We start from the raw sequence: 436,213 nt of genomic DNA on the forward strand, positions 1-436,213 counted from the left end.
AGTAGCAACAAGTGGCATTAGACAACAACTGTTTAGGAAGGGGTATATATGCACGACAGGAACTGGGTGATTTCTGAGCTCCTTTCCAGGGCGTGATTCTGTGACAAATCTGTTTTGTTCACAACATGTCAGTATTTTTCTCTCAACAATTCCCTGCTCAATAACTGGGCCAGACAAGGTTATCAATGAAGTGTCATCGTTGCGTTACATTCTCAGTTCTTATTTATTTATTTATTTATAATTGTAAGGGGTTTGTGTCTATGCGACTCATTTCATTAGTCATTTTGGAGAAAAGAGGACCTCCTCCTCCTGCTGACTTAGATACATAATCCCTGTCTAATGAAGGTTATGGGCAGTGCTGTTGACCCTTAGAGGGTAAAGCCCTGTGACATGTGCAGAGGGCACAGCCATTTATGGGCTGGGGCTCCCTGCAGGCAGGCAGGGCTCAAAACTAAGGATATCGAGACATCTGCACTGAGGGAGGGGGGTCATGTGACAAAGGGCTGGACTTGTATCTTGAAAGTTGGACAGCGTTTCTCTAAGTTTCACTGGAAGATCCACGAACGTGTCCACGCCGTCCCACCTGCTTTTAACTAAACTGTTTTTCCTCAAGCACTAGCAGTCAAGGTAATTCAAGAATGGTTTCCATTTCCATTTTATTTATTTAGTTTTTCGTCTGATGACTGAAATCATATGAGCTTTTATTTTTTAAAATTCTAAATGTATGTACAAGGTATCTGGACAAAGTAATAACTGAAACACCTTGGAGAAGGAACCTGGGAGCTTGCCAGGGCGGTGGCCCATTCTTCTGTTGACGAGAAATCCATCCCTCGTGAGAAAGCCCATTTCTCGGCCAAACGATTCCAAAGCTAGAAGACGCGTCTGTCGCCACGTACCTTCCATGTACTGGTTTACATTAAATTCCTGTGAGGAATTTCAAATGACTGACTCTCAAAATTTGAGAATCCAATCTGTTTAGGTTTGGGACTTCCTACAAGTTGAAGATGCCTTCTGCTATGGTCTGAAGCCTGTATGCTGGAAATCAGAAATTATTGTAATTAAACAGAAATACCTCTCACCTCAGCATTTAACAGAGAGAAATCGACTTTTGCTTTGAATAAAGACTATCCTCAGTCTGTGATCTCAGCAAGGCTGAGCTGCCAAATTGTGTGTTTGTCAGCGCCCTGGCAAGTGACTCGGAACCGAGGAACACACACACACACACACACACACACACACACACACACACACAAAACTGCTCCCACTCCCAAGGCTACAACAAGCAACTCCTTTGATCTGGGAACAACCCCAGATCTGACTTCTTACACCAGCTGGTGCAGGATGAATGTAGAGAAGAGACGTTGTCCTTCCAGAAAGTACAGGGTGAGACACGAGCCGCCCTTGAGTGGCTCTGGCTGTCTGCCAGCTGGCGGCCTCTGTTCCTTGGCTCCCAGGCCGTGGCCACGTGGTCTGTTCAGGCAAGAGAACGTGGACACGATCATTTCGCCTGTTACACGTGAAGCATAGGGCCCCAGGAGAAAACCCTGATAGCATGAAGGGAGAGAAATCTAGGGCACTCTCCCAGTGCTGAGGTGTCTGGTGAAGGAAACCACTCTCCAGAGAGTCTCTTACTGAATCAGTACAAGTCGAGGTGGAGAATTCTATTGGCTGCTTGAGGCTTTCTTCTTCCACTTTATTACAGAGCTACCTTCCTTGTGTCCATCAGGCAGTGTTTTCCTTCTGGGACTGTGCAGCATAAATGCTGACAAATTCTAAGCCCCAGCGCTCCTTTTTTATGGTAACATTTCTTATGCGTTAGAGAAACCTGCCTTTTCAGGGTCCCTAGCTTCCTATGTGTCATAGTTATGATGACAGCTTAATTTACTTTAGTTACATTTTATAATGGCTACTTCTGGACACCCCAGGTCATCAGTAAATTTTCTCCCCATCACACCATAGGAAGGCTTGTTTCTGGGAATGTTCTGGGAGATGCCTAATTCTAGCCATCATTTGCTGCTTCCAGCAATTTCTCCCTCCATTCCGGAATAACAATTTAGCTTCCCAGCTTGTAGCATCTAACAATGGCTAACAGACCTTCTTTTATTACTTGTGTGTGGGGTGTGTTTGTGTATGTGTTGTTCAGAGGAGAAGAAACATGGCCAGATGCTTATTTGTAAGACATTTATTATTTTTATTTCTCTGCACTGATTCTAAAGATTGAAAATACTTTTAATTTCACTGTTAATTCTTTGCACATGGTATTTATGTCTTCAATATAAAATGTGTTTATTTATTATCATATGCAAGTGGCTTAAATATTGAGCCTTTCAAAATTAGGAATTTCTTCCATTTTTAACATTTGAGAAAAATGTGCTCTTTCTGGGGAATGATTTCTACAATAAATATGGTTCATTTTAATTTTTGTAATAAACCATGCCTACAGTACAGACCTCTGAGAGTAACAATAACAGCGAATTTATTTTTAGCTGTTATTTGCAGAGAAGTGTTGTTTACAAACCATATGGGATCTTAACTGATATTCACAAAAACCTAAGGAAGCAGCATTGCTTCTTTCCTCCATTCTTTTACTCACTCAACAAATGCACATTAATTGTTAGCAGGTTCAGGGCACATTGTGTGGTGCTGTTGATACAATGGTGAACCAGGTGGATCTGGTCCCAATGTCATGGAATTTATAGCCACTAATGAGCAGGTATTATTAACATTCCTGTATTTTTGGTCAAGCCAGAGTTCAGATAGATTTGCATCCGTTTGCAACCCAGAGTCTCTGAGTCTCAGTCGTATACAACTGCCTGATCTTGTGGACGTGAGGTGGCTGGGGAGGGACCATAACTCAAGGAGCCTCATGGGGCATTTGTGGAAGGAGGAGCTTGGAAAGTGCTAGAAGTTGCGTGCCGCCTGTTGGGAAACACTCCCTTCTGGATGTGGGATTCTTTTTGAAAGGAGCTAGTGGATAAGACTTGATAATTCTGATTTAGTCCCTTAAGGGTGTTGTCCGTCTCTGGGTGCCAGACTTTCAGGAACCAAAACTGAGGTTTTGTGTATGTGTAGACTCCAAAGAAATCGAATTTCTTCATGGCCAACCCTGCACAGAGGTTTGTACTTATTCCACGCAGCTGAGGGGAGGTGCACTCAGTTTCAGCGTCATGAATCATGGAGGTCTTGAGACAGCTGAGAGACTGCTGGGGTCTCATGGGGAAGAGGCCAGCCTCCCCCAGGGCAGGGAAGGATGGAGGTGCCCGTCTGAGGAGCTCCACGCAGTGTTGGCAGTGACATGGGTGGCCTGGCCCCAAGACAGGCACATCTGGATTTTTAAGTGCATATTAAGAGTGTAAAAGTCACTGCAGCTGAGGCTACATGGTCAGGGCATCCACTGTCCGGGTGCATAATACTTAGGAGGGTGGACCTGGCAGGGAGCGACTCCTTATCCCTCTCTCCACTCCCTGGGAAAGCTCACGAGAAAGGCATGTCGACGTCGTCAATTCCCTTGGCTCCGTCTTCCCATGATGGTTCTGGGGTGTCCCGGTGCAGCTTAGTAGGCAACTCGGGGAGACAAAGCTCAGTCAAAGCTCAGTTAGTTTCAGATTTAGGAGAGCAAAAGCATAGGATGTGCGACACCAGTTATGAAAAGACTCATGGGATTAAGTGAGGGTGGGTTGGTAGAATTGTAGCCCCTCCCCCTCTTTATTCACTCTATTCGCCCCCAAACATGTGTTGAACATTACAGAGGAAGGGAAATGAAAGAAAAGGTCCAATTCCTCCATATTACCCTCCAAATAGCCTATTTATATGACCCCCTGTGGGTAACAAGAGTTACATGGACTTTATTAGCTGTGGGACTCTGGGAAAATTGCCTGAACTGTCAGAATCCGTTTCCCTCTGCAAAATGGGAAATAGAAGAGCAGCATCTTCTTCGTGGGAATTTTAGCCCAGCGCTCACCCCTTAGTAAGCTCACAGTCGCCCCTTTCTTACCCTCTGCTTTGTCTTCGCCAAATTTTTGTCAGCCCCCTCTCTTTCCTACGGGCCCCTGAACTCTGCTGACCCTCTAGCGGGAGCGGTGGATTGTTTCCCCTATCAGTGTTTCCTGGAATCAGCTGAGCACAGCCAGACCCTTTCTGATCAGACCCCGCTGGCCACTTCCCCTTGCTTGCTCAGATTCCTCTCCAAAGATTCTGATCATCTCTCCTGCACCTTACAAAGAAACCTCTTTTTTCTGCTTGATTTTGAGATGCTTACGGGCTCGTGGTCACAGCTATACCCATCCCCCTTTTGCCATAGTACCTTTTCCTTCCTTGCAATAATCCTTTCGAACAATCCTTTTGAACAATCTCTCTATACTAAGTCCTGGTCAGTTTTTCCCATGGCAGCACTCGATAAACATGAGCTAGTAACAATCAATCGTCTTTTTGATCAGTTTGCCAGTTTTTTTGTTTTGTTTTGTTTTTTGCGGTACGCGGGCCTCTCACTGTTGTGGCCTCTCCCGTTGCGGAGCACAGGCTCCGGACGCGCAGGCTCAGCGGCCATGGCTCACGGGCCCAGCCACTCAGCGGCATGTGGGATCTTCCTGGACCGGGGCACGAACCCGTGTCCCCTGCATCGGCAGGTGGACTCTCAACCACTGCGCCACCAGGGAAGCCCCAGTTTGCCCATTCTAACCCATGTCAAGATTCAACGAGAGGAAGTCAGGCAGCCCGGGGCCAATCACCTTCTATTTGAAAGTATCCCTTGCACTCTGAAATGGCTAATGGTTAAGTCTTGAGGCCTGAGTACTTTTTTAAAACACCTGGCCTGCATTCTGTTTTCCAAGCAACTGAAAAGAGATGGTATACAGTGCTTCACTTCTTTGTGTCTGAGCATTCAGCTCTCCGCTTGTCTCAGGAAAAAAGTGAGTTTCTCTCGAGTACTGACTTAGGGGCGTGTGCTGGGTCCATCCGTGGTTTCTGCGGGGTACTGATGGTGAGTCGCTGCAGGGTGGAGGCCAGCACTTCGAGGAGCTGGTTGAGTACACGCTGCCTAGCGTGTCCACCCCTTGCTAGGCTCAGGCAGCACTACTGGTTACCACGCTGGCCAGCTGGCCTTCAAGGTCAAAATCGGGTCGGACAGAGGAGGCAGGAAGCCCATCTGTGGTTTGGCCTCCTGGGGTGTCCCTTCTCCCTGGAATTGCTTTGCTGAATTAGAAGGGGAATTCTGCCCTGCAGAAGGTTGTCTTTGGAGTTTAAGGGTCCCTTGGATGAGCTTTAATAGCAGACAAGGTGTGTGAGCTGGAGGCTACCGACAGACTCCTGTCACTCCTCGTGACTTCTCGAGTCTCTGCACCAGTTCCTCCAGCCTGGCCCTCCCCGCCCCCTCCCCATCTCCTTTCCTTCTCTCCTGGCCATGGCTCCCTCTCCAGGAAGCATCAACTTCCCTTGACTGAGCCCACCTGTCCCCACCATGGAACCAAAGCCAGGCACCGACAGTTACAGACTTCTGTGTGACCTTTCACGGTCAAGGCAGCAGAAATTCCCAAGTTGGGGAGTTTTTGTCGTCAGGGTAACTCGTATAAACCTTGAGGACAATCTCCAGGACAGCTCCTCAGCAACTGACAAAGACTCTCTCCTTGACCAAACTCTAGACAGTCCCCTCTTAGCCCTTTTTTGACTCAGTGCTACCGCTGGGCCTTGTCCTGCAGAGGCCAGTTGTAGCAAGCACCTTGCTAAGTCAGTCTAGCAAGAATCTCCCACCCTTTGTACCTGATCACCCTGGGTATCTGGCCGAATTTCCTCATCCTCCACCGTGCCGCAGGGGGCGTCTGATCACCCCATCTGCCTTCAGCAGGAGTCCTGTTCGGTCTTTTTGACCAGAATCCCCTTCTGTCCCTGGTGTTTTCTCTCAGTAATTTCCCATCTACTGACCTTCCACCCTGCTCCTTTGCTGTAAATCCCCACTTATCTCTGCTTTATTTAGAATCAAGCAAGTTCTATACTGAGGTCTCTTTCCCCCATTGCGATATTTCCTGAGTAAAATCTGTTTTTACTGCTTTACCGTCCAACTTTGATTTTCTTGACCCATTATAATAAAGGCTCTACGAACCATGTTTTAGTTGTTGTGGATGATGGCTGGGCAGTTACCTTTAATTGGTTTAGTCCTCCCACCCATTTAAAAAATTATTTATTTTCTAAAGAAATCTTTCCACCCTGTCCCTAATAAAAAACTCCACTCAGCCAATTTTTTCAACACGTAGTCAAGCTTTCAGAGCAACTGGACTCCCAGAATAAAGAGAGAAGGCTGTATTTATAGTTCAAATTATCATGTAGTAGTTGACAGTCCTGTTTTGATTGAAAGTCTTGTCTCTGACAACAGGAAACAGGATCAGAGTTTATCTCTGCAAGGCTTTAGAATGGCCCTGTAATTCAAGCCTTATCTCAGGGAACGCATGTCTTTTAAAAATGTAAATCTTTCCTGAGCTGTGGTAGTTGCGATCTTCTTGTATCAGAGATAAGCTAAGGAAAAGAATGTCAGTTTCATTTTTTCAAGTCCCCTTATGAGCAAATTCTACCCTGATGGTATAAATTTGACCAAATATGTCTGTTCTAGATTTTCTGATAGAAGACCATTAACTTGATGTTTTGTTCTATTTGGATGGTTTAATTGACGTACAAACAAAAAAGAAGAGATGATGATTACATTAAGACCTGCTTGTATTAAGCTTGGATGTTATGGTTTGTGAAATAAAATTCATATTTTATGGCAAGACAAGAAAAATTTAGACATAAAAATTCTTCTCTGCCTTTTGGCCTCCTTTCTCCCCACACTGTGCATCATGTATCTGCATTGTTCATCGACCAAACCTCCTCCATCAGCAGGAATACCTGCTTAACCGTAAACAGCAACATTTTCCCAGCATCAACAAGACAGCTCCTTAAAAATAACATTCCTTCTTGATTTTGTAAGAGGTCTCATGACCCACCAGGATGATGCTTAGATTTGGATTATGTAAACTGTCAATAATATGTCATTTGAGGTACAGTCCTTTGTTTAAAAAAACTTACATAACTGTTCCTTCATTTCTAACTGGTGGAACAGTTCTCAAAGCTTTCTGAGATGCTCTTCCTGGGCTATAATCCTCAAATTTGGCTCAAATAAAAATTTCCAATTCCTAGATATACTAACTTTTCATCAACAGGTTAAAGAATGAATCTGTGTCCTTTACAAAGCCCTTGGAGTCATATTTTTGATCACTTTCATTATGCCAGATGTACTCTGTATTGCTTTATTGTTCATCTATTTTCAGTCCAGGAACTAAGAATGCTAACTGGGTTTCTCCTGCAGCACCTGTAACTGTAAAGTTTATCTTCTTTCTCTGAGATCCCACATGTCTTAGACTGTTCAGGCTGCTATATTGACTACCACGAACAGTGTGGCTTATAAACAACAGAAATTTCTCACAGTCCTGGAGTCTGGGAAATCCAAGATCAAAGTGCCTGCACATCGGGTGTCTGGTTAGGGCCTGCTTTCTGGTTCATACCACTGTCTTCTCACTGTGTCCTCACATGGGGGAAGGGATGAGGGAGCTCTCTGAGGTCCCTTTAATAAAGGCACTAATCCCATTCATGAAGGCTCCACCTTCATGGCCTAATCACCTCCCAAAGACCCCCACCTCCTAATAACATCACATTGAAGATTAGGATTTCAACATATGAATTTGAGGACACAAACATTCAGTCCATAACAGCGTGTTTGCCTGTCCTAGCCTGACAGGAAGGGCAAGTCTTGAATTCCTTTAAGGCTGGGACCCCATAAATCAGAGAGGAGGCCTTAGGGAGTTTCCCTCATGGTTTTTGTAGGCATCATTTCCACACGTGAAGTACAGTCATTGTTTTTTTTTTTTTTAATAATGGGCTGGTCATACCCAATTAAATGTGATTTAAATAAGACATTTCTGGAATGGTTAAATTTGGTTTATCCAACTATATCATTACAAAGGTAGATTTGTATTGCACCTGCGTAAATAACTACATTGCCCTGAGAAATAAAGGGACTCAGTGCAGGGACTACAGACTCATCGTCCTTAAGTTCTCTTGTTAGTTTATTAGCCTGTAACTTACATTAAGATTTCTCATACAGTATTTCCTCTGAATTCTGAAGAGAGATTTGGAGCAACATACCTTTCAATGAGTGTTTTCTTGCAGTTTGCACAAGATTAGCCTGCTAAAAACTAGAAAGAAAAGATAGAGCAAGGTGAAAGAAAAGCATTTTTTCCTGTGGCTATGTAAAAAATTAATAAACAGACATCTGTTTATTAAAAAATTAAACAGATTAGATAGAGTTGGGAGACCAGAATGGGGAGCTCTGACACCCTGCAAAGATAAGGCCCAACCCCTGTAAGTAGAATGAAGACTCCTTTTCTCTGGCACGGCTTCAGCCAATGAAAAGCCATGGACTCTTTGTTTACTAGAGCCCTCCCAACTTCCTTTTCCCCTCTATAAAAGAGTTCTCCTTCCCTTGCTGTGTGGGGGACTTGAACACAGCTCACAGTGGTTGTAGACCCTGAATTGCAATTCTCTGCTGATCCCAAATAAACTCAACTTTGCTGGAGAAATATCTGGCAGTCTATTTGTTTCTGGTCACCAGCTGTGAGAAAAAGGACACTAACCACAATTAAATTACGCTTTTCCGTTCCTGTTAGTCCTACACAGTTGATTCATGTTCTGCTGGATCTTGGGTCAGCAGTTGGCTGTCAAAAAGTTGCCTGCTGCTGTGCTATAGGAGTGCTGGGAATCCTATCTTGGTCCCAGGGACAGTCTAGTAGGTGGAGACATCACCTCACAGTGATGTCATGGCCTCGTGAATATCTGGAACAGTGCTCTCCTGAGGCTACCCTACCATTCTTCTGATATTTCTGCCAGAAGGTTCCATTCTTGATCTGTCACTTATAGCAGGGGCATAAGGGAAAAAGGGAGCCACATTTTGGTGATGAGACTGAACGATTCTGGTTAATTTATTCCAGCAATGTCAAAGAAAACCAGCCCTGGATGCTCAATGCTAGTGGCAAGACAGCTTTTTATTTTTTTGGCTGCACAGCACGTGAGATCTTAGTTCCCCGACCAGGGATTGAACCTGTGCCCCCTGAATTGGAATTGCAGAGTCTTAACCACTGGACGACCAGGGAAGTCCCAGCAAGATAGCTTTTATTCAGATGACGGCAGTAGGGAAGAGAGACGGCAGTGTCAGCTGAGCTCAGCTCCAATTAAGACAAGGTGACTGAAGTTTTTAAAGAGAGAAGGGGAATGGGGTCTGTGGGGAAGTGAAAATGAGGGAACAAAAAGGGACTAGGAGGGAGATGGGGAAATGGAAAATTACAGAAGGAGAGTAAGTGGAGAATTACTAGTAATGATTTAGCAATGTGGGTTGGGACAATGTACATTTTTCAATTTAGCAGCATTGTGTTTTCTTGAATGAAAACGCAGCATGGACGGCTGGGGTCACCTTTAGGGATATAGCATAGTACAGGTAGAAGCCAGGCTAAAGGTTAGTCAGGTCCCTTAGCACAGTGTTCTGACGAGTTCTTTGTGTCATGTGGGAGTTCTCTGTAACCAGCATGGGAACATAGCATCTGACTATTTTGGAATGATTGATTATCCTGAGGGCAAAAACCTTTATGTCATCAAGGACACTGACAATTCTCCAGGATTTTCTTACCTAACCTGTAAGGAATATTTTAAATACAAGGGAATTTTAAATTGAGGGGAAAAAAATCTTAAAAATTAATTTTAGTAGTTAATAGGCCAACCTTTACGTATCAATATGTGATTGCTCTGAACCATCCTGATAGGTCTATAATGATGAAAACATTCATATTAATAATCTAGGTTTAATTGTACCTGATGATATGGGGAACTGAGTTACTCTTTTTGACCCGATACTCCTCAGATTGTTGACTTGGTAAACAGATCGCCTCTCACGTTACTGCTGAGTTATTTAAAAATTGGAGGATGCCAACCCTGATTGTTTGGGCATCCTTACTTATTTCCAAGGGTGCTGGGATGGGTGCTGGTCTCCTGCAAGATTCCCTGCCCTGCCGGGCACACCTGTCCTCGTCCACATGTTCTGGCTCTTACTGCTCCCCAGAGCGTTCTCAGGATAGGGCTGAAGTATCTAGTTTCCAAACATTCAAGACCCTTCCTCCTCTCCTGACTCTCATCACCCCCTCTCCCCATCCTTCAGGGTCCTATCCTTCCGTTTTCAGGTCGGCTGACCAAACAGTTCATTCCTGAGGGCCCACGAGCAAGGGCTTAGATGTTTTGTTACAGATCCCCCCAAGTCACTCCCCAATAAGGGTTCTCTTGCCTGGTGTCATTCAAGCCAACAGAATGAGCCCGAGTTTGGGTCAGAAGCAAAAAGAAGCTTCCTTCTCTGATCAGAGAATGGAGAGGCGCGAGTTCCCGCTCTAGAGCACAAGTGCTCCCCAGCAGGAAGTGGGTGGGATCTCGGCAGCAGGGAAGGGGCGGGGTTCTCGCAGGGCAGGCGCAGGCGCATGCGCTGTGCGCCCAGCGTAGCGTCTCTGTTTACGCCCCGCCCAGCTGAGGTGCAGGCGCAGCCATCTTTGCACCGGCAACTCCGGCCTGAAGGGCGAGTTTCGAGGCCTCAGCGCGCGGCCCCCTGTGAGCAACGAAATTAACCACGAAGGAAAAGAAAAAGGTTAGACTTTATTTTATTACCCAGTTTCCACTTTTATTTCCTGAGAATTGTTAATAGGCTTTGCCTGCGAAAGTTTGTATTAATCCTGCCTTTTTATTTTCTGTAATTTGCTAAATTGACATCTTGGGGCCTTGCTGGCCCTGGAGGGATTAGCCGCTTCCTAGACAGAGCTAATGACACGTGTCAGTGTACCTGTCACATGCAAAGCAATCACTTCAGAGCCCATGCTCCTGGCCATGTCCTCTATTGAGCTCTTACAGTCGGGGCCACTGTCAATTTGCCTGTCACCCCAGGGCCGGGTACCGGACAACTGGAGATAGACCTGCACCCCAGAGCCTTCGCCAACCCGAAACCCACTTACCTTGCCTTGCATGTTCCTTCCCACAGAAACCACATTTTTCTCCACAGAGCCTATGTAATTACAGTTGATATAATTCTCCTTACCTGATGACTGGTGATGCTGAGCACCTTTTCATGTACTTGTTGGCCATTTGTATGTCTTCTTTGGAAAAACGTATACTTGGTTCCTTTGCCCAATTTTATATGAAATTATTATTATTATTACTACTATTATTATTATTAGCTATGGAGTTATATGAGTTCCTTATATATTTTAGATGTCAACCCCTTATCGGTTATATGGTTTGTGAGTACTTTCTCCCATGCCTTTTCATTTTGTTGATTGTTTGCTGTGCAGAAGCTTTGTAGTTGGGTGTAGTCCCACTTGTTGATTTTTGCTTTTGTTGCCTGTGCTTTTGGTGTCATATGCAAAAAGAATATTGCTGAGATGATTGTCAAGGAGGTTTTCTTCTCTGTTTTCTTCTAGGAGTTTTATGGCTTTAGGTCTTATATTTAAGTCTTAAATTCATTTAGAGTTGATTTTTGTGTACACTGTAAGATAAAGGTCCAGTTTCATTCTCTTGCACGTGGCTGTCCAGTTTTCCCAACAGCAAAGAGACACAAAGAGATGATCTTTTCCCCATTGTGTATTCTTGGCACCCTTACTGACTAGTTGACTCTATATGCATAGGTTTATTTCTAAGCTGTCTATTCTGTTCCGTTGGTCTGTGTTTCTGTTTTTATGCCAGTATCATACTGTTTGATTACAACAACTTTGTATATAATTTGAAATCAGGAAGTGTGATGTCTCCATCTTTGCTCTTTCTCAAGGTTGCTTTGGCTATCAGGGTCTTTTGTGGTTCCTTATGAATTTTAGGATCGTTTATCCTATTTCTGTGAATTTTTGGCTTATACAGGGCTTTGGAACCTTTCCACTGGATTTCCAGGTTCTCACAGAAGTATGTCTCTGGATGGTTGTCAAAATTGATGTTTCTGTGGAGGTATGAGGGCTGGAATCTCCTGTTTTGCCATCTTGCTGATGTCAGGCTTCCCAGGTCCCCTCTTCATGCTTGTTAAGAATCAGCATTGAACTTGGGGTTGGAGGCCACTTAGCTCTGTGTCCATCTAGGTCCGTAAACTTTATGAGACCCGACTCCTCAGGATCTTATTTTCTTCCCCTATTTATAAGAACTTTGGATTATATTATCTAATTCCTCCAGTTCTATTTCTTTAGGTTTTAAATTTTATCAAATTCTCATGCTTTGTCTAATTTGTGAGCAGAAATCAAATAAATGCACTCTGTCTTTATCTTTGCTGGTAGACAGCAATTGCAGTGACTCTCCAGTCTGACTTCCAGGACATTCTTAACTCAAGTGCTTGCTCTTGCCAATTTCTATTTGAATAGCTATTAAAGCAAAGTTTTTTCTTGATGATTTAATGGGTGGAGATCCTCTTAGTCAATAAATTTTCTATTCTCACTGCCCATAACCACCTTGGCCCAGAGCTTGGTGCCTCTCATCTCATATAGGGACTGTCAAATTCAAAAGCCTGCCCACTAATGTACCTGCCTCCAGCCTTTCTAAGTCACCCTGTGTATTAGTTTCCTAGGGATGTCCTAGCAAAGTATCCCACATTTTGTGGCTTAAAACAACAAACGTTTATTCTGTCACAGTTCTGGAGGCATAGTTCTGGAGTCTGAAATCAAGGTGTCAGAGGGCCATACTCTCTCTGAAACCTGTAGGGGAGGATGCTTCCTTGCCTCTTCTAGCTTCTGGTAGCCCTGTGAATTCCTCAGCTGATGGGAGCATCACTCCAACATCTGCCTCTGTCTTCCCATGACTATCTTCTCCCTGTGTGTCTCTGTCCTCACATGGCCCTCTCCTCCTCTTATAAGGATGCTAGTTATATTGGATTCAAGGCCCACCTACTCGTTATGACTTCATTTTAACTAATTGCATCAGAAAGGACACTATGTCCAAATAAGATCACATTCGTAGGTGCGGGGTATTAGGACACGTCTTTCGGGGGGTGGGTACAGTTCGATTTTATAATACCCAGCTTACTGTAAGCACGTTAATCTTTCTGCAGTTGTGTTGTTTCTCCCATGTCACTGTTACAAAGGACAAAAGGAAACGACCTTAAGGTATTTTGAGCAAGAAGTTTCAAAAAGAGGGGGAAATAGTGTCTTCTGATAGTTAAATTATACATAATGAGTTACTGCAGAGGTGGACTGTCAACCCAAAGAAATAAAGCCGATCCTAATCCAAGACCCAACTGCAACCTTATCAACACTGTGTTATTCTGTGTGTGTGTGTTATGCTGGGTTAGTCAGCTATGGAAGCTGAGACAAGGGAGTGTAGGGAAACCAGTGAAGAAGTGCATCTTCTATACATGCATGAGGTTCAAGACCTGGGCCTGCTGTCCTGGGAAGCTGGGTAGCAGAGTGATTAAGATCCAGATGGTCCCGAGTCTATGTCCTTACTCCCTTTCTTCATAGGTGAGTGACTTCGGACAATTTACTTAACCTCTTTAAACCTCAGATACCCCGTCTGTAGAACAGGAATGGTCAGTCCTCCCTTTGGTTGGTTGTGTACCAAGAGCACTTTGAGTGCCTGGCACATAGAAAGTGCTAGGTAGTAGTTAGTACAGTAAATAATCACGCAGCAGGTATGTGTTAAAGACTCGCGTGCAAACAGAACCAGCTTGGTCAAAAAATGGAATTGGTGACTACCATAAGGGCAGGGGGTGAGCTAGAATCAGCGTCCTGAAAGTCGTCAGAACTTTGTGCCTCTGTGGATTATTTGGGATCTTTTTATAAAATTTTGTTGCCTGGGTGAGTGAAACTAGGTATTTCCCAAATCTTTCTCCTGATCTTGGGCTGCGTCAAAGAGCTTTTATCTTCCTCTCTGCATCCAACTGCCTACCCCACTAAGGAAAAAGGGTGAGGAGAAGGTGAATATCGCTCTGTTCACAAAAATGTTTACAGTAAAGAGAACTTTAGTTATTGAGAAGCTCCACACAGCACAAAACTTCTAATTTATGTATATGATTCTCATTCACCATCTGCCTAGTTTTTGCTCTCGGTGACAAAGTTTTTACTATGTTCTGAAGTGCTCTCATACCTCTTTTGTCATTCCCATGGGCCCTGAAAATGGAATCCAGTGGCTTTTTTCTTTCTTTGTTTATTTTACCACACAGGGCTTTGTTTTGGATTATTAATGTGGTACAACATTTCTACTGGAAAGATGAGAAAAGATAAATGACACCAGAACTTATCTTTTTAAAATTTTGCCTTTGCTCAATATCATTTCTTGCCCTTGGTGAAAAATGGAATTCACAAGAAATACAGACTCATGGGAAAATGGTATCACGTTATTAAGCCCAAACCAGTGGACACAGCCAACTTCCAGCTTACTATATGGAAAGCATTCTTAGCTTTGGTTTCCATTTCGTTTTGGTTTCACTTGTGGCTATTCCTGGAGGAGATGAAATAATCCATTCTAATTAGTAGACTGAGGAAATTATGTGCCCTAATATGATTATTTTTTTTCCTGAGAATATTTCTATATATATTTGTGGAATATAAAAATAAAGGAAACATAACTTATAGACATATCTATGAATGCAGACACAAGTGCAAGTTTCATAACTAACACTTTAATTAGTAGGCCTAAGACTGTAAAGAAAGGATAGCTTTTGTAACCATCAGTGTTCCTACACCTGCTTTGGAGCTTTGCCGTATTAATATACAAAGTCCCACCGTGCCTACTTTCCTTCCAACTGTTCAGGATTCATTCTTGTCCTGATGGGAGCTGTGGAATGGCAGACACACTCACTCCTTTCTAATTCTTTGCTCAGACTAGACTCAGGCCGTTGTGCGTGGAGACTCGTGTAAAAGGTTGGCTGTTGTGTTTGCAGGTCAACAAAAACAATGAGCTTTTAACTCTCATAGTTAAAGAAAAGCCCGTCGTCTGTAGTAATTTCCAGTAGCCTCGGTTCATTCTGAGGTTTAGTACTCATAATTCCCGTGGAATAGAATGAGACTTCTTTGCATGCAGCTGAGGCACTTAGACACCATTGGTTATTGATGTCAAATAAAACACAAGTCTGTACTTAGTAGGGAGAGACTTTATTCCAAAGGAGTGCAGGAGTGGGGGCAAGGGGAATGCTAGAACCATAAGGTAAGTGTCCCAAGAGTTAGGCAAAAAGGTTTTTTCTCTTACAGCGAGGAGTAATCAAGGCTAGAAGGATCGGGTGTTGGGGAAGTGATGGGATAATGGATCAGAGAGTATCTGACCCAGAGGCCAGCCAGTTCTCCGGAGGGGCCGTCTGCTGCTCAGGCCAAGGATGGGCCAACATTCAGGGCCTGGAGGAAGGAGTGAAGCTTCACCAAAGTTTGGTTAAAAAGCATTTTTATCATTGGGCACAAGCAGTTCAGCTAGTCTTATATGAGGCCGACTGTTGGACTTGAAGGGTCTGTGTCTGGCCTTGTCCTAGGAAAACAAGGGAGGCATTCATGAGTCTTATCTAAGTCGTGAGGAAGAGGAGTGCTTCGCAGTAAGCCAAAGTGTGTGGGGATTTCTTAACCTTCACTGTTTTCCAGGATCACTGGGCTCAGGTAAAATCCAGCATTGTCAGTGGTTGTGCTTCTAAGTGAGCTGGTATATTTATAGATGTCAGGTTGCCAAGCTGTGCTCTGACTTACCTGGGAGAAGGTGGCTTCCTATCAGCTGGGGCAAAATGATGACATTATCATAAGGAAAGTCAGCCACAGGAGTGATTACACTCAGGAAAGCCTTTTGTTTAAGGAGAAAGACTGCTTTGGAAAGAGAAAAACTCTCCTGAAACCCAAGGAAGGAGCCAGCTAGGACCTGCTGTTCTTTGCGAAAGAGAAGCAAAGTCATGCTTAATAAGGCAGTTTTAACAGAGAATCATGAGTGGGGCTTAGTGGGGAGTGGGCAGTGATTCCAGCGCTGAGAATGGATATCATGGAAGACAGGTTTTATTTGCATTTTCATTTGGTCTGTGTTTGGCATTGCTTATTTGTGATGTCCATTTCTGGTCTGTATTTGCTTGGATACTTGTAAATGGCGTGGTCCTGTGTGTATTCTTTGTTGTTAAAACATGCTCTGGGACTTTCCTGGCGGTCCAGTGGTTAGGACTCGTCACTGCCACTGCTGGGAGGGCCTAGGTTCAATCCCTGGTCAGGGAACTAAGATTCCGCAAGCTGCGCGGCGCAGCCAAAATCCTGCTCTGCCCTGGGTTTGATATATCACAGAAACCGGCAAGAATTCATCTCACAGCTAATAAAATCAGAGGCCAGCCCTGAAGAAGACAAAATCCCATTTTGGCTTGCCCCATCTCTAACCAGTGACAGGACTAGCAAGTCAAGTGTCTGGCAGCTTCTATCATTTATCTTTGGATGTGTGCCTCTGACATTGTAATCTTCAAGAGATACATACAAATTATAAAGACGACGTGACGCAGTCCTTTAAATATATGTGCATGGCCTAAATTCTGTGTTTTATGCAATTAAATACTGTAATGATTTTATAAGGAAGTCTTTTTAAAACTCCGGTGTATATGTTGATTACTAAGCTTTGACTGTGTGTACTTGAAAACAAACAGTAAAATTGTAACCCATCTTTTATATTTAGATGCATCATAGAGTGATTTTAATATGCAAGATTTCTGTAAAATTGGATGGGACCTTTACTCTGGAGTCTCCTTCCATATGGCTATCAAAGACATTTTCTCCTCTTTTCCTTCCCCCGCCCCCGAAACGTTTAATCTTTCATATCCCTTAGCTTCAGCATACATGAATTGATGATTGAATAAATTAAGGATAGGCATACTGTTCTGTTCTTCTAAAACCTGTATTTATTGCTGTGATTTATCTGACAATTTACATAAAGTGCTAGTTAGTACAGCTGAAATTATTAAGTCTTCAGAGAATGAGATGTTCAACTGTTTCCACAGCTCCAGGCAATTTTTCCACATTGATATGCAGGAATTACACAGACCACAACTTGTCTTTTGAATTAAAAATGCATCATTGATGCTAATTTTAAGGAAGTCTCTATATTGTATTCCTATTTAACCAAACATCACATTTCCTCATTAAAATATCAGCATCCATAATGAAGTACTTTGCTTTATAATTTAAAATGTCCCACTATGTTGAATGCACACTTGAACATTTAAATGTAATTCTGCTAATGTACTGATTAATTTATGTTATTCTCTTCCACTCACGTGGCAGATTTTAATTGCAATTAGTTAGCCGCTGTTGGGTCTCAGCATGCCGAAGGCTAGGGGCAAGTCTGATGGCCGAGGCACAGTTCCCAGGGCTTTTGAGCAGGGCTGGTATTAGAGCGAGCAAGAGGAACCATCAGAGTTGTGAATCTTAATCCTGGTAATAGCTGTGCTGGGGGCCAGCGTTCGCTCAGAGGAGAAAGCCAAATAAATGGGATTATCCGAGCACTGTAATACAGTTAAGCTGTCACAACAACTTTGGGGACTGGTCTTGTGCGCTCTTTCCACCGTCTGTCCCGGCTGCTTGGGGCTTGATGTCCCAGGGAACGTGCTCTCACGAGCGTCCTGGGCTTTTGATGTGCGTGATGTACAGCTGTAACAAGGCATGGGGTACAACACCCGCCTTTCACTCAATGTTGTTGAGCTACAAATTCACATAATTAATTTTAAAAAGCCATTACTTTGATCTTCATAAATATGCCCAGGATTCAAATGGAAAACCTTGAGGGGAATTTTCTCAGAAGGATGATGACAGGGCCAAAATGCAATTTCATTAGAGTCTACTACTTATTGCTAAATGAGCTCCCTTTACTCGCCACCTCATCCTTTATCTTAGCGCCTACCATTGCCAGCTGCACTGCGGAAAATCTGCTTGCTTACCCTGCAAACAAACCGCCTTGGTTCAATGAGCTATTTGTAATGCCGTGCTAAGCTTTGCAAGATATTGCTATAATTTGGATTAAAGTACTTTTAGTTCTTACTGCTGGCTATATTGTCTTAACTATAGGGCACTGCTGTTTAGAAATGCGATGAAAACATAGTCTCTGCAGCGCTCCTAATGAGTGAGGCACAGAGAGGGAAGCCCTTGGCCCCTTGAACTTGGGCTCTAGTCCTGCTTCTGTCACCCCCTGGTCCCTCTGGACCTCAGTGCTCTGAGCTTTTGGTTGGGGGTGATAAGGCATGATTCCTAGCTCAGCTTGTTTAGTGGGGCACATGACAAACACAGGTAAAAGAGTTTTGTAACCATTAGATTGCAGTGTAGGTTTAAGCCTTGATGTTAGGGTAGCGTTTTACCTCTACTTTTTGTTGTTGGAGTGATGTAAAAATCTAACAAAAATGCTGTCAGAAAGTATTGAAACCAAAAACCGCTATTCTCATTCTTAAGTATGTTATTTGTGGTAACTCTAATAAACAGGATAATTAAACTACTATTTAAGAGTAAGAGTTTTAACTGTGGTTAAATACTAGAGTTTTCAAGAGGAATTACAGAAGCTAAATCTACTCTGTGTTCAGTAAAATGCAGCAAGATTGCAAGCAATCCGCAAATCTTCGTGGTTTAACCAACAGAAGTTTATTTCTAGCTCATCCTAACAGTCCAGGGAGCTTTGCTGATTGTAGTCATACAGGGACCTACCTTGTTTTTTTTTTTTTTTAATTTAATTGTGGCAAAATACACATAAGATGAAATTTATCATCTTAACCATTTACAAATGTACAGTTCAGTGGCATTAAGTCCATTCACACTGTTGGGCTACCCGGAGACCCTATCCATCTCAACATGTATTTCCAAGGCCACCACAGTGGGAAAAAAGGGTGTAGGGACATGTGCACGAGCCCTTTAACCCTTCCTCCTGGAAATCATGCAGGAAACCTCTGCTTCGATTTCATTGTCCCCATCCAGTCATGTGGTCATGCCTGACCTTTTTTTTTTGCCTGACTTCTACGGGAGCTGGGAAGTGTGGTGCTCCAGGCCCCCTGGAAGAGTGGAGAATTAGAAATATTTGCTGAGCAGCCCGAATGACAACTACGCTCTTCCTCAGTTGAACTTAACAGAAAATATGTCATCAGCCCTTGGGAAGCTGGCTAGCTCTTGACAGCCTGGGAAGGGGCACAGTGAAAAGCTAAATAGAGTTAATAAACATGGGTCCTGGAGCCAGAATTATTGAACTTCTATATAAACCATAGCCATGTATTGTCTCCTGGCTCCAGAAGTCTGAGATCAAGGTGTCGTTTCTTTTAAGGCTGTATGGGAGAATCTGTTCAGGCCTCTCTTCCTGGCTTGTAGGTGGCTGGTTTCGTGTTCACAGCATTCTCCCTGTGTGAGGGTCTGTCTCCAAATCTCTCTTGTATCGGGATGCCAGTCACGTGGGATCAGGACCTGCCCTAATGAACTCATTGTAACCCGGTTACTTCTGTAAAGACCCTAACTCTGAATAAGGGCACATTCTGAGGTACTGGGGGTAAGAACTTCAAGGCACGAATTTTGGAGGACACAGTTCCACCCATGACAGCACGTGCTATGTGTGTGTAGGTTGGAGGATGGGTTTACTGAGCAGTAACCTCTTCTGGGGCCCTCCCAGCCTAGAACAGAAGGAAAGGGGCTGGGCCAGCTTGGCCTCCTACAGGTAAACTGGGCCCTGCTTTTCCCGAAGGCCTTTAGTGCCTCTCAGCCACTTACAGAGTGGAGATCTCTCCTGTGCTCCCCACCGGTCCCGTTTCTTGATTTCCAATCACGTTTTATGAAAGCTACGTGAACAGGAGGCAATACCAGTGTCTCCTGACTACTCAGTGGGCGACTGAGACACGCCACAGTCTGGCTTTCAGCTGCCCCCTCCTGGCCACTCTTCACCACTTCACGGCTTCCCAGCATCGGGGCTGAGCCCTCAAGCCTCGGGGCCAGGCAGGTGTACAGGTGGGTACTGGGCGATAGTCTCTATAAAAGGGAGCCTCTGCGCTCCAGCTCACTCTTTGTTTCATGGAATGTGAGCCTGTGTTGACAGCCTGCCTGGAGTTTTATGTGAAATCTTCCAATTTTTAACTTTGGCAGCTAATTAAAAATAAAAAACGCTTCGTCTCCTGCCTGTCCAGGAAGGGTTCCCTCGATGGTGAGCAAAAGCCTCAATGCAGAAGCGCTCCAGTATCTCCAAGGATACCTTCAGGCGGCTAGTGTGACGCTGCTTTGAACTGTATTTTTTGAATTGGCTTAGTCCAGGATGGTTTCTGAGGACATAATTGAGACGTCTGAGCACAGCTGTGTTAAAACAAAGCCAGTGTTCCTTTTTGAACTCGTCTATTAAATGTTGCTTTAAGCTGAACCTTGAGAAAATTAGGTGGTTTGTGTGATCATAAATATGAGTGGGTGACTTTTTCAGTTTGCAGCTACAAAGACAGGTTTTACTAGCTTAGAGTATGACATTGATTTGAGCATTTGCACAGTTTTGATCATTCTAAAATTTTGACAGACACTTAACTGTGGAGATGTTTTTTCTGTTATTAAATCCTTTTGTTTTGAGGCAAAAAAAAAAAAAAGTGCTTCGCTGTGTGGGCTGAACTAAACAGAACCTGCGACCTGTGGGCTGGCAGTTTCAATGATAGATGCTGTCTTCCTAGCTGGAGGGATGTGCTCACACCACGTACCCGTGCGGTTTGCTTACCTCCGTCTCTCCTGCGTCCTCGGCTACGCACGTTGAGCCTGACCTGATGGCCCGTCCAACCTCTGTGAGGAGGGGCCCCTGGCAGCCCACTCAGTGATCGTTCACTCTCTCCCTCAACTCTGTGCCTTACTCCTTCCTCCCTCTTCTACTTTTAAGGACTCTTGTGATTACACTGGGCTCACCTGGATAATCAAGGCTCATCCAGGTCCATCCCAGGGTCCTTAATTTGCCACATCTGCAAAGTCCCTTTTACTGTCTAACCCAACACAGCCACAGGTTCTGGGGATTCGGCCTGTGGTCTTTGGAGGCCATTATTCCGCCTCCCACGAGCACCAGTGGGCTGGCACACTTACTCTGGACCAGAGGCTGCACCAAGGTCTTTGTGTGCATGCCCAGCACTGTGAGGCATGAGAGGCAGACAGTGAGGCGGGCCCTGCAGACAAGGAAGTCAAGGCTGACACAGTGACTAGTAGAAGCTCAGCAAGGCATGATGTGAACCTGCCTTTCACAGTGGAAAGAGCATGGGCTTGGAACAGGACAGGCGAGGGTGTGAGTTCAGGTTCATACCCTGCTTAGCTGTGTGGCACTTGGCCCCTCTGAGCCTCAGTTTCCTTACGCATATACCTTGTTTGCCATGTGGCATATGGCCCTCATCAGGAGAACAGCGCCGATTAAACAAAATTGAGACCATCCCCCATTAAAAAAAAATCTGGAAAAACAAGAACAAAACCCAAAACCAAACTGAATCCCCCCAATGCACTGGATGGTGGAAAGAACACAGGACTGGGAGCAAGGCTGATGGCTCTTCCCAGGTAGCAGGCTCGCTGTCGCTGCACTGACATGTTTCCAGTAAATATGAAGTTCCCTTTTCCTCTGTTTGTCTATTAAACATGTATTCAGCAGCAAGCTTGGCCCTGGCAGATATAAATATGGGCATGACTTTTGTCCTCGTCATTCAGAGGAGTGGGCTCCTGTATTTCCTGCCAAGTCTGCACCCCATCACACTTTTTAAGTTTGGTGCTATGGACCAGAAAATGCTGCGTCAGCCATTTCCTTCCACTCTCTTCAGGAGCTTTTCCTGCTGCTTCCCATGCGTGCTCCCCTGATCCTAGTTTGCGAGATCATTACTCTCCCCTGTGCTCCTGGCATCTGGCCCATTTCATTATGCCCTGCGGAGTCTACCTCCTAAGTGTGTCTTCTCCTTCCTCAACATGCTCACTGTCTTAGGTCATCCTCATTTCTTAACTGCGTGTGGATCTTCCCAACGGAGTTTCCTGACTCCAGGCTTGTCCCTTGTTGTCCATAGCTCCTACCTTGAAGACCCCTGAGCTTTCTTAATAAAGTGACACTCCAGTCCACCTAGTGAATGGTGGAAGAGGTTCTTGGGGGCAGAGGGGAGTGTCACCTGGACTTCATGTGCCCCCTCTCCCGGGGGACGCCATCAGTCATGGCTGCCACCTCTGCTACGTTCACAGCTCACTTGCCTTCTGCCACCTCAGGACATGGGCCCTTTGTTTAATTTTCCATCTCACAGTTGAGACCGGGACTGACATGTCGGCACTTAAAAAACCTTTTCTCTTTATGAGAAAAACGGGATGACAATACAAGGAGCCGTTTTGTACTGGTTACTGGAGATGCTCAGTGACCTGCTGAGACCTGTGGTGCTCCCTGCTGGCTTCTGTGCTCCTGAACCGGGGCAGAGACCTCTTTCCTCTTCAGGCAACGAGTTCTTCAAGCATGTCTAGGGATCTCCTTTTCCTTTGACCTCACAGTAGACTCCTAAGTCCTTAATTCCTGGCCTAGAATCTCAGTCTTCTCAAGAGGAGCGAGACTGGGACTTCACCTCCTTCTGAGTAACGGCACCCCTCACCTGGAAGGGTGTGGCCTGACCCTGCAGTCTCAGCATAAAACTACCTTCAAAAATGAGAGTTTGGGGCTTCCCTGGTGGCGCAGTGGTTGAGAGTCCGCCTGCCGATGTAGGGGACATGGGTTCGTGCCCCGGTCCAGGAAGATCCCACATGCCGCGGAGCGGCTGAGCCCGTGAGTCATGGCCGCTGAGCCTGCGCGTCCGGAGCCTGTGCTCCGCAACGGGAGAGGCCACAACAGTGAGAGGCCCGCGTACCGCAAAAAAACAACAACAAAAAAAAACAGAGAGTTTGGGGCTTCCCTGGTGGTGTAGAGGTTGAGAGTCCGCCTGCCGATGTAGGGGACATGGGTTCGTGCCCCGGTCCGGGAAGATCCCACGTGCCGCGGAGCGGCTGGGCCTGTGAGTCATGGCCGCTGAGCCTGCGCGTCCGGAGCCTGTGCTCCGCAACGGGAGAGGCCACAACAGTGAGAGGCTCGTGTACCGCAAAAAAAAAAAAAAAAAAAACCAAACAGAGAGTTTGGGGCTTCCCTGGTGGTGTAGAGGTTGAGAGTCCGCCTGCCGATGCAGGGGACACGGGTTCGTGCCCCGGTCCGGGAAGATCCCACATGCCGCGGAGCGGCTGGACCCGTGAGCCATGGCCGCTGAGCCTGCGCGTCCGGAGCCTGTGCTCCGCAACAAGAGAGGCCACAACAGTGAGAGGCCCGCGTACCGCAAAAAAAAAAAAAAAAAAAAAAAGAAAGTTTGGTCTCGTGACAAGAGCAACATGGCCAGTAGCAGGGGTGTCATCTCCTTACATCTTCCTAAAATGCACATGCAAGCAAGTCCCTTACTGTTTTTGATCCATCAATATTTCTCCATTGCCTTCTGAATAAAGTCTGAGCTTTTTTGATCATGACTTTCATATCTTTCTAAGAGGCTTTCCAATATATACCACATTCTCTACCCATAGTGGAATGCCTGATGCTCCTGAGGCGTTCTGCTCTTTCCCGCCTCTGTACTTTGCTGTGCCCTCTGCCTGGAATTCTTTCCACTTGGCAAACTTCTGTTTTATCTTCAAGAGACAGCACAGGCCTCTCCTCCCTCCCCTGTGAATCTGGCCCTGACCTTTCTCCCCTCATCCTTTCATAGAAATAATCGCTCCTTTTTCTCTGCTCCTAATACATATACACAGCTCTGTAGGGGAGGAAAAATATTTCTTCTGCTTTCTCATGGTCAGTGATGGAGGGCCTGAAAATTAAATCAACAAAGGGCATATTAACAAGAGAAAAGACATATTTTTAAAAATTGTTGTTAATATTTTTACTTGCATTGGGGCTTTAAAAGAAAAAAGTAAAAACCCAAAAAAGTGGTTAGACTCCGAAGCTTATATACCATCTTAACAAAGGGCAATAAATTGTGGAGAAGTGACTGCGCAAAGGGAAGGGGGATTTGGGCTGCTAGGGATGGTAAATTATGGGAAGGTAAATATATGGGGAAACTAATGGAAGATAAGAGTTATTTTAGTAAGGGTTGTTTGTGCAGACTTATCTTGCAGCTGACTTTGCATCTTCTTCCTGGTGGTAAAACTCCAGGGAAAGGAGATTTATGGCAGTCCTCACTTCTCAGAAATTTCTGCTTTTATTCAGATAAGGGAAGTTCTGAGAAGGCTTCTTTCTGCACCTGTTTATTTTCAAATGACTTCAACTCAAAATAATCCATATGGCAAAGTGATGTATTTTGGGATGGCATTTTCTGATCTCCTTCAGCTCTCTTACATGGCCTAGGTCACATTATTTTGCTAGTCTGCTTATCTGTGTCCTCCTCTGGTGGAGGAGCTCATCTAGGACCAGCACTGTGAATTATTTATCTTTGCATCCAAATGCTGATGCGTGGGTCCCACACACATAGATCATGATGCAATTGATCAGGGGTGCTGCCTGGGCACTGGGATATTTAAAAGCTCCCCCCCATGGGGACCTCCCTGGTGGTCCAGGAGTTAAGACTTTGCCGTTCAGTGCAGGGGGTGTAGGTTTGATCCCTGGTCAGGGAGCTAAGATCCCACATGCCTCATGGCCAAAAAACCAAAACATAAAACAGAAACAATATTGTAACAAATTCCATAAAGACTTTAAAAATGGTCCACATCAAAAAAATCTTTAAAAAAAAAAAAAGCTCCCCCATGATTCTAACCTGCAGGCAGGGTTGAGAACAATGCCTTCCAACAATATTTTAGATCCTAGAATTTTCCCAGCAGTCTCACCAGCACCTGAGAAACTTTGAGAAGTGGATGTCAGAGATGGAGGGGAGGGTGCTGAAGCCAACCTCTGGCTTTGGTTTTGCTGTAAAGTCAGAGTGTATGTGGGGGACAAGGTAGGTATGCTAACTAGAGACCGAAGATCTGATGGGTGCCATATTGGGACCGCCACTGCATTTCAGGCTTCACAACTAGAATGAATTTTAAGGTGTTCCCTAGACTTCTGTTCTACCAGTATGAGGCTGAGATACTCTGGGGGGATCTTCCTACTGAAAAATGATTCTAAATAAGACCTACTTTTTGAAGAATTGCTTAGCTCAGAGGATGGAGGGGATTTTCTCTCCCTGCTTTCCCCAAAGGAGCAAACTGTGAGTGACTCTGAGTAATAAGTTAGCAGGAGGAAAAGGGTTGTCAGGGGAGCAAATGTCAACAGCAGCATCTTGACCTATGAGTGGGTACCAAACTGAGGGCCAGCAGCTGGAGGGCAGCTGACCTGAAGACTTGGCATTGTCTCATTGCAGCAGTGTTTATTGGGTAAAATGCATAGATTAAGGGTAGCCCAGAGCCAGGCATCACAAGAAGGACCCTGACCTTGGGCTGGGGGGCTTTAAGCTGCATGCTTTGGGAAGGGATACAGTAGCAATATGATGTGGCAGAACTTTGGCTCCAGAGCTGGACTTTCAACTCAGTGTTCATGGATGAGGAAGTGTAGCCCATCCCCTGGCATGGTCAGAGGGCTACAGGCCAAACTTTGAGGCTGACTAGGATTGATTGCCTTAAGCAGTGAGCTGGTGGCTGGTTTCCACGGAACTTTACAGGCAGCCAAGTCCTTTTCTAGGAGGCCAGCTTTCAGGGAATCTGCTTTGGACACGTTAACCCTTACCACTCAGAGGAAGCAATAGGAGACACGAGGAATGATCAAGGAGATTGAGGGAAAAACAAAATAGAACTTCTAAAAATGAAGACTATAATGGTTGGGAGAAAAAAGAAAAACTTCAGTGGGACAAAGGAACAGTGAGCTTGATACACATAAAGAGAATATTACTGGTAGATATGTTTGAAGAAATTACTCAGTATACACACAGAGAAAGGAGATGGAAAATATGGCAGGAAATTTAAGAGGGAGAATAGAATGAGCAGTAATACAACAAGTCTAAGAGATTCTAGAAAGAAAGGGAAGAGTAGATAAAAAGCAGTATTTGAAGAGATAATTGCTGAGAATATTCCAGAATGTTGAAAGAGATGAAAATATAGATTCCATTTCTAGACACAGATTAATGAAACTTCAGATACTAATGCCAAAGAGAAGATTTTAAAGTTGGCAGAGAAAAAGATAGATCATTAATAAAGACAGAGAGTAGATGTCTCAAAGGCCATGATAGAATACAGAAGATAGTAGAATAACATCTTCACGAGAGAAAATAAATGTCATCTTAGAATTCTGTACCTAGCAAAATAATCTTTTAAAAGTGAGAGAGAAGTAAAGAGATTTTCAGATAAAAATGCATAGGATTTACCACCACTAAGTTAGCATTAAACAACCCTCTGAAAAGTATATTTCAGGAAGAAGAAAAATGATTGCAGACGGATTGCAAGGTAAAAAGGAATGGTGAGCCAGTAAAATGGTAAATTTAAGCAAAGTATTTCTAGATAAGTGAATAATGATTAATTTTTGTCCTTAAAAATGACCGAGAATGAAAGCACTTGTCAACTAAAAGGTTGTTAATGATATTAGGGAAAAGACAGTAAATCTGCCCTGAAGTCCTTGTATTTTTGGCAAAGAGGTTAAGATGTAATCTATTATTAGACTTTGTTAAGTTAAATATACATAGTACAATTTCAAAGGAATCACTAAAAGAATAGGTTTAGGGTGCTTTAATTTCCAAGGTCATAAAGGTGATAAATGGAAAAGTGGTATGAAGACAAACAAAAATCCTCTGTCAATTCAAAATGAAGACCAAAAAAGAAGAAAAAAGAGTCATTGAAAGGTACAGAAGCAGAATAAACGATGCATAGAAAGGGAGAGACAAAAATTAAAAAGGTGGCAGAAACAGCTTCAAGTATTTCATTAATCTCAAAAACAAGAAAAACTGGACTTACAATTTAAAAGATGGTCAGAAAAACAGTCAGATGGGGAAAAAAAACCAAAACAAATCTAGCACTGTGATGTTTTCACAAAACACATTTATAAGAACAGAAAGGTTGGGGCTTCCCTGGTGGCGCAGTGGTTGAGAATCTGCCTGCTAATGCAGGGGACACGGGTTCGAGCCCTGGTCTGGGAGGATCCCACATGCCGCGGGGCAACTAGGCCCGTGAGCCACAACTACTGAGCCTGCGCGTCTGGAGCCTGTGCTCCGCAACAAGAGAGGCCGCAATAGTGAGAGGCCCGCGCACCGCGATGAAGAGTGGCCCCCGCTTGCCACAACTAGAGAAAGCCCTCGCACAGAAACGAAGTCCCAACACAGCAAAAATAAAAAATAAATAAATGAGGCAGAATAACTGCCCTTTTAAAAAAAATTAAAAAAAAAAGAACAGAAAGGTTGAAAGAGGGTGAAAAAATATATATTCCTGTCAAATACAATTAGGAAGACTGCTGGACAGCCAGATTATTATCAGACAAAATAGACTTTGAGGTAGAAGGCATTATTAGTGAATTATTAGTGTCATTACTTCTTAATGACAAATATTAAATTCACTAGGAAGATTTAATATTTTAAATGTGTATACACATAATAAAATATCTTTCAAATATATAAAGCAAAATTGATAGGATTAAATTGAAGAACTGACAAATGCATCAGCACAGTGGGAGATTTTAGCACATCTCTCTCAATTATTGTTATACCAAGCAGACTAAAAAATGGCAAAGAAGATTTGCATAACACAATTACCATTCTTGGTTTATTGAACGTATGTAAAATTCAGTCCCAAGGTGCATTCTTTGCAAGCACACATGGAACATTTACAAAAATAGACCATATAGTAGGCCTTCAGCAAGTATTAGCCACTTTCAAAGAACTGGTATTATTCAGGCCACATTCTCTTTCCTCAGTGTAATTAAGTTAAGTTAGACATCCGTAGTAAGAAGATTAAATTGAAAAATCCCCATACATTTAGAAACTGAACCACCCATCTAAATAGCTCAGTGGATCAAAGAAGAAATCATAGTGCAAATGAAAAAGATGATCTACAGCTGGGAATCATCCAATCCAGTCTTATATGCCCTTGATCCAGAGAACCAGGTGGGACGGATGACGGTGAGGGCCTGACAATGGCTCTGGGAAGCTTCATAGAAGGACTGACACTGAAGCAATTACGGCAAAAGCAACCAAATACCTGACCTGTGGAGATTTCTGTTCTATTTATTGATAGGGCAAATGGTTTAAATTCCCTAGCTCGGGTTGCTTCTTCTCTATTTAAGGATAAAAACATTTCTGGATCCCACATGCCGCAACTAAGACCTGGCACAGCCAAATATATATTTTTAAAAAGGATAAAATCATTTCTGTGTTGCATTGCATAGTGCTGGGAAAAGAGCACATTGAGCAGAACTTGTAGCTGCTGGAAGGATGCCCCAGCCTGGCTTTGGGCATGCCTGCTGGGGTGTAAGCCCTAAGTAGGCATTCGTAGTTTGTTGTATGGCTACTAACATGCAGGCAGGGCTTTCTAGGCACCACAGGAAAGGGCATTTGATGCCTGAAGGCAGCTGGCTGCAATTTAGTTATCAAGAAGATCATCCTCCACTCAAGTGGTCAGACTCACAGGTGAAATGCCTTTGAACTGGTGAGCTAAGTGACTGTACCCTGGGCTTCTCTTTCCTTGCAAAGTCCACTTTCATTCTTCCACTTTCTCCTAGTTTCCCTGGAGGAGGGCAGGGTAGGAGAAGCCTGCATTCGTTTTCCTGCCTTAACAGATTGCAAAGAATGAGGGGCATGTCTGTGCCAACCACTGTGCAAACCTGCAAGTCCGTGAGCCCCTGTCATTTCAACCCTAATCTTCTAGTATGTCGACCTAGAGTCTATGCTGCTTTCTGTATCCATATCCCTGTGTGCCAGGGTAGGACCCTGGTAGGACCCACCAGGGTAGGATCCAAATTCTTTTTCAACTTACTAAAATTAGAACACAAGTCTGTAGATGCTAGAGAATCTTTTCTCTATTCCTAATTCACCAAATCGAACTCCTTCATAGCATTAATTGAAATAATTAATCCTAAATGATTAATAAAATTATAATGGAACAAAGTCAAACCTCCCACTTCCAAAATGCAAATGATTAAGTGCACAAATCCCTGCATGAGCCCAAATGCTGATTATTTCAATCTTTTGTGGAAGGTACATAAATAGAAACTTTTTAAACCAGTTTTTTGTGCAGGTGGGATTGGACCTGTTAAAGGTGTTAACAGCTAGCAAGCCCTGTTTGGCTTTCTTATCTGAATTTTGAAGTATAGCTAAATTTCCTAGAAATTTAAACTGTGTTGTGTGCCTCTTTCAGGTGTTAGTAACTGATGTTTACTTCTGAAAATAGAATTAATTCACAAACAAATTACATTTCTAATCAAATCCTGCAACCAAGTTATTGTAAATATTCTCTTGCTCTTTGTTTTATATACAATTCAAAATAGGCAGGAAAAAGAAGCATCTCTCTCTCTTTAAAAGGCAATTTTCAAAAATGAATTGAGCTGAATAATGTGTCTGAATAATATCAATGAAAAGAATAGTACAGCACACCCTACAAGAAAATGGAGACATAAGATTAATGTGTCTTAGTTAAGAAATATCTGGGTTCGGGGCTTCCCTGGTGGCGCAGTGGTTAAGAATCCGCCTGCCAATGCAGGGGACACAGGTTCGAGCCCTGGTCTGGGAAGATCCCACATGCCGCAGAGCAGCTAAGCCCATGTGCCACAACTACTGAGCCTGCACTCTAGAGCCCGCGAGCCACAACTAGTGAGCCTACGTGCCACAACTACTGAAGCCCGTGCGCCTAGAGCCTGTGCTCCGCAACAAGAGAAGCCACTGCAATGAAAAGCCCGCGCACCACAAGGAAGAGTAGCCCCCGCTCACCGCAACTAGAGAAAGCCTGTGTGCAGCAACGAAGACCCGATGCAGACCAAAAAAAAAAAAAAAAAAACTGGGTTCTAGAATAAGAAGGTGGGAAAACACAGAGCATTACTTGAGGCAAGAAAATGATCCAAATGGAGACTATTCTTTTGTACTCCAGACAAAATTGATATGATTTCCCTGTCTGTTTTCCCACTTGCTCCTGGCCAATACTGTAATTAAAAGGCCTCCCTCCAAGGAACTCCAAGTGCTTTGGAGACACGGTCTAATTAATCCTCCTCTGTTGCCTGTAATGTCCACAAGCTCCAGGCCCTCATCTGCTGGAAGATGAGGCAGCCCCGTCTAGGTACATGTGGCAGATCTTTGGGTGCGGCTTATGGGAAGCGACAGCGGCTATTGACTCCAGCCTCTATTTCCCAGAGGCTGTGAATGCAGTCTCTCTTCAGTGCCAGGGTCAGCGTATACCAGCCGAAGGGCCAAACCCCGCCAGTCGGCAACTATATGCATAATCTGCAGATTCGTTCTTCCGTATAATTCTGTGTTTTCTCTTATCGTGGCCGGACCCAGGCTTATCGGTAGGTAGGGGTGTGTGTCAGAGACTTCCAGCCAATTCATCTTCCTGAATGAATCTTTTTCCTCCTTGGATGTTGCTCTGTTTCTATTATCACTTACTTGCCCTTTTCTGCTTTTTTCCCAATTTTATCTCCTATGTGGCGGGAGACATCATTACTAGGTTGGCTGCATTGATGATGATTGTGGGTTCTGTTTTCTGTGCAGGTCTGGTCCTGATCATGTTAAACATCCTTTGGGCCATTTCAACACCAACAACACGTTGGGCTAATGGGTTCCAGCAACTGTGTCCACTGCAGCTCTAGATTTGCTTCAATACTGGGTCATTGGAGTCCATCTTAGAACCCCTAGAATGTCGTCTATCTGGTTAACTTACTCCTGTATACTTTTTGTTTTCCCATCTGTCATTTTTTTCCTCACCCATATCATTGTTTGAGGTCTATGAAGGGGATAAAACATTGAGACAGACTTCTAATGAAGGGTTGCAGAGCCAGTGCTTCCTAAAATCCTAAAGAATATATGTACAGGGCTTCCCTGGTGGTGCAGTGGTTGGGAGTCCGCCTGCCGATGCAGGGGACACGGGTTCGTGTCCCGGTCCGGGAGGATCCCGCGTGCCGCGGAGTGGCTGGGCCCGTGAGCCATGGCTGCTGGGCCTGCACGTCCGGAGCCTGTGCTCTGCAGTGGGAGAGGCCACAGCAGTGGGAGGCCCGCGTACCACAAAAAAAAAAAAAAAAAAAGAATATGTGTACATATGTGTGTGTGTGTATATATATATATATTTTTAAAGTTTTATTCCTTCATCCACAACATAATTGTACTTCCTTCTCTTTTTTTTTTCCCCTGGCCATGTGGTATGTGAGATTTAGTTCCCCTACCAGGAATATGAACCCGTGCCCCCTGTGTTGGAAGCAGAGTCTTAATCACTGGACTGCTAGGGAAGTCCCAAGAATATTTTTTATTTTATTATTTGTTGTACATCTGATAGTCATATAGCATATTGATACACTCAATATGATCTTTAATACTGTGAAGAATATATGATGGTAAGGACTAGCTAGCCTCATGTCACATAATGAAATGAAGCTCAGAGAGGTTAAGTTTTGTGTTCAAAATCACAGAGGTCAAATTTGGATTTGCTTCTTATAATACCAGTTTTCTTCCCACTCTCTTCTGTCAATATCCATTCTCTTTCCATTACCGCCTGTCATTTATTCAATGGTTATTTACTTTATGTCTTGTTTTGGTGCCAGACACTGTGCTAGGGCCTAGATATAGAAAAATGGATAAAGACTCTGTTTTACTGTAAAAAAGGGAAAGGAGATATTTTTTATGGGAAAGGGCCATGTAAAGGGCTGATGCAGTACTGTGTGATTGAGGCTGAGATCAGATGGTATGTACAAGGTGGAAATAGAAAGACAGGCAGAGAAGGGAAGAGTATACGCAAAGACAGAAATATGAACAGAAATGTGAACCAAGGCTACTGAGGAACTCTAAGTAGTTCAGTTTTCCAGGGGTGGGTTGGGAAGCAACAGCAGGGGGCGGGGGCCAGGGGGTGAGGAAGGTAGAGAGACCATTAGAAGGCCTTGTGTGCCATTCTTTTTTTTTTTTTCCATTGGAGTATAATTGCTTTACATTGTTGTGTTTCTGCTGTACAATGAAGTGAATCAGCTATATGTATATCTATATCCCCTCCCTCTTGGACCTCCCTCCTACCCCCCATCCCACCCATCTAGGTCGTCACAGAGCACAGAGCTGAGCTTCCTGTGCTTTAAAGCCTGTTCCTGCTAGCTAGCTATTTTACATATGGTAGTGTATATATGTCAATCCTACATATGTCAATCCTATGTATGTCAATCCCACCCTCCCCTTCCCCACTGTGTCCACAAGTCCGTTCTCTATGTCTACATCTCTGTTCCTGCCCTGCAAGTAGGTTCATCTGTACCATTTTTCTAGATTCCATGTATATGCATTCATATACGATGTTTGTTTTTCTCTTTCTGGCTTACTTTACTCTGTGCCATTCTAAGGAGTTGTTTGGACTTAGGTCCTCAAGGTCATGGGGAGTTACTGAAATCTTATATGCAGGAAAGTTGCGTGATTAGATCTGCTGATTTTATCAAGCTCTCTCTGTGTCTTTGGGTCTATCCCACTGGCAAAGATGGAGGAAGATGAATATGCTTCATGTTGGTAAGAGGGCATTGAAGTGGAAATTCTTTCAGAATGTTAGCAAAAGTGTAAAGGGATATATGCTTGCTGGAAGGAACTTTGGCAATATGTTTTCAGAGCCTTAAAAATGCTTATTGTATTTGACTCAGTAGTTCTGCTCCTGCAAATATATTTTAGGAAAATTTTCTCAAATAAAATGAATATTCCAGGGCAAAGTGGCTGTTTGGGTGACTGTTTTCTTTTTCTGTAAAAGGGCAGAGAGAAAATATTTTAGGCTTTGTCAGGCCACCTTGTCTCTGGTGGCTACTCAGCTCTGCTGCTATCACAAAAGAGCAGCCATAGAGGGACTTACCTGGTGGCGCAGTGGTTAAGAATCTGCCTGCCAACACAGGGGACATGGGTTTGGGCCCTGGTCCGGGAAGATCCCACATACCACGGAGCAACTAAGCCCGTGTGCCACAACTACTGAGCCTGCGCTCTAGAGCCTGCGAGCCACAACTACTGAGCCTGTGCGCCACAACTACTGAAGCCCGCGTGCCTAGAGCCCGTGCTCCACAACAAGAGAAGCCACTGCAGTGAGAAGCCCACGCGCTGCGACGAAGAGTAGAACCTGCTCGCCGCAACTAGAGAAAGTCCGCGTGCAGCAATGAAGACCCAACGCAGCCAAAAATAAATAAATAAATATATTTATTAAAAAAAACCAAAAGAACATAACGTACTCTCATCCCTTTACAACAAGACTGATGAAAACATTCAAATATAATGATATAGTGGACAAGTGCACAACGTTTTTGCTGCCTGACATCCATTTATGCTTCCTTTAATGAAAGAGCCTTGCTTTCTGTCTTGCTCTGGAGGTGGAACAGAGGACATAGGTTAAACCAATCAGAGACTGGTTTGGTCCCAGACACGGGTTCAGAGGAGGTCATGAGACCTGAGCCAGTCTAATCATAGTGAATCTCAAGAATATTCCTGAAATGTTCGGACAGAGGTGCACTTATTTCCTGCTGGACGTGGACAAGTTTGTGGTAATTTGTTAACAACAGAAAGCTCATACAAATCTAATACAGATGTTAAGAATGGCAACATTTTATTGTAGAGTTAACCATAGAACATTTTGGAGGATGTGATGGAACTTGAGCTGTCTCTTTAAGGTTTTTCTGCCTTGTGAAGACATGTCAACTCAGCGCTTCATTTATGAATTAAATGAGTAAATAGAAGATGATTTATTTTGAGAAATTCTCCCCTTACCTTAAAATGTAGCTCTCCTATGTAATATACAACATTGAGATGCTAGAACAAAATACTGAAGTCCCCAAAGATTCAAAGTTAATCCCATCACCACACTCCGGAGTAATCTTTGTTCATTGAAATGGAAAAAGTCATTTTCCGCCAAGATTGGCTGAGTTTCATTGACTGAAGCGCCAGGATTGTGGAGTGTGAAGTTCAGACAGCAAAATGCAACCTCAGAGTGTGAGTTTGTTGATTCGACTTCTGTGACCTCAAGCAAAGTCTCTTAAAGTTACTTCTCCTAAAAGCATGGGCTGATTTCCAAATCTTAATCACTCTAGGCTTACTGTGTGATGAAGGTCTGACACGTCTGACATAATATGAAGTGAATATTGTAGGAAGAAATTTTTTTCTGGGTATAGATTTTAGCCTCTGTTTGTCTGGGGAATGTTTCCAGACACACTTGGCTGTTTGGGGATTTTAAGATTGCAGGTGACTGGCACACCCCAAGGTCACCGCTGTTCCTTGCAAAACGTAATAAAAGCTTGTGGGAGGCTGAGGGCCATGTGAGAAAATGAAGTATTGATTGAGGAGGGGAGATGATGTCGTGCAAGGTAGTTATTAGGCTCAACTCAGTGCTTTTAATTTGAGGGCTCTCACACTTTCTCAGAAGATTATGCCAGTCAACAATACGTTATTGAAATCTGGGCAGCTTTTGTGCTCTGATCGCTGTATCCTCTTTTCTCAGCCATAGAAGACTGCTTTGCCCAATTGATCTGCTTTTATTGAACATGCTTCATAGAAGCACTCAGCTCAGATATCATCACTTTCAGGAGTTTGTGATACTTGGCAAAGTCAGCTTTCCTTCCAGATACCCTCTTCCTATCAAGAAATCGAGAATCCGAAACCTAATCGTCCCCATTTCCAACTCCCACAAATTTTAATGGGACCTCAGAAATGGAGAAGAAAAGAAATTCATTCTTTTGCTTTCAGTGATCCCCTTTCTGCCCAAAAACGATTTAGGGAAGTGTTATTTCCAAGAAAGTTGGAATGGACAAGACCCATGAACATGGGAAGAGATTGGAAGTATCTGTAACTCAGAACAGCCGATGGAAAAAAATCCTCCATAAAATCGTAGAACTTTCTGGAAAGGGCCTTAGAAACCACCTAGTGCAGTTACTTCATTTTACAGATGAGTAAATTCAGATCCAAAATGTCTGTGACCTGCTCAAACTTCATAGCTAGTTAGTAGCAGGGCTGGGAAAGTAATTTGAGTGTCTTGAATGATTTTCTTCCTGTACAGTTTGCCTTGACTGTGGATAGGGAGAGTATCAGAGCCAGCAATGCCTTTATGAACATTTACATTTATAAAAATCCAAATTTTCATTAGATAACTTTCCTCCAACCTTTAAGTTTTTATTTTATTTTTTACAGTTTTTAAAGGTTACACTCCATTTACAGTTATTACAAAATATTGGCTATATTCCCCGTGTTGTGTAACACATCCCTGTAGCCTATCTTACACTCAATAATTTGTACTTCCCACTCTGCCACCCCTAAATTCCCCCCCCCACTGGTAATCAGTAGTTTGTTGTCTATATCTGTGAGTCTGCTTCTTTTTTGTTCTATTCACTAGTCTGTTGTATTTTTTAGATTCCACATATAAATATCATACAGTATTTATCTTTCTCTGTCTGACTTATTTCACTTAGCATAATTCTCCAAGTCCATCCATGTTGCTGTGAATGGCAAAATTTCATTCATTTTAATGGCTGAGTAGTGTTCCATTGTAAATATATACCACATCTTCTGTATCCATTCATCTGGTGATGGACACTTAGGTTGCTTTCATATCTTGGCTATTGTAAAATAGTGCTGCTATGAACATTGGGGTACTTTCCTCCCACCTTTAAATGTCATATGCAGGTAATATACAGACTTCTGAAAAACCTGGACATGGTTTTACAGCATTTCCTAACAACTCGGCTTCATAGAAAGGGACGTTTTTAACTGTCCTCATTTCACTGAAGACAGAATTGAGAACCAGAAAATCTAAGTGGCTGGTCTCAAAGGGCATAGCCATTTATGATAGGCAGAGAGATGCTCAAGCCTTGGTCTTCATAGTCTTATTTCAGGGCTCCTTCTACTGCTCTACACAGCCTCCATGGCTTACTCTGGAATCTGTCTTCCTATAAGACTGCAGGCATTTACTTCTCCCATTGTTTTTCCTCCTTCCCCCAATCCATATGCCCTGGAAGAGGCTAATGTGTGCTTAATCTTTTAGCATAAACTGTGATTTAATGCTCATGATTAAAATTGAGGAGAGAACTATAATATTATTTCTGGCTTCTCTCGGCATGACAAATATTGTGCTGATGACTTTACTCAGTGTTTGCAATCTGTTTCATTCTGGCTAATAGGAACATGACATACAATCTATGAGTCATTTATTAATCCCTCTAAATTTACATTTGGTGATGTTCCTTGAAGCCTGCTCAGTGAATACATTCAGCATTACCTATGATGGGAACCGTGATACCTTAGAAACATTTCCTTCCCCAGCCATCCTCTGTGACCAGCTTTCTTTCCCAATGAAAATCACTTCGGTTGACAAGGGCTTCCAATGTGGAGCTTCCTTCTGAAGTGATTGCAATTTATGTTTCCAATCAAAATGGGAACAATTTGTGCTGTCTTATAACTCCAGAGCTGCTGTAAATTCGGGTAATAGATTTTTCAGTGCCTAGTAAGATAATTGCACTGGGGAGAAGATGAAAGTGAATGCTGGGAGCTGTGAATGCAGTGCCCTCCATCCTCCTGTTCCATGTGGCTTCCAGGGCGACCTAGAAAACAAGGCTGGAGGAAGACAGCTTTAAATTCCTCATGCTAAATTAGTTCTGAGATGCTTCTGGGCAAAGACTGCCAACTGAACTCTGTTTTCACAGTGGAAATATTTATAATGAAACATAATGAAGTAAAATTTAAGTCCTAAATTGCCCCAACACGGAAGCACTAAAATTGCAATTCTGGTTATAGTGACACCTCCAGTTATATGGAGGTGAAGTAATTCTCTTTGGAAATTGACTTCACTTTGAAGAAATGAATACTGGCTAAGGGTTACGACACACACACCAGGAGCTTCAAATCTGTTCTCCTGTGTTACTGCTGACCTCAGACAAGCACGTTAGACTCACCATGTCAGTTTCTCCCTCTACAGGCAACGATGCTTAGCAACAAGCCCTGTTCTGGGGCTTATGCATTGGCTGTGAAACACGGTCAAACATTTCTAAAAAGGAGAGTGCTGAGTACAGTTTGGGCGTTTTTGCATCAGTGGTGGCAGTTAATAGGATGTAATTTTAAAAACCCTGTGCGATCACCCTTATGTCGGTGACACTCATTGCCATTGTTTGAGAACTAATTTCCCAAAAGCAAAGAAAATTTCTGACACAAGCTATTGGCTGCTTTGATCTTTAGTGAATGAATTAATTTGTTTCTTCCTTTATTCAAACAATATTTACTACATACTTACTATATACTGGGTATCTGTGAATATGACTGATGTGGTCATTTCCCATCCAGAAATTAACAAAAGATAGAGTCATTTCTCTGTATTCAGGGCAGTTTTGTTCTGTGGTCACTGAAAACACTGAGTTAGTGAGTACTTCACCACTGTGTCCAGGGGACATACAGGGCTAAGTTCCTACGAGCGTCTGGTCACAACGCTTTTGTTAGCTGGTCAGCACATAACCTTGTTTTATGTGTGTTTCTGTTTAAAGACTATAACTCACACCTGAAAAAACCTTACCAAACACATTTTCTCTGTAAGCAGTACTTCAGTGCTGCAGTTGGGGGCCATCTAAAATGGTGAAACCACCAAGAAAAAAACACAAAGATGTGAAAAAAGTGGCTTTGAATATACAGTGAAAAGGACACCTGTTTATAGCCTGACCTGAAATAAGAAGGCAGAGCATCACCTTGTTCCACCTCAACTGGGAATGTGCACACCAGGCGACTTGCATTTTTGCTGCTCTGAGCATGTCCACAAATGATTGTGAAAGTGCCTTGAATGTTGATTTGGGGGTTACAAACACATTTCAGTGAGTAGGTGAATTTGCAAGTACAGAATCTCTGAGTAATGAGAATGGACCTTAGCTGCTTCAATCTCAACTTAACTCTGGCCTTGAAATTAGGGCCACCCAACCTTCAGCTGGAAGTTCCCCAGACATATCCGGCCCAAATAACAGGGTGGGAGGAGTTCCTGGCGTGAGGATCTGCTGTTGTAGTTGGGAATATGAGTTCCAAGAGACTCCCTGGAGTTACCTTGTGAAAAGGGTGTTTATTATAAGAACACATTTGGAACTGAAGGCAGCTTGAAGGACGCACTGCCTTAACGGTTCTCACGACCGCGTAGTTCTTTCTCTAGGCGTTTCTGCTCTACCGCCCGCCAGCTTCACCCGCCTTTCCACCAAGCCTGACCGTCGCGGCTTAGTTACAACTTGTGCTTTCCCTTGTGTCCAGCTTGAATTGTGCCCATCATGGCTGCCCTGCCCCCCTCATTCCCTTGTGGCTTTAGCTCCCTCTGAATTGGCCCCAATTCCCCACTTTTCCTAAGTGTCAAAGAGGGGGAATTCGAGGGTCTCCGCTCATTATTTCACTTTACACTGTGTCATTTGTCCCTGTCCAGTCTCTGGTCAGATTCCCACCTCTGAGAGTGGACATGGCTGGGGCAGGAGGTGGGGTCACGTGACAGAAAACACGGAGACCCAGGCATCACTAGTAGAGTCTTGTCCTTGCTCGAGTGTGACTAGCCCCTGCCTCAGACTTCAGATCCTGAAGTCTGAAACCACAGTGTCAGCAGAGTCTCGCGGGGAGAATCCTTTCTGACTCTTCCGGCTTTTGGTGGCAGCGGGCATTCCTGGGCTTCAGTCTGTATCACTCCGATCCTGTCCCTCTCCTCTTCTGAGTTAAGTCTCCCTGTGCCTCACTCTTATAAAGACACGTGTGATTAGATAGGACAATCCCCCATAATTGTCCCATACCAAGATCCTTAATTTACCCACATCTACAAAGACCCCTTTTCCTTATAAGGTACCATTTATGGGTTCCAGGGATTAGGACTGATGTCTTCGGTGGCCGTTACTTAACCTACTGCATTACCTCCTAAGACTGTTGTGAGGATTACATCTGTTTACTCTTGTAAAGTTTTTAGAACAATTTTAGACTTGATGAGCTCTCAACAAATGTTACCAAAGAAGAAGAGTGTATGATGATCTTAGACAACCAAAAGGCTGACACAGTGGACACTTGTCACTTTTGCTTGGCGGTGTAGCATCTGGATCCCATTTCTGTGTTAGAGGAGTGCCCGACCTTATAAATCTTGGTGAAAAAAGTGGCTAAGGGTTATGCCAAGTTGTCTTCCACTGTGGAAGCTTTAAATGCCAGATACTTGCTTTCTTTCCTCTGTGGGAGGAAGGAAGTGGGCCCTTAACCCAGGCTTAACCAACATGATGCCTCCATCCTGTACAAAGATACTGAGATCACAGTGGTTCCAATGTGGCAGATTGTCCCAGTAGAAGCAGCGTTGGTTTCTAGAAGTTACAGTGGCTGTGTTCCATGTCCTGGGCTGCATTGTCTTGTGGGGGAAATGAGTCCTCACTGCATTAGTTTTTAGGGAGGGATTTAGCTGTGGTGGCTACTGCCTACCCACATTGGTTCCTGGTTTTGCAGCAGGACTGTCCAATATGATATACGCAAGTCACACATAGCTATATAAATTAATTTAAATTAACTAGTTAATTTTTGTTTAATGTGCACCAGCCACATTTCAGGTGCTTGACAGCTACATGTGTATTGGACAGTAAGAATATGGAACATGTCCTATCACTGTAGAAAATTCTATTGGACAATGCCATTCTATAGCCTTCCAGTAATTTTGTGATTTTCTCAATATTCTTTCAGTCATGCTGTTCCTACTTAAATCAGAGATCATTTCTGCAACACATATTTGCCGGCAACAGATAATCTTGATTGGTGCTGGCATTATGGGTATTATCAGCAGCAGAGTATTGCTGTGATTTACCGCTGGGGTAGAAAATCTTTTTAGGGTACATGGCAAGTGTACTTTCAGAATTGCTATCAGAGTGTGGTGCTCATCCCTGAGAAATGGTCACATAATTTTCAGGTTGTTGATTTGGGGATGTAACTCCAGGGACCTGAACATGTACATATCTTATGTGGGAAACAAAATGCTCTCTGGGAAACTCAGATTAAGGTATATATCCATTGGTTAGTAAGATGCTGCTTCTTCCAGGCCATTTAGCATTTCAGTAAAACGTTTTGAATTAATTACTTGGAAGATAAAATCTATGATGCTTTGTAAAGCATTTTATAATCAGTTTTATTAATCACTTTATATCCTTGTCTCTGCCTTTTAATAAAATCAACCGTAACAGGGCAGTATTTTCAACACACGTTACAAATAGGAAAACAATGTTAGGCAAGTTGATAAAATGAAAACTGTAGGAGGAATGCACAATACTGTCAATTCCAATTCCTGATTCCTGAAAAGGGCAGACAGCGTCACCTAGGAGAACCTACTTTTATCTCCAATAATCTTCTCTTTGTTTTTAAATCACTGAAGCCAAGGTCAGTCTTGTCTAGCTGCCAAAAGTCCTAGGTTCCTTGACCTTGCTTTGCAAGAATTCAGTATTAATAGAATTTGTATTTCTTTGTGTGGTATTTAAAGCAGCCTTTTGTTATACTTCTTATTCTTAGTAACATGCTCAAAGATATTTTTAAAGGAATGTATCCTAATTCTGCCTTACTATTTGCAAATATCGCCTTCACATGTATAGACAACTGAGCCTGGTGTTTTGATGCTGAGTAGCATAAGCCCATATCTTGCATATGATGTGCAAAGGAATACAGTAAAAGGGGAATACTGTTGTACAGGCAGCCCCTTTATTATGGCTCAAGATATTTTCAAAATCTAACTCAAACTGGCATTAAGTAACAATATGGAGTTTTTCTTTTCATATTTCATATCTAGTTTTCACAAGGAAAGCTACACTTTCATGTTTATTGTTCTACCTGTTGTTTGCCAATGAAATCTAAGATGGAACAATATAGAATTATCTAGATCACAAGTACTGCTATATTATGTATAATTTTTTTGGAAAAACCCTGATCAGTGATAACAAGAACTGGGGAGAGGGGTCACTCTGTAGATTACTGGGGACTGAACACTAGTGGCTGAGTTAGGTGTGAAGGGAGTCCATGTCCTAGGGAAAACAGCCGAGCTATGACCTCTGATAGATTTCTTTGAGGGACGTGACTAACTCCTTGAGACTCTTGTGACATCTCAAGAAAGCTCCTTCTTCCTACCCCTGGCAAAAATGAGACTAAATTTCCGTCCCACTGTAGCAGCTTGTAGCTGAGTCATATGCTATCTAGTTTCCTAAATGAAAGATACTCTTTCCTATGCTCTGAATGTTATAAAGCAAAATCATACTGGCCTCCTAGTGAATTAAGTAGCCAGCCTGCTTTTATTTATATATTCAGGTGATTTTTTTTTTTGTAATTATAAAATGTATCTGCTATAGCACTTTCTCCTTTTTTGGCAAGGAAATAATCAGACTTCAGTTTTTTTATAAGCCTTCTGGTTACCTTAAGAGGAGATTTTCAGTTTGGTGAGAGTTTTATTGTAGCAAAATATAGGTAGCATAAGATTGATCATTTTAACCATTTAAAAAATATTTATTTATTTAGGCTGCACTGGGTCTTAGTTGCAGCAAGTGGGATCTTCGTTGTGGCATGTGGACTCTTAGCTGCGGCCTGCATGTGAGATCTAGTTCCCTGACCAGGGATCTAACCTGGGCCCCCTGCACTGGGAGTGCAGACTCTTACCCACTGGACCACTAGGGAAGTCCCCATTTTAACCATTTTTAAGAGTACAATTCAGTGGCATTAAGTACATTCACAATGTTGTGAAATCATCACCACTATCCATTTCCAGAACTTTTTTTAGCATTCCCAAATGAAACTCCATACCCACTAAACAATAACTCCCCACTTCCCCCTCACCCCTTCTACTTTCTGTCTCTATGAATTTGACTATTCTAATTATATTACATAAGTGGAATAATACAGTATTTGTCCTTTTGTGTCTGGTTTATTTCACTTAGCATAATGTTTTCAAGGTTCATCCATGTTGTAGCATATAACAGGATTTCATTGTTTTTGAGGCCAAATACATATTTCATTGTATGTATGTACCACTTTTTTAAAGCCATTCATATTACATTGTATTTTGTTATTCTAATTCTTCTCCAGACTATGAGTCCCTGGAGGGCAGAGATAATGTGTAGTGTATCTTGTTCTCCCAACACCTGCGGAATTGGAGAAAAGAAGGGATAAATGGTTTTTATTGATAATTCAACGATAGGCAAGGAGTTCATCACTTGGAGGCACTTGAACTTGTTAGTAGACCTGGATCTATAGTCCTGAAAGATGAAGCTGTTGTTTTCAGCTGTGCCCTAATAGGGCACCCCATCCCTGTGTCTTGGGGAAGACCAGAGCATACAGTAGCTATTCTTAGCCTGGGGTTATGGAGAGTCGAGCAGGGAGGACTGGGGGTGTGTGGGGCAGATCCAGACAGAATTCAGGTGAGGGAGTCTCTGACTCGCTGCTTCACAGTTTAGACAGAATGTTAAGCGTGGAAATAGATTCTGAAGGGAAACTTTAATTTTCGCCTTGCCTTGCGTTTTGCAATACCCTCCTTTAGTCCAGATAATCAAAGGTAGGCTTTGGAGCACATCCAATATTGAATGAGATTAAATAAAAGTTGATCCTGTCAACTTAGTCAAAGATATAGCCTAGTTAACGATATGCCTCAGACTTTAAAAACAGAAATACAGAAGAAGCTACCAATGCAGGAATAGCTAAGCTACTGTGCTATGTGACAGCAGAATGTATTCGCTTCGGTCCTGTAGTTCAGTTGCGCTTTTCATCGTTTCCTGTCTGGGACCCACGTGTACATTTATCTCAAGTTTGACAACAGTCAAATATGGCTTTATTAGTGCCAGAGAAAGAAAGCTCTGGTGAAGAGAATTAAAATGTGTGGATGGCAAAACCAAGGAAACGTGACGGAGCAGAAGCTGTGGCTCCTGGGGCGAGATGGCATTAGTGTCTGGAAGCTAGAGGACCCAGGTTTGAACTCTCAGCCTGCATTTTAGTAGCTGGGTAACAAAAGGTAGGATACTCTCCAAGACTGAATTGCCTCCTTACAGGACTGATTGGAGGGTTATAACACATCTGTGTGGAAACAATGCAGGAAAAATGATTGCCATGCAGTAGCTTTAAAATTTTCTGGTAACAATTATTATCATATTTTTGCATCTGTATGATGTAGTTCTCTACTGGACTAGGGAACAGTGAACCCTGGAAATATATCTAGCCTTTGGCGAGAAGGAATATGTAGGTAAGATACTATCATTTGAAGAGGTTCAGATAGATGGGCTTGCTAGATTTAGCTAATGAAAATGCAAGGCGCCCAGTTAAATGTCAATTTCAGATAAGCAACAAATAATTTTTTTTAGTTTAAGTAATTCCATCAAATATTTGAAATGTACTTATACTAAAAAATTATTTGTTGTTAACCTGATGTTCAAATTTAACTGGGCATTTTATATTGTAACCCTATAGGTAGGGTACCTTACCTAAAAGATCTCCCTTTGTTTCATTCCTGTGGTTCTTATAGGGTTTTTTTAGTTTTCTAGGGCTTTTCTTTATTAACATATTGGTTTAAGCTTCAATAATATACAGGCAAATAATGGCTTTGATGATGCCTAGCTGAGAGCAAGGCATTGTGGGAATGAGGCCCTAGCAAAGTGCTGGGACTGTTTGGGGTGTGATGGGAAAGGAGACTGAGGAGTGTGGCCCCTGCGACTGAGCCAAGTAATCCTTGGGTCACTTGTAGTTTCCATCCTTAAAGCATGGCAGGTCTTTCATATTCTCCCATCAAAGGGTGGCAGTGAACTTCAGGGACAGGTGTGGAGGTAGGCGGCAGCTTACCTCAGACGTCCAGGTAGTACATCCCTGGCAGCTGCCACTTACTCAGCTACTACTGTGTCATCAAAACTGGCTGAAAGTAGCACAGAGACTCTGAAGGATAAAGGGTCCTGGGGTAGGCAGAGTAACGGCCTCAGAGATGTCTTCTTCCCTATCCTTGGAACCGTTCTGTGGCAAAGAGGCATTAAGGTTGCAGGTGCAATTAAGTTTGCTCATCAGCTGACCTTAAACTAGGGAGATTACTCTGGATTATCCAGGTAGGCTCAGTGTAATCACACATGCCTTTAGAAAGGGAAGGGGAAGGCGGAAGAGACCCAGAGAGGTGGCCATGGCTTTTGCAGGCTTGGATGATGGAGCAAGAAGGCTCGTGGGCAGCTTTTAGAATCCTCCCCTAGAGCCGCCAGAAAGGGCGGCATCTCTGTCAACACCTTGACCTCAGCCCAGTAAAACCCATTTCAACTTCTGAACTACAGAACTGTGAGGTAATAAACATGCGTTGTTTTAAGGCACAGAGTTTGTGTTAATTTCTTACGGCAGCATTAGGAATCTAATACGGGGCCCAAAGTTAAAAAAGAAGAAATGGCCAATGAAATGGCTCAAAGAGTAAACGGAGTTGGGAGTGGAGGTGTACCTAGGTGTCTTAGGAATCAGAGTTAAGAGAATTGTCTAGACTCAGAAGGATAATTGATTGAACACATCCTGCCCACACAGAGCCATGAAATAGAGAGCAGAGAGCGTTAGAGCTGGAAGGAATCCTAGGAGTCATCTAGTCCAGCTTCTTCATTTCTCAGACGATGCACCCAAAGGTTCAAAAAGATATAATTGCTAGAGTTCAGAGAGCAAAGTAGGGAATGAGCTAGGATGTGAATTCTGTTCTTCCGACCCTTGGGCCAGCATTCCTTGCCCCACTTAATGCTCACAAAAATCATTATTTTACAGATGGAGAGATTATCTGTTTAAACTTCAAAATCTTTAGGAATATTTTGAACCCTCCAATGCTAATTAGTAAGTAGACTCAGAGCAAGATAGGAGTTCTACCCCCGGACTCCCATGGCTGTGTGTCTGCCATGGGATCTTCTCTCCACCCTTGCACTTGGACCCACAGCTGCATGGCCTCAGGACTCTGTTTACTCAGTGTCACCTGCTCAAGGAGGTAGAGCATGACGTTAAGAGAGCGTGTGTAGGCATTGGGTCCACATAGACCTGAGTTCTCGTATTTGTTTTGTCCCTGACATGGTATTTTGTATCCCTTAGAGTACTGTGGGTAATCTCTCGGAGGCTCAGCATCCTTATCTGTAAAATGGGGATAATAATTGAATTTAAAAGATAAAGATAAATTTAATAAGATAATTGAATTCAACAGGATAATTCACGTAAAGCATTCAGCACTGAGTCTGGGATGTAGTGTTCTTATTGAATGGTATCACACGGGGCTGTAATATGTAATTTACTTGAATGTCTTCCTGCTCTAGACTGTAAGCAACATATAGTCAATAATTGTGACTTATGTTTGTATTTCCCAGCACCATGTATAATACCTGACTCAAAATTTGAGCCAAAAAAAAAAGAATAGCTAACATTTATTGAGTACTTACCACATGCCACTGTTCTATGAACCCCACATGTAATAATTCATTTTATCTTCATGATACATCTAAAACATAAATACTGACATTCCCATTTTACAGATGAAGAAACTGAGAGCTTAGGTTTTCCAGCCTTTTCTTTGATTTCCTCCTTCTACGTTTTTCAAGGCATTTGACAAGTTGTCTTTCTCTTTCAGATACATCATACTTTTGCTGCAGGGTTTCTAGAGAGAAAGTGGGGAGGTGGCTGCTGAAGCAGGAGGGCAATTGCACATGTCCCGGGGGCTTGCATGCAGGCATACAGAGGCATTTATTCTTGTTACTTAAAAAAAATGTCTGTTGAATGGATTAATAAATGAACAACATATATACTGAATAAAAACAAAGCAAACCAATCAGCCAACCAAACCAAACACAAATAACCTGGTGCAGCTTTCTTTAATACTCTGAAAATAGCTCAGTCTTTAATGTGGCATCATTTGAAATTAAAGCACCAGTGTGAAATCTCCCAGTGTTTCTCATCTAAATTCTGGTTGGTCTTTCAAGCACAGCAGACAGGTAATGACTACTAATTAGTTAGCTATTGATTTTTCAGGTTTAGCTTTCCCCGTGTGGGTAAATGAAATTCTCAGTGAGGATGGGAACGGGTGATACTTACTTTGATTTCCATAAGCTTGCTTCCAAGATTGCTATTGCTACTGAATTCTATCAGACACGTACCATAGTCATCCAGGTAGGCTAGATAATAACATATTGTAGTTTGATGTGGAAATTTGTTTTCAAATGAACTCTGAGATTAGGAGAATATACAGATTTTTCACTAGCTAGAGAGAGTGAGATTTTTATAGTTTTGGACATTGAAGAAAATTCTGAACACCCTCATTTCCAAGGATAAAAATTAGCTGATACTGACTAAATTCTCTTGAGTTTTCTTTTGAGTAAAAGTTCTAAGGCTGATATATGAGGGGAATTTCACTGCATCCTCATAGTTGGGGGAGTGGGCTGTTCAGGTTGTTGGACTCGGTTTCAGATGGAAAATACAGTGAAATAACCTCATTTCACCCTCACTACGTGTTTCTGTGCCTCCAGTCCCAAGAACTTCCGTGAGAGTTTACCATCAGCCAGGAATAATTAACGTGACGGAAGCCATTTAAAAGCACCTGTCTACAAACCTGTGGGTGGAGAGAGAGTAGCTGGAAAGGGCTCAGAGAAGAATCACAAAATGCTTAAAATCTTGGAAAAGATTTTAAAAGTATGTACGTTGTTCATTTATTAATCCATTCAACAGTATATTAATAAGGATCTCTAATTATTCACAAGACAAGAGCAAGGAGATGAAACAGTTCTCTGGAAGCCTACTGGTTTTGCATACCACATGCGTAAATGCGGAAAAGACAAGCTGATTTTTCTCAAAAGAACTAATGGTTATTCTACCTTATTAAGAGTCAACATCACGAGTAATAGAAGATGAAAATTAAGAGAAAATGTGGAATCATTGTTTACATACCATATTGGCAAAGGTTGAAAGATCTGTTTCCCCCTGGTAGGCTAGAGTGAGGGGAAGCGGGGGTTCTTTCACCCCCGTAGGGTTGCAGAAGTGGATGAGAGTCTGTCTTAGTCTTCTTGGCTGCCATAACAAAATACCATAGACTGGAGGCTTAAACAGCTGAAATGTATTTTTTCACTGTTCTGGAGGCTGGGAAGACCAAGATCAAGGTGCCAGCCAATTCAGTTCTGGGTGAGAGCTCTCTTTTGGGCTTGTAAATGGCCACCTTCCCGCCACATCTTCACATGGCAGAGATTTTCTCTCGCTCTCTCTTCTTATAAGGGCATTAATCCCATCAGACCAGGGCCCCACTTTCATGACCTAATGCCCTCCCAAAGGCTCCACCTTCTAATACCATCACACTGAGAGTTGGGGCTTCAACACATGAACTCTGGGGGGAAACAAACATTCAGTCCATAACCGAACTTAAATATAAATAGGTCAACTTTTTGGAGGACAGTTAGGCAATGTGTATCATAACTTTAACAACGAAGCTACTTTGCTTCCCCAGTTCCACTAGTAGGATTTATCCTAGGGAAGAACTTGGACCTGCATTCAAAAGTATACCTACAGGTTGTTCACTACAGTGGTGTTTACTGTAGAGAGATGCTGGAAATGCCAAACACATCCATCAGTCTGGGATGGACTAAGCAAATTATGATACACCTGTACCAGGGTCAGCACTTTTTCTTAAAGGGCTAGATAAAAATATTTTAGACTTTGGGATCAGAAGGCAAAATTGAGGATATTATATAGGCAATAATATGATAATTTAAAATGTAACCATTTAAAAATCTAAAAATCATCTTTGGCTTGTGGGCCATATGAAAACAGGCAGTGGGCCAAATTTGACCCACTTTGCCCATCTTTTGTCTGTACAGAAACAAAAGTCTGCCAGTCTTTGGTCTGTACAGTGGAATACTATAAAGCTATTGAAAATAATGGCATAGATCTATATTTACTGACATGGAAAGATATCCACAGTAAATTATTAAGGGAAAAAATCATGTATAATATAACTATATATGTAGCATGTGTGTACACATACAAAGCAGCATGTATAATATGACTATTTCATAAAAATCAATTTTTGTGTATGAATATATAGAGTCTAAAAGACTACAAACCAACATATTAACTGTGGTTTATTCTGGGTTGTGGATTGGGGTGATTGTTATTCTTTAAAAATTTCTGTATTTTCTGATTTTGGGAAGGCAATGAGCATATACCATTTCTATAAATCTAAAATAACATAAAACTATTAAAATCCATAAATACCTCCAAGAAACAAACATAAATAAATCAGAAAACAAAGTGTTATTATACAGAAGGTTTCTAATTGCTAAGTATTATGCCTGAATTTGAGGATAGCAAATAAAAAGATCTCTATTTTTCAGGTGATAGACTTAGGATAACATTCTGACACAAAGGGTTAATAGGATTTTTTTTCCTCCTTTATTTCCTAGTAAGTTAAAAGTGCAAATCTGAAGGCATAAATGGTCTGATTAAACCCTCACTACCTATTCCCAATGTATAATCATTGCTATAGCTTATGTTACACGCAAGTTTTAGAACCCACCCTGTGGTAAAAATCGTGTAAGACAACCTTGGTGGGGATGGAAGATATGTCGATATTTTCTGACATAAAGAAAATGGAAAAATTTAAGTTTAATTACAGCTTTCAGTTTTAACATGGGAACATGGTGAAGCCAGTGAAAATACTGTCATATAGCCAGAATGAGAATGTGACCAGGGAACAAAAACTTCAGAAATACGTCACTAAGCTATTTAGCTAAAATCAGTAAATAACTTATTTTTCATCTCAAATGAATTAGTTAACCCAGTGCTTGCAAAATATTCATCCTGGATACATTCTTTAAAATTAGTTATTTAAGTTTTTATCACCACCAGTGGGGGAAATTCCTTCTATGAATGGATTCTCTGAATCGTCAATTATCCCTAGTGATAGTGGCTCATTTCCTATGGAAAATACAGGTATGTATGTATGTCCAATAACAATGTGCTGAATGAGGGACTTCCCTAGTGGTCCAGTGGTTAGGACTCCGCGCTCTCGCTGCCGGGCCAGGATTCGATCCCTGGCCCAGGAACTAAGATCCTGCAAGCTGCACAGCGTGGCAAAAAAAAAAAAAAAAAAAAAGTCCTCAGTTAAAAAATAAAAAAGAATGTGCTGAATGAGTATTGGTCTCTAACTTTGAGGACTTTTAAGTGAAATAGATGTTTAAATGTTTTGAGCTAAATAGTTCTGTTCTGTAGCAAAGCCAAATAATAAAGACAGTGATCCTAAGACAGGTTTGATTTATTAAGTACTTGTCAAGCCAGGCACACTACCAGGTAACACAGGTATTTCTATACCATTTAAGGATGTGCAATCAAAGTTCAGAGAGGCAAAATAACGTTTGAAGTCACACAGCTGGTAAGTGGTAGAGATACAATTCGAACACAGACCTATTTTAATTCTGTGCACTTTTTACTATGCCAAACTGCCCACCGTATAGTATAAACATAAGCTATGAGTGTCTTATCTATTAGTCTGTTCTCATCAGTCATTAGCACATAATGTCTTTGTCAGTTTGGGCTACTGTACAGAATATCATGGACAGGTGTGCATGGGCTTAAACCACAGCCACATTTATTTCTCACAGTCTGGAGGCTGGAAGGCTGAGTTCAGGGTCCCAGCATGGTCAGGTGCCTGGTGAGGGCCTCTTCCTGATTACGTCCTCACATGGCCTCTTCTTGGTGTACCCTCTTTTTATAAGGGCATTAATTCCATCAAATTATGGCTAATATAATTCACTCTCATGGCTTCATCTAAACCTAATTTCCTCCCAAAGGCATTACCTCCAAATGCCATCATCTTAGGGGTTAGGGTTTCAACACAGGAATTTAGGGGAGGGACACAGGTGTTCTGTCCATAGAGTGTAATAATAAGTTGATTATTGCTTCACAACCATATCTGAGAGGAATGTTATGAATCATATGAAGCCATTAGGAAACTGTTGAACTCAGAGGAACTCAGTCTTGGTTCTTATAAGAGAGCAGCCATATGAGAGAAATAGGTGAGGGAGATTAAGAGGTATAAACTTCCACTTACGGAATAAATGCGTCACGGGTATGAAGAACATGACAGCAGCCACGTGCACTGCCTCAGTGAACATTTGCTGTCACCATTCCTTTCCCTTCTCACTGAAGTGTGCTGTCAGCATCCTGCAGTCCTTGGTGACGGATAGCTGCCCTCGGTATCTGGTCCTCCGCTCTTAGGGACGTCACATGCTTGCTGCCTCTGCAGCAGCCCCTGTTGCTGCCTGATAAATGGCTCACTTGCTTCTTAGATAATCTTTTGTTCCAGAGATACAGCACTTAAAAGGACTAAACAGAAACAAAAAGTGAACATGCAGTTTCATGGACAGAGTGGGGAAGAAACCCCCCAAACAAATAAACAAACAATAGCCCTCTCTGTTTTTTGCACATCGACTTTAAAACACATGCCAGTTTTTGCCCTTAAATTTTCAAAACTGGGAGTACCTTTCATCTCTCATATCTCCTTGATGGTTGTTTTCCGTTTATCCAGGGGCAGCATCCATTCATTTATTTGTACACTCCCTTGTTCCTCACCTGTCCATTCACTCCACCATCATTTGTGAAGTGCCTGTTCTGTACTAGGCATTGTCCTGGATATAAGGCACTAAGCCAAAGAGAAGATGGTCCCTGCCCTCCAGGAACTTTGGTTTTGTGTTATACAGTCGTAACATTTATACTGTGACTGCAAGACACCATACTGTGGATGAAAATTGGAAATCTATATAATGGTTAGGTATGGCCACAGTGATACTGGTAACACACCACTTCCAAACTCAATGACTCCAAACAATAATCACTTACTCTCACTCAGGTGTCTATGAGTTGGGTGGTGTGTATTTGTTTGCTATAGGGCTGCCATAACAAATAAGCACAGACTGAATGGCTTAAACGGAAATTTATGTTCTCAGGGTTCTGGAGGCTGGAAGTCCAAGATCAATGTGTCAGCAGCTTTAGTTTCTTCCGAGGTCTCTCTCCTTGGCTTGCTGGTGGCTGCCTTCCTGCTGTGTCTTCACATGGTCTTTCCTCTGTGTGTGCACATGGGTGTGTCCTAATCTCCCTTGATTATAAGGACACCAGTCATATTGGATTAGGGCCAACTCCTAAAGCCTCGTTTGACTTTATTGACCTCTTTTTAAAGACCCTATCTCCAAATACAGTCACATTGTGAGGTCCTAGGGATTAGGACTTCAACATACGAAATGTGAAGAGCCACAGTCCAGCCCCTAACAGATGGGGTTTATTTGATCTAAGCTGGGCTCACGTGGGCTTGGCAGGTCTCCTGTCTCTCGATTTTCTGGAGAAGCAGGGTAGCTCGGGCATATTTGTCTCATGGTAGAAGTTGGAAGCATCTACAAAGGGGAGCAGAAACATGAAATTCCTCTTAAGGCCTTGGCTCAGGACTTGCACTGTCACTTCCACCCACATTCCATTGGCTGGAACAAATCGCATAGCCAAACCTAACTTTGGCGGGACAAGGAATAAACTTTGCCTCCAGTAGAAAAAACTGCAGTCACAAGACAAAATTCAAGGACCCAGGGAAGGATGAAGACTCGGGAACCAGGAACCAGGATGCAGTCGTTTCAAACGCAAAGTGGAAGACATTCAATGAGTCTGAAGCTTTCTTTACCTGAAGTCAACCGAATATTTATTTTGAGTATTTGGCATTGAGTAGTTTTGTTCAGGTTCTAAAATGTGTGACAGTATGCTAGCACTATTTGGGTGTTTTCAAAATTCTTTTCTGAAACAGCTACATTAGCAGTCATGTTAATTGAGTAAAAATGATCGCCACCTAGTCTCCAGCTGTTTTGTTTGGGAGATAGGGCACATCTGTCTGGATGGAGTGGGATGAGGCTGATGTCCCAGGCCTGATGCACATGTAGCTGCTGCCTTACAGCCATGGATTCTCTCACAAGGTGCTCCAACTGATGTACAGGGTGAGGAGAGACCAGCAGATGTTCATTGTCACGCCTGTGAAAGTCCCTGGACAAGGGGTCGGTGTATTTAGAACCACATGATCAGCTAATAATGTGGTGTAAGTCATTCGAATGCCCTGTAAGCAACTGTAGTGGAAGGAGCGCCGTGAAAAATGTATCATCAGCGCATCTGCCGAGAGGCAGAATTGGAATGATGCTCACTGTAGACACTAGTAGGCAGCTCTTGGCTTATTACATTCCTCAGCTCATCCACCAGCCATAAGGAAGGAAGGATTTCCAGGTGGGAGATTAATATCCGTGAGATTTTCCATTAGGCAAGAGAGAGGGAAGTAAAATGTATTGGGCCACCTTAAGGAAGGAAAGGAAATTTATGGGAACAAAATAATTACAGCAACTGGAGGAGAGGAAAAAAGAAGGTAGAGAAATGAAAAAAGCCTAGATTAAAAATTTCCAAAATGGCTTTTCTGGCCCCTGGGACTTATAGTTACATTCTCCAGGGTCCATGAGTTTTATGAAATGTTCCCTTCTTTATATCCTCACTTCTATTTATTTGATGGCAAGCTGGGCGACCTGCATGACTATCTTTTAATTGGGTACTGCCTAGAAATTTCAGGCCTGTGTTTGTTTTTCTGCTTGCCATCATATTTGTACTAAACATAAGCCAAAAAATGTGCCAGGAAACTGGATGAAAAAGGGACTTGTAGGAGTTCAAATATAAAAAAGTGAAGGTTGAATTAACACGTGGCGTGTAGCTGCTCAACATGAAAGAACCAACACGTTGAAGTATCGATTGATGTTGCTGTGATCCTGAATGTGTACATACTTCTTTTCAATAATTTATTAGCAACAATTATAATATTAAATGTGAAATTATGAATTTTTTCCTTTAGATAACATGGTAGAAGATTCCAGTATTTTGTTTTCAAATGTACTATGACATCGTCAGACCCATCAATAAAATGGATCAGGGTTATATTTCAGTTTAGTGCTGGAAAGGAAAAATAACAACAGAGGTAACAGTGAAATCTTCAATGATGATCCATGTTGCTTAAAGTCAAGAGGTTCCAGAATAAGTGACACCCAAAGGCATGTGTACATCTTTCTTCTCTTAACCTCAGAGCTGATGATTTGCTCTCAGTAAACATCATCCATCACATTAATGATTTTTGAAAAGTTGTCTTGGTGTTGTAGTTGTATTTGTAATTACTTTGTAAATTTATTTTGGTTGTAGAGTTGTCTTAGAGCTATAAGTACAAGGAGTTTATACTTAGTTCAGTATTTTTCGTGTTTTAAACCCATTACAATAAAAATTATTACAATAATAATTTAAATTAATACCAATGGTATTAGAGAATTTCTTTTCCCTATAGAAGTAATTTGTTCATAAGGTTGACAAAAGAAGATGACAGGACATAGGTAATGAAGTAAAGATTTTCTGGAAGAAGGATAATAGATAGTCAATGAGGATTATTAATTTCCCATTGTTATTGTGACAAATTACTACAAACTTAGTGTTATAAAGCAATGCAGATGTATTCTCTTAAGAGTTCTGGAGGCCAGAAGTCCAAAATCAGTCTCACTGGGCTTCAGTCGGGTGTCAACAATTCTGGTCCCTTTTGGAGGCTCCAGGGGAGAATCTGTTTCTGTGCCATCTCCAGCTTCTGGAGGCCACCTATATTCTTTGATGCATGACCCCTTCCTCATACTGATCCTCATGTTCTGTTGTCACATCCTTCTGTGACCCTCTTACCTCCCTCTTAAATGGACCCTTGTGATTACATTTAGAGCCCACCAGGATAATCCTCCATCTCAAGATCCTTAATTGAATCACATCTGCAAAGTCCCTTTTGCCTTATAAGGTATACAAACGTTCTAGGGATTAGGATGTAGACATCTTTGGGGACCATTATTCAGCTTACCACATAGGGACACTTTATATTAAGACCTAGGTTTGATGAAAGAATGTGAAATCGGGTTGGGCAGGGGAGGTGGATCCTTCATGGAATAATGTATCCAGTATTTACCTTGATTATTTGATGGAGGAAGCAATACTTGTAGGTAGTTTCTTCAGAAAGAAATATTGAACAGAAGGAAAGATTTGGGAAGTGAAAGTTTGGTAGAAGAAAATATAAGGATATGGTAAAAATTTTTTTTGATTGTAGGAAGAGATAAGAATTTGGTAGTCAGCCATTCCTCAACAACATCTGCTTGGATATTTAGCAGTCCCACCTGTTGTTGTGAAGGGTAGAAGAATATGCCACCCCAAAATATAACTCTCTGGCATAAGGATTATTTCGAGCTGATTATTTTTGAAAAGCAGCAGACATAGGAGGAGTTCTGAAGATAGAATAGAAGTTACCTTTGTAAAGGAAAATTTCATTTGTGAGAGTATAGCCCTCTGTACCAGGAAGAGAAGAATGGCTCTAACTAAGATACTCTTATAAATGGAGAAAAGTTTAGATTTAAATGGGCTTTTCCTGGTCACCTCCCCTTACTAGCCTCTCCTCTTCCCTTCTTTTCTTTGTCTTTAGCTGAAGATGGTGTTTAAGGTGGTGGCTTGAACCATCTTGGGGAGTTACTGAGTTTTTCTGGGTCTCTGTCATGTGTACCTGAGGTATACATGTTAATAAGCTTCAATCTATTTTTCTCTTGTTAATCTTTTACTATAGGGGGTCTCAGCCAAGAACTCAGAAGGGTAGAAGGAAGATGATTTTTCTTCCCCTATAGTTCACGTAAACCACAGCAATACTGCTTTAGATTCTAGAGACAGGAGGAAAGCCTCACTGTTTTTGTTGTTGTTGTTGAATAGAATTATTAGCTACTGATATAGATTGATAACAAATGTTTTGGAATCTTCTAGAAAAAATTTAAGGCAAAGATGGAACACTATACCATGGAAGGTAGCAGGGGACTGTTAGGAGAGGCACATGTGGTATGAATTTAATGCCCTCTAAAAAATGAGCTTGCTCTCAAAGCTTTCTCGTTGTTCAGTTGACTTGGAGGAACTTTCTGGCCAACAGTGACTGGTTATGTGTTCCAGGGAGCAAAGTTACAGAACTCTGTTAACAGACGCTTGAAGCTTGGATAGTCATGTCCATGTTTACAATAACTGCCACCATGTCCTAAGTTATTACATCCGGACTTTAGGCAATATTTCCCTTTTTCCTTCACAGCAATGCAGCAAAGTCCATGTTATCACTCCCATTTTACAGAACGGGAAACTGAGCCTTGGCTGCAAGAACACTTGTTACAGAGCTGGTTTACAGCAGAATGAAAATCAGACAGAAATCTGTCCAAAGCTCATACTTCACGCAAGTTAACTGTCTTCTCTGTCACTTTCCTGGCAGGCATTGTATTTTAGGAGGAACGATTGCCTTCTTGGCTGTTTTCATAAGGGAACTCTATTTACTTTTGGAGACCTCCAACGGCAACGAAGTTTTCACGCATTCTGAAACATAGAAAACCTTCACACCCAGGGCTACTTTCCCCAGCATCTTTTAAATACATAAAACATCTTGAAACGATCTCAATAGCCAGCAGTTAGTGCTGGTACATCTCCAAATTGGACTGTTATATAGTTATAGAAATTGCATTTATGAAGATTTTGGAGATTTAGAAAATAATTTTTTATAATGTAAATAAGCTATGATAGAAAATTGTTTATTTAGACCACGTGAAAAGTGCATAGAGAAAAGAATTGAAGGAACTACACTAAGATATTAAGAAAGATTATCTCAGGACTCAGGGTAATTTTTTATTCCTTCTTTGTGCTTTTCTGTGCTTTCCAAATTTTCTACAATCAATGTAAATTCTACTTATAATTTTAAAAGCTGGATGGAAAATGTTATTTATCTAATAAATACTGAGTACATACTATGTGCTAGTCACTGTTCTTGGCATTGGCCGTGAGAAAGACCAAGCCCTTGCCCTCATTTAGCTTATTTTCTATAATTCTTATTTAATGAGATCTGTTATCATTATTTATTCAGCCATGTCAAGCTAACAGGCACTCTTGGATTCACTGGAAGCCAAAACTTTTTTTTTTTTTTTCTCAGATGAACTGAGTCATTCTTGTTGTTTAAAAGTGGATTTTTTCATTGAATAGGCTCAGTCTCCTGAGATGTTTTTACTTCAAGAGTTTTAATTCTGACAAAGAGTATATTAGTTGTCCCTTCTAGTATTGAGACACTTATACATCATTCAAGCATATTTTCTCTGACTTTTGTAGGGGAGGAAAAAAATCTCTTCCTCTACCCATCTTAGGTTCTCCAGCTGGGGCCCTTATATGAGACTTTCAGATTAACAAAAGAAAAATGAACAGAGGTTTCTTAATATGTGCACTGCCCGTGTAACACATGGAGTGACCAGAGATGAGTAAATCAAAGGTTTGTTTAGAACTTGAGTTTATATAGTATCTTAGTATAGGAACAATAAGTTTTAGAGAAGCACCAAGACAAAGGAAAAGGACCTTGTGGCCCCAGGGAAGTCAGAAGCACGGAAAACTAATGGTAGATCAAGGCTAGTTGGTAAAGTTTGTTATGCAGATTCCTCTGGTGCCATCTCCAGGCTGATGAGGGTCTAGATTAGATTAGCTTTTGTCCTTCCTGAGAGAGAGGAGGAGGGACCCCTTAGTAAACTTACGTCCTGCTTTTAGCAAATAGGGGAAGGGCAGGAAACTTTTTCCGTGATTGTGATTGCAGCTTCTTAATTGCCTTCAGCTCAAAATAATTCTTATGTCAAAGAGGCATATTGTGGGGTGACATATTCTGGTTTCCTTCACTTTATTCAGGCCAACAGTAGAGATACTGATGAAATGGTACCAAGCCTAGAATCAGAGCTCACCTGTAAGTCCCACGTTTGAGTCTCCGGTAGCCCAAGGAAAACAGATGCGACTGTTCAAACAGCTGGTTCATCTTCTGTATGTGTCTACTAGGAAGTCACGAAAGATTTTTCTGAAAGCCTTATTCACAGTGAGATATACTTACGGAATGTTGCTGCTAAGCCATTTTAGTAACTCTCTCAAAGAGGGAAATGAGGTCATTTGGGCACATCGTGTTCTGAGAGCCCACACCATGTCTAAGGGTCTGCTGCCTGTGTGCAAAGTATTTTCTGAATACCTACGGACCGTCTGTTAAGTAATTCGTTATAGGATTTCCCGGTGAATAATATTAAATTCATCTGTCTGTGGTTTGGGAATTTGCTTTTTTGTACATCAGAACAATATTTTCCCATAACAGAGTCCTTGAAGGGATGAATGGAGAACCACAAATACCTTGATAGGTGGTCCTTGAGATGGAAAATAGTCTCTCACCCTGATTAGTCAGAAGGCCATGCATGTCTTGGTCTCCTCTCTGTGGTCCTGAAGGCCTTCAGAGAGAGGTGTGCTCTGTTAATTCAACACTCCTCATCTAAAGCAAAGCTCGCTGGCATAGGGAGATTTCAGAAGAACCATAAATGTGAATTTTACTTTGCATTTAAAAAGCCACGCTTTATGCAACTGACATGTCGGAGGAGAAAAGACTGACAGGGGAACTTCTTAAGAACGAGAGGGGCCGGTAATTTGCATATTAATTTATGTACCCAAAATGAATGCAGACAGCCATAAAATGCACTTGTAATAATTATACTACCATTGAACTGTGAGCTTTTAATTAAATGGAATGTTTTTATCTTGTGTTTTTCACGTTAGCCACGTTGCTATGGGTGTCAAGCTGTTCTTGAAAAATCAAAGCATTGGTGCTGGGCTTTCATCGCTCTGCGGCCCGCAGTGGCCTGCATTCCAGGACTGTGGCAGCTGGGTCTGGTGCTCTGGGCCTGCCCTGGGCACCTCTGCTTTATGCATGCTTTAAAGAAGGGCACTGGAGACCCAGCTCAGTCACACTGGCACAGGACAGGCATGACAAACCCTTTGGAAATGAGAAAGAAAGGATGCTTGCAACCCGTGAGCCTTTTAAATAAATCTGAAAACGAAACCTTGGGTGTTCTTCTGGAGACACTTTTGCATTATTTGTTTGCCGGCCGCTATTTTGATCTCCATTTACATTGTGGGCATCTCAGTGTTCAAGGCAGAAGCTGTGTTATACAAATGATCATTTTCACACTTTTCAATGCAGCAACAAGAATGCTCTTTTCTCCTTTTTTTCCTTCAAAAAGGCTGTTAAGTGGAGCCACTTGTGACTGATGTAAACGACTGCCATTGTGTTTTGATGTTCTGGGCTGGACACTGCTGAGCCTCGTGTTTTTATCTGAGTTGCACTGTCCCCATCCATTATCTTAATGGAGACAGGAGTGACTGGGCACATCCCAGCCAACAACTACTAGCCGTATTTTCCAGGAGGGGCTGGAGGCACTCAGGTTGGGGCTGGAGAATATTGATATAAAGTGAGAGGCGTACAGGCACTGTTCAGGTATCCAAGGGAATTCACAGGGAGAGTGACATCACACACAGTCGAGTCATCACTGTTCATGATGACTTCTGCTACAACTTACATGCCCAGGGACTTTTTACAACAGCTCTGCACTGTATTGGTTTCTGGGTTTCAAGTAACAAAACAGCTTACATAAAAAAAGAGGAATTTATCATAAGAGCACAGTGTTAAATTAATTAAACAAGGAGGCCATTAGGCTGAGATGGCTCTAATGCTGTGTGTGGTGGCCTAGTAAGCAAACCAGAATCAGCGAGGCCTGAAAATGCCTCAAGTTCACAAAATCGAAAGCTAAGGGCAACCAATCACAAACAGCCAACAAGGCTTTAAGCTCCAGCCAATCAATCATTTCCTTGCTTTGCTTTGCCCCAGTTCCTGATGGTGGAGCCCTCTTAACCAGGTTGGCGCTGCCTGGAATGATTTTTGCTCATATAATCTCTTAAACTTTTTAATATGCCTCAGTTTATGTTTTAGCAACAGGCAGGTTTGGGTCATAGAACTTAAGGTCAGGGATGGGCTGGGATTCAGAAACGATCATTACAGGAACCAGGAATTCCGCTAAAATTCCAGGGGATATTCTTGCTCACCGCTTGGTCTCCTTCTCTGTGGCTTGTTCTTCATTCTCTTCTCTGGGCCGACTGGCTCTCCGTGCTGCTCTCTGGAGCAGGCAAAGCCGGAGGCCACTGACATCTCCCAAGTACAGATCTAGCCTCAAAGCCCATCTGTGTCTGTCTCTGTCGCTCCTTGGACCCTTCAATTCCAAATTCTCAAGAGAGGGGACCATGGCCTGGCCTGTATCCACTGCCTACCCCTAGTCTAATCAGCTGTGGCCCGGGGTGCGGGGCTGTGAGCGCGCAAGAGTGTGGGTGCATATCTGCACGTGGAAGCAGGCCAGGCTGACAGATACGACTGTGGGCTGGTGGGGACAGTTGATGACACCCACGCCGGGTGCCCTTGTCTCTCTGCCTCTCTTTAGGTGTGACACCCTCATCGACTCCATTAGGAAGTTCCCTAATAAGGCAGAGGGCTGTGAGAAGCAGGACCATAATGGTGAGGTCTTGGTGACGTATCTTTTTAAATCCAAGGGAGCTTGAAATACATGACATGCTCTTCACTTAGGAGGGCGTTAGTGTAACCAGTCTGGTACCCAGAGTTGACAAGCTACAAGGGAGCAGAAAAAAGTCGAGATCTCTCAGGCTGAGTCCAAGATGCTTCCGAGAGGCAGATCAACCCCACACACCACTTCCCTCTCTACAGAACAGAAAGATTTGGTCAGAGAGCCCTCAGGAATTAGACCCATCATAGACTGAGGGGTCCACATAAAGACAGTCCTTATTACAGCAATAATGAAAATTTTGAAGGCAGGGCCATCAGTTTTATCTGTGACTCCCTGCAATCTCCTAAATTTCAGCTTCTTCTTTGTCCTATTATTTCAAACTCTCTTCTCCCTCTTTTGCACCCAATTTGTTGCAATGAAGTTGCATGCTCTTTGGCTTTTGCACCGTATTTTCCTGTAATTTTCGAAAGCTGCACACATTTTCTTTTATAAGCTATGAGATTAAAAGCTGAGGAAGGGAAAAGCTGAGGAAGGGAAAAGCTGAAACTGTGAAGTTTTAATTATTGCTATTATGACATGAATTATCAAAGAATAATCAAAACAAATTCTGTTGAATCCAAGAAGCAAGATAATATAAGAAGCCACAATGGTGCCAGGATTCATCAGGGAACAGAGTTATCCTGGCACCTTCATTGTTATAAATGCTGAGTGACATTGTCACAGAAGACATACAGGCGTTGCCAAAGAAGCACACACCAAAAGGGGGCTGGCTGATCATGTGATTTGGTTTCTGTGTAAATTTCATGCCTGGTTTTCTCTCCGTCAGTCCTATAGTACTTTCTGTCTCTTTAGTGCCACAGTGTGTTATGTATTAAAACCACGTGTACTCATGTCTTATTTTCCCTAATAAGATTGTAAGGTCGTTGAAGGCAAGGCACGTGCCAAATTACACAATTAGTGGCTGTATAATTAGGTGTTGGCTTCCTTTTTTTCCCCTTCTATTTCCTCTATTCAGATGCTGTTGGTATCTTTGAGGGCATCTATTATAGAACCCCATCTTCATCTAAGTTTTGGATTCACTGGAAAATAAGATACAAAGCATTATGAAGGGAAAACTGAGGTATCACCGTTGTCACCGACGGAGGCTGGGATGTAGGACTGGAAGGTGTAGGTTAATGTCTGTGCCCAGATGGGTGTGCACCTTCCTTTCCCTCAGTTGAGCCCTTGGGCAGCCCTCTTGGGAGAAAGAGTCTTAGAGCGTCTGCACTCAACTAGAGGGCTGTTTCTGCTGATTCAGGTGGAGAAGAAGAGGGCAGATGCCACTGTCCTCCGCCTGCATGGAAGCTTTGAATTAGCTCCACACAATGGAGGCTTGAGCCAAACCCACCGGCTAAGTCCTTCCGCCTATTTGGGAAGGGGGGTTAGTAGCGGATCAGGAGGCCAGGAGTGTTTGCGGTATGGTTTCCTCATGGAAACCAGAGGTGGGAAGGCACATTTCCCATCGCCCCCCGAGAATGGGAGCCCCACAAGTGCAGTAGCCAAGCCTTTGATTCCCCAAATCCAGCGCAGATCAAGGTGCCTGGCACTGAGGGCTCAACACACACTGCCGTCAGAGTAAGTGGAGAGACTTTCCAATTCCAGTCCCTGAAAAAGAGCAGGCACCCCACAAATACTGTTGAAAGAATAAGTGCTTAGGTGCTTTAAGCAACAAGTTGACCCTGAAGAGAATTATAAATGATAATGATAATAATAATTTCATATGATCATCATCTGTATCCTGTGACAACTCTTAAGAATGGCAACCCACAGAACCTTGCACTCAGGACCAGGAACACAGATTTTGGTCTCCAGCATTATACGTGACAAGATCTTTGTGGCTGTGACCAGCCAGTCCGTGGGTTCTGAGGTCTGTGTGTGTGACTCCTGAGGATGGCCTGCCAGCATCAGAGGGACCCAGTGCTGCTGAAATGGGGCAGTTTGTGAATCAGCCCCATTCAAGGATTGGGTGGGCCTACTTGACTTTTTCTCAGTCCCTAAGTCCTAATTAACTGCAGGTAGACTTGTTGTCCAAAGGCTGATGCCACTGCTGCTGACCTTTGGGGGTAATTAACCTTGGCTCCAAGTACCCAAAGTGGATTTTGTAGTTACCTTGAATAGAAGGGGGAGTTGACATAATTAACTCACTAATTTGGTGAACTGAAGGTATTGTTAAAGATCTGTTCAGTTTTTAGTGCAGCTTGTTGCAAACAGGAAGACTCTCCTTTCGTGTGTTTCCAATTAGGTTTCCTTATTTCTAAAAGCTGTTAAAAATATATATATATAATATAAATATATATATTTTTATAAAGATACATTCACTCCAATGTTCATAGCAGCATTATTTACAAGCTAAGATATGGAAGCAACCTAAGTGTCCATCAACAGAGGAATGGATAGAGAAGATGTGGTGTGTGTATATATATACATACATACATACATATATATATATATATATATATATATGTATGTATGTATGTATATATATATATATTACTCAGCCATAAAAAAGAATGAAATTTTGCTATTGCAACAACGTGGATGGACTTGGAGGGCATTATGCTAAGTTAAATAAGTAACAGAAAAGAAGCAGACTCACAGATATAGAGAACAAACTAGTGGTTACCAGTGGGGAGAGGAAGGGAGTAGGGGCAGGATAGGGGAAGGGGGTTAAGAGGTACAAAATATTATGTATAAAATAAGCTACAAAGATATCTACAACATAGGGAATATAGCTAATATTTTATAATAGCTGTAAATGGAGTATAACCATTAAAAATTGTGAATCATTATGTTTACACCTGTAATTTATTTTTTTATATTTATTTATTTATTTATTTTTTGCGGTATGTGGGCCTCTCACTGTTGTGGCCTCTCCCATTGCGGGGCACAGGCTCCGGACGCGCAGGCTTGATGGCCAAGGCTCACGGGCCCAGCCGCTCCGCGGCATGTGGGATCTTCCCGGACTGGGGCACGAACCTGTGTCCCCTGCATTGGCAGGCGGACTCTCAACCACTGCGCCACCAGGGAAGCCCCATACACCTGTAATTTATATAATATTGTATATCAACCATGCCTCATTTAAAAAAAAATTATTTATTTATTTATTTATTTTATTTTTGGCTGTGTTGGGTCTTCGTTTCTGTGCAAGGGCTTTCTCTAGTTGTGGCAAGTGGGGGCCAGTCTTCATCGTGGTGTGCGGGCCTCTCACTATCGTGGCCTCTCTTGTTGGGGAGCACAAGCTCCAGAGGCGCAGGCTCAGTAGTTGTGGCTCACGGGCTTAGTTGCTCCGCGGCATGTGGGATCCTCCCAGACCAGGGCCCGAACCTGTGTCCCCTGCATTGGCAGGCAGATTCTCAACCACTGCGCCACCAGGGAAGCCCGGCTATACCTCATTTTAAAATTATAAATAATAATTTAATAATAATCTATCAATATAAATAATATTTATTATATATTATATAATGTATAAGTGCTATATATTATATATTTTAATATATTATATATTATATAATAAACTATATAAATATAAATAATAATGATGATATAAATAATAATAAATTTATTTATATATTATATATGTATATAAACAATATTTCTAGAAATGTAAACTTTGGTAAATCGTACCATCTTCCTTTCTCTGTCCTTGGACTGAAATTTCTGATGGTTAAATGAGATAATACATTTAATAGCTATGATTCTTTAGTGATGGTTAAATGAGATAATACATTTAATAGCTATGAGTCTCCATTTGAAGCAGTTCTAATTCGTTTTTTGTTTTTAATTCAAACATAGAGTTTGATCCAGGTACTGTGTTAGGCGGGTGGCACCAGCTGCTCTCCTGGCCACAAAATGGCCGACTAGACAAGGCGGCCCAGTCACCCTGAAGTGGAAGCACTTCCTTTGCCCAAGAGAATCACTCTAAACGTCAGGAAGATGTTAAATTAACTCGTTATGGTGTCATCGTGGAAGAACGAAGAGAAAACAGTGAAACGCGGCTTGGGTTCAGCTCAGGCTTGCTGTTGTCTCAGGTCACGTTGAGCAATCTTCCGTATTTGCCTGTGGTGCCGGCTGTGCGTGTGAGTCCGGAAATCCTGGCTGAGGGTCCTGTGATGAGTGTCCTGCTGAGGGGGCCATTTCTCTTTCTAGTACATCACACCGGATATGTTTGAAATAAGCTGTTGTGGGCTGAATTGTGACCCCCAGAAAGGTATGTTGAAGTCCGAAGCTCCAGAACCTCAGAATGTGACCTTCTTTGGAAGTAGGGTCATTGCAAACGTAATCAGTTAAATGAGGCTGTGATGGAGCAGGGTAAGTGCTCAATCCAGTGGGACTGGCGTTCTTATAAAAAGATGGCGCGAAGACACACAGGGAGAAGGCCACGTGATGCTAGAGGTAGAGCTTAGAGGGATGCACCTGTGAGCCAGGGACCACCAGGGATTTGTGGCCCCCATGGGAACCCAGAAGAGGTAGGGAAGGATTCTACCCAGAGCTTCAGAGGGACCTTGATCTCAGACTTCTGGGCTGCAGAACTGTGAGACAATGAATCTGTCTTGTTGCACGCCACCCAGTTTGTGGTACTTCATTGTGGCAGCCGTATGAGATGAACACAGAAACATTCATGCCTGTAATGTGGTCTCACGTCAGTTCTCTTCTTTGAGACTCTGAAGGTCTAAACTCCCCAGAGCCTCTTAACAATCCCAGTTTACAAGTCAGGAAACTCAACATTCAGAGATACTGTGTTCTTTTCAAGCGTATTTGAACCTGGGTTTGTCTGAACTAGCGCCTGTGTGCTGTCCACTCTCCGTGCTTGGGTGGCTTGACCACAAGTGGCTCCAGGCTCCTTTCGACATGCTTTCATGGAGAAGACAGTGCACACAACCACAACGGCTTCTCCTTTAATTGCGTCTTTAGTGGATACCTGAAGCCCACGCGCCTGTGACATTTTTCTCCCGAGTACCCCGTTAGTGAGTCGCACCCTCAAGCCTGCATTTGTAGTCCTGGTGATGAATGATGTCAAGCTACTCACACTAGCCAGGCTAGGGGTGCTCTGTGCCACCGTCTGCAGTGGGGACACCAGATGTTGCAGGCAAAAGCTTCAGGCTCTGGAACTGCTAAGATTCTGCCTTTTGTTCTATAACTGAACCTTCCTTGAAAGGAGCAACTCCATTCTCCAGAAGGATTTAAGGCACAAGCTGGGTAGTTATCCAGCACTTCTGATTCTCACTCCACAGAGGTGAAGGTGAAGGGTTGGGTTTGGTTAAGACAGGGAGCGCTTCCCTTGGAGCCTTTGGATGTTATATGGATCTGCTGCTGTTCTCAGCAAGGGCCACAGGAGAGAGAAGGCACAATTCCTTATTCAGGCCTTGCAAACCTAGTCAGAGTTGGAATGGAGGAAAGGCTGGCTGTTTCTTGTGTTTGTGTTTTTCCCTATATGAGTTTGCCATGGCTGCTGTAACAAGGTACCACAGACTGGGTGCTTAAACAAGGGATATTTATATCCTCACAGTTCTGGAGGCTGGAAGTCTGAGATCAAGGTGTCGGCAGGGCTGGTTTCCACTGAGGTCTCTCTCCCTGGCTTGTAGACGGACGTCTTCTCCCTGTGTCCTCACGTGGTCTTCCCTCTGTGTATGTCTGTGTCCAAATTTCCTCTTCTTATAAGGACACCTTATATTGGTCATATTGGATTAGGGCCCACCCCCATGCCCTCAATTTAATTTAATCATCTCTTTAAAAACCCTATTTCCAAATAGATTCTGAGGCACTGGGAGTTAGGACTTCAACTTGTGGATTTTATGGGGACACAATTCAGCCCCTAACATTTCCCATGACCAGGAAGGACTCTTAGAGGGCAAGGACTGATACCTCCAGAGCCTAACATAGAACCTGGCCCCAAGTCAGCGCTCAGCCCTTTTGTTGAATGAATGTGCTTTGATTCCTAAGGGGAAAACAAAAAACAAAAACAAATTTGGTGTTTGCTTCTGTGCTTGCTGTACACAGCCCCCGGTCCCAAACTGAAATCCAGATTACATGTTGAAAACGTATATACGGGAGGAGGACGGTAAACAGGGAAAAGAGAGACATGCCAGATGGGAAAGGTATGCCCGTGCACAACAATAATAGTCATAGCATGTGGCTTGTTGTTGTTCTCGGTGTAATGCTCTTGAATCTGTGGTACTTGCAAAATGGGAGTATGCCCATGGATGCGTTATGAGGCTTGTTTCATAATCAAGACCATGAGGTGGTAGAAAACAGAGAAGACATGTTGCCCACCTGGGGGTTGCTGTGTGCAGGTAGCCTCCGGCGTGCTGAGTCACTCAGGGCTTCAGCACGTCTCTCTTGCTTTCTTCTTCTCACCCTCTGGCTGGTTGTTCCAATCCAGCCAGCTCTACAGAGTTTCTGGGCCAACCCATGGCTATCTCATTTTCAGAATAGCAAACCGCTTACACATTTGAATTAATTTCCCCCCAAATAGATAAGAAGTAGGTGCAGACATGTTTAACATAATTTGTGAAAATACACTGATGTCTACATGAAAGGAGTGAATCTTTTATTCATTTGAATTTGTTCTTTTCTTTATTCATGCATGCATTCGACTTATCAAGAGCCTACTACATGCCAAATACAGAGTTAGGCACCATACGTCGAGAAGATTTTTCCTTCTTGGAATGTTGTACTTGGTTTCTGTTCTGTCCAGAAGCAGGTCTTTGTAAACTCTAAGTCAATACTTCTTATACTTTTCTGTAAATGAGCTTCCCCTGGGAGCTTATTAAAAATGCAGATTCCTGAGATTCTGATTCAGTGGTGTGGTGTGGAATCATCTGGAATTTTAACGAATCCTCCAGAGGTTCCCATAAAGGTGGCCTACGGACGAAGCCTTCTGAGCAACACTGCAGCAGGGCTGGAAGTGTAGGTTGAGGTGCCGTCCAGACTTTAGCCAATGATGGCACGTTGCTCTCAACACTGAAGGTGCAGTTCACGGAAAAAGTGTGTTGGGTGGGACGTGTGGGGCGTACCAGTGCAGCTGGCACGTGTGTCTGTGGGCTGGAGAGAGGAAGTGGGTGGGGAAAAGGAAAGCCTCCCTCAGCTGGGAGTTACCTGCCCTGCCTGTTTCCTCTGGGAAGCCTCAGGTCCCAAGGCCTAGACCACACATCACTTTGGCAGCTTTCCTTTACTCCAAGCACCTCACCAGAGTTCAGAATTCAGGTGTTTTCCTTAAAAAGGAAATTTGGTTTTCAACTTGTGAAAATACAGTCAAGTTGCATGGCCCTTTGACCTGGGGCTTAGAGCAGCTTCTTTTCGGTTTATACGAACTCAATGGTGATATGATCCAAGCTGTACCTGGAATTCCCACGGAGAGTTTTTCTTTGCTGCTCTGAGAAGCAATCATTTTCACACCCATTATTTCCGGCTTAATTTAAAATGTTTGTTGTGGAGGGAAATGCCCTTTGCTTATTATGCTGAGAGGTCTTTTGTTGAGATCTGAGGCTTCTGTGTTTACAGAACAAATATTCTAGCTCAGACGGACAGTTATTTTTATTCTCTTCCTATAGTGAAAACTAAATGGGAAATAAACCCATGATAACTACTATAGAACTGCACCACCTATGGCAACTCATTTCAACATTAAAATTTGTTTTCTTTTACCTTCGACATAAAGATCCTTTGTCTCCCTTGGTAGTATCCAAAATTGCACGTCTGATATTTTATGTGCCAGTCACTCCTGAAAATATCCCTGCAATTTCAATGCTGTCTGGAGCAGTTACTATCCATAGTCTATGTAAAAGTCTGATGGAGGAAGAGGAATAAATATTATGGCAATTATTACTATGAGTTTTCATTTTAAGCAAAAAGCCCGAGATTTCTATGGAGACACAAGTATATCAAATGGTATTTTTTATGGTCACATCTAAACTGGGCAATAATAGCATATCAATAAACTTCGATTACACTCAAGAAAATACTAAAAGTGAACCTATAGTGATACTCAATAAAGTCTACAGGCTCATTAGAGATATACAGAGCAGTGACATCCATCTGGTATTTTTTGGTGACTTCTAGTCAGTTACTACATTTCATCACACATAATCCTCTTTTATCTCCAGTTCCTGCTGGTGCGGCAGTTCTCACTCTGCTACATCTGTGGCTTTACTGTGAATTTTTATCGCCTATGAGTCAGTGCATCCCTTTCTGCCCCTGGATGTTGTTGAACTGTATCTGTTAAAGATTTAATAGCAAGGTGGTATAAAATATGTTTTTAGAGACACATAGGAAATATGTAAAACGATTAAAAAAGTGGGCATGGCTTGAAATAAAAGATTGCATTTCAGGCAAACTATGGATTTCATCAGTGCATTGGACATGGAGTTTGCAATGTTGTTTTTAGAGGGCAAAAAGTAAACAAAAGAAAACAAAAACAAAGCAGCAAAAACAACTGCCCAATGGTGATCTTTTGGAAAGGAGACTTTGTACACATGTTTTGTATATGTGTGTGAAATGTTTTATGTGTGTAAGAACGTATACTTGTGTACAAATATGAAATGTATATGTCTATTTGTATAAATGTTATAAAACATATAGCTTATATTTTAGAAAGTTGATTGCATTTTTAATCGACTTTATTTTTCAGAGCAGTTTTAGGTTTACAGAGAAATTGAGAGGAAGATACAGAGAGTTCCCAAATACCCCCTGTCCTCACACATGCATAGCCTCCCTTGCTACCAAACCTCCCACCACAGTGGTATGTTTGTTATTGTTGGGGGGAAGAAATTTTCGTCTACCCTTCTAGGTTTTTCTGGCTGGACTAAGCATTAAATTGACATGAGACAGATTACCAGGAGAAAATAGAACAAAAGTTTAATAACATGTATACATGGGAGAGACCCAGAAGAACTGAGTAACTCACCAAAATGGCCAAAACCCTCACCTTAAATACCATCTTCAGCTAAACACAAAAGAGGCTGTTGGGGGTAGTGGTCTGGGATTTCAAGAGGAGGAAGGCAATTCACGTGGAGATGGAAAAGCAAATGTTTGCCTGGGCCCTGCAGAGACAATGGGAGGAATTCTAACAAAGAGACTTTGCTAGGTTCCTCCCGGTCTACCTTACCTAGTTCACATTATAGTTGTCTGTGGTGACAGTTCCCTTCCTGGGATAGGTCCTCTATCTATATTCTTTTAGGCAGTTAGAGGGAAGGTCAAGTTTCTTCCTGAGTCTTTTGGGCCTTGATTGTTTTCAGTGCAGAATAATCCACATGCCAGAGAGACATTTTGGGGCAGCAAATTTTTAGAGTCAAAGAACTTACTTGCCACTTTGTTATCACTCAAGTCCGTAATTTATATTAAAGTTCACTCTTTATATTGTATCTTCCATGTGTTTCGACAAATGTCTAATGACCTGTATCCACCATCAGAATACCTTACAGAGTATTGGCAGGGTCCTAAAAATCCTCTGTGCCCTGTCTGTCCATCACTCACTTCCCACTTGCCCAGTCTGATTGGCCTCCTCTTATGATAGTTGCTCTATCATAATGCATATCCACCCCTCTTCCTTCTCTCTCCTCCTCTTTTTCTCCATCACCCTCTTCCTCCCTTCTTCCTCCTTTCTTTCCAAAAGTATTTATTGTGCATCAGCTGTGTGCTACGTTCTCTGCTAGGTATTGTGATAATGCAGTGGGGAGCAAAACAGACACAGTATCTGTCCTCATGGAAGACAGATTTTAACCAGTGTTCCCCAGATAAAAATACAGTGGCATAATTGCTGGGATTAATGAGAAAAGGATTGTATGAGAAGTAACAAAGAAGGGACCCAGTTCAGGGTGTAGGAATAGCTTAAGCTGAGATCTACAGGAAGAATTAAGAGTTTACCAGGGGTGTAGTGTTCTAAGCAGAAGAAATATGTTGCCTTCTAGATAGGAAAACTTCTCAAGATTTCTTTTTGTTTGTTTGCTTTTAAGTAGACTTTTAACTTCAGAATAGTTTTAGGTTTATAGATAGCACAGAGATAGGCTTTCAAAGATAGTAGAGAGAGAGATTTTCAGAGACAGTACAGAGAATTCCTATGTACCCCTCACCTGGTTTCAGTAAGATATTGTTATTATCTTACATTATCATGATACAGTTGTCACAAATAAGGAATCAAACTTGGTAGATATTATTAACGAAACTCCAGCCTCTATTCACATTTCACCAGGCTTCCCTTAACGTCCATGGTCTGTTCTGGGTTCCAGTCTAGGACACCACATTGCATGTAGTCATCGTGTCTCCTGAGCCTCCTCTGGTCTGTGACAGTTTCTGACTTTCTTGTTTTTCAGGTCCTTGGCAGTTTGAGGAGTACTAGTCAGGTATTTTGTAGACTGTCCCTCATGTTGGCTTTGTCTGATGTTATTTTCTCATAGTTAAACTGTTTTTTTTGTTTGTTTGGTTGGTTTGTTTTGGGGAGGAGGACAACAGAGGTGTAGTGTCATTCTTCTCACATCAGATCAAGGGGTCATGTCACATGCTATCAACATGACTTATCACAGATGATATCAACCTTCATCACCTGTCTCAGGTAGTATTTGCCAGTATTCTCCACTGTACTTCTTTTCCCCACTTGCTTTTCTCTACTTGTTGGAAGCACGTCACTAAGTGCAGCCCACACTCGACCTCCTTGATGGGGGAGTATCTACATAAATTATTTGGGATTCTTCTGTATGGGAGATATCTCTCTTCTCCGTTTATTTATTTAGTCAGTCATTTATATCAGTATGGATTCATGCATATTTATTTTACACGTTGAGTTATAATCCAGTACTAAATTATTTTGTTACTCAAATTCTTCTAACTGTGGCCATAGGGAGCTCTTTCAGGTTGGCTCCTGTGTCCCTTTTACATAATCCCATCTTTTTTGGGGCACTTCCTGACTTTCTGGCACTACAAGATGCTCCAGGCTTGTCCTCTGTAGTCCCCGTCCCAGCCCTGGAATCAGCCAGTTCTTCAAGGAGCCCTGGTTCCTTTTACTGGACCAGTGGTATTAGAAGCTAATAGGTGGCCCTAGGAGTGCTCATTGCTGCTCGGCTGTCACTGCTTCCAGCCCTTCCCAGCTGAGAGAGCAAGAAGATACATGCATGTAGACTAACTCACGTGTCTACGTATATCTATAAATATTTCTATATGTATCCTTCTGTATCTAAATTAAGCTAAACATGAAGTCATACTGATGGTCTTGAACTCAAATCCATTACTCCCTGGGTCACTCTAGTCTTCTTTTGCTTGTCTGTAATCTCCCACTCCAGTAGTGAAAAATCTGGCTCCCACCATCTGCCATCCATTTACTTAATTGTTCAGTTCCAAAATCTGTCTATCTGTCTGTCTATCTATCTGTCTATCTATGATGGCTTCAAAATTGTTCACCTCTTCCCCATGGGAAAACTTTATCAATTCGAGTACGGTGCTTATGTAAACTTCCTTTTACCTAATCTAGTCTTGCAACCTCTCCTCATTTCCAAAGTTACTTAGGTCGGCACCTTTTTCCTACCACCTCCGTACTGAAGTTATTTCATACATTTGTAGGAAAGTTAGGTTGTTTTGTCTCTATTCCATCCTGGGATAGCCTGACCTCCTAAGTCTTTTTTTTTTTTTTTTTCTTCCTACTTTCTTGCACTAAGATTCACTCTTTGTACTGTAAAGTACATGGGTCTGGCAAATGCATGTCATCATGTGTCTACCACTACTGTACCATACAGATTAGTTATACGACCCTAAACAGTGCTCTGTGCTTCCAGCTAGGCAAACACTGCCCCCCTGCCCCCTCTTCAAACCCTGCAATCACCAATCTGTTTTCTGTCCTTAGAGTTTTTCCTCTTCTACGATGTCAAGTTTATCTATATAACCTTTCAGACTAGTTTTTCTTTTTATTTTGCAAAATACATTTAAGATTCATGTCGTGTATGTCATAACTTGTTCCTTTTTATCACTTAATAATCCATTTTATGCACGTATCACCGTTTATCCATTTACGTACTGAAGGGCATCTTGGTTATTTCTACTTTTGTGCATTTTTTAATGCATAAAACTGCTACAAACCGTTGCATGTATCTTAGTTCAGGCCACTCTAACAAAGCATCATAGGTGGGGTCTGTAGACGATGGAAATTAATTTTCACGGTCTGGGGGCTGGAAGTCTGAGCTCAGGGAGCCAGCACAGACAGGTTCTGGTGAGGGCCCTCCTCCAGGTTTGCTGACTTCTCAGTATCCTCACGTGATGGAGAACAGAGAAGGGAAGCAAGCTCTCTTGTGACTCTTATAAGGGAACTAATCTTCTTCATGAGATTACCCACGTGACCTCATCCAATCCTGATCACCTCCCAAAGCCCCCAGCTCCGAATACTAACCACATTGGTGGGGTAGGGTTTCAACATGCGAATTGTGAAGGGACACAGAAGAAACTGCCAAACTGTCTTCCAAAGGGACTGTACCATTTTGAATTTCCACTAGGAATGAGTGAGAGTGTCTCTTGCTCTGCATCCTCATCAGCATTTGGTGGTATTAGGTTTTTGGGGATGTTAGCCATTGTACTAGATATATAAAATAGTATCCACAAAAGTTCTAATCATTTTTGTAGCCTCAGTGGCTAGCATCGGTATGCCAATATTGGAATGAATCAATGAATAATTAAATAGAACAAGAAAATGTGATTTTAAAATTTATGTTAGAGGTTCCTCTGTTGTTGAAGGGGGTGCATTTGGGTAGGGATTACATTTGGAAAGAGACTGTAAGCTCAAATGCCTATAAAGTGAAATGGACTGAGTGTAAGGGCAATAGGTAGTGATGAGGACTGTGGCAACATGGAAACACCAAGAGAATCAGTGAACCTAGTATTGCCAGATTTTCCAAAGTTTTAAGTTGCACCATAAAATCATTAGAAACCCTCCAATTTGTAAATTTTAGTAATCAGCTAAAAATTTTAAAACACTTTGTGGCATAGATAATACATGTTTGTAGGACAGATTTGAACAGCGAACCACCAGTTTTTAAACTATGTGCTTTGTCTCTGGGGATGTAGCATCATGGCAGTATGTCCTTAAATGGCCTAAGATTTGAGTCATTATTTGATTATTATTTATCATTTGAGGCTATTTTGATTATTTGAGATAATCAAAACGAGTTTAGAATGTAGGGGATACAACAGAAGAGGAGAAGAAAATCAGTGTGAAGATTTCAGTATCAGAAGGGAAGCTGGAAAATGTGACTTGATGCCCAGTTTAGAAGCTTACGTTAGGGAACAGTATTCAGTGGTTAATTATTTGAACTTCTGTTAGTGTGAGAACTCCGAGTTAGGAAGTCACTTGGATTGATCAGTTTCATCTTGGAATGTGGAGCTTTCATTTAAGCTACTGCCTTCCAGAGCTTTGAGAATCTTTCTCTCTCCATAGTGGGGTTTTGTCAGGGAAAAGAATCAGACAGCCCACCAAAGTGGGGCTAGCCATTTCACGGACCTATTTTGTCTATTGTTTTCCTACACTTTTCTCTCCCCAATGACATAAAAATGTGAACACATTTTATAATTTATGGGGACAGAAAAAGTTATATGTCACAGGCAAGTAAATATTTATGAACTTTCTGCTTCTTAATATGAGGGTGTGAAAATAACTTAGCTCCTGATGGCACATAAGTCATTACTGTAAGTCTGGAGAAGACGAGAAACCCATAGTCCTGAATAAGGTCTCTGTTTCTGTACAGAAATGTTCCTGTGGGAATTCTCTCTCCTTTTTGACATGCTGATATCCTTCTGTTTCATTACTGTTCTAAGAAACCCCAAAGCTGTGTTTCAACAGAATCTATGCATTCTCTAATCAGAGACAACATGATGCATGGTAAAATGGTTTCTACGTCCTGCCTGGAATGGACAACAAGCAAGAAAAACACCCCCTCTCTAATTTTAATTAGAATTTGAAGGTTCCCCAGGCCTTGCTCAGTTAGTGAGAGTGCCCTGAAGGGGCCACGTTCGGACCTGGTTAATTTCGCTTACTTCAGTAGCCACAGCTTGTACCTCTGGTTCTGCACTGTCATCTGGAGAACATGTCCCCTTAATCATTAAGGAAACGGAATGTCTGAGTACGGATGCATCTCCACTTCTGCAAAACGACTTAAAGTGCAGGAAGCCCTATTGATGTTTGTGGTCAGTACTATTTTCTCGACAGCCAAAGAAGAGAACATTATATGGAAAAATCCCATTAGCTGTGTGATAATGGCCTTTGACCTTTCAGAGCCTCAGCTTTGCTATCAGGAGGTTGGCAGTTAGAATTTAAAGATATCATGTCTGTGAAAACTCTCAAAATGCAAAGAGGGATACAAATCCAAAACAAGGTGGTTACTTATGATTCTTCTCTATGGAAAATAATCTCTAGTCACGGCAATAGCTTTAAATGGAAAATCTGCATTCTGTTTATTTCAAGAAATAATATTTTGATCTCATTCCAGCTCAATGCCATAAACAAGTGGAGATGTTCAAAATCTCACTTTGAACAGAAATCCATGCTTATCTACTGATTCTCCACCCCCGAGTAGTTCATACCCAAGGCCTCACAGCAACTGCGGTGCAGCCCTTGGTTCTGGTGTGGCCCGAGGGGTCGCACGTGAGTGGGCATATCTGGGCTCTCCCAACCTGCCTCACCGCAACATGAAAGCTGTGCCTTCCTACAGTTTATTGACTGTGAATATCACTCACGTCGTATTTTTTTTTTTTTTTTTTTTTTTTTTTTTGCGGTATGTGGGCCTCTCACTGTTGTGGCCTCTCCCGTTGCAGAGCACAGGCTCCGTATGCACAGGCTCAGCAGCCATGGCTCACGGGCCCAGCCCATGTGGGATCCTCCCGGACTGGGGCACGAACCCGTGTCCCCTGCATCGGCAGGCGGACTCTCAACCACTGCGCCACCAGGGAAGCCCCGTATTTTTTTTTTAAAAGAGAGAGTTTTGCTATTTAAAGAGTTATGCTTAGAAACCACCATTCTAAACTATACATGGAAATGCAACAACCAACATCCAGACTGTGGGAAACTTTATGGAATAAATGATCTGGTGTTTTCGACAAAAATATTCCAAGGGGATATGTCCGTATAGTCTACCTTCTCTCCATTATTTCTTTTCTCTCTCTTCTTGCAAGCATGGGTTATTTCCTCTCAATCAGATCTTTGCCGTCAACATACAGACATGTTACTATTTTCCCCATCTTAAAAAAATTTTTTCCTGGCCTGACAGTGGCCACCAATGGCCTCCCTTCTTTGCAGCCAAACCCTTGGAAAGTCTGTCTATAATTGCCTCCAATCTCTCTCCTCTCATTCTCTCTAGAAAACAATCCAAACAGGTTTTGGTCTCCACTGAAACTGATCTTATGAATGTCTCCACGGATCTTGGTGACATTCCATTGGTCCATCTCTGGTCTCATCATACTTCACCTTTTCATAGATAGGTCACTGTTTTTACCTGGCTTCCAGGACATGCGCTCACCGGATTTCTCCCCTATTATTCTGACTGTTTTCTTAATGCTTTTAAGTTTTCCCCTGGCTTCTCTTGCTGACCTCTGAATGTACACTGTCCCAAAGCTCAGTTCTTAGAACCTTCTCGTTTCTCTCCACACTGCTTGCCTCATGGATGCCTCCACGTTTGTGTCAACAAATGCCACCCCTGCCGCTGAGCACTCTTGAATGCTTATCTGTAGCCCTGCTGCGTCCCATAGCCTGCAGTCCCTTCTCTATAACTGCACACTTTCCATCTCACTTGGATGTGTAAGAGATTTCTCAGACTTAACATGTTCTGAACTTACCTCCCAGTATTTCCCAAACTGCCCTTCAATAACCAGTTCTTCTTCCCGTTAGTGGCAATGCCAGGCCTTCAGTCTTCAGATGAAACATTCTAGTGTTATTCTGGTTAGAGAAAACATTATTCAGCACTTGCTAAGGTTGATAAGACAGACTTTATTGGGGGGGGGTGCTATTGTAATGGGATTTGCAGTAGAGGAGAGAGAGATTGTGCTCAACTCTGAATACAACAAGGAAAAGTGGGAATTTATAGCCAAAGGGCAGAGTGGAGGTGGAGGGGGTGGCGGTCAGTGGATGGAAAGTTCTAAGAGGAAACATCAAGGCTAGGGGGATTCATGCTAGATCAACTCAACAGTATTCTTGCTGAAGGTAGCTGAGGGTGATAAGTCTTAGTTCAGGCCGCTATCACAAAGCACCATAGACTGGGTGGCTGATAAACAACAGAAATGTATTTCCCACAGTTCTGGAGGCTGGAGGTCCAAGATGAGGGTGCTGGCATAGTTGAGCTCTGGTGAGAGCTCTCTTTTGGATTGCAGACTGACAGCTTCTCCTTGTATCCTCACATGGTGGAGAGAGCTGAGAGAGAGGAAGCAAGCTCTCTCCCGCCTCTTTGAAGGGCACTAATCCCATTCATGAGGGTTGTACCCTTATGTCTTAATTATGTACCACCACATTAGGGATTAGATTGCAACATATGCATTTGGGGGGAGGGAGAGTCATTCAGTCCATACAGATATCAAAGGTGGGAGATTTTCACTAAACCAACCTAGCAGAATTCTTGCTAAAACTGGGCTAAATGGGCCAAGGACAGAGACCGAGACTGGGGTCTGAAGGCTCAGGGGAACCTGACTAGTTAGGTCACAGAAAGTCTTTGTCTTCCTCTCTTCTGCTCCTACTACAATCTGGTTTCCCAGCAAACTTTATTTTTGGCCCTTACCTCTAAAATACAGCCAGAATTCGACTACTTTTCACCACCTTGGCCACTCCTCTGGTCCAAGCCACCATTATATTTCACCTGATTTTTTCAATAGCTTCCTGTTTCTCGCTTTGCTTCCCTTCTTTAGATGTTCAACACTGCAGCCAGAGTGACCTTACTTAAGCCCAAGTCAGAGGGTTTCTCTCCTCTGATCAGGACCCTCCGATGGCTCCAAACTCACTTAATGCAAAAGCCAAGGTCCTCACTCTGACCCACGTGGCCATTTGTGACCTGGCCCCCATCACCTTCCTGACCTCACCTCCCACTGCCCTCTTTCTTTTTTACTGGTCTCCTTGCTGGACTGTAAATACCCACAGGCCATCTTTATTTTCTTTCTACTCCCACTCAAATGTAAACTCCACGAGATTATTGTCCATGTCATGCTTTGCAGAATCCCTGCTCCCAGGACAGTGCCTCATACAGAGTAAGCAGGCATTGAATATATCTTGAATAAAAAAAATTAATTTTTGGAAAGCATTGGAAAATATGCTTAAAGGTGCATGTTAAAAATTTTAAGGTAACTATTTAAAGAGTAAGTAATAGATTTAATTTCCAAGTAATTTAGGAGAAAAATAGAATATGGAAATTTTTACCAGTAAGAGACAGGGGAAAGAAAAAAGTTAAAAAGGTGCACATTAAACAGAAAACCAAAACAGGATAGCAGAAAGTAAAAGCATGTCAGGAATAACAATCTATGTGAATGACACAGACTCTCAGAATTGAATTTAAAAATCCCATTATGAGCTGTTTAAAAGAGGCAAATATAAAACCAAATGGTGCAGGAAGTTTGAAAGTAAAGGGAAGGAAAAGTATATGCCAGGCAAATGTTAATAAAAAGAAAACAGGAGTAACAATGTTAAAATGACAAAATATAACTCAAGGGTAAAAGCATTGAGAAGGAAAAAGAAAAGATGAATTATATTAATAAAACACCTACCAAGAAAATAGAAGAATCATAAAGCAATTTATAATTTTCATCATAGTTTTGAAATATAAATAAAGTAAAGGAATAAACTGAAAATCTACATTCATAGTGAGATTTTAACACCCCTTTCTCAGAACCTGGCAGATCAGTTAGACAAAAATTGAGGGCACAAGAGTATTTAAATACCCCATTATAGGTTTTCTTGGGTACTGGGTAAAAATTGTGCTCCAAATATATATCTAGAGAATCATAAGGACTTAAAAAACAAGGAGGCACACATAAAAATAATCATATGTTTTATATATACTGCCTTAACACAAAAGATTCAATTGGGAATCCCAGTCCATTTTCTAATCTTTCAATGCATCTGCATCTTGACAGAACAGGGATTCTCAAAGTAAGACCCTTGGGTCAGCAGCATCAGCATCAAGTGGGAATTTGTGAGAAATGCAGATCCCTGGGCCCAGCCCCAGACCTTCCGAGTCAGCAGCTCTGAAGATGGGCCCAAACTTAACACACCCTCTGGAGGCTTCTGATGCCAGCTCAGGTGTGAGACCCACTGGCACACATCTAACCTCAGAAGCCTACCTTCCTTGGTTTGCATGTCCTCAAGGCAATAGAAAAATAAATGCTTACACACGGTTCGCATTTCTATTCCATTATCTCGATGACGGTCTGTTTCACAGTAAAGGTCTAGTCTAAGACTCCAGGTCTTAGATCATTCTCACACAGTTTCCTGGGTAATTATGGCCTGAATCTTTATAATGGAATTTTATTTAAGTAAAAAGCAAAAATAAGTAGCTCTCATGCTGTGAATATTAAAAGTGTAAAAACTTTTGCCTGAATTTGATGTGTGGATTATGGGCAAAATTTTCACCTGTATCCGCCTCTGGCTTTCCAGTGCTGTGTCCAGGAGGGATGACACCAAGGATCAGGCAAAACTGCCAATAGAGGGAAATTAATTCCCCTGGCCCCCTTCTCTTCTCCATTCCTGAGGCAACCTTTCTCTGCTTCCATTCAGGCATATTCTGCCCAAGTAAAATGGCTAAAACTGCTCCCTGGGCAGCAGTAAGCAGGGCATGTTCTTTGGGGAATATTTGTTTAAAAAAAAGGGAACAGTATAATTTATGCAAATTTTAATTTGCATATGGCTATGGACCAATTGTGTCCCCCAACCCAACTCTTATTTTGAAGTCCTAACCCCACATGTGTTGGCATTTGGAGGTGGGGCCTTTGGGAGGTCATTAGGTTTAAATGAGGTCATGAGGCTGGGGCCCTCATGATGGGATTATTGCCCTTATAAAAGAGACACCGGAGAGCTTTCTCTCTCTCTGCCATATGAGGACGTGGCAAGAAGATGGCCATCTGTAAGAAAGTAAGAGAGCTCTCATCAGAAACCAACCATACTGGCACCTTGATCTTGGACTTCCAGCCTCTAGAACTGCGAGAAAATAAATTTCTGTTGTTTAAGCCACTGTGTGGCAGCCTGAGCTGATGGAGACAGATTCATCTATAAAATTATTCAAAGATGCATATCAAACACATCACATTGGAAGCCTGTCGGGGGAGAAAAATAGGAATGAATGTTGGGGATCAAACAGGAAAAAACAAAACAAAAGAAAATGAGAGAGGATCCCTACATGAAACAACTATTATAATATGCCCTGAACACAGAGGTATGATTAATTAAAATCTATGTACTGAAGATCCTAAAGGAAAAACAAAAGTTAGTTAATGGATGACCTTGAGTGGGTCCCTCCTCCTCTGGTCCTTCAGAGACCCCACCTGAGGCTTAGAATCCTGGTTTCACTGATGGGCTATTACCCTTCCTGCCTGGAGGAAGCTGACCCAGTCCCCCTACGAGCCTCAACTCTCCCTATTTCTCTCTGCATCTGTTCGCCGGTGCCGAATAGAAATGCCAAGACGGAGTTTTTGGTGAAGTAGAAAAGAATAGCTTTATTGTTTTGCCAGGCAAAGGGGGCCACAGCAGGCTAATGCCCTCAAAACTGTGTGTCCCGCCCTGGAGGGGGTAGTGACAAGTCTTACAGTGTTCAAGGAGCAGGGCGTGATCAGCTCCTGGACATTCTTCTGATGGGCTGGTGGTGAGGTGATTGGGAGTCAGCATCATCAACCTTCTGGTTCCAACTGGTCCGTGGTCTACGTGCTTGTGGGCAGCAGACAGTTACCTTGTTCCACCAGCTGGGGGTTTCAGTATCTTCAAAACAGCTCAAAGGCCATGGCTCAGAATATTGTCTCTAGTCCTTGAGGAAGGACTAAAAGTCCCTGATTTTGTTTAATGGCTGAAGTGTCATTATTTTGTCTTGCTTGACAGTTTTCCTTTCTTTCTTCATTTTCTCATTTCTCCGATTAAATTTATTCTTTGATTAAAGTTTTTCTACAGACAAAAGGCAGGCGGTGGGGGTCTCTTCTGGGAAGGCCTCATAGGGTTCTGCTCGGTTACCCTTCTACTGGAGAATGTTTTAAAGGGCCAGCTAGGAGATAACTTTTCATCTGTGGATAGACTTTCATCAGAATGATCTGTTTAAGCTCTCAGATGATACAAGCTAGTGCATATTCACCATTGTTATTACCAGACACTGTCTCTTGGAAATCATTCGTACTGTGGAATGCTTTTCTCATTGAGGGCCTCGCATTTTCAGACATGCAATGCTTCCTGTTCTCTTGTCCTTTTACACCCACCTATCATGATTGAGTGGACTCTAGAAAGTGATTTATTCATCAGTTTTGCTGGTGGTTCTTGGTGAGTTTAAAGTTCTTATTGCCCATTACAAAAAGGTATTTAAGCACTCAAGTGTGTAGGGAACTTTCATGGGCTGGAGAGTTTGAAAGATGAAATTGGGTTACTTGTTATTAAAAGCCTAGGTCCAACAGCTGATAAAGTGTGGGACAGGAAGTTTCTTTTAGAAATAACTCTAGCTTTTGCGAATGGAACATATACAGGCATACCTCATTTTATTAAACGTTATTTTATTGCACTTTGAAGATACTATGTTTTTTACAAATTGAAGGTTTTTGGCAACCCTGTGTCAAGCAAGTCTATTGGCACCATTTTTCCAACAGCATTTGCTCACTTTGTGTTACTATGTCACATTTTGGTAATTTCCTGCAATTTTTCAAACGTTTTCATTATTATTATATTTATTTTGGTGATCTGTGATCAGTGATTTTTGATGTTACTGCTATGGCTCACTGAAGGCTCAGATTATGACTAACATTTTTTAGCAATAAAGTATTTTTTAGTTAAGGTATGTACTTTTTTTTTTTTTTTTGGCGGTACACAGGCCTCTCACTGTTGTGGTCTCTCCTGTTGCAGAGCACAGGCTCTGGACGCGCAGGCTCAGCGGCCATGGCTCACGGGCCCAGCTGCTCCATGGCATGTGAGATCTTCCCGGACCGGGGCACGAACTCGTGTCCCCTGCATCGGCAGGCGGACCCTCAACCACTGCGCCACCAGGGAAGCCCCAAGGTATGTACATTTTTTAAGACATAATGCTATTGTGCATTTAATAGACTACAGTATAGTGTAAACATAACTTTTATATGCACTGGGAAACCAAAATATTTGTGTAATTTGCTTTATTGCACTATTTAGTTTATTGCAGTTGTCTGGAAGCAAACCTGCAGTATCTCCGAGGTAGGCCTGTATAAACTTGGAGGCTAATTAGAGGTTGACTTAAGCTGTGGGCCTGATATGATTTTAGGCTTGAAAACAAAAATATAGCTCAGGGTTTGGGGAAGGCGGCCATGAATTTGAATCTTAGCTAAGCTGCTTACTTGCTATTTTACCACAGACTTGGTATTTAGTCATTTTCAAATTCACTTTTCTCATCTAAAAAACAGGGATAATTCTATCCATTTTACAGATTTGTTGCAAGAATTAAATGGGATACCCATACATAAAGAAACTAGCAGTGTGTTAGGTACAGGGTAGGTGTTAGTGCAAGTCGGTTTCTTTCCTCTTCAGTGGAGCGAAATAAGACTTTTACTAGACAGTGAGCATGGGATCCACACCACCTTACCTGCTTTTTCACAATGTGATAGTATTGCTTACAAGGAAAAGTGTGGTAGAAATGATACAATCTTTGAGGGTTGATTAATTTTATGGGAACCTAGCTAGCCTGAGAACTATTTTCAATGGTTCTTAAAGTTGTGGACCAGGCTCTTTATCTAACTCATTTACACAGATGGGTGAGGAATAAGATGTTCTCCCCTTCTCCTCTCCCTTCTCGGCCCCCCTCCACTCCCCTCTGTCACAGCACACACTCATCCTGCTGTGCAGCACTTGGGATCTGTGCTATCGTGTCTGTTTAAAAGGAAGCCAGACTCAGCATCTCTCATTACTCAGTGATAAGACTCTGGGTGAGTCCCTTAACATCCTTTAAAAATGAAGAGTTTGGGTATTCCTTGGTTGTCCAGTGGTTAAGACACCGTGCTTCTGTTGCAGGGGGCACAGGTTCGATCCTTGGCCGGGAAACTAAGATCCTGCAAGCCACATGGCATGGCCAAAAAAAAAAAAAGAGTTTATCTTCGATAACTCTTAGGTCCCATCTCACTCTAGCATTTTCCAATTCTGCATTTAAAGAGTAATACCCTCTATTAATCCCACGCCTAAAGATCATTCTTTGATCATGGAAAATTAATGTGCTACTTAGCTTTGCTGCCCAAGTGTCCTCAGTGGACCCGCTGTATCACCATCACCTAGGAGATAGTTAGAAATACCGAACCTCAGGCCTCACCCAAGCCTCCAGAATCAGAATTTTAACAGGGTTCCCAGGTGATGTGCATCCCTTTAAAGTCTGAGAAACACAGCTTTAGAGAACCACAACTCACTTTTTTTGTTCATGTGAAATTCACTGCCTTCATCTTCAAAGTATGTCTCTGGAAACCACATCAAATCCCAGAAAATTCCCACGAGGACGCTCACACTTTGGCCATGTTTTTAAAGGAGTCGGAGAAAAAAGGGGGCTTGATGAAGGACTCGGGGTGATGACTGTCGTAGGGAATGCGACCGTAATCATGCAGAGATAGCTGTCGGCATTTCCCGGCTTGTTGTGTGTGGTGTTGGGATTCCCAGCGGAGCCAGAACAGCCTTTTGATACCCAAGCTAGTTAAACAATTAGGATACAGGATGTCATTTGCACAAGATGATGCCCTTTGGAAGCTGTCAAAGTTTCTTTGAAAGGGAAGAGACTGATTTGTACACTGGTATTTTTAAGCCTTGATTAATGTCATTCTATCTATTTTGGCCACCCCGGACTTTAATTATAAAATTATGCAGTTTGGAAGGAGACTATTGCCCCCCACCCTCCCTGTGCCAGGGTTAACTGAACACATTTCTCACTGGTTTCTTGACATGGTGTGGGCTCCCCACAATTGATCCTCCCTTCTGCAGTTGGCAGTCATGCTTTTTTTGAGCACAAATGCTGATGGCTGCTGCTGTGGCCCTTTTCAGATGGGCTTCTGAGGAGACTAACTTCATTTGGCTGCTAGGGGAGTGGATGAACTTGAGCTGCTCTCAAGCCATCGGTTCTGAATTTCTCTTTTTCTTGGAATGTGAATTCTCCCTCTAGAAAGGGAATTACAGGTGGGCAATAAGAAGTATGTCCACCTAACTCACCAAGAAATGCATGGGAAAAATGGCAGCTATGCACAGGAAATGCTATGAAGCTATTTTCTCTTAAAGTCCTTCCCCTTATTCTTCGTGTCCTGTGTAGCTGTGTAAGCTTCCTTGTCATCAACTGGAGCCTCTTATGACTCACAGTTTTAAAAAGGAGTTGTCCCTTTTCCATCTTGCTTCCACCCTTGATTCCTAAGGAAACCAGAACAAGCTCTTGGGTAGAAGTCCTGGGAAGTAAAACTTGGACAGAGTCCCTTTCAGGTGCTTCTGGAACCAGATAGTAGTTTTAAATGAAACATTTCCTAGACATGATTATGTCAGATTTTTGGTTTTTTAAAAAATGACTGTATTTCAGACTTCAGTTTCCTCAGAAGGCCAACTCTATAATCTTTATTGTATAGATAGTTTTGGTTTTCCATTCTTAAATTTTGTAAATAAAATTCCAACATGCTTTTTGACACCTTGTCTCTGGTGAAAATTAAAATGTTGCTTAAAATCACACCGTGGCAATTCTATGCAGAATATGAAGCTTTCACATGACTTGACGCTATTCTAAATCATTCATATTGAGAAAGTGTCAAAAATGACTAGGATTTAGTATCTTAGGGAATAAAATGCTTTTTTTCACTCTTATTGAAAGAATTCTAATGTAGTTGGAATATCTTGGGAGATGAGTTTATTCTGTGATGATGGACATGTTCTATTTTTGTGCTGTCCAGTATGGCAGCTATTGGCTGCATGTGGTCATTGGGCACTTGAAATGTGGCATGTGCAACTGGGGAAGGGAGTTTTAAATTTTATTAATTTAAATGTAAATAGCCACATGTGGTTAGTGGCTACAATATTGGTTTAGACCAGGGGTTGATAAATTATAGTCCCTGGGCCAAATTCAGCCTGCTGCCTGTTTTTGTAAAGAAAGTTTTTTTGGAATATAACTACACCCATTTGTAAAATTTCAGAAAGAGAGTGAAAAGTAAAGAGTGAAAGTATTTTTCCATGCATCAGTAAGCTCCATTACAGAGCAAATAATATCATTCTGTATGTGGTGTCCTACAGATTTCATGTTATCTCCTTTAAACACTTTATCTTAACATTTAAAGACCTCAAACATTAATCTGTCCCATGGCCAATGTAAAATATCACTTCAGTGATCATTTCCTCTTTTAATTTTCATACTCTTTAAGTTTGTAATATTTGTGTACAAGTGTAGTAATGGAAATTTCAAGCATTTAGCTATGTTTGAAATCTCAAGTAAAGTTTTATATACGTATATATGTCTACTCCAAATTTCAAGCATAAGACTTTAGATAATATTTCTAAGAGTTAAATGTGAGAGAAAATTTATTTATTTTTTAATTAGAAAAAAAAGTTTTTAATTATCTGGCCCTATGTTCATCACAGCATTACTTACAATAGCCAAGATATGGAAACAACCTAAGTGCCCATCAAGGGGTAAATGGATAAATAAGATGTGGTGTGTATATATATATATATATATATACACACATACACACACACAATGGAATACTACTCAGCCATAAAAAAAGATGAAATCTTGCCATTTGTGACAACATGGATGGACCTTTAGGGTATTATGCTAGGTGAAATGAGTCAGTTGGAGAAAGAGAAAATTTAAACTTACTATTTAACCCTGCAGATCTAAGAACAAGCAAAGAAAGAAAACGGGAATGTGTGAGAACCTTAGAAAAATCACACAGGGTTATTTTCCAAATACTGGGAACTGGGTGTACTATATAATAAAGACATTGATTCAACCAAATTCTTTGGGCACTGACTCAGTGATGGCTAATAGGGCTGTAATATAAAGGGAAGATATGGTAGTAACTTGGTTTATGGTCTCTCTGGGTAAAATGCAAGACAATGTGTAAATAGAACTCAGTCAATGTCAAGGAACATCTATCTTGTTGCTCATTTTAACCTGTGCTCTGGCACATAAACCTCAGCTAGGCACTTTGATGCGAAGCTCAAGAACAATAAATGAGTCCCGCCTCCCTGGAGTCAACATCCGTTTGGTACCCAGGGAACCATGCTGATTCCTAATGTGGAAATGGATATTGTGTTAGTTTGCTAGGGCTGCCATTACAAAGTACCACAGACTGGGTGCTTTAAATAAATTTATTCTCTCACAGTTTTGGAGGCCAGAAGTCTGAAATCAAGGTGTCGCCAGGGTTGGTTCCTTCTGAGGGCTGTGAGGAAAGGCTCTGTTCCTGGCCTCTCTCCTTGGCTTGTAGGTGTGCCTTCTCCCTGTGTCTTTATATCATCTCCTCTCTGTACAACGCCTGTGTCCAAATTTCCTCTTCTCATAAGGACACCAGTCATATTGATTAGGGCTCACTCTAATGACCTGTACAAAGACCCTATCTCCAAACATAGTCACATGCTGAGGCTTGGGGTTTAGGACTTTTTTTTTTTTTTTTTTTTTTTTTTTGCGGTACCTGGACCTCTCACTGTTGTGGCCTCTCCCATTGCGGAGCACAGGCTCCAGACGCGCAGGCTCAGCGGTCATGGCTCACGGGCCAGCCGCTCCGTGGCATGTGGGATCTTCCCGGACTGGGGCACGAACCCTTGTCCCCTGCATTGGCAGGTGGGCTGTCAACCACTGCGCCACCAGGGAATCCCGGGGTTTAGGACTTTGATGTATGAACTCTAGAAGGGACAAAACCCAGCCTGTAAAGATATGCAGACAATTTGTTTTTCTAAACGGTTGCAGTACGGTTTATTTTGGGGATGTGGCCTTTGCTTGAATCCTTCTAACTGGAATTTCAGGAGCTGAGTCAGAGTTAGAGTTGTGCCTGATTTGTATTCATCCTCTTTAAGGCTGAACTTGGAAGTGTCAGCTGATAGCAATAGCGGGCTCATGGAGCCACGGCTGTCTTTGGCTTCAGCGTGCAAAGGGCTACATGAAAAAGATAGATTTAAGGTATTTGGTTTATCTGAGTCACTGCTCCTTCCTGTCTCAAAAGACTATTTAGAGATTAATTGGATAAAAATTGCAACATAATTGGGTGCTTGGGAATTGGAAGTAGTGACTCAGATTCTTCACAGTACCTGGTATAAATGATAAGTGAGGGCTGGTACATTGAAGCTTCTGTGTCACTAGCTATGTGGAGGGCACGTTTTATATTGATTGGGTTTGAATGGAAAGGAAAAAGGATCTGGGACAGGCTTTGGGGTCTGTGTATGTATGGTGTGGGGTGGGGGATGTGTTTGAGCCGGGCAAGTCAAGGACACAGAGGTAAGGAATGACCTACAAGGAACAGCAGTCCTCAGTCAGGGGGAAGAGAACCCATTAAAGGAAGGCCAGAGGCTATCTGTGTTAGCCCTGCTGACCTTTGCAGACACAGAGTTGTAAACCTAAATGTCTGAGACCAGTGATGTGCTCTCAGAGGATGGAGGTCCCAAGTTGGCTTCTTTCCTCGTTTTCCTAAGGATGGAACTTTGAGACGTTCTGAGGCTCAGGTCCTGTCCGCCACTGCCTCTTTCCGGGCTCAGGTCTTGCAGAACACTGTGATGAGGGGCTCCCCTTATCTATTTTGGAAATGGACGCACACCCTAATGGTTCTGTCTTAGCTTTGCCCTGCCCAATGGACACGAATCCTAGAAGAAGTCAGGCTGAGTGTTACGCAGCTGACCAGGTCACCCTTCCTGTTCTCAGAACACGAGCACATTGTGTCTGATAAAGATCCCATGATGACTGCAGTGTTTTTGTTGAGGACAGAGCTTCCTTCATTATCCCAAGGGGATACAGTGCAAAGGGAGGGGAATTCTGCTTTATACCCCTTTTGAGTCTTCCTGCTCTTGTTGGTGGCTCACAGTGGCTCTGTGTCTGGGCCTTGCCTGAGATATGCAACCTGCCAGAGTATTTAGAATTGTTTATGACTGTTAGGTAAAAGACATTCATTTCCGGGCTTCCCTGGTGGCGCAGTGGTTGAGAGTCCGCCTGCCGATGCAGGGGACACGGGTCTGTGCCCCAGTCCGGGAAGATCCCACGTGCCACGGAGCGGCTGGGCCCGTGAGCCACGGCCGCTGAGCCTGCGCGTCCGGAGCCTGTGCTCCGCAACGGGAGAGGCCACAGCAGTGAGAGGCCCACGTACCGCAAAACAAAACAAAACAAAACAAAGACATTCATTTCCCCCAAGGAAATCTTATCCTGCCTCTGTGTAATTCTGCTCTTACCCGAGAGTATAAAAGCTGTACTCCTTGCGCTCTCCTGAAGAGAAATCTTTGTTTTCTGATCTTTAACAAGTAGGATGAGTTCAGGATGAGATGAGATTTCAGCCTTTTCCTCTGTCGTAGTCAGTCTTTTCAGAATGAAGCGTTCGTGGATGCAGAAGCACTTTTACATGCTTGGAGAAGTGTTCTCGTAGGAGGACAAGAGGTAATGTTCCTTGTAGAAGCCAGTCTAGTCTTTGGTGTGAAACCCACCAACACTAAAATTTTGCACACCTACACCTTCTAGCTGTGCTCTTCTGGAGGTGCTGTCTCTTTGCTGTTCACTGTTTTCTCCTTGTTATATGTGCCCTTGGGCTTATTTACTTACTTTTTAAAAAGAACGCTAACTCCTGAATGGAAACAGTGGCACCTTTCTAACATGCTTAGTTTTGTATTTACCATAGTACCATAGAAACATACAAATGTCTCGACTGTTTATTCACCTTCATGAAAAAGGATTAAAAACCTGCTGGGAATTGAATTTGAAACTCTGTGAACTGATCTTGCAAGATAATTAGCCATCAGTCTGCCTTCGGAATGCTAAAAAGAACATAGAAGATGAGCTTAACATCTGATTTTTTATAAAAGTAAAACAGGAAAGAGAAGGACCCTAAGAGATGGTCCAGGCATTTGCTACATGGTTCCAGTAGCCCTGGAGGCTGGACTGAGCCCGGAGACTGGCACCAGAATCTTGGGTCTGCAAGAAACAGGGCAAGGCTATGTTCACTAGTCTGCTGTGCAATGGAAGTTTCCTTGGTCATCTCCAGTCTTTTTGAAGGACAGAGGAGGACTGGGGCTGCCTGTTTACTAGCCTCTACTAAGAGTGAGAATAAGGTCAGTGCTGGCATAGTGAGAAGCCTAGGTCTTTGGTATAGGATGAGACAGGTCAAGTGTATTAGTTATCTGTTGCTAGGTAAAAAGTGATCCCCAAACTTAGTGTCTTAAAACAACGAACATTTACCGTCTCATAATTTCTGTGGGTCAGGATTCTGTGCAACTTAGCTAGGTGTCTCTGCCTCTAGGTCTCTCCAAAATCTGCAGTCTAAGTGTCAGCTAGATTCTCATGGGCTCTTGCACTGAGTAAGGGCTTAGGTTCTTGCTGGCTGTTGGCCAAAGACCTCCCTCAATTTTTTGCCTCACGAGCCTCTCCATAGAGCAGCTGGTTTCCTCAGAATGAGCAAATGCGAGCAAGAGAGGGTGCCCAAGATGGAAGCAGTCTTTTTGCAACCTCATCTCACAGGTGATATCCAGTAAATTCTGCCACATTTTTCTTTTTTTTTTTTAAGACTTTTTAAAGAAAATTTTATTTATTTTTGGCTGCATTGGGTCTTCGTTGCTGCACGTGGGCTTTCTCTAGTTGCAGCGAGCGGGGGCTACTCTTCGTTGCGGTGCGCGAGCTCTCATTGCAGTGGCTTCTCTTGTTGTGGAGCACGGGCTCTAGATACGCAGGCTCAGTAGTTGTGGGTTACGGGCTCTAGAGCGCAGGCTCAGTAGTTGTGACGCATGGGCTTAGTTGCTCCACGGCATGTGGGACCTTCCTGGACCAGGGCTCCAACCCATGTCCCCTGCATTGGCAGGTGGATTCTTAATCACTGCGTCACCAGGGAAGCCCATCTTTTTAGAAGTGAGCTGGTAAGTTTACCAGGACTCAAGGGGAGAGGATTACACAATGATTTGTCTACCACGAGACAGAATCACTAGGGTCCATCTTAGAGGACTCCCACTATATCAAGGAAGAACAAGATACGAATAGCAGAGATCAGGTCACATGAGCAGAAATATGGAGAATCCAAACTCTAATAATAAAAAACAAACTCACAGGAGTTTGGGCTTTGGAACAGATAGCCAGGAAGGACAGACATGAGACAATGAGACCTTACAAGCTAGGATAAATTTTGCTTAACTCATGAAAAGGGCAAGGACCATAGTCTTACACATCTTCATCTTCACTATAAGGCTAAGTAAGTACTACGTCTTATACATATTTGTTGAATGCACGAAGCAGAGCATTTCATATGTTTTCTTAGTTATAGTGATCGGCTTTTCTGCTTTCTTACAACAGTTTAAAGAATTTGAATCTCTTATAGAGTAAACCCAGATGGAATTAGGGTTTCTGTCATGACTAGGGTGGCTATATAGCATATTGTCCAAATATTTTGCCAATATTCACTTTTGAAAATGAGAGGGGGTACTATTGATGACTATGCAAGTTCAACAGACGTACACTGAGATCTTCCACAAAACTGGGGTATATAGTCATCCTAGCTGTTACCCTGGGACCCTTGCAATAACTTCAGAATCCTCTAGTTTGGGGAAGACCTTGGAGTCCTCCCAGCTAAAGAAGCTGCCGGGAGGACACTCTTCCTCCAGTCTGGGCCACAGCTTCCTTATTTGTGGAGTCAGGAGGGAGTGAGACAATGTCCCATTTTGCACCTAGCAATTGACCCTGTTATGTTTCCACCACTCTGGAGATTAATGTAATTTTGAGGATCTCCTGGGTACAGTGAGTAATGGGAGTATGAGTCGACAAATGATTGTGTGGATAAGCAACTGTTCCTAACACAAGCTCAAGTTCTGACTTTGGAAACCACTTCACCTTGCTGACTCTCCTTTTTCCTTTCCCTGTGAAATTTAAGGGAAATCTCCTTTTCCTGGAAATGAAAGTAAACAGCTCATGTCCTGTGGTGATGGGAATGAAGGTTCTAATTGGTTCAAATACTTGGTAAATAAAAGATACGGCAGAAAGGACAACTTACCTTCAGCATTATCACAATATTTACAAAGAGACTTAGATTCTCATATCAGAATCAATAGCTTTTGATCATTGAGCGCTGTGAGCTTTCTCTTCAGGCTCAGGGCCAGAACTGCCCTGACAAGGCAAAAGCATCATGTGAGTAAATCTTCATAACTAACTGAGATGTAGGTAGTCATAATCTTAGGTGTAGCATTGAGGAGAAACCATTCTCAGAGGAGATAAAGGCTGGTGCCCTGAACCATTTGATTTTCATTTGCCAATGGCTTCTAGAATTTCCTGGAAACATCTGAGGTTGAATCTGAGTGTATATCTTGTACGTCAAGGATCTTTTCCCCTCATGCTCAGCCAACCTGCCTTAACTAGAGGGAGAACACCCTCATGTCTCCATTCTAGCTTTTTTCCTTGGCCAGATGTATGCAATTATGAATTGTGCTACTGGTCTAACTCCATTGATATTCTGGGAAAAGTCCGTCTTATCTATAAAGTCAGAAGGAAAGATGGAAACCATGGAGAAAGACAATAGATTTTTATAGTATGGTCATGGAAAAACAACAGATTTCACAGTTTATCTCATATAATGGAAAGAGACTCTTGAATAGAGAGAGTCTTAGATAGAGTATTTTACCCCAAATTATGCACAGATAGATAAATGGTGCTTCTTTAACGAATAGGAGTAAAAGTAACCATTTAACCCATAATGTTATGTTCAGTGCAGTTGAAACAGAGGTGAAAACAATGGGCTGAAAAATGCAAAGCTTCCCTTGGAAGCTTTTCAATTTTCAACCCAATTCCATCTGACTTCTATTCCATACCACTCCACTAAAACAGCTTTCACCTAGTTCATCAATGATCTCTTAGTCTATTCAAAATTTAACTCCTTTCAATTCTCACCCTACTTGGCTTCTCATCCTAGACTGTTGTTGAACAACTTCTCCTCCTTGAAACTCTCACACACCTTGGCTTCCTGATTTTCCTCCTATCTCTGTGGCTACTTCGTCTCATGGAAATCATTCTTTCCTCTCTGATGGCCTGTCTTTATTCTCCACCCATTCTTCTATCTTCATCTTTTTTTTTTTTTTTTTTTTTTCTTTTTGCGGTATGCGGGCCTCTCACTGTTGTGGCCTCTCCCGTTGCGGAGCACAGGCTCCGGATGCGCAGGCCCAGCGGCCATGGCTCACGGGCCCAGCCGCTCCGCGGCATATGGGATCCTCCCAGACCGGGGCACGAACCCGTATCCCCTGCATCGGCAGGCGGACTCTTAACCACTGCGCCACCAGGGAGGCCCTATCTTCATCTTCTTAACAAATATTAATTGAGCTCTATGTCTGAGATAGCACAGACAAGTGAATAAGACAGACGTGGTCCTTGCTTTGCATAGTTTGCTATCTAGTAGAGTACAAACTATTATTAAAGTGAGCTATGGGATTACGTATCAGGAGACCTCAAAGCTCATACCTCAAAGCTCAGATAATAGCTGTTTGGCCACAGTGAGTAGCTAGGCATGGGAATCAGCATGCTGGAAGGTCCAAAGACAAGAGAGTGTGTTATGTTTAAGTAGTTGAGAGATAGCCTGGAATGGCTTCCCCAGCATGGGGAAGAGCAGGGAGAGACGAGACTGGAAAGGTAGGCAGGGGCCATGCTGTGTGGAGTCTTGTGAGCAGAGTGTGGGAAATGAAACACATTGGCTGGAAGGGAAGTGGCCAGAGCAGTTTGAAGTCCAATGTAGTATGTCAGGAGAGAGAGCCTGATGACTTGGCCAAGGGTGACGCATGTGCCAAATAAAACAAATTCAAATTAAGGAAGGAGAGACTTTATTGGAAAGTATTATTGCAACAGGGAGCCATGGGAGCTATTGCAATAAAGAGAACTCTCTGGCTCTGAGATCTTTAAGCATCTCCAAGGTCGGGCAGGAAAGGCTTCTCTTTTACAGAGAGGAGTGAACAAGGCTGGAAAGAACCAGCTGTGGGCAAGTGGGATGAACAAGGAGGGTGGCATGATGTAGGACAGTAGATCAGTTTTACCCTGAGTTCAGCCTATTCTGGGATTAACCTTTAAGGAGGGGGCTGTATGCTGACTCAGGCTGAGGGTGAATCCAAGTTCAGGGCTCTAAAGGAAGGAGAGAAGCTGGACTAAAGTTTGATCAAGTCATGTTAATGGGCATTTTATTCTGGTTGATCAGTGGGGACAAGCAATCCTGTATGAGGCAAAGAATGGGAATTTGGAGGGTCTGTGTGTAGCCTTGTCATAGGTAAACAAGGGGTTGTCCATGAGTCTTGCCTGTGTCATCTGGGGAAGGGGTGGGGGTTCTTTGCAATAGGCTGTTGCCCGGAAAACAACAGGGTAGGGGGACTTATTAACCATCCATGATTTACATGAACACGGGATTCAAGTAAAATTCAGCATTGTCAAGTGGGTTGTAAGAAGTAAACATATTTAAGAAGTAATCAGCTGTTGATTCCACAGGATTTGCTGATTGAATGTCAGGATAAAGAAAAGAGAAGAATTAAGAATGTCTCTCCAGGGCTTCCCTGGTGGCGCAGTGGTTGAGAGTCCGCCTGCCGATGCAGGGGACACGGGTTGACCTCAAAAACATACTGTTGAGATGCTAAGTGAAATAAGCCAGAACTAAAGGACAAATATCATATGATTCCACTTACATAAACTACCTAGAGCAGGCAAATTCATGGAGATAGAAAGTAGAATGGTGGTGACCCGGGTCTGGTGGGAGGGAGCAATGGGGAATTATTATTTAGTTGGTACAGAATTTCTCTTCGGGATGACAAAAGAGTTCTGGAAACAGATATTGGTGATGGTCACACAACATTGTGAATGTGGCTAATGTCACTGAATTGTACACTTAAAATTGTTAAAATGGTAAACCGCATGTATATTTACAACAAAGAATCTAAAAATCCGTAATGTTGAATGAAAAAGACAATTTGTAGACAGATAGGTACATGTATTATTTGAAGACTTGTAAAATTGTTTATGATACATGCATATGTGTTAAAAGTATAACAACATGAACAGACAACTTTAAGACAGTGGTTTCCCCTGGAGAGGGAGGGTACAAAAGGAGGGACCTCAGTGGTATCTGTGATGATTCTTAAAAATGTATAAGTTCTGAAGGGAACGTAACAAAATGTTCGCCCTTAATTCTTACTGGTGATACATGTTCATTTGAAATATTTACATTTTAAAAATGCCCCAAATCAGAGTTTTTGGGGAATGCTCTGATCATTTAGTTGACTATTCCCAAAATTTACAAAACAGGATGGTGATGGGGAGGGAGAATGTCAGAGTCCAGGTACTACACGTCTCTCAAACACCTGTTTACATCTTTTTTACTCCAAAGAATTTAATTGCCAGTCATTTCCATGTATTGTAGTGGACCAGGTGCGACAAGAATGGTCCCTGTGTTTCAGTAAACAAAGGTGAGCCAGTCTTTTGTGGAAGTCCTTCCACACGAGGTCCTCGAGTGAGGAAAATTATTTGGCGCCTTCTGGCTGGCTGGATTGTACGTGGATTCTAGCTAACTGTAAATAACCCTGAACAAAGAATATCTCAGTAGCCAATATTTTTCTCTGCTGGTATCAAATGAAATTCATTTGGTATCAGCTGGAGTTTTTACGGTGCTAATGGAAGTTATTTTCAGTTATCACGTCAGTCCATAAGTACACAAAGGCAGCAATTGCCCTGGTAATCTGGAGATCCGTCTGTATGTAGGGGGTATGCTGTAGACTGTTTCTGCAGTGTAAGCTTCTATCTTAAGAAATGTGGGGGGATCATAAAGGGAATGATGAAACAGAACATCCAACAAGGGCTAAGGTTGGGCTTGGCAACATTTCCTAGCGCGAACATCTGAACTCCAAGAGGTGGTGATGTCCAGGAAGTGCTGGGCACGGTGGGGAGCGTGTGCATCTGAGAACTCATTCCGCCAAATGTAGCCTCCCCACTCATTCCAGTGACAGCACTTTAAATACCGACAGCTCTGGCTTCTGTGCAGCCGCTGTTTGATCTCATTCCATGGGACGGAGGAACGGAGCTGGAACCATCGATTTTTGTTTTTTAATAAACTCATGTAATTTTGCCATACTCCTGCCAGGTACAAGAATGACAATGTAGCCCTGTAAACAAAAATCTTCTCCCTGCAGGACTTTAATTATTTATATTCTTTCAGCAAACAGAAACCCCACCCGTTGTGATGATAGCGCGGGTGGAGATTAGAGGATCAGAATGCAGTGCCGATGTTGTTAGCCCAGTGAAGGGCCATTTAATGTTTCCCCTCTGCACATGGACCCGCTGAATGCCTGAGATACTTGTACCAAAAAATCATAACCGGTAGCATGGCAGAAAACTCGTTTTGCAGTAAGAATTCCAGAGCCTAAGGGATTTTTTCCCCCAAAGCTCAAAGGCAGGGTCATCTGACTCCAGTTATTACCATGGTCAGTGTCCAGCTCTTGGTAGAAGAGAGCACTGCTTTTCGAAGGAGTAAGCAAGAATCGTACACCTAAAAATGGCTCAAGTGGGAAGTTTTATGCTATATATATTTTACCACAATAAAAAATATGTAGGAGAAAATGAGTAAGCATGTGAACAAGGGTTGATAAATGTTGGTTAGGCATGAACACTGTGCCAGGTAGGGGGATGGTAAAGATTCCTTGAGACAGGATGCTGCCCTAATGCCTTCTTATACTGGCTTTCCCTTCTAATCTGTTTCCTAGCTCTGAGCAGAGTGCCTGGCTAATTGTGGGAAGACAAATGTTTATTGAATGAAATAAAAGGTACACTCGTGTTCTCAAAGAACAGGACAGAAAGGGCACTATTTTACAAAAAAAAAAAAAGAGGAATTATTTATCTACATGTATATATCCTGTGTTTGAGTGCATCTGGAAGGCACGGGCTGGGTCTTATGTTTGCATCCTCAGCCCTTAGCCCAGGGCATGGGTGTGCAGTGGGCGCCATTGGGACCCCACCTAGACCCCTTTACCAAGCCGGTATACCCATCTTCCACCTCCTGGGAGCCTTGGAGCTCACAGCTCACGCTGCCGTTGGCCAAATGAAAGCCACCCCCTAACCCCTTCAGATGGCCGCATCCTTGCCAGCTTTATTCTTCTATTCTATCCCACTATTCTCATTCTCCTCTGTGATTTATCGCCCAGTGGTGGAGCTTCTTGGTAGAAGCTCAAGGCGTTTATAGGAGTGGTTTCAACTGGAATATGTTTTTCAAGGGGTATATGGCCATGGCAAATTTTCAGGGAATCAGTGTTTAGATCCTTAAATTCCATAGGTCCTTTCTTCTCTAACTCATTCCTGGAGAACTTGCCTGAGTTCACGGTTGATAAGCCAGAATCAGGCCCCTAACCCTTCCCAAATTTTATCCAAGGATTGAAAATGTGCAAACCTCTTGGGCTTCCAACAAAGGGAGGGAGGCCCTCTTTAAATATTAATGAATGTCAATAAACCTGTAAGGATTCCTGTATTTCTCTATCACTAGGCTATCGAGGGTAAAATTTGGTGTTTTAGGGCAGGGTGGGGTGTTCTGGTTCAGATATAGGAATAGTGAGACCATGACAATTTTTGTTTAATGACTTCATTTCCTACATTCCTTTCCTTCTGCCAGAGAATGTAAGTTTCTGTGAGAGCAGAAGCAAAGTGCATTTGAAGACGTGATGATGCTAAAAATGACCTTTTTCATGTACTTTACTGTAAGCAACTCTTTAGCTATTCTTAGGACTCATCCTTAGTCTGTTTTATTAGCTGGAAAGAAGAGAACTTTGAACAGCCTGACCGTAGGTTAGTTCTCCAGAACCTTTGAAATGTAAGTGGAATGCTTCTAGAACTACTGAGAATTTTAGAATACATTATATAAAACCCTTGGGTGAAACTTTTATGCCACTTCTTTTAGATTCAGGATGTGTTTCTCAATTAGATGATTAAACATTATTTGATCGTATCATATTATAAAATATTTATTCTAGGTATAGTCAGTCTTAACTTCATGCCATAAAATGTTTAATATTTTCAACTTCTTATTAACATAAAAATATATATGGTAGCTTCTGAATGGATTGATTTTAGCAGTATTGCATTAATAGATGATTAATTTCCAATAAAAGTTTTCTTTTAATGATTATTATTCAAATTTGAAATACATTTACATTTTTGATCTGTTTACTAACAGTAATTTTAATGATTACATTATATGGAAGCATTTTTAAAACTTAGGACATAATAATCATAGGAAATGAAACAAATTTTAAAAACATAATTTCTGTGACATATTTCTGTTGAATAAAGAGTGATGATGTGATCAATAAAAGACTTCCAAGCATTAAACTTTTTTATATTAGGGTTCAAATCTAAAGGAAAAGTAATGGAAATATCAATAAAAGGAAGGAAATAGAAACATTTCTGAAAGTTTAGAAAGCTCATTTATATTCTGTTAAATTGATAATAGTAGTGTCAAGAGCTGTGACGAGTCTGAGATATTACTTCCCCTGCAAGCTAACAAGTTAGCCTGCTACGGTTTCATTCATGGATGCTGGTAGGAGACAAAAGATTCCCGGGTCAGAGACAAAAGGTTCCATTATTCAGGGTACAGCGGGCAGCATGTACTTCATGTCTGGGCTGGCTCCTCGTGCCCGGCAAGGGCTATGGTGTGATGACTTTGGAGTGTGTCTACTTGCCTAGGCTGAACTATGTCTCTCAGGATTCTCTTTCCTGTATGTTTTTAGTTAGGATGGGAAGCAACAGCTATTTTGTATTTCATGCACATTGTCCCTGATCTACTAATTCTTCTTGTTGGTGTGAGGCTGCACCTGGGTCTGCAGGTATTCCACCTCCTCCCAGATCCTCTTTTAGCTTCTCTGACTCTTGGACCAGGTTTGTTTGTTCACTTCTGTGATGAAGAGCCCTGGCTTCTGTAGGGTACCTTTGTCACCAGGGTCAGAAGCAACAAGAAGAAGCAACTGCTTCCTGACGGGTGGCTTTCAAACCATTATGTGACTTAGATTTCATTGCATATATTTAAAAGGATGCTATAGCTTTAATTTTTAAATTTTAGCATTTACCATCTGCTAGAAGTCACACTCTTTACAACTGTTTAAGCTTATGAAGAAAGAAGTATAAATGTCAATTTGAAAGTGTGCAAAGGGGATACATTATTTTTCTGAATAATTTTATGGGGCATGTGAACAATCAAGTTTGAGTCTCTTGGTTTATAGGATGGTCTATAGGACAGTCAAATGCAATCATGTAGATCTCTTATCTTTCTGATACCCCAGGTGACATCTGGAATCATGGTAGGGCTAGGGCCATCCATAATCCCAGTTCCCCTCTTCAGAAACAGTTCTGTGAGATAATCCCTAGAATTTTACTTTGAGAAGAAAACAATTTAATATAAAGCTTTCTCATTTGAGCAAGGAAAAACGCTGTTTGTTGATGATGGTGATGATGAAAAAATTTCCCTGCAAAGGACATTATCAGAAGTAGTGTTACAGAACTTGTTACAGAGTAGTGAGAATGTGGAAATCTGGGGAGACTGGCCTGCCTGGAGAGGGCATGGAAGGTCTGCTCCCTTTCCCACACCCCTTGCCCTAAGCATCTCTTCCATCTGGCTGTTCCTGAGTTACACCTTTTTATAATAAACCAGTGACCTAGTAAGTAAAAAAAAAAAAAAAAAAAAAAAAAAAAAAAAAAAAAAAAGCGATGTCACAGAAACAGGACCACGTAACAATTTTAAGAAGAGCAGGTAAGCCTGTGCCTAGAGAGTCTGTTACAGGCACCTGAATCAGATTGGACACTTTATCAACTTGGACAACGAGAATCTCTCTCTTGGGAATTTGTATCGGGAGATGTGGGTTGGAAGGCCTGGTGTGAGTTACGCTTTTTGTGTGCCCATGGGCAAGTCATTTAATTTTTTTGACTACCTACATCTCTAAAATAGTGGAATTAACAGAGCTGTTATGAGAAGTAAACCAGGAAATATATGTAAAAATGCTCTGTAAAATAAAAAACGCTATAGAATTTAATCTAGGATTCCTACTACCTTCTCCCCAAGGCCTCTGTTTATGTGCATCCTATTTAGGATTGTGTTGGAATGTGGATTTGTGCATTCAGCCCCTTTGTGTATCCACAGAAAAACATCTATGAACATTTATTGGAATGTAAGAGATGCTGATGCCCAGCTGAGCGATCGGCATGTTGATCTGTGTGTAGTAAGTTCAAGGTGTGTGGTTCTTTTGGGTTTGTGTTTCCAAATCACTTTCTTAGTCTAAAATGTTTCTGCATCAGTGTCTGTGAACAGGTACTCATTTTAAAGATTTTCTTTTCTTTCTTCTCTTTACCAGTTCACAAGAGAGTTTCCCTCAGACTTGACGTGTGAGCCTGAAAGGCAGCCAGACAGGTTCATTACTCTGTCGAGTGGCTGTACCTTATGGCCTCCGGTGTGAGGGAGAGTGACACCAGCTACACTGCCTCAAACGCCAGGTCTCGGCTCCTGGGGTTCAAACCTAGAGACCTTTCAGGCAGGTACCGCGAGGGATTTTAATAGTGGAGGGTAAACTGTGCAGGGAGAACATTTTCCTCTTGCCTGTTTCCTGGAGAACTAAGGAAAGAAAGGTGGCTTCTAAGGTTTCCAGAACCCAAGACTCTTTCTTGAATTTATAAGAAAGCAAAATGTTGGTTAATGCAGCTTGCAGGATGTGGATACAAGTTGAAATTCTGGTAAGACAAGCTTCCAAGTTGTGTAGACATCTGTATTAGTTTCCTAGGGCTGTCCTAACAAAGTACCACAAACTGGGTGGCTTAAAACAACAGAAATTTATTCTCTCACAGTTCTGGAGGCCAGATGTCTGAAATCAAGGTGCCGACAGGCTTGGTTTCTAGTGGCGGCTCTGAGGGAGAATCTGTCCTGTGCTTCTCTCCTAGCTCTGGTGGTGGCTGGCAATCCCTGGCATTCCTTGGCTTGCAGATTCCTCATGCAAAGCTCTCCTCCATCTTCATATGGCCTTCTCCCTGGATGTCTCTTTGTCCAAATTTCCTTCTTCTTATAAAGACACCAGTCATATTGGATTAAGAGCCCACATTACTCCAATACAACGTTATCTTAATTTAACTAATTACACTTTAATGATCCTATTTCCAAATAAGGCCACATTCTGAGATTCCAGAGGTTAGGACTCCTACATTCTATATCATTTTGGGGGGACACAATTCAATCCACAAGAATATCTAAGTGCTGAATGTTTGTCCAGGTGATCTCCCACCTGAAATCCCCCCAAACAGCCTAAGGTCCAAAGTCAAGTGTTACTATTTCCAACGCAAAACCTTTATATTTTGAAGTGCTTTCATTTTTGTGATTCTTTTATTGGAAAAAGTTAGGAAAGGATTTCTCAGTAAAGATTTAATAATAGGCATTCAATTTGGTCATGGTTTTTTACATTCAGCACTGATCTTGTAATACAAGAATTTTTTTTAATGGAAAGATTTAGGGATTTAAAGCTCAAAGATTATAGCCTGAGGAGATATGATTGTCTCCTGTTAATTCCTTTAAGTTAGTGAGAAATCTCCTATAAGACCTTAATTAGACCTTCTATGATGCATTTTATTTTTTTCCTCTATAGATTATCTCTTAAAAGCAGTGTGGGTTATGCTTTTGCAAGCACCAGGATGTTTGGGTCTCACACTTAAAGCTGTGGCTGTTGATCTCAAAGATATTTTATTTTCAAGACACATGGTCATTGAGCTTTTATATCTGGAGATTGAATTTATGGTAGAAACAATTTAAAGAAATGTTCTTTGTGGGGTTTTGTTGGTTTTTAGCATGGAATAGATGAACATTAACATAACCATTTGGCTATAATTATAGATACATCAGATGTGATGCAGTTTTAATTATACAAGGCCAACTGAAAATGTAAAACATGAATATGCGATTTTAATTAAGATACATGCATAATTACGAGGGTACTTCTCACAGGGAAAAGCATAGGAAAGTTCATCTTCTCTCCTCTTTCCCCCCTTCCTTTAAATGCTATTCTTGTTCATTAAATCCCCTAATATCCTTGGAAATGTTCTGCTCTAGTTTTCCTTTATTGCTGATAGACTTTAGGAGTTAAAACCCCAATCCAACTAAAAGCCACTGTGAGAGCCTGGCTGAAAGCTTCATTGTGTTTTTAGGAGAATGGCAAAATGGTTCACACCGTTTCATTTGTACCATCAGCAAGCAAAATCTCAACAAAAGCCGATTTCTGACCCATCAACTGCTTATTGAAGGTATTTAATAAACATATAAGTAGAAGGAACTATATTACACTGTAAATTTGAAAGAGCTTTATACTTGGTTTAAAGATTGAAGGCTGCCCTTAACATTTATCTCCATACTTGTTTACGTGAGTCTTCATATTTGCATCCTCAAATAAATGCATAAACTTTGCAGATAGATAGTGAAGAAAACTAAGACCATAAATACTCATATACTGATAATACTTAAGTTAGTCACCTTTATTCCCTTTGAATTCAGTATGATTATATATCTGTTTACTTTGTTTTTATTTATTTTTTATTTTTTAAATAAATTTATTCTTGGCTGCGTTGGGTCTTCGTTGCTGTGCGCAGGCTTTCTCTAGTTGTGGCGAGCAGGGGTACTCTGTTGCGGTGTGTGGGCTTCTCATTGCGGTGGCTTCTCTTGTTGCAGAGCACGGGCTCTAGGCATGCGGGCTTCAGTAGTCGCAGCACGCGGGCTCAGTAGTTGCAGCACACGGCCCTAGAGCGCAGGCTTCAGTAGTTGTGGCACATGGGCTCAGTAGTTGTGGCACGTGGGCTTAGCTGCTCTGCGGCATGTGGGATCTTCCTGGACCAGGGATTGAACCCGTGTCCCCTGCATTGACAGGCAGATTCTTAACCACTACGCCACCAGGGAAATCCCTACTTTGTTTTTAAATAACATGAAAGGTGTAAGTTTCTCATTATCAGATGTAACTACCAATTACCTGATTAACCTTTAACAAATATATTAAAACCTACAAACCAATGGAATGATGCCTCCTTCAGTGTTCTCCTTGGAAACAAAGGCCAGTAGTGATGCCATTTCTCAAATCAGGGAGACCCATGATTTGGTCCATGAACCTAGTAGGTCTTTCTGGAGCAGTTCAGAGCTTCTTTCTCTTCTTTCTTCTCCCAGGCTGATCCCAGAGCTCCTTTTTACCTGCAGTGTTAACATAATGCCAAGTGCAATCATTTCCTAAGGCTTTATCTCATTTACATCTGATTTCCATGCATTACAGCAATAATTATGCAGATCATTAAATATTAGTCAGTGTTGGGGTAAGATTTATTTATTGCTACACAAAATTCTATTCCCATATGATCAGTTCATATATTTTGTTGCTCAAGCAAAAACTGTGTTCTACTGAAAAAAACAAATTAAGGGGCCTCCCTGGTGGTGCAGTGGTTGAGAGTCCGCCTGCCGATGCAGGGGATACCGGTTCGTGCCCTGGTCCGGGAGGATCCCATATGCCGCGGAGCGGCTGGGCCCGTGAGCCATGGCCGCTGAGCCTGCGCATCCGGAGCCTGTGCTCCACAACGGGAGAGGCCACAACAGTGAGAGGCCCGCGTATCGCAAAAAAAAAAAAAAAAAAAAAAAAAAAAACAAATTAAGGGGGCGCACTTTCATCAGTCTGGTTAAAACCCGATTTGGGATTATTCATGGAATTGCCTAGCAACAAACCGCTTTCATTTTACGACACTGGGTGCAATTTGACTACTCAGTGCACAATGAGAAGAAGATTTTCATTTGTCTGCTTAAAGATTTTCCATTGTTGCTGCAAATGTTTAAGTGGATTTCTCAGAAACACATTGGAATTAAAAACAACAGCCTCCCTTGAATTAGTGCCTTTTTATCTTTTGAAGCCTTTTGGCTAGTGGGGAGGCCTTGTTATTCAACACCATTTTAGCCAATAACACAGTGATCATTGTGAAGATTATTTACCAAAACATTTATTAAAAGCTTTTTCCTGGATTGCAGAGCTCTGTTGCTGTGGCGAGGAACTGGTTCATTACAGAGTGCCTTAACAATACAAAATTTTTTTGCAACCTTCCTTGTTGCTTTCCCAAGAGTTTTGGGAGTCATTCCGATGAGCAATCAGCAGGAATTGAGGCGAGTGAAAAGTGGTTTGTAGTTTAAGTACTGCCAAACTTGACTTCCCAGCATTACCACTCTACATAATTACAAGCCACTAAGATGATTATCCTTTGTCAGTCTGCCGTACAGAAGTTCCCAGGTGTCTGATTGTGGGTGTGCATTGGCTCAGAGAAGGTGAAAGGCAGAACCACGGCGGCGCCCACAGAGTGGACCGGCTTCTTGGTTGTGTGAGAAACCTGGTTTGCCACTGAACGCTTTGGCTCAGAGGTGTCCCTGTACAACTGCTCTGAGAGCTGACGTGAGATCCCGAGAGATACAACTTTTTAACCCGCTTGTAACCTGTGCCTGTTTGAGTGGTACAGATGGGGAATGAGAGCTCTGTTTAATCCACTTTTTTCGTTCACCGAATCTTACTGAAATGCAAATCTTGTCTTACTACTTCTCAGTCACCAATTTTCAAACAACTAGAAAAATACACTTCATATGAAAACAAAGTGAACATAATAAGGATCTGACCTCAAATATCACCTCTGGAAAAAGCCTTTCCTGACTTTCCTATGTAAAGTCATGTCCCACCCCGATTATAATCACGCTCTGTTCCCAGACCAGGCCAATAATATGGTGAAGTGTATGTGGGGAAAAAAAGGTGGAATTGTGAGCCTTGGATGTTGTTGAATCCTAACCTTACCACTTTGTTCACTTCTTTTTTTTTTTTAAAAAGAAGATGTTGGGGGTAGGAGTTAATTAATTAATTAATTAATTTTTGGCTGTGTTGGGTCTTCGTTTCTGTGCGAGGGCTTTCTCTAGTTGTGGCGAGTGGGGGCCACTCTTCATTACGATGCGCGGGCCTCTCACTGTCACGGTCTCTCTTGTTGCGGAGCACAGGCTCCAGACCCGCAGGCTCAATAGTTGTGGCTCACGGGCCTAGTTGCTCCGCGGCATGTGGGATCCTCCCACACCAGGGCTCGAACCCCTGTCCCCTGCATTAGCAGGCAGATTCTCAACCACTGCGCCACCAGGGAAGCCCTGTTCACTTCTTTAGCTTAATAATTTCCTGAGAACATCTCAGGACCACGTGACAAGGCTCGAAGACACGAAAAGGCAGAGCAACAGTTCTGTTGTCACTGGGTGATTTCTGTGAACTTCATGCATCAGAGGCTTATCCATTCAGTAATAAGATGATTTTTTCTTTTTTCTATGACAGCCTCTCCTATTTTGCCTTTCAATCACAAATGCTTTCTATTTAAGAACCACTTTTTGATCTTGAGTATACATTTTTCTCCTGGACTTCTGATAAGTTTTTAAAATATAATCTTTTGACTTATGGGATTTTTGTTATTGTTGTTTACTTTTCTCAACTATGCACTTGACATTACTTCCTTAACCAATGCTATTATTTTATATTAGTGCCTTTTCACAAAATTGAATAATCAAATGGTTTTTCTCCCGGTGGTCATGTCCCTCCAGATATTATCATGTTAAATTTGATCCTGTTCTGAGAAAATATTACAGATTTGTCTCAGATATTCTCTGTATCATTTTTTATTGCTCAGGACCTAGTCTAATTTATTTCTTTTGCTCTGGTATACTAAAATGACTTATTCTATGAAATGGTAACTTATCTCATCAAAAAACGCCAAACTTTTGTATTTGGTCCTGGTGAATTTTTTTTCCACTATGTAGAAATCTAAAATGCTCCTTACCAGTAAATAGTCTAATTCTGCCTCTTCTTCAGTTTAAGTAAACATTTCCTTCTAGTCTCATTGCTGGTTAGGTGGTCTGTGTCTGAGGTTCCTGATTTGTGGACCATGAATTCCACTGGGTCAGTGATTTAATTACTGAGTCCACATACCCACTAAACATTGTCTGTAAGCTGAATAAAAAATGTCTTGGGTATGTATGGATGAGTATTTTTCAAATGAAAGTAGACACTTAAAATTAATAAAGTTCAATGTTTTGAAAACATTGACAAATTTATAGAGGTTTTTTAAAAAAATGTATTCTTTCAATAAAAAGGTTATAAAAATATAAATACTACCTTACCTAGGAAATGTTTTGCTGTTAAAAGGGTCCTCATTTTCAACCTAAGAAACTCCATGTTACTTCCCTCTTCTAGTAAGATTTTTGCCCTATTATATGTTGTTGCCTCTACATATAATGCTACATAGAATACTGATCCTACACTTTCTCCTATTCCTCTCTTGCCTTTAGAATTTGTACTCAGCAGTGTACCAAATGGCTTTAAAAAGTATGGTACCCATTTACTTTAATAATATTTACTCATCCATTTTTCATACATTGAAAGTATGTATAGAGCTCACACTGAGTGGTTCTCATCCCTGACTGTGTAAAAAGAATCACCTGCAGGGCTTGAAAGACTACAGACCAGTTCCTCCCACCCCCTGCCCCCATCCACTGGATGAGCATCTCCTGGGAGGAGAGGGTTGTTGGGCACCTCTGTTTGTAAAGAGTTCCCCAGGAGACTCCAAGGCATAGCAAGTGGGAGAAACAAGAGCCAGCTGTGGGCCAGGCATCGTGCTCGGCACCCAGCCTCACAGGAGGGAAAAAATTAGACTTGGGAATCATCTCCTCTACTACTAATCTGGTCTCAGGGGACTCTCATGCCAACTTCTCTGTGAGACCACTCAGCTTGTCACCAGTTGCATTGTATTTTGAGACCCTGCGCTCATTACATAGAAATGGTTTACTTAATTAGAAAATGCCAGACATAAGTGTTTGATTCTTGGCCTTCAAAGCTCAGATACCAGACTGTCTGGCTCTAAACTGCATGCCTGGCAAAGTGAGTGCACAGTGCCTGGCACGTGGACACTAATCGATAAATGCTTGTGTTGAATTAACCAGCAAGGAAAAGAGCAGTACTTGTAAAGGAATTGTTTGCCAACTTCAGAGTTTAGTTATGAGTAGTGGAGAAAAAGTGCCCAGAGGCAAAATTCCTGATTCACAGAAAACAGTCACTTCCAAGCAAGGCTGTTCCTAATTACATCTCCCAAGTGTATTAAACATCAAGCATATTATAGGCCTTACTGCCAAATATTACAAATCATTCTTAATTCTGAGAAGAATAAATTAAGCTTGGGCTTCTTCCTGTGGAAGCACTTAGCAGTTCTTTCTATTTTTGTGGAGGGGGGCATTGTTGTTACTGGTTCTACTTACTGGTTTTTTCTTTCTTTTCTTTTGGCAAGGCGAAGACAACTTTAATTCGGCTGCTCACTTGCCTGCTTCTTGTAGAAAGTTGGGTATGCATTTTAATTTAATTTAATTTTTTTCATTTTAAACACTGTTGAACAATGTTCTCAGCCTGCTTCTTGTAGAAAGTTGGGTATGCAGAAGGCTTTTTAATTTAATTTTTTTTTCATTTTAAACACACTTGGTTCCTTTTAGTTCAGGTACTCCATGTGTCAAAAACCAAAGCCCACAATCTTTAGAAACATACTTCTCTGTCTCTGTTTAATCCCTGGTGTTTTCTGCTTTTTATGTTGTTGTGGGATGATGTCCTTAAGAATCTTGAAAGTCCTTTTGTTGAACTTAGTGGGTCTACAAGGCATCTCCTTAATGCTCCAAGAAGTCTTAACAAAAGGTCTCATGGGTACACCCATAATTTGCTCTGTACCTATGGCCATGTCTTAACTTGAGAATATTTTATTGGCTTAAAAGGCTGGAGATGAAAAACAGTTTTAGCTTCCAAATTAGCAGAGAATGGCATCTCTATATTCTGAATTCAACTTGCAAGTTGTCCAGTTATTTTCTGAGTTCATCTTTTCCTTGTAATACTTTGTCATACCCAGCTAGCTGGAGCCAACTGACGCTTTCAATATTCTGCCTTGAAATTTCATTGCCAAAGTCCAGAGTTTCATCAGGAACATTTTCTGTCTTCCGCTTTACAGTTTGCTACTATGATAGCTGAGTCAGCAATTTTCCATCCTTTTATAACAGTTTTCTTGCCATTTTTTTCCAGGTTCCTACAAGAGTTTCATTTCCATTTTTCTAGGCTAAACCTACCACCTGGTCACAAAGCCAATGCCACATACTTTAGGTTTTTGTTATAGCAACACCTCACTCTGTGTACCAACTTCTGAATCAGTTATTTATTGCCATAATAGTGCCTACCTATCCAGCAGCTCCAAACTTTATGGCTTAAAATAAAGTGTTTATTACCTATGCTACTGTTCTTGGGTGAGCTTGTATATTTGGAGGTTGATTGGCTGTTAGTTGTTCTAGGACAGCCTTGGCTGATCACTGGAGCAACTTAGCCCTGATCCATATGCCTCTCGCCCTCCAGCAGGCTAGCCTGTTTGTGTTCGCACAGTCATGGCCATGTCCAAGAGCAAGCGAACACCAATGTGCAAGTGCTTTTCAGGACTCTGTGTTACACTGGCTAACAACCATTGGCCAAAGTAAGTTACATGGCCAGTCCAGGGGTAAGGAATTATATACCCTGTCCACTAAAAGGTGAGGATAGTGGGACAGGTAAAGAACAAGGCCATTAGAGTAATTGATGCATGGATGGAAAGTGACAAAGGACCATTACCTCTAATGCTGGCCCATGAAGGACAGTTGGGTGCTCCAAGACGCAGTGCTCAACTGGGAGTCAAGTACAACTTTCCAAATCAGAAGCAATTATCAACTTTTGATATCAGAAGAGATGGTGGGGTTTCAGTTTAGCAGCAGGGCACCCAACCATAAAGGAGATAGGCCAGACAGCAAAACGAAAGGTGGGTGTGTGATATTATGATTTTGGATAATTTGTCCTCTCCTAGAAAAGAGCTCATCCAGTAGGTAGGGGATATTGGGAGCAGAATCCAGTCCTCTAGAGAAAGACTGAAGGAAAACTAGTAGGGTTAGGCCCTAGTCATACTAGTTGAGATTGAAGGTTAGGTTCTATCCTACAGTGGGAAAAAACTAGAGTACAAGGCAGGGAAATAAATGGACTCTTGAAATGGGGATGCAAAAGGGCAGGGTCTATCACAGCTGAGAGGCTCACCCTTGGTATGCAGGCCCCAGGTATACCATGATAATCAGGTAGAGACTCCCAATTTATCGCTTAACTAAATGAAGATCTTCTTCAGTAACTGGAGTGAGCTGGGCCCTAGAGCCCCTTACATTTAGGAACCATGGGCACAGACTCCATTTCCTTTGATGCTCCCACCCTGTTAGGTGGGCAGAGCAAGAAACATTCTCTCATATTTTCATGTGAGGAAACGGGGGCTTAGAAATGAGTTGCTCAAGGTTCCTGAGCTGACAGGTGATGAAGCTGGATTCAGAAGCTGCATCGATGCAGAACACTTAGTGAGGAGTGATGTAACTGGAGAAGAGTCTCCTGGAAGAAGGACACAGAATTCTTTCCTCGTGTGGATTGTAGAAATGACACGGAGGAGGAGAAGTATAACTGATGGAGTCTTCCATTTCCCAGTCACCTCTGAGGGTTCATTCTAGTAGAAGCAGAGAATCTGGCACATTCCTATTTTGCCTTGCTTAGGAAATAGAGGAATCAGGGAAGGGGGTATTGCTCTGCTGGTTTGTCTCATTATCACAGAATGGGTTCAGGATGTGGACATGATGGGGATCTGTGTAAACAGTGTTAGGTGTGAAACTGAGATGCGAGTGAGATTTCACCCTGCTTTACGACTTAATAGGTTAGTCTGAAACAATTATGTATATTCTTACAGGAGGCAAACATGAGGTCTCCGGATCAGACTGTTTATGACTCACAAAGTACTGTAGACAGATCCCCAACCCCAGTCCCTACAGAGCTGCAGGGTAAGTTATCTAAGAGGTTGTAGTTAAACCATTACGGGCCAAAGCAAAGTACTCTTCCTTCTGAGCGTGGCCAAGGTGATGCCACTCGTAGGAGGGTAGATGGGATTAGGGGTTGGGAGGTGGGGAAAGAAGGATCAGCTGGGAGCCCTGGGTCCTGGCTGGGATCTGTGGCCCCTGACAGCCTTCTAAGCCCCCACTTCGATGGTGGCGGTGTCTGCCAGGAGCAGCAGTGACCTAGACACTCTCCTGGCCTCAGCCACAGAAGTTGAAGGAGCAGGTTTAGCAGGAGCTAGAGTTGCTTCAGGCCAACAAGGTCAGCAGGCAGGTCGAGGGCCATGTCAGGGGCTGCGACAGAGCTTCCTTCCAGCCCTGCTCTGACCTTCAAATCCTGAACAGTAGCATGGCTGCTACTTCATTTCTATCTTCCTAATCTCCAGCAAAATGTCTCTTTCCCTCCCCCAAGAGACACACACACACACACGCACGCACGCACGCACGCAATTGAGTTCTGGGAGATGTAGTTTCAGCTTAGTTAAATTGACAGTCCTAACCCCTACACCCAAATCTTCAACAGACTTGGGAGATACCTCTGATTACTCCCTTCATGAAGGTCTTTCATATGGGCTTTCAAACTGTTCCTAAATCTTTTAGCCTTCTCTTCTCTGCAATAAGCCACCCTAAGACCTCTATCTTTTCCTTCTATTTTTGCTATTCTTGAATCATACTCTTTCCCTTATTTGTTTCCCCGAGACTCCCCATCACTCTGTAGCAGATGTGGTTGACTGCCAGGCAGTACCCTGTCAAAGGTCCAGTTGTTCTCGGCTTTTGGGAATGAGAACCTCACGGTTCCCACACTTCATCCTACTGCCTATAATTTTTAAGCTGTATTTATGCCAAGCTAGGTGCATGTTGTGTTTCTGCAGTCGATTGCTCCTCATGAGGAAGCCTGTCTTGCATATATATTTACTAAACCAGGTGACTGCGTCCCCTGATTTCGAGTAGGTCAAAGTATTTTTCCTAACAAAGAAGAGCAGTATGCTCTGGCACAGCTGCTTGGTATTTTTCCTAGAATTCTAGAAGGAAGCAGACATTCATTTGGTTTTTGCCAGTCTCTTTGTCTAAATTGTCCTATTTGGCTTGGCCTGTTGGCTTTAGTCCGTTAGAATGGCGATGTAGGAAACTGTTCCTCTTGGTTTATGAGCTTGAACCCAAGTTCATCAATGTGTGCCTTAGCAGGACAGAAATTTACATAAATATTTCTGGGCCATCAGATCTCTGTGAAGAACATTTACATGTTCCAGATGTAGGGTATGCATGTGCAAATCCCACGTAGAGATCACAGCTCACTAACTTGTGGATGGCCCCCCAGAGAAAAGAAGTGATTCAGTATAATGGCTCTGTAGACTATGGAAGAGAGACCCAGAAACCACTATTCTGTTGGTGCTGTTTAAAATTTGGGCAAGGAGCCACATTTTCGAGACAAGAAGAACAGCACTTCCCTTTTCACAATAATAAAAAAAAAATTTTCACATTTTGGAATAAGCAATATTCATCTCTCAATTAGTATTAACAGCTAATCAGGGTGCAGCAGGGTAGTGGAGCTCTCATCAAACAGCAGGTGGCTGGTTTTATTTTTTCAACGCCGCTTAAAGATTATTTGAAAAATCTCCTTCAGAGACCAGTGTGTGTGGAGCCACGTACTCCCAGTCAGAATTTAAAGTGACCCAAAATACAATATTAATGATTGATGCAGAAGCTCACAGTTTGGCGTTGGGGTTTAATTAGATAAGCATTGCAGCTGTTTTCGTGTGGAGGCAACTTGACGGGATGCAAAGCTGTTATGTGACTTCCCATTTACAGGGTATCTATTGAAGCGGAAACAGAAGCAAGCTACTAGGAATTATGATGATGACATTTTTTTTTCAGCCCTGAAATGAGTAGAAGTCTGATTGTCGGGAGGGAGAAGCACTTTGTAATTAAAAAGATGGGCTTGGATCTTGCATCTCATTCATTAATGAACTCAACACTCATAAAAACCAAGTAGGGCAGCCCAGCCAGGATCTGGCAAGTCAAGTATGAAGAGCTTGCACGTGAGTCTCCTTTGGTCTGTACCCCTCTGCGCATACAAAATCCTCTTGTCTCACACCCATCCTTCACCTTCCAAGCATCACAGTGGTGTCAGGCTATGTAATATCTTACCCATGCAGATAAACTCCTACATTAGCTGCTTTGGAATCACTCTCTCTCCCTGAAAACTTGAGGATTTAAACCAGGGTCGATAGCTTTTCAGTTCACTGGGTCCAAGAGATGGTACACGTTTACTCAGAGTTAGGAATCTTCTGTGTCGAATGCTGGAAGGGACTAGAACGCACGGTATAGTGTCTGTCTACAGCTAAGCTTCAGCGTGTGTGCCGACCTCCATCACGTGAGACGGCTAAGGAGAACAATTTATGGAAGCTCACTGTAAATTAAATGTGCGAGATTTTAAGAACGCGTTCCACCAGAATAAGGCTCGGAGCGCTGCACATTTAAAGTGGTATTGTTAGACTGATCTTTAAAACATCTCTATCCAATAAAAAGGAAGCCTGTCTAGGTGTTTCGTGTTGTGAAATAATTATAATAGCCATCTATTATAATACATTAATACATACAATCTATTATAATACATTCTTAGTTGCTTATTGTCAATATCTACAGAGTATGAAGTTATACGTGAATGCTGAGTATTATTATTTTTGGTGTGTAAAGAAAGTTTAATGAGCCTTCTCCTGATTGTTATAAATCAGTTTGTGAGGATTTTGAATAAACCTGACTCTTCAGTATAAGTAGGGGAGAAATGAATCTTTTTGGAGGTACATCAACTTTCTCTGGCTATTAAATTGTCATGCCTTGCCCTGAGAAGGGATTTATGCACTGCTTTATTCCTTTTTGTTAAAGAAGGGTGTGCAACTAGGAATTAGAAAATTTGAAAGATCAAGTCCTAGTTTGGCCATGTTCTTGTTGTGCACTCTTGGTCAGTTGGCTAAACCTTGAGCCTCCTTTTTTCTCATTTGCAAGATGGGAAAAATAGGCCCTTCCCTCCTTATCTCCCAGGGCAATTCTGAGCATCTAATTTGGTGGAAAGCATCTTCAAGTTTAGACCTGAAAGTAGGTGTGTCTGATATTCTGCAAATATACTCGTAAGGAATTGATTGTTGTTTGATGAGGCAGTTTCCTGCAGTCCACGCCATAAAGCTCTTGAGAACACATGAGTCTTAAATTTTCTGGCAAGCAAGCGTCATGGCTGTGTTTGGGTTTCCAAAGATTTTCTAATAGTAATACTCTCACCACCTGTCTTTTGGGGAGAGATGAGGAAGAGGTATAGAATTATTCACACAGATACAGAGATGAGGAAAGTGAGATTTTGTGCATGATTGAATGAATTACAAGTCAAAGCTTGGACCTGGGCCCTCTGGTCCCAAAGTGAGTGTTATCTCCTTTATACTGGATTGTCCCTGCAGACAGTCTGCAAATAAATGGAAATAGAGAGAATGGTTATCAAGGAAACATGTGGTTAACTTTGAAGAGTGCAGATGTCAACAAAGCAGGTAATTCATTAGAGCAGATCAATAAGCTTAACAGCAGGATTGCCATGAGATACATTGTAGATAACTGCCTTGTTTATACATGAGAGTTGGCTATATTGTGGATTTTTAATAAGTAGAACATACCCTTTTTAGTTTCATGCAGTAATGATTGTTGATGATTTGCAAGTAATGTTACTATACTTGTTCCCTTGATAAAATAATTGATAAACATATGGCTCCTTTGTGTCTCTTCTGATTGATGCTGATGGAAAAGCTGACAACAATAAGTAGTAGGGTTATTGCAATATTCCATCAGCATCTCTGAGGATAGAGATCGATTACAGTGCTTTAAACATCGCCATACATCCTAAAGGCAGTCAATAAAAATGACTGATGATGGATTGAATTGATGAACCAAAGCGTGGTGGTAATGCTGAATGGAAGGTAGGCATGCGTATTTTGGACAAAGGCAATGGGTGCAATGTAGGACATGCTAATAAAAAGTTAATGCATAGGTAATGAATACAGGTCTTGAAATATATGGACAAGCACTTAACTTAGAGAATAATGCTAATTGTGACACATGATAACGGCACTTACTTTTATTTATTGGTGCTTATTCATCTTCCAACCCAATGAATCGTTTTTCCCAGAGTTCCAGCTGGGATTCTCTTTTCTGCCTCTACATAAACTTTCCTTGGGCTTTGTTATCCACCCAAGATTACACTTATCATTTGGGTAGCAATGAGCCAAGTCAAGCAACCTTGGTTATGCCTTAGTCATGCACACCTCTGAACACTCCTATAGCATTTTTGACTTGTCTCCATTATATTAGGCAGTTGAAATCATGCATCTGAACAAGATGGCCTGGAGAGCATAGACAAAGTAAGAAAGGGAGAGGGGCTACATTCAAGGATTAAGGAACCCCAACATGCCAAAGGCTAAGTAAATGAGGGTTTTAGAGACAAAGCTAATGAGTGGTCAGAGGAGTAGGGGTGCAATCATGAGAGGGCGGTGTCACTGTGGAAACCCACAGGAAGAAAGTGTTTCACGAAGAAGGGTGAGGTCAGTAGGACTGAGATGTCAGGAAGGATGAAGACTGCAAGATGCCCACTGGATCAAGCAACATGGAGGCCACTAGTGAACTTGGCCAGAGCTGTTTTGGTGAAATGAAATGGGTGAAAATCAGGTTTCTGTGGATTGAGAAGTGAGTGGGAGTTGAGTCAAGGGAAACAGAAAGTACAATCATCTCACCTAGGGTTATTTTAAAATCCATGACACCATTTACCACGCATTCCCTTGGAATCACAGTTAAGACAAGCTGTGAAGGATTCCATCCAGAAAGACCTGCCATCTGTCTGAAGCTAATGCTATTTCCAGCGCTCAGTGAGGCTCCTGGGAACCAAACAATGCTGTTGCCAGCCCACCTGGTCTAGGATTTCCAGGAGCATCTGGCTTGTTCCAGAGGAGTCCAAGTCCTTCAATCCATCAGAGACCTCAATCCGTCTGAGACTTCCAGGTCCAGTTCTTTGGAAATTTCTAGGCCGGTTATCTTCCGCATGACTCATCTACATTTTTCATCCAGGCTGAAAAATGCTCCTTCAGTTCCCCACCTCTCCAAAGTCCCAGCCTCCTGTATCTTTGTGCCTCCTTCTCCATGGACCAGATGTCATTGTTTCCCTCCTAACCTTTCCCACTGTTCTCTTCGGAACCTCTACCTAATTGCAAACGACTTCCCACACACCCTTAACCTAGTCACAGTTGCGGCATCCATTTCCCGGCTCTCACTGAAACCTTTCCTCTCAAGTAGACAGTCTCATTTGGGTTGGGGTCTTCCTGGCCCCCAAAGCCACTTGCAGATCTTTCCTCCTCCACAGTACCTCCTGGTCATTGTCAGGGAGCCCCCGGGCTCACTGTCAAGCTTTTCATCTCAGGTATGTAGAATCCACCCTTCATCCTAGGCTCTTAACTCCTTTTCTTCCTTAACAGACCAGAAACCTGGTAGGACCTACTATCCAAATATATCCCAAAGCTGGCTACTTTCGGCCTCTACTGCTTCCACCTAGTCCAGGCTACCAGTGCCTTTTACCTGAGGTTCTACAGCCTCATAAATTGGCTTCCTGTTTCTCCTCTTGCCCCTGTAGTCAATTTCCCACTCAGTCACCAGAGGAGTCTCCCCAGGATGTATCCCGCCATGTCATGTTCCTCCTCAGAACCCCCTAGGGGCTTCCATCACAGTAGACTGAAATCCAGAGTCCTCTGGGGTAGGCATGCACACATCTCCCTGCCTCATCCCCCACGATGTCCCCCTTGCGGGGCTGCTTCTGTCATACTGGAATCCTCCAAACCTGCGAAGCTCATCTCGCCTCACAGCCTCTGCCTGGAGAACTCCCCGGAGGGCGTCCCCATGCTCGCTTCTCACTCTGTTTTGCTCCCTGCTTGAGTGTCCTCGCCCCAGAGGACCACTGATCGTTGTATAGAATAGTCCCTTCCTCTCCCTGTCCCCAGCATCACTCTCGACCTGAAGCCACGCACACTTTGCAACCCCAGTTATAATGTCCACGTGTGTAGGAAGGCATTCGCCTGTCTTGTTCACCTCTCCCTCCTTGGCACCGAGAGCTGAGTTCAGCACACCATATGTGCTAAATAAATGTGTGTTGAATGAATGAATAAACAAGCCCTTCCTCGGTTGCCTTGTCTTAAGGCCAGAAAACAAGTCTCAACTCAGGGTATGGACATAAAACATAAGTTCTTCTCCCAAAAGTGCTATTACTGAAGAGCAGACCTCCTCAGCGTGACCCTTGTAACTGTGTGCTTGCTCTCTGCTCTTAGAGGAGGCTTATTCCAATCCTGTCCTTTCTAATCTTTGTCTATGGTTTAAAGGCCTCCTTCTTACCTAGTGCAGGCCAGCCTGTGACTCTTAATTCCAGTGTCTTAGTCCATTCAGGCTGTCCTAACAAAGTACCATAGGTTGGGCTTATAAACAGCAGGAATTTATTTCTCACAGTCTGGAGGCTGGAAGTCTGAGACCAGGGAGTTAGCTGGTCAGGTTCTGGTGAGAACCCTCTTCCGGTTTCCAGTTGCAGACATCTTGTTGTATCCTTACATGGTGGAGAACAGAGGGGAAGCAAACTCTCTCGTGACTCTTAGAAGGGCATCAATCCCCTCTATGAGGGCTCCACCCTCATGACCTCATCTCATCCTCATCTTCTCCCAAGGCCCCATCTCCTAATGCCGTCACAATGGGGGTAGGGTTTCAACACGTGTGTCTTGTGGGAGACACAAGCATTCAGTCTATAGCACCTGTGTCTTCTCTGCCCTCTACTGGGCAGGGACATGTGGGGCTTTGGTGTGAGGGTGAAAAGAAGACAGACCTTTCCTACTTGATTTCTGGCTCATGTCCAGGCTGTCAGCCTCTCTGTGCTTTGTTTCTTCTCTTTGCAGGGATACCTCCCAGCAAGCCTGAAGGGGAGGTAGCTGCCCAATAACTGGAAGTTTCTCTGAACTTAAAATGTGGGGCTCTTAGTACTTTTGTAGTCAGCTTTGGACCTAAGTTGCAATTCTGAGAAAAGTAGAAAAATCTTACTGAGCCCCGATGTCATCCTTTCAAGCTATTGGTTAGGAACTGCTCAGTCTCTGAAACCATGTAATGCATACCCTGCTCCGACCTCAGCTCTCCAGTCTTCCAGCAGTCCCATCCTCTTTGACCCCTTCAAGACTTTCAGTCTCCTTATCCTCCAGCCTCTGGAGTCTTCCCTTGGTCCCCACCCTGCCTAGACCTCACGGGTCATCACTTCAACCTCCTCGGAGGTTGGAGCCCTTTCCGGACAACCCACCAGTATGCAGGCTCCTCCTCAGCACGGCATTTCATTCGAGCTCCTTCCACCATCAGCAGTTATGGTTTTCTTGTTTGCCTATTTGTTTCTTGTTTGTCTCCACAGCATAATACCACCAACAACCCTTGTCTTTTGGTTTGCCACTGTGTGTCTAATGCCTAGAATAATGCTTAGCACCTATTGGTCACTCAGTAAATATCTGTTGAATGAATGAATACATTTCAGCAATCCTTTTGCCAATACCCTCGACACCTCTGCCGTCTAACCTCTGCCCCATGCACCCACCAAAAGGCCAAGCTTGGTTTATCTGTCCATTTAGTTTCCCTGCTCCTGCCCCAGCCTGCTTAGTATTGTTGCAGAAAATTGTGCAATGCTTGGATTGCAGCTACTACCCATCCTTGATCATGGTCCTAACCTGAGCTGAGGGCAACAGCCCTTGGGTGGTCCTCAGTTACTTTTCTCCCGGTTTTCGCAGTATTTGCCTCAAGCCTTCCTCAGTTTCCCCATGCTCCTGCCGGCACCTGGGGAAACAAAAGATAGATGGAAATTATCTCAACGGTCCCCTCTTTCTAACACTTGCCTTCATTCATCCTAACACCTGCCTGCATTCATCCTAACACCCTTCATTCATTTCAGTATGAATTGGACTTCCCTTCCCTTCTCCTAGGTGAGCACATGCCTTCCACTGGGCTCCCCCCACCCCCACCCAGGGACATCCCTCTCTCAATTAGCCTTGCTCCTGTAGCTTCAGCATCTTCTTTCTTGTTGCTTTTGCCATCAGTATTGAAACATGATCACATCTCTCCAGTGTTGAAAAAAATAAACCCCCCAAACCTACCCTCTCCCTCATGTTTTTTTTTAGATCCTGTCTTATCTCATTCCACTCAGTTTTCTATATATATTTCATCTAATCCTGTTCTTCCTGTTCACACCATAACTCTACACAATCTTATTCCATTCCTACCACACCAAAAAACCCCTCTTTGCCAGATCACCATTGTATTATGCTGATGGATAATTTAGGCTACAGTAAGTGTGGACCATTGCCCCTGATCCATTCTTTGGGAGGTGGGACGGGCAAACGGTCTCTTCCATGTATCTGCACCACTCTGTTTCTCCTAAGGACTAAGTGGTACAAATAATGATGTAGAATTCACACAGAAACCAGCAAAGTAACTCCTGTTCTTATCTCTTGGGTGGATTTTACCAGTCATCTGGGCTCCATGTATGTCTCATGCAAAGTCACAAAGGTTACAGTGTCCCAAGCTGCTATTCCAGGAGTCTGGAAGTAGCTGCTGTAGCTGGTTAGAGACAAATGTTGTGAGTAGCTTGGAGACAGAAATGCTGTGCAAGCTCAACTGAATTTTTTGGGGAAGACATGATTTTCAGACATTCATTAAGTCCGCTTGGGATAGGGAGAAAGGACAAGAGGTGAACATTTTGGAAAGAGGAAGGAGGGAACCCGTAGTGTTAAACCTAGAGTGAAGGAGGTGTGGAGGATGTTAAACCATGCTTTGCCTGGTTGCTGTGTAGAAGACGCCGTAGCTGCCGCATTGTGCCTTTGCTGGCAGGGCAGTTCTGCTCATCCACCCTCCACGTTCCCCGTGTCTCACTCCATCCCTCCAAAGCCACACCACACCACCTGCTAGCTCACAGCCTCACACCCCTTCAGTTTCCTTAGTCTGACGTTTTCTTCCCCGTGAATTCCCTATTGAACTCATACTCCTTTGAGTCTCAGATCAAATGCCACCTCTTCCCTCTCTGATACCTACAGCGGCAACCCCAGTGGAATGAGCTGCTTCTTGCTTAGTCACCCCAGCATCTTACTACTTTGATCGAGAAGAAACATGGCTCAGTTAAGAGAAAAAACATGGGCTATGTGGAGTCAGACAGACCTGGGCTCACGGGGAATCCATGATTTACTCTGTGGGAACTTGGGCAAGTCACTTAATCTCGCAGGACCTCGATTTCCCTAATTTGGGAAGGTGATAATATCCGCATCTGAGGGCGGTGGTGGGGACTAAGCGAAGTAAGACTATTAAGCTCTCTGCATATGCTCCGTTCTCTGTAAGTGCATCCCCACCTCTTGTATCCCGCTAGGCTTTAGAGTTAGTTATCTCTCTCATTAGATGGAAAGGTCTGTGAGGGCAGGGATAACACCCTTATCCTCCTAGGAGGCCTTGAACAGTATTTAGTAAGTGCTCAATAATAAACGTCTAACAGATTAAGCCCGATTTTCTTAGCATATTACCTCCCAAATTTGTTCATCTCTTGGTACTCACAGAAAGTGATAATATTCGTATGGAACACTGGGGTCACCTAAAGGAGATTTGGGGGCATCAACCTCGGTGAAATTGAGTACATTTCCTTTATCCTATTAACTATAATAAGGAAAATTAAATGCTGAGAAATATATTAAATATTTTACTTGTATAAAACTAAAATGCTATAGTCTTTCAATTACTGGACTCAGGAAGTTTACAGAGGATGTTATGAAAATAGAATTCAGAAATAAGTTTGAGTGATTTTGAAAACATTCTGTTTTACATTTTTAAAAAATCACTATAAAATGTTTACAAATGTTAATAACTGCCAGGACACTGGTGGTCTGTTTTGGGGAACACCCATCAGGAAGATCAGCTTTAGTCAATGTTTATCCAAAGTTCCAGACTCTTTTCTAAATGAGGAAACTGACCGACCACAGGTGGTGCCCTAGTGGTGGGCGGGTAGGAGCCAGCACAGAAACGGGATTTAGGACAGCAGGGCCCGTCTGCACCCAGGCACCCGGCTGGCAACCAGCAAATAACATTGCCTACGTATCTCTTGACTTTCATCTGAGCCCAACTGCTTTTAAAAAAAAAAAAAAGGGACAGGGCCTCCCTGGTGGCGCAAGTGGTTGAGAGTCCGCCTGCCGATGCAGGGGATACGGGTTCGTGCCCCGGTCTGGGAGGATCCCATATGCCGCGGAGCGGCTGGGCCCGTGGGCCATGGCCGCTGAGCCTGCGCGTCCGGAGCCTGCGCGTCCGGAGCCTGTGCTCCGCAACGGGGGAGGCCACAACAGTGAGAGGCCCGCATACCGCAAAAAAAAAAAAAAATAAAATAAAAAAAAAAAAATAAATAAAAAAAGGGACATTGATCAACCGATGTGCTTTGTTAAAATGCAGGAATGTCCTGACAAGGTCACTGACTTGTTTGGGCCATGACTCATGCTTTTAACTGTGGGTTTCTGATTCTTGGTAGCATGTGGGTTGGCTTCGATTGCATAGCATCCTGGAATGACTTTGAAGGATACTGTTGATTCCAAGGGACCCACTGCCTGCCAAAACCATGTTCCAGGAAAAGAGATGGAAAGAAAGCAGAGAGGTACAACCTCAGGGATTAGAAAATTAGACAGATGTAGCCATCTGTTACTGCTCCCACCTAGCTCATGGGCGGCTGTTATTACAGGGTTATTTTTACAGGTGCACATTTGTGGTGTGTTTGCCCTCCACTTGTCTTTCTGGGTTCATGTTGAAGCACTTGAGGCAATGCAGGAGCCCTTTGGCTCTGTAGAATAGCAGGATGTCTCAGAGCCCTGTCTGGTAGGACACCTGTCCTGACATTCTGGTGCACTTTCACATCCAAGGTTGGGAAGAGTGTTTGGTGGCAGAGGTGGGAGAAAGGGCTCGGTGGGGGCGCCAGTTTGGCCGGGTGAAAGATACTGAGCAGACATCTTGGGTTACCTGCAAGATAACTTCAATTCTCCTGTATGTGCCAAACTGAAATACTTAGGGGTCATGCTGAGCCCAATCAAAATAAAACAAACCACACATACCTGGGAGAATAAGTATTTCCACCTTTATAATCTGACCCTGCAAGTGGTTGCACACAACGGGCCAGGTCACCTGGGCCTCAGTGAAACTTCTCTCCAGGATAGGGCTCCGTTCTGCTCTTGGCAGTTTCCATTCAGAGGGCTGCTCAGGTTATAACATCTTGAGAGTTCCAAGCTTTCTCTCTGTTTGGCACAGATGTTTATCATGTATTTATGTTCTTCTTATATTAAATGCAATATAATTATTAAACATCTACCACAGTGCTGGGGACTCAGGACTGGATAAAATGGCCCAGAGGGGGGAAGCAGACACCTAAGTCCACAGTTCACCCAGTGTGACGTGTGCTGTAATGGAGTAGGGTGTACCACGGAGAGAGAGAAGAGGGCCTCTAAAGTCAGCCTGAGCTGCCGGAAGAGCCTCAGGCAAGAGGTAATGCCTGTGCCTCTATTCCTGCCTCCAGGAATAAGTAAATATTATTGGATGAAGGACGTGCAGAGAATAGAACGGGGATCTGAGGACATGGAGCAGCACATGCGAAGGCCCTGAGCTGTGAAACAGCCTGGCCTGTTTTAGGGACAAGGAACAGCAGGTAGTTTGATAAGGTGGAGAACAAGTTGTTTAGAAGGGACAATGGTAGGTGAGCCAGGGGATGCAAGTAATAAGTACTAGACCACAAAGGGTCTCATGTGACAAGCCAAGGACTTGTTTATGAAAGCAACGGGGAGCTGGTAAAATAGTGTGAGTAGGTGATAGCATGGTCATATTTGAATTTGAGAGCAATCAGCTTGGTGGATAAACTCTGGCGCATTAAATTTGAGGCGAGATGACCAAGAGATGAAAAGGGTCTGAATTATAGAGGTGGTAGCAGGATGTCGAGGGGAGGAGGATTTTCAGAACTATTTAGAGAAGACTGTATAGGTAGGACTCAGTGTCTGTATAGATGTTGAGTTCGGGGACAAGGAGAGGTTAAGGATGGCTCCCAAGTGTCTATGTAGGGAAACTGGTGGGCGGTGGTGTTATTAAGGGAGGTACGAATGAAGCAGAAGAAGGTGTGGAAGGGAGGGACAATAACTTCATTGTTGGGATGGTCCAGTGAGTATTCCTCAAATTCTGCTTTCTGCTTGATCATGCTCATCTCAAAAAAGAGCCCCCCATCTATAGAGTGAGCCTGGCATTCTGTATCTTTGAGACCTGCCCTGCCCTTCTGTTCTCCCCCCCAACTCCTCTGCACGAGCCCTCTAGGCTTCCTGTGACCCTCTCCATTCCTCTCGTCTGTGAGTCCTTTCCTGTGAAGCTCACCATCCTTATATGACTCGCCTTGATAATCCACCTAATGGTAATGTCCCCTGAGCAGCACTGTGTGACATCACATGTCATTCTGTGTGTCTGTGTTCTACCGTCTCTGATGGAGGCGAGGGCATCTGACATGATGGGGGTGGTCACGTGTAGCTGAGGGACGTGAACGTGGTTGGCTGAAGGAAAATGGTCCACATCCAGTCCATAGGCCCTGCAGGCTGCTGAATCTCTGTTTGCAGCATGAGGTCACACTAGCGAGGTGCGCTGGCCTTTGGGGTGGACACACTCATTCCTCACATTGACCCTGTTGTTCTGGCCGCAGCACCCTCAGAGCTCTGCATCTGAGCTTTTGCGAGGAAGCCCTGTGGGTTTGGGATCTGGCTTGTGTCTGCAGAGGGAGAACCAGCAGATGTCCTTCCTCCCTGGGTCAGCTGGCTATCCCAATCTCAGCTGATGACACACCTCCACACTGTGTGCTTCCTCCGCTTCCCCGCTTTCTGATGTACTGTGGCTGAACAGTCTGGGGGGCACAGCTCTGACTCTGGAGGTCTAAGACCCCTTGGTCGCCAAGTCCTCCTTTCAGAAGGGGGCAGTGCTGCACTCCCATAGGCTGACCAGCACCTTGGCTGGGGTGCTGCTCTGGATGCTTACCAGGGTTCTCCCATCCTCCATCACCTGGGATTTTCAGGCACTTGACCTTCTTTTTTTTTTTTTTTTTTTTTTTTTGCGGTACGCGGGTCTCTCACTGTTGTGGCCTCTCCTGTTGTGGAGCACAGGCTCCGGACGCGCAGGCTCAACGGCCACGGCTCACGGGCCCAGCCGCTCCGCGGCATGTGGGATCTTCCCAAACCGGGGCACGAACCCGTGTCCCCTGCATCGGCAGGCGGACTCTCAACCACTGCGCCACCAGGGAAGCCCCACTTGACCTTCTTGATATCAATATATGAGGCTCTGCAGATTTAATAAAGGACTATATCAGGGTGCATATGCTTTTAAGGACAGGGACCCGGCCATATCCCTTTAGTACCTAGCATTTGACATATAATAAATGTTCAATAGATTTAAAGGCATGTGACTTGGTACATTTCCTGAAATGATCATTAGCAATAATATTTTATGTATATATAAATAATACAATCCTAGTTTCATGATACTGTTATTTTTTTCAGTACCTATTATGTGTCAGGCATTATTACAGGCACCCTACATACTTTTTTTCTGATCCTCTCAACACTTTCATTAAGTGTGTTCATCTTGTTTTAGACACGTATTTATTGAGGCTTCATGAGGCTACCTGTCTAAGGCACAAAAAAGTGTCCCAAACTGGGGTTTAAAAGTAGGTTTACTTTCAGCCACGTTCATGCTCTTTCATGACCTCATTCTTTTTTTTTTTAAATTTTTATTTTATTTGGAGGACAGTTGATTAACAATGTTGTGTGACTTCCAGGTGTATATATGTAACTGAATCATGACCTCATTCTTTATTTTATTTTATTTTATTTGGAGGACAGTTGACTAACAATGTTGTGTGACTTCCAGGTGTATATGTATAACTGAATCATGACCTCACTCTTCCCAGCAAATGTCTTTGACAGTAAAGTCTATATGTAAGTCAGCACCATCACATTGTCCTTGGGTCCGTTTGGCTCTGTCCTGTGTTTCCCACCATATGCACCCACCAGCCGTGTGTGCTGCATACATGCGCACACATGTATGCGTGCACACACACACCCCTTCCTCTGCCTCTAACTCACTCGTACCCTACACTCCACTGGGAATGGGACCCTTCCTGTTCCATAAAATGTTCAGTGCTTTCTTTCTTCTGTGCTTTTTTGTGTGCACGCTATTCTCTCTCATTAGAGTGTTAGGAGGAAATGCTCATCAAGGTATGAGATGTTAATAAATTACCTTTTTTTAGTGTTCAATCGTTCAGTTATTTCTGAAGAAAGAATGCCAGCTCTCTAAAAGTACAAATCACTTGGCTTTGCAATTTCTTTCCCTGACATGTTAGTCTTTATATTTCTCCTTCATTTTTTATTTCTCTTTTGAGTCTCCCTTTCTTCAATGTTTCCCTTTTGCATCTGTTGGGACTTGAATATTGGAGTTTCCTTGGACAGTTCTTACTGTAAAATACTGACTTGAATATTGGAGTTTCCTTGGACAGTTCTTACTGTAAAATTTATGTAGGGCTGCATAAATACTGTGACTTACTGTGGTAAGATCAATTTGATGGCAAGGAAATGCTTATGTTCCAAGACCAATAATTACAACCCATTCCTCACCGGCTTCCCTGTTTCTAGCCTTGCCCCGCAGCAGTCAATCCTTCACGCCGCTGCCAAATGCATTTTTCTCGCCTGCTACTCTTGACAGTGTCACCTCTCTCCCCAACCCCCATGGTGGCTCACTATTTACCCTTCATGTCCAGTCGTACCCAAAGTCGTCCCCTTGGTTTCAAGACCCTCACTCTCTAGGGTCTCTCACCTTCTAGACCTATTCCGCATTCTGATACAAATGCACTCACGTTGGTCCTAGCACCATTCCTCACTATGTCAGGAATCCATGGGGAGCATGCGGTGGATTCCAAATGGATTTCTGAGTGCTGCTCCCTTTGCCTCTAAATCCCTTCCCAAAATTTCCAGCCCTCAATCTCACTCCTGTCAAGGATTACCTGCTGAAATTTCACTTCTCCCTCAAAGCTCTTTCATCTAATAGAGTAATAAATTGTACTCTGGGGGAATTCCCAGGTGGTCCAGTGGTCAGCACTCCATGCTTTCACTGCTGAGGGCCTGGGTTCGATCCCTGGTTGGGGAACTAAGATCCCACAAGCCACACGGTGTGGCCATAAACAAATAAATAAATAAAGATACTCTGTACATGTTATTTATTTTTTAATTGTGGTAAAATACGCATAAAATTATTATCTTAACCATTTTTAAGTGTACAGTTCATTAATGTTAAGTAGATTCACACTTTTGGGCAGTGGATCTCCAGAACTCTTTTCATCTTGCAAAACTGAAACTCCATACCCATTAAACACTAACCCTCCATTCTCCCACCCTGCCAGCAGCCCCTGGCAACCACTGTTCTACTTTCTGTCTCTGTGAAGGTGACTACTCTAGGTGCCTCATATAAGTGGAATCCTACAGTATTTGTCTTTTTGTGACTGACTTTTCACTTAGTACAGTGTCCTCAAGGTTCATCCAGGTTGTGTCAGTTTTTCCTTCCTTTTTAAGGCTGAATAATATTCCATTATATGGATATACCACATTTGTTTATCCAGTCATCTGCTGATGGACATTTGGTTTGCTTCTACCTTTTGGGTATTGTGACTAGTGCTGCTATGAATACGGGTACCCAAATATATCTTTGAGACCCTGCTTTCAATTATTTTGGGTATATACCCATCTGTACATCTTTAAACTCAAACAGTACTTTTCAATATTTGTTTAAAGAGGAAAAAAACAAAAGCAACTATGTAGTGCTTTCAACTGATTCATAGTAAGAAATGTGCTGATATTAAGATAGGTTGTATCTGCTCCAGCATCCAATGGTAATAAATGGATATTTCACAATGAACTATGGGTGGCATTTATTTGTTGAATGGCTCAAACCCCATAAGCACTGGGAGAGATGCTAATCTGAGAAATTACGGAGTGTAGTTAGCCAAGTAAATAACCTAAAGTAACTATACTTTAGATTTTACGGGTTTTAGCTCTTAGTCTTCATTTTTATGGCACCTATTGTAGTTTTGTGATGTCAAAATAATATGTTCGTGGTAGAAAACATGGGAAGCACAGAAATGTGTATGTGTAGCCAGTTTGCTAGGTGAAAAGTACACCCTGCCCTTCTTACGAAGAGGGATCCCCCAGCGATTCTGAATGCGTCTCCCACACTGCTCATGCGCTGTTCCAGGCTGGAGTACATGAGGCTATAATGGTTACTTTAGTCTTCCTGGCTTGGGATCTCTGCTAAATGTGATGCCTTTCCTCTCAGTTCACACCTGGTCTTACCTGTGACTCTTAGTCCTCTTAGGACCAAAGAGACAGGAAAAGAGGACCCCAAGGAAAAGAGCATCACAAGCAAAGACTGTCCTCTAAAACACACAGCAGACATGGCCGAAGCCCCCTTTGCCTCATCCAGACCGGAGGCTGATTCAGGATATGCTCCAGAGGCAGACGCCTTTCCATGCAGAGACCAGGGTTTGAACATCTTGTCTGGTCACAGTTAAGCTGCAGCAGTAGCACCATAGCTCTTTGTCTTTGACCTTGACCTTACTGCATGACGCCTCTCCCAGGTGTGCCTGCACATGGCCTTCAGCTCTCATCTACTCTCAGCTTGTGCCACTGCAAGTCCGCCTGTCCCACACGATTTGTCCTACCTTCCCCAGTGAGGTTTGCCTTATGTAGCTCAGATTTTAAAAAATGAAAGCACTTCATTGTCAGCAAATATGTTGCAGTTTTGCACTTCAGTTTTCTTTCTTCAATTCCCCAAATACAGATGCTAATATAAGCCTAGTTCTTGGGATGATTTTGTTATGCAAGAGAAGACTAGTGCAAAACAAAACATTTGAAGAAAAGTCATTCAATTACTCACCCTACCCTCTGACTCGTTATTTTTTATATCTTCATCTGGCTCTGATGGCAAATTCAATTGAAAGGGAGCTGATCTATCCACTTTTACTTCTAACAGCACCATGGAATTTCTCACATTAAAGCCAATCTGAAAACCCAATCCATACTTGTTTAAAGAACAAATTAGAGGCATCATTCTTATTTGAAAGTTAAGGTCCCCATGGGATCAAATAGAAAAGCCAAGCTTCCCTCATTTTTGGCCCACCTCCTTTCTCTCTCTCCAGGGTTTTTATTCTTGTGGCCATCTTAACTTCCACTTAATCCCCAACCTCCATATGCCATCCATTCTTTTGGACTTTTTATTTGGGATTCAGGATTTGGAATTGGCTCTCATCCTTACTGTTATTCACAGCAGGTGGAAGAAAATGAAAGTAATAAATGGATTCAAATTCCTTACAAGTCAGCAGTTTACAGAACAGACCCCTTGTTTCTCCTTAATATAGGGGCAAGATGTATACTGATAGAAAACTGTTGAAGGATTATTTAACAGGTTATTGATGTCTTCCACTCCCTAAATTATCAAGGTACATTTTCACTACTATATCTTATTTTCTAACAGAGTTTCTTTTGGTGGGTTTTAACCTACAGGGCCACAGCTTTTGATATAAACTCATTAAAATGAATGAGGAGACCACAGGAAAGGGTCCCAATGTGGCTGATGTCATATAGTGGACAGAAGAGAGGGAACCTATGTTTATCTTTTCAAGTCTCTAAGTTTTTGAATTAGTAAGACCCTGCATGGTGCCTTAGCAGAAATGACCTGTGGGTTTTTGGAGTTTTTTGGTTGTCCATACCACCATGGTGTGTACATTACTGAATACCTTCCACATCCCATTGAAGCCTCCTTAATGCATCATTTGTAATAGAGTGAAATTAGAACTAAACCAGGGTGTGTGTGTGTGTGTGTGTGTGTGTGTGTGTGTGTACACAAGTAAAGTCTAGTTCAATTCTCACAACTACCTAGAAAGTATCTATTGTTACCCTCTTTTTACAGATGTAAAAACTGGAGGTCAAAGACATGACATAATTTGGTGTCTCACTGAAGTAGTGACAAAGCTGAGATTTTCACTGCTCTTCACGTGCAAAGCCAGTGTTCTTTCCATTTATATCATGCTGTTCCTTTGGGTGTAAAAAACAATGATTATCAGTCAGTCACTTACCCCATCATTTTCTCTCAAATAATGTCTAGCTTATAATCGTCCAACAGTTGTTAACTCCATTCCTTCTTGTTCCTCCCTCTCCTTTCTGGCCAATTTTCTTTGCTGAAAGCATTCACAGACTATCAAAATTCCCCAAACAGTTCAAACCAGTTCTGTGTATGAGCAAAATATAGAATCTGTCATATTGTTGGCCACTCTGAAATTATGTTTTTATACACTGTGCTTTTCAAATTGGGGCCAATCAACTTGTCATTCACTGAAATGTTATCAGCAGAGATTATGCTGACACATGGGGATGCATATGTTACTTTTATAGGAAAAGATTTAAAATATGATCATTCCACTGGCATCAATTCGTTGTTAACCAAAGACAAGGTTATTTAGATGCATTGAGCATGGCTTTTTTGGATCTCTCAGCTACTTGTGATTTTCCCCAGGCTGGAGCCTATTTCCTGAACCCAGGGTTGCTGAAAGTTTTGCTTTATTTTGTGTATGAATGCAGAATAGTTTGAGGATGCTTTTTGTGTACAGATAGAGCTTTTACCCATAGTGTATTTTTTTTTTGATGTGGACCATTTTTAACGTGTTTATTGAACTTGTTACAATATTGCTTCTGTTTTATGTTTTGGTTTTTTGGCCCCAAGGCATGTGGGATCCTAGCTCCCTGACCAGGGATCGAACCCACACCCTCTGCATTAGAAGGCAAAGTCTTAACCACTAGACCGCCAGGGAAGTCCCTGTATTTTTCTACTAGAATGTAAACTTTATGAAAGCAGACATCATTATCTTAAAAAAAACCTGATATATAGGGCTTCCCTGGTGGCACAGTGGTTGAGAGTCCGCCTGCCGATGCAGGGGACACGGGTTCGTGCCCCGGTCCGGGAAGATCCCACATGCCGCGGAGCGGCTGGGCCCGTGAGCCATGGCCGCTGAGCCTGCGCGTCCGGAGCCTGTGCTCCGCAACGGGAGAGGCCACAACGGTGAGAGGCGCGCGTACCGCAAAAAAAAAACACCTGATATATACTTAGAACAGTGCTTGGAAATAGCAGGTATTCATTGCATATTAGTTTAATGAGTGAATAAGCTGAAAAGTCCCAGTTCTAGACTTGGATGTGAAGTTGTGGGACTTTGGACAAGACACTTCAATCTCCTGAAGTTTGTTTTTTTTCTCATATGGAGAGACTAGGGTCTGTAACTCCTACTTCATGACTTCGGGGTGACTCTCAGATTTTCATGAAAACATTCCAAAAAATAGACCTCACTATGCAAATGTCATGTGGTTAAGGGGCAGCTGCTGCAGATGTGTGGAAGCCCAGTGGCCTCATATGCCCATCTCTGGAGCTGCCTGGCTGTCAGCCCTCACACTTAGTATTGTTCCTCTGAAAAATTATTGTTGCAGTAATCAAATTCTTGTCAAATTCTAGCTTAGGGCTAATGTGTAGCTGCAGTCTGAGTGAACCAAGAACAATTTGGACCATGGAAGAACTAGGCAGCAGTAGTGTTTACAAACTCCTGGTGAAAGGCCATCGCTATGGAAACTTCCCACTTTGCTTTTCATGTGTAGCATTCTGAGCGTGACTGGCCAGAATGATATAGCTAGATCCTTGGAATATTGAAAATCACACATCAAATTATTAATGTCTTTGTGCCTCAGCCTTGTTTTAATGATGTGACTGTGCTCTGAAATTTAAAAATATATTGTTACCTGGGGTAACAAAATTTTTTTAATAAGTTCTTTATTAAAGCACTTGCATCAAAATCCCTTGTGATGGCCTCAAACTGATGCTTTGTAATTAGAGCAGATTCACTGGTAGATAGAATTTTAAGAATTTTAAAGGATTTTTCTTCATTTTTAACATTTCCTACCTTTACGCATTGTGTGACATGCCTTCGTTTGTCCTTTAAGAAATTAAGATTTCTAAGCAGCTTAAAACTAAAATTTTAAATGTTTACTTGCAAAAGTAGTAGACATTCAGCCATAAATATAAGGCTTTTTCTAGAGAGGATAGAAATAATTTTAATCATTCATTTAGTCATTCAACAACTATCTATGTTCTAAACCCTGTGTTAAGGGATGAAGAAACAGTAGCCTGGAAATCCCTCTAGTTCCTGTTCCTATTCATGGAGTGTACAGTCTCGTGGGAGAGAGAGGAGTCAAGTCAATAATTAAACACAATTTAGTCATAATTCTGCTAAATGTTACCAAGAAAAAGCAAGAGACTGGACAGCAGAAGACCTAAGCTGGTGAAGGGAGAGGTAGCTGAACCCTCCCACAGTAGGTGTTCTTTCACCCGAGACCTGAAGGAGTCAGCCAGGTAAGGACACAGCGGGGGCTTGCGGGAGGAATGCACATTCAGGCACGTGGGAGAGCGTGTGTGAAGATCCTGGGGTGAACAGGAATGAAAAGAAGACCAGCGCACCCAGAACCTCACAGCAGGAAGGAAAAGGGGCAACACTCCACAGGGGGCCAGACCATGCAGAGCCCTGTAAGCCGTGGGCAGAATTGTGGGTGATTTCAGGAATAAGAGGAATCTATTGAAAGGAGTCAAGCGGGAGAGTGGTGTGATTGGCTTTTACCCATTTAAAAAGATCATTTTGGGGACCTCCCTGGTGACCCAGTGGTTCAGAATCTGCCTGCCAACGCAGGGGACAGGGGTTTGATCCCTGGTCTGGGAAGATCCCACATGCCGCGGAGCAGCTAAGCCCACGGGCCACAACTACTGAGCCTGCACTCTAGAGCCTGCGAGCCACAGCTCCTGAGCCTGTGTATCACAACTACTGAAGCCCGCACGCCTAGAGCCCAAGCTCTACAACAAGAGAAGCCACCACAATGAGAAGCCTGCGCACCACCACAAAGAGTATCCCCTGCTTGCCGCAACCAGAGAAAGCCCGTGCGCAGCAATCAATAAATCAATTTATTTTAAAAAAAGATCATTTTGGTATATGTCAGTACTCTGTAATGGCCTATATGGGAAAATAATCAAAAAAAAGAATGGATATATGTATATGTATAACAGATTCATTTTGCTGTGCGGCTGAAACTAACACAACATTGTAAATCAACTGTACTCCAATAAAAATTAAAAAAAAAAAAAGATTGTTCTGGGTGGTGAGTGGAGCTGGAGCCGGAGGTGGAGTGGGGGGGTGGCAGCACTTAACACTAGGTCCAGACATGTTTTTGGTGGCAGGTGGTGGTGATGGTTGTTGGCAGTGAAGATGGCAAAAAGAAAATCCACTGGGCACACGTTGGAAGTAGAACCGACACTTGTCTGTAGGTGGATGAGATGTGTGGTTTATGCTTTCTCAAGAGGGTGTTGAGGTATTTCTGGAGCAGGTTCCTAGACACTCGATGAGGACACCTGACAGAACGTTAGTAAAGGATCCAGACTCAGACCAAGGATGATGGATTCAGCCCCTGAAGATGGGTGGTGACAGAGACCTCAGAGAGCTGATTCCATCCACTCCTCGAGGTTCGGTTCGCAGCGTGGTATTTGCGTAGCCCTGCTTCCAACTTCCAACCTCGGATTTTATGTCTGTGCTGGTTTCTGGAGCATGCTTCTTCTCCTATGCGTGTCAATAAGGGCTCATTCTCCTCTGTTTTTCCTAAGACCAGATCCCTAGATCTGTTAAGATTGTCTTATTTCTTCTTGAGCCAGTTTTGGTAATTTGTATGTTTCTAGGAATCTTATATAGATTATCTTGATTTGTTGGCATATAATGGTTCATAGTATTCTCGTAAAATCCTTTACATTTCTGTAAGGATTCTGTAATAACGTTCCCACTTTCATTAATGATTTTAGTTATTTTCATCTTCTCTCTTTTTTTCTTAGACTAGCTAAAGGTTTGTCAATTTTGTTGATCTTTTCAAAAAACCAACTTTTTATGTCCTTGATTCTCCCTATTGTTTCTCTGTGTTCTATTTTGTTTATCCTTAATCTTTACTATTTCCTTCTTTCTTATGGCTTTAGGTTTATTTTGTTTTTCTTTTCCTGAGTTACTTAAGATGTAAAGTTAGATTGTTGATTTGAGATCTTTCTTCTTGTTTAATGTAGGCATTTGCAGCTATAAATTTTCTCTGAGCACTGCTTTCACTGCATCCCATAAGTTTTACAATGTTGTGTTTTTATTTTCATTTGTCTCAAGGTATTTTCTATTTTTCCTAGTGATTTCTTTTTTAACCTATTGGTTGTTTAAGAGTGTGTTGTTTAATTCCCATACATTTGTGCTTTTCCAGTTTTCCTCCTGTTATTTATTTCTAGCTTCATTCCATGTGGTTAGCGAGGGTACTTTGATGATTTCACTCTTTTTAATTCATTGTTTTAAGATGTAACATGTGGTATATCTTGGAGAATGCTCCATGTGCACTTGAGAAGATTGTGTGTTCTGCTGCTGTTGATTGGAATGTTCTATATATGTCTGCTGAGTCTAGTTGGTTTATAGTGTTGTTCAAGTCCTCTAATTCCTTATTGATCTTCTGTCTGTATGTTCTATCCATTATTGAAAGTGGAAAATATGGAAGTCTCCATGTATTATTTAGAACTATTTCTTCCTTCAATTCAGTCAATGTTTGCTTCATATATTTTGGGGCTCTTTAGTTTGGTGCATAGATGTGTATAATTGTTATATATTTTTGTTTAATGGACACTTTTATCAATATATAATGTCCTTTGTCTTTAATTTAAAATCTATTTTATATGATATTTATATAGCCACCCAGCTCTCTTTTGGTTACTATTTGCATGAAATATCGTTTCTATTCTTTCATTTTTTTTTTCACTCTTTTTTTTTTTTATCTTTGGGTCTGAAGTAAGTCTCTTGTAAGCAGCATATAGTTGGATTGATTTTTAAAAATCTATCTTGACATCTCTGATTTTTAATTGGTGAGTTTATTTATATTTAAAGTGACTACTGATGATGCAGGACTTACATCTGCATTTTGTTATACATTTTAAAAAATAGATCTATCGTTTTTGCTCCTCATTTCCTCCAATACTGCCTTCTTTTAAATTTTTTTTTGCTTATGAACAATTTTGATTCTTTTTTCATTTTATTTTCTGTATTTTTAAAAATCTATTTTCTCAGTGATTATTGTGGGAATTACAGCTAATATCATAAGTTAATACCAATCTAGTTTGAATTGTTACCAACTTAGCTTCATACTTTACTCCTATCCAGCTCTGTACCTCCCTTTATGTTGTCACAAATTTCATACTTGTATATTGTGGGTCCCTCAGCATCCGTTTATAAATATGGTTTTATGCATTTATGTTTTAATTCATAATGGAAACAAAAGGGGAATTGCAAACTAAAAATATAATAGTACTAGCTTTTATATTTACCAGTGTCATTTTTCTTTTGGTTAATTTTTTTTTTTTTTTGATCTGCTATGTTCACGTTTGCCTTAAAATGTTGGCCGCATTTGGGTCATGTTAGCTGTCAGGTTTCAGTTCATGTTGAGCAGACATGGAGTCAGCCAGTAGGTTGGGGCAACATTCATACAGGATGTGGAGGGGTTTGATTTCAGGATCCTACTCCCAAAATTTGCCCCAGCTTTACCCAGATTCAATTTTTTAAAAGGAGAAATCTGTGTTTTTCTCTTTTCTTTCTTTCCATATCCTTTCCTTTTTCTTTCTTTCCCCCCTTCTTTCTTTCTCCATGGAAAGCAGACACCTAGTTCTGCACTTGTGAGTGAAGGAGTTACCTATGTCTTTCAGTTGATTCTCCTGTTTTGAGTTCCATGTCTCCTCCCCCTATTTTGTTGTCTTTAGCATCTCTGAGTGTGGGGAATCTCTAGACACTTACTGGTTAGTCTGCCAGTCCTCCACTTGTATTCTGAGCCATGGCTTCCTTCACCTTGGTTCATCAGTTACTGAGCCTACCTGTGCTTCCACAGGCCAGGAGTTATTGAACTGTCTTGTCCCATAATCATCTTGTGCCATGAGTTCTGTTAATCAGTTCTTCCTCTGATAATGCTGCGTAACAAACAACCGTAGTATTTCTCAGTGACTTAAAGCAACAAACTTTTTCCCCCTCATTCATGGATCTACTGATCAGTAGTGGAAGTTCCTGAAGCTATGTTACAATTATTTTATTCTTTTAATATATTCTAATGTTATGTTAATGTTTAATGTTCTCTTTCAAATGTTTTTCCCCTTTTTTCCTGCAATCATATTTTTCAGGAAATCCATTTAAAACTTATTTTAAACATTTTACTCAAGTCTATTCATGTTGCCATTTAGTGATCTTGTTTTTGAGCCAGGTGTAGCAGAGTAGTTGGATGCAATAACTTCTGTGGCCACCATTGCAGAATTGCCCTTTCTAGTCAGTCTTCAAAACTTCTAACAAAATATCATGAAAGAAAAAAGGAAAATCAACTCTTTCCATCCTACCTGCATCTAAGGTTATTGGCAGCATTTTTCTGTGTAAATAAGAACACTTAACCCTCTGTCAGCTTATTTTCCTGGAAAGCTTGAAGGCTGAAGAATGTCAGCTCAATCTTATACTCTAGGCAAAATTGAGTAGTTCTTCCCTGTCTGTAGTTATGTGCATTACACAGAGTTTTGTGCTGCTTTTCTCCCTCTGTTCTGAGGGAGGGAATTTTTTCACCACAACGTTCTCAGTGGCGGATGGAACTTTGTTAGCCCTCCCAGGACTATTTGCATTTTGACAGGAATCAAGGTCTTAAGCTGAAGAAATGAGGTAGTATCGTTTTATCAGCCAGGGTAGGAGGACAGATAAAGCGTACGGCCTTTCCACATACTATCATATTCAGGGCACAGACTCAGATCCATTGTTAGTCTTTCTAGACTTTGTGTACTGATTTCACTTCTCAAGTTTTACCTTTTCTATCGTCTTATTCCTAGATGTCTGATAGGAGCCTTACATGCTGCTTGGGCTAGAAACATAGGTTCTATATTGTTTCCTATAAATAACACAGCTTGTGGTGGTGAACATTAAGTTGAGAATAATATCTATGGGTTTTATTTTCAAACTGAGAGTTTTATTGTCCAGGTCTAGTTCATCGGTTGCCTAGTTTGCTTCTTTTTTTCTAGCTTTGATTTGTGGGCTTCTGATGATTTGTCTGTTTGGGGAGTATTTATTTATAATTGACACCACTCCCACTTCCCAAAAGAATTTGAGCAGCACACAGTAAAAGATGCAATGATAATAACACTTTAAAAATAGTAGTCAGAAATTAGAAGCTGTATGGTAGAGGCATGATTTTAGTAGGAAAAAAAGAAAGCAGATTGCTGTTCATTTATCCTTGTATTCTCACTCTTTGTGTGTGTGACTGGTGGCTTGATTCCCTCCTGCAATTGTGGCTTTTTTGGTGCTTGTTATTTTTATTTCCCTTCTTTCTGGGAAGAGATGAATTTCTAGTTTATTTCCCTTTTGACACTCTCTCCCTCATAAATCTATCAGCGTTACAAAGGACAGGGGTGTCTTTGAAATAAGACACCCCTAGAAAAATTAACCCCCTCAGACCCAGTCCCTTATATATAAACTGGAAGTAACAATCGTACCTACACCATGGGGTTATTGTGACAAAGTATTTAGCTTGATGCTATCACATTAGCACAACTTAGAAAAAAAATAAAGCTATTGTTACCGTGTTTAGAAGAGCAAATAAATGTACCCAAATCTCAAGCATCTCTAGTTCCAATGATTTTACTTTTTAACTTAGAGTTTCCTGGAAGGCCAGGGAAAAATATAGATCATTAAATTAGATAATTCCTGATGTGTTATGAAATGTGGATTTTGCTGGCCAGTTGCCAAAGTGCAACCCCAAGAATTTATGGTGTTCAAAAAAAGGCATGGAATTCCTAAATAGCATTCTTATTAAGGGCAAATAGAAGCTGGGTAGGGGTAATGACTAAAATTTAATGAGTGTCTAGTTTGTACTGAGATCTGTTGTAGGAAATGAGCATATTTGATTTCATTTAATACTCTCAATGATTCTATCAAATAGATATTATTTATCTCCTGTTTATGGATGAATAAATTAAGTTTAAGGAAATTTAATAAATTTACAGAGTCATTTAAACACTTAGGTCTAGAATTTGAATCCAGGTCTGTTTGATGCCAAAACTCGTGGTCTTTCTATGCCAATATCCACACACCTTGCCTAACCCCGGGCATTAAGTGAACACAGATCGGAGAGTCTACAAAATGTCTAGTTATGCCTAAGTCATTATTTTTAAAAATGTTTTTGTCTTTGCTGACATTGGCTGCAGACGTGGGGAGATTTCCTGGCTTGGTTTCTCACTGATCACTGGTTTTGTGTCATTCATCTTCCCTGAAGTCTTCTTGCACATTTTCTCTGACTTTTTCAGGATTCGGAGGAAGAATGATAGTCAGCTGTGCATTCTATTATCGAAATCCAGCAGTGGGACATGCATGATTTTAGTAGGAAATAAAGAAAGCAGATTGCTGTTCATTTATCCTTGTATTCTCACTCTTTGTGTGTATGTGTGTGTGTGACTGGTGGCTTGATTCCCTCCCACAACTGTGGCTTTTTTGGTGCTTGTTATTTTTATTTCCTTCTTTCTGGGAAGAGATGAATTTCTAGTTTATTTCCCTTTTGACACTCTCTCCCTCATAAATCTATCAACATATCTTCACCTTCCACCCATCACTGTTACCTCTTCACAGTGTTCCCCCAGGGTGACAACAGCTGAGTCAAAACCATCTGCTAGAGCTTTCATGTCTACCCACACATTCAACAGCATAATATTATGCCCATTATTTGATAAAAGGAGATATTATGAATGGAAAATGTTTCTTTCCAATAGCACTTCTACTGAAGCTTCAGAAAATAGTCTCCATAATGTTCATCCATAAAAACATGAAAGATGCTGTTTAAACCTGGAGCCACCTGGAGCTCCTTCCAAGTTTGGTAACACTTGCCAGGCTTACTTTGCATTCTTCCAGTGATTACTGTGAGTATCCGCCTAGTTGAATGACTAAAGAAAAAAAGGGCAAAGATTTATTGAGCCCACTGGTGATGGTCAAGTTACAGTCTGGGAGAAAATATTTGCAACACATATATCAAACAAAAGGCTTTTATCTAGAATATATAAAAACAAACAAACAAAACCCTGTATAACTATAAAATATAACAGCCCAACAACAAATTAAATAGGTGAGAGATTTGAACAGATACTTGACAAAAGAAGATGTAGGAATGACCAATAAGCACATAAAAAGATATTCAACATTATTAACCATCAGTGAAATCCATATTAAAACCACATGGGATACCCCTGTATACCCAAGAAAAGGGCTGTAATTAAAAAGACTGACAGCACCCAGTGTTCATGAGGGTAAGGAGCAACTGGAATGCTCCTGCACTGTTGGCAGGGATGTAAGATGGCACAGAAAAATTGGAAACAGTTTGACAATTTCTTAAAAAGTTAAATACACACTAACATATAACTCAGTCCCGTACTACGTAGTATTTACCCAAGAGAAGTGAAAACTATATCTACACAAAGACTTTTACATGAATTCTCATAGCAGCTTTATATGTAATAGTTCCAAACTGGAAACAACCTATATGTCCATTGACAAGTGAATGGGTAAACAAAATGTGGTCTGTGTATACCAGGGGATACAACTCAATGATAAAAACGATCAAACAACCAATACATGCAACAACATGGGTAAATCTTAAAATCATTATCTGAGAACATAATGAGTATGAGTAAGGTGCTGGATCATCTTTCATGTGAGAGAGAGGAAGCAGAAGAGGACATCTTATACACACAAAATTGGTAGACCCAGGGGCAGTAGCTTCTATAGCAATTGAAGACATCACCCTAATAGCCAGATTAAAAGAGGAGGAAAATGGTTGTCGTGGGTACTTGTGAGTTCAACTAAAGTGAGTCTTGGGGACTCCTAGAAGTATTTGGGGATATACTTTTAGGGTGGCTGGAATTTCTGCAATTATGGGTGGAAATGGACACAAAATATTCTGTTCAAATTGCCTCTCTAACTTCTTCCGAATGTTATACTTGGGAAACACATATTATAAACACGAACAATAATAACCTTAAAAAGCAGTCAGTCAGTGATCATGAACACAGCAATAAAGTGTGTTACGAATAAGGAGACTACATCATGTCATAGGTTAAAAACAATTATCATGCAGGTATTTTACAGAGTGAGTAACAGTCTTAGTTTCATCAAATTAAGAAGTTTTGTGGTATCAATAGACAGCTCTGTTCATTCCTACCTAAAATTTTTCTGTATGATGAGAATGCTATTAGTAACATTTCTTCTCTCTTTACGAGCTTTAAAACATCCTTTTTAAAAGGATTTATATAAAATCCATCATATAAAATTTACCATCTTAACCATTTTAAATGCATAATTCAGTGGCATTAAATACATTCAAAATATTGCGGAATCATCACCTTTATCCATGTCCACAGCTTTCTCATCATCCCAAACCGAAAGTCTGTACCCACTGAACAATTCCCTGTACTCCCCTCCCTTCAACCCCTGGCAACCACTATTCTACTTTCCATCTCTATGAATTTGCCTATTCTAACTACCTCATATAAGTGGAATCATATAGTATTTGTCCTTTTGTGTCTGGCTTATTTCACTTAGTACAGTGTTTTTAAGATTCATCCAAGTAGTAGTGTGCATCAGAATTGTATTCCTTTTAAAGGCTGAATAATATTCTGTTGTATGGATGGACCACATTTTATTAACTATTCATCTGTTGATGGACAGTTGGGTTGCTTCTACTTTTTGGCTCTTGTGACTAATGCTGCTATGAACATTGGTGTACGAAGACCTGTTTGAGTCCCTGCTTTCCATTCTTTTGGGTGTATTTACCCAAATATACCTAGAGGTGGAATTGCTAGAACATACGGACATTCTATGTTTAATTTTTTAAAGGAAATTCCATACTCTCACTAGATTTTAAATAAAATTTCATTATTGCTTGCTCACCTTCTCCTCACTGTCTAGGGAGCGCTTGACCGCTGCTCTCTCAATTCCCAGGCTGCTTATGAAGTAGATGGAGGAGGATGGGTAGAGAGAAGAATGAGATTGTGGGAAGAAAATGGAACGGGTTCCAACTGGCCTGGTTAAGCCCTAGGTGTCCTTTTGTGGAGGAGAGTTGCGGGGGGGGGGGGGGGGGGGCGGGGTGGCGAGCGAAGACAAGCAGAAATAAAGCCAAGAACGAAGACAATCTCCATAAGAAAGAGGTAGGGCAGGAGAGAGGAGGTGAATGTCGGCATCTTGGCAAGGGAGAGGCACTGGAGCAGGTGCGGGATGCGAGAAGCTGTGGGGGAGGAAGCTTTTGAGAAATGTTACTGCTATGGGGTGTGACTTGGAACCGCTAATTGCTCTCAGATCAGCCTAGAGCTTGGAATTCCTCTTAAATTTCCTCTTGATTATTGGGCTGGGTTCTGGCATTTGATTCCTTGCAGAGACTGAGTCATAAGAAGCCCCTGGATACACGGGAATTACACCTGAATTGGCCAACGTAGCTAAAGTTTCTGCTCTTGTAGTCGTGAAATCCCTAATACTAAAGTAAATGAAAAAAGGGGAAAACCTCCCACTCAGTTAGAGACAAGGTTATAATAAAACATTAATTCTTTTTTCTTAGCACTTCAGGCTGTAACCTGTTAATAAAATAAATGTAACTGTGGGAGGATTATTTTCGTTGCCTGTAGCCCAGGCTTGCTCAGCTCTGGCTTTAACGGGAGTTGTGCACTTGAATATTCATAAGTATGAATTGCAAACTCACAAATTAGGATTCTTTTCTGTACAGGATACCAACCAGAAACAATGTCACCATTTATTTGGAAAAAACAATATGGTGTGTGGGATGGAACAAGGTTACGGTAACAAAATTTTCCTAACCCTAAATTGGGCTGTGTTCTGACAAACGGTCTGATAAGGCAAAATATTTTAAATCAGTAGAGTCTTGTAAAACCCAGGACATATGGCTGCCTTAGTTTGGGTGCTAAAATAGGATTCCTTATGTCGGGGATGGGGGAAATCTCTCCTTCTATCCTTCTTGAGTTCTTGTGGCTGGACTAATAATAAAATTGATACACCAGACAGATTAATAGGAGAAAAACCAATTTAATTTCGAGTCCATGGGAGATCATAAAATAATGCTCAGTGAGTGACCAAAAGCAGGCAACTTTAATATCTTCTTATACAAAGAAAAAATAAATCTGTGAGGATTTGGCAGGACAAAGAAACTTAGGTTTGGGTACTTTAGTTAGTAAGGAATTTAAGCAATGTTTGGGCTTGAGTAGTAAATCAGTATAGAAGTAACAAGGTTTTTGTTCATGAATCAGTAAATCAAGGAATCCGTGAATATTTTGGGGTAATGCTGTTTAATTTACTGAAAAGATCATGATACAACATTCTGGTGGTGTGACCAAAGAACATTTTAAAAAACTATATATTGGTGTTTGAGAAAGCAGTTTTGCAGAGAAGAGTGCTATGAGTTTCTGTTGGTGGAAAGAGGGAGGAGATATGAAGTTTTTTGTCTAGCTCAAGATGATTGGCAGTAGACAGAATAAAAAAGAGCAACTTCAGCATAACTGGGTCAGAGAAAGATTTTTATTTCATTCACTCAAGAGTAGAAAGATATTATACAGGAGGAAAAAAGCAGTTTTCCTTCTGTCCTTCTAAATTCTCATTGGGGGACCCTGTAATGATAGAGATTAACAAGAGAAAAACAAACAGAAGTTTTTAAACATGTTTATCTCATATATACATGGGAGATACTCAGGGAAATGAGTATGGCTCAAAGGGATGGCTTAGAATTCAGGCTTAACCATCTTCAGCCAAATCAAAGGAAGAAGATCCTGGCAGTCGCTGGTTAAGGGGAGGTGATAGTAAACAGGATAAGATTAGTTATGTAGATTTAAGTGAAATTCTTCCCTGTTGATAAGATTTTCTTGTGATTTAGAATCATCCTTTTCTTCCTGGTACAAAGAGGGAGACACTTGCAAATGGAGATACCCTTTATAAATGTAAATTTCTCTTCCAAAAGGTACTTATGCTGTTTTCAGAGCTTCTCCTGTGTCTTGTTTCTCAAAATAATCTTTGTGGCAAAGAGGCATATTTGAGGTGGCACATCGTGGTCTCCTACAGTATCAAGGAGGGAGAAGTTTGAAGTACAGATGAGGATGGAACCGAGTCCCAGAGACAGTGTGAGGATGGGATCAGGGGCAAAGGTAGAAAGTGTGGGTCTTAACAAGAGAATCAGGTTCTCTTCCTTAGAAATAGGAGGGGCAGGGAAATAGGATATTGAGGCTCTCGGAGGTACCTAAGTTCAGTCTAGAAGATAAAGTGTGGGAGGTGGATGTGGGCATGGGTCTTGATAAGAGTGAAAAATTAGCCATAACATCAGCAGGGAATGAATATACTTGTGAGACAAGAGAGGGATAAAAGTTCTGCATCAACTTGTAGGGGACCCCATTGGCATGCTACCGTGGTCTTATGGTGCAGTGCTTTGGAGTTCAGGGTGAATGGAGAGAAAGTGGTCAAAGAGCTGCCCAGACAGTGTTGTACATAAGTCAAGATCTAAAAGGTGAGCAACTCCAGGGGGTTGTGAACGTCCATTACAAAATAGCTCTGCACGTTCTCCAGAGCTATTTGGCAGGAATTAGTTGAAGTAGCATGGGGCAATGTAAAATTGGAGACTAGAGAGTGTCCAGGGGGCTAGGGGTTGGGGTTAACAGGTGGTGAGTTTGATCCATGCACAGAATGGGAGAGACACAAAACCAAGTTTTCTGTGGCCCCGGCACAGATTTCAGGTCCTTCCTAATTTTCAACTCTCTCATTCCCCTACTCCAGAGCATTTTATTGTGACTGTAATTACTCTACATAAAGCTTAAGAAATGAAAGCTTGGGGATTTCCCTGGTGGCGCAGTGGTTAAGAATCTGCCTGTCGGGGCTTCCCTGGCGGCGCAGTGGTTGAGAGTCCGCCTGCTGATGCAGGGGACACGGGTTCGTGACCCAGTCCAGGAAGATCCCACATGCCGTGGAGCAGCTGGGCCCGTGAGCCTTGGCTACTGGGCCTGTGCGTCTGGAGGCTGTGCTCTGCAACGGGAGAGGCCACAACAGTGAGAGGCCCGTGTACCGCAAAAAAAAAAAAAAAAAAAAAAGAATCCACGTGTCAACGCAGGGCATACGGGTTTGAGCCCTGGTCCGGGAAGATCCCACATGCCACGGAGCAACCAAGCCTGTGTGCCACAACTACTGAGCCTGTGCTCTAGAGCCTGTGAGCCACAACTACTGAGCCTGCGTGCCACAACTACTGAAGCCCACATGCCTAGAGCCTGTGCTCTGCAACAAGAGAAGCCATCCTGATGAGAAGCCCTCGCACCACAACGAAGAGTAGCCCCCGCTCACTGCAGCTAGAGAAAGCCTGCAGACCCAACGCAGACAAAAATAAATAAATAAAGCTATTAAAAAAAAAAAAAAGAAAGCAAGCTTGGGGTAAACTTTTTTTTTTTTTTTTTAAAGAAGAGATGAGTCCCTCATGAGTCCCCCATATAGCAGTGGTCCTCATGGTTACATAAATATGGATCCACATCTAGAGATGCCAGCAAGCCCCAGAAGCCCATGACATTTGGTCCAACAATCTAATGCAAAAAAAAAAGGGGGGTGGTCTTAAAAAGATTGATGACTCCAGGTGAAAGACCCCTGTGCCCCTGGAGAGCTACAGCCAGAATGGTTTTCGTTACCCAGAAGCCAGGTCCCTCGTTTCTAAATATACTGTCAGATATGTGCTTTTTATTTTTTAAAAGTAAACTTGGAAACATCCTTGTACTGATGGAACTGTAGACTCGAGGCTCATCTGAGCTCTTAGGTTATTAGCCCTGACCCACATTTCCACAGAGCCAGGTTTTCATCTACACATAACCCCACTGTCACCATCATCATCATCTGCTGCTTCTACCCCAATGTCTCATATTATACACTGGAAGCATCATTACCACAAACCGAAGAATTTCAGGCAGAATCATCTGTGAAAATACCAGAGGTCAAAAAAAGCCATTATAGGCTGTTGATGTCACCCTGAGGCCTTGTTTGCTCCTTTCATGCTCATTTTCCTGCACGTAACCCACTAGAAAATGAACTGGACTATCATCCACAACAATTGATCAGTGCTAATGGAGGGGAGAAGAGGCACTAGTCATACAAGGTGGTGAATAATAAGAGAGAAACAGAGGAAAGAGACAACAGAGGCCTACGTGCTTTTTCGGGATTATACATATTATAACTATCTGCCGTAATAACTTTGCAATTCAACTGGAGTGGTCTGTGGTCTGGGACCGGGAAGGTAGGGAAGCGAGATTGCCTAGGGACAGTGTACATTGTGATCACTGGCAGAGGCAGTGGGAGCTGTACAACAAGCAGAAAATTGACGGCTGATTTGCAGCCAACGACAGTGGGAAACAGGTGGCTGTTTTTGAGCCAGGTTCATACATCATGTCCCATGTTTTCATTTAAAAAAATTGCCAGACTACTTTTATTCTATAACTGATTTTTCAATGAATCACCTGAAAGTAGACCTTACTTTTTGGTCAACTCCAGGAAAAATTCGAATGCAGTATGGCTCCCAACTTTTACTCCTGTAGAAATGGACATGAAGCTTGTCATGTACCAGTCTGATGAAGGAACCCCGTCTTGACTGTCCTTGAAGGTTGCCCATGGGACAGGCTGGGAGACAGGCTGTGGCTGTCTGTGGACAGCACACAGCATTCTTTGCATCTTGACATCGCATTTCTGTAGGAAGTCATAGATCATTTGCTAGACTCAGCAGATAAGTCTAATAAATCAAAATCTGCTTTAGAACCAAAATCTCAATTACTTTTTTCATCAGATGTGCTCAGGATGTAAATGGGAAAAAAGGCAGACACAGAATGTCAAGCAAAAAAAAAAAAAAAAAAAGCCTGTTTTTTTTGTATTTTAACAGTAGCTCAAAAACATCAGCTTTATAGGACCTTCTGGTTTTAATGGCTCTGAATGTGAGGCAAATCTAAGCATTGCCACAGTTTTCCCATTTCTAAAATGTCATTTCCTCCCTCGCCTTTAACTGTCATGTGTGGTGTCATGTTGACCCATGACACACCCTTCACCCATGAAAGCTCATACTCCAGAGTCACAGTTTCTTAATATTTGTTTGGTTAAGTGCCACCTTCCAAGACCCAGGTATTGCTGCAGCCAATTAACTAGTTCACTGGCTCATGAAAGCTGTACTGCTTCTAGAAGCAATAAAATTAAAGCACATTTTTTAAAGGGCAGAGAGAATTGGCAGGACTTTCTGTTGTTGCTGTCATCATTGCTAGCTGTCCTTCATGTTTGAGAAGCCTGAGCTGCTGAGTTGACTGTATCCTTTGATGTATGAAGAATCCAATTGAGAGCTTAGCCTATGCACATTTTCCAGAAACTAAGCCAGGTGTTTGGATAGGGGAGTGGTATTTGCAAGGAGGTCTTCACAGAAGTGATGTTTTGCCCTAATAAATGAGGCAGAAACTGGGTAGCTCCTAACCAAACCCACTTCTCTTCCCTCTGAGCCCAGTGTTAGATCACATTTTCCAGCCTTCCTTGCGGTGAGGTGTGTCCACATGATTGAGATCCAGCTGATAGAATGTGCTGGAGATCACATTCATACCTCTATGCCTGGCTCCACAGTCTTTCCCTTCTGGCTTGATGCAGACAAATGTGGTAACACTGAGAACCTGGTGTTGAAAATGATGGAGCCCTAAGGTCCCTGAATCACCTCTTGGTGGGGAAATGCCCACTGGTTGGGAGTAGGCTTTATTGATAAAAATAAACATGTGTTCTCTGAAGCCATGAGACTTAGGGTTTTATCTGTTACATCCTTAGTTAGTTCTTCCTTAACTAAAACTCTAAACCAGCATATACCTAAGTTTAATGCGTACTGACATCTTGGCTCACCACGGCAAGCAATTTTAGATTCACCTTTGTTAAAACAGATAAAGGTTTATGCATTTGCAGTAGTTATCTATTCCAAATCCTTGTAAAGACAAGAGTTTCTTTTATTTATTTATTTATTTAATTAATTTTTTGCTTTATAACAAATTAAATCAGTTATACATATACATATGTTTCCATATCCCCTCCCTTTTGCGTCTCCCTCCCACCCTCCCTATCCCACCCCTCCAGGCGGTCACAAAGCACCGAGCTGATCTCCCTGTGCTATGCGGCTGCTTCCCACTAGCTATCTACCTTACGTTTGGTAGTGTATATATGTCCATGCCGCTCTTTCACTTTGTCACAGCTTACCCTTCCCCCTCCCCATATCCTCAAGTCCAAAATTCCCAGGTGGGGAATTTTGAGGCTTGCCAAAGACACACTGAGAGCCAGGACCTAAATTGAGATGAGGAACCAGTACTTGAACTCATGGAGCTGAATTGATTTAGGTTTCCTTCTGAGGCTGCCTCAGGCGCGGGGGACACAGAGACTGGGTCATGGTTACAAGCAAAGTGACAGTGCTTTTCACCAAATCCAGGAGGTCCTCTGAGCTCTTGCTAGAGATCTTTTTATTAGGCTTCCTAAATAGACCTTAGTCCTCTCAGGCTATTTTTGTGGAAATAAAAAAACACCAGCCACATGAGAAAAACAGGCTATTTATTCAGAGCTTGTTATAGCAGGGAGGCAGCCACCATCACTTGCGTTTGCAGAGACTCCAAGGCGGGCAGGGGAATGGGAGAGCTTCATAGCGGAGAAAAGGGAAGGCTCCACGTGTGCGCTGATTGTAGGCTGTTGGCTTGGGAAGCTGGAGGTGGGCTAAGTAGGAGGCAGGGCCCCTATGTGATTGGTTAGGGTGCCCATTTGGTTTTCTCTGATTGGTGGGAAGGTGGAAGCAGGGGTGAATATTAGGGAAACTATGATTTATTAATCAAGCCCTGGCCATTTGGGGCAGATTGTTGCAGACGTTATTGTTTAGCTTCCTGGATTGTCACTAGGGATGGCAACCTGGCTTCTGCGAGTCTGACTGACAGCAGGCTGGCTTCCTGGGCTGTTTATTGTAGATAGGGGGTTGGCTTCCTCACAGGCTGCTGCAGGTTGTGGGTCAGAGTTCACTTGTATAAACGGTCTGCTTATTGTCCATTTTATATTCAGTCTCTCATTTGTTTATTTTTATGATTCCTTTTTCTAAACAGACTACTTCCTTGAGGTGGTCTTCCTTCTACTGTCATGTTTAAAAGCCTCCCTCCCTCAACATCCTTCCTACCTGGAAGCTAAGACCCTCTGCCCTCCTGGGGCACCTCTCCCGATGAGACTTGGGAGTAAAATTTATCTCTACAGTTTGGTTCCCTTGAAAGTCTTAATATCATCAGTCCTCAAAATCCTTTTCCTGTTTCTGTTTCTCTAGAGGCCATGGCCTCCTCAGGCAAGCTGGTCCATTGGTGGGGTGGCTGCCCCCGTGACCTGCTCCTGGGTGGCCAGGAAGGATAGGCCTCTCATACTGTTGCATTGAAAAAAAAGATGAATTAAGATAAAAAGCTCTGCCAACAGTTGAGAATAACTATTGGATATGTATACATTTGTGCATATTTTTCTTTTTGAGCCTGTTGGTTTATTCTGCTTTTAAATCAGACATGAATCTGGCCAAAAGAAGAAAATGAAATACTTTACATTTCCTCTTTGTGCTCCCCTTTCAGCTGTTCAAGGCTAATGACAGAAACCTCCCCCTGCCAACCTCAGTATTCTGTGCGCTTAAAAGACCCTCAAGTATTAGCTCTTTGGAAGCCCAGTGTTTTAAATTTGTAAAATAGACAGGCAGGGCATAATGCCATGATTCCAACTCCCTGGGACTCGTTTCAGGAGTTTGATTAACTCTGGTTTGGCTCAGCAAAGGGAAGCCGAAGTGTCTGCTTAAGTGAAGAGGTGGGGGGCATTCAAATGAGGGCTGTTGTCTGCCAAGATCAGAGCAGCGTTGCACATTTTAAAGAGTCTGATCGCAAGACCTCAGATGGTTGTAGCACCAACCTGAAGCCTATCTGGTCAGAAGTGGCCACTTGAGCAGTCTTAGGGCTTGGCGAGGAATTCTTTGTTTCAGAAAGTGCTTCCCACAGGGAGGAGGGAATGTGAAGTGAGGGAGCCCTCTCTTGGAGGAGGAAAGCTAAGGAGGAAATTTTGGAGCCTGGGAAAGACCGAGACTGGGGAAGAAGGGGTAAGCTAAGGACTCTCAGGTCGCCTTTATTGGCAGGTAGGTACTCAGGAGAACGCCAGTCTGCATTTCTGAATTCAGCTCAGGGGCAAACCAACCACTGTTTTTAAGACAAAAGGTAAAGGGTATACTACCTGCAAGGAAAACTTTCCCCAGAGTATCTGGATTATAGGTGACAGGGTTAGAAATGTTCTCTGCTCATTTGTTTGGCTGAGATAAGAATTCTAAAGGTGGGAGTGGAGTGGGTGGAGGGGTTATATAGGGAGCTGGGAGCAGGCACCACCTTCTGCTCAGGGACACAGGAGTGCCATTTGAGTGTATTCCGTTTTGGTCCCGAGTCCATTTTCTTGGCTTTTCACAACAAGACTGACAGCAGAGATGATTCAAGTGAAGATAATCCGTGAATGTTTTGAATACTAATTTTGATGAGTATGGTAAGGAGTTTCTGACAGGGCTTCCAGTGGGCCCCTCTCATACAGGAAATATGAGTAATAAATGTTGTTTCTGCAGCAAGAGATAGCTAACACACTGAAGTATTATTATTCCACTGCACCAACCTCCTTCTCCTCGACTGTATACATCCACTTGGCTTCCAAGTTCTGTAGGGATTTATCTTTCTTTAAAGTTTTCACCTCTACCCTCCTCTCTAGTCTTCCAGCCACTGCCTATTCCAAGGAAAGAGTTAAAGTTCTTGGAAAATTCTAGGAAAATAGAGCCCTGACATCTGCAGAATGTCCACCAGCCAAGTGGTGGTTCTTCCAGTATATCAAGTCTCCTTTAGATGTGTGCCAATTAGATGGCCTTTGCCTGCAAATGACATAAAAATATGAAAAAATAGTGAATTACGTAAGTAAAGGGTTTAGTTTTCTTATACAACAAAAAGCCTGGAGTTAGGTGTCGAGGATGTTATCCAAGCAGGGATTGTCAAACTTTGTAAAAGACCAGAGAGTAAGTATTTTAGGCTTTGTGGGTCATACAGACTGTCGCAACCACTCAACTCTGCCCTTGTAATACAAAAGCAGCCAGAGAGGGGCTTCCCTGGTGGCGCAGTGGTTAAGAGTCCTCCTGCTGATGCAGGGGACACGGGTTCGTGCCCCGGTCTGGGAGGATCCCACATGCCGCGGAGCGGCTGAGTCCGTGAGCCATGGCCGCTGGGCCTGCGCATCCAGAGCCTGTGCTCCGCAACGGGAGAGGCCACAGCAGTGAGAGGCCCGTGTACCGCACAAAAAAAAAAAAAAAAAGCAGCCAGAGACAATATACAAATATAGACAAGTGAATAGCAGCCAGAGCCAATGTAAACAAATGAGCATGGCAGTTTACCAATAACACTTTATTTATGGACAATGAAATTTTAATTTCATATAATTTTATGTGCTATGACATATTATGCTTCTTTTGATTTCCTCCCAACCATTTAAAAATTATAAATATAAAAAATGGTAAAAACCATTCTTGTAGGCCGAATAAAAACAGACAGCAAGTTGGATTTGCTGACCTTCATATTAGCCTCCTGCTACCTTCCTACAGTCACATTGTAGTGTATGGTTTGGTCTTCATGGATGCATCATGACTGCTGCTGCTCCAGTCATTGTGTCTGCATTCCAGGGAAAATGAAAAAGGAAGAGGAAGGAAGAAGGAGTAGCTTCTAGATCAGGTCATCAGAAATCTCCCCCAGCTCCCTCAGCTTAGGTCTCAATGGGCAGAACTGTGGCAACTTTTTTAGCTGTGAACACTGCAGAGTTGATAAACTTTGGGGTTCTGTTAGTAAGAAAGAAGAGGAAGGGTGTTAGAATGGAAAACAGCAGCGTGACAGAGCCGCGTTCCTGCTTTACCCTCTTGTATGTGATCCAGAGGCAATATCCAAGTGCATATTGTCTGCAGTAGCAGAGATCTCCTGAAACCTGATCATGCAAAATATTACGTAATTTTCCAGTGGTAATTCATGTTATATTGGTGATCTCCAGAAATTTTGGTGAGCAAGCATTTCAGAAATTTGACTAGTGATTTTTATTATTGCCGCATAAGTTTTCAGTGTATGGATCTATCACCAGGATCAAGTTTATGTGGGAACATTTAAAGTACAAAAGCAGCATTAGCTAGTATGTGCAGAATGATTCTTACCTTGGACAGCTTGTTTTGGCTAATTTTACCTAGGTAGCAACTAAATTGCTGGCTGCAATAGTTTGTAGTTTCCTATTTTGAGTCCTTAAGTTTAACAGGTTCTGTTGAAGTGAATTGCAAATTGGGAATTGAGATAATTCTTTTTTGTTGTTCATTTCTGTGCAAGTTCCACAGAGGTACCTGCTTTGGAGGTACTGACTTGGGAGATACCGACTAACACCACAGGAGAGGGGGCAGTTAGCCTTGCCCTTGAACTGTAGAGAAATCACAGGGTCTCTCTGTCCATCGACATTGTCCGTATATGAACAGACCACCACATTCTATGGCCCTACAACCGTGACAATTTCTAAAATGGAGAGACCTTAGGTAGCGTATTGAAAGAGATGGCCCTGGCACATTTATTAGGATATGGACATTTAAAACCAAAATCTATGAATAAAATAGCATGATAAACGTCAGTCATTGCAATGCAGTTGTTAAGTGCTGGGCCTCTGACTAGCTGTGGCACTTCAAACAAGTCACTAATTTCTCGCCATCTCAGTTTCCGCTTCTCAAAACCCGGTCTCATCTTGCTTTAAAATGATATAAAAGAATGTGTACGAGCATAGGCTTTGGCACTGGACAGACTTGGGTTTAAGTTTTGGCTCTGCTGCTTTTGATCTGGGTGGGGTTGGACAAGTGACTTGATCCCCAGGAGCCTGAAATCCTCCTACTGTAAAATGGGGCTGAAATAATCTATTTCCACCTTGTTTTCAGGATAGAATGAGGGAATATATGTAATGCGCTTAGCATAGCACTTGACATCTAGTAAGCACTCAAAAATTTTTTTATCTCTTATGATTCTTTTTGTAGAGTCATATGATTGTTTTACTTACTATGTGTTACGTTCCTTTGCGTAATATACTCTGTACATAAAACTGTATCTAAGTCTCCACTCTAAGGGAGAGCTCACTTCTTCATGAGACAAGCCCAGTCAGCCTGGTGTTATATTTTGGAATTATCTTTCCAAAGAATAGCTGACACTCATTGAGTGCTTACAGTGAACCAGGTGCTGATTTAAGCACTTTGTGTGTATTATTTCATTAAATCCTCACAATAATCACACAAAGAAAGGAGTATTATTATTCCAATGTTAGGAATAAGGAACTGAGGCACAGTGAGGTCATCCTGTCTGAAGTCATTTAGCAGCTAAGTACTGGGATGGGAACTGGAAACTTCTAGGCCAGCGGCTCTCGAGGGGGGGCTGATCCCTAACCCCACCCTCCCCAGGGAACATTGGGTCACATTTTCAGTTGTCACACTGGGGGAGGATGCTACTGGTACCTAGTGGGTGGAGGCCAGGTGTGCTGCTAACAAGGATTTATCCAGCACAAATGTCAATAGTGCCAAGGTTGAGAAACCTTTCCTAAGCTCATGTTCTCAACTATTTCTTTATCCAGTTTCCAGATATTTTCTACAGTTAAGACAAATATAATTTAAGATAACATGATAACTCTATGGGTTTCCCTCAGGTCTTGCATGCCATTCTGAAAAACTTTAGGAATAGTAAGTAATCTGAGAATTGATTGCTATTTAGTTGTTCAAAGAAGTTAATTGTGCAATAAACTTTTTAAAAAATCCAGACCTAAGATAGTACCAGAAAAAAACAAAAAAGTTTCCTCCTTTGATTCAGAAATAGCAAGTTTCTGGGAGTGCATGGTGAACCTGAAAGGGAATGCTTAAGTGATGCTTCAGTGAAAAGTGCAAAACACTTGTGGAGGTGGCCTCTGCGGATGATGCCAGTGCCACGAAAGAGCAAAGACACGAAGCAGGTGCTTGCCTGCTTTCTCTCAAAGCCCAAAGAACTAGGTGGCATAGAACAGAATTAGCAACAGCCCTGGAAAACAAAACAAAACACCTCTGAGGCAGAGGTGTAAGACCGGAAGCTCAGGTGTCATCAGTGAGTTGATCTGGATGTTCCTCCTATGTGTTCCGGAGCACACTGCTTATGCCGCTCAGAGCACTTCTCACACTGTATTATAATTGCCTGTCTACTCTGTTAGCATGTAAGAAACTCAAAGACAGAGACTACATCTCATTCCTGATTGGACTTCCAGTGCCTAGCCCAGGACACGTCACTCAGTAGAGTTGAATACGTATTTGTGGAATGAACAAATGAATTGAATGAAAGGTGGGCTGGGCTCAGGTTGTGGATAATCCTGAAAAAATCAATTAGCATATTTTCACTTTCCTTGGTGTACAACAGGGAACTATTTATTGGTTTTTTGTTTGTTTTTGTTTTTTTGAGGAGGGAGGTAATTCCATCAGAACCATTCTTTGGCAGATGAGCTCTAGAACGAGTGCCAAGATTGGATGGGGTGGAAGAGGATCAAGTCAGAAGAACTAGGTATAAACCACTGTATGGCACAGGTGAGAGATAATGAACTGAAGTTCAACAGGGGTGATGGGAACATTCAGAAATACGATCAGTGAGGAAGGGTCACAAATGATGTAAAGAAGTGGGAAGAATCAAGGTGATGTGGAGACTTCTAGGCTGCTTGAGTGCGTAAATGATGGTGCTTCTTTCCCATGACAGAGGATGACAGAGTATGAGGAAGCTCTAGCTGCTCAGTTGTAAGGATCAAGCAGGCTGATGCTCAGCTGGGATGGCTCTAGGGTTATGGATACATTGAAATACTGAAATATTTCCATGGCAAATAGCTTCCATCACAAGCCCCATGCCATTGAAACCCCCCAACCATCATCACCTCCTCTGGGTCCCTTGATCCACTCATAATTTGTTAGTAGATGGAGGTGGTGGCTCCATCGCTGCAACAGGAATCAGTTCTGGTTGGGAAGTGCCCATACGCTGGAACAGTTTTTAAATATTTTGAATATCACCTCTCGTCTCAAGGGATGAAGGCATTGTGGGGAGGATGTCCCTCAACCATGGTTGAAGGAAGAGAAGAAAAAAAAGAAAACATAGAAATGTATGTCTTAGAAGGATATCGAGGTGTCTTAGTCAGCTTGGTCTGCCATAAAAAGGCCCAGGCACTGGGTGGCTTAAGCAACAGAATTTTACTTTCTCACCATTCTGGAGGCCAGAAGTCCAAGCTCAAGATGTTGGCAGGGTTGGTTTCTTCAGCGGCCTCTCTCATTGACTTACAGATGGTCACCTTCCCCCTGTATCCTCACATGGTCATCCCTCTGTGTGTGTCTGTGTCCTAATCTCCTCTTCTCATAAGGACACGTCATGATGGATTAGGGCCCACCTCAGTGACCTCATTTAATCTTAATTACCTCTGTAAACACCTCATTTCCAGATAAAGTCACCTTCTGAGTTACTGGGGGGTTAGGACTTCAACATATAGCTTTGGGGAGGGAGGGGCACAATTTAGCCCATAACAGGATGCAAAAGACTAGAACATAAATTCAAACCACATGGGCAAAAACAGGTTCAAAAACAAAATGCAGCATCAGAAAAGTTGAGAAGGTGGGTATGAGGAAGGTGGCCAGGAGGAGTTTAGGAGCTAGAGTGCCACGTGGAGGGGTTTGATAGACCCCCAATGTTTTCCTTGACTGTAGGGGGTCAAGAACTGTTTGAATACAGAGCAATGGAGATGCTGGTCTAGTGGCCCTGGATTCTACCAAGAGGAAGGTGCCTTCAGGACTTGCACTTGAGATTTCCAGGAAGCTGTTGGGGGTCAGGGTTTGAGCTGAGAATGGAGGTCTTCCCTCGAGCACAGAGGTACAAGTCAGCCACATTCAGATGCTGCTGGATCCTGCCTCCACCCCCAGCAGTCTGGGGGTCCGTCTCGGGAAACGGGACCACTTCTGGCTTGCTCCAGGGGCTCTCATCAGCTGCCATAAACATTATGCTTAGTGGGGACCCACTGTCTGTCAATGAGTCATCCTGAAATGACAAGCTAGGGCTTCCTGTGAGTCAGCCCTCTCCCTCCACTTAGAGCTGCTGCCTGAAGGGTCTAAATTCAGAACCGTTATTCCTTCCCGGTGTCCGGGGCACGAGGAACTCAAGCCCTCCCATTTCCCCTCATTGTTGCTGGCAGGGTAATGCCATGAAGATTTCCCTTTTAAGTTAGCAATGTCTTATTTGACAAGCATCTAGATCACCCTCACTCACCCTTGTTTTCTTGAGCAGAAGAGAGAAATCAAGAGATGAAGCATTGATGCTTCAGCCCTGTGGAAAAGTGGCAAAGATTACAGTATGTCCACAATTTGCCTGAGGAAGATAACTGGGAAATTACATTGCCTGGCTGGACAATCCGCAGTCCTTCTGTTTCTGTCTGGTCACGCAGCCTCGTAAATGTTCAGGGCTTCTATACCTTCAGGCACTTATAATTAATTAAAACAATTGGAAGATCCTGTGCATAAACTGCCTGAAATTTTGAGATAAGTCAAAAGGGGAAGGGAAAGGGGAGTTCCTTGAAGTAATTGGTTGTTACGTTTTCCAGATTGCCTTTCCTTTCTTTCTTTTTTTTTAAAAAAACATCTTTATTGGAGTATGATTGCTTTACAATGGTGTGTTAGTTTCTGCTGTATAACAAAGTGAATCAGCTATACGTATACATATATCCCCATATCCCCTCCCTCCTGCATCTCCCACATTGTCTTTCTAACCTACTCTGTTGAAAGAGATAAGTTTTCGGATAGTAGAGGTCCACGGCTATGAACGTTATTTCAGATAAAGGGACATGATAAGTGTCCGTCACACCCAGGGGGATTCGTGGGAGGTCAGTAGCCTCCAGCCTGCCCCACTGTGGCTGGGCGGGGGGAAGACGGCAGAGAAGACAGGACTTGCCCACAGCACACCTGAAGTTGTACAGGGAAGTCTTAGTTGGAATTTTTCAGTATTAGATTTTCTGGGGACTCCACTAAGCCAACCCTTTGACAAAGGGAATAAATCCTTTCTGTGTAGGAGCAAACTGGAAAAGAAATGTCTTCTCAAGTAAGGTCATTTCTGAAATTGAGGAACATGAATATAAAGTGTTATATTAGTCTGCTCAGGCTGCCGTAACAAAGTACCACAGATGAGGTGGCTTAACCCACAGAAATTCATTTCCTTGTGATTCTGGAGGTTGGAAGTGTAAGATCAAGGAGTCCGTAGGGTTGATTTCTTCGGAGTCCTCTCTTCTTGGCGTGAGGATGGCCGTCTTCTCCCTGTGTCCTCACATGGTCCTCCCTCTGCACTTCTCTGGGTCCTAATCTTTTCTTATAAGGACGCCAGTCCTGTTGGGTTAGGGCCCACCTTCATGACCTCATTTAACCCTAATTACCTCTTTAAAGACCCTGTCTCCAAATTCAGTCACATTCTGAAGTGACTGAAGTCACTGAAGTCCTTGGGGTTAGGCCTTTAACATGTGAATTTTGGGGACACAATTCAGCCCATAAGACATGTGTATCTTATTTTCCAAAATAAAATTACAGATGCTTTTATTCTTATTCCTTCTTCCTTTTTCACATCTCTGAATTTCCTGTGTCAGCTTAGGTGATAGTAATTCAAATTGTCAGCTGTCTCTGTCTCTCTGTCTCTCTCACACTCTCACACACACACATTCTTTCCTTCTTCCAAACCATTTTCTTGTTAAGAAGCAAACATGCATTCTTCTTTCATATACAACTTCCTACCCATTTCTCAGTGGGTGCTGGCCCCAAAGGCAGCCATCTATTCGCTCAAGCCTGACTAAAGCTAAATCTCAATAAGTTCCATGAAAGATCTCTTTTACTATCTCCCTTAAGACATTTCACAGAAGACCCAAGGGGAAGCTCTGGCCCGCCGTCAGAGATAGAGACGGCCAGGTTACAGGTTGCTGAAAGAGCCAAGGGTCTGTTCCGTACGGATGCTTCTGTTCCTCCTTCCTCTGGAACTGTATTAATTAGAGGAAAACATTTACTGGCTGTTCAGGTTTTCTTGCTGTCATTTCATGCCTATTCTTGCAGATACATAGAGTCATGCCTTCACTCTGCTGCTGATGTGGAAGCTGAGCTGATGATCAGGGACCTAGTGCCCCATTTGACAAATGGTGACATATATTTTAGAGTTGTCTGTCCATAGGTGGTAGTTGAAGCATGAACATCTATATAAGGCCCCCCCAGGAGAACATTTGGAAAGAGAACCTAGGAAAGATGCCTGGGGAACATCCACGTTTCAGATTCAGAAAAGGAGCCTACGAGAGAGGAAAACCTAAGTCAGAGAGGTGAGAGGAAAACCAGGAGTGAGAGGCACCACGGAATCCCGGGTAAGGGCGAGTTTCAAGCAGCAGTGGCCGGGGCTGCTGAGAAGTCTATGATTCTTGAGTAGCTAGGACCAGGTGCGGATTTCTGGAATGCTCCGTCTAACTTCCTCTGGATCCATTGCCAAGGACTTTCCTGGGGGGTCCCACCTGGGGACGGAGCTTTACCTCTCTGCTTTCATCCAGTGGTTGGCTTGGAGGAAGGGTAGAGTTTGCAGGCATGCTGGTCATCTCTTGAGCACCATTCCAACTCCTCTAGGTCTCATCTTTTATTGTGGTGACTGTGGGGCAAGCTGTTGTGCACAGTTCCAGCCACCTCCCAGCAGGTGAGCCTGACAGCACTTACCATGCGACTAAGCAACCTCTCGCTTTGCACCTCGGACTTCCCCATTGTCCTGGCATGTGGTGGGGCCACTAGGACCTGCTCCACGCGCGCTGAGTTAACTCAGTGCCGCAGGGGGATGTCCGGGTGCGGTAGCCGTTGTATGAGCGGTGGGGTGGGGGGAAGAGCAACCGATGGATAAACACATCCTCTTTTGTTCCCCTGGGACAAGGGTTGTGCAGAATGGAACAGCTCGTTGCCTACAGTGGCAGCCGACTCCAACTCTATAAAGACGTCTCCCTGTGGACTCGGCCCTTCTCCGCTTTGCTTGATCTCCTCTGACTGCTTGGATCACTTCCCCAGTACAGTCCTTGCGCTCAGCTCTGGGGGGAACTGAGGCTAAGAGAGTCAGCCTGGGAAGAGCCGGGTGACTCAAGTCAGGCAGCAATAAAGATAAGAGGTGGTGATAAGAGGGGTGCTGATAATCCTTGGTACCCGATGGCTTCCTGCTACTACCGTTCTCACCTGTGTTGAGTGAGATGTGCTGCTGGTGGAAGATGACTTAGGTGAGGGGTCGGCAAACTATGACCTGTGGCCTGTTTTTGTATGTAAGAATGGATTTCTTTCACACATTTAAAGGGTAATGAAAAATAAAGAATATGCTACAGAGAGTGTATGTGGCCCATGAAACCTAAAATATTTACTATCTTGCCTTTACAGCCAGAGCTTGCCGACCTCTGGCTTAGGTGACTGAGAGCCACTTGAGCAATGTGAAAGTGAGAAATGGCCACGAAAGCTATGATGCTGTGATGTTACCAATGAACATGAACACCACTCACAGGGTATGAACAATAATGAGACAAGGCCACCCCATGGCTGTAGTAGAACAAGACAGAGAGAAGACCATTCTAGAATGGTACGGGGACAAGATGGAGACAAGGACACTAGCAGTTCTCCCCAAATAACTGAACATTCCACTCTTCCAACTAACATGAAAGACTAACACTTCTTACTGACTTACTCTATCCCACCTTCAAACCTCCTGCCTCCTAGTTAAAAATTACCAAGGTGACCAGTACCCATTCTGATGGGTGAATTGTGTACCCATCCTGATTTAGTCTTTACCCATTTAGTCTTGAACTGCCCTTGCTTCCTTAAACTCTCTGTAGAATCACCCAGCACAGGGGCAAATACTGTAAGAAGCCCCTCTCAGTTCCCTGTGACTAAGATATCCCATGGGTCTGCGGAAATAAACAAGACCACCCAATTGAGAACAAGAAAAGACTGTCTACCCAGAACTTGCTCTGGGAAGGGAGTCAGCCACCATCACTGGTGTTTGGCAGACCCAGTGGGAAGTAGGGAACGGGAGGCTTTATTGAGAATAACAAGGGAAAGCTTCGAGAACGCCCGGACGGGTGCCTGGGGAAGCTGTGGGAAGGATAACTAGAAGTGGGCATGCATGTGATTGGTTAGGGGAGCATATTTGGCTTTCTCTGCTTGGTCCTGACTTGGAAGTGTGGGCAAAAATTAAGGAAGCTGCTAGCTATTAATCAAGTCCTTGTTGTTCCACTTCAGGGGCTGTGGTTTGTCTTCCTGGGCTGGTTGCCGGAGGGTGTGGGTCAGTTCTACTGCAGTGTGTGGTTTGGCCGTCATCCGTCCGTGTATTCAGCTCAGTTCTCTGCTGTGTGTTCCCCTTGCTGCCATGAGCTAAATGAACTTGGAGGTGGGTTTTCCCTGGAGCCTCCAGATGGAACTCCAGCTCTGCCAGCACCTTGGTTTGGACCTGTGAGACCCAGCAGAGAACCCGGTTGAGACCACCCAGACTTGTGACCCACGGAGCTAGAAGATGATCAGTGGGTGACGTTTTAAGCTGCTAAGTTTCAGCTAATTCTTTTGACGGCAGGTGATCCCTGGTGGTCATTGGTGATGGGGCTTTGACAGCTGTATGAGGGCAATGACAGCTGTAAGAATCAGAGTCAGCTGGGTTTAACTTCACTGGAGCCTTAATAAAAGAAAACGATACCCTTGGATCAGCCAGCTGTCAACTCCAGGCTTGCTGTGAAAGCCAGAGGCCTCTAGGGAGGGCGTAAGGAACCCATGATCTCCCACAGCCAAGGGCAGACTGGAGATCTATGAAGACCTGGCCTGAGGCCAGCGCTCCTCAGGATGATGCCCGTTCTCCTGGGGGCCTGCCCTGCCACCCGTGATCATCTCCACACCAGTGACCGGGATCAGGACCCAGAGCCCCGCCTGCCCTGCAGACACAGGGATGGAGCAGAACCCAGTCACCATTCGTCTGGGGGTTCTGTTCCTTTTAAGTCTGCATCAGCTACTGTTGCAAAACAGCTGAATTCTGCCTTGTCTTTCACTAACCTAGAATGTATTATTAGAGCAGGGATCTGCAAGTTTTTTTCTGTAAAGGGCCAGATAGTAAATATTTTCATCTTGGTGGCCTCGCCTCAACTCTGCCACTGCAGCAGCCCCAGGCAACACGTACATGAATGGGCGTGGCTGCGTTCCAATAAAACTGTATTTACAAAAGCAGACAGTGGCCAGATTTGGCCCACAGGCTGTCGGGTGCCAACCTCTGTCTTAGATAATCATTCAGTCTCTCTGGATTTCATTTCCACACCTGTAGTATGAGAGTATTGATCTGAGGCAATGTTTTTTACACTTCAGCAAGCGTTAGAACCGTCTGGAAAGCTAGTGAAAGCACAGATTCCTGTGCTTACACGTAGAGGTTCTGATTCATTGAGTCTGGAGGGGCCTGGGGATTTGCATCTCTAACATGCTTCCACAAGAAGCTGCTGCTGCTGGTCCAGGAACCATGCCTTCGAGAGCGCAGGTCTGAGGCAATACTTCTCATCTCTGGCTGCACAGAGGAGATTCGTTGTAAGAACTGAGGCCTCTGTTCCAACTGAGACCAGTTAAATTAAAAGTGGACCCCAGCTTCTGGGCATTTTAGAAGTCTCCCAGGAGATTCTACTGTGTAATCAGGGTTGAGATCCACTGGCTGAAGTGAGCTCCAAAGCTTTGCACTCCACGTGTGGGCCGCAGAGCTGTGACATCCGCATCACCTGGGAGCTTGTTAGAAATGTAGAATCTCAGGCCCCACCTTGAGCTACTGAATCTGAATCGGCATTTTTACAAGATCCCCAGGAAATAGAGGCATAAATTAAAATTTGAGAAATGCGGCTCTAAAGGAAGGAATGAGTTTCATATTTACAAGTTGTTCTTTTGTACTGTACACCAGGCACACTACTTAACTCACTTTATCTTCAACTTGCCTGTGTTAGTTTTCTACCACTGCCCTATCAAATTAACATGAACTTAGTAGCTTGAAACAACACCCCCTATTATCTCACAGTCTCTGGACAGACTCAATTGGGTTCTCTGCTTAGGGTGTCACAGGCCCAAATCAAGGTGTTGGTGTGGCTGGGCTCTTTCCTGGAGGCCCTGGGGAAGGAGCCACTTCCCAGCTGATTCCAGCTGTTGGCAGAATCTGTTCCTTGTGGTTGTAGGACTGAAGTCCCCATTTCATTTTGGGTTGTTGGCTAGGGGTTGCTCTCAACTTTTAGAGACCGCTCTAAGTTTCTCCGTCTTCCATGATAGCAACTGTGCATCAAATTCTTCTCTTGTTTCTAATTTCTCTGATTTCCCCTTCTGCTATCAGTTAGAGAAAACTCCCCGCTTTTACAGAGCTTACGTGGGGCTCTCCTGGTGGCACAGTGGTTGAGAATCCACCTGCCAATGCAGGGGATATGGGTTTGAGCCCTGGTCCAGGAAGATCCCACATGCCACGGAGCAGCTAAGCCCGTGCACCACAACTACTGAGCCTGCGCTCTAGAGACCGCGAGCCACAACTACTGAGCCCACGTGCCACAACTACTGAAGCCCGCGTGCCTAGAGCCCGTGCTCCGCAGTGAGAGAAGCCACCGCAATGAGAAGCCCGCACACTGCAACGAAGAGTAGCCCCCACTTGCCGCCACTAGAGAAAACCTGCGAGCAGCAACGAAGACCCAATGCAGCCCAAAATAAATAAATAAATAAATTTATTTAAAAAAAAATAGGGGCTTCCCTGGTGGCACAGTGGTTGAGAGTCCGCCTGCCAATGCAGGGGACGCAGGTTCGTGCCCCAGTTCGGGAAGATCCCACATGCCGCAGAGTGGCTGGGCCCGTGAGCCATGGCCGCTGAGCCTGCGCGTCCGGAGCCTGTGCTCCGCAACAGGAGAGGCCACAACAGTGAGAGGCCTGCGTACCACAAAAAATAAAATAAAATAAAAAAATAAAGAGCTTACACGATTAGATTAAGCTCACCTGTGTAATCTCCATTTTTACTAACTCAAAGCCAACTGATTAGTAACCTTAATAACATCTCCCGGGCTTCCCTGGTGGCGCAGTGGTTGAGAGTCCGCCTGCCGATGCAGGGGACACGGGTTCGTGCCCCGGTCTGGGAGGATCCCACATGCCGCGGAGCGGCTGGGCCCGTGAGCCATGGCCGCTGGGCCTGCGCGTCCAGAGCCTGCGCTCCGCAACAGGAGAGACCACAACAGTGAGAGGCCCACGTACTGCAAAAAAAAAAAAAAAAAAAAAATAACATCTCCCAAATCCCTTTTGCCACGGGTGTAATATCTTATCACAGTCATAGTCCTGGTGATTAGGGCTGAAGATCTGGGGCCGTGTAAGACTTCTGCCTATCACGTGGCCCAGACCACATAGTTTAAACAGTAAGGCTTAGAGTGAGATTTTGAATCTAGGTTTGTCTGAGCCCAAAGCTCATAGTAACTATTTTATTAACTTGTCTCTCAGTGGTAAAAATAAATGTGCTATAAAGAACTTTATAGTTATTCATGAGCTTTCACATGTATTGTGTCGTTTGGCCTCATTAGAAACTCTTTATGAGGTACCACTATTCCCTTTTATGGATGAGACTGGGGATTGCGAATGTTTAATTATTTGTTCAAGATGTTCTAGATAGAAAATAGCAAATTAAGAAATGAAGAATAGCTCTCTTGAGTTCAAATCCCATGCTTTTCCCTTTATATCATCATAATTTCCTAATTTCTTGTTTAGATCATTCTTGTTATCTATTTGGGAAACAAATTTACTGGGATAGAATAAAGAAACTAGCAGAGTAATTGCAGATTGGATGCAAATGTTTGAGTACTACAGTGGGCATGCGCAGAAAAATGGGCCCACCTGTTATGCTAATTGAGAGATGAATTCTGCCCAAATGCAGAGAAATACTCTATTCAAGTATTAAAAATTAATGTCCATACAGCAGATAGTCAATGAATTTTAAAATGTAATCTAGAAAACAACAAATTTGTGAAGTGAAACTTTTTGTAGAAATTGCAAGTCTATCACGTAATTATTTTTGACAGGATTTTGGCAAACGGTGGATTTATCTCAACTTTGTGATTAGGGAGTTAGCCCCTCTGCAGAGGAAGCTTAAGAAGAGGTCATAGAAACATCCTCCCACCAGTGACTATCTTTTCATTTATTTCCTTGTTTCTAATGCAAAAAACCCCAAAACCCAAAAACAATGTGGCCTGAAAGAATACCTACAAGTAAAAAGTTTTATGATTCTTTCAGAAGTCAGAATGATGACTACTGGTTAGGGTTTTCCTGGTCTGACCAACTAGGATGCTGGCATATGGAACATCTCTCACCTGATTCCCCAAATAATTTAATAATTTTTCCCTCTCCTCTTGGGGCAAAAATTGTATCTAGTGAGAAACTATCCTTACATCGGCAGTTCAGAAGTTATGTTTAAAGAATGGCCAATCATTTATTCAAATAAAAAAGGCTAGAAATTCAATAGTATCTTGGGCCTGTTTCCTTGTCATCATTTATAGATGCAAGGAAATCTGTTACAATCTAGGATGCAGGCTAGGATTTAACCAAATTATAAAAAATTAGGCCTTGGTCAGGTCAATTTTACTAAAAGCCTTTAGATCTTGGAGGATCAGTGAAGGCAAGAGAAAGGTTAACCCCAAGGGCTTCTGTTCGGTGAACAAACATATCAAAGAGAAATTACATTATTCCCTTGGCCAACTTCTGACATTGATATATTCAGATGATTTGAATAGATGTGGAATGATAAACACACACTGGTTATAAACAAGGAACTCTTTCATTACCTCTGTTTAGTCGGGGGGGTTATCCCTTTGTTTTTCATGAAGTGGGGTTATTTTAATAGTAAATGCTGGTAACAACAGTCAACCTGCAATCTTTCATTTTCAACACAATCTTTCCTAAGACAATGTTTCTAGCATAGTCGACAGAAAGCACTATCTGTCTATCATTTCCATGGTCCAGTGTGGTCTCAGAAGCAGAAAAACAAGGAGAATGTAAGGAAGAGCTGGAGGAAAAAGTCAGTCATTTTGTGCTCTTTATATTTGTTTGAGAGGATCTGGTTTTTTTCCAGCCATATATTTGAGGGAGAATCAGTTGTAAGAAGAATGAAGATGTTGCTGGAGAAATAGAAGGTGGGCCAGAGCGGTCAGTAGCCCATGTGACAGATGATGCTGATGTCATGATCTGAAAGTGCATGTGTCCATGCCTGGTAATTAAGACATGCAAAGATAATTACGACATGGTCCCCTCTGTCAATAATATAATAACGATGGATGAATATTTTATTTTATTTTATTTTATTTTATTTATTTTTTTTTTTTTTTGCTGTACGCAGGCCTCTCACTGTTGTGGCCTCTCCCGTTGCGGAGCACAGGCTCCGGACGCGCAGGCTCAGCGGCCATGGCTCACGGGCCCAGCCGCTCCGCGGCATGTGGGATCTTCCCGAACCGGGGCATGAACCCGTGTCCCCTGCATCGGCAGGCGGACTCTCAACCACTGCGCCACCAGGGAAGCCCTGGATGAATATTTTAGATGTAATATTCTAGATTTGATCATTTAGGGAAGGTATGTCATGCCTCCATCACAATCATTTAAACAAATGCATAAAATGGATATTCGCTCTAGAATATTTCTGATGAAACTGCTTCTGAAGCTTACAAATAGGTGCTCAAAAACCTGCTGAAAAACAGTTTGGGGTGATCAGTCATGAAATCAAATGCAAACACTGTATATTTATCTGGGCTTTCTTCATAGCAGGGAGAAGAACTAATAATCCAACGTAGCAGTCGTTTCAACTCTGAACTTGATGTCCCATTTTTGGGAGATTCAGCTCTACTCTTATAAATCAGAAAAAAAACAGAAGCAAGCAAAAAGCAGGCCCGGATAGCAGCAGGGGCCTGTGAGTCCGTGGCCAGTCGATAGGAGAACCAGCTCTTTCCCTTCTTCCGTCTTTACCTTCCCAACCAGAGGCTGTTAGGTTTCACTCTCTAACGAGTCAGTTGCCTGAGGGGGAAAAATCTTCACATTGCATTAGGTATCACTCATTTCTCTTTCCTATAGATTGCCGCCCGCCCCCCTTCCTGGGACATTGATTTTCTTCCTTGGGTTTTGGAGAAAGCTTTGCTCCCTGGGCATCTCTATCTGGCTTGCTGTCCGAAGCATTAGTCACACTTTGCCAGCAGCCGTGCAGATTGTGACACCCGCTGCTCGGCTAGGCTCCTACCTCTGGGGGACAGTGGTGGGGATTTCTGGTGGGAGCCGCCGAAAACCTTTGAAGGAAAGAGATTTAAGAACTCTTGATCTCCAAGGATAGCTCACAAGCGCTTGCTTTACCTATCGCTGTGTGGTAGACGGTGCCTTCTGTGAGATTAAACAGTTTACAGACGGGGAATGGGCTCAGAGGGAAAACCATGCCCGTCTTGAGGTTTACTGAAGGTCTCGGGATGTCCCAGCCCTGCTTCCCACACGGCCGTCTTGTCACCTGTGGCCCCGAAGAATGGAGATTTTGTGAAGAATGGAGATTTAATGACAGCGAGGGTGATCTCTGAAACCCGTTGCGAACGGGTTTGATAATCGCCCGCGTTATTCACATGTGCCTTTTTACAGGCTATAGAAGATGCTCACCAACATCTCAGGTGACCCTCACAGTCTTAGTAAGAGGCGGGCAAAGCAGGTATCAATTTCATTTTACAGCAGAGAAAGGAGAAGGCCTGCGAGGTGAGGTGACTTGTGGGAAACCTGCCCGGTGCTCCAGGGAAACAGTGGTGCTCAAGACACCCTCCACCCCACCCCTGTGCTCTGAAAAACTGTTTACTGCAAAGAACCACCCTTCGCCACAACTTAGATAGGACTCTGTGCTGTCCCTTGTTTCCCTGTGACAGGGCCAGCCACAGACCCTCCAGTTCCCATTCTTTGCCTCATAAGTGATTAGCTCACTATTAGACTGGTTAAGACAAACTATCTGCTAACTTGACCAGGTCAAACTTTCGTCAGACTTCTCTCCTTCCCCCAGACCCCTGAACTTTGACCCACCCTAAGCCTGAGCCAGATGGGAACGTGGAGACCACTCCTTAAGGCTGACCTCAGGGAAAGACGTTTCCTGCTCAAATCTCTAACCACGCCCTCCATTCATCCCCCACCCCCCCCAGCCATACCTGCTTCTTCCTAGCTTTGCTTACCCCTCCCTGTTGCCTGACCTTTGAGAACATTAGAGCGTTCTTCCTATTGCAGTAGTCTTTTTGAATACAGTCCCTCCTTACCTAAGTCAGGATTTGGTTTTTATCTGATGGGTCACAGGCTAAGGATCAAAGGTGGCCTCCTGTCACCTAGCCTTCTTCACCCATGTGGTGTGACTTTTGCACCTGCCAGGGGTGGGTGGTTGAATCGTGGCCCCGACCCCAGGCCCTGCTTATTCCAGGCTTGGTTCCCATGGGTCACTCTCTGTGTTCCTGCAACACTGTGCCCTGTAGGATTCTCTGGAATAAAGCTTTTACAAGAAAGGAAGACTCATCTCATACATCTGGGGCTCCAAGGGCAGATTTGTGTTGCTTTGTCTCCACTGGTGTTTTACCTGAATCTGAGAACAAGCTGTCTGTGTCCCACAAAGGAGTGAGTTAAAGGGAGGAATGGAACAAGAATTCAGGATGAAAAACATGAGACATCTTCCCAGTGGTTGATGTTTTGGGATCAATGCCAGGGATATCAGACATTCTTAATTGGAGGCGAGTTAAAAAAACAATCCAAAGCAGTTCCATTCTGTTAAGCTTTAGGGAGCAGAACTGAGAAGCACACACGTGCCTCCATGCTCTTCAGAGATGCCTGAGCTGCAGAGCTGGACACGGCAGCCAGCCTTGCCCACAGAGGCTTTTGGTTTCATGGAGGATTCAGATACCTGGTCAGGATTGGAGACGCGAGTTCAAGGTTACCTGCAAAGTGGTCAGTGGGCTCATTAGTACTTGGGTAGTGGTCTCAGTGGCTGTGTAGCTTGTTGGCCCACTTCATAGATTTTTCTTTTCTGCAATACCAAGAACATAGCAAAAGGATTTCATGTAGAAATTCTGAATTTCATTATTATATTGCTTTGTGATAATGATAATCTATGAACTTTGCGGTCAGTATTTCTGTAGCTTGCTGGTCACCACACACTGTATACGCTCAAGTTTGCTCTGGAGAAACCTTCTCCATGAGCCACCGGCAACATTCTCGGCTTTCGTGGCTGGATCCCTTCAAATCCAATATATTCTGAAGGATGTGGTCAGTAAGCAGAGGGCTCAGACCTGTATACACGCCAAGAAATGAGGCGCCTAATTAACAGTTCACCCAGGGTGTAAGGCAATTGCAGAGGGGAGTGGAGACCCTGCCTGGGCTGGGAGACCCCTGCGTAAGACCATCAGGGCTGGTGGTGTGACGTGTCGGCTCAAGGTGGCTGTCGGAAGTGAGGACCCAGCCTGGACCTTCAGGCTGTGCTCCTTCGGGCTTTGCAGAGTTCCCAGTTATCTCTTGACCTGGCCCTGAGCAAGGCCCCTTTTCATTGCCCTGAAAAAGGAGTCAGTGGATCGAAAAGAACACCCGATTCGAAGTTCTCCATGGGTTTGGCTCTGAAGTTCAGTTGGTAGAACACAGAAATGTGGTGTTTGCTGGGATGAGAGCTTGGGGGAGGCAAAAGCAGGCTTCTGGAGTGGGGCAGTTTGGGGCCCTGCACGGAGGTCAGGAAGAGGTTACGTGAGAAGAGCCTGATGAACCCCTGAGGGGGGTTTCAGTGAGTCTGTGAGTCCCCCGCAAGGTATCAAGAGAGCCTGGACTCCTTCCTGCCCTCTTGACTCTTGGCTCAAACAGGACCAGAAGGAGGCCTTTCTCTGCTCTGGACCTGGGCGAGCCAGCTGCTGAGTGTCCCCAGCACCAGAGGAGAGAGCTGAGTTCGCTGTGACAGCTCTCCCTGGGGCCTTTGGAATACACGCTCAACCTGTTGCCAGCCGGATGTTCCCTAGCTGACTGTTCTGTTGTTGTGCTTTCAGTGTTTCCCTGGGTAGGGCCCTACATGCTGTTTCCAACGTGAAATGCAGACTCTGAAAGAGAAGACAGTGCCTGGGGTCTGACATATCCCAAGACAACTGTCCTAATGCTCCTGGGACCGCTTAAGACAGAGGAGGTCAAGCCTGTACCTGTGGGGAATGACGTGTGTCTCAAGTCCTTTGACGTAGCCTTGTGAATCAGGATGAGCACGCTGCCAACAAATAAACTCATTAATTCAGTGGGTGGTGACGCCAGCCCTCTAAACGTTCAAATGGGACTTGAATATTTACTGGGCATACTACAGCAAGATGTTTAATTTTGAATGAGTGACATACAGCATTGGGGAAAATAATAAACTATCAATATTAAATTTAAACTAGGTATACTGGTCATATACAGAAAGCAAGGGGGATGTGGAAGCGTAATTTAAGTGTGGCTTTGGGATGGTTTTGCTATTTTAATTTGGCCCCTAGCTTTTCGGATCAGATGACAGAATATATTAAAAATGAAAAAAATTAATTTTGATAAAATGCATGTAACATAAAATTTACTATTTTAATCATTTTAAAGTGTACAGCTCAGTAGGGTTAAATACATTCACATTGTTGTGCAACCAATCTCCAGAAAACTTTCATCTTGCAAAACTCTACACCCACTGAGTGACAAGTCCCCCCTCTCCCAGACCCTGGCAACCACCATTCTACTTTCTGTCTCTATGAATATGACTTCTAGGTGCCTCATATAAGTGGAATCATACAGTATTTGTCTTTTTGTGGCTTGCTAATTTCACTAAGCAAAAGTCCTCAAGGTTCATCCATATTGTTACATGTATCACAATTTCCTTACTTTTTAAGACAGTAATATTTGATCATTTGCATGGACATTTTGTTTATCCATCCATCAATGGACATTTGGGTTGCTTCCACCTTTGGCTATTGTGAACAATGCTGCTATAAACAGGGCTGTACAAAAATACCTCTTTGAGACCCTGCTTTTGATTCTTTTGGATATATACTCAGAAATGGTAATGCTGGAATCATATGGTAATTCTATTTTTAATTTTTGGAGGAACTACTATACTGATCTCCATAGTGGCTGCACCACTTTACCCTCCCACCAGCAGTGCACCATGGTTCCAGTTTCTCCATATCCTCATCGACATTTGTTATTTTCAGTTTTTTAAAAAATGTTGGTAGCAGCCATCTTAATGAGTGTGAGGTCTAGATGTAATTTTTGAAGGTAGTAGTGTGGCAGTGATACTACATGAAAGTAAGTTGCTGAACTGAGCTTACTGGGGAAGAAAGTCTCTAGCCGTGAGTTTCCAGGCTGCACACAGGGATTTAAGGTATCAGTGTTTTGGTGGCTGTCTCTTTCCACATACTGACTCAGAAAAGTGGACCTCTCCATTAATTCTGGAAACATGGATTTTGTGATTTTAGGCTTCTGGGAAGCAAGAAAACTCAGAGTTGAGTGTACTGGTTAGGGTTCAGGCAGGCTTGGGGCTCACCTTTTTGCCCCCTGCCAGGCTATTCTAATGTGCACCACTGCCAGGGAGACAGACCCTGTTATGGGCTGGATCGCGTCCCCCTAAAATTCATATGTTGAAGTCCTAACACCCAGTATCCCAGAATGTGACTGTATTTCGTATCTGCTCACCCTCTTAGATATTAGAAACGTTCAGTGGTCCCCATAGGTAGCAAATACAGTTTCAATTCAGAAACTGGAATGGTTCAACTTGAACTTAATATCAGATCTTTTCCCTTCCACTGACTCAGGCCTGCTTCAAGCTGGAAACCTGCTATGGTGGATAGAAAAGTGGCCCAGTTGACAACGGGTCAGCGGGGGATTTTGGTTGGGAGGTTAGACAGCTAGTGCAATGGTTTGGGGTATGTTGCACATCAGCTCAGACTAAGCCCATCTGGCAGATTTTGTGAGGCACTCAGGTAAACGGAGTGAATGAATTCACCTCTCCTGCCTTTTGTAAAGCAAGAAGCTGAATTTTGTCTCAGAGGTATAACACTCAACCAAGATTACACCAGGAGTAACTATAATAAATCCAGGACTTGAAAAATCTGTGGAACTCCAAAGCTCATGATCTTTGAGTTATATGAGTGTTTTTCAAACTAGTTTCCTTGGAACACTAGGATGGTTCAGGCCGTCTTTGGGGGATGGACTGGGCTTGTGAGTTGTTATAATGAAATACTACACATTTTGTAGCATTTGGGTGGCTTAAAACAAATGTATTGTCTCACAGTTCTCGTTCTGGAGGCCAGAACTCTGAAATCAAGGTGATGGCGGGGCCGTGTTTCCTCCAGTGCCCCTGGGGGAGGATCCTTCCTTGTCTCTTGCAATGACGTGTCACCCTAGGCGTTCCTTGCCTGTGGTGGCGTCACTCCGGTCTCTGCCCCTGTCTTCACATGGCTGTGTCTTCCCTCGGAGCCTGTGTCTTCACGTCGCTTTCTCCTCCCTCAGCGTCTCTCTCATCTTCTTATGACGCCTGTCGTATTGAATTAAGGGCCCGCCCTACTCTGGTATGACCTCACCATAACTTAACTCATCACATCTGCAAAGACCCTATTCCCAAATAAGGTCACATCCACAGGGGCTAGGAGTTAGGATTCCAACACATCTTTTTTTTGGGTAGGGGGGGACACAACTCAGTCCATAACAGGCGGGAGACAGGCCATGTAGGTGGGGTTCTCATCTTCACCCAAATTTCAACTAGGGCTGCCTTGCTTTTGCCTGCTTAGTATTTTGGGATCCTCTGAAGGACTTTGAGGAAGAGTGCCACTGGTAGCAGTGCGCTGGAAACCACCTGTCTATGGTATGTGCCACTTTCTACAAAGAAACGGGCAAACACATCATTCAACTGGCCTAGAAACTGCTTTTGCTAAAGGTTTACAAGCCCAGTATCTCTTCTGTGTGCTCGATCTGATGCAGCGCGGGCAGGGCACAAACGGCCAGTCCCCGCTGACGGCTGTGGCTCTTGAACCACCACTGAGAATAGAGTGAATAGCCTCAGTCTGGCCATTCTCTCCATCCCTGTTCCCTTTGAGTCCCCTTGAATCGCCTTACGTGCAGTTCGTGTGTGGTCTGTTCCCCGGGGGTCTCTGCGTCAAGTATTCTATCCCTTACACTTTCTGATGCTTTCGGAACCCAAAGCATCCCTTAATTAAAGGCAGTGGGTGGCATGACGACAGGGTTAGTATCAGTGTCTGCCCTCCCTAAGGACCAGGGGACATTGTGGCTGACGTTTTCCCATCTGCATAACCAGCCTGTTTATAAGTTGATGAAAAATCTAAAAGGGGGTGAGGCATGTATCTTCTGGGCTTGCCGTCTGCTCTACTGGCTTCAGGAAAAGAGTGGCGTTAGGGTCCCCCAGGAGTTGTCTGGTTGTTTCCCTTCATTGCAAATGTAGGGTGCTGTGGCTTTAAGTGCATTGCTATTCCGCCCCTTGCTTCACTGCAGAATGAACAACCATGACGTTCTGCTGAACATCGATTACCGACGTTTTAGAAAGGGCTCAGCCGTTTTGTGAGAATGAAGCTGTATTACTCAAGTGTAATGAGCCAAGAGGAAACACATCTCATTTTCCTGCAGCACTAGTACAGACCCATGCGCTGCCGAAGGTCCTGGGAGTGTGGAAGGTGCAGAGTAGTCACTCAGCCTGACGAGCACGAACGGGAAAGGAACCTTCTGGCTCAGGAACTGAGCCGAAGTGAACAGCAGGGACAGAGCTTTTGCCAACGAATTATCGACGGAATATTCAAATACAGAGTTCGCAAAACGCCAGCTCCTTAGGGGCCCCTCCACCAAGCCGTCTCCTACCCCCCAAACCCACACACATGAAAAGGGTTTAGAAATGATCATCAACTCGAAGTAAATTCTTTGACAAACCCAATATTTATTTTATTTTCTTATGTACAAAAAGTAAACTCTAAATGAACATAACGGAATAAAATCCTTTCGGCTGCACTGGCTTTAATTGCCCATTATCGTATTGTCATAATTAATCATATAAACACTATATGGACTGTCACCACAATGTCACATTTGTTATACAGAAGGAATGTGATATTTGGCTAGTTAAGAATGTTAAATAGACAGAAATAGATCATAAAGCACGGGAGTAGGGTGGTGGTCAAAGGATTCTGAGATCAACACTGTATTAAAAGAAGTAATCTAGGAATTTCCCTGGTGGCGCAGTGGTTAAGAATCCGCCTGCCAATGCAGGGGACACGGGTTCGAGCCCTGGCCCGGGAAGATCCTACATGCTGAAGAGCAACTAAGCCCGTGCGCCACAACTACTGAGCCTGCACTCTAGAGCCCGTGAGCCACAACTACTGACCTGGCGTGCCACAACTACTGAAGCCTGCACGCCTAGAGCCTGTGCTCCACAACAAGAGAAGCCACCGCAATGAGAAGCCCGAGCACTGCAACAAAGAGTAGCCCACGCTCGCCGCAACTAGAGAAAGCCCGCACGCAGCAATGAAGACCCAAGGTAGCCAAAAATAAATAAATAAATAAATAAAAAAGAAGTAATCTAAACAGCAAATCTCCAATCAAGAATTGTGCAGTTAGGGCTTCCCTGGTGGCGCAGTGGTTGAGAGTCCGCCTGCCGATGCAGGGGACACGGGTTCGTGTCCCGGTCCGGGAAGATCCCACGTGCCGCGGAGCTGCTGGGCCCATGAGCCGTGGCCGCTGAGCCTGCGCGTCCGGAGCCTGTGCTCCGCAACGGGAGAGGCCACAACGGTGAGAAGCCCGCGTACCACAAAAAAAAAAAAAAAGAATTGTGTAGTTAAAGGCCCCAATGCACTTCTACTTGGTTGACCCAGCATAAAAGAACCACTGTTGCATCCAGAGGACATGGACGGCTGATGTGTGAAACATAGACAGTGGAGCTGTGAGGTAACTGAGTAGTGAGCTGGGAGTGAGATTTTGGAGAGCACCGTTATTTCTATAGGGGAGTCTGGTAGCAGTGGCATCGTTTTGAATTGAACATTGCAGTGGTGTGTTGAGGGCAACTCAGTGTCTTCGCTGATTTCTGGCAAAACAGACCTACCTTGGGTAAGAAATGAAGCCAAGGGTAACATCACACATGCGAAGATTTTTAAAATAAGCTGAATCATGTAGTTTTACTTTTTTTTTTTTTTTGCTAAACTCTATTATTAAAAGGCTTTTTAAGAAACTCAACATCTTTAAGTAACTGTGTACCCCAAGTGATCCATGTACAGGTTTGTTTTAAACCAGTCAGCTCTTTGGGCCCATTTCTTGGCTTGGTAGCTGCACACGCAGTTCTCTGGGGAGCAGGCCAAGGGGACAGACATTGACTTGTTCTGATCTCTAATAGCTTGTGCATGTTTTTTAAAATAACATGAGATAAAGAGTATACTTTTTAAAATTCAGAATCTAGTTTGTAAAACTACTATCATTTGAGTATGAGCTCAGTGTTGACATTTTCAGGTCAATCATAAATATTAAATTCTCCCAAGAGAGGTATCTCTAGAGGAAGTAGGAAAAATGTGAACTAAAGATATAGCTCCTGCGCCATAAATATCGGCCACTTTGGGCTAAGCACTCTTCAGGGGGTGAAAATAATGCATAAGAGCATACATGAATATATCTTAGTTTACATAGATGGAATATATGAAATTCTGAATGATCTACATCTGGTATAGTTGGTATAGTTTCTAATATTACGAAACTGCCATTTTGCAGATTCTCTTGAACGTGTGATAATAACCCATCACACACACAGCTTTGACAGACCCAGTTTTATGCCTTCCTATGGCAGGACAGAAATCAGTTTTAAAAATCTCGTTACAAGTTGGACTTAAATTATACATCAATTACGGATTGCTCACTGGACAATGAAAGAACATATCAGCAGTCAGTTTTCACCAGTGGACTTGCATCTTCACTGGTTTCCATCTAAATGTCCAGAAGGTCGTCTCCGCTTTCGTCACTCTCCACGGTCAGCTGCCGAGTCCACCACTTCTTAACCTCGGAACCGCAGGAAGCTGTGTCTGTCATGGGGTTCATTTTGCACACGACAGATTTCATTGTGGTCCGCCCTCCAAACCGTAAGTTGACCGAAGACACCGAGTGGCTTATTGGTTTTGGTGCTGTGGAATCAACAAGGGTCCCGTGAGCAGCCTGGTGTGGCTTCCCCCCATCGCTAGCCATCCCTGAACCCCCCGATGGTCCTGTCAGTCATACTTCCCAGGAGCAAGTCCTACCCATAGACATCACGTATGAAACCTTTCAAACACTTGGTTCTTTATATCCATAATGGACTTTAAAATCATGTTAATGGGCAACTAGTAAACAACATTTGAAAAAAATATATTGCTTGCAATTTGAGATAACTACAAAAACTAAAAAAATCACTATAAGTTCCAATTTGGGCAAATCAAGTGTCATAGAAATGAGTCAGTGTTCATTAGTATATGCATATAAATATAAAGAAACAACAAAGGAAAAGAAGGGATAGTGTAATAGTGAGGGGAGAGGAAGAGGTTTGGAGAAGGTAAGGGAGGAAAGGTGTGGGTAAATAACTTTTTTTTTTTTTTTTTGTAAAAACAGAAGTGTAGCATCAGAGAAGAAGGCGTGATTCCTGGACAGATTTGAAATACGCTAAGGGCAGCATTCATCTTTCCAATCCATGTGCCTGAATAAAGCAGTTTGTTTGAAGACTTTGTTGACACACTCATGGCTTTGGGATTCTATCAGTCATGGTTTGGGGTCCCACTTCTGTGACCTGTAAATGTAACCAACATCAAGTTGATGCCTCTGAACCCAAGTTTCCTCAAGTGCAAAATGAAGAAATTACAAGTTTCCTCACTGGACTATTGTGAGAATTAAAATAGATTAAATGAGATAACCTAAGAAAATGCAGAGCAGAACCGCCATGTGGTCCAGCACTCCACTTGAGGGTGCACACGTGAAGGAGACAAGATCACTATCTTGAAGAGATACGTGTACCCCTATGTTCATGGCAGTATTATTCACAATAGCCAAGATATGGAAACAACCTGTGTCCATCGACGGATGAATGGATAAGGAAACCGTGGTGTGTATTCAATGGAATATTACTCAGCCTTAAAAAAGAAGGAAATCCTGCCATTTGCAGCAACATGGATGGACCTGGATGGTATTATGCTAAGAGAAATCAGTCAGACAGAGGAAGACAAATCCTGTATGCTCTCAGTTACATGTGGAATCTAAAACAGTCAAATTCATAGAAGTAGAGAGTAGAATGATGGTTACTATGGGTGGGCAGGTGGGGGAAATGGGGAGGTGTTGGTCGAGGGGTACAGAGTGTCAGTTGTGTAGGATGAATGAGTTCTGGCGATCTAATGTCCAGCAGGATGAATATAGTTAATAATACTGTATTGTATACTTGAAATTTACTGCAAGACTAGATTTTAAGTGTACTCAACCACACACACACACACACACACACACACACACAAATGGTAGCTTTGTGAGGTGATGCATATGTTAATTAGCTCAACTGTAATAATCATTTCACAGTGTGAACGTTTATCAAAACATCACATTGTACACCTTAAATGCATACAACTTTTACACAAAAATAAAAGGGAAAAAAGAAAAAAAATGCATAGCGTGACACTGGGGGGTGCATCGCTGGTACCCCATCTTCAAATGCTCTTTTTCTTGCCCAGTGCCTCTTCAAACTCAGGGCGTCCCCAATACCATGTCCCTTTAATTATCACCGTTTCTGGCACTGGGGCCACCTATGGGCCTTGGAAGCCACTTTTGACAGCATCCTTTCTTTCATCCTTTTAAGTGAACACCAAGGACTGTGCCTCTCCCCGAGGTCGTCTCTGCTGTCCGTCCCTCCATGGCCTGGACCCCCGCCTGGTCTGGACCTCGGTTGCACCACTGCCTGGCCTGGACCCCCGCCTCCGTCCGTGTCCTCATCGCCTCTCGCCCGCGCTACTACACCATCCTGTGGCTCGTAACCCTGCCTCGGGGCTCTGCCACAGACAGCCCACTCTCTGCACTGCCGCCATGTGAGTCTCCCTCAGCAGGATTCCAAAGGTCACGTCTTGCTCAGAAATCTCTCCTGGTGCCTGACCGCTGACAGGACGAAGCTGAAACCACTCAGCCTGTAATTTGGGGTTGTTCGTGGCCTGGCCCCAGCACTTACTCATCTTGTTTCCCCTCACTCCCGGCTTTCCTTTACCAGGTGGAGGGAAGTCCGGGTTCTCTCTGATCCCTGCATAATAGCCTCCGGGGTAGGAGAAAAGAGATTCCCCTCCCTGGTGTTAAGTAAGCAGCGCTGGACAAGGGTAAGGCACACTGTCTTCTGCTTTGCGGGACAGACGTGCTACGGAAGACTTTGCAACAGTCTCTGTCTCCTCACCTGAATCGGGCTGAGGAAGGGACACAATTCTAGAGCCTAGGAAGCCCCCGCTTTCCCGCGGGCTCACTTCTCCACAGAGAAAACCCTGGGCCGGGCAGATCATTGCTCTCCTGCCGCCTCTGTGCGCCCTGAATGGGATTGTCCTGGCTTTCCAGACCCCCACGTCCCTCTAGAAGAAAACGCTCTCACTGAATCAATAAAATGTGGAAAACAATAGGACCGTGAGGCTTAAAGGAGGGAACACGTGTTAAGGCCTTCACAACAGTGATTGGCTGTTAGTACTATAACAGATTAGATTGCACTAAATAAGTTTTGTTGTTCTTTCTTTGAGAAACCTGTGTCATTTCTGAGTGACATGTATCCACCTACTCCCTCTTAGATTATGTGAATGTTGCCTACGTTTGGGAATGCCTGGAACGTGCACCAGAAGTCCCTGGTGGTAATCGCCACCACTTTCTAGATCGTGGTTATGGTATCTTTGTTAATAGGTGCTGCCTTCTCTTAGCTAAACACAAGGGCTAATACTGTTCTGTTCAGAGAAGTTATTTTGAGGGAAATGTTTTTGATGAGGGAAATACCTTTTTCATTGTTCACTGTCTATAAATATAACTTTAGAGGCAGACCTGAATTTTGAAGTTCAAGACCCCAAACACACAAAGAGCATGGATGCCCTGAAAATGCCCCACTTGCTCGAGAAAGGACTTGCCATACATACCCGAGGGCAGGCGCCACTGGCCAAACTTCCTCTGGGGCTTCCCGGCCTCGGCCGCATCCTGCCGACTGGCTCCCCGGTCCGACAGCGTGGGGCTCAGAAGCCGCTGCCGGCTGCTCGTCTGCAGGGGTGCGGGCGGGAGAATCAGGCGGTTATTCCTCGAGCTGTGCTCTCCTCCTCCTCTGTGCACTGGCCTGGACCCTCGTTTCATTTTAAGGAAGGAAGAAAGCCCCGCGGGAAAGTAAGTGGCGAAGACAGCACGGACCCATAGTGTCAACAATGGGGACAGGAAGAGTGAAAATGGGTAAAAAGAGTCAGGGAAAGTGGAAGAGTCACCACTGCACAGGGTGAGGAAGGCAGGCCCGACCCTGCAGGTGGTGCTTTTTCTTGGGCGTCCCTCCCAGACTCCTCCACTCCCAAGGCCACACACCTGCCACCCCTGGGGGCACCGCCACGTACCAGGGCGGTGGCGGGGGGGACAGCGGGACTGCCTGGTTTGGGGACAGTACACGCTTGCCAACCCAGAGCCTCCAGAAGAGTTCTCAGCGGACAAAGCTCTAGGATGGGCCCCGGAAGAGAACAAGACTTAAACCAATTAAGACTGAAGCCAAAGAGAAATGCTCAGATCCCGGTGCATCTGACCCCGTCTCCAGTCTGCCATCCGCACCCCTCTCCTTAGCAGCACCGTAGTCCTCACCTCTCCCCAGTGGCCCCTCTTGGGCTTTTTGACCTAAAACCAGACAGCTCTGTTGCCGTCACCTCCCCTGTCTCGCTGGCTGTGAGGCAGGAGATAGATGGGCCCCAGGCTGAGCAGCTGGAGTGCATCCCCCGTGGACAGAGTCCAAGACGAAGAGGAGGAGAGGCTGAGCCCTGCCCAGATAAGAGGCCACATATTCCTCATCCTCGAGGTCAAGGAGACCTTCTCCACTACACATGCCAGAAAGGTTCCTCGGAGGTCAAAAAGGGAGGGGGGCGCCACCCCATGGTAGGTGATGTCAGCCTACCCATAGGCCTCTTTGCTAGAATCCATCTTGGCTAAGATGGCATGCGCACACAGGGGAGGACCCTGAGATAGGCCAAATACAGGCTCAGAACCAGGCAAAGCAAGATGACTGGCCAAAGGAAGCTGGAAGAAATGCCGCATATGAGTGATTCAGACCACCACGAGGGCGCGACTCTCCCTCTGAGCCCGCCCGTGTGTCTAGCCACACGTATTCTTTTTCCTCCTAAGAAACACTTGACTTGTTTCACTACTTTTTTTTCTCTTTGTGGCAATTCATTTCTACACAACTGACAGGCCAGGGCCTTGTCCCTGGTGGTCTAGTGGCTGGGATTCAGCACTCACACTGCTGCAGCCTGACTTCAGTCTCCACCCGGGGAACCGAAATCCTGCTTCAAGCCGCTGCAGGCCAAGGTCACCCGAGATCAGCTGTCTTGCTCTTACCCCGGCACCACACGCGACCACTGCCAGCCATCCTCAGGGCAGACAGGCGGCAGGGCCAATGTAGAAGCCCCACGTCCCTGCTGTGTTGACCGTCCCTGCACAAGTAGTCGGTGGCACGTGATTCCTACTGGCTGGGGAGCCAACGACATGAATCCACCCAAAACTGGGCTGTGGAACAAGAGGGCCCCTTGGAGCGTCCTGCTGGTCCACGGAGCCCCAGGCTTCAGTGTCTGTCACCTGCCCCGACTGTGTCACCACACACCCAGATCCGAGACCAGCTCCAGCTGATTCATAACTAAGCCTCACAAAGGCCAGGCCTCCTGCCAGCTGCTTCTCACACACAAGCTCTCCAGGACGCTGGTGACTCTGTGCTTTTTTTTTTTTTATGGATGTGCAGATGCAGTCTAGAAATGAAACTATGCCGGGCCCTAGTACACAGAAGGTCCTCAAACTAAGACTCCCCGAATTCCATATGCTCTTCTGATGCCCAGCTAAAGAAGGACAAATCCTCAATGAGCCCGACTATTTAAGGAGGTGGAAGGCCAACTGCAAGCATTTTTGCTCATTTTACTGCAAGTTTCTGTGACTTGGTGAGGAGGAGAAAACACTTAGGACAGAGCTTCAGGCAAGCCATGTTCTCCTAAGTCATGTGATGTTAACTCTTTAGACAAAAATCAACAGGATTATTAAGTTCAGAGCCTTCCCACTGTTTTTTGTATCTGTACAAATCAGAATCTTTTGAGATAACCTCCACTGATTCAGGATGACAAAGACACAAATCACCTGGATCAACGTGTTCCAGTTTTCTTTTTTCAACTTCCTATTAGAGACAGTGTCACTTGTTTAAAATGACCACGTGAACGGCATCGATTCACATTTTGCGAACACCCTCCGGTGACGGCCGCCTCCCGCCCGGACCGTACCTCGGGTTGCACCGTACCTCGGGTTGCGTGTCGTTATCCTGACTGTTGGCGTTCAGGTCCTCACTGGGCTGCGTGGTCTCAATACTGGGCGGGTTCAGAAACCGGCTCAGCTCCTGCTGTTGGCCCTCTCTCAGGCTGTGGATGATGCTGCAGGACTGCTGCTGTTTCTATGGAAATAGGATTGTTCTTTCAGGGACCAGGATGCCAGCCCAGCATCCCCCTGCCCGCACCGCTCAAATCTTATTTTCTTCTGTCTTCTTCAGAGGACCTGAATGCCTGGTGACCTCTTAAGAGCTTCCAAGTAAAGGTTCTTAACTGATTTCCCCGAGGAGTATCAGATTGCTTTAAAGGAGGACTTGGAGACTTAGGAATTGCCTTCCCATCCTGTTTTCATTTGCATAACAATTGGAATAGTTATGCTCACTGATACTACCTTGTGTTTTACTTTAAATAGAGTTTTTTTCCTTCTTTGAAAACATTTTTTTTAAATCGAAGTATGGTTGATTTGCAATGCTGTCTTAAGTTTCAGGTGTACAGCACAGCGATTCAGTTATACATATAGATACAAATATTCGTTTTCAGATTCTTTTCCTTTATAGGTTATTACATAATACTGAGTACAGTTCTCCGTGCTATACAGTATAACAGAAGTTTTAGATCATTAACGTGAGTTCCTATTTTTTTCCCTTCTTATCTTACACTGTGCTCACTAAGCCAATGTGGATCGCTCCTTTCCTCTAAATTGGAAGAGGCAGGAGACTTGGGTGGGTGAGTGAAACCCTTGCTTCGCTCTTGTCTTGGCTCTGGTTGGAGCAGGCCAATCCGGCAGCGGGCCAACCTGTCTTGGTGCACACTGAGGCCTGGACAGTCTGGGGTGAGTGGGCACTGCCCGTGCCCTGTCAGGGCCTGTGGGGGGCAGACGTGATCCCTGACCTAGCAGGGCTACGGTGGCCCAGCTGCTGCAGCTGCCTTGCTATTCGAGGTTGGACTGGCTCCTTGCTCTGGGGACCTTTTCTCCTCCAATAGATATGTTTCGAAGTTGGTGTTGTTCTGAGAAATAGGATAAAAAAATAAAATCTGTTATGGATAAATGTTTAGTGGTTAGTTTGATTTTTTTCCCCTGTATGTGAAGCATAGATCAAAACCACTCATAAAAGTAATAACCTAATAGAAGTGCCCACTGTAAACACAGTCTATGTCAACACAGTATATGTTCATGGATTTATGAGTTAGAGAGTCTTAAAGCTTATAGTTCAGGAAGCAGATCATAAACTCTGGGGAGAGGCGGTCTTTAATTAAAGATCAAACAACATTGTCAACAACATGTTGGTATTTTTAGGAGTAATTTAAAAGTAGTTTTGTAAATTCAGTTGCCATTCAGTATGTAGAGACTTCTGGCATTGTGAACACTCATGTTTCATAAATGGAGATCATAAATATTTTAATATCCATAAACTGCTTTTTCAACATTCATGCTAATTTATAAAAATGTGATTCAATGGAAATTTCTTATGGACTCTGCTCAAGAGGGTATGGCTGAAGGTGGACCAGAATTCAGGTTTGAATCATCGTAAGTGGATAAAGGTGACGTGGTTGTGGGCTCATAAGGTGATCACAGAAGGCTCCAGTGTAGGTACTGAAGGAGCTCTTGCCTTTTGACCCTCCTTCTCCTCCTTCTTTGGGAGGAGGAAGTAAAGCCTGATGGGCCCGGCTCACTCACGGCTCTGATGCGCTTTAAGCACTTCTTCAGCCACATGCGGATGGTCTGCTTGGCCACCTCCTCCTCGATGGTGTACTCCAGCTGCTCCCTTGCGAGCAGCTCCTCCAGCTGCAAACTCTTCCGGATGTCAACCGACCGGTAGGAAAGCATGCTGGTGGGGGAAACACGCAGTGATGAGCTCTGAGGTACCTGGCGTCTAGACTCTCAGAATCCAGACAGAACATCACTCCATCCAACCAATGTAACATTTGGACGCCAGCCCTGACCAGCTGGAGGGCTTGGGCTGGTTATGTCACCTCTCTGTCTCTCTTCCCTCATCTGTCACACGGGGAGAGTCATGAGACCTACCTTACTACGTGACGAAGTTCGCTAGTATTGGCAAGGTACTTACAACACTATAAGCGTTTGTGAAACAGAATGTCCAGGCTAGGCCCTGACCTACATTATCAGCTGCTTAAGACTCTGGAACTTTCCCTGTAGAAGGAAGGCTGCTCCTTCTATACTTTCTTCACATTCAGATCCAATTGGTGATGGTCAGTAGGCTTGGCTGTGGGTCGTGCATCCAATCCCCCCTGCCATTTCCCTCTCAATTTATCTCATTTGCCCCCTACATCTTCCTCATTCATGTTAGATGGGTGCAAAGCCAGGGTAGAATGTTCACTCCCATTTGGCCCTTGATACAATAGGCCCAGGCAGTGGCAAATGAAAGCAACACAGTTGACGTGCTGCACTGGGGCCCCTGGGCAATAAGGCACCTCATGCATCCAGGCTGAGGGGCTCAGAGCCAAAGGCACAGCGCCTTCTGGTGCTCCCTGGTGCAGCTGCGGTACCCAGGTTATTGCTCAGCCTCTGCCTGCCCCGAGCTTCGAGCTCAGAACCATCTGCTTAGTCCAGATCACAGCCTGGAGGCGCCTGAGGGGCCCTCCCCGTGCAGGTGCAGCCCTGGTACAATGACCTACTCTTGTTTGCTAAGGTTCTTCCCACCGTGGGGGAAGAAAGCACGTTTGCTCTTCCTCTCTTCTCTGCCTCATCAAGAATCTCATCATTGTTGAACAGTTGTCATCATATCCAGGGCTAGAGGGGTAGGGAGAGGCAAAGGACGCCACCATCAACTTCTCCTGGGTCCATGTCATCAGACACACCAGTGTGATCCAGAGAGGCTGTGTGTTAATTATTAGGGACAGTGATACGTCTATGCATCTGACTTTCAGCCTAAAAATATTTGTCACTAGGAGGGAAGATGGAGTGACATTCTGAGAGAGATGGCATCCTTTGCTGTTCATCGGTGTTTTCTGCCTCATCTTTTCCTGCCTTTTGGCTTGCCCCTGGAAGAAGTGAAGAGAGGGAGGTAAAATCGACAACCTGAGAGAACTACTCTCAGATCTTCCCTCTGTTCTGGTCTTTTTTCAAATTCCAGTCACAACGTATTTCTGTACGCCTGAATGCTCCTGAAATTTGTGACACAATACCCAACATTTAACTTGCCAGGTGTAGGCAACATGATGAAAATAGTTACTGGTGGCAGAGGAGGGTTCTTGACTTTTTCTGGGGCATGGATCCTTTGGCAGTGCAGCTAATGGGACATTTCTTAGAATAAGGTTTTAAATGCATTAAAAAATCTGCATTACAAAGGAAACCGGTTATATCGAAATACAGTTCTCAAATTATTTTCTTTGAAAAGGTGATGACGTAGCAACATAAGTGCTTCTGTATTATTACATTAAATAATAACATCTAGCTGAGGTCAAATGACTACTGTAACTCAGAACTGGTGAGTGTAACGGATATTTTAAGATATCAGACACACAGTAATGCGTGTGAAAATGTCTGTGATTTCTACTGGTGACAAAGATACAGGTATATCATTGAAGAAAATGCTGCATTTCAGTGAGTGATTAGTGAAAATAAAGATGTAATTGTTTCCCTTTCCAAGACCACGGACCTCTGAATTCTATCCATGGACTCCCGTTTAAGAAGCTGTTATGGGTTGCATTGTTTTCCCCTCAACAAAAGCTATGTTGGAGTCCTAACCTCCAGTACTTCAAAGTGTGATCTTATTTGGAAATAGGTCATTGCAGATGTAGTTAGTTAGGATAAGGCCACTGCTGGAGTAGGGTGGGTCCTTAATCCAATATGACTGGTGTCCTTATGAAAGGGGACATCTGGACACGGACACAGACACAGCCACACACAGAGGGAGCACGCCTTATGCAGATGAAGGCAGAGATGAGGGTGATGCTTCCACAAGCCAAGAAACACCAACAATGGCCAGCAAATCACCAGCAGCTGGGTGAGACCTGGATCAGATCTCCCCTCACAGCCCCAGAGGGAACCCAGCCTGCTGACACCTTGAATTCACTTCCAGCCTCCAGAACTGGGAGACTAAACCTGCTGTTTAAACCGCTCAGTGTATAATATTTTGTTAGAGCAATCCTAGTGAGTAATACAGAAGCCTCTCAGAGAGAAGAAAGGGCCAAGCCTCTGTGGGCCCCTTTGTCCCGTCTGGGTTCTCAGGAAATGGCTGGAAAATGGGGTTTGTCAACCAACCAGGGGCAACTGTCCCCGGGCGGGCCAGGCCGACTGTGGCCGGACCCGTGAGTGAGAAGGTCGGGGGCTGTGGCTCCCGCTTGACCACAGGGGCCTGAGGAACGGAGCAGGTGCCCGGCCCTCCTGGACCGCTTCCTTCCTGCGGAATGAGGGGCGGCCCGGCTTCCCTCCCCGGGCAGCGGAGACGCAGGACTGTGAACCGCGGTACCTGAGCACGTCATGGAAGGTGACATCACCGCCGTTGTGCAGCCTCTCCATCTCGTAGCACATGTGCTTGAACAGAAGCTTGTCCTTGTCCAGGTCCACCTCCAGCCTCCCCCGCAGAAGCCGCAGCAGGAACTTGACGCGGAAAGTCGGGATCACCCCCTGGGGACAGAGCACGGTCACTCGGAAACAGGCCACAGTGATTCGCTTGGGCTTCTGTCTTCACAGCAAAAGAGCCCACAGCCAGCTCTCAAAAGCTAACATAATCAGCACCCGCGCAAGGAAGCCTCTGGCCTCCCCGAGGCCGGGGGCCCCTGTGCACCCAGGGGAGCCCGGGATTAGGAGCCCAGCCCGTGGAGTTGCTGCCGGAGCATCTCTGGTTCTAGGGGGCGTCCCGCCGCCACGCGGGGGCGAGGAGGAAGCAGAGTGGACCCTCGGCCTCCCCGGGCCCAGCTCCTACTCTCCCCGCCTTCCTGTTGCCCGCTGCACTGCGTCAGCCCGTGTTCACCTGTTTCTCTAACACACATGCCAAGTGGGCCAGTAACGCACGTGGCGGAAAAAATGGGGCCGACACGTGTGTACGAGCCTCCACTTAGTCCAGATGCTGGGGACTTCTCACCACGGGCTCTGAGCTACCCTTCTAGGGAAAGACCACTCCTTTTCGGGGCTTCTCTGTTATTAGGACGATGACATCCAGCAGGACGGGGCTCCCAGCTCTGCCCTCTTGCTGGTCGGAGCAGATCCAGATTCCGAGGACCTAACACATGTCACCCCGTTCAGGGCAACAAAACCTACGGTGCCAGCCTGGCTGTGACTTTGAGTTAAGGAGTTGGGTGAGAGGCAGGGATGTTGGTAGCCTGTGAATTCCTGTCCGTTACGAACGTCTACACGTGTGAGCGGTGGTGTTGCCTTCCGTGTGTGTCGGTGGAAAGCAGGTTCCTGGCGGCGGCAGTTACGGAGACCTGAGTGGATCCAGGTGAGACAGAGACAGGGCCAGACAGGTGTCTGCACACGCAGGTCACTGTCTCGGAAGAAACCCCCCCAGGCCAGTGCCTGGGGGCCCCCAAGGAGAGAGGGAGCGAGCCCAGGGGCTGGAGAGAGTCCTGCATGGCGGTGCAGACCCCAGCGCTGGTCCAGGACCCCGTGTGCTCCGCCTCTGGCTCCCTGGCCTCTCTGTCTACCGTCGTGTCTTCCAGAAACTATTTTCAGATCTTCCCCCAGGTCTGCCCATGGCTGAACTTCCCTCGTTTGTCAGGTGTGACGTCAAATAACACGTCCTCAGCCAGGCCGTCAAGACCACCCCGCTAAAGCATCTGCCCCCCCCCAACCACTCTGTCCCGTGCCACCACCGTCTTCAGAGTGCTTATAACTTCCTGAAATGGTAATAATTATTACAATCATGATTGTTTCCCCCTTTATCGCTTGTCTCCCCACAATGGAACACAGGCTCTGTGGGCTTGGGGACCTTGCCGTCTCGTTCACTGTCACATCCCTGGTGCCTGGAACTGCGCCTGAAGGTGTGCTAGGAGAAGGGGGAGGGGGGCGAGGGGGAGGAGGAAGCATCTGCTCTGCCTAACTCTAGGAAATCTTGGGTAAGACGTATGATGAAAACGTCCAAACAATAAGTCCAAAATGATAACTTTCAGAAACCACTTAAATAACTCCTTTGCACTTCTAATCAGAATTGCTGTGTGAGAGCTGGGGTGCTCATGAATCTGTATCACACTGTCGCTTCGGTGATCTGAACTTCACCCCCCGCCCTGCCCTGAGCCCCAGCTGGTCTCTTCAGAGCTCCCTTGGTTTCCTTTCCTTGCCAGCCTTCTGCATGTCTGAAGGAGAGGACGTCTGGGGTTGGAAAGAACACGATGTCCCTCCCCCTCCCTGGCACATTGTTCTAAATTGTCAACGACAGCTTTCTGCAATTCAGCAGTGGCCTTTGCAAATTCAGTACATGTCCACTGAAAACAACAAAACCACTGAAACGTCTGCAGTACGGCAGTTGGGGTAGGGGTGAGGCATGAGACAATACCTCTCTTTTATCATCCACCATGTTCCATATGATTTGGAAGTGGCGAAGATCGTTGTAACTTAAAAGCTGGTCCTCCTCAGTGGAATAAAACAAGGAGAAATTCTCCACAATTATGGCTAAAAAAAAAAAAGAAAAGAAAAATGGGGATGTTAGACAATTATACTAATCTGTCATTTTTTCGGAAAAAGTACATCTATTATAAATCATGAATTTTATCACCTACATTATAAGCCAAATTATTAAAGGGCTTTTAGTATGGTTTCCAAGTTGGCATGTTTTACACTTGGACTGAGCTATTTATCCAGCTTCCACCTTTCCAAAACATTGAGGGTCATGAGCATAAACACGCATTCTGTGTCTAAAGATGCTCGTGCCAGCTGGCTTCAATTCTTAGTTGAGTTCCAGGGCAGTTTTTAAAGGTCAAATTGAGTTCTGGATGGTCCCACATCTGGGGGGACAGTGTGTATCTTTTGAAAAAATAAATGTGATATTTCAAGCCTGGAAAGGTAGCCTTCCCTGGTATTTGTCCAACTGAATCCATGAGAAGAGCTTTTGAAATTAATGATCATAATAAATAGAACAACTCTTGAAATTGCAGTCAACTGTCATTTACATGCCTTTCAAAGGTCTTTTCAGCTTCTGGACCGAGGGGCAACAATTTATAATTAATGCCATAAAACACCCACCCCAAGCAATCCAGGATAATTACTTGGAAGTAGTACATAATTATCTAATAACCTGAGTTTAAAGAGATTGAAAAATAATTCAGTGAACATCACTTACCTACAAGCAGATTTAGCATGATGTAGGCAATGATGACATAAAATGAACAGAAATACATAAGTGCCCCAGCGTAATTCCCACAGTCTGTTGCCCAGTATGTAAATTCATCTGGAGTACAAAAGGGGGGCTGGACCTGTGGGCCCATGGCGGGGAAGGGGGGGACAGGGGGAGAGCAGAGAAGATTACAAATTTCCGTTAACCGACTGTAGTTGTGAACATATTCCTAACGATATAAAATATAAGTAACTTCAAAGTGATCTTTCAAAGGCCCATACATTGAGTACCTCATCTGTGGCAAAAATCAAAAAGAATATTTCATTTATACTATGCTTTTGGTCTTGTAGAATCCCAAGTTCATTGCCATTTTAGAAGCACAATGAACACGAACTCCCTTCCTTCAAGAGACACTCTTTCTGCCACCTCCACTAGCCCCAAAGAGTAAGTAGTCACTGTGATGCAAAACGCAGAAAGTCAGAGAAAAAGGTGTTTAAAAAAAACTCTCTGACTTAAGTAATGGGTTAAAATTTAGGAAGATTTGCTATACACAGCAAATTCACATTCAAATTGTGTAAGGAAAAGCCAGTAATCCTCCTTCTTGGAGCATCATTATGGAATATCATTAAATGGCACAAGATTCAGGTTATCAAAAGCCTCCCCATTCTTCACTGGCCCAGTAAAACTCCAACACCTCTGAGAGACCTCCTGGTTTCTTTCAGTCAGAGAGACTAGTTCTTTCTTCTGCATTTCCATGGCATTCTGCTTGTTTTTATCTAGAATTTATTTAATTCTGCCTTGTATTATTTTTGATTTGGTAAATTCCATCCCCACTCATTCATGCATAAATTTCCTGAGCTCCTCCTATATGCTAGGTTTATGCCCAGTGTTGGGGACAGGCTGGTGAGCAGGACCCAGACCCCTTCCCTCTGCCATGAAGCTGACAGTCTAGAACCCTGCAGTCCAACATGGTAGTGGCTAACTCCAAGTGGCTATCTAAATCCAAATGTATGTTCATTAACATTCAATACAATTAAATACAGTTGAAAATTTGGTTCCTCAGTTGCACTAGTCACATTTCAGGTGCTCAATAACCAGGCATAGGTGGTGGCCACTGAATTGCCATCTTTGCAGAAATTTCTTTTAACAGTTGGTCCGGAGGGTGAGAGGGAGCTGAAATAAACCAATCAAGCTGATAACTCACTGCAGTTGTGCTACACACTACAAAGGAGAAATACAGAACACTGGGAGGACACGGAACCAGCAGCCTTAGCGTTGGGCAGGATTCCTGGGGGAACTGAGCTTTAAACGGAGACCTGAAGGATGATGAAGAATTAGGCTCTAGAAGTGAGGATAGCTGAGGGAGAGTATTGCTCAGAGCCTCTGACATAAACTCCTGGAGAATGCCTTGGAATCGCTCAAGACCGAGCACCTAGTACAGGGGCCAGTACAAACCAGGGGCTCAGTGAATATCTGCTGAATTAAGTCAGAGAAGTGGAACTCTCCTGTTTGTACTTGACTGCCAAAATGTCGAAGATGGGAGGAAAAGAATAATGCTCACATAATGCAAATTTGTTGAATGGAACTACAATAGCTCGAGTTGGGTTCACTGGAAATTTTCCCTGTATGTCCATGTATTGTAATGTAAAAGAATGCAATTTTATGGACTAAAGGGCCAGGATATGTGTTTTGTACACAGTCTAGATGCTACAAGGATGGTGCTGCCTATATTGTATCACCAAAGAGTTTTATCTGCTTCTAAGTCAAGGCATCGCGAGTGATGAGGAGACGTTTACCATGCAGTCATGCATAATCTTGTTCCAATCTTCTCCTGTGACAATTCGGAACAGTACGGTAATAGCTTTGCCAGCTGAAGAAAAGTTTGCATGCCTAATTTAAGGAAAAAAAACCAGAATGTGAGTAATATGGTTTGTCATGTAAGGGTTGTCACCACCAAAACACGTGGATTTTAGAGCTAATGTGATTGCTAAGTTACCATTTCCAAGGGTTACACCCTCTTATTTGTTTCTTATTTATACTTGCCTCCAAGTATAGCTATCTCAATAGTCCAACCCTAGCATGGTGCCGGCAATTTATTGCCATTCATCTTGAATGACTGAGAAAGCAAGCTTTGACAATTAGAAGTGATTCCTTCTTTTATGTGGATTATGCTATAAAAGATGGGGCCACCATATATCAAATAAGTGATCTCTGCAACAAGACACGTTTGTATTTAACTTTTTGTGTAAGGACTTAAAAAAAAAACCCTCAGAAATGGTTCCACAAAATTTAAGACAATCTTTGAAAAATGCTTTCCACATATAACCATTTGGGGGTCCTAACTTCCCATGTTTTGCTTAAAAAAAACAAAGCCATCTCAAAATTGTTTAATTAAAAAAAACAATGTATCATTCCTGGCAGTATGTGGATAGAAGAATTGCTGGAATTCACCAGGATATTAGAAGTGGTTATTCCTGCATGGTGGTGGAATTATGGATTCTTTTTTGTTTTCTTTTTTTTTTTTTTTTTGCGGTACACGGGCCTCTCACTGCTATGGCCTCTCCCGTTGCGGAGCACAGGCTCCGGACGCGCAGGCTCAGCGGCCATGGCTCACGGGCCCAGACGCTCCACGGCATGTGGGATCTTCCTGGACAGGGGCACGAACCCGTGTCCCCTTCATCAGCAGGCGGACTCTCAACCACTGCGCCACCAGGGGAGCCCCTGTTTTATTTCTGAATTTTCTAATTTTCTAACAGTAAGCATGCATACTGTTTCAATGAGAAAAATGTCATTTAAAATTTGGCCATTTTATTTTGTTTTAATTTCCAAATGATTGCTTCCCCCTCCCCATCTTTGTCTAAAAAGCATGCAGATATGTATCCATGATTTCATTACTAAAAACGTTTGCTTAATATTTGAATAGAAAGATAAATAGGGCTTCCCGGGTGGCGCAGTGGTTGAGAGCCCGCCTGCCAATGCAGGGGACACGGGTTCGTGCCCCGGTCTGGGAAGATCCCACACGCCGCAGAGCGGCTGGGCCCGTGAGCCATGGCTGCTGAGCCTGCGCGTCCGGAGCCTGTGCTCTGCAACGGGAGAGGCCACAACAGTGAGAGGCCCATGTACTGCAAAAAAAAAAAAAAAAAAAAGAAAGATAAATATATACCAACCTGTTAATGTTCTCTCCATATTTCACAGTACCAAATAAGACGACTCCAGCAAAAGCATAGCACAGCAGCAGTATGAACATCCCCACTATGATAAAGAAGCTCTTATACATGCTGACGACCACTGTCAGCAGGAGCATCTTCAGTGTCACCTGTATGGAGGTGAGGGTGGGGGCGGGGGTGGGAAAAGAGGAGGAGGGAGGGGACATTCACCTCGTCAAGCCATGGTGAACCCGGAAAGTAAGTAACATTTAAGCAGTCTGGCACAAAAGTGATTCTCAAGGATATCACTTGAAAGTTGCTTCCTATCTGGTATTAAATTTGAATATTATTAAAGACCATTAGACATAGAGAAATTCTGCTCATATTTCAAACTTCAGCCTCTTTAGCCAAATTAATAAAAGTTCCACCACAATATTTTAAGCCTTCTATTTTTCTCTTCTCTTCCTCCCTAATTCTTTATTATACAGGCTGTACATTTTTGGCCAATAGCAAGCAGACCCAGGATTCTTCCACAAACAGACAATCATAAAAACAAAACTAAACGATGGTAAAATACCAAATAACCATCAAATATTTACCATACTGATTATGTGGATATATGGACTCTACATGAAATGTAGTAACAAAAAAGAAAACAGTGCTGTAAAAAATGAAAAATATATGTGGAATGTATTGAACATTAACAAAGAACATCAATAAATCTGGAATCATAGGATCATGAATATTTGTTAAGATTATTCTTCTTTGCAGTAAAATTATTTAACTTTATTAAAAATAAAAACAATAAAAATAAAGAAGCATTTAGAAAGACCATTAGTCTTTGCTTTTGTGCCTGACATGTCATCTCTAGTTGATGATTGAGTTCACTTAGCAAATGAGAAGAATAACTAAAACAACACAAATGTCAGGAAACGAGTCACAAGACAATTAAGCTACCGATTCATTTGATTATTTGCTCATTTTGACTTATGATGTCTAGGAATTTGTTAACTCCACCCCTGGAGACCCAGAAGGGCAGCTAAAGTCAGTTAGTCATCACTCCTTTCTTCAGTGTACGCGTGACCTATGACAGCATCTTCACAATGTACTTACATGCTTCCCGCAGATAGAGAAAAACCGGAAGACAATCACACACGCGCCCATCATGTAGGTGTATGCGTTCTGAAATTTAAACAGAGGAGAGCCTCTTGTAATTTGCACGAAAAATCGTGTTACAGTTCCATTTTTCATTTTAAGTCTTCTGTGAAGTCTACTGAATAATGAGTTTAATAAAATGTGAAAATTCCTCTAAGAAATGTATCTTAAAAAGGTGCTGAAAAGGTCACTGCCAAAACTCATGAATAAATATTAGCTATAAAATCAAATCTTAAATGAAACTTTCGTCTCTGTTTTGCTCAGCTGAATTCTGTATTTTAAAACTTATTTTACACAAAATAGTGACCAGGTCCTTTGAGGAGCGAGAAAACCCTAGGATAACAATGCAAGTGAAGAAGTCGAGGGAGACAGGAGATAAAAGAATCCTGGCTTCCTTTGACAACCAGAGGGGGTGCTGGTGTTGGAAAAGATTGCCGGGGGTCAGTTTCAGCTTCCTTCTCTCTGAGGGAAGCTGAAGCTGGCCACATGCACATTTGTCTGAGCTGATTTCAGAGAAGTCCTCCCTCAGAAACACATCCAGCTCTTCCTTCAAGTGTGTGACTGGCAGCAAGAGATGACTCAGTAATATCCCTTGTGTGGTTACCAAGGGGGAAAGGGAGGTGGTAGGAGGAATTGGGAAATTGGGATTGATACATATACCCTATTGATACTATATATAAAATAGATATCTAATGAGAATCTACTGTAGAGCACAGGGAACTCTACTTAATGCACTGTGGTGACCTAAATGGGAAGGAAATCCAAAAAAGAGGGGATATATGTATATGTATAGCTGATCCATTTTGCTGTGCAATAGAAACTAACACAGTATTGTAAAGCAACTATACTCCAATAAAAATTAATTAAAAAAAAAAAGATGACTTGGTGTGCTCTATGACTAAGAAAGCTTCATCTGAGAACAAAGACCCCACCGGCTACAAGTGCAATAACGACAGTGGCATTAAGCTGATGCCCAGGTGTGATTATTCCTCCGGAGCCTTGCTTAGTCAAATGACAACAGTCACAGATGGCCTCCAGGAAGGGAAGATCCTTGGTGAGGTGCAAAGAAATGAATGTGTCTGCACAGAAGCATCTTTGGATGGGAACAAGGACTGCGTCTTCTTTCACAGCAGTCCACTGCAAAATAGAGTGGAGAAGGAATGACCTTCCAGGACCACAGGTTCTTGGTGAAGAGAGCAGAAGCAGTCAGGCAAAGAGGCAAGCTGGCCTTCCGGGTATGTGATATCCTCTCTGGGGACACCCAGAATTAGGAAGTTTACTCATTCTCCTGTTTGGACCAAATAGCTTTTGGCTACAATTTGTCTAGAAAAAGATACAAACATGGGCTTTGCTGCTCCTCCTTTCCACGTTAGCTCAAAGCCTATTGTAGATACCATCTCTCTTTGCATTCTGGAAGGGACGACATCCCACAGCTTCTGAGATGATGACTTAATCCTTTACCTGGACTACAAGCTCCTGAGAGGTCTGACACCTTCTTACCCAATCAGATCTTGTACCACGTTCCCCTCGTTCCTTCTACTCCAGCCATACTGTCTATCCTCCTGAACCCTCCCATCATAGGGACAGCTGCCTGGAATGTTCTCCTCTCACCCTACAGACTGATCCCAGGGGATCCCTCAGGGATGCCTTCCAGGATCTCTCTGATGAAGCCATCGTGCACTCTCCTGTGTCATCACAGGGACACGTGTTTCTCCATTTCCCTCACCATAGCTGTAATTCTCACTGACCTGGGGGCATTTGATGAATACCGATCTAACATTCCAGGCTGTGAGGTACATGAGAGCAGTGACTGTCTTTGTTTTTGCCCATTACATTCTTCTCAATTGCTGGCATGGTGACGTGCAGCTTTTTAGTGCTCTGGATCATTTGTCGTTTAAGGAAATGAATTGGGCTGACAACTGTTTTAAGGACACTCAGTATCTTCCTGAGCACAGCAATTTCATCCTAAAGCAAAGCCTCTGTGGTGTGTAAAGGGGTTCTCTGTGTCAGTGTAACCGAGCAGGACCCTATGGGGCCTTCCCGTAACAGAACCTCCTGCCCCCCCAGCCCATGTCCTCTGCCTAACTCCTGTCTGTAGAAAAACTTTAGCCAAAGAATAAATTTAATTGGAGAAGTGAGAAAACGCAGAAGCAAAGAAAAGTAGTCAAATAAGACGAAGTAATAATATTTTAGCCATTAAACAAAGTCAAGGACCTTTAGTTCCTCCTCAAGGGCTATAAATAATATTCAGGTCACTGTATGACCAATTTCAAGATGATTGTCAGAGCTGACTGTGCTGTTCTGCACATAGCCCCCTCCCTCAACCTAGACAACCCTGAAACTCCCCTTTAAAAGCTCTCGCCCCCTGGTTGGCAGTGGTGAGCTGGTTCTTCGGGACATGGGTCCACCTTCTCCCCAGACTGCTGGCCTCCTGACTAAAGCAACCTTTCCTTTCCTACCAACACTTGTATCTCGAGTATTGGCTTTTATTTGGCACCCATTTGGCAGCCAACATGGTGTTGGAACCCATGACCTTGAGATTAAGAGTCTCATGCTTTACTGACTGAGCTGGCCAGGGTCAGTAACATTAGGGATTATTTTCCTGCATGACTCTAACACTGGAGAGGATGGGATACTGGACAGAAGAGCAGGGCAAAGTAATCCCACCCATTTACTTTTGGGTGGGATCAAGGAAGACTAGAGAAGAAAGTAGTTATAATAATGTGTTATGGGGGTGGTGGTGGGATGAACTGGGAGGTTGGGATTGACATGTACACACTAATATGTATAAAATAGATAACTAATAAGAACCTGCTGTATATAAAAAAATAATGTGTTATGGGCTTGTATAATCTTTACAGTTAGAAGAAGTTCACATACTTGACCTTCATAATGTGCATATGGACTAGGTAAATTATGAAAATATATTCCCAGTTCAGAGCAGGGAACAAAAGATCACTGAAGACAAATAACTTGATTGAAGTGCTGGATTAGGAACCAGGTCTTCTGGACCTGTGTTGTCCACCATGGCAGCCACATGTGGTCAGTGAGCATTTGGAATGTGGCCAGTCTAAATTAAGATGTGCTGTCAATGTGAAATAGGCACTCAAAGATTGAATACCAAAGAAAGGATGGAGCCTCACTCCTTCATAATTTTTACATTTCTGACATGTTGAAATGATAATATTTTGGAAATGGTAGGTTAATAATGTATTATTAAATTAATGTCATCTCTTTCTTTTTTTATATCTTTTTTATATTTTACATGTGGCTCCCAGAAAATTTAAAATAGCATCCAGGCCACATTTTATTTCTATCGGACAACACAGCTCATGACCACAATCAAGTACACCTAGGGTGTAGAGTCTGAGCTGAATGGAGGGTGGGGAGGCTGAATGCATTTTAGGCAAGAACAGTGAGAACTCAGGTGTTGAGATGGGGAAGGATGGCTTTCGAGAAATGGCAGCCAGGTGTCTGGGAGACAATAAGGCAGCAAAGTATCAGAGAATCATACTGTGAAACCCTAATTATAATGTAGTGGCATGGAAGCTACACTTCCACTCAGAGAACTGGGTTCAGGTCCTCTGATTCTGGCTTGTGTGTGAACTTAGGCAGGTCTCTTCATCTCTCGGTTTCCATCTCTTTCTCTGTCTCTCTCTCTGTCTCTCTTGTTTTTTATCCTTTGAGAAAATGAGGGTTAAACCAGAGGATCTTGAAGGAACTTCTCTTTCTGGCTTGCAGGCTCTAGGACTTTGAGGGTTCAGCTTTTGTCTATGTGAAGAGTTCGAGTGTGTGCACACGTACACATGTATGTGTGTGTGCGTGTGGGTGCAAGCATGTCCGAGGGTCCGTCATGGTCAAGGCTGAATTTTAGGGAGGTTAACCTGACCCTTGAGAGTAGGCTGACCTGGAGTGAGATGAGACTGGAAACAGGGTTACCTGAACTGAAATTACCAAGTAAAATAAACTTTAGTGATGCACTTACCAGGAGGGCAAAGTGAAGTACCACCCAGACAACGCCGAGTGAGGTCACCAGAAGATCGTACCTATTTCTTCTGCTTTGCCAGAAGCCGGCAGGTGACATCGCTATGATCTTCATTGTAACCTGGGGAAAAACAATGAAGACAGTGAACTGAGGCTGAGTGTTCAGCATATATTTAAATGTACTAACCTGAGGCACATTATTTTTTTAAAGGATGTAGAAACCAAAGAGAAGAATTTATTACTGATGTGTCTGTGTATATATGTAAATCTATATTCTCCACACTCTTTTCTCCTTTTTTTTACGACTAGTTCTGATAGCAAGATGTTTTTCTTCCTCAAGTAGAAGACCATAGATTTTGGGAAACATCAACCGGTACAGGGTAAAATAAAAATCTGCTTGCATTTCCAAGAAGATTGCACTGGAAAGCAATGTGATGTGGACCACGTATTAAAATAATCTTGTCTGGGCCAACTCCCTCTGCCACCACATTGTAATTTGAGTCCCTGAATTACAGTGGTTCGTGCCGTTTGCTGTAAATATTTGAACTGACATAACTAGACAGGCCAACATTCAGATACAACATCAACAGCAGTTAGTAATTCTTGCAGTTGGAAAAAATAGAAATATAAAGTGAAGTCTTTGTTCAAGCGAAGCAGAACAGCCTGAAAAGGAAATATACTAAGAGCATTCTGTTCCCCAAAGAGGACTTCAAAAGCAACGGAACGCAGAGGTGAAAGGAAGTGCCATTGAAGAAGGACTTTGTTTTGCTTTAGAATGTGCACTGCAGCCCCCAGCACCAGTTGACTCATTACTGTACCTCTAGAACAAAGATGAACGTGAAAACGACCGACATGGTTGCCAAAGGAACAGTCACTGGGTCCTCGACATCCCACTGTAAGAGAAACAGCACACAGCTCTGTGCCTGCATTCCATCTACACAGAAAGACTTTCCCCTCTTCCACCCATCTGAACACGATCGTGAATTTAAATTTTTTATAAATGTAGACTGTGAGTGGACATGGCTGCTTGCAATATTCTTGGACCCACCAATGAATAAAAAATTCATGCCCAGAGTGTTAGGGTGAAATAAAGTACCTTGACGGACAGCAACACTGACTGGGCCAGGACGAGTAATGCAATTGTCCTCTTAAAAAATGGATGCTGGGTTATGTCATACATCTTAGCTCTAAAACCATCATTATCTGAAAAGAAAGGTTTAGGCAAGGGCATTTTAGACATCGGTCACATTTACGTTCTTGCCTTTCATTTTCTTTAATGCTCGTCTTAAAACCCATTACATTTTTTTTTCTCCTACAGTTCAATCTACTGTGAAGTGTCTTGCAGGAATGGCTGGGTCAATATTTAAAACGACGGTGCATGACACTGCATTGGAAGGAGACTCGCATCATTCAATTTCTGTCAGTTTAATACATTTCACTCATATGTTTAAAAGGCAAGCACAAATATATTTATTCAACAATTCATTTTTTCATTAAGGCTTATCCTGAGAGCACTGAAGCATGGCCTTTGGGTGGTTGATTTTAATAGCCTATGGAGAGATCTGTAGTTTGGAGCCTGTTTTTATATTAACTTCTGCACAATTGCCTAGTGGCCTCATGATGATTATTTTAATTGAAATCTTGGACTCCTGGGGAATCATGAACACTAGTGCCCAACATGAATAAAATCAGAGCATCTTTGATACCCGGGCGAGGTGGCAGATGAAGAGGCTGTGCTATCTTCAGGCGGCTCTTCAAATCTTCCCATCTTCTCTGATCTACAGTCAGCAGAGCCGTCCCCTTAATAAACAAAGGAAAACAGAGAAAGACCTTTTGTCATGTGCTCCACACCAAGGACATCGCAAATGGGCTGCTGACACAAACAAGACTAACGTGGGTTTAAAACAAAGATATTCTTCCTATACCATGGTGGTTCGATAAACAGGGTCAGAATTCTCAAACGTGGTCTTCAGAGAAGTTCCAGAAAAGAGGGCCGGGGGTTCAGAGAAGATTCAGCAGCCTTCAGTTGGCATCTTTGAACATGTATATAATATTCAGGTTTGGGAAAATCTAAGGAAGGTTTTCTGTATGATTAGATTTTCTAAAAGAGATACTCTAACAGTGGTTAGTTTCCTTTCATAGAAAAAGCTGCAGCAAAATGATAGCTTATCAATGCTGCTGCTTCTGGTTAAGGCTATTGTGTCTTTTTAGAAATCATTCTGTTACATGCAATCGTGAAACTATTTTTAAGTGGTATGAGGTCAGAGAATTGCATATTTAAGAAATTTGTGCTGTGACAATCAGTTAAATGAGATCAGATATTCTTTGTTATACAATAGAGCACATCATTAAAATGCACTTGAATATATTACATTACATTTCATTACATTATATTACAAAGGCAGAAATATAATTTAAGAAACTGGGAAAAAAGACACCTCCCCTCTCCCATCCTGCCTTTCCTGACACAGAGCTAACTATCTTTCAGGGGTACATCCTCCTATGTTTTCAGACTTCTGCTGCTTATGTATATATAAATATATAAGAATGTGTTTGTTTTTAATTTTATACATTTCTGTAATGGTATCCAACATGTGGGAATTTACGCAGCTTGTTTTTTACTATTTTTTTTTTGGCCGTGCCCCGCAGCTTGCAGTATTTTAGTTCCTCGACCGGGGATCGAACCGAGACCCCTGCAGTGGAAGCACAGATTCCTAACCACTGGACCGCCAGGGAAGTCCCCAGTTTGTTTTTATCTTCATTGAAAATTACATTTTCCATACAACTAGATACTAGATCTGATTTAGTTTAGTTTAGTTTAGTTTAACTGATCACATAGTATCCCACTGTACAAATATGTCAGAAGTTATCATTTTAGGTTTGTGGACTATAAACGATGCTGCAATAAACCCACAGGTACCGTCTTATGGTAAACATCTTGCTCTGTGGTAAACCTCTAGGAAAGGAACTGCTGGGGTCTAGGAGTTTACACATTTCCACACTTACCAGAGATTTCCAAGGTGCTATCCAAAGAGCAATAACCAAGAAAATTGGTTTCATTCTACAAGTGTTCCTATTTCCTTATATTCTTGCCAATACTTGACTTTATCAGACATTTTAATTTGGTCATTTGATGGGTGTGAAATGTATCTGATTTAGTTTTAATATTAATGAGATGAAACATTTTCAATGTGTATACAAGGTGATTCCTGTGTGTTCCTTTGTGAATTGCCTGTTCATATTCTTTGCTCATTTTTGTATTTGGATATTTACTTTTTGATGTTTTGTAGAAATTCTTAATATATTTTGGATACTAATATTTTGTCAGTTATGTGAGTTGTAAGTATTTTCTCTTAGTCTTAGCTTGCTTTTTTAAAAATTTTGCTTAGTGTGTCTATTATCATCCAGAAACTTTTCCTTTTAATGTAATCTGACTTATAAATTGTTTTCTTTATGGATTTCACTTTGTGGTTAATGTCAAGAACTCTACAACTACTCCAGGGTCAAAAACACATTCTCTATGGTTTAAAAATGGTTTAAAGTTTGCTTTTCATAGCTGGTTCTTTCATTCATCTGGAATTTACTCTCGAGTATGCTGTAAGGTAGAAATGTCAGTTTAACTTCTGAGATCTAGACAATCAATTAATTATCCCAGCACCACTGTGGATGGTCTCATCCTCTCCACTGACTTGTGCTACTTCTGCTTCATATACACATGGGTCCCTCCTAGGTCTTTCTGTTCTATTCTGTGAGCCTAACTTTCTATCCCTGTAACAATGATGGCACTATTATACTTACCATAGCTTGTTTTTCCACATTTTTGTTCATGCTTACCCCTGTAAGAGTCTTATCAATCTAATTTATTTCAACAAACCGGTTTTTCTCACTCTTGAGCTTTTCTATAAGTTACTTTGTTTTCTGTATCACTAATTTTCTGTTCTTTTATCTTTGTTATTTTCTTCCTCCCATTTTCTTCTATTTCACTTTGTTGCTCTGATTATAATTTATTGATTTGTGTATTTGGCATGTTAATCACCACTATTTGATTCTTCTCTAACATATACACTTAAAAGTTACAAATTTCCATCTAATTACTGATGTATCTATACCTTTTGAGTTTTTTTTTTTTTTCTTTTTGTGGTACACGGGCCTCTCACTGTTGTGGCCTCTCCTGTTGCGGGACACAGGCTCTGGACGCGCAGGCTCAGCGGCCATGGCTCACGGGCCCAGCCGCTCCATGGCATGTGGGATCTTCCCGGACCGGGGCATGAACCCGTGTCCCCTGCATCGGCAGGCAGACTCTCAACCACTGCACCACCAGGGAAGCCCTACCTTGTGAGTTTTAATGTGATTTTTATAAATGATTTATCTAAATGCTTTGTGATTTTCTATTCTGATTTCTTCTATAACTCAAAAATTATTTAGAATGCTGTCTTAATATTTCCAAATTATGGGGAATTTTTTGCTATGTTTAAAAATTGTGATAGAGAACATGTTGTGTACATTATCAATTCTTTGGTAATTATTGTTTTATGACTTTGTAGATGATACATTTTGTACTTGATACATTTTGTACTTGAAAGTAATACATAGTCTCAAATTGTCAGAGTCAGAGGCCTTTATATGTCCATTGGACCAAATGTTTTCATTGTGTCAAATCTAACATGTTCATTTTGTTCTGATTTATGAGGTTCCTAGAGAAATACATTACTATCTATCTTTCATTGGATTTTGGATTTGCTAGCTTTTTAAAATAATTTGGTTAAATATTGCTTTGTGGGCTTCCCTGGTGGCACAGTGGTTGAGAGTCCGCCTGCCGATGCAGGGGACACGGGTTCGTGCCCCGGTCTGGGAAGATCCCACATGCCGCGGAGCGGCTGGGCCCGTGAGCCATGGCCACTGAGCCTGCGCATCTGGAGCCTGTGCTCCGCAATGGGAGAGGCCACAACAGTGAGAGGCCCGCATACCGCAAAAAAAAAAAAAAAAAAAAAAAAAAAAAAAATATATATATATATATATATATATATATATATATATATATATATTGCTTTGTACATTTTGAGATTCAGGAATTCTATATTCTTGTGGTCATTAGTTTCTTTTGTCATTATTTAATTACACTGTTTATTCCTAATAATGAATTTTGTTTTAAATTAATTTTTTCTATATTAATAATGCTAAACCACTGTTTCTCAGTAACTGCAAACAAATACTTTTCTCTGAACATAGAGACATGAGTATCATTCCTTTACTAAACAAATCTAGATATTTTAGAAGGTTGAACTCTGAAAGGATCCAAAAGAATAATAAGCATGGTGGTATCATCTGACCATTAATATATGAAAACCTCTGAAAGTTTATTATTGTGAAATTAAGTTTATTAATCAAGCATATTATCTTATAGTAGGGAAATTAAAAAATATGTATTACTGGCATAGACTTTGAACTTTTTAAACAGGCTTCCATTTTCTAGGGAAGACATAATTTTGCATAATTCTGAATTGTGAAAACATTGCCTCCAAAGCTTACCTATTGTCCATATCTTTAGATCTCTCTATTGCCTGTATATTTGGAAATCTATTTATATACCTTGGGAATGACCATTACAATGTGAGCTCCATGAGGGTAGAAATCTTCATATGTTTAGTTTTTAGTTTATGTATTTAGTTCCTTATGTCCTCAGGGTCAAGAGCGTCTGGCACCTAGTAAGCGCTCAAAGAAATATGTTGAATGAGTGAATAAAAAAATGAATAAATATGTGTTATATAGGATGTAGCTCATGCACGAAAAACTTGCCGAAAAAAATCTTTCCTAAAAGGTTCACATAATTTAGAAATTTATATCTCCAGTGAACTGGTCATGTTTTTAATGTCTGTTACACAATTTCTTCCACTCTTCTGCTTTCCCTAAGCACCCTTTTGAGCTAACATCCACACTCCCCTTTCTCAGGCCAAGAGGCCTCTTTCCTCCTTCCGAACAGGACTACCACCAGTATTGTAAGCTGACCTCCTGTTATTCTTATTTCAGCCATTCCTCTAAGTTCGAGAGCTGCAATTAATTATGCACCTGCCTTCCGTTATGGGACGTTTTATGTTGTTTCATTTATGCTGCTGAATTGTGAGCTACCTTAGGACTGAGCTCGTCTGAAATCAGATCTGCTCAGAGGGCCTGGGAAGGTGTTCTGAGCAAGCAGTACCTAGACTCTGCTAACTGACTGATTAGCTTCAGCCCGCGATCTGCAATTCCCAGTGTCTGCTCCATGGCATGGCTCAAAGGTATCTAAAAAGACCCATCTTCCTCTTTCCGTGTGGTATTAAATTGAACACACTGTTGGGCTTAAAGGAACTCGTTTATGAATATGTTAAAGTAAAACAGGGGGCTGGGCAATATGATCTCTATTTTTCTTTCTTTCTCTAAATTCCATGTTTCTGTGAGTTGGAGTAGTGTTGCGGCCCAAAGAGGGGGATTTTCAACTCGAACCCTTTGAAAGGCAGAACCAAGTGACATCCTCATTAGGCACACATCAAAGGTGGCAATTGGCTGAGTAGCTGGTACCACACACTTGGAGCCTGGGGGGACGTGGATGAGACAGTCCCGTGTGCAGCTACACAAACCAAAGGGCCCGGCTATGAGTGGCGTGCAGCAGCACGGTGCAATGCAGGCAAATCTAGCTTTAGTTCAATGCAGCGCATCGGGCGACATTTTTATACCCTTGAATGGCAGTAATGGGCACCACTTCTGAATCCTGGCCCGTTTCCACTCCTTATAAGCCCCACACCATGATTTTACCTCTGTAGTCTGCTTTTCCTTCAACTGTGCATTTCAGGGTTGTGAGAATAGAGAGATGAGCGTGTAAAACCTCAGTGCATGATTCCAGAGGAAGGCTGACCCTCACCCAACAGAGGGCATCTCAGCCACGTCCAGAAGACCGACATCGAAAGTTTCTCCCGAGCTCTCTTTTTGACAGGAAACTACACTTGCTGTTTTCTATTTGTGAGCTCTTACACTGATCATTAGAGCTGTTATGAACTCGGCATGCTTCCCGAATTCATAGAGTATGCAAAGTTTTTATGCGAAATTAGAAAAATCTTTTTATCCTATGAATTAGGATTTTACAATTTCTACCGCAACCCTCACCTCCATCCCATCAAAATTCTGAGATCACCTACTGAGTTACACAGAAGCATCCAATTTACACTTAGTGAAAAGCATATTACCTGCAATCAGTGCATCGGTTTCGGCTACTGTATTTTATTTATTTATTTATTTATTTTGCGGTACACGGGCCTCTCACTGTTGTGGCCTCTCCTGTTGTGGAGCACAGGCTCCGGACGCGCAGGCTCAGTGGCCATGGCTCACGGGCCCAGGCGCTCCGCGGCATGTGGGTTCCTCCCGGACTGGGGCATGAACCCGTGTCCCCTGCATCGGCAGGCGGACTCTCAACCGCCGCTCCACCAGGGAAGCCCAGCTACTGTATTTTAATAACTTGCCGCACATTCTTTCAATTTCAACAATAGGAGATGCGCTTTTTGGTCCTCGGCAAATTAATGACACCATTACCCAAAGAGGAAATTTAGCAAGAGAACTGTGCTCTGAAATAATGTGCCTGAAAGGCAGCAATGAGGTAGCTTGTAAAATAGTTATAGAGATTATTTACACCGGTCACTTTACAGTTTAATGCGACTTCACGCCGTGTGTGGAAAAGGGAACTCAAAATGAGCAGCTAGGAAAGAATAAACGCCGTGGAATTCAAACCAAGAATTCTTACCTTGTTTTCATTGAAATTAGCAATAACTACTCCAACAAAAAGGGTCAGTCCAATCATGCAACCCAGGAATACAAAAACATGAATATAGATTCCATGCATCTGTATAAATGAAAAATACGGTTATTCATCAAAGCCAACGAAAGCAGCTGTGGTAACATTCAAAGGATTCCAGTGCATGCTTACCGGACCCACGCGATGAATAATAACATCCCTCACTTCCACCCAGCCTTTCAAGGAGAGAACTTCAAACAATGCCAGCATAGCATTGCCCACATTGTCGAAATTAAAGTTCCGAGGATTCGCCCTGCAAGTCAGAAAGAGGAATGTTCCGTGGAATTCCAGTGAGAAGCACCCTAAGGCAATATCTATAACTCTTTCCAATCTTGGGTGCAAAGTATAGGTGGCACTTGTTTGCTAACTCATACGAATGCATCAATGTGTTAGAATTTATTAATTATGCAGTTAATTATTAGGCAATGATGGGGTGTTCTCAATCGAAAACAATAAAATGCTATGTCCCTCGACTTGTAGCTCCAGAGGTTCTGCAATGTTTCTGTCTGGTCTTGATTAGTATACCGAGGACTTTCTGGTTAGAACTTGTGCAGGAGATTCTTACAAAAGGGGCCTTGGAGTTTGGATGTGAATTTTGAAATGGTTTTACATTAGAAAACCTTCCTAAAGGCATGAATTACAAATCCTGGTGTTAGTACAGAAAGTGTAAAATGAGTAGAATTTGGCCACTTTATTTAATTCTGTGTCATCATGTGAGCAGCATGCTGTGACCTAGTGATGCTTTAGAGGCTCCTGAGGTGACACATACCCTATGTGTCTCCAGATCACCCCCTCCCAGGTGGGTGTTTTTCTCTCATTAACTCCAAATGTTCTCAGCAGATACTTCTTGTAGACCCCAGTGTATAGCGTGCTGTCTACCGCACAGTTAACTCCTGAGTTCTAAAACATTTTGGACCCTCTATTTTTAGGGGGTCAGGGGATGTCTCATTTCTTATTTTTCTGACATGTGTATACTTTTTTCTTTCCACTAATATCTTTCTACTACACTGCATCTCCCCTAGTCATTACAGGTCTTAGCTAACATATTTGTTAACAGAAGAAGATTTCAGTGTTTTTTTTTTTAATCCCCCTTTTCTGAGGCTATTTTAAATAATTAAAAGATTTAGACAACCACATGCTGGAAAATCATGACTATCACCACATTTCCTGAGTTTGATGACCTGAGCTCAGGATTATTGACTAGAGTAGGCCTACTGAAGCCTAGCTGAATTTTATATATATATATATATATATATTTTTTTAACTGAATTATATTTTGATAATTTTTTTTTCTTGCTAGCACATTTATCAAAAGTTAACCTTCACAGGAGGCAACATTCTAGCGGGATTCCGGTTTAGTATTTTTCTACCACCTTTTATGGTTTTTAAAACTAGAGACTATCATGAGATATACTTTTATAAGTTTTCTTTTTTTAATACTAAATATGTGGGAATCTAATAAGAAAACATAAAACTGAGACTGACTTGTTTTTTAAAGGTTTAAAGCTGATTGGTAGAAATGTTTTCTATATAGTAAAAAAGCCCCACTCAGAGATTAATATTTAGGGATTCTGATTTATATTTTTTTAAGTATGAAAGACAAGCATATTCTCTTGGATTTTTCCAACAATCTTTCCTTTTGGGGGTTTCAATTAAATTTAATATATTTTATAGCAGACAGACTCTGTAAGGATTCTACAGATGCCGCAATTTTCTTGAATAAGGATTATTTTTAAACCAAGTGAGTCAGCTCTCAGATCTGATGTTGAACTTTCTTACCCATCCACTTTCTTTATGTAAAAGTGCTTTTTTTTAAGCTGAATTTGCAGCAACCCAAACTATTCTCATGTTCCACATCCTTTAGAAGTTAGAATATGTTAAAATACACTTTCAGGCTAAAGCAAGAAAAGTAAAATGGAGAATCATAGACTTAAATTGCTGGAAGAATATACCACATTAAAAGTCTCAGTTTTAATCATATTGGATATGTTTATGCTTTGTTCATGATACTAAAATTGGAAAGTTTGAAGCTTTACCAATAACTACAGAGGACTTCAACAAATCCCAAACACAATCCATTATTGTCATTTTTCCTGTTGTCCTCCCTTGATCTGGAAGGCTATTTAAATATTATCTTTTCTGGTTAATTTTTAAAAGATTACAATCTTGTCTATCCAATTCAGAAAAATGAAGAATCAGTTCTGACCTCACAATCTGAGTTTTCTACCTCCCAGTGACAAGTGCTCCAGGGGCCCCAGGTCATGATAAGGAGAGCTGCTTCTCCTCTGGGAAGATGGGGGTGCCATGGAGGAGAGGAATCTAGCCTCTGCCCTGGGATGTGGAAATGCAGGGGATGACATGGTCCAAAATGGTACCCTGTATCTTACACAGCTCTGCCATCTAAAGAAATCAGAAACACTAGTACTTTCTGGAATGCAGACTGCTTTTTGCCTCACGCTTTGGTCATAGCAATTTGAGTTTCCACAGCCTGCAACAATCTTACCTCTGCCTCGCCCCTCACTCTCACCTGCCCGTGGCTCCTCCCCCTTTCACCTGCCTAATTCCTATTCACCCTTCAAGAGTTAACTGTGTGTCTTCTCCTCTAGGTCCTTCTCCATGGTCCAGTCATGGTTTGGATTAGGAGCCTCTCTCCTGCGAGTACCACTGAACCCTTTGCCTCTCCGTACCCTAGCATCAGAGGCTGATACATCACGGAGCAAAAGAAACTTAAAGGTAAGCCTCAGGGCCCCTCCCTGACACAGGTCCCTTCCAAGACTCAGGAAGGGGCCCAGGAGTGAGTTCACATAGTCATATGTTCCTGTTAAACTTAAAAAAGCGAAGTAGTTTTATATTCTTTTTCTTAGAGAGTGTACCCAAATTGTTTGAGCCTTAGACGCGACAAAAAAAATCTGATCTCTTTCTGCCTAGAATGTATCACAGTGTAATTTGAAATTACCTAGAGGTAAGCTTCTGGTGAACTTCAAGTGAGTTTAGGGGCTTATTTATGTAGATTAAAACTTCAGCATATTGTATGAAATTATTTAAAATTTTATTTTCTGTTCTCCATTGGACTTCTAGCTCTTAGGGGTCAGAGGCCATAGCTTGTTCCTAGTGACAGCATAATTCCTGGCCAAGAGTGAACACTTAGTAAATATGTTTATTGTAAAACTGAATGCTTCGTTGATTTCTCTCCCATGCATTTCCTTTTCCTAAATCCCAGACCTCTGCTTAAGACAAAACACACAATATTTATAATATATGATATGTTTAATCCTTTTTACCAAGGTAATTTTTATCTCATCAAGTCTGAGTGATTTGGAAGAAAATGAATGTATTCATCTGAAGAGAGAATGCAGAAGCCAGACTGTCTCCTGAATTAGCTAGTGCATACTTATGTCCTAATTATAATTATCATAGCATTCCTCTAGGCTAATTCCCAGATATAAGTTATTTTCTTAATCATAAATTAGCCAATATAAAATTACAACATTTTCAGCTGCTAACTCTTGATGAGATTATTGGAGAAACAAAATGTGAAAATTATCATGGTTACAGTTGACATTTATTTGATGAAAGATTTATATTTCGCTAAAACTAACCCAAGTCACAATATTCTGAACAAATGGGAAAAGCTATTGTGCTAACGTTCAAGGGATGTCCCTCTGTTTGCTTATGCTTTTAAAATGTCATTGAACTTGAAGTCCTTAATAATAGCTTACATGAAACATTACATTTCAGTTAGCTGATTTGAAAATCTTAGCTGGTTTTATGGAACAGGTTGAAAGCCGTACGGTCCAACCGGAAACAGCTCACCCTCCTCCTAACGCTACCTTCCAGTGCACCCTACTCGCTTCCTGACACCTTGGGGAGAGCCCAGAGCTTTTCGGTGTATAGTCAGCCTCATTCTAAAATGCCCACTCCATTCAAACCTGTACCAGGATCCCACCCTCAGCAGCTCAAGCCTGACCCGTGGTCTGAGGAGGGAAAAAGAGTGTCAGCCACTCTGGTCCACTCCTCCTCTTGGTGACTGCCTGGGTCTTACAAGATGGGGTGGGATGCAGCTGAGGTTAGAGATATCACATCTTGCGTGTCTGACTCTGCTGGACTGTGGCCATTGGCCTCTCCTCACAGCAGCCGTTTTTCCTTCTTGGAGCTCATTTTGGTGTTCCCAAGAAACACTCCATGTTTGAACAGTGTTTCTAGCTTCTGTGAGCTTGGCACTTGAGCATCTGTCGCACATACAGACGCTGGACGCACTGTGTTCTGGACACCCGGTAAGATGCCTGCGTCACCCTTCCTGGCCTTGTGCCTCCCTCGTCCTCCTCCCCACCTTGAGACGAGCCCTTTTCAGGGTGTGCTTTTCAAACACAAACCAACTAACCCAGAGTCCACCCCCCCCGCACCGCCACCAATCACCTCCTCTATCAGGCTGTCCCACTCTGGGCCACCATCCACCTGCCCGAATCACCCCAGTGCCAGGTACCAGACCACAATGGATGGCCTCTATGCTCTAGAGCCCATTAAAATTATTCAAACTAGCCATCCCTAAGCCAGCTTGCCCCGCCTCACCCATTCCTTCCCAGGGAAACCACAGTAAAGGCTCTCGGCACCAGCTCTCCCCGCCTCTCTGCCTGCTGACCGGCCCTGGTGCTTCCCCAGGTGGTCCCCCGTGGAGTGGCATGCCCCCTCCTCTTGGGAACGATGAGTAACAAACTGTCTTTTCAGTGGTAGTGCTCTCGATCCGTCGGCTTTACTGTACCGCACATCTTCTCTGACTACACTCCCCAGCATGAGGATGCCCCAGTGTGCGCTTCCTGCTGTGAGTGTAGCCTCTGGGTGATTCTCAGCTCCGACTCCTGGAAATGTTCCCACAGCTTCTTCCCATAGGGGCACCCTGTCCGCAGCACACAGCCCTTTGCAGCAGGGTTTCAACAAGAAGGCTCAGGTCAGGTGGCCCTTGGCAGGGATGACGTGGCCCTCCAGAAGCAGCAGATCGCCCCGTCTTCCCAGATGGTGACGAGGGGCTTGCCCACAAAAGCTTCTTTTCTTGCCCTGTCAAACTCTGATATCAACTGGTCCTTCCAGGGGTCCTCGTAGGAACAGAAGCGCCGTCCACCTTTCCCCACAGGGAAGGTGGTGTGATGCCATAGCACTCTCTGCTCTTGACTTCATTCACTACCATGATGTTATCTTTGAGTGCAGTGTTTTCTTTTACAGGAGCTGGGTGATGGATGATGTTTTAGTAAGTTCTGATGGGGTTGGTTTAGTTGGCCTCTTTAGAATGTCAAGATACTTGAATCTCCCCTTGACATCAACTTTGAGACTTTAGACAAAATTCCAAAAATATTTGGAAAAAGAAGTTGATGTCCCGATATAAGTAAATTATTTACGGTATAATAATGAGTTTTAATCTCACAACAAAATAAACATTTTATGCTTCTTTAATTTTTTATTGTAATGTAAATTAGACTGCTTTTCTAGTTAACACTGGGATAAAGATATTCCCATGTGTTATATACTTCTCTACCCATGCTCAAGCCTCACATCCAAAATTAATCTTTTTTCCATAGTTCTTTGGTATTAAAAGAAAACCAATATAAATTGTTTTGAATTGTTTATGAAAGTGAATTTCATATTAGAGAAATGCCAAAGCAGGTAACAACGAATCCTAAGGGTACAACTGGGTGAAATGCTATTCCTTTTAAAGAGTTTTGACATTTAGTAGAGAACATCAATTGTGACAAAAGCAGAGCAGTTTCTGTGGTTCACTCATTATTCTAAGAGGTAAAAATGAAATAAAAAGAAAACAGATAACGATTTAAAAGGACAAATGAAGTTGATGGAACACTCTGTGCATCAGTGAAGCAGACTGAGAGATTTCATTCATAGTCATTAGGGAAATGGTTGAGAAAGAAGGTACCAGATGCTTCTGGCTTTGATGTAAATGCTTTGAAAACTTATTTAAAAAAATTTTTTTCAAGAGGCAGTTAGATAAAATCAATTGTGTTACTGATTATTGCCTTCCAGGGTTTCAATAACAAAATCGTTCAATGTAAATGGGTTTTAAAATTGAAATAGTTTTATGATTTAGGCTTCTCTACAACTGTTATGAGGACATCAGATCTTCCTTAAAGATACAAAGTCAGTATGAGTTTAGTTTTAATTTGATTAAAATTGTTAAAATTTTTAAAAATTGGTTTAAAAGTTGAATTAAGATTTGATTAAAAATTGATAGAAAATCTTTTTTCTTTTAAGCCTCACTAATTTTTATTCTAAAAAATGTTTATTTATTTTTATTGAAGTATAGTTGATTTACAATGTTGTGTTAGTTTCAGGTATACAGCAAAGTGCTTCAGCTATAATATATATATATATATATACACACACACACACACACACATATACATGCTTCAGCTATATATACATATATATATACACACATATACATACATATGTATATGTATATATATAAATTCTTATATATATATTTATTTATATTTATATATACATAAATTATATACATATATAAATTATATATATATATAAATTCTTTTTCAGATTCTTTTCCATTATGGTTTATTACAGGATATTGAATGCAGTTCCCTGTGCTATACAGTAGGATTTTATTTTTTATCTATTTTATATGTAGTAGTTTGTATCTGCTAATCCCATACTCCTAATTTATCCCCCCCCATCCTCTTTCCCCTTTGGTAACCATAAGTTTGTCTTCTATATCTGTGAGCCTTTTTCTGTTTTTTAAATAAGTTCATTTGTATCAATTTTTTTTTAGATTCCACATATAAGCAATATATGATATTTGTCTTTGACTTACTTCAATTAGTATGATAATCCCTAGTTCCATTCATGTTGTTGCAAATGGCATTATTTCACTTTTTTTATAAGCCTCACTAATTTTTAAAGCTATGTGAGTCCAGATACATACTTTAAAGTATTAGAAAAATACTGCAGTGATATTTCATTAGTTTCATGAAGCAACCTGGGGACTCAGTGTACTGCTTCCTCTCTTATTTATCATTTCTTTTATTTTTGCATCCTATTGTAATTCAGTGCTTTGCCTTACATTACTTAAAATTATTTTAAGTAATTCTAGCAGAACTACTTTTAGTTTCATGCCATATTATACTGCTTTAAAACCTTATACTATATATACTTATAGAGAACATGGATGGACCATGAAGGCCCATTATGCTAAGTGAATAAGTCAGACAGAGAAAGATGAATACTGTATAATCTCACTTGTGTGTGTAACCTAAAAAAACAAAACAAAACAAAAACAAAAGCAACCCCCCCCCCCAACTAAACTCAATAGAAAAAGAGATCAGATTTGTGTTTACCAGAGGTGGGGGGAGGAGAGGAAGTGGAGAAAGATGGTCAAAGGTACAAACCTCCAGTTATAAGACAAATAAATACTAGGGATGTAATGTACAACATAGGGACTGTAGTTAACACTGCTGTGTGATACACAGGAAAGCTGTTAAGAGAATAGTAAGAGTTCTCATCATGAGGAGAATTTTTTTTCTTTTCTTTCAACTGGATCTATATGAGGTGATGGATGTTAACTAAACCTATTGTGATAATCATTTTACAATATATGTAAATTGAACCATCATGCTGTTTGCCTTAAACTTATACAGTGATGTATGGCAATTATTTCTCAATGAAACTGGGGAAAAACCCCTTATACTGACAAATATAGCATTTTTCAGGATATTTTTCTGATATGCTTACCAAACGCGGGGCACCCAAAATCCAGGTTTTTTCTCTCCAGGTCTTAATTTTAAATTTAAGTTCTTGGACACACTTACATTAATTCTGAATATTCCATTACAATCTTCCTAAAACAGGAAAAAAAATAAATAAATAAAAGGAGGAGGAAAAGAACCTGGTCAGAAAATGAAGTCAGAAAAGATAAAAGATAAGAAACATTTTTTATGTAGAATGACAGAGGTCTCTTATATAACAGCAGAGATGTGCATAGCTACTCAGCTAATAGTAACAAAGACTTCAGAGATAAGCAGGTGAAAGTTGGTGCTGAAAATGTTAGTAAGTGGGCAAAGGATATGAACTGACATTCCTCCAAGTGAGAGATACAAATAGCCAATGAGCACATGAAAAGGTGCTCAGCATCATTAGTCATCAGGGAAATGCAAATCAAAACCACAATGGGATAGCATTTCCCACTCACTAAGAAGGCTCTAATCAAGAAGTCAAATAGCAAAATGACGAGGATGTGCAGAAATCTTAATCCTCATACTAGAATCCTCATACACTGCTGGTGGGAATGGAAAATGGTGCAGCCACTTTGGAAAATAGTGTGGCACATCCTTAAATAATTAAAGAGTTACCACAGGACCCAGCAATTCTTCTCCTAGGTATCTACCCAACAGAAATGAAACATATATTCACATGGAAATTTGTACATGAATGTTTATATCATTATTATTATAAATAGCATTATTTACAATAGCTCAAAAGTGGAAACAATTCAAATGTCCATCAATCAACAAATACATAAACAAAATGTGGTCTATCCATACTGTGGAATATTATTCAGCCATAAAAATAATGAAGTACTGACACATGCTACAACATGGATGAACCTTGAAGACGTTATGCTAAGTGAAAAAGCCAGCCATCGAACACCACATGTTATATGATTCCAACTGGAGACATGGCACCAGCAACTCAAGCTTCATGGCCTTTAAATGTGAGCTGTGTGATCCAAATGTTGGGGTATCTAGTTTCCCCTTTTCCTTGCGTGTGTCTCTTCTTTTCTAAAGGTAAACTGAAGTATCCCCTTCATCCACGTGACATGCTTGGCTTTGGCCTCTTATGTTAGGACTAGAAAAGAATTCGTCCAAATACAAAGACACGGGCCACTGCTCACTATGCCAATTTGTTTTGCAATTATTCTGCTTGTTCCTGATGGTCTTTTGATGTCTAAGTTTTCTTAGACTTTCCTTATGAGCTTCCCACACATACCTCATCATTCTGTGGAAAAGAATAAATGCCTCATGGTATCTGTATGTCTGTCCGTCCACCGTGTGCCCTCCGTCCCCTATACAAGTCGTTACTCTTTAGCTTGGGCTGGGTATGAGCAGATAGTGTCAAATCACAAGGCTCTTAGGCCATTATTACTCCCCTGAGTCCTCCCCTACTCCTACGAGGCTTCATCTTGAAATGTTGTTATTATCTTTCTGGCCTCTACTCGGGGTGGACCTAAAATAACCCTTCTTTCCGTACATAAGCTTGTGGACTAAGGCATCAGCTCATTATTACTGCCTTCGTTTAGCTCATTTGGTACACCATGGCCTTTATACCATGTTCCTTGCATGTCTTGTCAGGTTTATCAAAATTCCTGGAACCTCTGGGAAGGGGAGTTAAAGGAAGCAGCGACCCGGGCGATACCTTGTGAAATGGTGTAAGGTCTGCCCATACTACGTTTGTCTCTTTCTTCTGCTCTGCGATACCTTGTGAAATGGCGTAAGGTCTGCCCATCCTACGTTTTTCTCTTCTGTTCTGCCTCTCCCTGAAAAGTCTCATTATTCACATGACTGATCATGTATTTTGACTGGACAAAGATGTTACCTGTAGTTTCTAAAAATGCGAGAGCGACTAAGCTTTATAATTAGAAGCCTCAAAATGTAGAAATGTCATAGTAGTATAAAATTTATATTAGACAGCCGTATTTGCTGGAAATATGGGAATAAGTGTTGTAGTTCAGCTCTGGTAGCCCTTTTGGGAACAGGCATTTTAATGAGACTTAAGCATTATTTTACCTGGGTGGAAGAGGAAATACTCTTGCTAGTTTATACATCAGCAGAACTGGGTTCACTCCATTAACCTACTTGTAACATCGGGCAGGATTCTAAGAGAATGGGACAGTGGGCAATGCAGCAGAGATTGGCTAATTATTAACCAAACCCCGCCCCCTTTTCTACAAAATACACCACGAAACTACACATCACGGTCTCACTTCAGTCTGGTGAGGCCACGCTCTTTCCAGTGGAATGTGGGGTGAAGATAGATGCGTTGCTTCTAGGCTCTGCCTATAGTCCTCTGAGAGAGAGAGATGGCTTTCTGTTCCTAACTGCCAGCTAAACAGAGAAGACTTTGAAGACAGCAAAGGCTAGGGACACAGGACAGAGGAAGCATGAGCCACTGGGTGGTCATTTGGAGGAGAGCTGCCTGAATTATTCAACATGCAATAAATATATTCATTTCATTACGTTCAGCTACTGACATATTGGGGCTGTTCCAGAAGCCAGCCTCCTCTTCTAACACCGGCCAAAGAAAGAGAAAGAAAAGAGTAGAGGGACTCCCCTGGCGGTACAGTGGTTAGGACTTGGCACTTTCACTTCCGGGGCCTGGGTTCAATCCCTGGTTGGGGAACTAAGATCCCACAAGCCATGCAGTGCGGCCAAAAAAATAAAAAGTAGAATCGAAAGTATTCAAGCTTGGTTCAATCTTGAATCTTAGTTGTCTTCATGGGGAAGATTCTGGGCCGCTAAGAGCTAATGCAAGGCCCTGATCTCCTAACAGAGGAATGTGGAGTGGATAAGTCATAAGAAGGGGTGTGGAAGTCAAACTGTGCCTTTTGTATTTTGGGGGAGCTGTTTGCTGATATGAGTCTCAGGTCACAGCAGAGACAGGATTAAGTTAGGGAAGACCTAAAGGGAAAGTTTTCACATGGAATCTTGGGTGACTATATGGAAGATGTCAACAGTGGCTTGACCTTGGAATAGGAGGGAAGAACAGGACTGTCTGAGATGTGTTTTAATCCTATAAACCTTTACCAGCCAGAAGAGACACACTGCCTGCTTTAAGCAAAGGGAGTCCATGGGAAGAGTATTCTTAGAGCTCTGTTCTCAAAGCAGCCTCAGCATGTGGCTACCCAGGGATGGTAAATGTTCTTGATTTTCATCCCAAAGACAGAAAGGATATCTTACCCTTCTAATAATGTTGGGATCATTGCACTTGGCCAGTTTTCCAGCAAAGAGCTGAACTCCAAAGCTTGCAAAAACAAGCATTAATGTCAGCAAAAGAATGGAGACCTGAAAGAAATGGGTGAGACAGCAAATCTCTTGGTAAAAAATTATAAACAGTAGGTTTGGTTTGAGCAGTGATTATGAACAGGACTTTTCAGATAACATCATATGAAATTCACAGTCTTTGGATGCTACCTTTTAACTTCTCTCCCACAGGTCATTCAATTAGCCTAGCTGGAATGTTAAAAGAAGGAAATTAACAACAGGTTTTGAATTTTTAGAATAAAAACATATGACTTCCATGTAAGAAAGTGGGCTAAGGTGTTTTTGACATGACTTGGACTTTTCTGATTTTGAAATCAACACTTTGCTTTATTTTATTTAATGGAACAAAAGAAAAATGTTGAAATAATTCTCTTTCCCAGATTTTCTCAAAATGGATTCATGTGTCTGTTAGCAGAGCCTACGTAAGGGGGATAGTGGCTTTGCTTTCTTGCGAGCATGAGGGCTCAGGGCATATCAAAGCGCCACACACAGAGGGTGTGAGATCAGAGTCTTGAGAAGCAAATCTGGTAATTGGCCGGTACTCCCTCTGCTGGATGACTATTTTGGTCTCAGCAGAGAAAAGTGGCCAAAATACTGAACAAACGATTGATCTCTACTGGTTGAATAACCTAAACGTATCCCTTAAAGATACTAAAATTACACAGAAACATCCTCTGAACCAAAGCTCAAATAAATCATCTTCTAAATTCTGTCAGGGCTCAAAGATGCATACACATTCATTGTCAGGTGCTATTCTGTTTTCCCTCAATTCCAGCTGTGGGAAAAGCCACAGTTTTATGGCTTCAGTGCAAAAAAAAATATGGAATTTTATAAATTTATTTATTTTTGGCTGTGTTGGTCTTTGCTGCCGTGCACGGGCTTTCTCTAGTTGCGGCGAGCGGGGGCTACTCTTCGTTGTGGTGCGCAGGCTTCTCATTGCGGTGGCTTCTCTTGTTGCGGAGCATGGGCTTTAGGCACACGGGCTTCATTAGTTGTGGCATACGGGCTCAGTAGTTGTGGCTCACGGGCTCTAGAGCGCAGGCTCAGTAGTTGTGGCGCATGGGCTTAGTTGCTCCGTGGCATGTGGGATCTTCCCAGACCGGGGCACAAACCCGTGTCCCCTGCATTGGCAGGCAGACTCTCAACCACTGCGCCACCAGGGAAGCCCCAGCCCTGCTCTTAGAAGACCCTAAATCAATATTTGCCTGACTAAAAAGTATATTTTCTCCTCAATCATATTTCTAAATGTTCATTACTGTATATTGAGGTAGGGTATACCTGTATGTTACAGTTTTGAAGAGTTGTTTTATGTTAACACTCTGAAGATCAAAGCCAAATTTTGTTCTATATGAATTTGGGAACTTAGAAAATGAGATTACAAGCCTAAATGGGTTAACTCCTAATATTGTTTGTGAATTCGATGGTGTTGAAACTTCTTCTTAATTTCCAGATGGGGCAACTAAAACCCAGAGTATAAATTAGGGTCAAGAGTTAGGAATGGAAGTGTCAGAAAATTCTGTCTCTTTGGATTCTCCTTCCATTGTACTTTCCAGAAGGCTTCCCTTTAATTTACTAAAAATATTTGTTGAATATACCAATAAGCCAGAAGCATCCATGGGTGAAGTTTTTGAATCTGTGTTGTGTTTTGCTAGTACCTTTACAATCTTCTGGCAATAAACAAAATGGTAGACTTCACCATGACAAGTGAGACTCACTTTATCCCCTCATTTGCTACATTAAGAGCTGGACTCCATGAACCAGGAGTAAAGGGTGACTGTAACGTACCAGAAAAATTTCCTTGAAGCCACTGAAAAGTTCTCGAACGACTTTCCTCATCTGAGGCACCAGCTTGAATATCCGCAGAGGTCGCAGGCAGCGGAGAACAAGTAAGAGCTGAGCTCCCGACTCCGCAGGCACGTTTTGAGGCATCCAACAAAGAAATATCAAGCTCACCTAGAGGGACAAGATGATCTCTAGAATTTATGCAATTTAGCCTCTACTATCTACATTTTCTGTGAGCCAGCTGGCCACAAGTTTCCTTTAGCAGAGACTTCACGTGTTATGTGGGACAAGCCTTCACTAGGTGTACATGCAACTCACCTCTATGGACTTGATCCAGACCTGTGAGCAGCCCCAAAGGAAGTCATCGGGTGTTTGCAGGGGGTGTGAAATGGGGGTGCCCACACTGTGGGTGTGGGTGCTCCAGTGCCTCCCGCCCCTTCTTTTATCATATATACTGGAGGCTCCGCAGAAGTCAGCAGGATTGAAATTCCCTTGATCAAGGATACTAAACGTCACACTGGACTGAATACTCGCTATTTTGTTAATGATCTAAACATGCTACATGTTAATGGTCACAATTCTCCTTGTTGTGTTGGAAAAGACACTGATTTTATGCCTTCTTGGACATATAGAAAGAAATTTCTTTGAGTCCCTTCTTATGGTTTCTCCATTTAGTTTAAATAGATAGTTGAATGGTTGCCTTCTCTGGCCTGGTATTTTGTGTGTTGGAATTGGCATACTCTCTCTAGTTTGCTTTTAGTGATAAGCGGCTCATTGATCACTTATATAATGTAGTTTTTTTTTTTTTTTAGTATAGGTGCCACAGAATTGTGGTGTGAAACTAGATTTGCTATCTTAGACCTCATTAATGTATGTCTTATGCATACAGGAATGTGGTTGATGTATTTGAACCATATCCATGAATACTTTTAATGCTTTTTATTTAGATTTTACATGCATGCCCTTTATTTGCTATACTAAACTACTGCTCTACTTAGGAACTCAGTTAATGGCACCTAAACCTCTGTGACTCACGTATCTCACTCTTGTACCAAGAAATGCAGGAGATTTTACAAAACCATTAAATTTTATATTCAGGAAATAACTGAAGACTTACAAGGTATATAAATATGTCCATGACTCCACCGAAGTCCCTGATGACAGCAGTTGGAGTGAAGAATAAGCCATCTGCCATAATCTTCAGATTAAGCTCAATGCTCATGAATATCACAAACACATACTCGGCGATCTGAAATGGGCAGAAGGCAGGTTGGTCACAATGAATGCAAAAATTGCAGGTCAGTGTTTCTCCGCTTAGCTGTGAGTTGAGATTCAGCAGAGTACCTGCAAAGTGGGTGCGTGCATGACTCTCCGGAAGGGGGATTCGAACATCATGGAAATGCAGGAGCAAATGGTTACGATAATCATGACCCAGTCCAGGTAAGTCACCAATCCCAGCAAATCACTGCCAAAGACCAGACAAAACTGAGAAACGCAAACACTCTAGGAAAGGTTGCTGAAAGTCAGAGACGATGCTTCTGTGATTCTATAAACGTGACTGGCATTCTTTAAATGAATCGCCAGTGACTGGCATTCTTTAAATGAATCACTAATCGTCTATTTCACAGCACAATATAACAAGAAAATAAAGCGAACTTTTATATTTTTATGCGGCATAAAATAGTACATGGAAACAGAGTTTGTAATGCTTACTAAAGTTGATGGTACTTTGTATTTTTCACAGCTCCTGTGACCGGATCTGTTTTAGATCTGTAAGAGAGAACAAACATATAAACTCTGTGATGCAGCATGCGTGTTATAACCCGGCAGCATAGTATGTATAAACATCTCATCTACCTAAAATTTCTCTCACATCCTCTACAAAATGTCTGTTATGATATATGTTAACTGTATGTGACTTTGGAAGGCAGAGAACATTAGATGAAAGAAAAATCAGAAGAGTTTGCAATTGATGCTTAGGAAAGCAAAGTTTACATTTTTCAAAATGCCTGATTTTAGAATTCATGATGCCATTCAACAATTTCTGACAAGGATATTACAAAATTAAATTTTGACTTCCATTTAAAAACATTCAAAGTCTTTGCCTTAGCAGTTTGGAGCTGTTCCTCATAATTATTTAATTAAATATCCATAAATTAAATAGAATTCTTTGCTCTGTATTTAATTGTGATTGTATGGAGTAATTTATATAGAGTTTCTTGGGGTGGGGATTTATAACTTTGACTTTCAGGAAGCCCGTGACCAGTCTTCAAGAATTAGCAATTAGATGTAAACATGGAGACAGCCAATGGGATAATTTCAGATGAAAAACCCAGTTTGGGAACCAATCAAATCAACTCTACACTGCCAGCTTCTTCCTATTGATGCTTTGTGAAAACTCAGGGTTTTAAATCATTATCACTCAGGTGCTTTAAACTGCGAAGGTCTTTCTAGAACAGCAGAAAGAACAGTGGACTGGCAGTCAGAGAGGGCCCTAGCTGGCGTCCTTGAGCAAAGCCCTTACCCTCGGCTGACCTAAATGCCCTCCTCTGTTGGAGAAGGGGGGACCCAAATGGCTCCTGAGGTCTCCTCCAGCCCTGAGGGGTTAGGAGAACGTATTAGTCTCCTAGGGCTGCCGTGACAAAGGACTGCAGGCTGAGGGGCTTAACTAACAGAAACTTATTTTCTCCCAGTTCTGGGGGTGGACGTCTGAGTTGAAGGCGGCAGTAGGGCGGGCACCTCCTGAGGCTGTGAGGGAAGGATCTGCTCCAGACCTCTCTCCTTGGTGTGTAGACAGCCGTCTTCATGTTGTCCCTCCTTAGAGCAGTCTGTGTCCAAGTTTCCTCGTCTTACAAGGACACCAGTCACGTAGGATTAGGGCCCACCTGAATGACCTCATTTTAATTTAATTATCTCTTCAAAGTCCTTATCTCCAAGTAAGGTCACATTCTAAGGGTCTGGGATTAGGGCTTCAACATCTGAATTTCTCTGGACGAGGGGGGCACAATTCAGCCCATAACATACAGTAATGCTCATACATACGCTACTAATGATGGTATCAGGGAAGGTACAACTACTGAATGGAACATTTTCACACTTTCTCTAGACTCGTAATGTCTTCTGGATATTTACTCAGAGTTATGCATGACAAGAATCCCACTTCCTCTACTGGTTGCCTGCTAAACTTGGCTTGGCTTGTCCCAAATGCAGCATCCCCTGGGCTGATCACCCGGACAGCCTCTCGCACATTTCTTCCACGTGGGGAGGGACAGGGACACTGGCCAGTGGGTTTTCTTATAAGAGTTGGTAATAGAAGCACTAGTCAACTTGATTTCTATTTTGCACTATTCTAGAATTAAGGTATTTTGACCACAAAGAAACAGCGAGTCTAAAAGAAGATGTGGGCAGTGACCTCAGCTCTGTCATTCCATCTCCCCTTGGTTAACTGTCTCCAAAATAAAATATGGAGTTAACAACTCTGCTATAAACGTCTTGGGCGCCTGTGGAACTGAACAAATAAGAATGGCTGTGAAGTGCTTCATAAACGTGTGTTTTCTATAAATGTTAACTACTTGCAACCTTTGTTTGTTTCCCACCTGGTCGGCCACTCAGCCAAGAGGAGCAGCATGGTCAATCAGCCCAGGGTTTATCTGGTGACCCCATTAGGGTGACACGATCCTTCTTCCTCAGATGACAACTCCCCCTGCTGTCTGCATGACTCGGGGCCAAACCCGTGGCTGCAGCGGAGTCACTTACGCGTTGAATCGAGCTCGGACCACCACTCGGCAGAAGTTTCTGAACCTGTGCTCCCGACCCACGATGAACAGGGGCTTATCGAAGTACGGGTGGTTCTCCCTCAGCTCCTCTTCCTGCACTTTCCTGGACCGGGAACATCACGCGAGAGTTGGGCTAAGGGCGCGTCTGCCTTCCCCGAACAAGAGCCTCAAAACTCCGCCCTGCCCGTACCTTTTCATTTCTGCTTGCTCCTTTTTCTCCTGGATCATCTTTATTTCACTGTCTTCTCTTTGTGCGTTTCTATATCTCACTGTATTGGAATGCTAGAAATAAAATGAAAGGGGACACATCGACGTGGGAGATTTTTCTGACAGTCTTCCTCCGAAGATGACCATTAAAAAAGAAGGAAATAAATAGCTTTCTAAATATTTGAATGGCCACAGTCATCTTAGCAAGGATATTTTTTTTCCTCAAAAGGGTATTTTTTTTTCCAGTGAAAACATTTATTGAGAACCTATTATGTGCTATGCACTGTTGTAGTGCTGTGGATAGGGCAAAAGGGGAAAAAATGACAAAATCCCTGCTCTTGTGTGGCTAATGTTCTCATCAGGGGAGACAGATTAAAAATGAAATCAAAATAAATAAGGTTAGAAGAGGCTTAGTGCTCTGGTTAAAAACAGAGGGGGATAGAGCAGCAGTCCTCAAACTTTTTGGCACCAGGGACTGGTTTCGTGGAAGACAATTTTTCCACAGACCCGGGGGATGCTTCAGGCGGTAATGCAAGCGATGGGGAGAGATGGGGAGAGATGGGGAGCGGCAGATGAAGCTCTACTCGCTAGCCCGCTGCTCACCTCCTGCTGTGTGACAGGCCGAGGACGGGTGTTGCGGACTCCTGGGACACAGGACAGAGAGCACGAGGTCATAGCAGGTCTCATTAAGGAGCCGTTCCTTGAGCAAAGACTAGGAGGATGCAGGTCACTGGACATTTGGAGAAACGTGTGCTTCTGGGGAGGGGCGGGTCTGTGTGTTCACAGGTGGAACAGCCAGGACGCAGGGTGGGTGGAGGACAGCACAGAGAACAGGAAGAGCTGAGGCCAGCAGGATGGCGGAAGGTGGATCATTAGGATCTTGACTCTGGATTTTACTCCATAGAACCGGAGTCCCCAGCCCCCAGGCCACAGAACTGGTACCGGTCCGGGGCCTGTTAGGAACCGGACTGCACAGCAGGAGGTGAGCGGCGGGCAAGCGAGCGAAGCTTCATCTGCTGCTCCCCATCGCTCCCCATGGCTCCCCATGGCTCCCCATCCCTCCCCATGGCTCCCCATTGCTCCCCGTCGCTCCCCATGCATCCCCATTGCTCCCCGTCGCTCCCCATATGGCTCCCCATCGCTCCCCATGCCTCCCCATCGCTCCCCGTTGCTCCCCATATGGCTCCCCATCGCTCCCCATCCCTCCCCATGCCTCCCCATTGCTCCCCATATGGCTCCCCATTGCTCCCCATGCCTCCCCATCGCTCCCCGTCGCTCCCCATATGGCTCCCCATCGCTCCCCATCTCTCCCTGTCCCTCCCCATGCCTCCCCATTGCTCCCCATCCCTCCCCATGGCTCCCCATGGCTTCCCATCCCTCCCCATGGCTCCCCATCCCTCCCCATGGCTTCCCATCCCTCCCCATGGCTCCCCATGGCTCCCCATGGCTCCCCATCACTCCGCATGGCTCCCCATCACTCCCCATGGCTCCGCATCACCCACATCACTGCCTGAAGCATCCCCCACCATACCCCACACCACCACCCCCCGTCCGTGGAAAAACTGTCTTCCATGAAACCCGTTCCTGGTGCCAAAAAGGTTGGGGACCGCTGCCGTAGAAGATGGAGAACCATTGTTCAACTAACTGGATTGATTTTATAGAAAAGCATTCCTTGGATGTAATGATCTGTATCTTCTATCATTTGGAATAAGTGACAAAGATAAAGCTCCCTAGTTTAAATGGCTTCTCTTCTGGAAAAAAAGACACTAGGAGAGATCTCTTATGAAATTAGCAGAACCCCGTGACCTTTTGCTATGGAGAAGACGGGGTATGGATTTTTGTTACATGTTTATGTAGAAAATACAATAAAAATTCTTTAAAGAAGAATTAAGCCTCTGGAATGGAGACTATTCAAACTGGGCCTTTTGTTGTGTATTTTTAAACACACATTTTCAAAGCCGTGTTCTAATTTGATGCGTACGTAGACCACACATTTCTGTTGAATCTCACTGAAGGAAAGTGCTTGGAACCAGTGATGCCTCTGAATTTTCATCTAGAAATTGTCTCCATGCAATATGCCTGACCCCCAAATCATAAGTACACAGGCCATGTGTTGGATCCGATCACAATTCCACGTTGACAGTATGGTAGATTACATCTGACAGAGCTCTGGCTTAACAGCCATGGTGCTAACAGATGTTTGTGCCAGTTAGAACCACACATATTGTTAATGGTGATATCAGGTGTCCTCATCACCAACTCCCTCCTTCCTCAGTTTAGCCTGAAACACTTAATGAGGAGACTGCACTCTGACTAAGCAGTTTCTGCAGATTGAAGGCAGATGGACTGTGCCGAAAACTCCAGAAAACTCCAGTGGTAAAGTGAAAAAGACAAAAACAAAAAACTCTAAGCCTTGCTAACTTTCTCTTGCTTTCTCAAAAGCCCTCCTTAGCTTTGAACATTCAAGACTCTGCTTGCTTAGCCAAGTTATCCAGACTCAACACCTATATCTTAATCAGGGCTTCACTAATGATAAGTATTTAGTATGTCCTTTCCAACTGTCTCATGGTAATCTCGGCATGATCTCACGGCTGGCGAGTCTAGCCCATAGGTTAGACTTTTGCCTCCTCTGGTTTCCCTGGGATTTCACATGGTTCGTTCTTTCACTTTTTTGGGGTCTCTGAGCTAATTCAGAGGTGTCACCCTCCTTTCTAATGCTCCCTGCCCCAAAATCTCCACCTTTGATTTCTTTTCTTTTTCTTGGAGTATGGTTGATTTACAATGTTGTGTTAGTTTCAGATGTATAGCAGAGTGAATCAGTTATACATATACATATATCCATTCTTTTTTTTTTAAGATTCCTTTCCCATATAGGCCATTGGAGTATTGAGTAGAGTTCCCTGTGTTATACAGTAGGTCCTTATTAGTTATCTATTTTATATATAGTAGTGTGTATATGTCAATCCCAGTCTCCTAATTTATCCCTCCCCCACCTTATCCCCCAGTAACCATAAGTTTGTTTTCTACATCCATGATTCTACTTACCACTTTTGATTTCTTTACACTATTTGATTTTTCTTTGTAGTACAGAGCAAACCTGCCACAGCAATGAAGAGATAATGGAAACTAAATAAAAATCACACCCAGAAAGGATTATATTGATAATATTTGTTTGCTTGCTTATTCTTTGTGTCTTTTACTAGAATGTAAGCTCCTACAGGATGGGGATTTTGTCTTGTTTCCCTGCTACTTCTCATCCCTTAGAACAGGACCTGGCTCATTGTAAGTAGTTGATAAATATTTTACTGTGTCAGTTAATGAATAAATGAATGACCTAGAGTTGAAAATCAAAGAAATTCTTGGGAAATCTTGTGCAGTCTTTGACAGAAAAATTCCTCTAGAAATAAAATTTTATTTCCTAGTATGTTGACTCTGAAATGATAGACACTGGACCTGTGTTTGGAAATTAGTAAATATTTAAAGTTACGGATGTGATTCATTGCCATAAAGTGCTTTAAATGTCTTTAATTTCAGTCAAATGCATCTGATATTTCACTTTTGTGTTACTATCTAAACGAAGATATGTGCTTTGTAGGATGTCCAGATTTTTCTACAGTTTATGGTCACTTTTCCGTACCTGGCCATTTAGTTTGCTCCCTGAGTTTCCTGATTACTTCTGGTATGAAGTGTTAAGCAGACGTGACAATGTGACAGAAGAACCCAGGTGCTGGAATTGTCTAAGCAACCATTTAAATACGTTTTCACAATCACACTTCCAAAATCCAAAGCATTGCTTAGAACTTACATCTTGAGTCAGAGTTTCAAGAGATTTCCCCCTGCTGATCCTCTGGCTGTTTGATCCGTGTCTTAGTGACCTAAAACAATCACAACCAACTGATCAATACATGTCGAGATCAAATTTGGACTTTTAAGCGATGACCATCATAAAAATGAAATAAAGTAATTCCTGATAGCATCACAAATGCTTAATATTTCTTTTTATAGCAAAAGTTTTAGTCTATCCACCTGCCTTTGATCTCATCTAACAAAATTCAGAATTTTTTCCTTCTGATCTTAAAAGTGAGAATTTGGCTATCATCACCAAGGGAAGGGCTTTTGAAAGATGTTTTGATTCTTTGAATCTGATTGTGAGTTTTATTACTGTTGCCATCAGCAAACAGAACTCAGCTCTTCACCCGGGCCTGCCTCCTGACCAGGGCTGGGGTCAGTGATGCTTCCTGTAAAACTCCTTTCCTTCGTTTCTCTGCAGCCTCGGCTTCCGGTGTATTTACCTGCGCTCTTGGCGGATATGGTGCTGCACACTAAGAATTGACCTTTCCTTTGCCGGCTGCCCCTCAAATGATCCGCTCAGCATGCGCTGTCGAGTGCAAGCTCTAGAAAAAAAAGGAGCCGCAGATAAATGCCTGATTTGTACACTTGGGATGAATAATGCATAACTGCTCATTATTCTTCTTATTCTTAAGGAAACACCAATGATAAGACAAAGTACAGCAAATGACACATTGCCAATAATGTAAATGAGCTTTAGGTTCTGTGTCAAGAATACTTTCAAAACAGGACGGTCATAGCCACGAAAAGGTGCTGGAAAATAAATAGAAAACAATCCCCCCAACCATGTGTCCCCATTCCATCCCCACCCCAAACAGAAGAGCCTCTACCGGGATTCTGTAAGCCAAAGGGCCAGCCTAACCATAGGTACCCATGATGCTGGTTTTCAATTTAGACAGGGAGGTTTCTAATAAAAGCCCTTAGGGAAGGATTTGTCCACCTAGGCTCCTGGGCTGATGGAATATATGTTCCAAGGAGAGTTTGCAGAACGCTAGGAAAGGGTAAAGTTAGAGGCAACAAACTAATAGAAAAGACAAGTAATTAAAGCTGGAATGAATACCTAGAGAAACGTCAGCTGAAAGCCTGTGGCTTACAGGTAACCAGTTGCCACTTTCTTTGTACTCACAAAGCTCTGAAGACTTTTTAAAACATGTTCGCTTTAAACCGTAACCGGGCTTGTGTTAATTTCAGATTTGCTAATGAGTGAAGACAATTGGGTGACTCAACACCTGTGGTGTGAATGATTCGGAGAGAAAACAACATTTCTTCTCCAGGAAGCTCTCTCCAACTGGAAATGACAGGAATTCCCTTGATGACTATAGTAGTCAAGTGGAAAGAAAAGAAATCCGTGGTTAAGAGACCTGTGTTCCAAGGCGACACTGTCATGAGCCAGTTGAGGGACCTTTGGGCTCAGTTTCATTATCCATAAAGCGAGGAAAAGGGTTTGAACTTGAAGAGAACTCATAAGACTTAAAATGCAATGGTTTTGTGATATGCAAATTTTATGACACCATATGTGTTCAAACTGGAACCCATGTACTCTGTCACTGCATTCGTAACACTTTCGTATTTATGGTTCCTAAATTGCATTTCTAGATTGGCTTTGAGTTATATTTTTACTGTCTGTCTCAGAGTTAAGATCTTCGAGAAAAAGATCTATGTCTGTTCAGCATACTTAAAACAACATCTCTTATGATATCATGTGTATTTTCAAGTACTTAAAAACGGTTTTGATGCCAGTGAGGATAATTACGACGAATACTTATGAGAAATCATACACATGCAACAAATGTAAATGCATTACAGGAAATAATGCCCCCAAATCACTCTTCTTAGTTTAATGAGCAACATGGACCATTTTGAGATAAAATCCAAGTCAAAATTTTATTGAACAACAAGGGTTTCTGGCAGTGAGATATAGAGACTGTGCTATTTCCAGGACTGCAATGGGGTCGAAGAGGAAGATGCATTTGTAAGTTCAGCTGAGTTGACAAAGGTATAGGATGATCTCATATTATGTACATTATGAATTATTTTTTGGACAAAGGTCTGAAAATCATGAAGGCATTCTGAAAAAAATCTATTTGGAGAACAGTGTTATTCCAGCATAGATATACAGAGCCTTGTCATTTGTGTAAACAGTCAAGACTTAACCTTCAATTTTATATATAGTAGTTTGTAACTGCTAATCCCAAACTTCTAATTTATCCCTGTATAGCAGGTACAAAATACTATATATAAAATAAACAACAAGGTCCTACTGTATAGCACAGGGCACTATATTCATTATCTTGTAATAAACTATTGTATAACGGAAAAGAATCTGAAAAAGATTCAGATATACATGTATATATGTAATATGAATCACTTTGCTGTACACCAGAAACTAACACATTTTGAATCAACTGTATTTCAATATTTAAAAAAAAGACTTGACTTTTAACCACTTAGTAACTTTTACTTTTTGTCACAAGACTCTTCCCTAAAAGTACATGAGACCTATAGGTCTTAAATACAAAACACATATAACTTGATTATAAAATACCCGTTTGAGTTGGGCGTTCCTGCTATGCTTGAAGTATATAGAATGTAACTGGCTTTAAGCTGCCTGTGATTTTAAAAAAAACCACACTGCTGGTGTCTGCCCGAAAGCCCAGTCTGAGGATGCCTGGGCGTCCTTGCTGGAGAAGAGTCAGGACCACACCTGAGACACCCTCCTCTGACTGAACAAGACAAGCAGGTCTCCATGGAGACAAACCCATATTGGAAGTCCCCCTACCCCCACCCTATGACACCTCCTCTTCCATCTCCTCCACCAATAGCGTGACTGAAGTTGGGGTGAGAAAGCAACCCCTCTTTTCCTCTTTGCTTCAAGATCAGCTCCCTCTTTTCTGTTGGGTCTAGAGAATTCAGAAAATAATACTCAAATGGGCTGGAGTTTCAGCCATACATGTGACATGAATGTTTGCAGTCCATATGTGAGTCTTCAGGTTCTCGGTGATTCGCACTCATCTGGGGTGGGGTTGATGGGCGCTGGCTTTTAAGCTCTATCCTACAATCAGAAAACCCGTGCTTAATCAGACTAGGACAGCCACTTAAATGTAACATATAGAACCATTTGCCTTACTATCCTTTTCCTACCACTTCCTTCTACGTTACAGGCACTGTTTGCTGGAACAATTTCAAACTAGATATTGATGGGAAAAAAAGAAGAAAATGCTAACTCTGGGCCAGTTAAAACACGTAACAGGTGACTTCAGAGCATCAGTCTCGGTGGTTTCCGCTTCCTGGGCGAGAGGCCCCTGCCAGAATCTTCTTGTTCTCTGAGCAGAGGCTGCCAACTCACCTCCTCCTTTCCTGGGGTAACAAGGTGCCCTGTGATCTGAGCAGGGTGAAATCAGGCAGGTGGGGCCCTCTCGCTGGGCTGTTAATGGTCCCCTTTGGAGCCTCAGGCTCAGTGTGACTCTCTGACCCCCTGTGCCAGACCCACAGCCTCACACCTCACCCCCAGATCTGGTACCAAAACCAAGGCCAGCAGTCTCTGTCTCCATTTAGCAGCCAGTGCCCTCGCCGAGTCTCTCCTCGGACCAAACGCCCTGACGTCTCGTTCTCTCCTTTGAGGATGTGCAGTGTCTTTCAAACTAGGAAACTCTAAAGGTAAATGCTAGGGTTTCTTTGCTGAAAACTGAGGGTCATATTCATAGCAAATTGGGCGAAGGCAATCTTTTTTTGAGGGGGGCACATGAAAGGCAGTTCATGAAAGGCTCTTAAAGGTTTACGCTTCCCCCCTTTTAAGTACAGTGGTAGAATCTTACTAAGATTAAAAGGCAAAATTTTCTTCTAGGCAAGGTATCCATTATAGTTAATAACTAGCTATTTGTCCATAATAATCCCCCTCCCCCAACAAAAACAGCTAATGATACAGAAAAAACTTTTCTACAGATACATAAATCCATCTGAAAGAAAACATATGGGAAAAATCTAATTATATTATACAAGGAGACTAGTTGTCAAAAATGAGTTCCCTATGGATGAAGGAAGAAACTCAGATAAAAGGAGATGGATCCGGGGTAGGAGGGGCCTGGTGGGGGCAAGGGTGTGGGAAAGCAGGCGCACAGTACTTCCACCCTGAGGACACCTGGGCTTTGAAGCAGGTGTAGGAAGGAGGCAACGTTAGGAGGTTTCTGCATAGATAAGACAGCCTCATACATAAGCCATTGTCACATTCTCTGATGAATGTAAAATATTTTGTTATTTAAGAAAATAATAAACTTGGGAGAAAAGTCACTTCCATCTGGCACAATCAGATGCTACTAAGAGGCTACATATTCTCTAATGCAATGTGCCAAGGTTCACACACAAGTACGGTAAAAGCTTGCTTTATTATTTTTATTTATTTATTTATTTATTTATTTATGTGGTACGCGGGCCTCTCACTGTTGTGGCCTCTCCCGTTGTGGAGCACAGGCTCCGGACGCGCAGGCTCAGCAGCCATGGCTCACGGGCCCAGCCGCTCCACGGCATGTGGGATCCTCCCAGACCGGGGCACGAACCCGTGTCCCCTGCATCGGCAGGTGGACTCTCAACCACTGTGCCACCAGGGAAGCCCTGCTTTATTATTTTTAAAAGGAAATACACTTTCATTATACATACAAGCATCAACTGTAACCCAAACTAGGAAGTACCACGTCACGTTTTGACGTGCGTCATACAATTACAAACTTTGATATAAATGGGTTCTGATAAGTAACATCAAGTGAGAAATATTTCACCGATGTGAAAGCGCAGAAGGATTATGTCTGCTGTTCCGTGTTCCTGCGGCCTGTTATTGGCCGAGCTTGTTTAATGCTTGTGGCATTCGGTCATCATTAGTTACCTCCCTTATTAGACTGTACATTTCTCAGGGACCATTTCATCACTCAAACCCATATTCCTAGAAGCGCAGTTCCCGGCACGCGAACGGGCTGACGGATGGACAGGACGGACACGTGAAGGGGGAGGTGGGGGTGTACAGTGAACTAGGGGGAGCATGGGGGGCAGGATTTACAACTCGCTCGTCTCAGGTTCAAAGTAGCAAAGCCGCAGAGGTTTGCAGGTCTCCACCCAGCAGCACAGAAGCGAACAGAAAGTTCTGCCTCTGTCTGGGGGCCAGATGGAGAAGATGATTTGAGAAAACACATGGTTTAGAACCACGCACTTCTGACCTCAGCTTTTCCCAGCTGTGGGACCTCAGGCAAGTGACATGCCTTCTCCGAGCCTCCGTGCCCCACGTGTAAGATGTGGTGACAATGATACCTTTGCTACTGACTTCATAGAGAGTGGGAGGAATCAAGTAGGATTATGAATGTGCAGCGCTCTGGAAAGGTAGATGCTCGATTTGAATGTTAGTTGCCATTATTGACTTTCTTTTCTTGTCCTATGTCGCGGTTGATGTTAAAACATTCCATAGAGGGTGGAGGAGAGAACAGCGAGTTGGACACAGATCGGTGTTGGGAAGGAAGTCTGCTCTGTTCTGACCGGTCAGCAGTGATGTACACTCCGGACCAGAGCGACAGCCTCTTAAGCGGTCTCCACAAACGTATTATTCTCCCAAGCAAAGTGATTTCTGAAGTGACCATCCACGGTGTGATTGCGGTGGGTGCTTCTCAGATGGCCCCCGATGACCCCACCTCCTGGTTTCCATGCCCGTGTGCAGCCCCTTAGTGTGGGCGGGACTTGGACACTTGCTTTAAACAAACATAAGGCAGAAGAGATGGAAGAGGTCACCAGACACTGTGCTTTCATCTTCCGCAGTCTCTGGCTTGCTCTGGGGATGAAGGCTGCCTTGCTGGGAGCTGCGCTATGGAGAGAACCCCCTTCCCAAAGGGGTGAGGCTGCCCTCCCATGAACAACCCTTGAGGAAGTGAAGCATTCATCCGACAGCCCAGGAGGCACACCAGCTCATCCGTAACCGTGCAAGCGAGCTGGGCAGGGCGTTTTGCCCATTCCCGTCAAAATGCCTGCAGCTTTGTGAAGGACCCAGAGCCAGAGACCCCACTAAGCCAGGCCCAGCTTCCTGGCTGAAACTGTGAGGTTATCCACGTGCTGTGTAAATCACTGAGTTGCAGAGTATTTGCAACATAGCAATAGATAACAAATACAGCTATCATCACTGTCTCAAAATCTTCAACATCCTACTGCTCTTCAGAGAAAGATGAAGACCAGAAGCTCAGCTTGACTTGCAAAGTCCTGTAGGGTCCGCTTCCAGCCTCACCCCCACATCGCTGTCACTGGTCCTGCAGCTCCCCACCCACGCCGCGCTCCCAACAGCTCCAAGACACTCTGCTTGGTCACTGATTACTTCACCTTGTACGCAGTAGGCGCTCAAGAAACATCTGTTACACGAAGGAACCTTGACATCTTCTGCAAAGATCAAATGTCTTCATTTCTTTTTTGATCTCTTCATGCTCACGAAGCACGGAAATAATCACAAAGCAGAAATATGCCTTTGAAATAGGCTTTCGTGTTTGAAATATGCTTTCGAAAGGGGAAGTTAAATAATCTTAATTTGATCTCAAGTTAGAATACTACACCACTCAAGAAGCGGGCTGCACACCTATAATAGATGAGACCCTGAAACGGTAACAAAAAACCAGACATTGCTTCTTGCAAGTAGGAAGTTTATAAATCTTTAGCTATATTCTATGGGAGAGCTGTTAAGGGAAACTTGCAAGCCAGCATGAAGCTGAGCTGAATCAATTTCTTTTTTCTTTTTTTTTTTTTTTTGCCGTATGCGGGCCTCTCACTGTTGTGGCCTCCCCCGTTGCGGAGCACAGGCTCCGGACGCGCAGGCTCCGGACGCGCAGGCTCAGCGGCCATGGCTCACGGGCCCAGCCGCTCCGCGGCATATGGGATCCTCCCAGACCGGGGCACGAACCCGTATCCCCTGCATCGGCAGGCGGACTCTCAACCACTTGCGCCACCAGGGAGGCCCCTGAATCAATTTCTTAAACAGGAGATTGGATTTGTCACTGGGAACAGGGTCACTGTGCACCTTGTCTTACAGGAATCTACTGCCAAGCTGAAATAGTAAATAACTATTTAATAGTTATGTAACTACTAAATAGTTATTTACTATTTCAGTAAATAACTGAGGAATTTGGCACTTTTCATACTGCACCAATAAGAAATGAGATGCACACATCGTTAAAGCTACTCAGGAATAGACCTAGTCAGAAGGAAAATTACTCAAATGTTCAATTAAGTTCTATTTTGCCGGGCCTCCCTGGTGGCGCAGTGGTTGAGAGTCCGCCTGCCAATGCAGGGGATACGGGTTCGTGCCCCGGTCTGGGAGGATCCCATATGCCGCGGAGCGGCTGGGCCCGTGAGCCATGGCCACTGGGCCTGCGCGTCCGGAGCCTGTGCCCCGCGACGGGAGAGGCCACAACAGTGAGAGGCCCGCATACCGCAAAAAAAAAAAAAAGAAAAAAAAGTTCTATTTTGCCACTTTAAATTTTTCATGAGGGTTTAGATGCCTTTTGGTCTCACATAAGGATCAAAGAAATATGTTTTCAGGAAGAAAGTGTTCATTGCTTTGCTGCCTAGAGAAAAAGCAAAGCTCAGGTATCGACACACTCTGTGATCTTCAGGGAAGGTCTCGCTCGTCTTAGGGGAAAGACCCTGAGAGTCGTGGCATGAAGGTTTTCAATATCTTCTCTTTATCTCTTCATAATGGCCAGTCCTGGGAGGCCGGTTTCTTAGAAACTCCATCTAGCGGTTTAAAATTAAACAAACTTGGTCGGCCTTCTTGGCTTCTGGAACCGGGAGACACAAGGCTTCAAGTGTCTGGTGAAAAATAATGAAGTCTTTTGTCTTGTCTGAGTGAGGAAATTCTCCATTATGCAGGCATATGTAATCCCTTTATCCCTGCTCCCTGGAGGAGAATTACAGTGGGGCATTTTCCTTTTCCCAGTTGGGGTTAATGTGATGCCCTCTCTACCTTTGAAAGTAAAACAAGCCTAGGACCCCTGAGGATGATTCAAATGTGGGAATATTCTTCAGCAAACACACATTCCCAGTTGCAAAAATATTACCCCTGGTTTCTTGCCAAGGCTTTGAAAAAAACATATGAAAGATTGACTCTTTTTTTTTCTTCTTCTCTGCATTGCCTTTGTGCTATGGAATTTCAATTGCCCCTTATATGACAGCCATATATTTGTATAAAATCTTTTATGGAGGTTGAGGGGAGAGAATCATGTCTTAAGAAACTGTCTCTATTTTTCTTGACATTTCTCCATCTAAAATATTTTAAAATTGGCCCAAAGGTGATGGTTCTAAGAGAGATCTTGGAGCTTTATTAGCCTTTAAACACCACTAGTTGTTTATAGAAACAGCAGCAGGGGGTCCTCGGTTTCTTTCTTCTCCGTCTCCACATTTTCTTTCTTAATGTTCCAGAACGAGGGTGTGGGAAAAGCCTGTACCTTCTGTAACGAAAGAGAGAGGCCTGTGAGTCTTCAAATTATTTTCATCCGTTATAGAAAACTTAGATTACACGACGATACTATCTGGTATTAAACGTAATTACCATCTAAAGGAACAGCGGTGTAGCTTTGCAGGACACTAAATTTGAGGGATTTTACTCACATCTTGAGCTGCACCTTGTCAAGTATTATCAGATGTGGTTAACATAATGTAATCACACCAACAGACAATAGGAAGAGAGTCCTTTAGTGGTAATTATGTAAAACTATGGCTGTAGAACCGGGTAAGAGAACAGATGATGAGTGTTTCCTGGAAGGGGCTCTTACCTGCCTCCATGTAAGTGACAACGTGATCCTCGAAAGCAGGGTCCCAGTGAGGCTAATAGGTGAGCGCCTCTGTACCGGCCTCTTGCTGCGATGAGGGAATAGCTGCGTTTTTACCCCAGTAGGTATCCTGCTCCTTTGTGAGTCAGCCCAGTCCCGAGTACGGCTCTTCATAGCAACAGTGAATTAGTTCCTTCCAATCTTGTGTTTTTCATGAAAATGTTTTCATACGTAGACATGTAAATACCCCAACAACCAGAACCTCTTGTAGACTGAAAAATGAAAGAAGCCTTACGTCTTATCACACGTAGATACCATACGTGAAAAAGAAAGTGACCTCACGGGAAATCCATGCCTTTAGTGCATCTATCCAATTCAGCAAATAAAATGTCTGAAACCCCACACCATTCACTGGGGTTCGAATTTAGTAACCCTGCTGTGGACTCAGAAAAATGTCAATTACATTGCAAAGCTTGAACTTTTTATTATAACAAAAGTGAAATTTTCCAAATGTTGCATAAACCGTATGGACCGATTTTTCTAGAGATATGTATCCTCCTATATTATTTACTACTTTACCCTTCAATGATAAAATAGTAAAAGAAAAACCTGTTCAAAATATCTCTTTGAATTTGTTAGGTAAAATTTAACAGCAGCTCTCCTAACCCACAGTGCTATTAAATCACTTCGGGGGCTTACCTAAAAATAATCTACAAATCATATACTATGTCAATGAAATATATATATATATATATATATTTTTATTGAGGTACGCGGGCCTCTCACTGTTGTGTCCTCTCCTGTTGCGGAGCACAGGCTCTGGACGCGCAGGCTCAGCGGCCATGGCTCACGGGCCCAGCCTCTCCGCGGCATGTGGGATCTTCCCGGACCGGGGCACGAACCCGTGTTCCCTGCATCGGCAGGGGGACTCTCAACCACTGCGCCACCAGGGAAGCCCAATGAAATATATTTTGATTACCACAAATCAGGTATTACCTAGGGAAACACCTTTAGAATATATTATTTTCCTATGTAAGGTCACGGAAGTTGACTAGACTTCTTTGTGGTGATCATTTCATAATATATACAAATCCCCGGGAATCATTATGCTGCACACCTGAAACTAATATATGTTATATGTTAATTGTAGCTCAATAAAACAAATTTTTTCTAGAGTTCAAGGAAAGGAAGTTTGGTTGTTGAAAGCAAAAAAAAAAAAAAGAATATAATTATTTTGTTTCAATTAAGTTACATTTCGCCTCCTTGAAACTTTCACCGTTTTATGTTTTATTCAGATGCATGTATCCACAGATCTTATTGCCTCCGTTTATTGTTCTCTGAATACACTTAATTTCCATCCATCTACTTAGTCTTTATATCTCCAAATGGCTTTCCAAACAATCTACAGGAGTTTTTAAGTATCGGAAAAATCTCAATAAGGAAAATCAACAATTAGGCAGCCTTAATAGAGTCACAGATAAATATTTACAATAATATTTAATATTTAAACTAAATATTTGATTACTATTTAATGATTTACTAGTAATATATTCATACTAATAATCTATGTATTTATATCTATAAACACAGTAAATATATTATAAACATTTAATAAATCAGATAGTAGTCATAGTTAATTAATAATGGCCTATTAATGCCCAATACCCTCTTTTCTTAAAACTTCGGGTTATTCTTGCCAATGGCCATAAAAATTTGACCCAGTCTCAGCCTCCTCCTCATCCTCAGGGTCTTCCCGTGCATCCCCTCCCACGGCTGGAGCACATCTCACTGAGAAGTTGGCAAGTCTGGCCCCGGGTTCTGGGGATGCTGCGCATGCCTTGCTAGCCGTGCCCAGAATGCAGAGCTGCAGAGAACTCCCACGACCTTATCAAAAATTGCTGAATTGCGGCGCTAATGGACAAAACAATCATTTGAAAAGGAGAACTTGCCCCAAGGGAAAAAGCAGAGCGGGTAAGAGGCCTGTGCTCTGCATCGTGAAGCGCTCTTAGACTCCCCGGTAATGTGCCCACTTCAGAGACCTGGCAGCTTGGGTCTAGACAAGAGAGGACAGATAAGGATGAACAGGCTCTTCCCCCTTTCCTCAAATTCCTCTGCTCACACAGCTGACGAAGTGCGCAGGAGCAGGTGGCCTTCGGAGGGAATCTTTGGGATTTAACTTGAATTCCTTCCTCTAGAAAACTCCTATGATCTCCTCGGTCTCTTCAACATCAGGTTCACCATATCTTCCAGGGGAATATGACTTAGATGCTCACATCCCAGAGAAGAGCCCAGACGTCAGTTCATCTGTCCTAGACCCTGGGGAGAGAGAGCTGGGAGAACTGGGGCCTCGAAGAGGCCAGTGGACCGAGAGAAACACCCTCATTGAGCCTACAGCCCATGAAGGACCACCCCCAGCTAAGCCCTCATCCACCCCGAAGTTACGGAGTGCCAAAGGGATGTGCACACCGAAGGTTCCAGGCAGGTATTACAACCCATGCAGAAGACGATTCTATGCTTGTCTCAGCCCCAGCGGGCACGGATCTACCCGTGGTGCCCACGACGGCAGTTACAGCTTCTGTCCAGCTGCTCCCCTGCCCTGATCACCAGCTGTTCTCAGCCAATGATCTTGATTTAAATTCCACTCACCATCACTCTTCCAGCTGCCAAGTCCATCAGGCTTGACTTTACCAACACCTGTGACCCCCCTCACCTCTCCCTTTGCTGGCTGTCCCTGCGAGATGCTGATCTCTACCTGTTTGACTAGGCTTCCTGCCAAAGCCTCTGTAGGCTGCCCGCTTCTGAGATAGATAGGACTGTTTGATTTCCTGGTGCAGCCAAGCAGAATGGAGAACTTGACAGCTGCCCTTAGGGCACTAGGACGATCACAGTTCTCCAAGCCCAGGACTTCCCGCCAGCCATCGGGGATGCCAACCTTGGCTGAGGAATCTATGTTGTTAGTTTGGGACTATATCCACCAATAAACAACCAGCAAATGATTTAAACAAATGATCTGATGATACCTTGAAGATGTTAGCCAGCCTAGCAAGGCTTAACTGAGTGTAAAGCTGAAGCAGATAGACTGCTTCCAGCTGGGTAAGCAAGAACCTTGGAATCAACCTGGAAAAAGAGTACACCGATGTATCAAAAGCACTTTATGCCCCTCAGATCTAGTCTCTGCTGGGCAATAGTGGAGATTCTGCACCACGCCCTTGAGGATCAGCTTTGAAAGATAACTGTCAATTGCCTGCCTCTCAGGGGCAACTGTGGGTCTCCCCTAACTTATTGCCAATAATGAAAAATCACCTACAGATACCAACTCGTTTAATCCTCTCCTATAGGGCAGGGGTTATACATTTATAGATCCCATTTAACAGATGAGAAAACGGAGGTGCAGAGACATTAAATAACTTGCCCAATGTCAAACATCCATGAAGTGATGGAGCCAGAATTATAACTCAGTTTGGCTACTGAGTTGCCAAGTGAGTACTTGATACACATGCTCACTTAACTCCTATGAGGTCACCTATAGCCCTACTTGGCAGATGGAGGAGCTGAGCCTTCCCAAGAGTCACTGCTACTCAGGGCACTTAAAGCCAAGTGTGGTTGGCTGCAGATCCTGTCCTCTTTCCATGTCTACTACCCCGACACAGCATATTCTATGTGACTGGACCTGGGACAGGAATGAGGCGCCCTTTGTAGGTCAGTGTCAAGAAGGGCACAAAATTCCAGGCCAGAAATATATGTATTTGTAATCAATAAAAATGACTGTCTTAAAATGATGAGAAAAACTCACCAAACATATGTCATTATATATATATTTAATTTTTTAATAGTAAGTAGCATTCAACTAAATTCAAAACATTATTAATTAAGTGTGTGGCAAGGAAAATTATGTCATCGATCCAAATATCAGAATATAAATATCATACCAGACTGAGCATTCAAAAAGATTATAAAGATCCATCCTAGCTAATGAGATGCTGATGGCAAACTACAAAAGGATGGCGCTTTCTAAAATAATGTAAAATGTTTAATTATTTTATTCTGACATTTCTCTATGTATTCAGCCTAGCAGGAATGATAATGTATTTTTGTTCAATTTCAGGGCTCAAATTAGAGAAATCTCAGTAGAGGGAGTGATGCTTTTGAAAGGCACTGCTCTTTGTTTTGATTTCATCTGATGTGATGTAAAGGTCACTGCCTTTTGAAGGAAGCTTTCTTTAGTGGAGCTGAATGGTGCAGATGAAGTCAAAATAAGAGTGAATTTAATAGCAGCCCTGGATTTTACCATTTAGGTGGTGGGCCATCCTCTCTCACGATGCTCTCCAGGTAAGTCTGGCCCATTAGTGCCAAATGAGTCACCTGCATTTAAGCTTGCGACACTATTCTCAAGTTCTGTAAAAATGCCCTACTTGTGTTTCTCATCAAAAGTGTTCCCATATGGGCTTCCCTGGTGGCGCAGTGGTTGGGAGTCCGCCTGCCGATGCAGGGGACATGGGTTCGTGCCCTGGTCTGGGGGGATCCCACATGCCGCGGAGCGGCTGGGCCCATGAGCCATGGCCGCTGAGCCTGTGCGTCCGGAGCCTGTGCTGTGCAACGGGAGAGGCCACAACAGTGAGAGGCCTGCGTACCACAAAAAAAAAAAAAAAAAAAGCGTTCCCATATATATCCAGAAGTTCATTTCAATTTTCAAAGCAGACAATTAATTTCAAAAAATAAGTAGAAGAATACAAATTAAACATGATTATGTGTAGAAATCGTTTGTGGACTTGAACTTCCTGTTCATAGGGAGGTATATAGCACACTCTTTGCTGGAATAATGCCGACCCTGTTTCAAATGAAAGATGGATATTTGGAAATGTGGGTCCCCTGAGAATTGAGCCCCCTGGTAACCCCACAGCTTAATTATCAATACTGAGAATCAAGACCGCTCCATCAACATGACTTGAATATTCATCCCAGGAAATGAATGTCCAGGAACTTAAGGCCTTAACCATAAGTACTTTCATTGTTAGCTTCAGGAACTTTCCAAAAATCCACTCATCCGAGCTACAGAGTAACGGGCCATTTCCTTTCTCTAGACGACAACAGATCATCAACTGGACAAACCAGTCACATCAGATCAACTGCTTCTCATCAAGACTTGGGCCAATTGGGCCTCCCTGGTGGCGCAAGTGGTTGAGAGTCCGCCTGCCGATGCAGGGGATACGGGTTCGTGCCCCGGTCTGGGGGGATCCCATATGCCGCGGAGCGGCTGGGCCCGTGAGCCATGGCCGCTGAGCCTGCGCGTCCGGAGCCTGTGCTCCACAATGGGAGAGGCCACAACAGTGAGAGGCCCGCATACCGCAAAAAAAAAAAAAAAAAAAAAAAAGACTTGGGCCAAGACACTGCCCAGGTAGGCATCAATCCTAAATATTTTAAGAATGCTGTTTCTAAAAATTAGTTGTATTTATTTTTTAAAGGTAATACATATATATGGTTAAAAATTCAAAAGGCATAGAATAGAACAGATTTCTGGAGTAGAGATGGAAGCCCAGAGTCACCATTTATTTTCCCTCTTCTCAGAATCACCCCAAATCAAGAAGGTAAGTGAAAATCAGAAGTGCAAACTCCATCTCAATGGCTGATGACTGAACTGTCATGCCATAGAGGGTGGAAAGAGCCCTGAAGGCAGTGGAGAGATGAAGGTGTGTCACCTCATCCTGTCCCCCACCCTGGGGGCTGCCCTCCCCCGAACAGTAATGGTTACCTGTCGATAATAACAAGTACTTGTTACTTGTATATCCTGAAGAGTCCTAAACTTTTTTTTTAATTGAGGTGTAACTGACATATGACATTAGTTTCAGGTATACAACATAATGATTCAGTATTCGTACATATTGCAAAATGACCTAAACTCTTATTTGAAGAATTCTGCCCAATCTCAACCAGACCTCCCCAGTAAAAACACTTAAACTCAGACCCCCAACCTTATGAATATCCACCCCTGACCTATCCCTTCTGAGACATTGTTAAGACCACTGAACTGGTGGTTTCCCTTACATAATAAGTATTAACATTTCACTTTGCTTCATCAACAGATAGTTCAGATGACCTTTTGGGGCAGTCTACACCACAAAGGCAGATGAGAAAACGGAGGTTCAGATAAGTGAGTAGCTTAAGGTTATAGAAAAGCAGAGCCAGACGCTGGTCCAGGCCTCCTAACACTAAGTCCAGTATCCTGTGTTACACCTGGGGGACCCTGAAGATCATCTCCTCCAAGCTTTAAATTTAAATAATTTCCCTGTTTATACAACAGTCCTCCAGATACCTTACATCTGGGATGTGTTTTGTATTATTTTCCCCAAATATTTGTTATTTTTTAAAGAGTTATTTCTAAGACACTAATATGTGACTAATGCCCGCCAGTGATGGACTTGCCCAAACGTCCCAGCTCAGGTCTTCTTTCCATGCCTCCCGGGGGAGGAACCTCTCAGATGAAACTAAAGTCTATAAGTCTATGGAAACAAAACACTTAGGAAAATCAAGAGTGACAGGAACAAGTCTCCATCGGGCCTCCCTTTTGTATCAAGGCAGCCCCATCCATTAAGGTATTGAGTCTGCACCTCCTGGTCTTAAAGTTCTTTCCTTCTTAAAGCCTCCTTTCAAAATGCAGATGGTCAAGGGAGAGGCGACTTCTCCCCCAGCTTTATTGAGGTACAAATGACAAATAACATTGTGTACATTTAAGGTGTACAACACGGTTTGATATTCATATATATTGTGAAATGAGGACCACAATAAAGTTAATTAACACGTCCCTCTCCTCAGCTACTGTTTTTTGTACTGTTTTTGTGTTTCTGTGTGTGCGTGTGTGTGTGTATGTCGTGAGCACACAAGATCTACTCTCTTAGCAAATTTTACGTATACGATCCAATATTATTAACTTCAGTCACCATGCTGGACATTAGATCCCCAGAACTTAAAACTGGAAATGTGTATCCTTTGACCAGCATCCCTGCATCTCTCCTACCTCCCAGCCCCTGGCAATCCCCTATCTCCTCTCTGTTTCTAGGAGTTTGACTTTGTTTTTAGATTCCACATGTAAGTGACATCATATAGTATTCGTCTTTCCACTTCTAAGTCACCTGGCAGAACTTCCTTAACAGAGAGAAGGGGGAGGCCTGGGGGAGGAGAGGGTCGGTGGGAGCACGGAGACCCTGGGAGAGTGCTGGAAACCTTCCTTCCTCTCCAATTTGTGCAGGGCTATTTGAACCATTGGCCCCAGGTGACTGTAAATGTTTTCCTTTTCTTTTTAATTTCTCTTCTCCTCTCTCTTTTTTTTCTCTTTTAGTTTTTGTTGTTGTTTCTGCTCAGGTACTCATAAATTTTCTCTTTTTAAAACCACTTCTGTACTTTTAAAAATCAACAACTAAATGTTCCACTCATAATGTCAATTAGCAGTAAAGGATGTATTTTCTAGCATTATTGTATATGTGCTTTAACATAACTTTAAGAAAATATTGGGGAGTCTCATCCATCCAGTCCATTCAATGTTATGACCCTGTGCACCCACAAAGTTAGTTTTTATTGCCAAACCAATCAGCGAATCTGTCAGAAGTCTGCTTGTTATTTTTCAATTCAAATAACATGTTAACACAGGCCCTTGTGACATCCATGTATTGCTAAGGCCTAATTCTAAGGCAGATGAATTCTTGGAAGGAAGTTTTCCAAAAATCTGTCGCTTGGATGGACAATAAGGTGCTGCCGATGGGGCCCTCGTTCTGGGAAAGCCATGCGGGAACAGCCCCTGTGTTCGGTCACCCAGAGGACTGGACATCTCAGATCAGTGAACCCTAGAGCTTCACCTTTCTTTTGGGTGGATGGGAGCACCACCTTTCTTTTGTAAACTGGGAGAAGGTGAGTAGGAAAGGTGGTGGAAAAGGGAAAGTGGAAGAGCAAGTTTAAGAAAGAGTTCACAGGAATGGGGTGTATGGAGGTCACCTCCTTCCAAGGGTCCCTGTCTGCCTCTGCTCTGAAGGTCTCTGGGAACCTCTAGGGCCCCTTCTGGAAACTTATTCTGGGCAGGTCAGTAAGGTCGCTTGATTCCTAATTTGGCAGATAGACTCTGGATATTAGGATCTCCTCGTGGGTGGTTTCTGGTTCCTGGGGGTGAACCAGAAATCCAGCACCCAGCTCATGACCTGTTTTGTGTGACCAGGGAGAGTCTTCAAGACCCTAGGGACTGACTGTGCCATGAACGTGTCTAGTACAATTCCAGCTGGATAAAGAACCTGGAGGACCACGTAGTGTTTGAGGCCAGCCTCGTGGTGTTATCTGATGGTAACGCCAGGATTGAGCCAGTTGGAAGCAAACTGAAGTTGGTTCACAGGTGGTTATATTTGCTTAGAAGCTCTCCTTTCTCTATTTCAATGAGACCTTTCAGTTTCATCTCATCATATTCTTTGGTGATAATATCTAAGCCCCAGAAATATTTATTCTTATCTCATAGAAGGGACTCCAACACACACTCAACTGTATGCATGAATCGTCAGCCAACATAAAGAATAAATACACAGAATCCTGTCTCGATGAGTTAGGATTGTTTCTGGCACACAAATTTCAGGTAGTGTTACAAAGTCAAAATAGTTTCTCAAATCATATCTATTAGCCTTATTTCCTCATTCCAGTTATCCAAGTTCTAGTGACAGAGATTCTGGCAAAATGCTTTCATGACTACTCTTAATAACTCAGGTGGGGTAGAAGAGAATCAAACTCCTTCCCTTTAGCACAGTTTGGACAGGGCTTCCTCCTATGAATTTATCTATTCACCTTGTCAGCCATTCCACCTCCAGCTCCAATATTTAGGTGTATTTCTTATACATGTCTATGTAATACAGAAACCAATAAATTATATTCCAAATACTTATGCATTTTTATAATGATCATGTTACTTTATATTAAAACATAGTCTTATAAAATACCCTTAAGCAGCTAGCTTAATTTTCCTTTCTGATACTTCAAGGCAGATTTTAGAAAGTAGCATTAAAATTATGTGCTTATGCTTATTTTATAAGCATTCTAAAATGGATATACTTTTGATTCTTATAGATTTTAAATACATTTATTTTTAATAATTAAAAAGCTTTCCCTTTTACCATTTTCCCCTTAGACTGTGATTTGTCTTTTAGAGATCACAAAAGACAAAATCTGTAAAAATAAAAGTTATTTTCATCTTTCTGTAAATGTTTATACTTATAATTTATGTTTAAGTGCATGAAAGAGAAAAAATGGCTGGTTGAGCTAATAAAATATTACTTTCTCAGGAGAGACGTTAATGATGTGTTTGACATTATTTTAAAGTACATAGTTACCCAAACCTACTCTGTAGCAGAAAGTATATATTGATACTCAGAAAATTAGTTCATTATTTTTAAAAAAGCTCCTTTTTGCTTAACTTAATCCTATTTGTATTTAAATATGTATCAGTGTTAAACGATGTTACCTTAAAATTTTAGTGACTGCGGTCTCCTTTTCTAGAAGGTTCCTTGCCCTGATGCTGAAGACAGACTTGCGAAGCTGTAAAATCATGAGTGTGACTTTAGTTTCAGAATATAAAAGGGAGAGGGAGGAGATATGGGGATATATGTATACGTATAGCTGATTCACTTTGTTATAAAGCAGAAACTAACACACCATTGTAAAGCAATTATACTCCAATAAAGATGTTAAAAAAAAAAAGACTGTAAAGGGGAAATATACTGACAAATCATTACACACACAAAACAGATAACACTATGAAAACAATACACGTGAATTTTTTCATCATATGATTGATTCTATCGTTTAATTTTAATTTCTACCTTTACTTTTATTTGAATAGAACTGCAAACAAGCTTGTGAGGCCACGTGTCACAGCTGTGGGGGCGACACACTGGCTATGCTCATTGGTAGTAATGTCTCCTTACATCCGAATAGGGTTTTCAGTTTCCAAAGAATTTGGAATGTTGCAATGACTACTGGACCCTTATTGCTGTCGTTTAGTAAAATGTTGTCTAATCCACATGACATCTGATTCTGGGACCCAATACTAACCTGAATGATGAGTTTAAGAATTGTTTTGCCTATAGACATAGAGACAAATGAGACCAACTTTCAAGGTTTCTTCCTCCTTGGCGACGATGAAATTAACCCAGGAGAAAGGACTAAGAAAAAAAATTCTGGAGGCTGGCTACAAACCAGAAGATACACTCCGCAGACTCAGCTCTGTACTGCTTGATAGTTACAGAAGTAAGATTGGTGACAGGTGTACAGGGATCCAGGGTGGGTAGGACAAGGGCAGAGAAAGAAGAGAGACACACCACCAGCCTGGGAAGATTCAAGAACTAGGAAGTGTAGCTGCAGACCTCAGATACTTGGACAATGTCCCATTCATTTTGATCAATAGATTAGACCAGATTTCCTGAGCACTTAGCATGATTTCAGTGACTATTGGAGAGTCATGAGATTATCAGTAAAAAGCAGGGTGCAGTAGCTAGTAAAATGCTAGGTGCTGTGCCCCATAGAAAAGATAAGGGGGGCTGTAGGGCTCTGCGTCGGGGAGAATTAGGTGTGTCTCAAATAGTTAGCAAAGACTTGACTGAAGAAGAAGTCGTATTGGGCCTTGAAGGACAGTTAAGATTTCTACAAGCGAAGGAAGCAGTGGGTGAAGGACTAAAGCTGGACATGTGCACAGGGCAGGTTAACCTGGTGCAAACTCCCTGTGCAAGTGCTGAGCTAGGCAGTCCTTTAAGCAAGGAGAATGGAGGAAACACTTTCAAACAAAGTTGAGGGAGGAAAATCGAGCAGGAGACAGAATAACTCTGTATTCAGAAAAAACAGACCATCCAGTTTCTCTTGAACAAGAGATGGGTAACCTGAGGTACAAAGTCACAGAGCTCCAATCTGCAAACAAACCTATAAATGAATGCTAGAATGTCAACCCATGTGGCCATATTGCCAGAGCTGGGAAAGTGCTGGTCATCACACCACAGCTGACAACCTACATAGCATCATCACTAGCAAGAGAACTTTCCTATTTCACAGCAAATCTGTAATGAAGGGAAGGGTCACTGCACACACTGGCTATTTCCCTCACGTGAGGAGAGGCGGTACACTCTTTTGTTTCCAATAATGAAAAACTGAGCTGGTTTCATTATTCACTAGAACTCTTGGGAGAATAAATTAATGTGTAGATAAGGAAACCAGAGTGGAAGTCATTTTTTTCCTTTTTGAAATTATATTTTCAGGGTAACACACAAAAGGCTGTTTGCCATGATCGAATCATGAAACTTTCTTACATCTTCTCTCCTCTGCTGACGCGTGACTTTGTGCATTGATTGAACCTCCCCGAGGTGACAGCTCATCTCCTGAGGAACAGGGTTTAGAGTCACTTTGGAGACAGAAGACTCAGCTGAAAGTGCACACCAGTTACGAAAGGGCCCAGGCTACAGAGGCCCCGGGAAGGCGAGTTTCAGGAGAGAACTGTGGATCCCACACTTGCCTCATCTTCAAAGGACGAAGACAGGCCTTAGCCGTCTTGCCCCTAGTGTAAGGTGATGGTCTGAACTCAATCACCCGGCTTCTGCCCTTGTAACTGGGCAGCTGACACTTAAAACAGTGTTCTTCACGCTGGGGAAAACCTTTGCAGACACTGGGACAACATGTGTTGTATTGTTTCCAAATTACTTCTCGCACTGCACATGGCTTCTAAAGGGCTTCCAAGTCTCCTTTGTCGTAAACTTGAACCAGGTAAAACAGAATATGCTATTAATCTGTACCAAGGAGTCCTTGAAAACTGCTTTTGTAACGAACAACAGAATAAGTAGAATAAACACCGTAATAGAATAACTTCAATTCAGGTTTGGGATATTCTTGATAGAAGAAAGGAGATTATCTATAGCTATCTATCTACCTCATCTATCTACCTACCTACCTGTATGTGACAGCCTTGATATGTATTTAGAAACTGTTTTTTCTGCTGGTAAATAAAGAAGGCCTGTAGTGACTATCTAGTTCTCCTATTTCTTTAGTAAAGCTTCGCGCAGTTCCTTCAGCCGACAGCACCAGCTGCACTGCTCTGCAGTGCCCTCTTCTGGCTCCAGAAGATACTGACAGGATCTGAAATAATGATCAAAGCACTTAAGGAATGACAGCTTATGAAAGGTGTAACTGTTCATTCTGGATATAAACCTTTCAGAAATGCAGGACTTAAAAAGAAGGGTATGGGTGACATATTTACATAGCATTTGAATTGAAAAAAATAAAAGATTAGTTGAAAAGCCTCTTTCTTTGGGTGATTTTATATTTGTAAACCTGATGCATTCAGCTCCCCAAGATAACTGTTCTGTGACTGAATTAATAATCAAAAACAAATACATTAAATTTAAATGTTCAAACAAAACATAAGTGATTTTTTTTAAGTCTTAAAATTTTAATTTACAAGACTGTCCCAGAATTGTGCACTTGAACATGGAATTCAAGACCCTGGAACTTCAAATCATTTTGCATCGAGTTATCTGTGGTTGAATACGTTGGAGCTGAAGGGCATAGCAATGGAGCGGTCGAGCCAATTTTCTGGCACTGCCTTTAGGTGTTTTCATCTACAGGTTCCTCTTTTATTCCCCCTTACAGTTGAAGACCCTGGGCCATTGACCCATAGCTTCCTGGAGCCTGGATGTTGCTAAGTGTACATTCACGGTATAGAGTTCATCATGTTCTTCTGTCCTCTGTACTTTCTGCAAATTGGCAACTGGATTCTGAGTTTCATCACACTCAGGTTTGATCAGAATGCACATCATGTCTGGTTGTCCCTCTTTCTGTGATGTTAGCAGTAGTGATATTCGTTGCTTAGATGATTGATTCATCCAGTTTGTAAAACTGTCATTTCTTTTTCATTTATTAGTTGGATTACTTTTATAATGAGGCACCTCCCCACATGTATTATTTGGTTACTCAGTAGTTCAATTCATAAGGAGAAGGCAAGATATATGCTTGATTCTTTACCTGTCTATAGGATAGCATTCCCTTCCTGATTCTCTTTTTCTTGTAACTTTTGTAGGGAACTTGACTTTGGTGATTTTCGGTTGCTCATTTTCATGCAAAATTTGTTTTCCTGCATTTCCAATATTTCTCTCCTAACTTCAGAGCTTCCTCTTCTGTTAGAATACAGGGATCAAGTGTGGCAGCTTTCCTTCTGGGATTTCCTGGCTCTGCTTTCACTCCCCCCTGACATTACCAATTTTATCTGGATCTGCTCTTTCCTTTATCACTCTTGTTATTTTTGATTCCACTCCTGGATGTTTTTCTGTTTCTTTAATTAATTAATTTATTTTTGGCTGCGGGCTTCTCTAGTTGTGGCATGCGGGCTTAGTTGCGTTATGTGGGATCTTAGTTCCCTGACCAGGGATCGAACCTGGGTCCCCTGCATTGGGAGCATGGAGTCTTAACCACTGGACTGCCAGGGAAGTCCCCTGGATGTTTTCCTTTAGTGTAGAGGGAAGAAGGTGTTTGCCTGTTCCCAGAAACATTTGATGCCCTGCAACTAACCTTGGCTTCTTCCCTACAGTGCTGTGTGTTATTGACTGAATGTTTGTGTCCCCCCAAAATTCATATGTTGAAGTCCTAACCCCAGTGTGATGATATTAGGAGAGGAGCCTTTGGAAGGCAATTAGGTTCAGATGAGGTCATGAGGATAGAGCCCCTGTGATGGGCTTCCTAAGAGGCAGCAAGTGTCCTGTTGCTGGCGATCAATAAACTGCTTCATAAAACCTTCCCTTTGCAAAAGAAGTACACATATGTTAAGCATTATTAATGAAATGGAGCAAGGGATGGCATTTTGCAATGATGCATTTGCCTGAGCTAAAATAAAGCAGTGACAAAAGTTCACAGAAAATAAGACATGTCACACCAAAAGGCATTTAGATTTAATTACAAACATAATTTGCAAAATGTTTAATTCAGAGAAAAAATCTGCTTTTATCTTTATTATCTCTTTCTTCCTGCTGTTTTAGTGTTTTGTTGGTTGATATTTTTCTAATTACCTGAGTTGAATACTTGGAACATTAATGTCAACATGGATTCCTTTATTAAATACACATTCGAGGCTATGATTTTCCCTCTAAAAATGCCTTTAGCTACTTCTCATAAGTTTCATATATATTATGTTCATTATTTTTCAGTTCTAGATACTTTTTATTTCCATTGTGGTATCTTCTATACTCCCTCAGTTATTTGGAAGTGGTTTTAAACTTTTTAAATGTGTAGGTGATTTTTGTGGTTGTTATTTGGTTTCTAATTTTATTTTGGTCAAATAATTCCTTCTCTAAGATACTGATTTGGTTTATATTCAGAATTCCTTTGTGGTGTAGTAAGTGGTCATGTTCTATAAATCATTCATGTGTTCTTGAATCAGAATGTATATTCTTTAGTCATTGAATGAAGAATTGTATAAATGGCCATAACATGAAACTGGTAAACTGTATATTTCAAATCCTCTAAATCCTTATTCATTTCCTCGGCTGTTTGATCATGTGTTGAGGTACTATATTACACATTTTAAACTTAATCTTCAAATTAATCTTCATAGGTAGTATTATTATCTCTTTTTTACAGATGGGAAATCTGAGGTTCATAGAAATTAGGTTGTCTAATGTTACCCAGATAATAAATTGCAGAATTATGATTAGAGTTCTGGATTGTACAGCTTTTCACTACATCATGACGTCTATGTAAAATGTCACCATATTTTAAAAGTATTTTAAAAAGCAGTATTAAAAAAAAAGAAGTATAAAAAAAGAATTTTCCAAGCTGTACTGTAATAAAACATTGTCTGCTTGACTTGGAAGATTTGGTTTGCACATATAACATGCTCTTACTTCTCCCAACTCCTAATACAAAATCTAAACTAGCCAATTTTTTTTCTTTGTTCTATATATCCATAACTGATTTTCAGAATAACAATGCTGAAGCATGAAAAGAGATCAATGACCTTTCTAACCCATTAGAGCCAGGATGGTTTATAGGATTTATATTTTACATTTATTGAATCCTTAAAATCAGGGATCCACCACAACTTTTAGTTAACCAGAACATTAATTCAATTTATTCAGTCACCTGGGAGTAACCAGAAACCTACCAGGGAATATTAGATTCCTTTGGGATGCTCCATGCTTAGATCTAAGGAACCATCTTTCACTCTAGTGATCTTCAAAATGAAGCCATTAATATTTATTTGAGAAAGAAAACCACAAACATTATAAATATTCAACTAACTTTTCTGATTTGGAGTTGTTAACAGTACATTTCTGTTGCTAGGTGGGAAAAAGTTTGAGAGGCCTTATTTTTCTTTTCTCACTTTGAAAATATTAACAGATTGATATTAAGTGGGAGAGAATTTATAAAAACATATGACCATTAAGCCCCAAATCATGGTCCAGTGAACAAGGCTTGATGAATGTCATTTCTGCTGGAAAGGTATAGTGTAATTATTATAATGAGCCACTTTATTGAATAAGTCTCCCACATAAAACACAGTAATTGGAACTGAGCAATTACTTAAAATTACACAGGTTGAAGGTGGTACCTCATTTATCTGTATTTGAATTTTCATGCACCTGTGAACTGAAAATTAATCCCAAAGTGCATACAACAGATCCTGTGCATGGCAAGATGTTTCCATAAAATAAACTTTTTGCAGAATTGACATTATGCTTAGAAAGAAAGAATTTTAAAAACGTGATTAGTGTTGGTGGCAGCAAGATTAAAATAGTCCTATTACAATGTATATAAAGGTGAATACCATTGTATTAGGAAGGTGTGTTAGGAAGGTTTGAAATATGTCTTAGAATGTGACTTTTGTAAAAAGGGAGTTTTAGATGATGGGTCAAGATTTCTGATCTTAAGTTATTTCAACATCATAAATTTATTTCAACATCATAAATTCTGAATCCTGAGAAAATACCAGGCAGGAAGGTTAAAAAAAAAAATAAAGATGTACGTGTACAAGCACATGTGCAGACACGTGCACACACACACACAAACCTCCCAAATCTTTACTCTTCCTTTGGGGTCCAGGGCACCCCATACATGTCAGTCCCTGCTCTGTGTGTGAAACATCTTTTTGTCTTTCTGTGAATTCCACTAGATCATAAGCTCCATATGATAAGGATGGTGTATTCCTTGTCCACTACATTTTCCTCCAGTCTAGCACTGTGCATAGTTCATTTCTGAGATATATTGAAAGAATGAATAAATTTCTTAATATTAAAAGATAACTCTCTCTGTGTTCTACCTTTTTTTTTCCTTATGAAATGAATCCTTAAAATAACAGATGTGAAGCAGGTAAAAATTACAAAGGAGGACTGCTTATTTTGAAATGTCTCTATTCACTTGAGATATAGGACAGTCTTGTAAAACTAGAAACTAAATGATTGGAAACTTCATTGGCTTGGCTTTTTGGCACTTGAATTTTATGACTGTGTTTTAGTCACTAATGCTTGTCATTGCAGAGTTGGTTAAATCTCCAACTTATCTCAGCTAAACTAGTATAATAACTGATGAGGCAAAGCATGAGGGGAAAACATTATCTTCAATTACAGAAAAAAATTAGATATGTTTATATATAGTGCTAACTGGTAATAAAATACAATACATGCTAGGGAGATTTAGATTATATAAGTAAAAAACAAAATGACTTTGTGGTTATAGTTCATATAAACAGAAAGACAAAGACTGAAAATCTGTGGATTTATGATTCTGGGAGAAAATGCCAGATGCTTTTAACCAAGCAGCTGTTGGTGAATTTAAAATCCATGGCACTCTGATAGTACAAGGAGCAGCTATTGGTCTCCAATTATAATTCAACTGTATTTGAACTTCAGATCCAAAGAACAAGAATGTCAGCAGAAGCACCAACTATAACACATTGAGACTTAATGGAAAATACAATTTATAAGTACGACTATACTCAAAGGGGAAGCATGTTTAAAAAGTAGAGCAAAATGTAAATTTCAAAGATAGGTTTAGCTGCAGCCTCAGCTCTCCCAGACCTGTTTTGGAGACTGTACCGAAAACACCTGATCAAAAGCCTTCTATATTATGTATAAAAGATGCTTAATCTTAGACTGATTTATTTTTGACCCCCAATAAATGTGCACCTAAGGAACGCAAACAAATTACACATAATTCCAAACTAAAAATGATCACACAATTAAATATTCTGAAAAAAAATCATTGATAGGGAATTCCTATTCTTGTGTTAGTTGAAAGCAGCAAAATGTGTTTTTAACCCATAACCCAGCACACTGCATATAAAAGTCCTCTAGAAATGACTGTCAAATGAAGACTGTGCACATAAATGCAGCCATATTTTGAGCTCACAAACGTACTGCAAAGATCAATAAAAATGAACAATAGTTGTCATTTAAATGATGCATCCCCATTATTACTGTGAACAAGTGGGCAATCAATTATCTACTAAAGCATTTGTATGCTGAAGAGAGAAGTGGTAGGGTTTTCATACTGGGTTTGATGGACACACTTCTTCCCTCCCTGGGACCACACTACTTTGTATCTTTGCGATACAGCTTCCGGTTAGCGGTAGTAACAGTAATCTGCCGCGCTCCTCCTAGAGATGTGTCTTGAATGGCACTGCAGAGATGCTAAGCTATTATTTTAGAAAATTCTTTCAGAAGAGTAAAAGCCCAAAAGATGAAAATAGGCTATTCTCTTTTTTTAAAGTGAGTTAACGTTCATCCTGGAAATTATAGATCAGGCTGAGCAACTTGCTACATGTGGAGTTACTGGAACAAACCATCAAATACTCTATGATTACGTAGAAAATTATAAAATGCTGTATGTCAATCAACAAGGCTTTGTGAACAGTAAACCTTTGCAGAACAATTTAATTTACTTCTTGAGGCTAAGACACTAGGTAGGCACGGGGGCTGCAACTGAAATATCATCAAAAATCAGACTAAAAAAAAATCAGGCTCATGGACAGTAAGGAAAATAAATCAGTAACTAGTATATTGTGCTCAACTAGACTGTTACATCTGAAGGTTAATTTAAGTAAAAGTAATTTTTCTTGATTGATGAATATGTCTATTTGCTGAATCTGACTTCATGGCATGGTTTAATTAAAGTAACTTTTTTTTTCTTTTTTCTTTGGCTGTGCCATGCAGCTTGCAGGATCTTAGTTTCTCAACGAGAGATTGACCCCGGGCCCAGGCAGTGAAAGCATCGAGTTGTAACCACTGGACAGTCAGGTAAGTCCCTAAAGTAACTTTTCTTATCTGGTTTGATAGGCACATATCATATGCTATGCCAGGTGCGATGCTAAGCATTTAACATATATTATTTAATTCTCACAACAAACCTTAAAAGTAAGAATTATCTCTGTTTATAAATGAGGATTGGAACCTACATCATGTAATCAGTATTACTGGTCTTAATGACTATTCTATTCTGCTTCTCACGATCAGTTACATTAAAGAGATCATGCTGTCCATGTTTTGCATGTGCTTCCCTCCCTGCTTGGAGCAATTTGTCCTCTATGGCTCTGTCTTCCTTCTCCTGCAGGAAGGACTTAGGGGGTTCTGTCTCATGCTCCTGTAATAGTTTTTACTTTCATCCATTCACACGTGTTTCTCCCCATTAGACTAAAAGATTCTAAAGGGCATAGTTCACATCTCACTCACTGTTGAACTCCCATAGCCCAGAAGAGTGCCAGACGAATAACAGGTGTTCCATAAATGTTTGTTGAATGACGGAGTGACTGTTGGAGACTTATGGAAATGTAAAGGGTAAACAAAACATAGTAATTGCTTTTTTTGTTTTCCTCCTCAATTTGTACACATGTTAGCTATTAATTATGAAGGCTTACTATGGAACTTTCTATGTGTTTAGCAGAAAAGAGACAGGTAAGAGAGAGAGCAGACATTGCTCTATTGTTGGAGAAATAAATCCTCACTGTTCTTTATCATATGGGTTCTGATTACTGTTCTGAGAAGTGCGGGGATACAAGGGGGTGACTGGGACAGCCCTCATCTCTCCATCTGTCTCATGCTGATGTGACTCTGTGATGGGCCCTCATGTTCCCCAGACACGGCAGATTCTGACCCCAGAAGTGGCTCCCCAGCCAAGACAGCAGGGCACAAAGACCAGGGAGGTCCGTCAGAGACAGAGAGAGTCCTTAGATCCAACCACAGTGGAAACTTTGACGTTGATGAGATGATTCACTTGAGGACAGAGTGAGCTGCTTTTATTAATGGGGTCACTGGAAAGCCAAGTTCACATCTCAGTTTATGTAAGCACTCTACTTAAGGAATTAATTCCAATAATACAGAGGGGAAAAATGAGTAGAAAACCACTGCCCGATTCCCTTCTGCTTGGAAACTAGTAAGACTCCTCTGAAGATCTGCAGGTGTATCCTTTAATCAGGAGAAAAGGGGACCCCTTGAAGATGCCCACGGGGGTGTAGGGGAGTGGAAAGGGAAAGAGATGTGGGAATTGGCGCTTGGGAATGTCTTTTCTGTGGGGTTTGGAAGGACACCCCAAGGGAAAGGAGGGACCACACTGTTTGCTGTCTTTTTCCTTCAGGATCTGAGCAAACCACACAACGGCTTTAAAGATGTTACAGTTTTGTTTGCTCATTGCTGACAGAGAAGGACAGGTATTTTAAACTATGTGATAAAGGTAATCAGACAGGGCTATTTTTAAAAACATGGTCTCTGCAAAGTGAGGTTGCCATGGGAATTCCTTACAGTTGTTCAAAGCCAGGGTGATTACTTGAGAAAATCTTGCCTAACATGTGTTTTTGTGTTTCCACGTTGCTTAATCAAACAACTCCACCTCCACACCTCCTGGCTTTTGTTGTCAGGTTTTCCCCTTAACTTGTGATGTCCAGGTCGCTGGGGACTCGGTGTCGTTAAGAGAAAACTTTTATTTCATTGCTCCTTTGTTCACATTATGAGAATCACCAAAAGCCAGCCTTTTTCTTTTGATTTCTTACTACTCTTTGGGGAAAACAGCCTCTGTTTGCAGGGGGCCACGAGAGTTTCTTCACGCAGAGTGAAGAACCTTGCTGTCCACTTGATAATGACTCGGATTTCCAAAGGCAACTGGGATGTAAGAGAAATTTGCAAGCGCTTCCCGAAAAATACTTTATCGGGGAGCTAACAGTGGTGTGGTCTCTGTTCAGGATTTTTCTCGTGTATTTGTGTATTTTTGTTTTTATGTGGCTTTGGGGTTTCTTAAGAAAAATGAAAAAGGCTTGCCGTATTTAAAAATACAGATACCAGACTGCTTTCTCCTCGATTCCTACTTCCCTTAAATCCTTACCACTGAAATTCATTGAGTGGAATTCTCTGTTTTGGGTTTCCCTGGCCCCAAAGCCCTCAAGGATGACAGATCATAAGTGTTTGTGAAGAACGCCAGGAGCTCAAGCTGGAAACGGGATGGTGAAAGGAACTGTTAAGTCTACTTTCTTAGCAGCCGGAGGACAGTCACAGCTTTAAGGACGGGTGGCAGCATGGTAAGTCTTCTTTGCTGCTGCCCTAACAGGGTAGCTACTGCTGAGATGAAGAGAAACTATGTTCCCCATGTGCCCCTTTCCAGATGCTGAAGGCTGTAAAAAGATAAACAATATTTTTCTAACTGTAGTTTATCTACATATGGCCAATGAGCCTGACGGGGGATGAAGGGCACCTTAACCATGGCTGATCACTGTCCTTGTATAAGACCATGTATTGTGTGTTTGAATCAACTGACTTTATAGATGGGGGACGGCCCGCGGTCGCCAAGAAGTTCTAGTCTCTTTAGAGCTGAGGGGCTTGGATCCCGCCCCCAGGATCAATGTCTTTGCTAATTCATTATATTTTAGGGGATTATGAGAGAGACAAGTGTAAGATTACAGAACAAAGCTATAATTGTTGTCTTACTTTCAGTTAGTTAAAAATAACCGTTAAATGAGAATATGAAAAGAAGCCACAAACATAGAAGGCTGAAAAGTCCCCTTAGACACCCCCCATCCCACTCACCTGCCAAGAACCTTTTTATTTATTTTTTCTCACCAATTTCAAAATATTCTGTTCAGGAAATGTGAGAGACATCATCTTCTCTTTTAGAGAGAAAATAAGATTTCACAGACTAAGATTTTAATTTTGTATTTCCAGTGGGATATCGTTACTCTGGATTTAAAAAAGCAAGTTGTGGACTTGCCGTGTTGGGCATCCATGATATCGACTCTTGGCACTCTTCCTGGAGAGCGCTGGGTGCAACCTGAGCCCAGACTGGGGCTTCACTGCACACCCTCTGGCTTAAAGTTCTGCCTTTGAAATAAATTTAGAAAATAAGCCATCTGTGTTCTCATGTGTAAAATGCAATTTCAGAATGATTGTCTGAAACCAGGCCATTATCCTCCCACTTGCTTATCCACTAACATAGAAACTTTTTGCTTCTATGCCTCGTGCACAGTATTGCGCGAACGTAACTACGGGGAAGGGACATGACAAGTTTAGTGACAATTCTTTTAGAAGAGTACAGTCTTCTGAAAGTCTTTAAGGAGAGGAAACAGTATTGCATGTGTGTGCCCCTCTCCACACACATTTCATGATTTTTTTCACTCAAACTTTAAAAGCAAAGGATGATCTCAGTTGAAATCAAATTAGTGGCTTGAAAGATTAAGCAGAACAAATATTTCAAAACACAGAAGAAAAAGAGAGAGAACAATCATAAGAGAAAAAAGTAGGGGGAAAAAAGGAGCAGATGGAAAAGTAATAATTGAACAACTAATAAATGAAAATTTCTTATATTCTTAGTTGGCAAACTGAAAAGACTCCCCAGTTTGGGCAGTTCTGATGATAAAAGACATACAAAGTATATCCTGGTAAAGTTTTTGTACTCCAAGGAGATGTAGAAAGTCTTACAAGCTTCCCAAGAGAAACCAGAAAACCAACCAACCACCAAAGAAAAACCGAATTACTTTCACATGGAAAAAAAACTGACATTGGCATCAGACTCGTCATCTACAATCTTGGAATCTCTAAAACAGAGGAATAACATCTGTAGATAACTGAAAGAAAAGAAATAAATGAAAATTCTTGAGTGAGAAGAGACACACTACAAAGGAAATCATTATCATCAGAATTAAGAACAAAATCACTCAACTACAGCAGAGAAACAAGGAATGGGGGAGTGATAAAGGGCAGAAGTTCATTTCATTTGGGGAGGAGATGGGAGAAAAGGAGGAGGAGAGGAATAAGTAAAGGTCCTTTACAAGGGTAATCTCTGGAGAATGGGGAGAAACAGAGAATCTTGGAGCATGAAGGAGCTGCTATTTTATTTTCACATGATAATAGAGAAATATGTATTTGATGATAAGTCATAGAAAAAAGGTGGCAAGAATTTAAAGGATTAAAATAGAAACTAGGACTTTCAAAGAGAAATACTCGCAAGTGAATTAGATGCTTTTGCAAACAAACTCTAATGTGTAATCTCTTTCACCAACTCTGCTATTGATCTTTCATTTTCTGACTGTAGAATCTGGGAAAAAAATTTCCCTATCTACTTTTCAAATGATGAAGACACAGGTAAATCAGAACATGAATAAGATAATGTGCCTAGAGATAATTCCTGCCACAGGCCTTAGTAAACTCAATAAATGGCAGTTATTTGGACTAATTTTAGAGAAACTTGGCTCTGGTTAGTCTCCCTGGCATAATAACTGGAATAAGTAAGGTCTCCTGCAGAAAGGCCACCAATAAACCTGGGCTGAACTTGAGAGCTCAGAGCCCTTCCTTCTGCACTTGAGAAAATGCAGGTTTGGGGAGGCTTTTGATCTACTGGAAGTCACCCGGCTGCCACATGGCATGGCTCAAAACCTGACCTGTAGAAATGCAAAATTTAAATGAACAAATTTACGAATGTTAGGTTTAGTAATTTCTTCAACCACTAAAATTATTTTTTTCATTATTCTCCTGAGACATTAGATTTCAGGACCCCACCCAGTTACGTGGTTCTTTTCTCTAACACACAGGCTTAAGAAAAATCTGGTTATTTGAGACAGTGATTCTTACTTTTTGGTCGATGTACTTGTCCTCAATCGCAGACCGTTTGGAGTGATCACAGGATGAGGAAGAGGCGGATGGGAGGCTTCGCAAGAGGCAGCAGGTGTCCTGTTGCTGGCGATCAATAAACTGCTTCATGAAACTTTCCCTTTGCAAAAGAAGGACACATTATGTCAAGCATTAGTAATGAAATGGAGCAAGGGATGGCATTTTGCAATGATGCATTTGCCTGAGCTAAGATAAAGCAGTGACAAAAGTTCACAGAAAATAGGACATGTCACACCAAGAGGTGTTTAGATTTAATTACACATATAATTTGCAAAATGTTGAATTCAGAGAAAAAATTCCTGAATCTTCAGTTATTCCTGTTTTAAAAAACTCACGTCCCTGAAATTACTTTTAAGCAACAATATTCAGTAATTAATGGTATCTTTTGACTCCTATTGTGGTAATAAGATACTTTTTTTCCCCTCTAAGGTTTGAAGGAATTAGTTCATCTCTCTGAACTTTCATTTATCATAAGAATCCTTGAGAGATAATTTTACATTTAAAGACTCAAAATAACTCAGAAGAAACTTACTTCATCTGATCTTTAAAGCATGGGGAGAATTCAAATAACATCTTTTCAATAATCACTAATCTTGAATCTAATTTACGGCTCTTTTATATATGTCATATTTTTCACATTTTAAATTTTGTTTTTTTAAAAATCAGAATTGCAAATATATTTTGATTTGAATTTTAAATATTATGGCACCACATCCAGTCTCATGCTTTTATAACCTCCCCATAGAATTGTTTTAAAACTAGTTACATAAAAAATGTCATATTTGATATTATTCTGGTTCTGTTTGTAATTTTTGAGCTATAACTGGAAGAATTTCCTTTATTTATTAAAAATGAGCATTTTGAAGCATCTTCAATGCAATTGCTTAACTTGAGGGCAAAGTGGTAGAAAATCATATTAGTATGAGTGCAAAATGCCATGGTTCTTCTTTTAAAAAATGGAAGACAAATTATATTGCACCCAGACATGGCATTCTAAACAAACGCTGTCACAGTAGTCCGGAAACCTGGCCAGTGGCAGTTTCTCCATTTCCTTGAAAATAAAAGGGCCTCAGAGGCAATTTTATCCTTACATGGTTGAGGGTCAGAGGCCAATGTCTACGTGCATCTTTGTAAGCTGGACCACCTGTGCCAGTTACCTGTGAAGTCAAATCCCCGAGGGGCCATCTCAGGGCAAAGCAGCGGTCATCAGCCTTCTTGCCCAGGCTAACACACTTGACTCTGCTCTGGATGTACTGCTTAAAGGGGTCAACGGTTTTAAAACAGAGGAAGACAGAGTAGCAGTATGGATAACAACTTAAAAATAGAAAGAAACCACACCCACATGAGTTTGAAAGGGCTGAATCAGATTTAAGATGAATGTTTTACAGTGTATTTGAGATATACAATTAAAGAAATACTTTAATACCTGATTTTAGGAACTGTAAAATCTGAAGGAAGCTTTGAGATTTTCACCATTTGCGGTCTGTTTGGAAATTTTTCAAAGATTCGAAGTCGCAAAGGGAGCTTTTCTTTGGTGTCTGCGTTTGCTTCACTTTGCTTTAACTAAAGAAAAAAAATAGAAAGAAGGGGGGAATCTATAGTAATATAAGTCACAGTCTATCGGAATTTTTGAATCAAAGGAACAATGAGTTATTACATGAAGAAACGGTAGATGGCAGTAAAGCCCTACCAAGTATATCTTGGTCTCCTGCCTTACTCTGAGTGTTCAAAGTCTGAGCACAGGGAAAACAAAAAGAAAGCTAAACAAAAAACTAAACCAGAAAAAAAAATTAGAAGAAAAATATATGTTATTTTATTCCCAAACATAATCCCCTTTCCATACCAAATTTTTTATCATTGACTAATTATCACTAACATATTTAAACACCAAAGTGTTTTATAAATATGTGTGTTAGAATTAGAAATCAAAAGAATGAAAAAAGAAATGAAAATCCTAAGTGGTGATATTTGAAAGGGGGAAAATGTCAAAGAAATCGATCATTTAGCCTAGCAGATTCATGAAAGAATAGTTCAACTAGAAACAACACATTTGGTACATAAAGCAAAAGTTCTCTATGTAGTTGTAAAGATGCTTGGGAATTATTCAATTACGTGCCATGAAATATCTGGGAATTGACAAGCAAATGGTTTTATTATTTATTTGTTTGTTTATTTATTTCTATAAGTTTGTTTTTATATTTTTACAGTTTAAGTTTCACAGAAGCTGAGGCTTTACATCACAAATGCTGAGCTAAGAGGTCAAAGAGTACTTTAGTTCAGGCAGTCTTTCTTGGTGGGGTTATGGAAGCACGTTTCAAAAGGTACCAGCTTCTTACCCACTGTGGGGTATATGTTTTGTTTTTTTTTTGAAAAATATTGGATATATATTTCTTGATTTATAAAAAGTGTTCACAAACTAATTTTGGAAAAGACAAATTCACAAAATTATACAACTGCTTCAAAATTAATGAAAAGATGCTCAAACACAAATACTTATAGGTACTATAAACACACAAATAAATTACTTTTGCATATCAGATTATCAAAAGTTAAAAAATGTGAGGTTATGGGGAAATGGGAATTTTTGTTAAATATAAAATGGTACAACTTTTTCAGAAGGCAATGTGATAATATGTTTTAAAATGTTAAAGATGTGTCTACTTTGATCAGGCAATATCATTTTTGAGACTTTAAGGAAATATTTGAACAAACAGGCAAAGACATAAATACATGGCAGGGACTTCCCTGGCAATCCAGTGGTTAAGACTTTGCCTTCCAAAGCAGGCGGTATGGGTTCAATCCCTGGTCAGGGAGCTGAGATCCCACATGCCTCGTGGCCAAAAACCCAAGACATAAAACAAAAGCAATATTGTAACAAATTCAATAAAGACTTTAAAAATGGTCCACATAAAAAAAATCTTAAAAAAAAAAAGTACATGGCAGTTCAATGCTACTCTGTCAGTAATATTAAAAAAATTAGAAATAAACTAATAAACTAAACACTTATCCCCAGTAAGGACTGGCAAAATAAATTATGGTACATTCATGCAAAAAGACTCTATGAAGCTCTTATAATGGATGACATAGATCTATAAATCTTAAATCTTATAAATCTTATAATCTGTGTGTGGGTATGTGTGTGTGTATATGTCCTTAAAAAATAGATAATATAAAAGAGTACATATTATGAGACCTCATCATTTCTATATAACAAATCTGGAAGGATATATTCTAACTTGTAATAGTGGTTATTTCTAGGGGTAAAGAAGCATAATTATGAAATTAGTTTTCTCTGGTTTGCTCAAATTACTTAAAATTAACATATATTAGCATATATTATGAGAAAACATATTAAAGATATTTCCATAGCATTAGTTCCATGATTACCTCATTAGTTATCAGAAAGTTGTAATTTATAGAGATAATGATATATATCTTTAAAGACTTACTTGAGGCATAAAGTACATTAGCTTATTTTATTAAAATAATATTTTTAAATATTTTAAAATAATAAAATAACCAATGTTATTTTAGTTAAATACAAAACTTTAAATATTTATTATTCTTGGGACTGGTCAACGCATCTCTATTACAGCATGACAAAATATCCCCTAAATATCATGACAAGGGGGTATATGCTTTTACTCTATTTTTTAAAATTAATTTTTATTGGAGTATAGCTGTTTTACAACACTGTGTTAGTTTCTGCTGTACAGCAAAGTGAATCAGTTATACGTAAACATATATCTCCTCTTTTTCAGATTTTCTTCCCATTTAGATCACCATAGAGCATTGAGTAGAGTTCCCTGTGCTATACAGTCTGTTCTCATTAGTTATCTATTTTATATATTGTCGTGTATACATGTCAATCCCAATCTCCCAATTCATCCCCCCCTTCCCCCCCGCCCGGTATCCATATATTTGTTCTCTACATCTGTGTCTCTATTTCTTATGCTTCTACTTTATAATGACAATCTGTCCTGGATTTGTGGAAAGGTGAGCATGAGAGGCCAAGGAAGCTTTTATAATGAGAAGAGAGGTGGTAGCTCTTCCCTCCTACCATGTGGGGATATTCATAATGGCTAGAGAGAACATGAGCATTTTGGGGCAACATCCCAAGTTCAATACGATATATGGCTCAGTTGTCCAACTGGTTGTGAGCCCACAGTGAGATTCTACGTCCTGATTCCTAGTTCAGGAAACTTGCCTTTTTCTCTTACTCCACTGTAGAAAATGTTCTTACATTTTGGTTTTATATAATATGAACATTTACCTTAGCCATTTGTATATCTTATATAGCTTTGTGAGTCATCTTTGACTTTCTGTCTTTGGTGGTATCTCATTTAGGGAAGGGGCCACCACTGTTCACCACCTTCCTCCCCTCTCCCCCTGAGAGGAACACTGACCACGGCACATTCTCAATAATTTGATGGTTACGAAGACAACAGTGATAAAGAATTAGCTCCCAAAGGCACAGAACAAAAACTGTGAGCATTTCCAGGAGATGCAGGCAATTAGAAAAATGGCTCCACATAAAGAGATTCATGAGGAAGAGACTTCTTTTCCAAAAGTTCATTGCCAAAACTAATAGAAAAATATTTGTAGCAGTAAGTAGAGCACACAGGGGGAAAAAAAAGCAGTTAATATGTTGTCAGACCAAAGAGAAAGGCAATTATAAAGGGCCAAAGACAGGCTGAGAAGACAGAGCATAAATGAAGTATTTAATTCATGTGTCTGCTGACTCATTTATTGATACACCGATGCAGTCACTTATAAATCAAATCCCACAGGCCAGGACTTAGCAGGTTCCGTGCTAGGTTCTGGGGATATAAAAATAACTGAGGCACAGTATTTGCCCTCACGGAACCCACATTATAATGGATAGATAGTTATATAAACAGATAATGACAATAAAATGTAACAGCTATTCTAGCTGAGATATAAACAAAGTGAGGTGAACACAAGGTGAGAAGCAAAGAGAGAAATTAGAAAAAAAAGGAGGTGCCGCTTCTCCTTCCAGAGACTTCTTGGGCAGTGGAATTGCTACACATGATTCTGTGAGTCAATGCTGGGGCTGTAGGCCTGCCGGGACTGGTATGTATATTTTATGAGAATTAAATGTCTTCAAAGAGACCCAAGGGCAGATGGTATATTAATCAGGACAATGCCATCAAAACAGAAACACGGAGCTCTTTCCTAAAAACTGCTCAGCTGGCCCATTCTCTGGATCCCCACCCTGCTTCCCTGGTCAGAGACACCCCCTGGCTCATGTCCTCCCTCCCACGGTCTCCTCATCTGGTTCGGCTCCTTCAAATCTATCCTGCATCTGGGTCATAGTAATCTTCTCACTTTTGGGCTTAGACCCTTCAGTGGGGGTCCACTGCTCTTGTGCAAAACCGTCAACCTTTAGGTTTTAACACCCAATTCTGTGTTACCTGTCCCTACCTGTCCAGCCTCACCTGGCCCTGTGCCCACACCATGTTCCCGTCAGCTCTTCACAAGTGTCCAGGCCTCTGCCCCAGGGCCTTTGTCGCCTTGGTCCCTCTGCTGGGAGCTCCTCTCCTCCCCTTTCTCTCTTGTTCTTCATGAGCTTCCACTTGCTTTTCTGATTTCAGTTCCACCAGAAATCTCTCCGAGAAGCTTCCTCTCATCAACAAGGTCTTCCTCTCACAAGCTCACAGCACATTGGGTTGAACCAAACGAAGGCGCCATGTTTGTGTAGGTCAAAGCAGTCAAAATGGGCCATTTCTTACGGTTCAACCTAACACTCACTGTACTAGGTTCCTAGGACTACTGTTAACAAATCATTGTAAGATCATTAGCTTAAAACACAGAAATGGATTCTCTCGGTGTTCTGGAGGCCAGAAGTGCTACATCAGGGTACCAGCAACGCCACGTTCTCTCTGAAAGCGCTAGGGAAAAATCCTTCCTTCACTCTTCTCAGCTTCTCAGCAGTCTTTGTTGTTCCTTGGTCTCTGTCATTGCTTAGCCCTCTTCCCTGTGTGTTTCTCTGTCTCTCTGTCTGAATCTCCCTCTCCTTTCTCTTACAAAGACACCAATCATTGAAATCAGGGCTTGCCCTGAAGCAGTATGACCTTAACTGATGACATTTGCGAAAATCTAATTTCCAAATAAGGTCCCATTCTGAGGTTTCTGGTGGACATCGATTTTGGGGGGACACTAGGAAACCCACTACACAGAGCATTGTTTGAACTTACAGTGTATGACTTGAACTCTATATCTGTTCTTCCTGACTGTAATCTCTTGGAGGACAGGGATCGTGTGGGAATTTTTCACTATTCTGTATCCGGGGCCCGCCACAATATTTGACACAACGTAAGTTAAACAAATATTTGTGGAATAAGTAATTATACAGATCAGATGGCAGAACTAAACTCTCCAGAAGATAACTGGGAAATAAAAGAAAGGATTTGAGGTATATTCTAAAGGATGGAGAGACAAGCAGAAAACATCCATTTCCCAATTGAATAAATTTGTTGGTGTGAAGTATCGGTGTCCCTAGATTCACAGAATAGAATAAAATTATACTCTGTGACATTTAACCTGAACGTATGTCTGCCACTGATGAACAGACGAATGTTTAGAATAAGTTTACACGTAATATTTTGTAACATTGAATCAACTATCCTAGAACATAATGTTTAACAGGTGTAGGTTACCAGTATTAAAAAATAATCCCCATGCCTATATGTTTTTCAAATGGAACTCATCTCATTCTAACTTGTATGAGAGTTATACTCCCCAAAGCTTGTAAGCTCCTTAAGGGCAAGATTCCACTTTTAATTTACTTTTATTGCACCTTTTAGAGAGTAGAAATATAATAACTGTTTGTGACTAAATGGATCTGAACTCAGCATGAGTTGATCATTGCACCGTAAAACTGCAAAGAGCAGGTGAGAAGCTCTTTAGATGGCTCAGAAGGTTCTTCAGGATCCTGCAATCCATCCTCTTGACTATCAGGCATTGCTGCCCCGTAGATGTGCCAAATGGGGCAATTAAAGTAGAGAAAGGTGAGTGGCTGCTGGAATGGCAGATACGTCCACTTTCACTGCTGAGGCACCGACATGAATCTTCCACCCGTGGGAAGGGGCTTCTTTCTGAACCCCAGTGCTCTTTCGCTTGTTCCCAGAAAAGCAGCATCGATGAGGGATGAACATACACACGCTCATCAGCCGGGCAAATCCTCTCCTGGGCGTTAACCTCCTGGACACGTGTGCACGCCCAGCACAGCTACACCCTCCCAAGCCCACAGCAGTGTCACCTGTAAGAGTCCCCAAACTTAAACTCTTCAAGTGCCCCTCAGCCCCTGAATGGAAAAGCAAATTGTGGTCCATTGAAACATCTGAGTCAACAAACAACAACCAAGCACAAAACTTGGGTGAATTTCCCAATAGAATAGTGAGTAAAGGAAGCCAGACAAAACAAAAGAGTACGGGCTGAATGGTTCCATTTATACAAAGTTAAAACACAGGCAGCACTAGTCTATCTGCTTGGTCCCAGGAGAGCGTTTACCCTGGGGTGAGGGGGAAGCATGCTGACCGGACAGGTGTATGGGGAGGGGCTTCTAAGGTACAGTCACTATTTCTTGAGCTGGGCACTGGGCAGGGGGTTCAGTTTGTAAAAATTCAGCAAAATGCCTCTTTCTATAAGTATATTATAGTTTAGTAAAAAGTTTTCTTTTTTTTTTTAAGGGCAGATGATGCATTTGAGCACAATCATTTAATTCTTACTTCACTGCTAGTAACCTCCATAACCTTCACCATTGCTTATTCCCCAGCCCATGATCATGACTGAGCTACAAAAAGAGAAGAAAAGAAGAAAGCGCAAGATGGGATTAGAGAGCGTGTGTGTGTCGAGGGGCTGAGCAGTGGAGGGGGATCAGGAAGCCAGGATAAACGGAAGCACTTCATGGTATTTTGAAGCCACTATAAAGTTTCTTTAATACGGGATAAAATGGTATTCTAGCTTTTATCCAAATTCTTTCCCCTTCTGCATGTAAGCACAGATTTTCCAAGATTAAATTTACTTTGATGCAAGTGAGGGAAAACATGGATTATACTGGATATACTGGATAATAATTTAAGATTATACTGTATCACAAAAGCTGACCTTCTAACATATAGTAATTGTAACCGTAAATTTCCACTTAAAAATTATTTCAAAGGTTATGATTCTTGAGTGGAAGAAAAGTAGCACAGAGAATCCCAATATTTTATTCTCTTTATTGAAAAACCTAATGTAAAGAACAGTCCGAAGGAAGGAGGTTATAAAGGCTTCAACTGAGCGTGAAGTCTGGCTGTAGCATATAGATCAGATGATAGCTTTGCAACTGACTCACATGGTTTAAAAAAAAATTTGCAAAAAGGAAATTAGAATCAAAGGAAAAAATTTCAAACCTTGAGCTTTAAAAAATATAAATCATCTCAGCTCAGTGCTATTCTATGGCTCAGCATCTGTCTTGCTGAGATATCATTACACATTGGGTGGCTGAAAGGCTTTTCCTTTACTTGTGCTTCTCAAGAGAGTTGGGAGTAATTGGTCTGCACGACACATACCCCGTTCTGCCTCGGTGCTTAAATCTGCCATATTTCAGCCTGGGCTTTCTTCTGTTAAAATATTCAAGCATTATTCAGTTTCAGTTCCGTTCTGAATGCTGCAACGAATAACTGAATTGAAGGATTACCTTAAATAAATTTTTTTTGGTAATTTTTGGTGTAATTTTCTAAAAGAAAACAATTTAAAAAGCATTCAGACTTGGGAAAGATTCTCATTTGAAAATCTAGTCCATTCTGGCTTGGAAAATGTGCAGACATCTGTGGGTTAATGTAACTGAAGAGTGGTTTTTGACTCCTCCACGTATGAAAAAGGACCACATCCCGTTTCACCCGGAGAAGGGAGTTCCTCAGTGTTCTCTGAGTCAATTAAGGCTGAATTCTCTTTGCTTCTTTTGGTTTTTTGTTTTTATTTTTTTTTGGCTGCGTTGGGTCTTCGTTGCTGCGTGCGGGCTTTCTCTAGCTGTGGCGAGCAGGGGCTACTCTTCGTTGCCGTGTGCGGGCTTCTCACTGCAGTGGTTTCTCTAGTTGCGGAGCACAGGCTCTAGGAGCGCGGGCTTCAGTAGTTGTGGTATGCAGGCTCAGTAGTTGTGGTGCACAGGCTTAGTTGCTCTGTGGCATGTGGGATCTTCCTGGACCAGGGATCTAACCCGTGTCCCCTGCATTGGCAGGCGGATTCTTAACCACTGTGCCACCAGGGAAGTCCCATATCTTTGCTTCTTTGCATGATGGCTTTTTTTTTTTTTTTTTTGCTGGTATGTGGGCCTCTCACTGTTGTGGCCTCTCCCCTTGCGGAGCACAGACTCCGGACGCGCAGGCCCAGCAGCCATGGCTCATGGGCCCAGCCGCTCCGCGGCATGTGGGATCCTCCCAGACCGGGGCACGAACCTGTGTCCCCTGCATCGGCAGGCAGACTCTCAACCACTGCGCCACCAGGGAAGCCCTGCATGATGGCTTTTGCTGGTTTTTCTAGACCTGTACATGACTCAGTAATTCAGAATGGAGACTCTTTCTAAAGCATAAACTACTATTTTTCAAGGAAGTTTCTCTTGCTATTTTGCACCTGTGATTCTACAACCCGAGCTGCAGATGACCTATCTGGAGTAATGATCAAACATGCTGGTTTTTGTTAATATCTCTATGTTACTATAAAACCTTCACATACAAATATGTATAAGGGATACTTCTCACTAGCCTATCGAATTCAATAGAGAGTTTCTTGGAGGGGAGAACCTTTCCTTTTTCCTCTGTGCAAATGTCCCTTAGCTACATAATTGCATGTGAGATAGCAATACTCTGTGCTTTAAAACTGTTTCCTTTAAAAAGTGTTGAAGTCGTCAGGTCATTAGTTAGGGTCAGTGTCAGGCTGTTAGTTAGGGTCAGGGTCAGGGCAGCAGGATCAAAAAGGAGACAAAAAAAGTGCTTAAGTCACTGCTTTTTCCTTCTTTTACAAAAATCTTCAATAAACCCTGTACCTTCCAACTTCAAATTGGAGTTTTCTGGATGTAAATTGGAGGGCTCATTTCTTGGTGTGCATCTGGGCCATAAAAGCTACATTTATTTGTGACAGCTGGCACCCCAAAATGTTCAAGGTAATTTCATAACTTCAGCTGATCAGTGGCATTTCCTCTTCCACATCCCCCTTATAGCCTGACCCCAAAGAAGTGGGGAGAGGAGGTGTTTTTGGAGGAGCTGGGAATTAAGTGGCTGTTCTTTGCCTCCTGGTTTGGGAGGCCAGCAGCACAGATGCATTTACACCATCTTCTGACGTCCCTAAGCTCTACAGGAAATGTTCACTTTCATGCTCTTGTTACAACACTGAACCTAAGATCTTACGGGCTTTCAATGTCCTGCAGAAGGACATTTTTTGTGCAGCAATGTAGGTACTATTTGCAACAAACCTAAGCTAGCAGAAACTGTTAACAAGACAGTAAAAGAAAGAAAACTATTAAAAAACCAGAATACCAAGTGATGTTGAACGGTTGTTTTTCTTTACATGATTGTCCCTTAAAATCCCACTAATGGAATGAACAGTTTCCTTGCGATAGTAGTAACGAGTACAGTTTGCTTTTGCATGTTTTTTCCTCTAGCTCCAAACACCTCTATTGTACATCGTATCTGTCTTGTGTTATTCAACCGAGACACGGTTGTTTCCATTAGGGCATTTACTGAGTCATAGAAACATGTTTATTATGACAAAAAATGCAGTTTTTGCTCCACTTCAAATGAAATTATATTAGAGTTCCATGTAAACTAGATGTTTGGTTCTTGTTATGAGATGAATATTCGGTAAGTAATAGGAAAAAAAAAAAAAAAGCCCAGACCATAGGGAATTCAGAATATACATTGTTGTGCACTCACATAATTGTCATCCCTGTTTTGCTTTAGAAAACACAGGAGATTGCACAGTGCATCAGTACACAAGTAAGAAGACGTACATTTAAATTTTTGTTCCATTTTATAATCCCTTAACTGCTTTGGATTTCAGTGTTCTCAAATGAAAAATGAGGATCTTCACTCTTTTATATAAATGCCAGATATTTAAGAGAGATGGTGTATTGCCTGTAATTTGAATTACTCAAGGGAAATGTGCTATAAAAATCAAAGCTATCACTGAGCCACAGCAACTGCTGGCTCCACGTGAAAATGGTCTCATCTCAGTGAGGGGGCTAAACGGAGAGGATGCCGCATGCGCGCTGTCGACCCCTCCTCCCTCTAGCCTGGGGCCACCTCACCCTTTCCCACTCGCTCCAATTTCTTCCCCTTCGCTATGATGATTGATTTATTTTCTCACGATTCTTGGTTTAAAAAATGAAAATGAAAATAGAGAAAGGCAAACCTTTCTCCTCACCTTGTGTCCTTCCTTATTCTCCCTCCCTTTTCAAACTTGCTTCTTGAAGCTTGCTTACCATCTACGCGACTCCTAGGCACTAACTTCCCCTCGTCCACTCCCTCTCGGGCCCCAGGTCTCTCCCACCACCTCAGTGGTCCCAGGCTGCTGAGTCCAGTGGCACTTGGACTCACTATCACTCCTTAAACCCTCCCAACTGGGTTTCCATCTTAGTCCTGTCCCTTTAAATCTACCTTAAAGAACACCTAAGAAAGAAACACCACCTTGTTCCTGGGCCTTAAAGTAATTCAAGGATGGTCAATTACGTGTAGAATAAGTTCTGCTCAGCATGGCTTAAAGTATCCCCTCGTGCCTTGCCCTTTATACTCTAACAATATTGGTTTGTGTGTCCCTCCCACAGAGTCCCATTTATGCCTTTGAACATCCCGTCCCCCTGCCTGCAACACAGTTTCCTTCCACACTTGGTTAATTACAATACTTCCTTCAAAAACCATCTCTTCTAGGATGATTTCTCAGAATAACAATTGGTACTTGAAGTTGCAAACGTGTGCAGATACTCTGCTGAACGCTTTGTTCATTGCCTCATTTTCTAACACTATTTAATCGTCAAAATAGCCCCCTGATGTAGGTACCATAATTAGCTCCATTATGTTATAGATGAGGAAACTGAGGTCCAAGGAGCTCAAATCTGCTGCCTGGGGTCGCACAGCTAGCAGTGGTAAGCACTGGGATTTGACCACCATCTTTCAGATTCCAGAACTTCAGCTTCTCAACACTGCTGTATACTGTTTCACCAAAACAGCGTTTTTAAGCAATAGATGTGTTTTTACTTCTGCAATTTTGCACCTGCTATTTCTTTTATATGGAATGCATTTTCCCACTTTCCTAATAAAATTTGATTCATTATTTTTAGACGTATCTTCTCGACCTGGCTCCAACCCGAGCTAGGCACGTCTTCCCCCAGGCTCCCTGGGTCTTCGACCCTAGTGCTCAGGGCTTTGCACTATAACTCCTTAATTCTGTGTATCTCTCCCCTACTAAGCTGACAATTTTTAATTAAGGGCAGGACTCTCTGTGGCCCCATGCCTCACTGGATGTTTATACACAAGAGACAAGGATAACACAATGGTGACGAGATGAAGAACAAAAAAAGGCAGCATCAAGGGTGTCCCACGAACAGGCTAAAGTGACCGATTTGTGGTATTTCTCATCACTTGGTTACCCTTTCCTTAGGCTCTTTACAATGTGGAATCAGCCATATGAACCAGCACAAATGACTCTTCCAATTTCAGATGAATTATATTTCTAAGATGAAGGGAAATGACATGCCATATCAGATTTTCTATCAGAAACAAAACCATAAAAAACCATTTTGTTCCTGATGAAGTCTATGCTTCCAACTTTATAAGATAAAAAAAAATCGTAACTGACTATAAATTCTATACAACATATCTATGGTATAAAGCTTCACAAACATATGAATCTTTGAACAGGGCAACAGAGCAGCCAATTTATGTCTATATATAGTGTTATTAGAATTTACCATAGAAAATTCTTAGCCTGTTTAAAAAAACCCTCTGTTTTGAAATAATTTTAAATGTACATAATAGTTGCAAAGATAGTACAGAGAGTTCCTGTACACCCTTGACCCAGCTTTTTCATATGTTAGTATCTTACATAACCATAGGACATTGATCAAAACCAAAAAATTAACCTTGGTCAAATGCTTTGAACCAAAATGCAGAACTGCTTTGGAATTCCCTGGATTTTGCAGGAATGTCTTTTTTTCTGTTTCAGAATCCCATCCAGGATTCCACATTCTATTTCACTGTCACGTCTTGACACCCTTGTGTGTGTGTGTGTGTGTGTGTGTGTGTGTGTGTGTGTTTTAAGCTCTTCCTTACTTTCTATCTCCACAAAATATTATACTTAAGTCTCATCTTGTGTTTTCCCTGCCTCAACTCTAGAATCAGCCACTTCTCCAAAGAATGTTGATTTGTTTTATTGGAGAATGGTTTTTAGAAACGAAAATTTTAGGACTGGGCTTTCTTGATGTTACTGGCATGTCACTGCTTCTAGGCTCACCCAGAGGAAAGACCTAGAAAATATATGTATGTATATGAGCCCTTGTATACACACATATCTATATTTAGTATCTACTTACTATGTTTGTATCTTATGTAACCATAGAGCTGTATATATGTATCCACCCTTGTATCCATGTATCTATCTACATATCTATGTCTATATATCTACTGATGTATCTATGTATCTATATATCTATTTATGCATCTATGTATCTATCTATCTTACAATAACTGAGTTCATACTGATACTCTTATTCCAATTGCCAGAGGGTTCATTCTGGCATCTTCTCTTTGCTTATCTGTAACTTCTTTCTCTGACTGTGTGAAATCTGGCTCTCACTATCTCCATAAATTTCTTTATTTGTTCCACCTTAGTTTACAGATAACTAGTGTCAGTGATGGTATTTACTATAAAATAAATCCCACACTTTAAATCGGAGGTTTGGAAGACACATATTTTGTACTGGAGTCTCCACACTGGGGTCTTGAACTCCCACCCATGCTCTGTCCTCTTAAGTAATTCCTTCTCAGGCAACCATCATGCATTTTCCAAGTATCATTCCTGAGTATGCCTGTGGTAGATTGTACAGTTGTTCAATTTTGCATACTTTGAGGGCAAAGGGCTTATTAGATGCACTATGAAAATTCACATTAACATATTTTATGCAAAACAACATGGAAAGAGGGATAACATCAAATAAAATAACGTACGCATACATTTCTCATTTCTTAGTAATAATCTAAGTCATTCTTTTAATATCAGAGTAAAAAATATTCCATCGTCATGTGGCTGTGAGTGAGGATGCCAGCCATGCCCCGTCTCCCACGGTGACCCTTACTGAGCAAGGACAGCGGGTAGAATGTAAGGAAAGGCCGACAAGGAAACCATCAACCTTCAGTTATGAATAAAGAAAAAGACTGGTTGCCCTTCTTAATAAGTTCCATAGCTTTCTGGCCACCTTTGGTTATAAAAACATCAGTCCAGGGCAATCCGGTCTCATATGTGATTCAAGCCTTGCTCCCCTGCCCCACCCCAGCCCCACAAGTATGACTTCCTTTCTAGAACTGGGAAGGGGACCTGGTCTTTTCACATCTCCTTCTTTGGGGTCTAGCTCCTCCAGAGCAGAGGCCAGCGTGGAGAGTTGGGAGAAGAAAGGACTGTCTTAGGAAACCAGCCACATTTCAGGGGAGCCCACTTTGTGGTTTGGTCAGGATGTACCCTGTTCAAAGCTGATGGCTTTCTGTATGGCTGACCAGCATTGAGAGGCAGAGATACAAAATTCCAGCCTAAAAGGAATGATGTTGACTAGCTGGACCAATCAGATTCTTCTCCCATTGGGAGGTTGAACTTGAGACAGAAAAAGTGTTGATTATTTGTAACAGAACAAACATTTACACGGGACAAAAACAAAGATGGATTATTTGTGTTTCCCTAAGGCAAAGCACCAGCATCATTCAGCACCAGCATCATTATTTTTCCTTAAGGCTGCGGGATCTCTTTTCCTTCCACCCTATACAATCTCATCCAGATTTACAACTTCCACTAGTACAGAGAGCGTCACTAGGACTGAAGAATCAAAGAGGGCAGACATTTCTGTCTGTTTTTTTTTGCTGACTTACCCCTTAGGCCTAGAACAGTGCCTGGCACATGGCAGGCACCGGATAAACAACTGAGAATGATATGGAACGTCCATATTTGTATCTCTAGCCAGCCAGCCCTTGCTCGTAGACTCTAGACCCACACATGCAACCAAGTATTAGGTGTCTCTGCTGAGTCTCAAACCCATCACAAACTCAACACATCCAAGACTGAGTGATGATCTTTTCCCACAAATAAAGTTCTGTGCTAATGTTTCTCAGTTCTGTGAATGGTATCATCATCCATCCAAGGAGATGAACCTGAAACCAGGACTCATCCTTGAGACTCTCATTTATGTCCTTAAATCTAAACATTCACCCAGTCCCTGCTGATTTTGCTTCCCAAACAGCTCTCCCATTCACACTGCCTCCCATCGTAAAAGCCTTCAGTGGCTTCCTATGGTTCTGGGGGCAAAGGGAAAAGTTCTTTTCTTTTTGGCCATGCCACATGGCATCTTAGTTCCCTGACCAGGGATTGAACCCATGCCCTTGCATTGGAAGTGTAGAGTCTTAACCACTGGACCGCCAGGGAAGTCCCCAAGGGAAAAGTTTCTCAAGGTGCTGCATGGTCTATGCCCCACTTACTTTTCTATACTCACTTTACACCACTTCTTTCTGGGGTCATGCTGAACATGTTTCCTTCTCTCTGGAAGGCTCTCCCCTCCCTTTCCCTATCAACACCCCCCATGAAGTTCACGGCTGCCCCTCCTTCATAACTCAGTCCAAGTGTCTCTTTCTCCTTCGCCACTTCCCTGACCCCCATCTGGGTCAAGGTCTTCTATTAACTCCTCACTCAAATGCTGTTCTTTTCTGCAGAAAGTTCATCTCACGTTATAAATATTTATTCACTGCTCTGATTATTTGATTGATGTCCAACTCCTCCATTAGACCCTAAGCTCCATGAGAGCAGAAAATTTAACTGTTTATTCTCATCTCCTTAATGCCTGGCCCAGTGTTTTGCACACAGTAGGGACTCAAAGACTGAAGGAATTGAATGAACAAGCAGATAGCAGAAACGTTTTGGGTGGAATAGACAAGTACATGGGCTTCTCAGAACAAAGAACAGACGGACTGCGTGAAAGCTGAGTCCCAAGGGAATCAAGGCAATGACAACACCTCATGTTGCGTGTATGGGCACACAGAGGAGAAAATTCACTACCTCACTCCTGAAACATGTCTGAACGCAGCTACCAACGAGCCTGTTTGCAATTCAATGACTGCAAGACACTGCAGAAGACTGAAAACCAATTGTCACGTTTTTTTCTTAGAACCATAACCGTCTAGTTTCCCACTGCCTGTGAAAGGATCTGAGGAAATAAAGCGCTGTTGGTGTTTAAAATTTTTGTTTTCATGGTTAAAGAAAGCAAAGTGAGATAGTGTCTCCATGGCTGGGCAGGGGGCTGAGGACCGGGCATGCTGAAGAGTAACCCTCTTGCCTGGTTTGTACACGTTTTCCCTCCAAACCTCACTTAAAAAAAAAAAAATCGTAATAATGTCAAGAGCCATCTGATTTTGTAAGAATGCCTTTCTCATTAAAGATACTTCAGAATTTAAGAGAAAAAAAATTGAGAGGTTATCTTGTAGAATGCTGTGATAAACTGTAATAAAAGTAATTCTGAATTAGCACAGTTAACACAACCGACAACTCATCAATGTAAACTTGACCGGTCTTAGGCCCTTCACTTGATGTTTGTTCAATGTCAAGAGAGACTTGAGTCGCCTTAGTAACCATCCTGAGGGCCAGGTGATGAGGCAAAGAGCAAGGTTTCTGAAAACAACAGCCTCTAAAAGTGATCTGGTTTGGGTCAATCACACATAGAAGGAAATTTTGGAAGGGCTTAGAGAAATGCTTCTTCCAAGAAAGTCTCAAATTTATAAGATTGATTATTATGGGACTTGTTTGATTAAGGGCAAAAGGAAGTAAGTCCATCTGTTGAGAAAGCTGTTCTTGGTTGGTGAAAGCTGCCTGCCATCCTGAGAGCACCTACTATCTTTCAGCTCTGTTACTTCCTGGAGGCCCAAAGCGGTTCTTTGTTTTTGAGGCCAGGGGGTGTATTAGCTTCCAAGGGCTGCTGTAACATAGTACCCCAAACTGGTGGCTTGAAACAGCAGAAATTTACTATCTCAGTTTTGGAGGCTGAAAATTCCAAATCAAAGTGTCTATGGGCTTGGTTCCCTCTGGAGGTTCTGAGGGAGGGTCTGTTTCAAGACTTTCTCCTAGTTTCTGGTGACGGTCCACACCCCAGGTGTTCCTTAGCTTGTACATGCATCGCTCTAGTCTCTGTCTCTGTGTGTCTCTCTTCTCCTTTTTGTATAAGGACACCAGTCATATTGGATTAGGGACCACCCTAATGACCTCACTTTAACTTGATTTCAACTGCAAATACCCTATTTTTAAATAAGGTCACATTCACAGGTACTGGGAGTTAGGGCTTCAGTATCTCTTTTTGAGGGACACAATTCAACCCATAATAGGAAGACATCAATTCTAACAGGTACCTTGTCTGTTTTGTTTTGACTTCCTGGATCCCTGACTAGTACCTGTTTAACTCCAAAATTCCAGTTGGCTGCTCCCCATTTTTGCATTGACTTCTAGATTTCTAGGCTGCTGTCTTTTTTTTTTCTTTTTCTTTTTAAAATTGAGGTATAGGTGATTTATAATATTATGTAAGTTTCAGTATATAACACAGTGATTCACAAGTTTTAAAGGTTATACTCCATTTTTATAGGTATTATAAAATATTGGCCATATTCCCTGTGTTGTACAACGTATCCCTGTAGCTTATTTATTTTATGCATGGTAGTTTGTACCCCCATCTTATCTGTCCCTCCCCACTCTAGGCTGTTTTCTTATGCTGATAATTGATATCCTCAAATTCTTAGCTTCTGTTGTGACCTATTAGCTTGAACCCTGATCTGAATAGTTCTCAGTCTTAGCTACTTCATCTCTTTAAACAGATCTTATTGTTGTTTATGTCTTAATGTGGCATAAGAATTTATTTTTTAAAAGAAGCCTAACAGCTCTATCAGAAATAGCAGATCAAGTGCTATATAAGATGAGCTTTTGAGATTTCAGTTATGTTAAATTATGGGTAATAATATGTAAACTGACAACAAAAGAGTCATCTCTGACCAAAAGATTGAGAGAGTGGCTTCAAGCGGAGCTGGGTTACATCAAAGGCTTTGGGTAAAATGCTGAGTATTCCAACTCAGCCACTGATGATTTATAGCTTCTTTGGGGCATTGATCTTTGGCCCCTGGGCAGCTGAGTTTTTCCCGGAGCAGCAGAAATCCTAGTGTTGGATGCCTCCAGCTGCATGTGATTCCCAGCTGTTGTACAAATGTCAGTCTCTGTGCAAACCGCAATGGGAAAAAAAAAAGGTTGGGTAGCACTGTAGTAAATGATGTTACTACATAGCTACAAAGATTAAGAATCAGTCCGTAACCAGGTGGTCTGCCTGGAAACTTAGAGCATGAGAAGTCTGAGAGGAAAAGGTTAACAGCTCAGCTTTACTTTCTTAGCTGTCATCACTGCTCATCTGCTGCAATCCAGCTTCTGCACCACCAGAATCCCTGAGCCTGCTCTCACCACCTTACCAATATGGTGACCAATTTTTTATCAAAATAAAAAAAAAAACTGTGGTCAGAAACACATAACATCACATTTATCATCTTAGTCATTTTTTTTTTTTTTTTGCGGTATGCGGGTCTCTCACTGTTGTGGCCTCTCCCGTTGCGGAGCACAGGCTCCGGAGGCGCAGGCTCAGCGGCCATGGCTCACGGGCCCAGCCGCTCCGCGGCATGTGGGATCTTCCCGGACCGGGGCACGAACCCGTGTCCCCTGCATCGGCAGGCGGACTCTCAACCACTGCGCTGCCAGGGAAGCCCAGTTCATAAGCTATTTGAAGGCAGGAACAATGTCTTGCTCATGGTTATGTCTGGTGCCCCTAACACGACATCTGAAGTACAGCAGATGGGCATTCAGACCCCAGGATTACAAAAATGGGGAGATCTAGTAAAAGGAATACCTCAAGTGACATTAGCCTGATGCCATTACATATTTGAATCACACAACCCTCCTTCTCCACACCCCACACTGATTCCCAGTTCACTGAGCTATATTCTGATTACAATTTGACCTCCAGTCTACACATCCACAGGGAGAGAATCTGCTGATCCAAAAATGCAAGCATCTCAACCAACCCATTTTCCAGACACTCGCCTTAGAATGAATGAATGAACGGATTCTCTGAGCAGGTTGTGTGTCACCTGCATTGGGGTCAGAAAGCCCTTATGATCCCAACTTAAGCACTTTACAAATTATATGAAATTGGGCAAGAAATTTATCTCCCTGAATGTTAGTTTCTGTGCCTTTAACATTTAGAATTAAATTCAGTAACTGCATATGAAGTGCCTGGCACCGGGTAGTTTTCAATAGGGAATACTTATTATTGTCACAGTTGCATCCTTCTTTCATGTTACGTTCGTTTGAGTTCACTCCTGTGAGACGGAAAAAGTACTGAGAAGACTGAAGGCTCGACTCAGATCAGGAGATGGCAAACGGTGCTTAGCTGAGTGGCTACTCTGTCCCCTTGCTGTTGCCCTAAATCCAGAATGACTTCAATACAGGAGACAAGACAGAGATGAAAATGAAAGCCCCCAGGTACGGCTACAGAGAAACATTAACCTGGAGCTCATATATATATATTCTTTTGGAGCTCATCTTTTTAAAAGGACTAAGATTTTTGTTGTTTTGTTAAAATCATGATCAACAAGAGAGAGAAGTCTCTTTACATGTCCATCCCTCACTACGCACTGGACGTCATAAAAGACGAAACATTATCAAATTTGAATCAGACAAGACTCAAATGGGACTTAATACAGAGCTGGGGAAACAGTTTTAATTTCAGAGCTTTGAACTTAATCTACACAGACTATCTCTACTTCCCTTTTCAATGATTCTTTTCCCTGAGGCTTCTCTATGGGTCTTTCTTTTTCTCATAGCTTAATGAATCTTCTACTGCTTAAAAGAAAACCCTTTATATCTGTCTTGCACTGAATTTGCAAAAATCATTAAAGCTGTAAGAATTCTCTTGCTTTTCAAAGTTTGCAAAACTCCACCTACATTCTCCAGTGTCTTTGCTACATCACAGAGCATGAAGGTCATTGCCTCCTACTGCTGTTTAGAGGACAGCAGTAGGCCAAGGGGGTTTTTAGCCTTTATATGAACTGATCTGGCTTCTCAGCAGCCAAATTATACATTTACAGACAATTTCATTTCTAGTCAATTTTCTGATCTTATGTAAAAACCCATTATATATCTCTATTTCTATCTCTATCTATCTCCAGGTCCTGTATTGGGTTTTGGTGATGCTGAAAAGAGAATCACTGTCTCTATTTAATTAGATACGGGCTCACATAAATTATGGCAGCTAGGAAATGATTGCTACTGCTATATTGCTGCTAGGAAAGCAAGAGATGAATTTTATGTGAATGCGTAATTGGCATGTTTTTTCAGAGCATTATTTATTTTGGAGAGTGACAAAGGAAAAGCTACATTAGTGGCTATAAAGGCAAACATTGGTGATGGCATGGAGACAGGTGGCCTGGGAATGAGCATTTACATCAGAACCTACCCAAAGTCATCCCCAAGGAGCCCTTTAATTATTACCCTCTGAGTCCTCTCTTTAAAAAAGTTTCTGTCTATCAAAATACCTCTATTAAGCAATAAATAATTCAACGCTGTTTCTTTTTCCTTAAAGAAAAGCATATATGAAGAGCCTTCAGAGCATTAGCATTAGGGAAGCAGTGCTGCTGCCTAGAATTCACAAATTTCCAGCTAAAAGTATTAAAGTAGGCATTCTAGTCGGGCAAATGCACAATTCCCTTTAGGTTTCCTGAAGTGTTAAAGAAGGCTGCTGGTCCCATAGTTTCTCCTGAAGAGCCCCACGGGTTAGCATCCCTGGCTGGAAACCACTGTCTTAAAGGGCAAGGAGGCAACTTCAGAAAATAATGGGGAAACAATAAGTAGCATGTTTCTACTTAAGAAGGATACAGTTCCAGCACCATGGATCCTGCAGACTGCGCTTGCCTCAGGGAGCTTCTCCACAGAAGCTCTGGTGCATGGAGCAATCTGATGCAGCATCCGGTCACATTTCTCCCCCTTTATCACTGGCTTAGATGAATAATCTGTGCTCTTTCCTTTAATTTCATCTCTTGGATGTTTTCCTCGTTCACTTCTTCACTTCTTTCTCTTCTCCCATTCTAGTTTCTTCACTGTACCATTCAGCTTTCTACCATCGTCTCCTATCCCATCTCCCTCCAGGGACATAATCCTTCTCCCAAGCATGAGAACCGACTTTTCCTAATAGCCCCCATTCAGTGTTTCATATTTAACGTCTCCATTTTAGAGGTGGCTCACACTGGTTTCTATTACTTTTGAAAAATGTCTAGGCACCAACATGTATATTTTAACACAACTGTTTTTACCACAATCATAATAAAGTACATTAAGTCTCTAGAGACCTCTCTAAAATGTTCATATGCTGCAAGCGCCTTATGTCTGTGTCTAAGGAGGGTCATTGCTCCAGAAGGTCCCTGAGGGAACGGGTGCTTTGGCCAGTGTCTGCCATCAGGTGGAGTGAATGGTAAGCATCTCGGCTCTCAGCTTCTGCCAAAGTCCTAACTCCAGTGCCTCTAATTAGATCATCTGCCTTTTGGATAGTTTTAATGATTGGGTAGCTTAATTCACCTCCATTCCTCAAGAAACTGCCTGTCACATCAATGGTTATTTCATGAATATAATGACATCTCTGTCATCTAAGATATCATTATTTATCAACAAGTAACTAACAGTCTTATGAATGGGCCTCCACAGTGGCATGACTCCTGTTTGGCATTTATATGGCTTTAGTGTGACTCAATATAGTGTAGAGGCTGAGTCTGGGCTTTTGGTCCAAATTGCCTGGGTTCAAATCCTAACTCTGCCACTTATTAGCAGTGAGACCTTAGACAAGTTACTTCTCTGTGCCTTAGTTTCCTCACCTGTAAGATGAAGCTATTAATAATACTTGCATCACATGGTTGCTGGGAAATTTAAACAAATGAAAATACAAAGTACCTGGCACTGAGCCAGTGCTCACACAAACGTGACTGTAGCCATAAGAACCTACAGACTAGTTGATGGAAAGGGTCAAAGATTGAAAAAAAAAGTTTAAACTGAATAAAGACAGACTTTGGAATACAGAGTGCTTTCTGGAACTTGAAACATTAAGAAAATCAACTATTTTTTCACATTTTCCCCATCCTCTTTTCTGGGAATAATAAAAAGAGAGTAAAATCATTTAAATCCTGAAATAAATACCAGCTTTGTAAAGCAAGGACCAAGGTGGTTATACAGCAAGAGATATTTATTGGTTGTGTCTAATTATATAGTTGGTCAATTTCAATTCTGAACTCACTAATTACATATTTCTTCTACAACTAGAAACCATGGGAAGTATTTGCATCCATGGCATAAACAACTTCCCAACCCTCATTTGAAGAACCTAACACTGTTGCCACAAATTGAAAAGATCTGGAAGAAATCATGCCCACCATACCCAGATAACCATTTGCCTGTGTAGCCCCAGGACAGGGAAGAATTTAAACCCTTCCTTGATATGCTCACAGTGGGCATCTTTATATCAAATATGTTTTTTTTTCTTTATTGACTGCCCTTGGTTAAAAGCATAGGCTTTGGAAATAAACAAGAGTAAAAAAAGGAAATGCTTAAAGTGATTTTCAGATATATAAATAACAACAAAAATTTAAATAGGTTATGTCTTTGTTTTTTAAAAAGTAGACAACTCTATCCAACTTGGAAATTCTAAATGTGTAGGGCTTTCCTAAAATTCCAGATAGGATCTTCCCTGGGATGTTAATAATCCCAACTATTGCAGTGCTGGGGAGGGGGATCCAAGAATATTTATCCAGGCTCCCCCCTTTTATAAATTCTGCTTCTCAAAGGGTCTCTTCTCTTTGACAGAGTCAAATATTCAAGCCAAGTATCTTCCAAGGAACAAAAACTATGAGAATAGCTAATCACACCTGTAATCTTTCTGCCATCAATAACATAATCTTCACACATTTACATTTACATTTTTGGAATATGATTATCAATGCCATAACACCCAATCTATTTTCATATACAACTGGGCACACAGTTGATCAATTATTCTATCCCATTTCATATAACCACTTTGGGTACGCAGACTAAATTCTCTTTTAATGTCTAGTGGTCAGGCAAGTTTATGCTTAATATTTTTATGATGAGGATCAAGAGTATTACATATAATTATGCCAAATGGCAATCTGGCCCTGAGGCACTTCATTTCCAAACTACCTTCATTTAATGGCAGAAGGAGAATCTAAATTCAATTTACTATTCTATGTCCATCTTAATTTTACTCAAAGTAATGATATAAAAATATTCCTAGGATAATCATAGAGCAATAAAAATTTCCTTTGTTGATATTAGAGAAGGTTAAACTTAGAAGAAAATTATTTGCCAACTCAGATTGTCTTAATTGATTAAAATCTATCTTTTTTTACTTTGAACCTTGAACTGCTTTAATACTACCTGTAAGCACATGTTTTGCCCTTATTTTTTTTTAATGTCAATTTAAAGAATCCCCCATACATTACTTACTTGTTTAAGCTTCTTTAGATCTTCATCAAGTTCTAAGTTGTCCAAAATAACAGCGACAAACAAACTCAGGAGGATCTATAAAATGGTTAAATAGCAATGAAAAAACCCACACACCATAAGTATCAAAATATTATATATATAATATAGAATATCTACCTAAAATATATACTTATATAGAATGCATTAAACATGAGTTGTGAATCACTGCATAGGTATTTTAAGATACTTATAGCAAATACATTAAAGGAAATGCATCTGTTAACTGAAATAAACAATATAAAATATTAATTTGCTTTATAAAACTGATTTAAAATGAAAATTAAGAAAACTTAAAAAAAATAACTCAACAATCTTACTTCTAAGACTGTATTCAAAGAAAATAACCTGAAGTACTAATGAAAACCTTTATACACAAAAGTGCTTGAGAGGTTATTTGTAATAATGAAATACTGGAAATAACATCTAACCTTATGTAAATAGCTAATACAGTTATAAAGATCTTTATTGTAAAATTCATGCAGCCATTACAAATCCATTGTGGTAACTAGTCTCCAACATCATGAGGCACTGGTGTTCACAGTCTTGTGTGTCCCCTTACACATTGAATATGGCTGGTCTGTATAACCAATAGGTTATGGAAAGGATTGTGTGTGACTTATGAGGCTAGGTAGGAAAAGACATTGTGGCTTTCACCTCGCTCCCCCTTGGATCACGCACTCTGCTGGTAGCCAGGTGCTGTGTCCCTATGGAGAGGCCCATGTGGCAATGAGCTGAGGCCTCCTGCCACAGCCATGTGACTGACCCATCTCAGAAGTGGATCTTTCAGCCCTAGTAAAGCCTTCAGGTGACTGAAGCCCCAGCTAACATCTTGACTGCAAACTCATGGGACACTCTGAACTACAGAAACACCCAGCTAAGCCCGTCTCAGATTCCCGAGCTGCAGAATCCACGTGAGATAATAGATGTGTATTGTTGTAAGCTCTTAAGTTGTTCATAATTTGTTCTATAGCAATAGATAACTAATACACTCATGAATTTTAACAGTAGAAAAAATGCTTACAATATTAAATGAGAGTATATATGGTAGAAGTGCAAGTAGGTACAAAAAGAAATAACAGGGAAAATGCTAGGAGGAGGTACTTTAGAAATGTTAGCGGTGCCCGCCTTTGTGAAAAAAATGGACTCCCCCTCCTTTTTTTTTTTTGTATTTCACTATATTTTCCCAAATTAAAAAAAAAGGCATATGCTTCATTTGGAATGGGTAAATACAGTAAAAGAAAGAAAACAACAAAAAAGTAGAATTTAAAAAATATTTTAATTTCTAGTCCCTTTTCAACTTTGAATTCTCTAAAGTACCACATTCATTTGATAATCTTTTTCATTCTTGATTTATATTCTTCCTTTTAATTTCCCTCTTAGCAGATCATTCCCATGTGTTACTATTAGACTGTTAAGCACAAAGGTAAGAAAATCGAGGCAATTTAGTCATGACTCTTAAGCACCAGAGAGATCATTATACAGAAGTTAATGGCTAGCTTTTTTCCAAGTTTAATGAGCGTATAACAAGGGGAAAAAAAGCCTCAACTACTATGAAGTTTTGACAATGTTTGGCTCGGGACCATTGCTAACACTCTTCCTGTGAATAGCCACAGCCTTTGGGATCCTACCAGAACTTAAAGAGGATACAGAATGGTCTAGAACAGAGATTTTTTTTCTTTTGTTTAATTTTTTTTAAAATTGAAGCATAGTTGATTTACAATGTTGTGTTAATTTCTGCTGTACAGCAAAGTAATACACATATATATATATACTTTTTCATTATGGTTTATTACAGGATATTGAATATAGTTCCCTGTGATACAGGAACAACAGTAGGACCTTGTTGTTTATCAATTCTGTGTATAATAGGCTGCATCTGCTGACCCCAAACTCCCCATCCATCCCTCCCCCACACCCCCTCCCTCTTGGCAACCACACGTCTGTTCTCTATTAGACCACAGATTTTTTACTGATGTCACCACGTCCACCACACTGTGCACATCTGGGCACAGATATATTCAGGCTTACTCTAAACCAGACATTATTCTATACAGGACATTTCATAGTTCAGTCCAAGTCTAGCCCTTGTCCTGTGACCTTGAGGTTGACCTTGACGTTATCATCAAAAGTACTCTCAGGGTAGGAGTCTCCCTTCTCCTGCTTCCTCTCCAGACTCAGAGTGGCCACCTGAAGGGCTCCGCTGTGCATCTGAGCTGTCTCACACCACTTCTGTCTCTCCTGGGCACTGGAAGCAACCCTGGCTCTGTGTCCTAACCTAACAGCCTTTCCTATTTCCACAGGGAAAGGGCCAACACAAATCTAAAAAGAAAAAAATAATTTCCCTGATTAAAAAAGGGAAAGCCACAGTTCCCCTCCCTTTGCTTAGCGCATTTCCTTTGGAAAACTTGTGCTTATAAATTCTGTGCCTTTGAGATGTATACAGATCTTTCTAAAAGCTAAATAAGTCTCATCATTTTACAACCCAGGAAGAGCACCCTGTCTCCCCTTCTCCATGGGAAGTTGGGGATATAACTTAGCCAACCCATGTTGCAAAACTACCTATTTATCATGGAGATATGAAAAGTTTTATTTTCCTTCGGGTAAAGGCAATTAGCTATCACAGAGGGCCGCCCCAGTTACCAGGTGAATTTAGGGGGAACTGTATTTAACAAATGATGCCGTCAAGGTTTCTTGCCTGAGGACTACTTGTTTTCATCCTGAGAGAATGGATGTGATATGGGGATGTGTATCAAAGGGTGACATGGCTTTCTGTCTTTGCGGTCACTTTGGTGGATTGCCCGTGATGCCCATCACAGTCTGGTTCAGTGCTATTCAATAATAAAACTGTTTTCTTTCTTGTCTACCTTGGTGGAGGTTTTCTGGATTGTCAGGAGATTTTATTTTTAATTATTTTCCCAACACCAGACAGATGGCAGGCTACTTAACCACAGCAAGGTGATGCTATTCGATTAAATTGGACTCTGTCACTGTGTCAGACACTGCCTGGTCAGGAACATAAATGCAATACCGTGCTCACTGCTACGAAGCTCACAATTGAATTAAGCAGACGTGGGGTGGCAGCCTGGTGGAAAAGAGCAATGTGGCTGGAGACCTTGGCCGGCAAATAGGCTCTGACAGTCACGAGCTACGTGGCAACCACTAGCCCACCGTGAGTTTCAGTGCTCTCATTTGTAAAATATAATGGCTAGAATAATAATAGCTTGACAAATTGCAGCTACAGTATTTTTCCATTTAATACTCCCGCAAGAACCCTGGTGTGTGGTATAGTCTCTATGAAAATACACAGACGTAAACTTAGATATGCGATGCTAAAACAGTTTGCTTCAAATTTTTACATATCAGTTGAATTTAGTCCATACGCCCTCCATTTGTGTTGATGGCTGAAAACTGAATCTTGCTACATGAATCCGATTTTGTCCTTTAAAACTTAGTTACATTTGAATAAATGCTCCTTTTCTTTGTAGGTCTGGTTTAAAGTCAAAGATGTGACTGTCATTGGCCTCTGGTCCACTGTGGCCATGTGACTGGTCCTCTGTCCCCCATCCGGGGCAGTGATGGTGCTTATTTGGGGGACGCTGGGCTTTCTCTCTGCTGAATTGATCACCACCTCAGTTCCTGCAGCTCCTGCTAAGATCTCTGGTTCTCGGTGACACCCCTTGTTTTAGTTTCCTGGGGCTGCTGCAACAAATTGCACTAGCTGTGTGACTTAAAACAACAGAAAGGGTTTAAGATCATGAGGGTCTGATCCTGAGTCCAGCCAGGTGCTACCAGGATAGCAAGATACCAAGGAGCAGGAGGATTTTGGCAGGAAGGGAGCTGTGAGAAAGTCTTTCCAGGTGGCATGAGGGAAGACAGGGCCTTGGGAGTATGGGGCTAACCAGGGACCTGGTGAGCAGGTGAGTAGGGCCAGAGCATGGGTGCCTGGAAGGAGGCTGGGGGAGACTGACAGGTAGGCCTGGGGGCTGGCAGTTTGCCCAAATGCCACCAAGGGAGGTCGGGAGGTGTGAGAGGGAGGTTGTAATAATCACAGAGTGATGGCATTCTTTTCTTCTCTGTTAAAATTTTCCTTTCAGATGTTCTGGTTTTTTATGCAGGTAATGCAGTTAGTTTAAGCTCGCTCATTGAAATAGTAACGGGATACTGTTAAGTGCAGTTTGACAAAAGTTATTAAATATGTAATGTTTTGTTACCTTAATTTAAAAAACAGTACATTTTATACCTCCTTTTTGGAGGAAAGAGGGAAAAGCTACCCTCAGGGCAGAAGGACAGAGACATAGATGGGGGATTCTAGCTGCACATTCTTTTTCATGGAGATAAGAGTTTGATTTTCATGGTAGAGAGAAGGCAAGCCTCAAAAAGGAAACACTTTGGCTTTGCTGAAGGGGCTTTGCAGGTAGAAAGCCCCTTGTTAACAGTGTCAAGACAAGCTCTTGGGGTGGGTTTTGGTAACAAATTTAAGCACAATATATGAGAAAGTTTAAAGTCTGCTTTAAACTTCATTAAACCTAGGTTCATTCACTATCTGAATGTTCAGCCTTTCCAGCTTAGTTAACATGAAGACGTGATGGCAAAAACAGAAACCGTATTTAAAAATGTGTGTGGAGTTCGAGTTTCCTTGAAACTCTGTGTGGACACAGACGTTTATGGATCCTTGTCACCGTGTTCCTGACGAGTAGGGCCCTGTGCTAAGGTGAGGACTTGGCACTTGGGGTCTGGCTTTGATGTCTCTCTGGAGTGGAAACAGAAGATGCCAGAGAGGCTAGGTCTGCAGCTGATTGCCAGGAGGTGAGAATTACTTGGTAGTTTTTTTCTCAGACTCTAATAAGGTGGCAATAACCACCGTGATAAAGAAACAGAAGTGAAGGGAGGGTGGCAGCTTGGTTTCCATCATATTTAATTTACATTGTCAGTGAGACATTATTTTCCTACAAACCGAGTGCTGTGCGGACTTGGACTTGAGCTTGCAGGCTGACTTGGGTGTCAGCCATTTCTCCCCCCATCCCCCAAATTAATGGGAGTGGGGAACAGATCCTAATTCTGAAAGCAAGAACTATTCCTCAATCTTCTCAGTGTTGCTTTTTGTTGTTGCTGTTGTTTGTTCTGTTTTTATAGAAAGCTGAGGTAATGCTTGTTAACCTGAACCCGTTATGTTGACGTCTGAGTCTTATTTTCAGCCAATGTCTGCCTACTACCAGTACCATCCGTACTGTGCCAAAAGGCTTTTCATAGCCATTAAATGAGGTTCACAGTTTTATATTAAATGCTACTGATATAACAAAAGAATTTTTACAGGGATTTGTCACCTTGAATCACAAGAGCTTCATCATTTGCATGAAACCCTTTTACCTTTACGCTTTGCTGGTTCTAAATTACACAGTCAACCTGTTGTGTGCATTGTTTATCTTTCATAATTTATATAATATTTAAATTTATAATGGGGCATGGAATTCTAAATCACTATTTTTTCTTAAAGATGTAATTTCAGGGGAAAAATGGCTAATGATATATCCTTTCATTTCCTCTTGAGCTTTGTTAAATAAAGCACACATATACTCTCAACACAGCGGTATTTAGTATGTGCAATGCTTTCAAACAAGAAATTCATATTTATATTTTCATGCACTGGCTACTCGCCACTTTTAGCAGATCTATAACACTGCATTATATTAATATGCAACACGTGTATTTGCTCTATCATGCAATATACAATGGATGTAATACATCCACTTCCTTATTTTGTGATCAATATTGATACATTATGAATCACCGATTTCAATGAAAAAGTCAAGAATAGCTATTAAAATAGTCCAGGTATCTAATTCTTTATTTTTCTCAGATTACACACCCATTCTCAAGATATTTTTGGCATTGGCAATGCATTTGGTGTGGGACATCAGATCTCTGCAAGCCTGGCAAGTCTCCTTCCTAGAATTTTTATGAATGGGGTAGCTACTGCTTGGTGGGGTGCTGACCTTCCAGCTTAGTGGGTTTCAAACCCAATGTCTCCAGGTTCAATATGGCTCCCGCCGCACGTGGCAGGAGGCGTTCAGCCATTGTGATTCCTCACGACCTCTTCTCCTCTAACTCCTCCTCTCACTCCTGAAAAAGCCAGATTCACCTGAGCTAACGTATTTGCTATGTTTAAGTTTGATACCTCTAACCACAGATAATTAACTTGGTTTTCTTCCATTGAACCATAATGCATTTCAATGAAATTCAATAAATGACTGAAGCAGTGTGTTCCCCAGCATCATTATTTCCTCCAATTTTGTTGTGACACAACCCCTCTGTGCAACACACAAGGGTTTTCTCATTCTCTCTACTGAAGGGAGAGGCTAGGTTAGCATGATTCAGGCTGCTGAAAGTTATGGTGTATTTTCTCAAGAGGGTGGCTTTACTGTCTTAGAATGGGTCTTCTTGATTGAGAATTTCTATCTCTGTAGCTTCCAATCCTGTTCTGCATTCTCTCTAACTCTGCATATAGTCCTGCACCCACCCCATCCATCTTTCCTTTTTCATTTCCATTTCTTTTCTAAAGTTTCCTCTTATTATTTTCTTTTCCTTTTTATATAGCTTAAAGATAGTCCTTTAACTGAAATGTCACCTTTAATCTTAGTTCTTTCTCTACTGTGAACTTTATTAATAATTTCTATTTTTAACATTATTTTCAAGGATATAGTAGAAGCACAGCAGGAATCTGGTCAACACCTCATCATCTTGTGGTTTTCTTTTCCTTTTTACCATTTATAATCACACTCTCCTAAGCTGTCTTGCAGGCGGTAGTTGGAAACAATTTCATTTTTCATATAGGTCAACAAAAAGTCAAGTGTAATCAGAGCAATGTAAAATGGGAAATGCTCACCACAGAGGCACTTTTAAATGAATTCTATAAAATCAAGTTATTTAATTTACACTCTGGAATGCCCATTTTTGTCACCAAAATACGACTATTTTCTGAAAGCTGCTTCTACAGAAGCAAAATCAAGAGATTGCTGTGTTAATGTAAGCACTTCAAAGGTAACAAAAAGACTATACACAATGAGTGCTTAATTACATTTTCTCTCTTTCAGTATTCCCATCACAGGGCTTTCCTTTGAAACAATAATAAAGGGGAAAACACTGAAAAAATAAAAGAGTCTTTCAACTGCTTGTCTTTATCGTTCTTATCCCCAAATCATTGGCAAAAGTGGGGGAAAAGATGGATTTCATAAGCATTTGGCAAAACTGCAATCGGTCAGGACAGAAATACAGAATATATACCTGGCGAATGAGAGAGACATTTTAAAGGAACAGTAGATAATGGTTATAAATATGCATTTGCTATACACTTAAGCCTGATTTTCATTGTGGGCTGACAAATTGGTGGCCCCAGGGGGCGATGGAATGGCCTGCTGTTTCTTATTCCAGAACAAACTGCAGCCGAACATTTTTTGTTTTTTTCTGCTTGGCACATGCCTGTTTGTCCCTGAGAAGACTCAATCAGGAGCTCCCCAGGTTGTGTGGCACCACCGGCCAGCGTGGATAAAAATCAAATCAGAGCTTGTATATTTATGTGGACCTTTAAAAATTTTTTCCAATTTGGGTTAAAATCCTTTGTAGTATTTTACAAGAAAATAAAAAACTCATACATTTAACAAAAATGCTCCTTTTAAGCTAAATCCAAGCCTAAAGACAGACTTATGGAATAGAGATTTTAACTTCTAAATGTTCAGTTTTGAAGGTTATGCGATGCATATGTAGCACAGGCTTATCACCTTCACACACATTTGTATGTTGGTCCACAAATCATCTCCAGCTGTTTTACTGCCAATATTTTAAGAATTCCAGATCGGGTTGACCTGGAATGATTGGGCAGCAAATGCTTATCATGTGCATCGATCACACAGCAAGCAACAGCTGCCCTCCTGCCTCTTATCACTTGTACCATTAGGTCTTGAATCACAGCTTTTTTTATTTTTTATTTTTTTGTGGTATGCGGGCCTCTCACTGTTGTAGCCTCTCCCGTTGCGGAGCACAGGCTCTGGACGCGCAGGCTCAGTGGCCATGGCTCACGGGCCCAGCCGCTCCACGGCATGTGAGACCCTCCCGGACCAGGGCACAAACCCGTGTCCCCTGCATCGGCAGGCGGACTCCCAACCACTGCGCCACCAGGGAAGCCCGAATCACAGCTTTTATCTGTGTGTTTGTGTTTACTAGTCCAACTTCTGTACTGGTTTAGGTCAGAGAGGACAGAGATCAAGCCCTTTCCCACTATGGCCAGGATGTAGGTTAGTACTTACACATAGGTTAGTACTTACACATAGGTTAGTACTTATGCAGAGTAGTTGAGATTCAGTAAAACTGTGCTGAATCGAATTAGGCTAACTTGATAGAGCTCATGATAGTGACTGACAGTCTGAGGACATACAGGATAATAAAGCAATTGTCGATAATGTTTAAGCAAAATCTCCAGTGACCTGGGGAAGTGACTTCAGTCCCTAGACTTTTTGGGTAGTACGGAAGTAACACTTTCAGTTTTGAAAATTTAGTTATAGTGTTTTCTTTCACTGAATTAATTACTTCTCATTTAAAAAAATTATTTATAAATTAGAAAATCTAAATTGACCTCTTTGCTTTGTAGATGAAACCAACTACACATCTCAAAGTTTTAAAAATGTCACATAAATCTGGATGAGAAAAATTGATTTGTTTTGTTTAAATAATGCATTTCATCCAACTTATACTAGATATAAACAGTAAGTTGAGATGGGTTAAAGATCTAAAGATGAAAGGCAAAAATTTAAAATAATTATAAGAAGATAGGGGAGAATATTTTTATTACTTCAGGGTGGGAAAGAATTTCTTAAACATGAGTCCAAATTAAATGTTGACCGTAAGTGAAAAACTGATAGTTTTGACCACATCAAAATATAATGTCAAAAGCCATCACAGACAAATTGGAGTAACAAAATATTACCTGAGAGAGGATATTTGCGACATATATAGTAGTTAATGGATAATATCCAGAATCTGTGTAGCACTCCAACAACGAATTTAAGAAAGACAAACTAGCTTTTAGGAAAAGAGAGAAAGCACACGATTGGGTGAGTCACAAAGAAGACAGCCAATAAACATACTAAGAGGTTCTCCCTTATTAATAACCATGGAAACCCCCAAAACGCAAGTTAAGGCAAAGAGATATCACCATTCAACTCACAAGACTGTCAAAATCTTAAAAGTCTAACAATATCCAGTATACATGAGAATGTAAGAACACAGGAATTCTCAACCACTGCATGTGGGACTGTAAATTAGTGCAGTTTGCCTGTAGAACGGGGGTCTGCAAATTAAAGTTCCAGATAGCAAATACGTTAGGCTTTGAGGGCCAAGAGGCAACACTGAGGATATTGCGTATGGACCTACACAACCATTTAAAATGCACAAACTGGGCTTCCCTGGTGGCGCAGCGGTTAAGAGTCTGCCTGCCAATGCAGGGGACACGGGTTTGAGCCCTGGTCTGGGAAGATCCCACATGCCGCGGAGCAACTAAGCCCATGTGCCACAACTACTGAGCCTGCGCTCCAGAACCTCCGAACCACCACTGCTGAGCCCATGTGCCACAACTACTGAGCCTGCGCTCTGCAGTTCCTGAAGCCCCTGTGCCTAGAGCCCGTGCTCTGCAACAAGAGAAGCCACTGCAATGAAGACCCAACACAGCCAAAAATAAATAAAAATAAATTTAAAAAAATAAAATGCACAAACCATTCTTAGCTCACAAGCTGTAGAAATAAAGCCTGTGGACCAGGTTTGGTGTGTGGGTTTGCAGACCTGTGCAATGGAGCCATTTGGGCAGCATCCAGGATCCTGGATTCTATTGATACTTTCTGGCATATACCCTAAAGAAACTCTCACACAACTGGACACAAAGTACGAACGTATTAGTTGCAACAGTATAAGAGCAAAACATTGGAAAACAACCTAAATATCTACCAGGAAGGGAATTGAGAAGCAAATATGGCATATTCAGTCAACGGACTACTATATCACTCTCTATATTAATGACTGAATTAGCTTTATGTGTATTAAGATGAAAAGATTTCAAAAACAATACTTGGTTAAAAACTCAACTGAGAATATATGTAGAGTTTGATCCTATTTATTCTGAAAATTGCTACTCCTAATGATTTGTAAGGAGGGAAACACATGATGAAAGGTAAGCTGGCCTCAGCATGGAGTAGGGTCATAACAGCAGGAGAAGTGTGCACACCAGGCATCTCCCATCTCCCCCAGGATGCCCATCAGTGCACTGGAGCAGCACTCTCAAACTGAAAAATAATATTGATCTTAAAAACTAAGGGTATAAAATGTCTGTAGGTGATAACCTTAAATTAAAAACATTCTATATTTTTAATGGATACATATATGTGTGGGAAACTACTGTAATCCATTGATTTTAAGGTGCACATTTATCTTCACATTTTAACAATATGAAATTGGGACGCACCTTACAATCTATGTGTATAGTTTAACTGCTGTTTTTTTTTGTTAATGTTACACAAAATATGAGTCTTTTCAGAGTTGACAGTATGTTAAATTTAGTAAAATATGATTTAAAAACTGGAAGACAGATTCGTATCCAATTCATCATAGTCACTGTCTGGGAGAAGGGGCGTGGGGAAAGATGAAAAGAGAGACGGACTTGGGCATAAGTGATACTTTAAACTGATCAATAATACTTTACTTCTATAAATTAAAAACATTGGAAATAACAATAACATTTTAGCATTTATTAATATATAGCTTGAAATGCTCATATTGTCTTATTTAAACTTGAAGGAACTCAGTGTTGGTGAGAGTTACGATCATCCTCTTACACCATGGCTAAAACATCCTCAAAAATACAAGTTCACCTCACATGTACATGGCAACCTTGGAAAGTAGGTGTGTTGGGCCTTATTATTCTCACTTTCAGATATAACACAACACAGAGATCAGAGAAGTGGTCTGATTCTCCCAAAGTCACATCTAGGGACCAGCAGAGAGAGATCCTGAATCCAGGTTTTTGGACCTCAAGTCTGTAGTCTTGTACTCCACCATATTTACCAGACTGCCCTCATTGACATGTAGACTTTTCAATTCTCAACTGCTTTACAGATTTGAAAAAATTATGATCAGAAGAACAAACGATTTCAATTGTCAGTTTTAGAACTACTTTTTGAAAATCACAATGAAAAAATTACTGTACAATGAGAGTTTTGGGCAGACACTTAAATCAGTAGAATGAAGGTGTGTAATTAGATATGGGTTTTCAAGCTGTGCTCTGTAAATTCCTGAAGGCTCAAGTGAATCTCAGCAGTCCTTGCAAGTGCTTCAGTGTTCCAAAATCAATGCCATGTTTTTGGCCTAATAAGGAAAATTCAGAATGCCCAAGAAATCTATTACCAGATTTAATATTTTATTTCATTATATTAGTGATCCCTGTAGAAATCCACTTGAAAAAAAATTACTTTGCTAAATCATTTACTAGGCTAGATCATTTTTCTTCCTGCTTACATATTGTGTTAGTCTCTGACTTAAGAATCAAACCTTTCAGTGTGAAAAATCTGCAGTGGGGAGCGCAGAAGATTATATTGTTTTAAAAGAACAACAATTAGACAGACTATTCCCATACGTAGATGATTTCAACCATCTATCCTGCATTTAACCCATGATCAATAGTCTCCAAGGTATTCCATAATCTTAAACACATAGTAGGTGCTTAATAAACATTAGTTGAATTCATGAATAAATGAATGAATAAGTGAATGACACAGATTAGACGTCCTGTCAGGGAGGATGCAAAGACCTTAGGGCCAAGTGCCTGCCAACACCAGTGCAGCCAGATTCATCTTTAGAAGCCAGACCTCCATTCCCACTGCTCAGTGTTCTTTCCTTTTGTGAATATTTTTAAAGTCACCCCATGTAAAAAATGCCAAAACTATTTCTACGTGATTCCACTATTTGAGCCCAGGACCTTCCGCCACATAACAATGTATCCTCATTGACCTTTTGATGGACGTGTTATCATTTTGAAGGTCTCTGCCTATAGCAAATGTGACCTCTAGTTTAACGCATGTAGTTTCTCCAGCACTTATTTGATTCATAGACATTTAGATTTGGAAGGGACCTTAGAGGTTGTATGTAATTTGCTTTATCTTAGTGACTTGGGCAGAGGTTTGATTTGCTGCAGACATTTTCAGTGACAATGACAAGCTTCAGAATCTAGGGAAGCAGCAATAAATAGTTGCAAGACCCCGGGCTTTGAGACCAGGCAGACTTGGGAATGATCTGGCTCTAACATTTACACTCTTTGTGACACTGGGCAAATTAACTCCTCAGTTTCATCATCTGTAATGTGGGAATGTGACCTAACTTTGTTGTTCCAGATATTAGGAATAAAATTATAAAGAATTTTGCCACCCAATAAAGAGTAGCAGTTTTTATTTCCTGTGTTCCTGATGAAGGGTAACATTCTGGGTCCTTACCTTGGAACTCTTAGCATAATATTAGAGATTAAATTTGGTTCTTAAATATGTACAAATTTATTATATGGAGATGTACATTTGGCATTAGAAAGACCTAAGAATTACATCCCTTAGTATGTCATCGGACATATTTCATAACTTTTTCCTTTCTTTTTAATAGAAATACATCGAAGAGAAAAGTCTGTGTGACAGAGGAAAATTTTTCCTGGATTTTGGTATTCAGTTTTTATCACGCTTTTTACAATATTTTCAGCCATGTGTTTTATTTTTCCCCATGTGTTTCTTTTAGTCATACAAAGTGTAGTAACACTGAGCTAGTTTCTAACTGACTGCACCCTGATGTCTCCAGCTTCTGTTTTCAGTTTCATTATAGCTGTGAGGAGGATGCAGTGAAACTGAAGAGAGTGTCTCTGTATGATAAAAAAATAATAATAATGTAGTTCTGGTTTGATCCTTAGATCGCTGAGGGTTTGAATGCCTAGAGATGGATAAGTCAGTACATGGATGTGGGATGTCCATTTTGTTTTATCTTGTTTTCCCTCATGTAAACCACTTGACCTTGATGGAGACAACTCCTTACTTAGATCTGAAATCTAGTTCCTCAAGTAGTTCTTTGACTCATATACATATAGAATGGAAGGGACCTCATCCAACGGGACTACTCTACCTTGGTTCTCTGGTTCTGATTCTGAAATTGACAATAGGCCAAAAATCTGTTGATGTTCATCCCGTTATGAATTGTAAGACATAATTGAAAAGAAATGCTAAACTCACCAGAGTGGCGAAGAGGTGATACAGAATGAAATAGATGGCGACCACTGGTGCCCACATGTGTCCCACAGCATTTAGCGTTTGGTCCATGACGTCAACCCATCCTTCCTGGGTAAGGATCTGGAACATGGACATAAATGCCTACAGAGGAAAAGAATGGAAGTATTAAACACTAGCCTTGGGCTTACATGCAACTTAGAATTAGTATATGGTGTTGAGGACTTTGATTTCAATGTTATTGATTCAGCAGGGAAAGAACAGCCTTCATTCGACAGACAGGAAAGGGCTAAGAACAAAGATTCTAAAAGCCTGATATCTAGCTATTCAATGTGGAAAACTAAAATAATTACTCTGAATTAAAATTAGCTTTGTTGGTGGTAAATACTGCTGATCAAATCAGAACAAAATTCAGGAACGTTTGTTTATTGCCTTTCTTGTTTTTCCCTTTTAGCAAGCTAACTAACATTTCCAACGGATTACTGTATTTTTTTTTTTTTTTTGCTGTTAAGCACAACTTATTTTTATAGTGAATTACAGTTGATTGTGTAAAGGCAAATGAGAATAATAACATTAATTTTACTTTTATAGTATCCATCTATCAAATTATTTCAGTTATATTAAAAACATGACTCTTTAAAAAAGAAATTTTTCTAAATGATATGGCCATGCTAAGCAACTTAATAAAGATGGTCACATTTTTCATGATTTAAAAAAAAATTTTCAAGACAGAGTCAAGACCATGGAAGAAACCTCAAGATCAAAAATAAAATAAAATAAATAAAATAATTAAAACTAGAGCATTCCAACAAAAGCCAGCCTAGCTAAAAGACTCATTCTCTCTCTGCAAAGATCTTTGGTTAGTTTCATTCCTACATGTTTTTCTCATTAAATATATATATCCATCATTGACTCATTTATCTTGTATACACTAGTGGTCAATAAATGTTTCTTAATGAGAACCTATGATGACGCTGGGGAAAGTTGACAATTGGAATCTAGTGACTCTAAAAAAATCTTTACAGACTTTAGTATAATGGAAGACATAAATTGAATTCTCACATATTGGGATTCCAGGAAATAAAGTCCAGGATAATACAAAGATGGACTGAGCCCAAGATAAAAGCTCTGTTACACTGATAGTATCTTAGAGGCAAAATGGATCCTAAAGATAACCTAACCTGACTCATTCTTTTTGAAGATAAGATTGTCAAAGTCTTTTTTTTTAAATTTTATTGAAGTATGGTTGATTTACAATGTTGTGTTTAATTTCTGCTGCACGTGAATATAGTTCCCTGTGCTATACAGTAGGACCTTGTTGTTTCTCCATTCTATATATAATAGTTTACATCTGCTAATCCTGAACTCCCAATCCATCCCTCTCTTACCCCTCTCCCTCTTGGCAACCACAAGTTTGTTCTCTATATTTGTGAGTCTGTTTTTGTTTCACAGACATGTTCATTTGTGTTGTATTTTAATTAATTAATTAATTAATTATTCTTTAATTGGCGTATAATTGCTTTACAATGTTGTGTTAGTTTCTGCCGCACAGCAAAGTGAATCAGCCATACGCGTACACACATTCCCTCCCTCTTGGACCTCCCTCCCCTCCGCCACCGTCCCACCCACTAGGCCATCACAGACCACCAGGCTGAGCTCCCTGCACTATACAGCAGGTTACCACTAGCTATCTATTTTACACATGGTAGTGTATTTTTGTCAAACCTAATCTCCCAGTTCATCCTACCCTCCCCTTCCCCCACTGCGTCCACACATCTGTTCTCTATGTCTGCCTTAGATTCCACATATAAATGATATTATATGGTTTGTCTTTCACTTATTTACTTTGCTTAGTATGATAATCTCTAGGTCCATCCATGTTGCTGCAAATGCAAAGCCTTCATTTTTAACTTTCTCACCTAGATCTTTTATTCCCTCTAATATAGTGTCAGAGGGTGATCCCAGAATCTCACGCCCATTATCAGAGTCCTGTTTCAATTTGTCAGCTAGATTTTCTTCTCTATGTTTTGCTGTCTCAGTATGAGGAGAGGGGTTTGCAGGGAGAGAAGTATTAGCTGAGGCCATGGGCAGCGATGCTTGTAATATCAGACTTCAGATATTTCCCACTGTGGGTAGATTCTGGAAATCTTTATTGCTGCCAGCCCATCACTCACCAGGTGTTCACTTCCTCTAATTCACCGGCTTCCTTCCAGCATCACTAGCACTCCGGTGACTCCAGGTGAGGGCAAAGACAGGTTGATTCTGTTGGTCTTGGTCCTCTGGGTACCAGGAGAGGACAGCTGGGTCTCTCCCATCACTCTCTCCTTGGGGCTCCTGTTCCCTCCTGGTTTCTGTTTTCTTCTTTTCTCTTCATCCTTTCACTATGCTGAATTTTTGTTTATTATGGGAGATCCCTAGTTTTCAGAAATTATGATCATTTTGCTTTCACTCTCAAGCCTTCTTCCCAGCTGGGAAAATAAAAATGGTGCAACCTACAAGTTTATGTTGCCTCTGGTAAAATGGGGTGCATCAATCACATCTACACCTGTGGGAGATTCTTGATGCCTTTTCCAGGGCTCTGAACATCCCCACGGCCTGAGGCTCTCAAATTGAGGGAGATGAGAACATATTTTATGATTTGCTTTTCCAATGTAATTTCTTCTCAACTTCTGGAAAACAGGCTTCAGGTATGAGCCTAGAGTGTGCATCCTCTCTGATTCTCTCTCTCTCTCTTCCTCCCTCCATCTTTCCTACTAGCTGCTATTCAAAGATAATGGTATGAAATTGTGGCCTTTTCTTTGTGTGGTTACTGCTGATATAATTTTTTCCAGGCTGATAATTAATTGTTTTATTTGTTTCTGTAGGTTTTCGGGACGGAAGGTCTGTGATTTTTGCTATTTTGCCCCCAAAGTCCAATCCTACAGATGTAAATAGGGGTAAAGACCTCATTTACAAGTGCTTTTTCTTTTTTGTGTCTAATGACATAATCACATATTAAACACCCCTATGCAGGTCAGGCTCTGTTCACGCTGCAGGTGCCTGGCTGCAGCTAATTGAATCGGGGATGAGCAGTTAACCTGAGAATGGCCCAGCTGCACAGGACGTGATCTGGAACAAACAACTCTGCCCTAGCAGGGAAGAACAAAATCAATCAAAAACATCTCTAATGGACTGTCATACAGAGTGAAGGAAGTCAGAAAGAGAAAAACAAATGCCATATGCTAACACACATATATGGAATCTAAAAAAAAAATGGTTCTGAAGAACATAGGGGCAGGATAGGAATGAAGACGCAGACATAGAGAATGGACTTGAGGATACGGGGAGGGGGAAGGGTAAGCTGGGACAAAGTGAGAGAGTGGCATGGACATATATACACTACCAAATGTAAAATAGCTAGCTAGTGGGAAGCAGCCGCATAGCACAGGGAGACCAGCTCGGTGCTTTGTGACCACCTACCTAGAGGGGTGGGATAGGGAGGGTGGGAGGGAGATGCAAGAGGGAGGAGATATGGGGATATATGTATATGTATAGCTGATTCACTTTGTTATACAGCAGAAACTAACATACCATTGTAAAGCAATTATACTCAAATAAAGGTGCTAAATAAATAAATAAATAGGGATAAGGAAAAGAAAGCCAGAGATTATTATGAAAATATCTGAGTCTACTTTCAACAACCTCCATGACTCTTACCCTAATTTATTATACAATACAACAAACACTATACTTTTAAAAATCTTTCAGATGTTCTAAAGATTCTAAGATAAGTATAGATGCTACTTCCCTGAAGATGTTACAAGAGGGACACACTCCTTAATATAAAAGAATAAAGCAAAATTATAAAGCAGAAACTAACACACCATTGTAAAGCAATTATACTCCAATAAAGATGTTTAAAAAAAATCTCTAATGAATTTCAAGTGGAAGCTACAGTGAAAAATCACACTGTTAGCAGTAGGACCTGGAGGTGAATGAATAAATGGAGACTGGCTATGCAGCCTGGTAGGAGCAAGAAGGGGTCATGACAAAGTCAGAGCTGTAATTATAAGCACATTGATATTCCAAGGAAGGAACATCTCTGAATGAACAGAAGTGGGAAAGAAATGCACTGACTGAAGAGACTGCAGTGATGTTCCCGGAATGGAGAAGGAAGGTTTTGAAAATCATTAGCCTGATGAGTACCTCTTTCTAATCATAGTGTGATGTATTCCCTGGGTATGTGGGAGCAAAGCGAAGGGCGCGAACCAGGCTAGAGGGTGAAAGCCATAAGACCAGAGTGTGAGGAAGTGAGCTGTTCCAGGGATGACGCAGGAGAAAACACATCTAAGAGCAGAGAACAAGGTCTTGGATCACTGGAGGTTCTAAGCGCCTCACTGTAGGGCCACTCAATTCACCACCAGCCCTTCTCAGGATCTTTTGCTGGTTTGTCCTCAATTTCCGAATCTCTAAAGGTTGCAGAGCCTCGGGGCTTGGTCCTCAGACCTCTTTCTTGTCTCTTAACACTCACTAGCTGGTTGATCTCATCCATTATAATGCCTCTAAATAGGGTCCACGTACTGATGACACCCACATCTGTATATCCAGCCCTACATCCAGAATCAACTCCATATCTCCACTTGGGTGTCTCTCTAACAGGGATCTCAAACATTAATGTCCCAAATCGAAGTCCTCATGCCCTGCTCCCTAAACCTGCTCTTCCTACACTTCCTCCCGTCTTGGAAAATGACAAATCCATTCTTCAAGTTCCTCAGGCCAATGACCTCACAGACATCTCTCTGGTCCTCCTCATTTCCTCACATCCTACGTCCAATCTGCCAGGAAACCCTGCTAAAGCCACCCTTGGTTCAGGTCTCAGTTCCACGTTATTCCCCAATATTCCTTAATATTCCTACCAAAGCATCTAATATTGTAGTTTCCCTCTTAGTGGCCTTATGTTTTGGGGCTGTACTTTCCTGCCATAAACTGAGATTGGGAGACTTGAATAAAAATAAGATCATCAAAATGGGGAGGAAGGAGAATAAACAAGCATTTTTACAGCTTCTCTTCTGTTCCAGTTAGCACCCCTTAAACATGGATCCCAGGTGGGGTGAACAGCCTCCTTGGGACCACGCTTCCACCAGGGCCGTCGAGGGCCCACACCGTAGGGTTGGCTGGTTCCTCAATGACAGGACATCCTTCTCTCTCTCTCAAGGCCCCATTTCGGACGCCAAATCTCTTTCTGATAGATCTTCTTAGAGTTGGGTGAAAGCAAAGCAAGGGTATTCTCCTATGTTGAAATAACAGGCTGAAAGTTCTTGTCTGAACCTTGTAAGGTAGTTCTTAGCCTTTAAAAAATATATATCACGGATGCGCTTTGATGACTTGATGACCCAAAGCATGTTTTGGTTTTTAGTATGTGTGGATATCAATTTAGGTTAAGAAAATTACATATTTTAAAAAGTAGGTGAGTAGGGCTTCCCTGGTGGCGCAGTGGTTGAGAGTCCGCCTGCCAATGCAGGGGACACGGGTTCGTGCCCCGGTCCGGGAAGATCCCACATGCCGCGGAACGGCTGGGCCCGTGAGCCATGGCCGCTGAGCCTGCACGTCCGGAGCCTGTGCTCCGCAACGGGAGAGGCCACAACAGTGAGAGGCCCGCGTACCGCAAAAAATAAAAAAGTAGGTGAGTAAACATCTAGGTTTTCGTTAACAGAGAGAGAGCAGAATATGCAGTATGATTCTACTTGTAATATACATATCTAGATTTTGTGTGCATAAAAGTGCTTGAAAGCCTATACAGTAAACTTGGAACTCTGAGGACTGGAATGGGAAGGACTGAGGAACTAGGGAAGGGGGTAAATATTCTTGTTTTTCAACTTTTTAAAGTAACAGCTTTGTTGAGATATGGTTTATAGACCATAAAATTCACCTTTTGAAGGAGTCAATTGAGTGGTTTTGCTTTTTCACAGTTGTGCAACATCACTACTGCCTACGAACTTTTTCATCATCCCCCCAAACTATGTATCCATAGCGGTCACTCCCCATCCTTCCGTCCTCCAGCCTTCAGCAACCAATAATACGCTTTCTGTCCCCATGGGTCTGTCTACTGTGAACATGTTCTATAAATGGAATCATATAATATGAGGTCAGGGTTCATCCATGCTGTAGTCTGTATCAGCACTTCGTTCCCTTTTATTGCCAAATTATGTTTCATTAGATGGATATACCACATTTTATCTACTCATCAGTTGATGGATATTTGGGTTGTTTCCACTTTTTGGCTATTATAAAGAATGCTCCCACGAACATTCGTGTATGGGTTTTTGGTGGACATAAAAATTACCTTATACTTAATGTATGTTTTTTACTGTGTATTAAAACATATGTAAAACATATATTTACTTAAAAAATATAGACATTAAAAATTTTTAAATGTGGTGAAGAATACAACTCAGGTCATTGACAGACAACTTTCATTTTACTATATAATTTGCATCTATCTTATCTATCTTTAGCTGGTTTCCAGAACTCTTTCACTACAAAAGATCTGCCTTCAAAATGAAATGCATTTGATAACTTATATAGTAGCTCAACCTTTTTATTGAGGGTGTCCCTGTTGTGTCTTACTACCAGTCAGCTGTAAAACAGAAGATTTGCCTTGATGGTATTCACTGAGTACAAAAGTGACACCTCCAGTTTTAATTGCCTTAATTATTCACCTACTCAATCTCCTTGCTTCTTTTTTTCCCATTCAAATAGGAATAAAATGTAGAGGAGTTTTTTTATCTTCTGAAAAACCCACTGATCTCACAATCCTTTAGTATTTCGCTGTATAGTTTCATTTAAAACTTATTCAACTATTCAAAGTTCTAACAATATTTAAAATGACATCAATACATAGCAAATTTTGGACCTACCTAATGTTGGAGTTAAACTTCTGAAAAGTACACTGGTTGGCAAAATCATGACCAACAAGATCAAGGTCTTATGGAGAATTAGGGGTTGGGAAAATCCAATAAAAATGACATTACATGCATTTAAAAACCTACAGTAAATAAAAGCTCTAAGAGGCACCACTTACCGTGGCTAAACTAAGGTGTCCATAAATACAAATACTGTGGATTTGAAATCTGGAGTAAAACCATAGTGCTGTAATGTTAAAGCCATTGGCAACAGCCATTTCTTTACTTCAAATTTCTCCCTGTGGGCTTCCATGGTGGCGCAGTGGTTGAGAGTCCGCCTGCCGATGCAGGGGACACGGGTTCGTGCCCCGATCCTGGAGGATCCCACATGCCGCGGAGCGGCTGGGCCCGCGAGCCATGGCCGCGGAGCCTGTGTGTCCGGAGCCTGTGCTCCGCAACAGGAGAGGCCGCAGCAGTGAGAGGCCTGCGTACAGAAAAAAAAAAAAAAAAAAAAAAAAAAAATTTCTCCCTGTCTGGTTTAGATGGAATTTCATGGCCTATCAATTCAAATACACTCTTCTCAGTTCTCCAAACTCCATCTTCCTTTTTTGCCAAACTCAGGAAACATGCCAACTCCTAGGTGAATCTAACTCTTCATGTCTGCACCTCTCCAGCCCCTCCACTGGTTCCATATGGAGGCAGGCTCACTTCCACCCTGGCCTCCAAAGAGACCTCAACACTGCCCAGCAAATCTCAGCCAGGAGCTTTTCAAAACTTCTCATCTGATCTAACCTCACCCACTGCATCTCTGCCTTCACTCTCAAGAGATGCCCTTCCCAGAAGGCAGAGCCAAAGGAAAGCAGTTTAAAATAGAGGCTGAATGAGCTGAGGATAAAGACGCTGGCCCTCTGCGAGTTGTAGGGCAGGGACGTAAAGAACCAAGGGTTCAGCTCTGCTGTCACAGGGCCTGAGTTTGCGGTTAAATCGCTGACTGGCTTAGCAGCTCTGGGTAAAGCACGCGGCCAGCCTGACACCAATCTTCCTCAAATGTGCCATCACATTATCACTCTCTGAAGACTGTTTTAAGAATCAAAATAAAGCACGTGTGAATACTTTATTATAAACATTAAAGGGCTATACAGATAATAGTTGGTTTTTTGTTTGTTTTTTTGGCTGCGCTGTGTGGCTTGTGGGATCTAGTTCCCTGACCAGGAATAGAACCCGTGCCTCCTGTAGTGGAAGTGTGGAGCCCTAACCACTGGACCACCAGGGAATTCCCAAATAATATTTTAAATAGTGATTTAAAAATCTGTCCCAAGGAAAAACAACTTCAATTACACTAGTTAAAATTTCAGAATTCTTGTATAGTTCTTACGACTTGAACTTTTTACATCATGTACAGTGTGATTCCATTTTTGTAAAGCTCAAAATAATATATGATAAATTATATTTTTAAGAAGATATTTCCTTCAGATACATGAAAGTGTGACAGTGCTTTTTTTTGGGGGGGGTACACGGGCCGCTCACTGTTGTGGCCTCTCCCGCTGCGGAGCACAGGCTCCGTATGTGCAGGCTCAGCGGCCATGGCTCACGGGCCCAGCCGCTCCGCGGCATGTGGGATCTTCCCAGACTGGGGCACGAACCCGTGTCCCCTGCATTGGCAGGCGGACTCTCAACCACTGCGCCACCAGGGAAGCCCGTGACAGTGCTTTTTATGGCATCATTTTAGTTCATCTTTGAACTAAGTGATTCCTAAGATATCTTCTAGCTATAGGTGTCTACTGTTCTATGCTCTCAATTGGTACTGGCGGTCAATTGGAAAACTTTGTTTTTATACTTTTTGGTCTATTTTCCTCGACTATACTTTCACTATAAAAACTATAGAATAAGGTTACACTAAATGCTTTGATACTAATAGATACTATAAATTGACTTTTAGTGAGTGCTGTCAAGGATAAGAGAATTTATTGAATAAACAGTAAAAATCGTGGTGTTAGCAAGTGGACTGAAAGTAGGGGCTAAATAAAATACGAGCTGTACGTGCTCTAAGCCATCACATATACTGGAATCTTAAAACGCAATGGAAGACTAACTGAAACTTGTTGTAGGGCCTGGAGAGTTGTGAAGAGTTTAGTGACTTCTATGTGACAAAGTTTTTGGAGCTATCTCTCTCCATATATGAGCTCTTTTGAAATTTGAGATCTGTTGAAATCAACTACCCTTCTTGTTAACAGAAGTGAAACATTAAAATATTAGTTTCTCTGTAAAGTGATTGTGCCTTATTCCTTGTGATTTAGAAAGAAATAAAGTTGAAACTGGTGGTTTCAATTAATTCTGTGACCGCCTTTTATGTTGGCAAGAAAGACCGAGCAGTTCTTTGCTTTTATTTTTTTTCAAAATGAACCCACATTATTTATTTTGTTTTTATAATTCCTAAGATATGCTTGTTGCCAAGCATTCCATTTAAATGAGTAAAAAGAGAGAGAGGGGAGAAAAGCTTGTTTACTGGTCACATTTTAGACTACTATGGAAAAGTCTTGCTGAATCTAGACTAATGTAATTGGCCTTAAATGTCAAAATGAGCTTGAATGTAATTAGAAGCAAAGCGGAAATCAAAATGTTATGCCTATTCCAGCAGCAAATTACTTTAAGTAGAGTCTACACTTAAATATAATTTCAAGAGTAAAAGGAAAGATGGAAGAAGCTCATTTGCAAAAACTAGTGAATCTTTTTCTAGTTATGAAAGTGAATGTAGGTATATCTGATCATCTCTTTTCTTATACATGGCCGTGCTTGGGTTAACTTCTACATATAACACCATAAATGACCATGTAGGCCAAACCATAGATTTGTACAGTCTCCTAGGATTCTTTCAGGGTGAGATTTAAGAACATGAGGAGAGACACTGAGCCATGACTAGCATTTATACAGTGCTTTGCAGCCCCCAAAGCAGTTCATTGTCCATTATTTAGAGTAATTTCAGCAATAATCTTGTGTTAGTTACTGTACATTTTGCAGATGGGTAACTGAAGTACAGAAGCCCTAAATGACTGATCCAGGTTGGCAGGTAGCAAGTGATGTTTCTGGGTCTCTAGGCTGGAATCTGTTGATTTCAAATTCCTGCTGTCCTTTTGGATATTACAGGTAACAAGACGTCTTAAGATCTAGTAATTGCTGATCTCCTTTCCTTATCTAAATTACTAAAACAAACAATGCTCTAGTCTAAATAATATTTAAAATTGTTACCTCCTTTGTCTAGCACGGTACTGAGTACATATCTGAAACTCTGTATTATGGTTAATAAAAATTAGATATCTCCAGTAATTTTTATGCTTTGCTAAGTAAGCTTCACTTGTTACCATTTTTCCAAATGAAAAAGACACAACCTTTTCAATTTCATGAGAATCTAAAATTACAAACTGTCTTTTTTTTTTCTTTTTGCGGTATGCGGGCCTCTCACTGTTGTGGCCTCTCCCATTGCGGAGCACAGGCTCCGGATGCGCAGGCCCAGCGGCCATGGCTCACGGGCCCAGCCGCTCCGCGGCATATGGGATCCTCCCAGACCGGGGCACGAACCCGTATCCCCTGCATCGGCAAGCGGACTCTTAACCGCTGAGCCACCAGGGAGGCCCGACAAACTGTCTTTTAATAATAAAAATATTTTAATAATTTAAGACTTAAACGTTAAAGTTAAAGTTCCTATATTAGAACATTTATCTTAAGGAAAAAAGATCGAGATAAACTGAATGAACTTATATTTTCCCCCTAACAATCTTTCTTGCAGAGCATGATATTTTTAGTTGAAAGGTATACTTCCCACCGATTATGTTAAAATAATTTTGAAATGCAACCATCTAGCTGACAGAACAAACAGCTGTGAAAATGAGACCTGGAGATTTATGCAAATAGGAGACTTCTGAATTAATTTTCCTCATAGAACAGACTGTCAAGTTCCTTGAAGTACTTATGCCCTATTTCTTAATTAGCGATTTTGCTAATGTCAAGTCATATTAAATTTTCATAATGTAAATGATGCATTTCACTGGCAAATATGTGCTATAAAATTGCAGATGAAAGTTAATATTTTACTTTGGGTGCGACAGAGATTTAGTAACATATACAAAAGAGACAGTGCTCCTAAGAACACAGATGTACGTCTTACTGTGAAATAAAACTGAGGATTTATTCAGAAGACTTTTGTAACTAAAATACCACCGAGTCTACACAGGAAATTTCCCAGTGTTTTTTTACTATCCACTTGTAGAACTATGCCCAAGAACAAGGTTTTCCTATTTGGCTTCAAATAGAAAGCAGCATCAGTCAGGAAATGCTTATATTTTTGCATACTAAAAAACCCCCCACTTTGGAAATGGTTTGCCTATTTTTTGCTCTCTTTTAATGGGCTTTGAGTTCTCATTTCTCTTCAATCTACGTTCACAGATAAGAAGCTTCACTGCAAATTATATTGTCTGCTCTTTTCTATTGCAAACATACATTGCAAAACCTTGCTTCTATCTTGATGGTGCTTATTTAGTACTCTAACGCCTTGAAAATAAAGTTGATAGATGTTTACCAATAAACATTTAATGGAAATGACTTGAATTTAATAAAGTTGATTTTATAAGTCATAAACTAAAATTTGTCTTATTATACAACTGAAATTAGTCTTATACAGTTTGCATATCCCTGTTATATCTATATCTATACTTTCCCTCATTTAAAATTTTACCAGCTAATGTTCTTGTTATTTTAAAAAATGAGATAATTATTTTTCTTACTGATGTGTAATTATAAATTAAGCTTTTATATCTATCTGTCTACCAACTTACCTATCTCCATTTTTTTAAACCAAGAAGCCATTCATTGTACAAAATTTGGAAGCACAAAAAGGCATAAAGAATAAAATAAGTGACTTATAATTCAAACGAGGTTGTATATATTTTTTAGAATTTGTTGTAGAAGTTGAAAATTCTACCAGTTTGTTTTTCCCTAGGGATATACATGTACTGCAAACAAAACGGAATCCAGCTGCAAATATAGTGTTGTTTTAGGGTTCTTTGCTTGATTTTTGGTCATCACCACTTATGTCACTCATGACTAATCTCATTAATGATGCTGTAAAAATACAGTTTTGATAACTGTATAATATGCCACCATATTCAAAGTTTCCTTAGACATTCTATTATGATTGGACATTCAAGTTGTTTTAAAATTTTCACACTGATAAATAATGGTACAAAGAGCAATTTCTTTGAAGGTCGACTTTGTGTGCACTGTGGATATTTTCTTGGGGTAGACTTACTAGATCAAAGAGTGAAAATGCTTTTTAGTGTCTTGATACGTAATGAAAAACTGATTCTCAGAAAAGTTACACAAACTGCAATGTGTGAGAGGCTTTTCTGTTGGCAATGAGCATTATCATTAACCAAAAACCAAAATAACGAACAAACCTTGTCCATTTGACATGTTCTTACTAACATGTATTACAAATTATGGTTGTACCGTCCCATTTTCCTTTGTTTTTAAAAACTACCTATGGTGATTATTTTTGACTTGTTTGAAAATTCAAATGTATCCTTCTTCTAGGCCTAAAAAGTCCCTGACCATCTAAGATGAAAGATGGTATTTTCTTTGCTTTCTACATTTTCACACTTTAAATATCCTTGCTCTAATTTATCAGGGAGTTATTTTGGAACATAGTATGAGAGGGCTCTGGTATCCCCGACATTACTACTAATAATTAGTCTTTTAATCATTCATTGTGATCCTTTCTTTGTCATATGTTTTTTCAATGGATATATATGTTTGCCCATTCATCTGTATGTTAACCCTAAATCATACTCTTTTAATTATTGTAGCCATATACAGTTTCTTGTCGGTTCTCACTGCTTTTTAATAGCATCTATAACGTGGGGAAAATACTTCCTTAACAGGGTAGTTTTGGGGATTCCATTACATATATGTAGGTATCTATGTATGCATATGTGTATCTCTTTCTATAAATGTCTATCTATGAAAAGTTCTTGCTATAGGGACCTCACATGTAAAAAATATTTAAATCCAGTAATTATTACTATTAATAATAATGACCTCTGGGGAAATGTTTCTCTAGACTTAATCAGAGATAATTATGCTTCTCTAGAAACTAGTTTGTTTTTACCTCATAATCATTGTTTAATCTATTTCGGTGTATATTTGCTCTAGGAAACATGGACGTCCTCATGATGAACTTTAGGGTTCATTTTTTGCTTCCACTGTAATTTTGATTTTGTCTTCCCTTTAGATTAATTCTTTTAAATTCTGCTTAAATTTATTGGACCTAGGTATAATTCTTGTTGGATACATTATAGCCTTTTTGGATTAAGGCAAAATAGAATAAACATTTCTTTCCGTGTATTGCTCAACTACCTGCAATTTAAGTCTATTATTATTTATTTAGTTGAATAATGCAGAAATTTGCATTCTTCCTCATGCTCCAAGATAGTATTCCCTTTCCTTTATCTTGTTGTACCTTTCCATAGTCCTCCAATTGGTTTTACTTCCTTTTTTCAATCAACCTGAAACGACATGGCTTATCCAAAGAGACACGAAGTATGACATTTGCCTACATTGTTAGTGGAATTCTCTTTTTGGTCATTCATATAACTATGCATGCTTTATTGTCAAATTTCTAGAGTTTTTCTTTCAGAAATGTATCCACTACATTTCTGTTGGATTGAGGTGAGATTTTTGATCTTTGCTCACTGCCTTATTCCTGAGATTCTGAATTGAATTAATGGCACATGGAAAACTAAAATAACAACAAAAACAATACTACAGACTTAAGTCTGAACTAGCTACCAGGGTTCTTTCTATATCTAGTCCCTGCCTGTACTGTTTTTCCCCTTTTGTATTGCACAATGTAAGATTACAGGATGCAACCCATCCACTTCCACTTGCCTAGTACAGCTCCCTTAGCCCCGACACCCCACCCCGCCCCCATCTGCACACACATGTACTCAGCTACATGCATGCTCACTCGCATGCACACATATATTTTTATCCTGTCTTGTTTCCTAGACATTAAGGTTTTAACATTGATTCATAGAGACGATGTTTGAGAAGCCTGGAGAGAATCCTCTGTAGAGGTAGGCAGTTGTACCCAAGGGGTGGGCAGTGGGGAAAGAATGAATCTATACATCAGTCATTAAATGGTTCTGCATTTAGTCCCAGATGTGAAATAGTGAATGATAAGCTATTTCAGATTCCAGCAGTAATCTTATTTATAATTTTTTACTTTTTGCATTTTTGTTGAAAGTTGCAAAGGGTGAGTAAAAAGAATAGTCAAAGCCAGAATGGGGGTGGATTTTTAAACTTTCAGTGCAATACAGAAAACTGAATGCTTTCTGTACAGTTAATGCCCAATGATTTACTGAGGGACCCTTTTATGTCGGGCTATGTGATTATTGCCAGGAATTTAGTGTTTCATGCTAAGAAGCTGGATTTCCACGTTATTTAAGAAAAACACTAGCTCCTACTGCTTGTTGATTCCCTGTTACATTGTCAGCACAATGTTAACTAGTCTGAATATATTATATCCTTTAAACTTTCTAATAATCCTCTAAGATATTTACTGTTGCTCTGTTTTTATTATATGTAACCACGAGAGAATAGTCGAAATGTCTGACTATAGATTGTATTTTTTTGTAGGCAAGACTCAACAAAGTATTTAAAATATAGTTAGCTTTTCATCAGTGAAAATATGCTCACAGAAACTCATCTTAACTGAAGGAGACACACACATATTCCTCATTAACAACTCTCACTGATTTTTGAAGTTGGTGCAATGGAGTAGACTGATTATTAAAATAATATTTATGTAATATGGTAACTACTAGTTGGAAAACTACAAATAAGATTGAAACGGAGCAGGACCCTATTGTCCTTGCTCCCCATGTCCTCAGCCTGCCTTTTGTTTGTGGAAAAACTTTAGCCAAAGAATAAGTTTAATCAGAGAAGTGAGAAAATGCAGAAACAAAGGAAAACAGTCCAAGGAGACCAAATAATGATAGTTTAGTCATCAAGCATAGTCAAGGACATTTAGTTCCTCCTTAAGGGCTATAGATAATATTCTGAGCCATATCCTGTGAGCTGTCTTATAGAGACTGAAACCGCCACCAGGTGGAAGAAGTTAACTACACGATGACCAGGCTGTAGCCATGACATAAGCTGCCACAATTCCGAGAACAGGCCTCAAAGAAATGGGGACAAACCGACCCTGGAACTGAAGATTAACCGTACCTAAAACAATCAAGATGACGCTGGTCAGACGACCAGTGACCAATGTCAAGATGACGGTCGGAGCTGCCTGTGCTGTTTCTGCATGCAGCCCCTCCCTCCGCCTATAAAAGCTCTTGCCCCCTGATTGTCAGCGAGGGGAGTCGGCCTTTGCACAGGAGTCCGCCTTCACCCGCCGTTGCCAGCATCCGAAACAAAGGAAACTTTCCTTTCCACCAACCTGGCCTCTTTAATGGCTTCTGAGCTGCAAACGGCCGGACCCCACTTTCAGTTACAAGATGACTGGTAGAAAACTACCAAAATATGACAAGGTGCACAAAAAGGTTCTCCCCCAAAGAATATGCTTCTGGGATCAGGGGTAGGAATAGAAGGATGCTTTATTCAAGAAATGTAATAATTCCTTGAATACTGAAGTTCAGTAGTAAGTGATATCAACACACAGCCACAGGAAAAGATATGGCCATTTCTGTGTGATTCGTGCTGCATTAAAATCATCCTCCAAGAGGAAGAGCACAGGATAGTATTTTGTCACTAGGCCACTGATGAATCACCACAAATATAAATTCAAATAGAAGCCAAAGAACCTCAGATGCTATAGCAGAAAGGAAATAGAGTTAATTTTTCAGGTTTTATGAGGGAAGTGGTTACATTAAGCTATATATTGCATTACTTTAAAATTTAAACCAAATTGCTAGTTTCTATTGCAGGGCCATGTCCAGGCATGGATGACAATTTGGCTTAAGGCCTCAGATGGGACTGACTTTACGAGCCTGTGGCAGATTTGACCCAGTAGTGGTCACACAGATAAAATAAAAAATTACCTCCCCTACTGCCCTGAAGGTGCCAGAAGTTCCGCAACTGATCGTGAATTTTTGTCTTTGGTCAATAAAGGTGAGTTTTGTTCAATGAAAAACCTCCTCAGAGAAATAACATGTTCGTCAAAATAGCTCTTCCAGTATTCTCCAGGAAAAATAACAAAGAAAGTAAAAATCTTCAATGGCTCCCCCGTGTCACAATCCCAACCTCAGAAGATACCCAATGGTCAGGCTCCAGCCCGACACTGCAGTTCCTTTCATGCTGTGATTCTCCATGTCTCTGATGTGCTCACTCTGTTTTCCTTACATAGAATACTCTCATTTAATGCCATTACCCAAATCCTCCTGGGGAATCATATTTACCCCTGACGACAACTCTTCATAAAGCTCTGCAGACTTCCTTCCTTGGAAGCAATCTCTTCCTCTCTTATTAAGATGAAACAGTAGTTGGAAGCACAATACATAGCACATAATAGGTTCCTGGAAATTTTTAAGTACACTCCAGGATATCTGTGATATTACTTTACAACTGACTACATCTACTGGAGCACATTTCACTTTCTAGCTTGAGTGCCTTCTTATGTTTCTACTAGGGGATAAGTTGAGTTCGTCCTTATGTGCTCAACTCTGCTGTAAGCGAAAGCACGTCGGTTCATGTGTGGCCACCGCATAGCTCCATCACATGGAGAATGCTGCTGAATTATAAACAACAACAAAATAGGCACACAATGTATTTAGTCTTCACCGTGAATGGAAATATGCAGTATTTGTGGAAAACTTCCGGGGGTGTAGCAGATGAGGGGAGTATAAACATTAGGATTTAAGAAACAAAGTGGAGATAATATCTGTAATGCAAGCAAATACAAAGAGATGTATAAATATGAGGATATAAGAATAAAAGTGGAGGGACTTCCCTGGCGGTCCAGTGGTTAAGACTCTGCGTTTCCAATGCAGGGGGCACGGGTTTGACCCCTGGTCGGGGATCTGAGACCTCACGTGCTGTGCAGCACGGCCAAAAAATAAAATTAAAAAAAAATCTCAATTAAAAAAAAGAATCAAAGTGGAGATAATAACTGTAATGCAAACAAATGCAGAGAGATGTGAGGCTGCAGGTGGGGAAAGCAGACGCTAGGATGCCTGGCCTTGGGTTGTGCCTATAGGAAAAAAAATAAAGCTATCTATCTGAAAGATAGGCAACAGAGTGGTTTACTTTTTCCCTTTTTTGCCTCAAAAATTTATAACAGAACATCAGTGTCTGATCGTACAAGAGGAAAAAATGATTTAAAAACCATAGGAGGGGGCTTCCCTGGTGGCACAGTGGTTGAGAGTCCGTCTGTCGATGCAGGGGACACGGGTTCGTGCCCCGGTCCGGGAGGATCCCACATGCCGCAGAGCGGCTGGGCCCGTGAGCCATGGCCGCTGAGCCTGCGCGTCCGGAGCCTGTGCTCTGCAGCGGGAGAGGCCACAACAGTGAGAGGCCCGTGCACCACACACACACACAAAACCATAGGAAATTCTGGACAACATGCAACAGACATCCTTTAAAAGGCCTAGTTACGATCCAGGAATATAATGGAAACTCCAGGACCAAAAACTAACGGGCAGCTTGAGTCAAGAAAAGGCACCTCCCTAGGGGATTTATGAGCTCTGCTAGACTTTGGTTTTTAATGTCACGTCACACAAGCGGCAAAGTCATGGACCCCTGAAAGGTGGAGATTGCTAAGCTGGATATTTACTGGGCTTCAGTGGAGGCTGAGCAGAAAAAAATTCAATGGCCAAAGGAGATGAAAAGGGAGCGTGTGTGAGTTGACTTGGGCACACACATGTGGAATCGTGTGCTGACACAGCTGGTACCACAGAACCGTGGGGAATGGACAGACCGGTCAGGAAATGGTACTGCGACAGTGGGTTAGGCAAACAGAAATAAGATTGGTCCCTGTCTTGTTACAGCAGCCACAGAAGTCAGTTCAGGTTAAACGAAGAACTAAATGTTTAGAAGCCAAACGAAGCCTGACAAGACCAAATATTGCTGAGTTGAAGCTGAGAACTTTCTCATATATTACAGATGCCAGATAAATTGGTAACAGTACTTTGGAACGCAGGTTTATCACTATCTATTAAAGTTGAAGATGTCTTTATTCTAAGACCCAGCAATTCCAGTCTTAGCTGCACACCCTAACAGTATTTTCACGTGCGCAGAATTTCACAAGTGCAGAATTCAGATGTGTGCAAGTTAACATGCAATGCTCAGAGCAGCACTGTTAGGAGTCACAAAATATTAGAAACACACCTCTCAAACCTGCATGCATTAGCTTTCTATTTCTGTGTAACAAACCACAAATTGAATGGCTTAAAACAACACTCACTGATTATCTCAGTTTCTGTAGGTCAGAGGTGTGGGCGGGGTGTAACTGGGTTCCCTGCTCAGGGTCTCAGATGCTGAAATCAGGGTGTAGGTTGGGCTGTGGTCTCATCTGGAACTTGGGGTCTTCTACCCTCATTTGGGTTGTTATCAGAATTCCCTTCCTGCGTTTGTAGGCCTGAGGGTCCTTGTTTCTTGCTCACAGCCCCCAGAAGCCACCCTCAGGTCCTAGCCACATGGCCCTTCACAACATGGCAGCTGACTTGTCCAAGGCCAACTGGAGACCCTCTCTTGTTTTGAAGCTCTCTCTTCAGAAGGGGCCCAGTTCCTCTGATTAGGTCAGGCCCACCCAAGAGAACCTCCTTTTTGATTCACTCCAGTTCCATCATTACCAACCTATTCCCAGGAGTGAAATCCCATCATATTCACAAGTCCTGCCCAAACCCAAAGGGAGAAGATTATGTGGAGGGTCAGATGTCTTGGAAACCCATTTTAGAATTCACCTACCACACGGGAGAATGGGAAAATAAATTGTGCAGTGTTTCTCTGAATAGTGCTCTCTCTCTCTCTCTCTCTCTCTCTATATATATATATATAATATGGTGCAATGTATAGTTGTATATTATACCCCAAGGGAAATAAATAAAATATAGATACAAGTACTCATATTGGTAAATCTCACACACAGTGTTGAGCAAAAAAAGCCATTAGCAGAAGAAACAGTGCAGTATGAGACCACATAAGGCGGGTTTAAATTACGCAAAAAGATATGTGATTCTCAGCTGATGCCTATATATGTGTTCAAGGCATAAAGGGATGTACTAGGACAAACATCAAGTTCAGAAAAGCGGTTCTCTGTGGAAAAGGGAGGAGAGGGATGAGGGGCATGTGCTCGAGGACTTCAGATCCATTGCTAATCTGCTTTTTGAACTGCAAATGGCCACAGAAGAATACATTTTATTATTATTTATATACTTTTGCATGCCTGAACTATATCACGAAAAATTAAAAATACATGGAAGACCAAACAATAAAAAACAAAAATTAATAAAGATTTCGGCAATATAAATTGAACTAATTATCCTTTTGAAGATAAGGTAAACCCTGAATTGATTAAAAATGTAGCAAATGGCAAATGCTGAAAAAAATTAAGGGGCAAGTTGTTTCTTCAAATTTCTCAGTAATTCTTTCAATGCAACTAAAAGCATGATTAGCCGTTCTGGTGGTGAGAGGAAACAGGGAAATTAATTTGTAATTAAGTGTTTTATAGTATTTACTGCTTATATTATTTAACTGCTTTGGACATGGTTTTATAAGTGAAAATTCAATAGAGCAAGTAATTAGTATTTAGAGAATGCAAATTAAGAAAACATATCAAATAAACAGTATTAAAATTCAAGTACCCTGTATTATGGAGGGTAGTGTATTCTTTACGAATAAAAACTATCCCCATTTGTAGGAATGCAAAACAAATGAGGCCTGCTTATTGTTATTTCAGTAGGAAATTAAAAGGAATAAAGATATTGAGCTATTTAAAGATCTACAGGGGAAAAAAAAAAGCTCTACAGGGGATGTTTATTGCAAGTATTTTAGCAACATAGAAGAAAGTTTCTTCATATACCAAGTAGAGGGATAAACAGAACAAGAACAGTGGTGAAATTGCACACATGAGCTTTTGTCGGGCAACCAGGACAAAACGCAAAACTGTTTCTGTCTTTGTTACAGAGAGATGTGGCTCTTGCCTATAGTAACCTGTCTCATGACCTGTATGGGCTTTTCCTTCATGAAAAGCTCATCTAATTGTTCTCCTTATAGTACAACCTATTAGTCCCAACAAAACAGGAACGGCGGGATCTTGCCTCACAGCAGGACTTGATCTTGTTATTTCTACTTAGCGGTGTGTCTGTTTTGTCCAAATTAGAAGAGAAAGTTATTGGCTTGAGATGACAAAGTTGTTTTATTAAATTGCGTCAATATGTCATTCTTTTTTTTCCCCACTGAAAACATTCAGGCTCCTTTCCTCCGTCTCACGGGGTTTATGCTGAGGCTCCTCTGGCTGTTTCCTCTCTGTCTCTGCGTCCTGATGCTGCAGGTCCCATGACACAGTGCTAGTAAGTGCTCTGAGAGGTGTCAGGAGGGAAGAGCACAGTGCTGCCAACTTCAAGCTACTTGCAGTCTAGTAGAGAAGATGAGACCTTGCATACGTGTCGATGGTGTGCGACAGAAGTAACCATAAAGATGGGAAGCAGGAACCCACTGTGTGCCAGGCCCTATGTTGGCTGCTTGGCAGGTCCTATGTGGGCATCTTGGAAAGGAGCTGGGACCCAGATGCTTCCGGGAGAGAAATTAAACACCAGCCCTCCTCCTACTCTGTGTCTATCTACACAGCCTGTTTGCACAGGGCATATGGGAGCTTCAGAGGCAGAAATGAGTGACAGAAATCTCGTCCAGGTTTTGGGTCTGACCTTTGTAGTGGCTTCTGCGGTTGTCTCCCCAGGATCCATCTCCTCCCCTATGATGAATCCAAGCCAATCACCTTGACTCTAGCCATCTTGCCAGCGATTCATTTAGTAGTGACCAAGTGACCCGATCCTTCTGGATGAGAGCTGAGAGCTGGTTTGCTGGGGGGCAGAGGCGGGGCGGGGGGGAAGGCACTGGGAAAGGTGTCCTTGATTCTAAGAAGGAGATCTGGGTGGAGGTGACCCTCCTTCTTCTAGATTTTATCACGAAGCCTGAAAGTGTTGCAAATGTAAGAAAATGCAACATCCATGCAAATGGATGTTGCAACCATTTTGTTAACACATGAAGACAACACATGGACAATGAAACTGCTTTGCTTTGCTAGGGTTGCTGGTACCCAAAACTGGGTGGCTTCAAACAGTGGGAATGTATTATCTCACAGTTCTGGAGGCGAGCAATCAGAAATGAAGGCAGGACCACGCTCCCTCTGAAGGATTCTCCTTGCCTCTTCTGCTTTGGGTGCTTGCTGACAATCCTTGGAGGTCCTTGGCTTGTAGATGTCATGACAATCACATGGCCGTCTTCCCCATGTGTGTCACATTGTCTTCTCTCTGTGTATGTCTGTCTCGCTGTCAAAATCTCCCCTTTTTATAGAATATCAGTCATATTGGATTAGGGTTCACCCTAATGACCTCATTTTAACTTGATTATCTTTATTTCCAAATAAGGTCACATTTTGGGAGTACTGAGGGTTAGGATTTCAACACATCTTTTGGGGGCACATAAGTTAACCCATGACAACAACTGAGAGAATTTCAGTGAAAGACCCAGAGTCCTGGCTTCCGGAAGTCTACCCAATCCCTTGAATTTTGTGAGATAAATTTACTAATTGTTTAAGTTAGTTGGACTCAATTTTCTGCTACTTGCAGCCAAAGCATTCAGACAGAATTATGCAGACATTACTGATGGGATGAGGGTAAGGGCAGTGATGGAGGCTGACAGGGGTCTCGGAGCTGTAGACAACAGCAGAAGAAGGCATCTGTCCTGCTGAGCCTGACACAGTGTGGAAGGATAGGAGAGGTTTGTTTTGGTCCAGGACTATTATTCATTCTTCATCCAAACACCTATTCACCAGCTACCCTGTGGCAAGGATTGTGCTAAACATGGAGGATTTAAATGAGCAAGACAGACGCCGTTAGGACTTCCCTGGTGGTCCAGTGGTTAAGACTCCGAGCTTCCACTGCAGGGGGTACAGATTCGATCCCTGGTCTGGGAACTAAGATCCCACATGCTGCGTGGCTAAAAAATTAAAAAAAAAAAAAAAAGGCAGACACCATCTCTGCCTTTGAAAGGTGTGTTGGGGGAAATCCTGAAATATGAGCCCAAAGAGGTAAACGGGGCCAGAGAGGAAAAGATACTGAAAACCCTATTAAAATGTTTGTTATCTTGAGGGAAAGGAGAATCTTGAAGCATTTTAAATAGGAGAGTGCCATGAGGCAGTTTACATCGAAGAAGGATCAGTTTTACTGCAAATGGATCACAGGCTGCAGTGTGGTCGAATGAGGCATGGAGACCCACTGGGGAACCGGTGGAATAATCCTAATCCCTTTAGTATCCTTTCACCTTTGAGTATCTCCAGAAGCACCCGGGGTCTTCCAGTGTAGATGGAGCTGCATCAGAGGGTCAAGGCACTGGGCGGTTACTTAGTGAGCCCGGGTTGCTCTTGTCTCCTGTGTCCCTCTGACCCTCCAGGGTTCTCTTCTTGGGATTTGGAAGGGAAACCAGCCTCCCAGGTCCATATCAGCTCCTCTTAGAGGGGTCTCACAGCAGGTTGCTGGAGCCCAGGATACAATCAGGTCCAATCAAACCAGTGTTGGGTTTTACATCTAGTCCTATTTCCCTAGAGAGACTATATCTCCCCGGATGGCTGGGTCAAGGTCAGGTTCCAGAGACAGCCAGAGTAATGATCTCCCGGGCACAGATGCTGGGTCCCCTGCACCAAGAACGCTCCTCTCTTCACAACCGGTCCTCTCTTGAGCCTCTCACGCCTTCCTGCCGTTGCTTCCTGCATCCCATGGCCCTGTGTGTGATGGGGGTTGCTAGCGTCCAAGACGGAGTGGATCCAAGTAAAGATAATACAAACAATTGCTGATTTTAAAAGTTCCGATTTTGCATTGGGATGGATCACGTGATTTTTCTTACAGAAAATCTGTTCTCCTAATGTGCTGTGCTTTGGCTGATAATATAATTAACCAACCTACCTCAACACCCAGCCACCGAGTAATGAGGGAGGTGTCCCATGAGGATGGAAGGGGGCAAGACCCGCAAAAATCAGGCATCGTCTGCCCTGTGTTTACAATCATCTTTCCTGATCACTTCATATCAGGCAAGTGCCACCAACAGATGATGCTTTATTTGGCTGGGAATGATAATGATGGCTTTTTGTAATTGTAATATTTTTAACATTTCTTGCAAGATTTGATTATGATTCAGGAATTTAACTCTTAATTGCGTTCATATGCAAGGAGACACCTAGTCACTTCCCATGTCAACGCTGTCAGCTGCTGTATAACTAACTGATTAGGGGCCCCATAGTCGCTGGCTGCTTTCATTAAGATGGTCACAGTAATCAGGCGGAAAAGCACAACTGAGTAATTGGAGATCTGAAAATGCAATGCTAGTTGATTACAATTATGGCTGGAAAATTAGAGCAAATCCCAAGGGGCTAAGGCAGGACTGGATCTAAAGCAGCCTTGTCTTTAATACAGAGTAGCCTCTGTATTATGCCAATTTCAAATATATTATATGGGCTATCACTTTTTTTTTTTTTTTTTTTTTGCGGTACGCGGGCCTCTCACTGCCTTGGCCTCTCCTGTTGCGGAGCACAGGCTCCAGACGCGCAGGCTCAGCGGCCATGGCTTACGGGCCCAGCCGCCCCGCGGCATGTGGGATCCTCCCGGACCGGGGCACGAACCCGTGTCCCCTGCATCGGCAGGCAGACCCCCAACCACTGCGCCACCAGGGAAGCCCTGGGTTATTACTTTTTTTAATCTTGTACTAAATGTGTTACTCATTGCCAGGCATTTGTTGAGTGCCTATCAAGAGCCAGGCCGTGTTGGCCATCCTGAGACATAAACAATTAAGTTCCTAGTCTTCAAGTATTCTCAGTTGAGGGGGGGTAACCAGTAAGTAAACATAAAACATGACGGGCTTTGATAAAGGCAAGCACAAGGTGCTCTGGGAACCCCGAGGTGAGGGCCATAACCAGGAATGGAAGAATCCAGGAAGGCTCCCTGGAACAGGAAGTTAGTGAGGAACAGCTGGATGGAGCCAGAGGAAGTGCACAGAGAACCGTGTTCTGGGTCATGGCGACAGCGTGTGCTGAAGGTTGAACTGAGCTGTGTCTTGTTCCAGAACTTAAATGAGAAAGGACAGTCGCTGACAAGAGGAGGACATAAAGCCAAGGAACTGTTAAGTTGGTGAAAGCGTGATCACGATTAAATGCCAGTGAGAGAGCGCAAGGAGAGGGCAATAAAGATGTGTGAGCTAAAGAGGACGCTGGCAGGAGGTCCCGAAGGCAGCCCACAGGGCACTGGCACAGGGCGGGTGTCAAGGTGGTCTTGTAGGACAGCAAGCCGAGCCAAAAGTCACAGCGAGCCTTGGTTCACTTTCAGCCACAGTGCAGGCGGCAGGCAGGAACCGGCACCGCTGCCCAGGTCCCGTTCTGCCCACTGGGCAGCACTGGGTGAGGGGCAGGTGGGCCAGCCCTGGCATGGTGACGAGGGAGGGATCTTTGCCCAGGAGCCCTGAGCAAAGCTCCTGCCCTTTTATGAACAGGGGAGGGGGTAGGGGTATGACTAGAGGAAGGGCTAGAAGTGAAAATGTACTGAGTCAGGATGGAGAAAAGTGCCTCAGCTGAGGCCCCCACGTGGGGAGAGGCCCCCGCGTGGAGCAGACATGGCTGCTGAGCCTGCACGTCCGGAGCCTGTGCTCCGCAACGGGAGAGGCCACAACAGTGAGAGGCCCGCGTACCGCAAAAAAAAAAAAAAAAAAAAAAAAGTAATAACCCAGAGTATTTTAGTCTATCTGTTAAAATTAAAAAAAATAACCCAGGGTATATTTGTCTATCTGTTATGTTACAGACACGTTTGCCCTCAAAGCTTATTTTTTTAAAAAATATATGTTGTTCTTACCCCAAGTCTATAAAAATATCTATATATATTCTTTGCCTTGGTCATTATATTTTTTCATATTTCTAAATCCACATGGAGTTAAATTTCAGGGTCGTTCTGATTAGGCGCTGTATCTTCTACACAAGTTCTTTATGGATTGACTGGTTTTTAACTTTCTTTTTAGCCTAAGTGAATTCTAATAAGAATACAGAGTTATTAACTAGATGATCTTTTAAAGACACTTCAAATCTGAAGAGTTTGTGAAATTTATATATTGAAAATAAAATTTCCTTCTAGATCATGCCTGACATAAAAATATATATGAACTGTAAAACAGATTTAAAATGTTAGCTCTCACAAACACATAAAAGCAAATTTTAAACATTTTTAAATTAATAATTTTAAAGTTCTGCTATATTTTCATGTATAGGTACTAAGAACCCTATCTTCCATCTTTACTGGTTTCTGCATCTCATTCTATTAGATTATTTCCAGAATTTTAGAATTGGCACATAATCTGACAATGCTGAAAATGTTCTCAAACACCTGTATTCTGCAGAAAAGACCACTGTGAATATTAAAACTGAATTACTCCAAGTTATAAAAAAAGACAATATTTTAAAACCACTGTTAAAGTGAAATTACTTTGATATTAATTCAGAATAAATGAATTAAACTGACTGCAGTTTTTGTTCTTACCCTTGGAAACGTTGTAAATCTATCCAGCTCTTCGACAAAGCAGAACATCTGCAAACTAACTGCTGACATGACAATCAAGAGGCTGGCAGTAAATACAACCAAACTTCCGAGCTTTTTTCCAGGACCAAATATCTTGTACACGAAGTCTTCTAATGCAGGTGAAATTTTAATAAGCCGAACTACCCGAAGAACCTATTGTGGGAGAGAAAAACACACACACTCGATCGTTTATTTATACTGAATCTTAAATAAGTTCATACTAAAATCTCATTTTTCATAGCACTCTATAAAATTGCATTTAGCGATAAAACAATTTAATAACTAAGATATCAGTAGCTCAGTGACTGCCATATAGCAAGAACTCAATAAATCCCAAAGGAATGAAGGAAAATGGTGACAACTCAGTGTTTTAATATATGATGTGATAATTCAAAGTGGCATTAATTAACACATATTGTTGAAATAAAATTGACATTTGTTCTAACGTTCAAATATCAAAGAAAACATTAGTTCAATATTAGGCATATTCATTGTCTCATAAAACAAACTTTCCTAGGGATTACTGTACATTCAAAAGGAAATTTAAAAAATCCATCTATCAAGGAGTCTTTACTCATGGCTGAGACTGCTACTCTAAGATCTATTCTAGCCTTCCTTTAATTAACAGAACTTGCTGAATTTTAGGCTAGCAAGGCTACAGACTGCATTTTCCAGCCCCACTTGTATCTAGTTGTGGCCGGTGGACTAGGTTCAGACCTATGGAATGTGAAAAAATGTGATTTTTGCACTTTCAATTAAATAATTTGCCCTGGACGCTCTTTTTATACCATCCTCTGGCTGGGAAATTAAAAAAACTGTAATTGTCCCTTTGGAACAAAAATAGAAGCCTCGTATAGAAGATGATAGATTCAGTCTAACCCAACAGGCCTGCTTTCTGGATGGCCCTGGGGAGCAGGGCCACCTACTTGCCCTGGACTCCCACCAACTGGAGAGAAACACACTTCTATCTTACGCGAGCCCTGTATTTTTTAGAACTTTGTTCTACGTGCTCAGCTGGTTATCCAAACGCACACATGTTTAAATGTTTTGCATATATATATATATATATATATATATTTATATATGCAAAAACTCCCACCCATAACTAATTAATTTTCTCATTCACTTAACAAATATTATTATGTGCCAAACACTGTGTTGGACAAATAAGATTCAATGGCTATTACTGTTACAAAGGGAGTTTAATACAAAGGCACAGCTCTTAAGGGCATATCCATAAGATTAAAAACATAAAGTAGAATATAATTAAAAGTTGAAGTATACAATATGGAAAAGTAGCATTTTTCAACAAGTCTAAGATGCCATTGATTTTTTTTTATGTACCACTGAGAAATTGAAAAATGCCACCAATTAAAGCATAACACACCACTGATTATAAGACAGATTCCAGTTTAGAGATATTAAAATAGGAAAATTGTGGTCTTGGTATAAATGAAAGATGATAAGTAGAATGGTAGTCCAAGATGGCTCGATATCAATAAGAGCTTAAGGTGTCTGTAAAGGCTTCTCAGGAGAAGAAAGAATAAAGTAAGGAACAGGAAATGCTTTAAAAACCTAGATTTAAGTTTTTATACAAAATAACAAGCGTTTGGATTCTTCCAGCAACCCTAGCTTCCTAATCCTCCTGATTTTCCTTTGGCAAATCATTCCCACTCTGCTCTTAGTCTATGAGGTCCAGAAGGGACTTCCTGACCCCCATGGTCCAGGCCTGGCCAGGGTATTCACAATGACCTTAGTCATCAGAACTTTTGCAGGACCTATGAGAGGTGTCCTATTCTTTAGCCCCAGCTGGAATTACTGGAAGAGCCACATAAGCCCTGAGCTTCTGGGAGCCATCTTAGCCACCACATGGACAAAGAGAGCTTAAAAATGATACCAACACAGAAGAAAGGTGAGTGGAGAAATGGATGGGGTCCCAATAATACCATGTTAGCCTCTGAATTTGGCCATCCCTGAAGCCACATTTACCTGCTACCCCCACACAAATTAAAAAATTATAGGTATTGTTATTTAATCATCACAAAGAAAATAATAGGAATTCATAAATAATGAAGTATGACTAATTACAATCTGTAAAGGTAAGTTCTATTTCTTATTATTTCAACTGTAAGTTAGTGTTGAGCAAACATATTTAGACTTATTGAGAAGGGAGAACTACACTTGGAATTAAATTCATATTTCCTACTCTTTAAAGTGTGTGTCAACATCTGATGTAGTTTAAAATTTTACATGTATGCACAGATGCATAATATCCATGTACATATAAAATATGTACTTCTACACACTGTGCTGATTTATGAACTGTATGTAAAACATCTCCATTTATTACTCTGAATTTTCAGAGTTTTTAAAACGATGAAATGAATGCACTATTTTTGGTATTTAAAATGTCACAGGGCCTATTTGAAGTTTGTATTTACTACAGTTGTTGGTATTTTCCCTGGAAAGAAAAAAATTCTAAAGATAAATAGGCATTATTCGTATTACCTGAAAATATGTGAATTGAGAATGATAAAGGTCTGGATATACATGAAGAGTGGTTCCAACTACGAGCAGCAGCTCGAATTTGTGGAGAGATGAGCTAATATATCCAGTAAATCCCAAACACCATATCTTCAGAAGTGCTTCCAAATCAAAAAGTACCGTAAAAGCCACCTAGAGGAACAAAGGGACAGTGAAATTGTAATCTAAAACTATAATTTATTTCAAAATATTTCATATGGTTGTTAGTGCATGAATTTTAGCCACTATCATATAAAATGAGGAGCCATATCATATAAAAATCTAGAACAATATTGTTAAAAATACGATTTTGAAACACACCAACTAGAACATCACAGACCAAATATATCTTAAACAATCAGAGAAAAATATGTTAAAATGTTAAATGTTTGTGAGTGGTATTATTTCCTCATTATTCATCACTTGATATTAATTAAAAGTCATCACCATTTATAGAATTACAGTACTATATACAGAAAGGCTGCATTTTTCTATAATTTGTATTTTCTAAAAAAAGTTTCTACAATGCACATGATATAGTATAATTACACTTACATATTACTAAGTGTAATTAAACTACAATTTAAAAGTTTATATATCATTTATATCTTGGGTCACATAAACAGCAGAGAATTTTGGATTTTATTGGGCTGGCCATAAAGTTCGTTCGGGTTTTTCCATCACATCTTAGGGAAAAACCCAAACGAACTTTTTGGCCAACCCAATATAACAAGGAGTTTATGTGTGTGTGCATATGCACACATAAATTAATATGTTAATATGTCTACATTATTAATTTTGTAAATTAACAATCGACATTACTGTGTTATTAATAAATTCGTTCGATCTCTTAATCTATCACATTAATTCTAGGAATTTGCTATTGCAAATAACAATATTATAAAGTACATATACAAACATAGCATATTATTTTTTGTTTACTTGTCCTATGGATAAGAGCACTCATTTTATAAAGAAGTTTACAACTGGAATTAAAATGGCAATATAATATGAACTTTTTAAAATTTTTATTGGATAGTTGATTTACAATGTTGTGTTAGTTTCAGGTGTACAGCAAAGTGAATCAGTTATACATACATCCACTCTTTTTTAGATTCTTTTCCCATATAAGTTATTACAGAGTACTGAGTAGAGTTCCCTGTGCTGTACAGTAGGTCCTTATTAGTTATCTATTTTATATACAGTAGTGTGTACATGTCAGTGACATAAGATTAACTTCTAATTAAAGAGCACTAGTAATAACACATCCCTGTCAGAAGATACCAAATGATTTGTTGGAAGATAGGAATAAAGGATAGCTTGCTTCTCTTTTTCTAGGCCAACATGGAAGGGATTTTCTTCCACACACATTTGGAAAATGTGAGGAAAGTGGAGTTTTAATAATAACATTTTTAGGACTGGAAACTTAAAGGGATTGCAGATGGTTAATTTAGGTGTGAGGAGGAGATTAACATTACTTCTCTAGACCCACCTTGCCTCTTAATTTAAATTGACACGTCCCTTTTAAAAAATGTAACAGACACAGAAAAGAAACTTATGGTTACCAAAGGGGATAGTGAGGGTGGGACAGATAAATTAAGAGTTTGGGAGTAACATATATACACCACTATATATAAAATAGATAAGCAACAAGGATCTACTCTATAGCACAGGGAACTCGACTCAAAATCTTGTAATAGCCTATAATGGAAAAGAATCTGAAAAAGAATACATATATATATATATATATATATATACACACACACATATATATGTGTATATATATATATGTATTTGACTGAATCACTTTGTTGTACACCTGAGACTAACACGCTGTAAATTAACTATACTTCAATAAAAAAAAGTGTAACAGAGTAATACATTTTAACTGTGAAATAATCCTAAATACACAAATATTAATAAAATTCCTGCCCACCTTTCCCAGGTGATTCATGGTAACCATGTTTTATATTCCCTCCTCATCCAAACATACATAATCACACAATGGGCTTACATTTTATGTGTCATTCTGCAGCTTCTCACTAACAATCATGGACGTGTCTTCAGGTTAAGAAATATAAGTTCTACTTATTCTTTTTATCAGCTGCATAATTTTGCATGGTATTCAATGTTTATTCAATTCAACATTTTCTCTACTGATTCGTTAAAGGGCGGTACTTCTTGGATAAGGAATCATCAGGAAAAGTGGTTAAGCATTTTGCTACTTCAAAAACAGACTGTACTGACCATCCTTATGCAATATCAGTTTTTATTGGGCTTTCCTATCTATAAGTAGAGTCTCAAACCTGGTACCTCTGGGGCAAAGGACATGTTTGCCCACTTTAAATTTTAGAAAGCATTAAGAGATTACTTTCAAAATGTTACGTTGTCATTTGCCTTTCAGCAAGGTAGGAAAGTGTTTCTTGTCCTAAATCTGTACCATCACCTGATGTAATCAAACGTAATAAAACTTTTGCTTAGCTGTCCAGATGTGTATTGATGACTTAGATTATTTTTTTAAAAACAATTTTCTGTTCATAACCTTCCCAATTTTCTATGGTGGTGTTGTTTCTTTCTTATCAGTTTTTGGAGTTGTTGATATTAAGGACATTCATCTTTGTCTGCTATATAAACTGAAATATTTTTTCCCTAGTCAATAGTTAGATTTTTAACTCTAGTGGAATTAGTTCTATAAGCACTTTAATTTTTATATGGTCACATGTGTCCATCTTTATAACTTTTTTCTTTACCTTGTACATATAAAGCCTTAGAAGAGTTAATAACTAGTCTTCATATCTAGAAACACACTATGTTTTTCTATTTATTTGGCCCATATTATTTAATAAAATTTTCCCCATAAAGATATGTTATTGTTTGATTTTGAAATTGATTTCTATTCATTTAATATTCCAGTCACTAATGAAAGTGAATTTTTTTTACCTTTTTTATTTTTTATTTTACCATTTCTACCTAGTTATTTCCAGTGGAAAGAAAAGCTACTGATTTATTTATATTGATTTTTCTCAACTTGCCTTACTAAATTCTTCTATTAATTCTAAAATTTTAAAAATCTCTTGGGCTTTCTAAACATATATTTATTTCATGTGCCAATGAAGATACGATGTTTTTCAAGATTTATTTTGGAGTTAATTGTATTAATTCATTAGCTATAATGGTATAGCCAAACAGTAATATATACTAAGTCATGTGGTGGTAATAACAGGAGTCCATAATATGCTCCTTATTTTCAATGAAAGTTTCTCAGTATTCATATATAATGGTTGCAGTGAGCTTAGGGTAATAATTTCTACCATGTTTAAGGACTTTCTTTCTCTTTTATTTTACTTAGAGGGCATTAGCCTTTAATTCATTGAAGCAATGAAATATATCACAGGAGTCCTTGGTTTGTATATTCCTAGAATAAACCCTAGATGCTTATGCTGATTTTATTGGATAATATTTTATTTATAATTTTTGCAGCTACTGTCATAAATACAATTGGTCTGTAATTTTACTTATACTATAATTATAAGGTTTGGGTTAAGCCTATGGTAGCCTGATCAAACTTATTATGGAGTTTCCCATCTTTTGTACAATCTGTAATTTCTTAAATAAGATAAGAGTTATCTCATCTTTGAAAGTAGATAAAAATCCAGCAGGAAAACCACATGGGCCCAATCTTTTTTGTAACGGTAGATCAAAGCTTTCCACTGTTCTTCTGATCAGCTTTCTTACTTAGTCCATCAACTTGGTAGTTTGTACTTTGCCAGGAAAGCATTAATTTCCTCTAGATTTTCAAGACCTGTGTTTAGAGTACACTTTTTTTTTTTTTTTTCAGAAAGAACTGGTTCAGCAGAGGGCATGAGGTATCTTACAAATTTGCTACCCCTTTCAATCAATTTCTTGGCTGACATTTCTCAGACCTGAAAGTAATGTGATTTTGAACTCCAATCCCACGCGGGCAGGCTTGTGCTGATACATTTTCACAAAGCGTACTCTTTCCCTACTCTTTCGGACTCGAGGTCAAGACTGAAGGTTTCCCCACTGTTTCCTTCTGAGGGATGGACATTTTCCTTCTCTCACTGAGGTACAGACCTCATGTGTCCTGATGTTACGTGGGGCTGTCTCTGTTTTGACTCTTCACCTTGAACAGCCCCTCTGTCTGTCCAGGATACAGCTCTTAAAATGGCAAGTTCTAGGTGACAAGCATATGCAAATACCCTCAGGACAGCCACTGGCCTTAGAGCCCATTAGCTGTTCTTCATTCACATCAACGCAATTTTTGGCCTTGAGAATATTCCTTAATTTTTTTTTTGCATGGTCTGCTAAGTATTTAAAATGTTTTAATATTTTAGATGTCACTTTTAGTTTTTTCATAGACGATTTTCAGCCCCTTTCTGGGGCCACTTTGTATGCGTCTCCTAGAATCAAGATACTATTTGATTTTGTGTTTAAACATAATCATAGTTTCTATGATTTTTTAAAAATCTGCCTTTTAAAAAAGGCAGACCTTCTCTGCCCCAACCTTTAATCAGCCATTTCTCCTTTAAAGGCATATTTTCTATGATTTTTGGTAGAAAAATTCAACCCTCTCACATATAGCGTGCCAAAGTTATACCTGGTCTTATGTTTCTAGTTTATTGTATGTCATTGATATTCATCTTTTAACCTTTTCTTGTCTTTTCTGGCTCGGTCAAATTGTTGTTAATGTCTTTTCTCCCCCTTGTTTATTTGGACTCTGCTTTTCTAATCTCCCAGTTTAATTCCCAACTGTCCTACATCATCCTATACTTTTTTTTTTTTTTTTTGTGGTACGCGGGCCTCTCACTGCTGTGGCCTCTCCCGTTGCGGAGCACAGGCTCCGGACGCACAGGCTCAGCGGCCATGGCTCACGGGCCCAGCCACTCTGCAGCATGTGGGATCTTCCCAGACCAGGGCACGAACCCATGCCCCTTGCATCGGCAGGCGGACTCTCAACCACTGCGCCACCAGGGAAGCCCCAACCTATACTTCTTTATTATTGCATCCAAATTGAATAACTGTAAACTCCTCTCCCGCACAAATGTACTTGCTCACTCTTTCCTCACACCCCTGCCAACCTACAGACTTCATAGTATCCTTCTCTCACCCACACTCCCAGTGATATCACCCCTCTTCCTAAATTCTGCTTTTTCTGAGATCAACCATCAATTTTTTCTTTTTTTTTGGCCGTGCTGCACAGCATACAGGATCTTAGTTCAATGACCAGGGATTGAACCCGTGCCCCCTGCAGTGGAAGCGCAGAGTCTTAACCATTGGACCGCCAGGGAAGTCCCAATTCTAGCTTTTTGAATTGTAATTATTTCTTTTTTTTCAAGGACACTTACTTGACATTTCAATTACCATCTTCCATTTAGATTCAATACCCACTACTGTTATTTCCTTTTCATCTTATCTACCTAGTCCTGTGGACTGTGAAGAATTTATCTTAGGCTTAGCATACTTTGGGGTAGTTTCCTCAAATAAACATCAAGGGTTGTATACAGTCTCAATCCTTTTCTATCAAAAGTGCATTTTTTTTTTTTTTTTCCAGAACGCGGGCCTCTCACCGCTGTGGTCTCTCCCGTTGTGGAGCACAGTCTCCGGACACACAGGCTCAGCGGCCATGGCTCAAGGGCCCAGCCGCTCCACGGCATGCGAGATCTTCCTGGACGGGGGCACAAACCCGCGTCCCCTGCATCGGCAGGCGGACTCTCAACCACTGTGCCACCAGGGAAGCCCCTAAAGTGCATTTTTAACACTGAATATTTTGGCTGCATACTGTCTTGAGTTGCAGTTCTTTTCTCTCAGTGGTCAATATATATGTTGGTTCACTGCCTTTACTTTCCAATATTGAGGATGAGTCATCCAAAGCACAATATATTTATCTTGATTTTGCAGGTTATTTAAGCCCATTCGGAGGTTTAAAAAACTTTTTTCTTTATGCTTGCAACCAAGGAAGGTCACCAGGATATGCCTAGGAATGTACCTTTTTTTCATTTATCCTCTCTGAGACTTAGTGAGCTCTTTCAATCTATAGATTTATGCTTTACCTCAGTTTAGGAAATTTTTCTTCTCTCATTTATTATTCTTCTTCTTCCTGTTCCCTTTGTCCTTCAGGGGCTCCTATTGTTCACATCTGAGTGGCTAGTCTCTTGCTTTTCCCTCATGTTTTCTACTGTTTTTTAATTTTTTCCACTTACTCTCCTATGTTAATAATTAGCTCTCATCAACGACCATGCCCTTTTCAGCTCACTTTTTGAAAATGTTAGTCAAAGTTCAGGAGGTTTGTTTTTTGCCCTAATTATCTAGCTTTGAGACACTGGGGGAAAAAAACCCTACTCTCTCTCCCGTCAGTTCTACTCTACTGGGAAACTCCTAAACTAGATGTTCATCTTGGATTTCCCAGTTCCATCCTCAGTTTCTGAATCCCTTTGTGTAAGAATATTTTTCTTTGCTTGCTCATGGCTATATGCTTTTTGTTTGTTTGTCTTTAACGGCCTCTTGAGTCAGACAGAGAAAGACAAATATACAATACCGCTTATACGTGGAATCCAAAAAAAGGCTACAAACGAACTTATCTATAAAACAGAAACACAGTTACAGATGTAGAAAATAAATTTATGGTTACCAGGGGGTAAGGGGGTTAGAGGGATAAACTGGAAGATTGGGACTGACACATACACAGTACTATATATAAAATAGCTAACTAATAGGGACCTACTGTATAGCACAGGGAACTCTACTCAATACTCTGTAATGGCCTATGTGGGAAAAGAATCTAAAAAAGAGTGGATATACGTATATGCATAACTGATTCACTTTGCTGTACACCTGAAACTAACACAACATTGTAAATCAACTATACCCCAATAAAATTTTTTTTAAAAAAATGCTCTCTTGAGCAGTGGTAAACAAGGGATGGTATGAGGCAACATGTTTTTTTTGTGGTAAAAGACCTAAAACCCCGCAGCCGCTTTGCTGGGCAGCAGGAGGAAGCTGCTTCGTGTCAGGATTCTTCCCAGGCTGGTGGAATCCATTCCCAACTTCCCTCCTGGGAGAAATTCAGCTTCTGGGGAGATTCCCTTCCTGGATCACTGAGATCAACAGGATTCTGTTAGACCTCCCAGGGCCACAAGCAACCAGTGGGCAGATGCAACTCCTTTGCAGGGTCAGCCTGAGGCGACCAGAGGTCCCAGATCCCTTCAAGTCATAACAGGAGGCAATTTTTCTCTAACCCTGGCTTCTCACTCCAGGGCCCGCAGCACGATGAGGAAGTCCAGCACCGGTCCCCTCCCCCAGGCATCTTGGCAGAGTTCAGGAAAAGCTGAAACTCAGATGCGTCCATCCTGAAGGTTCCCCTGCAGCCCAGCCTGGCTGCTGTATCAGCAGAGGGAGCATTGGCCACTGCCCATGTCTCCACTTCTCCCTCACCTATATTTTTAGACTTTCACTCCAAAGGAAGGAATGTAATCCATATCAAAGTAGGCTTTTTTTTTTTTAAAGCAGGGAACTACCAATAAATGCCTGAAATATATCCAAATAGATTGTCTAATTACATATAAATACAATTAATCACTTTACTAACTTTGCATTTGTTATCAAAAGACAGATGGAATGACCTGTTTAAATGATCATAATTTATAATAAAATAGGCAGCTGGATCCATCTGCATTATTATTTGCCTGGTGGGAAAACTTATATGCTTTTCAAAGACACTAAAAGGCACTAAAAATGATTTAGCAATTAGGTGATTTAGCTATTAGGTGATTATGTATAATACCCATATTCCCACTGATTTTCCTACTAGAATTCCTGATTCCAATTCTCCTGGGAGCAAATACCTTTTTTCTAACATAGTTTGTTAATGGTTAACAAGCTAATGTTCCCATTCTCTGAAAATCAGTATCAATCCCAAAGTGCTGACATTTCATGGAAAAATATTATGCATATGTCTAACTTACTTGTAATTATGGGTTATTCTGGCATAGGGGAGAACTATGTCAGGAATTACGAAAGGGATTTAGGAAAATTAAGTTGTCAGTTATTTTAGTGTAGGTTAGAGGGTTTAGCATAGGATTCCAATTCAGCAGAAGATAACAGTTGGGAGAATCAGGGTAGAAGCAGTGAGGTTTTTTTAGTAAAACCTCTTTTCAATGGGTGGCTCCAGCCTGCCTCAAGGAACTCAACCTTGACAGTTGCTGGACAGGGTGGAACTTGCAACGGTCATGCTGTTGGCCGTATAAAAAGGAGGCTAGCGGGCTGTCTGCAGAACCCAGTTACCTGGAAGGGCTCCCCAGAAGCATCACCTAAGAATGTGTCCAATCTAGAGGTTATCTGCAAATCCTTTTTTAAAAAAAAATTTTTATTGGACTATAGTTGATTTACATTGTTGTGTTAGTTTCTGCTGTACGGCAAAGTGAATCTGCTATACATATACATATATCCACTCTTTTTTCGATTCTTTCCCATATAGGTCATTACAGAGTATTGAGTAGAGTTCCCTGTGCTATACGGTAGGTCCTTATTAGTTACCTATTTTATATATAGTACTGTGTATATGTCAATCCAAATCTTCCAATTTATCCCTCCCCCCCTTCCCCCTTGGCAACCATAAGTTTGTTTTCTATATCTGTGACTCTATTTCTGTTTTGTAAATAAGTTCATTTGTACCGTTTTTTTAGATTCCACATATAAGTGATGTCACATGATATTTGTCTTTCTCTGTCTGACTTATTTCACTCAGTATGACAATCTCTAGGTCCTCTGCAAATCCTTAGCAGTCAGCAGTGCAGCCTCGTCATTCCTAGCCTGGGAGCATCCATGACCTTGGCCCCTAACTCTTCAGTCCCCACATCGAAAAGGTCACGGGGGACCTTTCCTCTGTCTCGAACCCTCAGAGTACATTACACCATCGGTGGGTGCTTCAAGTTGAAACTTGTCTTTTTAAGAGGGAAGGCAAGATTTGTAAGAGGATAATAAACTTTTCATAAATATTTTTGTCACATTATTTGAAAAAAATTGAAAACAATACATGAAAAAACCAAAATATTTCTTTCTTCTTACAATTTTCCTAAGTCAGTGTTTTGCAATCTTTTTTTTTTTTTTTAACCACCTCCCTGACCGAGGAGTCTTTTTAGATATTTAGTTTCTAATCACTACACCATATGAAATTTTATTAGCACAGTTATGTTATAAATATAAACATATCAATCTCTTCTTTATATATGGCAAGAATAAGATTTTTTTGCCTCCCCAAGAATAATTTTTATCCCCTTAGAGGTGTTTTCACCTCCCGTTGAGAATTCATGCTGTACAGATAAATCAGGTTTGATGTCACGACAGCAGAGTTTAACTAATATTTTCAGGAATGCAGGTTGTATGAGTTCTTTAAACACCACATTTTATTATTTATTTTCCAAATTTTCATCTTATAATAATACATATGTCATTTAATATCTACTATAACAAGCCCTCTTGTCCTCAAGGAAATTAACAATAAGGGAATGCAGATTTAATTAAAATTAAATAAATTAAATTAAATTAATAAATTTAAAGGAGTTACTGTCCTAAGAAACACTATTATATCTGTTCTTAGGATGACAGCACATAACTTGTGAAAAGATTTTTTTTTTTTAGAATGAAATTTGCAAGAAATTAGTTTAAAATGCTTGTTTTCCAAAAGAACTTGTAATTGGATTTGTGAGGCTAGCAGGTAAGACAACAAGAGATTGCCAAATTTCTGAAGCTCCGGAGAAAAATAACTGAACAGAAAATGACATGCTTAATATAAATGGGACAATGGAAATTGTTCTGCACTTTTAATTCAATGAATAATGTATGAACATTTAGAGGTGACAAATTATAAATGAGCTGATTGTACTATGCAGGTCTGAGAAGATAAAATAGTAGAAATACTGCCCATATGTGCAAAGATATTTGAAATATATTATCCAGGATTTGTGTTGCAGACTCTATTTCATAATTTCAGAGAAACATAATGGCAATTCATGAGAAAATGAATGCATATTTATCACAGAAGAAGATAACAGGACAAATGCAATTCAGGCAACACTATTCTCCTAAATAAAATTCAGGTTAAATAACACCCAAATAAATGATGACCTGCATCATTCCAGAGGTGTCTGTAAATCACCTACTCTTAGTCTATAGTGTAACTTCAATATTCTAGACAGTTAAAGGGCAAACTTTGGAGATGGATTATTGAATAATCGAGGATGTCATTACTGTGTTATTTTTTCACCCAGCAAGATACTGCCCAAATCCTATAGAAACACATGAAAAAGCTACAGCCAAAAGATACTTATTTAATTAAAGTTACCCAGAAAATGAAATTAAACTTAATGACAATATGAAAGACTGCTGGTAGAGCAGGATGAGTTACTTTCATAATTCAGTCATTTCTTGTGATTGAGATGAAATATGGTTGTCAGATTTTGTTGGAACTAAAATAAATGGCTCTTTCACTTAATTTCATTTTAACAAATATCATAAAGCCAAATGTCTTCAGAGGAACACAGAAATCACTTTGCTAGAAAAGATAACTTCCTGTAGGACGGCAAAATGATTCTATGCTTATGAAAGCCCTTCTGCTTCAAAACACAGAACAATCATAGAAAAAGAGGAAACCAAAGAGACACCCTGGAGTTCTAAATGAGGTAAACCTCTGTCTCGACCAGAAATGCAACAGGGATATGCTGTTATAACTTCATTGTTCTCCTCTCTCTCCCACCAATTTATGAGTTTCTTAAAAGAGGAATTTAGTTAAAATTGTGAATCTTCTGTGCATAAGGCTGTGCTGATAAACTTCTGTTAAACATACAATCTAGTGGATATACAGATATATTTATATTTTTTATATAATAATAGGAGAGTATTGTTTAAGTTTTACTCTTTATTAAGAAAATGAGACTATACATTGTAAAATATAATTATGTTCATTATAACATGTGATTTTATGTATACTAATGACAATGACTTATCTTAGATCAAAATGAAAAATGAAACTCTTACAAAAGAAAGTAACTCTTTACCTCTTTATGTTTATGTAGAGCCTAGAAAACAAAGAAAAGTTTTCCCTGTTTCTCAACTAATTCTAAATTTATGTTAGTTAATCCAAAGTAACTAAACAAGTCCCCAGCTTCACAGTAGAAGCTAAGCAGGTTAATTTATGCTTAAAGGATGTTGTTTAGACTGCACGTTGACTCCTATTGGGTAGAGTGGTTTATTTTGGATTTTCAAAATAATTTATTCTGGAGTATGTGGGAACTCAAGAAATTACTTCTCTGAAAGCTCATGGCCTCTTGTGATCTATTTTAAAGGTAAACTTTTCAAAATATTACATAATGCTATTACTTTAAACACTATGTTATTATAGTCCATAAACTTGAATTGCTGTTATTATAGCCATTTTGAGGATTAAATGAGATAATGAATCCCTTTAAAGCACTTGGCAACATAATGGAACCTCTAAAAAAATGGTAGCTATTATGTTGTTAGTCTTACTATATTTGAATTTAACCCATGGGGATGTTAGTTGGCATGCTCTGTGTTTCTACAGCTTAAACCAAGATCAAGCTTAATGCTTATTTTCATAAATAAAATTTCACTGGGACACAACCCTTCTGAGGCCACATTCACTTTTTGCACAAGAGCAGTAGAACTGAGTAGTTGAAACAGAGGGCACATGGCCTGAAAAGCCTGAAATGTTTACTATCTGGCTCTTCAAGAAAAAGTCTGTTGACTCCTGGCTTAAGCCCAAACCATTTTTACCAATTTTTTTAAAAGAGAGTATTTTATAAAAAATTAAGTGTGATTAAAATGACTTATCCACACTCATTTAAAACATACCATGTGCAAGTTTCTGATACAAAGAAAAGAGATAATGTGATTTGAATAAAGACCAAACATGCTTTGGGAAACTCAGACACCCCAAATTGATAAATGGATGTGGAAAAAATTCTGAATATAGTTCAAGAATAAAGTGATGTCTATACATTTTTTAAGTGAACTAAATCTCTACTACGTTGTTTATGAAAATCAAATTTACTTTCAGTGGTTTGGGAAGTGGGCAACAATTAATAGAAACACATGTGCCAGATTTTACTATACAATCCTCTCTTTCTGATCTTTTTCTTTTTTTTGTGGTACGCGGGCCTCTCACTGTTGTGGCCTCTCCCATTGCGGAGCACAGGCTCCGGACGCGCAGGCTCAATGGCCATGGCTCACGGGCCCAGCCGCTCCGCGGCATGTGGAATCTTCCCAGACCGGGGCACGAACCCGTGTCCTCTGCATTGGCAGGCGGACTCTCAACCACTGCGCCACCAGGGAAGCCCTCTGATCTTTTTTAATAATCTTTTTTTTAAAGTTTTTTTGTGTGTGTGGACCATTTTTTTTTTTTTTTTTTTTTTTTTTGCGGTATGCGGGCCTCTCACTGTTGTGGCCTCCCCCGTTGCGGAGCACAGGCTCCGGACGCGCAGGCTCCGGACGCGCAGGCCCAGCGGCCACGGCTCACGGGCCCAGCCGCTCCGCGGCACATGGGATCCTCCCAGACCGGGGCACGTACCCGTATCCCCTGCATCGGCAGGCGGACTCTCAACCACTTGCGCCACCAGGGAGGCCCAATGTGTGGACCATTTTTAAAGTCTTTATTGAATTTCTTACAATATTGCTTTTGTTTTATGTTTTGGTTTTTTTGCTATAAGGCATATGGGACCTTAGCTCCCCGACCAGGGATCAAACCTGCACCCCCAACATTGGACGGTGAAGTCTTAACCACTGGACAGCCAGGGAAGTCCCTCTTTCTGATTTTTTAAATTAAAAAATAGTACTATATACAAAAAAGAACAATGACAAGGATTTTTCAACTACCACTGGACGCTACCTATACACTCAAATAGTATCAGTGAACTCTATGATATTAAAATATTTGAAATTTTGTTGGAATTTCTTACAGCGTGATCATAAATCAGCGAACACACATAAACACACTAGGAAAGAGATCAATTTTGTTTATGAAAAAATTAGGTAAAGTTTACTGGAGGATTCTGTTCTGTTCTTCGGTTCCCAGAATGGCTTATGTATTTACTGTATAGGATTGATTTAGTACGACTGAGTATGCACACTGGGCTACAAAGTATGCACACTGGAATCTCTAAATATCCAGGGCTCCCTCAGAAGCAAATATAATTTGCTCCTTCCAGTGAGACAGGCATAAGGTCAATCACGTGTAGCCATTTCTGTTTTTATTCTAGGCATTTCTGTCATCAGCCTTTTTGCCTCTGGTTCTAATATTATTGTGTGATTCTTCCACCTCGCCTCTCTTCCCACCTCATTTCACCCAGAGCCTTTAACTAACCTTTGGGTTTCTCGGTCCCTGTTAAACAATTTCTTCTTCACTCTCGATCTCTGAGCACAGGGTCTGCTTCTTCCATCCTTGTCTCTACGGGTCCTGTCCCAAATGCATGACTCCCCCCAGTGCCCTGTCCAGAACAGGATACTCATGCTCCAGTGCCCCATGTGGCCCGTGGAGGACAATGTGTGGATGAGGCAGAGATGCCCCACCCATTACTGCTCCACACCCCTTTGAGATGTACTCCGACAGGTGAAAACCCCCTCTCCCACACTCTCCCTGTGCCCTCAAGAGAGGGCCCTCTATTGACCTCTATTCATTTCTCTGTCAGTCACTCCACGTGCCACTTGCACTCCTTTCCAGAAGAACTGGCCTCACGCTCAATGACGTGTGTCGCTGTGAAGATTTAGCCAACACCATACCCCGATAGTTCCCTGCCATCTTTGCCTTGACTCCATCATTACGTTTGAGCCACCCACATCCATGGAACACCCTAGATTTTGTACTTAGTTACCCAGAATTATTCTGAAATATAAATCCTGCACCCCACTCTCTGATCACAACCTTATCTTCTAGCTCTCTTACTCCATCCCTTTAACTATACCTGTTCTTTGACCATTGGAGACCCTTGATCCTTCATTTTTACTCTTTCATTCTCCTCTTATTTTCCCTCTTTTCATATCCAACCTAGACCACAGGGTCATCATTTCAACTCCTTTGCCAACCACCCATGTTCCCTGATCCCTTGTCTCTCAGCTCCACTAGACTGAAAAAGCTCTAGAGTTGGATCAATCCGAATGTTGCCTTTCTCCCCTTTAGGAAAGGCCGAAAAAAGTCACAGGCCTGTCTCAATTGGCATCACTATAAATTTGTAGTCTCAGTCTTCAGTGCTGCATTCGATGTATCAGTCATTAGCTTTTTTTGCATTCTCCACATTACCCTTGTCCGATCTCTCTTCTCCACAAGCTTCCCACTTTACCGTCTCATCATCAGGCTGGATGGAGACCTTGCTTCCTACTTCACAGGACAGACGGAAATTACTTGATGGGAATTCCTTAAAGTCCCATCCCTGTGTTAGAAATTCACCTGCAAGGATGACTCTTGGTCCATGTTTCCCTCTGCTTTCAATGACAAGCCATGCTTTCTGTGCTGGATTTGCAGCAAAATTATACCCATTTTTCAGGTGTTGGGCTGGACATAATTTCTTCATGAGCCCGTCATTTGTTCTCCACAGCATAAAAAGTTGTTATTGTTCACTGTCTATATTTTTGCTAAACTGTAAGCTCCATATACGACACAGCTATCAGGCAGTGTCACATCACAGAGACTCTACTACAGTGAAAGTCTAATACTAATGATATTTTCTTACAGGAAACAAACCTCCACAAGAGGGGAATTCATAAGTGACTCCTTAAAAGGTTCTTGACACCCACATAGATGTTTATATTCAATAGCTGTATACTATCAATTCTTTTTCTGAAAAGTTGATGTGTTGGTGAATTGACTTTTTATTAACCAAATCCATTTTTAAATGCACTGGGAGAAGTCTGCATATATAAGAAACTCAACAATAATGCAAATTGATTTTGTATACGAAAAGTGGTTTTGTAATAAAAATAATCACATTGCTGGCTTCCCTGGTGGCGCAGTGGTTGAGAATCTGCCTGCCAATGCAGGGGACACGGGTTCGAGCCCTGGTCTGGGAAGATCCCACATGCCGCGGAGCAACTAGGCCCATGAGCCACAACTACTGAGCCTGCGCGTCTGGAGCCTGTGCTCCGCAACAAGAGAGGCCGCGATAGTGAGAGGCTCACGCACCATGATAAAGAGTGGCCCCCACTTGCTGCAACTAGAGAAAACCCTCGCACAGAAACGAAGACCCAACACAGCCAAAAATAAATAAATAAATATTAAAAAAAAATCACATTGCGACGTTTCTGCTTTTTAAGTTGTCTTTTTCATATATTGGATTTCTTGAAGTGTAGCACAGCTGGATATGCATTCCTCACTTATATGATGAATGGGTTTCAAAAGACCTGTCAATTTTTACATAAATACATAACCACTGAATTCTAAGATATATTTTAGAAATAATTTTTTACAATGAATAAAAGTAGTGGTCTCTGGAAATCATTAAAAAATATTTAAGAATCAAATATTAACAAAGTTACCCCAGCAATAAGAAGTCTATTACAAAACTCTGGTATGGGATGCGGGGTGCTGGATGATGCTAATGTAATCACTAAACCTACCTGTTCCTGACTGGACATCTTTAGTGCAGGTTGCAACACCTCAGAGTTTTAGAACAGAAATCTTTCAGTTTCTCTCCAGCCCCCTCCTTGGTACTGCTGAGCTGACTTGCTCATTTATAATATTCTGAATCTGTGCTTGCTTACACTTAGGAGGAAACAGACTAACACAACATGACAAAGGAGAGAAAATGAGAGGTTGATAGGAAAACAGCAAGATGGCCAGAGTGACACCCAGGGCAAGGTTACCGTGGCAATGTGACACACGGTGAGAAAGATCACTCAGGCCCAGGGTGACAGGAAACAAATCAGGCAACACGGTGACAAAAGAAACACCTCCGAAGCAGACAATGAATCAGCTTTGGTCAAAGTCCAGTAATTACCAAACTGCAATGAATTTTCACATTTAAAAACGGTGCTCTGACTAGCCGAGGTTTTCGTCTACCTTGAAAAGTGACCTGCACCCCGTGAGCTGCTTACCTCCGCAAGATAGAACTCGTCGTAATTCCTTCTGAAGGTTTCTCCTTTGTGATAGTTGCTGGCAGCCACTATCACGTCCACAGTCACCATGCTGAGGATGAACATGTGGAAGACGGATGACCGCATCATTTGCTGAGGAGGAAAAACAGATGAACTCTTAACAAAGAAACAAACCCATGATTCGACAGAACTAGGTGCTTAGGCCTTGGTCTGCAACATCTTTGTGATATGCTGCTGTGCAGAACAGTCTTTTTTTTAAAAAAATTTATTTTATTGAAGTATAATTGATTTACAATGTTGTGTTAATTTCTGCTGTACAGCAAACTGATTCAGTTATACATACATATATTGACACATTCCTTTTCAGATTCTTTTCCATTATGGCTTATCATAGGATATTGAATATAGTTCCCTGTGCTCTACAGTAGGGCCTGTTGTTTATCCATTCTATATAATAGCTTGCATCTGCTAATCCTAAACTAACAACCCCTCCCTCCCCCACCCCCCTGCCCCTTGGCAACCACATGTCCAGAACAGTCCTTCTAAGATAACGTGATGAATTTCACTAAATAGTGTGAGCAAAGGAATCATTTTTCTGCAGGCAGCTAAAAAATAACTGGGGAGAGAGTTTCAGAGACTTTTGGTTAAAAGCTGAAAATACATTTCATTGAACTTGTATATAGCCTATATCTTAATTTTCACTGATTAGTTAGGAAGCTTTTATCCTTACTACTGACTCTATGCAGAAATTATTTTTGGAAAGCTGATACCACATAACAAGTATTGCTTTATTCTGTCAAGAGAAAGAGCTACTGCTGAGGAAAGCATTTTAGAGATAATCGTAAAACCAGAAAAGTGGGAGAAACCTAAGATCTATTTATTTTTAAATTTATTGCCTCTGTAAATTATTTATTTCTTTAAATTACTATTTTAAATAATTTACTCTCTATGTTTTAAACCACTTTATTGAGGTATGGTTGACATTTTAAAAAGTGGTACCTATTGAATGTATACAACTCAATGAGCTTGGGGGTAAAAATACACCCATGAAAGCATCACCATCATCAAGGCCATATACATAGCCGTCACCACCCAAAGCTTCCTTTCAACTCCATTATTATTATTATTAGTGGTAAGAACACAACATAACATCTATCCTCTTAGCAAATTTTAAATATACAATAGAGTATTGCTAACTACAGGCACTTATGCTGTATAGTAGATCTTCAGAATTTATTTATCTTATATATTGGAACTTTGTACCCTTTGCATAAATATGTTATTGAAAATTATACTACAAGTAATAATAGCTAATGTCTATATTTATAATTATTATGTGCCTGGAGCTGTTGTAGGTGCTTTACATAAATTAACTCATTTTATGTCATAACGGCCCTAGGAAGTTACCCTAACTTTATAGAGAAGGAAACTGAGGCTCAGAGAAGTTAAATAACTTTCTCTCTGACACACACGTGTTGAAGATGGAACCACAATTTGGACCCAAGTCTGGTCCCAGTCTGCTGCCTACACTGAGGTGAAATAATTAGGCATTCCAAAAAAATGACTATTATTATAATAGCTACCATGTATTGAATACTATAAGTATGTTATTTATTTCATCTCTTTTCATTTCCACCATATACACAGTGGGATATATTAATCACTTCTTCCAGTGAGTTCAGAAAGATTAAGTCATTTGTCCAAGCCCACACAGCAAGTATACAGCAGAGCCAGGCTCCATACCCATGTCTGTTTAAGTCCATTCTGGTAGCCCCTGCCCACTGTGGGGTAGGAAGTATATAAAAGGACAGAGTAGAAGCTAAAGGCCCTGGGCAGAAGAAGGAGGAGAGAGAGGCTGACCACATAACAAACCACTGAATCACATCCCTGGGGGCCAACTGCCCAGGGACTGGTGCCACCATGTAGCAGGGTCTCGCCTGTTCTTAGTACTTACAGACACATACGGACACCATTTGATCTCGACCTGAGACTCCTTTGGTCTTTGCAACTGAAAGAACATAACTAAAGCAGAACCTAAGAACAGAAAAAGAGGCAAAGGATGCCTCTGAGCCCACCACTGGCTCTCTGCATCCACATAGGCACATTCATATGGCTTCATAACCCTGCAGTCAGCAACAGCACGGGCTCTGAGCCAAAGTGTGTGGAGCTGAAACTCTACCACATACGAACTCTGGCCCTGAGCAAGATACTTAAACCTCTCTGTGCCTCAGTTTTCCCATCAGTTAAAATGGAGACAATACTGGACACTCTAAAAGTTGTTATCATAAACAAGTAAATATCTGTAAGCTCTTACATCAGCACTTGCATATTATAAATGTTCTATTAAGACTTGCAGTAAAAAAATGCAATTCTGTGAATGAGGTATTTTTCTGTTCAGGAATGAGAAATAAACTGTACCAGGTCAAAGAATTAATTATGTTGTATATTTGAGTCCAGAACCAAGTGAGATAAATAAAAGTAATAAAGTCTAATAATGTGAGAGATGTCAGAGCCATTGGAAAAGCAGATAGCTAGTAAGGTTGTGTGTCACCATGGCTACTGATGCATTCTTACATCCATTTATTTGCCCTTGACTTTATTTTATGGGTAATACAAAATCAAGTTCCAGAACTGTCAATGAACATATTTAAATGCACATCAATTTGCCTGCAGGAACTACTGGCCTTCATAAAGTAGATAAGCAAATCAGTGGCCAAGTTTCTATCCTCATTAGAATTTTTATTTAGTCTTTCTTGCATTGTGAGAGTTAAATTCCATAACTATTATTCCTTTTCTATACTCTTTTCAATATAATGTTCTATGAAAAACATTTCAACTGATTTCCACTTCATCTGCATGACAGAAAAGCCACAACTTTCTATTTTCCTTAGCTGTGGATTTATGTCTTAAGTTAACTGTTATTACTGAAAGGTCCAAACAAAGCTTTTAGCCATGGCTGTCAAAAAACTTTTAAATTGGTTTTGTAACTGTCACAGCTTCACTTTGGTGCTGTCATTATAATTAGGTTGTTTTTTGTCTGAATGTCTGCGTATCCCTGTTGGTACAGAGTCATTAAAATAATCACTTACAATGGATTTTGATATGCTATAATCACCATTGCTTGGCTGACTTGCTCCAAAGTAATAACTTTAAATATTAAATAAGAATTAAGGTAATCAGTATGTGCAGTAGCCAAATTTAAATAATAAAACCAGTAACTTTAGCTTTAAAGGTAGAGCTAGCTACAAAGACCACTTCAACTCAATCCAATTCAACAAACGTTTGAACTTGGCTACAGGCTTCCTTAGTGTAGTACGGCTGCCAACATTACACTTAGAGTCACGCTTACATCTATAGGACAGTCCAAATTTATACCCCGCGATTTTTCATTTTGTTGTAAAAATTAATGTAAAGGAAAATGTTAAAGTTGTAAGTGCCACAAAATATTATATAACTTGAGATTTTCACAATTGTATGATTTAATATGGATGTAGGCTATATAGATAAACATACACATACATATATATATATATATTTATATATGTGTATATATCTATATATTTATAGATATATTTAATATAGGACTCTTCAGATCCTGCATACACATTAGATTTTTAAAAATTCCCTTCAATTGCCATGTCTTTTTTTTTTTTTTGAGGTACGCGGGCCTCTCACTGTTGTGGCCTCTCCCGCTGCGGAGTACAGGCTCCGGACGCGCAGGCTCAGCAGCCATAGCTCACGGGCCCAGCCGCTCCACGGCATGTGGGATCTTCCCGGACCGGGGCACGAACCCGTGTCCCCTGCATCGGCCGGCGGACTCTCAACCACTGCGCCACCAGGGAAGCCCCACATATGTATTTTAAATAGATAGGTAGATAGATACACACATACAGAGAGAGAGAGCGGAAAAAATAAAGTATTATACATCAAACACCCAGAATCACAGAAGCACCAGTCACATCATGTATTTAGTTTAACAGTAGTGGGGAAAGTTAAGCCACATCAGTCAATCATATTTCATTAAATTACCTCATTACTTATAGCTGGTGGGGAAGACAGACAGACGTATACCAATAAACTAGACAAGGGTACAGAAAGCAGAAAAGAGAGTAAAAATACAAGACACGATACCAGTGAAGAAAGTTAGCCAATGCGAAGCAATTTCACCTGAAACAAGGACAGAGCTGATTTTTAAATGTTCTTCACTTATAAGAGAATTTGAGCCAGTCCCCATTTATGCTGAGTTAAGATTTCAACAGTTTGAAGTTATGAAGACATAAAACTTACGGGAAGACTTTTTGGGAATAATGGAAATTCACGCACTACTTACCCTTATGCCATCTTTGTAAACCAAAGTCACACTTCTGTAACTTATTTCATGGGTCACCCAAACAAAGGCCTCCTGACACCCAGCAGGTAAAATGAATGAGAACAGCAGACCCAGAGTCATGTACTAAACACACAGGGACCACCCTCACTTCTACAAAGAATCGGGTTCATTTCTCCTTTCTTTTTGCAAACAATGTTTTCCTTCATGCATGCATTTACGTGTGTATTTATATATGTGTGCACTTATGAATTTATTATTTATTTATTTTCTGTCCATAGAGTGATGGGCAAAGAGAAATACTTTGCTACTCTGAGAAAAGTGACCATACGAATCTGTGGATAAATAAAACACATATTCCCAGTGCTGTCGGGAAAACAAAATGGACCGTTGTGAGACTCCTGGAAACTAGAGAGACGGTGCCCAATGCGGCGGCCACTGCCCAGGTCCAGCCAATTACACCACATGGGAGTGAGGGTCCTATGTTGCCAGATCTTTCTATTTTACAAAAGCAGTAGGATATATGGGTTTTCATATGAAATTTCTGCTTTTTAAACTTGGGGTCAAATTTGGAAACTAAGTTCCACTTTCAAGACAAAATCAATAATTCCTAATACCCAAATGGGGACTCCCAGTCACCTGTTTACCATCTCAGATACTGCTTCTACCTCATTCTTCCAATCTTTTTCAACAAATGGCCAAATCACTAACTCAATTTAATTACAGCTGTTCAAATGCTTCATTCCTATAAATTCTACTTTTTTAGTAGGTAGGAATTGGTTTTGATTCTTTTCAACTGTTATTCCTAAGACTACATTTCTAAACACAGATGTATTTATTTCACATGCTGACCATGACCGTTATGATTCTTATTGTCATGGAGTTTCCTCTGGTTGGAAAAGCAGACATTAAATAACAAATTATACCATTAAATTTTTAAAATTAAAATTATGATAAACACAAAAGAAAAGCATAGGAGGATATGGGCACATATAACTGGGCTACCTGATCTGTTTCTTTGAGGACGAAGAAGGCTTCCTTAAGAAAGTGACATCTGAGCTGAATTCTGAATTCTGAGTGGGAGAGAAGAGTGTTCTAGAAAGAGGAAACACTATGTGCAAATGACAGGGCCTCCGGGAGGCAGAAATGCTGTTTTATAGAAGAGATATAATGTTTAAATTCAGGGGTAAAGGGTCTTAGGAGACTGGCTTCTAACGCTGACCGCTAGGTTACCTCTGGGAAGTGGAATGAGGGAGGATACTCGGAAGAAGTTAAAGCAAACTCTTACTTTTTATTTTATTTCTACAGTTTAAAAGTCATTTTAGAAGAACACACTCACATTTTGCTCGTTTTAAAAATAAAAAGAGTGACCGACAAGGGCTTAATTTCCAAAATATACAAACAGTTCACGCAGCTCAATATCAAAAAACCAAACACCCCAATCCAAAAATGGGCAGAATGACCTAAATAGACATTTCTCCAAAGAAGACACACAGATGGCCAACAAGCACATGAAAAGATGCTCAATAGCTCTAATTACTAAAGAAATGCAAATTAAAACTACAATGAGGTACCACTTAACACCAGTCGGTATGGCCATCATCAAAATAGCTACAAATAATAAATGCTGGAGAGGGTGTGGAGAAAAGGGAGCCCTCCTACAATGTTGGTGGGAATGTAAACTAGTGCAACTACTATGGAGAACACTACGAAGGTTCCTTAAAAAACTAAAAATAGAGCTACCATGTAATCCAGCAATCCTACTCCTGGGCATATATCCAGAGAAAACTCTAATTCAAAAAGATACATGCTCCCCAATGTTCACTGCAGCTCTATTTACAACAGCCAAGACATGGAAGCAACCTAAGTGTCCATCAACAGAGGAATGGATAGAGAAGATGTTGTGTGTGTGTGTGTGTGTGTGTGTGTATATATATATATATATATATATATATATATATATATATATATAAAATTATTATTATTATACTATTTTTTTTTTTTTTTTTTTTTGCGGTACGTGGGCCTCTCACTGTGTGGCCTCTCCCATTGCAGAGCACAGGCTCCGGACGCTTAGGCTCAGTGGCCATGGCTCATGGGCCCAGCTGCTCCGCGGCATGTGGGATCTTCCCAGACTGGGGCATGAACCCGTGTCCCCTGCATCGGCAGGCAGACTCTCAACCACTGCGCCACCAGGGAAGCCCCTGCTCTATCCTTTTAATGGATACAAACAAATAACTATATGATTAAACAGCCATATAGATGTAGCCCACAGGAGAGGTTCAGAGGACAGTATTTTGCTACTTGTGTACCAATCCTTGAAATGCACCAGTCCCCACCTGGGGAAAGATCCGAAAGAAAGACAGAAGATGTGTTCTCATCCTGAAGCAGGTGATAAACCTTTCCCCAAATTATAGGGGGGGATATGAAAAACTATAAGAAGCAGTCCCCTTGTAGGAAGAGGATTTACAACTGAAAATAGAAAGAGGGTGAAGAAAAGAAAATTCTCCAGGAGGAAGAATCAGTTTTCTGCTCCCAACATGGGACAGCTTGAGTTTTCACCCTTAAAGAGGAGGCAAATGGAAATACAAAAAGCCCTGGAACGGCAGGGATGCCGCTCTTGTTAAGGTGATGCTGTTTTGAATGAGTTACTGCTATTGGTGGGCAGGGAGGGGGCACATGAAAGAGAAGAGGCCTCTGTGGTCCACTGAAGAAAAGGATTTTATTAGGCTTTCTGGGGAGCTCAGAGCAGAAGGTAAGTCCAGAAGGTTCACAGGCCAGAGACCTCATGGCCCATCCTCCGGTCGCTTGCCAGGACTTTGGGCTCCCCTGCAATCCCATCGCCTCGTGTCTGCTGCAGGTGCACTTTGTTAAGGAAGTGCCTTTGTTATACCACGCTGCTTGGAGAGCTTGCAGACGCAGAACAACAGACTACATATTCAAGACATTTCCTTCCTGCGTACATGGTGAGGTACTCAAGTAAGTGAATTGTGATCTTGACTGCCCCTGGCCCCAAACAATTCAGGCCTTTGCAGAAGAATACCTTTACAAGGTTTAATGAGACAACAAAATTCTTCATCAATTCATTACCACTGGCCTGCTTTTACCTGTGTGCGTTCATTTACCAGAAATTTACCAAATCCCTAGTGTGTATCTAAAAAGGATGCCAGGTCCCGGGAATACAGGATGGAGTGTAACATTGCCCACAAATTTGGGTGGATCTAGAGCTTGGAGAGCTGTAGATTTCCTCATATAAAATCAAATCAAAGACCTTTGGGGGTAACTTTTAGAAATGGCATCATACCGCACCTGGAGGCAAGCTGGGGCACGTCCCTGGGGTTTGTTGACATCTACGGCTACCAGCTGCCACCCGCCAGCGGAGTCTTCGTGAAACATCTTCAAGACAAAGGGGAAATGCGTCAGAGACACTTACAATGGAACATCAAGAACTCTAACTTTGTCTGCAGCTTTTTACGTTTCCTTTGTTATCAAAGATTTGTCTTCTTATGGCTTTATATTTAGAACATGAGTCATTCCAATGATGTCCATTTTAACACTGCAAACTTAAGTGAATAATCATAATAAAGATTATAGCTTGCATTAATTGAGCACTTGCTATGCATCAGGCCGTTTCTGCCTTACATATGCTTTGCATATAACTGCCCAAATATTCTTCTCCACAAGACTTTAAAAGTAGGTATTTTATCCCCATTATGTTGATTATTATATATAACACCTCAGAGAAAATGAAAATTAGAATTCCAAAGCGTGGTGTGTTTTTACAAAAAGTGGTAAACTTTTTTCTTTATTTAGTAGACAGTTCTCACTGAACCAATAGAAAAATATTCTCAGGATAAATAATATAATGTGCATTTAGCATAGGGAAAGAGGGGAATGTTGTTTTATTTTATTTTTTAAATTAATTAATTTATTTTTGGCTGCAGTGGGTCTTTGTCGCTGTGTGTGGGCTTTCTCTAGTTGCAGCAAGCAGGGGCTACTCTTTGTTGTGGTGCGTGGACTTCTCATTGCGGTGGCTTCTCTTGTTGTGGAGCACGGGCTCCAGGCATGCAGGCTTCGGTAGTTGTGGCTTGCGGGCTCAGTAGTTGTGGCACATGGGCTTAGTTGCTCCGTCGCATGTGGGATCTTCCAGGACCAGGGCTTGAACCTGTGTCCCCTGCATTGGCAGGTGGATTCTTAACCACTGCGCCACTAGGGAAGTCCGGGAATGTTATTTTAATGGTAGGAGAATTACAAATCACTTAAAAGACTTTGTGAAATTAGCTTGTGTAAGCCACGATTAATCTGCTCAGCAGAAATTTTATGTATACATATTTATGAAGGGAAGAAGTAGTATCTTTTGGCTTAAAAGACATAAATGATGAAATTCAGGATAGTACAGGATGCTAAAATCTGACAGTCATTGAATTAGACATCCAGGTTGCTGGATGTGTAGGTTATCTTACTCATATTCTACCACCTTAAAAATTAGTTATCGGGCCTCCCTGGTGGCGCAGTGGTTGAGAGTCCGCCTGCCGATGCAGGGGATACGGGTTCGTGCCCCGGTCTGGGAGGATCCCATATGCCGCGGAGCGGCTGGGCCCGTGAGCCATGGCCGCTGGGCCTGCGCATCCGGAGCCTGTGCTCCGCAACGGGAGAGGCCACAACAGTGAGAGGCCCACATACCGCAAAAAGAAAAAAAAAAAAAAATTAGTTATCTAGGGGCTTCCCATGAGACACATGAGACACACATGCCCATGAGACACAACTACTGAGCCCGGGTGCCGCAACTACTGAGCCTGCGCTCTAGAGCCCACGAGTCACAGCTACTGAGCCTGCGAGCCACAACTACTGAAGCCTGTGCACCTAGAGCCCATGGTCCACAACTAGAGAAGCCACTGCAATGAGAGGCCGGTGCACCACAATGAAGAGTAGCCCCTGCTCGCCGCAACTAGAGAAAGCCCACATGCAGCAATGAAGACCCAACGCAGCCAAAAATAAATAAATCAATAAATAGATTTATTTAAAAAATTAGTTATCTATCAATAATATACTACACTGGAAAGCATGTACCACTTATAAATATTTTACCACAAATATATATTTTCTTTTCAATTCCTTACGTGTGCATGCAGGGGTGTGGTGGAATAGGGTAGAATTAAGGATTTTTATTTTTCTAAGAAAAGACACCAACTACAAGCACTCACTGTTTTATTCCAGCCTGAGCTCACTATCTCACAGACATAAACATGTCCTTTGCCATATTTATGTCTTCGTGTTCGTCTGACCCTGTCTGTGTTCAAAAGGGTAACTGTTGATGGAAAACATGAGATGATGCAAAGATCCCATTACCTAGGATTTATCATTATAATTTCAAACTCCTGGTAACAGAGGTAGTAGATCATTTGCAGAAAGAAAACTTGCCCTCTATAAAATAAGGGAGGTGGAGAGTGACAAATGCCAAAATTCAGAGGCCATACATGTATTTCTAAAATGACAAAATGGTGGTGCACATTTACACAAAGATTCTCTGATCCAAGATGCCAATTACAAATGGTTCTTCTCAGCTGTCCATTTACAGGATTCTGATTCCCTTTAGAATGAATTTTAAAAGGTAAGTTTAGTGGTAGAATCAAGCACATCCATCACAAATAGGCTCATTCTGAGAATACATACATTGGTTGAGATGCAAGCATGCATAAGTGCCTTTTAAAGTATCTGTCAAATGTCTGGGAGTCTCTTTTTAAGGAGAAAAGACAAAAGCAATCCCGCCAGTCACGAGGTAGGAACCCTCTGTACAAGCATCCTCTACTCTCTTACCATGGAGCAAAGGATTCCTGGGGCACATATGTGCTTTCATCAGAAGCAGACTAATTTTCTCTGTTAAATGATTTTTTTTCCAATAGACTAAAATCAAATGAATCAATTTAATTGTTAGTAAAAGTGCTCCCTCAAGGTCAGTTCTTTGTGTGAAATAAAGTGAAGGAAATGCAAACATGGTCCATTTCTCTTTAGTTCCCTGAATTATACAACAACATTTGGATTGGTTAATGTAACAGTAGCTACGTGAGGCACATGGTGGGATATCCAGAGCCATGAATCCTAGGGTGAAGTCCTTGGGGAGTGTGGCAGGGGCAGGGGCTGCCAGCTGTCCCTCCATATCTGTTCTTCTTGTCTTACAAACTAAGAAAAATTTTATGGCCACCAAAAAAAAAAAAAAAAAGGACATTCTTTCCCTTTCTTGAAGCTCATCTTGACCATGTAATTATATATATATATATATATATATATATATATATATATATATATATATATATATATACACTGGTCTATGAAATGAAAGTAGAAACTTTCTATTTTTTTCTTTCCTGCTCTTTGGAATATGGATGTAAGAGTTAGAGCTACAGCAGCCATTTTAGTCCAGGAGGCAATTTGGGGAATGGAAGTGATGCAAGGCGGAGCAAAAAGGTAGAAGGATTCTGGATCTATAGCAACACAGACCACCGTAACAACCTTGAATGACATCCTCCAACTTTACATGAGAGAGAAAGGAACTCTATCTTATAGAAGCCACTTATTTGGGGCTTTTTGTCCCTTGCAGCTGAACCTAAGTTAACACAACTGGCTTAAGTTTGAATGTCCAATGATTTATTTCAGTTTTAAAGATACTAACTGTTCTCCTCTCGTTATATTATTAATACAGGTTTACTATTAAATACTTAGAAAATGTGTATGAGCTGTAAAAAAAAATCTTAAGCCCATTCCCCAGAGACAAGCACCCCTAAAATTTCAGAGTTAACCTTTCAGGTATATTATGCCCCCCCACCACATATACATATAAACATGAGACCCTTTTACTGCATTAATATGTTATTTGCATATTTTCATATCAATAAAGTTCAATCATGATTTAATGGCTTGCATTTATTCTAATTTCATAATTTATAATCAATAATTTATGGCTAGAGTTAATTTTCTTTCTCTCTTTCTTTCTCTGGTTTTCTTTTTTACTGAGATGCCTCCATAAACATTCTCAAATGTATATCTTTGAGCATCGACCAGAATTTTTCTTAGGATAAATTCCTAGAAGTACAATCTCTTTGTCAAATAGTTTAAATGTTTTTAAGGCTTTTGACACATATTGCCAAACTATTTTCTAGAAAGGATGCTCTAATTCACACTTAGTAATTATGTATGAGAGTACCCCTTTCTCCACCTTTCAGTCAACAAGAAAACCTTTTTTTGTTTGTTTTAATAGAAAAGAGAAGCCAGAAAAAAGATAGCACATTGACAGCAGGGCCTGTAATGACCAAATTAAAAGGAGGTAGGATCTCAGGGAGCAAAACTGAAGACTCTTATGGCTGAGGAAGCTGGTGTGTTTTTTTTTTTTTTCTTCGGTACGCGGGCCTCTCACTGTTGTGGCCTCTCCCGCTGTGGAGCACAGGCTCCGGACGCGCAGGCTCAGCGGCCATGGCTCATGGGCCTAGCCGCTCCGCGGCATGTGGGATCTTCCCGGACTGGGGCATGAACCCGTGTCCCCTGCATTGGCAGGCGGACTCTCAACCACTGTGCCACCAGGGAAGCCCAGGAAGCTGGTTTTGAGCCCCCATTCTAGCACGTACCAGTTACGTAATACTGGATAAAATAATTAACTTTCCAATCCTTGTCCTTTTTTAATCTGCAAAGCAGAGACAATAATAATACCAACTTCACAATGTTATTGTGAAGACTAAATAAGATTGCTTGTAAAGCCAATAGCGTAGTGCTTAGTGCAGCTCTCAAGATATGTGATTTACTGTAATAAATTGTTATGAGTTAGTGGAGTATTACCAATAACCACGTGAGCACTTTCCTCTTAGTACAATCACTTGGGAATCCATGGAGGTTTCAGTCTTGAGAATCATCTCATGTTTGCCTGTTTGCAACTGTCAGTGTTTTATAAAGGGTCACTTGATTTTGCTAAGAATGCTTTGCGGATTGTTCTATTGTACTTTAGGCAGAATATCATCATCAATGACAATAATAACAGATTATCTAATGGGAGGTGGTAGAGAATGGATCTTGGTAATACGGGTGACCACTAGCAACTGAATTAAAATTCCAAACCCAAGACACACATACACATTTGGTAATGAAAAGAAAATCCCATGCTCTTTGGGTTCTTTCAAAATCAATCATCTTAAAAAACAGGTAATAGTCACTATCACACAAAATAATGAGGGTGGACACTTGACTTGATTTCTTAATTAAATAATATACTCAATGACTCAGACTCACAAGATATAATTCTCATGTATGGCTTCCCATGATGAATGTATTATTCCATTACTATAGTTTCTTATTAGAAGGAGCTCACTTTTGTACCTTCTACCAAAGCCTTGCCAGAAATTGCTTTCACTAAATTGCTTTCTCACATATTTTAATGATGTATATTCATGTGGAAACTAATAGTCTTGGAATGCAGTAAACAAATTTTTACTCAAGTTTTGTTTTGGAGCATTACGTTGTACACATCTTTTCATGGAGGGGAAATTCTTTTTATTTTCCATCATGTGCCTTCTCATCTATGCCTTTCTGCCTTTAAGCCGGTATTGCACATTTACACAGAAGTTGTTCCAGTATTGTAGGAACTCACATTCTGAGACGGTTCATGGAACTACAAAGGAGAAAGAATTCCTGTGTCCTTTTATCAACTCCACCCTCATCCGTCTTGTATCTTATTAATTCAGAAAACATGGGCCAGGAAATGTGCTCAGTCAGAGACAATGACAGACCCAGAAATTACTGCTCTCTTTAGACAATCAGTATATCTACTTACCCGTCCCTCAATATGACCCTACTGGGCCATGATTTGTATATAAAAGTTAGGTACGGATTGATTGCCGGAGGCTGCCTTGTGTCTCTTGTCACTATATATACAAAACTTAGCCTTGCAGGGCCCTGAAGTTTAGTTCTTACAGTTCTCTTCCAGGAAAAGTGAGATGAGCTCATTCCTACCGTGAATCAGCCTAGATCAGAAAACCACAAGACTGGCAACAGGTATCTGAGGTGAAGTGGCTATTAGAGAATGGGAGTGCAAGTCTGGACCAGACACGCACGATGCCCAGGACGTGTTCCGCTAGCACATCGGCCCATCCCAACACCTTTCTCTGGGGCAACACCCCTACAAACATGTAGCATGGGAAGTCCTATTGTGGGCTGACACAGGGGGCTATTATAACCTGGATGTACAAATCTCTTGCACTTTAATCCAACATATAACTGAACGTGTGGCAACAGTGACCTGTGTCAAATGATTATGCAGGTACGAGAGACCCTCCCCACAGAGTTCAGGCCAACTACTGACTACTAAACTGAAAATTTCCACATCGTTTTCCTGCTACCTGCTCTATAATGGTCTCCATAAGACCTTTGGCATTAATGTTTCTGTAATTTGTTTCTATGCTGTGACTCTGAGGCAGGTTGCTTTGTTATTTTAAAGGAAGAGTTCTCATCACTGATTCTCTTTTGCCTCTTAACATATCAGAGCCAATTCCTGTTGAATCTCTTAAGATGTCAGAAAGCCCCTACTTTATCCTGTTAATGTGTATTATTTTTCTTTCTACTCACACAGCCCTCCTGGAAAGTCCAGGGACTTAGAAATATCGACAAGTCCACCATCCTCAGGACCCTCTTTGCCCTCCTATGAGGATAACTGACAGAGAACAACTGCAGAAATCCCACATACTAGGGGAAGACAAGAACTGACTTCATTTCTGAAAAGCTGTGTGCTTCACAAGACACAACCATCTTTATGTTATTTCCTTAAAGCCCATCTGTTCTGTTAGAATTAGAAACTTGTGATTTAGTGTTTTAAACCATCGAACGACAGGGCCTTTGTGGAGAGCTGTCTCTGATTTTACAAACGTAACAGGATTATGGCAAATGATGCCTCTCCCTTCCACACACACAAAAGCATCTGGAACACTTGCTGAGTGGCTGGCGAGGGGATGGGCGGGGCCTGCGGCCTGTTGCCAGGCAGCCCAAGGGGTGTTTTACCAGAGAGGCTGCTGCTGGAGCTTCGGTTGCTTAGCAACCAGGTCCTCAGCCACAGCATTTTTCTTAATGAAGGTTTTTCACAATTCTCTGTGTGATTACCTCTGCGGAATACCTAGACGCATTACGTCTGAATTACCACCTTATTCCTCCTGATTAAGGACAATTTTGCATCAAAGCAATTTTATACAACTGTGTTCACAGTCTCTCCACATTTCACTTTCTATTGTGATTCGGTGGCACTTCCAAACACCACTTTTCCAGCTGTGGCTTTACAAGTAAGAGTTACTTAATAAGCACTATATGGTTTTAAAGACATTTTAGGTCATCTCTCAGGAATATCGAATGTGAATTCTGTGTGGAGTTCATAGTTCTCTGTCCCACTTCGTTCTCAATGTCTATACTGGAAAACACACCTTCACGAGGCCGTCACTCTATTTAAAAGACATGTCAGAATGGACTTGAAACTTTACGATTTCTCATAGTTCACTAAAAGGATGAGAGAAGAAATGAGTACTACATGTGGCGGACTCACTGAAGGTTTTCCTACATGCCATCTGTGACATAACCTAGATAACACTTAAAAAAATCTTTCATGGCAGTTTGAATATCTGTTTGACAAAACTGAATAATATAAATACTATTTCATCTATAATGAACTAGACCATTCGAACTTTCACAACATCATAAAAATACTGCCCAAGGCTCTTCCAAATTGAGCATGTTTAATAGCATTTTCACTATTAGTTATTAAATATAAATTTTATTTTTTACCTTTGCACTTCTTAATTTTATTCCTCTGCTTCCTCATCCCCACTCCCAGTGAGCCACTATCCTGAATCCTTTTCTTTATAATTTTAATACATAGGCATAAATACAATTATTTTTTAAAAATAATATATTGTCTTAAAAGTAATAATTATATAAATATAATTATTAAAAGTTCAATTTGGAGATTTTCAAAGTAAAATTTGTACCTCGGATCTTTCACAGATACATTTGTCCTAACAGACCTGTGTAAGTATTTACAAACTTATGTTAAATTTCTCTTAAAATTTAACATTAAAGCAATAGTTGCAAGGCATAAAGTAATTTCATTCTCAATTCTGGAATTTTTATTTTCTCTCTTTTTTATTAAGATTGATACCAGAAGAAGATATATAAACCTATTCTTCCTCTTTCTAACCACCAAAAAACAAACACACAAAACCAAACCAAAAATAAAAACAAAAGACATTGGATCTGAATTGCCCTCTTATGTAATAAATGCCATGCCACTTTTAGTCAAATTCTAGGATACTTCCAATTTCTCGGGAGCATAGTGGAAACCGTCTGAATATGCAGTAATTCCTCAAAATTCACAGGCATGCATTTGGGATGGAGGGGTCTTCTTCATAATTTATTATATTGTGATTGGTTCATTCTGAATGAAATAAATTTTCCTTCTGAAAAATTCTAATCCTATACATAAGGGCCATTATATTGGTTTCAATTACGTGAATATTTTAAAATGGGGAATTCCACAGTTGCTATATTTTATCAGCAAGTCCTTGGAGGACATGTGATGGTAGAATCAAATCAAAGGTACATAATAAATATGATGATAAGCCTGGTTTTCTGTCAAACCCACCCATGGGGCTGTTAAAAATATAGGTGCCCTTGCCCCATCACCCAGAAAATCTGATTTGGTCGCTCTGGGTTTGGGGCTCTGCACCTGTTATTTTTAAGCAGCTCCCTCAGTGAATCTGATTGCAGAATTTGGTGATAACAGGGTTTCTCAAGTCCCATCAAGTTCCATCAATTTCCAGGGTGGTGCAGAGGGACGCGCCCAGTTCGAGTGGGTGACATCATCATCTCCGGATACCGTACCTGCGTCGTGGCTGTCGAAGTAGTGCTGCTTCTCGATCCCCACATCTGTTGAAACTGTACCCTGATTTCTGCAAATGTTTCAATGATGACAGCAATAAACACATTCTGAAAGAAAATGACAAACCACATTTACCGAGACTGGGCGTGAGGGAGTGAGGGCAACCGAAAACAAACACAAGATCTGCAGAAACTGTCAGAAGCATGGACTGGATGGGTACTAAATTTTAGAGTACCTTAACAAGCCAGGCAAGGAAGAAAATAAGGGTAATGAAGTAGAAATAGGAACGCCAGCGGGGAAAGCTGTCGATGGCTCTGTACATGAGGAATACCCAGCCTTCCTGGGATGCAGCCTCGTACACGGTGAAGATGCTGGTGCCTGTCGAGAGAGAGGGGAGCCGGCTAAGCTGGGGTGGACTTTTGAAATGAGAAAACGTTTTTCAGAAACACAATCAATATTTATCCATGCTCATTTTCTCAATGACAAACCTCTTCTAAAGGGACTCAAATCACATGCAACATTTTATTGCTCTTACTCTTAGGATTTTGATAAAGTTGCTTCTGACTTCAAGCCAGGGCAGTTTTAATATCTCTAGCAATGAAATAATTTTAGGTTACAGATTTCGCTGTTAAATGCATTTAACAATGAGGAAGAGAACACTAACAATCAAGCCAAGTAAAGATATAATAAAAAAGGATGTGTACCATGTACGCTTGCCACTCGGGGCTTAACACTTTCAGTGTGCTGAAAAGCACTTGAAATAAGTCCGAGAACTGCGTTTCATCTGAAATCACGTTCTCATGGGGAGAACTAAAGTATCTTAGGCTCCAAAAATTCATGTGATGGAGCCCGTCTTTGGATTCCATGGTGTTTACACTGAACACCAAAACATAAGTTAGTAAATCATTAAAGAGTACTTTGTATCGTCTACGAGAATTGCCTCATTGAAAATACTACTGATAATGAAAAGAAGGAAAAGGGAACAATATGTGGGCAGATTGAACGTATGGTTAAGAGAATCTAAAATATCATTCAGAGGAAAGCCAGTGTTTAATCCTCACGGCATTATGAGTATGTGTCATTATTTCCCTATTTTACAGATGGGAAAACTAATGCACATAAAGTGTAGGGAATTTGTCTAAGGATGCACACATAATAATTAGGGGAACTAGAATTAACCCAGGCACTCAGGAACGAGGACCTGCATATTTAACTGTGATAATATCCTGTCTCCTGACATCTTTTCTGTGGCTTAGTTTCCCCATCTGTAAAATGGGGAAATAATAATTAAGATGTACCGCAAAGTATTGTGAGGATTAAATGATTTCGTTTCTGTCAAGCACCGACATTTGATGAGCACTCAATAAGTTTTAGGCATTATTATAAACAATGAAAATAACTGCTCATTATTTTGTGAAAAACCATACAAATAAAAAATATAGTACTCAGTTGAAGTTGTTTACAAAACAAATATGATACGGGCTTTTATTCATAAAACTGGTAAACATTTGTTCCTCAACAAGTTCCACTGCTATAAATGAGTTAAATTATTATAGAATATAAAGCCAATATCCACCCATATATGTGCTAATTTAAAATTAGAATGTGCATACAATCAAATGTCCAAACTAAGAAGGAGGTTACTAAATTTGCCTGACGTCTGACTGCCTCTCTGGGCCTGTGCATGCAGGAAGAAGAACCAGAACATCAGTGAATTCGAAAGCACCCAGAGCAGCAGCAAAGAGTAGCAGCAGATGGGGACGAATGGGAAATAACAAGGCTTGAGAGAAAAGCTGAGAGAAAGAGGGAAAGCGGATCCCTGTTTGGTGAATGCCTATTAGGCACTAATCTGTGCTACGTAGTTTATGTAAAATATAACTTCATATATGCACTGCCTCTCATTTTAAGAATCATATTTGGTACATTGGTAAGTCGTTGCCATAGCAACTAGTATTTGTAGAACACGTTTAGTTTCAAGGCTCTTTCACATACTTAAATGCTAAGGAAATCCCTGTCTAACTAGGCAGGTAGATGGGTAGGTGGGTATAAGCACAGATAATATCCATCACATTGTACAGAAAAGCAAAATGAAGGTCACTAGATAATGAAGTTGTCTGAGTTAAAAAGAAACAAGACCAGAAATCTAAACCCACATCATCAGGCCCCAGGTCTTAAACTCTTTTTTTCTTTACCATTTACTTATATATTCTCTTGCTTGGCACCGGGGCTTTAGAAAGACCTTATTTTCTCTTATCCTCAATTCAAATGAAGTTATCGATAATTATTTTCTGAGGGGCTATGATGGCTAAGTTTATAGTCTATTGAGGAACTCATACCAGAATATAACTTTTAAGAGAAAGATTCACGGAGGAACAGCACACACCAAATACAAAATGGCAACAGAAAACAGAAGTGACTGTTTCCATTAATGATCCCTAGGTACTAAAAATATACGTTTTTGCTTTTATGGTCTGAATACGAAGGACAATTTTAACATGACGTAATTTAAGTCCCTTATTTTTTTCTAGTTATGTGAACTAAAAAAGAAAAGTGGCTGCAGAAATCCATTATGAATTACCATTAAAGTTTAATTGCTTTACCAATTGAGCACTTACAGGTAAAATACGAGGATCATCAATATAAGATTAAATGTGAAAGGAATACTGAAAATTATCCTTCCTCTAAGTTGCGCGCATCTTTCTTTATTACATCTCCAGGGAAGATGCTATTTGAAACTAAGTAAAAAATAGTATGTTCAATGAGTAATCTTGAAGCTTTTACTCCATTTTTCCTAATTTGACACCGAAGAAAGAAAAGTAGGAACCTTCAGTACAGCTCAGAGAGCAAGGTTTGTTGCTACAAAGAGATGAGACACTTGTCAAAATGGAACCAAAAAACTCCCTGAGAAAATGCTTATTATTATTGAAAAAAGTGTTTCCCGTGTACATGAACGATGCGATCAAAGGCTTTGGGGATGTCACTGAGTTGCAAGAGCAAAGGCAGTGAAATAAGACAGCCCTTCCTCACCACTTTCCTGCTCCTGACTTCGACAAATGTACGAAAAGAAAATCCCTTTGGAAGAGGCTTTCCAATGTTTAAACTGACAAAATAAAATTTATGATCTTTTTACTTTCTGTGAGAAGCCGACAACCCTGAGCATGAACTGTTGCTGCTCACGCTGACTTTGCGCATCCTGCCCCCTCTGGCTGCCCCGGTGCTGCTCTCTGGTCCTCTCTGCCAGCTCCCCTGTGGTCCTCCTGCCCAGCTCACCTCCTGTGCCCTCAGGCCACTCGCGATGCTGCTCCTCCCAGAGAGGCCTGAGCTCACCCGTATCCTGTCACTTGTCACACTGACTTCTGTTACCTTGTTTGTCTCTCTCGCTAGATGTCAGCACTCTAAGTTAAAACTGTATCTTTCACTTCTGGACTTGGCATTGAGAAACACTCCAGAACTGGTGATAAATAAAACAATGATCAATAGTATAGAGACACAGGAAGGCCTTCCTCATATACTTGTTATTTTTAATCGATTCATCCTTGGCGTAAATATTACACAGATAATTTGGAAACAAAGGGAACTATTTTATAACTGACTTTATATTTGGCTGATTTTCACAATTCACTTAAAACACATACACATGTATCAATTTAAAAGCTCATGCTATAGAGAAACAGGAAAGTTTTCCTCTATTGTTCAATCCAGAATGGGACATTGCTAGAAAACAACATATTGATACATACAAAACACTTTTTCTAGTTATACTCCATAATATTTTTAGTCCATTTGAATTATGGAACTAAAATTTCTAGCTGAAAAGACCACACTTTTGTTAAATGAATAATGATTCTACAATAGCACCTGGAAATAGAATGCATTCTCTTTCTGGAGCCCGTGTGGCCTGCTCCAAAAATATTTCTGGGAAGCTCCTGGAACAGCATGGCTTTCTTAGACCCCAAAATCTCAAAGCACAAATGCAAGCCATATAAGAAACAAAATCCCAACAGTGACACAGCTCATCAATTCTCTTAACTTCATTCATTCTTCTTGACCTCTTCCTATGGTGGTTTGAATTCACTAGCTAAAACGACCCACAAGTCTACATTTAGAAGATAAATCCTCACCTGGGAACTCTCTACAGGCTGCCTATATTGAGACATAGTAGAGGAGTTTTTTTAATAGCTCTGAACAAAATTATATTCCAATCTGTTTTGACTATCTTTAGGATTATATTTACTGCTTGGTTGTCTTCTGTGAACTCTTTTTCCATGAAAAAAAGGGAGAAATTGACTGTGTCCTGGGAATATTCCTTATTGTGTCTTCGAGTCATACATTACGTGACACCATTGAGTCATCTGACTTTCAAATGACAGGGTCATGAAATTGTGGTGATAACTAAACAAGCTACAAACTTGGGGTTCCTATTCCACCAAACTGCCCCTCACCATCTCCCCATTTACCTCTTCACATGAGCTGTATCCTCAAATCTGATGGATGGAACTCAGGTGATAATAAATTTTACCCAACAGTGGTAATTAAAAAGTAGATCTATTTGTCATGAGACAGTTAAAAACACATACTATGTTAAGTTAAAAAAAAAACGAGAGAGATGTGTATTCTTAAGGTGGACATCTGGATTCAGCATAATCAACTTTTGTCGCTAAGGCTGGATGTATCCAGATATATGACGTGTGAAGAAGGTCAGGAGACCAACACAGCAAGGAAGGCCCACCCTGACTTACAGAGGTTTGTTGAGTAAATCAACAATAATTAAATTACTTGGGATGATGTCACCTTTCTAATGAAGAAAACCTTCATGAAAATGTTTTCTCTTCCTCGAAATTACGTTTAATTTTACTAAACTATATTTCCAAACTAATTATCACAAGTATTTCCCTTGATAGACTGTGGTATAACTTTATGATTATAATAATCTATACACAACTCATCCACATGCTTAGCTGATGATTGATTCACGGGCATTCAGCCTGAGGATTGCCGAGTGGCCACTGAGTTAACAAAACAAAGTAACATTTTTTTTTTTTTTCGGTACGCGGGCCTCTCACTGTTGTGGCCTCTCCCATTGCGGAGCACAGGCTCCGGACGTGCAGGCTCAGCGGCCATGGCTCACGGGCCCAGCCGCTCCGCGGCATGTGGGATCTTCCCGGACCGGGGCACGAACCCGTGTCCCCTGCATCGGCAGGTGGACTCTCAACCACTGTGCCACCAGGGAAGCCCTTAAGTAACATTTTTTATTGCTCTTCCAGAACATGGAGCAAACACAAAAGGACTTCTTTTCTTCTAAATGCTTCAAAATGTATTTAGAAACCTTATGGGTTTTGAGCTGAATTTTTGCTTAGAATTTTTTTTTTTTAACATTTAAGCCCTCTTTTGACACAACTTTGCCTCACTGGTGAGACCACTTTGTCAGTTACCTTGAACCTCACTGTTCACAGCACTAAAGCTTTGTGACAAGATCAAAGGCCATATGGAAAAAAAACAAACAAAAAACACATATGTTTATATATATTTTCTAAGTGAAAGTTCTTTTATAAGTCGTCAAGATTCTTAGTTGAAATGTATTTCTTCAGAGAGAGAATTTCTAAACACCCAAGTGCTAAATACAAAATACTTCTAGAAAAGGAGAGGTGAAAGCTTTAACTACAGTATTCACAAATGGAAAAGAAGTGTTGACAAGGCTGATGCTGACATTGGCAGGAAAGTTTAGGCATAAAGTAGAGCAGTTCCAAGGACGCCGAGCCCATATGCCAACTAAAACAGTCCCTGCCTCTGGAGCTGGGCAATGTCCACGGAGGCTGGGAATAAGAGCAGCAAAGCAGAGGTCATGATAGGTAACTGTCACGCCCCTGCCTTTGAAGAGCAGTGATTTTAGATCAGAAGAGCTTCTTGGAAATTTATTTTCCATCAGTTGATTAAAAAACAAAACAAAACTATGCTTAGCCGCAGTTAGCTTTCAGTGACCTTCCCTAGCATTCAAACTGTCCACTGCTTCTAACCTGTATGACCTTCCTGGGCCTCAGACTCTGGCCATAATGGTACTTGCTGGTCACCACTAACACACTAAATAAATGTTCTTTAGTAGCTTTTAAAATTTTCTCAAAAAGCAAGCAAAACATACCATGTAGGAAATGTGGTTTCTTTTAGAGTGTTATAGCTTTGTCGCTCACTTGTGAAAAATCTATTGGAAAGTACACTCAAAAGAAATCAAGGCAAAAAGGCCAGAACATCATGTAATTCTTAGGGAGTTACCAGTTATGACATTAGACTTTCATAATAGTCCAAAATTAGAACCAAGCATTTGGAAAAAGTACTAAGACTTTCTTGTCTTCATATCTGGGGACACACATGGTTCATATCTCTGCATTACCAGGCCCAAGCAAGGAAAATACAAATTAACTTTAAGGTGAAGTTGGTCAGTCTACCTCAGAATAGCCACAATAGTGAGAATTGGTTTTATTTTTAAATAAAACTGAACTAGTAAATAGGCAAAGGATAGAAAGATCAACCAAGATTGGAATTAAATAATTTTACTTTTTTGTTGAGAGGCATTTTAAAATCTGATTCAGGTCTAAGTGGGATAGAAGAAAGACACCTGAGTGATATTGACCAAATGTAATTAACAATAAATGAGATAAGAAATACAAGTAACATATGGCTTTAACTAAAAATAAAGTTCTTGTTTGTGTTATGATAAACATACAATTTCCATAATTTACAATGAAAGATTTAATTATATTGATTTAACCACTGATATAAAACCGAAAACAAGAACATGTTCTAATATAATTCATATTAATACTATAATCGAACAGTTACAACTGAATAGGAAATAATTACTTATTGTTAAAAATTTTAAACTATACATAGGCAAATATTTGGTCATATATCTTCACATTGATATTATGTGTACAAAAATATTCACAGAATTTTTCCTGTATTTGCTGTCTATTTTCTTCCATAGACTCCTAAGGCTAAAACAGGTTTTAAAATTCAGTTTTTCAACTGGTTTAGATTTATTTTTTGGATGTGTCACAGATATAAGTTTAGATTTCTTAAGGTTACACTAAGATTGAAAAACAGTTCTCATGTATTAAAAGCTGTGTTAACAAGGAAGCAAGATACTATGTTTTCCTACTAGGCCAGCATTTCCAATGTAAACCAGAATTCTACATAGGTGAGATAAGAATGTGAGCAAATAGTAAAAACTTTCCAGAGAATTAATAGACTTTTTTTTTTTTTTTTTTCGCGGTACGCGGGCCTCTCACTGCTGTGGCCTCTCCTGTTGCGGAGCACAGGCTCCCGATGCGCAGGCTCAGCGGCCATGGCTCACGCGCCCAGCCACTCTGTTGCATGTGGCATCTTCCCGGACCGGGGCACGAACCCGTGTCCCTGCATCGGCAGGTGGACTCTCAACCACTGCACCACCAGGGAAGCCCTAGACTTCACTTATTAAGAGTAGTTCTGGCTTGCAGGAAAACTGAGTAGACAGCACCAAGAATTCCCATTTATCCCCTCTCTCTGCACCCTATTAACCTCTTGCATTAGTGTGGTACTTTGCTAAATTCGTGAACCCATGTTGAGCCATTATTATTAACTCAAGTCCATAGTTTACATTATAGTTCACTCTTTGTGTTGTACAGTTAGATCGGTCTTGACAAATACATAATATTATGTATCCACTATTACAGTATCATACAGGATAGTTTCCCCATCCTAAAAGTCCACTGTGCTACACCTAGTTAACCCCTACCCTTCTCTGAAACCCTGGCAACCACTGACTTTTTCACTATCTCTACAGTTTTGCATTTTCCAAACTGTCATATAGTTGGAATCTTAGAGTAACAGCTTTTCAGACTAGTTTCTTTCATGTAGCAATATGCAGTTATCATTCCTCTGTGTCTCTTGGTGGCTTGACAACTCATTTCTTTTTACTGCTGAACAATAGTCCTTGTATGGATGTACCACAGTTTGTTTATCTCAAGTTATACCCTATGAGGGGGCATCTTGGTTGCTTCCAGTTTTTGTCAATTAGGAATAAAGCTGTTATAAACAATCACATGCAGGTTTTTGTGTGGATATGTTTTCAATTCATAATTGCTCAATCATATAGTGAGACTATATTTAGCTTAAAAAAAAAAAACCCGACCAAGTGTCTTCTAAAGTGGCTGTACCATTCTGCATTGTCACCAGCAATGAATGAAAGTTCCTACTGTTCCACATTCTCATCAGTATTTGGTATTGTCAGTGTTTTGGATTTGTGTCACTCTGAGAGATGTGAAGTAGAATCTCGTTGTTTTAATTGGGAATTCTTTAATTACATATGATGGTGAGCATTTTATATATGCTTATTTGCCATGTGCTTATCTTCTTTGGTGAGATGTCCATTTTTTGCCCATTTTTAAATTGGTTTGTTTTCTTATTGTTGAGCTTTTAAGAGTTCTTCGTATATTTTGAATACAAGTCTTTCATCAGATATGTGTTCTTCAAGTTTTTTCTCTAGTCTGTGGCTTGTCTTTTTATTCTCTTAACAGTGTTTTTTGCATAATAGAAGTTATTGATTTGAAGAAGTCCAACTTAGTTATTTTTTTCTCTTACGTATCATGCTTCTGGTGTTGCCAAACCCCAAATCACTGCCAAACCCAAGGTCACCTAGATATTTCTCCTACGTGATCTTCTACAGTTTTATAGTTTTACATTTTACACTTATGTCTATGACCCATTTTGAGCTAATTTTTCTGAAAGCTGTACTGGATGTATCTAGATTCATCTTTTCTTCGGGTGAATCTCCAGTACTTACAGCACCATTTGTTGACAAGACCATCCTTTTCCCATAGAATTGCTTTTACTTCTTTGTTGAAGACCAATTGACTGTATTTTTGTGGGTATATTTTTGGGGGCTGTCTATTCTGTTCCATTGACCTAGTTTCTATTTTACTGCCAATACCACACTATCCTGATACTGCTTTAGATTAAATCTTGAATTTGAGTAGTGTCAGTCCTCAGACTTTGTTCTTTCTCAGTGTTATGTTGACTATTCTAGGTCTTTTGCCCATTCCATATACACTGTAGAATTGGTTTGTTGCCATCCACAAGACCACATGTTGGGGTTTTGATTGGGATTGCATTGGATCTTTACCTCGCATTGGGAAGGACTGATATCTTTGATGCTCTGTTGTTAGGTGCATATACATTAAGGACAGTTGTGTTTTCTTGGAGAACTGACCCCATATTATTATACAATGCCCATCTTTCTCTCTGATAACTTTTCTTGCTCTGAAGTCAGCTTTGTCTGAAATTAACATAGCTACTCCTGTTTACTTTTCATTAGTGTTAGCATGGTACATCTTTCTCCATCTCTTTACTTTTTTTTTTTTTTTTTTTTGCGGTATGTGGGCCTCTCACTGTGTGGCCTCTCCCGTTGCGGAGCACAGGCTCTGGACGTGCAGGCTCAGTGGCCATGGCTCACGGGCCCAGCCGCTCCGCGGCACGCGGGATCTTCCTGGACCGGGGCACGAACCCGTGTCCCCTGCATCGGCAGGTGGACCCTCAACCACTGCGCCACCAGGGAAGCCCTACATCATATTTGGATATAAATATTTTCTGACGTTGGAAACAAGTGGAAAAGCAAGTCCTTGATTTGGCTTTTCAGGTCTCACCGTTACTTCCTGGTGCTTAAAGACAAATGCTGATCCTTGTGTTGACTGGCAATTAGTATCTTGAATTCAACCCTCAGATCAATGTGGACTCAGCCAGAACAGGGGGGCAGCTGCATTCTCCTGCATGCATTACAGAGGTCACTGAGTGCCTTTGTGACCAAAGCTCCCCTTTGTCTCAGGGGGAAAAACCCAGGTCTCAGGCCGGTTAGGTTCTGAGCAGCACAGTGACACCCTGGGCTGCATTAGGCAGCTCCTGCCCAAAGAAACCACAGACCCCTGGCCACGGAGCCAGAGGGACAATGACCCCGGCTCCCTGGGACCGTCATATATCACGCAGATGGAGAGAACCATCCTGGTACATGCGGGGCCCTTTCCACGTTTTAATTCTGTATCGACACCCTGGCAAGTTCATTCTTACCTCTCCTCATTTATAAATAAGGAGACTGTGGCCCAATGAGGCTACGAAGTGTCAACCACAAATTGGCACTTACCTTTAGCACTTGCCATCTACCTCTACAAGGATTAAATCATGTGCTGTTGCAGCTGTTGACTTTCAACACCCCCTGAAAGGACTTCAGGGTGGAGATCAGAAATGAGGCACTTGTGCTCTGGGGAAAACTGGCAGAACAGGCCTAGAGATAGTTAGATATTTTCAGGAGAAGATTTTATGAGCCCAATTCTTGTATCTCCTCATATCTAGAAAAGCACTAAAATCCTTCATGGTGACGTCTGCTCCTCGTGACTTGCAGAAACCTTCACGAGACTAGCAGAAACCTTCGGCAAAAAAATATGTGCTTGATTGCATGTACTCCACCTTCATCAGAGTCTCATTTATACTGACCTTTCCCCCTACCTCTTTGGAGCAGTTTCTCAGAGCCATCTGAAATGCTGTCTCCCAGGCTATAGTCCTCATTTTGCCCCAAATAAAACTCAACTCACAACTCTCACATTGTGCTTTTTTTTTTTTTAAGTCAACAGACAGAAGCTTGCCAAAGGTCAGCCAGAAGTGGCCGTCTGGAGGAGTGCTCCCACGCCTCTGTGCCTGCCTCGAAAAACTCCGTTCTTTCCACTCGGCCACACATGTCTGAACTTTCTGAAACGTTTCTTGGCTTGGTTTTGAGGAATCTGAACAAATTCCTGGCTGGTATACTTTGTGAAAGCAAAATTCTGCTTTTAAAATTAAACAGACGAGCCCCAAGGAAAGGGAGGGGAGGGGCGGTGAAAATTCCTCCAGTGTTTCTGGATTTGCAATGGTTCTTTGGTGTTTCTGTTTGGGGTGGGGAAAGAACACTGATGGGCCTCCTCTCCAGGGCCTGGATGGTCCTCAGATTGTTGTCTCACTTTAAAGTATGGCCAAAATTTAGTCACTTTCACTTATGGGGAGCGTCTATGAGGTAAAACAGAACCACATAAAGTTCAAAAGGGACACTTCAGTTTTGGTGTGTAGCCTCTGGGCATTCAGTGATACTATCTGAAATTCTATGGCTTTGTTCTGTGATACAAATATTTGAGAAGGAGAACATAAAATTGAGAAGTTCATGATATAAAATGCATTTGTTTTCACTTGACTCTAAACGGCTGGTTTTTAGAAGATAGTTTTAATGGACTGGGCTCTTTGTCCTTTGCTGGTTGCTCTTCCAGACTCTTCCTCCCCTTCTTGTGGGCCTATGGCTGCTCAGCTGGAGAATACAGTTCCTGGAATTTCCTGCAAGGAGGTGTGGCCTCGTGACAAAGTTCTCCCTGATACGGGCAACTGCCACACCATCTACGAAAACCCTTTCACTGGACTCGTTTTTCCCTTCCCCTTCACCAGATACAAACAGAGAGGCCAAGGGCAAACTAGGAAAATATGTGTTGAGGATGGCAGGGCTGCCATACATGCTTACCCACCCAGACCCACAGGACGATGACTTCAGAGAGAAATAAACTTGTATTTTGCTTGCACTGTCCCATTTTGGGGTTCTCTCTTATGAGCTTTACCCCAACTATTACGTAGACTAATAGTAGCTTATATTCCATGGGCACTGTTCACAGAAATGGCTGGTGTCCAGGGAAATGTCAGTCTGGAAAAATATGCTATCTCAAAATTAATATATAAACATGTTAGGATCTCATACAAATACTTGAAGCAGATTTGGTAGTTCAGGAAAACAAAACAAGGCAAAGTTCCAAAAGGCTTTCCATAAAACAGCTTTTTCTCAAAAAACCACTCTATTAACCTTGCCCGGAATTACTGGCATGCTGAACCACAGGAATTCTTATTCTACACAGACTCTCAACCCAAAGAATGAATTCTAATCACAGATCTGAAATAACAAGGTAAAATTAACAATTTAATGTCATATAAAGACTTCCTTAAGATTCTTGGAAATATTCAAAGGAGATACTTTTGTTTAAACAAGAGATTGTTACTTTTTAAATACAAGGCTTGGGTTTCATGACTAAATGGTTAGGACTTAACAATATGAAGTGATGAATTACTTCTCAAGAATAAGAGCTATACTTTATCTCATTTCAGTGCTCCAAAAATTTTGCCAAAGGAGTGTTATTTCTTGCTGAAAAATATTAACACGTAGGCAAAGTCCTAAGAATAATAGACACACACTTACACACACACACACTTCAATATTTCTAAACTCAGACACACCCACAGAAAGTCACATACTGGAAAGGACTATCAGTCTGAACCTTGTTTTTCTAGTCAAAGAAATATGAGAAATCTTTAGTACTGGAACAGGAAGTATTCTGGCAAACCACCAAAACGACTTGAACTCATAATTTATGCTCATAACAATGGCCATCTCAGTGAGATATAAATCTAACACTGCAGAATCTGACGAAATGTAGGATGTATATGCTTAACTGTCCATCAAAACATACTCATTGGCTACTTCAGCACATCAACCAAGCTATTTTATCTATTGGCAGAGAATTCCTAACGCAGTATGTTTGGTGATTATAAAACAACGCCACATGGTTTAAGTGAAATTCACATTGTGTAGCCAAGCTTTTGCAAATCTGATCATTTTATGTTATAGAGAATATGCTCATCTCAGCCATTGTTGACTTTGTATTTTTGACCAAAATTAAGCAAGTCTCACTGATTCATTGTAGAGTCAAGGATGTGAGCTTTCTTAATTTAATCATGTGCACTGTTCATTAGTCAATCAAGTTTCCTGTTTGAAAAGAAAAAGTTACATGAAGAGGTTCCAACAGCTGTAGCATTTTCAGTCTAATCAAATCCCTCAAATTTAATCTGTGATGAAGGTGAGATCCTCATCCTCCCATCCTTCTCCACTAGTTAACAATGACTCTTTCTAATCATCATTCAGGTCAAAAACCTTGGAGTGATCTTTCTCTTTTAATACTCAGCCAATCTATCAGTAAAACCCATTAACTCAACATGCACTGTATATCCAGAATCTTCCCCCCGGCCTCCACGGCTACCATTCTGGTCCAAGCCACCACCATCTCTCACATGGGTTATTACAACCGTCTCCTAAGGGGTCCCCCTCCTCTGCTGGTGCTTCTCTTCAGTCTATTCCTAACCCAGCAAGCACGTTGTTTCTGATCAGTCTTGTTTTTCTACTCCGAATGACCCCCTGGCTTTCCATCTCACTTAAGAGTAAGAGCCGAAGTCATTACATTGACACAGAAGGCTCTACGTGATCTGCCCCTTGTTGCCTTTCTGACTCCCCTTCTACTCTCAAGATAAGTGCTTCTTCGTATCAAGAGGCAGTATTGAGCGTGTTCTCTCCTAGGGCCTTTGCACTGGATGGTCCCTCTGCTTTGCACAGTCTTACCCCCTGAGAGCCACGGGGCTTGCTTCATCACATTGATCACGTTTTTATTTAAAGGAAGCCTTCACAGCTAGTCTACCCCAAATCGCAATCCCTGCTCACAGCAGCCCCCTTCCCCCTTGCCTGCTTTCCTTTTCTCCTTAACACTTATCACCGCATGACACACTGCTTATTTTACTTATTGATCCTGATTATTTCCTGTCTCCTCTGACAGAATGTGTAAGCCCCACAAAGGCAAGGACGTTTTGTCAGTTTTGCTCACTATATCCTAGCAGGTCCTCAACAGTTAACAATTGTTGAATGAATAAGAATATTTTCTCAAATAACTGGCCAGGAAAGGAACTGAGAGAAAAACAGTAAAGAAACACATACATATACACTAGAAAGAAAATAAAATCAAACCTGAATCAGATAATAGGATATTCATAGTTGGAATGTGTAAAAATCTCATTAGTCATTCACTAGCTGCATGAGTCAGAACAACTGCAAACAAAACATAAGAGTACATGTGAAATTCTGAGGCCACGGCCAGACTAATGTAGGAACAGGTGGCATTTTCCTAATGTGTTCCCTCTACGGCAGATGGTGTCTATAGTTTACAGCCTGCATAGTTCCATCACTGTGATTTCTCTAGTTTCTAGTAAAATACAACATACCCAGGGGGTACCTACCCTATGGCACATCCCACATATACCCAGGAATCACTTAGTTCTCTATTTTCTCTATTTGAACAAATGCACAGAAGAATTTTTCAGCTCAATACAAATCACGAATTACACTGATCAAAGTGAATTTCAGAAGTCACAGATCCACTAATGTGCATGGACCCATCGTTTAAGTCCCATTAACACCCAGGAGCAGCAGCCTCCGAACAGTGGCAGGTGAGCAAACTTTGCCTTTAACGTGTCATCTGGAAGCCGGTAAGGTCTGTTGGACTGTCTGTACTTAAGTTCTCACCCGAGGGTATACCTATTAGTCACTCACACTTCCCGCGGGTGGGTGGAGGACATCGCTGGGAGATGCAGAAGTAATGCTTCCTAGAAACTGCCTCCAATGAAAACCTAAGGAAGAGTTTTCCAAATGGAAAGAAATGCTTTTCGAATGAAAAGGGCACTGGGTGGAAGCTAGGAGGGGCCTCAAGGAGTAACACTTAGTCAACACAAAAACAAATACTCCCATAAAGACGATAAAGAAATTCCTAAAGAAGCCAAGCTGACTACCTAGAGACTCTCTGAGGAGCTCATATTTCATAAAATAACACGAGAAAAAGGCACATGGCTTTTTCACGTGTTATAATTAAAAACAAATACATTAGGTTGGCAGGTCTTTGTACATAATGTGTCAAGAAGGCCAGGGTTAAAATGAGGCTGAAATTTGCAAAGTAATGATGATTCCTGGCAATGTGGAACATGAGGAAAAACAAGGGAGTGACTGATCTAATACCTTGAGGAAGATAATCGTTAAACTGGGTAGAACACAACCAAGACAGTAGTAGGGAATGGCAGGCTAAGGGCTGTAAGGGAAAGAAAATGTGGGTAAGGTATCCTAATCACACTACCTAACAGACTACTTACTAGTAAATAAAGTAAGCTGTAATCCTTGAGAAAAACTGGTAAAAATGAGGACAATTGTCAAACCAGCAAAAAGCCAAAGTAGCCTTGACTGAGAAAGAAAAATTATCAATCATATAAAATAACCACTAATCTTAGAAAGTCTAGATACTCTGCAGACCTTTAGAAAAGAAAGTGAAAACTACCAAGAGCCAGCAAAGCTCACTAGGAAGGCATCGGTTCCAATCAGGTTTCCTTTCCTTTTTAAAATTTTTATTTAGGTATTGATTGATTGATTGATTGATTGATAGGATTACTAGAAAAGTAGATATGGTAGCATTTAATTTCAACAAGACATTTCACATTTTATCCTTCAGAAAACATGGAGCAACCTTCCTAAATGATAGTAGGGCTAGATGAATTCACAGCTGACTGAACAATCTTTTCTATACTAAGTTTCTACGTAGAAATTGAAGGAGAAATTCTATGTTCATTTAAGATATAACAGAAGAAAATTTCTCCTGCATATCACTCCATAAACATATAATCTCTCAAAAAAAGCCATTAAGAGAATTAATTCACTGATTTATAGCAATAATGGTGAATCAATGATAATGATTAATATCAAGTAATCACCTCTATTAATTAATCTAATATAATGTTTCTTAAATGTAATTAACACAAAGACTAGAAAGCATATGCTTAGAAACTTCAGATGCAGATTCTTTCTAAGAGGGGAAAAATGAACAGTCATGGCAGAGGTAGGTACTCAGAGTTGGCGAGACTTGATTCCTCCTTTGAAAGCTGCCTGTTCTGTTTTTCCTTCTTAGTTAATATGCTCTTGATTTATCCTGAGTCCTGGCATCTCCCCTGAAATAACTGATGGATGGGACAGGGTTTATTACCTTCTTCTTTGTCTTCTTTCCAAGTCTTTCACTGTGTTCAAATTGGAAGAGAACCTAAGCCATCTAATACTCAAGTTGCAGCTGGAGCTCTGACACTAATTAAAAGAATGAATTAAACTTTGTTTATTCTGTCCTGTGAAGATACTTAGATTATATATAGGAAGGCACTCAATAAAGTGTAAAATGCTACCCAACCGTGTTCCTCTCATCAGAACTGTTATGTCCCATCTCCTTCCTCTCCTACACAGCAACAGATGATAGTGGTCTAATTTATCATACTTTTGAGTCAATAGATCAAATTACACACTATCCCTCTAAATTCAAATGACCCTTAATCTCACTGAACTACATACACTGTCTCCAAGAGCTCTTAAGAAAGCATCCAGGCATTTCATGTGAACCACTGAGAGAGACACTTGGGTTAAAGAGACTTCCAAGGATTCTAGATTTATTCTCCATCTACACAAAATTCTGGCACTGCCTACCATCTAACTGAACCAATACATCTTAGGGATTTCTCAAAATTACCTATTTATGCCATGTTTTCAAGAAACATCTTATTTCCACATTCATCTTTCCTGACTTTCAATAGGCACTGAAAATATTATGAAGTCCAGCGAAGATATTTTCCATTTCCTTAAGTTCAAACGCTAAATGTTTCTTGGATGGAAATTTTAGCCATCCTTCAGCACTATGCTTTCTTGTAAAGAATACACCGTTTTATACCTGTACCGTGGAAAATTCTTGTTTTAATTTCTTGCATATATTGCAAGAGAAAAACAAACAACATTCAGTTTATACGTTCCCTTTCTAAAGACCTCACAGGTTGGGGCCACTATAGTCCTTTTTAATTTAAAAATTATGTCATTCTGTAGAGTATCACAGAATAGATTTATGACAAAAATTGCTTCACTGATTGATGCAAATAAGAAATTTTATGATGCTAAATATAATGAGGCAAATAAGTAATTTTATGATGCTAAATATAAAGTATTTGGTGTAATTTTAGATTGCTTAATGCCTTTTCATTTTAAAAATAAATTGTTATAACTACCAATCATAATTAACCTACATGTTTCTAGTTTTTCTTAAACATTTAATTGAATTGCACAATATTCAATGTATTTTCCTCTTTTTGTCCTCATTTTAGGGCTTTCTATAAATTAACCAAAGTCAAATGTAATTTAGGGGAACTATTCAGTCAAATATTTTGAAAGGTTGTTCGGGTCTTTTAACTTTGTTTCCACTTTTTTTATTTTACAAAACATCCTTTTAAGAACATTTAATTATTGATATAAACAATATGCTTGATATGGAACATCTTTAAAATAAGGATAAGTATAACTTTACGAGATGATGTCAAGAAATTTTAGTCATGAACTAGAAATGCTCTGGAGATGCTACAGAATCAATGACATTAGGAATTTTGATCTGATTTACCTTTGTTAGGCATTGGCTCGCCAATATCTACAGGTGAAAATTGAGCACCAGGGCCATTGTCCAGAAAATCTAACTTCTCCCTTGTGAGTGTCACCAAATTAAACCCACACGACATGGTGTGGTATCTCTGATAATCAGCGACTGCTCCCTGATTGCTTTACAATGTCACTATTCAGCCTGACACTCCACATCTGTCTCAGCCCTCCATTACCTCCTCCTGTGTCACTCAGGATTCCCTCAGGATTCCCTACGATACAACCGATCAAACGAATCAACTTAGAGAGTCCTGTATTTTATTTTCTCTGGTTGTGTGATCTCTAAAACAAAGTCGGCTTTCTTGCCTGTCTTTAACACCCTTCCCTGGAGTGGTTACCTCTAGGGGGCCAGGGGCCACCCTTGGAGCCTCGGGTTTTAGGAAGGTTATATTTTAAGTTGGTTGGCGGGCTAAACAGTATTCATTTTATTATTGTTAAGCTTACGTAACTCACAGAAATGTTACTTATGTTTATTCTTTTATATATATATATATATATATATATATATATATATATATATATATATGTGAATTATTCCATTATTTTTTTAAAAAGCTAAAAAATTCCTTACTCCCTTTTTTGGCATTCACCGAAATGCCAATTCTTCTGGGATGACCCAATGATAATTTAGAAAAAAATACGTTCCTTTTCTTGTACAGAAGTTCATTATTTACAAATATATATCCCCAACTAGATTATAATTCGTTGATCTGTTCTATCCCATCCCCACCCCTCTTCCCATCTGTAGACTTGCATTCAGTGCTCAGTCTATGTCTGATAAATGTAAAAGATGAAACACTGTGTCCCCAGACAGCTTCCTACATGAAGAGCAAGATGAGATTATGCTGGCATCAACAATAGAAAATGATCATCTTACTGTTCCATATACTCTTTCTGAAAAAGTTCAGGATCCCTAAGCATGGACATTGTTGGAACAGTGAAGCTAGTACATTTGACCAGGAAATAACGCTTACATCTTAAAAGAGCTTTGTGGGGACTTCCCTGGTGGTACAGTGGTAAAGAATCTGCCTGCTAACACAGCGGACGTGGGTTCGATCCCTGGTTGGGGAACTAAGATCCCACATGCCGCGCGGCAACTAAACTCACGTGCCACAACTACTGAGCTCGCATGCCTCAACGAGAGAGCCCATGTGCCACAAACTACGGAGCCCATGCACCCTGGAGGCTGTGCCACAACTAGAGAAGAGAAAACCCACACATCACAACTAGAGAGAAGCCCACGCGCTGCAATGAAAGTTCCTGCATGCTACAACTAAGACCCAAAGCAGCCAAAAATAAAATAAAATAAAATAAAAATAAAAAAGCTTTGTGGATACAGCTAAACATAATGCATTTGGAGAGTGACTATGGCACCGGGTAAGAGTTTTTTCACACATAGAGGATTTCATCAAAGCTGACAAATGACCCACAAAGACAGAAGTCCCCAACTACCCTACAAACTCAATAAACCTGGACCAAAGGAAAGGGAAATGCAATCCCATAAGTATCTAATTAACACCCAAACATGGGTAAAGTGTTGCTGGATGTTGCTATGAGTTGTATAGGTTGGGGATCATGAGCTGGGTACAATTAAAGGGGCAGCACCTGCAGACAGAATGCACCCCACGCTGAACATGAATGGGAAATACAGAGCTGTCAGAGGCATCTCTTAGCAGACGAGTGGAGGGAACTCCCAAGGGTGTAGCCAGATACGTGAAAGCTCAGGAACTCTTTTCTCTGTTGGCATTTGGGCTTTTTCAGTCCTAATCTGCTCTATTTGCTGAACCTCATCATCAGGACTTCCCAGTTCCTCCAGCCTCTCCTGCCTGTCCTTCTTAGACCCTCTAGTTTGAGCCTTGCTCCATCCTGTGCCAGACCAGCCATTGTATTGGGGGGTTGTGACTCAATCATATAGACCCTCCAAAGGAGAAAGAGCTACACTTCTGGAGGATGAAACATTTTGCTTTAAAAAATGAAATGTTCAGTAAGTATATACCTCTGAATCAAAGAGATTTAATCATTTTCAAAATTTGGCCTGAAATAGATTTTATTGTATTTCATTTCATTATGTATTTTATTTACATATTTTCACTTTTGGAAAATATGTAAACCATGTTTTCAAGGTGACTTTTTTTGTTACATACCTTTACATTTTGAAACATTGCTAGAATGCTTGTGTTTTACTTTTATAATGAAACAAAACATTTTAACTCAAGCAATCTTGTATATTCTATACACACACTAGTACTCATGCAGTTTGAAAATACCCATTTGTTGTATAGGAAAAGGTTTTCCTTGTATATAATAAACAAAGAAGGCTGAATTTGGATGCCTTTTTAAACGGTGGACTCTACTATAATCAGGAAACATACCTAATTATAATTTTACTTTAAATGAAGTCCATAGTCCAGGGCTGTAAAAATATGCCAATAAAAATTACAATTTATTAAAAATAATAATTATTCCCTAAGCCTCTGTGGATTTGCAAATAGGTGTTTTTCTTTCGAAATTGATCTCAAGTACATAATCCCTAAAATCACATTCTTCTTATGTTTCTGATGATAGACATGGCTCCTGTTCTCTCTGCCCATCCCATTTCTCACTCCTGTGTGATAACATTTCTTGGCATTCTGATAATTTTATCTTCCATCTTTTTCTGCCTGTTCGCACTGAGTGTACCCTAAGCTATTCAGTACTCTAAATCTACCTGCAGGTATTCAACTTATAAAAACAACAACAGGGCCTCCCTGGTGGCGCAAGTGGTTGAGAGTCCGCCTGCCGATGCAGGGGATACGGGTTCGTGCCCCGGTCTGGGAGGATCCCATATGCCGCGGAGCGGCTGGGCCCGTGAGCCATGGCCGCTGAGCCTGCGCGTCCGGAGCCTGCGCGTCCGGAGCCTATGCTCCGCGACGGGGGAGGCCACAGCAGTGAGAGGCCCGCATACCGCAAAAAAAAAAAAAAAAAAAAAAAAAAAAACAACAACAACAAAGCAAGTCTTACATATATGTGTGACAACTTCTCAGCTATGAAGAATTTTACAAGACTTGCCTAGTTTCCTCAGATTACAACTCACTAATATTAATAAAAAGTGAGGACATTATGAATTTGCAACATCCTTAAATAAAATACTTGTTAGAAAATCTCTCGTTGCCATTTGAGGTTTGATTTTAGATTAAGGTTTTTTTTCCCCCCCTTATTTTCTGTTTTAAAAGTAAAATCACAACTTCGGGGACATTTTCCATGCTGAAGTCATTTGGATTTTAGCTTTCTACCTTTTAGACACTTGAGATGCTCAGTAATGCCACAAAGTATGATTATTGCTGTGTACTATTATTTCCAGTGCCATATAAAGTTGTTTTTTACAGGAGAATATTAGGATGGGGAAGGAAAAAGTCTCCATTTTTGTAACCTATTAGACAGTTTACTGCCTTTTAAGACACTGATTGTAAGGAATGGCTCATTATTAGTCTTTCAGAATCTTTTAGAATCTGTCTCAAAGGCTTTTTGTTACCAACTGCAGTCAGGCTTCAGAGCTGTATCCTTGTTCCTGACCGATGCCCTCAATGAACTAATCCACTATTATTTTTGGTTTTTGTTCTTGGAATGGAGGCAGCTATCAACTGTGCCTCTCTTGCTACATCTATTCCTCCTTTTATTTGATTCTAATACACTCCCTTGTCATACATCTTTTTCCACTCTAGAAATACTTTCCCAGGGTTAGAAGAAAGGGTAATGGGATTTGTCAGTCTACAGAGCAGCCCTGCTAATTTCTCCATCATGATTAGGTGAAAATATCGTTCTACGGTGCCCGTGTTGTGACCAAGACATTTCTGATTCTGCATTGCCCATTTGTGGTAAGTCCTTCATCCATGACACCTCACTCTTTTCTTTCTTTCCACAAGCCAAATCCTTCCTTAGAACACGGCTTCTGCTTAGAATGTTCCCTTGTACCTTTCTGAATTCTAGATGTTCAGCATCTTTACTTTCATTAACTCTGAAATACTACAGCCTGAAAACAAATATCAGACAAAAGTCAAGTATACAGAATATATATAAGAATAAGGCAAACAACCCAAGAGAAAAATGGGCAAAGCATATAAAGACCGGCAATTCACAGAAGAAAAAAATCTGATTGGCCAATAAACATATGAGAAGACGCCTAACTTGACTAAAACCTTGCTAGTTACTAGAAAGATACATAAATACCTTTTCACACCCATTTGATTGGCTAAAATTTAAAAGTTTGATAGTATCAAATGCTGACATGCTGAATGGAAAACATATAGTACTCATAGTGCTAGTAAGAGTTTATAGGAGCAATTTGGAAGTATCTATTAAACAAAAAATGTGCATATGTAGCACTTCTATTTACAGGTATCTATTACAGAGAACTATTCACACTGTGCACAAAGATACTCATGCAAGAATATTTAATACTCCACTGTGAGTAATCACACACAAAAAGGAGATGTCTATCAACTGTAGAATGAACAAATAAAATGTTTGACAATCGTAGAATTAAAAATTACCTAGCTGCTAAACTAAGTGAAGAAGATGCACATTTATTCATGTGAATAATAAGGAAACACCACTATGCATGTTTTATATAAACATACATATGCATATTCATATGCAGGTGAGCTTAAAGTCTGAAAGGGTACAGGGACTTCCCTGGTGGCGCAGTGGTTAAGAATCCGCCTGCCAATGCAGGGGACACGGGTTCGAGCCCTGGTCCGGGAAGATCCCACATGCCGCGGAGCAACTAAGCCCGTGTGCCACAACTACTGAGCCTGCGTTCTAGAACCCATGAGCCACAACGACTGAGCCTGCGAACCACAACTACTGAAGCCCATGCACCTAGAGCCCGTGCTCTGCAACAAAAGAAGCCATCACAGTGAGAAGCCCGTGCACTGCAACTTAGAGTAGCCCCTGCTCGCAGCAACTAGAGAAGGCCCACGTGCAGCAACGAAGACCCAACGCAGCCGTAAATAAATAAATAAATTTATTTATTTTTTAGAAAAGTGTGAAAGGGTACAGATTGAACTCAGAATAATGTTATCTTGGAGATACAAGAGAGGGGGCAAAATTGGACAGAGTTATCAAAAAAGACTCTAGTTTAACATTTTTTAAAAGAATAAAACTATTTCTTATGTAATTGATTTTTTTTTTTTTTTTTTTGCGATACGCAGGCCTCTCACTGTTGTGGCCTCTCCCATTGTGGAGCACAGGCTCCAGATGCGCAGGCTCAGCGGCCATGGCTCACGGGCTCAGCCGCTCCGCGGCATGTGGGATCTTCCCAGACTGGGGCACGAACCCGTGTCCCCTGCATCGGCAGGCAGACTCTCAACCACTGCGCCACCAGGGAAGCCCTAATTGATTTTTTTTTTTTTTAATTCAAGAAGCATATGGATTGTGAGGCAGACGCTCTATATTACTAAAGTTTTATAGAAGCCCCTCACTTTAAGAGTGAAACACATAGAAAAAATACAGTATTTATTCATAGATTATAATTCACTATCAGGGTAAATTATATGCCTATAGGATTTTTCCCAATGAATTTATCTTTTACATGATGTTACCTTTGTATCCATTAACTGGTTCTAGTTTCATGGAGTATGTCTGTGGATGTATATGAGTGCACGCTTGCATGCGGAATATAGGGAATCCACACAAATGGATTTATAAGTATATACCTTGAATCTCTCTAGTATGCAAAGCAATTGACAATTCACAGATATAGTTATACAAAGTAAAATGGGGCAAATGATAAAAATGTATGAATTTCAGAGTATAAGTTATTTGACAATGTACAACATACACTTTACAGTACGTAATATACTTACAAATGCTAGGCTAGATAGTATATGATTTCATCAGTATCAGTATGAAATTACTCACTTTGAAGTATGGTTTTATACCATCCCAAAAGAACAGTAATTTAAAAAATATTTTCAGTCCATTAATTCAGTATCTTTAAATAGAGTGTCAAAGAAATCATCTGTTTAATGTTTGATGTGCCTTTTATTTGAAGTCTAATATGTCTTGGCAGAAGGATGGAATTGATGATATATTTTGTTTCATCCCTAATTTCTATCACTTATGATTTATGTAGGAACCATTTGTTTAAACTGCTATGTGATTATTGAAAATAATTTAGTTAAGCATCTCTAAGTGTACATATTTTAAAAGAGAAGTCTGTTTTGTAAATAAATCTTTAAAAATTCTAAAAATGTACTCCTACAAAATAACAATCATGATTCACCATCTTTATTAACAGTTTCTGATAACTCAGTAATATTGTGATTTCATTTCATATATGTTTACTTAACATAAAACAGCCTAAGACTAATTGTATCAGTATACCAAACATCAGTCAACTAATAATTAATTTGGGATTGTAGGCAGTACATCAAGAATCATAAATAATGAACTTGCCAAATTTCTTAGCAGATGACAAGGCTTAAACAACTCATAATTACAGCCCTCAACCATTTGTCTTAACTAGAATAAATGTCTTTGCGTTGTCAAGATTTGCCAAACAAATTACAAATTTAATGGCATAATCTGTTGACATCACGATCCAATCTGTCTTCAACACTTCTCAATGTGAACAATGCAATGCAACTTTACTAATTCAGCAAAAGTACAATATGTTCTTGGATTCTGTTTCTATAGGTCCCATTATTATTCCATCTTTTAAAAAATTTATTTTTAAGATTGCCTTTCCTTAATGCATGATGATTTTTTAAAGTCAATAATTAAAAAATAAATAACACCCATAACTAACCTTACGTGGTAATCCTTTCACAATATATATGTGTAACAAATCATCGCGTTGTAAACCTTAGACTTATACAATGTTCTATGTCAATTATCTCTCAATAAAGCTGGGGGAAACACTAAAAACTAAAAAGCAGCGCCTAAAAATATTGGCCTAATTCAAAGGGTAGAACATGAAGTCTCACATGTAAATCTTACCCTCTGCCCACAGCCTCAACAGACTTGGTTCAATTATTAGTTAGAATTCACAATCTATAAAAACAGAGCATTTATAATGGAATTTAGCTGGAAGGAAAAACAGGTCTCATGACCTTCCATGAGTTCAGGAAGCATAAAAAAGGGTAATAGTCACATGTACTAACGTGCAAATAATACGTCTGTGTATTCTCATAAATCCTTCTCCTAGGGTGCTGACTTTGTGGAGGTCTATCTGTATATTGTCTGAAGACTTGTGTTTGGTAATTACCGTATTTTCCCAAATCCCTAACTCTATGTTCTGCCATTTTGCTGTAGGTGGTAAGGGAATTGCTGAGACAGGCTCCCCTGTCATATAGAGGCACGTGTCTGCACTGAATAAACAGTGGAAGGCTGAGTTCATCAAAACGCCCATCACCCAGCAAACCAAAGGAAGTGAAACTCAACCTGTTCATAATTTCATATGATATTAACATTCAGGAAATATACATTATCAATATAACTGTATTTAATCACGCAACCAGAGGGTCAAAATTTTATCAGGGATAAAATGGCTTACATACATCGTAATTCTATAACGTTTGGTCACCATCAATTTAAATAATTTTAGTACTCATAACATATTTCAACCAGCTCGTAGAGGAGTAGACAATACATACAAAACCCACATGCCCGCACAACAAATATTCAACTCTGATGAAAGGAAATAAAAATAATATGAAGGAGTAACATTTTAGTGGGCTTCGCTTTTGTAAAAAGAGAGAAAGAACCATTGAAACTTACCAACAACGGACTTTAAAATATTTTACCAGGTTATGTAGTCAATACATTTTAAATACATTTTGTTCTCTAGCAGCATTTTTTGTGGGGGGGACAATTACCATTGGGCTTGCTCTCCTTTTCCTCAAAGGATTAAACTTCTGCACAAGCTGGTCCCTGGCAATATCACCACCTCACCTATCTGCCCACAGCTTCATGGAGGCTGAAGTCTGTACAGTACTGATGAATTTGGAATACGATAGAAAGGCCTGAATCTTCTACATGAAACAGTACAGACTACAGACAAGAAATGAGCAAGCAGGTTGATTTTAGGAAATCTCTCCAAGAAATGTATAAACAGAGGTGACCACAGGCGCTTACACTTGCCAAGAAGCTACCCTTGACCTACAGGATAACTGTTACACCGAAGGGCTGCCCTGGATGTTAGGGTAGCTGACTTGGGTGAAAGTACCTCTCACAGTGCTTGGCACAACGAAAGCATTGAATCTCTTCCCTCACTAACAAGCTTAATGGTCACCGTACAACACAACGATTCATAAGTCCTCTTGAATCATGCCACTCGCCCTGTTTTGAGCTGTTCTGCCAGCTGCCGCCCTTGATTCCAGGCTGTCTGCCTTCAAGGCTTTCCTCCCAGCTTCCATTTCCAGTGGCCCAGGGCCCTCTCGATCCCTACCAGCTGCCGCTTTCCTTTGTTCATCTTCCAGGCCACTGCCACCTGCTTTCTTGTGGCTGAGTCTTTTTAGCTTTTGCAGACTAGTCTAAGACAGCTGCAAGCTAATGAACCCCTCAGCCTCCAGGAGACTCCCCTTAGGTTCAAATGGGGTGTGGTGAGGACACAAGAGTCTAAGAAGATGTTAAGATGTGTCATCCATTATTTTGACTCAATTTCTGTTCGCTCTGGCCTCATTTTACAGAGCTTATAAAATTCAGTTCACCTCCACCAACAAAAATGAGCACAAGGCCCTCAGTAAGTCAGAAAGAGAAAGACAAATACCGTATGCTAACACATATATATGGAATTTAAGAAAAAAAAATGTCATGAAGAACCTAGGGGTAAGATAGGAATAAAGACACAGACCTACTAGAGTATGGACTTGAGGATATGGGGAGGGGGAAGGGTAAGCTGTGACAAAGCGAGAGAGAGGCATGGACATATAAACACTACCAAATGTAAAATAGATAGCTAGTAGGAAGCAGCCATATAGCACAGGGAGATCAGCTCGGTGCTTTGTGACCACCTAGAGGGGGATAGGGAGGGTGGGAGGGAGGGAGACGCAAGAGGGAAGAGAGATGGGAACATATGTATATGTATAACTGATTCACTTTGTTATAAAGCAGAAACTAGCACACTATTGTAAAGCAATTATACTCCAATAAAGATGTAAAAAAAAAAAAGAAGAAAACAGTTTTGTTTTAGAAACTTGCTTGAAATTTGAGCAACTGATCAAATTCTGCTGATGCCTAAATGGTCTTTTCTTATTAATTGTATTTTGGCCTACATGTTTCCTTTTTAAAAAAACTCAATGGAAAATCCTGTTTGGCAATTGATTTCTTGAAATCTAGCACTATGCTTAGGCTAACCAAAAAAAATTAAGTACAGAACTGGGAGTTCCAGAGCCTAAAACAAGTCAGCCCTTAATAAGGAAATCAACATATAAGCAAGTGTGAATTTTCAAAAAAAAAAAAGAAAATATAACGTCATCCATCTCTGGTTCTGCGTTAGCATACTCCTTGTGCCTGCCAGTGCTAAAAACAGCACCTAATGTATAGTAGGTTCTCAATAAATATTTGCTGAATGAATGAATGAGTGAATGAATGAACATCAGAGGACTACCTACAGTCCTTGCTTGAGCATTGCTCAGAGATGGAGACTGCATTATCTCAGGTCTTCCAGAACATTCCTGATTTCAAAAGTCCCAATAAAAACACAACAGAGTGGTGAGCAATTACATCTCCCAAACTACCTCTGTCTTCAGAAATACTGATTATGCAATCTGTTTAATTTTTGGACGATACAGCATATAGTAGAGAGGAGTGCTTTAGAGTGTGATTTAGTTGGGTTGACTTGAGTCTGAATCCCCGACTTGCCACATGCTACATGAGCTTAGGCATGTTGCTTATATCATGACCCCCAGTTTCCTCTTTGGTAAATTGAGAGTTTTTCAATGATATGCGGCTGAATAACAAACCACCACAAAACATAGTGGATTCAAACCACCACCACTGATTGGTTCATGATTCTCTGGAAGCAACTGGGCTAGGGTCAAATAGGTGATTCTTTCCTGGTCTCACCTGGGTCACTCATACGGCTGTCGTCCAGAAGGTCATCTGGGGTCACAGAGTCTGAGAAGGCTTCACTCACATATCGGGGCAAGGGCTTGCTGTCAAGTGGGGGGCCTCAGCTCCTGTCCACACAGCCTCTCATCCTTCTCTAGGCTACTTGCCCTGAGCATCTCAGAGCAGCACTCCAATGGGCAAGACAGGAAGCTGCTGGGCATCTGGAGGCCCTGCCTCCAAAGCTTATACAATGTCACTGCGTCACATTCTCTTGGGCAAAGACGTCACAGGCACCAGATTCAAGGGGAGGAGGAAGGCTCCACCTCTTGATGGGAGGGGCAGCAAAGTCCCAGGGCAAATGGGGCGTGTGTCCAGGGATAGGTGGATGTCACTCTGCCCTTGGAGATAACTTACTAGAAGAAGTAGTCGGTGAGTTATCTGAATATTTAAAAGGGCAATACTTTAAAGGGGCTATAAATGGTATTTTTTTTGTTTTTATTAGTCTTTTGTAAGCATAATGATCTTTTCCCCTTCTTTCACTCATTTTCAGTAATGTTTCCTGGCTAAAACAAGGCATTGGAGAATAACTGTTAGTATTTTGATTCTGATTTTCTAAGCAGTGTCTTTAACCATTGAGGCTCTTACACCCATATTGAGGAATACTCATTTAATTAAAACAATCAAGATTCATTAGGTTCTATGTCTAGCCTATCACCCATTCTTCAAAAATGTCTTACCTAACGTCAATGACAGATTCAAGGAACATAGTCTGTGTACTTGAGAGACCACAGAAAGGAGATGACTTTCAGGGGTGTATACAACCAGGGTAACTTTTCTTTGAAAATTTCATGTTTAGAGTTTAAGGGGCTTTGAATCAGGGAAGGAGAGTCTAGATTTTATCACAAATCTACATAAAAATAAGAGATGTGTGCACCTCTGAGTTTCCCAAGTCTAAGGGATGTAAGAAGAGGTGAATATAAGAATTGCCAAGGATTCTAGGCATCTGTGGAAAGATATAATTAAAAAAAAGAAGCACAGGCTGAGTAGTTTTTCCTACCGTTAGCCTAGTCTAGGGGTTGGCAAACTTTTTCCGTAAAGGATCAGATGGTAAACATTTTGTCTCTATGGGACCACAGCATTTCTGCTGGAACTCTAGAAATTCTGCTGTATTGTCAGAAAGCAGCCATGGACCATACGGAAACAAACGGACATGGAGTTGCAATAAAACTTTATTTACAAAAACAGGCAGTAAGCAGGATTTGGCTCACAGGCCGGTGGTTTGCGGATCCTTGTTCTAGTCAATTGTAAACATACAACTTCAACACTGCTCTAACTCTTTAGAAGACCTACGAGGACAAAGCATCTCAGCTTAGAGATGGCTTTACTGGCAGCATCTTTAAGCAGTGCAGGAAATAGGAAAACATTTTTCAAAATTTTATTTCCAATGAAGGTGTACACGGAGGAGACAAAACACCAGTAAACAACATATACCAGCACAGTAAAACGTGAGTATATGTTAAATTGTGCGGTATGATCATGAATGTTTTGCCAGGACTAAAAGGAGGTAAGCTGATGCCATGGAAATAATATAGATAATAAGACAGATAGAAATGAGTTTTGGTCCTATTCCTCCCACTTTCTAACTCTGTGACTTTAGAATAGTTTGCTCTATAATTCACTCATCCATTTAGCTGATAACTACATATTTAATAAAAGTGATCGTTATAATCAGAGCTAAATTTTACTGAGGACTCATTAGGCATGAGGATGAGAATAACCTAATCTTCCTACTACCCTCTGATATGTATGATATTTATCCCGATTTTAAAGCACAGAGAGGTAAGTAACTGTCCTATGTCACCTACTAATGAGATGCAGACTCCAACCTGAAACTGAGTCTTTCCCTTCCTCAGGTGAGAAACACATCTTCAAGGGCCAGAGAGCTTTCTCCCCTGGGGAGGAGTCACCTCCCTCTTCTCAGCACAGTTTTTTTTTTTTTTTTTGCTGTACGCGGGCCTCTCACTGCTGTGGCCTCTCCCGTTGCGGAGCACAGGCTCCGGACACACAGGCTCCGCGGCCATGGCTCGTGGGCCCAGCCGCTCCGCGGCATGTGGGATCTTCCGGGATCGGGGCACGAACCCGTGTCCCCTGCAGCGGCAGGCGGACTCTCAACCACTGCGCCACCAGGGAAGCCCCTCAGCACAGTTTTGATCAGCAGGGCTCCTGTATTAGAACTTGCAGCCCCAGGAGAGGTGGGAATCGCCTTCCCTCTGGCCCTACTGGCCTCGAGGGAAGAGCTGTGTTAGGACTTTCCTAAATGACATCATTCCTTTTTGCCCCAACTGATTAGATGGTGGAATTAATTTAATTTCATAGAGAGTCAAGGGAATTATGCTCCACTGACTGCCATCACCAGCAGGGAACGTTTCCTTGACTGTCAACACAAGGCTTCTCTGATGGTCTGCTCACTTTTGTTTCACAGGAGTATGTGGCTTAACGTGGAAGCCGCTTAATTTCAATGAACAATGTACTTAAAGGCTAGAGTCATATTTGCATTAAATTTACATTTTCAATCAAAAGGTTTCCACAGAATGTTGATTGAAAAAGGCAATGTGTCTATATAAAATCCTCCTAAACGTGATCAACCTGTCCTCAAAGGCAATAACGAGCTCACAGAGACTTAGAAAGGAACAACAGGAAGCTTTGCTTCTCCTGGAGGACTGAATGAGCTAATTGGGAAGACAGGGGTAAAACACACACACACACACGCGCACACTCACCCTAGCAGGAAACAAATCGAAGTAAGCATTGACTTTATGCACAAACCTTGGTGTCATGGTTCAGACACAGGGAGATAAATGCTGCTAGTGCAGTGGGGAAGCTACTGGAAAGGAGGCCTGGGAGGTGAGTCCCAGACTGACAGGGCCAGTAGGAGGGAGGCATTCCAGGGAGAATGGAATGAAGAATCCAAAGAAAAGAGAATGAACTGCTGGTGTTCACAAGAGCACAGAATACAATACGGCCTATGTTATTTTTTTTTACTTCCGTATCTATGCATATTGGAAAGGAATACCTTATACTTTGTAAAACTCACTCTCACACAATAAGGGCTGGACTGTGAATTTATTTTGAGAAATAAAGCATGAGTTATCTATAATGTTAAAACTGTGCATACCCTTTGACCCAGAAATTGTTCTAGGAATCTGTTTCTAAGAATACTCACACGAGGCTGGTGGCGCAGTGGTTAAGAATCTGCCTGCCAATGCAGGGGACAGGGTTCGAGCCCTGATCCGGGAAGATACCACATGCCGTGGAGCAACTAAGTGTATGCGTCACAACTACTGAGCCTGTGCTCTAGAGCCCGCGAGCCACAACTACTGAGCCCACATGCCACAACTACTGAAGTGTGTGCGCCTAGAGCCCGTGCTCCGCAACAAGAGAAGCCACCACAATGAGAAGCCCATGCACCGCAACGAAGAGTAGCCCCCGCTTGCTGCAACTAGAGAAAGCCCGTGAGCAGCAATAAAGACCCAGTGCAGCAACAAATAAAAATAAATTAATTAATTTTAAAAAATTCACTTTATAAAAAAAAAGAATACTCACACACATGCACAGGACATGTGTGTGTGTGAGTGTGTATATTCAACACAGAATTACTTGTAGTAACACACTGAAAATCACTTAGGTGTCTATTGGTAGGGAAATGGTTACAAGTGTTTTATTAAATATCATGAAACATGAAGATGAAAGAAGGAAGGAAGAAAGGAAAGAGAGAAAGGGAGGGAATTATATATGGCAGAATTTATTACTTTCATTAAATCTCATGTTATTTGAAGCATTATTTTTTTTTAATTTCTCTTGTGTTTATTTTTTTCACATCTTTATTGGAATATAATTGCTTTACAATGGTGTGTTAGTTTCTGCTGTATAACTAAGTGAATCAGCTATACGTATACATATATCCCAATATCCCCTTCCTCTTGCATCTCCCTCCCACCCTCCCTATCCCACCCCTCTAGGTGGTCACTAAGTGAAGCATTATTTTTATAATCTACAAATACGTAACATATAACTATAAGCATGCTAATTTCTTGGAAACCACTAGATATTTCCAATGAGTACTGTCTTCTATGTATCATGTGAAAAAAATCATCACTTCATGCCCTCAGAAATCCACTTTCAAAATTCCTTCTTTCACTGTCCAATGAAAAGTCACTCTAGCAGCTGCCTTTTCTAATCCATTCAGCAAGAACTTCTGAACACCTATCTGCTACATACTAGACAGTGTATATCTTTTTTTAAAATCATGTCTGCAATTTCTATCTTTTTTTTTTTTTTCCTTTTTGCGTTATGTGGGCCTCTCACTGTCGTGGCCTCTCCCGTTGCGGAGCACAGGCTCCGGACGCGCAGGCCCAGCGGCCATGGCTCACGGGCCCAGCCGCTCCGCGGCACATGGGATCCTCCCAGACCGGGGCACGAACCCGTATCCCCTGCATCGGCAGGCGGACTCTCAACCACTGCGCCACCAGGGAGGCCCTGCAATTTCTATCTTTACACCCCCTTTTTTCCTAATATTCTGAATATTTATCTGCATATCTAATTTTAGTTTAAATAAGTCTGTGACACTGTCAGAATCTAATGAAACCCTAAGACTTAGTTCCTTTAGAAAACCTCGAGCACACACTTTTGCATGTAACCTGAGGGCATTTATGATGACTGAACCCAGGGATAAAACACTGGTATTTGACCAAACACTCTCATAACTATTTCTCTTATTGAAGCTCCTAGATTTTATCCTTTATTTAACAAAAATATGCTGTTTTCCCTGTCCCATGATAAAGGAATTCCTTCAGAGATCAAGTAGGGAATTATCACAGATTGAAGTAAGTACTTTTGTTTGAATTCTAGTACCCTAGTTTTCTCTTCTACATGTGTTTTCATAAAAATCAGTAAGTAATTCCAGTAGCAATGCTAAGCATAAAGATTAATGCAGGGAAAATGACCCTTTGGTGCTTTTTCACAAAGTATTATAAATCTCAATTACATATTTCACAGATTAGTCTTTACTGTGTCTTTTTTGCAACTGCAATAAAAATGTACATTCTGTAATAAATCATAGTTATTGATACATAATAATTTTCTATTCATTTGTAAAGTTTTCATCTGATATCACATATAGCCACATGAAATATGGTTTAACATCATTTAAATCTGAGGAATCAATTTTTAGCAGCAGCATCAAGGCAGTTCAATTTACATTCTATTATGATCTGAATAAAAGTAATTTCCTTTCACCACATTTTATGTCCATATTTAATATCAGATGTAATAAGAGACAAATTATAAAAATAATAGCATGCCAGTAGAAAAAAACATAGGAAGGAATTTTAAAGTAAAGCAAATCCTAAAACTGAAACATTAGACTGTGTAGGTGGATTCACTGTCAATCCTCCTGCAGGAAAATACAGGGGTAATTCCAAGCACTGAACACCACTAGGGATGAAAATAACCTCTGATGTTATTTCTCATCAATATTTAATAAACCTGATTTATGACTCACACAGGGAGCTGTCAATACTACCCAAAGTTAAATGAGGAAAATACCACAAAAGTAAGTAACAGCTAAAATATATTACCCCTTGGAGAAAAATGCCAGTCCCAAATTTCAGTTTCCATAGTAGCCTTCTTCAGAAGTGACTTGGGAGTATCTGTATAAGAATCTAGCAGGCTGCAGTCTACTGTAATTTTTTCATTTTCTTGAAAGGCCCAATTAATTTATTGTTGCCAGAAAAAAATTTACAAAAATTATAAGTCATCCCTTAAGTTTGTATTTGCATTCAAGACTCACATCTTGACTTCTGTGATGCCGATGACCTGTGACCTGTGGTTTTTTCTACCTCATATTTTAAGGAGGGCTTTTTTATTTTAAGAAGAGCTTTATGGTTTTTATTTTTTTATAAAGAGGACAAATAAGTTAAATGTTCTTTACTAATATGTCTAATAAAGAAATTAACTAATATGCATTTTCAAAATCAACTTAAATAAAACTGTTGGTTAATTTGCAGTATTTAGAAGGCAAACTTAACAGCTGCCAAATCGTGAGTCATGGGTATGAAATGTACAGGGTGGGGAACATAGTCAATAACTATGCAATATCTTTGTATGGTGACAGATGGTAACTCGATTTATCGCAGTGAATATTTTGAAACATATAGAAATACTGCATCACTATGTTGTATAACAGGAACTAACATAGTGTTGTAGGGCAATTATACTTCAAAAACAAACAAACAAACTCATAGCAGAAGAGAGCAGATTTGTGGTTACCAAAGGCAGGGTAGAGGGAGAGAGAATTGGGTGAAGGTGGTCAAAAGGTATAAATTTCTACTTAAAAGGTAAGTAAGTACTAGGGGTAAATATAATGAACACTACTGTATGTTATATATGGAAGTTGTTAAGAGGGTAAATCCCAAGAGCTCTCATCACAAGAAAAAAGAGCAAACTTAAATACTCATATCTCAAAAGGAAAGAGAAAGTTAAGTTCAAATACACAGGAGAAATGGACACATGTAGGTGTAGATTACAAATAGTAAACAGATGTATCACAGTAGAATTTTGAATTTAGTTCAAATTAAGTATGAACCTGACAGCAATGTACCAGATAACATATTTTGTTACTTCCAGAGCTTTCTCCCACATCTCTAGTCAATGTGCCTACAATCTCACTTTGTATCAAAAGCATATTTACTCATTTTTGCTGCTACTCCCTCTAATCCTTGACCAAATGTCCATAGCTCGATAAGTATCTCGTAAAACTGCATTGCTGCCCAGGTATATTCTTTTTGTTTGTTTTTAAATTTTTTATCTTATATTGGAGTATAGTTGATGAACAAGGTTGTGTTAGTTTCAGGTATACAGCAAAGTGATTCAGTTATACATACACGTGTATAGATATCTGTTCTTTTTCAAATTCTTTCCCCACTTAGGTTATTACAGAGAATTGAGCAGAGTTCCCTGTGCTATACAGTAGGTCCTTGTGGGTTATCTATTTTAAGTATAGCTGTGTGTAAACGTCAATCCCAAACTCCCAACCCATCCCTCCCCCCTCCCCATTCTTCCCATCTGGTAACCATAAGTTCATTCTCTAAATCTGTGAGTCTGTTTCTGTTTTGTAAATAAGTTCCTTTTTTTTTTTTTTTTAGATCCCACATATGGTATTTGTCTTTCTCTTCTGACTTACTTCACTTAGTATGATAATCTCCGGGTATATTCTTTTTACGTTGAAATTTGTCCACATAATGAACACAGATCACACACCAACTCCCTTGCAAAGGGCTAGATTCAAAGGCAGAGACCAGCCCCGAGTGGCCCTCGGTCTGCAGTGGACATGACCCTTCTTCACACTCACCCCTGTGTCCTCAAGACTTCAGGATGAGAAGGCAGGACGTCTGGTGGATTATTACATTGGAGAGCATGTCTCCTCTTCCACCATCATGAGACTCTACAATGGACCAGCCATCCTGACAAGCCACAGGGAAGGGCGGTCACTCTTGGCTGACCTCACAGATAAGGCAGAGTTTGCAGACAGAAAACACAGGCTTTGACCTTGGCACATGGGGCAGTAGACCTTGGCTCCCAACGGTGGCCTGTGTGTGACTGTGGGCGAATCAATTCTTTCTCATCTCTTTCTCGTCACTTACCAATTGGGAATAATGATACCTTATGGATTTATTTTGAGAATTTAAAAACGCAAGGGATGGAAAACCTTTTGCCTGATGCCAGATACATAATAAACAATCGATAAATGATAGCAGTAGTTGTCATAAGTAATGACAGCAATTATAATAATAAAGACTGTCTGCTGGACAATTAGTCACCATAAGAACATGGTGTTTGTTATTTCCTGGCTTTATCTTTGATTACTGTTTAGCTAGAATAAGGAAAATAGTCCACTATATATGGTCCATGTAGCATTAAAAGCATGTATAATTTAAATGTCTTTTTGATTAGCTATCTTCCAAATGCCCTGTTTATAGGTTGATCTTACTTATGGGCTTCCTTTATCTGATATAAATTGTTTCAATCAGGTTTAGTTCATTCTGACATTTTAAAAATTGAGCTTTTCTCTTTTGTTCTTATGATTCTGAAGGCAAACAACGAAAAAATGCCTGATAGCTATTTATTTCCTAAGTGACCTCCCAGGGTGAATTTTATCATTAAATGACATTCATTGGATTGTTCTATCAAAAGGAAACATGTTTTGTTTTTTACCTGACTGTACAATGAATGGAGAGTTAAAAACCACCACCTGAATAGCTTTGTATTCATCTTCTGTACCCAATTTCTTACCCTCTTTTGAAATACCGTGACAAGAAAATTGCCAGTTTCTTGGGCTGTGATTTCCTTCCCACATGTGATGGATTTTGTTGTTGCTTTTTGTTCTAACTGGCACATCACATCTGTTTGCATAGTTGTCCTCTCCACCAGCATTTTACCAAAGGTGAGTGACGCTAACCTCCTACTACAAAATTAAGAACACAGCTAAGTTTTGCAAGGTATTTTTTGAGTTTCCTTCTGCATTAAACACTGATCTGAAATGTAAAAAGGTCTGAGGGAGACAGTAAGTTATAGGGTGAGTCTGCGAATCCTGAGGAGGGAGTTTAGCCCTGACTGGTGTGGAGTTCTCTGGAGTTCTGACCAGTCTGGCTCTGATGCTCAGTTTCTCCACCTGGAAAACTGTGTCAGTGAGCCACGGGACTGTCTCATCTTTTCCAGCTCAAAGCTCCTCAAATTTCACATTTATGCTGTCACAGAAAATTGCAATGTCTCGGGTTGTACGTCCTGCATGTTGATGAGCGTGTGGTAAAACAGAAGAAGAGACAGGCTGAAAGGGGGGTAAATACTCAGGAAGCGGAAGTAGACACATTTTCTAAATAGACTAAGTGGATACGATTTGTTTGGTTTCACCTCTACAGCATGGGTTTTTTGGGTGTCTTCTGTCCCCAGACCTTTACACTGCGTGCTTACTACCTACATCCACACACACTCGCTTCAGTCACAGAATCTGAGTGTCTGCTAAACAGATTCTGGGATCTTCAAATATGTCCTTTCAAGAACGTCTATTCCTCAGTAGGCCTGGACCATGGGGGTGCGGGGTGTCTCAGGTGCACAGGCTAACGTCTTAGAGAGGATGTGTGTGTTGAGGTCCTGAAGAATGAGCCACAGGAAAGGTTCCACTGAAACGATGATGCAGAGGTCTGTAAATGGAAGAGAGGGACAGAGAAGCAGCCAGCATCTCAGTCACCCTTTGACCCAGGGATTTAGGGGAGGACAGGAGACAAGCCACTGAGCGCTGGAAGCGGTCCAGGAAGCGGCGCGGCCGTGGCTTCTACTCAGTGCCCTGCCAGGTGCCCTGCCTAGGGCTGTGGAAGGAGCATCTATTGAAAGGCTGCTAAAGACACGTGTGGCTGGAATCCGGGGCCCACAAGTTCAAATGCATAGGGATAAATAAAATTACATATCCGAGCCTTAATGAAACTGTAAAAATTCCATGGTGCAGGCTAAATAGGGATAAGATTCTAAAGAGACAGGTAAAACACCGGACTGAGGATAGTTTCCAGAGTGGCAAGAGAGGAATAATTGATTAACAAAGACTAAACACCACCAGAATGTAAAGTGGTGCAGCCACTATGGAAAACACATACGGTTCCTCAAAAAACTAAAAATAGAGTTGCCGTATGATCCAGCAATCCCACTCCAGGGCATATATCTGGACAAAACTCTAATTCAAAAAGATACATGCACCCCGATGTTCATAGCAGCACTATTCACAATAGCCAGGACATGGAAGCAACCTAAATGTCCATCAATAGATGAATGGATAAAGAAGATGTGATACATATATACAATGGAATATTACTCAGCCATAAAAAAGAATGAAATAATGCCATTTGCAGCAACATGGATGGACCTAGAGACTATCATACTAAGTGAAGTAAGTAAGAAAGACAAATACCATATGATATCACTTATATGTGGAATCTAAAATATGACATAAATGAACTTATCCACAATGCAGAAACAGATTCACAGACAGAGAGAACAGACTTGTGGCTGCCAAGTGGGAGGGATGGATTGGGAGTATGGGGTTAGCAGATGCAAACTAGTATATATAGAATGGATAAACAACAAGGGCCTACTGTAGAGCACAGGGAACTATATCCAATATCCTGTGATAAACCATAATGGAAAAGAACCTGAAAAAGAATGTATATATATGTATAACTGAATCATTTTGCTATACAGCAGAAATTACCACAACACTGTAAATCAACTACACTTCAATAAAATAAATTTTTAAAAAAGACTAAACAACACCAAATATTGGCCCTCTATACACTGATTAGAATGAAGTAAAATTTGAGATATTAGTTAATGGGAGAATAATGCAAAGTTAAGAACACCTTGTTCCCGTCCCCTCCACTCTTCTCCTTTGCTGTAAGATTCTGAACAACCTGAGGGACAAACTGGTTCAAAGAAAAGGAAATAATATCAGACATCGAGGTGCTAATCTGAAAGCATCTATATCCTGCCCTTCTTTGTTAAAGTGGTCACTTATTCTCAAATAACAGTGATGTATTCCTATTTTGCCACCGTATCTCTAATTTCTAGCTCATTGTGTGTCTGTGCTGTGCCAGACACTAGTCTATGTGTAGTTTCTCAGTTGCTTCTGACAAGCCTGTAAGGTAGGTCTATCACTCACCCATTTCACAGGTGAGGAAATCGAGGCAAGAGAGGTTCATTACTTTCCGAAGGTCACCACACTAGTCTACAGTACAGCCATGATCCAAACCCCAAGGCCATTATTTTAAGTTTGAATTTTTTCTAAAGTCGTTTTTGACTTTGTAATGCATTTTCATGGCAAGTATCCTTATGCCTCCATTGCTGGATTCATATATTGTATAAAATGATACTTGTTTTTTCCTGCTAAGTATAAACATCCACATCATCACCCTACCTCCCCTGTTGATCTTGTCCTCTGTTCCACACAATCACAGTTTGTAATATTTACACTATAGTCCGTAAATCCTACAGCTGTATTAGCTTTGCTCTTACAGTGAATACATAGTAGAGACCAGGCCCATGACCAGTTATTCTTGATTGGCTGAATGGCTTCAAGAAGACTTCATGTAAAATGAAGTCTCGGAATTCTTGCCTCTTCAAAAATAATCAAAAAGGGTTTGACACATTCTTTCCCTAAGGACCCTGTAAGCATTGTGACATTACATCTGAGAGCTGAATATGGACATGAAGTTTCAGGCCCCTCTGATGGTCCGCCTTAGAACTGACTTGATCTTTTTTTTTTTTTTTTCTGGATACCCAATGGATGCTTTCTTTAGCTTTGAATTCTAGCATCTTTACTAAGATACGCCTAAGCGTTGACTGTTCTCTGTCAATTTACTGAGTCAATTTGTACCCTTTTAATGTATATATTTAAGTCTTCTTTTTCTGCAATTCTTTTGAGTTATATATATCTTGAGTATTATTTTTCAGTTTTAAGTATACTGAAAGGCACATTTTTATAGAAGTGGTCCTGATTCTTTTTTATTATCCTTCACCTTTGACAGTGATTTTGACAGCACCAGATATTTGTCCTGTTTCATGTAGGGAAGGGTGAAGTTATGCTGTGGGGTAGGAGTGGAGATTTTCAGAAGTTGGGTGTGTATCGGTGTTGCTGCAGTGGTTCACACTCTGCACGCATGCTAGAATCACCCGGAGGACTTTCTAGAGCCTTCTGTGCCTTCAGTCACTGTAAGGTTTCGATTTAATTGGCCTGAGAATGATGCTTGAGAATCGGCGAGTTTTAAAAGGTTCTCAGGTCATCGTAAGGTAGAGCCAGATTTGCAAAGCTGGAGTTCTTCCCTCATCCTAGTCTATGCTGATCAGCCGTCTCGGAGTGCTTACAGCTCTCTCTCCCAGCTGCCTGCAGAATAAGGGCCTCCCCTCTGTGATGCCACATGGAATTTCAGAAAACTCCTACTGTCAGCTACACAGTGATGCCCTGACTCGAAGAGAGGACTATTCTGCTTCTCTGAGAACACTGGTCATTTTATTTGATTTTATCTTTATTTTCTGTAATTTAATTTTTTTTTTTTTTTGTGGTACGCGGGCCTCTCACTGTTGTGTCCTCTCCCGCTGCGGAGCACAGGCTCCGAAGCGCAGGCTCAGCGGCCATGGCTCACGGGCCCAGCCGCTCCGCGGCATGTGGGATCCTCCCAGACCGGGGCACGAACCCACGTCCCCTGCATCCGCAGGCGGACTCTCAACCACTGCGCCACCAGGGAAGCCCCTATAATTTAATTTTTATTGTTGAATTTTCAAACCGAATGGACAATGAACACTGGTTGTTTTAGAACGTCAGTCTTCTTTTGGCTCTGAGGTCCTCAGTAGCCAGAGCCTTTTCAGGAAGTTTTCTGTTAGACACCTGACCCTCTGATATTGTGGTTTATAGTTATAAGCTTTTCAGAGTCCTTAAATAAGGAAACTGCATTTCTGTTTCTCAGTATCCTTGATGTTCGGATGATTTTTAGAGACGAAAAGGTCTCTTTACTCTGCAATCTTACAGTAGGGGCTCTTTGTAGTTTTTTCTACCTAATGACTGTGGCTCTTAATAAAGTTTTAAACTTTGAGTTTTTCAACATCATCAATATTAAATTTTAATGAGACATGAAGCTACTTATAAATAAAATTTTATAAATGCTTGAAATTCAAAGTATTGCATGATAATTTGGACTAGTAAGAAAAGGAAACATGCTCCTTTTAAATTAATCATGATTATTTATATATAGAGTACACTGGCCAAATTTAAATACACAATTAGGTACCTAATTATGCTCTAAATTTAGCTGCATGCAGAAAGAGATGATCACATGTGCCTAATAAAATTAATTTCCTCATTTTGGTGAAACATTATCTTTTGTTTCCATGAGAACTTTCAATAATCTAAAACACTAGTTTTGTGTATCTACATAGATATCAGGAAATAGTTACCAATTTCAATCTAAACTCTAGTGACCATGTTAACATTTTTTGATTATAGTTCAAAGCCAACATTTTCATTATCTAACCATTAGTGCTACAATGATGCTGAATTCAATCATCATTTGAGAAAAAGAAGCAAATAGACCACATTAAGCTTGTATAGAAAGGGAAGTCATGAGGAAGAATGAACACTGCCAACAAAAGCAGACGAAATCAGGGAAAAGAATAACGAGAAAACAACTTAATTCTCTATTATGGCTCTACATCCTAATACAAATATGACGTGTCACCTACGAATTCAAAAGGGCACATACTTTGGTCCATTAGTAAATATTTATAAAGGGTTTCCTACGAAGCAGGCAGTGCTCCAGACCCCGGAGACATGAAGATAAAAAGATGTGCTTCCTGTTTTCCAGGAGCTTAAATCCTTGGGAGATCCATGTGCAAATAAACAGTAGAGCTACAGTAAGACTACTGCCTTTGTGGGAGCTTACCACCCTCCAGGGCAATTCCCTCCTACAACTGGGCTTCTTAAGCCCACATGCTTTAGAAGGAGACTTCCTTGCTCAAAGAGGTATTGTCCCCTACATTAGCTGAAGCTACTGTAGGTCACAGTGAAAAAAGATAAATCCACTTTAATGTAATGCAGCAGTTGGAGGTTAGGCACAACTGCTGCATTTAAAATGGTCAGGGGGCGATTTGATTTAGCAACATGATTTTAAAGGCTTGGAGGTTTCCAGTGCAAGGACAGCCTAACTCCTGAATGCTGGCCACTCCCCATACAAGACATGGGCACACTCAGCCCCTAAAAGAAAGAGCAACAGGCTCTAACCAGCCCTGCATTCCAGTCCTGCCCCAGCTTGGAGCTTGCTCCGAGCAGGTTACTAAATCTATAAAGTATCTCATCTCCCACACCAAATCTGTGATTTCCTGCTCATGCCTGCAAGTCACTGGCATAATCTGTAAAAGTCTTTGCACTTTTGAGACGGGGGAAGGATGTAAGATTGGTTCCAGAGCCAGGGAAATATAAGAGAGACAGTAAATTAAAATGCTTTACATCTGTTGGCTTCTAAATTTTTATGAACCAGAAAACTGTATCATTGGCCAAAAGAAGAATGCCCATCTAACTATCAATGCAATGCTGGAAATTTACTATGAGGGCATACTAAAATATAAGAATAAAATTTAGGGATTTATTTGCAAAATGCACTCTTTAAAAATACCAACTATTTATGTTTCTTTCAGCCCAATTTCAGTATTATATTCAGTCCAAAGGCTGTAGCCTTGTGGTTTGGTTCATATATCTAGAACATATTCCTCACTCAGTGCAAGATCTTCACATGTTCTTTCTGAAATTCAAACACTTATCCCAGAGTTCATTATGCCATCCTGCATACCACTATCCAGGAGCTGCTACGACTGAAGGCCAGGGTGGGAATAGGATTTATCAGCTGCTCTGTCTGATGCGTGAAGGTGGATGGGCTGGGTTTGAACCAGTTTCCCTCCTGGGTAGACAGGGGTGATGCACTCTTTCCTGGCTATGAGATCCCCATTGTAGAGCTGGCTCATTAAAAAGTGAAACCACACCAAAAGACAGATTAAAAATAAGTAGATTTGGCTTCCAAAAGAGCACCACCACCATCCTGTCACACACGGAAAGACTTTCCTCTTAGGACCTGGGTAAGAGTGTCTAGAACTCTCTTAAATGTACCTGAGCCTTAAAACTTTAAGAAAAAATTAAATTTTTTCAAATGACTCCAACAATTCTGCTATAGACTGAATGTTTACGTCCACTCCCTCAGCCCCTGCCATTCATATATTGAAGCTCTAACCCCCCCAATGTGATGGTATTAGGAGGTGGGGCCTTTAAAAGTTGATTTGGTTTAGACCAGGCTGTGAGGCGTGGGGTTCTCATGATGGGATTAGTGTCCTTATAAGAAGAGACCAGAGAGCTTTCTCTCCCTCTCTCCCCACTCTCTCTCTCTCTCTTCCCCCCAACCCATCCCATGAGCACACAGAGAGAAGACAGCCATCTGCAAGCCAGGGAGAGGGGCAACCAGACCTAACCATGGTGCATCCTGATCTCAGACTTCCAGCCTTCAGACTGGGAAGAGGTACATTTCTGTTGTCTATGCCACCCAGTCTACGATATTCTGTCATGGCTGCCTGAGCTGACTGAGACAGATTCTCAGAGCATAAGATAATTGCTTAGAATCCCATGGTTTTTTGCTTCAATCGTGAAAGATGTACAACTTGCATGGAATTGTAACAAATGCAGTGATACCAACTAAATGGCAGATGCCAAGTTCTTTCTCTACTGTGCGTGACGGCACGTTTCAGGACTTAGAAGGACAAGCCATGAATCAATGTACACGTTTGGCACATTATATTCACATACAAGCATTTCCCATACCTCTGTTATATAGTTGATGCACATTCATTAAGTATCTCATTAGCTGTATCCTGTCCCAGAATGACTTTTCGGCTCTCATGCACTCCTCAATGTCTAGTATTCCAGTTACTTAAGACTTACCTTGCCTACTAGTTCAATGTGGAAGGAAACCAAGTCTTGTTGACTCAAGGGGTTCTTTGAGTCCACAACCCTGACCCTTACTCAACAGACAAATAGTTTTAAATGCTATAATTAAGAATTGAGACATATTTAAGTCTATACAAACGTTGCTGAATATACATAGACACAGACTGTAGGTTATAGACTATAAGGGAGAATATATTAAAACTTACAGTTGTGTTTCTTAAAAACTACAGGCAGTCTGAACATAAAATATCAACTATACAACTATTTTCTCCATTTCATAAACATTGTAAAATAGAAACTGAAAAGGTGTTTTATCAGTGAGACAGACCTATCTCATTAAAGCCATTGTAGCCCAGCTCTTGCCTGCTAAGTCCCAGATCTTCGAGGTCCATGCATTTAAATCCTGGGGGGCACTGGTAGCCTTCTTCCAGCTCTGGTGAGCAGTGTGTATCTGGGATAGCTAAACTATTCCAGGTTACATTTCTGCAAACAACACAGAAAAGGATTAGACAATTTCAACAAGTGTAAGTGTTGATTAAAATGCATAATGTAATCATTCTTCATTAATAACTGCTGTATATGGGCACAGATTTAAGATTCCTGATTCATGAATGGTATTCATAACATTAATGCCATGAACATTCTCAAACGATCCCTGATTCATCCACACAGAAGCTCTTTATAAGAAGGTTATTGCCATGATGGTTTTTGTCACTGAAGACCAAGACTCAGAAAAAGCGAAGGAAGGAATTTTTCTGTAGGTTTGCAAGGAATGTTAACTTGTCTGGGAATTCCTTGTTATTCACAAATCCTTCTCCTACTATGGGCACAAATGTTACTTCTCCACTTCTAAGCAACAGTAAATGATGATAGTCATTTTCCATATGGTACAAAAGTACTGTAAGTCTCATAAATGATACTTGGCTTTCTTCTGGGTTGTCAGATGTTCAGTTTAGAAAGAAAACCAGATAACTAAAGTGAGACTGAAGGAATTAAAGATATCACATTGGAAAGAGAGAGATTATGGGCTGATTTAGTGATAGCTCCAGGAGTATTACAGGTTTTTATTTATTTTTTAGGTAGTTGGTGATGTAATTACTTTTCATCTTTCTGGAGGACACACTGGACATTAAGTTGATGTGGAAGGATTTAGACATGTAATGGCTTTCTTGGTAGTGAATACAGGTAACCACTGGAAAGGTGATTGTGGAATCTCATTCTGGGACCTTAAAATGGGCCCCAAATAGCTGCTACCTGAGACGACTGACATAGCTTGTGTAGGGGCCAAAGTTTAAGCTAGATGATTTCACAAACCTTACAAACCCATGACTTTATTATAGTCATTTCCCACGACATCAATGTTTCCAGGCATTTCCTAAATGGGGATCAACCTTAGGACTGTCTCAGTCTCCTCTGCTTAAGGCCAAATTGAGGCAGATGTGTTGGGTCACATTTCTTTTTTTAATATCTTCTTATATTCAATTGGCCACTTCCTTCCCCTTACAGAGCATGTTTTCTCTAGAGTATGATGCCTAACTCCCCACGCTCCCCTAGCTGCTTGAGGCCGCCATGCTCGTGTGCACACACACACAATCTCCTACAGAGATATACACAATTGTACACAGTCCTACGCACACACATGCACACAATCCCTGGTAATACACTGCCCAGTTCCATCTCAGTCAAAACAAACCTCTATGTTTACCCCTTCAGGATTCTGCTCTTTCTTAGTAGCAGGCGAGCTAATTTGTCGATATATCTCAGGGAATGTTTAAATAATTGTCATATTTTAAGCTGGTCCTTTGGACCCCACATGCAAAAGGAAAGGCTCTGCTGTGGAAATCACCACTTGGTTGTGTCAGAAAGATATGATTATAGGCACACACATCACTTATTTCCCCTCCTTTTACATTCTTATATGTAGGCCCAATGATGCGTCTTCGCTTAAGTCTAGCCTGTCTCTATGTTTCTGAGTTTGTACCCACACATCAGGACAAAGCGGTAAGGGGACTGGGCTTCAGAGTTTCAGAGGAAGGCTTTCTGGGTTGGTTCCAAGCTCTGCCATTGACTGGCTGTGTGACTTGAATAATTTTAAATGTTTCTAAGCTCAGTTTCCTCATCTGTGAAACAGGGAGAGAAGCTTGTGTGAGCTTTAAGTAAAATAAACCAAGTAATGCATTCATCACAGCACCTAGCGTGTTTCAAGTACTCAATAAATGCTTACTATAAATGATTATTAGTCATTACAATAATAAAATGTGACATAAATCCTGGCATGTGAAAACACAACAATAAAGGATTCTCAAAAGAATAGAAGGCATTTTGGTACGTGATCCTGAAAACATTTTGTTCACAGAATTGTGCAGCTGAAAGAAACTTTATAGATGACCTAGTTCTTAATCCGTAAGTGAGGAAGGTAAGGTGAAATGCTGGAAGGAAAAGTGTACTAGCCCATCAAAATCAGTAATTTTTTTTTTACTTCCAATACTTGAAAAAGACAATAGCAGCAAATATCTGACAAAAACACTCTGTCTACACAAAAAAGTTTCAAAAAACATCATCTTTCAGTTATTTGGATAGCTGGACTCTGGCGCCAGTCTGTTGGGTGTGAATTCCGGCTCAGCCCTTACTACATGTGTGACTTTGCCAATTTGTGCCTCAGTTTCCTCATCTCTATGATGGTGGGAAAATACTTCCTTCAAGGAGCTGTGGGGAAAATGTTACATCTATAAAATACTTAAAACAGGCACTTGGTAGACAATAAGTGCTAGGTGTGACCTACTGTGATTTATAGTTTGAAGTTTGTACGTTCCCTAGATTGAACCCCTAGATGGATGGTCTGCATCTTTGAGATGCATGTGCACAACAAATTTAAAAGAGATATATATGCAGTAATACAAACATATTGCATATCACTATTTTACAGATTCAGATGAGACTGAAGCTCCTGGAATATAACATCAACATAGAGATAGAAACCAGGTGTAATATGGTTTTAATTTTCTCTACGACATATATTATGAAGACTTTATGTATACGGATGTGGATCTGTATGTGAAATAGGTTTATGAATGTGGGATTATAATATCGCAGAGGTTGGTTAAATGGCGGCACAAGCATGGGCTGGGAGTTCGAATCCCAGCTCTCTCGTTTACCAGGTGGACACATTATTTAACCTCTTTGAGGCTGTGTCTCCATCTGCAAAGTGGGGGAAATAATCCTTTCAGATTGTTCCAAAAAGTAGTTACAAGCAAAATATCTGAAACATAATAGGTGCTCCACAATCATTGCTATTAATTTATTTAGAAATCTACATATATCATCAGAGTACTTTCATTTCTTAAATATTAAAGAAAATGTTTCCAATATCCAAACTTGTTCTTATATCTCCCACTTGGCAGATATCTCAGCCTGAACCCTGTAAGTTAAATAGAGTAGTCTTTTTTCATCTTTCAAAAGAAGTTTAAATATAAATCAAGAAGACTTCACAGACCTTTGCATGAATTTGAGGCACTTATAATTTTACATACTCTACAAAATCCTCTCTTGATAAGTCCATGGAAATTAAAAATTAATATTCTAAGTCCCATGTTTCTATTTTTAATTCTTCTGACCTCTCCATTTTAAAAAAACCTCGTTATGTTGTGAACAGAATTTATAAGATAATCATCCATTTATTTTATAAGTACCCTAAAGGGAAAACTTAAAAAATGTTTATTTGGACCAGCAATAGAAAACTGCCCCAAATCCAGCTTTATATTGTCTCTGGTCTACGTCTTAGTGATATTTTATAAAATACCACCAAGTCGTAAAAACTGCCTTTGGGTGGGGTAACCATAAAATGTACTGTCCGTACTGAGGCTCTCCTGAGATCACAAAGGAAGTTATTAGTAATTACTCTGCAGCAACAGGGATACACCAGGATTGTCCTGGGTGCCTGTGACGTGTGGTCCCCGACCTCTGGGTCTTAAAGCTGATGGTCCAGTCATTACAAATATTCACCTGGACTCGTGGTTGAATCCTCTCTCCACATAGTAAACTTTTATGAACTTAACATTTACATTTCCTTACCTTAAAGCTTTTCTAATTATCTCAGTCTTGGGGATGAGATGTCATTATTTGATACTAAGCTATGAATACATTTCTCTCCTTTCTCAGGAATGATAATCAGGTGTCAGGTAAATCTTCACCTTTTCTATTTCACCTACCAGCTCCTTTTTACATGTTCCTCTTTTGCTTCAGGGAGAATTCTGCCAGCACGTTTGGCATTTTGCAACACCTGTTTCTGCCACAGGCCACTGCCCTCCTCAGCTCTCTTTAGGATATGAACTGCCTTGCTTAGTCAAATCCCATCACTTCTTCCATAATTGCCTTAGGTCACAATTCATTACCAGAGAAGAAGCTAAAGCTTTACTAGTAATGCTACAGAGGACACAGCTGAGATGCCCCTCTATCTGCTTTATAAGAAATCAGCTCCATTCAAAAGCAAAATTCCATGTATTGAATTCCTCCCTTATTTATCCTGTTTGCTTCACAGATTAACATAATCAGTTCTGGAGGTCAGCCGTGAAACCTAGGACATACAGGTTTCTGAACAGGCGCATCTCTGCCTGAAAGCTCTCCCGTTATTAGGCTACAGTGCATGCAAATTAAGCAGAGGTTGGAACAATTGTTAAAGGACAATGACGAAGAGAAATGAGGTCATGACAGCAACTGGCAACACTTATCTCTGGAAACACAACCATCACACCAAAGCTTAATATCCGACTCAGGGATGTTTATGAGAAATTCCTAGATAAGAAGCAACAAAAGGAAAGAAAAACGTTGGGAACTTCTTTTAAATTGGGATTTTTATATGTTTCATTCTGACTTTGGACACTGTTTGAGTCTCTAAAAAGAAAGCAAATTAATGTCTGGGCTGGAACTAATGGTAAAACTGTATTGACAGTTTCTCTGCGAATGAGCAAGACTTTAAAACTCAGTTAACACTGAACTGAAAATATTTTTTAAAATGGTGGAAATGACTGGTCCTTGAAATAAGTCATCAAACTTATGAAAATTGTTTTCATCAGTAACACTGCTCATAAAACCATGTGGCCAATTATGTATTTTCTTCTCAAATAGTAAAATAAGAATCACATAAAGAGAAGGCAAAATCCATTTGTGTGTACATAGCCATTGGGCAGATTTTACAAATATAAGAAAGAGAAAATTCAGACATCTCCCTATAACTGCTATGTCTCGAGTAACTGAAAAGTCTGCCAACACGTATGAAATTCTTCCCAGTGCACTCCTTGTTTTTAGGATAACGTAATGAGCTGGAGCTAACAGAATATGAGAGGTCTTTTAACATTTTTTTCAGACACTCATTTTTGAGAACAGAGTACAGCATGGAGCTGGCTAAGAGGACTTAACTGAATGATTCAAAGGCCATGAGTTCAGATGATACTCATACCTGTCTGCCCTATTTGTATTATATTTTCTGTGTCAAAGTTAAGTTTGCAGCATGATGCCTGATCTCCTAGCTGGGTTAACAAGTTTGAGAATTCTTGCCTTTCAACTTGGTTTTTAATAAAATGGGAACTTTAAACCAGCCTCCTAAACTCACTGCGGTTAGAACACAGCTGCTTCCTTACCCAGAAGCTTTCTCTTTTCTTCACTTCTACGTCTATTGTCTCTGCCCACACGATATTTTTCCACCCTCGTGTTCATTCATGGAACAATCTAGACATATTCTACAGCCCACATACATTTCAAAAAAAAAAAAAAAAACTACCTACAGGTTTCCTTCCATGCATTTCTTCCCTCACCCACACAAGTCAACTCCCTTACTCACCACTTCCTTCAGCTTTCCTATCCTGTGTTTGTACTAATTCACTGCTTTCCTCTGCTTTTAACATTGCTTTTCTATTTTTTAACAATTTCTCCTTTGTCACTTTTAGCAACTTGCTTTTCTTCCTCTGTTCTTTTTTTATTTCCTCTTCTTTATCAATTTGTCATAAAGTTGTTATTATCTGTCTAAATATAACACATTATTAACCATGCCGTCAATAAATAGTTACTAAGTACTTACTCTGTGCTAGGATACTAGGTACTGACCACAGGGAAATGAATCTTATCGACCCTTTCCCACATGTGTCCTTAAGGGCCTCACAGTGTAATGAGGAAAATAGGGGAAAAAATAGCTGATTTTTTTATAGTGAGTGCCAGAATGCTAATTCTAGCAAGATGGACTACATTAAATTTAGCTTCTTCCACTACAAACAGCTAGATCTGTTGGATAAACACTAACATTTAAAAATGCATATCTGGGCTTATAAGAAAGAAAAATACATTCCAAAATGGCCACATGTAAGAGGAAACTAAAAACTAGAGGAAGGGAGATACATGAGTTGACTAAATGGTGGTCTCAATGGGGACTAAGTACCCAGTAGCCATGAGCTTGGGTTTCAATGCCTACAAGAAGCAGAAGACAGGGTCCTAAGCCCATGTGAATCTGGGAGCGGGAAATGGGACCCCCATGCATACAGACATATTATAATTTAAACGAGCTCCAGAGTGTGATATTGGTGAAGGGATCGTCAAACAGGTCAGTCAGGCACAATAGAGATTATAGTTACAGACCCAAATATAGACAGGGAATTAGTAAATGAGAAACGTAGAGTTAAATTCTGTGAGTAACGACACACAATAAATAGTGCGGGGAAAACTGCCTTACCATATGATGAGAATCAGTTGTAGTAAGGTGACATACTTAAAAAGAACAGCTTGATAAATTCTGACATATGCACAGAACCACACTCAAGAAAATGAACATACTGACTAATTCCAAAGGTTTCCTAGTGCCCCTTGGTCATCTCTTTCTCCTACCCTAACCCTTATTCCCAGGCAACCAATGATTTCCTTTATATCATCATAGGCAAGCTTGCATTTTCTAGAATTTTATATACATGGAATCACAGAATATGTACTCTTTGTCATCTAGCTTCATTTACTCAATGTAATTATCTTGAGACTCAAGATGTTATGTATATCAATATCTTATACTTTTTTTATGGCTAAATAGTAGTCATTACATGGATATACCACAATTTGTTAATCCATTTACCTGTTGATGGAAATTTGGGGTGTTACCAAAGTGGGCTATTACAAATAAAGCCTTTGTATGTATAAGCATACATAAGTCTATGTATAAGTCTTTGTATGGACGTAAGTTTTCATTTCTCTTGGTTAAGCCCCAGGAATAAATGAATGGGATATATGGTAGATGTCTGTTTAATTTTTAAGAAACTGCCCGACTGTTTTTCAAAGTAGTTATACCATTTTCCATTCCCATCTTATTTAAATAAGATATGAAAATATCCTGACGGTATTATGTTCCCACGCTGAGGAAACTTTCTAAATGTACACTTTGAATTCGCTGAATCTACTTTCCCACAGGGTTACATTTTTCAGTCTGGCTTGTCTTGAGTATTTGTCTTAAACATTTGCACAAAACAATTTTGAAGCAGAGAATACAGAACATAGAGAGCACATAAATACTTAAAAAAAAATTGAGACACAGAGGTTTTTCTCATGAGAACTGCAGAAAAGTCCTTATGAATCACCTAGATAAAAGTGGGAAGCAGCAGCACAGCACAGGGAGATCAACTCGGTGCTTTGTGATGACCTAGAGGGGTGGGATAGGGAGGGTGGGAGGGAGGCTCAAGAGGGAGGGGATATGGGGACATGTGTATGCATATGGCTGATTCACTTTGGTGTACAACAGAAACTAACACAGTATTGTGAAGCAATTATACTCCAATAAAGATCTATTTTTTTAAAAATGCAGTTAGTAGATAAACTTACCCTGGTTTCGTGTCATTTACTACACAGTGATAGGTAAATGTCCCAAACATCTGAACTCCTAAAATTCCATAAAGAAGTAGAAAGAAAATGAGGAAAATGGAAACACTCCATATTTGTTCTCCTGATCGCCTAGGGGAAAAAAATAGGTAAAGTAGGTAAAACTTACCCCCCAAAATCATAAACCTATCCCCTTAACTTACGTAAAAGCAGTGCTTACTTCAAAATATTTGTAATTCTGGTCCTTGGTAGTTCAAATCGGAAATAAATCCGGAAGGCCCGGATCATAATTAGTGGCCGTGGGATCCGTAACATGCCCCAAGGGGACATCTGATCAACTATATCAGTGATTTCAAATACCTGCAAATTCAGAGGTGAACAAACAATTCAGACTTTCGCTTAGCAATGCTTGTAGTCGGGACTATACAGACAGCATCAGAGGTTCATCCTGTGCCCTGCATTATCTTCCACTGAAATCAACTTTCTTTGGAGTACATTTTGAAGCTATAGCTTTCTTAAGAGAAACAAATACATAAACTAATGAAAGTGTCATTAATCTTGTTCATTTCCTGTATAATCCATCAAGGCACAGTTTTTATTACAAAAATAAGTGCCAACGTAGAATACAGAATAAGTATGCTAAGCCTTCCTCACTCATAATGGTCTTTGGTGGAACTTTTTGAGTATCTAGAACACAAGGTAATGGCGAAAGGGTTAAAAATACTATGAAAAAGATGAAAAAGAATTCCATTTACCAGTAGAGGCAAGATGATAATTAGGAAATGTTTGTCAATGATACAATAGTTATTAAATGGAAAAGAACACATTTAAAATGCAGGATGAAATTAATTATTGGAGAGGTGAGCTTTATAAAAATAAGGACAGGGCTTCCCTGGTGGCGCAGTGGTTGAGAGTCCGCCTGCTGATGCAGGGGACACAGGTTCGTGCCCCGGTCCGGGAAGATCCCACGTGTCGCGAAGCGGCTGGGCCTGTGAGCCATGACCGCTGAGCCTGCGTGTCTGGAGCCTGTGCTCCTCAACGGGAGAGGCCACAACAGTGAGAGGCCCACGTACCGCAAAACAAACAAACAAAAAAAGGACAGCTTATCAATAAGCACCATGATGAGTTTGCAGGATGGACTACGAATTTATTTTATTCTGATTTTTTTAAAATGAAGAATACAGTAACTTCAGTTGAATTAAATGCAAAATCAAGCCTGAATGAATGCGTGGGAATGAATTCTACTGGTTTTCAATAAAATCCGTCCTTCAGGACTTTTTAATCTATGCTCCTCATTTCTCATAGTAAGGCGTTTTCTATTAGCAATACAGCATATGTTAGCCAGTATTTATCCCAATGTATTTATATTATTTTAGCTATTTTTAGTGAGAATTCAGTCACATAAAGGACTGGAATTTTAATTTTTAAATTCAAATTTTTATCCTACAAATAGAGAAACCTCACTCCATGTTCTTTCCTTTATTTCAGTGAATATATTTCTAACATCTGCTTAATAAGAAATAATCTCATATGGTACTAATTTTTATTTCTGATTGAGAAATAATTCAAAAATATGACTGACAATGATTAAAATGTTAGGCTTTTTAAAACCAATAAACATTTAAAAAATAATGTTTTGGGAAATTACACAATCACATGGTCTTTGGTGGAACTTTTTGAGTATCTAGAACATAAAGTAATGGCGAAAGGGTTAAAAATACTATGAAAAAGATGAAAAAGAATTCCATTTACCAGTAGAGGCAAGATGATAATTAGGAAATGTTTGTCAATCATACAATAGTTATTAAGTGGAAAAGAACACATTTAATATGCAGGATGAAATATATATATATACTCTTTAACACATCTATTTAGATTTTCAACGTAAAATAATGCCCATTTTGGAAAGTACCCCCTTGTAATTTAAAAGTGTTTAATTACCTGTAACACCAATGAAACCCAAAGGCAAAAGACCATAAATCCATCAAAAACACACCAGCGATCTTTCACATAGGAACTATCCCCCTAAAAATAAATTTCACATGGTGTTATCAGACAAAATGAATAATTTCAAAAAACATCTGTGGAGGGAATAATCAAGTGTTAATTCAGTATAAGCTATCTACAATTTTTGTATCATAATTGAACAGACTTTCCAAAGGAACACTTTTAGCATTTTAAATGGTATTATATACGAGGAAAATAATTTATAAAACACAAGTAACTGCAGAACTTTGCATGTAAAATTTTAAATTCATGCAAAGGTAAAACATCACTATTTTTTCTCTTAGCCACACAGAGTCTACCACATAAGGAACCAGGGGCCATCCTACTTAATAGGCTGCTTAGGTCCTAAAACCTACTCTTCCTATGAGAACCCAGGTTAGTCCTTCACTGACCATTGAGCACACAGTGGCCAGTGAAGGACTTTAAATCTCTGGGAACAACCATCATTAGTGGAAAATTAACCAGGAATTCATGTTGAACTGAATTAAAAGTGAAGATGAAGAAACTTGCCTTCATTTTAAAAATAAACATATATCGACTTAACTTTAATTGGGATTTTAAATGTAAAAGAAAGATAAGGAAGACATACTACTTTCATTTTTTACTTGTGAGTCTACTCTGACATTAGAATGCATTATTTTATAAAATTTTTTAAAATTTTAACTTTTTAAAAATGTAAATATACAGTATATTATGTTGATAAGTGTTACACAGAAAAATTAAAGTATATATTTTCAAATTGACCTTTATTAAACAAATGTGTTCTTTACTTGTATGTTGAGCAAAAAGTGAGAGAAAAATATCACTTGATCTTTATTTGAAGAACTAGGCATAATTGTGATTGCTTAAAAAATGTAAAGAATTCCAAAAATGAAATTTTATGGGGCTCAGCAGAGTACTATTTTAAAATAGTAACAATTAAAAGTAAATATTAGGCAAGAAAGAGAATAATTACAGATCACTGGGTACACAGGCACCCAAATAGAATGAGCTTATACAATATTTTTTCCCAAACACTATTACTATTTTATTCCTATTTTGCATTAAAAAATGTTGCATGTAGTATTACCACAATTAACCTCTATTGCTGCTCATAATTTGCTTTAGTAACGAATTATGTTCAATTAGATACAGGGTAAGAGCTTCTTATTATATTGAGGTTTATTTAAAATATAAAAAGTGAGGATAAATAGTGGTATTTCCCTGGGAGGGGAACAGAATGGCAAGAGCCAAAGGCAGAAGAGACATAATTTTCACAGAATATCCATACATGTGGCTTTTGACTAATGGTCATGTGTTTTGTTTTGTGCTTTTTAAAAAAATTTTTATTTATTTATATTAGTTTCTGCTTTATAACAAAGTGAATCAGTCATACATATACATCTGTTCCCATATCCCTTCCCTCTTGCATCTCCCTCCCTCCCACCCTCCCTATCCCACCCCTCCAGGCGGTCACAAAGCACCGAGCTGATCTCCCTGTGCTCTGCGGCTGCCTCCCACTATCTATCTACCTTATGTTTGGTAGTGTATATATGTCCATGCCTCTCTTTCGCTTTGTCACAGCTTACCCTTCCCCCTCCCCATATCCTCAAGTCCATTCTCAAGTAGGTCTGTCTCTTTATTCCTGTTTTACCCCTAGGTTCTTCATGACATTTTTTTTTCTTAAATTCCATATATATGTGTTAGCATACGGTATTTCTTTCTCTTTCTGACTTACTTCACTCTATATGACAGACTCTAGGTCTATCCACCTCATTACAAATAGCTCAATTTTGTTTCTTTTTATGGCTGTGTAATATTCCATTGTATATATGTGCCACATCTTCTTTATCCATTCATCCGATGATGGACACTTAGGTTGTTTCCATCTCCGGGCTATTGTGAATAGAGCTGCAATGAACATTTTGGTACATGACTCTTTTTGAATTATGGTTTTCTCAGGGTATATGCCTAGTAGTGGGATTGCTGGGTCATATGGTAGTTCTATTTGTAGTTTTTTAAGGAACCTCCATACTGTTCTCCATAGTGGCTGTACCAATTCACATTCCCACCAGCAGTGCAAGAGTGTTCCCTTTTCTCCACACCCTCTCCAGCATTTATTGTTTCTAGATTTTTTGATGATGGCCATTCTGACTGGTGTGAGATGATATCTCATTGTAGTTTTGAGTTGCATTTCTCTAATGATTAATGATGTTGAGCATTCTTTCATGTGTTTGTTGGTATATTTTTTAAAATAGATTTTCAACATTAAACTTTTTAAAAATTGAAAATTTTAGCTTTAACAAAAATCACTTTGTCAGTTGGTGCAAATAAAGTCAAATTTGAAAAATTTGGGCCTCACAAATTCACAACGTAAAGTTATCAGTAACAGAGTTGGCTGAATTTTTGTTTTTTATTTACTACATAAATTTGTCTGCTAAAGAAATTGATGTTGCAAAGCTGACCTGGAGTATAGTTTGAACTACATAAAAGGATTATTTTAAATCATTTAGGGTCCCCCCAAAAAGAAAAGCATAAAAACACATTCGAATTTCAAATGACCTCATATTACGAAAACTGGCTTAGCAAAAACTACCACTGTATAATGTAGAAAACTATTTCTGAATTATGAAGTCATTTGAGTTGCATTATTTGGAATGTTCTTCTGCTTTAGACATTCCAGAAATTCACAGTGGCATCTGGCTGTCCCCAGTAAGAACCACCACATACTAGATGGCACGTAATGGTCAACTAAAACTGGCTTCTTTTTACTTGTCTGGTATAATACGTGAAATAATCTGCTGAGCAGAAGTTTTATACTTTATGTTTTGGTTCCTGTTTCCAGGGGTCGTCCATTATTTATAAAAACCTTTAACAAGCTGTGTTGTAGTGACCTGGGATACAAAGGCCAATAACACCCAGATTTTTCCCATCTTTTCTTTTAACCTTTTGCCCTTTAGCATCCATTGTTCTTCATGCTGTTCCATCTTCCTGAAAAATTCCCCACCGTCTGTGCCAACTTTTCCCTCCAGACTTTGGTCTGACCACAACCTACTCTGATCTGCACTTTTGCTCACACATCATGCTACCACCAGCAACTCAGCTCATGTAAATAAATAAGGTTCATACTGTGCAACCTACAGAAGAGTCCTTTGTAATCCCCATCCAGTCGTTTAATGAGTTTATATTTAGTCCCTGCAGTTTGGGCTTCCTACTTAAATCTTCTCTAAACGTATTCTCTGATGTTGCATTTAAGAAAAGGTCTATTCCCCACTGTAAATGTTTGAGTTTGTTCTGAAGATTAGTAGCATCTTGAAACTTACTAGACTATTTCGGATGGCACTCCCACCACCTAGCACCATGTACGACATACAGCAGATATTAAATGACTGATGAGATAAGCACAGGAACCATGTCTTAGAGCCTCTGTAGATTACAATGCAGACAGTAAGAAGTCAATGCATATGCTTCATGAACGCATCCATGCATCTATCCAGTCACTGAAGCTACTAAAATTGTTCCTTTAAAGAAATGATTCTTTGCAGCAAAAAGAGAAAGATGGAGTACCTTTCAATGCAATACCTTAGAGTTAAGACTCTTTTCCTTCATAATCGTGAAAGATCACAGTTGAAATGATGAGGTAACGTTTGGATATTTCTTGGATTAGTGTAGTTTGAATCAGCCAAGACGATGTGCCATGCAAATAGGAATCAAGTCAAGGTTTATATAATTTTTGCATTTTAATGAAATTGTAGATATGATTGAGTTGTGAATATGAATTGAAATTGATATCATATCAACCATTATTGATAATCACCAAGGCTCCATAAGTGTAAAATACCTTTTAATAAACAGAATAGGGACTTTGAAGCCTGGCACTTTGAAATATAATTGAAGCCAGGTGGGACCCTGCCCTGTCCCCCACCTCTTGTTTGTAGAAAAGCTCTAGCCTCCTAGGCCTTCCCAGAGTTCCAAAGAGCGAGTTTAACCACAGAAGTGAGAAAATACAGAAACAAAGGAAAACAAGGCAAAATAATAGTTTAGTCATAAAACAAAGTCAAAGACTTTTAATTTCTCTTCAAGGCCTATAGATACTATTCTGAGCCCATATCCTTGAGGTGTTTTGCCGATACTAAAACCTCCATCAGGTGGAAGAAGTTAACTGCATGCTGACCACCAGCACCTAGACCCCAGACTGGTTGAAACCAGAAGGCAGTTACCTCACCACCAGCTCCATGAGCTGATCATGCACTACTTGACCCTCACCCTCACCTTGCCTTTAAAACTCCTTCCCTGAAAGCCTTCAGGGAATTTGGGTCCTTGAGCATTAGCCACCCATTCCCCTTGCTTGGTCTTGCAATAAACACTGCACTTTCCTTCAGCACCACACAGTGTCAGTAGATTGGCTTTATTGCGGAGGGTGAGCAGACGCAAGTTTGGTTCGGTAACATAATCTCATATTGCATTTTGTGTCTGACATATTCATCAAGTTGCCTCTTTTTCAATTTGTATTTTCAAAGACTCTTCACTATAACTGGTTAAATGGTGCTATGATTCGATTTGTCAGTATGTCCAAATCCTTTTAAAATCCTACTGTATTAATGTTCAAGTTACAATATTTGTAAATAATAAATTGTCCCTTTCCCCTGCTTCCAAAATATGTAACCAGAACCTAACACACACGAAGGCCCAGTGGTATCTGAGAAATTTTAATGCCTCCAATATGAAAGGAAGGTTTTAACTTGTCGGTTGCATCAACAAGAAAGGGAGAGCAGAGAGTACTTGAGTTATGGGCAGAAATCAGCAGGCTGGTGCCTGAGGAGATGAGTTATTCAAGGGCTGTCCGTCAATTTTTATAAAGATAAACACTTGGCGGCTACCCATCAATTATACAGTATAAGAGAGGAACTTAAATTGCCATGCAAGGATTTAACAAGCAGAGAAACCAAACACATTTACCTGAAGACATTTATAGGGATATAGTTTGCAGTTACAAAACAATATGCTCGGGTGTAGTTTCATAAGCACATGATTTATTGTTCTGAGTTCCCAGGGCCCATCTGTCACTGTGTCTTAGCATTATTACTTATTACTTCAACAGTGCTCAGAGGATGCATGCTACTTTTAGCCAGGTCCATTGCCAGATGAAAAATAGACAACTGAGAATTGTCTGAAGAATTCACAGTCTGCACTACATGGAACGCTTTGCAGCAACACAAACATGTGTCACCCAAATGCTTTATTTTTGCCTGTAGGGATTTGGTGAGCTAGAATGCTTCTTGGAACAAGAATTAGTGGGGGAGGCAATTAGAAACAAATTATTGGGCAGTAGGAATTAATTGGCAGATGTAGTCAAGTTTGGGGAACGTTATAAAAGATGTGAAATCCTTTAAACACATAAATTCCTCTAATGAAAATTTTGAAGGACGTTTTCTGCCGGAAGGACTTTGTGCTCCAATTTCTCTCTCCTGTCGTGCGTGGGGCGTGTGACCTCCACAGTGAGCTTCTCAAATACAAATCAGAGGGTGTCACTCTCAGATTCATATGCCCCACGCATCTTAACTGACCACAGAAGGAAGCCTCAGCTCCTCGCAGGGCTGCAAGGCCCTCCACGGTGCAGCCGGGCTGCCTTCACAGGGTCCTTTCCAGCTGCTCCCTGAGCATTCCATCTGCTACTTCTGACTACGCAGAGTGCCCCAAGGCTCCAGGGTGTTCCAAGCCTGTGTGTCTCAAAGCACTGCTTTTCTCTCTCTGTGAAACCCTTTACTACCCTCTGCCAATACCCCCGCCATAGACTACACCTCCTCACTTCAAGACATCCCTTCACATTGCTCTTTCTTCAAGACTTCTCTGACATCTTCAAGCAGATTTTTTTCACTATTTTTTGTGCCCCCTTCCCCTGTACCTGTTTCAGACCATTATTACAGCATTTTCACAAAATACTGAAGGTCTATCTCTCACTATCTGAATTCTCACTACACAAATCTTTGCTATTTACACTCGCTAAAATACTTGCCCCCAAATCACTAAGTAACTAGAAGAACCACTATAGCAAATCTGTACACGTGCCAGTGGAAACACTGAAGTTGTCTGTGAATCCTGCAAGGAGGTATGATGTGCATGCAGCTCTGCTGTTCTTGGGGGCTAAATCTTGTGCTGGCAATGTTTATCTAAATACTTAACAATTGATAAGCATTAAGTGTATCACTACCTCCTCTTCCCTCTCTTCCCATTAGCCTTTCCGGGGACGTGGACTTAAGTCTACCAAACCAAATAAAGTATATGTGTGCATCGTGTTCTATTTTAAGCATCAGGTTACACTTTTCTTAATAAGTTTTCACATTGTTTGGCAAAGAGCTGTACAGATATTTTAGCTGGAAATCAGTGCATAATAAACATACACTGTTAGTAAATTAAACAAACTAAATAGTGGATAATTTCATAAGAAAATTTACTTCATCAGACAGACCCCCAACAGACCAAGCAAGTCTAAACAGACCAATTTCCCTAGGAGAAACAGAAAGAAGAGGGAGTCCTACCAAAAAAGCACTAGAATCAGATGGTTTCACAGGGGATTTCTAACAAATTTCCAAGTTAAAATAATTTCAAGATTACTCAGATTATTTTAGAGAATATAAGTGCACACACACACATACACAGAGAAAATCTAACATCAAAACCTGACAAAGATTAGACAAAATTTAAACAAGGAAAATAATAACAAATATAATGAAATAACTGATTAAAACAGAACAAAACTGTGTCATGACCCAGCTGAGTTTTTTCTGGGAATGTAAGGATAGTTCGATTATTAGGAAATCCACGCTATTACAAGAGCTAAGGAGAAAAATCATCATTCAACAAAATGTAAAAGCTATTCAAAATACAACTCTTGAGGGCTTCCCTGGTGGCGCAGTGGTTGAGAGTCCGCCTGCCGATGCAGGGGACACGGGTTCGTGCCCCGGTCTGGGAGGACCCCACATGCCGCGGAGCGGCTGGGCCCATGAGCCATGGCTGCTGGGCCTGCGCGTCCGGAGCCTGTGCTTCGCAGCAGGAGAGGCCACAACAAAGAGAGGCCCACATGCCGCAAAAAAAAAAAAAAAAAAAAAAAAAAAAACAACAACTCTCGAAAGTTGGAATTAATGTTTATTCCCTTAACTTGATAAAATATGCATACTTCAGACACAAATCCTTCAGATTACTTAATTAGGAAACATTAGAGGTGTTCTAAATAAAGCCAGGAGCTAAGCAGAGATGCGCACTGTCTCTAAAACTATTTAAAATTTTGTAGGTATTATTAGCTGGCCCAATTAAATAAGTGGCAGCAATTAGAGGCATAAGAATTGGAAAGAAAAAGGCAAACCTGTCTTTATTTGTATACGATATGATGATATGGAAATAACAAAAGAATGAATGGAAAAACTACTATAAACAATACACGAATTTAGTAAATTTAGTAAAGTGGCAGGATATAATATTAACATACAGAAATCAACAGCCTTCATTTAAAAGAACAACAGTAAGTAAGAATACATAATAAAAGATAAGACCCCACGCCAAGAGCAAAAAATAAAAAAAATATATCAGAGCATAAATATAACAAAAAACGTGCAAAATCTACATGAGGAAAACTATAAAACAGTCCTTTAAGGTGTGGGAGCAGACTTGATAGAATGGAAAGATTGCCCATGATCTGGGACAGGAAGAAGTGTGTGTGGTACCAATAACCACAGGCAGAGCCAAAGACAATGACAAATGGGGAAAAATAACTGCAACTTACATCATAAAGGGCTAATATTCCTAACACACAAAAAGTGCCCAGAATTTGAGTGAAAAATAATGACAACTTGAAAATGGCCTTTATATACATAGAATCAGGTTCAACCTCACTCGTCAAATGGAAATGCAAATTAAAACCACACTGAGTTATCATTTGCCACCCAACAGATTGGCAAATATCCAGAAGTTTGACAACCTGTTTTGTGGTGACCACGTGGTGAAAGAGACACCTATGTACATTACTGGTCAACAGTCAAAAAGGTTCAGGGAATATGGAGTAAACAGAAACTATTAAATAGAGCCACCAGGAAGCAATTGTCCAAACCTAGACTGTAGAACATTCTGCAAGACAAAAGACTCAACTTTCCCAATGGATCAATGACATGGAAAAATTTTTTTGCGGGGCATGTGGGGCTGAGACCTAAAGGATTTAAAGAGACTTAAATGAGATTTTAAAAGATAACAAATACACTTTGTACAGCTTCTTTGAGTCCTGATTCAAAGAAGCTAACTGTAAAAGAAAATATTTTAGACACCTGGGGAATTATGAATATGGATGGGGTGTTAGCCTACATTAAGGAATTATTGTTAATTGTGCTAGATGCAATATGTAAAAACAAAGGTTTTGTCAGTCAGCGATGCATAAGAAGTTGTCTCTGAAATAATCTGATTTCTCAGATTTGCTTTAAAATGAATTAGAACTGGGCAAATACTGATAACTGTTGATGCTGAGTTAGAGGGATTCATTACAACTATAATCTCTACTTTTGTGTAAATTTTTAAAGTTCCATAATAAAAAGTTTTTAAAAAGTTAAGAGTGAAAAAAGTAGTGCATTGACTGTGAACCCCCTCTTTTAAAGATAGCACACAATGAATTGTTGTAAAGAGAAGCAAAAAAATTGACCCAATAACTATATCTTAAGCATCATCTTGTTAAAGTCTTGAAACCCTTATACAAAATAAGGCCCTTCGTCATCAAAATCACCTCACTTGAGATGCCGATACAGCCAGTAAAAGAAAGGGCTAGGATTTGAGTCAAATCGGTCACTTGTCAGACCCTACCTAACACCCATTCTGCTGTTTCATTATACCACTGTCTCTCTAAATAGTACAATTTGAAATACTTTAAAGACAGCATCATCTACATATTTTTAATGAAGGTTAAAATATAAATAAATAAAAACCCTCTGTGAAGGTTGGGGTTACAAAAGAAAGAGATATCCCGGGACAGAAATTTTCTTCCTTTTCTTTTTCTTTTTCTTTTCCTTTTATTTATTTATTTATTGTCTCCCAGCGGTGCCAATTTCATGTTACACATTTCTTGTGTTACAGTCCTGGAATTCCTTTCCATTTCAAGTCCTTTCTTTTTCCCTCTTAATATGTTCAGAATGCCTCAGGCGAATGACATCCGGCTGATTACCATTGCACGGCAAATTTATCACATGACGCTTATTCTGCGTTCCATGAACCAACAGGTGCCTCCTTGGGCTAGGTGGCGTGCTCACCCCGTAGGTGGCATGAAAGACCCTCCTCTGGCCTTCACGAAGTCAGCAGTGGGGCCATCTAGCTCCTTCTCAGATATTCCAAGACTTTGTGCCTTACACAATTGACTTCACTTTTTAATTATTCTTAATGTATTATATTTTCACCAACATCTGGAGTTATACCCTTTTTAAAAAGACTTCAATATCGATAAAATAAAGAGACGTTTTGTTTGACTGAAATTAATGTGAAAGCATTAAACTGACTTAGATTTTCAATGCACTTTGGTTTTTAGCTTAAATAACACGGAAACACTCACCTTGACAATCCCCCGGATGTGCATTTTTGCTATCATCTCTGCCGTGTAGAGAAACATCAGCAGAGTGTCCAGGGCGAAGGTCACGTACTGCAGAGGAGGGTAGTGTTCGAAGGTCATGGGCGTGTTCATGCAGACAGAAATGACGCTGATGATGGCACAGATGCGCAGCAGAGAATGAACACACTGCAGAGATGGTCCAGAGTTACTATCTTGATGCCACGAAATATCCTAAACTTGTGTTATGAACCATGCTATTTGGAAAACGTAATAGCGAGATGGAAATATTTCACCAGTAGGGAGAAAAGGAAGAAGGAAACTAACACGTTAAATACTTGTAACGTGCTAAATATTTTCACGTATTTTACATCGCTTAATTATCAAAGCAACCTAATTTCCACATGAAAACACTAAGACTCAGGAAGGTTAGGGGGCTTGTCTGTGGTCCTGCATTAATAAAAGCAAAAGCTTCGATGTGAACCAGGTCAGGCTACCCCAATGGCTCTGATACTTACCAGGGCATAAGGCCATAATATAGGGAGATTCTGATTCAATCAAAATATGTATTGATAGAAAAGTGATATGCTATTACTTTCATAGTTTTTTATGTATTATGAGCACCTAGAAACGGGGACCATATTTATTGTAACTTCCTGGAATCTAGCACAGTGGCCTACCCTAGTAGACCTCAAATGCTTCTTAAAATAAATTGATACATATTCCATAAGAAGGGTTTTCTTTCTATTTTATCTTATATGTAACACCCTTGTATAAAAATATATTTTAAAATCTGCTCTCATCCTATATTTTCAAAGCTTAATAATAAATGGACTTTCCTCTTTACTTTGGAGAACATGTTTTATAAAAATTTAGCCCAGATATCTCTCCTAAAATGCCAAAAAATAAGTTTGTGTGCAATTCTGGCAGTGCACGTGCTGTTTGAAGACTTTCCTTAACCCCAACCTAAAGAAGTAGGAATTAAAAAGATAAATGTGTGTGTATACATCTGTATATGTGTAGGACATAAAATTACTCATGTATAACATCTTATTATGAAAACTAATACCTAGGATAAAAAATATTAATGCATATTCATGCTAAACCTACACAATTTATATTGCTAGCTAATCAGTTAGTACACAATTTTTAAACGTAATTTCAATGTGTTATTTATTGGCTGTCCTGTATATATATATGCAGTCACATTAGTCCTTTAATATACTCCCCCTGAAAGAAGATGTTTTAGTTTCATAGTAGATGGTTCTGCAGCTACACAAGCTAGCAAGCACCCACAATGAGAAACAGAAAAATTGTCAGAACTTTGAGGAGACTCAGACCCTTGTAGGCTGGTGAGTGGGTTATAATATTAATGACAGTTGTAATATTTGCATGAAGACATAATGCTGCTAATTCCATACCATATAAGTCACTGATGATTAACTTTAAAAGTTGATGTTCTTTTCATGGCAATTAGGAAGTGCTTCAATGAACATCAGTGTGTAAATTTAGCCCCATCTGGGCCTCCAACACAAAGGATCTAATTACACAAGAGTTTCAAAAGATGGGTTCTCCCACAACAAAACTGTCGTGAATTTAAAGAATGAATTCTCATTAAGCATTAATCATTCTAGTTAGTGTTTGCACGCCTACCTCTATAAAACTACCTTCTTCAGAAGTTCTCAGAAAGCTCTGTGTGTGGTGGATACTAAGAAAAAGTTAGCGACTGCTTTATTGTCTATTCCGTTCAAACTCTCTAGACGTGAATGGAAGACCTACTATGTGTCAGAAATTATGCTGGGCTCTGAGGACACACAAATGGAAACAACACAGTTTTGACTCATCACTACTTTCAGTCTGATATGCATAACATAGATATTTATATACAATATCATTTCTACTTACATATAAAGTAGGAGAAGTGGAAAGAGAAGAGGTTCATTCCATCTGTGGTGGGGGAGGGTCAAAGGAGGAAACTCAGAGTGGATGGGGGCAGGGGTCACATTTGAGCCAACCTTCATGGGTGAGGGGGATGTGACTCATCTGATCTGCTGGGAAAGGGTCTCCGGGCAAAGCAAACAATGTGAACTGGCTGAACATCTCGGAGGAGCAGGAAGCCACCGACAAGTGAACAGAGTGTGTGTAGATGCAGGAAAGGGCAGTTGCTGAACAAGTTAGAACCACAATATAAAGAGCTTTGCATGTGATACTAACGCATTTTGATTTGCACTGTAGGTAACCGGGATGTTTCAATGATCGTAAAGGAGAAGGGTGACGTAAACAGACACGGAAATGTGGAAAGAAATGTGAGCAGGCGAGAAGCAGTCTTGAGGACAGATTAGACGGGAAAGGGCAGGGGGACCAAGGCCGATCATCTTTATCATGGTCAAGGGAAAGGCAAGCACTGCGAGAGTAGTGGTTCATTTCCTGAATTCAGCCCCTGCTGCTGGTTTGAGAAAGGAGTTTACACCGCTCAGGATCCTAGAGCTGAGCTTCCCAGCCCTGTGACTATGCCTTCCGCCCCAGCTCTGGCTGCTAGACTGTCTCGTGTACAATGACACTTGGTGTAGCCAGGCTTCCCCTCAAGTTCCCATCAGCTTAATTAGGCAGAGAAGGTGACAAAATTCTTCAGAAACACTATCCGTTATCTCATTAACCTTTCCGTGCAACTCAGAACGAGACCTTTAATTCCAAACGTCTGATTATCTCCTCAGGCCCCTGCATCATGAGAAGGTAAGGAAAGGAAGTCTGGTCGAACAGGTCCCTCATCTCGGTCTCCAGCTTTGGGTCAACCTGAGAAGTGGTATTAACTCTACATTTCGTGGCTCTGAGGGGAGGAGGAGGCGCCAGACCACCTCTCATGCCTTCCTCTGTGAATAACTCACAGCAGCACCTCATTATTTCATCGGGATTGTTCGCAACCTCCAGACTCCGAGACTCATCCACGTTCTACTGCAGTTCAGACATTTCAAAGCCAAAGCGACATGAGTTTTGAATTAAATGAATCAAATTTCCTTTATATCGGCGTGGGCCTCGCCACACTTCCAGAAAGAAACTTACTGGCTTGTTAATCCAGAGTATGTCTGCGTTGTCCGACAGAGATTCATCAGGACCAAAGTCAGTGACCGGCTGGGCCTCCACCCTGGAACTCTGCTTCCTTTTGAGCATGCTGAAGTTAGCTCTGGGGAGCAAGTTCAAAACCACCGTCTGCAAGAGGAAATGGAGAGTGCGTTAGTGCCCTAAACCATCCTTACCCTAATCACAAAAACAGAGTCTCCCACGCATACCGAGGCATTTGTTAATTACACCCCTGCTCTATTGTACTGTATATAATCAATACATGCAGCTAGAAAATTTAAAAGGATGAGATAAAAGTTAATTAAAAAACTTGAAATTTTTTCTCTCAACCCAACAGATCGTCTTGTGCACGTCATACAACATTCTGTGTGCTACTTCAGAGACCACTGGGGTCTAGATGAACTGGGGTAAAACAGCTTTGCCTCTTAGGGTTCACAGATTAATAGGAAATGTTTTGAGGTCTATGTTCATATACCTAGAGCTGTCTCCACTTAATGGTGGTCTGTGCCAGAGCACAGCTGACCAATCCAGATAAACTACTCAGATCATTCTCAGAATTTTCCCCTGGGGTTCATTTAATATGACACTCACAGACAACATTTATTTCCAACAATAGGATAGACCCAAGTTGACCTCCCAATTTTGTCCTTGCCATAGTGGATGGGAGCCAGAGAGAATGGGGCAGAATCTACTCTAAATAAAGCGTTTTTTCTTTTATGAATTTTGTAACTATATCAATTCTTCTACCAACCCTGAAGTAAACCCAAAGCATACTGAAGAGGGGTACGACGAAATGCCCACTTTCCACTTAGATTTCCACAGTTCTGAGTCATCCCCATCTTGCTATACATGTCACCTCCCTTTAGCCATCTCTACCACCAGCCACAATCCAGCAGCTACACGTTGGGCCCTCAGGACACAAGTAGCAAATATAAGTGTAAAAATGTGGGAGGAGATACTGTAAAGGTAGGCGGTGCCTGATCACCCCTGCACCCACAGAGACTTCTCCTTTGATTAACACCTGCATTGAATCTTTTTGGTTTTTTAAAAATATTTATTCATTTGGTTGTGCCAGATCTTAGTTGCGGCTCACGGGCTCCTTAGCTGTGGCATATGAACTCTTAGTTGCAGCATGCATGTGGGATCTAGTCACCTGATCAGGGATCAAACCCAGGCCCCCTGCATTGGGAGCTCAGAGTCTTAACCACTGTGCCACCAGGGAAGTCCCTGGCTTGAGTCTTAAAGGAAGGAGAAGAGCTAACATTTTCTGGATATAAACTATGTTTGGGGCACTTAGCAATGTTATTTAATTTTTACAACTGGTGGAAGAAAGGAAACATCTTGTCTTTTTATGCAAGCATGAGGAAGTCCAGTCTCGAGGCAGCAACCAAGGTCACCAAAGCAAACTTGAGGTTTTAAAAGAAGCTCTGACTACAAAGTCTAAGGTGTTCGTAGTAGACCCAACTGGTGCTGAGCAATGATTAGGAGAATTTCTAAAGGCAGGTAAGGGAGGGTAAAGGTCCTCCAGGCAGCACACAGCCATGGCGACGACGAGTCAGGCAAATGCAGTAGTTCTATCCCCAGGAAGGTGCGCTGGCTGTGCTCTCTGCTGCTCCTCGGGGCTGGAGAAAGAAACCTAACCAAGGTCAGCGAGTGCCACTCAATCCTCGCGGGAGCAGGAGAAGAACAAGAATGTGTTTGCAGATTGTGTACGTGTGTGCAACATTCACTGGGAAAGAGAACACGGAAGCTCAGGACCAATCGTCTTTGATCCGATTCCCTGTGTTCGAGCGCCTACCTCTATGTCTGTTCTCCTTGATGCACCAAGGTAGGGGCATCTGCCTGGCCCTCTTATTCCCAGAAGAAATGAAGCTAATTGCCTTTAAGATGTGCTAGGTATTTCCAGGCTGCCTTGCCCTGAATATTGGATTTGAATATGGGTTTTGCAGGAGGCTGCACTAATTAATTTTATTTTACATAACTGTAGTTAGGGACTCTTGACATTGATATGTAAATATATGCAGAATATTCAAATTATGCTTGTTCTCAGATTTACTGTGTGGGGGGGAACATCTGGTGGCCTCAATTTAGGATGCTTCTTGAATGACAGTCTCCTATGTACCCAACAACTGGATACAGAATCTTTTAGAAATCCTTCAAGATTACACAACGCAAAGGAGGAAATAAAGAGAGGTTTTACAATGTAGTTCAAAGATGATACAAGAAAAATGTATAGGCCTAGCTACTAGCCATAATACCTTTCCACTGAGCCAGTGGAAGCTTATGAATGGCCATTTATTGGTCTGTGATCTGGCCATAAGTTAAGGTCTCAAAAAAATTTGATGTATAAATGTGAAATCTTCACATATGAATTCCATGCACCTTGTATTACTAATATTCCATCTGGAGCAAAACCGATTTTTGATTATGGATTTGTTATCTTAGAGAAGTAGACATCCAGAATTTATTTTTTTTTAAATCCCCACGATGGCTATATTTGAGCCCCCAAAACAGTGCAACTACAATGAATGACATTAGTTATCATCCACTTTCAAAATTTACCTCATACAAAAGTGTCACCAAATCAAATAGTGCCCAGGAAAACCTGGTTAATCCACATATATATTAAAACTCAACAAATATGTATTTATCAACAACTAGCTCCTAAATCACTGAACCTATAACTGATTTAATAATATTAAATAAGTTCAAGTTACAAATATATGAAGAATCCAAAATTAATTTGAGGCAATTAATTGTAATAATTTTCCTTTATATACAGAAATATTGTCATACACATTCATTCATGTTGAATCAATATAACTGAGTACAGCAAACCTATTATTCCCCTGATAAAGACCAGGAGGAATATTTAAGTATCCTAGGTACGCTTATTATTTTGATGGGAAATTGCTTCTGTGTATCTTAGTCCTATCACTATCATGTACTTATAACACGATGCTTTTCTCTCTGTTTACAGAAGTGTCCTTCATAAGGCAGTGCGCTAAGTTTGACAAGCGGGGTTTTCAGTTGCTTTTTCATACTTATTAAAAGTAGCTGGTATTTAAATAGTTCAACAGCGGGTGGAGGCTGCACAGTTATAATATGTTCATTGGTGAATCTTTTACTTGGAAACAGCTAGTGGCAACTCAGGGAGAAAAGACACTTTGGTTCATGGCTCTCTTTTAAATGGTTAAAATCCAGTTTTGTAGTACGTGACAGCAATATTTTACTTCCTCAGGCCACCCCAGCTCTCTCTGGACCAAAAGTAAATATATTCATTTTTCTTTAGCTGTGAGGTACTTGCCACCCTGTTGGTCTTTTCTTCTCCTTGGAACTCTCTTGGGTTTGCATTCGTCTTTTGAATCTTCCATCTTCTACATTATGGTTTCTAGCATGTCCTTTACCTGCTGTCCTGTGTGCCTGTCCTCTGTACTTAACCCCTCAAATGAGCATCTGTTCCCACAGTTTCCATCACCATCTGTCGATGGCCAGCAGCTCCTATTACTGAGTCATGTACCTACGTGGCTACTCCCTCAACTGTAGCCATGCCAACACCATCATCACTTGAAAATCAACAGGACAGGTGCTACCAGTCCGACATACTTCTACTTCACCCCTTCCTCTCAGTTCCCAGATCCTACTGCCCTGAACTTTCCCAGTCCCCGCAGGCAGGTCTCCACACGTGCACAGATTCCCTCGTCACAGATCCTCACTGGTGACTTCTTTCCTCCTTCCTCACTCCACGTATGTCCAAGGCCCCTTTCCCTTTATCCCTATTACTAGAGCCCATTCCAGGCCATGGGACCTCAGGTCTGGATGGTCACAAACATCACCCCCTTTTTTTTTTCCGGCCACGCTGTGCAGCTTGCAAGATCTTAGTCCCCCAACCAGGGATCGAACCTGGTCCCGGCAGTGAAAGCACAGATTGTAATCACTGGACCACCAGGGAATTCCTGACATCACCCTTTCTAATATGTCCTGTCTTTTATATTAGAATCAGCTTCCCAACACACTGAGATGGTCTTTCCTGTAACCCAGGCAACCTCCCCTTATCCTGTTTCCCATTCATTCATTCACACAGAAAATACTACGAATCCACTGTGGTACCAGGCACCGTGACATGTGATGGGAACAGCAAGGCATTCCTGGAGCTTAGTTAACCTTATGTTTCAAGGACACTGAGAGCCAGGGATTTTCACTTGCGTTTCTTTCATACTCACACCCACACACTCCACTTGAGTCGGGCAAACACCCCGTTGCCTGCCATCCTCCAACCTTTCTCAGCTGCTTCAGCACCTTTTTCCAGCTGTATCCCCTCTGTCGTCTGCTGCCAATTCCACATCGGTGCTCCCTATTCCCTACTTTAATTCACAAAGGGTTTTTGTCTCTACATGTGATTTGTTTGTTACACCTGAAAGATTTGATGTTTGGGAATAAAAGTGTAGACGAGAGAAACATACCACTCCAGCAGACTTACAGCATCTATTTTATTCTAAAAAGCCCCCAAAGAAGACAGAAGTCACTGATTTATTTCTAGTCATTAGGTGTTATTACAACTGGCGACACATCGAAATCAACAACTCGTCTTCTGGTGATTTATGTGCACAAACTCTGGGGTCTTTTCAAGTTCAAGTGGAATCATTTAGCTACTGTCCCATCCAAGATACACACACATTTAAGGGTGGGCTTTTATCTCACTGCCGTCACAATTTGGGAAGGAAATTAAGAAAACAAAATGTTCAATAATATCCCTCCAACTTCTCTCCCCAAGCTTTACTTCTTTGTCTTTGGTGGAGCGGCCTTCATTGCCAGCAGAGGTTTTTCATTCATTCATGCTTACATAAATGCATTCATTAAAAAAAAAATCATCCAAACCATCGTGTTAGGTGATGTGGATTCAGCAGTAGCAAAACACGCCTGGTCTCGTTCCTCCTGGAATTCCTGAATGCCCCATGTTCCTGACACAGCAGACGCACTTAGTTTAAAAGCAGAGGAGATAATTAAAGGTGAGCCTCTAACCACTCTGCCCTCATTCTGCAACCTCCACCTGCTGGTTTTCTTATTCTTTCACTACCTCGTCGCTAGCTCCACATCACCTCCTATTGAATAGTCGATCCCCAGTGTGCCTCTGTATCTGTGCTACCAGACACAACGAGATTCACAAACAAGCCAGGACAGCCGACCAACTGGTCCCTTCCTAGACCTCAGATACCTAAACCTTACATTAAACTAGAAGAAAATCATTTAATTTTAATTTTATTCTCATTACACAAAAAATTTGTGGTAGGAAAATTAGAAATATAAAAACAAAACGAGAAACAAAGTGAAAACCATCAGGAATTCTAGGCACTCAGCTATATTGGCAAAGTATTTGTTGAGTGCATACATTGCGCCAGCCACGAGGCAAAGTGCCGCAGCAGAGCTATAATCAAATATGCTCTCTCTCCTCCTGAAATTTCCTTTAGTTGGAGCGCTTACTCTCCAATGGGATACGGAGTGTATCTTTTTTTTTTTTTCTTTTTTTTTTTTTGCTGTACGCGGGCCTCTCACTGCCGTGGCCTCTCCCGTTGCGGAGCACAGGCTCCGGACACACAGGCTCCGCGGCCATGGCTCGCGGGCCCAGCCCTCCGCGGCATGTGGGATCCTCCGGGATCGGGGCACGAACCCGTGTCCCCTGCATCGGCAGGCGGACTCTCAACCACTGCGCCACCAGGGAGGCCCCGGAGTGTATCTTTTAAAAAAAATTTATTTGGCCACGCCGCACGTCATGCCTGCAGGATCTTAGTTCTCGGACCCGGGATTGAACCTGTGCCCCCTGCAGTGGAAGCACAGTCTTAACCACTGGACCACCAGGGAAGTCTGGAGTGTATCTCTTTTAGTATCTTCTTTTCCGTATACTGTTATGTTTTCCATGCATATATTTATTTTTAAGTATTTGTGCTTAAACGTTTTGTAACCAGCTTTTTTTTTTTTTTCATCTAGCAGTATCCTGTGAAATCTTTCTCTGTCAATAAATATACAGGCACAGAAAACCCTAACTATTAATAAATACCACCTTCAAACATCTGTCCTTCCTTGCCTTTCTGGTCTCCTAAGCTCATTTACAACCTTACATGTGCAAGGCCTTGCTGGGCAAACAGATACAAGCACATCTTCTAGCTTAAGCACCAATGTTGAATTTGTTGTTGAGAAAGGTATCACCACATGTTTTGGGAGACAACTGAATTCGAGGTTACCAATTTTTTTGATGTGGGCATTACAAACAATTCTTATTTCAATGTTTCTATGTCTCCCTCCTTTTTTAAATGGCCACAGAACCCCAAACAACAAACCACCCTGTATATCTCCTTTGGAACAAGAAGAGTTTCCTGCCTTTCCCCATATGCCTGGTGTATGCATATTAAAAGCTTCCACTGTACTTCAGCGCATCATAATAACAAAGTGAAGACCAAAGGGGATGCTTATTCCTCAAGCTGGAGCTGACAAATGTCATTGGTTCTTAAAGTTAGACTGTCTGTTTTCGTCTGGCCAAATTTTCTGCCTGACAGAGGACGTGTCCATTCAGAACAAATGAATGCACAATCATAACATTTTATGCCGTGGTTTTAAATTAGGAGGAAAAGCCCACTATTTCTGTCTTGTTTTCTGTTACCCCAAATCCTTCTGCCCCGCCTCACACTTAACCTACACTGGCCCTTCCTCCAACCCCCGGGTACCCTGGAGCCTCAGAGCCTGGGGTGACTGCACCTCTCTCTGCCCAGCTGAGTGTCCTGTCTCCCCACCTCGAGGGTCTGAAACTTGTCCTCTAGTTCTCCAAGCCCAGGTCAACTCAGTGCTCGGCTCTGGGCAGCGAGGACGGGTGTCCCGTGCTGCCTGGGCACCCTGCACCTCCCTCCACGAGCCCGCCTCTTACAGCCTTGACAGCCTGGCACGTGGTGCTTTCCCACGCTGGGCCCCAGCGACCCCGGGGTTTCCTGTTCAGTGATGCTCTTGATCTTAACAAGCAACAGTGCTTAAGGGAAAGTGATACAGGTCGAATGTGATGTAAAACTGAAGAGATACCCCCTAGTCTGAATGCGTTATAAAAAGGAAAACAATCCTCAATTACACACACCCACACACACACACACACACACACAGAAATCTACCAAAAAACCCAGAAAAAGGAGATGAAATGCTTTGGAAGACACAGAAATTCCCCTTGGTAAAGTAGTGAGCTCATCAGTTGATTTCCTCCCAAATTAAGCTGACCGCCATGTAAAAGACTCCTTCCCACACAGATGTTTACTGAGGGCTTCTCCTGTGCCAGGCCTGGTTCTAAGCATGTCATATATCATGTCATTCGAGTCTTACAAGAACCACTTCACAGATCAAGAAACTTAGGTACAGAGATGAGCCAGGATATGAACCAAGACAAAGTGATACACAGAACTATTAAATCAAAAATTAAGTACATTATAAAATAGATAATAAAAAGAAAACGACTTTTCAACATTTTTTCTTTTTCTTTTTAAAGCGTGATTTTTAAAAAATATATTTATTTATTTGGTTGCACTGGGTCGTAGTTGCGGCTCGCGAACTCTGAGTTGCGAGATCTAGTTCCCTGACCAGGGATCGAACCCAGGCCCCACTGCATTGGGAGCTCGGAGGCTTAACCACTGCGCCACTAGGGAAGTCCCTCAACACTTTCTAACCATACAACCTTGTAATTCTAAACTCTCTTAGCATTGATTATTGTTTGCGAAAATACTACAGACATTCTCCTCTCTTAAAACTGAATCCATTTTTGTATTATATGAGTCATATTATAGTTATTCCAGCCACACATTTATAAAAATGTGTCGATTCTTTTTTCTAGTAAGAAATCATCAAACGCCTCATCAGATCTATCTAAATGTCACTTTCAGATAGCTGAAGTTATTATGCATGTACCCAGCCTTTTTCCTTGAGGATGAATCCTAGAAATAGTCTATTATGCTTTTATCATCTTTTGTCTAAATTGTGGGGGAAAAAAAACCACATAAAGAAGCATTTACTAACTTCCATCTGATAATCTTACATCATGTAGTAAAGAGACAGCTGTCTTAACTTCCTAAGGATGACAGATTTCTTCATTTCTTAGAGTTAGTTTTAGTCTCATAAATTCTTGACCGAATGTGCTGAGAACATGAAAAATAGAAAACAGATCTGACTTATGATACATGGGTAAAAGAGTGTATGTTTTTCTGCAGAGATTATATTAGGGCAGAAAGAAGAGCTTTATTGAGAGAAGTCCTTCTGTCATAGTCAAAATGCAAAGCTCAGGGCACTGTCAGGGTTGTGATTCTATTTTGTAGTGTTCTTTGTTCTTCTAGCAAGGAAAATCCAGACTAAATAGGAGCTACCAATCAGAAGTTAGCAAGTGGTAGCTGTTTATTCAACAAAAGAACCGTTTAATCTAAAAGTTTCTCATAATAATGTGTTTGGCCATCCCAAGAAATGGTACACTTCTTTCCGGATATTCTCAGAGAGAATGACTACACACACATCGTGCAGTTTGCAGAAAGGACTTCTATCCCATCTGGGAGTTTGCAATAGATTATCTCCCAAGAGACTTCCAATGATAAAATTTCTTAACACACTCTTGAAGCTGCTCATAATTTTATGCATTTTATCAACTCAGGGTAGCATGGTGGTCTGTAAATTACTGTACATAATTTTAGAAGAGAATCAAGCTTAAGCATTATGCACTTTTTTTTTTTTTTTTTTTTTTTTTGCGGTATGCGGGCCTCTCACCGTCGCGGCCTCTCCCGTTGCGGAGCACAGGCTCCGGATGCGCAGGCCCAGCGGCCATGGCCCACGGGCCCAGCCGCTCCGCGGCACATGGGATCCTCCCAGATCGGGGCACGAACCCGCATCCCCTGCATCGGCAGGCGGACTCTCAACCACTGCGCCACCAGGGAGGCCCCACTTTTTTTTTTTACTTGAAAGATGAGAGCAAACATTTATCAAAAGCTGGCTCTGTGCCAGGCACTATTCCAAGGTCGTAATACCTCTTTGATGTAGTTTTTAGTATTACCCCCTTTGTACAGATTAAAAGTCTGAGGCAAGCTTGCCCAGATCCACATGAACTGGAAGCAAGTTTAGAACCCAGGGAGTCCATTTTGTTGGGAGGACAGAGGTAGGGGAGGGAGGGAGAGAATGGGCAGAGAATTTGACTTACTTTTTAACTTCAAGAACTTTTGTACAATTCAAATGTTTTGCAACAGTGATGAATTTCATTGTAATTTCTTTAAGACAAGTAAAATATGGAAATCATCAGTTTTTAAGCATAAACAAATGACACCTGACATTTGCTGAGGACTTATCATGTGTGAGGCTAAGAGCTTTGAGTGGATTATCTCATCAACTGCTCCCCACGCCCGGATAAACAGGTGTCTCCTTATTCCTCTTTTACAGATGACAATTAAGTTCAGAGAACGTGAGTGCCTTACCCAAGGTCACTTTCTGACCTTTACCCCCATGATATTCAGTTGTCCTTGTCTTTCAACCTGACCTTTCCAGGGCTTTGTGAAGAGAACTTTCTCTTTCCCCAGCGAACAGAGATGGGGAGTCTCCAAGTTCTGGCCTCTCCCAGGTCTGAGCAGTGAAACTAAATTAGAGCACGGCAGCACCTAGACTGCAATGCCCCGGGGCAAGTGTCTCCTGTTCCCAAAGTACCCTTTGCTCTTGAAACTTAATTGGCCCAATGCGATGCATCTTTTCTTCTAATTGGTTCCTAGTGGTTGGAGGAAAGGCAGGCAGCTGCCTGAGTTCTAGGTCAGCCTTAGCAACAGCAGAGCACATCACTTAGCAGGCAAACTAAAACATCGTTAAAACTGGACCCCAGATCCCAGCAGCAATCTCTCTTTCTGTATCTCTCTGCCTCTCTCTCTCCAAATGCACTTTTCATTTGGGTGCTTTCTCGTCTACGTCTTGGCCCTAGCTAAATCGGGATGCAGCCTTGCAAAAACAGTGTTACATGCGCGGTCCAGTCTCAGCAGGATAGCAAGAGCCACCCAAGATGGGCCACCAAACAGAGCAAGCGAAACATTTAAAGCGCCACCTCCAACCGCAGGCTCTTCTCTCGTTTCCTTTTGTCAACACACTGATTAAAAACAGAAAATGGTTCCCCACTTTTTATACTGACTCTACTTCCTAAATCCCAAAGAAAAGCAGCATATTTTTTTTCTAGTTCTTTCTACAAATACTTCAAAACAGTCTCATTACTTCCTCAAAGATTCAGTTCTGTTTCATTTTTAATTGTGAAAATTGAATTTTCTTTGACCTTTAAAAATCACTAGATTTGGGCTTCCCTGGTGGCGCAGTGGTTGAGAGTCTGCCTGCCGATTCAGGGGACAAGGGTTTGTGCCCCGGTCCGGGAAGATCCCACGTGCCGCAGAGCAGCTGGGCCTGTGAGCCATGGCCGCTGAGCCTGTGCGTCCGGAGCCTGTGCTCCGCAACGGGAGAGGCCACAACAGTGAGAGGCCCGTGTACCGCAAAAAAAAAAAAAAAAAAAAATCACTAGATTTGGTAAAGGAATTCAGGATAGACTATGATGTCCCAACACCACTGCACCCTGCATGCCAAACTAAAACAGCCCATCAGTAGGAGAGGGTTAGAAGTTGTATTTGTCTCCTAAATCACTGTATTGATTACAAAATGAGGCAATCAGCTCACACATGTAGGCTGACCAGCCTCTTTCCAACTTCTCTACTCAGAAAATTCAGTCAATCCTTTTAACAAGCCCTAGCCTTTCACCCCAAGTTTAGAAAGGATATGCATTTTTAATTTTGTGAGTTATTTTGGGTACAAGGTAGGTGTAGGAAATTTTTAAGAAAAGAGTATCAGAGTTAAAAATCACCACAGGCTGATGGTATAATTTTTTTAGAAAGGTCCAGTTTCCTCCAGGTCGTGGCAGAAGTTTCATGGGTTTTCATCATCCAATAGTCCAATGACGGGCATATTATTTTAAGAAACTGCTACTATCATTTAAATATTATGAAAGATCAGAAAAGGAGATTGTCTCTTTTTATTGTAGTTAATTAAAGTTGTAATGAATTTGCAATGGTTGGACAAAGAAGATGGATGGTTAAAACGGTGGTTTTCAAAACTTTTCCATACAGTAGTTAAATAGTATGGAAAATGAAAAGGAGCTATCTATTTATGTATGTGTGTGGTTGTTTAATTTTGTAATATGGATTCACAAAATTTGGACAATGGTGAATGTTTTAAAATAGTAGTTTCCAAAGATGGTTAACTTCTGAATCATTAGGGAGGTTTGTAAACACCCTCAACCATGGGCATCTTCCACCTCAGACATACTAAAACAGAACCTTGCAGGGTAAAGTATGGGAAATGGTGTTTTAAAAAAACACTCCCCAGGTGATTCTTAACACACTCTCCCAGTGCTGGAGAGATGGAACTCAAGAGATAGTGATGGAACCACTGGTCTAGATGCTCAGAAGAGCATTTTGACACTACAGAAATTATAGGTGATAGTCAAGACTGGTTATTGGGGGAAAAAATAAGAGAGACTAGTATAAATAATAAAGGTAAAATAGAAATCTGAGACAAAAATTTTGATCTATAACTGAATGTATATAAAGTATATTCTAAGTTTTCCTCAGAGAACTTCAGAATTTTCCACAAAAATATATTTGATATATTTAAATATATTTGAAATATATTTGAATATATTTGATATACAAGAATACATTTTTGTCTTATGAGAAGACAACTAAGAAATTTGGTTTTTCTTTGACTTTTCTACCATAATTTTCTAGTCTAGAATATGGCTATTCATTTCTTGAAAGGAACAAAGCAAAAACAATTTGTCTAGTTGAACTAACTAGCTTTTAACATTGCTTTCAATTTTTACTTAATAAAAAGTAGAAAATTGTTTTGAGGCTCCCCAGAGTTTAAAATTTCTTTTCTCCACAAAGTATTGACATATGGAATTGAGAGAAATGGAAAGACTAATCCAACAAGCTCTAGTTCTGAACATTTAACTTCCCTATTTACACTATTTATCTTATTCTCGGAGCTTCAGCTCCTGGGAGGAATAGCCAAGGAAGTTTCCATACTTGAATTACCTTTTTTTTACCCGAGGCAAATTTTATAACATATACTCAATAGTATTTTAAGCCATCACTGACATATCTTGTCTGATACAAATTTGTATCTTGTCTGACACAGGCCTCCATAATTTGTACTTTTCAGAAATAATAAGTAATTTTAAAAAATCCTTCCTCTACTCCAAATGTGATATGTGAAGCTGATCTCCTGTGGATTTCATAATAACAATAAAGAACTAATAAAGAAATAAAGAAGCAAAGGATTTAACCTGCAGATACAGTTAACTGAAAGATAAAGAAGTGATTCACTGTTCTACCTAGGCATTACAAATAGGAGGAAAAATGCCCACAATCACCCAAACTTGAGGTCCTCGATTCATTCCTCACCCACTCCTCCCTTTCATTCTGTTGGTTCAGCCACCAAGTTCTGTTAGCATTTGTTCTATTGATAAATCACCATCCAGCTCTCCTTTTCCATTCTTGTAGTCTGAGGTCAGTTACCCATCCTTAGAGTTTCATGCCCAGTTTCTCCAACACCTTCCTTCATTGGCCCCCATTCTTATTTTTCTCCTTCTTGACCTCATTCTTAGTTCTTGGCACACTGATGCCTCCTACAGATAGCTATACATTAATAGGCCTTAAAGACTGGAATGCTGGGCTTTATTTTTTTTCCATCAGATCTAAAACTTTTCTATTTCATCATGAATTCATTTATGTTTTTAAACATTCTGCTCTTTTTTCACCTCTCTAGTTCTTTTCTGTTGTTTTCTTTACTTCCTAAGCTGAAATGCTGCTTCCTTATCCCATCGTAGGTCATAGAGCTTTTGAGGAAATACTACATCTAAGGACCATGTTGCCCAAAATGAATACACACAAGAATAATTTTGGCTGTCTACACTATAATGCTATGATAATTAGTAGATGTATTATATATAGAAAGCTTGTAATTATAACTTTATTAAAGATAGCAACTTTTATTATTATAAGGTCCTTTTTCCTCATTTAATTCTTTTTTGAACTATTCTGTTTTTACATACTTCTACTTCACCTTTTATTTTTTTTGGTAGCAGGTGCCTAATATGTATTTCTTCATCTTTTTTATATTTCATTTTGATCCGTACTAGTATCGTAAGAGAACAATCTTCTGCTATTTTTCAGAATTACACATTTTCAGTATTTTACTGATCCTTTAATTTTGGAGGAGGAGAATGAAGCTAGTCTAAATTTTCCCTTGTGAATAGTTTTTTTCAACTTGATAAAAATACTGATGGAATATTTTCCTTTTTTTATTTTTCAAATTCAAAGTGTTCACCAGGCTAGATCTACATGTGGGCTACTTTTAATTAATTTTTCCTGGTCCATGATAACCCATCTTCATCTGAATATCTTTCCATCTAAAACAAAATAATTATTATATTTCCCTTAGAACAAGGCCTGTGTTCCATTTGCTCTGTTCTCCCCATCAGGAAGAGCACTTATTTGTGTGTCTGTGTTGGCTGTCTTCCACATATAGCATCCTTGCCCCAAACAAAGTCCTCTTTTCATCTCCTTCCTTTGCATAACCGGAGGTAAGTCTCACTCTTGATCTCTGCATAAATGATTCCCTTGGCTGCAGTGTTCTGACTTCTCATACTTCTAATTCTCCTGGACTCCCTCCCCGGAACCCCGTCTCCTGCCCCAACCTCTGGACTCACAGGGTCAGTCCCTGTCATCTGAGCACATTCTATTTGGTGTGGCTGCCCTTGCCCTGGGGTCTCATGGAGAAACTGCCTCAGAAGTCAATGAATTCCGTCTTACCAATAGAATGCTCCACCTTTAACCTTCACCCCTTCACATTAAGGGCTTCTGCAGAAGCTCTGTTACTTATTTTTTGTACAAATCTCTGAGAAAGGGAATTGTGACCTGAACCTTAGTTTTACCCATCAGTTTCATGAGCCCAGTTCCATCGGTACTGAATCTACAAGAAATGCCTTAGGGTTGACAGCCTAGGAACAAACGGTCTTCTTCTCTCTGTACCTTTAGGGCACAGATTTCTCATTATATAAATTCCTTTGATCATTTATTTGAAGTCTGAGTAGGAAAGCAAAAAGCAGAATTAGACACCTGAGCTCAAAAATCACTTTTCCTAAAAGACCTCGCATTTACTTACTCTTTTTATTCAGCTTTACAACTTTTATAGCATTCCTACTTTGATTTTACTCTAAGAGGTATATTTTATCAGCTGGATTTCAGATGAATTTGTTAAAGGTCAAGTCTTTATATAGTGCAAAGGTCATAAATCCAAGATATTTTATCTTCTATTATTCCTGTAAAAGAGGGAAGATGATCCACAAATACTAAAAAGAAGGCAGATTTACCTCAGAAAGCATATAAATCATCTTATTCAGAATTATAACCTTTAGAAAGTCAACTTGGAGCTATGTACATATCCATAACCTATAATATGTATTTCCATAAATTTATATATAATATATATCTACTTAATTTAGATAATCCATTTTTTCCAGGAATATCACTGTTTGGAATTTATCATGAAAAATAATAATTTCCAATAGAAATAAATCCCTATACTCTAACTATCTATCAGAACATTATGATGATGAAAAGCTGGAAACAGCAAATATCCCATGATAGAGTTATAGCCATGTTAAGTGAGCCTATATTCATAGGGCATAGTCTTATATAGCCATTTATAATTTTTTAAGAAAGAAAATTGTATAGAAACATGAAAAATACTTATGACAAATAATAAATGGAAAAAACAGCATAAAAAATGTACAACACATGACCACAGCTACACAAACGTCATATAGTCTTTAAAATACACAGATAGTACAATCTTTTGTATTAGGTTACTGGGACTATGGTTGGTTATTCTCTTTTCACAATCATTTCTGTCATTTCTTTCATATCTAATTATTTTTAAATTGAAAGGATTAATTTTAAAATGTTAAAAGTTTGCACACAACGAGTTTTGAAGGTGTAAAAACTTCTTGCACAAGTCCTTGAGACAGGTAAGAATCATATAACATGACAACCTCCAAAGTGTTGATGGGGTGGGGGCGCAATTTATAGTTTGTTTAGACTGAAGGTCATAGTTTCCAAATCAAAACTAGAAACTAGGCTATCTCGTTGTCTCTCCACTTGATTGCATATTTGTCTTTCCTGACAGATTCATAAGTCCTGGTCTATCTCTTTTCCTTATTGAAACTCTAGCTCCTAGCCCAGCGCCTGGTTTACATTGGGATACAATGTTATGGGGAGATGTTTTGTTTTTTTTTTCTTCACAAACTTGCGACTCTTCCCCTGGGATATATTCACATAGCCATGAAAATTCTAAAATTATCACAGCATCATTGATAAAGGATGAAACAAATATGTACATGCCTGCCCAAGTGTACACACACATATACACAGTCACAATGGACGCAGGAAAGAGAAGAGAAGCAAATGGAACTCATTTCAAAGAAATGCCCTACCCAAAGAAGAAGAAAAAAATGGTACCCAAAACTCCAATTCTCTAAACCGCAAGCATATGCTACGATTTCAAGTCGATATTTTTTCTTTTACAAGTGTAATATTTTTCCTCTTTGGACTATGTCATAGCTAAAGTTGACCACCATTTCACACGGCGTGTCTTCAACTTTTGCAGAGCTCCTAGTACGGTTACCATCTACTCTGCCAAAATGTCACATCTTCTATGAACTCCAAGTGGGTCCAACCAGCCTGTTCACTTTTTCATTTTTCTCTCAAACGACTTTTCCTTCACTCTGGTTTTAGCAACAGCCAGATCAAATATACTAGAGATGAATGGAAAATCCAACATCAAAGGCCCACAGAACGAAAGCGCACCAATTAGGAAATACATTTTTGCTGTTTTTGTAGAGGATTGAGAAGCCATGATTTTTATTTAGAACTGTCGAAACTTAATCTTTGAATGTTAAAAAAAAAAACACCATTCCTGCTCTATATCTGCCTTGCGGATAACTGCCATAGGCCAACCTCTCCTCTCCTATTTAATTTCAAGTCACAGTTGTAGCTATGAAAATATGAATCATAATTTTTTAAAAAAATAGCCACCCGTTACTTCCTGATCCCTATTAAAGGTCTTCGCCAAACCGGACCTCCTCGTACACAAACTCTCACCGCCAGGGCAATCCAGGCCTAGCTGATGACTGTACAAACATGAGATTAAAAACACATCCTTCCGAGGCCTGAACCTGAGTGTGTCTGAACACGCATCCTTGATCGTATATTCCCTGAACAATTATGCCTAAAATTGAAAGATTTACCCTATGATATTTCAAGCATTTATCAGGACCTGCGTTTAGACTTATCACGCTACCCTGAAAGAGGAAAATCTGAGTCCGAGAGACACAGCCCTGCTCAGGGTTCTGGGCCCGCCTTGAGTTTCCAGCCAGGAGACCCACACCGGTCTCTTAAGGGCTCAATGACAAAACGGTGTGGCTCTGGCAGGACCCTGCTTTGCTCGCCGTGTGGCCACCCTAATGACAGCCACTCAAACAGGCCAATTCATAAAAGAAGGGATGTGAAGCGCAGAGCGACGCGCAGGAGCCTGGCGGCGGGGTGGGCAAGGCCGGCCCGGAAACCTGCCGAGGCAGGCGGCCCTCACACCTGCGCGATGGCCCCGGGGAGCGCTGCGCATCCGCCTCAAGCCCGGGCACCTGGGCCCCGGGTGCCGGCGGGGCAGGCCGAGGTCTGGCGGCCCGGGGCATCCAGCGCGCATCCGAGGCCGGGGAAGGCGCACCCCGCGGCGGGGGCAGGGGAGCGCTTCGCGGCCGCCCGCGCCCGTTCCCCGCGGAGCCCGGGGGGCGCTCGCTCCGCGCCCCGCGCCCCGCTCCCGGCCCTCGCCCCCCGCCCCGGCCCGTCTGGGCCGCCCGGCCGGGACCAGAGCGACCGGCGCGCCCCCCCGGGCCTCCGGCGGCCGTCACTAACCTGTAACCCCGGCGCTCAGAGCGGTCATGGTGCCACGGCGGCGGCGGCGGCGGGTGGCGGGCGGCACGCGGCGGCGGGCGGGGCGCGCAGCCACCGCGGGGACGCGGCCCCTCACCTCCGCGGCTCCGGCGGCGCGCTCCACCCGGGATGCTGGGCCTGCGAGGGCGAGGGCGGGGGCTGGGGCGAGGGCGGGGGCGGGGGGGAGGGGTTTTTTCTTTCTGCCTTTTTTTAAAAATCAGAGTTGGCTTTGCCGCAGGGGTTGGGATGCTGGAGGCACCCCGGGCTGAAGGGAGGAGACGGCAGAGGGGAGCGGGAAGGTCGGTGCAATCAGGTTCCTTGTCTCCGGCCGCCGCCACCGGCCCAGCCTCCCAGCAGCAGCAGCTGGGCTCTCCCCTACCAGCTGCTCCTCCTGTGCTCCCTGGTGTGCTCACCGAGCGCTCGTCGCGCACTCGGGATGGGCACATGTAGGGCCACGGCGGACAGGCGAGAGGGGCCCGTGTACGTGGAGTCTTGTCTTACTGGACCCAGTATCTGAGGATGCGGACTAGTTTCACCTTTGTGTATGAAACTGCTAAATCATGAGGGCATCGGTGACGTTGATCTCTTTTAAGCATGTTTACATTTTCTCTTAACATTAAAATCTTTCGTTATGTGCATGAGGCTGGATGCCCATTCAAAAAGTGGTCACCTCCAGGCGCTGTAAGGATACCTGGACAGGAAGCTGCACCTGATGTTTCCTGGGGCTCCCAGCGGAGCAGGTTTGGGGAAATCTTGGAAATTTGAGCACCCTGCTCAGACCCAGGGGACATTATCCTCTCAGCTGCATTTGTTGAAAAGTTTACTCAGGCGCTGGCATCTTGCTTTGTAGTCAGATATTAAACCCACCAAGAATCCTTGACAGTGATTTAGTGCTTGTGTGTGGTCCTGTCTTCACAAGCATCATACACACACAGCACATAAATACAGGGAGAGAGAAAACTGAATGAAACTTCCTCTAGAAGAGAAATCAGAACCCCAAACCAAAGAACAATTCCCTATTACAAAATTATAGTCCAAGAGATGGGAGTAAAATCACATACACACATTTTTAAAATAAAATTTCTAGTTCTGCATATTTAATTAACTTATCATTCAAAAAAGAAAAAAATAACCCTTGCACAATCTATTCACATTGGGCCAGTGTTAGCACTTTTTTATTATTTAGAGGAAATTTAAAAATAATTAGCATTTCATGAAATACAGAACCATGTGGAATATATTTTTCTGAAGATTTTAGAAAGACCAACTATATAAAAAGCTGTTTTAAACAAATGAAACCATATGGAAATATTCTTCACAACACAAAATGGACACACAATCGACACACAATCATTTCGAGGCCAGGGAGATGAGAATGCAGAAGTTACAGATAGACAATTCTTTCAAAGAGTTTTGCTGTAAACATTTGGAGAGAAATGGTGTGGGAGCTGAAAGAGGAAGTGGAGAAAAGACAATCATTATTCTTTTTAAGATGGGAGGCATAACAATACATTTTTTGCTAATGCAGTGGATGGGGAAAACTTGGTGATGCAAGAAGATGATGAGTAAGTAAAGCATGTCCCTGAGTAGAAGAGAGGGTTGAGCTTCACTAGACAAAGGAGGGCTGGCCTGACAAAGAAGCACAGATGATTCATACATTCATTCATATTAACAGGAAAGAAGGTAGAGTGTCAGGTCCTAAATGCAGGGAGGTGGGGAATTGGATGGCATGAGCTTGTGGAAATTATCTTCTAATTGATTTTATTTTTTATTTCACTGAAAGAGGCAGAAACTCATCAAGTGAGGGTAAAGATTGAGGAAGGATGTGTTGGAGGTTTGAGGGAAAAATAAGTTGGGAAATTGTCAACTAGGACAGTGGGGGAGTGGCTGCACTAGGGAACATGATTACTGATAATCTTAAGGACCCACTTGAATTATTGATTATGAATTTATTATAAGAAATGCATATTTTTTCCTAGTCTTGTTTAGTTGCATGAGTGAAGGTAACTCCTATGAAATCTGTTTTTCTCCGGATTGTAGTTTATCCTGGCAAATAATACAATATCTTCAAGCCCAATACCATAGTAGCAAGGCTTCTTGTGAAAGTTCATTGATTCCACATCACATTATTCCTGCAGGTATTACAATATTGCACCTGTTTGGGCCCAAAATAAAAAAAAATAGAATTTAAGAAGATAAAGTCAGATTTAGGCTACTTTCTGAAGTCAATGAATCTTGCGCTAACACAGGTTTCTTTGAATTCAATAGCCCTTTTGCTCATGGAAGATATCTACAGAGAGAAAAAAGAAATGAGAAAATATATTATCAAGGGGAAAGAAAGATGAAGCCATTTGGACAATGTCAAGTAAATAAAAGGATTCTTTAAGAAATAGGCATTGTGGTTTCTCTCCAAAACTATTCAACCTCATTAATCTCAGTGGTAACCTGCAAAGTTGATTCTGAGATGTTTTCAGCTTGACTCTGTCAAAACACATCTATTCCTTAAAGATCACAAGTAATCAAGGGACATTTCTAAAAGGTGTGAGAAATATATTCACCTGATGTATTATTCTACATTAATATTTTCCAGTGGATAAATTGGTCCTAGTCTTGTTTCCATACTGTCTTTTATGGTAATTAGTTATAAACACGTCTACTTATTTAGATTTAAAGGCCCTTAAACTTAACCTTATAAGCCTTTGCATCCCTATTTTGCTTTGTCTAAAACTTTTTTTACCCAGTAAGGTGCTCAATCAATATTTGTTTAACGAATTAACTAAATACCAATTAGTTCCCAAATTTAATTGTCCAAGATTAAACACTTTGTATGAATAATTTTCCCTTTGATGCAAAAGGTATTTCTAGTGAGGCTGTCAAATATTTTTATATTAGGAACAGAAAATTTTCCATTCTCTTACAAGAAAGCAATCTCAAAACACAGCTGTAATAATGTCTAATTACTAAACTACCAGGGAACTGAAGCTTCCTACTTTAGTGTGAAAATAAAATAGAGGATGATGTTGAATAAGTATGTCCTCATTAATTTTTGAAACATCCTCACATTGTAAGACTGGAAAAAGCCTGCAGAGGCCATTAGATTCAGTATCTACATCTAGGCAGGATGATAACTAAATTATACAAACAATATTGTTGCCTCTCTTATATAAGAACCTTCAGTGAAAAAACTTATAAAATTGTTTTAGCTATAAATTTTCACAGCATTATATAACAAAATAAAAAGTATAGATATGATCTGGCTGTTGTGTTTATGTAACATTAAGCCATTGATGTAATGGATCTTTTTAACTAAAATTGCAGACTCCAGCAACAATTTTCTTGTTATTAAAAGCCTTCCAGTGATCCAAGAGTATATTTGTTTTTCCAAATAGTCACCAGAAATCTTCTTGATTTAAGCCTATTTCCTGCCTTTGTCACCTTATAAGTGGATATAAAATGGTTGCTTATCATGAATTTTATTTTGTATTTGTGTATATGCCTATATGCTATTATTATTATTATTATATGAATTTTTTAATTCACAAAGACAATTGCTAAATCTAACCCAATCTTTTTCTCCAAGTTAAGTAATTAATTACCTCTTGATCAACCATTCTATACTGAGCAACAATTGTTAGATCACAACTATTAGATCACTACCATCTTCACTGGTCATAAACAGTTGAATAGCAGCAATTGCTTGTGGTTTGAACTAAGATATCCCACATAACATTAGGTGCTACATGTAGTACACGGAAAATATATGATATGGTATCTTAGTTTGAATTTCCCAAAAGCAGACACTGGGATGAATATGTGTGTACAATTAATTTTAAAAGAAGTGCTCCCAGGGTAAATCAAAGTGGAAGCAGGAGAGAAAGAGGAAAAAGAAGCGATTTGAGGCGTAAGATTCACAGAGAGTAGGCTTTAACATGATGATGTGAAGGAATGCTGAATTATAACTTACACCTCAGAGATGTCTAAACCTAGGAAATTTGCTGGGCTTTCACCCAACAGTCATTGGGTGACTAATGACTGTTAGTTAATGGCTTCAGGAGGGTAAGTGGGGGAGGGAAGAGGAGAAGGT

The 436,213-nt window shown here is 41.2% G+C and overlaps 1 protein-coding gene across 2 annotated transcripts; it reads right to left on the reverse strand.

Annotated features, from left to right (window-relative positions):
• Positions 1-168,273: 168,273 nt before the first annotated feature.
• Positions 168,274-432,179, reverse strand: NALCN (sodium leak channel, non-selective). Of its 2 annotated transcripts, XM_060079639.1 has the most exons (44): positions 432,112-432,179; positions 415,040-415,186; positions 411,986-412,168; positions 402,361-402,444; positions 400,640-400,779; positions 400,423-400,551; positions 392,903-393,057; positions 349,794-349,936; positions 349,561-349,665; positions 340,969-341,055; positions 333,333-333,464; positions 317,199-317,366; positions 314,652-314,843; positions 288,992-289,129; positions 275,655-275,729; positions 253,243-253,379; positions 251,778-251,916; positions 238,169-238,242; positions 220,345-220,446; positions 219,858-219,927; positions 216,036-216,127; positions 215,826-215,948; positions 213,783-213,839; positions 213,414-213,534; positions 213,187-213,318; positions 212,073-212,240; positions 210,204-210,308; positions 206,983-207,089; positions 199,366-199,486; positions 199,183-199,281; positions 193,121-193,214; positions 192,511-192,617; positions 192,233-192,307; positions 191,416-191,535; positions 187,389-187,457; positions 186,297-186,445; positions 184,926-185,019; positions 183,136-183,268; positions 182,353-182,468; positions 180,328-180,485; positions 177,573-177,723; positions 175,870-176,019; positions 173,489-173,606; positions 168,274-170,506 (listed from the first exon to the last, which is right to left on the reverse strand). In XM_060079639.1, exons 2-44 carry the CDS (start codon positions 415,145-415,147, stop codon positions 170,313-170,315), a joined length of 5,214 nt encoding a protein of 1,737 aa, XP_059935622.1. In that variant the 5' UTR covers positions 415,148-415,186; positions 432,112-432,179; the 3' UTR covers positions 168,274-170,312. The 2 variants fall into 2 exon arrangements, with proteins under 2 accessions (XP_059935622.1, XP_059935623.1); XM_060079640.1 differs by lacking the exons at positions 400,423-400,551; positions 400,640-400,779; positions 402,361-402,444; ... (1 more) ...; positions 415,040-415,186; positions 432,112-432,179 and having other exon boundaries at positions 392,938-393,016.
• Between the last annotated feature and the right edge of the window lie 4,034 nt (positions 432,180-436,213).

The sequence above is a fragment of the Mesoplodon densirostris genome, chromosome 17, assembly GCF_025265405.1.
Source record: "Mesoplodon densirostris isolate mMesDen1 chromosome 17, mMesDen1 primary haplotype, whole genome shotgun sequence".
Classification (NCBI taxonomy): domain Eukaryota; kingdom Metazoa; phylum Chordata; class Mammalia; order Artiodactyla; family Ziphiidae; genus Mesoplodon; species Mesoplodon densirostris.

Coding starts and splice junctions, on each gene's coding strand:
- NALCN (XM_060079639.1), bottom strand. CDS start 415,147: ATGCTCAAAAGGAAGCAGAGTTCCAGGGTGGAGGCCCAGCCGGTCACT. Junction 207,090..210,203: donor ATCCCAACATTATTAGAAGG/GTAAGATATCCT, acceptor TTCCTGTTTTAG/GAAGATTGTAATGGAATATT. Junction 182,469..183,135: donor CATGCTAAATCTGCTTGTAG/GTAAGTGATGTT, acceptor TTTTTTTTTTAG/CCATAATTGTGGAGAATTTC.